General features: G+C 39.7%; 3 protein-coding genes and 5 pseudogenes across 10 annotated transcripts; 4 read left to right on the top strand and 4 right to left on the bottom strand.

Annotated features, from left to right (window-relative positions):
* Positions 1-44,547: 44,547 nt before the first annotated feature.
* LOC119518461 lies at positions 44,548-46,538 on the top strand (annotated as a pseudogene).
* Positions 46,539-84,609: 38,071 nt separating this feature from the next.
* Positions 84,610-87,890, bottom strand: LOC119538305 (annotated as a pseudogene).
* Positions 87,891-89,899: 2,009 nt separating this feature from the next.
* On the top strand, positions 89,900-236,654 carry ZNF148 (zinc finger protein 148). 5 transcript variants are annotated; one of them, XM_037837353.1, is made up of 10 exons: positions 89,900-90,087; positions 129,885-130,036; positions 131,769-131,849; positions 149,092-149,227; positions 156,926-157,274; positions 175,653-175,778; positions 185,303-185,426; positions 186,712-186,795; positions 228,659-228,777; positions 229,036-236,654. In XM_037837353.1, exons 5-10 carry the CDS (start codon positions 156,942-156,944, stop codon positions 230,632-230,634), a joined length of 2,385 nt encoding a protein of 794 aa, XP_037693281.1. In that variant the 5' UTR covers positions 89,900-90,087; positions 129,885-130,036; positions 131,769-131,849; positions 149,092-149,227; positions 156,926-156,941; the 3' UTR covers positions 230,635-236,654. The 5 variants fall into 5 exon arrangements, with proteins under 5 accessions (XP_037693281.1, XP_037693277.1, XP_037693279.1 ...); XM_037837351.1 differs by lacking the exon at positions 89,900-90,087 and adding an exon at positions 127,227-127,297; XM_037837349.1 differs by lacking the exon at positions 129,885-130,036.
* Positions 139,727-140,276, bottom strand: LOC119518402 (annotated as a pseudogene).
* A 59,775-nt stretch (positions 236,655-296,429) lies between the features above and the next one.
* On the bottom strand, positions 296,430-297,004 carry LOC119538239 (annotated as a pseudogene).
* Positions 297,005-300,860: 3,856 nt separating this feature from the next.
* SLC12A8 (solute carrier family 12 member 8) lies at positions 300,861-440,427 on the top strand. The gene is made up of 14 exons (XM_037815469.1): positions 300,861-300,935; positions 302,461-302,607; positions 306,327-306,518; positions 314,321-314,552; positions 366,078-366,191; positions 384,091-384,178; positions 385,799-385,886; positions 393,761-393,907; positions 398,514-399,159; positions 418,993-419,090; positions 419,626-419,743; positions 432,587-432,647; positions 436,131-436,577; positions 440,316-440,427. Exons 1-13 carry the CDS (start codon positions 300,861-300,863, stop codon positions 436,291-436,293), a joined length of 2,169 nt encoding a protein of 722 aa, XP_037671397.1. The 3' UTR covers positions 436,294-436,577; positions 440,316-440,427.
* Positions 440,428-458,633: 18,206 nt separating this feature from the next.
* HEG1 (heart development protein with EGF like domains 1) lies at positions 458,634-550,643 on the top strand. Of its 4 annotated transcripts, none has more exons than XM_037837339.1 (18): positions 458,636-459,088; positions 489,502-489,795; positions 491,420-491,719; positions 500,398-500,751; positions 501,593-501,940; positions 505,112-505,381; positions 506,075-507,421; positions 509,561-509,677; positions 510,323-510,442; positions 513,797-513,900; positions 515,879-515,937; positions 516,197-516,357; positions 520,546-520,680; positions 526,856-526,898; positions 527,020-527,057; positions 535,232-535,319; positions 539,572-539,746; positions 545,432-550,643. In XM_037837339.1, exons 1-18 carry the CDS (start codon positions 458,773-458,775, stop codon positions 545,579-545,581), a joined length of 4,419 nt encoding a protein of 1,472 aa, XP_037693267.1. In that variant the 5' UTR covers positions 458,636-458,772; the 3' UTR covers positions 545,582-550,643. The 4 variants fall into 4 exon arrangements, with proteins under 4 accessions (XP_037693268.1, XP_037693267.1, XP_037693271.1 ...); XM_037837345.1 differs by lacking the exon at positions 458,636-459,088 and adding an exon at positions 468,419-468,595; XM_037837340.1 differs by lacking the exon at positions 491,420-491,719 and having other exon boundaries at positions 458,634-459,088.
* On the bottom strand, positions 496,635-497,109 carry LOC119509791 (annotated as a pseudogene).
* Positions 550,644-554,085: the final 3,442 nt, after the last annotated feature.

Genomic DNA, 554,085 nt, shown 5'->3' with positions numbered 1-554,085 from the left:
CGTCTGTATGGCTACACATCTCATTCCCTTGAATTGTATCTGATTATGAACTCACCTTATAAGAAAGTCTGAGAAATAAATAATTCTCTATTTTTATCTCTGGAACAGACACAAGTAAATGAAGCCAATGAGTTAAGAAACTCTTTTTTTTCTTGTGGACCACTGAAAATTATCATTAGAAAACTGTCCTTTAACTACATTAAACTTCTCAGTCTGAAGTTCAAATTTAACACTTCATCACCTTTTTTTTTTTCTATTATGTTAAAAGTAGTAAGCACTGATTACGGAAAATATGGAAAATAGAAAAGGAAAGTAATTTCAAATCTATAGGAAAGTTGCAAAAAAAACCCCCCACAAAAATAATACAGAGAAGCTCTAAAATATCTCCTACCCAGATGCCTAGATATACCAACTTTTAACATTTTGTCACATTTATTATGTTATTCTTTCTTTCAGTCTGCTTCTATCTAGCTTCTAAACATTATTTTGAAATAATTTTAGACTTAACAGGAAAGTCACAAAGTAGTAAGAACTCCAGTGTACCCCCTACCCAGATTTACCGACTTAATATTTTGTCACATTAGTCCTTTCTTTTCTTCCATCCATCCATCCTTCCTTTCATCTGTCATCTAGGGTGGATAATATTGGGCAGGAGGTCATGGTTTATTATATTTATCCATCTAATCTATCTATCTGTCTTCTAAACATTGGAGAGTAGGTTGCATACATTATGCTCTTTTAACACTTAATACTTCCATATGTATTTTGTAAGAATATAGATATTCACTTATGTAACCATGTTAAATACAGTTATCAGGTTCAAGAAATTTAACATAGATATAAAGCATACAGTGTATATTACTATCTTTTTCATATGTCCCAATAATGCCCTTTGGGGCATTTTCTCCTTCATTATTAGCTCACATCCAGGCTTGCGTATTGATTTAATTACCATTGTCTCTGATCTCTCTCTTTTTTTTTTTGTATTGTGGTAACATACATACAACATAAAATTTCCCGTCTCAGCCACTCCAAGCATATACTACTCAGTGTCATCAGTCACATTCACAATGTTGTGCTAACCTCACCACCATCCATTACCAAAAGTTTTCCATCACCCAGACAGACCTCTGCACCCATTAAGCACTGACCCCCTGCCACAACCTCTTCCCACAACCTGCACTTGCTTTACTGTCTCTGTGAATCTGCATATTCTAGTTATTTCATATAAATGGAATGTCTTTGTGTCTGGCTTATTTCACACAACATGATGTCTTCAAGGTTCATCTATGATGTAGCATGTTTTAATTGTATCACCTGTTGACTAATGAAATACCTTTCAACTTGGCATTTAAAAATCAAAGCCTTCCCCCTCCCTGAAACTAACCTTGGACTAAATGTAAAATGCATTAGATTTTTGTCTACTAGCAAACTTAATTTGAGAAGGCCATTGTTACATATGTTTTAAATGATGAATTAGAAAAAAGTATGTATTATTTTCTCTAAAAGATACAAATATGCACCTTGTTATACCTATATTTAAGTAGGCATATCTTGACTTGGGTTGATTTTGAAAATCTGACACCAACAAATATCAGTGAGTAAAGTAGGATAAAGATTTACGAGCATAGTTTTGCTCATATAAAAAGAAAAGTTCCATTTGATAGCAAAATCATTCTTTTAAGAAATACCCTTATAGGAGTTTTAGTATGGAAACCATTTTTGGTCCTGTCCAGAAAAAGTTTAAAGAAAATAACCTATGTGCAAGAGCCCATTTCAGTATTTAAAAATCAGAAATAAAAATGAATTATTTGTAAAATGGAGGGGGAGTTTAGTTCTCAAAAGATAAATATAGGGAGATAATATAAGCAATAACAGAAGAAAAGTGACTCATTAAATTAATGTAAATACTTAGTAACAGAGGAAGATTTCATCTTGATTATGTACTATTGATGCAGTTGATATAGCATATAGTTAAAAAGGGTAGTCAAAGCATTAAAATTAACTGAAGTCACACTTAAATTTTCATTTACATCTAAGAACTTGAGTATGTATGAATGAGTCAACATAGCATCCAAAACAGGAACTGAGGGTTCTTAAAATTCAGGCATCTTTAGAATAAACACAGACACCAAGCTTGGAATAGAATAAAAAATCAAGAGTTATGAAACGGCAATGCTAGGCTTTTTATATCTTTATAATCATTCTTTAGATTCATATGCATGCTCTCCTTCCTGGGTAGCATTTACTTATTCTCCTAAAAAGTTTTCCCTAAAAAAACGAGAGATTTCTTTCAAGGTAGAGTAATCCAGAGAAAGTAATAAAAAGCAAAATTAGTAGAATTGTACTTGCTTCCTAAACTATATAGATTTATATATTTGAAAGAGAAAAAATTGCTTAGTTTTCCTTTAAAAAGGTAGGGACAAAATTTCAGAGTAAGTAGAAGAAAGGAAATATTAAAGGTAAGAGCAAAAATCAATGCTAGCAGATGAGTAATAAAGACATAATAGGAGGGGATAAGAGGTATGGGATTTTTGGGTTTTCTTTTTTCTTTTTATTTATTTATTTTTGGAGTAATGAAAATGTTATAAAATTGACTGTGGTGATGAATGCACAACTATATTATGATGCTATGGGTCATTGTATTCTTTGGATGAATTATTATATGGTGTGTGAATATATCAATAAAATTGCATTTAAAAAATCAGTGCTCTCGAAAACAAACAGTTAAAGCCAAAAGCTGGTTCTCTGAAACGATTAATGATAAACCACTTGCAAAACTGGAAGAAGGAAAAAGGCACAAATTATCCCTACTGGGGCCAAAATAGGGGATATTACAGGCCCTTCAGACATCAGAAATATAACAATGGAATCTTATGAATAAGCGTAAGCCAATAAATCAGATGAAATTGACAAATTCTTTGAAAAAATACAGGTTAGTAAAAGTGATACTAGATGAAATAAAAATCTGAATTGCCCTATATCAAATTTAATTTATTATCAAAAATCTTCCTACAAAGAAAACCCCCATCCGCATGGCTTCACTGGTGAATTCTTTCAAACATTTAAGGAAGAAAAAGTTTAATCCCCCATAAACTTTCAGATAATAGAGACGGGAACACTGCATTTCCAACTCTTTATAAGGTTAGTATTACCACAGTATGGAAACTGGACAAAGACATTTCAAGAAAAAGAAATATTAATATACATCATGAACATCAATATACATCATGAACATAGATGCAAAAATCATTAGGCTCTTAGCTAATGGAATCCAGCAATATGTAAGAAAGATACTACATCTTGATCACCATAGAGTTTGTCTTAGGGTGCAAGATTGGTTTAACATTAAAAATCAATTACTAACCATGAGTGAAATGGATAAACAAATTATGGTATATATACACAATGGGTTATTAATCAGCCATAAAAAGGAATGAAGTACTTGATGCATGCCAAAATGTGGATGATTTTGAAAACATGCCAATTGAAAGAAGCCAGATATGAAAAGTCACACATTGTATGATTCCATTTATATGAAATACCCTGAATCAGTAAATACCCATAAACAGAAAGTTGGTGGTTACCAGGGGATGGGGAAGGAGAGAATGGAGGTTAACTCATTAATGGATATGGTGTTTTACTTTGGAGTGATGAAAATATTTTGAAGCTACATAGAAGTAGTGGTTGCACAACACTGAATATACTGAATGTCACTGGATTATAAATTTTAGATGATTTTGTTATATGAATTTCACCTCAATAAAAAAAGCACTATCAGAAAATCAATTACTATAATCCACCATATTAAACAGAATAAGGGAAGTACCTCATATGATCTTTTCAACACATGCAGAAAAGAATTTGACAAAATTCAACAATTCATGATTTAAACCACCTTCTCCCCACCATTGTTCCCTGGGCTCATTATCAACCCTTTTTTCTCAGAATGTCTGTGGACTTTGAAGCAATTGTTGCCTAACACAGGCCGTTCACTAGGTGGATGCTCCAAATCTAGGTTTGGATAATCTATTGATTCAACGAATTGTTATAAAATCCATTCCCACATAAAGGTGGAACTAGTTGATTCAGCAGCATAAGCACAATTAATAAAACATCATTTCACAAACCTATGTGACAGAAGCACCATTCAGTCCAAAGTCCCACAGCTAGTAACTGGTGGAGCCAGGATTTGAACCCAACTAACATGAGTTCAGAACCTCTTCTCTGCTGCTGTGTTATGCTGCCTACTTTTCTGAGGCCTTTCCCTTTTGGAAGAGAACTCTGAGAATTTTAGACATCAGAGACCTGAAGGAGAGCTCTGGGACAGATTCATGAGGGTCAAGGAGGGGCAGAAAATATGATTTTCATCATGATCATAACTTACCTTCCTGGTACTCAAATTGCAAGACATTTACCAGGAAAATGTCTTGGGTAATACAGACATGGCAGCAAAGAATAAGAAATTTGAGAGTGAGGAAGACTATGAGAAAATACTAGTCTAGTTCTGCAACTTTTTAATGTGCTTATGAATTACTTGGGGATCTTGTTAAATTAAAAATTCTGATTCAATAGATCTGTGGTGGGGCTGGAGAATCTGCATTTCTAGCAAGCTCCCAGGTGATGTCAAACTTTTTATCAGAAGGAAAGTTTTAAACTATGTGAAACCTTAATGGTGATAGATTAGTAGATGGTTGAAATTATGATGCAAAATTCAAGACTGATATTGTTAATAATATGGTAATAACAGAAATAGTATTGGTGATACTTTCATCAAAGATTGTGGAAGAATCCAGTTGAATACAGTGATTTAAACATGGGTTTATCTTTGCTCCTTCTCAAAATTCCTCTGAAATGACAGCAAAGAATTTTTAAAAGTAATTTAAAAATACCAACCCATAAGGATAAAGGGAATAGAAGACGACAACAGTGTACAAGAAATATTCATGAAATTTTGGAAGACGGAAAGATGGAGGCATGCTAGTTGACCTGGCAAAATGTTGGAGGCTGAAATGTAAGTACCTATAGCTAGAGATACTGATGAGAAACTGATTTGCACAAGGGAATACCAGAAAGACTCAGAAGTAAGAGGAAAGAGGTGCACTGGCAAGTAGAAATAGGTGTAGGGGGCAGCGGTGGGAGGGAACTACTTGATAGTCTGTATAAAGAGCAATTAGATGTGTGCCAACAAATTAGACAACATAGATGAAAGGGACAAGTTCCTAGAAACCCCCAAACACCTACACTGACTAAGAGAAATAGATGATCTCAATAGAATAATTACAAGCAACAACTTTGAGTTAGTAATCAAAAACCTCCCAACAAAGAAAAGCCCAGGAACACATGGCTTCACTGGAGAATTATCCCAAACATTCCAAGAATTAACACCAATCCTGCTTAAACTCTTCCAAAAAATTGGAGAGGAGAGAACCCTCCCTAAATCATTCTATGAGGCCAACATCACACTAATACCAAATCCAGATAAAGATAAAAGAAAATTATGGACTAATATCTCTCAGGAATATAAAATCCTCAACAAAATACTAGCAAACTTGAATGCAAAAGCTCATTAAAGAATTATACACCATGCTCAAGTGAGATTTATTCCAGATATGCAAGGGTGGTTTAACATAAGACAATCAATTAATGTACTATACCACATTAACTGAATAAAGGGGGAAAACCCACACATGATCATGTCAATTGATGCAGAAAAAGCATTTGACAAAATCCAGCATCCATTCTTGATATAAATCACTTTGAAAAATAGGAAAAAAAGGAAACTTCTTCAACATAATAAAGGGCATATACGAAAAGCCCGCCACTAAATCATACTCAACGATGATCCCTGCAAGATCTGGAAAAAGACAACAGTGCTCACTGTCACCACTGTCATTTAACATTGTACTAGAAGTTCTAGCCACAGCAATGAGGCAAGAAGAAGTAGTAAAGAGTATCCAAATTGGAAAGGAGGAAGTAAAACTTGCCATAATTGTAGACAACATGATCCTATATATAGAAAGTCCCAAAATAATTTACTTCAAAGCTACAAAAGCTAATAAATGAATTCAGCAAAGCAGTGGGATAAAAGATCATGCAAAAATTAGTAGTGTTTCTATACACTAATACAGAACAATCGGAGGAGGAAATTAAAAAAAAATTCCATTTATAGTTGCAACTTAAAATTTATCTAGGAATAAATTTAACCAAGGATGTAAAGGACTTACACAAAAAAAACTACAAAACTCCACTAAAAGAAATCAAGAAGACCTAAATAAATGGAATGACATTCCATGTTCATATTGGAAGAATAGTGTCAAGATGTCAATTCTACCCAAAATGATTTACAGATTCAATGAAATCCCAATCAAAATCCCAACAGCAATATTTACAGAAATGGAAAAGCCAATCATCAAATTTATTTGGAAGGGTGAGGGACCTGAAAAGTCAAAACCGTCTTTAAAGAATAAAGTTGGAGGATGCGCACAATCTAATTTTAAAATATATTATAAAAGTACAGTGGTCAAAACAGCATGGTACAACTCGGCAGGTGAACTCACTGCCCTCCCCCCAACGTGGGACCTGACTCCCAGGGGTATAAATCTCCCTGGCAATGAAGGATATGACTCCCGGGGATGAATCTGTACCCGGCATCATAGGATTGAGAACATCTTTTTGACCAAAAGGGGGATGGGAAATGAAACAAAATAAAGCTTCACTGGCTGAGAGATTTCAAATGGAGTCGAGAGGTCACTCTGGTGGACATTCTTACGCACTATATAGATAACACTTCTTAGGTTTTAAAGTATTGGAATAGCTAGCAGTAAATATCTGAAACTATCAAACTCCAACCCAGTAGCCTTGACTCCTGAAGACGATTGTGTAACAATGTAGCTTACAATGGGAAAACCTTGTGGATCACACTCCCTTTATCCAATGTATAGGTGGATGAGTAGAAAAATGGGGACAAAAACTAAATGAAAAATAGGGTGGAATGGGAGGGATGATTTAGGTGTTCTTTTTTACTTTTATTTTTTATTCTTATTCTTTCTGGTATAAGGAAAATGTCCAAAAATAGATTGGGGTGATGAATGCATAACTATATGATGGTACTTGTTTGTACACCATGGATGAGTGTATGGTATGTGAATATATGTCAATAAAACTGAATTTAATTTAAAAAAAACAGCATGGTACTGGCACAAGGACAGATACATAGATTAATGGAATTGAATTGAGAGTTCAAAAATAGACCCTCACATCTATAGCCAATTGGTTTTTTAAATTTTTTTTTAATTAGACAAGTTGTAGGTTTACAGAAAAAATATAAAAAATACAGCATTCCCATATAGTCCTCTCTCCCCATTATTAACACTTTGCATTAGTGTGGTACCTTTGTTACAGTTGATTAAAGAATATTATACTTGTATTAACTATAGTACATAGTTTACATTAGGGTGTATTTTTTCCATATACCACCCTATTATTAATACCTTGCATTAATGTGTTAATTTGTTATAATTCATGAAAGAACATTTTATAATTGTTGTATTAACTATAATCCATCATTTACAATAGGGTTTGCTGTGTTGTACAGTCCTATGTTTTATCTTTAAGTTTATATTCTAGTAACATACATATGACCTAAATTTTTCCTTTTAACCACATTCACATATATAATCCAGTGCTGTTAATTACACTCAAAATGTTGTGCTATCATCACTACCATCCAATTCCAAAACTTTATAATCAATCCAGTTAGAAATTCTGTGCAATTTAAGCATTAACTCCCCATTCCCTACCCCAAACAAGCCCATGGTAACCTAGATTCCAGATTCTAACTCTATGAGTTTGCCATCAAATCAATGAGATCATACATTTGTCCTTTTGTATCTGGCCTAATTCACTGAACATAATGTCCTCAAGGTTCATCCATGTTGTCACATGGACCAGAACTTCTTTCCTTTTTCAATGCTGGATAACATTCCATCATATGTATATACCACATCTTGTTTATCCATTCATTGGTTGATACACTTTGGTTGTTTCCATTTTTTTTTTATTAGAGAAGTTGTGGGTTTATAGAACAATCATGCATAAAGTATAGGATTCCCATATATGACCCCACCACCAATACCTTGCATTGGTGTAGAATGTTTGTTACAATTGATGGTGACATGTTTTTATAATTGTAATATTAATTAAAGTCCATGGTTTAACTTAGGGTTCACTGTGTATTGTTCCATGGATTTTCTAAAAAATTATTCTGTTACCATATATACAATCTAACATTTCCCTTTTAATCATATTCAGATATATATTTCAGTGCAGTTAATTGCATTCACAGTGTTGTGCTACATCACCACCATCCATTACTAGAATATTTCCATCCCCCTCCCCATCCTGTGGTAATTTATATTCTAGATTCTGACTCTGAGTTTGATTATTCTAATTGTTTCAAAACAGTGAGATCATACAATATTTGTCCTTTTGTGTCTAGCTTATTCCATTCAACATGATGTCTTCAAGGTTCATCCAGGACTTCATTCCCTTTTACAGCTGAAAAATATTCCATTGTATTGTATATACCACATTTTATTTCTCCATTCACTGGTTGATGGACACTTGGGTTGCTTCCATCTTTTGGCAATTGTGAACAATGCCACTATGTACAATGGTGTGCAAATATCTGTTCCAGCCCCTGCCTTCAATTCATTTGGGTATATTTCTAATAGTGGAATTGCTGGGCCTTATGGTAGCTCTACACTTAGCTTTCTGAGGAACCACCAAACTGTCTTCAACAGCAACTGTACAATTTTACATTGTCACCAGCTTTTTGATGTATCCATTTAGAGCTATAAATTTCCCTCTCAGTACCACCTTTGTTGAAACTCATAGGTTTTGATATGTTGTGTTCTTGTTTTCATTCGTCTCTAGATATTTACCTATTTCTCTTGGAATTTATTCTTTGACCCACTGGTTGTTTAGGAGTGTGTTGTTTAACTTCTTTATATTTGTGAAAGATCTAGTTCCTTGGTGGTTGTTGATTTCTAGTTGCATTCCATCATGGTCAGAGAATATGCTTTGAATAATTTCAATCCTTTTAAATTTTAAGACTTCTTTCGTGCCCACATATGATCTATCCTGGAGACCATTCCATGAGCCCTAGAGAAGAATATGTATCCTGGTACTTTGGGATGTAATGATCTGCATATGTCTGTTAAGTCTAATTTATTTATCATATTGTTTAGATTCGCAGTTTCCTTATTGGTCCTCGGTCTGGTTGATCTATCTATAGGAGAGAGTGGTGTATTGAAGTCTTCCACTATTATTGTGGAAATGTCCATTGCTCCATTCAGTTTAACCAGTGTTTTTCTCATGTACTTTGGAGCTCCTTTATTGGGTGCATAATCATTTGTGATTGTTATTTCTTCTTAGTGAATTGTCCCTTTTATTAATATATAGTGTCCTTCTTTGTCTCTTATGACATCTTTGCATTGAAAGTCTATTTTGTAAGCTACCCCTGCTTTCTTTTGATTGCAGCTTTCACAGAATATTTTTTTCCATCCTTTCACTTTCAGTATCTTTGTGTGCAGGGTCTATGATGAGTATCTTGTAAACAATATATTGATGGGTCATACTTTGTAATCCTTTCTACCAGTCTGTGTCTTCTAATTGGTGAGTTTAATCTATTCACATTCAAAGTTATTACTGTGAAGGCAGTCCTTGAACCAGCCATCTTATTCTTTGGTTTTTAGTTGTCAGATCTCTTTTCCTTGTCTGTCTTTTTTTTCCTTTAAGTTACCCTTACTTCAGTGTTGTGCCCTTTTCCAGACCTCTCCTTTCTTTTCTCCTCAGCTACTAGAGCTCCCTTTAGTATTTCTTCAGGGCAGGTCTCTTGTTAACAAATTCTCTCAGCATTTGTATGTCTGTGAAAATGTTAAACTCTCCCTCAATTTTAAAGGAGAGCTTTTCTGGATAAAGAATTCTTGGCTGGCAATTTTTTTCTTTCAGAATCTTAAATGTGTCAATACACTGCCTTCTTACTTCCATGGTGCCCTTTGAGTGTTCAGTACTTATTCTTATGTTGTTTCCCTTCTATGTGGTGAATTGCTTTTCTCTTGCTGCTTTCAGAACTTTCTCTTTCTCTTCAGCATTTGACAATCTGATCAGTATATGTCTTGGAGTGGGTTTATTTGGATTTATTCTACTTGGAGTTCGTATGGCATCTCTGATTTCCATATTTATGTCATTTAGAAAGGTTGGGAAGTTTTCCCCAACTACATCTTTAAATACTCTTCCTAGCCCTTTACTCTTCTTTTCTCCTTCTGGGACACCAATGAATCTTATATTTGCATGCTTCATGCTGTCCATCATTTCCCTGAGATCCATTTCAAAATTTTTTTTTCTCCATTTGTTCTTTTCTGTGTTTGCATTGAATTGCCTTGTCTTCTGGTTCACTTATCGTTTCTTCTTCCTCTTCTAATCTGCTATAGTGTGCCTCTGGTATATTTTTAATTTGATCAACAATATCTTTTATTTCCATAAGCTCTGCTATTTTTTTTTTAATTTACTCTTTTAGATTCTTCTTTATGCTCTTCTAGAGTCTACTTGATTTCCTTTATGTCTTTAGCCATCTCATTGAAGTTGTTTTGGAGATGTGTGTGTACTTCTTTAACTGGCTTAATTGCCATAGATTTTTCTGGACTTTCTGGACCATGTCGTCTGCAAATAGTGAAGGTACTTCTTCCTTTCAAGTCATTTTGATGCCTTTAATTTATTTTCCTTACCAAATTGCTCTAGCTAGACCTACTAGCACAATGCTGCATAACAATGGTGACAGTGGGCATGCTTGTCTTGTTCCCAATCTTAGAAGGAAAGCTTTCAGTCCCTCACCACTCATTTTGATGTTAGCTGTGGGATTTTCATACATGCCCTTTATCATGTTGAGGAGATTTCTATGATTCCTAACTTTTGAGGTGTTTACATCAAGAAAGGATGCTGGATTTTGTCAAATGCCTTTCTTCATTAATCAAGATGATCATATGGTTTTGTCCTTCAATTTTTTAATTTATTTTGTATGGGTGTGTGTGTTGAACCACCCTTGCATATCTGGGATAAACCCCAATTGATCCACACCCTATACAAAAATTAACTCAAAGTGGATCAAAGACTTCAGTGTAAAAGACAGCGCAATAAAATCCTTAGAAGATAATATAGGGAAACTCATCTTCAAGACCTAGTAATCGGAGGTAGCTTCTTAGACCTTACACCCAAAGCACAAGCAACAAGAGAAAAAATAGATAAATGGGAACTCCTCAAAATCAAAACCTTCTGTGCCTCAAAAAACTTTGTCAAAAGGTGAAAAGGCAGCCAACTCAATGGGAGAAAATATTTGGAAACCATGTATCTGATAAAAGACTGATATCCTGCATATGTAAAGAAATCCTACAACTCAAAAACAATAGTACAAACAGTCCAATTATAAAATGGAGAAAAGATAAGAAAAGACATTTTTCAAAGGAGGAAATACAAATGGCTAAAAAAACACATGAAAAAATGTTCATCTTCACCAGCTATAAAGGAAATGCAAATCAAAACTATAATGAGATATCATCTCATACCAATAAGAATGGCTGTTATTAAACAAATGGGAAACAGCAAATACTGGAGAGGATGTGGAGAAATTGGAACACTTATTCATTGCTGGTGGGAATGCACAATGGTCCAGCTGCTGTGGAAGACAGTTTGGCAGTTTCTCAGAAATTAGATATTGAGTAACCCTATGATCTGGCAATTCCACTTCTCAGTATAAACCCAGATGATTTAAAAGCAGTGACACAGACATTTGTTAACTGATGTTCATAGCAGCATTGTTCACAATTGCCAAGAGATGGAAACCATCCAAGTGTCCTTCAACAGATGAAAGGATAAGCAATATGTGGTATATTCATACCACATTTACTATGCAGCACTAAGAAGCAACAAAGTCCTGAAACATATGGCAACATGGATGAAATTTGAAGATATAATTCTGAGTGAAGTAAGTCAGACAAAAAAGGAGAGATATTGTATGTTACCACTTCTATGAACTTGCTGAACAATGTAAAATCAATGTCTTATGATGTAAAATATTGGGGACCTAGTGATAGATATTAGCTATTAAGGGGGAATGATAATCTAATATGTTTCAGATATGTTAATGATGGTGACTTCAAAGTATGGTAATGGATAGGGGTAATGATTGTTTGTTAATGGAATTGTAAGTATCAGAGCTGTATTAAAGGTGAGTAGGATTGAAAGGGTTGTTTAAAGGCATGTTTCCCACAGATTAGCACCACAAATACAGCTAGGTGTTTGCATGATATACTTGTAAGGTATGACACTAGCACAGAGAGTTGACAACAGAATGGAATATGGGAAAAATCTACCTTTTGCATACTAGGGACTATAAATAATAGGAATACCATACCAGTACCACACAAACATCAGGGACAAACAATTAAGGGCTGACAAAAGGTACAAGGTGTTTTGGGCATGAGAATTGTTTAAAATGGAGAGTGCTGAGGAATGTACAACTAAATGATGATAATGTGAGATATGAATGGATTATTGTGGATGTAACATACACTATGTGAACTTAGGAACCACCTACTTTATTAGTCAAGCCCTTGATCTTGAGGCTTGCTCTGGTGAAACTTATGGTTGTAAAGGGGAGTCTAAGCCCACCTATAATTATCCCTGGGAATCACCTCCAGAGATCCTCTTTTGTTGCTCAAATGTGGACTCTGTCTCTCTAAGCCTAACTCTACAAATAGATTCATCATCCTCCTCCTAACAAGGGACAGGACTCCCCCCCACCAGATGAATGAGTCTCCCTGGTGATGTGGTTCCTTCAGCCATCATTCATGTGACTTCCAGACCCCACCCCACCTGACCTGGAAGTCTCTGGTTTGGAGGATCCTTCTCAAAACTTAGCATTCAGAATTGAGTATGATCCTCAAAGAGATCAGTCTGATCTCTTACAAGCAGGGTACAGGAAGAGAGCAAGAGACAGGAAGAGAGAGTTGGAGAGAAGTAAGGGGGATCCACTGCTTTCTCAATGAGGGTTATTAGTAAATCAAAAATGTTGGTGAAGCCTGATAGAAACATCATTATTACCCTTGTGCTACTGTGTTGGTTAGGTGGTAGGTGGTGATGACTGAAGAATACTGGCCCGGCCACTCGAAGCCCCTTGTGAGGTCGTAATTCATAGTCCAGGGCTCAACGGTGGCTCAGGGATTCCTACCTCTGCTTCCTTCCATCTCACAGCAGCCCTGGAAATAAGGAAACTGAGGGCCAGAGAGGGGAAGGGACTTGCTCATGGTCACATAGCCAGCTAGTGCAGATTCTCAACCGATGCCTTCCATTCTGCAGTCTCTCTCCATTTTGTCTCATGAGCTCATGGGCCTCTGTGGTTTGTTTGGCACATCCCACCCCTTGCTCAATGCCTTTGGATTGTCTTTAACTCAGAAGGGTTACAAAAAATGGAATGAATCAAAGCCTTACACCAGGTCAGAGGGATGCACTGAGAGAGGTTCTTCAGGACGACACAGGAAAGGAATTGGCCAAAAAGAATTTGGGGGATAAACACTATGTTTCAAATATCCCAGGACTTTGGACAGTTACTGTTGCATATACTTCTAGAGTTCCCTCCTAAACATGGGCTGGTGTATGTGACACCTTGGCGCAGTGAGCAGGAAGCCACTGATACCTGTGTTTACCCAATAGCCTTAGATGCAGAGAAACTATAAGTGAGCTGGGTCACGCAGCACGGGCTGGACCAGGGCCTGGGATGCCTTGATCCTGCTTTGCTTGGGCCAGCCTGCAGGGAGGCCTCAGAGGCTTTTTAGGGGCATCCCTAGGGGGTGGGGAAAGGGTTTCTTCAGGAGTTGACAGAGTCTTGGAGTCCTGTGACCTTCCTGCCTGCAGCAAGCTCCTCAAGCCTGCCTGACACCTGAGCTCTGGACAGTTCCTGTTTCAGGGCCAGCTCAGGTTCCTTTCTGGGGAACATGCCCTGGCTTGGTGGTAACTGAAGGCCCCTGTCTCCTGTTAGAGATGGAAATTGAATCATGGGTTTTGGTGTGGCCCCTGGATATTCATGACACAGCCACTGCCTGGAAGCAGGCCGACAGAGAACTTGGTAAGAACTCGGTATTATGGACAGCAAAGGTTGTGAAATCTGGGAGACTACTTGCAGTTCCCTGAGCTCACTGGTTTTTGTTTGCCTCAGGACTCTTGCACCTGCTGCTTCCCCTGCCTGAGACAGGCTCAGCCTGCAGCCCCACCTCCTTGACCTGGATAACTTATCTTAAAACTCGTCTTAGTCCTCATAATTTCTTCTGAGAGATCTTCCTTGAGCTCCTTCCTAATCAAGGCCAGGGGCTCTGCCTCTGGCTCCCAAAGCTCCCTGTACTTCTGTGTCTTAGAATTTAGCACCAGGGCCTGAAATTGCTGGCTTACATGTGTGTATGTGGTCAAGTTTTATAAATGCTCCATGTGCGTTGGAAGAAAATGTCTTCTCCAACTTTAGGGTGCAGCATACTATACATGACCATTATATTAAATCATCTTTTTCCTTACTATTTTTGGGGGGGGGGGTTCTACTTGATCTATCAATTACTGAGAGAAGTGTATTAAAATCTTCTACTTCAATGCTGGATTTGTCCATTTCTCCTTGTAGTTTTATCACTGTTTGCATTGTACCCTTTGAAGCTATCTTGTTAGGTTCATACAGGCTTTTACTTTTTATATCTTTTTGATGAATTAAACCTTTTCGTTGACATGTATAATGTAGCCTGAACCCCCAACTTATATTATGAGCACTTTCCCTTGAAAATTAGTATTTTTTAAACATTCCACCCCCGACACAGTACTTGTGCACTAGGCAGACTTTATATGTTATACGGAGCCTTACATTTATCCCTGTTACCTTTCACCTGTTAGATTTGGCCTATCCCACCAACCTGTCAAGGTCCCTTGGCTTCTGATTCTAGCAGCGTGTCTCCCACTTCTGTAGCTTCACTTGAGTCAGTGATGAAAATGATGTGACCAGAACCACACGGCAAACCTGAAAACCACCTCTATGGGGATATCAATTACTTTCCAATAAGACTAATAGTTACAGTTTATTAAACACTACATACTAGGTACTGCATATACATTAACTTATTTGATCACCACAACCACCCTCAAAAACAGGTGTTATGCTCACCCCTTTATGGTGTGGACATTGAGATTCAGGGCAACGAATTCTGTCTGGTTTGTCACACAGCCCCTAAGTGAGCAGAGCTAGGATTCAAGACCTGGACTTGGGTTCTGGCATGTAATTCAAATGTCCTCCCTGCTCTAATTCAATCTACCACCAGGTGGCAATAGAGCCAGTGGGCCCAGGAAGAACCTTTGAAATGAACAACAGAACTGGATTTTTTCCTATAAAAGTCTCACTTCCTTTTATTGACATGATTAAAACTAGATTATTCAATAAAAGAAACATTAACCCAACAGGCACATTCTGTGGAGTAAAAAGATAATGAAGTAAACAGACCTTTGAACTTGGACCTCTCTAGCCTAGATTTCATCAATGTAATTCCTCAGGGGGAAAATAGCCCTCTTTTCCTAACTCAAGCACACTTGGATGCTTCTCCCTCATTTTCTGCCCACTCTCTCTTTCCCTTGTTCCCTGCACTAACACTCCTAGCAGTAATTGTGGCTGGGCATTACTACTACAGGGAGGGAGTGTTGGAATCTGGGATCAGAGACAGGGGTATGGGTGGTCAGTGAATGTCTTCCAGGAGATTCAGAGCTGTCCCCGCAGGGGTCATTCCCGGTTTTGGAAAAAAATCCCTGACTCTCAACCTAACTACCCACCTTCCCTGTATCCAGCTTGTGAGAAAGGACATGCCTCTTTCTTTCTGATCTGAGCCCATAAACCCCTCTCATTTCTTCAATCTCCCAGTTACAGTGAGGTTTTTCTATCTCCCTTTTCCTTTTTTCAAAAAAGAATTTTTTCCTTTAAACGCTTTCCTTTCTTTTCAAAGTTTCTGTACAAAAACTAGTGCTTTGCTTGCTTGTTTCCCCTCTTGGGTGGCAGCATCTCTTTCTAACCATTTGAATACACATGTCTAACTGCATTATATTTCAACAAAAATAAAAACGTGAAAAGGATTTTTTTTTTAAAACATCCTACCACATGGCTTCTGCCTGGATAGTCAGTTTTTAATTCCACTTCACTCCCAGCAATGCCCCAGGCTGTGAAGCTGACCTCTTCCCAGCCCCCAGTTCTCACGCCTGGGGAAGGGTCTCCCTGCTCCACAGACAGGTGAATTCCTGACTGTCACTGTAGTTAGGGACCTTCACGTGGGGCTGGACTTGGGGAAGCAGCCAGGAATGGGGCTTCAGGCTGCAAATGGGGACATTCTGAAATCAAGTTGCAGGCCTGCTTTGACTCCTGGCTCCACTTCTTAGAAGCTGGGTGACTTTGGGTAAGTTATTTACATTTGCTGAGCCTCAGTTTCCTCAGTGCAAAGTGGGAATAATTATAACACCTACTTTGCAGAAACGTTGTATTAGATACAATGATGCATGTCAAGTGCTTAGCATGGTGCCTGCCCTCTTTGCCAGGTGCTCAGTAAGGCCGGCCATTGTTCAGTTCAGATCAGGATGGCTGAACATTACTGCTGACAGGCCGTAGGGATCATGGTCCGGTTCTCTCCAATAAGCAGATGTCTCATTTTAGTAGCTTGAATAAAAACAAGGAACTTTTTTTATAAGGTCCAAGTAAGTGGCTCCAAGCTCCCATCATACTACTTATTAAGAATATCCTCGACAGAGAAGCTCTCTCCCAGCAAGTGAATACAGCTCAGCTGAGCTCCAACTGGGGTTTTAAGTAGCGAGTGTGAACTGCTCACTACAGGTATGCAGCCCCAAAAAACAGACAGAGGCTTTGGGTGACGACTGACCTGGGAGAGCTGGAGGGTCACCTTGGACTGGGTCTGAAGGGGACTATCTGTTTCTTTTTTGGCTCAGTGGAGAAAGTCCCAGTCATTTTCAGTTTCCAGGGCTGTGACTCTGGGAAGGGTGGAGATACCACAAGCAGAGAGCGAGACCATTGAAATGCTAATGACCTCCACCTGAGGGGTCTGTCTTCTCTAGGAGGAAAGGGGTGGGGCCCTTTCCATTCAGAACCAGACCCCAGAGCCTGGGGGAACACGGCCATACCTCCTCACACCAGTCAAGAATTATAGGCTAACAGACGTCACCTGCTGGGCAGAAAAGCACAGTGACCCGAGGCATCAAAGGCTGGAGCAATTTTCTAAGACACACCCGCAGGGAAACCAGATACTGAATATTTCTTCCCTCTGGGACCTGAGCCTGTTCTGGTCTGGGAAAAACTGATTTGGATAACCAAGGAAACCATGCCTAGACAACAGAAAATTACAACCTACACTAAGAAAAACAAAGTTACGGCCCAGTCAAAGGAACAGATGTACACTTGAACTGAGATACAGGAATTTAAACAACTAATGCTAAATCAATTCAAAAAGTTTAGAGAAGATATTGCAAAAGAGATAGAGGCTGTAAAGGAAGCACTGGACATGTATACAGCAGAAATCAAAAGTTCAAAAAACCTACTAGCAGAATCTATGGAAATGAAAGGCACAACACAAGAGATGAAAGACACAATGGAAACATACAACAGCAGATCTCAAGAGGCAGAAGAAAACACTCAGGAACTGGAGAACAAAACACCTGAAAGCCTACACGCAAAGGAGCAGATGGAGAAAAGAATGAAAAAATATGAGCAACGTCTCCGGGAACTCAAGGATGAAACAAAGTACAATAATGTACGTATCATTGGTGTCCCAGAAGGAGAAGAGAAGGGAAAGGGGGCAGAAGCAATAATAGAGGAAATAATTAATGAAAATTTCCCATCTCTTATGAAAGACATAAAATTACAGATCCAAGAAGCGCAGCGTACTCCAAACAGAAGAGATATGAATAGGCCTATGCCAAGACACTTAATAATCAGATTATCAAATGTCAAAGACAAAGAGAGAATCCTGAAAGCAGCAAGAGCAAAGCAATCCATTACATACAAAGGAAGCTTAATAAGACTATGTGCGGATCTCTCAGCAGAAACCATGGAGGCAAGAAGGAAGTGGTGTGATATATTTAAGATACTGAAAGAGAAAAACCACCAACCAAGAATCCTGTATCCAGCAAAGTTGTCCTCCAAATATGAGGGAGAGCTCAAAATATTTTCTGACAAACAGGCAATGAGAGACTTTGTGAACAAGACACCTGCCCTACACGAAATACTAAAGGGAGCACTACAGGGTGATAGAAGACAGGAGTGTGTGGTTTGGAACACAATTTTGGGAGATGGTAGCACAACAATGTAAGTGCACTGAACAAAGGTAACTATGAATACGGTTGAGAGAGGAAGATGGGGAGCATGTGAGACACCACAAGAAAGGAGGAAAGATAAAGACTGGGACTGTGTAACTTGGTGAAATCTAGAGTATTCAACAATTGTGATAAAATGTACAAATATGTTCTTTTACGAGGGAGAACAAGCAAATGTCAACCTTGCAACGTGTTAAAAATGGGGAGGCATTGGGGGAGGGATGCAATCAGCATAAACTAGAGACTGTAACTTATAGAATCATTGTATTATGCTTCCTTTAATGTAACAAAGGTGATATACCAAGGTGAATGCAGATAAGAGGGGGGGATAGGGGAGGCATGTTAGACACTTGACATTGGTGGTATTGTCTGATTCTTTATTCTACTTTGATTTAAGGTTATTTTTCCTTTTGCTGCTTCCTAGCTGTCATTTTTTTTTTCCTCTTTCTTTTGCCTCTCTTCCTTCTTTGACTCTCCCTCCTGCCTTGTGGAAGAAATGTAGGTGCTCTTGCTTAGTATGAGCAGAATGTTCAATTAGGATGAACTTAAATGTTTGGAAATGAACAGGGGTGTTGGTAGCAAGATGTGAGAATAACTAACAGCGCCGAATGGTGCGTGAATGAGGTGGAAACGGGAAGCTCCGAGTCATATATGTCACCAGAAGGAAAGTTGGAGGTCAAAAGATGGAAATGTATAAAACTGAATCCTATGGTGGGCAATGTCCATGATCAACTGTACAAATACTAGAAATCACTTCATGAACCAGAACAAATGTATGACAATACAATTAGAAGTTAATAATAGAGGGGCATATAGGGAAGAACTATATACCTATTACAAACTATATACTACAGTTAGTAGTATTTCAACATTTTTTCATAAACAGTAACAAACGTACTATGTCAATACTAGGAGTCAACAATTGAGGGCGGTTGGTTAGGGATAGGGTTTAGAGTTTCCTTTTCTTTTTTTTCTTTTTTCATCTTTCACTTTATTTCTTGTCTGGAGTAATGAAAAGTTTCTAAAAATTGAACAAAAATTAAGTGTGATGGATGCACAGCTGTATGAGGGTACCCAGGGGCAAGTGATTGTACACTTTGGATCTTTGGATAATTGTATGGGATCCGAACAATCTCAATAAAAATGAAAAAAATAAAAAATAAAAAAAAATCAAAGGGACAAATAAACAAGAAAGAGATACAAAAAAAAAAAAAAAAAAAAAAAAAAAAGAATATCCTCCCTGGAGCTCCTCCCACAGAGAATTCAGAGATACCCTGGGTGTTTCCCAGTCATTGTCCCTTCGCCTCTCTGGAAGAAACAAACCCAATCATCCCTCCAAAAAGGCCACTCCTTGTGGTTGCTGCCCGCAGAGCCTCTAGCTCATTGGTGCCAGTCTGTGTCCACTCGGACGGCCTTGGGGACAGGGGCATCATCCGCTCAGGAAGCTCCCGGGCCCCTGAGGCCTGCCTGCCGCTCCACAGCTCTTTCTTAGACTCAGGACTCCTCTCTCTGCAGAGGTCCAGTCAGCTGGGGACCGCTGGGCTCTCATGGGGATGGCGTTGTAGAGACAGAGCTCCCTGAACTCATCCTCACACAGCCCTTCTCCCTGGAGGATTCCCTATGTGCCAGGCACTGGTCAGCCTGGGCCAGTGCTCCCCAAATGCTTTTCAAGTCACCACGGCTACCAGCAGAAGTAAAATGGTGACCCAGCGATGCTGTGAAGCTCCCTCCTGCTGAGGCAGGGTCAACTCACCTGTCACCAGAGCTGCTCCATGCCTTCCCCACTCCTCCAAGTCCCGTTCCCAAAACCCCAGAGGAAGGCCTTTCTCTCCCAGCCCCGAGGGTCACCTTGTTTCCTGCCCTAGATCCCTCTTTCCGGAAGGGCCCCCCATTTCGTTCAGGAAAAACTGCCATCCTATGGAGAGAACTGGAGCCTAAGAGGAGAAAGGTGACCTTGCCAAGTGCACGCAGCTGGTCCGTGGGCTGAGACCACATGGCCTTACACCCCACTTAGAGCTCTTTCCCCCAAAACGTGATGCGTGCGGGTTAGAATGGAGAGACGGAAGAGGCAGGAGCCCGGGATCTGGAACAGGTTGGTTAAGTCAGGCAGATCTGGGCACGAGGGAGAGCTGTGGGGCAGGTGAATCTGCAACTGCAGGGGACAGAAGTGACTGAGGGCCGAGACCCGCTGGATGCTGGGTTTTCATTTTTAGGAGGAACATCCCTCAAGAGCGGTGCAGTTAGGTGCTTAATGAATCAGAACTGCTTTTTGGGGGATTAGAAGGAAATACCCATTCCTGGCCTATGGGCTGTAGGGCTGTTTAAAAACAAAACCCCAAACTATAAAAAGCTGGGGACCGTGGAATTCCACTCATTTGAATGTAAGCTGCCATTCATTCGTAGATTCCTTTTGGGGCTCTAACAAGGTGCACATAAAATTAAATTCAACTAATTAGTGCAAATGTTTGCAACTGCTCTCAGGACAATTACTCATTGAGAAAGCAGAGAGCCCACGAACTTTAAAAGGAGGTTCTTCTTTTCCCATTCAGCTGCAAAGGTGCAGAGCTGCAAAAAGTGCAGAGACAAACAGCACAACAAACAACCCCACATCAGAAAGCCCCCATGGACGATAGGGTCAGTATGGAGTGGTCAGAAGACAGTGACCCCTGACCTTGATAAGTCCTGCCCTCTCCCCACAGGAAAACTCTTTCCCTCGAATACTCTTTCCTAATTGAAACCGGGAATAGCTCAGAAAACCTGGCATAAGGTGTTGGGTACAGGTGGGCAATCGGGGAATTAACTTCAGCTTGGCGTTATGGGGGCAGGCGGGGGGGAGCATTTCATCACAGACCTTTAGAGAAGAAATCAAGAGAAGGGAGCCATTGCCCTCAGGGGCTGGCTCCTCCTGCCACGTTTAGGTGGGAGATCTCAAAGTGTGGTCCAGGACCAGCAGTGTCAGCATCACCTGGAACTTGTTGGAAGGGCAATTTTCTGGCCTCCACCCAGACCCACTGAAGCAGAAACTCTGGAGGTGGGGTCCCACGCCCCATGCCTTAACACACCCTCCTGGTGATGCTGATGCACACTCAAATTGGAGAACCACTGCCCTAAGGCCTCCTGGGGATGTAGTAGCTTCGGGATTAAGCATGTGGAGTTTCCACCAATGGAAATGGCTCTGGACTAGGGTGAGGCAAGGGAGGTGCCTAGGGTGCAAATTGAAAGGAGACCCTCACCTTCTGGGAGCCTGGGAGTGAGGCCTCCTTACATTTTGCTCCTGGCCTCAGGCGTCTGGCTTGCTCACCTTGCTGCCAACCCTGTTTTACCACTGACTAGGATTTGACCTTGGAATCTGGAATTCTGGTCCAGTTGCTCTGGGGTAGGGCCTGGGGATGTGCATTTTTAGAGCTTCCCAGGTTATTTTTATAATCAGCCAAATTTTGGGGTTACTGGCTTAAGGTCTCAAACCGCAACTTTCTAACCTATAAAAAGGATTAATGGTATTGTGATAGGCTGAATTATGTACCCCTCGATCTTAATCTTAATCCATGTTCCTGCGGTTGTGAATTTATTTGTAAATAGGCTCTTTTGGAGGTCGGGCAAGATGGCAGCATAGAGAGAAGTGGAAGCTAAGTAGTCTCCCGGAACAACTACAAAAAACCAGAAACAACTAGTAAATAATCCAGAATAACTACGGGGGGACAAACGAGACCATCCATTCATCATACACCAACCTGAATTGGGAGGAATGCCCAAGATCACAGCATAAAATCTGTAAGTAAAACCTGCGGAACCAGGTCAGGAGACCCCCTCCCCGATAGCCCGAGCTGCAAAGCCTCATGGTGCCAGAGAGAAGCTCTCTCCCAGCAAGCGAATACAGCTCAGCTGAGCTCCAGCTGGGGTTTTAAGTAGCAAGTATGAACTGCTCACTACAGGTACGCAGCCCCAAAAAACAGACAGAGGCTTTGGGTGAGGACTGACCTTGGAGAGCCTTGGACTGGGTCTGAAGGGGGCTATCTGATTCTTTTTCGGCTCAGTGAAGAAAGCCCCAGTCATTTTCAGTTTCCAGGGCTGTGAAGCGGAGAAGGGTGGAGACAGCACAAGCAGAGAGCGAGACCATTGAAATGCTAATGACCTCCACCTGGGGGGTCTGTCTTCTCTAGGAGGAAAGGGGTGGGGCCCTTTCCATTCACAACCAGACCCCAGAGCCTGGGGGAACACAGCCACACCACCTCACACCAGTCAAGAATTATAGGCTAACAGGCGTCACCTGCTGGTCAGAAAAGCACAGTGACCTGAGGCATCACAGGGTGGAGCAATTTTCTAAGACACACCCTCAGGGAAACCAGATACTGAATATTTCTTCCCTCTGGGACCTGAGCCTGTTCTGGTCTGGAAAAACCTGATTTGGATAACCAAGGAAACCATGCCTAGACAACAGAAAATTACAACCTACACGAAGAAAAACAAAGTTATGGCCCAGTCAAAGGAACAAATGTACACTTCAACTGAGATACAGGAATTTAAACAACTAATGCTAAATCAATTCAAAAAGTTTAGAGAAGATATTGCAAAAGAGATAGAGGCTGTAAAGGAAGAACTGGACATGTATACGGCAGAAATCAAAAGTTCAAAAAACTTACTAGTAGAATCTATGGAAATAAAAGGCACAACACAAGAGATGAAAGACACAATGGAAACATACAACAGCAGATCTCAAGAGGCAGAAGAAAACACTCAGGAACTGGAGAACAAAACACCTGAAAGCCTACACGCAAAGGAGCAGATGGAGAAAAGAATGAAAAAATATGAGCAACGTCTCCGGGAACTCAAGGATGAAACAAAGTACAATAATGTACGTATCATTGGTGTCCCAGAAGGAGAAGAGAAGGGAAAGGGGGCAGAAGCAATAATAGAGGAAATAATCAATGAAAATTTCCCATCGCTTATGAAAGACATAAAATTACAGATCCAAGAAGCGCAGTGTACCCCAAACAGAAGAGATATGAAGAGGCCTACTCCAAGACACTTAATAATCAGATTATCAAATGTCAAAGACAAAGAGAGAATCCTGAAAGCAGCAAGAGAAAAGCAATCCATTACATACAAAGGAAGCTAAATAAGACTATGTGCGGATCTCTCAGCAGAAACCATGGAGGCAAGAAGGAAGTGGTGTGATATATTTAAGATACTGAAAGAGAAAAACCACCAACCAAGAATCCTGTATCCAGCAAAGCTGTCCTTCAAATATGAGGGAGAGCCCAAAATATTTTCTGACAAACAGACAATGAGAGACTTTGTGAACAAGACACCCGCCCTACAGGAAATACTAAAGGGAGCACTACAGGGTGATAGAAGACAGGAGTGTGTGGTTTGGAACACAATTTTGGGAGATGGTAGCACAACAACGTAAGTACACTGAACAAAGGTAACTATGAATACGGTTGAGAGAGAAAGATGGGGAGCATGTGAGACACCACAAGAAAGGAGGAAAGATAACGACTGGGACTGTGTAACTTGGTGAAATCTAGAGTATTCAACAATTGTGATAAAATGTACAAATATGTTCTTTTATGAGGGAGAACAAGCAAATGTCAACCTTGCAAGGTGTTAAAAATGGGGAGGCATTGGGGGAGGGATGCAATCAGCATAAACTAGAGACTGTAACTAATAGAATCATTGTATTATGCTTCCTTTAATGTAACAAAGGTGATATACCAAGGTGAATGCAGATAAGGGGGGGGATAGGGGAGGCATGTTAGACACTTGACATTGGTGGTATTGTCTGATTCTTTATTCTACTTTGATTTAAGGTTATTTTTCCTTTTGCTGCTTCCTAGCTGTCATTTTTTTTGTTTCCTCTTTCTTTTGCCTCTCTTCCTTCTTTGACTCTCCCTCCTGCCTTGTGGAAGAAATGTAGATGCTCTTGCTTAGTATGAGCAGAATGTTCAATTAGGATGAACTTAAATGTTTGGAAATGAATAGGGGTGTTGGTAGCAAGATGTGAGAATAACTAACAGCACCGAATGGTGTGTGAATGAGGTGGAAAGGGGAAGCTCAGAGTCATATATGTCACCAGAAGGAAGTCGGAGGTCAAAAGATGGGAATGTATAAAACTGAATCCTATGGTGGGCAATGTCCATGATCATCTGTACAAATACTAGAAATCACTTCATGAACCAGAACAAATGTATGACAATGCAATTAGAAGTTAATAATAGAGGGGCATATAGGGAAGAACTATATACCTATTACAAACTATATACTACAGTTAGTAGTATTTCAACATTTTTTCATAAACAGTAACAAATGTACTAAATCAATACTAGGAGTCAACAATTGAGGGGGTTGGTTAGGGATAGGGGAGGTTTAGAGTTTCCTTTTCTTTTTTTCTTTTTTCATCTTTCACTTTATTTCTTGTCTAGAGTAATGAAAAGTTTCTAAAAATTGAACAAAAATTAAGTGTGATGGATGCACAGCTGTATGAGGATACCCAGGGGCAAGTGATTGTACACTTTGGATCTTTGGATAATTGTATGGTATCTGAACAATCTCAATAAAAATGAAAAAAAAAATAGGCTCTTTTGAGGATGTTATTATTAGGTAAATTGTAGCCAGTTCAATCAGGGTAGGTCTTAATCCATATTACTGGAGGTCTTATAAAGAAAAGAAGCTGGAAGTGAGAAGTTAGAGAAGGCCACAGGGGGAAGCAGGAAGAAGAAACAGGAAACAGGAAGAGCAGACAGGAGAGAGAGATCACCATGTGACTGGAGGCAGACATGCCAGCCAAGGAACGCCAAGGATTGTGGCAAGCCACCACCACAAAGCTACAGATTTGCAGGAGAAAGCATCGCATGCTGATGCCTTGCTTTTTGGACCACTAGCCCTCCAAACTGTGAGCCAATAAATTCCTGTTGTTAAGCCAACCGGAGTGTGGTGTTTGTCTTAGCAGCTGGGCAAACTAAGATAAATGTCTATCCCATGGGGTTGTTGTGGGGATTTTAAATAAGATAATGCAGGTAAAATACTTCGAGTTGTCCCACCCAGTGGTATTATTCAGAGGACTGCAGTGCAGCAGTAGCTCTCCACCGGGCCCAGGGAGGAAAGTCAGTGTTGCTGTTGACTGGAAACATGAGTCAGTTCTCCCTTCCTCATTTTACAGGTGAAGAAACTGAAGTTCAGAGAGGTTCACCTGCTCCATGGCCCAAGCTCCTTGCTTTACACTGATGGTGTTCAAATTGTGCTCTGCAGAACCCAGGGCATTTATATCACCACGCAGGCTACTATAGGAAGCAGGGAAAGACGCCCCCAGGTTCAGGCCTCGTACGCTCTCTTTAACTATAGCATAGCCTTAACTGGTTTGGACCAACACATAGAATTCATCTGAGATACCCTGGCTAAAAAAAAACTGAAAAATTACTACTCTGCACTGTATGTTTTCTGCCTGAAGACTCACACACAACAATGTATGTCCCAGCCAGCCCTGGACTCACAGGCTCTGAATATGAGATTCCTTGGGTCTCAGTTTCAATTGAGGGATAAGTATGAGAGATATCAAACATTCAAGTGAGCATGAGACAGAATTCCCATACACTCTGAATTCACAAAAGAAATTTTAAAGAACCAGTTACACATCTCTTGGACTCCTCAGCCAGAACAGGGATACATAAAGGGATGAGGATATGGGGAGAGAGGGTGATTTGGGAAGAGAGGGTGATTTCGGAAGAGATGCCTTTGGGAAGAGATTGCCTCATTGAATGCTCATCCTACCCAAATGGAAAAGAATCAGGATATTATCTACTTCATCTCAAACCCAGTCAGAAAGGCTTTTACAGGGCTACTTTGAGAGCTTACCAAACTTATCAAGTGCTTCAGTTACCTATTGCTGCAATATAACCACCACCAAAAAAAAAATTGGTAGCTTAAAACAAAATGATCATTAATTTGCTCAAAATTTTGCAATTTGGGCCAGGCTGAATGGGGATAACTTACTTCTGCTCCCCGTGATATCAGCTCCAAAATGGCTCGCTCACATGGCTGGCAAGTTAGTGCTGGCCCATGGCTGATGGTTGGGATTGTTGGCCAGGGCTCTCGATTCTCCTCCATGTTTCTCCCTGGGCTTCCCCACAGCATGGTGGCTGGGTTTCAAGAGGAAGAAAGGGGGAGCTACCAGTCATTTTAAGGCTAGACCCAAAACTTGTGTAGAGTCACTTCTACCATATGCTCTTAGTTAAGCAGCCACAGCCTGGTTCAGAGTCAAGGGATAGAGTAATAGACTACTTTTCACTAGTTGAGTGGCATGCATATAAATGGAGGACGGAGTTGATGTCAGCCATGGTTGGAGACAAGCAACCACACCACAAGACCTCTGGAATTGAAGGGGGTGCTTAGAGGCTTGGGGACAGTGTCCCTCCTGGAGTGTTACAGACAGATGAGCTGACTCAAGGTTTTGGAGACAGAGCATCGCCTTAGCATCATCCTGGAATTCATTGATACAACTGGAAGTGCGATGGTTTCCTGTGTATCAGACCAATAAGAGGAGAGAGGGGCCAGGAGAGAGCAGTGGAGAGAGAATAAAAACTCAGAAGTTCCTGGTGATAGCTTGGACCTCGGAAATCTGAGTACCTCAGCAGGGTGGCTCAACAGACACAACTGAATATGTGGCTGAGATCCTCAGTTGCAGAATTGCTGTGTACTGCATGGTGGAGAATGTGAGAAAGGGAACTGTATTTTTTGTGCAGCTAAAGAGCTTCCTGAAAATTGGTTTCTGAATATTATTCAAAAGAATATGGACAGGAGGATCTAAGATGGTGGCATAGAGAGGAGTGGAAGCTAGTTAGTCCCCCTAGAACAACTAAAAAAACCCAGAAACAACTAGTAAATAATCCAGAATAACTGAGGGGGGACAAATGAGACCGTCCACTCATCGTACATCAACCTGAATTGGGAGGAACACCTGAGAAAACAGCATAAAATCCATAAGTAAAAACTGCAGATCCAAGCTCGGAGATCCCTCCCCCCACAGCCCAAGCTGCAAAGCCTCATGGTGCTAGAGAGAAGCTCTCTCTCAGCAAGTGAATATAGCTCAGCTGAGCTCCAACTGGGGTTTTAATTAGCAAGTGTGAATGCTCATTATGAGCTATGAATCCCCAACAAGCAGACAGAGGCTTTGGGTGATGACTGACCTTGGAGAGCTGGAGGGTCGCTGCAGAGTAGCCCTGAAAGGCTTTTTTTGGCTCAGTGGAGAAACCCTCAGCCATTTTCAGTTCCCAGCTTTCTGACCCAGACAAGGGTGGAGATAGCACAGGCAGAGAGAGACCATTGAAATGCTAATGACCCCCCCCCAGGGGATCTATCTTCTCTAAGAGGAAAGGGGTGGGGCCCAACTCTACTACCTGCCTTCCATTCAGAAACAGACCCCAGACCCTGGGGGAAAACAGCCATGGGACATACCTCCTTACACCAGTCTGGAATTACAGGCTGACAGGAGCCACCTGCTGGGCAGAAAAGCACAGTGACCTGAGGCATCATAGGGTGTACCAATTTTCTAAGACACACCCTCAGGGAAACTAGATACTGAATATTTCTTCATTCTGGGACCTGAGCCTGTTCTGGTCTGGGAAAACCTGATTGGGATAACCAAGGAAACCATGCCTAGACAACAGGAAACTACAACCTACACTAAGAAAAATGAAGTTATGGTCCAGTCAAAGGAAAAAACTTACACTTCAACTGAGATACAGGAATTGAGACAAATAATAATAAGTCAATTAAAAAAGTTTAGGGTAGATATGGTGAAAGAAGGTGAACCATGTAATGAAAACACTGGACGTACATAGGTAGAAACTGAAAGTTCAAAAAACCAACTGGCAGAATCTATGGAAATGAAAGGCACAACACAAGAGATGAAAGACACAATGGAGACATACAACAGCAGATCTCAAGAGGCAGAAGAAAACACTCAGGAACTGGAGAACAAAACACCTGAAAGCCTACAGGCAAAGGAGCAGATGGAGAAAAGAATGGAAAAATATGAGCAATGTCTCCGGGAACTTAAGGACAAACCGAAAAGGAAGAATATACATGTCATTGGTGTCCCAGAAGAAGAGAAGGGAAAAGAGGCAGAAGCAATAATAGAGGAAATAATCAAAGAAAATTTCCCATCTCTTATGAAAGACATAAAATTATGGATCCAAGAAGCGCAGCATACCCCAAACAGAACAGATCTGAATAGGCCTACACCAAGACACTTAATAATCAGATTATCAAATGTCAAAGATAAAGAGAGAATCCTGAAAGCAGCAAGAGAAAAGTGATCCATCACATACAAAGGAAGCTTGATAAGACTATGTGTGGATTTCTCAGTAGAAACCATGGAGGCAAGAAGGAAGTGGGGTGATATATTTAAGATACTGAAAGAGAAAAACCACCAACCAAGAATCCTATATCCGGCAAAACTATCCTTCAGATATGAGGAAGAGCTTAAAATATTCTCTGACAAACAGACAATGACAGAGTTTGTGATCAAGAACCCTGCTCTACAGGAAACACTAAAGGAAGCACTGCAGACAGAAAGGAAAAGACAGGAGTGAGAAGTTTGGAAAACAAGTTTGGGAGATAGTAGCACAGCAATGTAAGTACACCGAACAAAGATGACTGTGAATATGGTTGAAAGAGGAAGGCTGGGACCATGTGGGACACCAGAACAAAAGACGAACGATAAAGACTGGGACTGTATAACTCAGTGAAACCTAGGGTGCTCAACGATTCTAATAAAAGGTACAAATATGTTTTTACATGAGGTAGAACAAATGAATGTCAACATTGCAAGGTGTTAAAAATAGGGTGGGATTGGGGGGAATACAATCAATGCAAACTAGAGACTATAATTAACAGAAACATTGTATTATGCTTCCTTTAATATAACAAAGGCAATATACTGAAGCTAAATGCATATGGAGGGGTGGAGAATAGGGGAAGGGTATGGAACTCCTGGCATGGGTGATGTTGTCTGACTCTTTATTCTACTTTAGGTTAATGCTATCTTTCCTTTTGTCACTTTCTAGCTATCAAGTTTTGTTTTTTGTTTGTTTGTTTGTTTTTTCACTCTTTCTTTTTTCTTTTTCTTTTGCCTCTCTGCCTTCTTTGACTCTTCCTCCATCTTTGTGGAAGAAATGGAGATGTCCTTATATAGATAGTGGTGATGGTGCTGAATACATAAATATGTGACTATACAGGGAACCAACGATTGTTTACTTAAGACAGAATGTATGGTGTGTGAACAAAACCATCTTAAAAGAAAATGGGTTGATGAAGAAATCTTGAGGGCACTATATTAAACAAAATAAGACAAACACATAAAGGCAAATATTGCAGGGTCTCATTGATATGAATTAATTATAATATATAAACTCATAGACATGAAATATGTTACCAGGATATAGAATGAGGCTAAAGAATGGGGAGTGGTTGCTTATTATGAGCAGAATGTTCAGCTAGGGTGAACTTAAATATTTGAAAATGGACAGTGGTGATGGTAGCATGTTGTGAGAATAACTAACAGTGCTGAAAGGTATGTGAAGTTGGTGGAAGGGGTAAGCTCAGAGTCATGCATGTCACCAGAATGAAAGTTGGAAGTTAGAAGATGGGAATGTATAAAACAGTGAACCTTGTGGTGGACAATGTCCATGATTAACTATACAAATATTAGAAATCTCTCTCACAAACTAGAACAAATGTATGACACTATAACTAGAAGTTAATAATAGAGAGGCATAAAGGGAAAAAATATATACCTATTCCAAACTATATACTATAGTTAGTAGTGTTTTAACATTCTTTCATCAACAGTAACAAATGTACTATACCAAAACTATGAATCAATAATGGAGGGGGGTGTGGTTAAGGGTATGGGAGGATCTGAGTTTCCTTTTTTTTTTTTTTTGTCTTTATTTCTTTTCTGGAGTAGTGAAAAATGTTCTAAAAATTGAAAAAAAAATTAATTGTGTTGATGGATGCACAGCTCTATGCTGGTGCCGTGGGCAATTGATTATTCACTTTGGATCTTTGGATAGTTGTATGGTATGTGAACAATCTCAATAAATATATATATATAAAATAAAAAAAATAATAATATGGACAAATAAAAAAAAGAAAAAAGGAAAAAAAAAAGAGGAGCGAGCCATTGGGGCCCCAGCAGCAAGAAGCTGGGAGTAAAGACGTCACAAGTCATCCAGAATACAGATGTATCACCTGTGTCTAGGGGACTGTGGGGGAAAGGTCTCAGGGAAGGGATGGGTGTCTCTGAACAATCCACGAAAGCTCCCAGGACAGAGTCAGCTTTAGTTTTCTGCCAGCCCAGGGAGTACAGAGACATCAGGCCAAGTGTCATGTGACCAGTCCCAGTATCTCATCTCCCTGCCTTTTCTCTCACCCTGGCGATACTGAAACAGCCACTGTGGAGGGAGAAGAGGGGGGTGATTTGATTGGAGAAAGAAGGAGCCCATCATACCCCCTTTCCCCAAGACGGTAGCACCACCTATATTGGCTGTGAGAGAGGAAGAAGGCTTTCCTTTACATAAAGACCAAAGAGTGATTAATATAAAATTACTGAATGGAGACTGTCTTTCTGACTTAAAGGGATTGGAAGCCTATTACCTAAAACCAAGCAGAAAAGTCAAAAGACCTGCTGAGTTTTCATCCGGTAACAGAAGAAAAGCTTTCCCCACTGACTAAAGTTTAAAGGGCAGGGGGAGACAAAAAATAAAGTTGTGTTTTGATTTTGTCACAAACCATGCTTGTTCCTCACACAGATGCAATCAATGAAGGGATGGTCACCAAACCCTGGATCTGGGTCTGAGAGCTGCCTCCCCACAGCTGGAATGCCGCCATGACCCCACCAGTCCAAAGGCCACAGTGAGGCAGGCACAGCATGAAATTTTGTAGAGGCTGTTTGTTCCTACATTTCTTTGTTGGAGGGAGAGTGGCACACCAGAAAGTTCAACCAGATCCTAGGGAAGGCTTCAGAGATGGAAAAGATTTTAATTTCCCTCAGGTCTCTGCAGGGCCTCAGATCCATCAGATAGAAACCATCTCCAGCCCTTCTGGAGGTCTTGCCCTCACTTGGAGGTCTTGTCCATCTCTATTGGCTTCAGGTCCCTGATCTGGAAATAACTGCTGACCTCCCTCACAGATACCAACTTGGGCATCAGGACCCAGGGACCAAGATCTTAATATTGCCTGGATTCCTAGGCTGGTGTGTTGACTGTGGTGTTTGTAGAGTCAAGAATTCAGTGAAGATTGGGGTAGCTGGCAGTAAGGGAATGCCTAGATACATTAATAAAATAAAACCCAGAATCTCTCTGTCTATTCATGGGGACAGAATCTCTTGATGGGAGAAGGCAGCTGGAGCTAGAGTCTTATTCTCTCCCCAGGTGCTCTTCAGCTACCTCTGCCACTCACTCACTGCTTCTCCTTGATTGCTCTCATTACCTAACATTTCTCTTATGACCCCAACAGTTAAGACAAGACTATCCTACTTAAACAAGGTTTTACCCAAAGCTTAGGACATGCAAATGGAAAATGAGCACATACTGGCTCACAAGGCAGGGCTTACTTTGTGATTCTCACCAGATGTCCCACTCTCAGATCTGGACCTCTCCACAGGGTGGACACCACCTTGGCCCCTTCCACCAAGGAACTCTAAGTTCAGGACAATGGAGCTCATAGAAAGAGGTGGAGACCCCACACCTTCCTGCCTGGGACCTCATTTAGTGATCCAGTTTCTTAAGTGAACAGCCTCCTCTTCCCTGGGGAATGACTTACCTTCTTAGGAAACTGCCTGACCCTGTTCTGCCCCTCCCCCACCACAAGGGATTTCTGAATGGGGTTCAGATTGTATATCAACACCGTAGCCCCAAGGTTCATACAGCAAAGATTTCTAGAACATACAGGAGTAAGGCTTGGATCCAGATTTTGCTTAACTCCTAAGTGGCCAACAAAATCTCCTAGGATTCTTCCAGCCCAGACCAAACAAAGAAAATAACCACACTGTGGTGGTCATTGGTACTTGTTCTAGTTTGCTAATGCTGCCGGAATGCAAAACACCAGAAATGGATTGGCTTTTATGAAAGGGGGGTTATTTTGGTTACACAGTTATAGTCTTAAGGCCATAAAGTGTCCAAGGTAACGCGTCAACAATCAGGTACCTTCACTGGAGGATGGCCGATGGCGTCCGGAAAACCTCTGTTAGCTGGAAAGGCACATGGCAGGCATCTGCTCTGGAGTTCTGCTTTCAAAATGGCTTTCTCCCAGGACGTTCCTCTCTAGGTTTCAGCTCCTCAAAAAATGTCACTCTAAGTTACTCTTGGGGCGTTTGTCCTCTCTTAGCCTCTCTGGAGCAAAAGTCTGCTTTCAAAGGCAGTCTCCAAAATGTCTCTGTAAGCTGAAGCTCCTCAGTGCATTCTTCAAAGTGTCCCTCTTGGCTGTAGCTGTAGCTCCTCTTCAAAATGTCACTCACAGCTGCACTGAGTTCCTTCTGTTTGTCAGCTCATTTATATGGTTCCAGTGATTTAATTTAGACCCACCCTGAATGGGTGGGGTAACACCTCCATGGAAATTATCCAATCAGAGTCATCACCCACAGTTGGGTGGGTCGCATCTCCATGGAAACACTTATAGAATTACAATCTAATCAACACTGATACCTCTGCCCACCCAAGATTACAGCAAAGATAATGGAGTTTGAGGGGACATGATACATTCAAACCGGCACAGTACTATTGGCCAAATATTTGTGATTCTCCTCTGGGGCTTTGAAGTTAGATGTGGCTGGTGCAATGGTTTTAAAATGTCCACGTGTTCTTTGATACTCTTCCCTTCAATAGTGGAGCTTAATTTCCCTCTCCTTGGGTATAGGTTGGACCTAGGGACTCACTCATAGTAAATAGAATATTTACTCACTCATAGTAAATAGAAGTGAAGGTATGTGGCTTCTGAGACTAGGTCATGAAAGGCTTTGTGGCTTCCTCCTTGTGCTCTCTCTTGACTTGCTCATTCCTGAGGAAGCCAGCTGCCATGTCATGACAACACTCAAGCAACACTATAGAGAGGGCCATGTGGCAAAGAACTGAGGCTTCCTGCAGTCAGCTTTAACTTATAAGTTAAGTGAGTGAGCCACCTTGGAAGCAGATCCTCCAGCCCTAGGCAAGCCTTTAAATGCCCACGGCATTAGCTGATATCTTGACTGCAACTTCATGAAGGACCCTGAGCTGGAACCATCCAGCTAAGCCACTCCCAGATGCCTGACCCTTAGAAAACTGTGTGAGATCATATATTTATTGTTTTAAGCCTCTAAGTTTTGGGATCATTTGTTACACAGCAAGAAATAACTAATACACCTGTGATCTTCTTTGGCCAATGAAGAATGAGCAGATGTGTCATGTGTCATTTCCAGGAAGAAGTCATAAGAATAAGGTACAATTCACAGTCTTCTTTTTCCAGCCATGTTCAGGTGGCTGAACTTCATCCACCTGGTCCTGGTGTGAGACTCATGTCTGGGTCCTGGGTCCAGCCCTCAATCCAGCTGGAGGATTTGCACATTGCCACCCCTCCCTTCAGAGTTGCTTTAACTGACCCTGGGCATTTAAGACCCAGAAGTCCTACCCAGAGAAAGAGCCAACTGAATAGGACTGAGCTTGCAGGGTAAATACCTTAATGTGCAGAAGTTCTTTAGCATGCTTGCTCTCACGGAGAGCCTATGTCACTTTGGGGATCTCAAACCTTTCATTTTGAGCTTTGGGCCCTGCTTGATGCCCACCACCCAGACAGTGCTCTTGCTGGGACTTTGTGCCTGCCCAAGACACATAGGTCTTGATCAGTCATGAATGTGAGCACTTAAAAGGTTCTTCTTCCCTCTAAGATCAGGAACGAGACAAGGATGCCCGTTGTCACCACTGTTATTCAACATTGTGCTGGAAGTGCTAGCCAGGGCAATCCGGCAAGACAAAGAAATAAAAGGCATCCAAATTGGAAAGGAAGAAGTAAAACTGTCATTATTTGCAGATGATATGATCTTATATCTGGAAAACCCTGAGAAATCAACGATACAGCTACTAGAGCTAATAAACAAATTTAGCAAAGTAGTGGGATACAAGATTAATGCACATAAGTCAGTAATGTTCCTATACACTAGAAATGACTTAACTGAAGAGAACTCAAGAAAAAGATACAACTTTCAATAGCAACTAAAAAAAATCAAGTACCTAGGAATAAACTTAACCAAGATGTACAAGACCTATACAAAGAAAACTATATAACTCTACTAAAAGAAATAGAAAGGGACCTAAAAAGATGGAAAAATATTCCATGTTCATGGGTAGGAAGGCTAAATGTCATTAAGATGTCAATTCTACCCAAACTTCTACAGATTCAATGCAATCCCTATCAAAATTACAACAACCTACTTCACAGACTTGGAAAAACTAGTTATCAATTTTTTTTTTAATTTTGAAATTTTTTATTTATTGAGATTGTTCACATACCATTCAATTATCCAAAGATCCAAAGTGTACAATCAGTTGCCCCCGGTACCATCATATAGCTGTGTGTCCATCACCACAATTTTTTTTTTAATTTTTTAGTACATTTTCATTACCCCAGAAAAGAAATATAGATAAAAAAAAGGAAACTCAAATCCTCCCATACCCCCAACCACCCCCCCTCCATTGTTGACTCATAGTATTGGTATAGTACATTTGTTACTCCTGTTGAAAGAACATTAAAATACTACTAACTATAGTTAGTTTGCAATAGGTATATTTTTTTTTCTATTTTTTTAATTAAATTCAGTTTTATTGAAATACATTCACACACCATACAATCATCCATGATATACAATCCACTGTCCACAGTATGATAACATAGTTATGCGTTCATCACCACAATCTATCTCTGAACATTTTCCTTACATCAGAAAGAACCAGAACAAGAATAAAAAATAAAAGTGAAAAAAGAACACCCAAATCATCCCCCCATCCCACCCCATTTGTCCTTTAGTTTTTATCCCCATTCCTCCACTCATCCATACACTAGATAAAGGGGGTGTGATCCACAAGGTCTTCACAATCACACTGTCACCCCTTGTAATCTACATTATTATATAATTATCTTCAGGAGCCCAGACTGCTGGGTTGGAGTTTGGTAGTTTCAGGTATTTACTTCTAGCTATTCCAATACATTAAAGCCTAAGAGGTGTTATCTATACAGTGCATAAGAATGTCCACCAGAGTGACCTCTCAACTCCATTTGGAATCTCTCAGCCACTGAACTAGTTATCAATTTTATTTGAAAAGGGAAGATGCCTTGAATTGCTAAACACATTCTAAAAAAGAAAAACAAAGTGGGAGGATTTACACTCCCTGACTTTGAAGCTTATTATAAAGCCACAGTAGTCAAAACAGCATGGTACTAGCACAAAGATAGACATATTCATCAATGGAATCGAATTGAGAATTTGGAGATAGACCCCCAGATCTATGGTTGACTGATCTTTGATAAGGCCCCCAAAGCCACTGAACTGGGACATAGCAGTCTTTTCAACAAATGGGGCCAGGAGAATTGGATATCCATATTGGAAAGAATGAAAGAGGACCCCTACCTCATATGCTACACAAAAACTAACTCAAAATGGGTTAAAGATCTCAACATAAGAGACGGCACCATAAAACTTCTAGAAGATAATGTAGGGAAACATCTTCAAGACCTTGTATTAGGTGGTCACTTCCTAGGTCTTACGCCCAAAGCACAAGCAACAGAAGAAAAAATAGATAGATAAATGGGAACTCCTCAAACTTAGAAGTTTCTGTACTTCAAAGGAATTTGTCAGAAAGGTGAAGAGGCAGCCTACTCAATGGGAAAAATTATTTGGAAACCATGTATCTGACAAAAGGCTGATATCTTACACATATAAAGAAATCTACAACTCAGCGATGATAGTACAGACAGCCCAATTATAAAATGGGCAAAAGATAAGAAAAGAAAGTTGTCTGAAGAGGAAATACAAATGGCCAAAAAACACATGAAAAACTGTTTGACTTCACTAGCTATTAGGGAGAAGCAAATTAAGACCACAATGAGATACCATCTCACACCGATTAGAATGGCTGCCATTAAACAAACAGGAAACTACAAATGCTGGAGGGGATGTGGAGAAATTGGAACTCTTATTCATTGTTGGTGGGACTGTATAACGGTCCAGCCACTCTGGAAGACAGTCTGGTGGTTCCTTAGAAAACTAGATATAGAGTTACCCTTTGATCCAGCAATCATACTTCTTGATATATACCTGGAAGATCTGAAAGCAGTGACACGAACAGATATCTGCATGCCAATGTTCATAGAAGCAATATTCACAATTGCCAAGAGATGGAAACAACCCAAATGTCCTTCAACAGATGAGTGGATAAATAAAATGTGGTATATACGCATGATGGAATACTACGTGGCAGTAAGAAGGAACAATGCCATGAAATATATGACAACATGGTAAAACCTTGAAGACATAATGCTGAGCGAAATAATCCAGGCACAAAGAGAAATATTATATGCTACCACTAGTGTGAACACTGAAAAATGTAAAATAAATGGTTTATAATGTAGAATGTAGGGGACCTAGTGATAGAGAGCAATTAGTGAAGGGGGAATGATAATCTAGTAACAGATAAGTTATCATGGGTAAATTTAATGTTCTGGGAATGCTCAGGAATGACTATGGTTTGTTAATTTCTGGTGGATATGGTAGGAACAAGTTCATAGAAATGTAGTTATCTTAGGTTATCTGTTTTTCTTATTCCTTTCCTGGGTTATAGTCTGTATATTTTCTTGGGGTAGAATAGGAACATATTGGAAGTAATGTAGTTATTCTAGATTATTTGTTTTTTCTTATTCCCTTGTTTTGGTTTTGTTTGAAATGTTTTTTTACTGCCTGTTTTTTTTTTTTTTAATTTTTTGATAAAGTTAATTAAAAAAAAAAACAATGGAAAAAAATATGCAGAGCCCCCCTGAGGAGCTAGGGGAAAATGCAGAGGTGTTGGGCTTCCCCACCTGGATGGTTGCTGATGTGCTCACAGATATTGAGGACTTGTGGGTTGATGTGCCGAACCCTTTATTATGGGACTTGCCCTTAAGAAGCTTGTTACTGCAAAGGAGAGGCTAAACCTGCTTATAATTGTGCCTAAGAGTCTCCCCCGAATCCCTCTTTGTTGCTCAAATATGGCCCTCTCTCTCTAGCTAAGCCAACTTGGCAAGTAAACTCACTGCCTTCCCCTCTTTGTGGGATCTGACACCCAGGGGTGTAAATCTCCCTGGCAACATAGAATATGACTCCCAGGGATGAATCTGGACCTGGCATCGTGGGATGGAGAATATCTTCTTGACCAAAAGGGGGATGTGAAATGAAATGAAATAAAGTTTCAGCGGCTGAGAGATTCCAAATGGAGTCGAAAGGTCACTCTGGTGGGCACTCTTATGCACTATATAGATAACTCTTTTTAGGTTTTAATGAATTGGAATAGCTAGAAGTAAATACCTGAAACTATCAAACTCCAACCCAGTAGCCTTGACTCTTGAAGACGATTGTATAACAGTGTAGCTTCCAAGGGGTGACTGTGATTGTGAAAGCCTTGTGGATCGCACTCCCCTTTATCCAGTGTATGGATGGATCAGTAGAAAAATGGGGACAAAAAACTGAAGGAAAAATAGGGTGGGAGGAGGGGGACAATTTTGGTGTTCTTTTTTACTCGTTTTTTTAATTCTTATTTTCACTTTTTCTGGTGCAAGGAAACGTTAAAAAAATAGATTGGGGTGATGAATGAACAACTATATGATGGTAATGTGATCAGTTGATTGTATATTTTGGATGATTGTATAGTGTGTGAATAAATCTTAAAAAAAAAAAAAAAAGGTTCTTCTTGAAAAACTGCCAAAATCGGCTCTAGCTAAATGTGGTCACTTTTGATATTTGTGCCTGCACAGAAAGCCCACTTCACAAATGCTCACAAAGTAACGTACCTTTTTTTTATTAAGCCTATCAAACAAAACTTATGTAGACACTCTTCTCTGTACATTAGAAGAATATATTATGTTTTCTTCCAAGACGTTTAATATTAGAAGGAAGCAATTTAGTTATCTAGACTCTGGGAACACTAGCCCAGCATCAAATTAAAATAATGGTGTATCTATGAGGGTGAGGTGGTTGGGTGGGGTGTTCCGAGATAGCTTGCCAGGGGATACTCAAATAGGATAATTACAGCCCATCTTTCTTCCTGGATTACCAATTTTGTTAGAAGTTTGAAGGGGAAAAACACATTTTTATATATAAACACATGAAACAGACTGTAAAATTCACATGAATTTTAAATATAAATTGCAAATCTTCAAAGAAATTTTTAGCTTACAGCTGGCCTTTTGGGCTACAACCTCTTTTCACACGCCTCCAGCTTGTATTCATGTGAAGGTGCTTTGGCTGCAAAGCTGGAGCAGCACAGGATATGAAAATGTGTTGTAGGTGGGAGAGTTCCATGGAGGGGAGGAACTGTTATGACCAAAAGACAAAATACCTGCACCTCACATTTCAACTATTTGCATAAATGCCTTCAAGTTGGAAGTTTAATGGCTGGCTGTCTACCTTTCTGGCAAGTTCACAGGGAGCCATTCAGGCAAATGGTTTTTCAGTTTCTTTATAAAACTGTTTAAGAATAATCTGCAGTGTCCTTCAATACTCATTATATAAGGATTCCCATCTTAGGTTCCTGCTTGAATTTAGATCCCAGAAAAAGATCGCATCCACAGAAGAATTAGGATTCTTTTTGTTATTGGACAACAAAAATGCTGTAACTTATTGTGTTTGTTTCTGCTTTGTTGCTAGATGTCTTAGAACCAAATTTCCCATTGTAACAGATTTACCTCTGATGCCAGGAAATGCCTTCCCCTTCTGCCTTCTTCAGATGGACTCTGAACTGTTTCATCCCTATATGTCAAGTCTTGTTCTGTGTTGTAAACAGTCAGCCAATCCTGGAAGCAAGCAGGGCACAAATTTTAAAGTATATAATTTTTCAACAAACTTTTAAAATAATGTGATCAGTGTACCATCAAAATTCAGATACAGGACCACAAACTATTAACACAGACTAAAAGTTAAAAGACTAACAGTAAACAGAACAGCTGATTCATCTCATTTAAAAAAAAGAAATCCACGAAAATTCAGTTTTGCTATTATAAATAATGCTGTGATGAATACCTGTGTGCATAATTATCTGATTAGTTCTTTAAGATATATTTCTAGAAGTAGGATTATTGCTCATATGGTGTGACTGTTTTCAAGGGCAAATTAATTTACTATGTCTGTTAGAATGCTTTGGGTCGCAAGCTGCCAGTATAGCTTGATTGAGAGCATGGACTCTGGATCAAGACTGCCTGGGTTTGAATTCTGGCTCTACCACTGAGTAGAATTAAAATCAGGCTGTCTCCCTTCCAAATCATTTCAGGGTATGATGGTAAACACCATAGTTTACTCAGAAAAAGGTAGAATAGAAAAGAAAGAGCAAGGGAACATAAAACCCAGAAAGCATAAAACAAAATGAAAGTAGCAAACCTAAACATACCTGTTATGAAAATAAATGTAAATGAGTTAAACTTGCCTAGTAAAAGACCAGTGATTCTGAAATTGGGTCAAAAGTCAAATGAAAGATTGAATGTTTCCTCACCTTCAATTCACTCTTTACAAGTGTAATCTGGTTAGCAGGCCCAGCACACCACTGCCACTGCTTTTGTTACAGTCACCAAAATCATAGAGATGGTCACTAAATCCTATGGATATTTTTCGGTCCTTGTCTTTCTTAACCTCTTGTAAGTATTTGATGCTGTTCACACCCTTCCTCTTCACAAAGGTTCTTCTGCTGGCTTCTGTAAAGTTGCTTTTTTTTTTTTTTAATGATTTTCCTCCTACCTCTCTGGCTATTCCTTCTAAGTGTTTTTTGCAGGGTCTTCTTCCTCTGCCCATCCTTTACATATTGGTGCTGTTCCTCAGGAGTCTGTCCTAGGTTCTTTCTCTTGTCTCTCTATATATTCTTAGGTGAGATCTCAATCATTCCTATTGTGTTAACTACAACCCATGTGCTGATGGATCCCAAATCTAAAATTCCAGGCCAGACTCCTCTCCTGAGCCCAGATCTGTAAATCCAACTGCATATTGGAGATTTCCACTTAGACATTTTTTAGGAACCTCAAGAGCAACATTACACAACTGAACTCATAATTTCTCCCGCCTCTTTCCCATTACTAGTAAATGGTACCACCTGTTGCTAAAGTCAGAAACCTGGGAGCCAGCCTTGACTCCCCTTTCTCCTTTGCCATCTGCATCAAATGAATCGCCCTCTCTTAAATATTTTTCAAATTCATTTGCTTCTTTATATCCTCACTGTCAACACCCTTTTACAGCCTACCACCCTTTTTGTGCCTGGGCTATTGAACAGCTTCCTAAATGACCTCCCACCTCTACTCATGCTATGCTATGATCTCCATTATGCTCCAGAACTCTCCTTCTATAACAAAAATATTGACCATGGCACTGCCATGCTAAGAATCCTCCAGTGGCCAGACCCTTCATGACCTGCCACCATTGATCCAGTCACAGACTAAATTTCTTTCAGCATCTTGAATGTGTCTTCCTCTCTCACACAATCAGAACTTTGAATATGTTGTTCTAATGCCCTAGAATAGTGTTTTGCCATTTGTTTCTTAGCTTACCTCTTCTCATTCTTCAGGTCTCAGATTAAATGTCATTGTCTCAGGAAAACCTAAAATAGGTTATGCTTCCTGACCACGTACTACTTTATCACCATATGTTTCTTCTGTTTACCATTTATCACAAAAGTGTTGAAATTTCTTATTTAATTGTCTTATTTCCCAATTGGATTGCAAGGCTCATGAAGATGGGAATTATATCCATCTTTTTCACCACCATGTACCCCAATATCTAGCACTATTACCGGCAGTTAGTAGTGCTCAATAAAGAGTTATTGAATAAATGGGCTGATGTACAAGAATGTATCCTACTCACATTGCTCATAATGGCAAAAAACAAAACAAAACAAAAAACTGGAAAATACCTAATTTTCTAACACAAGGGGATCAGTTAAATGAAGTGTGATACTTCATATGTTGAATTACCCATGCAGTCCAGTCATTAGAAATATCATGATAAAAAAAAATATTTAATGACATAGGGAAAGATTTTTCCTGAGTGTTAGGTGAAAAACAATAGGTTATAAAACAATATGTATAGTCTGATCATATTCTTGCTCTTGTGCTTTTAATTTCCCTTATATTTCTTCATCTCATCCATATTCCTTTCTGTTTATCTAGTTTTGTATTCTGCTCAGCTTGCTTCTATTTCATGTGTTATGACAGACATTTCTTCTTCCATTCTACTGAGAATGTCACACAATTTCCCAACATTTTCATTTTGTATTCTTCAATAGTCTGCACTTTCAGGGATTTTGTCCATCTTATTCTTCAGGGACATAGATCCTCTCTCTTGTTCAGTAGTATTTTTTCATGGGCCCAGTTTTTTTGTCTCTACTCACTGGGATTAAATGGAACAAAGTCATCCAGCTTGGCCTCCATGGTCTGCTTGGGAAACAACAGAATCCTTTTCTTAGAGCAACAGCTTGAGAGAAGGTTGGTGTGAATGGTTCCCAGTCAAATTCTGAGTTCTAGAGGGCTCTAGAACTTTCTCACTGAGATTATATCTATCACCTGTAATTACTGCCTGACTCTTTGATTCTGTGCCCCCTTGTAGTACATAACCTTCAAGTCCTTTTCCATTTGGGGGAAATGACTAATTCCAGGTCTGGGTAGGAAATACACAAGTAAACCTGAACATCTTGTCATGCCAGATAGTGAGGATTATGTGTCAGAAGGACTTGAAAACCAACTTGAAGGGGCTTCCAATGGCTAATGATAGCATAATTTCAGCATCAGTGAGGATAACTGCAATGAATTGAAGCACATCAAATAATTAAATTCGTGCATTTATAATACCCCTTTCCCCCCAAAGAAGCAAAATCCTAATTGTTTCTGTGGGAGAATACTAGAGACCAACTTATTATTTTGAAAATTCATGGGTAAAGGTAAAAATCAAGCATTTTGTTACATTTTCTATATGTTCTGTTTCACCGAGAAATCAAATACAGATTGTGGAGGTTTCTCCTTATAGAAGTATTACAGTTAATAAATGGAGAAGGAAGGGTAGAGTTAGAAACATTTTGCAATCCCTAATGTAATAATGGATCTAGGCTTTGATCATCAACAGCTGCCAACATTACAAAAAGAGACACAACCAGATATTAAGTGTGCTGGTTTGGATGTATTATGTCCCCCAAAATGCCATTATCTTTGATGCAGTCTTGTGTGGGCAGGAAATGTATTGGTGTTGATTGGGTTGGAGACTTTTGATTAGATGTTTCTGTGGAGATGTGACCCACCCAACTGTAGGTGATAACTCTGATTGGATGATTTCTATGGAGGTGTGGTCCCACCCATTCAGCATGGGCCTTGATTAGTTTACTGGAGCACTATATAAGCTCAGACAGAAACAGTGAGCTTGCTACAGCCGAGAGGGACACTTTGAAGAACTCACAGGAGCTGAGAGAGGAGCCGCAGAAGAGAGACATTATGAAGATGGCTGTTGAAACCAGACTCTAGCTCCGGAGAAGCTGAGAGGACAAACACCCCAAGAGCAACTGAGAGTGACATTTTTGAGGAACTGCAGCCTAGAGAGGAACATCCTGAGAGAAAGCCATTTTGAAACCAGAACTCCGGAGCAGATGCCAGCCACGTGCCTCCCCAGCTAACAGAGGTTTTCCGGATGCCTTTGGCCATCCTCCAGTGAAGGTACCTGATTGCTGATGTGTTACCTTGGATGCTTTATGGCCTTAAGACTGTAACTTTGTAACCAAATAAACCCCCTTTTATAAAAGCCAATCCATCTCTGGTGTTTTGCATTCAGGCAGCATTGGCAAACTAGAGCATTAAGGGACTCCTGGTAGAAGAAAACAGCAGCACCTATAAAGTAGTCTTGTCAAAAAAACTAACAAATCTGATTAAGCCTCAGATTAACTCCCATTTTACAAGAAATTCAGAAGACAGAGAACATATTAAATATGTTAAACACCACCACAATGAGGATACAATCTCCACAATCCAGACTGTGGGAAACTCTATAGGACAAATAATCCACTCTCTTCAACAAATAATTTGCCAGGGGGTGGGGGATGAGGAGAAATAGATACATATACATCTGTATATATGTATATACATATGTATGAATATATACAATGGTGGAGAGGGGTGTGTAGAGACTTGAGATATATCCCCATTCTCAATTTGTGGACCTTATTTGGATCCTAATTCAAACAAACATTTAAAAATTATATTTATGAAACTATTGAAAATTGAGTGCTGACTAGATTTCTTATTATATTAAGAAATTATTAACTTTTGGGTGATAATGGTATTGTGTTAATGTAAAGAAAGTCTTTATTTTTAAAGATTCATGCTAAAGTATTTACAAATGATATGATGCCTGGAGTCTACTTCAAAATGATATGGGGGGTGATGGATGGAATATAAACGAAACAAGACTGGCCATGAGTTGATAATTGTTGAACTGGGTGATGGGAACACAGAGGCTCAATATACTATTCTGCTAATTTTCTGCTGATTTTGTATATCTGATATTCCCTATAGTAAAAAGTAAGAAAGTAAAAAATGCAATTATCAAAAAAAATCAATCAAACCAATAATGCTTGTCTTCCCTGTTAACACTGCCACACGAGAGGATCTTGCCTCTGCCCTTATGGTACTCGGGAATTCTCCTAGCATTCTGGAACCTACAGCATGGTCCCATCCTATCACAATTGTGTTCTTCTGGGGGCACTTACAGCTAAAGTCAAGTGTAATCAAAATTACCCTGGCTCATTGAATGCGGCGCTAGCTTTCGGGGGTTCTGTGTTCTTTTACGAGCCAGGCCTACAATAAGCAACCATGTCTAGGGGACCTGCAATTGGCATTGATCTTGGCATCACCTACTCACGTGTGGGCATTTTCCAGCACGGAAAAGTGGAGATAATTGCCAATGACCAGGGGAACCAAATAACTCCAAGCTATGTCACCTTTACTGATACTGAATGTTTGATCGGTGATGCCACGAAGAATCAAGTTGCAATGAATCCCACCAACACGGTTTTTGATACAAGCATCTGATTGGGCATAGATTTGATGATGCTGTTGTCCAGTCTGACATGAATCATTGGCCCTTCATGGTGGTGAATGATGCAGGCAGGCCCAAGTGCCGAGTAGAATACGAGGGCAAGACCAAGAGTTTCTATCCAGAGGAGGTATCCTCTATGGTTCTGATGAAAATGAAGGAAATTGCAGATGCCTACCTTGGGAAGACTTGTTAGCAATGCTGTTGTCACAGTGCCAGCTTATTTTAATGACTCTCAGCATCAGGCCACCAAAGATGCTGGTACCATTGCTGGCCTCAACGTACTCAGAATCATCAATGAGCCAATTGCTGCTGCTATTGCTTACAGCTTAGACAAAAAGGTTGGTGCTGAAAGAAACATGCTGAATCTTTGGCTTAGGAAGTGGCACTTTTGATGTGTCAATCCTCACTATTGAAGATGGAATCTTCAAGGTCAAATCGACAGCTGGAGACACTCACTTAGGTGGAGAAGACTTTGACAACCAAATGGTGAACCATTTTATTGCTGAGTTCAAGCGCAAGCATAAGAAGGACATCAGTGAGAACAAGAGAGCTGTCTGCCGTCTCCGTATTGCTTGTGAACAAGCTAAGCACACCTTCTCTTCCAGCACCCAGGCCGGGATTGAGATTGATTCTCTCTATGAAGGAATCAACTTCTATACCTCCATTACCCGTGCCCGGTTTGAAGAATTGAATGCCAACCTGTTCCGAGGCACTTTGGATCCTGTGGAGAAAGCCCTCAGGGATGCCAAGCTGGACAAGTCACAGATCCATGATATTGTCCTGGTGGGTGGTTCTACTCGTATCCCTAAGATTCAAAAACTCCTCCAGGACTTCTTCAATGGAAAAGAACTGAACAAAAGCATCAACCCTGATGAGGCTGTTGCTTATGGTGCAGCTGCTCAGGCATCCATCCTGTCTGGAGACAAATCTGAAAATGTTCAAGATTTGCTGCTCTTAGATGTCACTCCTCTTTCCCTTGGTAACGAAACTGCTGGTGGAGTCATGACTGTCCTCATTAAGCGCAATACCACAATTCCCACTAAGCAGAAGCAGACCTTCACTACCTACTCTGACAACTAGCTGGGTGTGCTCATTCAGGTTGATGAAGGTGAGCATGCTATGACCAAGGATAACAACCTGCTTGGCAAGTTTGAACTCACTGGGATACCTCCTGCCCCTGTGGTGTTCCTCTGATTGAGGTCACCTTTGACATTGATGCCAGTGGCATCCTCAGTGTTTCTCCTGTGGATAACAGCACAGGAAAAGAGAACAAGATCACCATCACTAATGACAATGGTCATTTGTGCAAAGAAAGAAGACATTGAGCACATGGTCCAGGAAGCCGAGAAGTACAAAGCTGAAGATGAGAAGCAGAGGGACAAGGTATCCTCCAAGAATACACTTGAATCCTATACATTTAACATGAAAGCAGCAGGTGAAGATGAGAAACTTCAAGGCAAGATCGAGATGAGGACAAGCAGAAGATTCTTGACAAATGCAATGAAATCATCAACTGGCTGGATAAGAATCAGACTGCAGAAAAGGAAGAATTTGAGCATCAGCAGAAGGAGCTGGAGAGTCTGCAACCCCATCATTACTAAGCTGTACCAGGGTGCAGAGGGATGCTGGGAGGGATGCCAGGCGGAATGCCTGGGGGCTTCCTTGGTATGGAGCACCTTCTTCTGGTGGTGCCTCTTCTGGACCCACTATTGAAGAGGTTGATTACATCGATCAGCATACATACCTTAGCATTGTTCCGTGGTAGAAAATTGAAGGACCCAAATTTGTGGCGCATTCTGTGGTAGTTCGGCTGCTATTCAAAATTCCTGGGCATTCTCAATATGTGCACAGGGAAAGGACATAACATTGCGCTTTATATTAGCACTGTATTGTAAGTGGAAAATGCAATGTCTTAAATAAAGCTATTTAAAATTGGCATCATAAAAAAAAATTACCCTGAAATCCTGAAAATCCTTTGTTTCTCACAAAGTAAGTAAATAAGGTATTGTGTATATACCCTGTAGAGAGAATCTTATGTAGATTAGCCTTTGAAAAACACAGGTAAATTAAAGGAAGAACCAATTCCTTGGAACACTTGTTTTCCCAGACACCGCTTTCCCTCGATTCTCCTCTGCCTTGATGGGCTGCTCCTTCCCTGCTTCCCCATCATCCCCTGCCATCCCCATTGCTTCTCATTGCTGGGATGCCCAGGGTTCAGTTCTTCTATCTACTCAGTGAAACCACACCTGGATTCCTGACTCAAGGAAATTGTGAGACAATAAGGGCTCTTGTTTTAAGCCACTAAGTTTTGAGACCATTTATTATGCAGCAATAAATTACTTAAGATAGACTTTGGTCTAGTGACTAGACCATAAATTCCTTGAAAGCAGTGACTGCCTTTTTAATTCAGCATGTGTCAGAATGAATATTTTGTAAATGACGGAATTACTTAGAGTTCTTCATCTTTTTCTGTATCTGCATGTACTTTAGGAGGAAGTTGGGAAAAGCTGCATCAGGCGGCTGCTAGCCAGATGCTGCTTTAAATGTAATATCTGTCTCAGCCTTGCTACTCAGTCCCAAATCCCACCCTTCATTTAAGTAAATCTCCCCCGGGGTTTGCAATAATGTGGGACAGAGTGAAATTTCCTAAGTGAGTGATAACTTTCTACCCTGTGTAGGATGCATATTTCAGAGATAGAAATAAACAGGGAGGAGATAATTATCATCAGCAAAAATGTCCACTTGATTAGAAATTTGAATGCTGCTCCACTTAGAACAGTAGCCTCTATTAACAATCATGGTTTATTGTTATGAATCAAGTTGATTGACTATTCCCCTCTTCCCTAGAGGTGCAGTCCACAGGGAACAATTTTCCCAGTGGAAATGAAGTATGGAGTGCACTTTTCCAGAACCATTCAGGAGACTAGCACCCAGGTCACCAGCATTTAATCCCTCATTTTTAACCTCAGCCAGAGAATGTGATCAGTACTAGAGATTCAACATGTTAGCTAACTGGGTGCAAGCGTCAGATTTTTCCACATGCACAGTGAAATGGGCCATCCCTATACTGAGATAGTGAATTCCTTTCTTCAGAAGACTGAAGGAGCTGCAAAGTAAAAATTCCTGATTGTACCAGTCAGGGACTCAGGGAGAACTGCTCAGCTGTTTCCAAGTCATGTGGCCAGTGGCCGGGCTAAAGAGGGAACTAAAGCACTGGATATGGGTACTTCCCTTTAAAATCAGGTCCCTTATAGGCAGATAATAGGAGCGCCCAGGAGAGAGGTCAGAATCTTTTCTTGAATCCACAGTTTGACAGATTCCAAGAAAAGATTTCTACTCATTGTGGGGTGTGTTCTAGGGCCCTGGGGACTGGGAGAATGCAGCTGCTTGGCTTCTTTTACTCAAATTTGTTTGCTTCTTTAGCAAATGATTGCTAACTCTGTCAGGGCTGGACAAGCCTAGTTCTAGTTTTCTGAGGGAGAAACAAAGATTTTGCACACTGCTTTCTCTGATGAAGATTGGGGCAGGGTAGTGGTGTTCCATGATTGGTAAAAATGTTAATTATGCCAGGGTTTGGGGGTCAGTCTTGAGACTTGCAGAAAAATAAATGGATTTGAGAGGAATGCTCCCTGGAGCGGGGCGGGGTGGTAGAGTTAGCAGAGTTAATAGCAGGGAGAACTGGGCCAGCCTCTGTGTTGAGGGAGGCAGCTTGGCTGGGGGGGACTTCCATAGTTTTCAGACTGGGAACTCTGCCGGTGACAGAATGTTAGTCTGGTTAATTTAGAAGTAGATCCTGGCTTCATCTGGAGTGACCTGCCTTTGTCATGGGTGCCCTATTTCTCTCTCAGTTAACATGTAAGTTCATCCAGAAGGCCTTCCTCTGGAGGTATCTGAGCTCTTCTGTGAAGCTCTGGGGAAGTCAGAATCTGGAAATAAATATTTTATTGCCTAATTTTAAAATCATCTTGGCAGTTTCTGGAATTCTAGCTGGGTCCTGATTATCATTTGATTGATTGAAGACGTTTCTTGAGCACCCACTTTGGGTCAGACGTTCTAGGCTTTGTGGTACAGGATGGGTGAGGCCAATGAGGTCTGTACCTTCATGGAGTTCATTTTTGTGTAAGAATGACATGGGTCTAGCACCATCCAAAGGGGTGAGTCTTTTGGCAAATTGACTCGGTGACAGTTATATTCCAATACTCAAGATGCATGTGATTTTCCCAGCTAATAGCTATTCTTGAATATAAACAGTTGTGAATCAGCATGTCAAAAAACCTCCTAAAAAGAGTGTTGTCTCTGTAATTTTGGAAGTTTCCAAGAAAGTTGATTTTGCTCAGGCATAGGGAAGCTGGGTCTTGGCAAGGGGCACCCAACAGAAACTCTCAAAACACCTGTAGATGATTTTAGTGTGGACATAAAACCCCGATGTCCTCATGAGAGATGAAAACACATCCCTCAACCTCTACCCCACTTTCAACCCCACCCTCACAGTTGGGGGGGGAAACGGATCAAATAGCAACTCAAACCCTTTAGAACTGAGGTTCTCACCCTGGGCTGCACATTAGAATGACCCAGGAAAGTTTTTAAAATTACCCATGCCTGGGCCCAATCCCAGCCCAATTAAATCAGCAGCTCTGGGTGTGGAGTCTGGGCACTTAGGTTTTATTAAAGTCTCCCTGGTTACTGTAATGTGCAGCCAGGCTTGGGAACAATTGCTCTACATTGGAGACAGGTCTAATCTTCCAGAGAGCAAAGGTAAGTCAAACAGGCTGCCTGGATGTGCCAGAGGGACTTTCAAGCTAACCAATAAATTGGTCAATAGGACTAAATTTCAAAAGTGAATTTCCAAAGTTCAAATCCATTTTCCTATGGCTGGAAACCTTTAAAATTGTAAAAGCAAACTTTCATTTCCAAAGCAGCTTTGAAGTTTGAAATTTAAAGCTGGCAAGCTGTGTCACCCTGCAGAAGGGAATATTTTAAATTCCTGGAGAGCATGTCAGAATTTCAAAGGGTAATAATAATAGGTGAAAACCGACTGATGTCTAGAGCCAAGCAGGCAGCAAGGTTTAACAGGATCATAGTCGCCAAAAGTCCTCCTGACCCTGGCTCTATCTTCCTCACAGAAATCTTCAATTATGGCATTGGAAGGCCAGCGTTCCACCCAACCAAAGAATCCTGTCTGGAACAGCTCTGTTGCAGGGCCAGCTAATCTTTGCTAGAACACTCACCATTTTCTGGAACAGTCTGCACCATTTTAGTACAGTTGGGTTAGTGTAATAAAATTATCCTTTATGTTGAGCTGAAAACCCCAAATGCATTTCATCGGTCCTGGTTCTGCCCCCCTCACAGGTCAGGCTTCCAGGTTGGAGCATCTATGACGTCTGTGTCCACTCTCCACGGCCCCTCTTCTCTAGCCTGTGTCCTTGTTTCCTCTGACCATTTTTGGTGTAAGATGGTTTCTAAGTCCTTCATCACCTGGCTGTTCTATCAAATCTATCAGTGTATTTCTTAAACACTCAGAATCAAACTTCAGGTGCATCAAAAGTACTGGGGCAAAATTTTTTGGGCTGAGCCCTCGATCTGGGGGCCTTTCCTTATGAGGCTTGTTGCTGCACGGGAGAGGCTAAGCCCACTTATAATTGTGCCTAGGAGTTCCCCCCAGAGGGCCTCTTTGAGGCTCAGATGTGGCCCTCTCTCTCTTTCTAAGCCCACGCAGCTGGTGAAATCACTACCTTCCCCCCTACGTGGGACATGACATCCAGGGGTGTGAATCCCTGGCAATGCAGGAAATGACTACTGGAGATGAGCCTAGACCCAGCACTGTGGGATTGAGAGACTCTTTTTGACCAAAAGGGGAAGAGAAATGAAACCAAATATGCTGGTTTGTATATATTATGTCCCCCAGAAAAAGTCATATTCTTTAATGCATTCTTATGGGGCAGACATATTAGTTGGGATTAAGTTGGAACCTTTGGATTAGGTTGTGTCCATGGAGATGTGACCCACCCAACTGTAGGTGATAACTCTGATTAGATAATTTCCATGGAGGTGTGGCCCCGCCCTCTCAGTGTGGGCCTTGATTAGTTCCCTGGAGCTCTATAAAAGCTCAGACAGAAGGAGCTCACAGCTAGCTGTAGCTGAGACAGACATTTTGAAGATGGCCGTTGGAAGCTGATACAGATATTTTGGTGAACACCATTTTGAAATGCAACCTGGGAACAAGCAGACGCCAGCCACATGACTTCCCAGCTAACAGAGGTTTCCTGGATACCACTGGCCATCCTCCAGTGAAGGTACCCGATTGCTGATGTGTTACCTTGGGCACTTTATGGCTTTAAGACTGTAACTGTGTAACCAAATAAACCCCCTTTTATAAAAGCCAATCCATTTCTGGTGTTTTGCATTCTGGCAGCATTACCAAACTGGAATACCAAATAAGTCTCCAGTGGCTGAGAGATTTCAAATGGAGTCGAGAGGTCACTCTAGAGGGTATTCTTATGCGCTTTATAGATATCACCTTTTAGTCTTTAGTGTGTTGGAATGGCTAGAGGGAAATACCCGAAGCTGTTGAACTGCAACCCAGTGACCTTGATTCTTGAAGACGACTGTATAACTATGCAGATTGCACAATGTGACTGTGTGACTGTGAAAACCTTGTGGCTCGCACTCCCTTTATCCAGTGTATGGATAGATGAGTGGAAAAATGGGGACAAAAATTAAAATGAAGAATAGGGTGGGCTGGAGGGGATGGAAAGATTTTGGTGTTCTTTTTTGCTTTTATTTTTATTTTGGAGTAAGGAAAAGCTTCAACAATTGATTCTGGTGATGAACGCACAGCTGTATGATGGTGCTGTGAATAACTGATTGTACACTGTGGAAGACTGTAGGGTCTGTGAATATATCTCAATTAAACTGTATTAAAAAAGTAAATGGACAATGGGGGGAGGTGGGGAATGGGATGTTTTGGATGTTCCTTTTTTATTTTAATTTTTATTTTATCTTTCGGAGTAATGAAAATGTTCCAAGTTTGATTGTGATGATGAAAGCACAATTTTATGATGATACTGTGAACAAATGATTGTGCACTTTGAATGATTGTATGCTATGTGATTATATTTCAATACAATTGCATAAAAAAAGTACTGGGGCAAGAGTCAGGCATAAAACCACCACCGTCTAGCTTCTCTGTCATTAGAAGGGGAGGATGGGCCGGGCCAATCCCTAGAGGGGGCTCTGGCACGGGCTGAGAGAGACCTGACAGAGGCACAAATCTCAGGTGACCATAACTATGTGGTCAGAGAAGGATGGATAAGATTTAACACCGATGTGGAACCAAGGATTAGACACAGATGCTACTTTATAATTTTAGTACAATTGCCCCTTTAATTAATTTTCATTAGTAAACATTGTGAAAATCTGTGGCCTGCTCTGTGCATAGTGTCTATGTGTACTTTGTAGTATGGAAAAGAGGTCACAGAGAGGAAAAAAAAAAATGAAAAGCAAGAAAGAAAGTGCTCCTGTGCACTGGCAGCAGAGTCCCGTTGGCCATTCTGGGATGCTGGCTGAGAAGGCAGAGGCCCCTGAGTCAAACAGAAGTGGGATGGGGACGGCGAGGTGGTCCCCAGCCAGAAGCTAGTGGAATAATCTCAAAGGTCAGCAGGGCCCGAGACCAGTGAAGAAGGTTGTTGGTACTGGTGCCTTGCTCCCTGCTCTGGGTAGCCCAGCGTCCTAAGAGAGGAGAGGGGAGGCAGAGGTAGTGCTTGAATATATTCGTGAGAAGCCAGACCCCTTGGTGAAGGAAGAGGACAGTTGTCCCAGTACCCTCGCACAGTTATTTTTGTCTTTTGCCAGAGAGGCAGGGTTTTAAAGAATGTTTTAAAGTAGGAGGCAGCTAGAAGAAGTCTTGGAAAGGGACAAGGTCAGGGAGATTTCCCAGGTTAGAAGACAAGAGGCTGTTTGCCCTTCAGAAGGTGAAGGCTGCTTGGAGAATTGGCAGCATGAGGGTGTGGATAAAAGCAAGCACACTGCTTCCTCGTATTGGAGCCAGAAAGGAGAATTGTAATTAGGAGTGATGTGACCATTCTGCCTGCTTGTAGTTTCTGGAGTTGTAATGGTTGAGCCTGAAGACTCCCACTCTGTAGTGAAGATGCTTTTCTTACCCAGTGGATGAGCTTGTTTTAGAATGAAGCTCAGGGGAAAGCCAAGATATCAAGAGGTCATGGAACTGGGACCATCCTACAGTAGGGGGCCTCCAGGCCTATGCCCACAGTGCCTGAGGCAACAGCTACCAGCTCCCCGTTATTTTGTTTCTTTAGTCCCCAGCACATCACCACATGCAGCAACCTCATAAAGGAAGCCATTATGAATGGCTGATGATTGAAAACCAACATCTCATCTGATTTTTTCCTGATCACCATCTTCTCTGGAAATAATCTCCCAAAATAAAAGCAGAGATGAGAAGCAATTAACTTCATAAACTCCAAGGGGAACAGATTGTTTTCTTTGCCTGAAATATCTGGATTCCTGAGTTCTCTCCTGGCTGGCCTGAAGTCTGAAATGATGTGACATTACAGCAATTGGAAACAAATACACAATAAGAACTTGCATGAATTGATATTTTCCCTTTAGGAAAAAACAGCCTATTGTTGATGCTCTTTCTTTAAACTGGAGGGAATAAACATTTAGCCTTGTGGATCCTCACAAGCTCCTCTAACGATTCAAACAAAAGACCTAGATTCTGCCTAATAAAATTCTCAACATCTCAGAAATTCCAGGGAACATGTAATTCTCATGTTTTAGAGAAGAGAGATGCAGCTTTGGAAATAGAATCTGCTGAAATGAATGCCAGCCTACAAGAAATCGCACTACTTGAAGAGGAATTTAAATGTCCTGAAGATGTACAACTATCCAAAGTCATGGAGTGTGAAATGTGTTAGTTCATTTCATTCATTCACACCTTTCCATTCATTTATTCAACAAATGTTTATTTGAGGGCCAACTCTGTCCACAGTGCCTATGTGGCTTTCTGGTTTAGGAACAGCTCTGCCACGGAGGTCTACCTCTGTAAGAGGGAGGTAGTGCATTTTCATTAATCTCCTCCTGAGAGGCAGGGTGGTCTGGGGCTCCAGACGGACAGGTGCTGGCCCCACAAATGAAGTATCACCCTTACTTTTGAAAGCTGCCAGCACCATCACACTTGGAATCACTGGCCAATGATCTCTCCTGAATGTTTAGGATTGGGGCCACCTAAACCCAGACTTGCTCAGTTCCCCTATTCTCCACATTAAAATGTCTCTGTATGTTCACTCATTTTCTTCTCCTCCCTTCGTGTTTCAGAGAAAGAAGTGTCCATGGATAACCTCTCCAACTGCACCCTCCATCCTGTCTCATTCCATTCCTTTTGGAGCCTTGCTCCATCAACTGTCCTCACCCTTCCCAGTGTCTCATCTCTTTCTTCCATTTGACTTTTCCTGCTCTCCATAAACATGCCCACTTCTCCCCTGTCTTGTACAAACCATCTTTCTATTCTACTATTCCTTAAACTACCATTGTTTTCTCTCTCTATTTCCAGTGACTGCCAGCCTTCCTAGATGGTACTTCTTCCTCTTCTATTCACACCATCATTGCCTGCAAACCTACTAACCACTCGATGAAACTGTAACTGCAAAGGTGACCAATGACCTGTAGGGTGGAGAGTCATGTCCAAACATCTGTCATCTTTTTCACCCTTTAACAATAGAAACCACCGGTTTTGTCTTTTTTTGTTTTTTTTTTTCCTATCCTGCAGATATTTAATTACTGACCCAGAAAATCTGCCACAAATCCATTAGAAGTAACCACAGAAGCAAATTCATTCACCCAACTCAAAGGCTTCACATATTCCTGTCCTCACACCTATACCATTTCAAACACGGATCTCCATAACTCAGCCACCAAGTATCCAATAAATTGCCCAATCCTCTCAAACACTATCCCTCACAGAGATACAATAACTCAGGCCCACAACTTCCCCAAATTCTGAATAAATTACTTCCCTTGATTTTACATTGAATACATTCTCCACCATGAAACTTCTGGATCTCCCCCAAGGAGTTTCAACCTCCTAATAAAGACTTTTCTCTCTTATTTCTCGTAGAAGCCACCAGTTTTATCTGGGTACAATACTGCCCAGGTAACGACTATCGTTTTCCAGCTTCCCTTGACACGAGGTATTGCCATGTATGTAACCTCTGGGTCATCCTCTTAAAAGGGGATGCTGTCCACTTTTCCTTTTCACGTTCATTCTGGAGGCATGGCAAGAACAGTCATTTTAGACCTGAGGTGGAAACCTCATGCTGAAGATGGAAGGCCAACAAGATAGAAGGATCTTGGTCCTCTACCAACGTGGCACTGCCATGTTAGCCCTAAACTGTTTATACTGGACTGTTACGTGGGAGAAATAAACCTCATACTATTATTTTGGCCTTTATTACAGCATAGAATTCTGCATAGAACAACCCATATCTTCATCAACACAAGTTTCAAATTTCCAGTTCCATTGACAATTTCTCAGGCCCTCCTCTTCTTGATTTCCCTGTGGCAATGGGCACTGAGGACAAACTTTCTTCTTGAAACTCTGTCCTCCTCCAGTTCCCCCGATATAGCTGAGTCCCCTCCTACCTCTTTGATTATTCCTTGTTTGTCAACTTCAGAGGCTTTCCCTCTTCCATTCCTCCATTGACTTTCTCCTCTATATTCAGTGCCCTCCTTTGGTTAGTTAATCCCAACTCATAATTTCAATCCTTTCTTCAGAACTGACTAGTGCTCCCTTGCTCCACCTCCTTCCCTGGTGCTGATACTTGCTAAGTAGTGGCATGGTGTGATGGTTAAGAGCATAGACTTGGGAGCCAGACTGCCCGATTTGACTTGCAGATCTGCCGCTTTCTCACTGTGGGACCTTGGGCAAGTTACTTAACCTCTCTGTGCCTTGGTTTCCTTATCTGCAAAGGGGGAATAATAAGAGCACATCTCTTTTTTTTTTTTCTGTATATAAATTAAATATTTATGAGGGATTCAAGTACAAAGTTTTGATGAATGGCTGTTTGTTGGGGAAGTCACACACAGCTGTTAGGTGGCCAGGGCACAGACCCCCTCACCTACCACCACCTCCTTCTCTGGGGAAGTCACACACACTAAGCAGCCATTCTCTGGCCTTTCGGCCAACCCCACCTCCTTTGATATTGTGTGTCATTCTGCAGGCAGGAGAAAAGTTAAGTCTAAAGAAAAGCCCAACCAGACCTTAAACCCAGAACAAGCAGCCCCAGATTCTAATCAAGGCAGGTATTCTTAGGATCAGGGCTCCTTTCCCCGAGGTGGATAAAAACCACACTCAAACAGTATAGATTAGTCTCTCTTCTCCAAAGTGACATGGGGTAAGCGGAGTTGCCATCTATCAATCCTAACCCAAGCAGTTTTGGCCACCCCAGGAGACTGGCCAGGATGGGACTTCTTCCCTTGCTGTGTTGGATTCTTTGTGCTGAAGAGCACATATCTTGAAAGGTTGTTGTGAGGAGTAAATGAGTCAATAGATGCACAGGACTCAGAGCAGAGCCTGGCAGCTGGTAAGTGCTAGGTAAATGTTAGCTCTTGTTGTCATTGGCATGTATACCTGAGGGCACAGGTCCCGGTCCCTGACCAAGGCTTGGCTGGCCCAGACATTACCTCAGAGTCACAGCCACGTCATAGTGCTTCGGTGGCTAGAAACGTGATTGGATTTCTCTGCCCAGATTCCTGATCTCCTCCTTGCTCTGGCCTCTGCAATTACAAGATCGTTTCACTACCTTTTGTGTCAGTGACTTTGGGGAAACGATCTCCACTCCTGACCCTTCATTCAAGCCCTGGTGCTCCTTCCTAAACAATCCATGGCTGTGGCAGCTCAAACCCACCCTGTGCATCACCGTCAGAGCGGCTCAGTCAGCTTCTGCTTGGTTGGTGGAATCCTAGGCCTGTACCCTGGGGCTGGTCCATTGCGATAATTCCCACACACTACCAAGCATTTTTTAAAAAAACATTTAATTTTGAAAGACTTTCAAACTTACAGGACAGTTACAAAAATCATACAAACCCCATTTAGTTACTAAACATTTTTATTGGGATATTTTTTCTTTCCTTCTCTTGGATGATTGTGGTCTTAGACTTGTATGGATTAGTAGGAAGACTGGTGATTTGGAATCAGACTGATACTAATTCAAATCCAAACTCCCCCACTAATAACTGGGCAAATTACTAAACCATTCAGTTTCATAACACCTGACTCACAGGCATGTTGGGTAAAATCAGCTAATGCACATTGGGATCTTGGCACCCAGGATGCATTTAACAGGTTGTTTCCTCTTATTTTAAAAGTAATATTTTTTCTATTTACTTTAATGTATATTTTCATTTATTCTCCTGTTAACCTTATGTGAGAGGCCAGAAGGTTTGAAAATTGCTTTTGCTCCTTCTCTGTAGGGATTTGCTAGCCCATGCAACAACTCAGAAATATTAAAATTAAATAAATTAATTTGGATCAGCCTCATTCCAGAAATTATGGTAAGTGACCTTTTAATAAAGATTAGCTTGCATCATCCTCTGGCCATTCTCTCTATTCTATTATTGATGAATAGACAGGGTAGTCAGTTTTTCTTCTGATAACCAACAGAATTGGCCCAAAAAGAACTTTGCTTTTTTTGGTTTTTACAAGGATTGTTACTGAAAGGTAGGTGACTGCCATTTAGTTCTGATCCCCTATGCTTCTGAAGTCTCATGCCTAATGCAGAAGTGGGGAAAATAAGCAGTTGTCTGTATACCCCGTCACTGACAGAAAACAAGCAATAGGTCTATAGACGTCAGATAGGTTCTTGTTTCTTTCCCAAGTAAGAACTTGACTGCCTTCATAAAAATAAGCTAGTTCCTTCAATATTGGCAGTGGTGGGAGATGTCAACTATTGTGTGGGATATATTTATACTAAAAAATTATTTGTTGTTTATCTGAAATTCAAATTTATCTGGGTATCCTGTATTTTATCTGACAACCTAACTAGGAGGACAAGGAAAGGTGGTGATGGTGACAGGTTCTCTCAGAGAAGAAGGGAGAGGAAAATGTGGACAATGTGGGCAGGGCCAGTGTCCACTTGGTGAAACAAACAGAATTCTGTGGACAGATGATTTTAGTGAGTGAAGTAGTGCACTCTTGCTGATTTTGAGTCCAAGATTCTGAGCCATCCAGGGCAGGCGGGCTTTGTCCTCCTTTCCTTGCCTGCTTTAGAAAGCATGCCTCATGGAGTTCTCTATTGTTACACTGTTCTCAAAGAGGGAGACTCTTCACTCCAGCATGGATTTCTTTGTTGTTTTAATATTCCTTCTGCGAAGCAGAATATTGAGGAGTGAAAGAGAAGATGTGCAGTGAAATGCCTGAAGTGTAACATAATCTGGGCCAAATGTAGCCCACAGGATCCTAAAAATGATCCAAAAAACACGTGGGCACCTCTGGCCTCTAATTACATGGCAAAGATGACGCAGATTGGCTGCAGTTCTGGGTTGCTAGAGAGTGCACAAAACCAGACGTTTCTTTTCTTTTGGGAAATGGGGAAGCTGTCATTTTGGAGATTGTACAGGTGGCGGGGAGAAGCCATGCATTTAGGTCTTGTCGGTATGAACATGTTGTTTATTCCCATCTCCCTGATATAACTTTTGTGAGGTTTAAAGCACCCAAAATAGTCTGTATGTTATAAAAAATTAAAAATTTAAGGGCTCAACACTGCCAGTTATGAGGGAAAATGAAAATTAGAAACACCTAATGACATACCCACTACCTACCTATTAGAGTACAAAATAAAACAAAAACTGACAATACCAAATGCTGATAAGGGTGTGGATCAACAATGCAAAACGATACAGTCACTTTGGAAAACAGTTTGGCAATTTCTTATAAAGTTAGACATCCACTTACCATAGGACCCAGCAATCCCATTCATGGGTACTTATCCAACAGAAATAAAAATACACGTTCACCCAAAAACCTGTATGCTACTGTTTATAATAGTTTTATTCATAGTAGCAAAAAAAAAACAACCCCCCTCCAAAAAAAAAAACAAAAACAAAAACAAACAACTGGAAACAATACCAAAGTCCCTCAACTGGTAAACAGATAAACAAACTGTGGTATATCCAAACAGTGGAATACTACTCAGCATTAAAAAGGAACGAGCTACTGATGCATGTGAAAACTTGGATGAATCTCAAAAGCATTATGCAAAGTGAAAGAAGCCAGACTCAAAAGGCTACATGCTATATGATTCCATTTATATTCCATTCTGAAAAAGGCAAACTATAGGGTCAGAAAGCAGTCCCGTGGTTGCCTATGGCTGGGGGTGGGAGTGGGGATTTTCTAACAAATGGGTATGAGGGAATTCTGGGGCATGAAGGATTTGTTTGACATCTTGATTGTGGTGGTGGTTAAATGATTGCATACATGTGTCAAAACTCACTGAACTGTACACTTAAAAAGAATGTATTTTATGCTATGTAAATTATACGTCAATAAATCTGACCAAAAAAACCTGAGATTATTTTTGAAGGATATTGCTATCACTATTACCTATGTTAATGTGAGCTAATATTACTGAGTTTTTAATATGTATCTGTCACTGTGCTACATATTTTATAGATATATTGGGTGATTTTATATATATACACAAACATATCTTAATATATACATATATGTATTATATGTATGTAATATAAGGGTGATTGTTAGATGAGGAAACTAAGGCTCAGAGAGGTTAAGAACTTGTTCAAGGTCACAGAGGTGGTAAGTGGTAGAGCTGGGATCTGAACCTAGGTCTGTCTGGTTCTAGAGTCATCACATCTTACTCTCCTGGTTCAAGGTGTGAGCATAGTTAACTTACATAAATCTAGTCAGGGTTTCTCAACCTTGGCACTATTGACATTTGAGTTTTCTTGTGGGGGGCTGTCCTGTTATGCTAGTAGGGACCTCTTCAGTTGTGATAACCAAAAATGTCTCCAGACATTCCTAAATGTCCCTTGGGGGAAAAATTACATCTCTCCCCTGCCTGTTAAACACCACTATTTCACCAAAACTGCACCAATGGAAGACCCACATGGGGCCACTGGGAATACTGAAGACCCAGAGAAGAAACTTAGCATATTTGGGCAGCTGGGGCACTGACTTGGAGTGTTTGGGTAGTGTAACATTTACTTTTTGATGGCTGAGTCCCCAGAAGTGAATTCTGCACAAAGCTCATGAAAAGAAATATGTATACACATGGCCATAGGAACACAAAGATGAAACGATAATGTTTCATGACAAATACCCATGTCAAAATGTGTGTTTTTCCCTCCTACTGCAGTCACCCTGGGAAGCTTCACACTTGTCCCAGAGGTGTTGTCATTGTCCAGGATGGTAGTGGGCCTGCCTGGGGGAGCTGCCTCTGCTCTGAATTCTCTGTGGCAAGTCTTCATAATTTCTGAAACAACTACACACACGCACACACACACACACACAAACATGTATTTGTATATGTATATATATGTGTGTGTGTGTGTATGTGTATGTATGTATATACACATATACCAAGGGCAGTAAATAGATGGGCAATCAAAATAGGTGATTATGTTATGTTCTCACTGAAAAAGAAGATGTGACCATGAAGTGATTAAGACTGAGCTTTCTGTGTAGTTTGCTAGATGACTATTGCATGTTTAATAGTTTCTTTACACAAACCATGCAATAATAATGCTAGATATTGTTGACTGAGAGCTTACTATGTGCCATGTAGTATGCAATATTCATCTTATTGAATCCTCATAAGAACTGTGACCTCACTCCACATGGAAAAATCACTCAAACAGATCTAATAGTTGAGCTAAAGCTATGCAACTCTTAGAAGAATACATAGGTGTAAATCTTTGGAACCTTGGAATAGGCAATGCTTTCTTAGTTATAACATCTAAACACAAGCAAACAAAATTTTAAAAAGGTAAATTGGACTTCATCAAAATTAAAAACTTGTGGTTCAAAGGACACATCAAGAATGAGAAGAGAGAAGAGACACTTTTTTTGTGGAAGAAATGGAAATGTTCTCATATAGATTATGGTGGGCAATGCATAACTATGTGATTATAACAGGAGTTATTGATTATTCACTTGGGACAGATTGTATGGTGTATGAATAAAACTGTTTAAAAATAAACAGAGTAGACAGAAGAAGATGGCAGCATAGAGAGGAGTGGAAGCTAGTTTGTCCCCCTGGAACAACTAATAAACAACCAGGAACAACTAGTACATAATCTGGAATAACTGCAGGGGGATAAATGTGACTGTCCACTCATCATACTCCGAAATGAATTGGGAGGAATGCCCAAGATTGCAGCATAAAATCTGTAAGTAAAAACTGTGGATCCAAGCTGGGAGTACCCTCCCCCCAAGTCCAGAACTGCAAAGCCACATGGTGCTAGAGAGCAGCACTCTCTGAGCAAGCAAATATACCTCAGCTGAGCTCCAACTGGGGTTTTAATTAACAAGTGTGGACTGCTTAATACAAGCTACAAATCTCCAATAAGCAGACAGAGGCTTTGGATGACAACTGACCTTGGAGAGCCAGAGGGTTACTGTGGACTGGCCCTGAAGGGGGCTTTCTGTCCCTTTTTCAGCTTGGTGGAGAAAGCCTCAGCAATTTTCAGTTCCCAGCACTCTGACCCAGACAAGGGTGGAAATAGCACAGGCAGAGACACTATTCAAATGCTAATGACCTCTCCCTAGGAGGTTAATTTCCCTAAGAGGAAAGAGGTGGGGCCCAGCTCTACTACTAGCCTTACATTCAGAACCACACCCCAGAGCCTGGGGGAAAACAGCCATGGGCCACACCTCCTTACACCAATCTGGAGCAACAGGCTGACAGGTACTACCTGCTGGGCAGAAAAGCACAGTGACTGGAAGCCTCACAGGGTGTACCAATCTTCTAAGACCCTCAGGAAACCAGATACTATTCCCTCCTTCCAAGACCTGAGCCTGTTCTGCTCTGGGAAAACCTGATTGGGAAACCACATGCCTAGACAACAGAAAACTACAACCCACACTAAGAAAAATGAAGTTATGACCCAGTCAAAGGAAAAAACTTATACTTCAACTGAGATACAGGAATTCAAACTACTAATACTAAATCAATTCAAAAAGTTTAGGGAAGATATAGCAAAAGAGATGAAGTATATAATGAAAACACTGGGCATACATAAGGTAGAAATCAAAAGTTCAAAAAAACAACTGGCAGAATCTATGGAAATGAAAGGCACAACACAAGAGATGAAAGACACAATGGAAACATACAACAACAAATCTTAAGAGGCAGAAGAAAACACTCAGGAACTGGAGAACAAGGCATCTGAAAGCCTACACATGAACAGATAGAGAAAAGAATGGAAAAATATGAGCAATGTCTTTGGGAACTTAAGGACAAAATGAAATGCAGGAATGTACATGTCATTAGTGTCCCAGAAGGAAAAAAGAAGGGAAAAGGGGCAGAAGCAATAATAGAGGAAACGACCAATGAAAACTTCCTATCTCTTATGAGAGACATAAAATTACAGCTCTAAGAAGTGCAGCATACCCCAAACAAACTAGATTTGAATAGGCCTGTGCCAAGACACTTAATAATCAGCTTATGAAATGTCAAAGACAAAGAGAGAATCCTGAAAGCAGCAAGAGAAAAGTGATCCATCACATACAAAGGAAGCTTGATAAGACTATGTGCAGATTTCTCAATAGAAACCATGGAGGCAAGAAGGAAATGGGGTGATATATTTAAGATACTGAAAGAGAAAAACCACCAACCAAGAATCCTATATCCAGCAAAATTGTCCTTCAAATATGAGGGAGAGCTTAAAATATTCTCTGACAAACAGACAATGACAGAGTTTGTGAACAAGTTACCTGCACTACAAGAAACACTAAGGGAAGCACTGCAGACAGAAAGGAAAAGACAGGAGTGAGAGGTTTGGAAAACAATTTTGGGAGATAGTAGCACAGCAATGTAAGTACATTGAACAAAGATGACTGTGAGCCTGGTTGCAAGAGGAAGGTTAGGACCCATGTGGGACACCAGAAAGAAAGACGAATGATAAAGACTGGGACTATGTAACTCAGTGAAATCTAGGGTGCTCAATGATTGTAATAAAAGGTACAAATATGTTTTTACATGAAGTAGAACAAATGAATGTCAACATTGCAAGGTGTTAAAAATAGGGTGGGATTTAGGGGGAAATACAATCAATGCAAACTAGAGACTATAATTAACAGAAACACTGTGTTATGCTTCCTTTAATATAACAAAGGCAATATTCCAAAGCTAAATGCATATGGGGGTGGGGACATAGAGGAAGGGTATGAGATTCCTGGCATTGGTAATGTTGTCTGACTCTTTATTCTACTTTAGTTTAATGCTGTCTTTCCTTTTGTTGCTTACTAGCTGTCATGTTTTTTTCTCTCTCTCTTTCTTTTTTCTTTTTCTTTTGTCCCTCTACCTTCTTTGACTCTTCCTCCTTCTTTGTGGAAGAAAGGGAGATGTCTTATATAGATAGTGGTGATGGTGATGGATACATAAATACGTGACCATACAGGGAACCAATGATTGTTTATTTAGGGCAGAATGTATGGTGTGTGAACAAAACCATCTTAAAAAAAAATGGGTTGATGAAGAAATCTTGAGGGCATTATATTGAGTGAAATAAGACAGACACATAAGGACAAATATTTCCAGGTCTCACTGATAGGAACTAATTATAATATGTAAACTCATAGACATGAAATATGTTACCAGTATATAGAGTGAGGCTAAAGAATGGGGAGCAGTTGCTTCTTATGAGCAGAATGTTCAACTAGGGTGAACTTAAATGTTTGGAAATGGACAGGGGTGATAGTAGCATGTTGTGAGAATAATTAACGGTGCTAAATGGTGTGTGAAGGTGGTGGAAAGGGTAAGCTCAGAGTCATGCATGTTACCAGAAGGAAAGTTGGAGGTTAAAAGATGGGACTGTATAAATCAGTGAATCTTGTGGTGGACAATGTCTGGGATTAACTGTACAAATATTAGAAATCTCTGTCATGAACTAGAACAAATGTATGTCACTATAACTAGAAGTTAATAATAGAGGGGCATATAGGAAAAAAATTTATATACCTGTTGCAAACTATATACTACAGTTAGTAGTATTTTAACATTCTTTTACCAATGGTAACAAATGTACTATACCAAAACTATGAATCAATAGTGGAGGGGGGTGGTGTTTAGGGGTATGGGAGGATTTGACTTTCCTTTTTTTGTATTTATTTCTTTTCTGGAGTAGTGAATATGTTCTAAAATTTCAAAAAAAATTAATTGTGTTGATGGATGCACAGCTGTATGATGGTACAATGGGCAATTGATTGTACATTTTGGATCTTTGGATAATTGTATGGTTTGTGAACAATCTAAAAAAAAAATAAACAGAAAGATACAAATGCTGGAGAAGATGTGGAGAGAGAGATACACCTATTCACTGTCAGTGGGGAAGTAGAACGGTGCAGCCCCTCTGGAGGGCAGTGTGGTGTTTCCACAGGAGGCTAAGTATAGGGTTGCCATATGATCCTGCAATCCTGTTATTTGGTATGTACGTGGAAGAACTAAAATCAAGGACATGAATGGGCATTTTCACACTGGTGTTTATATGACGGCAGTATTCACAATTTGCAATGGGTGGAGGTGGCTTAAGGTATTGACAGGTGAACAGAAGGGCAAACTGCGGTGTATACATACAATGGAATATTGAGTGGCTGCAAGAAGGAATGAAGCTGTGTGGCATGCAACTAGGTGAACAAAACTTGAAGACATTATGTTGAATGAAATAAGCCGGAAATGAAAGGACAAATATTGTAAGGTCTTGCTAACATAAACTAACCATAATTAGCAAATGCTGAGAATTGAATTTGAGAGCATAGGTTATCAAAGGTTAGAACATGGGCAGAAATTGGGCAATTGATGATGCAGGAGTACAGAATGTTCAATAAACCTTACTGTAAATGTTCCTAGATTGTAAGCTCTTATAGCAGTCACATCTACACTTGAGTTTTGACTGTTATTTAAGAGATGTTTATTTGGTACAAAATTTATATTCTCTGCAGCACACTTTCTAATTTAACCTATATGGTCAGTTTATTTAAACAACATATTTACATGAAACCTAGAATAGGGAATGAGGTCTTATTATTCTGTACAGGTTAATGTAATACCCTGATACATCCCAGAGTATTTTGGGCAGAAAATAAAAAAAGTATTTGCAAAATCTCCTTGAGGGACTGGGGGAAAAAGGTGGAAATAATAAACTTCCCAACCTGGGGAATTCCTGATATTCTTGCAAGGATTAGGGACTCCCAATTTAATAAGTCAAGCCCTCAATCTTGGGGCTTGCTCTTGTGAAACTTATTCCTGCAAAAGAGAGGCTAAACCTACTTATAAATGTGCCTAAGAGTCACCCCCAGAGAACCTCTTTTGTTGCTCAGATGTGGCCTCTCTCTCTAAGCCAACTCTGCAGGTAAACTCACTGCCCTTCCCCTTACATGGGACATGACTCCTAGGAGCGTGAATCTCCCTGGCAACATGGGACATGACTCCTGGGGATGAGCCTGACCCTGGCATCGTGGGATTGAGAAAGACTTCTTGACCAAAATGGGGAAGAGAAATGAAACAAAATTAAGTTTTAGTGGCTAGGAGATTTCAGATAGAGTCAAGAGGTCATTCTGGAGGTTATTCTTGTGCATGAAATAGATATTCCTTGTTAGGTTCTAGTGTATTAGAATAGCTAGAAGGACATACCTGAATCTGCTGAACTGTAATCCAGTTGACTTGATTCTTGATGATGATTGTATGACTATATAGCTTTTATCATGGGACTGTATGATTGTGAAAACCTTGTGAGTGACTCTCCCTTTATCCAGTGTATGAACAGATGAATAACAAAATAAAGACAAAAAATATATAAATATTGGGGGGGGTGGTTTAAGGGGTATGGGATGTTTTGGGTGTTCTTTTTAATTTTTATTTATTTTTTCTTTATTTTGGTGTAATGAAAATATTCTAAAATTTATTGTGGTGATGAATGCACAACTATATGATGATACTGTGAGCTACTGATTGTTTACTTTGGATAAATTATATGATGTGTGAATATATCTCAGTAAAATTGCCTTTAAAAAAAGAAGAAGAATGTGAAAAGACAACCCACAGAATGGGAGAAAATATATGCAAATCACATATCTGATAAGGATCTAGTATCCAGAATATATAAAGAGCCCCAACAACACAGCAATAAAGACAGCCCACTTTAAAAATGGACAAAGGATTTGAATAGAGAATTCTCAAAAGAAGATATACAAATGGCTAAAAGGCACATGAAAAGGTGCTCAACATCATTGACTATTAGGGACATGCAAATCAAAACTACAATGGAATACGATTGAATAATGTGGAGAAATTAGACAATAATGTGGAGAAATTGGAACCCTTATACATTGCTGGTGGGAATGTGAAATGGTGCAGCCACTGTGGTAAATAGTTTGGCAGTTTCTCAAAGAGTTACATACTGAGTTACCATATGGTCCAGCAATTCCACTCCTAGGTATATATCCAAGAGAATCAAAAACATATGTCTACAGCAAAAACTTGTACCTAAATATTCATGGTAGCATTATTCATAATAGCTAAAAAGTAAGAACAACTCAAATGTCCATCAACTGTTGAATGGATAAACAAAATGTGGTACATTCATGCAATGGAATATAATTCAGCCATAAAAAGAAAAGACATACTGATACAGTCTGCAACACAGATGAGGCTTGACAACATTATGCTAAGTGAAAGAAGCCAATCATAAAAGGCCACATATTGTATGATTCCATTTATATGAAATGTTAACAATGGGCAAATCCATAGTGATGGAAAGTAGATTAGTGGTTGCCATTTGCTGGAAGAGATGGGAATGGCAAGTAATGGCTAATGGGAATGAGGTTTCTTTTTGGGGTGACGAAAATGTTCTGGAATTAGGTAGTTGTGAGAGTAGAACAACTTTGTGACTAAACCAAAAAACATTGAAATACACTTTTTAAAGGATGAATTTTATGGTGTGTGAATTACATCTTAATTAAAAAAGAACTCTGTGAAGTGAATACTATTATTACCTCCATTTTGTGTACAAGAAATACATGAAGTTACTGTAAGTGGCTAGATAAAATGTGAACGTTCCCCTTTGCACCTCCAAACTCTTAGCAATTTGGCATATTTTCTTCCAGTCCTTTTTCTATGCAGTTACATGTGTGTATATGTGTGTCAGTTTGTGTCAAATAAGCCATTATGCTTATTATTCTAAACCTTACATTTTTTATTTTGCAGTTTACCATAGAGATCACTCCATGCCTATATATTGGCTGCCAATAATTCCTCCCATCCCCATCCACTCATGCCATTCCTCCCATCAAGAAGTGGAGTCTCTTTTCCTCCCTTGAATCTGGGCTGACTTTATGACTTGCTTTGACCAACACAATGTGGCAGAAGTGACACTGCCAATTCAGGGCCAGGCCTTAGGCAGCTTCTGCTTTCTTTCTCTTGAGATCCAGCCACCATGTAAGGAAGCCACCATTGTTCAGATCACTGAATGATGACAGACCATGTGGAAAGAGAGATCCCAGCCTCTTAGCCATCCCACAAATTCTCCAGATAAGTGAATGAGGTCACCATAGACCCTCCAGCCTCAGTGGACCCACCATATGACGGCAGCCTCATGAGTGAGCCCAGGAAAGACCAGTAAAAGTACCACCCAGCCAATCCACAGAGTGTGAGAAATAATATATTGCTGTTATTTTAAGCCACCAGGTACTGAAGTGGTTTAAGTAGCAAAATATAACAAAAGCATGAACATTGCTAGAATTGCTAATAGTTTTATCTTTATAAAATATTTAAGATTTAAATTATCAAAAAATTAAAACTTTCAACAATAAAGTTGAAATAAATTTTATTTTCTTGACAATTTAAATAATTTTGTTGATATTCAGAGTTCCAAGTCCACTCAGTGAGGAAAGAATAGTCTCTTCAACAAATGGTGCTGGATAGCCAAATGCAAAAGAATGAAGGTGGACCCCTACCTCACGCCATGTAAAAAAAATTAACTCAAAATAGATAAAAGACCTAAATATAAGAACCCAAACTATAAAACTCCTAGAAGAAAACAGAGAAACATCTTCAGGACCTAGTGTTAGGCAGTGGTTGCTAGACTTTACACCAAAAGCACTAGCAATAACAACAACAAAAATAGATAAATGGGACAATTAAAATTTAAAACTTGTGCATCAAAGGACTTTATCAAGAAAGTAAAAAGACAACCTACAGAATGGGAGAAAATATTTGGAAACCATATATCTGACAAGGGTTTAATATCCAGAATATATAAAGATATCCTACAACTCAACAACAAAAAGACAAACAACACAGTTGAAAAGAAGCAAAAGATTTGAACAGACATTTCTCCAAAGAAGATATACAAATGGCCAAAAAGCACATGAAAAGATGTTCAATGCCATTATCCATCAGGTAAATGCAAATCAAAACCATAATGAAATACTGTTTCACATCCTCTAAAAGGGCTACTACTTAAAGAAAACGGAAAGTGAAAAGTGTTGGAGAGGATGTGGAGAAATAGGAACACTTGTTCATTGTTGGTAAGAATGAAAATGGTACAGCCACTTTGAAGAACAGTTTGGCAGTTCCTCAGAAAGTTATGTAAAGAACTACCATTTGACCTGGAAATCTCACTTCTGGTTATATTCCCAAAAGAATTGAAAGCAGGGACTCAAAAAAATATGGATGCACACCAAGGTTCATAGTGGCATTTTTCACAACAGCCAAAAGGTGGAAGCAACCCAAGGGTCCATCAACAGATGAATGGATAAACAAAATGCGGTATATGAGTATAATGAAATATTACTCAGCCATAAAAAGGAATTAAGTTCTGATTTATGCTATAATATGGATGAATTTTGAGGACATAATGTTGAATGAAATAAGCTAGATAAAAAAGGACAAATATTGTATGATCTCACTTATATGAAATAAGCAGAATATGCAGTTGCATAAAATCAAAACTAGAATACAGTTTACTAGGGACCAGGTGGGAATGGATAATGGGGAGTTAATGTTTAATTGGTATGAAGTTTCAGAATTGTACATTTTAAAAGCGGATAAACTGGGAAATTTTAGGTTGTATATAAGTTACCAGTAAGAAAGCAAAACAAAACCTAGCCTTGTCCAACACAAAGAGTGAACCCCAAAATAAACTATGGGCTATAATTAATACTATAATTTTAATAGTTATAATAATTTTAATAATATTGTTTCATCAGTTGTAAAGTTAATGGTACTTTGTTAATGCAAAATGTTAATATTAGGGAAACCTTGTGTATGTGTGAGAGAGGGGTGTTCTGGTTTGCTAATGCTGCCGTTTTGCAAAGCACCAGAAATGGATTGGCTTTTATAAAGGGGGTTTATTTGGTTACAAAGTTTACAGTCTGAAGGCCATGAAAATGTCCAAACAAAGGCAACAACAGTAGAGTACCTTCATTGAAGAACACTGATGGTGTCCGGAAAACCTCTGTTAGCTCAGAAGGCACATAGCTGGCATCTGCTTACTCCCAGGCTGCATTTCAAAATGGCTTTCTCCCAGGACGTTTCTCTCTAGGCATCTGGGGGTATTCTCTTAGTTTCTCCCAGGCAAACTCTGGAGTAACAAAGTCTACTTCCAATGGCCATCTTCAAAATATCTCTCTGGGCTGCAGCTAACGTCAGGGGTCCGCAACTCCAAGCATGTCTAAGCATCAGCATCATCTGTCAATGGCCATCTTCAAAAGAGGTCTCTCAGCTGCAACTGTTCTGAGGTCCTTCTGTTTGTGAGCTATCTTATAGGACTCCAGTAATTAAATCAAGATCCACCCTGAATGGGCGGAGTCCACACCTCCATGGAAATTATCCAATCATCGTTTCACTCACAGTTGATTGAGTCACTTCTTCATGGAAACACCCAGTCAAAGGATTCCAACCTGATAAACACTAATACATCTGCCCCCACAAGATTGCATCAAAGAACATGGCATTTTGGGGGACAAAATACATCCAAACTGGCACAAGGGGTATATGGGAATTCCGTACTTTCTGCGTGATTCTTCTATAAACCTACAACTGCTCTAATAAAAAAAGTTAACATTCCTTAATTATAATTTTATTTTGCTTTCTAATTATAATGTATAATTTTGAATAGTTTAGAGGAAAAATACCTTAAACAATTACATAGAATGACACAGAAAATGGGGCAAAATGTTGAAATTGGTAGATCTGGGTATGTGGGGTTTAGAGGGTATACTGAATTTCTTTGTATGGGGTTTGTAATATTTTTGTAATTGTCCTGTAAGTTCAAAAGTGTTCCAAAATAAAAAGTTAAAAAAGTAATAAAAATAAATTTTAAAAACTTACATGGACATTTTGGATGAAAATTTATTCAAAATGTTATGTCCTTTGAACACAATTACATTTATTTTTTAATCCTTTGAATCACTACTGTTGAAGGAACAGAGATTATGTGGAAATCTTCATTATAACAACAGTATGGAAGATTTTGCCAAAAGGAAGGCAAGAAAAATATGTTTCATGGAAAAATATGTAATAAATCATAAATGATGTGTCTTTACTTTATTATTCATCCCAAGATTGCTGACCCATCAACGGAACTCCCAAGTTATCTTTGATATTTCACCAACTTTCAGTTATACAAAATCCATCACTTTATATATATTTTTAAAATTTTGCCCTTATGAAGATATATTTGTCAAGGTAAAAGGAGAGAGCGTGTTTTATTTAACATTACATTAGTTTGATTTATAACTTTTAAATAGTTAGGGATATGGTATGTGGGCACTTATACTCTTGCCCCAGGCCCTGCAAGCCTGCCTCTGTCATGAAATTCTCTTCATCAGTCTGACACATATATTCATTTTTCTACTAGATATTTCCATCTCTTTGCCTGCAAGAACTTCAGAATCAGCTTGTCCAACATGAATTAATTCATCATCTATCTCTACCAAACCTCCTTCCTCTTCTGGTGATTTTTCTATCAGTCACCTAAGCTAGAAACCTGGAAATCAACCTGAGTTTCTTCGCCCATTAGATCTCCATTAACTTCCTAAGTAATTCTCCAACCAATCCTCTTCTCTTATCTTTATCACAACTGCCCTAGTTTGGGCCTGGAGAGGAAGTATCACCTACTGCAGTACTTCACTGTGCATCAAAATCCTCTGGAGGACTTGTTAGAGCATAGAGCTCTGGGCCCCACCCCCAGAGTTTCCAATTCAGTAGGTCTGGGGTGGGGCTGATACTTGCGGTTTTTAACAAGTTCCCAGGTAAAGCTGGTGCTGCTCGTCCAGAGACCACACTTTAATAATCACTTACTGGCCTAGAGGTTGATTTCAAACTCGACTCCTCTTGTTTGCTATGTGACCTGAGCAAATTACTTTGTTTCTCTCCACCTATTTCCTTGTCTATATAATGAGAATAAAAGTTCTACCATTGAGATTTGTAGTAAATGAGATAATACAAGTAAAACACTTAACAAGTAAGCCTGGGCAAGTAAGGGCTTACTAAATAGTAACTATTTAGGCTCTCACCATTTTTCTCCTTGACTAACTGATGTTGTCCATCCCTTATAAAATCATCTCTATTTCTGACACCACAACCATCTCACTTTCAGCTATCTTATTCCATTTTGGGGGGTGGGGGGGGGGATGATGGAAGGGAATTGTTTGCAGTCATCTACCTTTCTTTAATCTTTAAAAATAGTTGTCAATTTTTAAAATTCAGTTTTATAGAGATATATTTACATACCATTCAATCATCCATGGTGTACAATCAACTCTTCACAGTACAACCATATAGTTGTGCATTCATCACCCCAATCTATTTTTGAACATTTTCCTTACACCAGGAAGAATAAAAATAAAAATGAAAAAGAACACCCAAATCATCCCCCCATCCCACCCTATTTTTTTTTAATTCAGTTTTACTGAGATATACTCACATACCGTACAGTCATCCATGGTGTACAATCAACTGTTCACAGTACCATCATATAGTTGTGCACTTATCACCCCAATCTATTTTTGAACATTTTCTTTACACTAGAAAGAATCAGAATAAGAATAAAAAATAAAAATAAAAAAGCACACCCAAATCATACCCCGCCTCCTGCCATCCCACCCTATTTTTCATTTAGTTTTTGTCCCCATTTTTCTACTCATCCATCCAAACACTGGATAAAGGTAGTGTGATCTACAAGGTTTTCACAATCACACTGTCACCCCTTGTAAGCTGCATTGTTAAACAATCATCTTCAAGAGTCAAGGCTACTGGGTTGGAGTTTGATAATTTCAGGTATTTACTTAGCTATTCCAAAACACTAAAACCTAAAAAGGTATATCTATATAGTGCATAAGAATACCCTCCCATATCTTATTCCATTTTGCTCCCAGTACCTGGTTTTCAATTTTATTGAGGGTTTGGCCCTTTTACTTTCTCCTATCAGTTCCATCCGCTCTCTCCCACCTTTGCTTCCTTTCTGTCCAGCTAGACCACTGGGTCCACCACTCTTGATGACAGGGGCCATCCCTCTTGCTAATGCTGTTGATTCCCTTGCAGCACCCGCCTGATGAAACTCACTGGCTCTCTCTGACAATCTATCTGCCTTCTCTATATTACAGCTGAGTTGGAGAAAGTGACACAGAAGAACAGATTGATACCAATATGACTTCACGGTTTCTAATCACAACAAGGCCCTCAAAGCCACCATTATTCTTAGTTTTTCCTATGAATCCAGTCATTTTAAACCTCCAAACTCCTGGATTTCCTACCACATCACCTCCTCTCTTCCTTTCAGCAGGTGACCTCATGGCCTACTCCTCTGGTGAAGCTGAAGCATCTATTGACCTCCTCCCACCCTTCCACAAATCGGTCTGCATCCTCACCCACCCTGCCTTCCTTCCTCTTTGCCTAATACTTCCATTTGTGCTTGGAGCCCTTTTCCTCAGGGCTAATACCTTTTTTTATCTTTCTCCAATCTCTTCCTTTCTATTCATGCTTACCCAATAACATTTAAACATGTTAAGATCTCTTCAATTTCTAAGAAACCTACAATTCGTCCTTGACTCTATTCTTCCCTCTACCCTTTCTCTCCTATCCTATCTCTAGCCTTTTGTTTGTATCTAAGCATCTGGAAAGAATTGTCAATGTTTGTTGTCTCTACTTCTTCAATCCACTCCCTTCAGTCCATCACAGCCTGGCCTTTGCCTCCACATTCCCCTGAGACTTCTCTAAAATGTTTGGTTTCTCCTCCTTGCCAAATCTCCTGCCCATGTGAGTGCTCTATGGCACTTGACCTTGGTGACACCTCTTCTGTGGTAAGCTATTTCTAAAATGGCTCCCAACGATCCCCATCTCCTGGTGTTCACTCCCTTATGTAATCTCTTCCCATTGTGTATGTGGGCTGGACCTATTAATTTGTGTCTAATGAATAGAATGAGACAAAAGTGAGAGACAATGAAATGACGCTTCTGGAGACCAGGCTATGAAAGACATGCTTGCCTCTTTCTCTGATTCTTCTTGCATGTTTGTTCTGATGAAGCAAGCTCCCATGTTATGCACTGCCCTGTGGAGAGATCCACCCTCTATCCAACAGCCCTTGGGGAATAGAATCCAGCCAAAAACCATGTGAGTGAGTTTGGAAGCAGATCACTTCCAAATTATGCCTTCAGATAAGACCACAGTCCTGGCTAGCACCTCATTGCCACCTTGTAAGAGACTGTGTAGCAGAAGGTCCAGCTAAGCCATGCTTGGAGTTCTGACCCACAAGAAACACTGAGACAATGAATGTGTGTTGTGTTAAGCCACTAAATTCGGGGGTAATTGTTATACAACAATAGATATTGAATATATCTTTCTTCTTGAAACTACTCTCTTTTTAAAAAAGAATTATCTTTTTTTTTTTTTTTTTCTTTCTCAAACTCAACATTCCCCCTTCCCCTTTTGCCCTTATCCCCTGGTAACCTATAATGTTCTATCTCTGCAAATTTGCTATTTCTAGCCATCTCTTAAAAGTGATAGCATACATGATTGTGGTGATAAATGTACAACTTTATGATGATACCATGAACAACTGATTGTACACTGTGGATAAATGTATGGTATGTGAATATAACTTTATAAAATTGTAGGAAAATATATATATAGGAGTAAAAGTGTTGGAGAAAACATGGTGAGAGGGATGATGCCTCACTAATATGGACTAACTACAATGTGTAAACTCAGAATTGAATCTTAGAACATAGCCTAACGTGGACACAATAATTGTAATAGTCCCAAGATTGTAAGCTCTTACAGCAGTTAACTCTATCCCTGAATTGTAAGGCCTATCTCTAAACTTTAAGATGCTGATCCCCTAGCATATGTTGTCACAAACATTGGGACTGGCAGTTTGATGTGCTGAGCCCTCAAGCATGGGACTTGCCCTTATGAAGCTCATTACCACAAAGGAAAGTCTAAAGTTGTATGTAATAGTGCCTAAGAGTCTCCCCCTGAGTACCTCTTTGTTGCTCAGATGTGGCCCTCTCTCTCTCTAACTGAGCCATCTCGACAGGTGAACTCGCTGCCCTCCCCACTACGTGGGACCCGACTCCCAGGGTTGTAAATCTCCCTGGCAACGCAGAGTATGACTCCCGGGGATGAATGTGGACCTGGCATCGTGGGACTGAGAGTATCTTCTTGACCAAAAGGGGGATGCAAAATGAGACGAAATAGTTTCAGTGGCTGAGAGATTCCAAATGGAGTCGAGAGGTCACTCTGGTGGACATTCTTATGCACTATATAGATAACACCTCTTAGGCTTTAATGTATTGGAATAGCTAGAAGTAAATACCTGAAACTACCAAACTCCAACCCAGCAGTCTGGACTTCTGAAGACAATTATATAATAATGTGGATTACAAGGGGTGACAGTGTGATTGTGAAGACCGTGTGGATCACACCCCCATTATCTAGTGTATGGATGAGTGGAGGAATGGGGATAAAAACTAAAGGACAAATGAGGTGGGATGGGGGGATGATTTGGGTGTTTTTTTTCACTTTTATTTTTTATCTTGTTCTGGTTCTTTCTGATGTAAGGAAAATGTTCAGAGATAGACTGTGGTGATGAAAGCATAACTATGTTATCATACTGTGGACAATGGATTGTATATCATGGATGATTGTATGGTGTGTGAATGTATTTCAATAAAACTGAATTTAATAAAAAAAAAAGTGATAGCATACAATATTTGTCTTTATGTACCTTGTATATTTCACTAGGCATAATGTTTTCAAGTTTCATATTGCAGCATGTCTCATAACTTCAATCCATTGTGTGTTGTACCACATTTTGTTTAGCCATTCATTTGTTGATGGACAATTGGGTTATTTCCACCTTTTAGTAATTGTGAATAATGCTGCTATGAACATTGGTATACAAGTATACATTTGAGTCCCTGTTTTCACTTTCTTTGGATATATACAGAAGAGGAATATACCATTTAAAACTACTTTCTCATGGATTCTGCAACTCCTGGTTTTGCTCCTAAATTATTCTTTTTTCTCTCCTTGGACTCTTCTGAGTTTGCTATCTCTGTTTTTCAAGGTTCTTCTCTTCTCAACATTTATTTTCTTGGCAGTCTCACCAAATCAACTGTAATCTAGAAGTCAGTGACCCCTACATTTATACCTCCAGCTCTTTTGAGTGCCAGGCCCATGTATTCAACTGCTTACAGGGCTTTGCTGCCTGGACATTGGTCTCACAGGCATGTAGGCTCAGCATGTCCTAAACTGAACTTGTCATTTCCCACCACATCCTGCATCATCTTGTGTTTCCTGCCTCAGTGAGCCACCCTCCACCCAGCTGCTCCAACCAGATACCTGAGAGTCACCTTTCACTTGTTTATTAAAAAAAATATTTACTGAGTGCCTATCATGTGCCAAGCAGTGTTCTAGGTGCAAGGGAAGCTTATATTCTAATGGGGAGATAAATAATTAAGATAATTAAAAAACTAAATGACATAGCATGTTAATAATAAATAAAATAAATAAATAAAAATAGCATGTTATTTACGGATACAATCAATCCCAACCAAAATTCCAACAGCCTTCTTTGCAGAAATGGTAAAGCCAATCATTGACTTTATTTGGAAGTGCAAGGGGTCCAAATAGCCAAAAACATTTTTAAAAAGAAGAACTAAGTTGGAAGACTCACACATCCCAATCTTAAAACTTGTTACAATGCTACAGTGATCAAGCAGCATGATACTGGCATAAGGACAGACATACAGATCACTGGAATTGAATTGAGAGTTCAGAAATAGACCAGCGCATATATGGTCAGTTGATTCTTTACAAGGGAGGTGTCAAGTCCACTCAATTGGGAAAGAACAGTCTCTTCAACTATTGGTGCTGGGAAAACTGGATATCCATATGCAAAAGAAAGAAGGGGAACCCCCCTATATCACACCATATACAAAAATTAACTCAAAATGGAACAAAGACCTGCATATAAAACTATAAAACTCCTAGAAGAAAATGTAGGGAAGCATCTTCAGAAACTTGTACTAAGCAATGATTTCTTAGACTACACTAAAAGGATGCAACAAAAGAAAAAATATATAAATGGGACCTCATCAGAATTAAAAACTTGTGCATCAAAGAATTTCATCAAGAAAACAAAAAGACAACCTACAGAATGGGAGAAAATATTTGGAAATCACATATCTGATAAGGTTTCGATGTCCAGAATTTATAAATTAATCCTACAACTCAACCACAAAAAGACAAATAACCCAATTTAAAAGTGGGAAAAAGACTTGAGTAAGCATTTCTCCAAAGTAAATATAGACATAGCGAAAAAAGAAAAGAAAAAAGATTCTCTAATATCATATTAGCCATTAAGGAGATGCAAATCAAAACTACAATGAGATACCATTTCATACCCACAAGAATGGCTACTATTAAAAAAAAAAACAGAAAAGTTGCAGAGGTTGTGGAGAAATAGGAATACTCGTTCATTATGGGAATGTAAAATGGTGCAGCTGCTGCGGGAAATAGTTTGGCAGTTCTTCAGAATGTTCAGTATAGAATTATCATATGACCCAGCAACCCCACCTCTAGGTTTATAACCCAAAGAATTGAAAGCAGGGACTTGGACAGATAGGTGTACACCATTGTTCATAGAAGCATTATTCACAATAGCCAAAAGGTGGAAGCAACCCAAGTGTCCATAACGGATGAATAGGTAAAAGAATTGTGGTAAACACATACAATGGAATATTATTCAGCTGTAAAAAGAAATGAAGTTCTGATACATGGTACAACATGGATGAACCTTGAAAGTACTATGCTAAGTGAAAAAGGTAGACCCAAAAGGACAAATATTGTCTGAACTCACTTATATGAAATATCTAGAATAAGTGAGTTCAAAGAGACTGGAAGATTACAGGTTACCAGGGGCTGGGATTGTGGTCATTAGGAGTTATTGCTTAATGGGTACAGAATTTATTTGGCATGATGGGAAATTTTGATAATGAGTGACGGTGATGATACCACAACATTGTGAATGTAATTAACACCACTAAATTAAATATATGAATGTGGTTAAAAGGGGAAAGTTTAGGTCATATCTTTGATACTAAAATAAATTTTTAAAAAAATACACCACTAAGAAAATGAAAAGACAAACTACAGCTTGAAAGAAAATATTTGAAATCACTTATCTGATAAAGGACTTCTATCCAGAGTATAAACAGAACTCTTAAAACTCAATAATATGGTAGAACTGTGACACATAACATTCTTTGAAATTTGATCTTCAGCTACTCATCAAATTGTATTTTGAAAGTTATCACCTCTCTGTATACATCTTATATTTAATGATAAGGAAATAACTGAAACTATGGGACTGTAACCCACTAACACTCTTTGAAATTACCTATATAACTACTTGTTAAATCATACTTTGAAAGTTATCACCTTTTATATATATGTTATGTATCACAATAAGGAAATAACTGAAATTGTGGAACTGTAATCTATAACATTCTTTGAAATTTGCTAACTACTTGTTAAATCCTACTTTGAAAGTTATCACAGTTCTGTATATATGTTAAATTTCACAATAAAAATGTATTTTAAAAAGGGAGAAATCTGAAAAAAAAAAAGCAACTCAATAATAAGATGAACAGCCCAATAAAAAAAAGGGCAAAGGTTCTGAATAGATATTTCACCAAAGAATATATAGGAATGGCTAATAAGCACATGAAAAGATACTGAACATTATTAGCTATTAGAGAAATGCAAATTAAAACCCCAGTGAGGTGCCACTACACACCCATTAAAATGGTTATAACTAAAAAGACAGACAATAACCATGTTGGCAAAGTTTTAGAGAAACTGAAACCCTCATACATGGCTAGTGAGAATTTAAAATGGAACAGCCATTATGGAAAAGAGCTTGGAAGTTCTCTTAAAAATGTATTCATAATAGATAGATAGAAAGATGGATAGATGGATGGATAGACAGAATGATATGGCAAATATGGCAAAATGTTAAAATTGGTGGCTCTGGGTATCTGGGGTGGGTGTATGTTGGAGTTTTCTGTATGAAGTTTGTATTATTTTTGCAGCTGTCTTGCAAGTTTAAAATTATTTCAAAAATAAAAAGTAAAAAAAAAAAGATCCTGCCATCTCTTAAACCATCTTACGTATTAATTTGTTAACTTTTTCCTGTATCCTCTCCCCACCATAGTTTTAAACTTTGTGAGATCAGGGACGTTATCTATTTTGTTCACCAACTGTATATTCTCAGGGCCTAGAACAACATTTTTCACATAATATGTGTTCAATAAATACTAGTTGAATGAATGACTGAAATACTGCAATGGCCTTCTAAGTGGTCTGTTTTCACTGGATTTTAAGCTTTTTTTTGATCTTGATTCACAGTAAGAAAAATATTTTACAGTGTAACTCAGTAAAGACACACACACACAAATAAAGTTAAAAGTATTATGTGTGATGTAGTCTAATTATGTGATACTCTCTATTATTTATTCTACACCATCATGTTTCACCGTAAAAGAAAATGCCAGTTGCAACTTCAAATTTGAGATCAGAATCCATTCATGAGACTTAACCAAGGAGTTTGACGAAAACTGCCGTTATCTATTTGTGCCAGTTTGAATATATTGTGTCCCCCAAATGCCATTATCTTTGATGTAATCTTGTGTAGACCGATGTAATCAGTGTTGATTAGATTGTAATTCTTTGAGTGTTTCTTTGGAATGTGCCCCACCCAGCTGTGTGTGATGACTCTAATTGGATAATTTCCATGGAGTGTTGGCCTGCCCATTGGGTGGGCCTTGATCAGTGGAGCCATATAAATGGGCTGACGGGCAGGGGGAACTCAGTGCAGCTGTGAGTGATGTTTTGAAGAGGAGCTACAGACAAGAGGGACACTTTGAAGAAAGCACAGGAGCTGCAGATGAGAGAAAGTTTGAAGACGGCCGTTGAAAGCACTCTTGCTCCAGAGAAGCTGAGAGAGGACAAATACCCCAAGTGCAACTAACAGTAACATTTTTGAGTAACTGCAGCCTAGAGAGGAACGTCCTGGGAGAAATCCATTCTGAAACCAGAACTTGGAGCAGATGCCAGCCACGTGCCTTCCCAGCTAACAGAGGTTTTCCGGACACCATTGGCCATCCTCCAGTGAAGGTAACCGTTTGTTGATGTGTTACCTTGGACACTTTATGGCCTTAAGACTGTAACTGTGTAACCAAATAAACCCCTTTTATAAAAGCCAATCCATCTCTGGTGTTTTGCCTTCTGGCAGCACTAGCAAACTAGAACACTATTCTCCACAACCAGTGTTTTTTCTAATTAAAAAATCTCATCGTATTATTTCCCTGCTTAAAATCTTTCCATAGCAATCTGTTGGTCTCAGGAGTTTTCCCCAAACATGAGTCATTCATGGTTGTTCAAGTACCAACTGTAAAATAATATATTTAATATTTCGTTCATAAATTGAATCACTTTCATCAATTAGCCTCATCCCAAGCAATAATATAATAGAATTAGGTGTTGGATGTATGTTATATATTTTTTCAATGCATATTAAATCCATTCTCTACCAAACTAAAAAAATGTTGGTGTGTGTACCTTCTAAAATCTTCTTGCTTTTCACCCAGCCACACTTTGGGGAAAACCACTCCTGGGATAAAGGTCAAATGCCTCAATTTAGCCCCCGGACACTCTGGAGCTTGCTCATGCTTTCCGCTGAAGTGTCATTTTTCACCACTTCCTGCACTCATTTCATTTGGAACTACTGGCATGTCCCCGAATGTACCAAACTCTCTGGCTCTGGGACTCTGCACATGCCATCTCCTCTGCTCAAAACCTCCACCTGTTCCCCTCCCCCTCTTCAGCTCTCAGCCTAGATGTCACCTTGGGGAATCCATTCTGGACCCCGGGCTGGGCTGTGTCCACCCCCAGCATCCTGTGCTTATTCCTGTCTTAACGGGTATCATCCCGAAGCAAAGTGGCTTATTCCAGTTTTAATTCTCCAACTAATGAATGTAAACTCCTTTTGGGAAGGAAGAGTATTATTTGACATAGTATTTCTAGCACTTAATAGAGTATCAGGCATTCAGTAACAATTTGTTCCATGAATAAAAGAACAAACGTACAGATTTCTCAAGGGAATGAATATCCGTAATACTCAGCACATTGCCTGACACATACCAGGCATTTAAAAAAATATCTAGTGATTGCAAGAAGTGAGGGCTAATCTTCACTCTAGTATCATTACTTTTTTTTATTATTTGGGAGGTGTTCTCAAATTCTAATATCTTTTCTCTAAGTGGCATTGTTCTCTGCTGTCTGCCCAGGAAGGGAGGCCAAAATTTCTATCTGTGGCCCATGGGGTTTTTGGCCCCTTGATAACAACCCTGTCAATCAGAGGACAGGGTGTGTAGGGAAAGCCACTGCACAGTGGGGATATATGTATATATACCTGTACTCTTTCTTCTTACTCGGTATATAGGAGTTTTAAGTATTAAACATTTGAATTAATATTAAAATCCATGCTTCATGCAAGTTTCAAAACATTTAATGTTATTTGACTGAACAGTATATTCAGAATTTGATGCCATTATTCCCTTTTTCTGAGGTTCTAGAAAACAACTTACGTGATTTAAAAACTGGTGATTCCCAGGGGTGTAAATCCCCTTACCAACATGGAATATGACTCCTGGGGAGGAATCTAGACCCGGCATCGTGGGATAGAGAACATCTTCTTGACCAAAAGGGGGATGTGAAAGGAAATGAAATAAGCTTCAGTGGCAGAGAGATTCTAAAAGGAGCCGAGAGGTCACTCTGGTGGGCACTCTTACGCACAATTTAGACAACCCTTTTTAGGTTCTAATGAATTGGAATAGCTAGCAGTAAATACCTGAAACTATCAAAATACAACCCAGAAAGCTTGAATCTTGAAGACGATTGTATAACAATGTAGCTTATCAGGAGTGACAATGTGATTGGGAAAGCCATTATGGACCACACTCCCCTTTGTCCAGTATATGGATGGATGAGTAGAAAAATGGGGGCAAAAAAAAAGGCACCCAGTGACCTTTTTTACTTTAATTGTTCTTTTTCACTTTAATTTTTATTCTTATTACTTTTGTGAGTGTGGTAATAAAAATGTTCAAAAATTAATTTTGATGATGAACGCACAACTATATAACGGTACTGTGAACAATTGCATGCTTTGTATGACTGCATGGTATGCGACTATATCGCAATAAAATTGAATTTAACAAAAACTGGTGATAGCAATATTTCTTACAACAATATGGGTCATAGGAATATATCATAAAGGTTTTTTGATAACTAAATTGTATTAAAAATCTTATTGTTCTTTTCTGTAATAACTCTACTACATGGCATCCTTGGGAATGTGGTATTTGGGGTAAATGAAGCTTCCAAATAACCGATATTTAATCTTATAACCACCAAAACACTAAAAAAAATAAAAAAGATGGAAACTTTCCCAACATACTACACACTTTACTGTTTTTGTAAACTAAATGCCTATGTATGAACTGTTTCTTGATGACTTGGGCCTTCCTTTTGGACATTAGTTTTTGGATGTCATATCTATCTGTGTTTGAGGTCTAGGGAGGACACATGCAGACTTAGATGATTTGGAACCTGAGGCTACATGGAGACTGACTTTAGTAGTGACATAGACATTTATTTTCTTGCAAATAAAACAAAACCCCAAATCAGCTGATTTTGAGCCTTTCACACCACCCCCTACCCACCTCCCATCAAGGCAGAGTGAAGCTTATGTAGCTGTATAATCTTCTTCCGAAAAGTGGGAAATGGTCGTCATATAAAAAAAATCAATTTGCGACTGAAAAGTTTAAGCAGTCTCCTCCCATCAGAAAATTATCCTCTGTATCACTGACACTATCATTTTCTTTCCCTATCACTGCTGTAGATCACTTTCACCCAATTTTCAACTTACATTTCCTCTTCAACATTACTTGTTCATATTTCGATTGTTGTTTTAAGATGTGTGTGTGTGTGTGATCTGTGTGTGCATTTGGAGAGGACAGGCTTCAAAGCTTGCATATTTTTAATTATCAGGAGATAAATGCTTTTCTAAATGTGAAAGAAAGTCCTGCATAATGTTTAATTTTTGAACAGAATTCCACATGCAACTTTGTAAATGTGTAAACCAGTTGGAAAGGATTGTTTTGGTATTGAAATTGTGTGCTAGTCCACAGGCTCCCTCAGTGGGAGAACCCAAAGCAACCTGTACATACCTCTATTTTATCACAGCATATTATGCTTAAATTATCTCATTTTTAATCTATCTTCCCCACTAGCCTTAGAGTTCCTTATGCCCTTAGGCCATGCCCTATCCTTTTCTGAGCCCCAGCACTGAACAGATTGCCTTGTACGTGGGTTTTTAATAGGTATTTAAACTCTACCTTGGCCAGTAGGAAGGTGGTCATTTTTGGGAAAACAACCTTCCTTCTTTGGGTTGACTTCTAAAGTTGTTGAACAATGGGGTAGTTTTAATATACTTTGGTAAATCAAAAATTCTGACATGCTTTTAAAATTTAAATTATATAAAGATAGTAAAAACAAGAAATAAAAGAAATTCATTTTTGCATATATTGCACTTTGGCAATAAGCAAACGTGTGACAACTTTGAAAGCTCTAGGATGATAAAAATTTCCAGTAGCCGTTATTTCCATGTTATGGCAACCCACAGCTTTAATATAAATAAAACGAGTTAACTTGTTTTGATTCTGCTTAAACTTTGTGAAAGAAGAAGTATGAATTTGATATACTGGCATTTGATGGGCAGAAAGTAACAAGCATCTTTACAATAGAACAATTTCATCAGCCTTATAAAACTGTTCAGGCAAAGATTATGCTCAGAAATAAATTCTCTGAATAATGTTATATATTTCTTCTGCAATTTAATTGTTTAATTTTTTTCCTACTAGATCTAGTTATCTTACACCCTTTCTATCCCCCATGCTAAACATTCTCTGAGATATGTTTCCACCTAAATCACATCTCCCCTATTCTTTTCTTGTACTTGTATAGTTTCTACTCTTTCCCTTGCTCCAATCCACTTGCAGGAACTTTTTCCCTATTGAATTCTAATTTTAGAAAATTTGGTTCAGCACCATCTTTAAGCTCTTTAAATAATAATGTTATAACACATAGAACATTTAACTATGTGCCAAGTATTGTGTATTGTTTGAAATAATTTACACATATTAAATTATTTATTGTATGTATTGTCTGACATGCTTTCATCTTTTAAATAAATGAAATTATTTGGTGTTATGGGTTGAATTGTGTCCCCCAAAAAGATGTGTTCGAGTTCTAACCCCTGGTGTTGTGACTGTGACTTTATTTGGAAAAAGTGTGTTTGAAGATATTATTAGTTAAGATAATGTCAATATGGGTTAGGCTGAATCCTAATCCAATATGACTGGTGTTCTTATAAGGGGACAGAGACACAGACAGAGACTGAGAGAGGTGATATACCTCTGTGATGACTGAGGCAGAGCCTGCCATGGATTTCTGACAAGTCACTGCTTGAAGCCAGGAGAAAAGCATGGAACAGAATCTTCTCTACAGACTTCAGAAGAAGCATGGCCCTGCCAACATCTTAATTTCAGGCTTCTAGCTTCCAGTACTTTAAGATAATAACTTTCTGCTGTTTTCAGCCACCCAGTTTGTGGTATTGTGTTATATCAGCCCGGAAACTGACAGTTGCCAACAATATTTGGGAGAGTTCACTCAAAATTCAGATTTCTAATTTCTTTTGTTTTCCTGATTTTCAAATTGTCACTTGAAAACCATCAGTTGTAAATGAATATTGGGGTGCCTTTTGTTTTTGGCTTGGTACAGTGAACTTTATTGATTGTACATGACAAGGTAGGGCTCTTCAGGGGGTATGGCATGGAAAATGTTAAGGATGGGAGATTCTCAGGGTTAGGGGATCGAATTGGGGCACGGACTCCCCAGCAGTTGATTGTCTCTCTTTGCCTCGTATGCTATTGCTAGGGTTGGTGATCCAGGGGGCTCTTATTCCTTGGAGACCATGTGTACCATAAGATCTACCTCCCTGTTGCTGCAGCCAAATTCATTGCACTCACCAGGAAATGAGCTTAACAAAGTGGTCATTGAGGCAATGCCAGCCCTTGCATCAAAGGTGAAGGAGTGGTGTCACTGTTAAATTCGCAGGCAACATGGTCCTCAGTGTAGCCCAGAATGCTCTTTAGGGGATTCTTTGATGTCTGCTTCACTACCTTCTTGATTACATCTGGCCACTGTCACCAGAGATCAGGTCAGATCCATGACAGACACTTTGGGGGTAGGGATGTGGAAGGCCATACCAGTGAGCTTCCCATGCAGCGCAGGGAGACCTTGCCCACTGCCTTGGTAGTGCTGGTAGATGCAAGGATGACGTTCTCAGGAGCCCTATAGCCATCACAACACAGTTTCCTGGATGGGCCATCCACAGTCTCCTGGGTGGCAGTGATGACGTGAACTGTGGTCATGAGTCCCACCATGATGCCAAAGTTGCATGGATGACCTTGGCTGGGGGACCAGGCAGTTGGTGGTTGTTCTAGTTTGCTAATGCTGCCAGAATGCAAAACACCAGAGATGGAATGACTTTTATAAAAGAGGGTTTATAGACAAAGGTACCCAGTGTTCTTTTTTACTTCAATTGCTCTTTTTCACTCTAATTATTATTCTTGTTATTTTTGTGTGTGTGCTAATGAAGGTGTCAGGGATTGATTTAGGTGATGAATGTGCAACTATGTAATGGTACTGTAAACAATCGAAAGTACAATTTGTTTTGTATGACTGCGTGGTATGTGAATATATCTCAATAAAATGATGATAAAAAAAAAAAAAAAGAGGGTTTATTTGGTTACACAGTTACAGTCTTAAGGCCATAAAGTGTCCAAGGCAACATCAGCAATCGGGTACCTTCACTGGAGGATGGCCAATGGTGTCTGGAAAACCTCTGTTAGCTGGGAAGGCACGTGGCTGGCATCCGCTCTGGACTTCTGGTTTCAAAATGGCTTTCTCCCAAGCTTTCTCCCATTCCTCTCTGGGCTGCAGTTCCTCAAAAATGTCACTTTTAATTGCACTTGGGGTATTTGTCCTCTCTCAGCTTCTCCGGAGCAAGAGTCTGCTTTCAGCAGCCGTCTTCAAACTCTCTCTCATCTGTGGCTCCTGTACTTTCTTCCAAGTGTCCCTCTTGGCTGTAGCTCCTCTTCAAAAGGTCACTCACAGCTGCATTGAGTTCCTTCTGTTTGTAAGCCCATTTATATGGCTCCACTGATCAAGGCCCACCCTGAGTGGGTGGGGCCACACCTCCATGGAAATATCTCATCAGAGTTATCACCTACAGTTGGGTGGGGCACATTTCCATGCAAACAACCTATTCCAAAGGTTCCAGTTCATTCCCCACTAATATGTCTGTCCCACAAGATTGCATCAAAGAATATGGCTTTTTCTGGGGGACATAATACATTCAAACCAGCACAGTGGTATAGGAAGCCTTGCTGATAATCTTGAAGGAGCTGTCATATTTCTCATGGTTCATGCCCATCATAAACATGGGGGAAATGGTGGAAGGAGCAGAAATAATGACTCTTTTGGTTCCACCCTTCAGGTGAGCCCCAGCCTTCTCTAAGGTAGTGAAGACACCAGTGGAATCTACAAAACATTCAGCACCAACATCTCTCCATTTGATGTTGGCAGTATCTTCTCCCTGGAAGATAAGACATGGGTTCCTGTTAATGACAAGCTTCCGTTCTCAGCCTTTACAGTGCCTTTGAACTTAGCATGGGTGGAATCATACTAGACCATGCAGATCATGTAGTTGAGGTTGATGAAGGGATCATTGACGGCAACACCTGAATTAAAAGCAGTCCAAGTGACCAGGCAACCATTAGGCCAAATCTGTTTACGGCGACCGTCACCATTGTGTCTCAGGGATGCAGCTGGCACTACACGAGTACATGCGGCCATCTGCCAAATGGGGAGGAACAGAGAGCCCTGATTGTGTCCTGGGGAAGCTCGAGCTTTCAAGCTCTCCATAGACCCTTCCACTGTCAATTCTCTTACATCTGGCCTGCTTTACATATTTATGTTAACTACTTGGCTTTTTGGACATTTAAGTTTGCCACCTCTGGACTGCATCCTGAGCAGCTTAGCTTAGTTTATGTCACCTCCCAAAAGAAACTCCCAGGCCCATTTGACTAATGTTTCCTGGAACCATCTTAAAGTAAGAATTAAAAAAAAAGACACAAGTTATATAAACTTAGTATTTCAAGAACCGCTATAAGTTATAAATGACATTTGTGTTTCTCTTCAGTGGCATGCAATGAAATCCTTCAACAAAAGGGGCCTATGAGCTTGTTTGCAAGGACATCAAGGAAAATAGGAGTTGGAGAGTTAGCACACATCCAATTCGGGAACTAATTTTGGGGAGAAAGAACACCTTTTGAAAGGAAAGGAACCACAATAAGATATCACTAAAACCTATTAAAACAGCTAACATTAAAAAAAAAATAGTGATAATACCAAAGCCTGGCAAGGATGGGGAGAAACTGGATCTCTCATACAGTTCTGGTGGAATGGAAAACAATACTGTCTCTCTGGAAAATAGTTTGGCAGCTTCTTAAAAAACTAAACACATACTTACCATATGACCCATTAATCATACTCTTAGGTGTTTATCCCAGAGAAATAAAACCTTAAGCTCACACAAAACCTGTACACAAATGTTCATAGCAGTTTTATTCATAAAAGCAAAAAACTGGAAATAACCCAAATGTCCTTCAATAGATAAATGGTTGACCAAACTTTGGTACATCCATACAATGGGATATTGCTCAGCAATAATAAGGAATTAATTTTTGAAACCTGCAGCAATCTGAATGAAACTCAAGGGCATTATGCTTCATGAAAAACAAATCTCAAAAGTGTGTGATTCCCTTTATATAACATTTTTGAAATGACTATAAAGAAGGAGAACAGATTAGTAATTATGAAGGGGCAGAGATGGGTGGGGGGATTGAAGTGGGAAGGAGCATTTGCAAATGTGTTTGCAAATACAAAGAGGTAGCATGAAGGAGGTCCTTTGTGGTGATGGAACAGTGCTATATCTTGATTGTAGTGAAATAGTTCAGTATCTAGATGTATACTTGGGGTAAAATTGCATTGCGCTGTATACACAAACACGAATGCAGAGTAAATTCTGTAGCTTGGTTAACAGTAATGTACAATGCCAATTTCCTGGTTTTGATGTCTTACCAGAGCTTCATCAGATGTCACCATTGGGGGAAGCTGGGTAAAGAATACATGGAAATCTCTGTACTATGTTTGTAACTTCCTGCGAGTCGATGATTATTTCAAAATAAAAAGACAAAAAAAAAAAAAATGGAAAGGAAAGGAGACTGAATGCTTAGGGTTGGTGTTGGGGAAGGGGAGCAAGAGGAACATGGAGAGGAAAACTGGGGCTAACCTATAAAAGGTCTAAACTTGATCTCCACCGCCACTTCTGCAGGGACTACACCTATAACTGTCCAGCTCTCTATTCTGCCCATTTTTGACAGTTTTCCTATTGTTTTTCAGTTATGGGGCTGAGCAGAGAACCACATCTATTCCTAATGTTAAACCAATAAATCTTAGTCCACTGGGCGTATTCTTCAAGACTTCAGCCCTTTTCAGTTATTAGTTTTCCCTTTGCCTAATACTCAAGAGTCTGCTTATTTGATGCCAGAGGTGTTTTTTAAATTGTATTTTGACATCTAAATTTGATGCCACTGCAGATGCTAGAAGGTGCCAGAAGGGTGTCCTCCAGATAACTGTCTCTTGCTCTAGCTTGTATCACCATTTTCTTGCAATTAGCACTCAGAATATGCACTGTCATCTTATAAAAATTTGTATTTTTGAATGGAGAAAGCACACAGAGTTGACTGTGGAGCTGTGGTTTTATCTTTGCTCTTCTGAGTTACCTGTGTCTAAATTAAGCGGAACCACTTGTCTTCAGCTATTTCTTAACAGGCATCACATTTTGCTGAAGTTAATGCCTGGGGGTACATTAACCTTGCAGACACTAATCTAATTCAGTGCCATCACAAGCGCATAAGGCTGGAATTTGGAGTTTCTCCAAAAAGCACTACTCAAATGAACATCAGTTGGCATGGGGTTGGAGGGTGTGTGTTGACATTCCAGAAATGATTCTTTAGATATTTTAATGCCCTTTTTGCCTTTTTCTTTTCCCCCTCCCCTCAAAGATTATGTTTAAGTATACAGCACTAAGTAAAGTCTTCAGACAATTATGAAGAAATCTTTATGAAGGTGTTTCATCTCATGGCAAGTTCCTGATGCTCATAATTACTCAACATTCACTGAGCATCTTTTATGTTAAGCGGTTGGCCTTGTGTTAGGGTGGGGACACAGAGATGAGTAATTGTAAACCACCTCAGTATGCATAAGCACCTCAGGGCGCCTAATAAATGTTAGTTGAATGAAGGCACCATTAAGGTCTCACTATTAAGGAGGTCACAATTCGGCTAAGGATACTTAAAGGGCCCCCAGGGGATGAGACATAACTGCATGATCTAGCTCTATGCAGATCATTACCAAGTCTTTGTTGTACAGAACAAGAAGGTTTGGGCATCAGGTGAAGTGAGCAGGAAATGCCAGGTAAGACCCTGCGCAACAGGGTCCAGGGACGGATCTCTTACTCCTTTTCAATGCTCACACTCGGCATCTCAGCATTCTGGTTTCAAGGGTGCAGGGCTGCTGTTTCTGGGAACAGAGGTATTTGGGGTGGCAGAGGCGGGGAAAAGAGGTATTTGGGGTGGCAGAGGCCAACTACTGGAGATGGCGGGGGAGAGGGCTGGGTAAAAGTATAAACGAAAAAGCTAAGAAATACAGGCAGTTAACCTTTCACCTAGGTCCGTGCCCCTTCCACTTCGCGGGGCCTCTAACGCTTCAGACTCCCGGGTCCGCCACTTCTTGGGGCGCTAAGCCTTGATTAAGTCTGAGGGAAGATTCCTCTCAAAGAGTTCCTCCGTTTTGATCTTTTCCTTCCAGGTCCAGCCCTGGGACCCACGGCTCGGAGCCAGCTTCCCTGGCTACGCCAGGTCAGTGACACGCAAGCGCCAGAGTCGAAGCCACGCTGGGTCTTCCCAGCCTAGTCCCCCGGCCAGGCGAGGGCGGGCCCCCGCGCTGCTCTTCCCATGTGCGGGATTTCCCACAATGCACCGTGCCGGCAGCGGCGGCGACCGCGGTGGCGCTCTAGCGTGGTATGTCTGCGTCTCTACTGCTCTGGGAGGAGGAAGAGAAGGAGGAAGAGGAGGAGGAGGAGGAGGGGGAGGAAGAGGAGAAAGGCGCTGGGGTGGGAGCTGTTGCTGAAGCTGCCACCGCAAAAGTTCTCCCCCCTCCCCCCTTCCCCTCCTCTCAAGGCCCCTAGAAAGGTTGGAGCTGACGCCGCCTGCACTCGGTGACCGCGCGATTCGGCGCTCGCCCGCGGTAAAGCGCTCGGCCTGGCAGGCCTGGGCCCAGGGAGGGCGGGGGAGGGGGAGGCGCGCGGGGGGAGCGCGCGGTGGTAAAGGCCTGACCTCGGGGGAGGAGAGCCGTAGCCGGGCTGGGGGTGGCCAGGAGACTGGTCGAGGCCAAGGGGAAAGCCGGGAATGCTTGGGGGACGGGAGGAAGCAGGGCGCGGGTGGTGGGTTGGGGGGTTGAGGAGGGATAATGACGGGGATGGCGGAGGACAGAAGGCGGCCTCGGAGGCATGAGGGGGGTGTCATAGGTGGGGAAGAGGGTAGGATGTTTGCATGGGGGAGGCCGGAGGGTGCTGAGTGTGGGTGTGAAAATACTAGGCAGACTCCAAGTCTCTGTCCACCTTGCATGGTGCAGTGCTTTATGCATCGCAGGCCTCAGTCACTTGCTGCCTGAGTGTGCTCTTCTTGGGAGATGGGAAGGGCAGGGGTTGGAGGAAAGGGAATCCTTACAGGAAACCTTGTGGGAGCGTGAACAGGGAGGGAGGCCGGAGGGGAAGATGCCGGATAGGTGGAGGAATGCAGGGGGTGGCTGTGGAGGAGTCTTGAGCATTTGGGGGGGAGGGATGTTTATTGTGCAGATACATTAGGTAGTTCGCTATGGAAAAGACTAAAGCGTTTCCAAGGAAAGGAAAGAAGGGATAGAAAGTTTCAGTGAATAGAAAGGATAGCGTTTGAAGCAAGAGGGAGTGCTAAATATTAGAGAAGATGAAGGGAATGCATGATAGAATAGACAGATGTGATATAATTAACGAACGTTGACCTAAGGACTAAAGAGTTATTCCAGATGGGCCAGAGTGCCATAGTTTGGAACCTGTTTGGGCTCTTCTGTAGATGACATCCGGTAAGTGTGAGTCTGGTTGTGGTTGGGGTCACTAAGAATTAGACCTTAGGGTATAGTTTGGTCTGAGACATTTCAGTTCTGCATCAATGAATGTGAGAACCTCTAAAATAGACTCCGAACGGGCCTGATCTTAAAAGGATTCTCTAGGCCAAGGAGTTCAGATTTTAGCAAACTTCCAAGTGTTATCACTTAGCAGAGGCTGGGTGAAAACACTATCCTGGCAAATGCTGGAATGGAAATTACTTGGGTTGGCGGTTTTTTTTCTTCACTGCCCAGCTAATCTGGTCCAGGAAAACTGGTGCCACATTATTCATTCTGAATTGCAGTACATATGGTTTTGTGGTGGTGTGGTGGTGGGAGTCCACTCTTCTAGCCCTTCTTTAGAGGCTCCATTTGTAGCTCAAAAGTTGACTGGGTTGGCTCCATAATTCCAGGGCTGGTGGGAGAAGATCTTTTGCCACTTACAGTTCCCTGATGTACTCTCTCACTGGGAGCATGGTGGTATTTAAAGAGAATGCATCAGCCGGCAAAGGGTGGCTTTGCAGAAGGGAGGATCTAGAATATCTGTTTTGGTCTTGGGTTGTAAGGTCAGGACTGGCTTTGGTTATCTTGAGGTCTAGGGGAACCTGAAGAGACTGGATGATTCTAGAGCCAGCTCAGAGGGAGGATTAGCATCTCCATATCAGGACATGAACCAGGCTCTGGGATTTCCTGAGCCCACACTGGACCAGACTTCTAAGAGGGAACTCTGGCTAGAACATACTCTTAAATTTACCTCAGAATTATTCACTGTCTGTTATTAGGAAAAACTATATACGCATTACATTGTAATATGCCTTCAGCTGAGGAGAGTTTAATGAGCATGTCAAGTATGAACACCTTTTTATAGCAATAAAGGGCTGCAGAGGGATGAATGGGGAAAGTAGAAAGATTTAGGTGAGAGAAGGGAAATTCAATCATTCATTCCTTTAGCAAATATCAGCAAATATTTCTAAAGGACGATTATAATTGAGCATTACAGTGGAGAGGGGCTTCCTTTTATTAGCAAAATTTCTTAGAAAAGTAATCCAGGATTATTTATTATAAAAAATTGGGAAATTTTCTATGTCAGTACATTTAGGTATACACATTCTTTTTAAGGGCTTCATTATATTATATAGTGTGGATGTTCCCATTTTTTATTGTCACCCATAGAATGCGAAGGCCAATTTCTTCCCTTTTAACCATTGCTGGATATTATCAATACTTTCAATTTTTTTGTAAGTTTAATGGACTTAAAAATAGTATGTCACTTGTTTTTCTTTCCTTTTAAATTATTATGAAGTAATACATGTACATAGCTAAAAAATAAAATTGTACTGAGAGGGCTTATAGTAAAAACCAATAGCCTTTGTCCTACCTGTCCATTGCAGTTCCACTTTGCAGAGTCTGCTACTGCTAAGCATTAATTTTTGTAGTTCTTGTCATGGTTTTCTTTAGGTCTCCAAGAAATATTCATATGCTATTATTTTGATTTATCAAAATGAACGAAAAGGATTTGTCAGTGACATTATCTCCTTTCTCCTCCTTTCCAATCTTTGATAGTTATTATTTTAGTTCTGTAATTGAATGTTTTTATATCTTTAATATGCTCAAACCTTGATTTCAGATTCCAATAAGGCGATATCTCTATATTAGATGAGGATTTAAATTAGGAAGGGTTTTTCTGAAGTAGAGCATTTAATCAGACTGGAAAAAGTGGGTGAGATGATAAAGGGAAGTTTTGATGGATGGACTGTGCAGTATTCTTTAACAATCTTCTGGAGAATTTTAGTGTGGGAAATCTGGGAATGGATTAAAATGATCCCTGAGTGTTCTTTTCAGGTTACAGTGGCAATTCTTGTTTTCAGGAAGGAATGGATTGGTTATGGGCATGAATGTTTATTTTTTGGAGTGTGGATGAGTAGGGAGGGATGGGGAAATATGATGAGGGAGAGAATGAGGGACAGCATATGATGGAGATGGTGATAATTTTGTGGGAGGCTGAAGAAAAGGTAAAGAATTCTGAGGGCATTTGGATCTAGTTGATGTGAAGGAGATTTAAATTACAATGGTGAGATTGAGATTTGTGGCAGTTATAAGGAAATTAGCATGTTTAAATCACTAATATGTTGGGGATGTGTTGTAAAAATGTATGCTCCTCAGATATTAGGACACAATAAAAAAATATTGGTGATTTTGACATTTATATATAAGGTGCAACATCACTAAATTAGAGTGACCAGTATTGGGGAAATAGATCTTGCTCCTCTCCTTTTAGGAAGTCTTGCTTAAGTAACCCCACCTTTTGAGAGTCTTGCTTTACTTTGAATAACGACAACATTCACATGTAGATTTTGTTCTGCTAAATCGTGTATTTGCTTATGGGAATCATTCTCTTTGTTTTGCAAATGGACTAGATTGTAACCTGCTCTAGAGCTGAGACTTTAATCTCCAGGGAAACTCACAACAGCTTGATTCTAAGTGCTTAATAAATACTTGTTGAATGACTTGTAGAGAGTAGTATGCACTTTCGTGATAATAGTAGGGCTTTGTGAAATTGCTGAGTACTATGTTGGTAGTGTAGACAAAATTTGCGTGTGTGTGTGTGTGTGTGTGTGTGTGTGTGTGTATGATCTATGTGTGCTTGAGAGAATGAAGGAAGGGCCTTTAGATTTAAAACAAGAAGATTTAGAATGGATTAGAATGGATCTGAAATAATCCTGCAAAAACATTGAGGAGGGGTAGTTTCGAGGGGTGTCTTCTAATCTGAGGTTAGTTTATTCTGTAGTAAATTTTCAGGGGGCTAGCTGGTTTAATTTGGATTTTTTTTTTTTTAACCTTAGGTGCATAAATGGCTGCTTAGAAATTTTTAACTGCTTTAAGGAGCTGTCTGATTTGATTTAATTAATTTGTAGGTTAATAGAAAAGTGTTAGATGAAATTTCTTCTCTCAAGAGATTTACAGAATTTATATTCTTTTGGTGGAAAAAGACAGTTGTGAAATAGTTCAATAGCAATGTAAGATTTCAGAAAATGGATTTTTAAAACATGTTTTAAAATTCCTCCTCCAGATTAGGATTTTTGTATTTTGGTAGTTATTAATTTAGTCCATTAAAGTTGCCAGTGTTCAGAAGATTTTTGGAACACCCTTTCTGAATTACCTTCCAGACCTATAGCACAATTCTATACAGTTTATCTATTGAGTATGTATTTTGTGCTGTTGGGGGAATGGGTCTATAAAGGTGAATAAGATATAGTCCCTATCCTCTAGGGGTTCATAAACCCTTCAGGAGAGTATATTTATAAATAATGCAAGGCATGGTAGAGTAACACCATCCTTTGGAAGACCTGATTTTTAGAAATGCCAGAAGTCAGTCAAAATCAAATAGAGTGAATAAATAATAGTTTTGGTTTAAATTCACATAGTAACAAGAAATGGGAATGTTTTTCTTGGTTGATTTATTAAGTGACTTTAGAAATCAGCCCCAAAGAGGAAGTCGGAAATATTTTGAGCGGTGATGGAGGCTAACATGTAGACATTAGGTAAAATGCTGGTTCAGTGCATCCGATGGTTGGAGGTATAGAGTGAATAAGTGAAATTTGAACATGTAAATAAATTCTAGGTATGTTGGTTAACAAAACAGTTTCATTACCTTGAACAAGATAGCTTATTATTAAGTTCTCAAATTAATTTTGCAGTCAGTAAGTGCTGTAGGAATTCAGAGAACGGAGAAATGAATACTAGCTAAAGTTTGGGGAAAGGATTTAAATACCATACCTTAGCTAGATATTTGAAATGTTCCTGAGGGACTTCAGGAAAGATACCAAATGGCTCCAGATTTCTCTTGCAACCCCAGGATGAACCTAGAATCTGGATCTATTTTTGTTTGAATGCTTTCATTTTAGTTACTCCTACTGGATTGTTCTGTTGCAAAATCACATATGCTGGGTGGATTTTAAGCCCCCTGGAACAACTGTGGGTCTCTCCTTTTATGTCTAGTGTAACTTTTAGTTTGCCCTTTTTCGACCCTGTACCTACAAATTACCTGGTATCTGTGAGTGAAGAGCATGAGTCACCTTTGCTCCTCTGTTACCCTGGCATTTTCCTGCATGCTTTTCTCAATGCTGCTTTCTGAATTGTAGAAAAGAATTGACAACTGAGGGCATGTGTCCAGTAGACAAATGCTTGTTGAATAAATGAATGAATGAGGAGATAGCCAGCATAATTTAGGAGATCTGAATTATCTATATGTTTTCTATTTCTGTTTCATTTATTTATTCATAAACTGAATTGTTCTACAAGGACTTAATGGGCCTAAGAAAAATGTGTCCACTATAAATGAATTGAAGTAATTGAGAAAGTCTAGTTGAAGAGAAAGTAAAGAAAAATCTGTTTAAGAAATATTAAGATCCGTCATTACAGAAGATTGAGAACTCGGAATAAGGTGGAAGATATGCAGACGAAAAGGAAAGGTGATACATGGTAGAAAGGATGATTCTGAAAGAAGGAAAAGATTATCAAAATATAATGGATTATTTTTGTAGGAAAGCAAGAGAAGATTGAAGGTGGAGGGGATTATTTGAAAGGGCTATTTTGGGGAAGAAGATGGTAAGACCATATGAAGGATAAATTTGGAAAGTATTAGAAATTATTTAACGATATTGATTTATAAAAGTTTCATAAAGTTATCAGATGAGTTCTTTATCCAGTAGATATTGCACATTTATTATATACAAAAGCATTGTGCCTGATGCTTCAGAAATACATGATGCCATGTATCATCCTTTGGGATTTATATCTTAATAGAGGAGCTGGATTTGGGCACAGATAACTATGCTATGATCACTATGAATGTGTCATAAGAAAAATACTGAATGTTAGTGAAGAGGTAGAAAAATATATTTGCCTGGGGGAAAACTTGAGACTGCTTCATTGAAGAAGTGGCATTTTAGCTGTCTTTAAAGGGATTAGCATAAGCAAAGATTTGGAGGTGAGGTGCCGAGGATATGTGGGGAATGCTGAGTTAGTTTTTTTTTTTTTTTTTTTACCATGATCCACAGTAAGAAATACATGCCACGTCGTCACCTAATGTATGCATGTATGAATATTTTTGTGTATGTGTAAAACAAAGTTTTAGAAAACAATACCATGTTGGATGTACACAGATGTATTCTATTACATTCTTTTTGACTAAGATGAAAAAAGCTGGCTGAGAGAGAGATAATAAGAAGCTGGTTGTGAATTAAATTGATTTCACAACAAAGTGTAATTGATCACAGTCTGTAGTTTGGAAGACAGAGTTCATGAATATGGCATGATATGATATACGGGGGGAAGAATCAATTGGGGTTGTGTAGAAAATGGATGGCCTTGAAAGCTAAGCTATGTTGTTTGGATTTAATTTGACTTAGTATTGTACTTAGTAAGCAAACAGACCTGGGTTTTAGTCTTGGCCCTTCTATTTACTAGTTCTGTGATTCTGGAGAAAATTACTTAACCTTTCTGAGTTCCAATTTTCTTATCAGGAAATTGATAGTGATTTTACCTTGCTTACACGGGTTGTTGTGAGCATTTTAGGATTAAAGTATGTTAACATAGGATTAAAATATATTAACATATATTATTAATGTATACTATTGAACTTTTTTGAGTAAAGAAGTAAATCAAGGACTGGATGTCTAATCCAACAGTAGCTGTAACATATAGGACAGATGGGGGCAGGGTGGTGGTAGAGTAAGATTGGAGGTGAGAAGACCAGTTAGGAGCAGCTACTTAGAAACTAAGTTTGATAAGCAATAGGATTAAAAATGAGGGTTTGGGACATTATTGGATATAGAGATTAGGGGAAGACATTTGGAAATTTGGAGTTGTGGAAAGATTCAAATGGCAGCAGCTGAAATTGGATTACATTTTAGGGGCACATTAGAGTAGATATTTATAGTTTCTTGCATGTAGTAGGTGCTCAATAATTATTTGTTGAATGGTTAAATATGTAAACCATGGAATGAGTTGTAAGTAGGGACAGTGATGGATGAATATGACAGGGTGGGGTTGGATTGGATGGTGCTTTTAATGGACTGCCCAAATGTATTTATTCAGGGAATATTTTTGTATACTTACTGTGTGCAAAGGTTTTATGATAGGCAGTGTGAAGGATATACATTTATATATGGCACAGCCCATGTTCTTCAGGAGTTTATCCACGGAATATGTGTATACACATTTATCTATGACCCAAGTGCTATGGCAGGTTTCATCAGGATCTGCTTTGTGAAAGAATTGGTGTGTAACTTAAATCTTGAAGGATAAAGGGGATTATAGGAGGCAAGATGGTGAGGGTTGGCATTCCAAGAAGAGATAGTAAAATGAGTAACAGTGAGAAAAGTTCTGGGTATTTTAGGGATTGGTGGTCTAGATTAGGGAAATAAAGCTGGAAGATAGATGAAAAATCTCTGAATTCAGACATGTCATTTTAAAAAATTTATTTATTGACATATAACATGTACAGTAAAATGCTAAAATCTTAAGTGTTCAGTTTAATGAATTTTTCTTAGGTATACACTTATATAACCACCACCCATGTCAACACTATAGAAGGCTCTCTGTGCCAGTTTGTATAGTTATGCCCCCCAGAAAAAGCCATATTCTTTAATTCATTCTTGTGGGGGCAGATGTGTTAGTGTGGATTGGGTTGGAACCTATTGGTTCAATGTCCGTGGAGATGTGACCCACCCGACTGTAAGCGGTAACTCTGATTGGATAATTTCCACGGAGGTGTGGCCCCGTCCATTCAGCATAGGCCTTGTTTAGTTTACTGGAGCACTATATAATCTCAGAAGGAGCTCATAGCGAGCTGGAGCTGACAGACATTTTGAATACGGCCGTTGGAAGCTGATGCAGACATTTTGGAGAATGCCATTTTGAAATGCAACCTGAGAGCAAGCAGATGCCAGCCACTTGCCTTCCCAGCTAACAGAGGTTTCCAGACACCAATGGCCTTTCTCCAGTGAAGGTACCCTCTGTTGATGGACACTTTATGGCCTTAAGACTGTAACTTTGTAGCCAAATAAGCCCCCTTTTATAAAAGCCAACCCATTTCTGGTGTTTTGCATTCCAGCAGCAATAGCAAACTAGAACATGCCCTCAGGTGTCACCTACAAGTTGGTTCTTCTCCACCAAGATGTAACTATTATTCTGAACTCTATCACCACAGAGTAGTTTTGCCTGTTTTTGAACTTTATATTTCTGTTTTTTGTTGTTGTTCAACATTATGTTTATGAGATTCATCCATATTGTGCGTAGCAGTAGTTCATTCTTTTTCATTGCTCTTTGGTATTTCATTATATGAGTAGTATTGTATTGTATTAATATACCACAGTGTATTTATTCCACAATTGTTAGACAATTCGGCAGTTTCTATTTTTTGGAAGTTTAAGGAGTTGTAACTTGAGTCAATAGGCAGTGGGGAGCCATTGCTGATCTTTGAATGGGGAATAGGATGAGGTTTAATAATACCTATCTGGTGGCCAATTTTTTTTGTAATGAAGAGAACCTGATGACTAAGAGAAGTTAGAAAGCTATAGTGCAAGTGTGAAATATCGATGGTCTAAGTTGGGATGGTGCTAGTGGGAATGAAAGGAAAGGTAGGTATTATGAGAAATATCTCAAAGAAGGAATTGAAGGGTTTGATGGCAGATGGACTTTTGGGAAACAGTGGAGAACAAGGAAAGTTAAGGGAAACTCTAGAGTTTTCAACCTAGGTGACTATAAAAACGGGGATGCCATTAACAGAAATTGTTGGGTCAGTTAGTGGAACTATTTTGACAGGGAAGAATGGTTACTTTGCTTTTAAGATACATTGACTTGTGTGTGAGGCACCAGGGGAAGTATCCAGAGAGAATTATTTAGCTTGAGTTAAAAATACTGGATTGGAGGTGAGTAAAGAGGTCTAGTACAGATTTGGGAATTCTTACATAGAGTTGATAATTGAAGCTACTAATTCTGGATTTGCTAGGCGCTAATGGCTATGAAATTATTTGGACTGATAATTGCAGTGTCAAAGCAATAGTTGAAAAATCTAGTTAAAAAATAAATCATTGTATATTCTAATTCCTCAGGAATAAATTAGATTGTAGTGATGCTTTGAAGATTTTTCTTTTGGGGGTCTGGGGGAAGATATCCATATGGGGAATGAAAATGTACAAGCAATGGGTAAGGGATGAGACTGAGAGAAACAACATTAGAGAAAGCTTGAGGACAGAACTAGGGATAATACCCAAATTTTGGGCTAAGTGGACGAGTAGTCATCGGAGACAGAAGAAGCAACTGGAGAGACCAGAGTAGAATTAGATGGGGCGGTGATATAAACCAAGAGAGGTAATGCAGGTGTCATTGTCAGAGAGAGGATAGAGAAGGACTGGGGGCTGGGTCATAGAATTTGGTACATAGAAGTTTTTGGGGTCTTCAAGAGAGCCATTCAGAGACCAGATTGCATGGGGGTAAAGAACTGAGTGGGTTGGTAGAATATGGAGGCAATGAATGTAGGAATTGTATTAAGAAGTTTATTTTAAGAAGGAGGAACAGCACCTCTTGCCAAAACTGGAGGCAAGAAGGAACGGATGGCTGATACAAGAATTTAGAAGCTATAAAGAAGATGCAATTACAGGTGGAAAGTGTGTCGTTCGAGGGAATTTTATGTTTGGTATCTAGTACTTTGATGGTATTAGGGAATTAAAGATGAAAAACGATTTGGATTAGTCAATGAGATGGAGAATTGCATGTAGAATAAATTTGTTTTGGAAGATTTTACTGTTTTCTGTTGGTGCTTAATGCCCAACCCAGTATGTAGTTGTGGAGAACACAAATGGTGAAGATGTCCATATTGGGGAGATGCATGATGAGTATAATGGAAGGTCATGATATTCTGGAGAGGGCAGTATTGAAATTGTTGATGGATGAATTTAAATTGTTTATGAAGGCAATTGAAACCAGAAGGTGAAGAGCAGGTATAAAACTGGAAGATAAAGTGGTTGTGGAAAGAAAAGGGGCGGGGGTGTTGTCTCTGAAGTTATAATCTTAGTGCTACAGCACTTCCAACTGATAATCTGTTTTCATTATATATGTATGGGGGCTGAAGTACAGATGAAGGTTTAGGAGTTGAGAGGGGAATCAGGGAAGAAAGTTCTTCAGTGTCATTGTTGAAGTTCCTGGGAATAATTGTAGAATATGGGACAAAGTAGAATTGAAGTCATTGGGCAAGGAAGTTGGAAGGGTATTATGGGGCTTGGTAGATGTTGCAGAAGGAATGGTTTAAGTAAGTAATGTGAACTGCAAAGGGATGAGATAGCAGTGGGAGTGGCACTGGGGAGCAAGAAGCTTTTATCAAGCTGAAGGGGTAGGAGAACGATAGCTAAGTCATAAGAAAAACAGGTTGTCCAGAAAAACCAACTTGAGGTAAGATGAGGAGGTGGTTGCAACAATCTAAGCAAGAAACGATCAAATTTTCATTGTGACATGAATTGAGAAAAACAGATGGATGGGTTACATTTGCCAATTCTTTCAATTTTTGTATTTGTAAAACATAATATTTAACATGCTGATACCAAATAAGTTCAGATATTTATGGATTAAAAATGAGACAGTGAAAGACAAGAAAAAATGATGAGGCAGTGGAAAGTGTATTAATGTGAAAGGCAGAAGATGTAGGGCAGTTTGTTGACAATAGGACATGAACAAACTGGTCGAAGCTAGTAGATGGATGGACAGAAAATGAATGAGGTTGAGGAGTTAAACCAATAAGAGTAAGAATAAGATGAAGAGGAGAGGGAGTAGGTTGTAGCAGAGAGAATATGGAGAAAACATAATCCTACCTATCAAAGAAACAGGAAGTTACTTGGAAATAACTAATGCCAGGAGCCTGCTCCTTCTGTGTGCATGTAAGGATGGTCCACGCTACCTATGATTTTATAAAGGTGATAGTACATCATGCGTAACTATTTATTTTGATAATGGCATAAATGATAGGGAATTAAGAGATTTTTGATCTCCGCCTGGGTGCCTCAAAACCACACCAAACTTTCTATTTACAAAAATTGAGTAGCAGTAAGATAATTTGTATACCAGAGATTAAGGTAAAAAGTGGAAACATTGAATTGGATGGTAGGAAGGAGATGTTCTAAGGAATTGTCTTAGTTTGCCAGGGCTGCAAGGACAAATACCACAAACTGGTTGATTTAAACAACAGGAATTTTTTGTGCTACAGTTTTGGAGGCTGGAAGTCCAACATCAAGGTATGGATAGGCCATGCTTACTCCAAAGTCTGTAATATTCTGGTGATGGCTTTCCAGCAATCCTCTATCATATGGCTGTGTTTCTCTTTCTATCTCCTGTTTACTAACTGCATCTTCTGCTTACAAGGCCTCCATCAAGTGGATTAAAGCCTTTGATTCAATTTGACCGCATCTAAATGGGATCTTCGAAGATCCTCTTCACAAAAGAGTCCATACCCTCAGGATCAGATTCAATCTCTGACAAGGATCTAAAATGGCCTCTATAAGTGTCTTTCTTTTCTTTTTTTCTATAATAACTTTTCTGTCTTAATTTTGAACCTACACATATTTTCTTTGTGTTGCTTAGGAAGTTGGTTTGCTCTGTATTTTCATTTCATTTATTACCTGTACATAGATGACTACCAAATATACACTTGTAAACATGTTTTCTTATTTCTAATTCTTGTTTATCATTTATTGAACAAAATCTCTAAATGAGTTGTCCTGCCAATGCCAAAAGCAAAATATAGGTAAAACAGAAACTTTGCTACCTTTAAGAAAAAAAGATTGAGCATTATAATCTCAGGGTTTGAAACCATCATCTTCAATACACTTGTTTTCATGGGCCTACAATGATGAAGTTTAAGACCTAAATGAGGCCCCTTACTCTTTGGCTTTTAACATTGTCTCTCTGCTCCTCAACTTTTTTTTTTTTTTTTTAACTTTTATTGTAACATACATACAATCAAAATTTCCCATTTGAGATTGAAAATACCTATATGACCAAAGAGGGGAAAAAGAGAAAGGTAACAAACTGAGGTCACAGTGGCTGAGAGATCCCAAATAGGGTCCAGAGGCTATCCTGGAGTTTCTCTTATGCAAGCTCCAGCTAGACATCCCAAATGGCCACAGTATGCCATGCCCTTACCAAAAGTAGTCCTCAAATACCTAGGTCCCTACTTGAGATTCTATAAAAGATGCACTAAGTTTTTTTTTTTTTTTTTTTAATTTTTTATCATATTTATTGTCGAATATAACGTGTACATAGAAGTGATAATGTTCCAAGTGCAATTTAACAAGTAGTTAGAGAGCAAATTTCAAAAAATATTACAGGTTGTAGTTCCACAGTGTGTTATTTCCTTATTATGAAATATAACATATATACAAAAAGTATAGCTTTCAAAATTAGAATTTAACAAGTAGCTATAGAACAGATTTCAAAGGATGCTATGTTACAGTTCCACCATTTCAATTCTTTCTTTCTAGCTATCCTAGTACCCTAGCAACTAAGAAAAAGAAAATTGTATAAAGATTCAATATTCGTAAACCTTTGTGAAATTCCATCTTGTCTATTGCTACCCCTTCCTCTAGTTTAATCTCTTTCCCGTTCTTCAGGGATGTCTAGGCAGTGACCACCCTAACCTGTTCATGTTGAAAAGGGGTGTCAACTTTATGAGAAAAGGGGACATGTCTAGTTGATGTTCTGGAAGAGGCTATTGCCTCTGGGTTTGGGGGCTTAGCTGGCATAGGAGCACTCTAAAGGATTTAAAACTCTGAGGAATAAACTTATTGAGTGAAACTTTTATAGAGTTACAGATAGGGATCTGGGAAATCTTTAAGGTTTTTGGAGACTACTATTGAGTTGGGGTTATCATATTGTGATCATTTGGCATATCTAGGTGAAGCTTGCACAGGAGTAACCTCCAGGACAGCCTCTTGACTATTTGAGCTCTCTTAGCCACTAAAACCTTATTTTGTTGCCTTTTTTTCCAAACCCTTTTGGTTAAAAAGGCATTCCCAGAATCCATGTCCCATGTCGCCAGGAAGGCTTATTCATCTTGGGGTCCTGTCCCACGTTGGGGGAAGGGTGTTGAATTTATTTGCAGAGTTAGGCTTAGAGAGAGAAAGTCCACATTTGAGCAACAAATGAGGTTCTCTGGAGGTGATTCCTAGGCATAATTATAGGTGGGCTTAGGCTTCCCTTTATAACCATAAGTTTCACCTGAGGAAGCCTCAGTATGTAGGGCTTGACTTATAAAGCGGGGTGGCAGGTGGGGTGGTTCCTAAGTTCACATAGCATATGTTATGTCCACTTTAATCCATCCATATCTCACATTATCATCACTTAGTTGTTTAATCCTTATTACTCTTCATTTTAAACAGTTCTCATGACCCAAAACATCTTGTAGCTCCTGTCAGCTCTCAGTTATTTGTCCTTAGTATTTGTGTAATACTAGTATGGTATTTCTATTAATATAGTCCCTAGTATGAAATATGCAGATTTTTCCCATATACCCTTCTGTTGTCAACTCTGTGCTAGGGTCATACCTTAGAAGTATATCATGCAAGCACCTAGCTTTATTTGTGGTGCTGATCTGTAGGAAACCTGCCTTTAAACAACCCCTTTCAATCCTATTCAGAGCCTTCAAACAACTCTAATATTTATATAATCCCATTAACAAATGGTTGTCACCCCTGTCCATTACCATACCTTTGAATTCACCATCATTAACATTTATGAACATATTAGGTTATTATTCCCCCTCACCTACTGTCTATCACTAGGTCCCCAATATTCTACATTATAAGACATTGATTTTACATTGTTCAGGTAGTTCATAGAAGTGGTAACATACAATGTCTCTCCTTTTGTGTCTGACTTTTCACTCAGAATTATATCTTCAGGGTTCATCCATGTTGCCATATGTCTCAGGACCTTGTTGCTTCTTACTGCTGCATAGTATTCCATCGTATGTGTATACCACATTTTGTTCATCCACTCATCTGTTGAAGGACACTTGGATTGTTTCCATCTCTTGGCAATTGTGAACAATGCTGCTCTGAACACTGGTATACAAATGTCTGTTTGTGTCACTGCTTTCAAATCTTCTGGGTATATACCTAAAGGTAGAATTGCCAGATCATAGGGTAATTCCATATCTAGTTTTCTGAGAAACCACCGAACTGTATTCCAGAGTGGCTATACTATTATACAGTCCCACCAGCAATGAATAAGAGTTCCAATTTTTCCACATCCTCACCAGCATTTGTAGTTTCCTGTTTGTTTGATGGGAGCCATTCTTATTTGTGACTCACTAAGGTTTTTTCTTTCAGAAACTTAAATCCACTAGTGTTCCTATACCAGACAAGTTCTAAAATCCAGAGGCAACAGCGTCTTTAAGATGAACGATCAGATGCAGCCTCCTTTCCCATACTGTCGACAACCCTTTTCAGTATGAACAAGTTAGGGTGCTCACTGCCTGGACATCCCTGAGGATGAACAAAGAGATTAAGTGAGAGGAAGGGGTAGCAACAAGCAAGATAAGATTTAACGAAGGTCTATGAATATTGAAACTTTATATAATTGTATATATATTTTTGAATGCTGGGGTGTTGGAATGGCTGGAAGGAGGTAAATGACATGGTGGAACTGTAGCCTGTAGCATCCTTTGGGATTTGCTCTATAGCTGCTCATTGAATTGTGCCTTGAAGGTCTTCATCTTTCTGTATATATCTTGTATTGCATAATAAGGAAAAAACTGAAACTGTGGAACTGTAACCCATAACAGTTTTTGAAATTACCTATATGACTGCTTGTTGGGCTGTACATTGAGAGATGACACCTTTCTGTATGTATGTTATATTTTACAATAATGTTAATGGCTGAGGTTGTGGAACTGTGACCCATGACATTCTTTGAAATGTGTTTTCCACCTATTTGTGAAATTGTACTTTGAAAGTTGTGACTGTTATGTATATATGTTAAAGTTCACAATAAAAAAAATTTTTTTCAATTTCCCATTTGACCACTTTCAAGTGTCCAATTTAGTGGTATTAATTATATTCACAATATTGTGCACCATCATTGGCACCCATTACCCCAACCTTTTTATCACCTGAAGCAGAATCTCTGTCCATTAAACAATACCCCCCCCCTTCCTCCTCCTGGTATTCTATAATCTGTCTGTATGAAATTTGATTATTTTAGGTATTTCATATAAGTGGGATCATACAGTGTTAGTGTCTGGCTTATTTCATTCAACATGATGTCTTCAGGATTCAGCTGTGTTGTAGCATGTATCAGAACTTCATTCCTTTTTATGGCTGAATAATGTTCCATTGTGTGTTTATTTCATGTTTTGTTTATCTGTTAATTTGTTGATAGACACTTGGGTTGCTTCCACCTTTTGGCTGTTGTGAAGAGTGCTGCTATGAACACACATGTACAATTATCTGTTTGAGTCCTTGCTTTCAGTTTTTTGGGGTAGATAGTGAAGCATGGAATTCCTGGTTCTTAGAGTTATTCTATATTTAACATACTGAGGAACTATCAAACTTTTTCACAGCAGCTGCACCATTTTCCATTCCCACCAACATTTGATAGTTCTTTTGTTTCTGCATCCTTGCTGACATTATTATTATTATTCTTAATAATAGCCATCCTAGTGGGTGTGAAGTGATATCATTGTGGTTTTGATTTGCATTTCTCTGCTTTGATGGGTTAATGACACTGAGCATCTTTTCATGTGCTTATTGGCCATTTGTAAATCATTGGAGAAATGTCTGTTCACGGCCTTTGCCCATTTTTAAAATTGGGTTATTTATCTTTTTGTGGTTGAATTATAGGAGTTCTCTATATATTCTGGATATTAAGCTCTTATCAGATATATGGTTAGCAATTATTTTCTCCTGTTCTGTAGGTTGTCTTTTAACTTTCATGGTAGTTTCGTTTGTCATACGAAAGTTTTTAATTTTGATGAAATCTGTTTTATCTATTTTATCTTTTGTTGCTTATGCTTTTAGTGTCATACCTGTAAAATCACTGCCAAATCCAAGGTTATGAATATTTCCCCTATGTTTTCTTCTAAGAGTTTTATAGTTTTATTTCTAATGCAATTTTATTCAGATATATTCACATAACATACAGTCCTTCAAAGTGTACAATCAGTTGTTCATAGTTGTGCATTGATCTCCACAATCAATCTTTGAACATTTTCTTTACTCCCCCAAAATAAAATAAAAATTAGAATAAAAAAGAACATCCAAAACATTCCATTCCCCTCCTCCTTCCATAGTTCATTTACTATTTTTTTCACACTCATTCATTGTTTTTTTTAATTTATCAAAAAATTAAAAAAAACAAACAATAAGAAAACATTTCAGACAAATCCAAAACAAAGTAATAAGAAAAAACAAATAATCTAAAATAACTGCATTGCTTCCAACATGTTCCTACCCTACTCCAAGAAAGTAGACAGACTGTAACCCAACAAAGGAATAAAAAAAACAAATAACCAAAAATAACTACATTTCTGTGGTCTTGTTCCTACCATACCCCCCGGAAATTAACAAACCATAGTCATTCCTGAGTGTTCCCAGAACATTAAGTTTACCCTCTATAACTTATCTGTTCTTATTAGATTATTGTTGCCCCTTCACCTGTTTATCGCTAGGTCCCCTACATTCTACAGTATAAACCATTTATTTTACATTTTTCACAGTGTTCACATTAGTGGTAGCATACAGTATTTCTCTTTTTGTGCCTGGCTTATTTCACTCAGCATTTTGTCTTCAAGGTTCATCCATTTTGTCATATGTTTCATAACATTGTTCCTTTTTACTGCGACATAGTATTCCATCGTGTGTATATACCACGTTCTGTTTATCCACTCATCTGTTGAAGGACATTTGGGTTGTTTCTGTCTTGTAGCAATTGTGAATATTGCTGCTATGAACATTGGCATGCAGATATCTGTTTATGTCACTGCTTTCAGATCTTCTGCGTGTATACTGAGAAGTGTAATTGCTAGTTTTCTAAGGAACCGCCAGACTGTCTACCAGAGTGGCTGTACCATTATAGAGTCCCACCAACAATGAATAAGAGTTCCATTTTCTCCACATCCTCTCCAGCGTTTGTAGTTTCCTGTTTGTTTAATGGTAGCCAATCTTAATTCATGTGAGATCATATCTCATTATGGTCTTAATTTGCATCTCCCTAGTAGCTAGTGAAGTTGAACAGAGTTTTATAGTTTTAGCTTTTATGTTTAGGTCTTTGATCCATTTATAGTTAATTTTTTGTATATGGTATGAGGTAGGGGCCTACTTCATTCTTTTGCAAGTGGATATCCAATTTTCTCAGCACCATTTGTTTAATAGACTGATCTTTCCCCAGTGAATGTACTTTGGACCCTTGTCAAAAATCAGTTTGTCATAGATGTATGGGTTTATTTCTGAACTTTAAATTCTATTCCATTGGTCTGTATGTCTGTCTCTATGCAAGTGTACCATTGTTTTGATTACTGTAGTACATTTTGAAATTGGTAAGTGCGAGACCTCCAACTTTGTTCTTTTGCAATATTGATTTGGCTATTTGGGGCTCCTTGTGATTCCATATGAATTTGAAGGTCAGCTTTTCCATTTCTGCAGAAAAGGCTGCTGGATTTTGATATGTATTCCATTGAATCTGTAGACCTTTGGGTAGTATTGCCATCTTAATAAATTAAGTCTTCTTATCCATGAACATGGGATGTCTTGCCATTTGTTAGGTCTTCTTTAATTTCCTTAAGAAGTGTTTATTATAGATTTCAGTGGATAAGCCCTTCACCTCTTTGGTTAAGTTTATTCCTAGATAGTTTCTTCTTTTAGGGGTGTTCCAGTTTGCTAATGCTGCCTTTTTGCAAAACACCAGAAATGGATCGGCTTTTGATAAAGGGGGTTTATTTGGTTACAGAGTTACCGTCTTAAGGCCATAAAGTGTCCAAGGTAAGTCATCAACAGTCTGGTACCTTCACTGGAGGATGACCAGTAGTGTCCAGAAAACCTCTGTTAGCTGAGAAGGCATGTGGCTGTCATCTGCTCCAGAGTTCTGGTTTCAGAATGGTGTTCTCCCAGGATGTTCCTCTCTAGGCTGCAGTTCCTCAAAAATGTCACTCTTAGTGGCTCTTGGGGCGTTTGTCCGCTCTTAGCGTCTCCGGAGCAAGAGTCTGCTTTCAAAGGCCATCTCCAAAATGTCTCTGTAAGCTGCAGCTCTTCTCTCAGCTCCTGTGCCTTCTTAAAAGTGTCCCTCTTGGCTGTAGCAAGATCACTCCTTCTGTCTGAGCTTATATAGTGCCCTAGTAAACTAATCAAGGTCTATGCTGAATGGGCAGGGCCACACTTCTATGGAAATTATCCAATCAGAGTTATCACCTATAGTTGGGTGGGGTGCATCTCCATGGAAACACTCAATCAAAGAATTACAATCTAATCAGCACTGATATGTCTGCCCACACAAGATTTCATCAAAGATAATGGTGTTTTCCGGGACATAATACATTCAAACCGGCACAAGGGGCTATTGTGAATGGAATTTTTTTTTTTTAAATTTCTATTTTAGAATATTCTTTTCTGGTGTATAGAAACACAACTAATTTTTCTGAGTTAATCTTACAGCCTTGCAACTTTGCCTAATTCATTTATTTTACTAGTTTTCTTGTGGATTCTTTGGGATTTTCTATATAATGGATCATATCGTCTTCAAATAGAAATAGTGTTACTTCTTCCTTTCCAATTTGGATGCCTTTTATTTCTTTTTCTTGCTTGATTGCTCTGGAAAGGACTTTCAGTATAATGTTGAATAGAGTAAAAGCAGGGCTTCCTGACTCTTGCTTGTCCAGTTCTGTGGTAGTAATCATTTTTGTTAAGCTTTGTTTTCTATCACCTTTTCCCTGCACTGTCAATGACTAGACTCTCCAGTGGTTACCTGACTGGTTTTTGAGATTCTCTGTGAGTACCTTGCTGAGGTCCTGGCAACTCATGTTTTAAATCAATAAAAACGAGGGCTGTATGCTCCAAACCCTTCCTGTTTACATTATATTCCTCATGTGACTAACTCATTCACTTCTGAGCAAAGAATACCTTCTTGCCTTCCCTAAATCAGGAATCTAAAAGGGTTTATGATGTTAGGTCATGCTTCAGAGAGAGGGCATGTTTGGGTAGAAACATAAAGTGGCAGAAATTTTTATTAGACAAGGCACAGCACATGGTATTGGTATTGGATCTTAGTGCAGCTTTGCTTCAGGACTATGTCCAGTGTTTGGCCCTTCTCTTTTTGTCTTGTATATGTTCAGTCACCAGATTTAATACACTTACAGAGACCCAGAGCTTTGAAGGACCAGGAGAACCCAGATGTTACTTTGCCCAACTCACAATACTTGTTTCTAGGACCTGCCTCAGACATACCTGGGCCCTGGGGAATGGGAGTATATTCTGAGTATTTGGGTGTATTGTGTGGGTCAGATTAATGATGGATATCTTAAGGAGGGTGTTGGGAAGGGTTACAATAGAAATGAAGCGGTATGTTTTAAATGATAAATATAATAATTTAACATAGAAAAGTGACTTCACAAGACAGGTTGGATGTCTGAAAATGTAGGCTGGCATGGAGTTTTCCTTCTAAGAAGTTTGAGAAGAGTAGCTATCTAAGGGATTCGAATGAAATACACACCTGGTGTTCTTCAGGTCCTATATGTGTGTGTGTGTGTCTTCTCTACATGCACACCTGTGTATGTAGATCATACAATGGTAGAGGGAATTTGCTAATTTGATTAGGTTCTATGATTAGATTCTTTAGGTAAATGGGCATGGTAGTCTTGAGTTATGAGTGAGTCAAGCGAATTGTTAGAGAATATTTGGAAAGATCATTGTCAGGTTTATTGGGGACGTGCATAGGGAATGGATTTCTCTGATTATTGTGTCCTCTGGATAGGTTCGCAAAATTCGAGGGCAATTTGGGGCAAATTTCTGTGTTAAATTGCAAAGTGTTAGCTTTGAGGAAATTGAGGGAACAGACAAGAAAAATGCAGTGTTGCAGAAAGTTATTTATGAATTGACTTGGTAGGAGCTAATAAAAATTATAAAAGTTAGTTGTGGAAGGGTTTTGAATAGGTAAGTGGGAGATGTCACCGAAGGGAATTATGCAGAAGCTTGTTACTATTAGAAAAGTAAATTTCAAAAGAATAAAATTGGAAAGATGGTTTGGAAAATATTCTTTTGGGAGAATTGCAACCCTTAGGTTAAAAACCAAATGGCGTCAGGGGAAAACAGTAAATTAAGGTATGGAGAAGAGGAAAGATTAAGGAAGAGGTTACTGAAAGAGATTTCTTATTGTAGGGCTGTTTGGTTAATGTGTTGTTACAAGACTGTGTTCTAGGGTCGTGTGTCGGGGATACTAGTTTTGATTACTGGTTCAACAAGGAAAGGGACTTAAACGGCTGTGTTTGTAGGGTAGGGATTTTTACCAAGGAAAATGAAACGTAGTTTTATTTCTTAAGAAAGACGGGAAGTAGTGAGCCCTCACGTTGCCCGGGCTTTTGGAGCCTAGGCCCGACCGCACAAGGTGCGGGATTTTGCTGGCCGTCCGCTCGGTGGCGCGCAGACTAGCGGCGCTAAGCTGTGCGGGTGGTGGGCCCAGAGCCGCCGCCGCCTTGTAAGACCGCCTCCTAAGAGTGCGGCGGAGCTGAGCTGACCAGTGGGCCCCTGGCCCCTGAGGGAGCGCAGCAGTAAGTGAGCTGACCCTGGGCCCGCGCGGTGGGGACTGAGAGGAGGGGCTTTCGCTGAACTTCCGCTACCCGACCTCTGCATGCTTTGTTTTGTGGTGTGTGTGTGTGTACGTGTATGCGCGCACGCGCGTGTATATACACCCGTCAACGGTGCAGTGTGCAGAGAGAGGCAGCGGAGGAGCAAGGAGAAGCTGGGACGTTTCCTGCCCGAGTGGTTGGCTCGCCTGCGGCTGCGCAAACAAAGCAGGCCCGGGCCGGGGCCCCAGGCGGGCGGTGGGACCCGTGGCCACGGCCCGGCCTCCCTGACAAGGTGTCTTCCGGGTCAGGCTCCGCTGGTGCAGAGTCGGTTCCCCCTCCCCCAGCGAGATGGAAAACTTTGTGAGAGGCATCTCCGAGGCTAACAAGTGCCCGCCTAATAGCGCCCCTCCCCCCCCCTTTTCCTCCCGACCCTCTTATTTCAAATCTTCTATTGGACAGCATGATGTTCACAGTTTTATGGTGTGCAGAAAGGTCAGACGGGTAAAGTGCTCTATTAGACAAACTTTTTTTTAATGCAATGTCAAGAATAAAAAAATATATGCTCTGTATCCTAATATTGGTTGCTCTAGAAAAACCTGCATGTTTAATGGAGTGAATCTTAAGGCCTTTCCAGAATTAGACTATGGGGCAAACTTCTACTTTCCAGACTTTGTGAAGCAGTTTTTAAAGTGCCGGGAAAGAACTACTTGTACAGTAGACAAAAAAAATTAGAGTTAGGAAATGCAAAAGTTGAAGCCCTTCCTAATAGTTTGAATTTAAAACAGCTTTTAAATTTTTTACATAACAGTTGTTACTTGTTTAGTTTGCATATAGAATTTTGAAAAATTGGGCGTGGTATGATTTTAAGAAAAGTGTTTATTAATTTTATAGATGGCCATGGGTAAAGGCACTATGCAGTTTTGAAATTTAAAGTATGTTAAAATGTTGCTATAAATAAAATCCTATTCAGATTTTTAGATTTAATAAATCTAAAAATAATGCTGGCAGTTGTCCTTTGAGTACAGGAGGAAGTTCTGGGTTTCTCTGCTTGTTTCTGGGCAGATATTCAGTATTGTCAGCAAGATACGGGTGTAGAACCTTAACCTGAGTGAATAGTTTGTTTAAGATTACCAGTCTGTTTTGTATCTGGAATAGACTCTGGGTCTCTTATTCCCAGTCTGGTGACCTATCCAAGAATAGACTAAGGAAACTGGGTATTTGTCTGTTTAGTGGAAAATATGGCTGAGTTGATTTTACACTGAGTGTTGAAGAGCCAGAAAAGCAAACTTGTGAAGTTTTTCAATTGTAGTATTTAAACAGTTTCTCCATACCTGGGTTACCTTGGCCTTTCTTTAAAAATGTAAAGAATTTGAGGATTCCTCAAAATGTTACTTTTACATTTACACTTGAATAAAACAGGTAAATGCTTATAGTATTTAACTGAGTAGATGTGTTTGTCATGTGGGTAACTTCACTGGTTAGAGAATAGCAGGTAATTTGAGAATCTTCAGCCTCCTCACTAGTGCTAGGGAGAAGGGGAATTATAACTTCTTTAATCTCTGTTAAATATCTCAGGGTCTCTTTATTGAGGATACTTATTAACAGGATATAGATGGCATACCTCAGCTTTATATACCATTATGTTCATCATTACTACGTTAGTTACACATGACAATGTTTGGTTACCATGTTTTTCAGTAGACCTCATATAAAAGGGAGCCTTTCTTTTATAGTATATGAGTTGCAATTGAACATTTTGTTTTGTTATAAAACATTCTTGGCCTTTCTTAGGCCTTTTCTCCTGTATCACAAAACAAAAATAACCTTTTTTCTCTTTCTTCCCATCTTCAAGGAGCTGTGGAAAATTTTAATCTAATACAGTGGTTCTCAACCAGGGATGATTTTTGCAGTCTGGAGACATCTTTTGGTTTTCACACTGTGTGTAGGGGACCCTACTTGTATCTAGTAGGTAGCTATTAAACATCCCGCAATGCACAGGACAGCACCACTCAGTTAAGATTTACCTGGTTCAAGATGTCAGTAGTGTTGAGGATGAGAAACCCTGATCTAATATTAAGAATAACATTTTCCCAAATGATATAAACCTATGAAAGTTGTGTGTAATATAATTTATATTCCTATAGCATATATAAATCTTTTTCCAAAGTGGTCATTAGAATGATTGTGGGTCAAAATTTATGAAGTATATTTTAGAGCATTATAACACAGGATTTTGGAGCTGGAAGATTAACTAGTATACTGCTTCATTATTAGGTAGATAAGGAAATGGAGTTTCAGGGAGATTGAGACTTACCCAAGATCCCACAGTTAATGCAGAGCTCAGTCAGGTCTCTTATTTCTATTATAATTTAGCTTTATTAAGTTTAAATAATTAAAATTTACTTACTAAAATTTCAATCATTACTGAGGGAAGAGGGTACTGTATCATTTTTGCTTGATATACAAATAAATTTAAATTAAAAATTTAAGTAACTGCATTGAAAGAACTATTCTCTTGCTGTATTTTTTCAGGACTCTTACGAATTATCATTACTTGTTCAGATTCATGTTTAATTCTTTAGCATGGATTTTCTAACCATTGTAAACGTTTCAGCATTTGCTTTTTTTAATGTTCGAAAATTTTAAAAAGATCAGTTTTAAAAGTAAACAATTTACTTTTTAAATTAATTATTCTAACTTAGGCACAATCCACAACTGGAATTGTTAAAGCATCTTTTGTGTCTTGAGCTTATGTTGTATGAATATCAATCTAAAGGTGAGTTATCGTACTGATTGTGAAACTATTCTAGCAGGGTCCTTTTCGTTAATTTTTGTAAAAGATATGGGAACTTTCAGGTGAAATATAATTTGGTAAAATATAAATTGGCTATTTAGATGAAATATTTTCAAATTACTTAAATAGTATATTATCAGAGGAAGAAGTATCAATGGTCTTCTTTATGTGGTTTTAAAACATTTTCTGTAGTGCTACTTTATGTTTTAAGTGAGTAAAACAAGGAGGACAAAAGACCATATGAGCAAAGAGTTCTTTAAAAATTATATAAGAATCTTACGTTTATTTATAGGAAAAAATTGGAAGTTATATTAGCAGAAAGAAAAATAAAGTCATCAGCAAGAGAAGCTGCTGTTAATATTTTAATATATGACTTTCTTATATTTTTATTAACCTTTTATTACATGACAAATTCAAATAGATAAAAAATAGAATAGTGTTGTGAATCCCCATCTACCCATGACTTACAATCAACAATTAGCAATTAATGACAAGTTTTCTTTCTTCGATACTTGTGTCCACTTTCCCCCTTATTATGATTATTATTTTTAAATGCATGGTACTCTATTTAAACACACATATGTACAATGATGTCAAAGGAAAACACTGTACTGGGGTGCATTCTTTGGTAGGACAGGCAGACTCTAGTATTACAGGATGAAAAATAGGAAAAGACTAGAGAGCAAGTTTCACTTCCCATCACCACATAGAAGGGTTTTCAGTCCTACTTGTGGGAGTGTTGTCTGTGCCTTTTCTTTCAAGAGGTCCGATATTAGTGCTTCAGGGCTAGATCGTTTTTCCGTAAGTCTGCTTGGCGATGATGTCGATGTGTGGTGCTGCAGCACAGAGTAGCATCTGGCCGTGAAGTCCACTGTCGCGTCCTTGCCAGGGTTGTCAGGCTTGAAGTGGGGTTATGCCTTGGCCAGCTTGCCCAGGCACACAGGCAGGGGCAGAGCAGAGGTTAGTCTAGACCTCCAGTTGTTTGCTGGGTAACCGGGTGGTCTGGTGTAGGCTGGGCAGGGAGAGCTCTGCTGTCGGGCACACTTCCCAGCCTCATTATAATTTTTAAAGAACTTTTTATTTTGAACCAATTGAGACTCACAGGAAGTTGCAAAAATACTACAAGAATCCAGTGTATCCTTCACCCAGCTTCCCCCAATGGTGACATTTTATATTGTGGTATAAAACCAGGAAATTGACATTGGTGTATTACTGTTAATTAGACTGTAGAACTTACTCAGCTTTCATCATTTTTAAAAACCATTTTTGTGTGGGATGTATAGTTCCAGGCAATTTTATCATAACCACCAGCCCAGTGAAGACACAGAACTGTTAACATCACCACAAAGGACCTTCTTGCTCACACCCCCGGCAACCATTAATCTGTTCTCCATCTTTGTAGTTTTGCCATTTTGAGAATGGTATATAAATGCAGTATGTAACCACTGAAGGACATTTGGGTTGTTTCCAGTCTTTTGCTATTGTGGATAAAGCTGCTATGAACATTCTTGTACAGGATTTTGTGTAAACATAAGCTTTCATTCCTCTGGGATAAATGCCCAAGAGTGCAATTGCTGGGTTGTATGGTTATAAGTGCTCGTTTAGTTTTATAAGAAACTTCTGAACTGTTTTCCACAATGGCTGTACCATTTTATACTCTCATCACAAATGTATGAGAGATCTGGTTTCTCTGAATTCTTGGCAGCATTTTGTATTGTCAAAAATTTTTTTTTTACTGTTCTAATAGATGTGTACTGGTAACACATTGTAGTTTTAATTTACATTTCCCTAATGGCTAATGATCCTGAACATCTTTTCCTGTGTTTATGTGCCATTTGTAACTCCTCTTTGGTGAAATGGTTGTTCATGTCTTTTGTTCATTTTTAAATTGGAATATTTGTATTTCTACTGTTGAGTTTTGAGAGTTCTTTATATATTCTGGATATAAGATCTTTGTTGAATGTATTGTTTGCAAACATTTTCTCTCAATTTGTAGTTTATCTTTTCATGTTTAGCAGGGTCTTTCGCAGTGCAAATGTTTTAAATTTTGATGAAGTCAAGTAGACCTTTTTTTTTTTTTTTACAAATCATACTTCTCTTGTCAAGTTAAAGAACTTAGCTTTAGGTTCTGAAGAATTTCTCCTATGTTTTCTGCTAAGAATTTTAGAGTTTTATGTTTTACATTTAAATTCATGATCCATTTTGATTAAAATTTTTTGTAAATGGTTGTGAGGTTTAGATCAGGATTCATTTTTCTGCCTTTGGATGTCCCATTGTTCCAGTACTTGGTTGAAAAAGACTAACCTTCCTACATTGAATTGCTTTTGCAACTCTGTTAAAAATTAGTTGGGCATATTTGTGTTGGTCTGTTTTTAGGATCTTTGTTTTGTTCCATTGATTGGTGTATCTGTCTATCTGCCAGTACCACATGTCTTGATCATTATAGCAATATAGTTATCTTAACATTGGATAGAGTGGTTCCTAACATTTTATTCTTCTTTGTCAAGATTGTTTTAGCTATTTTAGTTCTTTTGACTTTTCATATACATTTTAGAATAAGCTTGTGTATGTCTACAAAACACTCTTGGGATTTTGGGTAGGAATTACATTGAATGTATAGTTTAATATGGGGAGACTTGATATCTTATGCAGAGACTTCCAATCCATGACCATGGGATGTCTCCATTTATTTAGATCTTCCATATAATTTTGAAGCAAATTCTAGGCATCATATAGTTTTTCTTAAACAGCTTTATTGACATATAACTCATCTACTATACTGTTTAACCGTTTTAGTGGTTTTTAGTGTATTCACAAAGCTGTGCAACCATCACCATAGTCAATTTTAGAACATTTTCTTCCTTCCATGAAGAAACTCCATACCCGTTAGTTGTCACTCTTAATACACCCCTCCTTCGAGCACCTGGCAACCACCGATCTACTTTCACTCTCAGTGTATTTGCCTGTTCTGGACATTTCATAAAAATGGAACCATGCAATGTGTGACCTTTTGTGTCTGGCTTCTTTCACTTGGCTTTGTGTTTTCAAGTTTCATCCACTTTGTAACACGTGTCAGTACTTCATTTTGTTTTATGGCTGAATAATATTCCATTGTATGGATATACCACAGTTTGTTTATTCTTCAGTTAGTGGAGATTTAGGTTGTTTCCAGCTTTTGGCTATTATGAATAATGCTGCGATGAACATATATACGGACAAGTTTTTGTGTGAGCATGTTTGTAATTCTCTTGGAATTTTTGGATCATATGATAAGTCTATGTTTAACTTTTCGAGGAACTGCCAGACTGTTTTCCAAAGTGGCTGACAATTTTAACCTTCCCACTGGCAATACATGAGGGTTCCAATTTCTCTACATGCATTGATACCTGGTATTGTGTGTCTTTTTGACTATAGCCATCCTAGTGGATGTGAAGTAGTATCTCGTGGTTTTTGATTTGTCTGTCCCTGATGGCTAATAATGTTCGACATCTTTTCATGTGTCTAATGGCCATTTGTATGTCTTCTTTGAAGAAATACTTGACATTATAATATCAGTAGGTAAATGTTCTGTTTTTTTTTTTTTTTTTTGGAAGAGTTTGTGAACAATTGGCATTCTTCTTTAAAGAAGTGGTAGAATTCACTGTGATGCTGTCTGAATCTGAAGATTTCTTTTTCAGGAGCTCTTAAGAATCAATTTCTTTAAAAAATTTTTCTTTGTGACTTTCCCTTTGATCCATGGATTAGATATGTATTGTTTTATTTCCATGTCTTATTTAGATGTGTATTGTTATAGTTCCATGTGTTTATTTCCATGAGATTTTCATGTTGTCTTTCCGTTACTGATTTCTAGTTTGAGTCCATTGTGGTCAGTGAATACACTCTGCATGGTTGTAATTCTTTTAAATTTGTTGAGGTTTGTTTTTTGGCCCAGGATATGGCTGCCTGGGTGAATCCTGGTCACTTGAAAAACATTGTGTATTCTTCTCTATATCTGTCAGTTAAGCCCTGTTAGTTGATTTAGTTTCCCAGCTGCTAAAGCAAATACCATACAGTGAGTTTTCTTAAACAATGGGAATTTATTGCCTCACTGTTTTGAGGCTAGGAGATGTCCAAAATCAAGACATTAGCAAGGTAATGCTATCATCCCTAAGACTGCCATTCTGGGCCTAGCTGCCGGTGATCCTTGGTCCATGGTCATTGGCTTTTCTATCAGATGGCAATGCACACAGCCTCTCCTTGTGCCTCTCTTCTCTGACTATGAAGTAATCCAGTAATCCGGATTAACAGTCATCCAGATTAGGTAAAGACCATACCACAAGTAAAGTAATATCAGATTTTGTTTTTAATTAAAAAAATTGTTAGAGAAGTTGTGAAATTACAGAACGATCATGCATAAAATAGTCCCCTTATACCACCCTATATTAGCACCTTGCATACATTTGTTACAATTCATGAAAGAACATTTTTATACTTGTACTATTAATTATAGTCCTTTGTTCACAATAGGGTTCACTGTTAGTGGTGTACAGTCCTATGTTTTCTTTAAATTTTTATTTTAGTAACATAGGTACAACAAAAAATTTCCCTTTTAACCATATTCACATTTATAATTCAGTACTGTTAATTACATTCACAGTGTTGTTACCATCATTACCGTCTATTACCAAAAGTTTACAATCAACCCAAATAGAAACTTGGTACAATTTAAGCATTAACTCCCCATTCCCTACCCCAACCCCGGCCCCTGGTAACCTATATTCTAGATTCTGACTCTAGGAGTTTGCTTATTCTAATTATTTCATATCAGTGAGATCATATAATATTTGTCCTTTTGAGTCTGGCTTATTTTGCTCAACATGATGAGCATTCTTTGTTGCTTGTGCTTTGGGTGTAAAGTCTAAGAAACCGTTGCCTAGCACAAGATCCTGAAGATGCGTCCCTTCTTTTTCTTCCAGGAAAAAGTTCTGGTTCTTATGTTTAGGTCTATGATCCATTTTGAGTTGACTTTTTTTATATGGTGTAAGGCTGGATATGGACATCTTTCTTTTGCATATGGACATTTTTCTTTTGCATATGGACATGTAGTTTTCCCAGCGCCATTTGTTGAAGAGACTTATTATTTCTCCCTTGAGTGGACTTGACACCCTTTCCAAGAATGAGTTGACCATAAATGTGAGGGTTGATTTCTGAATTCTCAATTCTATTCCATTGGTCTGTCTTTCCTTGTGCCAATATCATGTTGTTTTGAGTACTGTGGCTTTGTAATAAGTTTTATGATTGGAAAGTGTGAGTCCTCCAAGAGATGAAAAGTCAAGTATGGGTGACTTTGGCTATTCCGGGCTCCTTACTCTTTTTTTTTTTTTTTTCCCCCATTGGCTCTTTTTCTTTTAGATTTTATTTTGAAATAAATTCAAAGTTACAGGAACAGTTGCAAAAACAATACAAACCCCATACACAGCATACTCTGACCCCCCTCCCCTGATACCCTGATCCATCAACTTTAACATGCTGTCACACCGCCATTTCTTTCTTTCCCTCCCTCCCTTCCTATTATCCATCATCTATTGCTCTGTCTTCTGAACATATGAGAGCAAGCTGCACACATCCTTGAACAAACACTATAATTCACATATACAATTCCCATAAACAAGAACATTCTTTTATGCAACCCCATTAAGCTCAGCTAAGAAGTTCAAGAAATTCAACATTGATACAAAGCTTACATTCTATATTTCCTTTTTTTTTTTTCCCTTATGTCCCAACTATGTCCCTTTGAGCCTCCTGTCCTCCATCCTCAGATCCCATCCAGGATCATCCTTGGCATTCAATTGTTGTCTACCTAGACTGTTTTTTTTTTTTTTTTCCAATTGTGGAAACATAAACAGCCTAAATCTTCCCATTCCACCCCCTCCCTAGCATTCCATTAGTGGGATTAATCACATTTAGAATGTTGTAACGCTATCACCGTCCCACCATCCATTACTAGAAATTTCCCTTCACCTCAAACAGCAACCCTACACTCATTTCTTAACTCCCCATTGCCCCTTCCCCCACTTCTCATAACCCATACTCTACTTTTCATCTCTATGGTCATATTCTCTGATACTTTCTTTGTGTTTACTGTGGGGCTTAAATTTAATCTCTTAAATCCATAACAATCTTGGTTTTCTTTGATACCACCTTAACTTCAATAGGACCTGTAAACTATGTTCCTATACTCCCCCATTCCCCTGCCTTTATATAGTTCTTGTCAAAAATTTCATATTTTACATTGAGCCCCAAACCACTGATTTGTCATTAGAGTTTGTGTATTTTATATCATGTAGGCAGTAAATAGTGGAGTTACAAATAAAAAATTATTGACTTCTATTTGTATTCCACTGTGGTCAGAGAATGTGCTTTGAATATATTCAGTTGTTTTTTTTCTTTTAATTTATTGAGGCTTGTTTTATGTCCCAGCATATGGTCTATTCTGGAGAAAGATCCATGATCACTAGAGAAAAATGAGTGTCCTGGTGATTTGGGATGTAAGGTTCTATATATGTCTGTTAAAATTCCCTATATCTCCCTCTCCTTTCTTTGTTTCTCTGTTGATAGGGCTCCCTTTAGTATCTGAAGTAGGGCAGGTCTTTTATTGGCAAAATCTCTCAGCATTTGTTTTGTTTGTGAAGAATTTAAGCTGTCCCTCAAATTTGAAGGAGAGTTTTGCTGGATAAGGTATTCTTGGTTGGAAATTTTTCTCCCTCAGAATTTTAAATATGTCATGCCACCGCCTTTTCACCTCCATGGTGGCCACTGAGTAGTCACTACTTAGTTTTATGTTGTTTCCTTTGTATGTGGTGAATTGCTTTTCTCTTGCTGCTTTCAGAACTTGCTCCTTCTCTTCAGTACTTGACAGTCTGATCAGCATATGTCTTGGAGTGGGTTTATTTGGATTTATTCTATTTGGAGTTTGCTGGGCATTTATGCTTTCTGTGTTTATATTGTGTAGAAGGTTTGGGAAGTTTTCCCCAACAATTTCTTTGAATACTCTTTCTAGAACTTTACCCTTCTCTTTCCCTTCTGGGACACCAATGAGTCTTAAATTTGTACGTTTTATTTTATCTGTCATATCCCTGAGATCCATTTCAATTTTTTCGATTTTTTTCTCCATTGTTTCTTTTGTTCTTTCATTTTCTGTTCTGTGGTCTTCTAGGACACTGAGTCGTTGTTCTACTTCCTCTAATCTTGTATTATGAGTATCCAGAGTCTTTTTAATTTGGCCAACAGTTTCCTTTATTTCCATAAGGTCTTCTGTTTTTTTATTTACTCTTGCAATTTCTTTTTTATGCTCTTCTAGGGTCTTCTTTATGTCCTTTATATCCTGTGCCATGTTCTTCTTCATATCCTTTATATCCTGTGCCATGCTTTCATTGTTCGACTGTAGTCCTTTGATTAATTGAGCCAAGTACTGTGTCTTCTCCGATTGTTTGATTTGGGTGTTTGGGATTGGGTTCTCCATGTCGTCTGGTTTTAGCAAATGCTTTAAGATTTTCTGTTGTTTTTGGCCTCTTGGCATGTGCTTTGCTTGATAGCTGTGATCTTCCAGGACCTCTGCTGAGGGAAGGCTGTGCTACGTCACAAGTGCGCGCCTTCCCTTAAGGGAAGCCCTGGGCCGCCAGGCCGTGCAGGAGTGCTCCCAGCCTGATGCAAAGATGGCTGAATGGGGCGTCTCAACCCCCCCTTTTCGCACAGCTCCGCCTTCCCAGCTGTGGGACTAGCTGTGGGTGCACCCAAGGCCACTGTCCATGGCCGATATTGTGGTGTGTGTGGGGTGCCGTGGGATACACTCCCTGTCAGACTGGGTTTCCTGGCGCGGCTCTGAGCTGTGGGTACGGCCCCAGGCAGGAGTGTCGCCAGCACGCCGGGAAGCTGGCTGCAAGGGGTGCGATTTCTTTCTCCTTTTGGCTCTCCCCTCTGTCCCTCTGTCCCTGGGACAATCAGCAGCAGGTGTGGGGAGGGCTATCCTCTACCTCAGACACTTGAGTTGGCTACAGTCCGCTCCTGCAGTGCTTCACTGCGCGGTTCTCACTGTTGTATCTGCAGCCTCTCCCGGGGTTTTTTTTTTTAAAGAACTAGTCCATCTCCAAACGGCAAGCCGCAGTTTCCCCAACACCACAGCACGGCCGTGGGACTTTCAGCTGGCCTACTCACTCGTTTCAGAATGCAGACTCCTGGTTTCACCAAGTGCACGGTCCCTGTGGTTTTAGCAGACCTTGTTCAGCTGGCGCATCACTGGAAGTGGTATTCTGGGTCACTTTCTGGTTTTTATCTAGTATTTTTTATGGAGGTGTTTTTTTGCCCTGTCTTACCTAGCCGCCATCTTAGTTTCTCCTCGTAGGCTCCTCACTCTTATGTATAAATCTGATGGTAGGCAATTCCATTTCTGCAAAGAATGTTGTTGAAATTTTGATTTTTGAATTTGTAAATTGCTTTGGGTGGAATTGACATTTTAACAATGTCTAGTCTTTCAACTCATGAACATGGAATGTCTTTACATTTATTTAGGTCTTCTTTGATTTCTTTTAGCAATGTCTTATAATTTTCTGTACACGTCCTTTGTATCCTTGGTTAGATTTATTCCTAGATATTTGATTCTTTTAGTTGCTACTGTAAATGGAATTTTTGTTCTTGATTTCTTCCTCACATTGTTCATTAATTAATTATGTGCTATGTCACTAGTGCATGTCCCTCAAGGGAAGCCCCGGCCTCAGGGTTGTGCAGGGGCCCTCCCAGCCTGATGCAAAGATTAGCCTATAATTCTTGACTGTTGTAAGTTCTTAATGAAAGGCAGGTAGTAGAGCTGGGCCCCGCCCCTTTCCTCTTAGAGAAGATAGACGCCTTAGGGCGAGGTCATTAACATTTCAATGTTCTCTCTCTGCCTGTGCCGCACCCCTGTCTGGGTCACAGAACTGGGAACTGAAAATGGCCAAGGCTTTCTCCACTGAGTCAAAAAAGGAACAGAGCTAGTCCGAGGTGACCCTCTGGCTCTCCAAGGTCAGTCGTCACCCAAAGCCTCTGTCTACTTGTTGGGGATTTGTAGTGAGCAGTTCACACTTGCTAATTAAAACCCCAGTTGGAGCTCAGCTGAGCTATATTCGCTTGCTGGGAGAGAGCTTCTCTCTGGTACCATGAGGCTTTGTAGCTCGGGCTGTGGGGGAGGGGTCTCCCGATTTGGATCCACAGTTCGTTCTTACAGATTTTATGCTGTGATCTCAGGCATTCCTCCCAATTCAGGTTGGTGTATGATGAGTGGATGGTCATGTTTGTTCCCCTGCAGTTATTCTGGATTATTTACTATTTGTTTCTGGTTTTTTTTAGTTGTTCCAGGGGGACTACTTAGCTTCCATTCCTCTCTATGCCACCATCTTAGATCCGCCTGTGCTTCTCTGTCTTTAGGTTTTGAAAGTTTAATTATGATGTGTTTTGGTGTTGATTTCTTTGGATTTATCTTGTTTGGAGTTCACTCAGCTTTTTGGCTCTTTTAAGTTTCTGTTGTTCACCAAACTTGGAAAGTTTTCAGCCATTATTTCTTCAGATATTCTTTCAGCCTCACTTTTTCTGAGACTGATATGATATGAATGTTAGATCCTTTGTTACTGTTTCATAGGTCCCTAAGATTCTTTGTTTTTTTTTAGCCTGTTTTCTCAGTTTTGTTCATATTTGGTGATTTCTATTTTTCTGTGCTCAAGTTCAATGATTCTCTCATATTATCCCCATCTTACACTGAGTCCAGCGAGTTTTAAAGTTTATTATATTTTAGTTTTAATTTCCTTTTTCTTCTTTTTCATAACTTTTGTTTCTTTTCTGAGATTTTCCGTTTTTTTTTTTTCCATTTGTTTCAGGAGAATTTGTAATTGGTTATTGAAACATTCCCATGATGGTTGCTTTAACATCCTTTTCAAATAATTCCAACATCTGATTCATCTCTTTGTTAGCTTTAGTTGATTATCTGTTCTTAGTTGATTATTCATGTTGTGATTTTCTTGGGTGATTTGTATGCTGGACATTTTGTCCATTGTGTTAGGAGACTGTGTCCTGTTTAAATCTTTCATTTTATCAGACAGTCACCTTGTTTAGCTTTAGCCCATGGGTTTAGCTCACTTTTGAGGGTTGTGGTTCCAATGGTGGTTTGACTTTAGAGTCTGCGGTGTTACTTTGGTCTGCCTGATCTATCTGATACCATTGGGACTCTCCTGGTCCCTGCTTGTGCTGCATGAAGGGACAGGCCTCCAGGTGTTCCTTGGGAGAGTGGTGTGGTGGGATCCCCCTACTGGTGCCCCTCCTCCTTCTAGCTGCCCAGGTATCCCTGACTGGGGAGAAAGTTCCTGAACTGAGAGGCTTGTTATGACTGGGTCCCATTTGCTAGTTCTGCCTGATCACCTTATTATCTCTTGGTGGAAAAGGGGAAACTCAGGCTGGGCAGGGAAGGAGGGTGTTCCCCCTGGTCCTTATTGTTAATGGGGCTTCCAGTCGATCTCTTTTGCCTGTTTATTGAGGTGTTAGGGGAGAGGTTGTGTGCCTGTTGGGGCTACCTTCTGTTGCTAGTTGATAGTCAGGAAGTGCCAGGTCTAGGTGGTCTTCTTCTGTTGGATGTGGAGATGTAATATGCCCTGCCCTGCTTTGTTGTTTCTGTAGTCCTGGGGTCCCAAAACAGTTCACTGCCTTCTTATCACCATTGAGAGTAGTCCTTTGGTTGTCTATTGTTATTTCTGTGGTTTATAATTGTGCTTGGTAAGGAGGAGCAGGAAAAAAGGATCTATGCCATCTTGTCTGGACTGTAAATTCAAGTCCTGTAATTTTTGTGAACCTGCATTTTCTTTATCCAGTGGGTTACTTCAGCATTGAAAATAATGGTGTATGGGAAGGTGCTTTGTGAACTTTTAGTCCTTATATATAAATGTCTGCTTCAGTTACACACCACAGTAACCAACACCTAGAAAGTTTTTGGGAGGACAGCCATGTCCAGTTCAAGAGAATGCTAAGGGAATAGATGTACACTATTTTGCTAAGTATCATAAAGACACAAGTTTGTTATTTAGTTAATTAAAATGAGTATATGAATTCTGGGTATTTTCTTCCAAGATGTGATTGTTTAATAGAGTATTTGAAATTAAATGTTTAATTATTCTAGTAATACATGGTAGTAATTTAATAGCAATCACAACATTTTCCAAACAAGTCTAAAAATCTTGTATTATGTAACCAATTTAGTGTTTCATTTCATTCATAGATTGAAAAGGAAAGATAAAATGTCCTCTTTTTTCTTTAATTGAGAATAAGTTGGTCCAAAATAAGAAAATTAGTAAAAGCTAGTTTCTAAATGGTGAATTACCTTGCTAAATTGACTTATACCTTAAAAAAAAAAGAATCTCACCAACAAAGATGTTTTATGAATTGTTCAGACTTCATATAGTTACTGGAATTAGAAGAATTTGCTTCATAACCACTTCTTTAGGTATCTTCTGATTGTGAAAATATGGCAGATCTCAAGTCCCTAATCATATTCAAAACTATTCTCTCAGGCCAGGGACTGTACCATTTATTTCTTTTCTGTGTAAGCACACCTTTACATTGTGTCTAGTGCCTAGTATAATTCTGGGTATGTGTTCTACACAGGAAGATAAGAGTGATTAAATCATTGAATAAGATGAAAATTGTCAAAAGATGAAATGGAAATAAAGTATGGCTTTATGTGGGCCATTTATAAGTTTTTAAATGAGAGTAATTGTAGTTCATACTAGAACTAATAATTCCAATTTCCTATTATTGACCTTAATGATATCTTAAAGTTATGTTTTTGTTCTCAAAAAAGAATTGACACTTCAAAACCAAAGTAAAGAGTTAAATTTTAATTTTTAAATGGGTATTCCTGTAATCTTTTCTAGATTCCCTTTAGTTATTGTATTGGAAAAACTTTTCTGTTATTAAAATCAAGGGAATTTAATTCTCTTTGTTTATGTACTTCAGTAACTATCACTGTAAGTAGCATTTTCATTTCAAATTTTATATTCATTGATATTCTTATGTCGAAAAATTTTTTTTTCTCTGATTGTCAGAACATTGATCAGAGCAGTAGTAAATATATTTTAACTTGAGAATGACTTTTCCTGTAGTGTTGGTAGAATAGACATTTATTAGAAGGTGGAGGGTCTAGTTGCCTTCCCACTTAGATGTTGTACACCCTTGGTACTTAACTTCTTAGACCTCAGTTTTATCATCTATAGAACCAAGACAAACAGTGTTTGCCCAGGTAGTTGAAGAAGTGGGAGTTGGTGGTGGTAGTGGTGGTGGGGATAGTCAAATGAAATGTAACGTGTGAAAGCAGTTTGTAAATATGAGAGATCATTTGAAAATTTGCCTGGGTTATCTTGATCATCATAGTACAAAATGTCTTACGATTATTTACAAAACTAATGTTTATTCAATGAAACTTCATGTAAAAATGAAACAGCTTTTCCTTGAGTAGTGACTTACTAATCTCAAGAACTAATTTTTAACCATGAGCCAATAAATTCCTGTTGTTTAAGCCAAAACAAACAAACAAACAAAAAACAAAACTAATTTCTACTAGTAATTTTGAGGAAGAATTGCATAGTTGTTTGGTAGTTTATCATCTCCATTGTGATAGGGTTAGTTTTTGGGATATTTTCCACAACAGGTGGTTTAGACTTAAAGGTTGTTTGTATCCCTTTAGTGGCTTATAGTCTAATGAGCTTTTAAAAATGCTTACTGTTGTGTTTTCTAACATGGGAGTGACAACTGCTTTCTTGTTTGACACGTGATTAGTGGTTGGTTGATTTGAAAAGGTCAAGGACAGGTGAAAATATGGATTTGTGACTTTATTTTACTCACTTTGATCAACTCTTCCAAGTATCTGATTACCCCTATATAGGATTTTCTTTCTTAATTAAGTGGGATTAACTTCATTAATTGCAAAGTTTACAAGGTTTTGGCTTGACTTTAGTGAGGGTAGAAATGGACACCAATGACTCTAGAAGGACCTGGGTAGGGTAATTTCTGGGGTGATTTGTTTGAATGTGTTGGGCTATCATTACTCCATGATATTCAGATACCGTTTTTAGTTTAAAATACTTGAAGTGTACCTCCTTCAAAGGAACTTAACTTTAATTTTCAAAGAACACATGTCTGTTCCTTGCTGTTTCTAACTATAGTCATAGAAGTCTCACCTGGAATAGGCCTGCCTCCCTTCCTCCCTTCCTCCCTTCCTCTCTCCCTCCCTCCCTCCCTGCCTCCCTAATATAAATGTTCACAGAGGTAAGAACTAACATAAAAGTATAAATTGCTTAAAATGTGACTTATTTTTGGGAATAGCTAAAAGATATTAAAAGGTTTTTTTTTAGTTTCAAATTCTTATGCCAAGATTGCTGATAACATTATCCTTTTGTTACTTTGGGCTTTTCTGAATTATATTTAAAAAGGAGCAGTGGTAGCTTTTTTATTTGGCAGTGCTTATGAAAGTATAAAAAGTTAAAAATTTGTAAGCATTACACATTTCATTGAAACTTTTAAAATGAGGCTAAATAAAATCTCAACCAATAAATATGTTCTTTGTTTTATCAACAGATGGCTTTTCTTAGAATGGTTGTGTTTGGAATGAACTTTAAACTACATGATATATGAAATAATTATAAAAGGTTTGCAAGTTTTGATTCAATTGTTGTTGTTATATTGTATTTATTGCCTAATAAATTAGTGTTCCCTTGACAGAATTGTGTTTTTTTCCTACTGATAACATCTCTAATATCTGGATCTAATTATGCTAATTCATAAAACCTCAACTTTTGCAGTCTTTTCTAGGTAAATGTGACAGTTGAGATGTAATTTGGTAGATTGAAAGTATACCCTGCAAATCTCAAAAAGATATATTTTGATCAGGTAAAAGTTGCCTAGGTTCCTAAATCTGAAAAGGAAACATAGGAAATATTTGAAAAAAATCAAGGAAGCTCTTTTATGTTATTGTAGAGTGAATACAGTTGTTTTTGTAGCTTTTCTAAATGAGTACTTCTGAAATTCTTTATTTGCATTCTTTTAAAACAGTGGAAAATTTTGTAGCCAGATAAGGCCTGATAAACAAGATGTTAGTTCAGCAAAGACTTAAATAGGTGAGGGATTTAGTTACGAGGATATTTGGGAGAAGGGTGTTCTAGACAGAATAACAGCCAGTGCATCAGGCCCCGAAGTGGCAGCTTCCTAGTGGTTGAAGCATGGTTAAGGAGGCCAAGTAATTGTGATAGAGTGGAGTGAGCAAGAGGGAGAGTATAGGAGATGAGCTCTGAAAGATGAGGGTGTGGTGGTGGGATGATAGGAGCAGCACACCAGATTGTGTAGTGCTTTTTAGAACATTGTAAGGTCTTTTGGTTCTGCCACTTACTAGTTGTGTAACCTTTGGTAAGTTATTTAACCCTTCAGGTTTCTCTTTTGTAAAATGTGAGTAATGGCACCGATCCCAAAAGTTTGTTTTTGGATTGAGTGAGTGAGTTTCTGCAAAGTCCTAGAAAGGTTACTGAGCAAAGTCCAAAGCATACATTCATTGCCTTCTTAAATGTGGAATAAACATTAAATGGCCCACTTTGTTTTCTTTTGAAAAGGAGGCAAAGGGAGAATTAACCCTTCTTTGCTTTGATAATTTTCTTTAATACAATGCTTAAGCTTCAGTTACAGTACTTATATTACATCATTATCACAAACATTGTATTTTGTTTGTGTGCTTACCATCTTTGCTAAATGTGAACTCTTTCTGGCACAGACCATGATATTTTATGTGTGTCTCAGGAATCTAGGTCATGTATTGTACATACATATCAAATGCTCAAAAATGTTGAATGAATTAGTAACAAAAATGTTGATTTAACTAATGAATCAGACCACCTGCAAGCAAATATATTGAAACATTTCCAATCTTCTCCAATAACATAAACTAAATAATGAAAGGGTGGTAGCTAATGGTCTCTACAAAATATTTCATTTATTTTTTTTCTGTGTCATAGTTATTAACATTGGTATTGGTAGAAAATTGCCTCAATTATTAAATAGGTATGAAAGTTTATAGTGAAATTACCATGTAAAATGAAAAGTCCTTATTGTGTGGATCTATTAGCATCCACTGTCATAGACTGATAAAAATGAATACTTTTGATTTATAGCATAAATATAATAAAGCTCCTACATTAAGGTATATTTGTAGTCTTAATCTTACTGTGTATATCTGCAAAAGCAATTACAATCTTGAGTGACTGCTGAAGAAGTGGGTATATGAGGGAGTGAAGAGGAAGATATATTTTTTAATTATGAAAACATGGTATGCACAACATAAACTTTCCTATTTTAACCACTTTCAAGCATTCAAGTCAGTGGCATTAATTGTGTTAACAGTGTGCTACCACTACCACCATCCATTATCAAATCTCTTCCATCACCCCAAACAGATTTTGCATCCATTAAGTACTGACTCCTTATCTCTCCCTCCCAGCACCTTTCTGCAACCTGTATTCTTATTTCTGAATAGGAATTTGCATATTCTAGTTATTCATATAAGTGAAACCATGCATTATTTGTCCTTTTATGTCTGGCTTATTTCACTCAACATGTTTGGAGGGTTCATCCATGTTGGAGCATGTATCAGAAATTCATTCCTTTTTATGGCTGAATAATATTCCACCATATGTATATACCACATTTTATTTATCCATTCATCGGTTGATGGACACTTGGGTTGCTTCCACCTTATGGCTGTTGTGAGTAATGCTGCTATGAACATTGCTGTATAAATATTTGCTTCCACCCTGTGAATAGTGCTGCTTTGAACATGCATGTACAAGTTTCTTTTGAGTTTCTGTTTTCACTTCTTTGGGATTATACCTAAGAGCGGAATTCTGTTTTATATGGTAAGTAAATGTTTAACTGCCAAGCTGTTTTCCACAATGACTGCACCATTTTACATTCATGACTGCACCATTTTACATTCATGACTGCATCATTTTATGCTCCCACTGACAATACTGTTTCTCTGCATCCCCACCAACACTTGTTATTTTCAGTTTTAAAAAATAATAGACATTCTAGTGGATATGAAATGGTATCTCATTGTAGTTTGGATTTATATATACCTAATGGCTAGTGATGTTGAGCATCTTTTCATGTGCATATTGGCCAGAAACAGGAAGATCTTAATTGACTGGTGGTTGACCAAGTAATCTTATACTTTTCTTCTCATACTTGTAGAGCCGTAATTTCCACCTTAGAAGGTTCTCTCCTTTTCGTCATTCTTGGTGGAGAGAAGTGGGAGAGGAGAATGAGAGATAGAGAACTGAGAGAGAAAATGGGTAGCTGATGTTAAATGAATTGGAGTTCCAGAAGCAGAGACTCTGTGGCAGGTGACTTAGAGGAAATTGTGTTTTTATGGTGTGGAAGAAAGATTGTGATAGGAAAGATATTCAGAAATTTCTGCTTATAGATTTGGACTTTGAGGTTATATTAGTGTGTATGTCTGTGTGACATGTTTCCTTTACCTTCTTTACTTTTTTAGTTTTGTTTCCTTGTCTTTTAACATTCCTAATTACGGTCTTTGATTTATGACAACCTTAATTTAGGGTTTTCTGTAAAAAGTGGTGCAAGAAGGTGAGTAGGCATTTTGTAAAAATGCTTTCAACAGAATATTAACACTTCAGAAACATTTGTCCAGTCTGTAGATGTTAACCTTAATATGTGATAAGATAGAGTAACTATATTGAATTTCATATCAATTTAAAAGACCTATAATCTAATATTATTGTATATAATTTGAAGTTTTTAATATCTATTTATAGACTTTGTAGTGCTTTTTTCTTTTCATCTTTATTTCTGCAGCTTTGTTAGAAATTCTAAAAATTGAATACAGTAAAGAAAATAGAATAGTGGATACCAATGTAGTACAGATTAATTTTGTTTTACTTTACCTGCTTTTAACAATATCTATGACAGTAGTAAAATTTTAAAGCCTTTATTTTCTTTTTATTTAAAAATATTTTTTTAAAAATAATTTTGCATAATTGGGAAGAATGGTATATATGTTTTTAAAAAAAGTTTGCAAAACTTTGATGCAGACCATTAAGAGCTTGGTAGAAATAAATATTTAAAAATAAATGTTACGTTGTCAGCTAACTTAGCAACAAAGCCACTGGTTGACAGGACTAGAAAATATTAAGTTATTAGAAAGGCTGAAGTGTTTGTAATCTCATGATGATATTAGATAAACATAACCTTGAATTTTTATATTTGATTATTTAGTAAAGATTTTAAATTTCTTTCATTATTTTGCTTTTATGTTTATAGCTTTTATTGATTTGCAAGCTATTTATGGAGCCCTAAATATATGTTAGGGCTATTATGTAAAGTGCTTTACCTATTGTTTCTGAGAAAAAGATTGTAATTGGACTGTTTTGTTTCTGATAATTCAGCTTTCAGTCTTCATTACCTTTATTTCATATACCAGGAATAATATCCTTAGTTACAAGAAGAAAATATCTAACATGAATGCAATATTAACATAGGGTGTTAATTTTCTCTGTTACTCTCTACCGAAAGGTTCATTACAACATGACATTAAAAAAATCTATAGCTCATTTTAGCATTATTAAATACCTTCTGCCTTGAAAATTTTTAATGCTTAATATTTATATATTTTAAAAAATTGTAATCTCAATTTAATTATACTCTTGAGCTGACGAAAATGTTACTGTGGGATTATTTTAGTAATGGAGAATATCAAAAGATGATTTTAATGAAACACATTTTGTGTTTTTCCTATTTTAAGGTGTATAATTTTAGATTATTTTTCTGATTTTAAAGAAATCTTAATCCTCAACTAGCAGATAGGTTTGAAAAAGTCCTGTTAGTGTGTTTGAGTCATTTCTTACCTTTGTGATATCATTTATCATTGATGGGTGATGGGTCATTACAGTTGACTAAGTGTTAGTTGCTATTAATTTCATTTAATCCAACAGTATCTTCTGTGGAAAGATTTTTAATAGATTTAGAACATTTAAGTAAAACCATTTTTTCTGACTCTAAGAATACTTCTAATGTCAGTTCTTTTGGATGTTAACCTGTATTTTTGTACTTTTGTAGGACAAAGGGAGGAATCAGGAGCTTAGAAATTCAACTAAGTGATCCGATGGGATGGACATTTTCCTGACATTCTTTATAGAGGTATTCCAGCACTATTTACTCAGTCTTTAATATTTACCTGTAATAATCAGATGCCTATGTACTTGCATATGAATGCACCTAACTTAAAACTGTTAAGTAGTATTCTGGACAACCCCTTTTCCTTTTATACCTACTTAAACGTGTTAATAGCATGTTATCTGTATGTTTAGATATGAACATTTGTGCATTGAAAAGAATTAATGCCATTAGTGTTTCCGGATGAAGTCCTGTATATTCTCTCTTTTAACTAGATTATTTGCATATCTCTTTTTAGGCTCCATTCCCTTACTTTAGGGAGCACATGATCCTTTCTTGTTAGCCTATGTTGGTGCATATATTAAAATTGCGCTTTTATATTTCATACAAAGTGAAAGAAGAGTAAACATTTAACAGTTTTCAAGGTATTTACACATCTGTCAATGGCATATATCTTAGGTAAATTATTAATGATCACAAATTCTGAAATTTCTCAATGATTTTTTTGTTTTGAGAATTATTTTAAAACTTGAGGATTTCAACATATGCAGTTTTGATGTCTGTATCGTAGGATTTCCTTCTCGTTTCATATCTTCTGGTAATTGTCATGTTTGACATTTATGACTTCTAATCCAATTCTTTTTTTCTCTTCAGTGTGTTTTCCAATTCAGCAATTATTAGGATCAAAATCAGTGGAAGCACTGAGACTCTTACAAGCAGCTTTTCCTTGTTTTTTTTTTAAATCTTGAAATTTAACATACACACACACACACACACACACACACACACACACACAACAGTGATAACTTTCAAAGTATGATTTTACAAGTAGTTGGAGAGGAAATTTCAAAGTATGTCATGGGTCATAGTTCTACAACTTCAGCCATTTCCATTATTGTAAAATATAACATACATACAGAAAGGTGTCATCTCTCAATGTACAGCCCAACAAGCAGTCATATAGGTAATTTCAAAAATTGTTATGGGTTAAAGTTCCACAGTTTCAGTTCTTTCCTTATTATGCAGTACAAGGTATATATATGCAGAAAGGTGAATGCCTTCAAGGCAAAATTCAGTGAGCAGTTATAGAGCAAATTCCAAAGGATGTTATAGGCTACAGTTCCACCATGTTACTTACATCCTTCCAGTCATTCCAACACCCCAGCATGTAAAAAAAATCTATAATTATGAAGTTTCGGTATTCACAGACCTTTGTTAAGTCTTATCTTGTTTGTTACTACCCCTTCCTCTCACTTAATCTCTTTCTCCAACTTTAGGGGTGTCTAGACAGTGAGCACCCTAACTTGTTCATATTGAAAGAGGGTGTCAGCAGTATGGGGAAGGGGGCCACATCTGATAGTTGATGCTATAGAGGCTGTAGCCTCTAGGTTTTAGGACTTGTCTGGTATAGGAATACTCTTGTGAATTTAAGTTTCTAAAAGATAAAATTTAGTGAGTACATCTTTTGTAGAATCTCAGTTAGGGGCCTAGGCTTTTGGGGACAATTTTTGGTAAGGGCATGGCATACTGTGGCCATTTGGGATGTCTAGCTGGAGCTTGCGTAAGAGAAGCCTCTATAGGATAGCCTCTCAACTCTATTTGGGATCTCTCAGCCACTGTGACCTCAGCATGTTACCTTTCGTTTTTGCCACCCCTTTTGGTCAAGTAGGCATTTTCAACCCCTTGCTGCCAGGGCCAGGCTTATTCCTGGGAATCATGTCCCACATCGCTGGGGAGATACATTTCCCTGGGAGTCATGTCCCTCGACAGGGGGAGGTTAATGAATTTACTTGCTGAGTTGGGCTTAGAGAGAGAAAGGCCACATCTGAGCAACAAAACGGGTTCCTTGGAGGTGCCTCTTAGGCATAATTATAGGAGGGCTCAGCCTTCTATTTACAACCCTAAATTTCGCAAGAGCAAGCCTGAAGTTGAAGGCTTGATTTATTTAGTAGTAGGTTTCTAACTTCACTTAATATATATTCTATCCGAAGATAAACGGTCAGTTTCCTACATTATCTTCACTTAGTTGTACAATCATCATCACTCTCATCTTTAAACAATTATCATAACATAATACATCCCAGAGCTTTTAGCAGCTATGAATTATTCATCCCTAGTGTTAGTGTAGAGTTGGTAAGATATTCCTATTAAATATGGTCTATAATAAGTAATGGGTAGTTTTTCCACATACCACTCTTGTTAAGTCTATACCACTGTCAACCTTATAAGTATATTAAGCTAACTCTTATTTAGGTTTGTGGTTCTGCTCTGTGGGTTTCGTGCCTTTAAACAACCATTTACGAACATGTTCGCGTTCAGTGCATCACTGATACTTACAATCCTATTAATGAGCCGTAGTCATACCTGACCATTCCCATACCATTAAGATATCCTCATTATCGTATCTGTACATATAGATTATCGTTCCCCCTTCACTTGCTTCTGACTATCTCTGGGTTCCCTATATTCTACATTATAAGGCACTTATTTCACATTTTTCACAGAGCTCACATTAATGGTAACATACAGTGTCTTTCCTTTTGTGTCTTACTTATCTCACTCAGCATTATGTCTCCAAGGTTCATCCACATTATGTTTCATGACCTTGTTCCTTACTGCCGTGTAGTACTCCATTGTGTGCATATATCACATTTTGTTTATCCACTTGTGTTGAAGGACATTTGGATTGTTTCCATCTCTTAGCAATTGTGAACAATGTTGCTTTGAACAACGGTGTGAAAATACCTGTTCGTGTCACTGCTTTCAGATCTTCTGGGTAAATACCGAGAAGTGAAATTGCTGGATTGAAGAGTAACTCTATGTCTAGTTTTCCGAGGAACCACAAATTATCTTTCAGAGTGGCTGTACCATTATACAGTCCCAGCAGCAACAAGTGAGTTCCAATTTCTCCACATCCTCTCCAGCATTTGTAGTTTCCTGCTTGTTTAATGGCGGCCATTCTTATTGATGTGAGATGATAACTCATTGTGGTCTTGATTTGCATCTCCCTAACAACTGGCGAAGATGAACATTTTTTCATGTGTTTTTTAGCCACTGTATTTCCTCCTCAGAAAAATACCTTGTCTTATCTTTTGCCCATTTTGAAATTAGGCTGTTTGTACTATTGTTGTTGAGTTATAGGATTTCTTTATATATGCAAAATATCAGTCTGTTATCAGATAAATGGTTTCCAAATATTTTCTCCCATTGAATTGGCTGCCTCTTTACCTTTTTGACAAATTCCTTTGAGGTACAGAAGCTTTTGATTTTGAGAAGTTCCCATTTATCTACTTTTTTCTTTCGTTGTTGTGCTTTGGGTGTAAGATCTAAGAATTGACCTAATACTAGGTCTTGAAGGTGTTTCCCTACATTATCTTCTAGGAGTTTTATGGTACTGTCTGTTATATTGAGGTCTTTGATCCGCTTTGAGTTAATTTTTGTATAGGGTGTGAGGTAGGGGTCCGTTTTCATTCTTTTATATATTGATATCCAGTTCTTCCAGCCCCATTTGTTGAAGAGACTGTTATGTCCCAGTTCAGTGGTTTGGGGGCCTTATTAAAAATCATTCGACTGTAGATCTGGGGGTCTAGATCTGAATTCTCAATTCCATTGATCAACATGTTTGTCTTTGTGCCAGTACTATGCTGTTTTGACTACTGTGGCTTTATAGTAAGCTTCAAAGTCAGGAAGTGTAAGTCCTCCCACTTCGTTTTTCGTTTTTGTAATGTTTTTAGCAATTTGAAGCATCTTGCCCTTCCAAATAAATTTGATAAGTAGTTTTTCGAAGTCTGCAAAGTAGGTTGTTGGAATTTTGATTGGAATTGCATGAAATCTGTAGATCAGTTTGGGTAGGATCGACATCTTAACGATATTTAGCCTTCCTATCCATGGACAAGGTCCCCTTTTATTTCTTTTAGTAAAGTTATGTAATTTTCTGTGTAGAGATCTTTTATATCCTTGGTTAAGTTTATTTCTAGGTACTTGAGATTTTTTTAGTTGCTATTAAGAATGGAATCTTTTTCTTGGGTGTCTCTTCAGTTAGGTCATTTCTAGTGTATAGGAACATTACTGATTTATGTACATTAATCTTGTATCCTGCTACTTTGCTGAGTTTATTAGCTCAAGTAGCTGTGTTGTCTGTTTCTTAGGGTTTTGCAAATACAAGATCGTATCATCTGCAAATAATGGCAGTTTTATGTCTTCCTTTCCAATTTGGATGCCTTTTATTTCTTTGTCTTGCTGGATTGCTCTAGCTAGCACTTCTGGCCCAGTGTTGAATAATAGTGGTGACAGTGGGCATGCTTTTCTCATTCCTGATCTTAGAGGGAAGGCTTTCAGTCTCTCGCCATTGAGTACTGTGCTGGCTGTGGGTTTTCATATATGCCGTTTATCATATTGAGGAAGTTTCGTTCAATTCCTACCTTTGGAGTATTTTTAACAAAAAAGGATGCTGAATTTTGTTGAATGCTTTTTCAGCATCTATTAAGATGACCATTTGATTTTTCACTTTTGATTTGTTGATGTATTGTTTTACATTGATTGATTTTCTTATGTTGAATCACCCTTGCATTCCTGGAATGAACCACACTTGGTCATGGTGTATGATTTTTTTAATGTGTCTTTGGATTTGGTTTGCAAGTATTTTATTGAGAATTTTTGCATATATATTCATTAGGGAGATTGCCTGTAGTTTTCCTTTCTTGTAGCATCTTTATCTGGTTTTGGTATTAGAGTAATGTTGGCGTCATAAAATGAGTTATGTAGTATTCCATGTTCCTCAGTTTTTTGAAGGAATTTAAGTAGGATTAGTGTCAGTTCATTTTGGAAAGTTTGGTAAAATTCCCCTGTGAAGCCATGTGGCCCTGATCTTTTATTTGTAGGAGATTTTTGTTGACTGATTGGATCTCTTTTCTTGTGATTGGTTGGTTGAGCACTTCTGTTTCTTCTCTGGTCAGTCTTGGTTGTTCATATGTTTCTAGGATATTATCCATATCGTCTAAATTATCTTAGGGATCCACAGTAATGTCTCCCTCTCATTTATTATTTTGTTTATTTGGATCTTCTCTCTTTTTGACTTTCTCAGTCTAGCTAAGGGTTTGTCAATCTTGTTGATCTTCTCAAAGAACAACTTTTGGTTTCATTTATTCACTCTATTGTTTTTTTGTTCTCCATATCATTTATTTCTGCTTTAATCCTTGTTATTTCTTTTCTTCTACTTGCTTTAGAATTAGTTTGGTGATCATTTTCTAGTTTCTTGAGTTGTTCCATTAATTCTTTGATTTCAGCTCTTTCTTCCCTTTTAATGTGCGCATTTAGAGCTATAAATTTCACCCTCAATACCACCTTTGCCTCTTTTTCTCTTCCCATATATTTATGTATCTTGGTCTAAGATGAGTTTCTTGTAAACAACATATTGGTGGTTCATATTTTTTAATACATTCTGCCAATCTCTATCTTTTAATTGGGTAGTTTAATCCGTTCACATTCCATGTTATTATTGTGAAGGGAGTTGTTGAATCAGCCATCTTATTCTTTGATTTTTATTTGTCAGTTGTATTCTCCCCCCTACCCCTGCTTTTACGTCCTTTAAGATACCCTTACTGAAACTCTTCAATTCTTCTCCTTCCGGAACACCAATGATTCTTATATTTATGCTCTTTGTATTGTCCATCATTTCCCTGAGATCCATTTCAAATTGTTTTATTTTTTTCACCATTTGTCCTTTTATGCTTTCACCATATCTTCAAGTTCACTGATAGGGTCCTTTCAGGATATGCAGGCTTATTTGAACATTTATCTATAATTTGACAAAGCTGTAGCTCTCAACCTTTCTTTTTTTCTTAGCTGGTAGAGCTCCCTTTAGTATTTCTGGTAGGGCAGGTCTCTTGTTAACAAATTTTCTCAGCATTTATTTGTCTGTGAAAATTTTAAGCTCTCCCTCAGTTTTGAAGGAGAGCTTTCCTGAATGATGAATTCTTGTCTGGCAATTTTTTCTTTCAGAATTTTAAATATATGTTACTACTGCCTCCTCATGTCCGTGATGCCCACTGAGTAGTCAGTACTTAGTCTTTTTTGGTTTCCCTTGTATGTGGTGAATTGCTTCTCTCTTGCTGTTTTCAGAATATTCTCCTTCTCTTCAGCATTTTACAGTCTGATCAGAATATCTCTTGTAGTGGGTTTATTTGGATTTATTCTATTTGTAGTTTGTTGGGCATCTTTAATTTTCATATTTATGTTGTTTAGAAGGGTTTAGAAGTTTTCCCCAACAATGTCTTCAAATAATCTTTGTAGTCCTTTACTCTTCCCTTTCCGGAACACCAGTGATTCTTATATTTATGTGCTTTGTATTGTCCATCATTTCCCTGAGGTCTGTTTCAAATTGTTTTTTTTTTTTCACCATTCGTTCTTTTATGCTTTCACCATATCTTCCAAGTTCACTGATTCGTTCTCTGCCTTTTCTAATCTGTTTTTGTGTCTCAAGAATCTTTCTAATTTGCTCAACAGTATCTTTTATTTCCATGAGAATCTGCAATTTTTTTAAAATTTACTCTTGAAAATTCTTTATGCTCTCCTGGGGTCTTCTTCATATACTTTATATCGTGAGCCATGGTATTGATGTTTGTGGGTACTTTGATTAATTGCTGCAAGTTCTATGTCCCCTCAGGCTTTTTAATATGGATGTTTGGATTACTTGTATCTTCTGTTTTCTTCATATGATTTATAATTTTCTGTTAGTTTTGGCCTCTTGGCATTTGCTTATCTTGATAGAGTCCTTTCAGGATATGCAGGCTAATTTGAACATTTATCTATAATTTGACGGAGCTGTAGCTTGGTGTGGAGTGCACTCTCCCTGACCTACCAGCAGATGGTGCTCCTGAGCCACCTCTCATCCTCAAGCCAGTTCTCCCCAACTTCGTCTGTGCACTGAGTGGTGGTCCAAATCATGTGGAGATCCAATCAGTGCACCAGTTTTCTGTGTACACTGGGGTAGGGGGTGTGCCCTGTGCAGTTTGGCAGAGACTGCACTCCAGGACACAGTGGTCCTGGCTGTTCCCATGGCTGCGGGTGGAGTACTCTGGGGCTGCTGAGCTGCGCGTCTCACATTTCAGCTCAAATGCCTCACAGTACCTCTTTGTAGGGCGCCCACGAGTCCCTGGTATTGGGGGAGGGTTCCTGGCACTTCCGTGGGGCACCCCTGCCTCTAGGTTGTGCAACTTTGGGCTTTGGTAGAGGAAGAATGGACGCCATCAGAAACCTGCCAAATCCTGGATTCCCTCAAGGAAGCTCTCGGATGCTGGACTGTGATGGGTTGTCTCCCCGCCATCTGCAAAGATGGCTGCATGGGTCGTGGAAAGCTACCGCCTTCCACAATTGTCTGCCTGCTCCAATGGCTAGTCCCTGGCATGAGGGCTCTTGGTCTCTGGTCTGTGAATGATTATCACTCATGCCAGGTAGTGAGGAGGGTACCCGGGGCATGGAAGGCTACTTCCCTCCCGCTGTCAGCTGGCTGCAGCCACCCATTCCCTGGTGGCGTTCCAGGCCAAACACTCACCCTTTTCTAAACACAGCCTCTTGGTTTCTCCAAGTAGACCCTCACTGTGGGTGCAGACGTCATTGTCTAGCCAGTGTAACTCTGGAGCTGCTGTTTTGGAGCACTTTCTGTCCTTTATCTAGTGTTTTTCACAGAAGAGAATTTTGGTCTGTCTGTCCTATGTTGGATCCCTATTTTTTTCTTTATAAAGGTCAAAATTGATGAGCCCAAAGAGACATCTCACAAAGAGAGCCTCATTCTATTCCTGCCACCACCCTTCCCCTTCCTCTACACAGAGAAGTCTATTTGCATGAACAGCACCTAGTGGGTAGCACACTCAAATGCAGTGGCAATTCCAGTTTCACCTGATTTATGTATCCGCATCATGATGACAGACGACATTGAGCTTGTTTCTCCATAATGTTCCTCTCAGGAGCCCACACTCCTGCCCTGAAGGGGTTAGGTACTCTGGGATGTCCACCTGGAATATATTTTTCCCCCCTTTCCTAGACATGGGCTTTATTAACCACCTGGGGTTTGAAATCACAGTCACGTACTTCTCTTACTTCTGTTCCAGGTTGGTCAGTAGTGCTTCATTTTCTAGTTCCACAACCTCACCAGGAGCTAAGTCTTCAGAAAACCGGGAAGGTTCCTCAATGTCAGTGAGCCCAGCAATCATGCTTCGTCCAGATTTTTCCCCTTCCTGAAGCAGGGTCTTAATCTGAGCAGGAGTCATACTGAACCTCTCCACCAGCAGGTCCCACCAGGCATTGTCTTCCCAGTCCCTGTGAGCAGTGTGGATGGCGATTGTACAGTCTGGTGGCTGCTTAGCAGGGGTGCCATAGTGTCTCCATGGTCTTGAGACAGTTCAAGAGAAAGCCATCATAAGGCTGCTGGAAGGAGAGGCTGCCAGGCTTCATCTCCTGCCAATTCTCTCGTCCTCGGGTGGCCTTCTTTGTGGGCTGCGAAGAAAGTGCTTTTCCACTTGTCTCAGGTTCTTCACCATGCTGAAGGTGGGGTCTGTCTCTTGATCTCCAGGTCCACCTACCTCTGCCCCCTCTGTGTGGGTCCGTCATCCACCTCCTTGTGTCCCGCTGAGGCTGCCTGCACCAGTATGACCTCGCTCCGTGGCTAGGCAGGGAGACGACTTGGGTCTTGGAGAGAAGGGTGGACATCCGGCCTGCGTCATTACTACGCAGCTGCCACCTGTGACTCTTAAAGAGTGTCATGCGCTGTCCGCACTGGTCTGCTCATCCAGATTTAATTGTAAGAGGAGTATAGACTTAAGCAGTAGAAAATGTTGTAAGATCAAAAGCTTTTCCCCCTTTCCTGTTCTATTTTCCTTCCTTCCTCCCTCCCTCCCTCTTTTCCTTTGTTCCTTTCTTCCGTTCTTTCTTGTGTATCCTCCCAGAAATGTTCTATGCATATGTAAGCATTTATTTGTGTACTTCTATTTACATATTCTTCTCACAAATGAGATTACACCATACATATTATTCTACCTTTTTTTTTCTATATGCCATATCATTCCATATTATTTCTTATTTCATTTTGTGTTATATTTCAGCATTTCGATGTACCCTAATTAATTAAACTTTTTCATTTTTATTGGCTCAAGGTATTTTTTCAGTGTTCTATGGTCATGTGCTTTGCCCTTTTGTGGAGATTCTTGGTATATTTGTCTGTTAAGGAAATGAGCCTGTTGTTATTTGTTAGGGAAATATTTTTGGTTAGTTTTTGGTGTCTTTTGACTTTTTGTTTGTGTTTTTGTCCTAAAGAAGTTTTAATTTTTTATGGTTTAATTAAGAAATCTTTTCCTTTATGGCAGGGGGTGATGTGTGAGGTTTAAAATATCTTTAACATTAATTGTAGGATTCATTTACCCACCTGTATTATAACATCCATCTCTGAATGACATGGAATATAATCGCTTAATTAATAGCATTTTTTTTCTCTCTCTTTTCTTAATGATACAAAAAGTAGTTGCGTGTTAAGATTGGTAGTTTTAGATTCAGTGAACTATGGTACTTAACTAAACCCATAAAAGGTTTTTATATTTTTCGTTTAAATTTTTTTAAAATCTTGTTTATCTTTATAAAGTTTTTTTGTGAGTGGTGGTGGTGGTGGTTAAGCAATACAATGTAGAGCTCCAGATTTCCTTTTTTCCAGTTGGCTAACCAGTTGTCCCTAGTCTAATTATTGAATGCTGCATTTCTTCTCTACATAGTAGAAATACCACATTTTTCATCTACTAAATTTCCATTTTTGAAGGCCTGTTTCTAAAATCTCTGTTTAGTACATCTGTCTGCCTATTCTTACATGATAGTATTAAGAAAATTTAGTAAAGTTATACTTATAAAATTACTTATACATAAATAATTATCTTTCTTTTATACAAATAATATACATTACAACTAGTGATGGGAAGAAAATACATACTTTCATAAGAACTAAAGTGACAAAATGCTGGGAGTAAACTTAATAAATTTTGTAGAACATACTTGAAAAATTTGAAACTACTGAGAGAAAGAGAATTTGAATCAATATAAATTCTTGGATTGGAAGATCTAATATTGTAAAGTTGTCATTTCATTATAGAAATACAGTGATTTTTGTATATTGACCTTATATCCTGATACCTTGCTAAACTCATTTATTAGTTTTGGTATTTTCTTTTGTGGGTTTGTTGAGAACTTTTTATGTACAAGATCATGCCACTAGTGAACTGAGGCAGTTTTACTTCTTTGTAATCTGGATGCCTTTAATTTTTTTCGTTTTTTTCTTTTCTTTCTGCTTTATTGTACTTGCTAGAACCTCCAGTACACTGTTACATACAAGTGGTTAAAGTGGACATCTGTATGTTGTTTTTGATTTTTAGGAGGAAAGCACTTGAGTTTTAACCATTAAGTATGATATTAGCTGTGGGTTTTTTTGTAGTTACCTTTTAGCAGGTTAAGAAAGTTCCTTTCTGATCCTAGTTTATTGAGAATTTTTAATCATGAGTGGATGTTGCATTTTCTCAAATGCTTTTTTTGCATCTGTTGAAATGATAACATGGTTTTTGTGTTATTCTACTGCTGTGGTGGAGTATGAGTGCATTAATTGATTTTCAGCTGTTGAACCAATGTTACATTCCTGATATAAATCCTACTTGTTCATGGTTTATAACCCTTTTCTATTACTGGATTCTGTTTGCTAATATTTTGTTTAGAATTTTTGCATCATTGCTCATGAGGGATATTGGTCTGTAGTTTTCATGTGATGTTTTTGACTTGTTTTGGTATCAGGGTAATAATACTGGTGTTATAATTTGAGTTTGTGAAGTATACCCTATTTCGCCATTTTCTGAGGGAGTTTCTGAAGGATTGATATTTCTTTAAATATTTGATGGAGTTCATCAGTGAAACCATCTGGGCCTGGGCTTTGCTTTGTGGGAATATTTTAAGTACTAATTCAGTATGTTTACTTGTTATATTCAGATTTCTATTTGTTGTTGAGACAGATTTGATAATATGTGACCTTCTAGGTGTTTGTCCATTTCATGTAAGTTGTTCAAATTGTTGGCTTAACTTTGTTTATGATAATCCCTTATAATTTTTAAAATTCCTGTATGGTCAGTGGTATTGTGTCTGCTCTTTCATCCTTGATTTTGATTATTTTTGTCTTTTCTATTTTAATCTTCATTAGTCTAGCTAAAATGTTTTTCAATTTTGTTGATCGTTTCAAAGAACCAAGTTTTTAATCTATTTTTCTGATTTGTATTCCACCTATTTCTGTTTTTATCTTTATTGCTTTTCTTCATGTTGCTTTATGGTAGATTTTCCTCTTCTCTAGTTTTCTTAAGATGGAGGCTTAGGTTTTTCATTTGTGACCCTTATCTTCCAATGCATATTCTGTTCTTTAGCTGCATACTGTAAATTTGATGTTTTTTTTTTTTTTCATTCAGTTCAAAATATTTTCTAATTTTCTTTTTAATTCCTTCTTTGACTCATGTATTGTTTACAAGTTTGAAGTGTAACGTCCAAACATTTGGGGATTTCCCAGTTTCTAATTTAGTTGATATCTAATTTAATTCTGTTTTGGTTGTAGAACATAGTTTGTATGACTTGAGTCCTTTTAAATTTATTGAGACTTGTTTTATGTTCTAGAATGTGGTCTGTCATATCCATGAGTGCTTCAATACAACGTTTATTGAAGTTTTCTATATATGCCAATTAGGTCTAGTTGGTTGATACTGTGGTTCAAGTTTTCTTTATTTTTGCAAATTTTCTGTCTAATCCATCAATTATTTAAAGTGGTGTTTTGCACTCTTCAGTTGTAATTGTTGGAATTTTTTATTTATCCTCTCTAGTAATGTCAGTTTTTGCTTCATTATTTTGGTACTGTGTTTTCAGGGGCATATACATTTATAGTTGTTATATCTTGATGCATTAATTTTTTCATCATTGTGAAATGTTCTTTGTCCCCAGTAACATTTGTCTTAACGTCTATGTTGTATGATATTAACATGCCACTCCACCCTCTCTTAAGTTTATTGTTTCCAGATATATCTTTTTTTCTTCATCTTTTTATGTTCAATGTTAAATTTAAGTTTGCAGTTCCTAACAGCATATAGTTGAATCTTGATAGTCTCTGCTTTGAAAGTTTCTGCATTTTCATTGGGCTGTTTAAACCATTCACATTTAATTATGGATATGGTTGGATTTATGTTTGCCATTTTGCTATTTTTTCCTGTGTTTTTTGTTCCTCTGTTCTTCCTTTACTGCCTTCTTTTTGTTAAACAGTTTTTAGTGTACCATTTTAATTACTCTGATTTTTATTCTACTATATATTATTGAGATATTTTCTTTGTGGTTGTTCTAGGGATTTAACAGTCTGCCTTATCTTAATATTAATTTAATATTAATTAAAAAATGTAAACTTTGCTCCAGGTTAGCTCTCTTCTTCCTCCTCTTTTATATTTTACATAATTATCTGTTATGAACTCAGCAAAGCACTGTTACAGTCATTGCTGTATGTATTCTTGTGCCTTTTAAAGTTCTTGAGAGAAGATATAGAAAAATTATATTTTTAGAGTTTTCTAGATTAACCCACTTTTTTTTTTTTTTAAACCATTTCCAGTGCTCTTCATTTCTTCCTGTGTATTTGTGTTACTGTCTGATGTTGCTTCCTTCCAGATTGAAGAACTTTCTTTAGTATTTCTTAGAGGCAGGTCTTCCAGCAATACTTTGTCTTAGCCTTTGTTTGTGTGGGAATGTCTTTATTAGGCCTTCATTTTGGGGGATAATTTTTTTACCCTCCTAAGTTGACAGCTTTCTTCCCCTAGAAGTTTGAAGATGTGATTCCACTGTTTTCTGGCCTCTATTGTTTCCAACTGGAAGTTAGCTGTTAATTGTATTGATGTTCCTGGCACATGCTGAGTCATTTTTTCCTTGATTTGTTTTAAGATGTTTCTCCTTGGGTTTGCTTTTAGCAGTACAACTCTGTGTCTAGGTGTGGGTTTCTTTTGCATTTATTTTCTTTGACTTGAGATTCTTGGATCTTTTTTGTTTTGGGTCAAATTTTTAAAGTATTTTATTAAAACGTTTTCAGTCCCTTCTCTCTTTTTTTCCTGGGACTCCTGAAATGTTGGCAGTCTATATGTTGTTCTACAGGTCTTTGAGGCTATGCTCATTTTTCTTCAGTCTTTTTTTTTGAATTGGGTACTACATTGATCTATCTAAAAAGTCTCTTGTTTTTCTCCTGACATCTTGTATTTGCTCTAGTAAATTTTTTATGTCACTTACTATACTTTTCAATGTTAGAATTTCCATTTGATTTGTTTAAATAATCTCTGTTCTCTTGCTTAGAATCTATTGATTCATTCTTTCCATAATTTCTTTTAGTTTTTAATACATAGTTTCCTTTACTTCTTTTAATATTTCTGTAATAGCTACTTTGAAGTCTTGGTTTGATTAAAACACCACCTAGGGACACTCAAACTGTTTGTATTGACTGCTGTTTTTCATGAGTATGGGTCACATTTTCCTATTTTGTTTTGTTTTGTTTTTTCCTTTGCAAAATATTATAGGAACTCTTGATTGTAATATTCTCCTACTCCCCCATTCACAAGGTTATTGTTGTTATTTCACTTTGTTTTATCTATTTGATGCAACTCTATTGAAAAAACCTAACAAGTAACAAGATGTTTTATTTGGGACAAAAATTTATCTAGAAAAATAGACATGCATGAATATCCAGGAAGAATCTGAAATGAAAGTATACTGATTGAAGAGTAACTCTGTCAGAGTTTAAAGTATCTTAAAAATATGGACACAATGTTGGAGTGTTTAAAGATGATGAATTAATATATTTTTAGAAATTCAAAGACGGTTTTGCTCTAGGCCAGAAAGAATATTTTTCTTGCCTTTGTACCATGGTAAACTGATGTAAAATCATAGGCTCTTTTATATATCATCTGGTATCTTAAGATTCCTGTGAAGGGGAGTACACGACTGTTTTTAGTGTAACATGGTTATAACATCAAATTTGCAGTTTTATGCATTTTAAGTGTACTATTCAGTGGAATTAATTACTTTTGCAATATTACGCTATTGTTACCACCTTCAGTTACCAGAACTTTTCCATCACCCCAAACCAGAAACTCTGTACCCATTAAGCATTAACTACCTCACTCCCCAGTTTTCCTACCTCCCCACTCTAACCCTGGTAACCTGTATGTCATCTACTTTCTGTCCTTATGAATTTGCGTATACTCGGTACAGTTTTTCTTTCAGTAATTTACTTATGTCATCATCCATCTGTCTTCTTGCCTCTCATGGTTCCTGTGAGAAATTGATGCTTAATCTTATTGAGGCTCCTTTGTACATGATCAGTTGTTTCTCTCTTGCTAATTTCAGGATTCTTGTTGTCTTTGGAATTTCACAGTTTTGTTGTATTTTGTCTTGGTGTGGATCTCTTTGGGTTTATCCTATTTGGAAGTCTACACTTCTTGTATGTATATGTTTATGTGTTTCCTTAAATTTGGGATGTTTTCAGCAATTAATTTTTCCAAGTATTCTTTCTGCCCCTTTATCTCCTTTCTTCTCCTGGGACTTCCATAAAAAGACTAATGGGACTTCTTCTGGGACTCCCACAAGTGTCTTAGGCTCCGTTCATTTTTCTTCATTCTTTTTTCCTTTCTGTTCCTGAGTGGATATTTTCAATTGCCATATGTTCTTATTTGCAGATTCTTTCTTTTGCCAGCTCCATTCTGCTGTTGAGTCCTTCTAGGCAATTTTTAATTTCATTTACTATATTTTTTAGCTCCATTATTTGTTTGGTTCCTGTTCCGGTTTGCTAATGCTGCCATTTTGCAAAATACCAGAAATGGATTGGCTTTTATAAAGGGGGTTTAGTTGGTTACAAAGTTACAGTCTGAAGGCCATGAAAATGTCCAAATGAAGGCATCAGCACAAGTATACCTTCATCAAAGGAAGGTCCATGGCATCTGGAAAACCTCTTGTTAGCTGGGAAGGCACATGGCTGGTGTCTGTTGATACCAGGTTGTGTTCCAGCCCCACTCTGAGCTCCTATGCATTCTTCAGAGTGTCTCTCTTGGCTGCAGCACCTCCTTCGGTCTGTGAACACTTTCATAGGACTCCAGTGATTCAGTTAAGACCCACCCTGAAATATCGCCATGGAAATGATCCAATCAAATGGTTTACTCACAGTTGATTGAGTCACATCTCCTTGGAAACACTCAGTCAAAGGATTCTAATCCAATCAACATTAATACATCTGCCCCCACAAGACTGCATCAAAGAACATGGTGGTTTGGAAGACATCATACATCCAAACTGGAACCGTTCCTTTTCATAATTTTTATATCTTTATTGAAATTCTAATTTTGTTCAAATATTGTTTTCCTGGTTTCCTTTAGTTTTTTTTGTCCATATGTGACTTTAGTTCTTTGAGCATATTTAACACAGTTTCTAAAAAGTCTTTGTCTACTAGTTCCAATGTCTATACTTCTGTATTGAAGGTTTTTTGTTACTTAATTTTGTTCCCTTAAATGTGTCCTTTTTTTTCTGCATACCTTTTGAGTTTTTCTTGAAATTTGGACATTTGAATATTTTAATGTGTTACCTCTGTAAATCAGTTTCTTTTTCCCACAAGGTTTTTTTTTTTTTCCTTCTTCTTATTGCTCATGGATATAATAATCTATTGTTCTTAGTGATTTTTTCCCCTAAATTATTTATGGAAAGATTGTTCTTGATGTATGTAGTCACTGAAGTCTCAGTACCATAAACTTTTATTCATTTAACGTTAGAGATGTCCTTGAATACTGGGAGCTAAAAAAACATCCAAGAGAAAACACTTTTCTGATCTTTGAAGATTGACTCTGTGCCTATATTTTTCTTCAGCACTTAGCCAGCTTTGCAGTAATTCTAAAGAACAGCTTAACGCAAAGCTATTGGGTCTTCCCAGGTCTTTTCTGAGCTTGTGACTTACCCTGAGCATGCACGTGTAGTCTTATGAATTCATCCGTTAACATAGATACTCTGAATGCCACATTTTTCCCAGGGAACTCACTGCCTTTTTAGTTGCATGTCTCAACTGATATTCTTTTGCCCCAAGCAGCTGTGGTTTGATGTTGTCCTTTGGTATTTTTTGTGGTCCTGCCAGCTGCTTGTATGTCCAGAGTAACTTGTGGGACAGGAGAGACAGGCATCTTGGATAAGTGCTTCACAGTACCATTAGATGGATTGGTACATGCATCCCCATATATGCATAAGTATCAGTTTGCTCCTTCTGGAACCTGGAACCAGGGACCTATAGTTGGAGCACTGGCTGGTGCTGCACTGAGTCAGGAAGAGGTTGGGAGAAGGGCTAGTAAAGTTGCCACAAGGTTTCTCTACTGTTGTTAAGTTGCTTTTTTCTTGATATGGTGTTTACTTGGTTATTGTAACCCTTTTGACTGTTTTCCAGACCTCTGAGAAAGTTGGTTCTGTCAGTTTCTGCTTATTTTTCAGTATTTCTGTCAGGAGACAGAGTTTTGGGACTTCTTGCTCATCTGTTTTCCTGTTGTCATCTCCCAAAGTATTCATGACAGAAAAGAAGTATTTTTAAAGAACTCCATGGTAGGAAATTCTATAAACTCTTTATTTGTTACTGTGCTCAGAAAGAGTGTCAGGAAGTCACCTTATTATGTACAGCTTATGTTCTCTATTTTTGTTAATTTTTTCTGTCTAAAATGAACTTGTGGATGATGTTTCTATATCCAGGTACTGGTTTACAACTCCTTTTCATGGTGAATATACATGCATTCTGTATTGTTAGTTAATAAGGTCTACCATTGTCTTCTCTCTTTCCATTTCATAGACTTTACAAAACAGACATGAAGAGTATTTTTAAGTGTTTCTTAATTTTTGCTTTCTCTTTTCTCTAACCTGTTTATGCCTGTAAACCTCAAAATTTCCTTTAATGTCCCATATCTCTGAAGTTGTAGACTCTAGATCTAAGCAAATTACTTTTATATATGACCAGGGTTATTTCAGTTATTACTGTTACCGCTATTCTCCCTCTTTTAGGCTTAAAACAAGTCAGTTCATTCGTCCTTCAGGTATAGCTTAATGTTTACCTACCAAGAGTGATCATTTCAGTATTTATACCAGTTTCTGTATGTTGTATTGTATAGTATTTTTTTCCTCTAATGTTTTTTATTTGCTGTTTTTTTTTTTTTTTTTTTTTGAGGAATTTGGTGGCATAAGTGATTAAGGTGATATTCTGGGGTTTTGAAGCCTATGAAAGGTGGCAACTCAATCATGATTTCTTTTTCAACTCCACAGCATTTCCTTCCTTGAAGTCTTCATTTTTATCTTAGTCTCAGGTAACCTCAATTCTTGTTTTTCATATGGATGAATAAATTTTTTAACTATCAAAGTGTATTCTTTGGCTGGTAGAACTTCATCCTGAATTTTTGCCTTTTTTTTTTTTTTTTCTGTATGTTTAGGCATTTATACCTGAAACTTGGGATTTAATTTTTTCTTAAAAACAGTTTTAAGGGAAAATTGAATAATGATAAACTTTTAGATATTAAGTTTTGTTTAATACAGAAAAATATATGTAGATTGTCGTGTAATATTATGTGAAATTTAAGTGAGAAATTGTTTCTTGTTGAGCCCTTTGCTTCTTTAGGATAGGCGTTTTTTTTTGTCTTTTCTTCCCAACATTTGCACATATTAAAATTTCCAGAATATCCAGGGAAACTGTTTCCATAATTGAGAAAATTAGACCTATTAAAGTAAATTTAATGGTGTTTGCCATATAATTTTTAAATATGAAAAACCATCAGCTGTACAGTTGTATATGTACATTTACCTGCACTAACGTGAAGAAGTAGTTTTGTAGATAATTCAGTAATCATTTATATTAACTGTGTTAGCTAAAATACGTATTCGATAACTGTGACAGAGACTTAAAAAAGATAGACGTTTATTTATATTTACTTGAGAAGTCCATGTAAACAATCTTGGCATTGTTTGGAGACTCCAAAAGCACTCTGATCTGGCTGCTTTATCTTGCTCTGCCATTCTTAATATGTGGCTTCTGTCTTTTGGTCTAAGTTGATTACCATCAGGTCTGATTCTAGCTACAATGAGGAAGGGGAGGCACATTCTCCTTTTAAGGGAAGTTGTATGTATATCACTCATGGGATATGAATAAATCCCTCATATCCTATTATAATTTAGTCATTGGCCACAAGCAGTGTCAAGGGAGGCTGGGAAATGAATCTTACTTAGATAGCCATATGTCTCACTTAAAATTACATTGTTGGGTAAGAAGTTAAAAACACATTTTGGGTGGACGCCAGTTGTCTGTCATGTCATGGTTAGTATTAGACTTTTTATTTTTCTAGTTCAGACTAACATTAAATTGATAATTTTTATTGTCCAAGAAATTGTTCTTATTTGAGTTCTGAGACAAATGTAGTTCTGCATTTGGTCATTATGGTTCACTGACTAAATATTGCTTGTGGTAAGGTGTTAAAATTGAGTCAAGATAATAACTCATTTTATTTGAGTTGATTTGCCTATAATCTTATACTCTAAAGCAAGGGTGGGACCGTGGGTAGGAAGATTGTTTCAGCCACACAAAGAGCTAAATAATCTATTAAAGTTTCCTTCTAATTCTTAAAAGTCTGTTATTCTAGATGTTTAAAAATGATCAGAACCACTTATTCCCAAAGAAATTATGTACTTAAATAGTTTTTAGATGAAGGGTATTTCACTGTACATTATGTTTTATGATACTTGCCCTAATGTGAATACTGTTTTGAAACAAGTATCAAATACTAGTTATTTCTATTATACTTTATTAAAGTGTTGGAAACTGGTTATTAGTTTTCTACCATATTTTATAGTGTCTTTTTTTAAAGAGTTCAGATAACAATTAGTCTTGAAAAATTTGTTGCATACTTGTGTACAGTTTTTATAGTAGGCCAATTGATTTGTTTATAATAAACAATTGTGAAACATTATAGATTTCTTGGATATTGAAGGCAGCGAAGACATCTTTCTATTGTACTGCACAAATAGCGTTTGTATTATTACAGTGAGATAGCATTTATCTGTTTTCTTGGAAAAATGAGACAATGTTGATATAAATAATTAACACTTCTGTTTCTGATGAGTCCTGGTTACTATGGAGTATGTATTACAACTAACACTACATGTTTAATGTTTGTTCATAGTGTACAGGTAAGTTTGTTTTAAGAAGTATATTTAAGAAGAATAAAATACCTTTTATTATGCAAGACTATAGAAAATTCATAGTTAATTATTAGAGTTAGTATTCATGAATATTAATGTTTGAATTGTTGATATTGGCATAGCATGATGGATGTAACAACTTGATTAGCCAAATGTTAGGATTCTGTTGTGCTTGGACCTTTTTTTCACCTTTTCTGCCTCCTCACCCCCCTTCTTAAAAAAATATATTAGAACTGATTCTTAAATAGTTTGAGTTGCCATAAATTTGATATTTTAATTTTTCCAAATACCACCATTTTCTTGTTGTTACACTTTTAGAACACATTGGTGGAGATGATTTGGAATGCAGAATATATGTAGATCCTGCTTTATTTGAACATTTGTCAGTGTGGATGTAGATACACTCCTGTTAATCTTTGGCTTAAAAATTTACAAATTATTTTTCTGTGGTTAAAAAATGATCACTGTTTCATTTTTAGTTGTTACGTTGTATAACGTGATTGCTCTTAGTCTGTGAATCTCTAAATATGTTTTCAGCTATTAAAATTAGGTTATCTGTTATTATTTGAATATCTTTTATTGTTGTTGACACTTATCATAAAGGCCGTTTTCTCTAGTTGCCTTTATTATAGATGGTGCTTCTATTAGAATATTTTGAAATAGTACTTTAAAAATCAAGGAGCATGGTTTTTAAGTTATGCTTTATAGACACGAAATGGTAGTTTCACAAAAGCACATCTGAAGTGGTCTCCAAGTTTGGAAATGCTGAGAGGAGAAATAGATTTTGTTTTAAAATTAGGTATGAAGCAGATTTTGCTTTGATCAAAACTATGCTTTTGAAGAATGAGAGAGTACAAAACAGTATTAACTTAGAAATTAGAAATGGCAGATTTGTTAAAGATTGAATTTCTCATGGACTCATATCTGGGTTAAAAATCTTAATGTCCAAATTAATCTAACTGGCATCCTCTAAACAAGGAGTTACTGAATATGTTTTGGTTCAAAAGTAATTGTGAAATCTAGCTGTTCCAGTTTGCTAATGCTGCCCTTTTGCGAAACACCAGAAATGGATTGGCTTTTATAAAGGGGGTTTATTTGGTTACAAAGTTACAGTCCTAAGGCCACAAAGTGTCCAAGATAAGGCATCAACAACATGGTACCTTCACTGAAGGATGGCCATTGGCATCCAGAAAACCTCTGTTAGCTCAGAAGGCACGTGGCTGGCATCCACTTACTCCCAGGTTGCGTTTCAAAATGGCGTTCTCCAAAGTGTTGCTCTTGGGGCATTTTGTCCTCTCTTAGCTGCAGCTCCTCTTCAAAATGTCACTCAGTTGCTCTGAGTTCCCTCTGTGTACTCCTTTATAGGACTCCAGTGATCCAATTAACACCTACCCTGAATTGGTGGGGTAACACCTCCATGCAAATTATCCAATCAAACATTTCATTCACAGTTGATTGAGTCACATCTCCATGGAAACACTCAACCAAAGAATTACAATCTAATCAACAGTAATATGTCTGCCTCCACAAGATTGCATCAAAGATAATGGAATTTTGGAGGACACGATACATCCAAACTGGCACACTAGCTTTTTCTTTTCACCTGTTTTCAGGATAGTTTCCTTGGATTACTTCTCTTCTGCCTACAACTGAAGCTTCTGTTTAGGTTGAATGGGTTCTGGTACAGGGAATATTGTTGAATTTGCCAGAACATTTTGAGTTGTAACTTATTCTTTACATAGAAAGGAGAATGCCAACCATACTTCATATGACTCATTAAATTGACATTTTACGTTGCTCAGTACAAATTGATGGAAAATAATACTGCTGTGAAATTCAATAAATTATTAGTAAAACAGAAAAGCAGTATCTTTAAATGAGAATATTTAATTTTTTGAAGGCTTTAATACAGGTTTAAGTAAAGGCAAGAAAGTGGCAGGTGGATATTTGTGCATGTTCTGAAGGGGAATAGGTGCCTTCAAGGATTTTTAGAAGATTATGGTACAAGTCTTCAAATCTGTTTTTATTTTCAAACTTATGGCCTTCTTTCTTTGATACAGGTGTGTCTTTAACATTGCTCTTACATTTGTCAGCTGTATTTAAGACTGTTTTTTTATCCAAGTTTAAAAGGAAAGGAAAGAGGAAGAGAGAGGTTTTACTGAAGTAACTTGATAAAGGTTTGAGTGAAGAACGAAGAAAGGAAGTTAAAGAGGGTATATGTAAGCCTATGAAAAAGCATGGCTGAGGAGACATTCACTGAGCCATCAGTAAGAGATGGAAGTGGGATAATAGCGAATGTGGAAAATGTCTTCAGTCCTCCAGAAGGAGGAAAGAGGAATTTGAGTTAGAAAGTTCTCCTGTGGTAGCCATGAGATAGAGTAGTCAGCTAAGGAGAACTTGATTGTTGACAACAAGAGGAGTTAGGTGTCTCTTCTGGAAGACAGAAGAAAGTGAAGACTGATAATTAATGCTTCCCTTTAAGTACAATATTGCTGTTAGGCTTAAATGGCTAGGGGTTGTCTAAGTGCCTATAATTAGAATTACTTTTACACAGCTGAACCAAATATTTGTCAGTAGGAAAGGATGATAGGTATGTGTGTTGCAGGGGAGTGGGGGACAGGTATTGGATGGAGCAGGAAGCTGTGGTGTGGCCCCCTAAATATCCCTGTTGCAGTTTCTTCCAGCTTATTTTACAAAGGGATGGAGATGAGGGAAGGATAGACCTTGGAAGAGGGGAAAGAATACAGGTTGAAGTCATTCACTAGGGAGATCTAGAACAAATTGACTTGAGCTGGGCCCCTTCCTTTTTCTTTTCTCCTGCTCTGTTCTAGTTTTCAGCATTCTTTGCTTTGAGTAACTGGTACTTGAGAGGAAGGATTGCCATCCCCCTTTTAGCTGAATTAGCCCTAGGACATCGTTGTCCATTCTGTCTTGTCTCCAAACAGCTCTGCTGTTTTGTACTCTTAGGTATCAGCTGTAGAATCCCTTTACTTGGAAAATAAATGGTCTTCACAAGGAGATTAGAGTTGCTTATTGCTCCACCTATTCCTTCTCCCAGTTGGAGAGGCTCCTGGTAACTCAAATTAATTATTTTGTTCTTTTTTTATCTTCTAGAGCCACTTTTTTTTTTTTTTTTTTTTTTGTAAATGACGTAAAGAAAGTGTTACTCCTTTCCTCCTCTCTCCTGTACTATCCTTAATCCCTGAATTTCCATTAATTATATACACATTTGGGTCAAAAAATAGATTTTTGAGGGTTTGGTAGGAAGAGACATTTAAATATTCACATCTTAGTGTTGGTAGTTTCTTCTTTACACTTGGCTGATCACCCCTGAAAATACTGAAATTAGAGAAAGGAAATAACATGAGTTAGCTTTTGAGTATGGGACCTTTTGATGTATTTGGGTTTTTGAATATAAGGTGACGCATATGAGAGCTTTGACTGAAACCATATAGACATCATAAGGGGGAAAAGCTGAAGGTGATAATGGCATAGAGATGGCGTGAGGACAATAAAAAGTACACTTTCTCTACACTATCATTTTTTTTAGAGTAGCCTTGTCCCCTTGCTTTTCACCATAAGTCTGTTGAAATTGCTTTTTTTATTTGGCAGCCTTGTTTCATTTCTTGTTCACCTTACTCTGCCAAGAGACTGGTCTAGGAAATGTGTAGTAGAGATGTGGCTCACTTTATTTGTCTATAAAACACATTTTAAAAATAACAGTAAAGTCTTTGTTTAAAATAAAGAAAGAAGAAAAGCAAGACCTAGTGTCATTCCCACTACCCACAACCTTCTGTTGTAACATGATATTGGTATATGGTTAGAAGAAGGTGTAAAATAAAAAATGAAAGTCTTCTTTCTGTAGCTACTTCCTTATTTCATTTCCCAAAGGCCACGTTGGAGAAAAAAAGTACCTATACAGAATAACTATTGCTCAAGTTATTTACCTGTTTTAAAAATTCTGTGGAAAAGATCTTAATGTCTACATAGTTCTTCCCCTTGATAACCCCCTCCTCCTAATATAGCTTAGAGAACTTTTCGCCCAGTGCATATAAAGCTACCACATTCCTTTTAATGACTGCATATATCCCATTGTACAGTTGAATCATAACTAATTTAACCAAGTCCCTAATAAGTTAGTGTTTTCCGAAACTCTTTAAGAAAACAGAAAATATTTTAGAAAAAAATATAATTGATTTTTTAAGGATTTCCAAAGAAATGCTCAGAATAAGCAAATTTCAACCTTAAAATACTTGTTTCGTTTAACTGTAGGGTAGTTTCTTTTCTAAGAGATGGGATAAATGAGATATTTGAAGAGACCAGTTATTTGTGATATATTTAAAACTTTTGTTCTTTAGATTTCAAGTTTGCTACTTAAAGATTTTGACAAGTCAAATCAGATTCTAGGTCCTTTGTCCCATATGTATTGTAGATTGTTACTGTCTTTTACTGGGGAGGACAAGATTAGCAAGTATGAATTACATTCTTGTTTTCTTTAGGTTGCTGTATATAAAGGCTTTTGAGCTGTTCAATTAAGTATGCATTTCTTCCTTTATTATAGCCTTCATAGATCAAAGTGCATTTAGATTTTAGTAGTGTATTTGAATTTAACTTACATGTTTTACCTCAAGGCAGTAATCATTTCATAAGTGATTAATTTGGGAAAGAGGTAACTAAACTGAAATATAGTTCATGCATTTGCTAATTGTGATCCCATGATTATTTTATTTGTTGGTAATAATGACCTAGTGGAAGATCAGATATGAATTTAAGCAACCAAACTTAGAAGGACAGATTTGAAATATTAATATTTTATATATATTTCTATAATGGACAAAATAAGTAACTAATAGTGTCTAGTTCTTAATTTCTTATGATCTCATTTATTTCATCATAATTGACTAAGAATGTATTAGTAATGAAATGTTACTTTTGTTATATTTTAACAAATGCAAAAATGTTTATAAAAATAATAAAATTTTATTATAGGTTTTAAAAATGGAGATGAATATAAATAAGGAAATTCTAGAATTGGTAGTTTCACCACCCAGTGGTAATGTTAATGCTGTTAACATTTTAGATATACTTATGCACACTCACACTATAAATACACATGTATTTCCCTTAATATATTGGGATATTTTCCCACATCTTCAAATATTTTTCAAGAATATTTTTAATGATTGAATGGGCATTTTTTTGTTTCTACAGATTTTAAGTTTTTATTGAAGTATAATAGCTGATAGAAAAGTGCATATTACAGGTGTGCATTTTGAATTTTCACAAAGTGAGACCCCTGTGCAACAGAACTCAGATCAAGAAAGAACATTACCAGCTCCTCAGAAGACCCCTCTTTCCTGCCCCCTATCAGCAGCCCTCCCCCCTAAATTCTAAATTTTCTCTAAGAATTTGCCTGATGGTATCCTTTGTCTATTTCATATAGAATTTATGTCTTTTTAGTTTTTATTTTTTTATTCTATTGCATTTCAGTGTATTCAAGTATATGAACCCTTTGATTCATGTTACAGATACTTTTCCCCAATTTGCTTTATGTCAAGCTCATTTTTGAAAAATGAAATAGATTATGATTTCATGATGCCTTAATGTCAAAAGTGAAAATTTGTGTTTTACTCTGCTAGCCTTTTGAAACTTACCTTGGTAATTTTAAAGTTGGAGGGAAGTTCCGAACTGCATGAATAAAAATTTTGTTTAAATGTGTACCTTTTATTCCATTAATTTGAAACTAAAAAAATATATATCAAGTAGATGTATAAAACTAATTTATTATGCTTTGTTGCCAAACTTGGTCTTTCTAGGCAGTTATACTTAAGCATGAACATTGACGACAAACTGGAAGGATTGTTTCTTAAATGTGGCGGCATAGACGAAATGCAGTCTTCCAGGGCAATGGTTGTAATGGGTGGAGTGTCTGGCCAGTCTGCTGTGTCTGGGGAACTGCAGGAATCAGTGCTTCAGGATCGGAGTATGCCTCACCAGGAGATCCTTGCTGCAGATGAAGTGTTACAAGAAAGTGAAATGAGACAGCAAGACATGATATCACATGATGAACTCATGGTCCATGAGGAGACAGTGAAAAATGATGAAGAGCAGATAGAAACACATGAAAGACTTCCTCAAGGACTACAGTATGCACTTAATGTCCCTGTAAGTAATTCCTTTATAAGATACTATAGTTGGAAACATAATCAGTTTTGTCTTAAGTAATACTGCAAGTCACTAAAGGAATTTCAGAAACTATTTAAAGGCCATATAGTTCAAATGAGCATTTTTGAATAGATATCCTAAAGTATTGACAGAAGTCACATTTGAAAAGGTAAAATTAATTAAGTGAAGTTTTTGTATTACATGTATTAAAAAACTTATCTTTTCCAGGATAACATTTATTTCTTTATTAGGATTATTTGTATTTTGAATTATAAACACTTAATTTTTAAGATACTCTGTTTAACTCTGGGTTTCTTCCTTACAGAGTTGAAAGTTTGAATCTTGAGCGTAACTAGAATAAAACACAAGATTCTGTTAACTCCTGACAGTTCTTGCCTTCTTCATTTTCCTCCTAATATGCTTCTGCTCTGTGAATACACTTTGTATTCTCTATTTCCTTGATTTCTTTCTTCTTCAGTGATGTTAGGACTTTACTCTTTCCTGTCTGCCCTAGACATCACGGTTCAGCACCCATAACTTTCTTGCTGTCTTGTACCTTTATTTTACCTGACAACCTGCAAAACCACAACCATAATGCAATCTCATTAATGCCTTCTGTGATTAAACCTTGGTCCCTTTCAATTCATCTAATAATGCTGTACTTTTTCTTTTACTTCAGTACCTTTGTATGTCCTGGTTAGAACACTCCCCTTAGCCATATCCCCCCCGTTTGTTTTTTTAACCTAGAAGGTGCTTCATGATCATCGGCCTGCAACTTCTGTTGAGTCTAGGTTGAGTCCCTGCTATATGAACTTGTGATTATTACACAAGTCCATCTGCCTTCTCCGATAGATTGTAGCTGCTACAAGAGCAGGAATTTTGTCTTAATTTTCCACTGATTCAGGTGTTGGCATGTGGTATGAATGAGTGGATAACTACTTAAAGTTCTGTTCTAAAATAGGCACTCACCAACTTCTACCAGAAAGACTAATTGCAACAGCCTTTTTATTGGTCTGAGTCTATCCTCATTTCTCTGATGATCTTTCCAAAATGAGATTTATACTTTCCACTCCCCTGCTAAAGCCTCTTCAGTGGGTTCTTCATTGCCAACTAATTAATATGTGTTCTTTTGCTTGGACTAAAAGAGACTTCATAATCAAGTCCCTTCTTTTTCAGCTTCTTTTTCCATTAGTCTTCTCCACTCTCTTCCAAACCCTTTCATGCTTTAAGCATATTAAATTAGTGACCCAGATGCACCATGATTTTTCCTATCACTTTACATTTGTAGATGTTGAACATGCCTGGATTTTCTTTGCTTGGCAGTCTACTGTTCTTAACATATTTTCTGTTTCTTTTCTTGCAAGTTTGTAAGTTTGTCTTGTCATTACGCTGTAAGGTCTCTTTTCTGGATCCTGCCTTTTAACTTTATGTCCTCAATACCTGGGCTATAACAGGCAATCAAATATTGGATGAATGAAAGTCCACTTTGAAAAAAATACATACATTCTTTTTTAATTGAGGAAAAATTTAAAGTGAAATGTACAGATCACTTTTGACCACTGAATGAACTTGTATAACCCATACTCCATCAAGGTAAACAATATTTCCATCATCCCAGAAAGTTTTGTGTTTTTTCCGAGTCAGAAAGTTTTGTGTTTCTTCCCAGTCATCATCCTCTGTACAACCATTGTTCCAATTTTTTTTTCACTGAAGTTTAGTGTTGTCCCTTGAGAACTTTATGTAGATGGAATCATTTCTTTATTTAACTCTTTTTGTGTCTTGCCTCTTTTGCTCTGTATAATCTTTTTGTGTTTCATCCATGTAGATTGAGTGTTGACTATATCAGTAGTTCATTCCTTTTCATTATTGATTAATGTCCTGTTTTAATGTACTAAATTTTGTCCATTTTCCTTTCTATGGTCATTTGTGTTGACTGTGGTTTTTGACCATTATAAATAAAGCTGTAATGAACATTGTTATATAAGTCTTTTTTCATTATATTTCTCTTGGGTATGTATCTAGATGTGGGATTTCTGTATTAAGTTAAACATAAACTACTAGATTGATTACCAAAGTGGTTATGCCATTTTATACTTCTGCCAGCAATGTATGAAAGTTTTAGTTGGTGTTCTCTCTGCCTTTTAAATTTAGTCATTTTAGTGGGTGCATAGTAGATTTTCATTGTGGTTATAATTGGTATGTTCCTGAAGTCTAGAGATATTGAGCACTTTTTCATGTGCTTATTGGCCATTTGTGTCTTCTTAATGCCCTTTGCCCATTAAAAGCATTTTTTAAAGTTATTGATTTGAAGGCATTCTTTATGAATTTTGAATACAGGTCCTTTGTCAAAAATGTTTTCTCACCATTTGTGACTTTATTAATTTTGTTAACATTGTCTTTTGATGAACAGAAGATTTTAATTTAAAAAAAAATGTTTAGTGCTTTCTGGATCCTGTCTGAGAAATCTTTGCCTACTCTAATGTTAAGATATCTCCTTACTTTTTCTTCTTAAATGTTTTGTAGTTTTAGTTCTTATGTTTATGATGGTTTATAGTTTTGTATTCTTATAGTTTTAGTGTTACCATTCGTTTTTAGTTTTAATACATGATTTGGATTGCGCTAAATCTATATATTGATTTGATGAAGGTTATCATCTGCATCCTAGAATAGTGGTCTCCAATCCATGAACATGGTAAATCTCTAATTTTGTTTAGGTCTTCTTTAATTTATATCAGCATGTTCTGTAGTTTTCATTGTAGAGTTATTGGCCATATTTTGTAAATTTGTCCCTAGATATTTCATGTTTTTGGTTATTATAAATGATTGATTTCTTAATTGCAATTTCTAATTGTTTGTGACTAGCATAGAGAAACATAGTTGATTTTTTTTTGATATCGACCTTGTATCCGCTGTCTTGCTGAATTCATTTACTAGTTCTAATAGTAATTTTTGAGATTCCTTCAGGTTTCTTCAGGATCATATTGTTCTCAAGCAAAGATAGTTTTACTTCTTCCTTTCCAATCCTTATGTCTTTTCATTATATTGTATTTTATTTTTTTGTTTCCTTTACTGCAATGACTAGGACCTCTACTACAGTATTGAATAGAAGTGGTAAGAGTGGATATCTTTGTTGTAGCCAGAGAAAATATTTTTTATGCTTTCAGTCCTTTTAAATGTATCGAGATATGTTTTAGTGTCTAGCATGTGATCTATTTGGTGAATGTTTTATGTTCCCTTAAAAGAATATATATTCTGGTTGTTGTTGGATCGGTTGTTCTGTAAATGCTGGTTAGATCAAGTTGGCTGGTTATGTTCAACTGTTTTTATATCCTTACTGATTTCCTATCTATTTGTTCTGTCAGTGATTAAGAGAGGATTTATGGAATCTCCAACTTTAATTGTGGATTTTTCTGTCTCATTTTAGTTCATTAGTTTTTTAGTTTTTTCAAGTCAGTTTTGTTTAGGACTAATTTACATACAAGAGACTCCATTTAGGATTTACAATTTGATGAGTTTTGGCAAATGTATATACCTATGAAATTACCATTCTCACGATCAAGATACAGAACATTCCTGTCATCCCCAAAAGTGTCTTTGTAGTCTGTCCCTTTGTGCTTGGCCCCAGGCAGTTACTTGATTTCAAGTTTGATACACCATGCTGGTCTTCGCCCACTCTTGTGTGCGCTCCTCACCCCACTCAGCCTATGACAACCTGCTGCAGGCTGTACTTCCCCCCATACCCACAGTGTAGACCCTGCCTTACACTGCCTGGGCTCCCAACACCTCAAACTAAGCTGCTTTTCTTTGTTGAGGACCACCTCACCCTGCTTAGGCTCTGACATCTTGCGTTATGCAGCCCTCCCATGCAGATGCTCTCTTCATCCTGTGTGGAATTTGAAACATTGTTGTACCCTAGCTTATCCCTATAGGACTGAATGGTTCAGGGAGGGTAAGGAGATAGGAAGGGGCGGGGCAGGAAGAAAAGGGGCAAGATCTATCCTTTTACTATTTCAGGAAACATTTTTATTTCAAAATAATATTGATTTCTAGGAAGTTGCAAAAATGGTAAAGAGAGGTCTTGTGTACCCTTGTTCAGATTTCCCCAGTGGTTATATTTACATAATTATAGTACAATATCAAAACCAGGAAATTGATAGTGCTACAATATCTCTCATGTAGTACATTTTATCATATTTTGTCACCTTTAATCACCTCCACAAACAAGATACAGAACTAGTCTATCAGGGCAAAGATTTCCCTATACTATCTCTAACCTCTGTCTAACTAATCTGTGTTCTCTCAATGTAATTTTGTCATTTTGAGAATGTTGTATAAACAGAATTGCACTGTATTGTGGTCTTGTGAGATGGGCTTTTTTTTTTTTTTTTTTGGTCTTGGCATAATTCCCTTGAGAGCTATCACATTATTGTGTATATCAATTTTTTTTCCTTTTTACTTCTGAACAGTATTCCATGGGATGCATGCACCACTGTTTGTCTAACGATTCACTTTTTGATGGAGGGACACTTTAGCTGCTTCTGGGTTTTGGCTTTTATAAATAAAACTGCTGTGAACATTTGTATGCAGGTTTTGTATGAACAAAGGTTTACATAGCTCCAGGATAAATACCCTGTCACAACACTGTTACTCAGATGTAATCACACCTGACATTTCAGGATGTATACTTCTGTGTTTTTTTATATGCACACCATCCGTATGTTCTTTTTTGATTGCTTTTTATGTCCTCTTTTCATTTTCTAACATACTGAACTTTTCTCAAGTCCCTTATCCTTCTAAAACTTTTTTAAATTCAGTTTTATTGAGATATATTCACATACTATGCAGTCATACAAAGCGTACATTCAGTTGTTCACAGTACCATTATATAGTTGTGCGTTCGTCACCAAAATTAATTTTTGAACATTTCATTACCACACACACAAAAATAATAAGAATAAAAATTAAAGTAAAAAAGAACAATTAAAGTAAAAAAGAACACAGGATGCCTTTTTTTTTTTTTGCTCCCATTTTTCTACTTATCCATCCATACACTGGACAAAGGGGAGTGTGGTCCACATGGCTCTCCCAATCACATTATCACCCGTCATAAGCTACATTGTTATACAATCGTCTTCAAGATTCAAGGGTTCTGGGTTGTATTTTGATAATTTCAGGTATTTACTGCTAGCTATTCCAGTCATTAGAACCTAAATATAGTGCGTAAGAGTGCCCACCAGAGTGACCTCTTGGCTCCTTTTGGAATCTCCTCAGCCATTGAAATGTATTTCATTTCATTTCGCATCCCCCTTTTGGTCAAGAAGATCTCCATCCCACGATGCCGGGCCCAGATTCCTCCCTGGGGGTCATATTCCACGTTGCCAGGGAGATTTACTCCCCTGGGTGTCAGATCCCATGTTGGGGGAAGGGCAGTGATTTCACCTACCAAGTTGGCTTACCTGGAGAGACAGCAACAAAGAGACACTCAGGAGGAAACTCTCAGGCACAACTGTAGGCAGGCCTAGCTTTTCCCTTGCAGCAACAGTCTTCCCAAGGGCAAGTCCCGTGGTTAGAGGGCTCAGCTCATCAAACCACCAGTCCGCTATGTCTGTGAGCACATCAGCAACCATTGAGGTGGGGAAGCCCAGCACCCCTGCATTCTCCACCAGCTCCTCAGGGGGGCTCTGCATATTTTCTAAAACTTCTTAAATATCTGTGTTCTATTACATTTTTATGGATATTCCATGAGTCCTGTTAACTGTAATAGTGACAAAATTGAGTCCATTTTGAAAATGAATAAGTGAAAGGTTCTGTCATACCGTATACCAAAGGCAGAATTTAGGGTTTGTGTAATGTTGCTTTATAGTAGAACAAAACACATGTGAGAAATTAATCACTTATTTCTTATTTAAGTGTTTTTGCTGATGAGACAAAGTGGTAAAGGGCAGGCCAAAAGATCATGGATGTACATTTTTGAATTGAAGAAAGTACATCGACCTAGAACAATATGATCCAGGTCCCCCAAAGCGTGAAAATTTACACTACCAGGTCTTGATTTACATACTTTGTAGATTGTGTTAGAACCTTTTGAAAATTGACATTGCACTTGTTAATGGTTTTTGTCTTTGATTTGCTCATACACTGGAAGTCACAAATAATTTTAATTCATTTCATATTAACTTTTTTGTTCAAAACAAAAAGTTGAGTTTTGAGTGTTCGAAATTAGTAACAATTTTAGACTCTGTAGTCTATGTAAAGTTCCCCTAATATGAAAGTTCATTTGTGATAACAGTTACACTTCAGGATTTATCTTGATTAGACTACTCTTAAATTAGTCACCCATATCCTTCTCAGTGGCTCCACATTTTTAACAGCAAAGTACAGGCCGGTTTTGAAACATTTATGTTAATTATTTAAATTAAAATGAAATAAAATGAATAATTCTTCCTGAGCCTTACTAGCCACATTTCAAGTGCTCAGTAGCCACATGTGGCTAGCTAGTGGCTTCTGTATCAGATAGCGTAGATAAAAAGTGTTTCCATCTTGTCAGAAAGTTTTATTAGCTATTACTGCATTTAGAAAGCTACTCAATTCAGAGACTAAAGTTAAATTTCAGAAATTTGAAAAAAAAAGTATTTGGTTTATCATTTTTATTCTTATCAAGACCATTCAGGAGAAATTGGAAATCATGAATTTTTATGGTTTTTATTTTTTCCAGTTGTAAAGGAAAGATTTATTTTCTTTATTAACAAAAGGAAGCAAACTGTTATTCATGACATGTTCCATTCATCTTCTAGAAAACTATTGCATGTACGATACCACTTCAGCAAAAGGGTTTTATCACTTAGGGGCTATCAGAAAAATCATGTACCAGTCATACAATGATATTATGAAATATTACAGGTGTTCATTACTCCTGAAAAATTGTACTTCATTTGTGTAGCATTTGAGTCACAAATTTCTATACTTTAGGCAGTATGAATAAAATCACAGGCATACCTTTATGCATTTTGTTTTTATGAGTAATTTTGTTCAATGGCTCAAGACCCCTGTTTTGTTTTTTAGTTTTAAAATTTACGTGTTACTGTCATGTCCTCAAATCCTTCCAAATTTCTCACACTCTGGTCAGTAAAAACCTAATATGCAGGTGTTTGGGATTTAGGTATATATATCTTGTAAGGGGTGACTTCTTTCCTTCTGGTTTTTCTAAAAAAAGAATAGTTTTAACTATGTAAATAATTTTAAGGTATTATTTTTGCCATTTTGTACTCTGGTTTAATAATTGGATTGCATTTATTGGTGAGAAATTATCTTTCAGAATCATTGTGGAAGGTGACAAATCTCTTTACTTCTGTATTTGTTTCTTTAAATGGCCATTGATGGTATATATTTCTTCCTCTCTCTTTGACTAATTCCCAGCTTGTAATCCATTTCATGGTTTACTTCCAACAAAATCATTTGTAAATTCTAGCCCCTTCTTATTACAATTCCATTTCTTTTAAAGTTCAGCTGAGGGATTCAGAAGTGGTTTATTGGCTTTTGGGCCTGTGTCTTTTGAGGTGATTGCATTGGCTTTTTGGGGGTTATGTATTTCAAGAGTTGTTTTTTTTCCTCTTCTTTATACTTCCAAATCCTTTGTACTTTAACATACTCTTTGGATGTCATTTTCAGAAACAGATTTATTAATTGAGCTCATTTTAAGGAGAATAGATGATAACTTATAACAATTCCAGCTTTTTCACAAAATTTAACTCATTGCTGCATTGCTTGTAGAAGGTATTCTATCTGATAGGAATCAGTATTTCAAGCAGAAAGCATTGAGTGAGTACTCTGTCTTCATAGTTTTTCCTGGTAAGGTTATATTAGTAGTTACTGTGATTGATTTTAACCTACCTGGTAAATAGCTATGTAAGATAGCTCTTCTAGTAGATTTGTTTGAGAGAGCCATCCCAGCATGGTCTATTCTGTGTATCATCCGATGGTCTTAAAGTTGTTTGACCCAATTTATCTTACTTTATTTCCCTTAGGTGGACATAAATTATTAATGAAAGATTTCTTTCTAGGTGACTTTAAAAACATAGCCAGTCTCCTTAAAACACTAGTACAGTTCTGTCTGAACTTTAGTGGAATTGGGAGATAGCAGTACCGAATGAGAGTTATGTTCTCTTAGGTCATTAGGCCACAAATTAGAAATCATTAGGGACAAGGCCTATGATAGCATAGGGTCACATCAGGTACATCATTCTCAGAGATGGCTACCTTTTTTTTTTAATAATTGTATGATTTAAATAGTCATTGTAAAAATTAAAATAATGTAGAGAGGAATAAAATACAAAGTTCTCTATTTTCAGTCTCTCATTCCACTACTTTCATTGATACCTTTCTGGACAGTTTTAATTTATTTATAAACAAATGCTGCATGTGTAAGTTTTGGATATATATAATATATATATATGAAATATATGTAATACATATATACACATAATGTATAATATACATATATACATATATGTTTTATATAATTGGACAGGGCTATTTATATGCTTTTGAAATTTGCATTTAATAACACAGCTTGGAGAGATTTCTGTGGTATTGCGTATTTATCTGCCTCATTTATTTTAATGCCTGGTTAAATAATGTGCCATAATTTATGTAACCGATCTTGTATTGATGGAGATTTATGTTATTTCCAGGTTTGTTTATTTCAGTGAAATGTTGAAAGGAACATGCTTGCACGTGTATATCTCTGTACATTTTAGTATTCTCTGTAGGTATATGCCTTTTAAAAATTTTATTGAAATATATCACTTAATATAGAAAAGTACACAAATTGTATGCTTTTAACTGAACATCTTGATGAATTTCTTCAAAAGCAGACATACTCACATGACCACTCCTCAGATCAAGTCATAGAATATTACCAACATCCCAGAATCACCGCCTTTCTATCCCTATTAGTCAGAACCCTCCTCTGCTTCCTTAAAGATAACTATTACCCCAATACTTTTATTACTATTGATTAGTTTTACCTGATATTGAACTTGATATAAATAGAACCATACATTATGTTCTCCAGTGTATGGTATCTGGTTTCTTTCTTTTCTTTTTTTACTTTGTTTATGACCTATATTCATGTTACTGCATGTAGTTTATTTCTCATTTTTGTATAATAGTCAATTCTGTGAATATACCAAAATTTATTCTCATATAATAGGCATTTAGATTGTTTTTAGATGTTGGCTATTTTGCCAAGTGCTGCTGTGAATATTCTTTTATGTATCTTTTGATGTATATTAATGTGTACTCATATCTGTTGGTTATATACTTAGGATTGAATTTACTGGGTATGCATATGTTCTGCTTTAAAAGACACTGATAAGTTTTTCTAAGTGGGTTTGCCAGTTTATGCTAATTGCTCTATGTCCTTGTTATTTGGTACTGTGAATACTTTTAATTTTAGCTCTTCTGGTAGTTGTGTAGTGGTATTGCAATTTGATTTACCTTGCATTTCCTAGATAACTAATGAAATTGAACACCTTTTCATGTTTACTGGCAATTTGGATGTATTTCTTTGTAAGGCATATGTTCTTTTGCCCATTTTTCTATTGGGATAATTCTTTCTCTTATAAATTTATAAGAGAAAAATGTAAATCTGTATATAGAGAGATTTATATTTTGGATATATACATTGCAATTACCTTTTCCCACTTTGTGGCATGACTTTATTTTTTTGATAAACAGAAGTTGATTTTAATCAAGTTCATTTATAGGCTTTCCTTTTGGCTAGTGTTTTGTATGTTCTGTTTAAGAAGTCTTTGCCTACTCTTAAGGCTATGAAGATATTTTCCTTTAGCTTCTAGAAGACACTTTATAGTTTCCCTTTCACATTTAGATTGACAGTCTGTGTGGATTGACTTTTTTGGGGGAGGGTGTTAATTTTTGTTGATGGTGTGAGGTGTTGGGTTCAAGATTTATTTGATGGCTTTTTTTTTTTTTTAAATCATCTTTAGAGATTTTCTTTCAGTTTGGCTTCCCTGGCTTAACATTTCACTTTTTAGAACAATTTAGTGTATTAACAGAGTCATAAATAGGTTTTGATTAAATTAATATTAGGGATTTGTACCAAGACCGAACTAAATATCTTTTAAAGATAATAAATTAAAGCATACTAACTGAGAAAATGTAAATATTTGTAAACTATAAAGAAGGTAATAAAATTATTTTAATCCTACTCCACTCTAGGATAACCACTAACATTTCATTTCATTTTAGGATTGTTAGTATTTTAATGTTTCTTCGTTTTTTGTTTTTTTCTGTGTATGTATTTATGTGTTTGTATAGGATTTGCTGTATATGTATTTGTATATTTGTAGGAAACTAAAAATATATTTATCTTCACATTTATTGCTTAACCCTAATCATGAGCATATTTCCCTACGTCATTAATGTTATTCAAAAGTCAGATTTTTAATACCTGTATAATGTCATATAGCTGTACTGTAACTTGCTTCACCATATCTTTATTATTGGATATTAGACTTTTGTACTTTTTTATTATCATAAACATGATATTGTTATGTGATACTATTTCTTCAGTATAGATTTCTTAAGGCTGTTTGTGTATATTTGCCAAATTGTATTCTACAAAAATTGTATTCTACAAAAGTAGAGGAAGATTTTTTCTCCCTCTAGTAGTGTATGAGATTTCCACCTTCATATTTTTATAAATGATCTAGATAAGGAAATGTGAAATATAATTTCTAGATTCATAGATGATACAGAGAAGAAAATCAGCTGGACTTGCTTTTGGGAAGGGGTGAGGAGAAGAAAATTTAAAAATGTCTTAACACTTCATGCTTGGGAGAATGTGATAATATGGCATATTGAAAGGTATAGAATTTGGAATAAATATCTCATGTGAAAGGAAAGTTTAATTTATTTTTAGGTATATTGAGTTTTAGATATCTGGATGCTTAAGTGGAGATTTTCTTTAGAAATTGATAATACTTTGTGTGTCCAGGCAATTGCACATTTGCAGCTGTATTATAATAATTAAAAATCATATTTATTTGTATGCTGATTTAGTATTTATTATTATATAAATGAAATGGACCTATATCAAGAAGACTGAGGCACAGAAATCTTTATGAATATTCATCAAGTGTAGCTAAAAGTATACAGTACTTGAAAAAATGTATGTATATGTATTTTGCATTCTTTTATTCATATATTTAGCAAACACTTATTAAGCACATACTAAATGCTAGACACTCTTCTAGATGTTGCAACCATTGTATCTTTAGCCCCTTGGTCAGTACTTGGCATGTAGTAAATGTTAGGTAAGTCTTAGATTACTATATTGAGGAGGAGGAATCACAAGCTTGTAAAACACCATATAAATGTTAAGCATTTTTGTAGTTAGAAAAAGCAAAGCATCTAAAACGGTTTTTTAAACTTTATTTTGAAATAATTTTAGATTTATAAGGAAGTTGCAAAAATAGTACAGAGTTCATATGCACTCCTTCCCAGCTTCCCCTAATATTAAAACCTGTAGAACCGTAATACATTTATCAAGACCAGGAACTTAACACTGGTAAAAATACTACTACCTAAGTTACCAATCTTATTTGAATTTCACGTCTTTTCCTCTTAATGTCCTTTTACTGTTCCAGGATTCAACTCAGGATCCTATATTGCATTTGGTTGTCTTAGCTCCTTAGTCTCTTCTAGTCTTTGATAATTGCTTAGGCTTTCCTTGTCCTTTATGACCTTGACACTTTTGATGAGTACCTGTCAGTTAGTTTGTAGAATCTCTCTCAATTTGGGGCCTTTCTATTGTTTTCTCTTGATTAGATTGAAGTTATACATTTTGACCAGAATTCCACCAAAGTGATATTTTGTCCATTTCAGTGCATCATATTTGTGGTTATATAATGTGGGTATGTCTAATTATTTGTGATTTTAACCTAGGTCTTTGGTTTAGGTGGTGTTTGTCAGATTTTCTCCATTGTCAGATTACTACTTTTCCCTTTGTAATTGACAGATATCTTAGGGGGAGATACTTTCGAAATGTTTAAATGTTCTATTTTTCCTCAGATTTTTGCTTACTGATTTTAGTATCCATAGGTGGACCTTGTCTGCAGTAGTTATTTCTGTGGTGCTTGCTTCATGGTAATTTTGTATTTTCCTGTATTCTTTCTTTATTTATTAATTGTATTTTTCAATAAGGAAGAGTTGGTTCTTCTCCCTTATCTACTTGTTTTTCAGTTATTTATATCAGTATGGATTCATTTATTCTGTGGTTTATAATCCAATACTGGCTGTCGTTGCCGGCCCCGCACTCCCACAGGGGACCCCTCCTAAATTGTTCCTGCTTTGGCCATTAGAAACTCCTTCAGGCTGATACTGTGTTTTCTGGACATACTCCTATCTGTTTTAGGGGACTTCTTTAGCTCCTGGCACCACAAAATGTGTCATCTTATATTTTCCCTGCCCCAGTTCTGGAATCAACCACTTCTTTATGGAGTCCCAGTTCCTTTTATTTGAATAATGATATTAGACCAAGTTCTGGGTGCTAGGGGTGTTGGATGTCATTGTTCCTTAGTGATCTCAGCAGAGCTAGGACACACATGTATATCTGCTTACCCACACATGCATGCGCATCTGTGTTTATTTCTGTATGTTGTTGGGTCCTAGACATCTGTACTAAAAGAAATTGAAGGGAGGATGGAGACAGAGGGAATGGAAACTGTGGTTAAGATGTGTCTAGATTAGTGGTTCTCAAACTTCTTGGTCTTGAGACCTCTTTACAGTCTTAAAAAATATTGAGAACTCCTAAGAGCTATTGTTTATATTGGCTATATAAATATTTACTGTATTAGAGATAAAAATTGAGAAATGTAAAATTTCATTCATTTTAAAATATCAACAAAACCATTACTTACTAACATACAACATTTCAAATGAAAAACAACCCTATTTTCTAAAACAAACAATTTAGTGGGGAGAGAGGTGGTGTTTTACATTTTTGCAAATCCCTTTATTGTCTGGCTTAATGTAAGATAGCTGGATTCTCTTATCTGCATATGAATTCAGTTGGTGGTGGCCTCACATGTTAATTAACCTCTGGAAAAAGCCACTATCCACTTATGAGAAGAGAGTGAAAAAAGCAGATATTATTATGGAAATAATTTTGATCTCACAGACCCCTTGAAAGAGTCTCAGGGACCTGTAGGAGTTCCTGGACTACACTTTGAGAACCACTGAGAGAGATTTACTGAAACTTTTCCAAAGTAAAAACACTAGTATACTGGTAAGATGGATCCAGAAGAACTGCCATAAGAAATGGGAGAAAACTTAAATCACGTAATGTTATGGAAGTTGGAAAAAGTAGGATGGGGGCAGTCAGTGTTTTTTTAAAAATAAAATAACTTAATTTGATAACTTGATCCCCTTCATTTATAGATAACTATAAGATGCTGATACAGCAACTCACATCTAAATTTATAGTGAGAAATAAAAAAGGGAAATAGACCGGAATGTTTGTTGTGAACTCTGGATCCCTGAACGTTTTCAAAAATCAAGGGACAGCTGTACACTTCGTCCCCTGAAGCATGTAGCTCCTTTCAGAAATTTGCATGCAGTTAAGGGGTAGGGAGACGGAGGCAGGAATCTGGTTTTTGATTAACAAAGGCCTATCATCAGTTCACTGTTCCCCCTCCCTCCTCTCTCTTGGGGCTTGGTGAGCTGGAATTAAAAATCTTCCTTATTGGCTGGTTACATCTAATAATTCTTGCCTAAACCAAGCTGGAGCTATATGCTGTTGGTCTTATATTTCTCTTTCTTTGAATTCTGTGAATATACCCTAATACTGCTGACATTCTTTCTTCAAACAGTATGTTTATAGTAAGTCAATTGTGTTATCTTTCTTTCTTTCTTTCAACATATTAACACTTGTATAATATGTGGTTACCTTGATTCAACTTGAGTGTTTCTCAGGCAACATTTTGGAACAGGCTCCTTTAGGGATAGTTAAATGCATCTTCTTTATATGGCTATGTACTATGTTTACTCTCAAAATAACCACTTTTCTAAATTTGGGGAAAGCTTATTTTCTCTCTGTATGCTGATTACAGATTATTCTTTCAAAAAATTGGACAGAAGAAGAAGGTTAATAGTTGGAAAATTTTTTCTCCAGGAGAATTTCTTTTATAGGAGAGATTTGAATGTGCTTTTAGTCAGAGAAGGAGGAGCTGGTGGAATTGGGGAAAATGACTATTTTAGAGAGGCAGTAAAGCTGCAAAGCTTTGAAGAATGGAATGAATGGGAATGGAATCAGTAGCACAGGTTCAGAGTAAAGTGGAAAGAAATCTTCCTGTTACTCAAACAGAGGTATAGATAATGGAGAGGTGGGGGAATGAGTGAGAATACTAAAAATTGAAAATGAAAATTGAAAGGAAGGTATGGGTCCAGAGAAGTTTGTATTGGAGAGGAGAGAGGGTAAGGGCAGATACTTCTCTTTGGTGACTTAGATCTTTTCTGTGAAGTAGATCATACAGAATCATGAAAGCTGAGCAGGAGAGCATACAATTGAAACCATTGGCAACAAGGAACTGTTGCACATTCCTGACTGGGGAAATGACATGAAAACAGAGTTATATATTAATTTATTTGTGAAAGAATACATTGAGAGACGATTACGTCCAGACTTAGTTGGCAAGGTTAATTGAAGCAGAGTGGATGTGGCTGTAGGTTGTTGGAAACGAAGAGAAGGAAAAATCTAAAATGATACTAAGGAGTCACCTTTTGGTTTGTAAGTGGGGGAAGGGGGTAGAAGAAAATTTGCAAACCAAATGATGTATTTATTAATCAGATAACTATATCTGCCAACATTATTTTAAGTACTTTCACATTTGTATACCACTTATTAAACATCATGGAGTCTAGAAGAAAGAAGTTGGGAAGAATGGAAGGTTTGGTAGAAAAAAATAAAAAGGTAATATATAAATAAATCTGCTGCTCTGATTAAGTCTCTTGTTTTATCTATGAACACTTTTGCAGTTATTTCAACTTGCATTATTTTTTCTCTTTAGGGAATTCCTACCTTTTTTGCCTCTACCATTCATGTAGTCGGAGCTTGACACATGCTGTCTTGAATTACTAGTTTTTTTTAGGGGGGGAACGCATCAGAACACCCCATCAAGATATTAAGAGCTTTGTAAAGAATACTTCAGTGTCTGGAATACGTCCTCACTATCTAGAATGGTGCTCTGTACATACTAGGATCTCAGTAAATGTTTTTGTTATATTAGTTTACAGTTGATCTTAGCCAAAAGTCCAAGAAACGAGATGTTATATTATTTTAGACTGCATAGCACATGGCAGTCACTTAATAACTGTTGAATGAATGCGCGAAAGCTATTATGGGAAATACAAAAAAAGAATAGCTTGCTTTGAAATATCAGACAAGATACAAGTTCATGAAATCATTAAACATAAAAGTAAGTTGATTTATTTATTATTGGACCAGAAATGAAATAAGTCTTGACAAAATTATTCTGGATTCTGGGCTTGAGTTCTTAATAATTAGAATCAAAGGAAGGTTTTTTTTTTTTTTAATCTAGAGAGACCTATGTATGTTTAAGCTCAGGAAAATAAAGAGGGAGAGATTGAAAATATGAAAAAGGATAATCAAGAGAGAGATATTTTAGAACTAGTGAGAAAGAACCAACCTGGGCTGTGGCAAAGAATGAGGAAACATGGCAGTATAGGATTGTATCTTTTCAAAGGATGTTGGGGAGGAAGTTAGATGAGCATAGAAGGTAGAAAAGAAAATGGAGGTCATGCCTGATTGCTTCTCCAGTCTCAAAGTGGGAGGCCAGAGGGAGGATGGATTGGTGGATTAGCAGTTGTTTTAAGAGTTTTAGTAGGAGAAATGCCTGGGTTTAGTCAAATCTGATAAAACCCTGGGTAGGGTGGCAGAGGTGACAGTAATGGTATTTCTGGGCTGATAGTGAGAGCAGCATTGAAATTCAGACTCTTTAATCAAATGTAAGCTTAAGGGTGTGAATGGAGTAGAAATAGTTTAGATCAAGTGATGGAAAGAAACTTGGAGCTTTGTTTTTGTTTTGAAAAATTCTGACATATTTCCTGTCTATTAGATTTCTTGATGCTTAAATAAATGTTTCTAAAATCTAGCAAACCAGTCTTTTCAAATGCCATAGCACCCCTGATGCCTGCTTTGATTAATTACAGTTTGGTTTATTTTAGATGAAAAGTAACACTGAGAAAATGAAATATGTTTTCTTTGAAAGACAGGTCCCAAGGAAAGGGAAGATAATTTATGCATGAATTATTGTCTCTTACCATGCTTGAGAAGTTTTCGTGTATTTATAGATTATTTTCATCTTCCTTGGGTGAAAGACTTTTCTCGAGTTTTTGCAACTCATTCTTTCTAGATATCTTATCATCATATTCATCTTTTTATGTTTTTAAAGTTACCAGTAACCTTTCCAAGTACCTCTAAGTACCTCAGCTGGACCTTATAATTTAGTGTATTAGGTCATAAGTTATATGTAGAGGAAATTACTTTATTACACTTATGAATAAGCCTGTTGGGTCATTTTAAAATGTAGCTTGCTCTGTCTATTTGACATACATTATGATTTGATCTGTTGATACTTCTCATTTGGGGCTGTGTTTTCATAATGCTAAAAGTACTAATACCACTTTTCATATGTGGAAAAAACTAAAAGGTTCAGATACAGGTATTTATCTTTTTCATTGTCTACAAATAAAGGTCCTTGGGTTTGTGAATAGCTGCTAATTGCAGAGCTTATTTGTGAATCTGTCTTCCACTCTACTTGACACTTCAGCTAAAATGAGTTCCTTTTTTATTGCTACATGCTACATTTTCATGGTTTATTTATAGTTTATAAGCTGAAAGAAATGTTTGAACTACTTTTTGGTGGCCCTACAAAATGGACATAGCAATTCAATAGCACTTAGACAGTGTGCTGTCATCTCCTTGTCTCATAACCACCCCAAGTAGTTGTGTTTCAGAAAATACCACTTCAGGGGTGGTAAGATATATGTCATCTTCCAAAGCCTTGGTGGTAATTTTACTATTCTGTTTCATATTCTATACAGATGACACTAACAAAAGTCATACAGTTGAACTATAGTACTGTTCTATGACCTGATGGAATTATTAGCTAAATATTCATTATGTCATGTTTTGTGCCAAGGTTCTCCTTGATTTGTGATGCTCTTTATCAGTCATTATATTATAGGGTAATACATACATTGCCTACATTTCAGGAATTCTTAAAAGCTTCTAATTCTTTATTTTGCCAGTCTGAAATCCCATGAACCTCTTCTGCACACCTATCTTTTAAATGCTAAGAATCCTGAAGATGTTTGTAATTTTCTGCATCTTTTTATTTTTGAGTATGTTTTTTGAAAATGTAGCCTTTAGCACATTGTACTTCCTGGGTTTTTCTTAAGGATTTTTAGTGCATTTCATAGGCTGATGAGTTGAAAGTTTTTTATTTTAAAGATTTCCATGTTTTCACAAGAGCAGTGAGGAGTGGATGATAGAACATCATCAGTTTCAATAAGAATTGATGGCATCAGCAGTCTTAGAACCTTGATGGAATTTTTTTACAGCAATCAACCCCATTTGTGTGAGAACTGAGTTCTAAAGATGGCATAATGTTGAAATTTTACTGTTCCTTGGCATATTTCTCTTTATTATGAAGTATCATGTCTTGGATACAGTGGCAGCCTAGTGCGTAGGGTGTTAGTCCTATGCAAGTCTATAAACACATAGTGGTGACAGTTTGATGTAAAAGGCCAGGAAGATATTGGCTAAGATATTGTCAGAAGTATTGAGCATAAAGATAATTAAATTTTCATAGTTAATTTGTCTTATCCGTCTTTTGATGTGGTCTTTTGGAATTTTGTATTGTTTTCTAGCCCATTGAAATGTCTAAATACACATTTAATCTCCCAGTATCTAACTGATTTTAGGTACTTAAACTTTTTTTACTTACTCTTTAGCATTAGTTTCCTTAAATGTGGAAATGAAATTGATGTTACCGTGACTTCTGCTTTATTCTGCGAAGTCTGGTGATCATCTTTTCCCAAGACATCTTTCATCTTTTTTTCCATATAGACATTTTTTTAAAGTTTATCTTTTGATGTATGTACTCTTGATGCTTGTTTCTGAATTGCCTGTTAATAAATCCTTTAGCATCCTCTTCAGTTGGCACATCCTCATGCTGGGAGCTCCTATATATAGGTTTAGCAGAGGATTAAACATACTTTTTGTTACAATGGACTTCTTATTTATTTCTAAAAAAAAAAATTTTTTTTTAACAGATAAGTGTAAAGCAGGAAATTACTTTTACTGATGTATCTGAGCAACTGATGAGAGACAAAAAGCAAATCAGAGAGCCGGTAGACTTACAGAAAAAGAAGAAGCGGAAACAACGTTCTCCTGCAAAAGTAAGAGAATATATTAATGTCGTCGTCCCTGACCTCTTAATCACATACTGTGGTTTATCGGGCTTATAAGACAAAAGCAAAAGGAACCATGGGGAGGGGAGGAGTTGCATGCCTGTATAAAGGTGGTGGGCTACCTCTCTCACTTTTTTCTGCTTTACTTTCACTATGTGTCTTTGTTCCCTAAAAACTGACAGACGTTAAGCAGTGCCCTTGTTTCTCATACATGTCAGTTTTGCTTATTTTAAAATTAAGGTTTCAGGAAATTTCAGTATCAGTTTTTCATGAGGATAAATTGTGGAATACCTGTAATAGAATGTAAGCTGTATCATAAGAGCCTGGAATGATAGGCATAAACAGGCCCTCAGTAAATATTTTACTGATGAATAAATGAATTCGTAAATAAATAGGTGACCCAGTAAATATTATTAGGAGTTGCCTGCTTTATTTCTCCTCTTTAGTACAGTGATACTTGATTATATGTGGCATTTTTGGTATTCCTAGATATTCTCTGAATTCTGTACAGTGTGGTTTATATCTTTATAGTTATTTTTCATTTTTTGTTTTCTTCCCCATGTAATTTAGAAGTCTTTTAAAGATCATGTTATACTTTGATCTTTTTGGCTTTTTTTGATGTCTCTTTTTTTTTTTCATTTGTGATTTGAAACCATCATTATTATTGATATATTTTGTATTCTTTTGGACTCGGTTGTGTGATGGGGTCACCAGGTACTGACTTGCAAGAGCTGATTGCTGAACTTTTAGAAATTTTGCAAGCCAGTTGTTAAAACCATTGGTAGCTTGAAATCACTCGTAGTGAGAGTATTTACACCATGGATATCAGCAGGTGCTTCCCAGTCTCGCATTCCCCTTAACAGGTTGCTAAACATTTACCAACATACCACTTTTGAGATAAATAAGTTTGCCCACTATAGCAGATTTCAAAAAATATAGAGAGACTAAAATAACCCTTAGTCACATTTCCTAGAGATAACTGCCTTAATTTTCTGCCACATTCCTGTTCTTTTAAAAATTTTTTCATTTGTTTGTGTGTATGTATATGATTTCCTAATTTTTAGCACTTAAAATGTGTGTAATCTGTTTTTGTACTTAAAATGTTAATAATAATGGTTTTTATAAACATTTTATTAGCTGCATAATTTTTGATATCACAGTTTTATTAACAATTGCTCTGTTATTGGACATTGAAGTTGCATTTTTTTTCTTCATTTTAAATCATACTGCAATTAAAATATCTGTTTAGATCTTTGTGAACTAGTGAGTCAAAAGGCATGAACTTTTAAAAAGTTTTCTTGATAATGTTACTCCTTTCAGAAATGTTTTATCAGTTGCAGTCTGAAATAATTTATGATAATAATTGATGTTTCTTTGGGTTTCCTAGTGATCCATGGGGAATCTTCTTAAAGCCTTTCAAACCAATAGAATATATTCAGGCTTTGTATTGTTCCAGATATTTTATTACTATGTTTTCCTGGTATTATTCTTGAGTGTCACGTCTTTGTGAAATTCTGACTAAAACACAGATTGTTATCTTCTATTAGGGTGTTATTTGGAATCTTTATTTGGTGTCTCTTCTAGGTAGCTCTAAAATACAGATAATACAGATCTGATTTTTATAGGGTTTAAGTTCTTTCATTTGTCTAATTTGAGATAAACTCATTTATAATGTATTATTTTATAGTAGTTCTAAAGGTATTATTTGTTAGGTATTTATATACCTATGTAGTTGCCAAGGAAAGATTTGGTCTATATTTAGTGTATATAAGAAAATGTTTTAGGGAAGTGTTATTAGGGAATTAATTAGGAGAGTGAAATGACTAGAAATGAAATATAGCATACTGGGGTGTGACAACGAAAACCTGTTTATGAATGAGTTTTAAATTGTGCTGACCTGTTCTTTGTAATGGGTCAGAGAATGGTTGTGGGCTCTTTTTAACACTGGTCTGCAGTCTCCAGATGAATGGTTACTTTTGATTGGAAACTTAGAATTTTGAGGCATAGCTAATAATTTTCTCACATTTTCTTAGAAGTGAGTTCTAAAATTAACAGTTGAGATTTTTCATTAAAGTAATTCTGTCTGTCCTTTTTTTGAAGAGAAAGCATATCTCAGGCTTACAAATCAGTAAGTGTTGCTTTTTTGAATTCCTTAAGAATAATTTTAAGTTTCTTAAGGAATTGTAACTTGTAATGCATCTTTCCCAAATCTTGAATTTTGCCATTGTGAGTATTTTGTGTGTGTGAGCATTGTTTCATATTAGATTCAGGGTCTATACAGGAAATATATCTAAAGTACTGTAATGGATTTTTTATAAAAATATCAGAGCATATGCATCTATATGAATGTGGCTCCCTTCTTAATAAGCCTTGTGAGAAGTGCTATATTTATCATGTCACCCTTAGCTACTATAGATTTCAAGCAATAATTGCATTCTGAACTTCTGTCATATAGAAAAGCCTAATCATCTTAAGAAAGGTTTGATATTTGAAAATTGCCAAAATATATTTGGAAACATGTCTGATAAAGAGGTTAAATAAGTTAGGGAGTATTATCAAGATCAAGTTATTTGACACTATCATGGAATGAGCTATTTTATGACAGTAAATTTTCTACCTAATAGAAGCTTGCTCCTTTTAAATGTCAAATTTAATTTAATTTTATACTTTGATGGAAATTTTTAATGTGTTGTTTCCCTTTCTAAATATGGTGTATTTGAACATAATTCAGCTTTTAATGTCTTGGAGTTGATGTTATTAACATTAAAAAAATTATCTATTGTAACGAAACACCCTGGGATGACTGAGATATTAGGGCTTTTACATTGCTATGCCTATGTGGCCATTTAACATCACTTTCCTTTGCCCCTTTGAATCTATTTTTGTTCTGTTGTGGATTAGGACTGCAGATAACCAAAGTTACTGTTATTCAATCTCAGTGAATTCATGTCAGTGGTTCTCCTGGCTGTGCTTTAGAGTCACCTGTAGGACTTCTTCCAGTTGGAGGTGCCCAGACCCCACCCCTGGAGATTCTAATTTAAGGAGTTTCCATTTATGCTTTGAAAGAGAGCTGGAGGTGATTGTGGTGTTCAAGACCTCAAGTCTCGATTGCTGCATAACTGAGGTGTTACCAACCGACTTTGCTGTTGACTTGTTATGTGAATTATGAGATAACACTTTTCACTTTAAAAGGATTTTAGGAGACTTTTTGAGTTAACATTAATGAACTCTAGAAATTCTTTTCAGCAAAATATACAATATCATCTTAGTATTGCTATTATCTAATATCCTTAATATCTTAGGATCATAACCGTTTTATAAGTATTCAGACTCCTTAATAACTGGATGAGGGTACTTTGAGTTACTTTTCTTTATTCTGAAATTTATATCCTTTTTCATTTATTCAACAAATAATTTACGTTCTTGTTGTGTGCCAAGATTTTTATCAGGTACTGAAGAAAGGAACTGGGTTTGTTTGTTGTAACACTTTAGGTGGTGTTCTGGTTTGCTAATGCTGCCAGGATGCAAAACACCAGAAATGGATTGACTTTTATAAAGGGGGTTTATTTGGTTACGCAGTTACAGTCTTAAGGCTATAGAATGTCCAAGGTAACGCATCAATAATCAGATACCTTCACTGGAGGATGGCCAATGGCATCCTGAAAACCTCTGTTAGCTGTGAAGGCACGTGGCTGGTGTCTGTTCCAAGTTCTGGTTTCAAAATGGCTTCGTCCCAGGACGTCTTCTCTAGGCCACAGCTCCTCTTCAAAATGTCACTCTCAGTTGCTCTTGGAACATTTGTCCTCTCTTAGCTTCTCCGGAGCAAGAGTCTGCTTTCAACGGCGGTCTTCAAACTGTCTCTCACCTGCAGCTCCTGTGCCTTCTTCAAAGCGTCCCTCTTGGCTATAGCAAGCTCGCTCCTTCTGTCTGAGCTTATATAGTGCTCCAGTAAACCAATCAAGGCCCACATTGAATGGGTGGGACCACAGCTCCACAGAAACCATCCAGAGTTATCATCCACTGTTGGGTGGGGCACATCTCCATGGAAACACTCAAAGAATTACAATCTACTCAACACTAATTCGTCTGTCCACACAAGATTACATCAAAGATAATGGCATTTTGGGGGACATAATACATCCAAACCAGAACAGGTGGTCTGCTTAGAAATTGATTATTCAAAGTTATGCTTAACTCAGGAAAGAAGAGCAAAGAGATTATAAATTTTATAGAGTCTTTTCCATATTATGGAGGATTTTGGTATCATGAAGATTTAAAATGGAATGGTATAAAATGAGGAAAGTTTAATTAAAAGTAGAGAAATAGATACATCTGGCATTTGTCATACTTTCTTCTGTATGTATCCTTGACTTGGTAAGAAGTGGGATTTGACCATGAAAAACTAATTATAAAGACTGGGGATGAAAAGGAAATATGGAATAGTACTTAAGAGAAAATGAAGTAAGGAATGAATAAAATAATGAATTAGTGTTTTATTTATCTTATTTTCCCTGGGAACTGTGTGTTCTGGGTAAATTATTTTTCTACAGAATTGAACCCTAACTTAAAAATTAAAAAAAATATTGATGTAAATCTTTCTTTTAAAAATATCACAAGCTTCTTTGCCTCAGTATTAAGGAAACAGCAAAAACAAACAAAGAAACAAAAAAACCACCAAACTTTGCTAAAACTAGGTTCTTTATGCTGAATATCAGTTATTGTACTATGCTTATTACATCGTGGTATCCTTGGACTATTAAGGTCTATAGTTTACATTCCCTTGTCACATAACTATTATGCTATTGTAGATGGTAGGACTGAGTTTTCCCTATTCCTTCTGCAAATAGTTACTGGTATGCTGAAGATCTGGGTGTTTTTTTGGTTGTTGATTGCCTTTCTTCCAAGAGGACCTCAGATGGTAATGTAATTTGTTTGTCCCTACACTGAATTACTGTAGGATTCTGTGCTTATTTTAGTGCTGTTTCTTTGTTTCATCTTCCTTCTTGTAGTTCCCCTTCCATGTTTTGCTGCCATTAGTTCAGAATCTCTTATTTTCAGTATGATATCTTCTGCTCCCTAGCTGTCACCATAAAAAATCTGCCGTCTACATCCTTTTTGTCTCCTATCTTGATATGTACAAACTAGGGCAAAAACCACCTTTCCAAAGTGAAAATGCGTGTGTAAAATTAAATTTGACAAACTTAGTTCCTGAGAAGGAAAAAGGAACTTTATTCTTTTCCTTTGGAGAGAAGTACACAGTTTTTATGGCTTACATTACGGTTGGGTTTAATTTCCTTATCTAATTATGAGTTTCATGTATGGAGCTGTCAAAAGTTTGCCATTGAAAATGAAATCTGATGAGTAAAATCTAGTAGTGAGAAACAATAAAAACAAATGTAGAAGAATGAAAGAAAGTGAGATTCCAACATGAGGGTGGGATATTAGAGATAACTAGGATAGTAAAGATATCTTGATGGTTATTGCTCTGAATGACTTTGTTATTTTGTTGTACGTCTTTGGAGTTGCACCCCCACCCCCCACCCCGTCTGGTTCCTCTTTATTTGACTTGACAGAATCAAAAATCACTCTGGAACAACTCAGTTCATTTTTTTCATTTGTTAATTGAACTTAATAGTTTAGTAATTCCCTTTCTGTTCTAAGATTGTGCACTCTTCATTTGAGTTGCACTATTCTTTAATGCTCATTGGATTTGGACATTAAAGGGGATTTAAAAAGTCCTCCCTTCCCCCCTTCCCTCTGCCCCAGTTTCAATAAAGTACCTAATATTTGGTAAGAAATTTAATGTTATCTCCTCTACGTTGCTTTTTGGGTTTTGATGGTTTACAAGTAGATTTAGATTGATTAAGGAATGTATGGTAAAAACTATAACCATTAGTTCAAAATAGGTTTTAATTATTTTTGTAGTACCTATGTATAATGGGAATAAATGTCTGATTTAAGAGTAGAACCTTTCTCATTGAGAAGTGTCATTTCCATAATTCATTGGCAGTGATCCTTGAGGAGTGAAAAAAATCTGAATTGAAGAGGCAGAGTTTAGAGCTTTGCCTGATGAAAGTTGGTAGATTATGTAGATAGCTAGCTGACAATAGATTTGGCTCAGAACAGAAAATATATCTCCAGTGGACCATGAGATTAAAGAAGCTGATTTATCTGAGTTCCTTTTGGTATTGAATATATTTTCTGTAAAATCCTGTTTTGAATTGATTAAATATTTAAGAAAAAAATCAAGTAGGTTGAGTATTGTTTAGACTATTACTAATTTCTCCACTCGTTATGAAACCTGACTTTTGGTTTTTATAATATATCATATTTCTCTTGTAGTAGCAATGACAGGAGATAAAGCATCTGGAGATTCTATAGCAGGCATCTTAGGATTTAAATTTTGAAACTTCATATTCTTCAATTGTAATGGTATTCATGATGTAGTATTCTTTTTTTTTTTTATTATTATATGATTTCATTTATTTGAGATGTCCAGAAGAAGCAAATCCAAATGGGCAGAAAGTAGATCAATGGTTGGCTAAGGCTAGAGGAGAAGAGGGAATGGGAAGTGACAGCTAATGGGTAGGAGGTTTCTTTATGGGATGACTAAAATATTCCAAAATTAGAAAGTGCTGAGTATTGCACATATCTGGGAATATATTAAAAATCATTGAATTGTACACTTTAAAGTAGTGAATTTTATGGTGTGTGAATTATATATCAATGAAAGTTATTAATTTAAATGCCCAGATGCAGTATTCTTAATGTTAAAGAGAAAAAAAGAAAGCAGAAATATTTCCTGGTACCAGCAGAGGCAAACACACTCAACCTCAACTGGTAGGCTAGCTACATTCTACTAAAAGATCTTGAAAGGGTGTGAGCAAGAAACGAAGCCAAGCTTATACCAGGGAAGATTTCACTTACATTAATATGCTATTTCTGTTTCACTGTGAAACTTTGTTCTCTGCATGACCTCCACTCTATGACATTACTCAGTGATTTGAAGACTTTGAAAAATGGAAGTTTCACATCTCCTGAGGATTGTTTGGTATAGATAACAGGCAGCCATGCCTATAGACATTTGTAGAGTGCCAGACACTTTTTGGACATTTGGATTATAGTGGTGAATAAAACAGACAAAATCTGGTGAATATATATATAAAGCAGATTACAAATTGGAAGGACCGTTAGTGTTCTTCTTAGACAAAATGAATTTTATGCGATGTCCTTTAAACAAAGATGTTTGTTACTCTGCCCTAATTTTTTAAAAAAACAGAAAAATGAAATATAAAATATCTAAGAATTTGATCTTTCTGTTTTTGAACTTATAAATATGCTAGATTTTCCAGTGTGTTTTTTCACAGAGCAGTGGTAGCTGATTCATTTATAAAATCCACCTTGAATTAGGGCTTGAAGCCACAATGAAAGGCAGCATTACTGCCAGTGCCAGAAAACAATGACCTAGAACTCCTTAACTCTTGATAAAAGGGCTTTGTACAAAGATTACATCCGTTTCACATAAAGCAACTTGGGCCAGATTTGTTTCCTCAAAGCCTTCCCTTGCAGTTTCTTTGCCACAGAAGGCTATTGAGCTGCCATGATTTTGGCACTTAGATCTTGTCGTTTATTACCAACATATGTGAAAAAAATACTTGGTGTTTTCAGTTCTGCTTTATATAAAATATTAAGCAACTTTAATATTTGCTTTATGCTAGAAATATTTTGAACTATATTTTAAAAGATCTTGTGTTTTTCTTTTTGTATAGTGTTAACTTGCATGTTATTTTGTGACTTGGAGGGGTTGAAAAAATTTTAAACTGCCTGGCCAGAGATGAAACTTTCCATTCTCACTGACTCTCTTCAGGAAGCTGTGACACCCACTTTCATTCTTCTGCCAAATGTTTCCCTCTGTGACTTTAGTGCATAGTCTTTGAAGCATTGTTGACCACATTGGCAGTTTGCCCAGAACCCAAAAGCTCTGTATAATTTGCATAATAACCATTGATTCACATACAGTATAGGCTGAATTGTCTCCTTGAATTTAAATAAAAAAAGCAATTTTAAAGATTAAAGTATTTTTTCCTTACCTACTCCCTTACTCCTCTTTTCTTCTAGGTTTGAGAAGTGGTCATAGCTATATATTTGTAGATCCTAATCAGTTTCTACAGGCCTTTATATTTCTTAAGATGTTTCTCAGATTTGTCTGTCCTGTGTTGGAGAGTTTCTTAGCTCTTACTCTATATGCCCCTACTTCCAGCATTGCTTCCGTTTGACTTTCCCTGTTCCTTCTGATTTTACCTTCTGGTTTTCTTTCCTTCTTTCTTTCTTATAATATTCCATCTTTTTTCTCTCCTCAATAATGAGAAAGGAAACATTTATTATTTTCATACTGCCACGTGTCTGATGAGAGAGGCAGTTCCATGTTGCATGTTGAACAGTTGTTGATAAATTGGAATACATGAAGGCCCACCCCAGACCTTCTCTCTAGCAGTAACCAGACCAGGCTCACAGTATTCGAAAATCAAGAAAGCCCGGGAAGATAAGATTGATTTCTTCGACTTCTGTCTTCCTTCCCCATACTCACATCTAATTTATTTATCCAACCAGTGTTTTTAGGAATATATCTAACAATAATTTAGTAATCTTACACATGCTGTAATAACCTTACAGATCCTGGACTGAGCCAGACTCTAAATTCTACCCTAGGATGATGTGAAACAGTTTTCACATTTTCCCCCCTTAAAAAAAGAATTTAATAGATAAGCATTTATATGTTTCAGAAAAAATGTTTGATTGTGTATAGTATATAAAGTCCCTCTCCTATCCAATTTCCTGTTTGCCCAGTTCCCAAGCCCCTATACACCACAGTTGTGTGCCTTTTATGTATATGCTTTTCAAGTAGTTTTTATGCATATACAAAAAGATACACACATATATTCCCATATGAACATGTATATAGAAGTTAGTAAAAGTATACATACAGGGTTCTGAACCTTCTTTTTTTTCACTTAGAAAATCCTGGAGATCTTTCTATATAAGTACATATGCATACATAGAGAACTTTTTTGTCTTATTTTGCAACCATATGATAGTAAATTGTATTTAATTTTTTGTTTATTTAGAGCGTATCTAAAACATAAGACTCTTGCCCTGCGATTGTGAGGATTTTAACTTGAAAACATCGCTCTACTCACCCTAGCAGAGAACACTTAGGACTCCATTGGATATCAGCATTGGAGGGGTGGGGGTGAAATACTGAGATCTTACTTAGCTAGCTTCCAAGGTTTTATTAGTGATTTTTTTAACCATTCCGAGCCATATTGTACTTTCTTACAATTAATGGTAACATTATTCTAACAGTTTTTTCAGGATTATTAGGAAAAAACATTTCATAATCTCTGATGAGCATTGTTTGGATTAAAAGGCATTAATCTTTTTATAAATTAGTATTTAATTACATTTTAAAAACATCTTTCTTTTGTTTTTTTGCCTTTTTTTTTTAAAACTAGATCCTTACAATAAATGAGGATGGATCACTTGGTTTGAAAACCCCTAAATCTCATGTTTGTGAGCACTGCAATGCTGCCTTTAGAACGAACTATCACTTACAGAGACATGTCTTCATTCATACAGGTATTTCTTGAATTAAATTGGACTTTATGGCCATTAAGATTATCTTTGCTTTTTTTATTTTCCTGTAAATGTCATTTATTTCTTAAGACCATATCTAACCTGGCATTCCAAATCAGAGATTTTCTAGGCCAGTGTGTCAGAAGGAAACCTGCAAAACCTTTAAATGATGAAACAGCATGGATGTACAAAATTAATTGAATAGTCTTGATCAGGACACTTATTTGGCATAGTGTGTTCCTTTAGAAAAATGATTAAATAATGTACTATGAAAAGCTTCTCAACATTTATATTTCTGTGCCAGACAGTCAGGTGGAATTTGAAGTATAGATTTAGGAATCAAATAAAATAAATGATGGTTTAGATCATGAAGTTTAGAGAACAAAACTAAAGACTGATCATAGTTCTTTGTGGAAGCAGACTAGGTATGTAGGATGGAAGGGGGGAAAATGGGAGGTTTTAACTAGGAAAATGCAGTGCCCCGGAAGCCAAAAGAAGTCCCTCCGTGAAAACAGTGTCAAAATCTACAGAGAGGATAGAGGTCTTCAAGAAAAGATCATTGGAGTAAATATTTTAGCAAGGAGATCATGGGTAACTTTTAAGAAAGCAGAGTATAAGGGTCAAAGCATGAGTGGGGGAAGAATGTGAGATTTAGGGTAGACGACTCTTACAAAAGTGTCATGGTAAAAGAGGAGAGAAGATAATAAAATAGGAGAGTTTCAGGATTGCAGGAAAGTTTCTTGGCTTAGAGCAGACCTAAGAATCATTAAAGGAAAGAAAGACTTTAACAGAGAGAGAAAGCTTGAAAAGACAGGATATTTTTTTAAGGGGATGTTTAGAAAGTTCTAAAGGTTCTGCAGAAGATAAGTGAAAGAGAATAAAAGAATGGCTACATGGAGAACAGGATGGGTGCATCTTGCTTCAGATAAAAAGGAAGAAGAGATAGTTAAGCTATACTATGCAACATCTAGAGTCCTTTCCAGCCCCTATGGTTTTTTTAATTCTATTTAAAATCCTTTTGTATCCTTTTTTTTTTTTCCTTGAAGGATATAGATCCAATTTAATCTCATTTTTTGGGTGATTGTAAGAATGTGAATGTTTGAATCCTGGGAGAAAATATGAGAGGAAATGCAGTTTTGTTAAGTTAATGAGCAGTATCAAAAATTTGTGTGGATAAGTTGGAATTTTCCAAAATCTGGGCTTCTAAGATTTATTTTTCCTCAGAAATAGTAACTATAAACTGTTGTTTTATTCAGTAACTAATTTATGGATGTGAAATTATTTTAAGGCGAAAAACCATTTCAATGTAGTCAATGTGACATGCGTTTCATACAGAAGTACCTGCTACAGAGACATGAGAAGATTCATACTGGTGAGTGTTGGCACCCTTACTAGGGTCTTAAAATTACTATTTCAAATGTAGGGAACAATTTTTAATAAGTAGCAACAATTTGTTGCCACTTTCATTGGTTTTGTTTCTTAAGATTATAAATCGTGCCTCTTTTTTTTTTCTTCAGTAAATCAGTGTTAATGGTTAAGTCTTGGCTTTTAATGTCCAAGCTGAATAAATTACTTTGAAATAGAATTTCGTATAACTTAATATACACATTTAAAATGGCTGAAGGAAAGAAACTTTTGTGAAATAGATGTTTCCTTAGGTGTTTAAAAGTTTGGAGTAGGTAAGACTATTATTCACACTAGTCTGGGGGAGGAAGTCAAAACACTTGAGCCCTAATTTTTTTTTTTTTTTTTTTTCACCTATTTGTGTATATGGCTTACTATATCAAGAGAGATGCGATCTTAAAAAGTTGGGAACTTGTAGTTTTCCAGTCAAGTTGTTACTGATTTAGAAACAAGGATCTCGGTTGATCACATTTATTTGCATTTATTTTATTCTTATTCACTAATTTTAAACCAAGTTTTATAAGTCACCTTGATTTTGTAGACTGTCACCTTTTGACCTTTGATCCTCTAAGGATTGTGAAGTGTTTCTTTAGAATTGATGTTCCGTGTTTTGGCTTTTTTGTGACCAAATTAGAGCAGAAATGGTGATTTTTACATTTAAATAAAACTGTGAGTGATGTTGATGACACATTATTATATGAATATTGAAAATATTAAAATTCTTCATATTTATCTGTATAAAGTACTCAAGCAAGTACCTGCCCAGTGCACTTTGTCATAAAGAAGCAACTTTTTCTTCCTGACAACTTTCCTTTAACTTCTTTGTCCCTGACAAAGAAGCATAAATGTGTTTTGTCTGCCTAAATAAAGCTTCAGCAGTTCATTGCACTTATATGTTTTGATGTTCTATTTTTTAAAGATCATTTTGTACATCCCTTAATATCAGTTTCTTGAGTAAATGTTCATTCATCACTTTTAGGTATAAGGGAGTGTGCTAAGTACTGAGGCAGAAAGAGCAACTTAATGGATTTTGTGTGACTTAGAGCTAAGTTAAATTTCTATACAAGAGTAAAATTTGATCAGATAAAAATGAAAGTGCTTAAATATGTTTTTGTATGTTTTTATCACTTACTAGATTTTTATGATTTCATTCATTAAAAAAACTCATTGAGCCTTTAGTATTTTTCAAGTACCAGAAATACAGATATATATCAGGCAATTTCCTTGGAGTTTACATTCTACTGGGAAAATACACATGAACAAGCATGGTGTAATTAGTGTTACAGTTTTGTAATAAATGCTGTGGTTCACCCAAGAGAAGAAAATTTGCTGTCTGTTAAAGGTTAATTAAGGAAAGCATCACAGAAAAGCTGCATGAGGCTAAGTTAAAGAATATATATGTGTATGTATATATATGTGCATCTGAAACAAAGACTTTGAAAAAGTACTTACCCTTATTGCACTCTGATATTTCTTTGCTAGTGAATTCTTTTTCAAAGTGCTGGTTGCAATACTACACTCCCACTATTTTTGAAAACAACTGATTTTTTAGGTCATGGGATATCTTGAATTTAAGAACTGTGTGATGTGAAGTGTAGTTAATGTTTGTTAAGAATTCACTGAGTACCAGATATTGTGCTAGAGGATTTGGTAAGTATCTCACTTAATTCTCAAAAGAAGCCTGAAGAGCTGTTACTATCCCATTTTATAGATGAGGAAGTAGGAAGCTCACAGATGTTAAGAAACTTTTCTAAATTTATATAATGTAGTAGTTGATGGAACCAAGATTACAGCTCAAGTATCTGATTCCAGAGTACACGTGTGAAATCACTGACTATGAAGAACTGATTACTCTGCCACTAGGGTCAAGGGGATATACTAAGTTATAAGTTAGGGTTCCTATGCATTTAATAACATCTAAAAGGGGTGGAAACAAGGACAGGAGTTCTCTTGTTGTAGAGAATGTATTTAAAAGAAGATAAGGGGTTGAGAGGAATGCTGGGCAAACCAGTCACTGTGGTTCCTTAATAGAAATGTTTCTTTTCAGGAAAGACTCAGTTTTGCTCTATTGTCCAGTTTGCTTCCTCATACTGCCACCCCCAATCACAGGTGGAGTTGATATAAGGGGAGTAGGTTTTCCTTTTTATTTCATTTCTTGATTCTTTTTATAAACTCTTTCAAGTTGGTAAATTAATCAAGATATCTATAAATTAAACCTACTTGAGTATATATAAATGTAGAACCACAAATATATTCTCCATTGTTTTATTATTCCTTCCTTACTCTTCTTTCTCTCATGTTCTAAATGATTTTTCTTTTTCATGCAGGGGGAGGGAGTGCCCTAAAGTGTGCCCATGTTAAGAAAGCTCTCTCTTTCTTTCTCTCTCTGTAGGCTCTTAGTTTAGAAGAATACATTGAAATAGTATGACTTGTGTATCCATTTTTAAATTGTCGGGCAGGTAATGAGTCACCTATCAACTGATCCTTAAAGGCTATGTGATGAGAAGAACTATCAGTTCTTCTTAAAGGCTGTTTTTTCCTTATAGCCTCCCTCGTCTCTTTAGGTCTCATACTGTCTCCTCCCAGCTCCAAAGCCCTTTCTCTGATTTATTTGCAACGTGATTATGAATGATTACTTCTTTGGCTGCTGCTTGCCACCATAAAAAATCCTCTGTGCCTTTTAAAAACCAAAAACCTAACTTGATTAGGGTTTCAAATAGAAAACTTTCGAAGTTGGCCTGGGCAGGCTGTTAGCAAATTCTGTTTTCTAAATTTGTGCTAACCAGTGAAATATCATTTTAGGGGAGTGTACTTTTTCATCTGGAGGTTGGTCCGTGAAATTCTGGTTAAATAATTATTCCTTTAGTATAAGGCATTGAAAATTGTTAAAATGCAAATATCTTTGGGACTGCTATTTTTGGCAACTGTGGAAGATAATTTTTTTATTTTTGTGAATTTATCTTAGTGCTTCACTTAGAGTATGTTTTGGGATATGGGATGAAAGGTGAGGGGTTGAGGCCAAGGTTGAATATAAAGATCCTAAGTGATAATATAAACATTTATCTTCATGGATTTATTTTGTGATCACGTGCTTTTGTCTAAGATTTATATTTTCAAAATGTGTATATATAGAATAAATGTTCGTATGATATATATCCAGTTTTCAAGCAGTTGTGTTCTTTTCTACTCACCTTGTGACTGTTTTACTCTAAGGAAATGCTGGTCTTATCTTCATGGGAAAGGAGTGTATGGGCATGTGAGGCGTGAAGAACTTAAGTACAATTTTCAATATTTTATTTTTCTATACTCTAAAAAGTAAGCCACTGTTCCTGATGTTTTAACTGTTATATGCTGTAGCAAATCATGGTTGCTTTTTTTTAGTTGTAGTAGTTTTCATATTTTTTTATTTTAATTGGCAAAAGTGTTATGAAACCATATCTCTATATAGGGAATTTTATAAAATGGTTTGTCCCCCAAGATAAAAGGGAGTTTGACGTGGAATATGACTCCCGGGTAGGAATGTAGACCTGGCATCGTGGGACGGAGAACATCTTCTTGACCAAAAGGGGGATGTGAAAGGAAATGAAATAAGCTTCATTGGCAGAGAGACTCCAAAAGGAGCCGAGAGGTCACTCTGGTGGGCATTCTTTTTTTTTTTATCTTCATTTTATTGAGGTAAATTCACATACCATGCAGTCATACAAAACAAATCATACTTTCGATTGTTCACAGTACCATTACATAGTTGTACATTCATCACCTAAATCAATCCCTGACACCTTCATTAGCACACACACAAAAATAACAAGAATAATAATTAGAGTGAAAAAGAGCAGTTGAAGTAAAAAAGAACACTGGGTACCTTTGTCTCTTTGTTTCCTTCCCCTATTTTTCTACTCATCCATCCATAAACTAGACAAAGTGGAGTGTGGTCCTTATGGCTTTCCCAATCCCATTGTCACCCCTCATAAGCTACATTTTTATACACCTGTCTTTGAGATTCATGGGTTCTGGGTTGTAGTTTGATAGTTTCAGGTATCCACCACCAGCTACCCCAATTCTTTAGAACCTAAAAAGGGTTGTCTAAAGTGTGCGTAAGAGTGCCCACCAGAGTGACCTCTCGGCTCCTTTTGGAATCTCTCTGCTACTGAAGCTTATTTCATTTCCTTTCACATCCCCCTTTTGGTCAAGATGATGTTCTCCGTCCCATGATGCCAGGTCTACATTCCTCCCCGGGAGTCATATTCCACGTTGCCAGGGAGATTCACTCCCCTGGGTGTCTGATCCCACGTAGGGGGGAGGGCAGTGATTTCACCTTTCAAGTTGGCTTAGCCAGAGAGAGAGGGCCACATCTGAGCAACAAAGAGGCATTTGGGAGGAGGCTCTTAGGCACAAATATAGGGAGGCCTAGCCTTTCCTTTGCAGCAACCGTCTTCCCAAGGGTAAAACCTATGGTAGAGGGCTCAACCCATCAAACCACCAGTCCCCTATGTCTGTGGTCATGTTAGCAACCATGGAGGTGGGGTAGCCCAATACCCCTGCATTCTCCACAGGTTCCTCAAGGGGGCACTACATCTTTTTTTCCTTGTTTTTCTTTTTTTTCTTTAACTTTCCCTTCTTTTTTAAATCAACTGTATGAAAAAAAAGTTAAAAAGAAAACAAACATACAATAAAAGAACGTTTCAAAGAGACCATAACAAGGGAGTAAGAAAAAGACAACTAACCTAAGATAACTGCTTAACTTCCAACATGTTCCTACTTTACCCCAAGAAAGTTACCTAATATAGCAACATTTCTGTGAACTTGTTCCTACTATATCCATCAGAAATTAACAGACCATAGTCATTCCTGGGCATCCCCAGAACGTTAAATAGCTTATCTGTTCTTCTTGGATTATTGTTCCCCCTTCCTTAATTGCTCTCTATTGCTAGTTCCCCTACATTCTACATTATAAACCATTTGTTTTACATTTTTCAAAGTTCACATTAGTGGTAGCATATAATATTTCTCTTTTTGTGCCTGGCTTATTTCGCTCAGCATTATGTCTTCAAGGTTCATCCATGTTGTCATATGTTTCACGAGATCGTTCCTTCTTACTGCCGCGTAGTATTCCATCGTGTGTATATACCACATTTTATTTATCCATTCATCTGTTGAAGGACATTTGGGTTGTTTCCATCTCTTGGCAATTGTGAATAATGCTGCTATGAACATTGGCGTGCAGATATCTGTTCGTGTCACTGCTTTCCGACCTTCCGGGTATATACCGAGAAGTGCAATCGCTGGATCGAATGGTAACTCTATATCTAGTTTTCTAAGGAACTGCCAGACTGACTTCCAGAGTGGCTGAACCATTATACAGTCCCACCAACAGTGAATAAGAGTTCCAATTTCTCCACATCCCGTCCAGCATTTGTAGTTTCCTGTTTGTTTAATGGCAGCCCTTCTAACCGGTGTTAGATGGTATCTCATTGTGGTCTTAATTTGCATCTCTCTAATAGCTAGTGAAGCTGAACATTTTTTCATGTGTTTCTTGGCCATTTGTATTTCCTCTTCAGAGAACTGTCTTTTCATATCTTTTGCCCATTTTATAATTGGGCTGACTATACTATTGTCATTGAGTTGTAGGATTTCTTTATATATGCAAGATATCAGTCTTTTGTCAGATACATGGTTTCCAAAAATTTTTCCCATTGAGTTGGCTGCCTCTTTACCTTTTTGAGAAATTCCTTTGAGGTGCAGAAACTTCTGAGCTTGAGGAGTTCCCATTTATCTATTTTCTCTTTTGTTGCTTGTGCTTTGGGTGTAAAGTCTAGGAAGTGGCCGCCTAATACAAGGTCTTGAAGATGTTTTCCTACATTATCTTCTAGGAGTTTTATGGTACTTTCTTTTATATTGAGCTCTTTTGTCCATTTTGAGTTAATTTTTGTGTAGGGTGTGAGGTAGGGGTGATCTTTCATTCTTTTGGATATGGATATCCAACTCTCCCAGCCCCATTTGTTGAAAAGACCATTATGACTCAGTTCAGTGACTTTGGGGGCCTTATCAAAGATCAGTCGGCCATAGATCTGAGGGTCTGTCTCCGAATTCTCAATTTGATTCCACTGATCTATATGTCTATCTTTGTGCCAGTACCATGCTGTTTTGACAACTGTGGCTTTATAATAAGCTTCAAAGTCAGGGAGTGTAAGTCCTCCCACTTCGTTTTTCTTTTTTAGAGTGTCTTTAGCAATTCGAGGCATCTTCCCTTTCCAAATAAATTTGATAACTAGCTTTTCCAAGTCTGCAAAGTAGGTTGTTGGAATTTTGATTGGGATTGCATTGAATCTGTAGATGAGTTTGGGTAGAATTGACATCGTAATGACATTTAGTCTTCCTATCCATGAACATGGAATATTTTTCCATCTTTTAAGGTCCCCTTCTATTTCTTTTAGTAGAGTTATGTAGTTTTCTTTGTATAGGTCTTTTACATCTTTGGTTAAGTTTATTCCTAGGTACTTGATTTTTTTAGTTGCTATTGAAAATGGTATCTTTTTCTTGAGTGTCTCTTCAGTTTGTTCATTTCTAGCATATAGAAACATTACTGACTTATGTGCATTAACCTTGTATCCCACTACTTTGCTAAATTTGTTTATTAGCTCTAGTAGCTGTATCGTCGATTTCTCAGGGTTTTCTAGATATAAGATCATATCATCTGCAAACAATGACAGTTTTACGTCTTCTTTTCCAATTTGGATGCCTTTTATTTCTTTGTCTTGCCGGATTGCCCTGGCTAGCACTTCCAGCACAATGTTGAATAACAGTGGTGACAGCGGGCATCCTTGTCTTGTTCCTGATCTTAGAGGGAAGGCTTTCAGTCTCTCACCATTGAGTACTATGCTGGCTGTGGGTTTTTCATATATGCTCTTTATCATGTTGAGGAGGTTTCCTTCAATTCCTACCTTTTGAAGTGTTTTTATCAAAAAGGGATGTTGGATTTTGTCAAATGCTTTTTCAGCATCTGTTGAGATGATCAATTTATTTTTCCCTTTTGACTTGTTAATGTGTTGTAATACATTGATTGATTTTCTTATGTTGAACCATCCTTGCATGCCTGGAATAAACCCCACTTGGTCATGGTGTATGATTTTTTTAATGTGTCTTTGGATTCGATTTGCCAGTATTTTGTTGAGGATTTTTGCATCTATATTCATTAGGGAGATTGGCTGGTAGTTTTCCTTTTTTGTAGCATCTTTGCCTGATTTTGGTATTAGATTGATGTTAGCTTCATAAAATGAGTTAGGTAGTGTTCCATTTTCTTCAATGTTTTGAAAGAGTTTGAGTAAGATTGGTGTCAGTTCTTTCTGTAAAGTTTGGTAGAATTCCCCTGTGAAGCCATCTGGCCCTGGGCATTTATTTGTGGTAAGATTTTTGATGACTGATTGGATCTCTTTGCTTGTGATGGGTTGGTTGAGGTCTTCTATTTCCTCTCTGGTCAGTCTAGGTTGTTCATATGTTTCCAGGAAATTGTCCATTTCCTCTACATTGTCCAGTTTGTTGCCATACAGTTGTTCATAGTATCCTCTTATAATTTTTTTTTTTTTCTGTTGATTAGGCCTAAGATTCCTCATTATTTTTTTTTAATCATCATTTTATTGAGATATATTCACATAGCACGCAGTCATACAAAACAAATTGTACTTTCGATTGTTTACAGTACCATTACATAGTTGTACATTCATCACCTAAATCAATCCCTGACACCTTCATTAGCACACACACAAAAATAACAAGAATAATAATTAGAGTGAAAAAGAGCAATTGAAGTAAAAAAGAACACTGGGTACCTTTGTCTGTTTGTTTCCTCCCCCTATTTTTCTACACATCCATCCATAAACTAGACAAAGTGGAGTTTGGTCATTATGGCTTTCCCAATCCCATTGTCACCCCTCATAAGCTACATTTTTATACAACTGTCTTCGAGATTCATGGGTTCTGGGTTGTAGTTTGATAGTTTCAGGTATCCACCACTATAATTTTTTTTTTTTTTTTAATTTCTTCAGGATCTGCAGTTATGTCACCTTTTTCATTCATTATTTTGTTTATATGGGTCTTCTCTCTTTGATTTTGTCAGTCTAGCTAGGGGCTTGTCAATCTTGTTGATCTTCTCAAAGAACCAACTTTTGGTGATATTTATCCTCTCTATTGTTTTTTTGTTCTCTATGTCATTTATTTCTGCTTTAATCCTTGTTATTTCTTTTCTTGTACTTGGTTTAGGATTGGTTTGCTGTTCATTTTCTAGCTTCTTCAGTTGATTCATTAGTTCTTTGATTTTGGCTCTTTCTTCCTTTTTAATATATGCGTTTAGTGCTATAAATTTCCCCCTTAGCCCTGCTTTTGCTGCATCCCATAGGTTTTGGTATGTTGTGTTCTCATTTTCATTTGTCTCTATATATTTAGCAATTTCTCTTGCTATTTCTTCTTTAACCCACTGATTGTTTAGGAGTGTGTTGTTTAACCTCCAGGTATTTGTGAATTTTCTAAGTCTCTGATGGTTATTGACTTCTAATTGTATTCCATTGTGGTCAGAGAATGTGCTTTGAATAATTTCAATCTTTTTAAATTTATTGAGGCTTGTTTTATGTCCCAGCAGATGATCTATTCTGGAGAAAGTTCCATGAGCACTAGAAAAGTATGTGTATCCTGGTGATTTGGGATGTAATGTCCTGTATATGTCTGTTAAATCTAATTCATTTATCAGATTGTTTAGGTTTTCAATTTCCTATTGGTCTTCTGTCTGGTTGATCTATCTATAGGAGAGAGTGATGTGTTGAAGTCTCCCACAATTATTGTGGAAACATCAATTGCTTCCTTTAGTTTTCCCAGTGTTTCTCTCATGTATTTTGTGGCACCTTGATTGGGTGCATAGACATTTACGATTGTTATTTCTTCTTGCTGAATTGCCCCTTTTATTAGTATGTAGTGGCCTTCTTTGTCTCTCAAAACATCCCTGCATTTGAAGTCTATTTTATCTGAGATTAATATTACTACACCTGCTTTCTTTTGGCTGTAGGTTGCATGAAATATTTTTTTCCATCCTTTCACTTTCAGTTTCTTTGTGTCCCTGTGTCTAAGATGAGTCTCTTGTATGCAGCATATTGATGGTTCATTTTTTTTGATCCATTCTGCGAATCTATATCTTTTAATTGGGGTGTTTAATCCATTTACATTCAACGTTATAACCGTGAAGGCATTTCTTGAATCAGCCATCTTATCCTTTGGTTTATGTTTGTCATATTTTTCCCCTCTGTCTATTAATATCCTTTATTGTACCCATACCGAATCTCTTCAGTACTGAACCTTTCTCCAAGTCTCTCTGTCCTTTCTTTGTTTCTCTGTCTGTAGGGCTCCCTTGAGTATCTCCAGTAGGGCAGGTCTCTTGTTAGCAAATTCTCTCAGCATTTGTTTGTCTGTGAAAAATTTAAGCTCTCCCTCAAATTTGAAGGAGAGCTTTGCTGGATAAAGTATTCTTGGCTGGAAATTTTTCTCACTCAGAATTTTAAATATATCGTGCCACTGCCTTCTTGCCTCCATGGTGGCTGCTGAGTAGTCACTACTTAGTCTTATGCTGTTTCCTCTGTATGTGGTGAATTGCTTTTCTCTTGCTGCTTTCAGAACTTGCTCCTTCTCTTCTGTGTTTGACAGTGTGATCAGTATATGTCTCGGAGTGGGTTTATTTGGATTTATTCTATTTGGAGTTCGCTGAGCATTTATGATTTGTGTATTTATGTTGTTTAGAAGATTTGGGAAGTTTTCCCCAACAATTTCTTTGAATACTCTTCCTAGACCTTTACCCTTTTCTTCCCCCTCTGGGACACCAATGAGTCTTATATTTGGACGTTTCATATTATCTGTCATATCCCTGAGGTCCATTTCGATTTTTTCCATTTTTTTCCCCATTCTTTCTTTTATGCTTTCATTTTCCATTCTGTCATCTTCGAGGTCACTGATTCGTTTTTCAACTTCGTCTAGTCTTGTACTATGAGTGTCCAGAATCTTTTTAATTTGGTCAACAGTTTCTTTAATTTCTATAACATCATCCATTTTTTTATTTAGTCTTGCAATGTCTTCTTTATGCTCTTCTAGGGTCTTCTTGATTTCCTTTGTCTCCCGTACTATGGTCTCATTGTTCATCTTTAGTTCTTTGAGCAGCTGCTCTAGGTGCTGTGTCTCTTCTGATCTTTTGATTTGGGTGTTTGGGCTTGGGTTATCCATATCGTCTGGTTTTTTCAGATGCTTTGTAATTTTCTGTTGTTTTTGGCCTCGTGGCATTTGCTGAACTTGATAGGGTTCTTTTAAGATTTGTAGACCAACTGAAGTCCTTATCTCTAATTTATCAGATCTACAGCTTTGTGGAGTCCACTTTCCCTAACTAACCAGCAGGTGGCGTCCACGAGCCACCTGTTCTCCACAAGCCAGTTCTCCCCTGCTTAGCCTTTTTGGTGAGTGGGGGAGTGAGTCTTGTGGGGTCCAATTGGTGTACCAAGCTTGCGTGTGTAGTTGTTGTTGCCTGCCCTGTTTATGGGGCGTGTTTCTGGGCAGTCAGGGAGGGGGGGGGGTGGCTCTAACAATCAAATCTCCCTGGTGATCCTAGAGTTTTAAAGCTGCTGCAATAGTCTAATCCTTCAGTGCAGTCCTGCCACAGTTTGTCTCTGCCACTGACCCACAAGTCCTTGGTATTGGCGTATGGCTCCTGAGACTTGCAAGTGGGCCCCTCTTCCAGGCCGTGCACCCCGGGTCCTCTGTTGCGGGATGACTGTGCTATGTCACAGGTGAGTGCCGTCCCCCCAGGGCAGTTCTGGGCTGCTGGGCTGTGTAGGTAGGCTCCCAGTCTGCTGAAATGATGGCTGAATGGGGCTTTGTTAATTCACACTGCTGTACCTTCCCAACTCTGGGACAATCAGCTGAGGTTGCAGGGAAGGCTAATGTCCACGCCCAGTTTTGTGGTGTGTGCCTGTTATTTGAAGCACTTCCGTCACACTGGGTTGTCTGGGGCAGCTCTGGGCTATTGGGCTGGCGATGGGCAGGAGTGTTTCCTGTCCACCAGGATGATGGCTGTGAGCGGACACCCCCCTTTTCTTGGGAAGTTGTGGTGTTTAGTGAATTTTCTCAGCCACTGGATTATTGCGTTTTGTCTCAGAGCTCTCCTAGTTCTGCTCTTGACTTGACCTGCTTAAATTGCAAGTCTTTGAAGCTTTCTGTATTGGGCTTCTTAGAGTAATTGTTTTAGAAAAAGAAAAAAGGATTAAAAAAAAAACAAAAAAAAAAAAAAATGGGCCCTCCTCAGAGATCTAATGGGTTATTGAAATGCTACGAGACAAAGCAACCAGGGCCATTAAGGAAAGGTCCACAGGGCAGAGAGATCAGCTTTTCTTCAGGATTTGCATATGCGCCTCAGGACCTGAGTTCTGCCCTTCCCCTTTCTATGTTCACCAGAACTCCAAAAATCCTCCGCTTTTATTTTGGAGTTTTTCGTGTTGTTTTTTTTCTATGCCTGTCTCCTCTCTGCTGGTCTGGCTGCTCTCAGATTCTCTGGTGTCTGGTCTCAGTCTATCTATGGTTGGAGTTTGGATCAGTAGAATGAGTTTCTGATAAGGGCTGCCACTGCAGTTCTCCTTTCTCCTTCCCAGTGCTGACAGCCCCTCCTCCCATGGGACTGAGCCTGGCAGGGAGGGGTGCGGGTCCCCTGGCCACAAAAACTTACAGATTGCGCTGATCTCAGCAGTTCCACGTTTTCATGAGTGTTGTATGAAGTATGCCCAAAGTCAGATTGCTCTGTGGTGTCCAGTCCACACAGTTCCTGGCTTTCTACCTACTTTCCTGGAGGAGTATCTAAAACATACAGCTCACCAGTCCGCCATCTTGCCCCGCCTCTGGTGGGCACTCTTACGCACACTTTAGACAACCCTTTTTAGGTTCTAAAGAATTGGGGTAGCTGGTGGTGGATACCTGAAACTATCAAACTACAACCCAGAACCCATGAATCTCGTAGACAATTGTATAAAAATGTACCTTATGAGGGGTGACAATGGGATTGGGAAAGCCATAAGGACCACACTCCACTTTGTCTAGTTTATGAATGGATGAGTAGAAAAATAGGGGAAGGAAAGAAACAAACAAACAGAGAAAGGTACCCGGTGTTCTTTTTTACTTCAATTGCTCTTTTTTCACTTTAATTATTATTATTGTTATTTTTGTGTGTGTGCTAATGAAGGTGTCAGGGATTGATTTAGGTGATGAATGTACAACTATGTAATGGTACTGTGAACAATCGAATGTACGATTTGTTTTGTATGACTGCGTGGTATGTGAATATATCTCAATAAAATGAATATATAAAAAAAGGAGTTTGAAAGTATAACCAAGTCGTTCAATTATGCATGTTTGTTGTGTTTCTTTTCCCATATAGTTTTTTTTTAAGGCTTCTAGTTCTTGGTATATGAATTTCTGAAGATACAAATATAGTTAGAAACACTGGAAAAACATATCTTCTGCAATCCTGAAAACACATGTTGATCCTCTTGACTAGAACTTTTATTCACAACCATGTTAAATAGCTGAAGAATAATAATATTACTAGTTTTTTAAACTAGTTGGACTAGGTGAGTAGGGGACAGAGATAATGTTGGGTTAGTCTTGACTGATTTAGCTTAATATTTGTATTTCCTTCAGTATGGTTCAATTATTAATAAAAGTGATACTTTTCCTCATTTGTTTCCAAAGCCCTAATTTATAATTTTATCAGACACCAGAGAAGTCCTATTAAAAGAAAATGTTACAGACCTAATTAGAGTTTAACTCTTATTTGAGAGGATGAAGGAACTGAATACTGTTGGTGCTAATGTTGTCTGTCTTAGGAGCTTCTGGCTTTGTGATTGCTGAAGCCAGACAGTACTGGCATGGACAGAACTTGCCAAAAAAGATTAAGCAGGGAAAGTACAAATTCCTGTGACTGACATTCTCTGACTGACATTCTCTAGTTTAGAAGCTTTCACTAACCAGAATTTTTTCTCCTGAAAAAGAATTCTTACTAAACTTTCAATTATGGATAAAATACATAAAGGTTAAAAGTATAACCAAAACATCTCAGTAAAAGATAAATCATTCATATATATAATTATATGATACTTTTTAAACTTTTAAGGTTCTTTGTTTTGTGAGGATAGGAGAAGCCATCCAGAAAATTAACCCAATTTAATAATAATGTTTTAGAACTGAAATATGGAGGATCAGAGGCTTTATAATGAAAGTTGTCTTATTTTCAATTGTGTATATATTTTATATGTGTGTGAATATGCACCCTCCAAATACATATAAAATGGTTCCTGTTTGTTCATAGTGACTATAGTGAGAAAAAAAAAATTACCATTTGTTTTGACAAGTCTCAAGTTTATAATTCAGGAAGTTTGGAATCTGTTGAAGTGGTCTCAGTCTTCTTTGTTTTTTTTCTAATTATTATTCATTTTATTGAGGTATATTCACATGCCATGCAGTCATACAAAACAAATCGTACATTTGATTGTTCACAGTACCATTACGTAGTTGTACATTCATTACCAAAATCAATCCCCGACACCCTCATTACCACACACACAAAAATAACCGGAATAATAATTAAAGTGAAAAGGAGCATCAGTCTTCTTTTTACGTGTAATCCTCGAATGAATCACAGTTTGACAAAGGATGTGCCAAATTTCCAATTCAGGTGGTACAGACAATCTGTACTTTACAAGTTCAGATGAAAGAAATCAGGACTCAGATGGGTGGTTTCATGGAAGAGGTAGAACTTAAATGTCCCTAAAAATGAATTTGATTTAGACTTAGTAGTCTGTATATTACATGGGGGTTGAGTGGTATTGCCGAGAGGTAATGGAAACCAGGACTGAGAGAAAAATTGGGTATACTGAAGTTGGAAATCTTTGTGCAAGGATAGGTGAACAGATCTGCAGGTAATCAATTCAGAAGCACACTCAGAGCAATGAGTTAAAAATCAGCCAGACAAGCAGGTATCAAACAGTTGCACTGGGGACAACAGGGCAAGAAATGTGTGAGATATTCCAGTTTAAAAGAACCAGTAGGAGCCAAGTACTTCAGGGTAGTTAGAAAGAGATTCCTAAGAAACAGTCATATCATAAACATTGTGATACTGTCAGATAAATTTATTGAGTACTTACTCTCTGGTACTATTATTTTTGTTTTACAGATTAGGAAACTAGGTTCAAAAAGATTAAGTAACTTGCCCCAGTGTGTACAGAGCTAGCTAATGGGCACAGTCTTCAAAGTTCATGCCCTTAACAATTATGCTATTGAAAGGGCAGGAAAGCACCAAGGACATTTTGAATTCACAACGCCATTGGTTTTAACCATGGTGGTTTTTATTTTGTTCAGATGAGAGCAGAGCCAATGCTGGACTTAGACTATGGCCTGTGAGTAATTGAGTGTGCCTGACTGAAATGAAGGTTATGATTATAGGGTAAGAGCACATTCCAGCTGGTACGGCATGTCCAAAGGCAAGATGGACAATGTGTAAATTACCATTCTTAGAAGAGCAAAAAGGGGTCGATGGGATGGGGAATGCCAGGATAAGATAACACTAGGAAGATTGATTTTAGGATTAGATTGTGGAGCTTTATGGCAAGCTAAGGAGTGTCAAATTTATCCTGTAATTATTATAAAATACCAGTGCATTTAAGTGTGGGAAGAATGTTATTGTTTTGTGAGCAAAGATGGAAATTTGGGGAAACATGTTACATTTTAAATTATTTGTAAATAATGTGAAAACTGTCTGTATTTAATACTTTTATCTTAAAATATTATTTACTCAGATAATTGCAAATTGACTATGTTTACTTTTAGGTATTGAAATTTTTTTAAACAAATGGAACAACACTGTTAAGCTTTAAGGAATGTGATAATACTTCACTTCTTTCCCATTTATGAGAAATAGATACAAACTTGGGAACTCCTGAATATTACAGTGAAACTAAGAAAGTGATGTTTTCTGGACTTCAGATTCTCTGTAATTTTGAATCCTATGGAAAGCGCTAATTTTCAGAAAAAGAACTGATAAAGACTCCCTATATTTAACTGAATACATGGAACTTAATCTTCCTATTTTTTTTTTAAGTTATCTTTGACAGCTGATGTAATTTTTTATGATTCTTCCCTGTTCCCCAGTTTATTCTCCAGTTTTTGACGTTACCTTTTTGACAACTACTGCTGCTTATTATTTTATTAGAATCCATGTGAATGGATCACCAACATTCATGTCTTCAGAACTTCAATTTATTAAGTTTTGTATGAATTAGCCAACAATATTTTTCCATTTGTTGATAAAATTTTTATTTGAATTAAATGACACGTTCAAAATCTATATATTTCATTTGGGCCTTTCCTTTAAAAAGTGGCTGACAAAATGTACTGTCTGATTTGGAAATGACAAGGAAATGGGACTTAGACTCTTTGGGGCAATCTGAAGTCCCAGATCCAGGACATTCTTATTTGTCTGGATATATAAGATGTTTAGGCATTACTGTCTGGAAGCATTTCTATTTTTCAAAAATGCTTAAATGTCTATCATTTTCAACCTCCACTTGAATTTTATGATGGTGTCTTGACATTCTTTAGTTCTTTGAATACATTGACAGTAATAATACCAACTCCTACATATTTTATAAACTTTTTGCTCCTCTGTAGATCTTTTGCAGAGTCTGACTTCATGATGCCATTAAGAAGCAAATGTAGGTCATAGGATTGCCATTCTAATGTAGTACTAGGTAGTTCTCTATCCATCCAGCTCCATCTCCCATGCTGCTTTTGTGCTGGCTACGTTATTGATCATCAGTGCAGGTTTACTACTCTTTATTTCCTGTTGAACTTTTGTCTTTTTCTTTTTTATTCTGATAGACTCTGTGTTGTGTCCTGTTCACAATTGTATGAAAAATCTAAAAGAAGAATTAAATTAAAGCTCATTGAACCTTTTTTCTCATATATTTTCATCTACCTATAAATTCTTTACACTGGCTTGTTGAATCTTCACATATTTCATTATCCATTTTTATTTTGACATTCTAAGGGTGCTTTAAGAATGTCTGCTGAACACATCATACTTCCTTTCCATGTACATTTAAAATTATTCCAGAAAAATATATTGTCAACTTTTTATTACGCAGGGGTGAATTGACCAGATTGTAGATTAATAATTTAAGATTTTAAAAAGTACATTTGTGAAAAAATAAAATGACTGTAAACACAGAAGAACTGCATATTCATTGCTGTCGTTTGAAGCCCCATAGTATTCTATATGGACCTATTGTGCGTATATAATGGAGCAACTCTCTTCACCCTTACAACCAGGCAGATATGTTTTTGTTGACTTCATCTACCTTTTTCTTTATCATTTGATGGAGGGGAGGGACATGGAGTCTGATCAGCTGTCACTCTAGAGCCTTGAGAGGCTCTAATTGTCCATTTAGAAAAATCTTTGTTTTATTTGCCTGTTCCTAAGACACTTTTTTTTTTTTTTAACCGAGAATTAGAGAAACTGGATGATGGATTCATGGGAACCTAGAACTGAAATCTTAGGATTCAGTGACAAATGTAGGAGTTTGCCTTATATAGAAGCCAGGCACATAAATAGGAGGGAATGGGCAGGAGACATTTGAGGGCTGTAATAACAGGAGGACATGAGATGCTAAAGGATGGAGATGAGAATGATTGTTTTAGGGAGGGTAGGGGCTGGCTACCAAGAACAGTGTTTGGAGCTGTGCTTGTTCACCTGGACTTATTTCATTCAGTGGCTACACTAATTTTGTGTAGGCTTGATTTCTATTATTAAAAAGAAAAAGATTGTAGCCAAGAAAAAGAGAACAGTAACAGATTATTTTAGCAGAATAAAGCATTTCAGGTTATTTTTTACCCTCATATTTTAGCTAATAGTTTGTATTTCTAAGCTGTTATATTTACTTTGTTTTTACATTTGGATGGCAGTTCTTGAATGGTAAATATGTTCCTGAACATTGTATATAAATTTTAAGTTTACATTAAGTCATTGCTCTGCTGAATTGAGAGTCGAATCTGCTCTTTGCCTAGCAGTTTTTTGGTTTTGATTAATTAGCTGTTAAAAAAAATTGGTCCCCTGCCAAAAGTAACTTTCCATGAGACTTAATTCAATCTTCGTTTTCCCCCCTTTGTTTGAAACAATTGCCTTTATAATGAGAATTCTTAAGAATGTCACTAACATACTGTAGCAAAGTATTAAGTACTGAACAAGATTTTAAGACTAAAAATGCTATGAAAGACATTTCAAAGGAAAAATAGATACTGATGAAATTTGGTTACAGTTTAAACAGGGTGGTTAAAGGAGTGACACTATTGTAGGCAATGGTTTTTAAACCTTTATTGTGGAATCCTGGTTTTCAAACAGAATTCTACATCAAACCCAGATATATTGAAACAGTTAAGAGAAGATTTTGCAACTTACACTTAATGTCCTGCGTTGGTTCCTAAGGTAGTATCTTAGTTTGGGTTTCCTCAGGTATAAATTCTGAGATGAGAGTTGAATGCAAGTAGTTTGTTTAGGAGATGATCTCAGGAAACACTGGTAGGGAAATGGTGAAATGAGACCTGAAAAGGGAGGTATACCAGAAAGGGTACATTTTCAAGCTGGCTACACTATTGTTTACCGTAACTTAATCTTGAGAGCCTTTATAGAACAAGTGCCTCAGAGTTTTCCTCTCTGAGAGTTAAGGAGAATAAGGGTATATATACACCAACTGCGGTCAATCATTGAGGGCTGCTTCTCTCTACTTCTAGCCTGCAGTGCACCAAGGTAGAGTGCCTGGCACATAGTTAGGTGTTCAATAAAGATCTGTTGAATGAATGAGTTAACCAATAAAACCAGCAAACCTCATTTGTCACTTACTCATGTCTGTGAGAATCATCTATATTGTGTATATAAGATGCTGGCAGTTGGAAGTTAGATCCAGCCAAGAGGGGATATAAATAGGGCGATGCCACCATCCGTTAGGTGTACTACAAAACTCTAGGGCTCCAGGAAAAGGAATTTGAAAACCACAGGTCTTGGATGCCTCTAGAAGCTTCGATGACAGAGGAGAGTAGTAACAGCATAAATAGGGAAATTGGGTAAGGGAATTGGTTTGGGTAAGGTGTTAAACTGATTTCCTCTACCTGGAATGATGTTTTTGTATATCTGAATTTTACTCATACTCTAGGGTACATCTATAATTCCATCCTATGAAAATTTGATTATTTTATTGATTTGTTGACTTAGTTTCGGCTGCTTGTTAGTTCATGTGTTATTAGGCACTGGATAGGGTGGGAAAAAATAGGGAAATGGATTGGGTTAGAAGTCTGCCAAGATAAATAGGATGAGGGCCTTGCTCTTAAGGTACTTTTAGTCTAACCACCTCAACACACAAATCTGTTTAGATTTAGCAGTTGTGCTAATTGTCAGTGTTGCTCATGTCACTTATTCATGTCTGTGAGAATCATCTGTATTGTGTATATAAGTATCCATCCTTTTTGTTGGTGTGTACTGTTATATGAAAATACCACAGTTTGTTTATCCATTCTCCTATTGATGGACATTTGAGTTGCTTCCAGATTTTTGCTGTTGTGAATAAAGCTACTTTGAACATTTTTGTGCAAGGCTCTGTGGACAAAACAAGTCTGATTTTATAAAAAGACTTTCTAATTTAATGTAGCTGTAAACTATCTTCTATTAATATGTGTAAATTGAAAATTAGATATAGGTTTGCTGGTTTTATTGGTTAACTCATTCATTCAACAGATCTTGATTGAACGCTTAACTATGTGCCAGGTATTGCTTAGATGCTGGGGGATATGTGAATATAGACTTTGGTTCTGCCACTTGTTATTTAACTAAATAATGTTTGGCAAGTTAAGTCTCCTTCCCTAAAAATCTCTAGTTTTGAATCTGTCTATACCATCTACTACCTCTCTTCCTTTGCCCAATTTCTCAAGTTCCTGGAAAGTCTTAGCTCTGGATCATTGTTACTCTATTTAGCATTTTCCTTTCAAAAATCTTAGTGATTTCAATATTCTCATAGATTAGGAGTTACTATACTTTAGCCCATAGGCCAAATCTAGCCTGCCACCTAGATTTTTGTATGGCTCTCAAGCTAAGAATGGTTTTTACATTTTTAAATATTAACAAAAAAGGATAATATATGAAAAGTTCAAATATTAGTGTCTGTTAGTAAAGTTTTATTGAAATATATCCATGCCCATTCATTTATAGTCTATAGCTAAGAGTTGAGTAGTTGCAACAGAGACTTTATGCGGCACTTTCATGGCTTTGCACTGCTGCTTGGCACACTGTAGATCACAATGTTTTTAGTGCCGGGTGTATTTCCCTATTGTTACACTTTGTTTTATTATCAGGATATAACCATCTTGTCAAAACAAGAAGAGAAAGGTGGACTTTGAATGCTGTACTTCTAAGGCACAGTGTAGTGTATATTATTTTTGTTGTCGAATTAGATGATAGAATATTGTGTTTATTATGCTATGATGCTTTAGCTAGGTTAAGCAAATGCAGTATATGCTGACATTACCAGATTAAACACTTATCATATTATTCCCAACTCACTGGAAAGCAACATAAAAATTAGGAAACTTAAAATGAAATATCTCTTCTGAGCAGTATTTCTTCACAAAAATAAAAATCAACCAAAGTATGGTTTGAAATGGTTCATTTATTAGCCAAGCAAGGAAAGGCATTAACCAATGGTAGGGTTAATTATATTTGATTGCAGCAGCCAAAGAAATGTGTCCAGAGAAAATAAACTTGTTTAAGCCTATTTGCCTTGTGGCAAGAACTGTTATTCGGAGATGTGAGGACATTGGGAGCAACATTAATAGTCAATTCAGAAACAAGTCAGATGATTACCACTGGTTTTCCTTGGCTCTTGCTGAGTTGACAGATGTTACCAACAACTGCTCAATTGTTTATTTGAGGGGTCATTGCCATGTCTGATGTGACTGAAGAAATAGCCTCCATGAATAGTCTGTTTGGAACACAACTATAGGTGAGAACATTTTCAAAGAAGTTGAGAAGACTACTATTTCAGTATAACCTGAAGTGAAATTTGCTAAGGTGTGTTACAGCTGATGGTGGTAAAATTATATGTGGAATAGAAAAATATTTAGTTGGACTAATTTACAAAGCATGTGGAAAAAATAAGGCATTTATTGTATTGTTCATGAGCAATACTTTGCAGAAAATATTTGAATGTATTATGCTATTGAACCAGTTGGGTCATTGGTGAACTTCATTCATTCTAGTAGACTTAAACATCATCAATTCCACGAATTTTTGTCAAATATAGAAGCTGAATATTTGGACTTAGCCTACTATACAGCATTTTGATGTCTTAGCAACAATAAAGTTTTATTTGGAGCTTTTGAGTGCAGGGTTAAGATTAAAATTTTTCTGAATCATAAGAATCATTTTCAACCACTGTTATTGGACACTGAATAACTTTGGAAATTAGCTTTTACTGAAGACTTGATAATGTTTCTTAATGAATTCAGCCTATAATTGCAAGAGAAAACAGCATTTATCTGCAAAACTTGTATTGCAGTAAAGCCATTTTGACAACAACTAATAATGAATCACAGAATGCTGCTTTATACACTTCCCCTGCAACTGTTACAACAAGAAGAAAGAACTTCATTCCCACACAAATATGCAATAGATATATTTTCTGAGCTCAAACTACAGTTTCAGCAAAGTTTTGGATCTTGATTCAAGGAAGTTTCCATATTTCAAAATCCATTTAACTGTGCAGTTGAGGAACTGCCATCTAACCTTCACATGGAAGTGATTAAACTGTAATGTAATGGTATGCCAAAAGGCAAATATCAAGAGAAAAATCTAATAGAATTCTGTAAATGCTTGAATAATGCTTAATTAAAATCATATTTTCATAGATTGGTATCAGTACCTGTCTTTGCGAAAGACAGTTTCAGAAAAGGAGTATGTAAAATCTTATTGCAGATGAGCATTAACAGATGAACATTTGCAGTTAAAATGATTTTGATGGTAGGGAATACTGACTTTGAATTACAATTAAATGAAATGCCCCCCCTCCAAAAAAAAAAGAATTCCAGTGTTTTCATTTGTAGACCTGTATTTGTACTCAATTATTATTATTATTGTTATCACATTTTGAATTTCATTGGTAAAAAATTTATGGAGTGTTTTCTGTCTTGTTATATGAGTATATACATAATATCCTTGGTTTTGTCTCTTGGCCCACAAAGCCTGAAATACTCACTATCTGGCCCTTCACAGAAATGCTTGTGGACCCCTGTCAAAGTATTCTTTGAATGCCTTGGCCTCTCAGTTCCTAAACCTCTGCTTTGTCAGTCATCTTGTCATTTCATTATATCTCACTTGCGGTTGTACCTTAGACCAGTGGTACCAAACTTCATTGTCTCCATTAACTTTCATTGCTCATTTTCCTAGTACCACCTCTTATCATTCCTGCCTATGCCTGCTTGTACTTAGGTTTCAACAATCCTTTATCTCCATCATGATCTATAATCCAGTGATTCTACCTCCTTTGCACTATCCCTCATTTTCCTCATATCTTCACTTTCTTTACCCATTTTAAATTCTGTGATCTCTTACCATGATCATTCCCTTGCATATACTCACACCCCCCACCTTTCCTTTCATATATAGTATTCACTTGGCTCAGTGAAAACCTTAGTTAGGTAAATGTAACTGAACCTGACTCTTGGTATAAAAAAAGCCATGCACAGTTGTGATTACTTGCAGTTTATTATTAGGAAACTGTAAGTGAGCTCTTAAAGTCCATTTTCAGTTGTTCCCCTGGTTTGTTCACTCACTCATCTAGTTGCATGGGAAACTATGGCCTATGGACCAATTCTACTTTCTGCCTATTTTTTGTAATGAAAATTTTACAGAAACACAGCCACACCCCTATGGATATGTTCTCCCTACAATGGCAGAGTGGAATAGTTGTGATAAAGACTTTATGAACTTCAAAGCCTAGAATATTTACTTTCTAGCCCTTTACAGAAGAAGTTTGCTAACTTTCTCCCAGACAGATATTTCATACCTTCTCCTTTCCATTAACCTCCAGCATCTCCCCCTCCTGCCTCTCACTTGTAGCTGATTACCTGCTTCGTACATCACTAAGAAAATGAAATTAATCAAAGAGAACTTTAGCATGTTCCTAGTACCACACCTATTCATCCATGAGCTGGAAAGTTTTAATCTTTTGGAAGAAGGTGGGCCAATAGTGAATTATTTTATTTGGTGAAATAGTTGAGGATTTTTCCAATGTTCTGTTTAGATGTGTTCATACTTTTTCATCTTAAGGAAATATAGATTTTTTTTTTACTTTGGGCTTTTATTCATTATTTTAAATTAAGATATATAATAAAGTTGACCCTTTTTAGTGTAAAGTTCTGTGGATTTTGCAAGCATACACAGTTTTGTAGCTACCACTACACTATATAGAACAGTTCTGTCGCTCCTCAGAATTCCCCCATGAATCCGAGGTCAAGTCCCCCTCTGCTTCCAGCCTGTGGCATATAATGTGTTTTCTGTCTCTAGTTTTGCCTTTTCCAGAATATCATGTAAGTTGAATGATACAGTATGTAGCCTCTTGAAGTGAGCTTCTTACAGTAATCATAGTGCATTTGAGATTCATACATGTTGTTGTATACAAGCACCAATCATTCATTCCTGTTTATTGCTGAATAGTATTCTATTGTATGGATATATCACAGTTTGTTTTTCCAGGCCCCAGCTGATTTACATTTGGGTTGTTTCCAGTTGTGGGCAATTCTGAATAAAACTGCTATAAACACTTGTTATAAAAATTCATTTACAGCTTTTTATTGTGAACATATTTTTCATTTCACTTTCAATCATACTTAGGTATGGTATTGCTAGATTGTATCGTAAGTGTATGTTACTTTATAAGAAGCTTTATAGGAGACCACTAAACTGTTTTCCAAAGTGACCATTCCCACGAGCAACTTAGGAGAGTTCCAGTTGCTCTGCTTTCTTACAGCACTTGTTATTGTCAGATTTTTAAAATTTTAACCATTCCAGTAGGTATGTTTTGATATCTCATTTTGGTTTTAATTTGCATTTTCCTAATGATTAATCATATTCAGCCTCTTTTCATGTGATCATTTGCTATCTGAGCTTTTTTTTTTGTTGTTTTGTAAAGTGTCCGTTCAAATCTTTTGCCCATTTTTAAATTAGATTGTTTTCTAATTGAGTTTTGACAGTTCTTTTTATATTTTGTATATAAGTCTTTTATCAGATATGTGTTGTGCAATATTTTCTTTCAGACTGTTTTTTCAAATTGGTAAAAACAAAAAAAACACACATTGTTTTCTTAAAGAACTGCCTAGTAAAAAATAGATCTATTTTCCAAGAGAACCCGCCCTTTAATTTTATATAATATATAATACATGCTTAACTTCATATTTCTAACTCTAATCCGAAACAAAAAGTAAAATGGTAATGAATTATATTAATGTAAGTATTTTCTGAAGTATGCAGAAATCCAAAACCAAAAATTTGGCAAATACACTAGGTTTCATTTTTCTGCCTATTGAGTTGGAAGCATAAGTTTTATTATATATTTCAAAGAACGGTATGAATAATTTTGATTATTATCCTTACATCTAATATTTTCAAAACCTGTTAAACTGTATATTTCACATAAATCAATGTTTAATCCCCAAATGAAGCACTAAAAGAATTTAACTTTTATATCATATGGAGAATAAATTACCTTTGGAAAATATTTTTAGTATTTGGCTATTTTGTATTTCATTTGTCTTGAAGAAATTTATCAAATTCATGCTTTGCTAGCAGTAATTTAAATGCTCTTTTACCACATTATGTCTTAAATTTACAGTGAAATCTCGATAAGCAAAGACCCTTAAATTCACATTAAACAATCTAAAACTCATGAAATTCATAGAGATCAGATGCTATTAAAGAGTATCAGTAATGTAAAATTTTAGAAATACTGTGATAAAATGATGGTAATTGGTATGAGTAATAGGTTATAAAGCACTAAAGCAGTTTGCTTGTTACTGATCGATGACTCCAAAAGCTAGGAAAGTAAAGGAAGCAGAGTAGGAAGAAAAAAAAAGTAAGGAGGAAAAAAAAAGCAATATTCAGAAGAGGGGAAACCTAGGGTTGAGAAGAAAAGACAAGTGTAATATTGTGATGCTATTTGCAGGGATTTGTGAAGCAGCAGTTTTAATTTAAAAATTCTTTTTTGATGGTAGAGAGGAAGTGAGGAGGAGAAGAGCATTTTTTTATTTTGACAAGCTACAATCTTGGATATGCTGTGAAATAACCCATCCCCAAGTTGGCTTATCTATTTTGGGATTTAGGCTATCAGGTCCACTCTGCATATTCAAGAGGGAAAAGGGTGAATCCTCTCTGGAAAAAGCATCATATTGAACCTCTGTAGTTTTTCATATACTTTGTTTCACATTCAATAAAAAATTACAGTGAATGCCAAGAGACAGGACTGAATGACAGAAAGGCAAAAGAAAAAAAAAAAAAGCTTACAGGTGATCCAGATATTAAGAGTTTCACAGAAGAGCTTTAAAGTTTAAGTTGCAATAAATACATTTAAGAAAATAGATGAAAAGATGGAGAATTTGGTTACCAGAGAATTAGTCTATAAAAAAGAAGCAAATGTGCCCTCCCCCCTACGTGGGACCCGACTCCCAGGGGTGTAAATCTCCCTGGCAACGCAGAGTATGACTCCTGGGGATGAATGTGGACCTGGCATCGTGGGACTGAGAGTATCTTCTTGACCAAAAGGGGGATGCAAAATGAGACGAAATAGTTTCAGTGGCTGAGAGATTCCAAATGGAGTCGAGAGGTCACTCTGGTGGACATTCTTATGCACTATATAGATAACACCTCTTAGGCTTTAATGTATTGGAATAGCTAGAAGTAAATACCTGAAACTACCAAACTCCAACCCAGCAGTCTGGACTCCTGAAGACAATTATATAATAATGTAGATTACAAGGGGTGACAGTGTGATTGTGAAGACCTTGTGGATCACACCCCCTTTATCTAGTATATGGATGAGTGGAGGAATGGGGATAAAAACTAAAGGACAAATGGGGTGGGATGGGGGGATGATTTGGGTGTTCTTTTTTCACTTTTATTTTTTATTATTGTTCTGGTTCTTTCTGATGTAAGGAAAATGTTCAGAGATAAATTGTGGTGATGAACGCGTAACTATGTTATCATACTGTGGACAGTGGATTGTATATCATGGATGATTGTATGATGTGTGAATGTATTTCAATAAAACTGAATTTAATAATAAAAAAAAAGCAAATGAAAAAATTCTAGAACTGAAAAATATGGCTGAGATAAAGAACAGTACATATAGGTTTAATGGAAAAATAGAGACAATAGACTAGATTAGGGAACTGGGAGATAACTGTAGAAAATATCACAGAAAGAAAATGAAATCAAAGAAAAGACTTATGGGACACAACCTGTCTCAACCAGGATTCCTCATCAGAATCACAGAACACAGAAAATGATTTGAATGACTATTTTCCCTAAGATGGCAAATAGCTAGGTACGTAAGAGAGAAGTTAACTTACTAATACAGTGGATGTCTTAGGGTATTAGGGCTTAGTACTTTGTGGAATCCTGGTTGAGAATGGTTAGAGCATATAATTGGAGTCCCAGAAGGGAGGAGAGAGAATGGGGCAAACAACATCTGAAGAGATAATGGCCCTGAATTCTACAAACCTGATATTAAGCTATATTCAAGAAAGCTCTGCTGATGCCAAGCAGAGTGAATTTTAAAAATAATGAAGCCCATCATATCAAACAGCCAAATAATAAAGGCTAAAAAAAATTCTAAAGATAGCCAGAGAAAAAAGACAAATTACCTACAAAGAAACAAGAACAATGACTGCTTTTTCATTAGAAATGGTGGAAGTCAGAAGAAAATGGAATGACTCCTTTAAAATACTGAATTCTATACCTAGGGAAACTATCCATCAAAAATGAGGGTTAAATAAAAATGTCAACTCTGCATACACAGACAATATTTTTTAAAAATTGTGTTTCTGAGTACACGAGCAAACAAATAGAAAGTAGAATTTTTGATGTGATACTTCTTAAAATAACAGAAATAAATCAAGTAACGAATAAATCTACTAAAGATCCATGTCTTAGTTTCCCAGCTGCTAAAACAAATACCATACAGTCAGTTGGTTTAAACAACAGGGATTTATTAGCTCAGAGTTTTGAGGCTAAAAGACCAAAATTGATTCTTCAGCAAGGCAGTGCTTTGTCCTCGAAGACTGGCATTCTGGGTTGGCTGGCAGCTATCCTTGGGTCTTTGGCTTTCCTATCAGTTGGCAGTGCACATGGCAATATTCTCTCTTCTCTCTTCCAGCTTCTCCATAAAATCATAAAGCCATAAAGCCAGCTTCCCCATAAAGCCTCCAGTAATAGTATTAAGGTCTAACCTCATTTAGCTGGGCTAACCTCAACTAAAAATGACTCTTCAAAAAGTCCTATCCACAGTAAGTCCACACCCATAGGAATGGATTAAGTCTAAGAACATGTTTTTTTCTGGGTACATAATTCAACCTAACATTGAAGTGCTAGACTTCTAAATTGAAAACTACAAAACATTATTGAGAAATTAAAGAAAACTTAAATAAATGGAGGACATAAATAGTTGATTTATTACATGGTTGTTGTTAAGATGTCTATCCCCCAAACTGATCTATAGATTGAATGCCATTCCAATTAAAATCCCAGCAGGAGTGTGCTTATGTATGTGTATGTGTGTGTGTGTTTGTGTGTGTAGAGAGAGGGCAGAGGCAGAGAGAGAGACAGAGATGGCTAGATCTGGGAAGGGAGAACTTTCAAACTGAGTTCTAAAACTTTTTGGAAGAAGCCCAGAACAGCCAAGATAGCCTTGAAGAAGCTGGCTGATGAACAGTGTGACTATGAAGATACATGTAATGTAATATTACATAGTATAATATATAACAATGTATTGTAATACATATTCCATACAGTATAAAGCTGTGATTGTCTTGTTTGACACTGCGAAAGATAAAGAGATGAATGGAACAGAATATAGAGTCCAGAAACAGACCTACACCCATGTACTGACTTCATTTTCAGCAAAGATGCTACCATAATTTTATAGAGAAAGGGTGATCTTTTGTGTGTGTGTGTGTTTTATATTTTTTGAAGCTGATTTAATTAGTTCAGCATTATGAAAAATTGAAATATTTTGGTGAATAGTACTTAGATAACGTTTATATGAAGACAGATTTTAGGGAGTCAGCTCCACATGGCAGTTTAAGAGGCTAAATATTGGGTTCATCAAACTGGTTTGAAATCCACCCCTAGGAATTGCTAGCTATGTGGCATTAGATAGCTGCTAATCTCAGTTTAGTTTTCTTACATGTGAAATCAGAAAAACGTTCTAAAATTGTGTTGATGAATGCACAACTCGGCAATGACGCTGTGACCACCAAGTGTACACCTTGAATGGACTGCATGATATGTGAATATATATCAATAAAACCACAAAAATCAAGAAAATAACTTTTACCTCATACTGTTCCTGTGAGGATTAAATGTGATAATGTATAACATGGTGCCTGGGAATATTAAATGCCCAATGTTATCCGTCATTGTCCTTTGACAAATATTTAGAAAAACACTGAATTCTAACCAAATTGTAGAAAAATCTTTGTGTTACCTTCAACACAAAACTTAAAAATTTAACAATTATAAAACTTATTAAGTATCTCAAAAGTGTTTGAAAAACAAGGTTTGTTTTAACATTTCATGTGGGAATTCTTCACTAGGTTTCCTCAATAGAGGTCCAACAGCACTGGCATTTTTTTTTTTAATGCAATTTGATTAAGATGTATTCACACAGCATAGAAATCATCCAAAGTATACAATCACCAGCCTTCAGCATAATCACACAGTTGTGCATAAAGCCCCATGATCAAATCTAGAACATGTTCATTACTCCAGAAAAGAAATAAAAATAAAAAATAAAACCTAAATCCTCCTATACTCCTTATCTCCCCACATTATTGACCCATAATATTGGTATGGTACATTTGTTACTGTTGATGAAAGAGTATTAAAATACTCTTAACTATAGTCCATAGTTTGTGATAGGTACATTTTTTTCCCATATAGTCCTTTATTATTAACTCCTTATAATAGTATTGTACATCTGCTCTAGTTCTTGAAAGAACTTTTTTTTAATATATACAGTAAATCACGGACGTCCACCACAAGATTCACTGTCTTACACATTCCCAAGTTTTAACTTCCAACTTTCCTTTTGGCGGCATACATGGCTCTAAACTTCCCAAAAGGATGATCTTGTTATTGAATGTTGCTGTGTGTATGGGAAAAATTAATCTTGACTCCTTATGTTACATCATATGCAAAAATAAACTCTAGATGGATTGTAGATGTAAATGTGAGAGGTAAAATAATAAAATCTGTTTTAGAAAACATAGTTTCATCACTTTTGGTATAAGGAAGAATTTCTTAAGTAGAGTACCGAAAGTGCTAATCATAATGAGAAAAACCTGATAGGTTACATTAACATTGAGTCTGTTCATCAAAGATACAAGAGGGTGAACAGTGTAAGCCTGACAAATCAGAATTATAACAAATCTATTAAGAAAAAGATAAGCTAGTAGAAAAGTGGGCAGAAGGCTTGAACAAACATTTCACCCCCCCAAAAAAAAATCAATAAACATGTAAAAAAGTATACAACGTCATTAGTCATCAGGTAAAAGTTATATAAAATTGTAATCCGATATCACTTGCACAAACCCCAGAACGGCTAAAATGTACAAGGCAGGCAGCACGAAGTACTTGCAAGGATGTGGAATGATTGAAATTCATGTACTGCCAGTGGGTCTGTCAATTGGTATATCTATTTTGATAAACTGTGTATACCAAGACTGAACATATACCCTACGATCTGTCATTTCTGCTATTCCCTATGTAGATGTGTACATATTTTCACCAACAGATAGGAACAAGAATATTAAAGCAGCATTGTTAGTAATAGCCCCAAACTGGGAACAACCGAGATTTCCATCAACAGTACAATGAATAAATCATGGTATATTCATACAGTGAAGTACTATACATCAACAAGAATGAGCAGACTCGTGCTAGACACCACATTGTGGATGGATCTTAAAAGCATAGTGTTGATTAAAACAAGCCAGAAACAAAAGAAATATTGAATGATTCCATTCATGTGAAGTTAGAAAACAAGACAAAACTATATGTTCGAAATTGGGATAGTGATTATGGTAGAGAGGGTGGAGGTGCTTCTGCAATGTTCACAGTGTTCTATTTCTTGATTGGGATGCTGATTACACAGGTGTGTACACTTTGAAAAATTGACCAAACTACGTTTATAATTTGTATATTTTTCTGGAGGTATATTACATTTCGGAAAAATTAAATATATGGTTAAGATACCTTCTGTGTACTTTCATGTGCTTTAAAATTTCCGTAATGAAAGGTTAATTAAAAGGCAAAATCACCTGTGGTATTGGAAGTCTAGATAGTAATTATCTTTGAGAGGTTAGTGACCAGGGGCTGCAAGAGGCATTTGGGAGGTGCTATTAACATTATATTTCTTGACCTGAGTGCTGGTTACATGAGTTGGTGGACTTAGTGAAAATTCATTGAACTGGGATTATGATTTGTTTACTTTTCTCTATGACTGTTGTGCTCCAATACAAAGTTTACTTGATTAAAATAAGAAAAGCAAGGAAGAATGAATAGTGAAACAAAATCTGCCTGGTGTTGATAATTATTGAAGCTGAGATATTAGTACATGAAGCTTCATTATTTTCTTCTCTAATTTTATGTATGTTTGCAAATACCCAAAATAATAATGATAAACTATTGGACAGAAAGCAGGGATAAACAGTTGCCTGGAGAAGCGAAAAGTGCCAGAGGAAAAAGGAATAGAGAATATTGTAGAGAATAACAGGAATCTTTGTGGTTTTGAATAAGTTAATTATCTGTGTTGTGATGATAGTTTTGAGGATGTATACATGTGTCAAAACCTACCAAATAATGCAAAAAAAAGGACACTTAGGTTCCAGTCATTCCAACTACTGTCATTTTCCTGGAAGAGGATCAGACACTCAATATTTGTTAAATGCGTGAAAACCTGGGATGCTACTTAATGCATTATTGCTGCACTCTTTGGGGCCCCCCTGAGATAAACTTTGAGGTAGATACGGTGCTGAGCAGCTTTTATGGAGAGGAAAGATGACCACCTGGGGTTCAATCCTGGGGCTAGGTTATTAGTACCATGGCCTTGGGCAAATTATCCTTTAACTGGATTTATGCAGATAATTTAATTAAGTACAGGAATGGACATGATTTAATGGGAGAGTGCCCAGAAAGTGCTTGGTAGGTGCTCGGTAAAATTTAAGACCTACATAAAAAAAGATGCATTCTAGATAAGATTGCAACTTTCCCCTGTATTTTTGAATCTTTAAAAAATAGAGCACTTAAAGCAGAACACTTCATGCCATGTTTCTAGAACCTATAGTACTTGTTTGTTCTTTTCAACTTTTAATTGACAGCAAATACATAAATAATAGCTGCTGAAATTGTTGCAAATTCTGAGTCAGTCTATCTGGATTCTTTGCATAAAAGCAGTATATGCTTTATGCTCAAATGAGAGCATCTAAGCTGTATTTCTCAAACTCAGTGACATGAAATAAAAGTATAGATTGCAGTTTACATAGAAAGGCAAATGATTTTATTGCAGAATAATAGAGATAGTTATAAGGGAAGGGTGGGCAAAAAACCCAAAGGATCCTGTTTAGGGCTCTGATTAGGAAAGTATTTTAGCGATGAAGGCTATGCTTTTGTGTATGTGTGTGTGTGTGTGTGTGTGTGTGTGTGAGTGTTGACTCTTTTACTATTGCCATTTTTTTTTTAATTCTTTTATTTTTGTTGTTGAGTATGCTTTTGAGAGAAGGGTCCTTCATCCTCTGATACCGTAGTTAATTAAAAAATAAAAGGACTGATGCACATTTATCCATTTTTTTATTGAGAGAAAGCCATATATAAGAAAGAAAAGCTGATGAGAGGGGTTTCTTTTTACCGGATTCAATATAGTGAATTCAGTATAGAGTTGCCCAATTCTGTAACCACCTTGTATGTTTAATGTGGATTTCACTGTTTACCTCTTATTTTAGTGCACTGAAGAGGTGGATGGAAATTGGGGAGTTTATATCAAGTTCAAAAGCAGATAGGACAAATTTAAAATGTTAGTAGGATAGTGTTTACTTAGATTATGTTTTAAATCTGTTTTATATTTTGGGATTCTAACTTAGAATTGTTTTTTGGTAGAGACACAGATACACCCACGATATAGCCATTTCACTAATTTTTGATACATTTTTGAGCTGCATCTTTAGAGATAGACTTATGTGTGATATTTCTGAAATACAGTTTTTTAAATGATTAGGAAATAGTTATGTCACATTTAGATGGTATTTACTGTAAATTAATGTTATTTTAATTAGGTCTTGTCCTAACACCTAGGTGTCTTCATTGGGACATCAATTATTTAGTGTTAATGTGTTTAGATTCTAGTACCAGTTGTGTATTGGCTATACTTTGGTAGAAAAATGAGATGTGGAAATTGCCATAATTGTATGGTTTTAACTTATTTTCAGAATCAGAATGGTGTTCTTTTCAACATGTGCCTAGGATGTTGCTCTTACTAAAAGTAATTGATCATTCTTCATTGTTGTCTGCTGCATAAAGCAAAGTACAAAAGCTAATTTATGGAAGCTAAGAAACAGTTCACCTCCTCTCATTTACTATTTCATCCTAAGGAATCCTAGAAGTAGAGTACTTTAAAAATTACCGTGTAAATGTATAATTTCATAGCTCTTCAAAAGAAAGGAAAAGAAACCCAGAAAAAGTGGAAGAATTCTTTCTTCATTTTCTAAGTGGTGCTTGTGGAGAGTGGTGACCCCAAACTGTTAGCTTAAGAAAATGGGCAAATCTTAACTGTATTTCCAAAATTTCAAAACGCAGTAGTTTCTCCCTACCCTCCAATTCTAGGGAAGGAAAATGATTCTATTCTAGAAAGGTGGATTTTAACAAATCTGCTACCTAAAAAATTGTTTCTTTCATTAGTTATCTTAAGGCCTTTAGGGGTTTTTGCCAGTTTTATTTAACTGCTATGTTTTCATGTTACCCTGGCAGCTTCAGAATTTTTGTTTAATAATCTAATCTAACTTCATTGGTTGTGATTTCATCTCAGATGATTTCTCATAGAATATAATTTCATGCATAGTATATGACTTCTTAGCCTAATGAATGATCTTTCTGACCACCTGGAAGGACTATATACCAAAGATATTCTTATATTTTCTAAGCAAATCATGGTATGTGTGGTACTGGTCTTTGCATTTATTTCAATAATTCTCCTTGTTTTACCTTTCCTGGGTTTATTGTCTAGTTTAAGGGTATTTTCATTTGGGTGGTATAGCCCAATTACTGGGTTATAGTGATAATCAATATATAAATATAAATGATAATCATTTGTTATCAACTTCTTCTTTCCTGTTGTTAATAGCTAGCATTTATTGAGCTCTTACAATGTACTAGGCCTCGTTCTTAAATTACTACTTTACATGAGTTATCTCCTTTAACGTTTGTTTCTGAGGTTCTGTTATTATTTCCATTTTACAGATGAGAATATCAAGTCTTAACAGTTTAAATAACATGCTCAATTTCTCACAGTTAAGACATAGTGAGACCATAATTCAAACCTAGGTAGTCTGGCTAGATAGCCTGTAAGTACTGTTCTATATTGCTTCTCATGTTAATGCATAATTTTTTTTGGGGGGGGGGGTTGGTATAATTTATTATTTTATGTTTACCCATTTTTATGACTTATTAAAAATGGGAAAAACCCTTCTGTTGTCATAAGTATGTATTACTAGGCTGTGTCTACTTTGTTCTAGGTCTTGTAATAATTTTTTAGCCTACAGTTATGAAAACTTCATTATTAAAATAATTTTCACTAACATTCTGATTAATAAAACAGTAGATGCTATTTTTTTAGTATAAGGTGCTTCACATACAGTATCATAACAAAGACTTGGTTTGGGGGAAATATTTTAGAAGAAAATGATCCTTGAGGTGAGAAAAAAGCATGATAAATTCCAGGAATTGAAAGCCCACTTTGACAGAAAGCTGTTGGGGGAGGGGGTATAAAAAGGGAGGGGGGTGGATTGTGAAGAAAGATCAAACACAAGAGAAAGGCAGGGACCAGATGATGGAGGAACCAGTTTTTATTGTCATCTGATCAGCCATTGACAGAGAAACCATTAGGGAGGAGGAGATTATAATGCCCAGGCCAGGCAGTGATGGTATCTTGAACTTTGATGATGATGGTGGGAAATGGAGAAGTGGATAGATTGGACAGATGTTTACTAGGTAGAATCAAATGGGCCTGTAAATTGGTTGGATATAGAGAAAATAAAAAGAGAAGTTGTGCAGGCCTCCGAATTACACAGCTATATGGATGGTGGTGCCATTAATAGAAATAGGGATTCTGGAGAAAGACTAAGGTTGGGGTGGAAGATCACATGTTTAATTTGGATTGTGATGTATTTGAGGTCCCCAAGTGTCACAGAAGTGAGTTGAGTTGAATTTGGATGCGTGAGTCTGGAACTCAGATTTGAGAGTAAAGCTGTTGAAATAAATGAGCTTCCCTTCCTGCTAAAGAACAGAATATAGAATGAGAAGGAAAAAGCTTAGGAAGAAGGCTTTGAAGAACTAAAACATTTCTTGCTTAGTGGGAGGAAGGTGAGCCAGAAAGAGCACCAAGAATGAGCAGTCAGAGGGGTTGAAGGAAACATGGATGTCATAGAAGTCAAGAGAAAAGCAAATTTCAGGAAGAAAAGGATTGTCTGGGTTGGATGCTGTTGAGAGATCTGCTGAAAAGTTTTGGTTGTATTTGACGTGAAGGTAATTTGTGAGTATCAAGAACCATTTTGATGTGGTTATAACTGCAGAATCCAGATTAGCATGATCTGTAGAGGGAGAAGAGGGTTAGTTGAAACTGTCTAATATCAGATTAATATGTTAAGACCTAGTGAGCTAGTGTTCAGTTTGCTAACGCTACCAGAATGCAAAATACCAGAAATGGATTGGCTTTTATAAAGGGGGTTTATTTGGTTACAAATTTACAATTTGAAGGCCATGAAAATGTCCGAATTAAGGCGTCAGCCCAAGTATACCTTCACCAAAGGAAGGCCAGTGGCGTCTGCTGATCCTGGGTTGTGTTCCAGCTCCTTTCTCATCTCCTATACATTCTTCAAAATGTTGTTCTTGAGGTGTTTTGTTCTCTCTTAGCTTCTCTGGAGCAAAGTGTCAGCAAAAGTCTGCTTTTGATGGCCGTCTCCAAAAGGTCTCTCATGGCTATAGCATCAAGTTCCTTCTGTCTGAGCTCTTATAGGGCTCCAGTGATTTAATTAAGACCCAGGCAGAATGAGCAGGGCCACACCTCCATGGAAATAATCCAGTCAGAGTTATCACCTACAGTTAGGTGGGTCACAATCTCCATGGAAACAACCCAATCCAAAGGTCCCAACCTAATCTAGACTAAATACATCTGTCCCCACAAGATAGCATTAAAGAACATGGTGTTTTGGGAGACATAATATATCCAAACTGGCACAGCTAGTTCAGTCATAAAACTTATGTCCTTATTAACTCTCTTGATATAATTTACCCTTGTAGTTACCACTTACTTATAATAAGTATCTTACCTGTAAACAGCTGAGTTTGTGCAGTGTTAGAGTTACCAGGAGGAAATAACACAGTGGGGAAGACTTGAGTGATCTCAGTGGATGACTGGTAGAAGAGAAATTCCGGGGCCCTTGGGTATTTGGAAATTACCATTAGTGAAATACCTTGTGATTGTTTTTCCATGTTACTGCTTTCCTTAATGTAGAAACATTTCCATACTTCTGGTAAGTTTTTCCTGTCAGTCTTAAAATCACTTGAATGCTATATGGGTTGTCTTCATTTTACAGATCAGGGGTTCTGACTCTCAAGGAGAAAATCAATAAAGAGGTCTTCTCTGAATGAAATTTCATTTAGGTGTTTTTATTCTTCTTAGAGAAATATGTATCAGTCATTTTATTTTCATTTTTTATTCAAGAATAGGAAACATAGAAAGTACTAAAGCCAGGAACAAGATATAGAGCCCACTATCTCCACTACTTGTTAACATAGTGCTTCAGAAGTTAGCAAAAGTAGACAACAGAAAAATATTATAGGTATAGAAATCATTTTTGTGGGCAATATGATTGTAAACTTGTAAAACCTGGGAGAGTCAAATGAAAAATTACTACAAATGATTAATCTTTAAGATAGCAGAAAACAATACCTTTAGACATATGTACATACATTCATACACACACACACAAGGTAGAAGATACAATAGAAGAAAATACCCTTTTTACAATATCAACAAAACAAAGATAAAGTACCTAGGAATAAATTTAACAAGAAATGTGGAAATCCCATATGAGGAATCATTAGCATACCACTGAGGACTCAAAAGAAAACTTGATCCAATGGAAAGGCATAACCTTTTCTTCAGTGAGAAGACTCAATATCATAAAGAAATCACTTCTCAATAAGTGAACCATAAACATTTAAGACAAACCCTCCTTCCCCTTAAAAACTAGAAAAGCTGATTCTGAAGTTTATATGAAAAGTGGACAAACAACAACCACAAGAACAGAGGAAAAGAGCAGTATGGGGTGTTAGCCTTTTTATCAGGTGATAAAAGTATTTTATGAAGGCTTAATAATTAAAACATTTTGGTTCTGTCTTGTGAATAGTCAGAAGAGTAGAATAGAAGTCTAGAAATAGACTCATGAGACGTATTGGTATATGATTATAATAAAGGCATTTGATCAAGAAAAGGCAAACATTGATAAATGATGCTGGGAAAACCAGGTTTTAACCATACCTCAAAATGAGCCCCATATGTACCAGAGATTTAATGTGAAAAATGAAACTGTAAAGGTACCACTGGAAATATGGACTAATTGGGGTGGGGAAGTCCTTCCTAAAGAGCACTCAAAGTCTAATATCATAAAATATTTATAAATTTAAGTATAAAAAATTTAAAACCCCTAGCAGCGAAACAACCCCAACTCTACCAAGCCAAAAAAAAAAAAAAAAAAGAAAGAAAAGGAGGCTGAGGCAGGGAAGCTGGGACCTTTACAGACAAAAGGCCAATTTCCTTAATAAAGCTCTTACAAATCATCAAAAAAAAGAGACCACCAACTCATTAGAAAAATAGGTGAAAGATCTGAACAGACAGTTCACAGAAAATGAAGTATAAAATGACTCAGCCTGATACAGAAATATTTTTTTCACCTTTTAGATATGTAATCATCAAAAAGTTTGATAACATAGTAGTGTATGGCAAGGTTATAGGGAAAAGTCACTCATACATGGCTAGTAGGTATGTGGACTGATAACGTCTCTTGTAGAAACTGATTTGGCAGTATATTTGACCAGAAATTCTGTTTCTGTTCATTTATCCTATGTCTGCACTTGCAAATATATAAATTAATATATTACAAAGTTATCTATTACAACATTCTTTATAATGGCAAATGATTTGAAGCAATAGGCAAAATAAATTATATTACACATAGTTATCCATCAGTGAAATATTATCAGCTATCAGAAAGAATGAGGTAGCTCTCTTTCTGCTGACCAAGATCTCCAAGATAAATTGAAGGAAACAAGATGCAGCACGGTGAATAAAGTGCTTCGTATGAAAATGGAAAAAAATGAAAATATATATTTATTTTTGCTTGTGCTTGCTTAAGAAATTTTGGAAATACACACACACACACACACACACACACACACACACAAATAAATGCCTTTACCTATAGGGGGAGAACATACAGGTAGGAATAGGAATTTTTCCTGTATACCTTTTATGGTGTTTTTATTTTTTTTAACCATGTAAGGATGTTACTGAATCTATAAACAGAAATCTTAAGGACAGAAGTCTTATGTCTACAGAATGGCTAATTAGAAAGGGAGGTAAAGGAGAAAAGATAAAAGAATGGGAGAGAGCGAGGGTATGAAGAAAGACAATAGAGTTAACAAGTAGGAAATACATACTAAAGTAGAGCAGAAGACAGGAAAGAATAGAAACAGTGAGTAATCAAAAATAGTAAAAAATGACTTCAGAGGGTTAATTTGCATTTTTATTCATCTTTGGCTATTTAACCATCATAGTTGTTCTGTATAGTTTGGGAGGCTAGAAGAGGGATGTTTTTTACCAATACAGGGACAGTTGGGTACAAATTGCTAAGGACTTAGTGTTTCTGGTACTTTTATGCTAAAGGAAATTTCTTAATGTTGCTTTTAGTTAAATGTTTAAGCTGTTAATTCTGGATCATCTGTTAGAATGTAGCAGATAATTTAAACATGGATTTTATTTTCTCCAGTTAATTTATTTTGGGTTTAATTGTGAGCTCCCTGAGGAAAGCATCATTTCTCATTCACTTTGCATGCTGTCAATTGTGTTATTATGTGGTATTGTTCTGAATTACAGCTTTTTTGAAATGTAATTCACACACCAAAAAATTCATCCCTATAAAGTGTACATTTCAGTTGTTTTTAGTATATGCACAGAGTTGTGCAAGTCAGCACTATCTGATTTTAGAAAATTTTCATCACCTCAAAAAAAGAAAGCTGGTACCCATTATCAGTCACTCCCATTCTCCTCTTGCCTGCAGAGCCTGGCAACCATTAATCTTTCTGCCTGTATAGATTTGCATATTCTGACTATTTCATACAAATTGAATCATATAATGTGTGGCCTTTTGTGATTGGCATCTTTTGCTTAGCTTAATGTTTTCAGTATTAATCACATTATGCTAGTACTTCAGTTCCTTTATGACTGAATGATATTCCATGTGTTATTATCGATGGACATTTGGGTTTTGTTTTTTGGCTGTTAGGAACTTTGGTGAACACAGTTTTGGGTGGACATATGTTTTAAATTCTCTTGGGTATATATCTCGCAGTAGAATTGCTGAAACAAATGGTAACTATATGTTCAACATTCTAGGGTTCTGTCAAAACTGTTTTCTAAAGTGCTTGTACTATTTTATAGTCCCACCAGCATGTATGAGTCTGTTTTTCTGCATCCTTGCTAAAACTTGTTATTGTTGTTTTTATTTTAGCATCCTAGTGGGTGTGAAATAGTTCAATTGGTATCTCCTTGTGGTTTTGATTTACATTTCCCTAATGACCAGTGTTCAGCATCTTTTCATGTGCTTATTGGCTGTTTGTGTATCTTCTTTGGAGAAATGTTTATTCAGATGCTTTGCACATTTTTAAATTGGGTTGTCTTTTTGCTGTTGGGTTGTGAGGGTTCTTTATATTCTGAATATAAGTCCTTTATTAGATGTATGGTTTGCAAATATTTTCTCCCATTCTGTGGGTTGTCTTTTCACTTTCTTGTTGCCATCCTTTGAAATGCAAAAGTTTTAAATTTTCATAAAGTCTGATTTAGCTTTTTTTTTGATTCCTTGTGCTTTTGGTGTCATATCTAAGAAACCATTGAGTAATCCAAGGTCATGAAAATTTACTTCTATATTTTGTCTTGGAGTTTTATAGTTTTAGCTCTTACAAATGATCCAGTTTGACTTAACTTTTGTATATGATGTGAGGTAGGGGGCCAGCTTCATTCTTCTGTATGTAGATATCAAATTGTCCTAGTACCATTTCTTGAGATCGATTTTTCCCCCATTGAATTGTCTCAGCACCCTTGTCAAAAATCAGTTTGCCATAAATATAAGGCAAACTGGACTCTCAAGTCTATTCCTTGATAATATGTCTACTTTATGCCATTACCACATTATCTTGATAACTTTAGTTTTGTAGTAAGATTTGAAATTGAGAAGTGTGAGTTCTCCAACTTTGTTCTTCATTTTCAAGATCACCCCCTGCATTTCCATATGAATTTTAGAATTAGGTTGTCAATTTCTATTGAATTTGTAGATCAATTTAGGAGTATTGTCACCTTAACAAGATAAGTCTTCTAATCCATAAATATCATGCAGAATTAATTTAATTCTAATCTGTTCTCTGATTTTCTCTCATCCTTTCTCACTTTTGATAAGTGACTTCAAATTCTTACATCCATGAGCTCTATTATCCACATTCTCCATTTCAAAATCTGCACCGATACTTCTCTTTTCCAAAGGTATTACCTGTTCTCTCGTTCCCTTCTCATCCTGGTTCCTCTGGAATCTTGTTCTTTTGATTATTCACCATAATATTCCATTTCTATTTCATTTCAGTATTCATATTCAATTTCTCATCTTGGCTGGCTCCTTCCTCTCTCCCTTCAAACATTTTAATCTCCTCATCCTTAACAGTACTTATTCTTGAATGGATTGCCTCCTAACTTACTTCCCTTCTTTTTCAAATTTCTTTCACTTCCCATTTTCCTTAATATGGGGCTATTCTCTCAGCTTCCATTGCTTTAATCTCCCATTCACTTGTTAACCTCTTATTCCTTGCCTTGAAGCACTGTGTTACAGCAGAGAAATATTGAACTAGATTCCAAAAGACATCAAGTTTTTCCCAGGTTCCTTGTCAAAGCCTCTTAACTTTTCTGTATTTCAGTATTTCTTCCTTGTACAGTGAGTGAATTGGTCTAAATTAGTTGTTTTAACATAATCTTTCTAGCCTGTGAACCTTGGTTCTAAAGAAATCGTACTCTGAACTCCAGTGTACAAAGGTGGAGCTATTCTGGACTAAGTTGTGGGTGGCAAGCTTAAGGGTCTTTGTGACACCCAGCAGCAGTCAGTCCTTATGGGCTTCCGTGGAACCCCTAGGAGCACAGTTTGAAAGCCACTGGGAAATCTCTTCAGCCTCCAAATTTGGTAACTCTATAGAAATTACTTAAGTTGCAATCTTGGAAGTTTCAAATAATTGTTGCCTAATTATTTATCTTCTTAGGCACCATTTCTCCTGGATGCCTTATAGTATTTGAACGTTTAGTTCTTCTGTTATTCCCCCCACCCCCCAAATTTTCTTTCCCTGGCTTTAATCATACACACAATCTCTCCAAGTGGCACTCATTTAGGATTCTAACTTTTCCAAGAAGCTTTTCCAAATCATACCGGCTCATAGTAGTAGCACTCTGTAATAATCATCATTTATGCCATTAGTTTGACACAAATTGCACAAGGTGCTTGGGTACTTTGAGCTGCATAAAGGTGAATTAGGCACAAGTTCTCACCTACAGAAATGTAATCTAGTGGAAGAGTAGAGATGTACAAAATAATTGAGTTTAAAGTAATGAATTCCATATAGGTACAGATGAAATTCTGTTAAAATTTAAACATAAAGAAAGTTATCTTTCTCCTTGGGGAATGGGACAAAGTATTCCAGAGGAGATGGGTTGGATTTTGAAGAGAATGTAGGTCTGAACACAGAGAAGTGAACATTCCTGACTGAAGGGGCAGAATAAATCAAGGCAGAAGGGTAGGGGAAAGTGTGAGTTGGTAGGTATTTTTGGTTTGGCTGAAGAAAGGATTAAGAAGGAAAAGATTAAGAAGATGTAAAGTTGTAAAGGTAAAACAGCTGTACCTTGTTTTGTTTTTGTAACGTGTATGTCTTGTCTTTCCACATGTGTTGTATACTCTTAGAAGACAAGTAGTATGTCTTACACATTTAACCTCCTATTGTTGGATTATAGGTAGAGAAGAAGTATTCAATAAAATTTTGAAGCCTAGACAGAAAAAGTAGTTTATCAAACAAGAATTAGTCAAGATAACTTCTTGTCACTCCCTTTTGTTTTCTTAGACAGCTTTTATCAATAAAATCTATTTCCGATTTCCATAATAATCATTCCTTATGCCTAAGAAGTCCTTGGGGGTGAAAAAGTATCTGGAATGTGTCCAATTAATATCAGTCCATTTAATTTATTTCCAAAAGAACATGAGAAATGTGGTTTGTGTTGATAAAAGAATCAATATAAACAAACCTTACTTTTGAAAATTAATCTCTAAGTTTTTTTAACAGTATCTTAATAAATTAGATTTTTAAGATATTTTCCTGGGATTCAAATTTCTTTTACCCACAAGTATTTAAAAAGAAATTAAAAATTGAAAAGCTGTACCCCAAAATTGTGTTGGATTATGTATAGGTAAATTTTTTTTTCAAATAATTTTCTAAAGTATTATTTTGTATGATTGAGAAAGAGATTAGAGATGTCAGCTACTCTACTGAAACAGTGTTCATATTGCCATGAATTCTTGATGCTGTTGGTATTTGTGAAAGAGTATGTTGTGTACAAACATAACAGAAAGGCAGGAAAATTGAGTTTTCCTGCTTTCAGCTTTTTCTTTCCAACGGACATGCCAATCCTTTTTATAAAGAAAATGTAATAGATAAATTAAATTGGAGGATATATTTAATATAAGAGAACTTACTCTTTTTTCACTTAAAAAGAGCAAATTATGACAACTTTCAAAAGTCATTTATTTTAGAGATTTTTTTATGGGAAAGCAATTCATTATTTCACAATATTTGTTTTGTTTTAAACTTCTATATCATGTACTAGGTGAAAAACCATTTCGCTGTGATGAATGTGGCATGCGATTTATTCAAAAATATCATATGGAAAGACATAAGAGAACCCACAGTGGAGAAAAACCTTACCAGTGTGAATACTGTTTACAGGTAAGAGGTGGTTTGAAATTCTTCCATCCTAAATTGAATGATCAAATAATTCTAATAAATTAAATTAGAAAATGTTATTTGCTACTAGAATTATTTAAAGAACTTCTAAATAGAAAATTGACTCAGCATATTAGTTGGTAAATGCTTATGTTATTATACTTATATCTATTTTTATATTAATTTCTTTCTGTTTTTTTCTTTTTCTTTTCTTGGTTGACCAAACAAACAAAACCCACTACTGCCCTCTGAATTTGACAGTATTTTTCCAGAACAGATCGTGTGTTGAAACATAAACGTATGTGCCATGAAAATCATGACAAGAAACTAAACAGATGTGCCATCAAAGGTGGCCTTCTGACATCTGAGGAAGATTCTGGCTTTTCTACATCACCAAAAGATAATTCACTGCCAAAAAAGAAAAGGCAGAAAGCTGAGAAAAAATCAGCTGGGATGGAGAAAGAGAGTGCTATGGACAAATCTGACCTGAAAAAAGACAAAAATGATTACTTGCCTCTTTATTCTTCAAGTACTAAAGTAAAAGATGAGTATATGGTAGCAGAATATGCTGTTGAAATGCCACATTCTTCAGTTGGGGGGTCGCATTTAGAAGATGCGTCAGGAGAAATACACCCTCCTAAGTTGGTTCTCAAAAAAATTAATAGTAAGAGAAGTCTGAAACAGCCACTGGAGCAAAATCAAACAATTTCACCTTTATCCACATATGAAGAGAGCAAAGTTTCAAAATATGCTTTTGAACTTGTGGATAAACAAGGTTTACTGGACTCAGAAGGCAATGCTGACATTGATCAGGTTGATAACTTGCAAGAGGGGCCCAGTAAACCTGTGCATAGTAGTACTAATTATGATGATGCCATGCAATTTTTGAAAAAGAAGCGGTATCTTCAAGCAGCAAGTAACAACAGTAGGGAGTATGCGCTGAATGTGGGTACCATAGCTTCTCAGCCTTCTGTAACACAGGCAGCTGTGGCTAGTGTCATTGATGAAAGTACCACAGCATCCATATTAGATTCACAGGCTCTGAATGTGGAGATAAAGAGTAATCATGACAAAAATGTTATTCCAGATGAGGTACTGCAGACTCTGTTGGATCATTATTCCCATAAAGCTAATGGACAGCATGAAATATCATTCAGTGTTGCTGACACTGAGGTGACGTCTAGCATATCAATAAATTCTTCAGAAGTACCTGAGGTCACCCAGTCAGAGAATGTTGGATCAAGCTCCCAAGCATCCTCTTCAGATAAAGCCAACATGTTGCAGGAATACTCAAAGTTTCTACAGCAGGCTTTGGACAGAACTAGCCAAAATGATGCCTATTTGAATAGCCCGAGCCTTAACTTTGTGACTGATAACCAGACCCTTCCAAATCAGCCAGCATTCTCTTCCATAGACAAGCAAGTCTATGCAGCCATGCCCATCAATAGCTTTCGATCAGGAATGAATTCTCCACTAAGAACAACTCCAGATAAGTCCCACTTTGGACTAATAGTTGGTGATTCACAACACTCATTTCCCTTTTCAGGTGATGAGACAAACCATGCTTCTGCCACATCAACACAGGACTTTTTGGATCAAGTGACTTCTCAGAAGAAAGCTGAGGCTCAGCCTGTCCACCAAGCTTACCAAATGAGCTCCTTTGAACAGCCTTTCCGTGCTCCATATCATGGATCGAGAGCTGGAATAGCTACTCAGTTTAGCACTGCCAATGGACAGGTGAACCTTCGGGGACCAGGGACAAGTGCTGAATTTCCAGAATTTCCCTTGGTGAATGTAAATGATAATAGAGCTGGGATGACAGCTTCACCTGATGCCACAACTGGCCAGACTTTTGGCTAAAAAAGTGTGTAAATAATACTGGCACTTTAGAACAGATTAATCAAGAGTGGGGTTACTCTGTGTAAGATGGAGTGCTGTACAGATTTAAGAGCAATGAGTTATAACAAGTTAAGCTGATATGAATAGCAAGATAATCCAATAATTGCATTTTGTTTGGTTAGTCAGCATTCTTTGAACTGCCTTACTTGTTGTCACCTTTATAGAAGCAGTGCATTATTTGTTTTAGATCAGAAACTTGCTATTCTACCTACACCAAGTTAAAAAGGAAAAAAAAAAAGACTCGCACAATTGTTTCCTAATTGATACCATTGTACATTCTTAGGAGATTAGTAATTGTGTGAAATTTACTCATTCTGTTTCTAAGTTTTTCAGCATAGTCATTGCACTTCAGCAGGGAATCTTGAGTATATTTTACAGACAGAGTGAACTTAAAAGTTTAAATGTCAAGAGATTATGGCTTAAATAAATTAGTGTGTCCTATAGGGGGAAAAAGAAATCAAGAAACCACCTTTTAAAAAGAATGATATGCCATATACCCTTGATTTTCATTTTGCATTATATTGACATTTTTTTTTTTTGAAGGAAAAAAGTAATAAAAATCTGATAGTCTAAGACTCCACTATTTAAGAGCCTAATTACTTTAAAAATACGCATACTTTCAAAACTTTTACCAAATTACACAACAGTTGAAGCATTTACTTCTCTAAGGAAGTATGCATATCAGTGTCAGTTTCTTTGTACAGTTGTATCTAGATATTTTTTATGATTTTTCATGTGCCGGTATCAAGGTTTTGAAGTTTTAGTAAAAAAAATACTCTGTAGATTACATTCCCAAGAACATAATGCTTACACAAAATGTATATTCCACGTTTTAAAGCTTAATTGTATTTTACTTTACATATATACTTCATTTAACATAGAGCACTTAGAATCTATTTGGTATTTTTGATTTCTCAACATAAAAAAATTTAGAATTTTAGGTTTGATATGGTTATGTCATAATCATCTCATAATTGACAATTTTAATTTTGGGCAATAAAAGGAAATTGAGGTACCTTTGGAGCTATAAAACCTGGTTTAATCCTTCTCTTTCTAGAGTCTTGATAGATTGGGTAATTAAACAGTATCCAGAGAAACTAAAGAAATGGCATTTTAATTGCTTATTTTACCTTGAGTTACTTTCTAATGAACACTGCTCATTGCAATTTACAAACCAAAAGTGTTTACTAATTCTAGTAACTACAGTTTCTTTTTCAGCTAGATGAGTGATCGGAAACTTTTTGTTGCATTTCAAAATATTAAATAAACTACAGACTTTATCCTTATACCATGAATGTTTTTTTTTTTTTAATACTTTGTCCGAAAATAATACAGCATGGTACAATAAATAGTAATTATATGTGTATATATATATGTGTATATATATATATATATCAACACACACTTTTCTGAAGAATGATGGTTTGAGTTACACATTGGGCAGTTTTGATTTTTGGAAAATAACATTAGTTATGTCGATTCTGTTATCCTTATTAATTTGTTCCAATTTTTTTTGTTTTCTTATTTAAAATTTCCATCATCTGTCACAATGCACATACTGATATAGCACCAATGATAATCTAAAATTTTAAAAACCTTGGAAGATGAAACTTAATTGTTGTTTATTTCCATTCTAACCTTTATATTGGCCCTGTAGATCTGCAGTCTTTATTTCACCATAGAGCGTGTTATCCATTTAAATTATTTTTTCTTTTATTTAATGTTATCCTGAGACTGTTCTCATAAAGAAAGAGAACAAAGAAATATCCACCCTTACTTAACATCCTTCACATTTATTTTGAATATATTGGTGTTTTATGATAAGGGATATTAATTATGTTTAATATGGTTTCCTCTACATTTTGGTTATTAAGCTTTGCTTGGAATACTAGTTTTCCCATTTGACAGCTTTCTTTGCTGCCAAATTTTGGAAGGAACTAGACTTTCTTGAAGTAAATATTTAAATTCTGCCACTATTGACTCTAAGATTGATCTGTGTTGTGTTAGGTACACATCACCTAATTGCAAGAAGGCTTCATTCAGGTGAGATCTTAAAAATGGAACTGTGCTCACCCTAGATAGTTATTTGTAGTTTTTTCATAGTACTTTTGATGATAGCAGCCATTTATTTCCTGGGTTGATTTTTTTTTTCCAGCCTGATCAAAAATTTTGTTCCATTGAGTTCTTGGTACAGTAGAAAGTCTTTTGTTTGTTTCAGCATAACCAGCACAGTTTTTAGAACGTGACTCTATTGCTGAGCAGTTAGGGTAAGCTTAAAAAGGAAGGCCTTTGAAAGTGGTAGGTAGTTACGCAAGGAGAAATTCAGGTATTTCATCCTGTTCAACACATTTCTTTAAATTTACATAATGGCAGACTCTTCTACGAGGTTATAAGCATTTTTAAGATATGTGATAGTAGCAGTATAAATTATTGACTTACCGTTTTAAGGATAGTCATCGCTCTCTTAGTGTGAAATTATAAATGCCCACCAGAGTTACCTGGTATTACCATCACTATGATAAATGCCTCAATAGTTTGGGTTTCCTCACTTTGGTTCAGAAAGTTACTTAATTTCTTTCTGGGCATTAATAGAGAAAACAAGTAGCCTTGTGTGCTGCTTTAGATTGGAATTTGAGGATATGAGATATCCTTTTGCAACTTGTGTTTCTCATTTCTATCAGGGAACAAATTGTATAAAAACATGCTCTTACATCCTTACTCATTTATCAATGTGAGTGAGGTGTGCTTCTTCACTTAGGTACTAGTCTCATGTTTGAAGATCACCTTAGATGAGGTAATATGTCTTGAACACCTAAGATTTTTTTTTTTTTTAATAAATTCTTATTGCACATTACTTCATTTGGTTAAGAATATTTGTGAGTGGCTCATAAGTTTTTCAGCTCTACATGCAAACCTACTACTTGATTGAAAAGAAATCCATCTTTTAAATCCTGGCTGAGGATTGTCTATAGTTGGGTAATTTTATCTTTTTGAGAGGCAGAAGAGCCTTGTCCTCAGGGTAGGCTTTCCTTTCCACAGGTGAGAGAAACTTGCAAAATGTCAGCGAGGTTAGATCTTTTGCTACTTCCTTCATTTTATTCATTTGGCTTTTCAAGGGCTGTTAAAGAAAAAAAAGCCGGGAAACTTTAAAAGTAGGCATTACTGTAGTACTACATTTCATAGAACATTTTAAACTAGAACTGTTTTTTACAGCATATTTACTTGAAGAAGCACTATTATAGTCAATGGGAAATTTTTTGTCTGCAATTTAATTTAAACTTTTTCAGTTTCAAATTGCTTTATTTCAGGGAAATAATTTTCCAGTTTTTGCTATATTCTGCAAATAAAAACCTTATGTTTCCTTTTTTCACTTAACTTTGGTAGGAAACAATTTAAAGCAGACAAACATTTCTTTGTTATGTTTGTTGCTTTCTTTAATCCAATGGATAAAAAAGTAAAAACCCTGTAAACATTATTTTATTTTTTTATGCAATACCATGCTGTAAATATGGTTCATCAAATAAGGATGTACCTATGATTGAATCTTTAATTCTGCACAGTTAGAGTTTATATATAAACGTGTCTTGACAATCAAGGACTTTTATGTGAGTCTTCCTTTATGATGTTTATTAATGTTATGCATTCCATTTGTTTTGAAGTGAGTACCAATGTGCTAATTTGTATTGTCTGAAGTATGTAATGTTTTTACAGCTTGTTTTTAAGAATCTGTAAATATGTACAAACAAATCACAGTACTGCTTTATGTTAGAAGGCATATGATGTTGTACTGTATGTAAGCAATAATACATAGCAGTGCTAACTTTACAAGTAGCATCAGGAAAATTCTAAAAACATTTCAGAGTTATTAATTATCCATATTTCATTTAAATGATTATCTTTAATCAGTTTTTATAAGTAAATTCCATTGTTCCTTCTATTGGAACGTAACACTGTTTACACAGCATAATTGAAGTTGCAGGGGAGACAGGCTAAATCTGACTTCATCTGTACTCACTTTTCACTAAGCATTGAATGGCCTTACCACTCTTCTGCAAGATGGAGGAAGACCGCAAAACTTAGTGCCCATCACACTGAAGGAAGGGGTGTGGTTTTTTGTTTTCCCCCTGCTTCTGTATTGCTACCTAACCTTGTGGTTTGCTTTGGATTTTAATATTTGTTTCTGTTTTAGATTCAAGCCCGTAAGTTTTGAGGTGACTTCAGCTCCATTGTGAAATAGATAGTTCTCTTTGTATTTCATAGCTACATTTCAATAACTGTAAACTTTCTACTTTGATTTTTAGATACTTATTTTTCAAGATTGATTTCTCAACTGATGAGATGAATTTATTCAACTTCAATACAAAGAAAGACAAACCTATTGTAGTTTGAATTAAGTAGATATTATACTGTACAGAACAGCTATTTGAACACACACATCACTGCTTTAGAAATAAACCGCCAATTTATAAATGTATATGACCTACATTTTATAGGAGAAATGTTTTTAAATGCTAGTCATTTATATAATGTGCTTTGAAGGATTTGCTAGTCCTCTTCTGTCACTTTTTAGTACACTGGTATCTTTTATATGTAATGTATGCTTTTTATTATTGTAGCAAAGCATTTCAGTAGAAAGAATTTTGCAACAATATGGGGAAGTTTTTCATTGTTGGATTTGAATTATACTGGATTTTATCTGTGTAGTCTATCTTGTCTTTATTTTAATGCTGTCTGGAAGGGAACTTGGTATCCAAATAAAGCAGGTAACCTCATTTTATTTTAAGGGCATACTGTGTAGTGCTGAATTTAATCTGGAAATCTGATGATTCTGAAAAGCAAAAAATAAGTTTATAAAAATTGTACAGAAGAAATTAAATGTGTGATGGAAATCCTGATGATGGAGCACGTTGAATTTTCTGATATATAGTGTTATTTTCCTGGGGTCCCCTATGCCTTCTTTGTATTTCAGATAATAAAGGAAAAACTCTGTCATTGAAACATAAAACAGTAAGATATTCTGATGATACAGTATTACTTTTCCTATCCCATTTTCTGACCCTTTCTCAATCACTGTAAATTTTTATTTTCTGTTTCCTATTGAAATTAAACATGTACATAATATAGATGCTGTTGTATAGAACTGAATGAGTTGGGTTGCCATGCTTGAATAGGTAACTAAGCGGAAATATTTTATGGATACTGAGAATTTATAAAATGTCAGAGCAGATTTACAAGGGAAAGAGGCATGTATGTCTTGGGAAGGTGACAGCAGATTGTTTCTTCAATACTCTAGGAAATCAGCATGTAAGAATTAACTGCAAACTTGATATCAGATCTACAGCGTGGGTCTTTTCCTTTCCCTACTCCCCCCAAAAATATAAGTATTAAATTTCAAATCTACTCAGGTGAAAATTGCTTTGCAATGAAATTTATCAAATTGAAAAGTTCACTGTTAAATAAAAAGATGTTTGTGATATTTTTAAATAAAAACTTTCACATCAGTAGTCAGCAGCCTGACAGTTGAAATTTGGTAAGTCAGTATGTTTTAAAATATACTTTGCCTTCCAAATAGAATTGTTTTTAAACAGTTAGGAGGACTTTTTTTTGTTTGTTTGTTTAAATGAGTTTTTATTGTCATTGTAAAAATAAAATCTTGCTTGAATCCCATATTATGCCATGAATGTAATGAATTGCTAAGCCTTTATAATACAGTGGAAGCTTGTTTCAGGCATAGCCCTGGAACATGGAAATGTTCTTTAAGCTGACCTATCAAGAATTCAGTGAGTTTCATGGCTTCTGGCATTATTGTTTTCATATAGTTAACCTTGCCACTTGGAGTTTATAATACCATTTTATGTATTGTGATACTAAAGGAAGTTGATTTGCTTTATTTTTAATTGAATTATTAGACTAATTTATACTTGCAAATTCTGCATTTTAAATGTGGACACTGGCTGAAAAATAAAATAATACAGAATACAGTTTTATGAATAATTTTCTAGCTGTTTTTCACATTCTGAACCAAATAATGGTAAATATGCAAAATCTATGGTGGGTAGTTTACGATTAGCAAAGAAAAAAGGAGCTCTGTGGGATTAACAGCTTGTCACACAAATTGGTTAACAACCAGTAGAACCTTGACTGCAGATTTGTGTGGGTTATTAATTAAACAGTTCTAAAATCAAGAGTCAGATGTTACCATTGTTGAATATTTTAGGCTTGAAATATGTTTAACAACATAGATCTAAATATATATTTGATTCTTTACAGATAAGAAAGATTCTGTTAACCCACCCTCAGTAGGATGCATACTTGGGATTTTTTTTTTTTTTTTTTCCATTAGTGGAGATAGATGTATTTTCATTTATATACCACCTTGTCAGTCACCTATCCTGTGACCAGTGACCTATGCTGTAAGAAAGATGTCTGCAGTTAGGAGTGCAGTCTGGGTCTGTGGAACAAATTTAAACTAATAGCCCTATGCAGAAATCAATCCTAAGACCTTGGCCTGAATAGCACTGTGCTTTAACCAGTCGTACATAATAATACTATCACTGATGGACTACTAACACATTTCTTGGATCCCAGTTTTTCTTGAATGATTAGGAATAGTGGAGAGCAGTGGTGAGATAATTCACATGATAATTTTCCCACCTTCTCAATGAGAAGATTGCAAAAAAAAAAAATAATTTTGAAGTGACTGGAATTAATGTGTCATCAATGAATGTTGATTGCCAATTTATCATTCACAAAATGAGTATGAAAAATTTTATGGTTATATGTTTAGATAGAATTAAAAATTTTTTTCCTGTGTTAGCTGTTCTATTTTTTTTCCTTTGTGAACCTGGTAAGTTGTTTAAATAAATATTAAGTTCATTTGATGTATAAAGAAATAAAGAGCTGAAAAGTTTAAGTGAGCTAAAGTTAAAACTTAGACCTTATAATTTCAGTTCTTTTATCATTTTCAAATGTCCTTTAAAGGATATTTATAGTAAAACATTTTGTTCACACACATGCAGATGTATATACATATGTGTAAAAGCTGGGATGGGAAACGTGATATAAATGAGAATGACATTTTCAAACGACTAGGAAAATTCAAGTTTAAAAATGGATGATTTGTAAAAGAACATTTGAGCCTTTGCATGTTTATCCACTTATACAGATGAACTTTTTAAAATACAGTTTTATTGAGATATATTCACATACTGGATTGTACATCCAGTGTACAATCAGTTATTCACAGTTATGGATGAACTTTTAAACTTGTAACTTTCTTAATTTTCCCTAGTTTCTCCCATTTAATAAGATTCTGAAACTTACAATGCCTGTGTTATGGTGGTGAAGGGGGATTACCAGTGATAGTAATTGTGTTTTCCATTAATTTGAGTTACTTGTTGAGGCATAGTTCTTTGATCCTGTATTCATTCAGCATGGTCATCAAATCACCTACTTGCTAACACGCTTTATACTAGATGCAAATGATAGGAGATTGCGGCTACTAATTTATTTGAACATTTGAAAGGTATTTATAGTGGTATCAGTTGCAGGATGCAGTATTGCATTTGGATTATTAAAGCAAACGAGTGTTAAGATGTGTTGGGTGCTACGCTGAGTATATCTCATTTCTCAACAAACTGGGTTAAGTAATATTCCTCCATTTTAAGATAGTTCTCTAGAAAATATAGTTCTATTAATTGGTTCCAATAGATAAAAATATATAGACCAATAAAGTGTATAGAACTTTTTTTAAAATTACGTCCTTAAAATGCCAAACTTACGGATGGGATTTAAGACTGGACTGAAAATGAGACAGTAAACTTTCAGAAGGAACTTGATCTATTACAAGATTGGTAGGTTAATGCTCTGTGGAGATTCACAAACTTGAGGGTAAAAATATTCTAATGGACTAACCCCTTTGGAGTGTTGAATATGGTTCTGAAAGTAGGAAAATAGAACCAATGCTAATTTGTCATTCTGGCAGTCTTCATTCATAGAAAGGTATTGATATTTTTAAATCCCTTGAAGTCATAGACTACTTATTATCCCTCCCAGACCATGATGTTTCTAAGACTCTTCATGTCAAATAATTTGCACTCAGCCCTAGTTATCTGATAACTTCGTTTCCTTGACCATTTCCTTCAAGGTTTGGCCACTGTGAAACCTGTGATTTTAACCTCCGATATGTTATTTTTCCTTTGTTTTTTTATGGGAGCTTTAGGACTAGCACACAAGTTTTGTCAGTGATAATGTGAAGGTTTAAGACTGATTGCTAGAGCACAAAATAGAATGACAGTACATAATGGGAAACATCGCAGAACAACTGAACTCAGGATTGATCTCATAGTAGACACTTTAAGAATATGGGGTACAGTTTGCTCAGCCTGGTCCTTGCTTGGCCCTCAGTGGTCAAGAACAGATGAGGGCGTTCAAAGCATCGGAGGAAATATACACAGGCAGAGTCTATTGTAATGGATTGTAATATGTATGTAAAAATACGTATTTTTTTTTTTAGGGACTTACTTCCAAAGATGTATAACCAGTCCTCCATGTCCTACATGGGACAGCTTTAGGTGGACTGTGCATGTTTTTCGTTGATGGTGAGACTGGGAGTGTAATATTCTACAGATTGCAGAGGCAGCTAAGGAGCAATGAAATGAACATGGGACTTAGTCCAGAGACTCTTTAAGTCATGGTTCTACCTTGATCCATCTTTGTAATCTAGTTTGAGTTGCCCTTTCTGACCCTTGCTTTTTTTATCTGTAAATAGGGATAATGAGAATCAGAGAGTTGCTGTAAATATCAAATCATTTAAGATAATTTGTAAACCGTAACACACATTTCCTAGTTCAGGTTTTAAAAATGACAGAGGCAAGTTAGAGCAGAGTTGGACGAGTGTTGGAAGCTTCATCCATGTAAAGCAGAGCATGTGATAAATTCCTGACTTTGCTGAAAATATTGTCTTTCAAAAGGTTGAAGAAGATAGGAGAGAGTCTATCTCTGGAGTTAACTGACCAGCAAGGAATAACTACTAAGTGAGGTGGAAGTACTAGGAATTTTGTAAGGAGATGATTATTTGTATTTTGTGGTCACCGAAGAATGGTGTGTAGGGTATTATGAAGAACGTGTCCTAAACTTTAGGAACACAGAGTTGAAAATGCTCAATAAGAGGAATTATGATCCTACTAGGAGAGACCCTGAAAACGATAGGACATTCTGGAGAAAGTCTAAAAACTACTGATGTATATTGTAATAAGTGAGAAACAAAATCAGACAGCCAATGGATTAGCAGGAAAAAAAAAAAGCTCAGAAATACCGTCTTGCAAAAGTAGGAGAGTCTATCAAGGTGAAGTCCTCAACTTCTCATTCTTAAACTATTGGTTAATGATGAACAGGAATCTGGCTGGTCCATAAGGCAGAAGCAAAAGTTACATGGACAATGAGGTTGGAATTTTGCAGCCAGCTGCAAAGTTGCAGCAGGAGGTAGGGATGCATGTCCACATGTAGGTGATGGGTTTTCTCACTTTTTTATCTTACACTTACTTTTCTTTCACCATTTCTCTCCTTCTTTGCTATCTTCTTTGTTTTCTTCCTATTAAATGACTATGATATTTGCAGTAGCAGATACACACCAAAGGTAAATGATTGACATGTGATACCCTGTTCATGCAAGCTAGGCTTCTTTATCTTAAATGTTTAAAAATATTAATCTTTCAGGGAAATTCAAAACTAATTGTTCGTCAGGAAAAGGTTTGGGACCCTTGGATTACTTTGTAAGCTTATTGAGGATGTTTTGTTCACTGACTATAGAGCAGTGCCTCACGCATAAGCACCAATGAATATGAACAGTGGTAAGAGGTAAAAGGCATTTGGAGTGCTATTTGAAGGTCCTAGAAATGATGGTGGAGATTTGATGTCATTAAGATGATGCTTTGTTCGGGGAGCCTGAAAATTCCAGAATTCTGCATTTGACCACAACCATCTAAACAAAGATTTCCAAAGGAGACACAAGGGTCAATGGCTAGTGGGAAATAACAGGATACCTCTTACGTGCTAGACCTATTTCCCAAACCTAGTGTAGAAATGGGTCAAAGAGTGTGGCCAGGACTGATGGCCTTTAGGGCTGTTTTCCTCCCCTTGACACCTTACCAGAGGTAAGGCTGACCAGAGAAATGAGACTTTGAAGAGGTGAGTGAGTCAAGAGCAGGATGGCTAGGCATCCACTAGCAGGCAAGTGGTCTCCAGCCCTTTTCCCATTCCCACTCTAGTACTAGGAGAAAAGAAAGAAGCCGAGAAGAGCCATGTCCACATGTGTGACCTATTAATGAAAAATGATCTTTCCTGTGCTGGATGTGGTTCAGTAAATGTTCTATAATCTGATTAATCAGGTTGGCAACTCATGGTGGGCAGGGCTTGTAAATATTTCTCAAATCCTTTGAGAGCTCCTTCCCTTTACCACCATCATAGCCCAAGCTGCCCCCAGGTCTTGCCTGGGTTCCTGCATATCCATTCTTGATGGTTTCCAGTCTTTTCTCCAAATAACAGCCATATGAAAACTACATAAGTTTCCTAGTTACTATGTGGGGAAACACCGAGCTCCTTACTTTGGCTCTACAAGGTCTGTTCCCCGCCCAGCTCTCCAGCCTCATCCTACAATAAGCCTTTCATTTTCTCTACTCAGCTACTGGACCTGCTTTCAACCTTATGCTTCCACCACAAAGGCATAATCTTCTGTACGCTAAGTACCTATTAACACCTTCATATGTCAGCGCCAGTGCCTCTTCTCAGAAAAGCTTATCCTGATCTCCCTGATCAGCTCATAACCACCCTCCCCTGCCCCAGCTACCTCCATTTCAGAGCCTCAGACTACCCTGTACAGCATAGATAGCTGTTTATAATTATCTGTTTATTAGTGTGAGAATTTGATTGTCCTCCCTGCTTGTCCAGAGCTGCCTTGCTCCCTGCTGTGTTCAGTGTTGGGTGCAGTGCTTGGTGCTTAACAGATAACCTGATGATGTGGTTAAAGGAGAGCACCTAGGTCCCATAAGACATCCCAGTGGCAAAGAGAGCTTGCAGGTGCCATATGGGAAGTTTGAGTCTCCAGATAACAGCAGAGGGACCATGTAAACTGTCATGTGATTTTCAAAATGGAAGGAAGGTAGTAGCTTATGAAAACAGCTGTACTGGATTTCAGTCTGCAGCAAATTCTGGAATAATTGGTCCAACAGGTAGGCTTGACAAGTCTTTATCATTAGCTCCACGTTAAATGAGGAAACTGAAATTCAGACACATAAAAGACCTTGGAAAAGGTCACATAGTAAAAAGGGAAAACCGCCAGGACTCAAATACAGACCTGACTTCTCATCTAGACCCTTGAAAGTCTGTCATTGGATCTTCTGTATACTGTATGTAGGCAAATGTTGAATGTTGATTGCATTCTTGTAACAGCCCAGTAAGGCTGTCATGGTTGTCCATAAAATAAGCCGGACCTTGTTCATCAGGTGTCTCTCCACATCACATGTTTTCTCATGCTCCCACTAAATCCTAGCTTGTGCCAGATGTCAGATGGCTGATAGGAGAGAGACTGCCTTTCCCTTGTCAGAGGGCAAACCCCCAGAGTCAACAAATAGCTTATATCCTGGAGGAAAACGTGCACAACAGGAGCTGGGGACACCTGTCAGTGGGGCAGTGTGGCCCCTCCCTCTCCCAGCCCTACCTAGGGAAACCAGAGCAAGATACATGTCTCCCCGAGGTCCCAGCCCTTCCTCTTTGGAAACTGGGAGGTCTCAGGCTGTGTGAGGAACTTGTACCTTGGTCAGGTTTGCGTCTTGCCCCCTCCTAACTCTCAGTAATGCCTGGCAGTGTTCTGGGAGCTACCTTATTGGATCTTGGAGTCTCAAACTTCAGACTCTTGGAAGTGCATTTGAAAGTCCAGGAAGAGGGAAAACATTTTTTTTTTTTTGTCTTTTCACTTGGATTAAAGAGACTGCATTGTGTAAAGAAGAGAGCCTGGTACTGGAACCAGAGGTTCAAATCCTGACTCTGCCCTCAGAGCCAGCCAACCTTTTTGAGTCTCATTGTGCAGAATTCCTGTATTTTAAAAACAGGCAGGCATGACCCAGGTAGATGCATCAAAATGACCAATGAAAAAGTTATATATATACCTATGCTCTCTCAATGATATCTTTCACATTCTCTCCTTGACACTGAAAATTAAAACTGGAGTAAGGTACCACTGCTGACAGGATATAGGTATATATTCTGTCTTTGAGGTGTTTTGGAGAGGTAAAAAACAAAAGCAAACTATTAGACTAGAAATTCCATAGTTTTCAACCTGGGCTGCACAATAGAATCACCTGAGGAGCTTAAAGATTCCGATTAAATCGGAATCTTTGGGGATGGTGCCCCGGCACTGATGTTTTATGAAACCACCCCCAGGTGATTGTAAAGTATAGCCATGGTAGAGGACACCAGGCTAGATGACTCACCTCTTGAGGCACTTCCGACTCACTGGTTCTAGATCTGAGGCTGTGAGATATATTTTTTGTATTTATATATATTATATCATGTTTTAATGTTTCCAATCTGTTCTCACATTTCAATTTTGGGTGACTCTGTTCAAGTTCTGATCTCTCCCCAGGGTTCAGACTTTCTGTCCGCTGAGGTTATCTTTCAAGACATAGTTTCCCCTCCAGCCTTAACACAGAAGGCAATTTTCAGCATCAACCCCTGGAAGGGAAGGAGGTAAAGGAGCTTCTCTCTCAGACTGAGCCAGGTAAGACCCACAAAACAACAGCCTCACTCTTCTGTGTTTCAACATGAGCTTAAGCTTCAAACAATCAAATGAATAAAGTTTTGTTACCTTGGTTGGATGCACTATGTATTAGCTATGTATTGCTACATAACAAATAACCCCCAAACTTAGTGACTTCAAACAACAATCATTTATTGTCTCTCATGACTTCTGTGGGTCAAGAGCTCAGAGAGAACTCAGCAAGGATAGCTTGACTTTGCTCTACAATGTCTGAGACCTCAGCTGGAAGAACCTAAGGCCAGGACTGGAATCATTTTCTGAAGGCTTGTTCACTCACGTGTCTGATGATTGATGCTGGCTGCTGACTGGAACACTTACATGTGGCCTGTCCGTGTGGCCTGGGCTTCCTCAAAATATGGCGGCTGGGTTCCAAGAGTAAGCGCCTTGAGAGAGAGAAAGCCAGATGGATGGCCTATTGTTTTTATGACCTAGCCTAGGAAGTCAAGCAATGTCATTTCTTCTATTGGTTAAGGCAGTTTAAAAGGTCCCACTTGGGCTCAAGGGGAGGGAACAGAGACCCTATCTTTTTTTGGAGGAATAGCAACATGTTATTGTAGGAAGAACATATGGAAGAGACATATTAGTGAAGCCCTATTTGGAAAATACCATCTGCCACACATTGCCATTTTAAAAATGTCTTACTCATTTTTTTTTCCAGATTACAAAAGTAACATGTGCTCAATGTAAAAAAAAAAAAAAAAAAAAAATCAATAATAATCTTGAATTATATGTACCAAAGTGGGTTTCTTCTCATACTTTATTCACTATCTCAATACCATTCCCTAGAAAACCACTACTAACAGATGGATATGTATTTTTCTAGACAAATTATATACATATATCCACTGCTTTAAAAAATAACATACACATTATTTTGCATCTTGCTGTTTTTACTCATGATTAGATGATGAACAGAGTTCCATGTTAGTACATATAAAAACATCTAGTTCTTTCTAAAGCTGGCTGTCATAGAATTATAACTAATTAACCAGTCTTCTATTGATGGGCATTTAGGTGGCTCGCTCTCTCTCTTTTTTTAAACTACAAATTAGTGATGCTGTGAACATCTTCATGCATAGGTCATATAAGGTGATATCTTAAAAATGGAATTGTTCTGTTCAAAGGATATGCAGGCTACTATTATTCAACACAAGGATTATTTTTTTAAGTTAGTGTCACTGTTTTAGATAAATCTATATTAAGCAGGATACAGCTTTTTCTGTGTAAATAACAGGTTTCTATCTAGCCTTAAAATGAAGAAAAGAAACGAACATTCATTTCTCAGTTGAGAGGATGCTTATAAACTTTGAAGAGAACTTCTCACTTATGTAGAAAATGACGAGTGGCAGGAACTAGGTAGTTATGAAGAGAAGTGGATTTCCTTTTTTAAATGTTTTTAGCTCAGGCAGCTATGGAATTAAATGTGGATTCTTCAAAGTTCACATTGATGCTTAGAAGGAAACTCATCAGAAGGTGAGAGCAAACAGGAAACCAGTTTGAGGTTAAAAAAAAAAGTATCATGTGTGACTTAAAAGTGAATAATAAAGATGACTCTACTGACCATACAGATAAATACATGGATATATAATGATTCCAATAAAAAGATCTTATCATCAGTCCATCTCTCCACTTTTGTTCACAGATGGTTAATCTGTAATTTGTTCTGAGATTCTTTCTTCTTGCAGAGATGGTTTATTAAAAACTTTTGCTGGAGCAGAAGAGGGAGGTTGGGGCTCTGTCAGTGTTCCCATGGCTTTGCCTTTTCTTTTGTTTTAAAAGAACAACCTCTATTTTTAGGGATAGTCACACAAAGGCTCATGGGTGTGGGAAGTACTCCCAGCTACCCTCCTGTTTCAAAGAAGCCCACATGGGAAGCCTAGCTAGTTATTTAAAGTTCAGGAAATATGCCAGCTTGGAGATGGAGATAATTTAATCTTTCTGTTAATTTAGCTTTTTTCTGCAATCTAAGGGCTTGGAAACCTTGCTTTACCCCTAGCAAAGCCAGTTCTGGGTTTTGCAGAAGGTGAGGATGGTATTTCTCCCCACATCTCAGCACGCCTGGGGGGCACTTTATTGGCGAAGGCAGAATTCCATTCTTTGCTGTGGGCCTGTCCAGATGCTTCGGCAACTGTCCACGGGGTTGAGGGACCCGTGGGGGAGCCGCAGGGCTTTCCCGTTCCCCAGACTTTGTCACTCACGTGTGCAGTGTTCCACAACAATTCCTTAAACGGAGCTGCAGTGGGTAGGATCCTGTCTCTGTCCCACTAACTTCAGGGACCGGCACCTCAGCTGGTTGCACTGAACTAATTGTTAGGGATGGTAGCGATCGCCAGTGGCTGGTCAAGTCTATGGGTTTAGGTATCCGCACCCCACTCCCACCCCTCAACCCCCAACCCCAGTTAAGATTCTCCCTTCCCTCCACCTGGGCCTGGGAACACCGCTCGGGAAAGCAGATTCTCTGGGGCGGTGCAAGGTACGCAGACCCGACCCCTTCCCTCTCCCCGGCCCCGAGCCTCCGGGAGATTCTCCGGAACCGCCTCGCCCCGCCGCCGGGGTCCGAGGCCAGGCGAGAACCGGCCGGACAGCTGGGAGCGGCGCCGCCGAGCCGCGGGCGGCCACGTGGCGACGGGGCGGGGCGGCCCCAGGAGCGCGCTGCCCCGGGAGCAGGTGAGGGCAGACGGGGCTGGGGGTGGCGCGGAAGGGTGGTCTCGGGGGGCAGCTCCTCTCCCCACAGGTGCTCCGTTCGCTAGTAAAGGGGCCAAGTTTGGAGTCATCTTTGTCCCCTGCTCCTGTCCTCCGATCGCGCGCGCGTACACGGTCGCGCCTGCACACAGACACTCGGACACTCGCGCGCCTCGGTGCCGGGCCCGGAGGAGGTTACCAAGGACTTGGTATGGGGTCCCCGGCGGCTGGACGAGGGGTAGGCTGCGCCGATGGATATATGTATAGGTGCTCGAGGGTCCCCGGGTCTCAGCTCGGACCGAGGCGTGAAGGGGTCGGGGTTCTGGCTGGGAGAGTCGGTCTCCGCGGCTGGAGAAGGATGGGCCTAAGTCTCCGGGTCCTTTGCCAGGTTGAGGGGGGCCGAGCGGCAGGTGGAGGTCCGAGGCCAGGCAGGGCACCTGCCAGGAGCGGTGGAGAGCGCGGGAACATTACTCGGTCCCCTCGCACCCTACCTGCCACCCGGGTTTTGGCGGGACCACAGCCCACCAAGTCCCTGAAGTCTCCCCAGTTTCTGGCTGAGCAAACACTACTTCCCCCACTGCCCCGGTCCTGTCCCCACAACTCTCTTTGAATACTCATCAGCGCGCTTTTCCATTCCTTGCCATTGCTGACAACTATTTTATTTCATTGGTCATACCTTTTGTACACCACGACAAGCTCCACCTCCTTCCCTCTTCTCTCACCGCCTCCCCCCCCTTCCTCCTTCCAAAATGTAATGAGCCTATGCTGGGGAGAGGGGCAGGCAGAGCAGGGACAAGGTTTCTGCCCCAAGGAAGGCTGTGCTGGTGGGATGAGGACCCAGAGCTGCTATTGGTGCGCCCTCCTCCTCACTCACCCCTTTCTAGACCTCACTGCAATCTCCTAATCTCCTCTCTCCCACTCTGCTCTCCCGCCAGTCTTGAAGGCCCTGCTGGCTGGAGAGAAAGACCCAGTTCTGCCTTTAAGGAGACAAGCATGGATGGGAGAGGAGTGTGAAACTGTGTCCTCAGGTGTTGGGTGGCTGAGTGGCTGGCTCTGACCCCACACTTTGAAGGCACATGGGGAAGAAAGAGAGAGCTGGGGGTTGCTGTGGCTTTAGAGACCAAGATTGCAGCTCAGTTGGGTTCTAAACGATGGATGGAATCTATTTGGGGACTGAAGAGATGGGGGCAGGGGAAGGGCTGAGTTTCCAGGTGAGGCAGGAGAAGTTTCCTTCCACAACTAGGGCCTTGTCTGGGAGAGAGGGAAGATGGAAAATGAGGAGAGAGGAAAGGAGGAGCCAGCCTGACCCAGAATGATGTTTACCTTCCAGAGTGGCCTCCTGCCCAGACCACCCGGACCCTCGTTTCCTGACATGGCACAGGCGGTTCAAGTGCAGGAACTCTTCCACCAGGAAGCCCAGCAGGTGGGCCTGGGAGGTATGGGGGCCTGTGAGCAATGGAAAACATTGCAGTGAACTATTTAAAAAATAATTACTCCAGAAGTTTGTTTTGGTTTTCCAGTTTAATCAAGAAAACATGATTGCCAATTCTTAACCATCGTGTGCAGAAAATCCTCTTTGGCAATATTTATAGTGGATCTTGAATTTTGGATGCCCCTCCACCTACCCCCAATCAGGAGAGGTCTTCTATGAGCAGTCAGGGTGAGAACTCAGATAGCATAAACTCCTGTTAGTATTGGAACAAATCAATATAAGAAGGTAAATTTATTTCTAAGGAACTCATAACTCGTAACATATACTGAAGCCAACTGGATTTGTGAATTCTTTAATGGCTACGTGGTTTTTAAAATTTTGCTTTTGTTTTTCTTTATCCTCTCCTTATGGATCATCAGTTATAGTAAGTGTTCAACATGGAGGTATGGAAGTGAAGTGACTCTCCTCGGAAAAAGAGAGTTGATCCCTTAAAAAATAATAATAATAATAAAACTTAGTGACTACTGCACCTGGGATTTTTGCCATCCACAGTCACTCATCCTTGAAGTTTTCACTGTACCTTCTTGGTATTCTCTTATGCTTTGTAGAGATGGGTAGGAGACATTTCCTGGCATTGTAACAGTGGGAATGAGCTCCCCAAGAGGGGATAGAAACAACTCAAGGCCTCAAACAATAGCAAGAGAGTGGGGTCCAGAATCAGAGTGTCCTGAGCCTCAGGGGTGGGGTCCAGGCTTGGAATTCTAACTGGTGATTGACACCCTCTTCAAGTACCTGGTATGTGTGAGAAATGCAGCCTGATGGCAGGCAGGGAGTAGGTGCTCAGTAGCAGGTAGTGCTCCCCTTGCCCAGGCAGGCCCAGAGTTGTATTCCACCCTCCTTGGTACTTAACTCCTCACATATGGCCCTAGAAATATTCAAGCTGCTTAGAAATGAGTGACTGGAGACTCCAAAGAGCTCCTCCAAGATATTTCAGAATCCTGGCCCAGAGCTTTTCACCCCTAAGTGAAAAAGCGTATGGCCATGCAATTAGTGTGGCCTGGGACACTTCAGCTCCTTGATTTGTCAGGGTCTCACATTTATTTAGTCTGACTAGTTTGTTGACATAATTCCCACGTGTTTCTGTTGTGTGTGCAAGATTGTACACAAGTGTTTACAAGCTCAATAGATATTTGTGAACTACCTCCAAGGATGTGGGCACTGTTTTGGCCATGAAGAAGACACCCACTTATGGAAAATCTGAGGCCCTTGTCCTCAGGGATGCCAAAGGAAGAGTTAAATAAGACTTCTTCTTGGTTCATCTCTGAGGGGGATCTGTTAAAGCTCAATTCTGATTCTTTCTCCCTTGCTTAAAACTTTCAGTGGCTCCCCACATCCATCACTGAGTGTCCAAACTCCTTAGCCTAGTCTCTCACAGTCTGCCCCAGCCTGAGTTTCTAGTCTAGTCCCACACACCCTCCTCTTTGTTCCCCATCTTCCACCCAACCCACACCATTCCCCAGTCTCTGTTCTTGTCTCTTTCCCCTGCATTGGTCTTTGCTGATACTTATCACTCTGATTTGTCATTGGAAGGAACCCTTTCAGTACCTAACTTAAATGTGCCTGACATTTAAGTAGACAATAACTGTCAGTTGACTTGACCAAATGAACAAACAGATAGCCACAGTGCAAGATAAATTGCTCTAAGAGCCTTAAGAGAGATTTCAGAAATGTGAAGGATACAAGGGCCTCTGTGTCACCTCCCTCTTCCTCAGTGTCCAATCAAATGTTGAGACCTTTGGTGTTTACTCTCTAGACATATTTGAAATCCATTCCCTCTATCAAGGGCACTGTTCTGGTTTGCTTATGCTGCTGTTATGCAAAATACCAGAAATGGATTGGCTTTTATAAAGGGGGTTTATTTGGTTACAAATTTACAGTCTGAAGGCTATGAAAATGTCCAAATTAAGGCATCAACACAAGTATACCTTCACTGAAGGAAGGCCAGTGGTGTCTGGAAAACCTCTGTTAGTCATGTGGTTGGTGTCTGCTGATCCCAAGTTGTATTCTAGCTCCCCTCTCAGCTCCTGTGGGTTCTTCAAAATGTTGCTCTTAGGGTGTTTTGTCCTCTCTTAGCGTCTCTGGAGCAGTGTCAGCAAAAGTCTGCTTTCAATGGCTGTCTCCAAAATGTCTCTCTTGGCTATAGCATCAAGCTCCTTCTGTCTGAGCTCTTATAGGGCTCCAGTGACTTAATTAAGACCCACACTGAATGGGCAGGGCCACACCTCCATGGAAATAGTCCAGAGTCATCACCTACAGTTGGGTGGGTCACATCTCCATGTAAACAACCTAATCCAAAGGTTTCAACCTAATCGAGACTAAATACGTTTGTCCCCACAAGATTGCATTAAAGAACATGGTGTTTTGGGGGACATAATGCATCCAGACAAGGACAGGCAGCATTTCTGGATTGCATTATGCATACCCTCCTAACTTCCTTCTTTCTCCACATTGCAGTTCTTTCTCCACATTGCTACTGCAGTGAATTTTCTAAAGTATTAATCTATGCTTTTGACTCCTCTGCTTAAAATCTTTCAAAAGCTTCTCGCTGTCTTTAGAACTGAGTTCAAACTCCTTATCTTCACTCCAACGCCTGCATGATCTAGCCCAACTTTTACTCCTGCAGTTTCCTCCATCGCTGTACTTAATGTGTAGTATCAAAATAAGCTGTTTCTTATCTTCTCCTTCAATTCAGTGGTATGTTGTATTCATTTCCGTGTTTGATACTCGGCGTAGTGCCCAGCATATGGAAGATGCTTCATCAACACCGGCTATCCTAAACTGAACAGACCTGGCTAGGGGTTGGGGAAGCTGCCATTTGCATTAGGTCTTGAAGTATCAGTGGAAGTGGAACATGTGATGAAGCTGGAAAGTTTCCCATGAACGTTTTTCTACCTTTACTCTAGTCTCAGAGGTCAGGATACTACTAAGGGCTTTTGGGCCTGAGAACACTGGATTAAGTAGGCAGTGCCCAGTGGAGTGGGCTGGGGGGAGTCATGCAAAATCCTCAGTGCAGACCTGCTCTTCTCTTGGTCATGGTGACTGGAAGATATTCCTTAGGAAATTTGGTCGGAGTGGAGATGCTTGTGAATTTGATGGAGAAGTGGTTGAATGGATTCTTGGCTTAGCTTTAATCATCTCAAAACCAGATGGGATAGCTGTGTGCCTGGGCATATGTGTAGGCTGGTCAGTGTTCCAGTTTGCTAATGCTTCCGTTATGCAAAATACCAGAAATGGATTGTTTTTATTTTTTACAAAGGGGGTTTATCTGGTTATAAAGTTACAGTCTTAAGGCCATAAAAGTGTCCCAGCTAAGGTGTCAACAATAGGGTACCTTCACTGAAGAATCACTAATAGTGTTCAGAAAACCTTTGTTAGCTGCGAAGGCACGTGGTTGGCATCTCCTGATCCCGGGTTGTGTTCTAGCTCATCTCTCAGCAATTGTGCATTCCTCAAAATGTCCTTCTCGCGGCATTTTGTCCTCTCTTAGCTTCTCTGGAGCAAACTCTGGGCTAGTATCTCCAAAGCATCAGCAAAAGTCTGTTTTCAATGGCCATCTCCAAAATGTCTATCTAAGCTGCTCTCCAAAATGTCCCTCTCAGCTGCTCTGAGGTCCTTCTGTTTGTGAGCTCTTTTATAGGAGCCCAGTGATTAAATCAAGACCCACCCTGAATGGGCAAGGTCCATATCTCCATGAAAACAATTCAATCAAACATTTCACCAACAGTTAATTGAGTCAATCTCCATGGAAATACTCAAGCAAAGGCTTCCAACCTAATCAATACTAGTATGTCTGCCTCCACAAGACTGAATTAAAGAACACGGTGTTTTGGGAGATATAATACATCCAAACTGGCACAGTCAGTAATAAGTGGACCAGCTGAGAAGGGGCTGTAGATATGAGGGTTAGTTGTGTAGGGTCAGTGGTAATGTGCTACCTGGGTGCAATACTTTGTGACCTTGAGCAAGTTACTTAACCTCTTTAAGCCTCTGTTTTCTCACTTATAAAATGGCTATAATAACAGAAAATATGCTACAGAATTAAGAAGATTAAAAGTGATAATTCTCATAAAAATTTACTATAGTGCTTGGTCCATTCTAAGCCTTCACTAAATGTTGGCTAATAATAAAAATTGGGTGGGGAGTATGTTTCTGGTGCCTGGAATAGTGGTGTAAATAATCAGAAGGGCCAGTTAGTAAATATATGCATGACACAGCGTGGTAAAGTCAGGCAGAAGACTGAAGGCAGGAGTCACAAATCCAGAATGAACCATGGCCAAAAACGGAATATAGGACATTGACCTAATTTCGTACAGCCAACGTCATGAAAAGGAGTGTGTTTGGGGGAGGAAGTACAAAAGGAAGACTGACATTAAGAAACTTGACAATTAACAACTACATATATAGAGTGGACCTTGTTTGGATTCTGATTCAAACAACAGTAAAAAGACATCTTTTGAGCCCAGACTTCAATTAGTGATATGAATGAAGCAGATTTGGTTAACACTAGGGCAAATCAGGCCAAAGGGTAAAGGTAGAAACTGACTGTGTTTTAAAACTCAACTTCCATGTGAGACCAAGGGAAGAGATGTTTATTTAGTGCAGGATCTATATTTTCTAAACAATATAATTTCTACAGTCAGTTTGTTCAAACCCCATAATTACTTTGAATAGGACTTTGAATAGGAAGTGAGATCTTGTAGGTTTGTATAGGTTAGTTTGAAATAGCGACACATCCCAAAGTAATTTGGGCAGAGAATACAAATATATATGCATGGCCCCCCTGAGGAGCTGGGGGGAAATGCACAAGTGTTGAACTTCCTCACTTGGACTGTTGCTGATGTTCTCACAAACATTGAGGACTGTCGACTTGGTATGCTGAGCCCTCCGTCTTGGGGCTTGCCCTTATGAGGCTTGTTAATACAAAGGAGAGGCTAAACTTGCTTATAATTCTGCCTACGATTCTCCCCCTGAGTACCTGTTTGCTGCTCAGATCTGGGCCTCTCCTCTAGCTAAGCCAAATCGGCAGGTGATCTTGCTGCCCTCCCCCTCTATGTGGGACCTGACTCCCAGGGGTGTAAATCTCCCCAACACAGGATATGACTCCTGGGGATGAATCTGGACCCAGCATCATGGGATTAAGAACATCTTCTTGACCAAAAGGGGGATGCAAAATAAAACTAAATAAAGTTTCAGTGGCTGAGAGATTCCAAATGGAGTCAAGAGGTCACGCTGGTGGACATTCTTACACACAATACAGATAACTCTTTTTAGGCTTTAATGTGTTGGAATAGCTAGAAGTAAATACCTGAAACTATCAAACTCCAACCTAGTAGCCTTGACTCTTGAAGACAATTGTATAACAATGTAGCTTACAAGGGGTGACAGTGCGATTGTGAAAACCTTGTGGCTCTCACTCCCTTTATCCAGTGTTTGGATGGATGAGCAGAAAAATGGGGACAAAAACTAAATGAAAAATAGGGTCAGATGGGGGGATGATTTGGGTGTTCTTTTTTACTTTTATTTTTTATTCTTATTCTTTCTGGTGTAAGGAAAATGTTCAAAAATAGATTAGGGAGCTTCTGGAAGATGGTGGTTATGAGAGACAGGGCAAAAAACATCTCCATGAAAAATACTAGATAAAAGACAGAAGGTGACCCAGAACACCAGTTCCAGTGATGCGTCAGCTGGACAAGGTCTGCTAAATCCACAAGGACCGTGCACCTGGTGAAACCAGGAATCTGTGTTCTGAAATGAGTGAGTAAGCCTGCTGAATAACCGACAGCCTCACTGCGGTCTGGGGAAACTGTGGGGTGGCATTTGATATCAGACTAGCTTAAAAAACCCAAAAGTGGCTACAGATACAGCAGCAAGAACCGTACAGTGACGTGCGGCAGGAACTGCATCCCCACAACCTGTGGGCACACATCAATATCTGGCACGGATGATAGCCTTTCGCACACCCCCGCTAATTGTCTTGGAGCTAGGAAGGCAGAGGTTAGCCAAAAGGGGAAAATAACCACATCCCCTACAGCCATCTTCCTGGCGGGCTGGGAACGCTCCTGCCCGGCACCGGTGCTGCAGCCCAGAGCCGCGCCCAACAACCCAGTGCAACGGGAAGTGTTTCCAGAAACACGTGCACACACCCCAATATCTGATGGGTCAATAGCTTTTCGTGCACCCACAGTTAATTGTCCCAGAGCTAGGAAGGTGGAGGGGTGCGATAAAAGGGGAAAATTAACACGCCCCATACAGCCATCCTTTCAGCAGGCTGGGAACGCCCCTACATGGCCCTGTGGCCCAGAACTTCCTTTGGGGGAAAGCACTCACTTATGACATAGCTGCCTTCCCTCAGCAGAGGCCCTAGGAGGGCACAGCTTGGAAGAGGGACCCACTTGGAAGTCCCAGGGGCCATATGCCAATACCAAGGGCTTGTGGGTCAGTGGCAGAGACAAACTGTGGTGAGACTGAACTAAAGGTTTAGACTCCTGCAACAGCTTTAAATTTCCAGGAACACCTGGGAGATTTGATTATTAAAGCCGCCCTCCCTGCCTAACCCCTCAGACACGTGCCCCACATTCAGGGCTAGCAGCACCAACTACACACGCAAACTTGGTGCACCAATTGGACCTCCACAAGATTCAGACCCCCACTCACCAAAAAGTTGGGGAGAACTGGCTTGAGGGGAATAGGTGACTTGCGACGCCACCTGCTGGTTAGTTAGAGAAAGTGTACGCCACCAAACTGTAGATCTGACAAATTAGAGATAAGTGTTTGAATCGGTCTACATATCCTAAAAGAACCCTATCAAGTTAAGCAAATGCCAAGAGGCCAAAAACAACAGAAAAATTTAAAGCATATGAAAAAGCCAGACGATATGGATAACCCAAACCAAAACACCCAAATCAAAAGATCAGAGGAGACATAGTACTTGGAACAATTAATCAAAGAACTGAAGACAAACAATGAAAGCATGGCACAGGATATAAAGGAAATGAAGAAGACCCTAGAAGAGCATAAAGAAGAAATTGCAAGAGTAAATTAAAAAAATAGACAATCTTATGGAAATAAAAGAAACTGTTGACCAAATTAAAAAAATTCTGGATACTCATAGTACAAGACTAGAGGAAGCTGAACAGCAAATCAGTGACCTCAAAGATGACTGAATGGAAAATGAAAAAACAAAATAAAGAATGGGGAAAAAAATTAAAAAAAATCTAAATGGACCCCAGGGATATGATAGATAATATAAAACGTCCATATATAAGAGTCATTGGTGTTCCAGAAGGGGAAGAGAAGGGTAAAGGTCTAGGAGAAGTAATCAAAGAAATTGTTGGGGAAAACTCCCCAAACCTTCTAAACAACATAAATACACAAATTATAAATGCTCAGCGAACTCCAAATAGAATAAATCCAAAGAAACCCAGTCTGAGACATATTCTGATCAGATTGTCAAATACTGAAGAAGCAGCAAGAGAAAAGCAATTCACCACTTACAAAGGAAACAGCATAAGACTAAGTAGTGACTACTCAGTGGCCACCAAGGGGGCGACAAGGCAATGGCATGACATACTTAAAATTCTGAGAAAGAAAAATTGCAAACCAAGAATTCTTTATCCAGCAAAGCTCTCCTTCAAATTTGAGGGAGAGCTTAAATTTTTCACAGACAAACAAATGCTGAGAGAATTTGCTAACAAGAGACCTGCCCTACTTGAGATACTAAAGGGAGCCCTACTGACAGAGAAACAAAGAAAGGAGAGAGAGATATGGAGAAAGGTTCACTACTAAAGAGATTCAGTGTGGGTATGTAAAAAGACATTAAGAGAGAGAGGGGAAAATATATCTAACAAACATAAACAAAAGGATAGGATGGCTGATTCAATAAATGCCTTCACAGTAATAATGTTGAATGTAAATGGATTAAACTCCCTCAATTAAAAGATATAGATTGGCAGAATGGATAAAAAATATGAACCATCAATATGTTGCATACAAGAGACTCATCTTAGACACAGAGACACAAAGAAATTGAAAGTGAAAGGATGGAAAAAATATTTCATGCAAGTTACAGCCAAAAGAAAGCAGAAGTAGCAATATTAATCTCAGATAAAATAGACTGTAAATGCAAGGATGTTATGAGAGACAAAGAGGGCCATTACATACTAATAAAAGGGGCAAGTCACCAAAAAGAAATAACAATCATATATGTTTATGCCCCCAATCAAGGTGCCACAAAATACATGAGACAAACACTGGCAAAACTAAAGGAAGCAATTCATGTTTCCACAATAATTGTTGGAGACTTCAACACATCACTCTCTCCTATAGATAGATTAACCAGACAGAAGACTAATAAGGAAACTGAAAAACTAAACAATCTGATAAATGAATTTGATTTAACAGACATCTATAGAACATTACACCCAAATCACCAGGATACACATTCTTCTCTAGTGTTCACGGAACTTTCTCCAGAATAGGTCATATGCTGGGACATAAAACAAGCCTCAATAAATTTAAAAAAATTGAATTTATTCAAAGCACATACTCTGACCACAATGGAATACAATTAGAAGTCAATAACCATCAGAGACTTAGAAAATTCACAAATACCTGGAGGTTAAACAACACACTCTTAAACAATCAGTGGGCTAAAGAAGAAATAGCAAGAGAAATTGCCACATATATAGAGATGAATGAAAATGAGAATACAACATATCAAAACCTGTGGGATGCAGCAAAAGCAGTACTGAGGGGGAAATTTATAGCACTAAATGCATACATCAAAAAGGAAGAAAGAGCTAAAATCAAAGAACTAATGGAGCAACTGAAGAAGCTAGAAACTGAATAGCAAACTAATCCTAAACCAAGTAGAAGAAAAGAAATAACAAGGATTGAAGCAGGAAAAAATGACAAAAAAAAAAAAAAAAAAAAAAAAAAACAAAGAACAATAGAGAGAATAAAATAACAGCAAAAGTTTGTATTTTGAGAAGATCAAAAAGACTGACAAGCCCCTAGCTAGACTGATGGAATCAAAAAGAGAGAAGACCCAAATAAACAAAATAATGAATGAGAAAGGCGACATTACTGTGGATCCCAAAGAAATTTAAAAATTTTTAAGAGGATGCTGTGAACAACTGTATTCCAACAAACTGGATAATGTAGAGGAAGTGGACAATTTCCTGAAAACATATGAACAACCTAGACTGACCAGAGAAGAAATAGAAGACCTCAACCAACAAATCACAGGCAAACAGATCCAATCAGTCATCAAAAAACGTCCCACAAATAAATGCCCAGGGCCAGATGGCTTCACAGGGGAACTCTACCAACTTTCCAAAAAGAACTGACTTACTTACTTAACTTACTTAAACTCTTTCAAAACATTGAAGAAAATAGAACACTACCTAACACACTTTATGAAGCTAACATCAGTTTAATACCAAAACCAGCCAAAGATGCCACAAAAAAGGAAAACTACAGGCCAATCTCCCTAATGTATATAGGTGGAAAAATTCTCAACAAAATACTTGCAAATTGAATCCAAAGACACAGTAAAAAAATCATACACCATGACCAAGTGGTGTTCATGCCAGGCATGCAAGGATGGTTCAACATAAGAAAATCAATGTAATACAATACATTAACAAATCAAAAGAGAAAAATCAAATGAACATCTCAATAGATGCTGAAAAAGTGTTTGACAAAATCCAACATCCCTTTTTGATAAAAACACTTCAAAAGGTAGGAATTGAAGGAAACTTCCTCAATATAATAAAGAGCATAAATTCCAAAATTCCAACAACCTACTTTGCAGACTTGGAAAAGCTAGTTATCGAATTTATTTGGAAAGGGAAGAAGCCTCGAATTGCTAAAAACACTCTAAAAAAGAAAAATGAAATGGGAGGACTTACGCTCCCTGACTTTGAAGCTTATTATAAAGCCTCAGTAGTCAAAACAGCATGGTATTGGCACAAAGATAGACATATTGATAAATGGAATCAAATTGAGAATTTGGAGATAGACCCCCAGATCTATGGCTGACTGATCTTTGATAAGGCCCCCAAAGCCATTGAACTGGGACATAACAGTGTTTTCAACAAATGGGGCTGGGAGAGTTGGATATCCATATCCAAAAGAATGAAAGTGGACCCCTACCTCACACCCTACACAAAAATTAACTCAAAGTGGATCAAAGACCCTGTAGAAGACAGTACCATAAAACTAGAAGATAATGTAGGGAAACATCTTCAAGACCTTGTATTAGGTGGTCACTTCTTAGACTTTACACCCAAAGCACAAGCAACCAAACAAAAATAGATAAATGGGAACTCCTCAAGCTTAGAAGTTTCTGTACCTCAAAGGAGTTTGTCAAAAAGGTGAAGAGGCAGCCAACTCAATGGGAAAAAAATTTTGGATACCAAGTATCTGACAAATGACTGATATCTTGCATATATAAAGAAATCCTACAACTCAATGACAATGGTACAGACAGCCAATTATAAAATGGGCAAAAGATATGAAAAGACAGTTCTCTGAAGAGGAAATACAAATGGCCAAAAAACACATGAAAAAATGTTCAGCTTCACTAGTTATTAGAGAGATGCAAATTAAGACCACAATGAGATACCATCTCACACCAGTTAGAATGGCTGCCATCAAACAAACAGGAAACTACAAATGCTGGAGAGGATATTGAGAAATTGGAACTCTTATTCATTGTTGGTGGGACTGTATAATGGTTCAGCCACTCTGGAAGACAGTCTGGTTGTTCCTTAGAAAACTAGATATAGAGTTACCCTTCGATCCAGCAATTGCATTTCTCGGTATATACCCAGAAGATCTGTAAACAGTGACATGAACAGATATCTGCACGCCAATGTTCATAGCAGCATTATTCACAATTGCCAAGAGATGGAAACAACCCAGATGTCCTTCAACAGATGAGTGGATAAATAAAATGTGGTATATACACACGATGGAATACTACACGGCAGTAAGAAGGAATGATGTCGTGAAACATAGGACAACATGGATGAACCGTGAAGACATAATGCTGAGCGAAATAAGCCAGGCACAAAAAGAGAAATATTATATGCTACCACTAATGTGAACATTGAAAAATATAAAATAAATCCTTTATAATGTAGAATGTAGGGGACCTAGTGATAGCAATTAGTGAAGGGGAATGATAACCTAATAAGAACAGATAAACTATTGTGGGTAAATTTAACGTTCTGGGAATGCCCAGGAATGTCTATGTTTGTTAATTTCTGGTGGGTGTGGTAGGAATAAGTTCACAGAAATGTTAGTGTATTAGGTTATTTTCTTGGGGCAGAGTAGGAACGTGTTTGTTTGTTTGAAATTTTTTTTATTGTAGGTTTTCTTTAAAAAAAATTTTTTTTTTGACATAGTTAATAGTTAATTAAAAAAAAAAATGAAAAAATATGCAGAGCTCCCCTGAGGAGCTGGTGGAGAATGCAGGGGTGTTGGGCTTCCCCACCTGGATGGTTGTTGATGTGCTCATAGACATTGGGGGCTGGTGGTTTGATGGGCTGAGCCCTCTATCACAGGACTTGCCCTTGGGAAGACTGTTATTGCAAAGGAGAGGCTAGGCCTCCCTACAATTGTGCCAAAATGTCTCCTCTTGAATGTCTCTTTGTTACTCAGATGTGGCCCTCTCTCTCTAGCTAAACCAATTTGGCAGGTGAAATCACTGCCTTCCCTGCTACATGGGATCTGACAGCCAGGGGTATAAATACCCCTGACAATGTGGAATATGACTCCCGGGGAGGAATCTAGACCCAACATCGTGGGATGGAGAACATCTTCTTGACCAAAAGGGGGATGTGAAAGGAAATGAAATAAGTTTCAGTGGCTGAGAGACTCCAAAAGGAGCTGAGAGGTCACTCTGGTGGGCACCCTTACGCGCAATATAGACAACCCTTTTTAGGTTCTTATTAATTGAAATAGCTAGCAGTAAATACCTGAAACTATCAAACTTCAACCCAGAACCCTTGAATCTTGAAGACGATTGTATAAAAATGTAGCTTATGAGGGGTGACAATGTCATGGGAAAGCCGTGTGGATCACACTCCCCTTTATCCAGTGTATGGATGGATGAGTAGCAAAACAGGGGCAAAAAAACAATAATTTTGGTGTTCTGTTTTTTACTCTTGTTTTTTTTTATTCTTGTTTTCACTTTTTCTGGTACAAGGAAAATGTTAAAAAGAAATGATTGATTGGGGTGGTGGGTGAACAACTATATGATGGTAATGTGTTCAATGGATTGTGTACTTTGGATGATTCTATGGTATGTGAATAAATCTTAATAAAAAATAGATTGGGGTGATGAATGCATAACTATATGATGGTGCTTTGAACAGTTGACTGTACACCATGGATGATTGTATGGTATGTGGATATATCTCAATAAAACAGAAATTTAATTAAAAAAAAGACATTTTTTAGACATTTGGGGGAATTTAAATATAAACTGGATGTTAAATAATATTAAGGAATTATTATCAATTTTTGTTAGACATGCCAATGGCCTTGGGTTATGTAAGAAAATGTCCCTTTTTTTGAAATCCATATTGAAATATTTAAGGGTGAAATAACATGATGTCTGGGGTTTGCTTTAAAATATTCCAGCAAAAAAGGGACATTTTGGGGGACTAGATGAAAAAAGCATGACAAAATGTTTATGGTTATTGAAGCTGGGTGATTTGTTTATGAGAGCCCATTATATTATCTTGTCCCTATGTTTGGGAAATTTCATAATAATAAGTTAAAATGAAAAAAAGAGAATGATGCTATCAGTCACTAGATAGGTAACATAATTGTGATGTGGCCCTGCTGTGAGACCATGGGGAGTGGTGGGGCTTGTGGCTGAAGGAGATCATTCCCTTTCTCCGTGCCCAACACTGTGTTTCCTAAAGAAATCACACCTGGGAGCTCTAGTCATCTACCACCTGCCAGGTCTTACATAATAGGTGCAAAAAGGATGAAATAATTATGATCTCCACCCATTCAACAAAGATCATCGGAGGAGACAGTGGAACAGAGAAGCATTTGAGACAAACATTTGCCTGAAAGCAAAGTATTAAATGTGGCTTCTCAATTTCACAGGGCAGGAGGAAAGCCTGGGGAACAAACCTCCTACCTGCCAACCAACCAGGAAAATTGTAAAAAAAGATTAGGTGGATACAACTGCCTTGAAGAGTTAGTATTCCTGAATACAATACTTCGTGCTAGGGTCACTCATTTGGTGTTCATTTATTCAATTAATTTGCTCTCCCTGGTTAGATTCTGTGTTTTTCAAGAGCAGAGACAGTGCCTTAAACCTCTTTATATCTGCAGAATAGGTGCTCAAATGTGGTCTTGGAATCTAGATATTCAGTAATATCCTTTCTAAGCCTGAAACTCTATGGTTCTTTGGTGAACTAGGACATAAATGATGGTAAACTGAGATGTCCTGGGAAAGGACAAGGAGGGAGAAGGGAGGGATTTAAAGCTAAATGGAAAGATGTTGATGGGTCCAGAGTAGGGTACTTCCTTTGAGAGGGCAGTGAGTGATGGAGGCATGAGTGACATAGAAGGGGCTGGAGTCTTGGTAGATCCATCGAGGAGGACAGGATCCTTTCTAGGCTTAGCCTAGCCCCTGGCAACCACTAAACTGCTTCCTGTCTCTATCGATTTACCTATTCTGGACATTTCATATAAATGGAATCACACACGTGACCTCATTTGTCTGGCTTCTTTCACTTAGCATGTTTTCAAGGTTTATCCACGTTGTAGCATGTATCAGTACTTCATTCCTCTTGATGGCTGAATATTATTTCATTGTATGGGTGTAACATGTTTGGTTTATCCATTCATCAGTGATGGACATTTGGGTTGTTTCTAACTTTTGGTCATTGTGAAGAGTGCTGCTATGAACATTTGTATACAAGTTTTTGTTTGAGTCCCTGTTTTCAATTCTGTGGAGTATATACCTAGGTGTGGACTTTTTGGGTAATATCATCATACTATGTTTAACTTTTTGAGGAACCACCAAACAGTTTTCCACAGTGGCTACACCCTTTTATTTTCCCACCAGCAATGTACGACAGTTCCAGTTTTTCCACCACCTCACCAACACTTGGTATTATCTATCTTTTTAATAATAACTGTCCTGGTATGTGTTAAGTGGTATCTCATAATGATTTTGATTTTCATTTCCCTAAAGACTAATGATCTTGAGCCTCTTTTCATGTGCTTGTTGGCTGTTTGTATATCCTCTTTGGACAAATGTCTATTCAAGTCCTTTGCCCGTTTTTTAATTGGGTTGCCTTTTTGATGTGGAATGCATATGTTTTTGAAGACATGGTGAACTTCTAGCAGGTAGGAGTCTTGTGGTGTGGTTTGGTGATAAACTTAAACCTAGGAACCTAGGTTCCAGTTTTGCACTGTGCTACTAGCTGTGTGGGGCCATTGGACAAGTTACTCAAAAACTCCCAGTCTCTGTTTCCACAACTGTAAGATGGGATGAGCATACCTGATTTTCAGGGTTTTTATTAGCTTAAAATGAGATGCCATATGTGGAAGGGTCTGACCCAGTGCCTATGACATGGTCAGCACTAAATAAAATGTATATTCCATGATTGGATGAAGCAAACCTCAAACTGAAACCCGATGGATTAGGTTGTTTGTGAACATATTATAAAATGTCTCCCTTTAAATTTATAATATGGTTAATATTAATAGGTATAACCCACAGAAACAAAAGCTCTTTGGTGTCCTCAATAATTTTTTTTTATAATTGTAGTATGTTGTTTATTCCAAAAACAACCAGAGTACATGAAGGGAGGAATTACAGAAAAGGCTAATATGTGATAGAGTAGAATAAAGCACTGGATTGCAAGTTAATCAAAAACATTTATTAAATATGGATCACTTACTGGACCCTAAGCAACTCTCTGGGAATAGATTTCTAAGCCTTGATTCTAGCCCTTGATGAGCTAATAGTCTAGGAAAGAACTTCTCAAACTTTAGCGTGAATATGAATCCCCTGAGGATCTTGTTAAAATGTAGGTGCTCGTTCAACAGTTCTGGAATGGGGCCTGAGATTCTAACAAGCTCCTGGGTAATGCTGACACTGCTGGTCCGCAGACCTCACTTTCGAGTAGCAAGGTTCCAGGAGGCATGGATAAAGAGATGGAATAGTGTTATAAGTACTCAGACACTATACAGAGTATTATGTGAGCATCAAGGGGGAATGAATGGGCCCTTCTCCCTGAGTGTTAATAAAGGCTTCTACAGGAGGGGACAGATGAGCTGAGTCTTGTTCTCCCAGTAAAAAGCGTGGGGGAAAGTCAAGAGGGCAGTATTCCAGTTCAGTGCCTGATGTTGGGAGTTGAACAAGCCGCCTAAACTTTCTTTTTTTTGTTGATACAAAGCTTACATTCTATATTTCCTTTTCCTTATGTCTCAACTGTGTCCCTTTGAGCCTCCTGTCCTCCATCCTCCAATCCCATCCAGGTTCATCCTTGGCATTCAATTGTCATCTATTTAGACTGTCTTTTTTTTTTTTTTTTTTCAATTGTGGAAACATATATACAGCCTAAATCTTCCCATTCCACCCCCTCCCTAGCATTCCCTTAGTGGGATTAATCACATTTAGAATGTTGTAATGCTCTTTCCCACCATTCATTAGTAGAAATTTCCCTTCACCTCAAACAGCAACCCTACACTCATTTCTTAACTCCCTATTGCCCCTTCCCCCATTTCTCTTACCCATACTCTACTTATATTCTCTAATAATTTCTTTGTGTTTACTGTGGGGCTTAAAATTAACCTCTTAAATCCATAACAATCTTGTTTTTCTTTGATACCACCTTCATTTCAATAGGACACATAAACTATGTCCCTATACTCCTCTATTCCCCCACCTTTATATAGCTGTCTAAAATTACATATTTTACTTTGAGTTCAAAACCACTGATTTGTCATTAGAGTTTGTGTATTTTATATCATGTAGGAAGTAAATAGTGGAGTTACAGTTCAAAAATTATTGACTTCTATTTGTATTCCATTGTGGTTGGAGAATGTGCTTTGAGTATATTCAATTTTTTTTTCTTACATTTATTGAGGCTTGTTTTATGTCCCAGCTTATGGTCCCTTCTGGAGAAAGATCCGTGATCACTAGAGAAAAATGAGTGACCTGGTGATTTGGGATGTAAGGTACTATATATGTCTGTTAAAGTTCTCTATATCTCTTTCTCCTTTCTTTGTTTCTCTGTTGGTAGGACTCCCTTTAGAATCTGAAGTAGGGCAGGTCTTTTATTGGCAAAGTCTCTCAGCATTTGTTTGTCTGTGAAAAATTTAAGCTCTCCCTCAAATTTGAAGGAGAGTTTTGCTGGATAAAGTATTCTTGTTTGGAAATTTTTCTCTCTCAGAATTTTAAATATGTCATGCCACCGCCTTCTCACCTCCATGGTGGCCGCTGAGTAGTCACAACTTAGTCTTATGTTGTTTCCTTTGTATGTGGTGAATTGCTTTTCTCTTGCTGCTTTCAGAACTTGCTCCTTCTCTTCAGTATTTGAGAGTCTGATCAGAATATGTCTCGGAGTGGGTTTATTTGGATTTATTCTATTTGGAGTTCACTGGACATTTATGCTTTTTGTATTTATATTGTGTAGAAGGTTGGGGAAGTTTTCCCCAACAATTTCTTTGAATACTCTTTCTAGACCTTTACCCTTCTCTTCCCCTTCTGGGACACCAATGAGTCTTAAGTTTGGACGTTTCATTTTATCTATCATATCCCTGAGATCCATTTCAATTTTTTTTATTTTTTTCTCTATTCTTTCTTTTGTTCTTTCATTTTCTGTTCTGCAGACTTCTAGGACACTGAGACATTGTTCAGCTTCCTCTAATCTTGTATTGTGAATATCCAGAGTGTTTTTAATTTGGCCAACAGTTTCTTTTATTTCCATAAGATCTTCTGCTTTTTTATTTACTCTTACAATGTCTTCTTTATGCTCTTCTAGGGTCTTCTTTATGTCTCTTATATCCTGGGCCATGGTCTTCTTGATGTCCTTTAAATCCTTTCCCATGTTTTCATTCCTCGATTGTAGTTCTTCGATTAATTCTGCCAAGTACTGACTCTCTTCCGATGTCTTGATTTGTGTGTTTAGAGGTGGATTCTCCAGATCGTATGGTTTTATCGTATGCATTAAGATTTTATGTTGTTTTTGGCCTCTTGGCATTTGTTTTGCTTGATAGGGTTCTTTCAAGTTGTAAAAAAAAAGGATATCAATCTAATTATTCAGAAACACAGTTTGGTGGTGTACGCTTTCTCTAACTAACCAGCAGATGGCGTCTGTGAGTCACCTATACCCCTCAAGTCAGTTCTCAACCTTGTTCCCGCGGTGTGTGGGGAAATGATTCTTGTGGGGTTCAGTTGGAGAACTCAGTTTGGGTGTGTTGCTGGAGCCGTCCGCCCCGAATGTGGGGCGTGTGTACGGGTGGCCAGGGAGGAAGGGCAGCTTTGATATTCAAATCCCCCAGGTTCCCGGAGATTCAAGACTGCTGCAAGAGTCTAAGCCTTCATTTCAGTTCAGCCCCAGACCCTCTCTCTCTCGCTGTCCCACAAAACACTGGACTTGGCGTAGCGTCCCTGGGTTCTCCAATCGGGTCCCCCCTCCCAGCCGCGATCCTCCAGGAGCTCAGCCGAGGGAGTGCTGTGCTACGTCACCAGTGCGCACTGTCCCTCAAGGGAAGCCCCAGGCTGCCGGGCTGTGCAGGGGCGCTCTCAGGCTGAAGCAAAGATGACCGAACGGGGCATCTCGACCCCCCCCTCCTCACACAGTTCCTCCTTCCAAGCTCTGGGACAACTGGCGGGGCTTTGGGCTGTGGGCACAGCTCCCGGCAGGAGTTTATCCAGCCCTCCAGGGGGCCAGCTGCGAGCCACGGGGTTTCTTTCAGCTTCCGGCTCTCCCCTCTGTTTCCCCGGCCCCAAGGGTGTCTGCAGCAGGCTATTATCCTCCAGGCCAGACACCGAGAGGCCGGCCCAGCCCCCTCTTGCTGTGTTTTACTGCGTGGTTCCCACTCCCACAACTGCAGCCGCTCCTGGGTTTTTCCCTTTTTTTTTTTTTAAAAGAGCCAATCGGTCTCGAGACACCAAGCCCTGACTTTCCCATAACACTGCATGGCTGCGGGTCTTCCAGCCAGCTTGCTCACTTGTTTCAGAATGCAGACTCCCAGTTTCACCAAGTATACGGCCCCTGTGGAACTAGCAGAACTCGTCCACCTGGTGCATCGCTGTAACCAGTATTCTGGGTCACTTTCTGGTTTTTATTTAGTGTTTTTCACGGAGGTGTTCTTTTGCCCTGTCTCACCTAGCCGCCATCTTAGTTTCTACCTCCCCTCAATAATTTTTAAGAACAGAAGGAGCCCTGAGGCCAAAAAGATTGAGTACTGCTGCTGTAGGGATTAAATATACATTTTAAACTTCCCACAGTTTAGAGTTAGTATTGTACTACTTCATGTAAAATGCAGAAACTTGACAACCATGTTGGCCATTTACTCCCTTCCCCCGGTCTTTTATATTGTATCACACACACATAAACACACACACACACATTATATATATAATGTAACTTATGTATACATTATAAGGCCTTCAAGATAACACTATACTCAGTGATTTCCAATTGCCCATGCTTGCCCCTATGGTGAGGTTTGAACTTGGAGCCTCTCAGATGCCTTTGGGAAGACAACTCTTGTGTCAGCTGCCCTGTGCTGCTCTATCCCTCGTTTTTTCTTTGCCCTCCAAGTTCATTTTCAGGAATTCTTCCCAATGTCTCAGTTGTTGACCCTTATTTTCCCCCTTCCAGTTATAAGTATAGATTTATACTTTTAAAGAAACATATCTTTTCCATCATTTCCATGGTAATTTTGGAATTAGTAAAGTGCTTACTCTGCACTTTGATGCCTAATGTCACTTTCTGAAGCACATTTCATTCATTCATTTATTCAGCTAACTCACATGTAATAAATACCTGCCCCATGTGGGTGCAAGAGTGAACAAGCTACGTTATTATTTTTTTAACTTTTTATTTTGAAATACTTTAGAACTTATGGAACAGTTACAAAAATAATACAAACTGATACAGAGTACTCCAACATATCCCTATCTCCCGCCAGTTACCCAGATCCACATTTGCCACATTTGAGGTATCATTCTACCCCTGCCCATCAGTCTGTCAGTCCATCTATCAATCCATCTATCTGTCTGTTTTGTCTATCAGTTCATTTTCTGAACACTTGAGCATAGGTTGAGTGCATCATGCTTCTTGAACACTTAATACTGCCATGTACATTTCCTAAGAACAAGGATATTCACTTATGTAAATATCTTGTGTGCAATTACTAAGTTCAAGAAGTTTAACACTGATAAAAGCTTATAGTCTTTATTCCAATTTTTTCATCTGTCTGAATAATATCCTTTTGCTCTTTTTCCTCCCTTTCTAGAGCCCATCCAGGATTACATATTACATTTAATTGTCATTATCTGTTTAGTTGTTCTATCTTTTTTTTTTTTTAAGTTGTAGGAACATGCATACAACAAAAACTGTCCCATCTCAACCACTCCCAAGCAAGCCATTCAGTGGGATGAATCACCTTCCATTACTAAAACTTTCTCATCTCCCCAAGCAGAAACATATACCCATTATGCATTAACCCTTCCATTTCTCCTGCCTCCCCCCCATCCTAGCAACCTGTACTCTATTTTCTGCCCTCTATGAGCTTGTATGTCCTCCATTATATTATTTGTAGTTAACCATAGGGCTTAAATTCAACATACTAAATCTATAACAATCTCATTTGCTTTAACATCAACTTAACTTCAGTAACATACACAAACTATGTTCCTATAACCCTTGGACCCTCTGCCTTTATGTAGTTCTTGTCACAAATTATGTGTTTATACATCACAAGTCCCAAACCACTGATTCATCATTACATTTATGCAGTTGCTTTTTTAGATCCTGTAGGAAGTAAAAAGTGGAGTTACAAACCAAAAATACAGTAGTACTGGCATTTATATTTACACATGTTGTTAACTTTACTGGAGACCTTTATTTCTTTATGAAGCTTCAATTATTGTTTGTTGTCATTTCCTTTCAATCTACAGAAATCTCTTCAGGATCTCTTAAAGGGCTGATGTAGTGATGACAAACACCCTCAGCTTTTAGTTAATCTGCAGATGTCTTAATCTTTCCCACATTTTTGAACGACTGGTTGCTGGATATAGAATTCTTGGTTGGCAATTTTTTGCATCCAGCACTTTAAATAGGTCATCCTACTACCTTCTTGCCCCCATGATTTCTGATGAGAGTTCAGCAGGAAATCTCATTGAGGGTCCCTTATGTGTGACACATTGTTTCTCTCTTGTAGCTTTCAGAATTCTTTCTTTATCTTTGGCATTTGACAGTGTTCCAGTTTGCTAATGCTGCCATTATGCAAAATACCAGAAATGGATTGGCTTTTATAAAAGGGATTTTTTAAATTACAAATTTACAGTTCTAAGGCCATAAAAGTGTCCAAACTAAGGCATCAACAGATGATACCTTCACTGAAGGATGGCCAATGACATCTGGAAAACCTCTGTTAGCTGGGAAGACATGTGGCTGGCATCTGTTGATCCCAGGTTGTGTTCCAGCTCCTCTCTCAGTTCCTGTGTGTTCTTGGTTCTTTCTTCTAGGATGTTTCTCTCTAAGCACCCAGGGGTCCTGTCTTAGCATATCCCAGGGCAAACTCTGGGCTTCATCTCATAGCTAAATGTCCTTCTGACTGCATCTCCAAGTATCTCTAAGTGTCATTGTCAGCAAGCATCTGGGCCTGTGTGGCTCTTTCTAAAGGACTCCAGTAAACAAATCAAGACCCTCCCTGAATGGGCAGGGCCAAATCTTCATGGAAACATTTAACCAAGAGGTCACACCCTAATCAAAAAGATTAATAATCTGCCACCACAAGATTGCATTAAAGAATATGGCTTTTTCTGGGGTACTTAATATAGCCAAACTGGCACAGTTTGATTACAGTATGTCACAGTGTTGGTCTTTTTTTTAAAATGCAATTTTATTGGGATATATTCACATACTACATAATCCATCCAAAGTATACAATCAGTGGCTCACAGTGTCATCATAGAGTTGTGTATTCATTAGCACAATCAACTTTTCATTTTCATTACTTCCCCCCAAAATAAAAATTTAAAAAATTAAAAAATGTAAAAGAACACCCAAAACATCCAATACCCCTTCTCCCCTTTTATTTATATGTTTTTTTTTTCTCTTTATTTTATTACTCATATGCCCATATATTGGATCCAGGGAGTGTAAGTCACAAGGTTGTCACAATCACACAGTCACACAAAAAAGGCTTTATAGTTATACAATCATCATTGAGAATCAAGGCTACTGCATTACAGTTCAACAGATTCAGGTATTTCCTTCTAGCTACCTGTACACTAGAAACTAAAAAGGAATATCTATAGGAGGCGGGGCAAGATGGCAGTCTGGTGAGCTGTAAGTTTTAGTTACTCCTCCAGGAAAGTAGGTAAAAAGCCAGGAACTGCGTGGACTGGACACCACAGAGCAATCTGTCTTTGGGCATACTTCATACAACACTCATGAAAATGTCGAACTGCTGAGATCAGTGAAATCTGTAAGTTTTTGCGGCCAGTGGACCCGCGCCCTTCCCTGCCAGGCTCAGTCCCGTGGGAGGAGGGGCTGCCAGCTCCGGGAAGGAGAAGGGAGAACTGCAGTGGTAGCCCTTCTCAGAAACTCATTCTACTGATTCAAACTCCAACCATAGATAGACTGAGACCAGACACCAGAGAATCTGAGAGCTGCCAGCCCAGCAGAGAGGAGACAGGCATAGAAAAAAAAAAATAACATGAAAAACTCCAAAATAAAAGCAGAGGATTTTTGGAGTTCTGGTGAACACAGAAAGGGGAAGGGCGGAGCTCAGGCCTTGAGGCGCATATGCAAATCCCGAAGAAAAGCTGATCTCTCTGCCCTGTGGACCTTTCCTTAATGGCCCTGGTTGCTTTGTCTATTAGCATTTCAATAACCCATTAGATCTCTGAGGAGGGCCCTTTTTTTTTTTTTTTTTTTAATCCTTTTTTCTTTTTCTAAAACAATTACTCTAAGAAGCCCAATACAGAAAGCTTCAAAGAATTGCAATTTGGGCACGTCAAGTCAAGAGCAGAACTAAGAGAGCTCTGAGACAAAAGGCAATAATCCAGTGGCTGAGAAAATTCACTAAACACCACAACTTCTCAAGAAAAGGGGGGTGTCCGCTCACAGCCACCATCCTGGTGGACAGGAAACACTCCTGCCCATCGCCAGCCCCATAGCCCAGAGCTGCCCCAGACAACCCAGTGTGATGGAAGTGCTTCAAATAACAGGCACACACCACAAAACTGGGCGTGGACATTAGCCTTCCCTGCAACCTCAGCTGATTGTCCCAGAGCTGGGAAGGTGGAGCAGTGTGAATTAACAAAGCCCCATTCAGCCATCATTTCAGCAGACTGGGAGCCTCCCTACACAGCCCAGCAGCCCAGAACTGCCCTGAGGGGACGGCACTCACCTGTGACATAGCACAGTCATCCCTCAACAGAGGACCCGGGGTGCACGGCCTGGAAGAGGGGCCCACTTGCAAGTCTCAGGAGCCATACGCCAATACCAAAGACTTGTGGGTCAGTGGCAGAGACAAACTGTGGCAGGACTGAACTGAAGGATTAGACTATTGCAGCAGCTTTAAAACTCTAGGATCATCAGGGAGATTTGATTGTTAGGGCCACCCCCCCTCCCCGACTGCCCAGAAACACGCCCCATATACAGGGCAGGCAACACCAACTACACACGCAAGCTTGGTACACCAATTGGGCCCCACAAGACTCACTCCCCCACTCACCAAAAAAAAGGCTAAGCAGGGGAGAACTGGCTTGTGTAGAACAGGTGGCTCGTGGACGCCACCTGCTGGTTAGTTAGAGAAAGTGTACTCCACGAAGCTGTAGATCTGATAAATTAGAGATAAGGACTTCAATAGGTCTACAAACCCTAAAAGAACCCTATCAAGTTCAGCAAATGCCACGAGGCCAAAAACAACAGAAAATTATAAAGCATATGAAAAAACCAGACGATATGGATAACCCAAGCCCAAGCACCCAAATCAAAAGACCAGAAGAGACACAGCACCTAGAGCAGCTACTCAAAGAACTAAAGATGAACAATGAGACCATAGTACGGGATATGAAGGAAATCAAGAAGACTCTAGAAGAGCATAAAGAAGACATTGCAAGACTAAATAAAAAAATGGATGATCTTATGGAAATTAAAGAAACTGTTGACCAAATTAAAAACATTCTGGACACTCATAGTACAAGACTAGAGGAAGTTGAACAACGAATCAGTGACCTGGAAGATGACAGAATGGAAAATGAAAGCATAAAAGAAAGAATGGGGAAAAAAATTGAAAAAATCGAAATGGACCTCAGGGATATGATAGATAATATCAAACGTCCAAATATAAGACTCATTGGTGTCCCAGAAGGGGAAGAAAAGGGTAAAGGTCTAGGAAGAGTATTCAAAGAAATTGTTGGGGAAAACTTCCCAAATCTTCAAAACAACATAAATACACAAATCATAAATGCTCAGCGAACTCCAAATAGAATAAACCCAAATAAACCCACTCCGAGACATATACTGATCACACTGTCAAACACAGAAGAGAAGGAGCAAGTTCTGAAAGCAGCAAGAGAAAAGCAATTCACCACATACAAAGGAAACAGCATAAGACTAAGTAGTGACTACTCAGCAGCCACCATGGAGGCGAGAAGGCAGTGGCACGATATATTTAAAATTCTGAGTGAGAAAAATTTCCAGCCAAGAATATTTTATCCAGCAAAGCTCTCCTTCAAATTTGAGGGAGAGCTTAAATTTTTCATAGACAAACAAATGCTGAGAGAATTTGCTAACAAGAGACCTGCCGTACTGGAGATACTAAAGGGAGCCCTACAGACAGAGAAACAAAGAAAGGACAGAGAGACTTGGAGAAAGGTTCAGTACTAAAGAGACTCGGTATGGGTACAATAAAGGATATTAATAGAGAGAGGGAAAAATATGGCAAACATAAACCAAAGGATAAGATGGCCGATTCAAGAAATGCCTTCACGGTTTTAACGTTGAATGTAAATGGATTAAACTCCCCAATTAAAAGATATAGATTCGCAGAATGGATCAAAAAAAATGAACCATCAATATGTTGCATACAAGAGACTCATCTTAGACACAGGGACAAAAAGAAACTGAAAGTGAAAGGATGGAAAAAAATATTTCATGCAAGCCACAGCCAAAAGAAAGCAGGTGTAGCAATATTAATCTCAGATAAAATAGACTTCAAATGCAGGGATGTTTTGAGAGACAAAGAAGGCCACTACATACTAATAAAAGGGGCAATTCAGCAAGAAGAAATAACAATCGTAAATGTCTATGCACCCAATCAAGGTGCCACAAAATACATGAGAGAAACACTGGCAAAACTAAAGGAAGCAATTGATGTTTCCACAATAATTGTGGGAGACTTCAACACATCACTCTCTCCTATAGATAGATCAACCAGACAGAAGACCAATAAGGAAATTGAAAACCTAAACAATCTGATAAATGAATTAGATTTAACAGACATATACAGGACATTACATCCCAAATCACCAGGATACACATACTTTTCTAGTGCTCATGGAACTTTCGCCAGAATAGATCATATGCTGGGGCATAAAACAAGCCTCAAGAAATTTAAAAAGATTGAAATTATTCAAAGCACATTCTCTGACCACAATGGAATACAATTAGAAGTCAATAACCATCAGAGACTTAGAAAATTCACAAATACCTGGAGGTTAAACAACACACTCCTAAACAATCAGTGGGTTAAAGAAGAAATAGCAAGAGAAATTGCTAAATATATAGAGACGAATGAAAATGAGAACACAACATACCAAAACCTATGGGATGCAGCAAAAGCAGGGCTAAGGGGGAAATTTATAGCACTAAACGCATATATTAAAAAGGAAGAAAGAGCCAAAATCAAAGAACTAATGGATCAACTGAAGAAGCTAGAAAATGAACAGCAAACCAATCGTAAACCAAGTACAAGAAAAGAAATAACAAGGATTAAAGCAGAAATAAATGACATAGAGAACAAAAAAACAATAGAGAGGATAAATATCACCAAAAGTTGGTTCTTTGAGAAGATCAACAAGATTGACAAGCCCCTAGCTAGACTGACAAAATCAAAAAGAGAGAAGACCCATATAAACAAAATAATGAATGAAAAAGGTGACATAACTGCAGATCCTGAAGAAATTAAAAAAATTATAACAGGATATTATGAACAACTGTATGGCAACAAACTGGATAATGTAGAAGAAATGGACAATTTCCTGGAAACATATGAACAATCTAGACTGACCAGAGAAGAAATAGAAGACCTCAACCAACCCATCACAAGCAAAGAGATCCAATCAGTCATCAAAAATCTTCCCACAAATAAATGCCCAGGGCCAGATGGCTTCACAGGGGAATTCTACCAAACTTTCCAGAAAGAACTGACACCAATCTTACTCAAACTCTTTCAAAACATTGAAGAAAATGGAACACTACCTAACTCATTTTATGAAGCTAACATCAATCTAATACCAAAACCAGGCAAAGATGTTACAAAAAAGGAAAACTACCGACCAATCTCCCTAATGAATATAGATGCAAAAATCCTCAACAAAATACTTGCAAATCGAATCCAAAGACACATTAAAAAAATCATACACCATGACCAAGTGGGGTTTATTCCAGGCATGCAAGGATGCTTCAACATAAGAAAATCAATCAATGTATTACAACACATTAACAAGTCAAAAGGGAAAAATCAATTGATCATCTCAATAGATGCTGAAAAAGCATTCGACAAAATCCAACATCCCTTTTTGATAAAAACACTTCAAAAGTTAGGAATTGAAGGAAACTTCCTCAACATGATAAAGAGCATATATGAAAAACCCACAGCCAGCATAGAACTCAATGGAGAGAGACTGAAAGCCTTCCCTCTAAGATCAGGAACAAGACAAGGATGCCCGCTGTCACCACTGTTATTCAACATTGTGCTGGAAGTGCTAGCCAGGGCAATCCGGCAAGAGAAAGAAATAAAAGGCATCCAAATTGGAAAAGAAGAAGTAAAACTGTCATTGTTTGCAGATGATATGATCTTATATCTAGAAAACCCTGAGAAATCGACGATACAGCTACTAGAGCTAATAAACAAATTTAGCAAAGTAGCGGGATACAAGGTTAAGGCACATAAGTCAGTAATGTTTCTATATGCTAGAAATGAACAAACTGAAGAGACACTCAAGAAAAAGATACCATTTTCATTAGCAGCTAAAAACATCAAGTACCTAGGAATAAACTTAACCAAAGATGTAAAAGACCTGTACAAAGAAAACTACATAACTCTACTAAAAGAAATAGAAGGGGACCTTAAAAGATGGAAAAATATTCCATGTTCATGGATAGGAAGGCTAAATGTCATTAAGAAGTCAATTCTACCCAAACTCATCTACAGATTCAATGCAATCCCAATCAAAATTCCAACAACCTACTTTGCAGACTTGGAAAAGCTAGTTATCAAATTTATTTGGAAAGGGAAGATGCCTCGAATTGCTAAAGACACTCTAAAAAAGAAAAACGAAGTGGGAGGACTTACACTCCCTGACTTTGAAGCTTATTATAAAGCCACAGTTGCCAAAACAGCATGGTACTGGCACAAAGATAGACATATAGATCAATGGAATCGAACTGAGAATTCAGAGATAGACCCTCAGATCTATGGCCGACTGATCTTTGATAAGGCCCCCAAAGTCACTGAACTGAGCCATAATGGTCTTTTCAACAAATGGGGCTGGGAGAGTTGGATATCCATATCCAAAAGAATGAAAGAGGACCCCTACCTCACCCCCTACACAAAAATTAACTCAAAATGGACCAAAGATCTCAATATAAAAGAAAGTACCATAAAACTAGAAGTTAATGTAGGAAAACATCTTCAAGACCTTGTATTAGGCGGCCACTTCCTAGACTTTACACCCAAAGCACAAGCAACAAAAGAGAAAATAGATAAATGGGAACTCCTCAAGCTTAGAAGTTTCTGCACCTCAAAGGAATTTCTCAAAAAGGTAAAGAGGCAGCCAACTCAATGGGAAAATTTTTTGGAAACCATGTATCTGACAAAAGACTGATATCTTGCATATACAAAGAAATCCTACAACTCAATGACAATAGTACAGACAGCCCAATTATAAAATGGGCAAAAGATATGAAAAGACAGTTCTCTGAAGAGGAAATACAAATGGCCAAGAAACACATGAAAAAATGTTCAGCTTCGCTAGCTATTAGAGAGATGCAAATTAAGACCACAATGAGATACCATCTAACACCGGTTAGAATGGCTGCCATTAAACAAACAGGAAACTACAAATGCTGGAGGGGATGTGGAGAAATTGGAACTCTTATTCATTGTTGGTGGGACTGTATAATGGTTCAGCCACTCTGGAAGTCAGTCTGGCAGTTCCTTAGAAAACTAGATATAGAGCTACCATTCGATCCAGCGATTGCACTTCTCGGTATATACCCAGAAGATCGGAAAGCAGTGACACGAACAGATATCTGCACGCCAATGTTCATAGCAGCATTATTCACAATTGCCAAGAGATGGAAACAACCCAAATGTCCTTCAACAGATGAGTGGATAAATAAAATGTGGTATATATACACACGATGGAATACTACGCGGCAGTAAGAAGGAACGATCTCGTGAAACATATGACAACATGGATGAACCTTGAAGACATAATGCTGAGCGAAATAAGCCAGGCACAAAAAGAGAAATATTATATGCTACCACTAATGTGAACTTTGAAAAATGTAAAACCAATGGTTTATAATGTAGAATGTAGGGGAACTAGCAGTAGAGAGCAATTAAGGAAGGAGGAACAATAATCCAAGAAGAACAGATAAGCTATTTAACATTCTGGGGATGCCCAGAAATGACTATGGTCTGTTAATTTCTGATGGATATAGTAGGAACAAGTTCACAGAAATGTTGCTATATTATGTAACTTTCTTGGGGTAAAGTAGGAACATGTTGGAAGTTAAGCAGTTATCTTAGGTTAGTTGTCTTTTTCTTACCCCCTTGTTATGGTCTCTTTGAAATGTTCTTTTATTGTATGTTTGTTTTCTTTTTAACTTTTTTTTTCATACAGTTGATTTAAAAAAGAAGGGAAAGTTAAAAAAAAAAAAAAAAGAAAAACAAGGAAAAAAAAAAGATGTAGTGCCCCCTTGAGGAGCCTGTTGAGAATGCGGGGGTATTCGCCTGCCCCACCTCCATGGTTGCTGGCATGACCACAGACATGGGGGACTTGTGGTTTGATGGGTTGAGCCCTCTACCATAAGTTTTACCCTTGGGAAGACGGTTGCTGCAAAGGAGAGGCTAGGCCTCCCTATATTTGTGCCTAAGAGTCTCCTCCTGAATGCCTCTTTGTTGCTCAGATGTGGCCCTCTCTCTCTGGCTATGCCAACTTGAAAGGTGAAATCACTGCCCTCCCCCCTACGTGGGATCAGACACCCAGGGGAGTGAATCTCCCTGGCAACGTGGAGTATGACTCCCGGGGAGGAATGTAGACCCGACATCGTGGGACGGAGAACATCTTCTTGACCAAAAGGGGGATGTGAAAGGAAATGAAATAAGCTTCAGTGGCAGAGAGATTCCTAAACGAGCCGAGAGATCACTCTGGTGGGCACTCTTACGCACACTTTAGACAACCCTTTTTAGGTTCTAAAGAATTGGGGTAGCTGGTGGTGGATACCTGAAACTATCAAACTACAACCCAGAACCCATGAATCTCGAAGACAGTTGTATAAAAATGTAGCTTATGAGGGGTGACAATGGGATTGCGAAAGCCATAAGGACCAAACTCCACTTTATCTAGTTTATGGATGGATGTGTAGAAAAGTAGGGGAAGGAAACAGACAAAGGTACCCAGTGTTCTTTTTTACTTCAATTGCTCTTTTTCACTCTAATTATTATTCTTGTTATTTTTGTGTGTGTGCTAATGAAGGTGTCAGGGATTGATTTAGGTGATGAATGTACAACTATGTAATGGTACTGTAAACAATCGAAAGTACAATTTGTTTTGTATGACTGCGTGGTATGTGAATATATCTCAATAAAATGATGATTAAAAAAAAAAAAGAAAAAAAAAAAAAGGAATATCTATATAATGCATAAAAATAACTCCAGAATGACCTCTAGACTCTATTTGAAATCTCTGAACCACTGAAACTTTATTTTATTTCATTTCTCTTCTCCCTTTTTGTCAAGAAGGCACCCTCAATCCCATGATGCCAGGGCCAGGCTCATCCCTGAGGGACATGTCCCACATTGCCAGGGAGACCTACATCCCTGGGAGTTATGTCCCATGTAGGGGGGAGGGTAGTGAGTTTATTTGCAGAGTTGGCTTAGGGTATTGGTCTTTCGTGTTTACCCTGTTGGAAGTTCATTGAGCATTGTAGATGCGTATGTTCATGTTTTCTGTTAAATTTGGGAAGTTTTCAGCCATTATTTCTTTGAATATTCTTTCTAGCCCCTTTTCTCTTTCTTCTTCTTCTGTAGCTCCCACAATAGATATATTGGTATGTTTGATGGTTTCCCACAGTTTCCTTGGTTCTGCTCACCTTTCCTCCTCATTCTTTCTTCCTTGTACTCCTCAAGCTGACTAGTTTCAATGGTCTTATCTTCAAGTTCTCTGATTCTTTCTTCTGCCAGCTCCACTCTGCTATTGAACCGCTCTAGGGAATTTTAAGTTTCTGTTCCTGTGGTCTTAAACTGTCTGGTTCCTTTTCATAATTTGCATTGTTCTATTTATATTCTCTTTTTGTTCATCTATTGTTTTCCTGATTTCCTTTAGTTCTTTGTCCATGTTTTCCTTTAGCTCTTAGGGCATATTTAGAACAATTTTTAAAGTCTTTGTCTGGTATGTTCCAAGTCTAGTTCTCCTTGTTGATGGTTTCTAATGCTTTAATCTTCTCCTTTGCCTAGGCCATCATTTCCTCTTTTATTGTATGTTTTGCAATTTTTCGTTGAAGCCTGGACATTTTGATATTTTGATGTGTTATTACGAGAATTTAGACTGTGAGGTGTCTATTCCTTAAACTTGCATTTAGCTAGTTTTAGAACTGAGATTTTCTTGTATGCCAGGAGTTCACAAAAGGAAGAGGCAGAGGAAAAGGAGGAGGGGGAGGGGAAAAAAACACCTTTCCCAGTCTTTGTAGATTGACCTGTGCAAGTGCTCTCCTTCAGGACTTACCCATAAAATGAGTTTGGAGAATAGCTCCAAAGTGTAAGGGCCTCCCTGATCCTTTCTACACATGCATCTTGTCTTGGGCATACACATGTGGCCCTAGGAATTCCCCTGTTTACACAGATACAAATGTCCCCTCTTTCCTAGGAAACAGTTTCCGTATGGTTCTGGGCACAATGCTGTATGCCCTACAACCAGCAGTCCCTTGCTCCAGGCAGAATGACTTGACTGCTCCCCCACAGCATTTTGTAGGAGAGTTCAGTGAACCACTTTCTGTAGCAGGGCCATTTCTAGGGTGGCAAGCCTGTGATGAGTGTCCTGGTTCAGTCACTGAGACTGCCGTGAGACAGATTGAGCCAGACATACATACTTCCAGTATGTGTACAAGAGTTACTCTGCTCTCTTCAGAACCGAAACCAGTGATCTACACTGGGAGTGTAGGCTGGCTCCACTCTGAGCTGTGAGGGAATGTGGGAAGGGTCAGCCAGAGCACCATGAGATTCTACCACTTTTTAAGTTGCCTTTTTCTTGATTTGTCATTTGTTCTGTTACTGCAACCCTTGAACTGTTTTGAGCTTTGAGAAAGATATTTCTGCCCGTTCTTGCTAGTTGTTCAAACCTTTTATGGGGGGACAGTGCCCTGAAGCTTCTCACTCTGCCATCCTGATCAAAGCCTATTTCTGCACCCCTCCCCCCTCCAAAGTGTCTGGAATCCTTTTTTAAAAAATAACTTTTATTAAAGTTATCATTTTTTTAAACATTTTTTATCTTGATAAAATTTCACACTCAAAAAAAGCTTCAATAGTGCAAAGAACCCCCATATACTCTTTACTTGATTTACCAGTGTTAATATTTTGACCTTTGTTTTATCATTTGCTTTCCCTTCTCCCCTCCCTCCCTCATCTTTCTCTTTCTCTCTTTTTACTTATTCTTAAGACATTTAAAAGGAATTTGCAGAAATAATCAGAGTGTATTTCCTAAGAATAAGAATTTTCTTTTTCCTAACCACAGTATATTTATGGGGATCGGGAAATTTAACATTGATTCATTCTATTATCTAATCCACAGTACCATATTGAAATTTTGCCAATTTTCACACTAATATCCTATAGCCTTTTTGTTTTCTTGTTCAAAATCCAATCCAGAATCATGCTTTGCATTTAATTATCATGTCTCTAGTATTCTTTAATCTGGAACAGTTCTTCAGCCTTTCTTTGTCTTTAATGACCTTGATGTTAGGGCCAATTATTTTGTAGAATGTCCCTCATGTCCCTAATTTGGGACATGATTCCTCATGATTAGATTTACCCCCAGGAGCAAAGGACTAGCAGACGTCAGCCATGTGCCTTCCCAGCAGAAGCCATTGGCCTTTCTTCAGTGAAGGTGTCCTCTTATTGATGCCTTATTTGGACATTTTCATGGCCTTAGAACCTGTAAATTCATGAACTAATAAATCCCCATTGTAAAAGCCAATCCATTTCTGGTATATTGCATTCTGGCCACTTAGCAAACTGAAACATATGGATTTACCACCTTTTGTTTATTCATTTATCTGTTGATGGAAAGTGATTGTTTCCACCTTGGCTATTCTGAATAAAGGTACTATTAACATTGGTGTTCAAGTATCTGTTTGAGTTTCTCATTTCAGTTCTGGGGGGTGTCTACTTAGAAGTGGGATTGTTGGATCATATGTTAACTCTGTATTTAACTTTTTGAGGAACTGCCAAACTGTTTTCCACAGTGGCTGTGTTTTAGTTTTCTAGGCTGCTTAAAGCAAAATGCCATGAAATGGTTCAACTTGAACAACGGGTATTTATTAGCTTACAGTTTCAGGCTGAGAAAATGTCCAGATTAAGTTATCATCAAGGTGATGCTTTCTTCCTGAAGACTGACTGCCGGTGATCCTTGGCTCCTCTGCCACAAAGTAAGGCACATGGTGGCGTTTGCTGGTCTCTCCCTTCTCTTCCAGCTTTTGTTGATTTCAGCTTCTTGCTTTTGTGGCTTTCTTTTTCTTGCTCTGTATTCATTCCATTTATAAAGGACTCCAGCAATAGGATTAAGACCCATCCTGCATGAGGTGGGTCACATCTTAACCGAAGTAACTTCATCAAAATGTTCTACTTACAATGCGTTTATACCCACAGGAATGGATTAGATTTAAGAACATATTTTTCTGAAGTACATATAGCTTCAAACCACCACAGGCTGCAACATTTTACATTCCTACCAGCAATGCATGGGAATTCCAGTTTCTCACGCTGTTACCATCACTTCTTATTGCCCATTTGTTTGATAATAGCCATGCTAGTGGGTGTGAAGTAGTTGAATTGGTTTCTCCTTGTGGTTTTGATTTACATTTCCCTAATGACCAATGATGTTCAACATCTTTTCATGTGTTGCCATTTGTATATCTTCTTTGGAGAAATGTCCATTCAAGTCCTTTTCCCATTTTTTAAAAATTCAGTTATACTGAGATATATTCACATACCAGACAATCTTCCACAGTGTACAATCAGTTCACAGTATCGTCATATAGTTGTGAATTCATCACCACAATCAATTTTTGAATATTTTCATTACTCAAAAAAATAAAAATAAAAATAAAAGTAAAAAGGAACACCTAAAACATCCCATCCTCCCCATCCCACCCTATTTTTAATTTAATTTTTGTTCCCATTTTTCTACTCATCTGTCCATACACTGGATAAAGGGAGTATGAGCCACAAGATTTTCACACACAATCACACTGTGTAAGCTACATAGTTATACAGTCATCGTCAAGAATCAAGGCTACTCCAATTCAATGGGAAAAAATATTTGGAAACCATGTATCTGACAAAAGACAGATGTATATAAAGAAATCCTACAACTCAACGACAGTAGTACAGACAGCCCAATTATAAAATGGGCAAAAGATATGAAAAGACATTTCACTGAAGAGGAAATACAAATAGCTAAAAACCACATGAAAAAATGTTCATCTTCACTAGCTATTAGAGATGCAAATTAAGACCACATGAGATATCATCTCACACCAATTAGAATGGCTGTCATGAAACAAACAGGAAACTGTAGATGCTGGAGAGGATGTGGAGAAATTGGAACTCTTATTCATTGTTGATGGGACTGTATAATTGTTCAGCCACTCTGGAAGATAGTCTGGCGGTTCCTTAGAAAACTGTATATCAAATTACCCTTCAATCCAGCAATTTCACTTCTCGGTATATACCCAGAAGATCTGAAAGCAGTGACATGAACAGATATTTGCACATCGGTGGTCATAGCAGCATTATTCATAATTGTCAAGAGATGGAAACAATCCAAATGCCCTTCAACAGATGAGTGGATAAACAAATGTGGTATATACACACGGTGGAATACTATGTGGCAGTAAGAAGGAATGAAGTCATGAAACATATGACAACGTGAATGAAACTTGAAGATATAATGCTGAGTGAAATAAGCCAGACACAAAAAGAGAGATATTGTATGTTACCACTAATGTGAACTCTGTGAAAAATGTAAAATAAATATTGTATATTGTAGAACGTAGGGGACATAGAGATAGACAACAGCTAGTGAAGGGGGAACAATAATAAGAATAGATAAGCTATTGAGCGTAATCTCAATGTTATGGGAATGCTCAGGAATGATTATAGTTTGCAAACTTTCTTGGGTATGGTAGGATCATGTTGGAAGCAATGTAGTAATTTTAGGTTTTTGTTTTTCTTATTCCTTTGTTTTGTTAGGGTTTGTTAATTTTCTTGGAGTATGGTAGGGACATGTTGGAAGCAATACCATTATTTAGGTTATTTGGTTTTCTTAATCCTTTGTTTGATTATGGCTTATTAATTTTCTTGGGGTATGGTAGGAACATGTTGGAAGCAAAGTAGTTTTTTAGGTTATTTGTTTTTCTTAATCCTTTGTTTTGTTTGAAATGTTGTGTTTTTTTGTTGTCTGTGTGTTTGTTTTCATTTTTTGATGTATAATGTTTAAAAAAAAAGAATCAAGGCTACTGGGTTGGAGTTCAACAATTTCAGGTATTTCCTTCAAACTATTCCAATACACTAAATACTACAAAGGAATATCTATATAGCGCATAAAAATACCTTTCAGAATGATCTCTCAACTCCATTTGAGATCTCTTAGCCACGGAAACTTTATTTTGTTGTCTTTCTCTTCCCCCTTTTGGTCAAGAAGACTTTCTCAATCCCATGATACTGGGTCCAGGCTCATCCCCAGGAGTCATGTCCCATGTTGCCAGGGAGATTTAGGGGGGAGGGCAGTGAGTGGGCTTAGAGAGAGGGCCGCATGTGAGAAACAAAAGAGGTTCTCTGGGGGAGACTCTTAGGCACAATTATAAGTAGGCTTAGCCTCTCCTTTGCAGTAGCAGTTTTCATAAGGGTAAACCTCAAGATCGAGGGAACAGCCTATAAAATTGGTAGTCCTCAATGCTTGTGAGAATATCAGTAATTCCCTGGGGTGGGGGAATTTAATATTTCCGCATTTTCCACCCAGTTCCTCAGGGGGGCCTTCTTTGCCCATTTTTTAATTGGGTTGTTTGATCTTAGATTGTTGAATTGTAGGAGTTCTTTATACATTCTGGATCTTCATCCCTTATTAAATATATGATTTGCAACTCTTTCCTCCCATTTTGTGGGATCTGTTTTCACTCTCTTAATAGTGTCTTTTGACATTCAAAACTTTTTATTTTGATGAAGTCTCATTTATCTATTTTTCCTTTTGTTGCCTGTGCTTTTGGTGTCATACTTACAAAACCATTACCAAATCCAAGGCCGTTTCTCCCTTATGCTTTCTAATAAGAATTTTGTAGTTTTAACTGCTAACTTTAGGTCTCTGATCTGTTTTAAGTTACTTTTTGTATATGGTATAAGGTAAGGGTCCAAATTTATTGTTTTGTGTGTGGATGTCCAGTTTTCCCACCATCATAAATTGAAAAGACTGTCCTTTCCCCATGGCATCCTTGTTGAAAATCAACTGACTACATATGTGAGGGTTTATTTCTGGACTCTCCATTCTATTCTATTGGTCTACATGTCTTTCATTGGGCCAGTACCACACTGTTTTGATTACTATAGCTTTGTATTAAGCTTTGGAATCAGGAAGTGTGAGTCCTTCAACTTTGTTCTCTTTCAATATTGTTTTGGCTATTTAGGGTCCCTTGCAATTCCACATGAATTTTAGGATGTTTTTTTCTATTTCTGAAGAAGAAAAAATGCCTCTGGGATTGCATTGAATCTGTAGATCTCTTTGGGTAGCATTGGCTACATGAGCATTCTTAAATGGATGTAATATTGACTGATCCACTGAAGCACCTAGAAGAATAAACCTCTTGTAATTGATTATTAACTGTTATTAAGGGTATTAGGGTCAATGTTATCTTTGTTTTAAATCCAGATGGACTTCCTAGTGGCAGCCTGAGTCCTGCAGGAAAGGCTCTACTCTTTTGCTGAGGATTTTGGAAAGGGCAGGGTATTTCTTGTTTAGGTGGCCATGGCATTGCTGCTGTGGGATTTTGTTGTTTGTGGGATGGTATCACGTGTGTGGAGCACTTGTAACTTTGGGCTCTGATTTCTGAGCCTGGAAGTAGATGCTTTGTGGGAGCTGCTGTGTGGTCCTGAGAGGCAGAACTTGAGCAGGGATTGCACATCAGTATCAATGTTTTCCCAGTGTTTGAGGGTCTTGACGCTCCTTAGGCTATGCAGTTGTGTGTGTATGCCTTTCAGAGTCCCAGCCTTGGAGAAATATTAGGATTCAGAGGCCTGGAAAAGAAGTTCAGACATGTAGGAACTACTATATTTAGACACTGGCTTTTGAATTAGTTCTGTGGCAGGAACAACAAACAGTGCCACAAAGATGCCACATTTCTAGAAATGGCTAAATAAATATTGACCAAGGGTGCTGACCAGATTCTATTCCAGGCAAACCAGACTGACCACCCCATTTGGATCCTGGTCCCCTCCTCTCCAGAACCACGTTCATTTCCAGTACCAATTTGGGTAGCAGAGCAGAGTTCACTGGGGTATTTTTTCATTCTTGATCTCCTAGCGCAACACAGAAGTGGTTGGCATCCCCAACTCTTGGACTGGGGTTAGAGAGGCAGCTCTCAGGGCTGAACTCTACGTAGATCAAGGATTCCACCTTTAAAATGAGACAAGATAATTGGGAGACAATAGAAATGCAAAGTCAATAAGATCTTCTTTTCACTTCCTCCCAACTTCCCTGAAGAGATACTTACCACATTTAAAATTGTGTGTAGTGCTTCATGTGTACGAAAAGCTTTCACACATATCATCGCATCTAAACTTTGCAAAAACCTCCTGATGTTTGTATGTAGCCATCTGCATTGTACACAGGTACCACAGGTGAACTCTGGCCTCACAGAGCCCATGCCATGCTGTCCCCCACACCTCCCCACCTCACAGTCACTAATCTACAGCCCAAGAGTCACAGTTCTCTGGTGTTTGACTAATAACTAAATAATTACATTTCAGAAAGCAGACTACTGGCTCATGTTTGTATAATCCAGGTAGAACAAGTCTCCATGGGTGCACTTTAGGAGGAGAGGGTAGACCGTGTCTTGCTTTGACCCACCCCTGACCCAGCTGGGCAGAAGCAGAGTTTCTCACCTGCTCTCTTTTCCTCCAGCTGCCAAAAGGGAAAAGGTGTCATCTCACAGTTCAGATGTGTTCATTAAGGCCTGGCAGGGGCTGACAAGAGGTTTGAGGCCAAAAGCTCCTGGGCATGAAACTTATTTCATTTCCTCTGGCAGAGCTTTCCTCTGCCTTATGCAGCTCAGCTTGCTGGGTGCAGAAAGCAGAGTATTTCCTACTCTAGGCAACTTTCAGGAACAATTTCCCTGCCTTTCCAGGCCCCTTGCTCAAGTTTAGGGATTTTCTATCCTCAGGAGAATGACTTCCCCCTCTGAACTAAAAACACCCACCAGACCATCTTTGGGGTTTCCAGTTGGAGGTACAACCCCCAGGCCTGGAAGGACAAGGGCCTGGCGTCTGTGTTCTGGGACCTTCAGGAGAAGAGCTGATGCTGAGGAACGTGAGGGTATAAGCACCCTGAGCGGGCTCCACTTCCTTGTGTCCTGAGTTACTGTGCCCTGGAAACTGTCAACTTGTCCCTGCCACCATGAAGGTCCCCAGGGGGAGAAGAACCTCACCCTTGAGCTTGTTTTTTGGTTTCCTTTCTGAGGGGCTGAATTGTTCCTTACTCTATTTATCGTCCTTTTCAGTCCCTGTCTCTACTTTCCCAGGAGACCCCATTCAAGGCCGAGCATACCTGCCGCCTCCCTTTCCCCCAACTTGTTACATTTGCGTATGTTGAATGGGACTCTTCTTATTATTTCAGAATTGATGACTAGAGCTCAAATCTGAGAACAACGAAGTTTTATAGATTCTGGATGTTAAACCCCTATTGGATATGTGGTTTCCAAATATTTTCTCCTGTTGTGTGGGTTGTCTTTCAACTTTTATGATAAATTCCTTTGAGGAACAAATGTTTATAATTTAGCATCCTAAATCCATAGCAATCGTATTTGATTTGATAGCAACTTATCTTCAATTGCATACACATACACTGTTCCTATACCCCTTTGTCCTCCCAACTTTCATTTGTATTTGTTACAAATTATATCTTGGTACAGTGTATGTCCCAAACCATAGATTTATCATTACTTTTTATGCATTTACATTTTAGCACTTGTAGAAAGCAAGAAGTAAAGTTACATGCTAAGCAATACAAAACAATAATACTGGTCTTTATTTCTTTATGTTGGTTTGATCCACTGTCCAGTGTCCTTTTCTTTTAGTCTGAAGAACTCTCCTTAACATTTCTTATAGGGAAGGTCTGGTGGTAATGAACGCCCCAGCTTTTGTTTATCTGGCTTAATCTCTCCCTCATTTTTGAAAGAAAGTCTTGCCAGATATAAAATTCTTGGTTGACAATTGTTTTCTTTCAGCACTTTAAATATTTCATGCTATTGCCTTCTTGTCTCTATGGCTTCTGATGTGAAATCAGCATTTAATCTTATTGGGATTCTCCTGTACATAACTCATTGCTTTTCTCTTGCAGATTTTAGAATTTTCCCCTAGTCTTTTGTATTGGACAATTTGTTGACTATCTGTCTGGGTATGGTTCTCTTTGAGTATATCCTGTTTGGGGTTCATTGGGCATCTTGAATGTGCAAATTTATGTCTTTCATTAAATTTGGAAGGTTTTCTACCATTATTTCTTTGAACATTCCTTCTGCCCCTTTTTCTCTTTCTTCTTTTTTTGGACTCATAATGCAATTATTATGCTTGATGGTGTCCCACAGGTCTCTTAGACTTTTTTTTTTCTTAAGGTCTCTTTAAACCTTAATATTTTTATGTAAACTAATTTATAGTTTAAAAGACAAAGAAATTACAGAAAACATTAATCTTACTTTTCACTGCTCTGTATATTAATTTTGGACATCATAGGATTTATCTTTTAATTTTTTAAATGATGCAAGGCACTTGTCTTTTCAGGGTTTCACTTAGGGGGAAAAACAGTAGTGCTACATTGGTATATTCTATTTAGAACCATTTCAGACAAAACAAAAACAAAAACAAAAACAGGTTCTCAAAAGAACCAATAATAACTAATGCAAAAAAGGGAAGTAATTTGAGACTTCTAACATATCCTTTTTTGGGGGACAATCAGATACTATAAAGGAAAAAATCTTCCTTCATTCATTAAACTATTTTTTTAATAGAATAAATGAATTAGGAAGGTAACAGGAAAGGAAGGAATAACTGGATCATGTTAAAATAAGGAAAATTGGCTAATGACATGATTCACAGACTATTAATGAAGGACTAAGAAGAGCTTAGAGAAATAAAAGGACAATTAAGGTATTGAGTTATACTAAAAAAGAGAAACATGGCAGATTCCTGCATTTTGTTAACGTTTCTGTAAGAGGCTCCATCATAAAACTGAACTGTAAAATTTTTAAACTGTAATATATATAAAACACAAAATGAATTTTTAGCAAAATTTAGTAAACTCTTTTGTTGCAAATTACCCAAATTTTATAAACAAATCCCCTCTAACTTGCATTTTGTTTAAAGTAATAACTTTATATCATACAAAAAAATTTCAAGTATGAAAAGTGCATTATTGTAACAATACCTCTTTGCAAGACCAAAATTCTCGGTTTATAATAAAACTGTAAAGTGAAAAATAAAAAAAAAACAAAAAGGAGTAAAACAATCAGTGCCATCTATTGCAGAAGTCCAACAGATTTTTTAACTTTATTTATCGAAAAATTAAAACAAACAACAAAAAAGCCACATTTCAAACAAAACAAAGCAAAGGATCAAGAAAAACAACCTAAAATAACTACTTTGCTTCCAACGTGTTCCTACCATACCCCAAGAAAATTAATAAACCATATCCAAACAAAGGAATAAGAAAAACAAATAATCTAAAATAACTACATTGCTTCCAACATGTTCCTACCACACCTCAGGAAAACTAACCAACCATAATAAAACAAAGGTATAAGAAAAACCAAATACTCTAAAATAAATACATTGAAGCTATTTTTTTAATGCAGTAGCTTTTTTTTAATGTATCAAAAATTAAAAAAAAACAAACAATTAAAACAAAAGAAAACAAAGGATTAAGAAAAACAAATAACCTGAAATAATGGTATTGCTTCCAATGTCCCTACCACATCTCAAGAAAATTTACAAACCCTAACAAAACAAAGGAATAAGAATAACAAAAACCTAAAATTACTACATTGCTTCCAACATGATTGTCCTAGTTTGCTAATGCTGCAGAATGCAAAACACCAGAGATGGATTGGCTTTTATAAAACGGGGGTTTATTTCACTACACAGTTACAGTCTTAAGGCCACAAAGCATCCAAGGTAACACCTCAGCAATCGGGTACCTTCACCGGAGGACGGCCAGTGGTGTCCGGAAAACCTCTGTTAGCTAGGAAGGCAGCTGGCGTCTGCTCCAAAGCTCCGGCCTCAAAACGACTTTCTCCCAGGACGTTCCTCTCTAGCAAGCTTGCTTCTCTTCAAAACATCACTCCCAGCTGCACTCTCTTTCCTCTTTGAGTCAGCTCATTTATATAGCTCCACTGATCAAGGCCCACCCCGAATGGGTGGGGCCATGCCTCCATGGGAACATCTCATCAAAATTATCACCGACAGCTGGGTGGGGCACATTTCAAGCAAATCCAACCAGCACCAAAAACTTCTGCCCCACACAAGACCACAAAGATAATGGCATTTGGGGAACACAATACACTCAAACCAGCACAATGATCCTACCATACCCAGGAAAGTTTGCAAACTATAATCATTCCTGAGCATTCCCATAACATTGAGATTATGCTCAATAGTTATCTGTTCTTATTAGATTATTGTTCCCCTTCACTAGTTGCTGTCTATCTCTATGTCCCCTACATTCTACAATATACAATATTTATTTTACATTTTTCACAGAGTTCACATTAGTGGTAACATACACTATCTCTCTTTTTGTGTCTGGCTTATTTCACTCAGCATTATATCTTCAAGGTTCACCCACGTTGTCATATGTTTCATGACCTCATTCCTTCTTACTGCTGCATAGTATTCCATTGTGTGTATACACCACATTTTGTTTATCCACTCATCTGTTGAAAGGCATTTGGATTGTTTCCATCTCTTGGCAATTGTGAATAATGCCGCTATGACCATCGATGTGCAAATACCTGTTCATGTCATGGCTTTCAGATCTTCTGGGTATATATCGGGAAGTGAAATTGCTGGATCAAAGGGTAACTTGATATATAGTTTTCTAAGGAACTGCCAGACTGTCTTGCAGAGTGGCTGTACCATTATACAGTCCAACCAACAATGAATAAGAGTTCCAATTTCTCCACATCCCCTCCAGCATTTGTAGTTTCCTCTTTGTTTAATGGCAGCCATTCTAACTGGTATGAGATGATATCTCATTGTGGTCTTAATTTGCATCTCCCTAATAGCTAGTGAAAATGAACATTTTTTCATGTGTTTTTTAGCCATTTGGATTTCTTCTTTGGAAAAATGCCTTTTCATATCTTTTGCCCATTTTGTAATTGAGCTGTCTGTACTATTGTTGTTGAGTTGCAGGATTTCTTTATATATGCAAGATTTCAGTCTTTTGTCAAATGCATGGTGTGCCAGTTTGGATGTATTATGTCCCCCAAAATGCCATGTTCTTTGATGCAGTCTTGTGGGGACAGATGTATTAGTGTTGATTAGATTGGAATCCTTTGATTGAGTGTTTCTATGGAGATGTGACTCAATCAACTGTGAGTGAAATGTTTGATTGGATACTTTGCATGGAGGTTTTACCCTGCCCATTCAGGATGGGTGTTAATTGGATCACTGCAGTCATATAAAGGAGTTCATAGCCAGGAGCTCAGAGCAACTGAGAGTGACATTTTGGAGAGGAGCTGCAGCTAAGAGAGGACAAAATGCCCCAAGAGCAAAATTTTGGAGAATGCCATTTGAAATGCAACCTGGGAGCAAGCAGATGCCAGTCATGTGCCTTCCAAACTAACAGAGGTTTTCTGGATTCCAATGGCCTTTTTCCAGTAAAGGTACCCTGTTTTCGATGCCTTACCTTGGACACTTAATGGTCTTAAGACTGTAATTTTGTAACCAAGTAAACCCCTGTTCTAGTTTGCTAATGCTGTAAGAATGCAAAACACCAGAAATGGATTGGCTTTTATAAAAGGGGGTTTATTTGGTTACACAGTTACAGTCTTAAGGCCATAAAGTATCCAAGGTAACACATCAGCAATCGAGTACTTCACTGGAGGATGGCAAATGGTGTCCAGAAAACCTCTGTTAGCTGGGAAGGCATGTGGCTGGCGTCTGCTCCAAAGTTCCGGTTTCAAAATGGCTCTCTCCCAGGACATTCCTCTCTAGGCTGCAGTTCCTCAAAAATGTCACTCTTAGTTGCACTTGGGGTATTTGTCCTCTCTTAGCTTCTCCGGAGCAAGAGTCTGCTTTCAATTGCCATCTTCAAACTGTCTCTCATCTGCAGCTCCTGTGCTTTCTTCAAAGTGTCCCCTTTGGCTGTAGCTCCTCTACAAAATGTCACTCTCAGCTGCACTGAGGTCCTTCTGTTTGTCAGCTCCTTTATATGGCTGCATTGATCAAGGCCCATCCTGCATGGGTGGGGCCATGCATCCATGGAAATATCTCATCAGAGTTATCACCTACAGTCGGGTGGGGTGCATTTCCATGCAAACAACCTAATCCAAATGTTCCAACTTAATCCCCACTAATATGTCTGCCCCACAAGATTGCATCAAAGAGTATGGCTTTTTCTGGGGGACATAATACATTCAAACCAGCACATTCCACCCCCCGGACCCCAGAAAAACATATTCTTTCCAAATACAAAATACATTCATCCCATCACAATATCACAAAACATTTTTCTCATTTCAGTATCAATAGGTAAGGATGAGATCCCATCAAAATCAATTATAGGCATGGTCAGTCCTAAGGCATACTTTTCCTTTAGCTATGGATCTGTGCACTTAGAACAACTTATGTGCTTCCAATGTACAAAGGAGGGACATTTATAGGATAAACATTCCCATTGCCATAATGAGAAACTGAGAGGAAAACAGGGTTCACAGGACCAAAACAGTTCCTAAAATCTGCAGGACAAACTCCGTTAGATTTCAAAGTCTGAGAGGCATTTACAGAACGATGTTGCATCCTTGGGGCTTGAGAGAGCGGGAGTCTAACCCTTCCTAAGGGCCTTTGTGGCAGCCCTTTCCTCTCCAAACGCTGGGGTGAGTACTCCAACATATCCACACATTGGGGAGGCCAACTTCTCAGCCCCACCCTCCTCAAATATCGGGGCAGCACCCAGATTCCCTTCCATCTCCGGGGCACATGCTCAACCCCTTCGGAACAGTGTGGTGGCAGCCAGGCTCTCCCCAATTCCCTGGGAATGTGCTCCACCCCCTTCGGGGCCTGGGGTGGCAAAACTCTTCCAGAGCATCGAGGTGGAATGCCCACCCTCGACCTCTGGGGCAAACTCACCCTTCCCATGTGTGTGGGCCACTCCACTCTCCAGCCCAAGGCCTCTTGACTCCAGACCTCAACCTCCATAGCTCTGTCTTTGAAGAAATTTTTCCTTCAATTTGTTCCTTTTCTGTCCCCTCCAGTCCAGACCATCAGCATCTCTGTCTATAAAGATCTCGCAAAAATTCTGTTGGCTTCACATGAAGCACATAGGGGTCAAAGCCATCAGACAATAGGACTTTCCACAAATCCTTTCTGCTTAACTCCTTTTCCAATCTTGGCTTGTACTGAAATGGCAGCTGGGTTTCATGTTTGGTAACATCCTCACATTGGGCTGTAGCTTCTGGGATTCTACCCCCTGGAAGCCTAGAATTTTCCAAGCCATCAGCTTCTGGTTTCTTTGAACCCAAGAGTTCAGTTCTAAGTTTATCTCTCTCCACTTGCATTTTACTATAAGCTGCAAGGAGAAGCCAGGCTACTACTTCTATATTTTGCTTGGAGGTCTCATCAGCTAAATATTCCAGGTTGTCGCTTTCAAATTCTGCCTTCCATCCAACACCAGGACTCAATTGTGCCAAATTAGCTGCCACTTTAAAACAAGGATTACCTTCCTTCCAGTTGGCAATGACACATTCATCATTTCTGCTCAAGCCTCATCAGAAGTATCTTTAGAGTCCATACTTCCACAAACAGTCTCTTCAAAGCAGTTTAGGCCTTTTCTGTCAAGCTCCTCACAGTTCTTCCAGAATCTTCCCTTTAGCCATTAAAGCCATTCCAACATGTTTGGTATTTGCAAACTCAGCAGCACCCCACTTTTCTGGTACCAAAATCTGTTCTAGTTTGCTAATGCTGCCAGAATGCAAAACACCAGAAATGGATTGGCTTTTATAAAAGGGGGTTTATTTGGTTACACAGCTACAGTCTTAAGGCCATAAAGTATCCAAGGTAACACATCAGCAATGGGGTACTTCACTGGAGGATGGCAAATGGTGTCCAGAAAACTTCTGTTAGCTGGAAGGCACGTGGCTGGCATCTGCTTCAAAGTTCTGGTTTCAAAATGGCTTTCTCCCAGGACTTTCCTCTCTAGGCTGCAGCTCCTCAAAAATGTCACTCTTAGTTGCACTTAGGGTATTTGTCCTCTCTTAGCTTCTCCGTAGCAAGAGTCTGCTTTCAATGGCTGTCTTCAAACTCTCTCTCATCTGCAGCTCCTGTGCTTTCTTCAAAGTGTCCCTTTTGGCTGTAGCTCCTCTACAAAATTGTGCTGGTTTGAATGTATTATGTCCCCCAGAAAAAGCCATATTCTTTGATGCAGTCTTGTGGGGCAGACATAATAGTGGGGATTAAGTTGGAACTTTGGATTAGGTTGTTTGCATGGAGATGTGCCCCACCCAGCTGTGGGTGGTGACTCGGGTGGGATACTCCCATGGAGGTGTGGCCCCACCCATTCAGGGTGGGACTTGATCAGTGGAGCCGTATAAATGAGCTGACTTAAAGAGATGGAACTGAGTGCAGCTGTGAGTGACGTTTTGAAGAGGAGTAAGCTTGCTAGAGAGGAACGTCCTGGGAGAAAGCCATTTTGAAACCAGAACTTGGAGCAGATGCCAGCCATGTGCCTTCCCAGCTAACAGAGGTTTTCCAGACGCCATTGGCCATCTTCCAGTGAAGGTACCCAATTACTAATGTGTTACCTTGGACACTTTATGGCCTTAAGACTGTAACTGTGTAGCCAAATAAACCCCCTTTTTATAAAAGCCAATCCGTCTCTGGTGTTTTGCATTCCGCAGCATTAGCAAACTAGAACAGACACTCAAGAAAAAGATTCCATTCTCAATAGCAACTAAAAAAAAATCAAGTACCTAGGAATAAACTTAACCAAAGATGAAAAAGACCTATACATAGAAAATTATATAACTTTACTAAAATAAACAGAAGGGGACCTAAAAAGATGGAAAAATATTCCTTGTTCATGGATAGGAATGTCATTAAGATGTCAATTCTACCCAAACTCATCTACAGATTCAATGCAATTCCAATCAAAATTACATCAATCTACTTTGCCAACTTGGAAAAACTAGTTATCAAATTTATTTGGAAGGGAAAGATGCCTTGAATTGCTAATAACATTCTAAAAAAGAAAAATAAAGTGGGAAGACTTACAATTCTTGACTTTGAAGCTCACTATAAAAGCCACAGTAGTCAAAACAGCATGGTACCAGCACAAAGATAGACATACTGATCAACGGAATCAAATTGAGAATTCGAAGACAGACTCCCAGATCTATAGCTGACTGATCTTTGATAATGCCCCCAAAACCACTGATCTGGGACATAACAGTCTCTTCAACAAATGGGTCTGGAAGAACTGGATATCCATATCCAAAAGAATGAAAGAGGACCCCGACCTCACACCCTATACAAAAATTAACTCAAAGTGGATTAAAGACCTCAATATAGAGAGACAGCACCATAAAACTCCTAGAAAATAATGTAGGGAATCATCTTCAAGACCTTGTATTAGGAGGTCACTTCTTAGACCTTACACCCAAAGCACAAGTAACAAAAGAAAAAATAGATAAAGAGAAACTCCTCAAAATTAGAAGCTTCTGTACGTCAAAGGAATTTGTCAAAAAAGTGAAGAGGCAGCCAACTCAATGGGAAAACATGTTTGGAAACCATGTGTTCCGGTTTGCTAATGCTGTCAGAATGCAAAACACCAGAAATGGATCAGCTTTTATAAAGGGAGTTGTGCTGGTTTGAATGTATTATGTCCCCCAGAAAAAGCCATATTCTTTGATGCAATCTTGTGGGGCAGACTTATTAGTGGGGATTAAGTTGGAACATTTGGATTAGGTTGTTTGCATGGAAATGCTCCCCACCCAACTATAGGTGATAACTCTGATGAGATATTTCCATGGACGCATGGCCCCACCCATTCATGGTGGGCCTTGATCAATGCAGCCATATAAAGGAGCTGACAAACAGAAGGAACTCAGTGCAGCTGTGAGTGACATTTTTGTTCTAGTTTGCTAATGCTGCAGAATGCAAAACACCAGAGATGGATTGGCTTTTATAAAAAGGGGGTTTATTTGGCTACACAGTCACAGTCTTAAGGCCATAAAGTGTCCAAGGTAACACATCAATAATCAGGTACCTTCACTGGAGGATGGCCAATGGTGTCCAGAAAACCTCTGTTAGGCATGTGGCTGGCGTCTGCTCCAAAGTTCTGGTTTCAAAATGGCTCTCTCCCAGGATGTTCTTCTCTAGCAAGCTTGCTCCTCTTCAAAATGTCACTCACAGCTGCACTCAGTTCCATCTCTTTAAGTCAGCTCATTTATACGGCTCCACTGATCAAGTCCCACCCTGAATGGGTGGGGCCACACCTCCATGGGAGTATCCCACCAGAGTCACCACCCAAGCTGGGTGGGGCACATCTCCATGCAAACAACCTAATCCAAAGTTCCAACTTAATCCCCACTATTATGTCTGCCCCACAAGACTGCATCAAAGAATATGGCTTTTTCTGGGGGACATAATACATTCAAACCGGCACAGTGTCTCTTGAGTTCAGTCATTTCTAGTGTATAGGAACATTACTGATTTATGGGCATTAATTTTGCATCCCGCTAGTTTGCTAAATTTGTTTATTAGCTCAAGTAGCTATGTCATCGATTTCTCAGGGTTTTATAAATATAAGATGATATTATCTGCAAATAATGACAGTTTTACTTCTTCCTTTCCAATTTGGATGCCTTTTATTTCTTTGTTTTGTTGGATTGCTCTGGCTAGCACTTCTAGCACAATGTTGAATAATAGTGGTGACAACGGGCATCCTTGTTTCATTCCTGATCTTAGAGGGAAGGCTTTCAGTCTCTCACCATTGAGTACTCTGCTGGCTGTGGGTTTTTCATATATGCCCTTTATCATATTGAGGAAGTTACCTTCAATTCCTACTTTTGGAAGTGTTTTTATCAAAAAAGGATGCTATGGGACTTGCCCTTATGAAGCTCATTACCACAAAAGAGAGTCTAAACTTGCATGTAATGGTGCCTAAGAGTCTCCCCCTGAGTACCTCTTTGTTGCTCAGATGTGGCGCTCTCTCTCTCTAACTGAGCCATCTCGACAGGTGAACTCGCTGCCCTCCCCACTACGTGGGACCCAACTCCCAGGGGTGTAAATCTCCCTGGCAATGCAGAATATGACTCCCAGGGATGAATGTGGACCCGGCATCATGGGACTGAGAGTATCTTCTTGACCAAAAGGGGGATGCAAAATGAGACGAAATAGTTTCAGTGGCTGAGAGATTTCGAATGGAGTCGAGAGGTCACTCTGGTGGACATTCTTATGCACTATATAGATAACACCTCTTAGGTTTTAATGTGTTGGAATAGCTAGAAGTAAATACCTGAAACTACCAAACTCCAACCCAGCAGTCTGGACTCCTGAAGACAATTATATAATAATGTAGATTACAAGGGGCGACAGTGTGATTGTGAAGACCTTGTGGATCACAACCCCTTTATCTAGTGTATGGATGAGTGGAGGAATGGGGATAAAAACTAAAGGACAAATGAGGTGGGATGGGGGGATGATTTGGGTGTTCTTTTTTCACTTTTATTTTTTATTCTTGTTCTGGTTCTTTCTGATGTAAGGAAAATGTTCAGAGATAGATTGTGGTGATGAATGCATAACTATGTTATCATACTGTGGACAGCGGATTGTACACCATGGATGATTGTATGGTGTGTGAATGTATTTCAATAAAAGTGAATTTAATAAAACAAAACAAAACAAAACAAAAAAAGGATTCTAGATTTTGTCGAATGCCTTTCAGCATCTATTGAGATGATCATTTGATTTTTCTCTTTTGATTTGTTAATGCGTTATATTACATTGATTGATTTTCTTATGTTGAACCATCCTTGCATGCCTGGAGTGAACCCCACTTGGTCATGGTGTATGATTTTTTTAATGTGTCTTTGGATTTGATTTGCAAGTATTTTGTTGAGAATTTTTGCATCTATATTCAAGAGGAGATTGGCCTGTAGTTTTCCTTCAACATCTTAAAATGTTGCTCAACAAGTTGCAGAGAAACATGTCTGGAAGCAACATATAATTAAAAAGAAACTACTTATTATTTTTTTACCCATTGTACATTATTATTCTCTCTAGTATTTTCTCCTTCCCAAATAGAAATTCACATCTTGTATAATGTTGCTTGAGTCAGCCATTCTGTGCAGTTGCCACTTGCATGTTTCCAAAATCATCGTCTTCTTCATGTGTTCTCTTCAAACTGCCTGTGGTACCAGATTGGACAGGTAATGACCTTTCTGTCTGCAGTGGTGACATCATCTGTATGTTAATTTTGCTAGGTAGGTGGCTTCATATTCCTGTAGCTGATGGACAAATCCAGCAATAGGATTAACACAAAATCTTCTTTCTTGAACATAAGAAAATGCATCTCTGTACTTCATTCCAAATGTTTCCATAATGTTTGCAATAATGAAGGCAGCACTCCTGGAGATCCCTGAATTCCCATGACAAGAACTTCTACTCCAGGTTGTAAGCTCCCATCAATAAACTCTTTAGTCATGGGGGAAAAAATTTCATATTTTCAACTGAATTATCTGCATTATCCAAGACTAAATTTTTATCTTGTTTTTCATAGCAGAAGAATGTGGGCCTAAAAACAATCCAGGTGAAATTTCCTGCATCTCTCATCTCATAGGATAGGTCCATTCCTCTGCATCTTCTTTGCACTGTAGGGGGTTGGGGAACTCCAGCTTCACATCCTGCATGGTATGGGCCCATGGGCTGGTAGGAGGCAAGTTACCCAGCCAGCCAACCCTCAGAGCTGACAGCAGCAGCTCAAGGGAGAACCAGTGGACCCATGGACCGGAGGACTGGCTGGCAGGTGGCAGGCTTACAACTAACACACACAATCTAAGAGATCCCAGTGGCAGTGACAGTGAGGAAGAGGAGGGTTGGATGGCTAGTTCCCAGATGCCATGCTGCTGCCGTCTCTCACCCCCAGTGTCTCCGCACCCTCATGCTGCCCAGCTTTTAGGCTTTTTTTTGTTCTTTTTTATTCTTTTTTTCTTTCTGCTCCTAGTCTGAACTACTTCAGTTGTCTTGACTTTGAGTTCATTGATTCTTTCTTCTGCTACCTCCAATCTGTTGTTGAAACCATCTAAGAAATTTTGCTTTTCGGTTATTACATTCTTCAACTATAGTGTTTTTCTGGAGTGAGATTCCTATTTTGCTCATTTGTTGTTTTCCTTCTATACTTTAGTTCTTTTTCTGTGTTTTCCATTATCTCCTTGAGAATATTGAGAACTATTTTTGTTTTTAAGTCTCTGTCTGGGAAGTCCAAAGTCAGATTCTCTTCACTGATGGTTTCTGGATTTTTATCTTGTTCCTTTGGATGGGCCATCACTTCCTATTTCTTTATCTTGTAATTCTTTGTTGTACACTATATTTTTCTTATTTTAAAGTGTTAACTCTGGGATTTAGTACCTGAGATGTCTGTTCCTTAAGTTTGTATCCAGTAGTGATATGACAGAGATTTTCTTGAATATTAGGAGCTAATCAAAACAAACAAACCAAAGCAAAAAGTATTTTTCACAGTCCCTGCAAATTGTCTCTGCTTTGGCTTGTGGTCTCCTTCAGAGCTTAACTGTCCTATCAAGAAGCTCAACCTCAGGCAAATGGGGTTTGCCTGCTCTTCTCTTTCTCATCTGAGCCTGCATGAAGCTGGAGTCTTAGAATCTGTGTCTTTTCCTGGGCTTGTGATTGTAGAGGCCTTAGGGATTCCCCATTTATAGTTTACAGGACTTTGATTGAATGTCTCCTCTACTCCCTTTGAAATAGACCTCCTCCCCTTACTGATTGCTCTCTTGAGTGACTTAGTGCAGGTAGTCCTTTGCCCCAGGTGGCTTCGACTTCATTGTTTCTCATACTTTTCAGCTGTATGCAAGCTGCTTCTCTGCACTCAGGATAAACTCTGGGAGGGCAAGTCTAAGACATGCTCCCTTGCTCAGTCTGTCAGACTTCTATCCAATAGCTTGACGCTGAGATACATGCACTCCAGTATGCACACAGGGGCCACTCTGCTCCCTCTGGAACAGGGCCAGGGACCCACAATGGGCATGCAAGCTGGCTCCATCTCGTGTCTTGGAGGTGGTTGCGGAGGAGCCATTGAGGGCACTAGGAGCTTGTTCTGTGGCATTTGAAGCTGTGTTTTCTTGATTCTTCACTTGCCCAGTTGATGCAGCCCATTAACTGTTTTGAGGAAGGTTACTGTCTTTAAGATTCCTCTGCCACCTTTGCCCAAAGATGTTTGGAATACCTGAAGTAGCTGATCAAAGGTAGAGGTCTGTGATCAGAACCACACCTTCCCCTACCCCATTGAGTTTTGAGGACTACGTCTTTATGTCCCACCCTGCCACCAGCAAGCTGCCAGAGCTCCAGTCCCCACTGCCGCCCACCACATGGCTTGCGAAAAGGGAATTATAGCCACTGCAGGGAGGGTGGAACTCATTGGTATGTATCACAATTTACCAGCCCTTTCCTCACGCTGCTCGCTGGATGCTGCACTGTGTTCCAGTAGACTCCAGAGTTCCAAAACAGTTGATTCAGGAAATTTCTGCCAGTTCAATAGTTGTTTTTGTGGAGAGACTGATTCCTGGAGCCTCCTACTCCATCATCTTCCCACAATTCCTCTCTCCACTTTTTTTTTTTTTTTTTTAACTGGAAGAGTAAGGAATCTGTTTAACTGCTTATTAGCTTCTGATCCTGAACAACTGCCAAATGATGCTTTAGAATCCCAGGAAACTGGAATAGAAAGAGGTTTAGAGATCAGTGTATCAGTAAGTGTTCAAGCAGGAAAAGAGAAAGTGCTCTAGATGGTTCAAACAGAATTTAATACATAGAATTGATTACAGAGGTGTTGGAGGGTTTGAAGGAGCAAAAAGGGAAAAAATAAGGTTATCCATAGATTATTAGGTTCTTAGAAGCTGCTATCACTCCGAGGACCGTAGGAATGAAGGGGAAGATGGTGTTCCCTGAGCTTATGACCATTGTCTGAGCTGGAACCTAGAATCCTACACTCAGTGGCCACTGCCACCATCGCTATCACCACTGTGATTTCCTCTCCTGCTACTGCTGCCTGGAAAAGCCAGAAAGAATGGCGTCCCCCTTTCTCCCACCCTCGGTCTCTTACCAGTGCTTCCGGTTGGCAGAATCTAACAGGAAGTCACCGGCAAAGCAGTCTGGGAAATGTAGTTTGCAGGGTTTCCGTCCCAGGTGGAGAGGAGAGCATGGGACGTATGGAGCTGAGAGTCAACAGACACTGCTCCACACAATCAGTTTACTTGTCCACGTTACTTGTTTCTCAGATGAGACCAAGGCCCAGGGAGGTTAAGGTGAATGGCAGGCCTGTCATCACACGGCTAGTTGGTGACCCAGTTATGCCTAGAAGCCAGTTCTACAAATTCCTAACTGACTTCTCTTTCTAGGTTAGTGTGATATTGTGAAAAATTCTTTATTTTTAGAATCAAAGTGATTCCACAGCTGTTCACTTTTAAGACCCCAGGTCCTACACTAACATGAAGAATTTAATTTACAAGGATTCAGGTACAAGAAATCTCTTCAGGTGTGACATCCCCAGAGAACAGATCAATAAAAGTTAAGATAAGAGTTATCTCTGTAATTAAGGACATCTTTGGCACATTTTCACACAGCAGCCAAAATCTGTAATGTGCCCTCCCAGCAGATCAAGTTCTAATTTAGCTGATTTTATTCGAGGTAAGCTGTCTTAGACAAAGGATAACAATATTGGAAATTTAGAATCCTCTAAATTGCACCAGAAAACCACATTTTTTTCACAGGAAAGGCTTGCCTGGAGGTTTGGGGTGAACTGGCAGCAGGCCAGCCCTGCCCCGAGCAGTCTGAGCTCTTCCCAGAGTGTAGCATTGGTAATTCTGGCAAAGTTATCAATTCATTTTCTCCAGCTTTTATTTTTTATGATTTTTGATGACTCAAGTTGCAAAAAGATCATTGTAAAAAAAATTTAGAAAATACAATACAAAGAAGAAACACCAGCAAATGTGCCTCATTACCATCTTGTGGCATATCTGCCTGGGTTTTCTATGCACATATACCATATGTTTTTTGTTTGTTTACGTTTTTACAAAAACGAGATCATATAGTGAATACTGTTTTGTACCTGCCTCTTCCAACGACCATCCTTCTATGTCATCCGCATGGTCATCCGTTACCATAATATATTTAGCAATCCTTTTTTGTTAAACGTTTAGGTTATTTCCAATTCTTTTAGGCTGTTTGTAAATGGCACTGCAGATATTATCCTTGTAGCTAAAGCTTCCCCCACATTTTAAATTATTTCCTTATTTTTCCTAGAAAATGATGACAAGCATTATGCACTTATTCACTAACTAAAGAGTGCTCCACTTTTGGGTGACTCATCGCTGTGGTGGGCTGATGCTGTCCCCCTCCCTGCTGAATGGTCTTTGCCTTATTCTTCCAGGTTCCTGCCCATCCTATTGCCCCTTCTACCGAAAATTATTCTCACAGTTGTTTTAGGAAACTACAGGTCCCCCACCCCGCCAGCTACCATCTTCCCTCCAGGAGGCCATGGTGCTGCCCAGCACGCAGGGCCTCCAGCCACTTTCTTTTCTTGTCCCCTCTCCCCTCTTCTATCAGAGCTCAGTAAGCTCCTAGAAGGACTGGAGGTTGTCACAAGGACTCCTCCTGCCACATGGTGGTTTACCCTGGAATTTTCAGTGCAGCCTGGGAAACCCCACCATGTGTGACATATATTTCTACTAAGTCCCAACCACCTGTATTTCAGGCCCATTTTTAGAGCACCTTCCTGCTGCAGGCAGGTTGGGTCCTGCCTGTGCACTTCTGCTGATTGCAGTTTTAGGCAAGTGAACCCCAAAGCACTTAGAGTTCTTCATAAGACCTCCATAAACGAAAAGATGTTCTTTAACTTTCATGAACCCTTTTGAATCATCTTTACATGATGGAGGTTTAAAATATATTTTAAAAAGCAAGGAATAGTCATTACTTCACATCTTTGCAAATATCATTGAACTCATTCTCTAGGCGAAAATTAAGGGCTCTTCTAAAGGGGTCAAGGGAAAAATGACTATAATAACAGAGTACTGAAAGTCATAGCTCAGTTCATTACGAAGCCTCTTTAATTGCTCTGAGAAATTCTCCTGTTGTGGAAAATTCTCCACCACTTCTCATCTACAGCTTCTAAGAACAGCTCCCATTTCTTGAACACCTGCTATGTACCAGGCACTGCTGCACACTTGCCATACTCTAATTATTACAGTCTTACAAGGTAGATATTCTGGACTTATAGAGGAGAAAACTGGGGGTAAGAGATATTAAGTGACTTTCCGGGATCACAAGATCTGGGGTTTGAGCTCTTAACTGCAGGGTATCTGGTTGCAAAGCCTCTTTGTACCTTTCTATATGACCAAGTGCATCTTTTGCCTCCAGCTGGTAGAGGGTTCTTGGAATCACTAGCAAAGGAATCAAGGTGCAACGGAATGTATTAGTTAAAGTAACATGATCTCCTGAAATAGATAAATTCCAAATCTAAGTGACTTAACACAATGGAAGTTTATTTCTTTTTCACGCAGAATCCAGTGAAATAGGCTTCTGCTCCCTGCAGCCATTCCAAGACCCAGGCCGACATACATTGCACTGCCTTCACATACCATGGTTGCCCGAGCATCAAAATCCAGCTGAGGGGGGTGGAGGGGAGATTAGAGGATTGTGTGGGAGGTTTTTGTGGATGAGGCCTAGATGTGTCATACCTCACTTCTATATAACATTCCATTGGCCAGAATTCAATCACATGGTCCCACCCAACTGCAAAGAGGCTGAGAGATGTAGTGTAGCTGTGTGGCCAGAGGGAAAGGAAACTGGGTTTGTTGAACAACCAATTTCCACTACTTATGGATAGAGGAATCCCTGCTGTTAGGCGAGAACAGTGATCCTTTTGTAGAATCAGTCTTCGAGGCTGCGTGTGTCTGTGTGTGTGTGTGTGTGTGTGTGTGTGTGTGTATGCATGTGTACATGCCTGCCCTGGCACAATAAGGAGGAAATTTAAGCTCAGTTTTCCTACCTCTTCCTGTTTCACTTCCACTCCCCTTCCCTTGCTTACTGGCCCCCCTGGTGGATGGCCTGAGCTGACTTCTGTGTGCTCTGCCCTCAGGGGGCCCTGGCCCAGCCCCAGCCCTGGTGGAGGATCCAGCTGTTCGTATGGGAGCCAGTGCTGTTCGGGACCTGGGATGGTGTGTTCACGTCCTGCATGATCAACATCTTTGGGGTTGTCCTTTTCTTGAGGACTGGCTGGCTAGTGGTGAGTGAGGGGCTGGTGGCCCTGGAGCCTCTGCTGGGCCCATGATGTGGGGAGCTCAGTTGTTCCTGGGTATTCCACGGCACAAGCTTCAGGTTTCCAAGGCACAGATGCTCCAAATAAACAGAACAAGAAACAAGCAATGTAAAGTAACTAGCATTACTTTTCTCAAGAATCCTGGGAACCGAGGCCTCAGATAGTGGCACTGATGAAAGCCTCACCGGGGGTTTAACTAGAGAGATATGAGCACAGAAGTCAGGGTTCATCATGGGTGTGGTTAGAGGTGGGAGAGAAATCAGGCCAGTGGCAACCTCCAGTTTGTAACCCCCTCCAGTTCTCCTGGTCCTGTGCCCTCCCTCATGGCACCAGCTCTTGCCCACATTGTTGCCTTCCCCAATTCCACCCACCCCTGCAGGCAGGACTGTGTGTGGGGGTGCATGATCAGCAGTGCAAACTGCCTACCTCTAGGGACAGATTACCTGGGGGCAGACCCTCCACATGAGATTGTGGGCATCACAGGGAACAAAGGGCCTCTTCTTTAGGTTTTACATGAAAGCATCCTGGGAACTTCCAAGCAGATGCATGTCCTGAGCAGGTGTTCTCAGCCCTTCACGCAGTGCCTTCTCCCTGGGACTTTAGGAAACTACACAGGCTGCTTAGAACAAAAGGCAAACCAGTCAAGGATTAAACACTGGTGAGCACCTGTTGTGCGCCAGGCACTGCTAAATACAAGAGTCACAAAATATAAGACACCTTCCCTCCCCTCAGGGAGCTAATAGCCACAGCAGGTAGATTTCACATCAGACATCCAAGAGCGGTCTCAAAGCAGCATTAAATCCCTCAGAATGGAACAGGTGGCAAGTGCTGTGGTCGCCCAGGTGTCTAAGAAAGCTTCCTGGAAGAGGCTGGGCCAAGCCAAGCCTTGCAGGGTGCACTGGACTGGGCAAGTGAAAGAGAGAAGGTGCCATTCCAGGTGTAGGCAAATCCCAGGTGGTTAAAGCTCCACTTCAGCGTGGCATACAAGGGTTTTAGCCACTCAAAGAAGCCTGGGGAGGACGGACCTTCTTAAGCTCTTCTTAAGCTCTCCATGCCCAGCCCTTAGCTCAGGGTTCAGCCTTAGCCACTGGATGGGTGGGTCTGAAATTCTTTTTATTAATGCAAGGAAATCTTAGAGCAGGGTCAACAACCTCTCTGGTGTGGATGCCAAGAATTCAGGCCTTTCACATCCTCCCCAAACTTATAAAACACAAAACCTCCAGCTCAGACCCCTCATCCTGGCAGGCAGTTTCAGGCTTCAGGGATCTACCCCTGTTTTTTCCCCCTTCTTGGGGCCACCTTAGCACCCAGTACCTCTCCAGCCTGTGTCAGATGGCAGCCTACATCTTGGTAGGTGTGGCAGAGGAAGCCCTGATCAGTGACAGCTTTGGTTCCCTGGGCAGTGCTTCATCCAGGGAATGGTTATAGAAAGGTGGAAGGAGAGAAGAATGAACCCTTAAATTCTTAAGGGCCTCTTCTTACCCCACAAACCCAGAAGTGTCAGTTCCATCTCCCAGAGGGAAGATATAAGTTGTAATATTTATTACTACATATCAAATTACCCCCAAACTTAGCAACTTAAACCTACAAATATGTATTACCTTACTGTTTCAGTTTGCTAAAGCTGCTAGAGTATAATATACCAGAAATGGGTTGGCTTTTTCAATGGGGATTTATTAGGTTACAAATTTACATTTCTACCACCATGAAAATGTCCAAATTAAGGCATCAAGAGGTAGATACCTTCTCTGAAGAAAGGCCGATGGTATCAGGGTTCCTCTGTCACATGGCGATGTCTGCTGGTCCTTCTTCTCCTGGGTTCTGGTTTCAAAATGGCTCTCTCCAAAATGTCTCCGGGCTTCTGTCTCTCTTAGCTTCTCTGAGCTCTCTGAGTTTCATCTGCATTTTATCCTTTCATAGAGGACTCTGGCAAGGGGAATAAGACCCATCTCAAATGGACTGGGTCACATCTCCATGGAAACAACCGAATCAAAAGCTTCCACCCACAATAGGTCTGCCCCCAGAACTGGATTAAAAGAACATCAGTTTTTCTGGGGTACATAACAGCTCCAAACCAGCACACTTACCATTTCTGTACTTCAGAAACCCAGGTGTCCCTCTGGTTCAAGATTTCCCATTAGGTTTCAGTCAGGCTGTCAGGGCTGCAGTCTCATGTGAAGGCTCAACAAGGAGGGGTGGGTACTGCTTCCAAGATTGTGCACAAGGTTACTGACAGGCTTCTCCACAGGTTTGCTTCAAGACAGGGCAGCATTTTAAGAGAGGGTGAGGGAGAGCCAGTGCACAAGGCACAAGCCACAGTCTTTTTATATCCTAATCTCCAAAGTGACATCCCATCACTTCTGCAGTAATCTTATGCTCAAGTAATGGGTCCCTAGGTCCAGCGCCCACTCCAGGGTGTGGAATCAGGAGGTAGAGATTATCGAGGGCCATCTTAGAACCTGTTCCCACACAAATACATCCTTTTGCCCTAAACATGACCTGTATGTCACAGTTCTGACATTAGCTTTACCTGAAAATCGTATCTGATCATGAAAAAAAAAAGGGAAATGTGGAATACCAAAAATTAAGATAGCACTTCCAGGGAATGGCATAAAATTAAAATAAGTGGAGCTCATGCCAAAATTGTTTTAAAATATAAAATATTAACCCCAAGGAATCATTCGGCAGCCTACTTACAGTTTGTAAAATGTTGAAATGGCAGTTTGGTGTGAAAATTTGAAGATGTTGTTTGTACCAGATATTTTATTATCACATGCAGAAAATTTGAAATCATGAACAAAGGAAGTCAACAGCAAGTAAGTAATTTCATTAAAAATATAAAATCAGCAAAATAAGTGACCACCATGCTCATCCACCATGTCCACTCCTGTGCAACCTGCCAGAGCCCCCATCGCCGGAAGCTGGGAGCTGGGGAGATGGGTGGAGAGGGGTGGGCTGGTGGGTCCTTTGCTTCTCCTGACAGTTCTCCTCCTCCCCCAGCCTCACCTCTTGACTCTGCATTGTCACCACCACCCAGAAATCCCACCAGAGGCATGTAGCTTCTGGCAATTGCTGATCTCTGTACACTTTCTCATATTTCTATTAGTCTTTTTCTAGAGAGAGCCCATAGAGATTCTGGCTAATCAGGAGGAAATTGAGGAGGAAGAATATCAATAGTCAGCAAGCGTTGTCATCATCATCATCTCATAATGGCAGCAACAACTAGCAGTAGCAGCTAGTGCTTATTATATGACAGATGGTGTTCAGAGTGCTTTAAATGCATTTTATCCCCCTAAAATGTAATAATTCCCGATAACTTATGGAGAGAAATGTTATTTATTATCTCCATTTAAGAGCTAAGGGCTACAGGCAAAAGGATGGAGGGACTGGGGCAGTGGAGAGGGTTAGATAGGAAGAGCCTCATGCATTCATTAAGTACATTTGACTTTATCCTACACGTGATGGGGAGGCATTGACAGTTTGAAGCAAGAACATTTCCTTTATCAGGATGTCTGCTGGCCTTTGTTCCGGTGGCTCCCTTTTTCCCAACCCTGTGGCCCAGCTCTTCTTCCCCGGATTCCAGCACTGAGGACATGGGGGCAGGTGGTCAGTGCCCCTGGGAGGGGCTGCGTCTGATACGGCCTCCTTGTTCCTGACCCCTGACCTTGCTCCTGGCTTTTCTGCAGGGAAACACAGGAGTGCTCGTGGGCATGTTTCTGGTGTCCTTTGTCGTCCTCGTGGCCCTTGTCACCGTGCTGTCCGGCATCGGGGTTGGGGAGCACTGCAGCGTGGGCAGCGGTGGCGTCTACTCCATGATCTCGTCCGTCGTCGGCGGGCAGGTGGGAGGCACCATTGGGCTGCTCTATGTGTTTGGACAGGTGAGTCGGGCCGAGGAGCAGGGCAGGGAGCTGCACCCCTGAGGCCATCAGCATGTGGGACCCTCTTCCTATGCCTTGCTGTTTGCTAGCATCTTCCCATCCACTTTCTCATGTGACCTGGTGAGAGGCAAGGCTGGGGACAATTGCCCCCATTTTCTAGATGAGCACATTGGGGCTCTGAGAGGGCACTCAGCGGCAGAGCCAGAGTCCTGACTGCTTTGTCCACTGCTCCTTTTCCTCTACCCTTTGTGAATTCTTGATTTGACCGGACAGTCGGGCTGGGCCAATAACTACCCTTGCACAGCAGTGGCCGGAGCCCAGATGGCAGCTGGATGGCCTGGTCCTTGCATACTTTTGCACTGAAGAGGGGACATTTTGTCTGTGCTAAAGGACTTTCCTAGAAGCAGGCACTTCTCAAATGAACGGGAGCTCTCAGGGGCATTTGGTAGCTCCTGCCTCACAGGGAGGCTGAAAGCCACTGAGTGGCTGCCCTGTCTGAGAAGAGAGAATACTAATGAAGAGGCAGCTTCATTGGGATGGACGAAGGCTCTCAGAAACCCAGAGTGTTAACGAGAAATATGAAGGGTATTTAGCTAAAACACAGGAATAGTGACTTGACACCGAAGAAACAAAGCGTAGGGATTAAGAAGCAGCTCTTCATAAGCCTTTCTTGGGTTGAAAAAGGCTTGATAGAGCAACAGGTGGCTGAAAAAAACATTTTAAAGAATTTGTCTAAGTAAGAGTACAAGAATCTCCTCAAAGAAAACACCAGTTTTCTTCTTTGATTTTTAAGCAGTAGGGGCAGGATATTTCAGCATAAATAGATCCCATTTCCCAGTAGTGCAAAGCTCAGTGTGTGTGTATGTATGTGTGTAGGACAGATGTAGGAAAGGCAGACAGATTGTTCCTGCACTCTAAAAAGCACTTGCCTTTACTACAGAAAGATCTTTAAAAATAGAATCTTGCAAGGTGAGTAATAAATGGTCAGTATACTTTATTACCCGGGTATTTGTATATCGATTTTTTACTTCTCTGCTGTTTTATAGCCAAGCAAGATGGGCAAACAGACGTCCTCTATTTTTCCCTCTGGGAGACCACAAGCAGGGGACCAGTGCCTACGTGGCAGAAAGGACTCTGGATAGAGAGAGGGAGCTGTGCTTTTGAGAGTCTCTCTTATAAGGGCTGATCTGGAAGGAGATGTTCACAAATAAGATATTTTCTAAGCGGTGGCAGCCACAGCTCAAGCAGCCGTTGCATCAACACCCTAGCGAGTTTTGCTTCCTTTTGTTTCGTGCCTCAGCCCAGAACCTTGGAGACCCTGTGCTCCGAGCCCCTGGTGTGCCTGTGCCTTGTCCGAAGCTGACCTGAGCTGGGCATCTGGGTGTGACGGCTGAACTCAGTTTGCTGGTATTTTGTTGAGGATTTTTGTGTCTGTATTCATAAGGGTTATTGGTCTGCAGTTTTCTTTGATGTTTTGGTATCAGGGTAATACCCGCCTCATAGAATGAATTGGGAGGTGTTCCTCCCTCGTCTATGTGTGGGAAGAGTTTGAGAAGGGTTGGTGTTAATTCTTCGTCAGACGTTTGGTAGAATTCACCAGTGAAACCATCTGGTCCCAGATTTTTTGTTTACTGAGATCAATCTCTTATTATAGACACATTCTGATTTTCTCTTTCTTCTTGAGTCAGTTTTGGTTATTTGTGTGTTTCTAGGAATTTGTCATTTTCATCTAGGTTGCCTAACTTATTGGCATACAATTGTTAGTAGGATTCCCTTATAATCCTTTTTATTTCCTTAAGATTGCTAGTAATGTCTCTTCTCTCATTTTAGTAACTTGAGTCTTCTCCCTTTTTATCTTGACTAGATCAGCTAAAGGTTTGTCTGCCAAGAGCCGACTTTTGGTTTCTTTGATTTTCTCTATTGTGTTTCTGTCTCTATTTCATTTATTTCCACACTAATTTTTATTATTTCTTTCCCTCTGCTTGCCTTTAGTTTACTCTTCTTTTTGCTAGTTTCTTAATGTGGAAGGTTAGATTATTGATCCGAGATTCCTCTTCCTCCAGCATGTGGTTGGGGTTCCTGAGCGTCCTTCTTCCTGGTTCTTTTTAACCCCTTCATTCCAGGGCACACATGCATTCATTTATTTGTACTGTTAGCCAGATTGCATTGTCTGGTTTTGCCCCAGAGAGGAGGTCAGCAAACAGCTTCTGTTAAGGGTTAGATAGTAAATATTTTAAGGTTTTATGGGTCATATGTCTCTGTCACAGCTACTCAACTGTGACACTGCAGTGTGAAAGTAGCTATAAACAGTACATGAAAATATGGGCACAGCTGTGTTCCAAGGAAACTTTCTTTAGGAAAACAGGCAGCAAGCAGGATTTGGCCTACAGGCCATAGTTTGCCAATCCTTGCTCTAGAACATCAAAATTTAGAAGAAACAAACACTTTTAAGTAATGATTTTAAAATAATAAATTTCACAAATTTTTCATTGCTCTGCACCCTCCAAAACCCTTCCCTCCCTCATGTCTCTGAGGCCTTGGTGGCGGTCCCATCCTGTGAGGTCAGATCCCTTGGCCGATGGAGGAGATGATGGCCTGGAGCCCCTCCTCACTCCCTGCTCCTCTCATCTTCGTGGGTCTGAGGACTTGTTTGGGGTTGCTTACCCCAAGCACCAAAATGGCTAGTTTCATCCTGCACTGTCATGTCATAAAGCACTTAATGACTTAAATGATCTGTACAGTCAGTGGAGGATTGGAAAGCTTTTATAGACCTCATATAGGCCTGGGGTTTTCATTATGGGAGTTAACACATATGTTTGTAATACCTACAATCAACTAACTAGACCTTAAGCCAGGAATTTTGTGGCAGAAGGGGAGAGGGTTTGTGAGGGAGCAGTTCTAGTCTTCTGGATAGGTAGCTGAAGGTGAAAAAAAACTGCCTGGGATTGTGAAAGTGGAATTTTGCTAAAACAAATACCTTAGAATGGAAGTGTTGCACCCTGAAAATAGATCACCTTCTGTCTTTAAAAGGGTGGGTGACACCCCCTGCCTCTTACAGCAGGAAATTAGAAGTTTCTCTGTAGAGAACAAAAAAGGAAAAGGGGTGCTTGTGATTATAAACCTTAGGAGGAAATAAAAGCATTTTTTATAATATAATAAACTCTGGAGGTGTTTGCATACTTTTAAAAATCTACAGAATAGTTTTCCAGTGAAGAGTAGTACTCGTGGTTGGCAGTTGGACCACCTGTGGGGCACCTGGATTGCCCTGGGGAGGTCACAAGTCACTGTTTGCCCACATCTCTCCTGCTCAGGGCAGCAGGTATGGGAAGGAGGCCTGGAGTCCCGGGCTCCTGTCCTAAATGTAGATGGGGACGGGGCCAGATGGACCCTATATTCAGTTTCCGTATAAACCAAATGGTACTTTTAATACATTGCTTTTCATTTTTATTTTATAGAATTCTTTTTAAAATTAGAAAACTAAGTTCTTTGCAACCAGTTAACATATTAGAGATAATGTAAAGAAAAAGTTGGCTTCACTCCACATTCCTGAGGAGACCGATATAAACACCCAGCATTCTCTGTACCTTACCCTAGGCTCAGATACACATATTTATGTTTTTTTTAGGTGGTTGCTTGTTTTTACAAACATGGGGAAACATTTCACACGCTGTTTGTGTATTTCTCACTTAACAGTAAGTTATAGACATTTCTCTTTGCTTTAGCCCATGGTTTTTGAGTAGCTATTTAAATTGTATAGTATTAAATTACCAAAATTTATGGCACATCATATTCTCTATTCATTCCTTTAATCTGTTTTATATGTGTAATTCTGTTTCTTTTCTCATTCCTAATACTTTGTATTTTTGCATTTCCTTTTTTCTTCTTAATCAGGGGTTTATATATTTTATTGATCTTTTAAAGGATGGCTTTTGTTTTTCTGTGTTCTTTCTATTGTTTTTTCCTTCTATTTCATTAATTTTCGTATTTCTTTTTATAACTACCTCTTCCTCCTTTCTTTTTACTTATGTTGATCTTTTTATGATTTCTTAATTCAATACTTGATTCATTTATTTTTCTGCCTTTTTTCACTAATAAAAACCTTCATTAGCACTAAGCATTTCGTGAAATTTATGGTTAACTTGTTTTCTCTTCTTCACTAACTAATGATAATAAAGTAATAATGGTAATGACAATAGCTATTATTCTTATAACAGTAACTGTAAGCCTGATATTGTTCTAGGACTTTATATAAATCTTTTTTAATCCTCACAGTAACTTAAAAAATTTTTTTTTGCTCTTTCAGCCATTTCTTTGTCTTTACAGTTTGTGTTAAAGCAAATCAATTCTATAATATGAGAAATCACTGTGAATCACAGCATAAAAACACAAACACAATATACAAGCCAAAACAGATGTACAGCCTTCAGATTTGAAGCAAAAGGGAGTGTTCATTCACACACACAGTAGTTTGAGATCTATTGGATCCGGTGTTCTTGTGTAGGTTTCTAAAGATGGGGAAAAATGACTAGTTATCAAGACTACTGTGACTGTATTAGATGCTGGAACATCTCAGCATCAGTGTGTGACCATGCAAGCAAAAAAACTTCACGGGGGTGTCTATTTTTAAAAAGGTTTCTGTACATTGAGGCAGTTATAAAAGATTTACTTTCCGGAATCAAGCCCACTTTTGGCTGAGGTCCAGGTTCTAACTGTCTAAAAATATTAACCGAATAGAGAAAGTGTTCCAAATGTGGCTATGCTGATTCATATAGTTTAAGAAAGTATTTACAGAAAGAATATAAAAGTTTTTATGAATTTAATACAGGGTAGTTCCTAGTCTTTACTTCTCAAATACTTGATTTACATTATTTTTGTCTCCTTCATGTTTGCCTTTTTAATTTCAAGACCTGTCAATTTTACCTTCAAAACAGATCATTTATTAAATTGTAAAAAGTATTCAACATATGCAGAAATTTAAAAGGCAGTATTTTGAAATGAGTTGAGGTCAGTGCACTTCTACTCTTTGGAATCAGTTTAGCTAAATGAATCTTGCACTGTTGTTGGATGGGGATGTGATGGGAAATCCCTACCATTTGATTTTGTAAGTGTTTAAGTAAAATTCATTCCTTACACTTGGATTTGGGGTGGATTCCAAAATATCATTGCCCTGACACATGTCAATTCCGACATAAAAAGTCAGCTACAGTGTCAAATTTAAAGACTCAGAAGAAGGAGTTGAGTTCCCAAGAGAACAGTGGTAGCTTAACAGTGTAAAACTTCACCTCGAGTATAGTCACTTAATACTGGTGAAACAGTCCATGGAGGACTTACGGTAACATTTGGAGGTTCCTTGTAATGTACATATAAATAGAATCATGGAAGGGTTTATATTATCTAATCATTTTATGGTCTTATATATTTAATGAGTCAAATGAAAACCGAATCTCCATTCTACATCCTATCCTTTCTCTCTAGATAAGATAAAATCTATTCTTTTTTCAACATAGAGTTTTAAGTGTCTGTATTTCTTAAGACACATTTAAGGAAATCATCCTTGAACTAATTTTGAATGTTATCTCTTCATCTTCTACATGAAACCCCAGCAGACTTATTGTTGGCATTCATCATCTAGTCAAATCTTTCACATGTTTTTTTAAACCAGTCAATATTGGGATTCCCAACATTCTATACACCAATAAAATAAGGTGGGAAAACAGTAGATTTGGTGAAGATCAGGTTTTTCCTTGCCACATTGGACTTCTAGACACATTTGGTTTAGGTTTAGAAGATGGGGAAGCATAGCTTTTGTTTATCTGGGAATATCTTCATCTTTCCCTCATTTTTTAAAGACAGGTTTGCTGGATATAGAGTTCTTGGTTGGCATTTTTTTTTTTTTTGCATTCAGCACTTTAAATAGGTTATTCCCACTACCTTCTTGCCTCCATAGTTTTTGATGAGACTTCAGAAATTAATCTCATGGAGTCTCCCTTGTATGTGATATGTGGCTTCTCTCTTGCAGCTTTCAGAATTCTCTCTTTATCTTTGGCATTCAGCAGTTTAATTATAATGTGTCACAGATATGTATATTCATATTTTTTGTTAAATTTGGGAAGTTTTTAGCCGTTATTTCTTTGAATATTCTCTCTGCCCCTTTTTCTCTTCTTCTGAGATTCTCACAATGTGTATATTGGTATGTTTGATGGTGTCCCACAGATTCCTCAGGCTCTGTTCACTTTTCTTCACTTTTCTTCATTCCTTCTTCCTTGTGCTTAGACTGGATGATTTCAATTGTCTTTTCTTCAAGATCTCTGATTCATTCTTCTGCCAGCTCCAATTTGCTTTTGAACCCCTCTGGGGAATTTTAAGTTTCTGTTCCTGTGCTCTTCTGCTATGTTTGGTTCCTTTTCGTAATTATCATCTTCTCTATTGATACTCTCTTTGTGTTCATCTGTTGTTTTCCTGATTATCTTTGGTTCTTTGTCCATGTTTTCCTTTAACTCTTTGAGCATATTTAGGACCATTTTTAAAAAGTCTTTGGTATATGTCTCAGCTATGTTCCCCCTCATTGATGGTTTCTAACACTTTAATCTTCTCCCGTGCCTGGACCATCACTTCCTCTTTCTTTGTATGTTTTGTGATCTTTTGTTGAAACCTGGACATTTTGGTATTTTAATGTGTTATCTCTGGAATTTAGATGCCGAGATATTTGTTCCTTAAATTTGTATTCAGCTAGTGTTATGACTGAGCTTTCTTTGAATGCCAAGAGATTTTTAAAAAGGAGGGGGGGAGGAATAAAGGAAATATATTTCCTAGTCTTCACAGACTGACCTGTGCAAGTGCTCTCCTTCAGTACTTATCCATACAATAAGTTTAGAGAATCACTTGAGATCAAAGCTTAGGGGTCTCCCCAATCCTTTCTACACAGTCATCTTGTCTTAGGCAGGTGTATGTGGCCCTAAGAATTCCCCTGTTTACATGGTTCCAAATATCCCCTCTTCCTTAGGAAACATTTTCCTCACACTCCCAGGGCACTGCAGCATACATCCCATGGCCAACAATCCCTTGCCCCAGGCAGCGTGATTTGACTGCTCGCCCACAGTGATCTGTAGGAGAGCTCAGTGAGCTGTCTTCTAAATTTAGGGCAAGTTCTGGGACAGCAAGTTCCTCACACCCTCATCAGACAGATTGGGCCAAACATATAAGCTCCCAGTATGCGCATAAGGATTACTGTGCTCCCTCCAGAACTGGGACCAGGGATCCACAATGGAACTGCAGGCCTGCTCCATGCCTAGCAGGTGAGAGGTAAGGGAGGGGCTGGCCAGAGCACCACAAGACCTTACTACTTTCAGGTAGGCTTTTTGTTGATTTGGTGCTCACCCTGTTACTACAGTCATTTAACCATTTTCTGAGGCTTTGAGAAAGATGTTTCTGCCACTTCTTGCTGGTTGTTCAGTGCTTCAGTGGGGGTCAGAGCCCTGAAGTGTCTCACTCTGCCATCTTGATCGCAGTGGAGACTTCCCATAATTTTTTCATCTTAGTTATCATTGGCAGTCAGCCCTAGATTGGACTTGGTATTCCTTCTCCCTTCTGGTAGAGATGTAGATGAGCAGAGATGGTGCCTGAGATGGAGTTCACAGGTGAGAATGACTTGTGTAATTCCTATGCTGGCTCCCAAATGCTGAGGCTTGGTGACAGTGCATGTGTCTGAGAGCTGTGAATAGGTTCTCAGTGTTGGGCAGTTTGGTCCTTTGGGCTTCTGATGCTTCTTTTGTTGACTTTTCTTATCTGGTATCACTTGTCAGTGTGTTGCAGGTGCCATGTACATTACTGGCTTTGCTGAATCCATCTCGGATTTGCTGGGCCTCAGGACTATCTGGGCTGTGCGAGGAATTTCAGTTGCGGTGCTTCTGGCCTTGCTGGGGATTAACCTAGCAGGAGTCAAGTGGATAATCCGCCTCCAGCTGCTGCTGCTGTTCCTGCTGGCCGTGTCCACACTAGACTTCGTGGTGGGCTCTTTCACACACCTGGACCCAGGTAAGCCTTTTGGGGTCCAGTATATGGACTTAAAATGGTCTGCACTGCTTTATAGGTATTTATGGGTGTGACTTTGCAAAACTACTCGCAGTATGCTTGAACTATAGTTAGTGTGAGCTGTGTCTGGACCAGGTGAGTGGGTGTACCTCGGTGCCCCTCTTCACGTAGATATTTTCATAGAGCACATTTTCCAAGTTTTATTTTCTTTCTATTTGGGGAAAACACAGAACATTCAGGTAAAACAAAGAATAAAGTAGAAATGGATGTATGCAGATCAATTTCATAGCAGTGATTGACTTGAGAGGGGGCAGGAAATACATATGGAGTTAGGGAAGAAGGTAGATGTTATCTATTTTATTTTGTTTTTTTTTTTTTTAAACAGGATGCTGCAGATATAACCAAATATCAATAGTTATTTTTGATAACTGGGGACAGGTATATGTTTGAGTTTTCTGTGTTAATTTTTTTCAAAATAAAAATATGAAACTATTAACTAAGCTTAAAGAAAGAACATACACAACCAGGTACAATTTTGCACCATTTGGAAACAGTCTCATATTTGTAACCAATTTATCACTGCATAATCTAATTCTTGGTTGTCCCAGCCTTGAAGATGCTTGCCAATGCTAAATCCTAAATCCTTATGCTTTGACTGAGAAGCCCAGAGTGTCCATAACTTTGTAGCTTTGTGATTTGAGTTGGTTTGGCATCAAAAGTCTTTGTTTATCTCTAGAGTACAGATCTATTCCGAGGATGCTGTAGGAAAAGATAACTGCCTGATGTTCCACACTTCAGGGGCTCTATCTTTATATAGTGACAGTGACCCAAGACATCTCAACTGGAATTTGGACAGGGGAAAGGGGGCGGGGTACCAGCTGTGTTTAAAAAAAAAAAAGATATGCAGCACAGACAAAAACCTCTAATGATGATGGTGGTGGTGGTGCTAATGAGGATGATTATAGCAACTACATTTGATTGATCACTTCCTATATGCCAGCCGTTGGTTTTAGCACTTTACATGGCTTATTTCACTTAATCCTTAATGCGACCTCATGAGGGAGAAACAATTATGCTTGTTTTAGAGGTAAGGAAACTAGGGTTCAGAAATTATCGAATTTGTGGTAATGCGTGGCAGAAGTGAGAATTGAAACCAGATCTATTTGACTCTGAAGCTGAGCCATTCCCTCGCGGTGAGCAGCTGGACCTGTCTAGCAACATCGTCACCTGTCTGTGTGCTTCCTTCCCACTACATGCTGTCTTTTTGAGATAGTAACTCTGCTCTACTCCTTCAGGGCAGCCCCTGGTGTGTAGTCTAACCAGTCTTTTCCTTTATAAAAATGTTGGTTATGGGACAGTCAGACGCTCAGCTGGTACATACTGGTCTGGCTGCATCCATGTTTTATAAATTCAAATACTTCTGTTGGAAAGTAGTCATTGCCCTGAGCTCCCTGAGTGGCCCCTACCCTCTGTCATCCTGGCCCCTCCCCCAGAATCCCTGGCCTGCCTCGTGGTCCAGCATCTCAAGTGTTAACCCTTGTATGGAAGGGTCCCCAGGGCTCACTTCAATGCTAAGGGCCAGTGTGCTGTCCACACTGATCAGTTGAAGCCTGGCTTTGCAGGTTGTTGTGTATTTGGAGCACCGCCTTTGGTGGCAGGGATCTCCCTTGGTTGCAGGAAAGAGGTGATTTTTTTTTTTTTCTGACCTTGCACCACCCTGCAAAGATAGCCCAGATACTGAAGGAGAACTACCCGCCCATTGGAAGTCAAATACTTCTTTGTATGGGAGAGAAACCACTCTAGACCCTGATCAATGGCTATTTTTTCCTTCCATCTGCATGGTTGTTGAAAGAGCATAATCAGTTAAATTTCCTGGTGATACTACTGGCCTCTTTGAAACCCCACTAGACTGCTGTATTTTCCTTCTTCTCAATGAGAAGTTTTCCTGGCTGCTTTTCTAACCTACTCCAAGTATTTCTCCTTTCTCCTGGTCAGATCATTGGCTGGGGGTAACAGAAAATGAAATTTATTTTCAGTTATTCCCATGGCAACTGGTTCCTCTAGAATCTGTTTTTTGTATCACTGATGTTTTATATGGACTATTTTCTTTGTGGTTAAAAATCCAAACTGAAGCTAGACCATAATCTTCAAAATGGATTTACCAGAATGATTTTGATTCTTAAAAAAGAAAAAGACACTTTTTCTGGTACAAGGAGAATGTTCAAAAAATAGATTGGGGTGATGAATGCACAACTATATGATGGTACTGTGAACAAAAAACTAAATGAAAAATAGGGTGGGAGGAATGGTTTGGGTGTTCTTTTTTACTTTTTTTTTTTTCCAGAATTTTTCCTTCTTAATATTTTACTTTGTTAGAGGGTAATTATGTTAACATATGGGTATGTCCTCATGACAAAAGGGAGATCATATGACGGAGGAAATCAGACAATAAATAGAAAAAAACGCTTTAGGAATTAAAAGTCAGCACTTGGCAGTGGGGTGGGAGGCGGCTCATTCTTTGCACAGAGCCCTTACACACCATGCAAGTGTCCTCAAAAGCAGGAATGGAAAAGAAAAGACACTCACGCAGCTGTAGAACAAAGCTGGGGTCTTGGCTTTATAGCTTTTAATGTCCTTAAAAATGGGCTGGGCATCAAGTGTCTTTTCCAGAATAGGCCAAGGAAGATAAGTCCAATTTGGTTTTCAAAGCTGCAGTCAGCTCTGCAGTCAGCAGCTCACGGAGGGATACGCCGTCGTGGGAGTACACCCAGTTTTTTCCAGTCCAATCATAGCGCTTGGGCCCACTGGATGGAGAAGATAACCAGATTTGCTTGTTTGGGGTTTGCTTATTGATCACATAGGTTCCCAGATCTCCACCCAGTTTAATTGTTAAAACACCACTCCCAAATGAGACATCATAATCCTCAAATGTGTAAGATTTTTCTGCAAGGTCTTCAAAAAACTCTGCTAGGGAATCCAGAGTTTCCTCTGCCAGTCTTTCATAGGTGGTCTCATCTAGAGAGCCTGGATCACCCAAAGTTCCTGTTTTCCTCAAATTCATCAAATGGGCACTCTGCTTTTTGGTATTCAGAATCTGGTCGAGGCAGCGGAAGTTCAAGCTGTCTTGTCCAGGCGCCCAGTTCGCGGTGGTCCCGGTGCGCAGGTCCCGGCGGCCGCAGAGCAGGGTGTGTTCCGCCAGCGGCCGGGCCGTAGTACAGGCCTGTGCCGGGGCCTGGGGCGCTGCCCGGGGCCTACTTTTATTTTTTATTCTTATTTTCACTTTTTCTGGTACAAGGAGAATGTTCAAAAAATAGATTGGGGTGATGAATGCAAAACTATGTAATGGCACTGTGAACAATTGCACACTTTGGATGATTGTATGGTATGTGAATATATCTCAATAAAAATGAATTTTAAAAAAAGACATATACATAGACATATACAAATACATATATTTGAAAAAAAGACTAGAAGCAACTATACTTAAGTGTTAACAGTGAGTCTTTCTCCTGAGATTATAGGTGATTATATTATCTTAAAATATACTTTTCCTTCAATTGGCTAGTATTTCTTTAAAATCAGAAAAAAAATTTTAAAAACCACTTAAGCCAAACTTTACTTCTTTTCTTTATTTTTATATAAAATACTAAAAATGCAAATCATTCCAACAAATATAAAAGTAAAAATGTATGAAGTAAAGTTAAAAATGGAAGTTTCCTACGTAATTCCATTTTCCCACTCCAACTCCCCAAAGGGAGATTGGCACATGTATTAGTTATTTATTGCTGTGTAACAAATTACTCCTAAATTTGGTGGCTTATAACAACAATAGACATTTTTTTATTTCTTGCATTTTCTGTGGGTCAGATTCAGTATTCATAATCCCTTGTTAGATTCTATCTTGACAGTTGCTAGCCTTTGCTCTCATTTGATCACTGTCTCAATCTTCAGGGATATCTGAGCAGTGACCACCTTAACTTGTTCATATTGAAAAGGGGTGTCAACATTATGGGGAAGGGGGATGCATCTGGTTGATGTTCTTGGAAAGGATGTTGCCTCTGGGTTTTGGGACTTAGCTGGCATAGGAACACCTTGGAGGATTTAAGTTTCTGAAAAAGTGAACTTACTGGGTGAAACTTTTATATAGTCTCAGGTAGGGACATAGGTATTCTTTAGTATTTTCAGGACTACTGTTGGTTAGGGCTTGGCATACTGTGGGCAATTGGAGTATCTAGCTGGAGCTTGTATAGAGTAATCTCCAGGATAGCCCTCTCAACTCTATTTGAAATCTCTTAGCCACTGAAACCTTATTTTGTTACCTTTCTTTTCCCCCTTTTGGTCAAAAAGGCATCCTCAGTCCCTCAATGCCAGGGCCAGGTTCATTCCTGGGAGTCATGTCGTATGTTGCCAGGGAGATTTACACCCCTGGGAGTCATGTCCCACATAGTGGGGAGGGCAGTTAGTTTACCTGCAGAGTTGGCTTAGAGAGAGAGGCCACATCTGAGCAACAAAAGAGATTTTCTGGGGGTGACTCTTATGCACAATTGTAAGTAGGCTTAGCCTCTTCTTTGCAGCAACAAGCTTCCTAAGGGCAAGCTCCAAGATCAAGCTCGGCCTACTAAATTAGTAGTACCCAATGCTTGTGAGAGTATCAGGAATTCCCCAGGTGGGGAAGTTTAATATTACCACATTTCCCCCCAGTCCCTCAAGGGGTCTTTGCAAATACTTTTTAATCTCTGCCCAGATTACTCTGGGATATATCAGAGCTTCATGCTAAGCTGTAAAAACCAACCAGATCTCACCCCCTATTCAAAGTTCCATGTAATTATGGTGTTTGAATAAACTGACCATACAAGTTAAATTAGAAAGTGTGCTACAAAAATACAGATTTTGCACCAAGTAAACATCTCTTCTTTTGGTCTCACATAGAAGGTGAAGTTTTAAAACACAGTCAGTATCATCCATTACCCGTTAGTCTGATTTACTTTAGTCCCAACCAAGTACATTTTGTTCATATCTCTGCTTGAAGTCTGATCTCTATTTCAGCTCTTTTAACAGTTGCTGTATATGGTAATGCTGACATTCATAGCTGCCGAACTCTGGCTCTGAGTCTCAGGTGTCACACAGATACCCAAAGTTACAGACACCAACTAGGTTATACACAAACCGCTCAGCATCTCAGAATTTAGAAATAACTGTTACAACTCATGAATAGATGTGACTGCTGTAAGAGCTTACAATCAAGGAACCCATACAATCAGTCTTCCCCTGATAACCTATGCTTACAGATTCAATTCTCAGAGTTTGCACATTATAGTTCGTATTAGTCCATATTAGTGAGGCATTATAATGATTGTCTTTTCAATTCTGGCTGATTTCACTCAACATACTGTCCTCAAGATCCATTCATCTATTTGCATACCTCACAACTTCATTCCTTCTTGTCACTGCTCAGTATTCCATTGTATGTATACACCACAGTTCACCATTCCATTTATTAGTCGATGTACCCTAGGCCACCTCCATCCATTGAAAATCGTGAATACTGCTGCCGTAAACACTGGTGTGAAAATGTCCATTCATGTTCCTGCTCTCAGTTCTGCATGACCATATGGCAACTCCATTCTTAGCTTCCTGTGGAACCATCATACTGCCTTCCACAGGGGCTGCACCATTCTCCTTGACCACCAACAGGGAATAGGAACATACCTCTCTCTACATTTTCCCCAGCACTTGTATCCCTCTGTTTATTTTTTAAACAGTTTTATTCATGCCCCATATATACAATCCATCCTAAGTAAACAATCAGTAATTCCTGGTATAATCACATAGTTATGCATTCACCACCACAGTCTATGTGAGGATATTTCCATTTAGTTCTATGCCATTCTACCCATTCCCAGACTGATGTGCAGTGTGTATGTGGTCACAGATGTCCCCCAAAGAGTTGTTCCAGACTATTTTCTAGTTATGCCTGACTATGCTAGTTGCTCTAGGGGACTAACTAAATTCCACACCTCCCTATGCTGCCATCTTGCCCTGCCTCTAACACTAGGTCTTGAAGATATTTCCCTACATTATCTTCTAGGAGTTTTATGGTACCCTTTATAAAAGCCAATCCACTTCTGGTGTTTTGCATTCTGTCAGCATTAGCAAACCAGAATACATGGTTTCCAAATATTTTTTTCCCACTGAGTTGGCTGCCTCTTCACTTTTTTGACAAATTCCTTTGAGGTAAAAAAGCTTCTAATTTCGAGGAGTTCCCATTTATCTATTTTTTCTTTTGTTGCTTGTGCTTTGGGTGTAAGATCTAAGAAGTGACCTCATAATACAAGGTCTTAAAGATGATTCCCTACATTATCTTCTAGGAGTTTTATGGTGCTGTCTTTATATATTGAGGTCTTTAATCTATGTTGAGTTAATTTTTATATAGGGTGTGAGGTAGGGGTCCTCTTTCATTCTTTTGGATATGGATATCCAGTTCTTCCAGACCCATTTGTTGAAGATGAAGAGACTGTTATGTCCCAGATCAGTGGTTTTGGGGGCATTATCAAAGATCAGTCAGCTATAGATCTGGGAGTCTATCTTCGAATTCTCAATTTGATTCCGTTGATCAGTATGTCTCTTTGTGCCAGTACCATGCTGTTTTGACCACTGTGGCTTTATAATACGCTTTAAAGTCAGGAAGTGTAAGTCTTCCACTTCATTCTTCTTTTTCTAGAATGCTTTGGCAATTTGAGGCCCCTTTCCCTTCCAAATAAATTTGATAACTAGTTTTTCTAAGTCTGAAAAGTAGGTTGTTGCAATTTTGATTGTAATTGCATGGAATCTGTAGATCAATTTGGGTAGAATTGACATCTTAATGATGTTTAGTCTTCCTTTCCATGGACACAGAATATCTTTCCACCTATTTAGGTCCTCTTTGATTTCTTTTAGTAAAGTTTTATAATTTTCTGTGTAGAGGTCTTTCACATCCTTAGTTGAGTTTATTCCTAGGTACTTGAATTTTTTAGTTGCTGTTGTAAATGGAATTTTTTCTTGAGTATCTCTTCAATTAGGTCATTTCTAGTGTATAGGAATATTACTGACTTTTGCACATTAATTTTGTATCCTGCCACTTTGCTGAATTTGTTTGTTAGCTGAAGTAGGTTTGTCATTGATTTCTCAGGATTTTCCAAATATACGATCATATCATCTGCGAATAATGACAGTTTTACTTTTTTCCTTTTTAATGTGAATGCCTTTTATTTTTTTTTCCTGCCATATTGCTCTGGCTAGAACTTCTAGCACAATGTTGAATAATAGTGGTGGCAGTGGGCATCCTTATCTCATTCCCCATTACTTAGGGGAAGGCTTTCAGTCTCTCACTGTTGAGTACTATGCTGGCTGTGGGTTTTTCATATATGCCCTTTATCATATTGAGGAAGTTACCTTCAATTCCTACCTTTGGAAGTGATTTTATCAAAAAGGATGCTGAATTTTGTCAAATGCTTTTTCAGCACCTATTGAAATGATCATTTGATTTTTCTCTTTCAATTTGTTAATGTGTTGTATTATATTGGTTGATTTTCTTATGTTGAACCACCCTTGCATTCCTGGGATGAACCCCACTTGGTCATGGTGTATGATTCTTTTAATGTTTCTTTGGATTCTATCTGCAAGTATTTTTTTGAGAATTTTTGCATCTATATTCATGAGGGAGATTAGCCTGTAGTTTTCCTTTCTTTTGTGGTATCTTATCTGGTTTTGGTATTAGAGTGATGTTAGCTTCATAAAATGAATTAGCTAGTGTTCCTTTATCTTCAGTTTTTTGAAAGAGTTTGAGTAGGAATGGTGTCAGTTCTTTTTGGAAAGTTTGATAAACTTCCCCTGTGAAACCATCTGGCCCTTGGCTTTTATTTGTAGAAAGCTTTCTGATGACTTACTTGATCTTTTTACTTGTGATTTATTTATTGAGGTCTTCTCTTTCTTCTTGGGTCAGTCTAGGCTGTTCATGTGCTTCCAGGAAATTGTCCATTTCCTCTAAATTGTCTAGGTTGTTGGCCTGAAGTTCTTCACAGTATCTTCTTATGATTTTTAAAATTTCTTCAGGATCCATAGTAACATCCCCACTCTTATTTATGATTTTATTTATTTGGGTTTCTCTCTTTTTGAATTTGTCAGTCTAATTAAGGGTTTGTCAATCTTGTTGATCTTCTCAACCAACATTTGGTTTTATTTCTTCTCTCTTTCGTTTTTTGTTCTCTGTAACATTTGTTCTGCTTTAATCCTCGTTATTTCTTTTCTTCTACTTGCCTTAGGGTTAGTTTGATGATCATTCTGTAGCTTCTTAAGTTGGCCAGTTAGGTCTTTGATTTTAGCTTTTTCTTCTCTTTTAATATATATGTTTAGAGCTATAAATTTCTCCCTCAGTACCACTTTCGCTGCATCCTATAGGTTTTGATATGTTGTATTCTCGTTTTCATTTGTTTCTAGAAGTTTACTGATTTTTCTTGCAATTTCTTCTTTGACCCACTGATTATTGAAGAGTGTGTTACTTAACCCCTCCACATATTTGTGAATGTTCTGGTTCTTTGGTGCTTATTGATTTCTTGTTGCATTTCATTATGATAAGAGAATGTGCTTTGAATAATTTCTATTTTAAAAAACTTATTGAGGCTTGTTTTGTGCCCTAACATATGATCTATCCTAGAGAATGTTCCATGGGCACTAGAGAAGAATGCATATCCTGGTAATTTGGGATGCAATGCTCTATATATGTCTGTTAAGTCTAATTCATTTATCACATTGTTTAGGTTCTCAATTTCCTTTTGGTCCTCTGTCTGGTTGTTCTATCTATAGAAGAGAGTGGTGTATTGAAGTCTCCTTCCAAAATCTATTGTTCCCTTCAGTTTTGCCAATGTTGTCTCATGTACTTTAGAACACCTTGATTGGGTGCATAACATTTATGATTTTTATTCCTTCTTGGTGAATTGTCTCTTTTATTAATATATAGTGTTCTTCTTTGTCTCTTATGACATCTTTGTGTTTAAAGTCTATTTAGTCTGATATTAGGATTGCTACCCTTGCTTTCTTTGGGCTATAGCCTGCATTGAATGTTTTTTCCCATCTTTTCACTTTCTCTCTCATTGTGCTGGCGGGTCTAAGATGAGTCTCTTGTAAACAGCCTATTGATGAATCATACTTTTCAATCCATTCTGCCATTCTGTTTTAATTGGGGTGTTTAATGCATACATATTCAATGTTTTTACTGTTAAAGCAGTTCTTGAACCAGCCCTCTTATCCTTTGGTTTTTATTTGTCAGATCTATTCCCCTCCCCCTTTTTTTTCCTTTAAGTTACTCTTACTAATACTTTTCTGTTCTATGCCCTTTTCCAGACCTTTCTCTCCTTTCTTTTTTTCCTCAGCTGGTAGAACTCCTTTTAATATTTCTTGCAGGGCAGGTCTCTTGTTAACAAATTCTCTCAGAATTTGTGTGTTTGTGAAAGTTTTAAACTCTCCCTCAATTTTGAAGGAGAGCTCTGCTGGATAAAGAATTCTTGGTTGGCAATTTTTCTTTCAGAATCTGAAATATGCCATACCACTACCCTCCCACTTCTATGGTGCCCACTGAGTAGTCAGTACTTATTATTACATGGTTTCCCTTGTATGTGGGAACACTTCTCTTGCTGCTTTCAAGACTTTCTCCTTCTCTTCAGCTTTTGACAATCTGATCAGAATATGTCTTGGAGTGGGTTTATTTGGATTTATTCTATTTGGAGTTCATTAAGCTTCTTTAAATTGCATATTTATGTCATTTAGAAGAGTTGGATTTTTTCCCCAACTATGTCTTCAAATACTCTTCCTAGCCCTTTACTCTTCTCTTCTCTTTCCGGGACACCAATGATTCTTCCTTAGCCTGCAGGCAGCCAGCATGGGCCGCTCTTTCTTCTCTCCACCTCCTTCCTGTTTCTTCCAAAACAAGCATCATGGCACAAGGCAGTGACACAGAGCTTCATCATTATAAAAAACTAAATACCATGACACCTTAATTTAAACAAGACACTGTCAAGCATTTGTTTGGCTTAAGCTCCTAAAATGCCATTTTGTTGGATCATATTTTCATTTATGTAAGATCAGTATCATGCCAAAGTGATTTTATTGCCATAGAAGTCAGGCAAATATAGAGAAAAATCTATTTTAGAAAATAAAGTGACATGTGGCACATTTTATTCTACTTTCTGCATTTAAAAATGAAATGATGCATCTCCAAGCTTAACATTTTTGGTCATCTAGGAAGACTGTTTGCCTGGCATCCCTCTGTAGCACCCTCTATGCAAGAGCTCATTTCACACTCTCTGTTCTACTTTGGCACTTTGCCATTGCTGTGGGGTGGGTCCGTTGGACAGTGCACAGCAGAGGCAGGCACAGGTTCATCTTGGGATGAACCAGCAGGTGGGAGCTGGTTCTGGAGTATTGGAGCTAAGGATGGGGCTTGTGCTTGACTGAAAGAAAGCCAAGATCACTGCTAGGGAGCTAGGCAAAGGGGTGAGGCAAGCATGTCTGCCTCTGTGCTCTGCTGAAATTGCTGTAGGTGGGGTACCAGTGACCTCTTGATTCCAAATCCAGGAAATTTCTTACTTCTTATTCTTCTTGACCCCTTTTGACATGTTGGCCACCTTTACTGATTTGAAATGGTCTCTTCCTATTTCTTCTCAACACAACACAGTCTTGGCTTGCTTCTAGGTCTTCTTGTCCCCTAATGTGGGCAGGGGAACCTCGGGGCTCAGCCCTCTGCTGTCAGTGCCTTCCTTTGTGCTCTCTCCCTCAGAGGTAGCCTGCCTCCATCACTGCTGCTCAGTTGGTTCTCATCTCTCCCTCTCCGGCTTTCTTGAGCTTAGCCCCTATATTGCCAGCCCTCATTGGATCTCTATCATGATGTCTGGTCATCACCTCGAATTCAAGACAAGCAAAGACAAAGTCCTCAGTTTCTCCTGCTTCCCTTTATTTACCCCTCCATCCACATTTCCCCCACCCCCAAAAAATCCAACAAGCAAATAATTAGCTTATCTTCTGAAGGTTTATCATCATTTCCCCAAGTTTGGAAAGCTTGGAGTTAACTTTTACTTCTCCGTCTAGCTTAAGCTCTCCTATCCTTTTCAGTACCACAGCTCTCACCTTAGATCAGCTGATGTCATTTCTTATGTGAACCACTTAGATTTAGATTATTTCCTAATCTAAATTTATCCTTCGGGAATTTTCCCCTTGATCATCTCCACCCATCTCCAGATGGTAACATCTATACACTGCAGCCAGAATAATTTTCCTGAAACATTGCTTCACTTATATCACTCCCTGGCTTAAACATCTTCAGTGGCTTTCCATTGCCCATAGGACAAAATGAAGTCTAGTTAAGTTTTCATTTAATAAACTTCATGATATAGCCCTAAATTACTTGTTTAGTCTTATCTCCAATTTGGCACCTTTTTGAACTCTGCTTTTCTCCAAAATGTGTCTACTCATTGCTTTATAAATACACCTGACTAGAACTCTACTTCTATTTCTGGAATTCTCTATGCCATGCTCTGTTTAACCTAAGTTTTGAATAGTTAGTGGATAGCGTATGACAAAAGATACAGTGTACAGTTCAGGATTCCCAGTATGGTTTTGAGCAGTGTTCAGCATTCTGAGCTTTGGTTTTCTCATTGGTAAAATGAAAAATAATATTTGCATCTTGAGGTTGCTCTCCTGCCCAGCTGTCTCAGTGTGGCAGCCAGGCCCATGGAGATTCTGTAAAGGTAAGTGGGTGCAGGCATCTGCCTAGGCCCTCAGGAACATTAAGGAGGGTGTTTGGGGCTCTGGTTCCTCACTAAAAGTTTAAAAAATATACTGATGTATATTTCCTGTATATTTGGAATATACAGGAAATAATATACAGGAATACTTGTTTTATTGTGCTTCGCTTTATTGTGCTTTGCAGATACTGCATTTTGTTTTTTTACCTAATTTTTAAATTCTTTTTTTTTTTCTTTGTTGGAGAGGTTATGAGTTTACACATAAGTCATGCATAATATACAGGATTCTCTTACACCCCACCACCACCACCAGCTTGCATTGTTGTGGAATATTTCCTACAATTGATGATAGCATATTTTTATAACAGTACTATTAATTAAAGTCCATGGTTTAACTTAGGGTTCATTGTTTGTGTATGCAATTCCATGGATTTAAAAACATTTTTTATTCTGTTACCATGTATACAATCTAACATTTCCCTTTTTAATCATATTCAGATATATATTTCAGTGCTGTTAATTGCATTCACAATGTTGTTCTACCTTCACCACCATCCATTCCCAAAACATTTCTGTCATTACAAGTAGGAACCCTGTACACATGAAGCCTTAACTTCTCATTTCTTGTCCCCACCCTGTTGCCTGGTAACCTAAATTCTAGATTCTGAATCTATGAGTTTGTTCATTCTAATTGTTTCAAGTCAGTGAGATCATACAATAGTTGTCCTTTTTTGTCTGGCTTATTTCCCTCAAATGTCTTCAAGGTCCATCCATGCTGTCGCATGTTTCAGGACTTCGTTCTTTTTTACAATAGAATAATATTCCATTGTATTTAAATTCCACATTTTATTTATCCATTTATTGGTTGATGGACACTTGGGTTGCTTCCATCTTTTGGCAATTGTGAATACTGTCACTATGAACATCGGTATGCAAATATCTGTTTGTTGCTTTCACTTCTTTGGGGTGTATACCTAGAAATGGGTTTGCCAGGTCATATGGTAATTCTATACTTAGCTTTCAGAGGAACTGCCAAACTGCCTTCCCCAGTGACTGCACCATTTTACATTGCCACCAGCAATGAATGAGTGTTCCTATTTCTCCGCATCTCTCCAGCACTTGTTATTTCAGTTATTTTAATAGTAGCCATTCTAATGGGTGTGAAATGGTATCTCATTATGGTTTTTTTATTTTATATATATATATATATATATATATATATATATATATATATATTTTTTTTTTATTGAGATTGTTCACATACCATACAACTATCAAAGATCCAAAGTGTACAGTTAGTTGCCCATGGTATCATCATACAGCTGTGCATCCATCACCACAATTAACTTTTTTTCAATTTTTAGAACATTGTCATTACTCCAGAAAAGAAATAAAGACAAAAAAAGGAAACTCAAATCCTCCCATACCCCTAACCACTCCCCCCTCCATTATTTATTCATAGTTTTTGTATAGTACATTTGTTACTGTTGATTAAAGAATGTTAAAACACTAACTGTAGTATATAGTTTGCAATAGGTATATATTTTTCCGTATATGCCTCTCTATTATTAACTTCTAGTTATAGTGTCATAATTTCTTCTATTTCATGAGAGAGATTTCTAATATTTGTATAGTTAATCATGGACATTGTCCACCACAAGATTAACTGTTTTATACATTCCCATCTTTTAACCTCCAGCTTTTCTTCTGGTGACATACGTGACTCTGAGCTTATCCTTTCCACCACCTTCACACACCTTTCAGCACTGTTAGTTATTCTCATAACATGCTACTATTACCTGTGTCCATTCCAAACATTTAAGTTCAACCTAGTTGAACATTCTGCTCATAATAAGCAGCTGCTCCCCATTCTTTAGCCTCATTCTATATCCTGGTAACTTATATTTCATGTCTATGAGTTTACATATTATAATTAATTCCTAACAGTGAGACCCTGCAATATTTGCCTTTATGTGTCTGTCTTATTTCACTCAATATAGTGCCCTCAGGTTTTTTTCATCAACCCATTTCTTTTAAAATGGATTTGTTCACACACCATACATTCCAGCCTAAGTAAACAATCATTGGTTCCCTGTATAGTCACCTATACAGAGTGGTGATTCAGCACCATCACCACTCTTTATATAAGGACATCTCCATTTCTTCTACAAAGACAGAGGAAGTGTCAAAGAAGGCAGAGAGGCAAAAGAAAAGAGAAAGAGAGAAAAAACAAACAAACAAACAAAAACAAAACTTGATAGCTAGAAAGCAACAAAAGGAAAGATAGCATTAACCTAAAGTAGAATAAAGAATCAGACAACATCACCAATGCCAGGAGTCCCAAACCCTCTATCTGTTCTTTTGTGTGTAGGCTTTCAGGTATCTTGTTCTCCAGTTCCTAAGTGTTTTCTTCTGCTTCTTGACATCTGCTGTTGTATGTTTCCATTGTGTCTTTCATCTCCTGTGTTGTGCCTTTCATTTCCCTAGATTCTGCCAGTTGGTTTTTCGAACTTTCAATTTCTACCTTGTATACGCCCAGTGTTTTCATTATACGGTTCATCTCTTTTGCCATATCTTCCCTAAACTTTTTGAATTGACTTAGTATTAGTTGTTTAAATTCCTGTATCTCAGTTGAAGTGTAAGTTTGTTCCTTTGACTGGGCCATAACTTTATTTATCTTAGTGTAGGTTGTAGTTTTCTATTGTCTAGGCATCTGGTTTCCTTGGTTGCTCCAATCAGGTTTTCCCAGACCAAAACGGGCTCTGGTCCCAGAAGGAAGAACTATTCAGTATCTGGTTTCCCTGAGGGTATGTCTTAGAAAATTGGTACACCTGTCGATGCCTCAGGTCACTGTGCTTTCCTGCCCAGCAGTTGGTGCCTGTCAGCCTGTAAGGAGGTGTGGCCCATAGCTGTTTTCCCCCAGTCTGGGGTCTGATTCTGAGTGGAAGGTGAGTAGTAGAGCTTGGCACCACCTCTTTCCTCTTAGAGAAGATACACCCCTTAGGGAGAGGTCATTAGCATTTGATCCCTCTCTGCCCATGCTATCTCCACCCTTGTCTGGGTCGGAGCACTGGGAACTGCAAATGGCTGAGGCTTTCTATACTGAGCTGAAACAGGGACAGAAAGTCCCCTTCAGGGCCAGTCCGTGGCCACTCTCTGGCTCTCCAAGGTCAGTCATCACCCAAAGCCTCTGTCTGCTTGTTGGGGATTCGTAGCTTGTATCGAGCAGTCCACGTGTGCTAATCAAAACCCCAGTTGGAGCTCAGCTGGGCTGTATTCACTTGCTCAGAGAGAGCTGCTCTCTAGCACCACGAGGCTTTTCAGCTTGGGCCTTGGGGGTAGGGGTCTCCTGGCTTGGATCCACAGTTTTTACTTAACTGATTTTATGCTGCGATCTCAGGCATTCCTCCCAATTCAGGTTGGTGTATGTTGAGTGGACAGTCACGTTTGTTCCCCCTTAGTTATTTTGGTTTATTTACTAGTTCCTGGTTGTTTATCAGTTGTTCCAGGGGACTAACTAGCTTCCACTCCTCTCTATGCTGCCATCTTAGATGAGTCTCCTCTCATTGTGGTTTTGATTTGCATCTCCCTGTTGGCTAATGATGTTGGGCATCTTTTCATGTTCTTTCTTGCCATTTGTATATCTTCATTGGAGGAATCAAGTCTTTTGCCCATTTTTAAATTGGGTTGTTTGTATTATTGTTAAGTTGAAGGATTTTTTTACATATACTGGGCATTTGTGGTTTGCAAATATTTTCCAAATATTTTCTTCCATTGTAGGTTGTCTTTTTACTTTCACGATAAATTCCTTTGAGGAACAAAAGTTTTTTGTTTTGATGAGGACCCATTTATCTATTTTTTCTGTTGTTGCTTTTGCTTTGGGTATAAAGTCTAAGAAGCCCTTGATCCTGAAGATGCTCTCCTGCATTTTCTTCTAGGAATTTTATAGTTCCAGCTCTTATATTTAGGTCTCTGATCCATTTTGAGTTGATTTTTGTATATGGTATGAGGTAGGGGTCCTCCTTTTTTTTTTTTTTTTTTGCAAAGGGAGATCCAGTTTTTTCAGCACCATTTGTTGAAATTGTTGAAGAGACTATTCTTTCCCAGTTGAGTGGTCTTTGCCACCTTGTAAAATGTGAGTGTTGATTTCTGAACTCTCCAATTGATTCCATTGGATTATATCTGTGTTTGTGCCAGTACCATGCAGTTTTGATTACTGTAGCTGTGTAATAAGTTTTAAGATTGGGAAATGTGAGTCTTCCAACTTCATTCTTTTTCAAGATGGCTTTAAGTATTAGGGCTCCTTACCTTCCATAAATCTGATGATTTTCTTTTCCATTTCTGCCTCGAAGGCTTTTGGAATTTTGATTGGGAATGCATTGAATCTGTAAATTGCTTTAGGTAGTATTGCAATCTTAATGATATTTAGTCTTTCAGTCCACTAACACAGAATATCCTTCCATTTATTTAGGTCTTCTTTAATTTCTTTTAGCAATGTTTTGTAGTTTTCTGTCAATAAGTCCTTCACATCCTTGGTTAAATTTATTCTTAGATATTTAATTCTTTTAGTTGCTATTATGAATGGAACTTTTTTCTTGATTTCTTCTGATTGTTCATTGATTCTGTATAGAAACAGTACTAATTTGGGGGTTTGAACTTGTACTCTGCCACTTTGCTGAATTCATTTATTTACTCTGGTAGCTTTTTTGTATATTTTTCAGGATTTTCTTGTATATAGGATCAAATCATCAGCAAATAGGGAAAGTTTTACTTCTCCCTTTCCAATTTGGGTGCCTTTTATTTATTTTTCTTGCCAAATTGTTCTGGCAAGAACTTCCAGCACAGAGTTGCATAACAGTGGTGATAGTGAACATCCTTGTCTTATTCCTGATCTTAGAGGGAAAGATTTCATTCTTTCATCATTAAGTAGGTTGTTAGCTGTGGGCTTTTCATAATACCCTTTATCATGTTGAGGACGTTTCCTTCTATTCCTAGTATTCTAAGTGTTTTTATTAAGAAAGGGTATTTTGTCAAGTGCCTTTTCTGCATTGATTAAGATGATCATTTTTTTTTTCTTTCTTCCATTAATGTTGTACATTACATTAATGGATTTTCTTATGTTGAATCAACCTTGCATGTCAGGGATAAATCCCACTTGATCATGATGTGTAATTCTTTTAATATGCTGTTGGATTCAGTTTGCTAGTATTTTGTTGAGGACTTTTACACCTATAGTCATAAGAGATATTGGTCTGTGGCTTTCTTTTCTTGTGTTATATTTATCCAGCTTTGGTATGAGAGAGATGTTGGCCGTCTAGAATAAGTTAGGGAGCTTTCCATCCTCTTCAGTTTTGGGGAAGAATTTGTGCAGAATTGGAGTTATTTCTTCTTGGAATGTTTGGTAGAATTCCTCTGTGAAGCCATCTGGCCTGGGCTTTTCTTTTTTGGCTGGGTTTTTGATTAGTGATTCAATCTCTTTATTAGTAGTTGGTTTGTTGAGATCTTCTGTTTCTTCTTGAGTCATAAGTAATGTTTGTGTTTCTAAGAATTTGTCCATTTAATCTAGGTTATATAATTTATTGGTGTACAGTTCATAGTATCCACTTATACTCCTTTTTATTTCAGTATGTTCAGTAGTAATGTCCCCTTTTTCATTTCTGATTTTCATTATTTCTATCTTCTCTCTTTTTTTCTTTATCAGTCTAGATAAAGATTTGTTGATTTTGTTGATCTTTTCAGAAATCTGACTTTTGGTTTTGTTGTTTCCCTCTATTGTTTGTATTTGTTTGTTTTCTATTTCATTTATCTCTGCTCTAATCTTTGTTATTTTTCCTTCTGCTTGCTTTGGGTTTATTTCACTCTTCTTTTTCTAGTTCTAATCATTTTGAGGTTAAGTCTCTGTTTGAAGTCTTTCTTCTTTTTTTAATGTAAGCATTTAGAGCTATAATTTTCCCTCTCAGCATTGCCTTCATTGCATTCTATAAGTTTTGGTATGTTGTATTTTCATTTTCATTCACTTCAAGATATTTCCTAACTTCACTTCTTATTTCCTCTTTAACCCATTGGTTGTTTAAGAGTATGTTGTTTAATTTCCACATATTTGTGAATTTTCCCTTTCTCCCTTTGTTACTGAGTTCTAGTTCATGCTGTTGTGATCAGAGAATATACATTTTATGATTTCAATATTTTTGAATTTGTTGAGACTTGTTTTGTGACAAACCGTATAGTCTATACTGGAGAATGATCCATGTGCACTCAAGAAGAACGAATATTCTGTTTTTGTTGGGTGAAGCGTTCTATATGTGTCTGTTAGTTATAATTGTTTTAGTGTATCATTCAAGTTCTATACTTCCTTAGTGACCTGACTAGATATTCTAAGCATTACTGAGACTGATGTATTAAAATCTATTATTAATGTAGAACCGTCTATTTCTCCCTTCAAACCTGTCATTATTTGCTTCAATATATTTTGGGTCTCTGTTAGGTGACTGTTAGGTGCATATTATTTGTGATTGCTATATCTTCCCTTTGAATTGTCTCCTTTATCAGTATGTAATGACCGTCTTTGTCCATCATAAATGTTTTTTACTTAAAGTCTATTTTATCCCATATTAGTATAAACCAATCCAGCTCTCTTTTGGTTACTATTTCATAGTATATTTTCCCCCCATCCTTTCACTGTCAACCTACTTGCATCTTTGACTTTAAGGTGATTCTCTTGCAGGCAGCATATAGTTAAGTCATGCTTTTTTATCTGTTCGGCCAATCTCTGCCTTTTGACTGGAGAGTTTAATCCGTTTACAATTAAAGTCACTACTGATAATGCAGGTCTTTCTCCTGTTATTTTTCTATTTAGCCTGTGTAGGTCTTACACCTTTTTTGTCCCTAACTTCCATTAAACCTTACTTTTTTTATTTATTTGCTTTCTTGTATCATGCCATATTGAGTGCCTACTCATTTCAATCTGGATGTATTTTTCATGTGTTTTCCTTGTGGTTAACATAAGGTTAAAATTTAACATTCTAAATATATAACAGTTATATTTGGTTTGATGCCAATTTAACTTCAAATAGCATGCACATACACTTTTCCTATATCCCTAAGTATATTGTTTGTACTTTGTATGTCCAAAACATAGATTTATTATTATTTTTTATGCATGTATATTTTATCATCTGTAGGAAGTAAGAAGTAAAGTTTAATACCAAGAGATACAATACAATAATACTGGCATTTATAATTACCCAAATGGTTACCTTTACCTCAGGTCTTTATTTCTTTATGCTGCTTTGAACCACTGTCTGGTGTCCTTTGTTTCAGTCTGAAGAGCTTCCTTAAGCCTTGCTTGTGGAGTAGGTCTAGTGGTGATGTACTCCCTCAGCTTTTGTTTATCTGAGAATGTCTTAATCACTCCTTTATTTTTGAAAAAGGGTCTTGCTGGATATAAAATTCTTGTCTGGCAGTTGTTTTCCTTAGAACTTTAAATATTTCAACCCACTGGCTTCTTGCCTCCATGGTTTCTCATGAGAAATCAGAACTCAGTCTTATTAGGAGTCCCTTGTACATGATTCTTGGCTCTTCTCTTGCAGCTTTCAGCACTTTCTCTTTGTCCTTTGCATTTGATAGTGTAATCAATAGATGATTGGGTATATTTTCTTCATGCTTATCCTGTTTGGTTCTCTCTGAGCCTCTTGGATGTGCATCATCACATCTTTTGCCAAGTTTGGGAATTTCTCTGTCATTGTTTCTTTGACTATTCCTTCTGCCCCTTTCTCTCTTTCTTCTCCTTATGGGATTCCCATAGCATGTATATTGGTGTGCTTGATGGTATTCCTTAGCTGTCTTAGGCTATTTTTGCTTTTAATATTTCTTTTTTCTTTCTGCTCTTCAGCCTGACTCATTTCAAATGTCTTGTCTTCAAGATCACTGATTCTTTCTTCTGCCAACTCCTATCTGTTCTTGAAACCCTCCCAGGCATTTTTCATTTCAGTTATTGTGTTCTTCATTTCCAATAGTTCTGTTTGGTTCCTTTCTAAAATTTCTCTCTTTATTTAGTTTGGTGGTTTGAATCTATTATGTACCCCAGAAAAGCCATGTTCTTTCAATCCACTCTTGTGGGGGCAGACCTATTGTGGATGGGACCTTTTGATTAGGTTGTTTCCATGGACATGTGACCCCACCCATTCAAGGTGGGTCTTAATCCTTTACAGGAGTCCTTTAAGAGCTCACAGAGAAAGCCAAGAGAAGCTAAGATACGTAATCCAGAGTTTGCCCCTGGGAGAAGCTGAGAGAGACATTTTGGAGAGAAGCTAAGATATGTAATCTTGAGTTTTCCCCCAGGAAAAGCAAGGAGGAACCATAGAGCTGAGAGAAGCTAAGAGAGACACTTAGACAGAAAAACCCTGAGAGAAACAAGCAGAGAGCCAAGAGAAGCTAAGAGAGGCAGAAGCCCAGAGAATTTTGGAGAGAGCCATTGTTGGGACCAGAACCCAGGAAAAGAAGGACCAGCAGACATTGCTGTGAGCCTTCCCATGCGACAGAGGAACACCATATGCCATTGGCCTTTCTTCAGAGAAGGTATCATCCTGTTGATGCCTTAATTGTGACATTTTCATGACCTTAGAACTGTAAGTTTGTGAACTAATAAACCTCCACTGTAAAAGCAAATCAATTTCTGGTATATGGCATTTTGACAGCTTTAGAAAACCAGAACACTTAGATTCTGATATTATTCATTCATTGTTTTCCTGATAGCCTGTAATTCTTTTTCTGTACTTTCCTTCATCTCCTTAGGAATTTTTAAGATCTTTTTTTTTAAGGCTTTGTTTGGTATGTCTACATTCTCTTATTTTTGGCATTTTCTGTATTTTTATCCTCTTCTTTGGATGGGCCATCATTTCCTGTTTCTTTGTCTTGTACTCTTGTTGCACATTATACATTTTAATATTTTAAATTGTTAATTCTGGGATTTATTCCCTGGGATGTCTGTTTCTTGGTTTTGTAACCAGCTGGTGATAAGGCAGAGATTTTCTTGAGCTTCAGCCCTCCTATCAGGAAGGTCTGCCCAAAGTGAATGCATTGTGCTGGGTTTTCCCTGTATTATTGGGCATCTGTCTTGTCCTGAGCATTTGCTTGTTAGTTGTTTTTGAGTTCCACTGTTTAATGGAGTTTGGTTGTCCCCTCTGTTTCCCAGAAGACAAACCTTCCTCTCCCAATGTGCCAGTTTGGATATATTATGTCCTCCCCCAAATCATATATTTAATGCAATCTTGTGGATGCAAACTTATTAATTTTTTTGAATAGGGTGTGACTTCTTGATTGAATGCTTCCATGGAGATTTGACTCCGCCCATTTGGGGTAGGCTGGATTAGTTCACTGGAGTATTTAAGAGAACTAAGAGAGACCCAGGCACTTGCTTACAGTTTGAGATGCTAGCCCAGAGTTTGATGCAGAGAAAATAAGAAAGGACAAAACACCTCAAGAACAGCTGAGAGAGACTTTTGGAGAGTTGCTTAGGAGCTGACTCTTAGAGATGCTTCGAGACGTTTGGAGATGCTAGCCCAGAGTTTGCTCCAGAGAAGCTGAGAGACAAGCCCAGAGACATTTTGGAGAAAGCCATTTTGAAACACAACCTGGGAGCAAAGGAACAGAGATGCCAGCCACATGCCTTCCCAGTTGACAGAGATGTTCCAGATGCCATCGGCCATTCTTCAGTGAAGGTATCCTCATGTTGATGCTTTAGTTTAGACACTTTTATAGCCTCAGAACTCTAAATTTGTCCAAATAAACTCCCTTTATAAAAGCCAGTCCATTTCTGGTATTTTGCATAATGGCAGCTTTAGCAAACCAGAACACCCAGGTATCTGAAGCTGATAGGCCTTGGTCCCAAACTATCTGCCTGAATAGTTTTTTACACTCCTTTCATCATTTCATGCTGCTTTTGCCTGGAGAGCAAATTCTGGGATGTGGGTCACTTTGGGGAGGACTTTCCTAATTTGGTCTTTCCCAGCCAAAACAGAGCCAAGAAACCACAAAGGGGGTGCAGACCATCTCCAAAGTGCCCTGCAGAGGGGGTCAGGAAAGGCTCCTAAAACTTCTCTGATGGCTCACAAAAGCTGAGCTTTCTTGGCCTGCCTAGCAAATGCAGCAGTTCAGCTAACTTTCTCCTGTAGCCCTGAGGAAGCCCTGCATCTTTGAATCTCTACCACCTTGCCCCTGTCTGGGAAGGGTTGAAACAATGGCTGCTGCAGCCTTGTGAGAGTGGGGTGAAACAATAGCTGCTCTCAGAGCTGGGACCTAGCAATCTGGATCCGCTAATCAAAAGCCATGATCAACTGAGCCATCTCGACAGGTGAACTCGCTGCCCTCCCCACTACGTGGGACCCGACTCCCAGGGGTGTAAATCTCCCTGGCAATGCAGAATACGACTCCCGGGGATGAATGTGGACCCGGCATCGTGGGACAAGAGTATCTTCTTGACCAAAAGGGGGATGCAAAATGAGATGAAATAGTTTCAGTGGCTGAGAGATTTCAAATGAAGTCGAGAGGTCACTCTGGTGGACATTCTTATGCACTATATAGATAACACCTCTTCGGTTTTAATGTATTGGAATAGCTAGAAGTAAATACCTGAAACTACCAAACTCCAACCCAGGAGTCTGGACTCCTGAAGACAATTATATGATAATGTAGATTAAAAGGGGTGACAGTGTGATTGTGAAGACCGTGTGGATCACAACCCCTTTATCTAGTGTATGGATGAGTAGAAAAATGGGGATAAAAACTAAAGGACAAATGGGGTGGGATGGGGGGATGATTTGAGTGTTCTTTTTTCACTTTTATTTTTTATTCTTGTTCTGGTTCTTTATGATGTAAGGAAAATGTTCAGAGATAGATTGTGGTGATGAACGCATAACTATGTTATCATACTGTGGACAGTGGATTGTGTACCATGGATGATTGTATGGTGTGTGAATGTATTTCAATAAAACTGAATTTAATAAAAAAACAAACAAACAAAAAAAAACCATGATCAGTGATTGGCCACGCACATCCCTGTGGATTTTATGTCTCTTTCTGTCACTAACCACTAGCCAGGTACTGGACCCCTAGTGGTCTGCCATGAGAGTGGGGGATGGGCTTTTGTAGCTGCTGCAATTTGTGATTCTTTACTGTGATTTATCAACCTCTTCATCTTGCTCTTCCCGGGATGCTGTATAGTGTTCTTCTGGCCTCTGGAGTTTCAAAATAATTGTTTCAGACAGTTTCTGACTGTTTAATAATTGTTTTGGTGGGAGGACTGAGTCCTGGAGCTCCCTACTTCGCCATCTTCCCCAGAAATCAAGATACTGTGTTTTTTAACCTATTAAAAAAGGTTTGTGGCAACACTGTGTCGAGCAAATCTATCTGCGCTGTTTTTCCAACAGCAAGTGCTCAGTCTGTGTCTCTGTTACATTTTGGTAATTCTTGCAATATTTCAACTGTTTTCATTATTATTATTTCTGTTATGGTGATCTGTGATCTTTGATGTTACTCTCGTAATTGTTTTGGGGCACCACGAGCCAAGCCCATATAAGGTGGTGAACTTAATAAATGTTGTGTGTGTTCTGACTGCTCCACAGACCAGCCATTCCCCCATCTCTTTCACTCTCTTGGGCCTATTCCCTGAGACACAATCATATTGAAACTAGGCCAATTAACAACCCTACAATGGTCTCCAAGTGTTCAATTGAAGGGAAGTGTCACATCTCTCAATTTAAGTCAAAAGCTAGAGATGATTAAGCTTAGTGAGGAAGGCATGTTGAAAGCCAAGATGGGCCAAAAGTTAAGCCTCTTTCTTGCACAAAACAGTTAGCCAAGTTGTGAATGCAAAGGAAAAATTCTTGAAAGAAATTAAAACTGCTTCTTCAGTGAACACATGGATGATAAGAAAATGGAACAGCATTATTGCTGATATGGAAAAAGTTTTAGTGACCTGGATAAAAGATTAAACCAGTCACAACATTACCTTAAGCCAAAGACTAATCCAGAGCAAGGACCTAACTATCTTCTCTTCTATGATGGCTGAGAGGTGAGGAAGCAGCAGAAGAAAAATTTGAAGCTAGCAGAGGTTGGTTCATGAGGATTAAGGAAAGAAGTCATCTCCATACCATAAAAGTGCAAAGTAAAGCAAGTGCTGATGGAGAAGCTGCAGCAAGGTCTCCAGAATATCTAGTAGCTAAGATCACTGACAAAGGTGGCTACACCAAACAACAAATTTTCAAAGTAGGTGAAACAGCCTTCTGTTGGAAGAAGATGCCATCTAGGACTTTCATAGCTAGAGAGAAACCGATGCCTGGCTTCAAAGCTTCAAAGGATAGGCTGACTCTCGTATTAGGGGCTTATGCAGCTGGTGACTTTAAGTTGAAGCCAATGCTCATTTACCATTCTGAAAATCCTAGGACCCTTAAGAATTATGCTAAATCCACTCTGCCTATGCTCTATAAATGGAACAACAAGGCCTGGATGACAGCACATCTGTTTTCAACATGGTTTACTGAATATTTTAAGCCCACTGTTGAGAACTACTGCTCAGAAAAGAAAGATTCCTTTCAAAATATCACTGCTTATTGATAATGCACTTGGCCACCCAAGAGCTCTGATGGCGATGTGCAATGAGATGAATGTTGTTTGCATGCCTGATGACACAACATCCATTCTGTAGTCCCCAGTCAAGGAGTCATTTCGACTTTCACGTCTTATTGTTTAAGAAATACATTTTGTAAGGCTGTTGCTGCCTTAGATAGTGATTCCTCTGATGGATCTGGGCAGTCAACTGAAAGTTTTCTGGAAATGATTCACCACTCTAGATGTCATTAAGAACATTCGTGATTCATGGGAGAAGGTCAAAATATCAGCATAAACAGGAGTTTGGGAGAAGTTCATTCCAACCCTCATGGATGCCTTTGAAGGGTGTTTTGGTTTGCTAAAGCTGCTGGCATGCAATATACCAGAATGGATTGGATTTTACAATGGGGATTTATTAACTTAAAAATTACGGTTCTAAGGCCATGAAAATGTCCCAATTAAAGCATCAGCAGAATGATACTTGGTCTCTGCAGACAGGCTGCTGGCATCTTGGGTTCCTCTGTCACGTGAGAAGGCACGTAGTGAAGTCTGCTGGTCCTTCTCTCCTGGGTTTCACTGCTTTCAGCTTTTGGATCCAGTGGCCTCCTCTCTGAGTTTCTATGGATCCTCTCTTATTATTATGTTTTTAATTAGGAAGTTGATGAAACATCTTTATTTTCATCAGAGTGAAACTTTAGAATCACTGTTAAGACATGACATACAAAAATTGTGAGGAACTGATAGCTTTTGAATAAGTTGCCCAGTTGCTAAGCATAAGGAATTGGGTCCTCTCTTACCTTCTCCGGCGCTCTTGTCTGTAAGCTCTCTCTCAGCCTTTTTTTGTCCCTTGTCTTCTCATAAAAGACTCTCGTAAAAGGAGTAAGACCCACCTTGAATGAGGTGGGTCACATCTCAAATTGAAATAACCCAACCAAAAAGTCCCACCCACAACAGGTCTGCACCCACAGGAATGAAGAGCATGGCCTTTTCTGAAGCACATAACAGCTTCAAGAGGTTCAAGACTTCAGTGGAGGAAGGAACTGCAGATGTGGTAGAAAAAGCAATAGAACTAGAATTAGCAGTGGAGCTTGAAGATATGACTGAATTGCTGCAATTTCATGATAAAATGTCAACATGTAAGGAATTGCTTCCTCTGTATGAGCTAAGGAATCAGTTACTTGAGAGGGAATCTACTGCTGGTGAAGATGCTTTGCACACTGTTGAAATGACAACAAAGGATCTGGAATATTACATAAACTTGGTTGATAAAGCAATGGCAGGGTTTGAGACCAATTTTGAAAGAAGTTCTTCTGTGGGTAAAATGCTATCAAACAGCATCACATGCTACAGAGAAATTGCTCATGAAAGGAAGAGTCAATGGATGTGGCAAACTTCATTGTTTTCTTCTTTTAAGACATTGCCACAGCCACCCCAGCCTTCAGCCAGCAGAAAGATTATGACTTGCTGAAGACTCAGATGATGGTTAGCATTTTCTAGCAATTTTGTAAATTAAGGTAGGCACATTGTTTTTTTTTTTTTAGACATAATGCTATTGCACACTTAATAAAGTACAGTGTAGTGTAAACATAACTTTTATATACTCTGGGAAAGAAAAAAATTGTGTGACTCTTTATTTTGGTGGCCTGGAACAAAACCTGCAGTCTCTCTGAGGTATGCCTGTAACACACCCAATCACTACTCTAACTTAATGGCCAATATTTTGCCATTTTTGCTTCAGATCTCTATTAAAAATAAAAATAAAAAAAAGCATTACAGATATAGCTTAAGCCTCCCTTCATCCACACCCCCTATCTGCCAGGCCCCAAAAATCTGGAGGCTAATATGTATCCTTTCCATGTGTTTTTATTTGCCTGACATATGAAGATGACCACAATCTACTATTGTTTTTCATGTTTGAAAATTTACATATATGTTTTCATACCACATGCATTCTTTCATTTGATAAATGTTTGAATGTTGAATGAATGAACTATTTTTCCATTTTTTTTTTTACCCAACATATTTTTAAGATTCACCTGTTACTGCATGCTGCACCAGTTAATTCATTCTAGCTGCTCACAGTGACATGAGACCCAAACAAGGAACCAGACAGTTACTACACAGGGACAAGTGCTGTGACAGGGGTTTACACAGGCCTCCTGGGGACCCAAGGAAGGCTCTCCACTCAGCCTGAGGGTCAAGAAAGTTTTCCAGAGGAGACTACCTCTGGGCTGAGTTTTAAGGGAGAGCGGGATATAGCCAGGGGAAGAAGAGAGGGCAGTGTGTTCCGCAAAGAAGGCAACTCGTGCCAAGACCCAAGAGCCTGCTATGCTTGGGAAAATGAGAGCATTGGCTGCCAAGAGGGAAACATGACAGACAGATGCCGTGGAGGGCAGAGCCAGCTTATGACAGGCCCAGTAGCTGCACTTAGGGGTTAGGCCTTTATCTTGGGGCAGTGGGAAACATGAGATCAGTTTTACATTTTAGAGATTGCTCTGGTCACAGTATGGAAAATAGCTTGGGATTGGCATGAAAAATGGAGGCAGGAAACTTATTAGAGAGGCTATTACGGTAATCCAGGAGAGAAAAGATGACGCAGGGCCTCTGGGGATGGCAACGATGGTGCGGGTAAAAGAAGAAGATGGCAGAAAGGGTTTTGGGGAAGAGACAGTGGGAAGAGACAGGGCTGGCCCTAGCATGGGTGGGTGGTGGGGTCATTTACTGAGAAGGGGAGCTGTGTGAACAGATGTGGGGGACAGATGGAGACATCAGTGTAGGAGCTCATGCAATGCCAAGTGGAGTCAACTAGTAGGCAGCTAAATATGATGGCCCAGAGCTCAGAGGTGTGGTCGGGGCTAGAGATAAAGTCTTAGGCAATGTGGGAGAAGATGAAGCGGAGGGAAGGGCTAATGTTGCTTGGGGAGAGAGTTTTGTGTTGAAGTAGCAAAGCCATATATGTTAAGATGGAATTCGGTTCACTCGACGAGGTATTTTTCACTGTTCTGCATTAAAACATTTTTCTGACAACTTTCCAGATATACAAAGTGGGTACACTAAAGGCAACATTCTTTACCAAAGAACTCACCCCAGAATCCCTTCAGGTGGCAGCCCCCCTTTCCATTCAGGATATGACGAACACATAAATGTTCTGGCTGCTCCTCTGGATCCTGTAGTGGGTCTGTGTTTGTAGATACTGAGGGTGAGGCCTGGGGCTTTCTGGCAAGGCTCGGTGCCTGGCGTATAGTAGGCCTCGAGTAAACATTTGTGCAAGGAATGAACACACTAAGGGAACAATGGTGATGTCAGACTGGGTGGCCTGGGCCCCAGCAGGTGAAGACAGCCGGTCTGCGATGCCTGAGGGAAGCCCTGCCCCTCATGGTGGCCACCTGCCCAGGCTCTCCCCTTCCCGGGCACCCTGCTCCTCCAGAGACGAGGACAGCAGCCCGGCTAATCCCAAGACTCTGTAGAACCATCTTCCCCACAGGTGTCTTCCTGAGCCTCCTCACCGTCTCCTTTGCCCCTGTGGTGGGAGGGCAGCTCCCTGGTTGGGGCTGCAAGGGGAAAGGTTTTCCAGGCCGCGGGGAGCAGGCCTGCCTGGAGGGCCTGCAGTGCCCAGCATGGCCTCTGTGTGGAGTCCCGATTCTGTTTGTTTTCTGGCCTCGGGGCCAGAGAGCCTCAGCCCATGGCAGCTCGCTCAGCCCTTCCTCTCTGCCCAAAGAGGTACTGTAAGGAAACATAAAATCCTTTGTGTGCATGGTATGGAATTCAGGCTTTTCCATTGTACTTGTGGGGAGGTTGGGTGGGTGATGCTGTACAGTGTGGGGCGTTCCCACATGCTATCCCATGTGACCTTCACAATGACCCTGTGAAGGAGGCTGGGAAGAACTGTTTTCCCATTTCACACATCGATGCAGGAACAGCAGCTCAGAGAGGTGAAAGAACCCAGGACAGCCCCCTTTCTGGTCCAGCAGGAAGGAGCAGTGTCTTCTCGGCATCCTAAATGAGACCTCCCAGGCTCTATCCCTGGGGTTAGAAGGAAGCCTCAGAAGGAAAAAAGATCCCAGGTTCCTCCCCAGACCACATAAATCAGCATCTCTGGGGCTGAGGCCTGGTCATCTGTATTTTCAAGGCCTCCAGGTGATTCTACCATGCAGCCAGAGTTGAGAACCCTTGCCTCGCCCCCTCTCTGCTCAGGAGGGCTTCTGGAAGGGGCTTTTGCTCATGCTTGTGCTAAGGGAAAGATGAAACTCAGGGGATGGGGTTGGGCTGATGGATCTACTGCCCCTTCCCCTTGCATACACCCTGGATTTACTTTGTTTGTCATGAGATAATCTAGAGCTCCCAAGACCCTGCTGGTGGATGAGGCCCTGGGATGTGCAGAGAGGGGGTTTCCCTGGGAGCTCCAGAGGAGTCCAAGGCACAAAGGTTGCCTCCTGAGTAGCCTGTTACAACAGGATAGGGGGATACCTCAATCACCTCTGTGTCCCCAACACCAGCACAGGGCTTTGTATGCAGTAGGTCTCAATATGTGCTTGTTAACTGAATGAATGAAGAATGGATCAAAGAGAAGGGAGAAAGTACAAGGGAAAGGCTTTCGAACCTAAATGGGGGTGTAGAAAACCCTGGCCCCCTCACCTCTTATCTGCAGTGGCCTGGGAGACGGACACTCCCCAGGCCTCCCTGCAGAGAGGCGCCGACCTTCCTGTTTTGGCAGCGGCTCTCAGGTATTCTGTCTGCGCAGGCTGCAGCTGGCGAGGGATCGCACAATGCCTGAGTGGAGGGCCCGGCCCAGGGTGGGGTCAGGTTGCAAGTTCAGTCGGACCTTCTTGGGAAGAAGGAAGGAAGGAAGGGTTGCAGCTGAGAAGAAACTGTGGCTTTGAAATTTTTCCTCCTGGATTTTTTTGTTTGTGAGGAGGGACAGGCTTAGGGAAGCATTAAATACTTGACAAAAGAATGTGGATGAATCACTGGTAAAATCAGAGTGTATGTCTTACCTGCGGCAGGTTAGCAGGGATAGTTTTGCCTGTGAATGCCTGTGTGCCAGGAAGATGTTGCAGCCTTTGATAATAACAGCTCTGTGTTCCTTTGACTACCCACATCTCCCATTTTAAATACACAGGCTTCAGATTCCCCATATCCAGTAAGCACATGTGCATGAGTACAATTAAATGAGACTCCAGATAGCTGGGCAAGGAACCTCTGGCCCATTCTTTCTGACTGTGCAGGTTTGAGAGAAAAAACAGGGATTTGGCAGTTTGGGACAGAAATTCCCACAGATCCGGTGGAATCTGGTTAGGGACTTGCTGATGAGAAACAAGCATGGACACACAACATACCAGTCCAAAGAACAAAACCAACTTTTACCTTGAACAAAATCCTCTTTTACTCTTGAACCACACATCAAGCGAGGCAAATTTAGGGGTACTGGAATATGGATTTCTATCTGTTTAAAGAAACAGACAATTGTTTCTCATCAGGTCTGTCCAGTTATAGCACATAGGATTGCAATGACCTCATTTTTGACCAGTGGCCAATGCATTCAACTGTCTGGTGGAATAATCTATTAACTGGGCACCTGCCAATTGTCTGGAATGGGAACTAGTTTAGGCATATGTTTTAAAAAGTGATAACATTGTTATGGGACTTGCCTAGACATGGGGATGGGAAAGCCAGGCTGGTTAGCACCAGCACTGAAGTCAATTTTGGATGATGGGATGTGCTTCAGAAGACTCACTGCCCCATGACCAACTTCTCTTTCCCCATTCATGAATTATATGGAAATTAAGGGCAAAGCAACACGCACTTAGAATCCCAGAATCTGAGAATGTTGAATCTGGTTGATGTGCTTCATTCTATAGGTGAGGAAACTTTGGCACAGAGAGGTTGAGTGACCTCCTGTGGGACACACAGAGCCATGGTTTGTACCCAGTTCTCCCAGTTCCCACTCCAGTGCTCTTTCTCCTGGACCACAATGCAGCCCTGAGTCCCACGGGACTCCTATGTTTACAGTGAGTCATCCTCACACTCTCTGAGGAGGCTCTTTGTACATGACACATTGTTTCTCTCTTGCAGATTTCAAAATTATCTATCTTTGGCATTTGGCAGTTTGATTATAATATGCCATGGTGTAAGCCTATTTGGGTTTACTCTGTTTGGAGTTCATTGCATGCCTTAGATGTGTATATTCATGTTTTTAGTTAAATTTGGGATATTTTCAGCCATTATTTCTTTGACTAGTCTCTCTGCCCCTTTTTCTCTTTCTTCTTTTTTTTTCAACTCACACAATGCACATAATGGTATGCTTGATGGTGTCCCACAGGTTTCTCAGGCTCTGTTCATTTTTCCTCATTCTTTCTTCCATGTGCTCCTCAGACTGGATGATTTAAGTTGTCTTTTCTTCAAGTTCTCTGATTCTTTCTTCTGCTAGTTCCAATCTGCTGTTGAACCCCTCTAGGGAAATTTAAGTTTCTGTTCCTGTGGTCTTCAGCTTTGTTTGATTACATTTCATATTTTCCACCTGTCTGTTGATTTCCTGATTTCCTTTAATTCTTTGTCCATGTTTTCCTTTAGCTTTTGAAGCATATTTAGGACCATTTCTAAAAAGTCTTTGTCTGGTATGTCCCAGGTCTGGTACTCCTCCTCGATGGTTTCTGATGCTTTAATCTTCTCCTTTGCCTGGGCCATCACTTTGTTTCTTTATGTTTTATAATCTTTTGTTGAAACCTGAACATTTTTATATTTTAGGATGTTATAACTGGAATGTAGACTCTGAGGCATCTGTCCTTAAGCTTGTGTCTAGCTAGGTTATGAAAGAGCTTTCCTTGAAGGCCAGGGGCTAAAAAAAATAAAATTTAAAAAAAAGGAAAAAGAGAAAACATCTTTCCTCATCCTTGCAGAATCACTTGTGCGAGTGCTATACTTCAGGGTTTATCCATATGTTGAGGATTGAATCATGTCCCCCACAAAAGGCATGTTCATGTCCCAACTCCTGGTCTTGTGGGTGTGTACCCATTTGTAAATAGGACCTTTGAAGAAGATGTTACTAGTTAAGTTGTGCCCAAACTGAATGAGGGTGGGTCTTAATCCAAGATATCTGAATTTCTTGCAAGCAAAGAAATCAGACACAGAAGAGAAGCCATGGGAGAAGCCAGAAGCTAGAAGTCAACAGAAGCTAGAAAAAAAGGACAAGATGCCACCATGTGCATTTCCATATGATGGAAAAGCCAAGGAACCCCAAAGACTGCCAGCCAGCCACAAGATACTGACCCCAGGAGGAAGCAAGCTTTCTAGCCTCCAAAAATGATATTGCTAAGCCAACCCATTATATGGTATTTGTTTTAGCTGTTAGGAAACTAAAACACCATATAAAGAGTTTGTAGAATAGCTTGAGGCCAAAGTGCAAGGGCCTCCCTGGACCTTTCTGTATATGCATCTTGTCTTGGGCACTTTCTTGTGGGCCTGGGAATTCCCCCATTTACACGGGTATATTTAAACTCTCCCCTAGAAAACAGTTTCCTCACACTACTGGACACTTCACTGTATGTCCTACAGCTAGCAATACTTTGCCCCAGGCAGCCACTTGATTGCTATCCTGCAATGTTCTCCCTACTGCCTCTTGCGCTCAGGGCAAGTTCTGGGATGATGAGTCCCTCAGGCCACCACCAGACAGACTGGGTCAGTCATACATGCTCCTAGTAGTGCACAAGGGCTGTTCTGCTCTGTCTGGAACTGGGACCAGGGATCTGCACTGGGAGCGTGGGCCAGCTCCGTGCCAAGCCTGTGAGGAGGTGGGAAGGGGCCAGTCAGGGCGCCATGAGATCCTGCCACTGTTAAGTAGCCTTTTTCTTGATTCAGCACTCACCCTGTTACTGCGGTCCTTTAGCTGTTTTCTGGAACATTGAGAAAGATGCTTCTGCCAGCTCAAAGCTTCTCTCGGAGGGACGGAGCCCTGAAGCATCTCACTCTGCCATCTTGATCGGGGCAGGGGCCTGAATTTCTCATTTTTGTTATCGTGTTTTTAATAATTAAGAATATTCCCTTTTGTTGTTTTAGTAACATCTTCTTTGTTTCATGGATGCAATATCTTGTCCTTAGCTCTCAGAGGATTTATTGATATATATTTTTAGGTTTTCTTATCCCTGCATAGTTTCTGCTTCCTTTCAAGTGTCTTTATCTTTTAGAGGCAATTCATCAGGTATCTGGTAATTCTTGGCTTTCTGCTCATGACTGAGAAGAGGAGATTAAAAAGTTGACTGGAAGAAGAACTGAGCACTCGGTGGGTCTTGGTCACTTTGAGGTCATCTGGGTGATGAGTTGTTGGGGACCCTCCCTAGGCTCGAGCCTCTGGGAGCTGATTCTTGAGTTCTTTCATTTTCTCCAGGAGAAGTCTTCCAACCTTCCTCCAGTTGGATAAGAGTCTGGCCACCCTTGTTCTGAGGGCTGAGTTGGAGGAGCCTGCCGGGGTCTCTGGTTTCAGCATTCAGTCAACGCAGACACTCGATGACCCCCCAGGGTCCTGGTGTCCCAGTCACAGCCCTTGGCTTACCCTCTTCAGAGAATGAGGCTCCCGGCTCCTGCTGGCTGAGGGAGGAGCAGCAAGGGTGACTTCTCAAAGAGTTTCCACCCTGGTCTTCCTTATTTCACCCACCACCTCTCTCCCCCAGGGCCAGAGGTACCTGAAACTTCCTGTTCCTGAGACTTTTGAGATTTTCATATGGTAAATCAGATTGGCTCTCTGCTGACTTGAGATCCAATTTTCTCAGGTCTGATATAAGTCGATACCACTGGACTGTCTGCTTTTTTAGCTTCCAAGATTGTGTTGTCGTTTTCCCCATTCTTATGGGCAGCTTGACCCAGAGTCTGGTGTTAATATTTTAAAATGACAAGCTGATCACATTTAATGACTTTTTAAACTTAGAATTTTATTTACACCCCCCCTCCCCCATATAGGAGTATTAGTATATCTCTATGTGATGAAGAGACTTTTCTCTCTTGCTTTGGCAAACTTTGCAGCCAGGTGTTCAGGGCCGTCCCTGTGTACATTATACCTCTGATTCTGGGAGACATTTGTGGAAAGCTGACTGATGTGGTTTCTCAGTTTCTTAAAGTTGCTTGGGATGATATTACACAAGAAATATAAAGAAGGTCTTTTCTCTTGGTGGATTGCTGCAATATGATTTCTGATTAAGTGTCATAATAAATATTTGAAAATACTTGTCTCGAGTAGGTATGAGCCTCTGGGTTGATGTGTAATCATAACAGTCAGAAACTGTGGATTAGCATTTTGAAAACTTTCCAAGTGACTGTGAGAACACCCTTCCCCCTTTTTTGAGTTTACAGGCTATTGAGAAACAAGTTTTAGGTATGGCTCTGGGAAAAACAGTGACTCTAAGCTTGAAATATGTCAGAACAGTATCTAAGGGAAAAGCTGATGTTGTGTAAAGAGGATTCTATAATAGGTTGATACACCTATAATTAGAAAATCCCACTGGGCATCAGGGTTCACTAGGACTGAAAATAAACAAGAGAAATGGTCTCCTTTGAGTTGAAACCTTAGGATGAGATGGGAGCGTGCATTTATTCCGCAAAAGGATCTTTTTACTGAGAATTTTAAGGTTTTGTGTTCCTAGCTTTCTTTCCCTGACTCTTTCCTTTCCACCTGGCTCTTCTTTTGCCCCTGTTTCTCTTTCTCTGTCTCTCTCATTCCTCACCCCCATTTTCATTACTGTCTTTCCCCCTCTAATTAATTAACCCCAAAGCCTTTACTGAGCACCACTATGTGCAGAGCCAATGCTACACGTTTAAGAAACATACAAAAATAAGACATCATTTCTCTCATAACCAAGTAACCACCATTGTGGTTTATAATATAAACAGAATAAAGGAAAATATACAGATGAGGATAATGGAAGGACCTTTACCTTAGGGTGTCAGAGAGGTCTTCAAGAGGAAGGTGACATTAGATTGGAACTCGGTTATGCAGGAGTTCACCTTGTGGTACGCCTGGATGATCCCAAAGAGAAGGAACAATATAAGTAAAGGCTCAGAGATGAGAAAGTGCATGGCGAATTTCAGAAAGTGCAGGAAGTTAGGTGTGCTGGGGAAGGGCGGGGGTGGGGGGCGGCTAGGAGGAAATAAGCCTCTTTTAGGATCAAGGAGGAGACCTGTCCTGGTTTCCTGAGGTGATGGTGGTTAATGTGAGGAGACAGAGGGAGGATCAGGAAACGCTCAGCAGCTGTGTAGCCCTGTGGCTCCCAGTGTTTCCAGGATCAGCTTGTACCACAGGCCTTGGGAAAAAGAGAATATTAGCTCGTCTGTTCAGATGACAGTCGCAGCTGCTCCTGATGTTCCCTGCTACCTTCTCTGAGGGTCTCCCCCTTTTTCCCTGCTAAGAGAGAGGCCTGAGGGGTCCAGGTCTCCTGGTTAACTACTTCCTGGACAGTGGACTCACTCAGGACCACTCTCTGTGTGGTGACCTTTGGCTCAGGCTCCAATCTCTGCTCCAGAGATTGTGTAAGGCAAGCAGGGTCATAAGGAGATCTTGGGGCAGAAATAAATTCTCCTGGCCCATTTCCTCAAAAGAGGCTGTAAGCTGGTGGGGGTCAGTGTTTCCTGGATTGTCCAGTACAGAGCGGCCAGTTTTCATTCTCATGGGCAGGGTGGAGTTAGGCAATTTGAAAAACTAAACAAAGTTTGTTTTTTCCATTTTGAAAGAGTACATACTCATCACAGAAAGTTTGAAAAATACAGAGACGCAAAAGGAAGGAAAAAATTATCCAAAGTCATATCACTCAGAGACAACCTCATAAAATAATTTGTACATTTCCTTCAGTGCTCTTTGTCTTGCATATTTTGGTCGTATTTGTGTTTAGATAATATATACTAAATTATAATTTTAATTAATTTTATTAAAAAGAATGCACATTTAGTATTAAAATTTGAAGTAGAAAGACTATTTTCTTATGGCCTTTTTTTCTGTTCCTTTTTTTTTTAACGTAACTGAGCTCACCCGGCTTATATTATTTTTTAAGTTAAAATATGTAGCAATATTCAGAAGTCCCAGATGGAATGTAATATAAACAGAGGCTTGATGACATTTCTTATCTTGAGGATTTTCTTAGTTTTTCTAGTTAGAAAAGCAAACAAACAAACTAAATAACCAGGAATAACTTTAAAATATCATGAGTTTCAAAGACGCAGAAATCATAAATGCCTAGCAAGGACATTTAAGTTTTTCTTTTAAGTACGAGGGGGTAGAATCAGATTTGCTGTTTGGACACCCCTCTGGATTAGTGTGGGCAAACCTGGCGAGAGGCCAAAGGCAGGGCAGCGGGTTGGTGGTGGCCATCCATTGTCCAGACACGAGAAGGCAGAGCCTGGGCTCAGGGGGTCGCAATGGGGGGTAGAGTTAAGACCAGACACAATTTGTGAAACAAATTTGTGTTCTCATTCCCTTAATTCGTTTCTAATTACCTCTTTTTTTCCCTCACTCCTCCTCCTCCCTTTGCCACCACCACCACCAGGAACACATGCATATACCTTAAATGCAAGCAAACAAAATTACTTTTAACCAATGTCACCCTTGTTTGATTTTTCTCTCATTTGTTTTTGATCCAAAATAATAAAAACATTCCAGCATCCTGCCTTAAATATTAGTACTACCCCCTCGTGGCTGTGTGAATGGACCCGCACATAAGCCCACACCTGGACACATGCATTGCCGACCACTGAGATGCCGTCTATCTGCAGAGCATAGTGTCTGGCACATGAATCCAAACACTTTCCTTCCTGCGGTAAATCTTGGCCAGCCTCATCCACGATTCAGTGACTGAGACCTTCTCACTCTGAACTAAACTCATCTGCAGGGTTTCTGGCATGTGTTGTATTTTTGGTCTTGTTTGCACCTGCCCTCTCCCGTTTGAGGGGGCTCCCCAGGCACAGAGAGCAGCTCACGCATATGCCCGTGAGAGCATGATGGACCCAGCTGGGGTCTCTGCCTGTCTCCAAGGCCTGGATTAGCATTGATGTGGCTGTCATTTGCATGTGAAATAATGTCTGGCTCACAAGTCTGAGGCCCAAACAACAGTCCCTTTCACCCTGAACACAGAGTCTAGAGATGTGAAAGGAAAATTTCTCCCTACTTTTCCAAGAATTTGTGTCACTTTTCTGAAAAATTAAAAATATTGGGTTATGAAGGCTTTTTTTCCAAGAGTAAACATAATGCTTAAGAAAAGTTGTTCATAACCTGTTACCCAGCTATTTTAATTTCCTTGATGCTCAAGCAAATTGCATGAAATGAGTCAGGTTAAACAATGGGAATTTATTCACTCACAGTTTTGAGGCTAAAAGAAAGTCCAAATCAAGGCATCATCAAGGCGATGCTTTCTTCCCAAAGACTGTGGCATTCTGGGGCTGGCTGCCGGTGATCCTTGGTTCTTAGTTTGTCACATGGCAAGGCACATGACAGCGTCTCCTGGTTTCTCCTTTCTCTTGCAGCTTCCATTGATGTTCAGCTTCTGGCTGCTCCTTCTGTGGCTTTCTCTCCCTCTGTCTGAATGTCATTCTCTTATAAGCGACTCCAGTAAAAGGATTAAGACCTGTCCTCACTGAGATGGGCCACACCCTAATTGAAGTAACTCATCTATAAGTCCTACTTACAATGAGTTCACACCCATAGGAATGGATTAGATTTAAGGACATGTTTTCCTGGGGTGCATACAGCTTCAAACCATCACACCAACTTTTCTACTTTCAAACTAAATTTTCATAGTCCATCGGGTTTTATTAAGATTGTCAACATCAATCAGTGCAATTGAATCTTGTCAGACATTCTTTACCAAATTTACCAGATAAAATTAACACCTTTTGAAGTCCTAAGTATATTTTGGCTTGCAAGTAGAGAAGAAAGACTCTAATAATTTATTAAGAGAAGAAAAAAGATCTGAATGCAGTGTAGTGGCTAAGGAAGGTAAGAGTTTCTGAGCACTGTGTGCCAGGCACTGCACTAAACATTTTACATCTTGCTTTATCCTCACAGTATCCACATGATCTATGTACTGTTACTGTTTTGTAAGAAAATCTGATTTTAAAATTCATCTGTTAGAAGCCTGTGGGGTGTGTTCCCTTCTCCACCTACATCTGCATCTTGGTGTACAGAGTAGGTGTTACGGAAGAACACGGCCCTGGAGTCAGAAGACCGACTCTACCAGTGATCTGGGGAGAGTTTTACCTTCTGTTTCCTTATCTGTAAAAACAAAGAGACTACTTTCAGCTCTAGAGGCTGGTTCTTCCAGTCATGTCCATTTTAAAACTTAGGGATGGAGCTTTGTATGAAATCAGCTGCCCCATGCTTCTTGTGTGCTTTCCAACATGCAAGAAATGCCCTAAATGAAAAAGTACAACAGCATGCTGAGAAGTAGAAAAGAGTTTCTCAGTTTGGGACATCCTTTGGTGTTTCTGAAAATAACAAAGCATCAGAAACAGCAGAAGAAAGCTCTGGTGGTAGCTAAGGGAGTTCAGTAAGTAGCTACAGAAAATCTATACACTGGATTCTTGGGGCATGCAGAAATTAGTAGGAAAGACAGAGGTCATTGTTTTAGGCTGCAGGCTTCTTAGGGACTGGAATTGCATCTTATTGCCTTTTTAGCCCAAAATGTTATAAAGTACCTGGCACATGGCTGGCTCTTGGTTAAACTTTGCTGAGTGAATGTATGGGCAAAGAACCATAAGACTGATGGATAAGGCTCTAGAAGACATTAATCAAAGCAGCTTGCATCTGATAAGGGTTGCGGGAGAATGAAGCTAATTAAACAGATTGTCAGAACAGAACTTCCAAAGAAATGGAGTGGTAGGGTGGAAAGAGTGCCTGCTAGAGAGGTTGACCACACTACATATATTCTTGTCCTCCCTTTCTATCTTCCTTCCCTCTAGCCATCCAATAATCAACTATGGAAGCTTTCTGGGTGCTAGGAGCTAGCACCAGGATACAGCAGAGAATAAGGATGCCTCTTTGCCCTATGACACATGCAGCCAATTAGGGAAAATAATGACAATAACATGTGATCCCATGTTTAGTGCTATTGGAACACATGCCCCTTATTAACTATGTAACTTTGGGCAAGCCACCTAAATAAACCCTCTGAGTTTGCTCATCTGTATAATGGAAATAATACCTCCCTGGAAGGGCAGTTTGCAGGATTAGAAATAACATGCTATGTAAATATAGAGACTTTCTTGGATATTGTAGAGAATAATATTTTTGTTTTATTATTTTCATGATAATTTGTTCTGTTAAACTTTTTCCTGGCTCCTCTTAAACTGGCAGAAACCAAAATGTTAGATTTCTTAAAGAACAATACTTTGTAATCTCAATTGTAAGAAATTTAAAACATTCAAAAGTAAATAAATAATACATTCAACAGTATATCTGTAATTAGTGTCTGAATGAACAGCATTTTAAACTTAAATATGTCAGGTGTGATAACTGTATTACTTATGAATGACACATTCTTAAGTTTCCAAAGAAACTTTAGTTAAAACAAACAGTAGCAGCCAAACAAACCCTACTGTATACATTTCTATTTTTTCTTAAATTTGTTTTTGAAGAGAAAGGAAAAATCACTTTTTCCTTTCTCCCACTCCAATAACTCGTGATGGAAGCCACTTTCCAAAGCAGTTCTTTCCCAGCAATTACTCTGCAATTCCAAATTCCTACTGTGTGAACAAATCTGCTCATATGATGTAAAGGAGGAAATGCTGGAAGAATGGATTTAGTCCAGGGTCTGCCATTTACTCACTCCGTGACCTTGGGCAAATCACCTCTGCCTGAGCCTCAGTTTCCTCATCTGGAAAATAAAGGGCACTACTCACAGATTGTTCAGAGATTAAATGAGTTGATAAACCTTATTTCTTTAATTCTAAAACACCAGATTTTCAGATAAGAAAAAATGGTTACACTAAGTGTACCATGTTCATTGTAAAATATATCCAGATTTCAGGAAATCAAAATGAAAAAAAAAAATGCTTACTTGAACTGAGGAATAGGATAAAATAAGAACACTTTGCCAATGGGAGATTCTAGACAAATGTAAGGTGGTCTCACTATTATGGACGTTCCCTGTGATGGAGGAACTGTGCTCTGCTGCCTAGGTTTCCCTGTCACCTCCTCCTCTGCCAAGCAGTCTGAAATGGGGCTGCCTTTTCAGCATTTCTCTTGACCCTTCCCCAGCCCATCAGACGCCAAGCCCAGTGTGGATCAGTTTGAGCACATCATGGTTTCCCTTTTGTTTGGAACTTGCACCTTGTAAAGAATCAGAAAATATCTCAGCAATCTCTTTTGGACTGAGCAGTTTCTCCCCTTCTGTGAGTTTCTTTATACCTGACCTAGTGCCTCTCAACCATTTTCATGTTGCTGCACAGCCAGAAAATGATAATATTTATAGAGCTCTCCAGGGTGAAGGGAGGAGCAATCAGGGGCCGAAATTCTGATATTTTCACCATGTGGAATCCACTCAGAACATTCCAGTGTGGCTCATCTTTTCTAATTAGTCTCCTCAATGATAAAGAAGAAGGAGGAAGAGGGTGGGAGGAAGAGAAAAGATGAAGAAATCCTGGTACTATTCACTATTTTTTGCTGGAGAATGTTAAGGACATTTTAGGCTTTGATAACATCTTTACAATAATGGTCTGATGATCAAAATACCCTTGACTATGGGTACCATACACAAACAGGTTTAATAACTGCCTGAGTACTGAATCGTTGTGGGGAACTTGTTAATAGAACATATTCCTGGCCCTTGGCCCCTTATAGACTGAGGCTTGGAATTCTGAGTTGTAAGAAGTACTCCAGACTCATAGCTAACATCCTACTTAATGGTGAAAGAATGAAAGTTTTCCATCTAAGACCAGGAAGAAGACAAGATGCCCACGGTCACCACTGTTATTCAACATTGTACCAGATGTTCTAGCCAGAGAAATTAGGCAAGGAAAAGAAATAAAAGGCATCCAAATTGAAAAGGAAGAAGTAAAACTTTCCCTATCTGCAGATGACATGATCCTGAAAATTTTTCATGAAATCCTGAAAAATCTATAACAAAGCTACCTAGAGCAAATAAATGAATTAAGCAAAGTGGCACAGTACAACATCAACATCCCAAAATTAGTACTGCTCCTATACACAAGTGATGAACAATCAGAAGAAGAAATCAAGAAAAAAACTCCTTTAACAATAGCAACTAAAAGAATCAAATATCTAGGTATGAATATAGCCAAGGATATAAAGGACTTTGTAAATAGAAAACTACAAAGCATTGCTAAAAGAAATCAAAGACCTGCCTAAATGGAAGGATATCCCATGTTCAATGGATTAGAAGATATAAATATTTGTTAATGTGTTAATTCTACCCAAAATGATTTACATATTCAAAGCAATTTCAATCAAAATTCCAACAACCTTCTTTGCAGAAATGGAAAAGCCAATTATAAAATTTATATGGAAGGGTAAGTTGTCCCAAATAGCCAAATCCATCTTGAAAAAGAAAAATGAAGTGGGAGGACTCACATGTCCTAATCTTAAAAACTTATTACAAAGCCACAGTAATCAAAACAGCCTGGTACTGGCACAAGGACAGACATGGAATCAATCTGAGAGCTCAGAAATCAACTCTCACATTTATGGCCAAGTGAGTGTTGACAAGGGGGCAAAGACCACTCAATGGGAAATAGTCTCTTCAACAAATGGTGCTGGAAAAACTGGGTCTCCATTTGCAAAAAAAAAAGGAAGGAATATCTCTGCTTCACACCATATGAAAAATCAACTCAAAATGATCAAAGACCTAAATAGAAGAGCCAGAACTATCAAATTCCTGGAAGAAAATGTAGGGAAGCATCTTCAGGACCTTGTGTTAGGCAATGGTTTCTTAGACTTTACACCCAAAGCACAAGCAACAAAAGAAAAACTAGATTAATAAAAAAACTATCAAAATAAACTGTTATTCCTCAGAGTAATTTATCATGAAAGTAAAAAGACAATCCACACAATGGGAGGAAATATATGGAAACCACATATCCAATAAAGGATTAATATCCACTATATATAAAGAAATCCTTCAACTTAACAATAATATAAACAACCCAATTGAAAAATGGGCAAAAGACTTTAACAGACATCCCTCCGAAGAAGATATACAAATGGACAGAAAGCACATGAAAAGATGCTCAACATTATTAGCCAAAGGGAAATGCAAATCAGAACACAATTAGAAACCATTTTCATACCCATTAGAATGACTGCTATTAAAAAATGGAAATAACAAGTACTGGAGAAGATGTGGAGAAATAGGAACACTCATTCATTGTAAAATGGTGCAGCTGCTATGGAAGACAATTTGGCACTTCCTCAGAAAGCTAAGTACAGAACTACCATTTGACCCAGCAATCCCACTACTAGGTATATACCCACAAGAATTGAAAGTATGATCTTGAACAGATATTGGCACACAGATGTTCCTAGAGGCATTATTCACAATTGCCAAAAGATAGAAGCTACCCAAGTGTTCTTTAACTGAAGAATGGACAAACAAAATGTGTATATTCACAATGGAAAATTATTCTGCTGTAAAAAGTAATGAAGTTCTGATGCATGCGACAACATGGATGAACCTTGAAGACACCATGTTGAGTGAAATAAGCCATACACAAAAGGACAAATATTGTATGATCTCATTGACATGAAATAATTAGAACAAGCAAACTCATAGAGTCAGATTCTAGAATATAGGTTATCAGGGGACAGGGTTGGGGTAGGGAATAGGGAGTTAAGGCTTAAAATATAGAGTTTCTATTTGGGATGATGGAAAAGTTTTGGAAATGGGTGGTGATGATGGTAGCTCAACACTGTGAACATGATCAACAGCACTGAACTATGTATTTGAATGCGGTTAAAAGGGGAAATCTTGGGTTGTATATATGGTACTAGAAGAAAATTAAAAAAAACAACAACAACAACAACAACAAACCCAGGTGTTTCTTTACGTGTTACCTGAGGAGGCAGCTTGATTTGGTGGGAAAAGTTCAAATCCACATCTGGGAGTAATCAGTACCAGTGACTGCCCTGATTTTCTTTTATCTGTTAAGCAGGGACAGATATCAAGGATATCAAACAAGGATGCAGGGACTGACCCCTGAGGGTGGAGTATGGAAATACAATGGCTGGTTTATTATGATTAATGTTTCATATTTTTTGCACGAGCCCCAGGTCTAGGCACTAGAGATACACTAGGGAACAAGGCAGCTCGGTCTGCCCGCTCTTGTCTCACAGTCTAGATAGGTCTCCAGGCAGTGAGGGAGGAGGGTACAAGAGATGAGCGTGGCCACAGTGGGCTCTGGTCCTGTCTGACCAGCTGCTGAGTGGTGTGGGGTTCTCCTTTTTCAGAGTTCCCAATTGGAAAATGGATTTGAAGCTAAAGACTCCCTCTGATGCTAACATTCTATGGTCCTGTGATACTGAGCCTTTTGCCATATGATTCCAAGTGAGCTTCTGCTCTATTTCTTGGGTAGGACTTGGGGTCTGGGAGAGCTGCCTGTGGTTGAGAACCGGGGGACTGGGGCGTTTGAATATTTTCAGCATGGAGCTTGGTGGGAGGGTGGTCCTGCTTACATACATGTGAGGGGCGCAGCTGACTGCACCCTGCTGGGGTCGCTTGATCTCCACCCCTTCCCCGGGCTGCCTGCCTGGAGAGGGTGTCCAGGCTAGAGTGGAAAAGGGGAATAGCTCTGAGGCAGAACCCTTGACCACCAGGGGAGGCCAAAGCTGGGCAGGGCCAGCTGATGTGGGGGATCACAAATCGGGTTAGGGTTATTTTGGGGGTGCAGGAGTCAGGGGGACTGGAGTTTTAAGCAGGATGAGAAGTGGGACACCAGCGTCAGGGACAGCCAGAAGGAGTAAGTGGTGGCTGGGAGGAACCCACAGCCAGGGTGGAGACTTCCTGTCAAAACAGCCACTTATCCTGGCGGGAGAGTGCATTCCTTTTCCCCGGGAGATAAAGTGGGCCAGATTTTCCTTTCTCAGGGCTCCTTTGAGCTGTGAGCTGCTAGGGCTGGCTGGTGGGGGCCCTGTAGTCCCCTCAGCAGGGCCCCAGCCTGACCAGCTCATGCTCCTGGCTCCCCTCCAAGACTCCTGCATCCTTGGGTGAGCACAAGGTTTGAATACTGGTTGCCTTTCTGTGCCTCAGTTTCCTTACCTGAAAAATGCAACTGTGTCAGAGGGTTGTTGTGGGGATCACACATGAAGCCCTGGAACAGCACCCAGCATAAGGGCGAGCACTGTTATTACCCAAGATGCCTCTTGTTTCCCAGGACCTGTTTGAGCCCGTTGTTAAGTAGGGCTCTTTTAACGGCTTGGGCGTTTGACAGTCCTGTCCCCTCTAAGCCTCTCCAGGCCAGAATCTCCTCTCATCTCAATTCACTGACTCTAAAGCCATTATAAGAAAAGTTCACTAAGCTTTTAAAATAGAGCTTGTGTTAGAAGATGAAACAACTTCTTGGATGTTAGAACTCATTCTTCATCAAGAAAAGATTCATCCTCCTTTTTCACAAGTGAGGAATTCTTCCCCAGGACTGCCCAGCGTTGTAGATCTTAGGGTTTGGCAGGAGCCTCTCTGGTTCCTGGACACTCTCAGCCACCCCCCATCCCAAGCCCGGAAGTGGGGGCTGCTGCCCTGACAGCCCCACCACCACCACCAGGGGCAAGGGCTGAAACCCCTCTCCCCGCTCCACACACACGAGGACCTTTCAGCCCTCAGTTGCCCAGCCCTGGGGGCTTTTCTGGCCTGTCTCCCACCCATTTTACCTTTGGGTGGAGGCCCTCCCAGCCAGGCCAGGCGGAGGCTCCGGGCAGCTCCTCCCAGGCGGTCTGGGTGGGACGTCCCTGGCCTCCTGGGGCAGGCCCAGCCCCACTTCAGATTTCTCTGCTGACCACTGCTGGACTGCCCAGCTCTCTGTGTGTTTTCCCTCTGGGAGGGGGCCTGGGAGCTGGAAACACTGTTCACATCCTCTCCCCACCCTCTCTTTGGAGGGCTGCACTCACTGGGGCTGAAGCCAGAGAGGAGATGGTGGCCTGAAGAAGACTTCCAGCTCACTGCCTAGACTCATGTGGAGAATGAAGGCCTTGCCTTCGGGCACGGGCCACGGGGGCCTCTTCCAAGTCAATCAGTATTTCCTCTTCCTTCTCTCCAGCCCTCCTCAGGTCATGATCGGTACAGTCCAGATCAATACAACCCAGTTCAGTTCAATTCAAAGCATTTTTATGGAGCACCTGCAGTGTATCAGGACCCTTTAAACCTGCTCAATGGAGGGCCCAGCAAATGGGAACTTGGTATGATCTAGGCCCCAGATTGAACTCTGAATTAGGACTACTCTTCCACTTTCAACAATCCAGAACTTTTTTTTTAAAATTTTTATTGTAGTAACATATATACAACATAACACTTCCCATATCAAACACTTTCAGGTATACCATTCAGTGATGTTAATTGCATTCACAGTGTTGTGCTACCATCACCACCCTTCAGTGCCAAAGCTTTTCCATCATCCCACACAGAAACTCTGTACCCGTTAATCTCCTGGCCTTTTGTCCAGCTGGCTCCCATCTCTCAACTCCTCTTTCCTCAGTTGTTAAAATGGGCCAGTCAATGAGACCATGAAGGTTTTCTTACCACTCCTCTCTCATTAACCTTTTATATCTGCACTAATGGAGGGAACCGATGACACTAGTAATATGAGAGCAGAAAATTAAACTAATGTAAGACCTTGTAGCAGTAACTGTAATTTGAATTGTTTTCGTTTGTTAACATGTAAAAATGTGGTAATGAGCTTATTTCATAGTTGTGGAGGACATACTATTTTGACAGTCAGAGAGGAAGGGAAGGGGGAGCAGGAGGGGCAGTAAGGACATATTCTGGAAGCTTGTTTGGATTTTACAGCTGCCGCTGGATATCAGGGATGTGTTCTGTTGGTATATCTGGACTCTTGAGAATGGGCTCAGAACTGGGAGGGTTCTGAAAAATCATCTGTCACCCTGCTGCTTGAGTGTAATCTGCAGACAGGGAGCTGGGCATCCTCTGGGAGCTCATTAGGAATGCAGATTCACTGGGTCAAGAATTTGTATTTCAAAGTTCAGTGGGCGAGGGGCCGGCCTACAGTCCCAAAGTAAAGTGAGTGAGTCAGGACCCGAATCCAGGTGTCCTGGTTCCTGGCCCTGTCCTGTTTTTTTTTTGTCCTTGCTCCCCAGAGATCTGCTGGCTTCTTGTGCCCGGAAGGGGGCCCTATGCGCCAACCTCGGGAAGGAGAAACAAGGACTTCTCCCAAATCAGTGCTCTTTGATCTCAGTTTTGACCGGGCCTCTTTGCTCCTGATGACCCCTTGCAAGTCCGTGGAGCATCAAAAGCCCTAGAGGAGGAAAAATTCCACTCACCAGCCCAATCCGGCCTGGGGCAGGCTGGGTTAAGTGGCCCACTTTTGTCATTCTTAGACCATCTCTGGTCGGGCAGAATCTGGAGACGTGTTGGGGTGAGGTGGGGTGCTTGGGCAGGAACTCTGGGTGACTTGGGCATCTGGACAGGACCCTCAGACATTCCCTTTCATCCCTTTTTCAGGGACCCCTCTTTGTCAGGCTATTTCAGATGTGTTGCACCCCCACCCCCGCCCCCAGCCCTCTTCAGGCTGCAGACAGATCTCTGTGTGGATGAGGCAGTGTCCCAGGACGGTCAGGGTCACGGACGCTGGGCAGAGCGTCCTGGACTCAGTGCAGCAGCACCCTTTAGAGGACCTCAGGAGGAGCCGGTGGCTAGGGCACAATGCTTGGCCATTGTGAAAGGCCCCGATTCGTGTCAACATCAGTCCACATTGTACTGTACTTCCTCTTCTTTTTGGGATCCTCTGCTCGTTCTTTGTGGACTTCTCTTGCCCAGCCAGCACCCCCTTCCTTTCCCCCACGACCCCCCAGGCCTTGTTTTGGTATGCGTGTCCCTTCCCAGAACCTCGGCCTCTCCTTTCCTTTTCCTTGCTTAGTTGCTCTTCCTGTGATCTGCCAGGACCCACCCCTCCCTTCGGGTCTGGGCGGCCGGCCCCCTCCCTCCCTTCCTCTCTCCCGGGCCCTTCCTCCACTCTTTCTATTCCTGGTTGGACCAGCCTCTCCCATTGTCCGTTCCCAGGAAAGGGCCGTCTCGCTGGTGCAGGGGTGGGGGGACCAGAGCCAAGGAGAAAGGCCAGTGCCGGAAGCCCCCGCCCGGAGCGCCGCAGCTCGCAGCGGGGTGGCGGGCGCCGGCGAGTGCCCGCGTCCTTTTTCTAACTTAGCCAACAGTTTCAGTCCGGCACCCACAAGCGGAGGCTGGTGACTTCCTGGCTGCCTCTTCTAATTTCAGCCGACCCCAAAGGCGCGGGGGGCGGGGGGGAGGGCGACGGGCAGGGGCGGGGAGGGAGCCGCAGGTGTCCCGGAAAGCTTCCCAGCAGCGACCTTCCCCGAGGTTGCAGGGTCTGAGCGCCTCGGGGCGGGTTTGGGGTCTTGGGGGGTCAGGGCTGTGGGGTCCGACGCTGCTGTTCCAGAGCTGCTCTGTCTCAACTTGGGACCCCGCTGAGTGCCTCTGGCCGAGTGGAGGTGGGTGGGTTTCCAAAAGCATCCCTTGGGGAAAGACGGGTAGACCCCCCCCAGACCACAGCCCACTGGCAGCATCTCAAGAAGCAGGCGTTACCCAGATTCTGCGTGGAAAGGGCAAGCCCTTCTTGCACACAGGCCTTCAAGTACTTTCCCTCTACCAGTTCCTGCCTCAGTCTAGAGATTTCTCTCTCTCTCTCTCTCTTCTGTTTTTGGTCTTCCTAAAACTGCACAGCTCAAATGGGACCAAAGTATTTTTGTTCCTTGCATGCAGAAACAGATGTTCAGGTCAAACTCCAGATACATTCAGATGCAGCAGCTGCAGTCACTGGGCAGCCCAAAGCCCCTCATATTTGGAAGATGTGGGAGCTAAGAGGGCCCTAGCCCAATCCCCTATTTTACCAGCAGAGGAAAGGCCCATGGAGGCAAGAGACCCTTTTGAGGCCAAGACAGAAGCTTTAGAAATCCCTGGGAAAACAACTTCAGGATAAATTACAGAGAGTAGTAGCTGGAAAAATTTGAAATCTGACAGCCCTGGGTGCCAGGCTGGCTCTGCCTCCCCCAGCTGTGCAAGCCCCAGCCAACAGCACACCCCCCAGGTTCCGCAGGGGTTCTGCCTGCCCTCTGCAGGTGGAAGGAGGGAGGATGCTGTGACCTCTTGGGGCCGAAGGGGAGCCTGTGCTGCGTGCATCTTTCTGTGAGGGAGGGCAATGCCCGGGACCTGGGGCCAGGCATCCTGGAGAGAGAGCCCTGGCCCCACCAGACAGGAGGAATATGGAGAGGCAGAAAGAGTGGGATTTTTACACCAGGCAGGTCTGGCTAGGTGACCTTGGATGAGCCCCACTCTCACTTCTTACCTTGCAGGATGGTTGTGAGGGTCGAGGGTGACGTCATAAAGGACTTGGTGCAGTGACTGGTGCACAGGAGGTCCCCGAGAAATGGTCACGCATCATTATTTTCAGAGCGGAGGTTGCCCTGTGATGTCCTGGGGGGACCTGCGCACTCCGTGTGCACACAGGGAGAGACTGGTCGTTGCTTGGCGGGAACCGCAGTACAAAAGCATTGTTGGCGATGTCACTCTTAGGTCTGCTGTCAACTTGGAGTTGGGACATGGTGGCAGTCGGGGTTTGGGAAGTTGGAGTTGAATGCAGGGTCTGTGCCCTCCCCTGAGACAAGCTTCAGAGGTCTGGGAACTCATATGGTATGCAAAATATGGTGTCTAAGGGGAGAGAGCCCACAGATTTTATCAGATTCTCAAAGAGATCCATGACCAAAAGAATTAGGAGCCCTGGTTTGGAAGTTCAGCAAGGCAGGCCTCACGAGCATGGTCAGAGGCCATGGCAGGGGGTGTCTGCCTCAACCCTGTGCCCTGGTGTGGCCAGCTGACCTCACACTGTGCCTCAACTAGTAAGTGAGAGCCAGTCAGGGATGTCAGTGCCTGATCGGTTCACCTGCCCTGCATTAGTTTGAGGTCCAGCTGGACCACTGGGTTTGGGTCTGGGAAGCACGGTGAGGAGTGAGGACCAGTGGAGCCAAGCCTCTGTGGGGGGCGGCCCTGGAATGGGGGCCCCCCGAGGTGGGAGGGTGGAGCCTTTTGAGGCACGAGGGCCTGAGGAGTGGCATGGGTGAGGGATGGGCCTGGAGGCCAGTGTCCTGCCTCAATGGGCTTGGTCAAAAAGGTTAGAAAATTCTCTCTAGGCCCCAAATTCCAGTTTGAGGGTTACCACTTCAGGATCCTGCCTCAAAGCCTTCCGAGCCTTTTTCAGAGCCGGCAGACCTGAACTCCTTCCCCTCTTACTTAGTGCTCCATTTCTCCCCCACCATGACTTCCTTATAGTATTAGCTCTATCTTACCGATGTTTTTCTCATAAACTACTTCAAATCATTTGGGAAGCAGGGAGAACATAAATAGAAAAAGGAAAGAAAGAAAAGATACTCATATAAAGAAAAGCTCCTGGAGCAGTTGGGGTTTCAGTTGTGGGCTGCTTTGTTCGCTTTCTTAAAAGAGATTTTTTCTTTTTTTTTTTTTTTAAATAAATGGATTATGCTCTTTAAAGAAAATGTAGAAAATTTGTTCGGAAAAAAAAAAAAAAAAGAAAAAGAAATTGCCCATAATTGTATTTTACAGGCAACCACAGTTAATACTTTGTTATATTTCCTTCTAGTCTTTTAAGTATAAGATAGAATTAAAATATATATGTATATACTATAAATGGTATCCAGCTTTCTTAACATTATATCGTATATAATGTGGACAGTTTTCCATGGTACTACAAATTCTTTTATAAAGATTTAAAATACATTAGTCCCTCATAGTTAGATATTTAGACCCCCAATTTAAATTACTGTAAACAAAACATTGACAAACGTAAAGTTCATGCTTATGTTTATGAATTTTGTCCATAAGGTTCTTTCCACAGTTAAGGTCATTTCTCTGAGAAAGATTCAGACCTGGAGTTGGGAGGAGAAGGGTCAGCAGCAGCGTCGGTGTGAGCATGCGTGTGTGGGTGTGTGAGGGCTGCATGCATCACTGCTCCTGCATAGACTGGGCCACTGAGGCAGGCCTCCTCCCATGGCCGCATGAGAGCCAAGTGACTCATTCTCAGCCTGTGGGTCTCGTTGGTGGGACGGAGGGAGAGAAAGCCTCTCAGTGACTCAGTTGCTGGGCCTGAAATCCCTCTGGGTGTCCAGGCTGAGCATGACAAGCCCTCTGGGCCTGGTGACAAATACTCCCCTCTGTCAGGGCTACCTCTGGGGTTGTAGAGATTAATGGAGCCTGATGAAGTGTTTATGCCCTGCGTGGCCTCGCCTCCGCTCAGATGTGCTCTCAGACCCATACAGCTTTCCAGCTTGGCTGAGCTCGGTTCCAAGGCAGGCTGGGCTGGTTTTCTCCTCAAAAAGGCTGGTCAGTGGGGTCAGCCAGCGGGTAAGCTAAAGTTAACTTAGTTATTATGGCTTGTTTGTTAATGAGGAAAGGACCATTTGTGAAGATGCCAAACCGTTCAGAAATGTTGCACAGTACTTGGGATTTAACGTCCCAGGACAAATTTTGTGTTCAGGCAAAAGAAAGAAATTGACAGTGATTTTAAGTCCTGACTGAACTCCCAAGGGTCCCTTGTGCTTCACTGAGCTTTAATTTTATTTTTTTTTTTGAAAAATATTTTTCCTATGAAGTTACAAATCTTGGAAGTGGTGAGAGGCCCGGGCGATCTCACCGGACTCATCAGTGTAGCAGGAATTCTCTTTTGTGGAGGGAAGCTTAGGTTGAAGCTAAGCCCTGAGGTGGGTGGAAGTCGAGACAAGCAGATTATGTCACCACTGTCTTAGGGGTCAGCTGTTCAATGAAAGCTGAATTCCCATCCTACTCGATTGCAGGGGCTGAGGGAAAAGGTTGGCTTCTCCTAGGCTAGAGTTAACAGGAACAAACCAACTCATTCTCAGAGATGACATTCAAAAGCAAAGGCTGGATATCTTGGGTGTGACTGAGTCCAAAAACATTTGACCTTTATTTGTAAATTCCAGAGCCCACTATACTAGCTTGCACATAGGTGCTGTTCAGAGTGACCTTCTGCAGAGAAGCAAAGTGCCTATAGACTTGAATCCATTTGAAAAACCCTGTTAAAGTCAATGTAAAAATATCTAAAATGCTTTGAAGAATTCAGATCCGAGATGTTTCTGATATAAAGTAGTCTGTGAACAAGCCAACCTGAAATCTTGGAAGTGAGATGTACCCCTAGCTGAGAGAGCCAAGAGATTCTGTTCAATGGGACCCATATTTGCAACCTACCTACCATGTGCCAGGTGCAGTGCTTGGCTCTAGGGGACAGAGATGTGTAAGAATGAATTTTTTGCATCAAGTTGCTCATAGTCTAGTTGGGGAAAGATCCAATATGGCTAATCATGGTACCAAGAACACTTAGGAGGGAGTAACTGTTTCTGGTTAGGGAGTTGTAAAACCCAAAGGAAGAAACGTCTGAGCTGGGCTTAAAGAGTGAATAGAATATTGATGCTGAGAGTTGTGGGAGTAGGGTCTGGAAGATAGGAGCACAACCTGAGCAAAGACACAGAGATGGATATTAGTGGTGTTCTCGGGAATAGTCATTTATGAGACTGTTGGGGAGGGGGAAAAGCATAGGATGATTTGGAAATGGTTAAGTTGTTGCCAGCTTGTGCAGGGCTTTGATAGTTATCGTAAGAATTTTGAACTTTATTCTTTAGATAATAGGATCCCATGGAAAGTTTTTGAGCAGGGAAGTAACTTGCAAACACCAATTAAAAATTCTCTCTCTCTCTCTCTCTCTGTCTCTCTCCCTCTCTCCTGCCCCCTCTCCCTCTCCTTCTCTCCCTCTCTCCCTCTCTTCTCTTCTCTTTCTTTTTCACACACACACACACACACACACACACAGACACACACACTTTAAAGTTACATAAAACAATAATCTAGGGACATCTGTGCTATAGCTTACCACTTTATCCACTTTGCTCTTTTTATTATTTCAGAGCATGGTTTTGTTGGATATTCACCAGAACTGCTACAGAACAATACTCTGCCAGATTATAGCCCTGGAGAGTCTTTCTTCACCGTCTTTGGGGTATTCTTTCCAGCAGCTACAGGTACTGTAATTTGGATTCTTTTTCACTCTCATTTTGGGGATATAAATGCTTGGTTCTCCAAACTTAGTATCGTAATTGCCCTGCACGTACTCTTAGGATGTGTGTCTGACTGTAGGAGCTGGCCTTAGCCGTGACTAAGAATTTATTATTTTACAGAGAATGTGCTTTTATGATTCCTGAAGACTCCCAGCATGATTTACTCTTCCTTACCCTTCCTTAGGTATTGACACCTCTTGGCCAAGTTAGTAGGGGGACTGTTTCCCTTAGGGTTGAACGGGATGAATTTCTCTGCAGGACAAGCTGGAATGAAGACATACCTGGTCTGGAGCCCCCATTCTCCTTACCTCCGGTTGTGCATCTTTTCCTAGGGGTCAGAGAAATGCTATTTTCTTTCCTTGATAAACTGGATGCAGATTAAATCAGGATACCATGGACAATGACAGAAGCTCCTTACCCTACCCTTCTCCACTCTTCTCCCCAGTGGCCACGGAGGAGCCTTTGAAAGCTGAGGTCCCTAGAGGGCTTGGCAAACTGGCCTGGAATGCAGTAAGAAAGCATGTTGACCAGCTGATCCACAGGAAAAACTGTTTGCTAAGGGTTGAGCTTGTCCCCAGGGCACAAGACCCCGACCAACATTTCCATCTTGATCAAGGCTGTGTTGATAACCTGTGTGGCTGATTTTATCTCCTTTTCTTCCTCTCCTCTTCCCTCTGGCTTTCTACATATGGCTATTTCCTTACTCATTATCAGCTCCCTTAATAGGATTGGGGGTAGAAAGAGGAGGAAAGCAAAACTAGCAATTTTGCTTCATTGATTCAATTCTTAGAAAAGGTTTTGTGGAAGTAGGGGCTAAAACCCCTCTGTAGCATAAGGTTTGTGGATTACATGTGGGTTTTGACAAACCATTTTTCTCCCTCCCTAACCTTCTTAATTAAAAAAATATTGTCTTTCCCCCTTTGTTCATTGTAATGGTTAGTTTCTATTGATCCATCTTGAGGTTCACCGACTCCTTCTTTTGTCATTTCCAATTTGCTGTTAAGCCCATCCAGTAAATTTATTTAATGGATAATTTTTTTCAGTTCTAAAATTTCCATTTGATTCTCTTGATAGTTTTATTTCTCTGATGAAAAATTCATCATTATGAATTTCTATTTGTTCATTAATTAAGAGCATATATTCCTTTACATCCTTGAGCATAGTTATGATAGCTGCTTTAAATATCTTTGCTAATTTCAATATCTGGGTCAGCTCAGGATAGTTTCAATTGAATGCCTTTTCTCATGGGTTCAGGTCATGTTTTCTGTTTTTTCATGTGTCTGAGAATTTTGGAATGCATTCTGGGCATTAGTGATTACTGTGTTGTACAGACTCTGGATTATGCTATATATTCAGCAGAAGAATCGTCTTTCCTTTTTTGTTTAGCTGGACTCACATTACAAACTCTGTATCCCCTGTGGTGGAGAGCAGCTGAAATCTCCATTCAGTTTTTTTATCCTTAGCTGGGCTGCTTGGAATTTGTCCCATACTAGTGTGTTTCTGGAATCAGCCAGAGGTAGGGACAGAGTTTATACATAGAATCTTGGGCTCCTCTCTCTTTCCCAGGATTTCTCCCCTTACTTTCTAGCTTCTCTGGTAGCCCTGAATGCTGTCCTTTAATTTTTCAAGCCAGTAAAATTGCAAGTTTCTGTCAGAATTTGGGCCTCCTGCATGGTGCCACCTGGCCTTCAGACAAAAGCTATAAAAAATGGAACAAAACAATACAAAACAAAGCAAGAAACTCACTTAGTGTGTCCTTTTCTTCCAAGTATAAACCTGCCCTCTGGTTTTTACCTGATTGTGGTCATTCAGGTAGTTGTTTTTAAAATATTTTTTTCAGAATTTATACTTGTTATCTGTGAAAGGATTGTCCAATAGTAGCTACTCTGCCATTACTGGAAACAGAACCTCCTCCTTAATGATTGAGTCTTGATTGGATCTAGTTTCTCTGGTTTTTGGAAATCTTTGCAATTAGACTTTGTAGTAGTAAGGCTGAGACAGAGTCATATGGTCCTGATGTCACCTGGACCAAATTTGCATCTTACCCCCTAGAATTTCCAGCCAAATTTACCTGACACGTCCAAGCATTTTAATGCTGTTCTTTTTACATGTGCTCTTGACTAGTGAATAACAACCTTCTTTTACTATAGAAGTCAGTCAACTGACTCTCCAAATTCTGTCAGTCAGTAGATACTTGTTGGGACCTTCTAGTAAAGAGCTGCTATAGATTTGGAATTGTTGGTAATATAAAGCAGTAGAGAACAAAATCCCTGCCCCCTAAGTAATTGTATAGTCTAGCGGGGAGGAGAAAACAAAGAAACACTAGAATATTAAGCTGTGGGTTCTCTATTTATTTATTTATTTTTCTATTTATTTTTGTATTTTCAACTTCTAGCTCAATGTCTAACATTCAGTGTTGGTAGAATACATTGAAAGATTTTAAGGGTTAAATAATACAAGAGATAAGTAATTGTCAGTATTTAGTGTGAATGAATGCCAGGTAAAAAGTATAGACACTAACTTCTGTAGAAAGGGTAGTAAGTAGAGACTTTAGTTGGGTTTTTTGAAAGTGAGTGAGGCTGGAGAGAGGAGGAGAGAAGCACTCCAGGTTGGGGAAATGGATTAGGAAACTGTAAAGTGCATTTGGGGTGGGGAGTGAATTGCAGAGCCAATTTGAGGGCAGGGTTCAAAAAGATAGTAAGAGAAACTGTATCCTGGGTTAGAAAAGTATGTTGGTTCCAGTTTTTTATGGCCCTAAACTGGCATTCTGATATAGTTGATCATGGGAGAGTAATATGATCAGAACAGTGTTTTAGGAAGAAACGAGCAGACATCTGCAGGGCACTCATTTCTGCTATCAGCACCCACAATAGTGTTCATCAGTGGTTGCTTTCCAGAAAGTCCAGCATGTGATGGAGAGAGCCTTTGCCAAAACCTTGCGAAGCACTTCTTGGCTTTCACTGAGCAAAGCCTGCAAGGTTTCCCATAGCCCTTCCACCTCTGACCTCTCCTGGACTGTGTCTTTGTGGATAAGGAGTGATGTTGGGAAGGTGACAGATGCCACCCCTTCCCCATCACCTGGTGAGGGGGCTGTATTTAAACTGACTCAATTCTCTTCCATTTAAAATTAACAAACCAGGGAACATCTGCTTTCAGTCAAGTTGGTATGACAGGAACCAGATTTACCTTACTGCCTGAAATAACTAGAAAACTAGACTAAATATATGAAGCAACAACACTGAAAACATTGGGTAACAAGAAACAAAGGACAGTAATCCCTGAGATGTGGAAAACTGATGAGGTGAACCCTGCAATTGCCCCAGCTTTCCACCTGAAGAATATTTACAGGCCATGGCACAGGGAGGGAATACATACCCAAGAGGAGCCCTGAGTTGAGGAGATGAGTCTGAAAGTCTGGAGAAGCCAAGGCAGCTAAAGTTCACAGAGCAGAGTACCAAAAAGGAGAGAGCTGCACAGAGAGAGAACTCTGGAGATCTCCAGAAGTATTCAGTTGAGTGCTGATAAGTGCATGCATGTGAGGAATCTACCCAAGGCCAGGTAGAGAACCACCCAAAAGATTAGAGGTAAGAGTTCCCAAATATCACACAGGGTTGTGAATAGTATCTATTCCCCATAGCCAGAATGGAAAACTTGATAATTCACGGGATATCAGGTAGAGTACTAAGAAGCATCTTACTTACTTTGGTACTGGGTAGAAACTAACTCTAGGCTAAATGCAGCTCTGGTCCCACTTAACAAAGCTTAAATGCAAGAACTGAATGAATCAAACTGTTTCCAAGTAGCTTAATCACATCCCAGAACAAAGCTTGGGAATATTTATTGGAACATACCCAACTAGATAAAATTCACAATTTCTGACATCCAGTAAAAAATTACCAGGCATGCAAAGAAGCAGCACAATACAACCCATAATAAGGAGAAAAACCAACCAATCAATTGAAGCTGATCCAGAAATGATAGATGAAAGAATTAGAAGGACACATAAATATAAATGATCTAAACACCCCAATTGAAAGGCAGAGATTCTCAGATTGGATAAAAAAGCAAGACCCACTTATATGTTGCCTATAAGATCCATTTTAATTTAAAACCACAAATAAGTTAAAATTAAAAGGATGGAAAATTGTATATTGCTAACACTAACCTAAACAAACCAGAGATGGCTAAATAAAATACAGAAAAAGTAAATTTATGAGCAAAGAATATTACCAAGGATAAAGAGATTTATTTCGTAGTGATAAAGGGTCAATTTAGGAAGAGAACATAAAAATCTAAAATGTTTATGGACCTATAACAGAGCTCAAAATACATGAAACAAAACTGATAGGACTGCAGGGAGAAATAGACAAGTCCACAATTATTGTCATAGATTTCAATGCTCTAGTTTCAATGATTTATAGAATAAGTAGAAAATCAGTAAGGATATAGAAATCTTGAACACCTGTCAATCAACCTGACCTAACTGATACTCTGTTAAACAACAGAACTTAAATTCTTTCAAGTGTACATAGATCATTCAACAAGCTAAATCATATTCTGGGCCATAAAAAATGTCTCAATAAAGTAAAAATGATCAAACTCATCCAAAGTATGGTCTTTGATCACAATGTAATTAAGTTAGAAATCAATAGGAGAAAGATATTTGGATACTCATACCCACCAGTTTTTTGAAACTAAACAACAGACTTTAAAAAACAACAACCAAGTTTCAAAGGAAAAATGAAAAGGGCAATTAGAAAGTATTTTGAACTGAATGAAAATGAAAACACAACATATAAAATTTCTGGGGTGCAGCTAAAGCAGTACTTAGAGTTATTTATAACATTAAACATATATTAGAAAAGAAGAAAGTTCTCAAATAAATTCCTCAGTTTCCACCTTGAAAAACTAGAAAAAGTAAAGCAAATTAACCCAAAGTAAGCAGAAGAAAGGAAATAATAAGGATCAGATTTTTGAAAAAGGTGCAAAGGGAATTAAGTGGAGAAAGGATAGACTTTTCAACAAATGGTGCTGGAAACAATTAAATAAAAATTAGAAAAACAATAGTGAAAATTAATGAAACTGAATGCTGGTCTTTTGAGAAGTTCAATAAAATTGATAAACCTCTAGTCAGACTTATCAGAGTAAAAGAGAGAAGACATAAATTACCATTATCAGGAATGACAGAGGCTACATTACTACAGATCCTACAGGTAGTAAAAGGATAAGAAAAGAATATTATAAACACCTTTGTGCCAGTAAATTTGACAACTTAGATGAAATGAAAAAATTCCTTGAAAGACACAGCTACCAAAGCTTACACAAGAAGAAATAAAAAACATGAATAACCTATATATATATATTAAAGAAATTGAATTTGAGGTTCAAAAATACCCATAAAGAAAGATTTAGGCTCAAATGGCTTCACTGGTGAATTCTACTAAGCATTGAAGAAAGAATTTCTTGCGGAAAATTGAAGAGGAATGAAAGAATACTTCCCAACTCTTTCTATGAGGCTAAGCATTGCTCTGATACCCATAGAAGAAAAATATGTTGCAAGAAAACTATAGAGTGATATCCCTAATGAACATAGATTCAGAAATTCTTAACACAATTTTAACAAATCAAATCAAACAGTATATAAGAAGGATAATACATCATGATTATATAGAATTTATCCATGGAATGGAAGATTATTTTAACACTTGAAATCAATCAATGTAATTTGCTGAGTTCCCAATCAATATAGTTTGACAGAATAAAGGAGAAATATCATATGACCATCTCCACAGGTACAGAAAAAGCATTTGTAAAATTCAACATATATTCCTGATGGAAACTCTCAGGAATAGCAATAGATAGTGTAGCAATGGTGTAAAGTAGATAAATAGACCAATGGAACAGAATAGAGTCCAGAAAAAGACTCCTACAAATACGTTCAATTGATTTTTGAAAAAGGTGCAAAGGGATTCAGTGGAAAAAGGATAGATTTTTTCAACAAGTGGTGCTTAAATATTGGATAACCACATGCCAAAAAAGAACTTTGGTTCTACTTCACACTATATAAAAAAAATTACCTCAAATGGATAATAGATTTAATTATGAAACCAAAATCTATAAACTCCTGTAAGAAAATGTAGGGGAAGACCTTTGCAACCAAAAATTTCTTAGATGCAATACTTAAAGCATGATGAATTAAAAAAATTGAAGTGGACTTCATAAAAAATTAAGAACTACTCTTTGAAAGATACTGGTAAGAAAATGAAAAGACAAGACACAGACTGAGTGAAGATATTTGCCAGTCACATATCTGATCAAGATTTATATCCAGAATATGTGTGATTGTGTGTGTATGTGTATTTTTAAAACTCTCAAAACTTGAGTATAAGAAAACAATAAAAAATTTTAAATGGGAAAATTATTTGAATAGATATTACACCAAAAAAGATACATGTATGGCAATAAACTTGTGAGAAGATACTCAGCATCATTACTCATTAGAGAAATAGAAATCAAAACCACAATAAGATATCATCACATACCTGTTAGAATATCTAAAATTAGAAAGACTGATCATACCAAGTGTTGGCAAGGATGTGGAGAAACCGGAACTCTCATACTTCTGGTGGGAGTGTAAAATGGTATAACCACTTTGGAAAGCAGTTTGGCAGTGTCCTAAAAGTTTAACATAACATGGAGCCATACAACTTCTAGTTATTTGCAGAAGAGAAACAAAAGCATGTGTCCAAATAAAGAGTTGTACACAGAAGTTCACAGCAGCTTAATTTGTAATAGTCGCAGCCTCAGCAAAGATTTCTGGTTCCCCCAAGTGGCTCAGAAGCAGCAGAGAGCAGAAGGGACTTGTAGACAGACAGTGGACAGATGTCAAAAGGCCAGAGCCCCCCTAACATGCCTTGGTATTGTGTATTTTCAGATGTTGACATGATTTTTTATTTCCTCTATTTTCCCCTTTCCTTTCCCATCCATTCAAGAGGAAGCTGACCCATATTCTATTGCCTTGGGGAGCTATGGGGCAGGGAGGAAGCAGAATTTGCCTATATGATGTTTTGGCTTCTGTTTTTCAAAAGCCTGGACTCTCAAAAGATTTTTGAAGTTTGAAGAAGTAGAAAAGATCAGCAGAATGGCTGGGGAGAGCATGGGGGAGTCAAGAGAAGAATCTGTTACATGGTTTGCAGAATCCAGTGAAAAATGAAAATGTAGGCCCCTTTTTTCAAAAATTATTAAGAATTTCAGGATGGTGACAGCAGAGCATTAAACCAAGGCCCAGCATGACTGCATAGGTCACATGCTTATGAAGTTGGCACCCGACAGGGGTGTCCCCCATATTCAAGCAGAAGATTGCTCCTGGAGTTCGGGGCAAGGAGAGTCCCACAGGGGCCCTTCAGGTCCAATGGGAAGCTGGGCTCTGCTCCCTGGCATCACTCATGGGGACCCTGCAAGGCCCCAGAAAGGAAGGTCTGAGAGGTGGTGAGCCCTCCTCCAGTGCTTCTCCACCCAGCCAGGAATTGACGGTGGCCTGAGGCTTGAAGATGCCACCCAGTAACCCAGGATCAGATTTGAGCTGGATCGAGTTGACATCAGTTAGTGCAGCAACTCTCAACATTTTTGTCTTTTTAATCCACATTCCTTTTGATAATCATACTAAAAATCTCTCATACACTGGAAATTCTGATGTGCTTCTCTGGACCAGGGAGGGGCAGTTTCGTCCTTCCTTTATGAAAGATTGCTGCCTAAGAATATTTGCCAAGCTTTGTTTTTGATGGCTTAAAATATGAAAATAGTTTGTAATATTCCAAATATAAAATTATAATATTGAATAAACTTTGTCCAATTCCACAGGCTTCTTACCTCACCCCTCAGCCCAGCCAGATTGAGCATCAGTGATCTGCTGCTTTATTTAACCAAGGAAAAGAGGAGCACAGAGGAGTTTATGAAGGGCTGGCTAAAGGTCACACGGCTAATTAGTGACAGAGGTGGGCCATCAGCCTGCTGCGGAAGGTTGCCCTACTCTTGTTCTTTCTTTGTTTACCAGGGGCTCAAATGTAAACATGGCAGGCGGAATGAGTGATTTGTGTTAGTTGGCTTTCCCCTGGCAGATGTTTGGTTAAGCTATGAAAAGCATGGATGATTGACAGTTTCCATAGTGATAGATTTGCCAAGGATTAGCTGGCAGTGAGTCATGGCCGGAGCTGTCTCCAACGCCATCCTCTTCTGGAACAGAAGAACCTCCAGGCTGTGGAGAGGGGAAAGGAGTTTTGAAGAACAAACACTCTGTCCCCCGAGCCCTCCGTCTCCTGTCTCTGGTCAGAGACATATTATTTAAGTTACTTCAGATATTTTGTCCCAAGGGCCGTCAACTTCCTGGGAAGAGCAGTTGAAGGTTGGGTTTGGAGTCGTCTCTGGATTTATGAAGTGTGTCCTTCTCACGCACTCCACTCCACCACTCCCTGCGGTGGTACTTGGAGGGTTTGCAGTAGGGGTGGGAGTTGGAGCCTTGGAGTAGACTCGGCGTTCATTTAGTTTCTTGAAGCATTTTCCTTCTACAATCAACACCCCCAAACTTTCCCTGAAAAACAAATGTCTTTGCCTACAGGGTTTTCACATACAAACAGCCACTCCAGGATTCCAGGGCCACAATACAAGAAGGAACTAGGACATGGAAATTCACCGGGAATAATACCAGTCTTGTGAAGTCATATAAACTTTGTCTCCAAATCCCAAACTCTCACTGGAAGGGATAAAGACCTCTTTGGCCACAGTCAACATTTGTGGACCTGTGGTTGGTCACACCCAGCAGGCAACATAAAAACATTTTGGAGAAGAAAAAAACTTTACCAGAATGTCCATAGTCATCTTTGTGGTCAACAGCTGTGCTATTTCTGTGATTCTGTTGACCTCTCTGGGCCTGAATCCCAATCACAGGCATTCCCTGAGAAGCACTGGGAATCGGCCAGGCCCCTCTGGATTGGCTGGCTGTCTCGAGATCTCATTCCTGATTGCTCTGTCCTGGCACTGCCCTGAGGTCACTCTTGACCATGACCTCTTGGAACAATCACCTACCTCCTCCATTCCTCTGCTACCTGAGCCACCCTGAGGTCTCATCACAAGTTGTGTCTTGTAGGTGAGAGGACCAGGGCCCTCTGGGTCAGAATGGGATCTCCAGTTTCAAGGAACAGAAAGGCCCAAGTAAGGACAGCCTGAAGATGAGGCTCTCCCCGCTTCATTCCTATGGACTTGAGTGCAGCAACAGAGGAAAGGAAGGATGCTTCATAAATAATATGCATATTTATTTTTGTAATTTTATTTATACAATTGACTTATATTTTAATTTAAACTTTATAAATTTCTATAGTAATTATTATCACTATAACAGCCTATTACATTAAGCACTGTGCTGAGCACTTTACATTCAGTCTTTCATTTAAACCTCACCACAACCTCACTGGTTCTATAAGAAGCAAATTTTATAGAACCTTACTGGTTCTATAAGAATCAGATTTGCTATGAAACTAATGAAACTTAGGCTTTAGGACCTCTCACTTGCATGAGCTCTTTCCAAGGCCCTGTTCCTATTTTTGTATTTATAACTTTGTATATTTAGAAAGTTTCAGTCCCGAAAGAAATGGATCCTTCCATGATTTCTATTAGTAACCCTACTTTACAATGAGGAAACACTCAGAGAAGTTAAGTTATTTTCCCAGGGTCACACAGACAATAATGGATGAACTCCTTTGCTTCGTGCATACTTCAGAGAGGATGCTGGAAAAGAGGATACACATTTGTCTGGGGCCGCCCCCACCCAGGAGCCAACAAATCCTGCTTGAGTCCTGGCATTTGAATGCCCCATTATTTGACACTTTCTGTCCAGCAGAATTTCTAGGGCACTGAGAGTGTTGGAGACAGACAAGTTCTATCTCCAAGAATAGAGGACAGAATGGATGGAAGATTTCTATACGAACAGCTAAACGAACAAACAAACCAGTAAGCCAGATGTGGGGAAGGAGTGGGATTTGGAAATCAGAAGGAAGGTAAGAAGGTAGACTTGAGTCTTTAGGAAACCAAGGGATTTCTGAGTGAGGAAATGCAGCCCATCCTTCCTGGGTGGACTATGTGACAGCAGACATTTATTTAGCACCTACTAGGAACCTTATAAATGCTAATTCTAAGTTTACAACAGCCCTGCAGGGGAAGTAGTAGTATCCCCATTTGCAAAGGAGGCTCAGAGCCACTGCATTGCCACCAAACAGTAATAGAATCTTTTCTTTCATTAAAAAGGCAACGGATAGGATTTAGGCACTTTTATCTGGGCTTGTTACACCTTAATGGAAAGGAAAAATAACAAATACGAACCTAAAGAAAGAAAATAGACAGCAGAGAAACTATTAAACTATTAATGGAAAGAAAATACTGAAGAGTTTCCCAAGGCACAGGTTTGGATTGAAAGTTCCCAGGGGAAAGCATGGAAGTTCTAGAGAAAGAGTAAGTAGTCCTTTAATTGACAACTGAAAGTTATGGGAAGTCCCAGAAAAGCCTAGGAAAACTCAGGTGGGTTTTTGTTTTTTGTTTTCTTTTTTTCCCTTCCCTTATTAATCCTCATTTTCAGGAACAAAAAAGGAAATTGGGTTAAGGAATGGGATTGTGATCATTGGGACACGTAAAGACTTCAATAATGATGTATGCTCTGGTTGACCAAGGGGGCCAGAAGAAAAAGAAATGACCCACTCTCTTGCAGATGTTGGTGATTAAGTGGTTACTTGCCTTTTATACTGGGCATTTTATCCAAAAGCCTATTTTCTAGATGTATGAGAGATCATCTCCTCTTCCAGCCACCCACATCTGTCTTGGGACCCGACATTGAACCAGGGTGCTGACCCCAAGCCCCCGGTACATGGTGCCATCCACCCTGCACCACAGGCTGCGGATGATGCTGGAGGTTTAGCCTCATGAGCCTCAGCTGGTAAAGTGATGGCCAACACAATCCTACATACGTGTTAAAGCTCTGATAACAGAGACGCTAAAAGGCCGTAGAACCCGGTTGGAGGACCAAGTCAGAAGATTTTAAGCATATTAAGGAGGTTTTACCTAAGTCACGTGGTAGCAATGTACAGACCATATCGTCATCCTGACACAGGGAGAACATGTTTTGGGGGCAAGGCAATTGTCTGCTTCCTGGAACTGGCACTTTAAAGCCCACAGAGAAGGGAAACGCCCTTGCCCAGGCACCGACCACTGATTTGGAGCCGGTGACGGAAATGTCAGTGGGTAAACCTTTGCGTAATGCTGATTATTACAGATAAGTTCAGCCTTCTAGTGGGGGAGGTAACTCCAAATTAATCATGCAGTAACTCTGCTTTAGAAAGGGAAGCCTAAGAAAAGCACGGGTATTAGAAAGAAATGGAGAGGCTATCCAACGTGGTGGAAAGAGCAACTGATGTGGCATCAGGACACCTGAGTATTCTGATTCTGCTGTTAATTAGTTTGAAAATTTGAGCAAAATCACCCTCTTTGGGCTTCAGTTTCCTTATCTGTAAAATAAGAGGTTGGAGTAGGTGATCTTTAGGACACCTCCTGCTTTAAGAATCCCTGATTCTAAATAGCTATTTCAGGAAGGCTGCCAAGAAAAGCATGAAGATCAAATGGCATTACAAAATGGACACTTAATCAGTGTTTCCCAAACAGTGTTCCTTGGAACTCTAATAATGAATGATGTGTTTCTTTAAAAAACAAATTCAATGGTTAAATAACTTTTGGGAAACATCATATGCTATATTCCTCTTCTTAGAGACGGACAGTGAATATTAGCATACTGAAGGTACTAATAAGTTCTGCAGTTAAAACCTCCCTGATCTTGTTTAACCAAGGATTCCCCAACCTTTTTTAAACTGTGGAACTTTTTTTTTTTAATATAATAGTTGAAGCATCTGGACCCTGAGGCTCTGGGAAATAGCATGAGTACTACTGAAATATTTTAAAATTGTACCAGAGCCCAAAAGAAAGCAAACTAGAGAATCTCTGTAATACTTCACAAGCATGAGTGAAAAAACACTAAATCAAAATAGTTTTTTTAGATCCGACTGATGAGCTAGACATTTGTATTTCACCAGAACTAGAGAACATCTGCCCAAGATTTGTGTAGTAATACAAGGGTAAAATTCTGGAAATGACAACCACAAAGTGCAGCCAGTCTAACATGAGTGCACTTTGCTAGCAGAACCACAGATCGCCCATGCTAGTTATTTTACGTGAAAGGCTTTGGATGACCTTAAGAATGACTAGGGAGACTTGTGCTGCCGGGATCTGCGCTCATCTCTGCCCCTGTGCCTTGTGTCCGAGCCAGAGTAACCTCGGCTCCTCCACTTTCACAAGCGTGCTCTGGGCTGGCCACAACCTGGGACTGGCTTCTGCCCCACAAGGAACCACCCAGGAGGCTTCGTGTCTGATGTAAAAGTCTCTGGGCCTTTGGTTCGATGGAACTGACTGCCTGTCTTCCCACTTCTCTCCTTTGTCTCTGCATCTGGGTCTGGCCATTCCTGAAGGGGCCGATGCCTGTGTCAGTGTCAGCCCTTCCTCCACTGGCCAGGATCCCAGCATCCTCCACACCAGCCAGCTGCGGGCTCGGTAGTAGAAGGCTGGACCATTGACTGTAAGGGATTGTTGGTGAGAAGCAGAGGGTGTTTGTTATGAATACAGACCCTATTTGGAAGTGGGAAATAATTTGGATTAATCAGTCACTATCCTTTACAGAAGCATATATAGCAGAAAGGTTCTCATGGGTCTTCATTTTTAACTATTGTAAATGATCTAAAGGAAGGTCTATACAAGCTGCAGGGGGTACCAGCATGGCAAGCTGATAGGAATAAATAGCAGTGTAATCTTACAAAGCTGAATGAATGGACATAAAAATGCCAGATGCCTGGGGGCAGAATAAGGCAGTTGCAGAGGATGAGAGGCAATGCAACCTGGCAGGTGAGGGCCAGCACCCAGTGAACCTGAACAATATCAGGAAAGTATCCCATAGAAAGTTGATAATTACCAGGTAAGTGAGCAAAATCCTGTGAGAAGTGTAGTTTACAACTTGAAATAAACAAGCACAATTGTCATTGTCATCATCCTCCCCCTGCCCCCCACCAATTGATTAAAAAATATGTTCTTTGTCTTAAGGTTATCAGTCAACCATCTTTGGAACTGAAAAGTAGAACTCAATATTATTGAAAAGTTCTTTGCTCTTTTTAGCAAACACTTAGAAATTCAACTTTATGATGAAAAGATACAAAATAAGTAGAGCATTATCTTAAAATTTATTGCAACTGGTATGTAAACACTCACTAACCTTTTCTTTATCTCTTGACAAATTTAATGGCTAGCTCAGAAGGCATTGCTTCAATCACCTTTCAAGATTTCTTATTAAACTAATTGAAGCTTGTAACATTCAAGCCAGGGATGTGTGAAAGATCATGGGACTATATTTTTGTTTTCCATACTACTAAAATGAAAATACTAGTGCCTTGTCACTTCCCTCTTTTCACTTTCTAATAGCTGTTAGCTAGAGCTTTACTTTCACATTGTCAAGGTAGATAATATTTGTATTCTGTTTTGTAATGATAGTTATGTCCTCTGTGTTTCACCTATAGGTCAATTTTAGAAGTTTAAAAACCAATAACTATTTACATTATTATGACTATGTAGTTGTTGTTCACCGAAGAGCAAGTAGTCAGCTAGAATTCCATCTCCTTTGCTATGATTCTGATGTGCTCCATGTGCTATTTAGGGGAGAATGTTCCTATTATATGGCCAAATGGATTATTTTTTCATTAGTTGTTTAAAATCGTGTCACATTTTTAGCTTGCTTCAAATTTAGACTTTGCCTTTCTTATTTAGTTTTTCATTTTTTCTGAAGTTTCAAATAACCTTTCTTTTTCCTTGTTGCCAGAAAATGCACTTGGCACATCTTTAAAATCATTCCATTTGCTAATCATACTATCTGTTGCCCTGAATCCAGTTCCTACCCAGAAGCATCTCTCCTGGCATCTCCACCCTCCTGCTGCCATTTCTGCTGGTTTCTCTGATACACAACCACTATCCTGGTTTTCTGAATCTCATGTTTTTCTCCTTCATGGTTTTACATCCTTATTTTGCTGGAATGCGTATTATAGTATCTTCTTCAGAAAAGATATGTGGGTGGTTAAGTTTTCTGAGGCCTTGCCTGCTTAACTTTGCTTTCACTTAATTCGCAATCCTGCAAAAATTCTAGTTTCAAAGCAACTTTCTCTCAGAATTTTTAAGTCATTGCTCCATTGTTTTCTAGCATTCAGTGTTGCTGAGAAGAAGTCTGATGTCAGTCTAATTCTTGTTACTTTATAAGTGTCCAGTTTTTATATTTGGAAGTATTTAGGATTTGCACAGCCATTTGTTTAGATGTGGATTTTTTTTCCACCATTTTTTGTGTTGGTTACTTCATGGAATATTTGTCTGAAGACTTCAGTTTAGAGAAATTTGTTTCTATTATTACCTGGTTCTTCCCCCACCCCACCTCCTTTTCCTTCTTTTTGGCAATCCTGTTAGTTGGATGCTGTATGCTGTAATTCCAATATTTCTCCCTATGTCTCCTATTTTTTGCTCAAATTTTTTGTCTCTTTATCTTTCTGTCCTAAATTCTCAAATATTTATGTTACTTTATTTTTCAAATCTTTTATTGCATTTTTATTTCAGTGATCATATTTTAATTTCTAGTTTCCAAAACGTTCTTGGATTATTTTTTATAGCATCTTGTTTTATAGACACAATATTCTTCTTGTATGTATCTGGAACTATTTAATTACTGTTGTCTTCACATTTCTCTTCTGTATCCTGTTTATGTGGGTCTTCTAACCCAGGCTGTTCTATTTTTACTTGTGCAGTTACTTGTTTATTTGTTGCTGATTTTCATCATACATTGGGTGATCTTTGGTCACTGGTGTGGTTTCCCCTGCCGCTTTGTGTTTAGGTCTGTTTCCCTGATGGGGCTCTTTCTTGATGGGAAGACTAACTGCAACACATTTGTGAGTGCAGTGATGCTTGAGGAGGGCTTACTTTGAGGTGTAAACATCTAATTAGCAGCCCTGGCTTTCTCCAGGCAGTTTATTCAGATCCTTTAGAGAAGCAGTCTAAGGATTTCTTTTCCTTTCCTTTCACTCTGATTCATTTTCTCCATTTTCTGTTTCCCAGACATTTGTGGAAACCTTTCACCTACATAGGGCTCTCCCTTCTATTCTCTTTGCTTATAGGCATTTATTTGCCATCCTCCTTACTATCCTTTAAATAGGCTTTGTGGTGGGAAGGGTAATGGGAGGAAAGAAAATTATAGTCAGCATGCCGTTTTAAACAAAAATCCTCTTACAATTATTTTTGCCTCATTTTACATGATCATCATACAAAATATAATTGCTGTGAAAATTGAGAAAATATGAACAGTAATATTAAAAATTATCTGTTCTTCCATTACCCAGAAATAACATTAACATTTAAAAATATTTTCTAGTTACTTTTTCTATGTATCTATCATCTCTTTTTTAAACAATAATGGTCTCATACCATATTTTCTGTTGTCTAATGTCTCCTAAAACCAAACTTAGCTTGTAAGTATCTTTCTATGTCACAACATACCCATGACAGTATTATTCTGTTGGTGACTAGTATTTATTGGAAGATATATCATCACTTATATATCATCACTTAGCCAATCCCCTATTTTTAGACATTAGGTTTTTTTTTCTTATTTTCACTGTTATAAACAAGCATGATAAACATTTTTGGCTAAATCTTTACTCGTATCTTCGACTATTTACTTAGGATAAAATCTTAGTTGTAGAATTGCTGGGTTAAAGTATATACAGGCCCCAGTGTTGGAGAACCTTAGGGTTCTCTTTAGAATAGCTCCACTTGACCTTTCTAGCCCCAAACTTTCCACTTCACTCCTCTTCACCTGGGCACCCTGAAACATTATAGAAGATAGGTTAAAGCATAATTTTCAGAGACCAGGTTTGAATCCTAGCTTTGCCACTTACTAAATGTGTGACCTTGGGCTGTTTTTATTAACCTCTTTGAGCCCTAGTTTCCTCTTCCATAAAATAGGAAAATAATTCCACTTTTCTGATGTGGTTGTTGTGGGGATAAAACAAGACAAAAATGCATGTAAAAGCATGATGTATGAAACTGTTTTAGTTTCCGGGTTGCTAAAGCAAATACCATGCAATGGGTTGGTTTAAACAACAGGAATTTATTGGCTCACAGTTTTGATGCTAGGAGAAGTCCAAAATCAAGGCATCATGAATGCAACGCTTTCTCCCAGAAGGCTGTGGTGTTCTGGGGCTGGCTGCTGGTGATCCTTAGCTTTCTTGTCACATGGCAATGCATGTGGCATCATCATCTTTATTGTCTAGGTTCTGTTGACTTCCAGCTTCTGGCTGCTGCCTGGGACTTTTTCCCCCTCTGTGGCCTCCCCTATAAGACCTTCAGTAATCAGATTAAGACCCATTCGGATTCAGTTGGGCCATACTGTAACTGAAGTAACCTCATCAGAAAGTCCTATTTACAAGGACTCACACCCACAGGAATGGGTTAAGTTTAAAAACATGTTTATCTGGGGTACATAGTTCTGGGCACTGCAGCAACCTACTTTCAAATGTTTGCAGGACAGATAGATTAGATAGATAGATAGATAGATAGATAATAGATAGATTTTTAAAATGTGGCAAAATGTAAAAAATTCGTAAATCAGGGCATCTGGGTAGGGTTATATTAGAGTTCTCTGTGTTGTTTTTGTATTATTTTTACCACTTTCCTGTAAGTTTGAAATTATTACAAAATGAAAGTTTTTAAAAAATGCATGTAAACCACTTAGCAAAGGCTTTGTCAGGTCGAAAGTGTCCATAAATCTGTAATGATGGCATCGAACCCATTCTTTTCCCTAACCTGTGCATAACCTTCTTTCAAGGCCACATTGGATATCCACCCACCGCTCTGAGGCTTTCCTGGTCACAGCAGTCCTTCGCATTGAGTTTTCAGGGCAGTTGTGGGCTGGAACCTCACGATGTCTACAACACGTTGCCTCATTGCTTTCCTACATATGAACATATGGCAACGGGCAACATTACCCTCCTCACCACCCAGCATCCTCAGCAGATGGTCTCCCTCATCACTGATTAATTACTTTTGAGTAGTGCTCTTGGGAAACAGAGGTGATGATGAAAAGGAGCTTGTGACTCAATGTTGGTAGCATCAGGATTAGTTTTTGGAGTTTGTTTAGAGCCATTCAGTAGTCCAAGAGCTTTGGAAGTGGTCCCTAGCCGTGGCTCTTGGATGACACCTTGTGCCGTGGACACCTGAAACCCCAGGTGTAATTAGTGGGCAGCGGACTAAAGGAAAATCTGCTGAGCAGGAGGTGGCTGGGTTTTTGTAAATGCCAAGCTTCTCTGGGGTACTGTCCAGGCTTGGAAGGCAGAGCTCAGCATGCTGTATCAGGACCTTTGTGTGGCTTGGCTCCCTCACTACTTTGCCCCGGGCGATAAGATGCTTTTGTAGCTGGGAGAGCTTTATTCCTGAGCATCACCCAGTCCACAAAAGTCCCTTTCATGGCCACGCGGATGCCTCCCAGTTGCCAGGGGCGATTGAGAAGCAGCCTGTTTGCAGAGCTGCAAACGACCCCGGGAAGGCTTCCAGGAGACGGCCTCCAGGAGGATGAAGGGGCAGGACGGAGGAGTGGGGCTGCTGTGGGGCATGGTGAAGGGGCAGCCTTGGCAAGGTGATAAGGTGATTTGTGGAGTACAGTGCGTTACCCCTCCTCCCCTGCCTGCGTGTCTTCCAGGAGTCATGGCCGGCTTCAACATGGGGGGCGACCTCAGGGAGCCTGCTGCCAGCATCCCCCTGGGCTCCCTGGCAGCTATCTGCATCTCGTAAGTTCCCCACATGGCCATCAGTATGAGCTGGAAAGAGGGAGAGAAAATCCCAGGCTAAAGAGGGGAGTGGCCCTTTTGTCCTGAGAGCGCCCCGACTGTGACCAATCTATTTCACATTCTGAGCCTCCCTTTAACACTCAGCCGGCTGGAAAATTCACGTCTGGTGGGTTCAGAGGATTGCCCTTTCCCCCTTTCCTACCCCCTGCCTGAGAATTCTGCAGGAGAAGGAGGGTCATGAACACAGATCACAGATCAAAATCCATTCTTTCCTTTCTCCTCAGCCTCCCACCCCTCCCCCTCCCCATTTTGAACTTGGGAATTTTTTAACCATTGAGTTTCCAGGATCTTTGAAGGGCACATAGAGATGAATTTTGCAATTAGACGGACTAGGATTTGCGCCCCAGCTCTGCTGTGGATTGGCAGTGTGACTTCGACCAATTTACGTAGCTCTCTGAGCCTCAATTTCCTTATCTGTAAAATAGGATGATAATGTGTACCTCATAGATTCTGGGGGATTAAATGGGATACCGTATATAAGGGCACACAGTAGAATCTCAGAGACTGCCTCTCTCCCACCTCTTCAAGCCCCCCCTCATCCTCCCTTGAGGCTATCAGGCTTCCAGTTTTAGTTTAGGCTGTGCCACGCCCACTAACAGGCTGGGGGGCCTTGGGTCTGTTTCTAACCTTCGAAAGTCTTGTTTTCCCCTCTATACCACAGAAGGAAGCTTCTCTGCCCTTCACTGGGTAGGTGTGAAAAGACAATGAGATCACAGACATGATGATGACTTGAAAAGTTAAAAGTGCATGGCCTGATTTTAACTGTGGCATTTAAAAAATTTTAATATAGCTATTTAACACACGCTGGATGTGTTCCTAGCTTATTGTAATGGCATGGATGCTATTGGCCAGGCACAGGGTACCGATCTATTTTGTGCTAAATAAGGCCATAGCATGGGGAAGAAAATGAAAAGAACAAAGATATAGAATTGGGTGTTGGGAAGAAAAGAAAAGCAAGAGGGTTTTAAAGGAGGAATAGAAAGTAAGATTCGGTGGGACTTGGGTTGGACTGCATTTCTGCCTTGATTTTGGTCAAAATGTTTGATCCCTCCTCTCAGTGCTCAGATGGGGATAATGAGGCCAGAGAGAGCATGGGACTTGTTCAAGGTCACATGGCATCTTGGGGGCAGAGCTGGGTCACTGCTCTGTCTTTTACACACTTGGCTTCACTCTCTAGTATCTGTGATCTGTGCCAAAGACAGCAGGACTCACAGCCCTGAAAGACCATGGATTTGTTCTTCCTGTAGGGGTGTGGGCTATGGGGGTTGGGAGGTGGACTGAATCCTGGCAACCTGGAAGCCAACTGCCCACCCCTAACCCCTTTGTGTGTTTATCTTCTTTGATGTAAGAAACAGACAAAACAAGGATCCCTTTTTTTGTTAGGAAATCATCCCTTTAGAAGAGAAGTGAGACAAAAAGCCCTCCCAGACAAGCTAGGGAGGTTTCTCTTTGATTTTGAGACAGGTTCACGTGGGACACAAAAGGTTGAGTGGGGAGGGGTGGGATGGGATCGGGGGTTGAGTCCATGGGGTGTGGCAGCTCTGCTCCCGGGTTTTGCAGGTGGTTTTTATACATCATCTTTGTCTTCCTGCTTGGCGCCATCTGCACCCGAGAGGCTCTTCGCTATGACTTCCTGATCGCGGAAAAGGTGGGTGAGTCCCGCACTGCGGGAAGGACTCCGTCTGCAGGGATCATTTTCTGTTTCCGTTAACCAATGGCTGTATCTCCCTTGACAGTCCTGTCGGGAGCTCCTTATAGTCTTGGGCCCAGGACTGCAGTATGGGGATATGAAAAGGACAGAAAGGGCATAGGTTCTGCTTATGGATCTGAGAAACAGGTAACAGCACCCAGAGAGACACACACACGCAGGAGTGTGCAACCATTTCCTTGCTTCACAAATCAGGACAGAGACAAAGAATCTGGTCATTTGAAATGTCCAGCTGAACAAACCCTCCATTTTTGCCAAGAGTTTCACCTTCCACTTTGAACAAAAAGTACTGTTCCCCACCCAACTGTAGGTGAGCTCTTTTGATTAGATCATTTCCATGGAAGTGTGACCCCATCCATCCAGTGATTAGTTCACTGAAGTCCTTTAAGAAAGAAGATAAGAGCTGACACAGACCCAGACACTTGGAGATGTTTGGAGATGCTAAGCCAAGAGATGAAGCCCACAGTTTGCCCCGGAAGAGCTAAGAGAGGACTCCAAGATGCTTAGAGAGAAACACCCCAGGAGAACCAAGCAGAGAGCTGAGAGAAGTTAAGAGAGACAGAAGCCCAGAGACATTTTGGTGAAAGCCATTTTGAACACAACCTAGGAGCAAAGGACCAGCAGATGCCGGCCACATGCCTTCCCAGCTGACAGAGGTGTTCCAGATGCCCTTGGCCTTTCTTCAATGAAGGTATCCTTTTGTTGATGCCTTAGATTGGACACTTTTATGGCCTTGGAACTGTAAACTTGTAATCTAATAAATCCCCTTTATAAAAGCCAAAAAAAAAAAAAAAGTACTGTTCACAAGAAACAAGAAGCAAGAGGCTGATGGACAGGGAAGGAGGCAGGGAGGTACAGGAAAATGGAGGAAGCCCAGCCCCAGGGAGGGCTTGGGGGTTGCAGGGTAGAGGCCAGCCTTGCCTCCTGAGCCCCCGGCCCCGCTGCCTTGCCCACTGAGCATCTCAGAGACTCAGTTGGGTGGGCTGTGTTGATTTGGCTGCAACGTCTTTGTTGCCAGGGCAGAGAGCTGTGTACCCTGACCCGAGATTAGCAAATTCCTTAAATTCCACAATCCCACAGCTGCCCCTTTTAACAGTCTGGAGGTCACATGACTGAAGAAACTTACATGGCATCTCTAGAATGCACGAGAATAAGATTTCCAGACACTCTTCTGGAAATCCCCCATAACTCCTACCTTCCCTTAAGTTCCGGCAGGCAAAAGTGAACCCTGCGACTCCCATCATCTATCAGAGAAATTTTGTAGGTTAGAGAGCTTTTCTTACTCAGTTAATTCCTGAGTGTCACTGCTTATATTTTAGGAGAATGCTGTTTGCTCTTGGCGTGAGCCACTGCTTGAGGCAACCTGGTCTGGGAAAATCTAAATTTACAAAAGAGATGCATTTGGACTTAGTTTTCACATTAACAAAGGTTTCTTTTCAAGGCAGCTAGACACAAATGTAAAGGTGATAGTTGTTTAGGGAAGGAATATATCCACCATTTACACCCACATGCACACTTCCAGGCCTTGCGTTTCCTCTCCCAAGGGCGTTTTCTCTCACTGTGAAATGAAAAGCTTGGCAGCATTAAAGGGATCGAAGGCATCAGGGAACAGCAGAAGGGAGTATCTTTTGACCAGGGGAACTTACTGCTCCTCTCCAACTTGCTGGTGGCTAGGCAGATCTACCTGCCTCTAAAACTGGCCCGAGTTCTTTTCTAGTAGATTCCTTCGCAGAGGGCCTTTCCATCGTTAGAGACTCTGATCTGGATGGAATGAAGAAAGTTATTTCCTGGGCTGGAGTTCCTCTCCCCTCCTGCCCCTGTACTGCAGGGAAAGCTAAGAAAGAGTACGTGGGAGGACAGGCAGCCTTGTATCCAAGGAAGACCACAAACAGAGACAGGGTAAAAACATCTTCCAAAGCCAGTGAGCCCTTGTGGGTGGAAATTCCACATCTAATAATAGAAATGTGAGCAGAGGGGCAGCTTTATGAAATGCCACCTGTCCCACACAGTGAAACAGGTAGGCGGGCACCTAGCCGGCTGGGGGCACCAGCTAAGCCAGCCCTGGCCATGATGTGGGGGGACTGTAACTATGCACACACTAGGATGAGAGGTGGAGACTTCATTTTAGGAGAGAAAAACAGACTGTTTCCTAGAATAGGTAGTTGTACAGCCTACATAAAAAGAAAGAATATATACAGTTCTTGGTTCTCAGTAGCAAACAGGAGCTGGTGCAGGAAGTAAGAGAACAAGGAGGAAGTCAACCAGGGCAACTCCAAAATAGCAGCACCCTGGTGTCCTGTTGCCCCAGCACCCCCTCAGGAGGGACCACACAGGATTTTTCCTTGAGAGAACATGTCCTTGAATGCTGGTGTCTTTCCTTTCCTCCCCTGGCCCTCCTTGGGACTGACTTGGCTGCAGTAGCAAGTTCTACTCTCAGGCAGTATTAACCTTACCTGGAAAACATGAGGGTGCACAGTGCAGCAGAGGTTGGTAGGGACAAGTGCACAGTCTTCTTTCTCGGTTCATTTGACACAACCCAATGCCCTGATCGGGTTTTAATAAACGGATCCCCCTCTGCTTTACTTCTTAGCCATGACCCCACTTGTGAGCCTGCCCACCTCTGAGCGTTCCTGGGCCCTGAAGAAGTGAGGCCCCTCCTCTGGGACCCATGGCTCACCTTGGGACACTGAGCAGGCCCCACCTCCCACACGCTCCCCTTGGCTCTTCTTCACACCTGTCTCCTGTGTGCTGCTCTCTCGCTCTCTCAGGTGCTTTCTGTCGGAACAGTTGTCTCCCCTGACTACAGTTGTCTCCCCTGACTGCAGTCCGCTCTGGAATCCTTTCCACTGACCTGCAGCTGATCAGTTAATCTGTTTCTTTTTGGGTTTCCTGCAGCTTCCCAGATCTATTTCTCATTTTTTGGCTTCCCATCCACAGTTTCTCTAAGAAGCTTCTTTTTACTTTGTATCCCCACTGGAAAGGAACTTTTTCCTGGCTTTTGGGTGTCAGTCTCATTAATGTTATGCTTTCTTAAAAATCTTTAGTACATTTTGATGGCTCTGAGCTAGCCCCCATAAAAGATAATGCCTGGCACGTGGCAGATGCTTATTAAATTTTAACTCCCCCCACCCCCACTCTATATGGGGTTACCCTTAAAGATAGAGACATTTGTTGGGGAAACACATTTCTTCCACAAATTGACCATATTTACTTGAGTAGGAAAAGCCAAAATAGTCAATCCCAATATTATTCAGCTATAGAAAAAGGAATGAGTAAAGAGCAGGTACTGGTAGGGATAAAATTAAGTAGATTAAATAAATTTGTCAAAATTAATTGTATACAGTACAAGAAAAAAATATTATAGATCAAAAGACCAAGTAGCAATGTGACTTGCTAACTGGCAAATCAAGAGTAGACTAAGTAGGAAAAACTTCAAAAGGGCATCTTTGTTAAGCACTGGGAGTCCCACAACGTAGAGTAAACTCTAATTGTTCCTGGATTTAACAGTCATGATTTCACATATTCAAGCGGGACCTTGAAAGTCCACGCAGGAGCTGCACAGGGGAGGGTAGGTGTGGGGTGGGCTGGCAACCGCTGAGTGAGCCTGGTCAGTGGCTCAGCGCCTGTGGCCTGGCCTGTTGTCCTCTGCTGTCCATCAGGAACCCAGGCTGCCTCTCAGGAAGGGGGCAAACTTCTGGAAAATGACTATCGAGTGAGAAATAAAACTTGACTGAAAGTTGAGACTTTGGTCCATTTGTGGATGAGAATAGTATTAGAACACTCATCTCTGTGGAAATATAATATGGGAGAAAAACAGGGGTCTGTTGAGACATTGCCATATTAATAACTTTGGGATTGCAAAGGTTTCAAACTGAACTCCTCAGTAATGTCAAGGGGCCACAGAATTAGATAAGACAGTACAAGCACCTTGCAAATGACTTTAAATCCAGCCCTTGAGGACACAGGAGTAGCCAGTGAGGTAGGGTCCCTCGATGATTGAAGCTGAAAATGGGAGCTGGGATACAATACCAAGAGAAGAGAAATGGAATTAATTATTTACATCGTTATTTAGAAAAAAGAAATTAGGGAAGTTCACACCCCGGATAATATTTTGGAAAGGTAGAGTCCTTTTTGTGATGGCTCAAACAGGCGTACAACAGAAGGGCACCCTTTTCATATAAAGAACTGTTGATACACATCTGCTTAAATAAATTCTCACTTCCACCTCCACTGGCACATTTAGCAAGTTTGAAGTCCAGTATGAAGAGAGAAAATGATTAAAGCTGCATAGTTTACTGTTGCATCTATAAGGCCTTGCCCCTTGCCTATCACTGTACCAGGAAAATAACCTGCCCTCAGTGCGTGCTTCTTCAATGGACGGATGGATGACAAATGGAAAAGAATAGTTAGGATTCAGGTAAGACAGAGAGCTGGAATGGGGTTTTTATAATTTATCAAGACATGAGGACCAGTATTTCATTTATTTTTCAGAAAATAGGCTGAATAATAGTTTAATATGCAGGCGTGGTAAGTGAACAGACCATTCCAAACACAGTTGACTAAACTGGACATAGACAAGTTCCTATACCTGGACAGTCCCCCTCTTAGCCCCTCTGAGGGTTCTGGAGGAATCCCAGGGTGTGTGTGTGGGGAGGCTGGCCAAAGATAGAAGTCATCGTGGCATAGCCTCATGGTTCCAGGGACTCATCAAGTTTCTGAGGTCAGTCCCAACACAAGGAGACCCCAGGAGGAGGGTCTCATTCCCACTTGAAGTAAATGGATAGGCTTGGAATGAAAAAAAGAATCATTTAAAGTACAAATATATATATAACTGTGTGGATGAGAAGCAAGGAGATACCCTGCCTGACTCTCCTGAGGAATTCTTTTGGGGTGGGGTGGGGGGCAGAATGCAGTGGATATCATGAACGACACCATGGTACTGCATCCTGTCTGTAGGCTGGAATCACCTGGGGGGCTTTTAAAAAATCAACATGCCCCACTCCATACCAATCACATTGGAATCTCTGGGGGTGATTCTTATGTATAGCCAGAGTGAGGAACCAGAGTTCGATTTTCCAAAAGCTTTTGAAGCTATTTTTTTATAGCCAGTCAACAAGGGATGTATTTGATAGAGAAGACAGAAACAAAGGCTATAGATGAATGATCACAGCTCTGAATGTACTGAAGATTGATAACGGGACCGGTTTATCAAATAATTTTCTAAGGCATCCAGGGCATGGTCTACAGTGAGGTTGCAAAGCTTCATTAATTCAGCTGACACTAGCTAAGCCCTGTCTGCCAGACTCTGTGTTGGGTGATGTGCGGAACGGGTAAAGATGCATGAGATACAGATCTCATGATCAGTTTTAGAACATTTCCATTACTCCAGAAAATAAATAAAAATAAAAAAGGAAACCTAAATCCTCCCATACCCCCCACCCCCCTATTATTGACCCCATAGTATTGGTGTCGTACATTTGTTACCGTTGGTGAAAGACTATTAAAATATTACTGTTAACTGTAGTCTGTAGTTTGCATTAGGTACATTTTTCCTATATGCCCTCTATTATTAATTCCTTATAATAGTGTCATACATTTCTTCTAGTTCATGAAAGAACTTTTTTATATTTGTACAGTTAATCACAGGCATTGTCCACCACAAGATTCACTGTGTTATACATTCTCATGTTTTACCCTGTAGCTTTCCTTCTGGTGACATACATGACTCTAAACTTTCCCTTGCCACCACATTCACATACCATTCAGCATTGTTAGTTATTCTCACAATAACGTGCTATCATCACCTCTGTCCATTTCCAAATGTTTAAGTTCAGCCTAGTTAAACATTCTGCACATATTAAGCAACCACTCCCCATTCTTTAGCCTCATTCTGTACCCTCCTAACCTATATTCTATATTTCATGCCTATGAGTTTACATATTATAATTAGTTCATATCAGTTAGATAATACAATATTTGTCCTTTTCTCTTTGACTTATTTCACTTAACCTAATGTCCTTAAGGTTTATCCATGTTGTCGTGTGTTTTAGGACTTCATTCCTTCTTACCGCAGAATAATATTCCATCATATGTATATACCACATTTTGTTTATCCATTCATCAGTTGAGGGACACTTGGGTTGTTTCTGTCTTTTGGCAATTGTGAATACTACCACTATGAACATCAGTGTGCAGATGTCTGTTCGCATCCCTGCTTTCAGATCTTCTGCGTATATCCCAAGTAATGGGACTGCCAAGTTGTAAGACAACTCTATACTTAGCTTCCTGAGGAGTCGCCAAACCGTCCTCCACAGTGGCTGTACCATTTTACATTCCCACCAGCAGTGAATAAGTGTTCCAATTTCTCCATATCCTCTCTAACACTCGTTGTTTCCTATTTGTTTAATAGTGGCCCAACTAATAGGTGTGCAATATATTTTTAAAAAGAATTATTTTTTCCAACCAAGAATACTGACTGATGCAGGTTTCAGTTATAATTTATGAGCCAGGAAAGAGGTTTAGCCAGGAGCTGATATTCACTAGCTGACTCCACTGATCCAGTGCAATGCTAAAGCAAGCAAGTGAAAAATGGCGTGAGGAGAGCCTTCATCGAGAAGGGAATAGCAAAACCAAAAATTAAGTCTAACCCATCTGTGATACTTGGATAAATGAGCACTTGGAGCACACAGTTCTAGCCACTGTGCCTAAAGTAAAGTAGAATGGAGAAGGGCACCCCAAATAATCAAGAAAAAATCTGTGAATACAGATGAAGTCAGGGCCCAGGAGGTGGGTTCCTTGAGGTGGGTTCATGACTGATGTGTCTGTGACAGCAGCACCGATCTTTTTAAGTTGACACCAAGGAGAAAAACTATGTCCTCTCCTATTCAATCTCTTGCTACTTCATGGGCCATATGGGCTATGGATTCCATCCATCCATCCATCCATCCATCCATTCAGCACTTATATTTCTATGTTGGACCAGGAACACAAAGATGAACCAGACAGAAGCCCAGCCTAAATGAAGCCTCCAGACCAGTAGGGGCAACAGACAGCAGATAGGTGCTATCCCCATGTCTTGTTGGGATGAGGAGCAACCACTGCTGGTGGTGGGGGTGGGGGGAGTGACAGAGAGAGAGAATGGCCTCATGGAGGAGGTGAGGCTTGTGCTGAGTCTTGAAGCACAATTAGGAGTTCAACGGACAGACAATGGGTAGATTAGGCAGTGTGGATGGAGAGTTCCAGCAGGCAGAGAAATCAAGCTACCAGACTCTGAGTGTGCAGGGTGTAGGGCTAGAAAGGACATAGACCTTGAAGAACCTGTATGCCAGGGCAATGGGGAGCCATTGGGGCCACTACATAATCAGACTTGAGTTTAGAGAGGTTCTCCAGCTAAGGCTTGGGGTTGATTCAGAGTGGGGAGAACCTAGAGGCATTGTAGTTGGCCACTGGTTCTCAAAGTGTGGTTCCCAGACTATCAACATCACCTGGCATTTGGAAATCCAAATCCTCGTGTCCTGCTCCAGACACTGAATCAGAAACTCCTGGGGTGGGGCCCAGAAAGCTGTGTTTTAACACGTGATTTGATGCACTCAATTTGAGAACCACTGTGAATTCCAATCAATAAATGATGTTGGTCTGAATGAGAGAGTGGCAGTGGGAACGGATTGGGGCAGGGTTTATGGGAAACGTTTAACAGATTGAATCTAGAGGGCTTGGTGTGTGATTTGCTGGGGTATGAGTAGGTGGGTGCCAGGGAACAAAAAGGGACAAAAGCCGATTCTGTCATTGGATAATGAAACTGTTTTTTCATGTAGGTGTCCCTGGTGGGCTTCCTGTTCCTTTTGGGCTTATACATCTCGTCCCTGGCCTCCTGTATGGGAGGACTCTATGGAGCCCCCCGGATTCTGCAATGCATTGCCCAAGAGAAAGTGATTCCTGCACTGGTCTTTCTGGGGCAAGGAGTGAGTGACTTTTTTTTTCCTTTGAGAAATGTACATTTTGCCACTGACCCAAGTGGTCAAGTCTTTCTGATTAGATCCTCTGGCCAAATTCTCTGGTATGAGACAAATGAGAATATAGGGGTCTTATCTCTCAGCCCTGTCCTCTGGCTGGTGAAGCTGGGGCCAGTTAGACAAAGTGTCTATAATTCTCCCAGACATCTTGGACTCATCAGCACTGGGCTAGCTAACCAGTCAGAGGAGCATCTTGGACCCTGAGCAGCAGGGAAAGGGAGCAATACATTCTTCAATAAAAATAATTTCAGGATCCTCCAAGTTTAGCATAGAAGAAAAAATTTCTTGGTAAGCAGGGAGCTGGTCCTTGCTGCTCTAACTCTGTCCTGGAAGCTTACCTTCCCCTTGGGGGTTCCTGTACAATGATGTCCCGCACATTTGACTTCTGGGTTCCCTGTTATTCATCATGGCCCAAACTGTAACTGATACCGTATAGTTTGATTGCATCGTTATTGAAATGATTGAACGAGACAGACATTCCTAAAACCTAGGGGATGACAACAGAAAAATAAACACAGAGACCCCACTTCCCGATAATATGTTTGTAAGCTAAAATTCATTTTTGTCTTGTGGGAGGATCACAGGGCCCCCCACCTTCTGATTCCCAATCTCCCTCTCCTTTAAGACACATGCAGTTGCAAGTCGTCCTTAATTTCTCCCTTTATCTTCCTCCACTTCTTAAGAGTCAGTCAGCGAAGGCTGGGTGGGAGCAATGGCTGTCATCTCTAGTGACTCTCATGTGGTATATGCCTCTTATTTTATTTTATTTTCACATCATGCATTTTTACTGGGTACTACATGCACAGATTTCAAAACTAAAAATGACATAAAAGGTATACACTGAGATTTTTGCTCCTATCATGAGTCTTTCTACCTCTTTCCTGATCTACCCGCTGCCCCATCAGTAAGTGTTTTTAGTTTCTTATGAGTTCTTCTCTCCCTCATTTTTATACAAAAGATAGTGTTCTACATACGTTGTTCTATACCTTGCCTTTTTTTTCCATTTAATATAGCCTAGAAATCTATCTTTTGATATGAATATAGAAAGAATTTCTCATTCTTTTTCCATTGTGTGATATACCATAGTTTATTTAACCAGTTCCATATAGGAAGACTCTTGTTTATGGATTGACAGCTTCCAGTAAGCAATGCTGCCATGAATAATCTAGTGTGTGCATGTGACTATGTGTGTAATTTTGTGTATGTGCAGAATATATCTCTAGGATAAATTTTTATAAGTGGTATTGCTGGATCAAAAGATAAATGTATTTTTAATTTTAATAGATTTTGCCAAAACACTTTCCATGGGATTTGTATCATTTTGTAATGTATCAACAATGTATGCAATTAACTATTTACCACAGCCAGTACCACTCTTGGACTTGGACCAAAAGGGCCCTGACTTACAGGACTCTACTCTGGCTCTTGGGGTCAGATGTTCATGAAGCCAAAGAACCTCATGTATCCCATGCCCATTTCTAAACCACACTCCAGGCGTACAGGACCCTGGTATTCTCTGGGTCTGTCCTCTCTAGGACTGGGGTGTGGGCTTGGAATCCACAGGTGTGAACAGGAGGCTTCCCCGTGGGATGGGCTGGGAAGAGAAGGGGGTGGGCAGGGAGCTGGAGGCAGTGCGCGGCCATCCTCCAATGAGGAACTCTGAAGACCATCCCCATCGTCATGAAGGTGTGTTTGCCAAGGAAGGAGGATAGAAACGTATTTGATTTAACAGTTTGTTAGCTTGGTTTATAATTGTAAATATTTAGACTTAAGACATGTGGACCTCCATTTGTACACTTGCCTCAGATCCCACAGGTATTATTATGTGACAATAATTTCCTTGATTTCTTTATGTTTTCTGAAGAGGGCCATATAGTAAATATTTTAGGTTTTGCGGGCCTTATCATGTGTATCATAACTACTCAACTCCGCAGACACAGACAATACCTAAACAAATCCAATAAAACTTTACTTATGGACACTGCAATTTTAATTTCATGTAATTTTCATATGTCACAAAGTATTCTTTTTTTGATTTTCCCCCAACTGTTTAAAAACATAAAAACCATTTTTGTGGTTAGCTCGTGGGCATACACAACAGGCCACCACTTGTAGACTCCTGGTTTACTTCCTGCATATGCATCTCTAAATGCAATAGTTAAATTTTGCCTGTTTTTGGACTTCATAAAAATGGAGTAATGTGTGCATGTGTTTTCTCTTGTGACATGCTTCTTTCATTCAATGTTATGTCTGTAAGATTCATCCATGTTTTTGCTTATAGCAGCAATTTATTATCATCATTGTATAGTATTTCATATATTGCAAATTATCTATTCTGCTGTCGATGGATATTTGGGTTCTTTCAGGCTTGGGGCTATTAAGAACAGTGCTATAGGCATTCTTGTAACATTCTTATACAAGCATCCTGGTGCACACTTAGAATTCTTCCAGGATGTATGTGTATGTATATATATAGTTCCATTGGTGGAACTGTTGATTTGTAAGATACATATATCTTCACTTACTAGATAACTCTTTACCAAAATAGCTGTTCTAATTTAGACTCCCAGCAGCAGTGTATCAGGATTCCTGTTCCTCTATAATCTTGCCAATACCTAATATTATCAGACTTTAAAATTTTTGCCAATCTGGTGAGTGTGTAATGGTATCTCACTGTGGTTTTAATTTAATCTGATTACTAATGAGGTTGGGCATCTTTTCATATGTTTAATAGGCATTTTATTTCCTCTTCTGTAAAGTGTTCGACTCTTTTGCTCATTTTTTTTAATGGATCGTCTTTTTCCAATTATTTTGTAGGAATTCTTTGTATATTCTTGTTACCCTTTGTCAAGTATATGTGTTGCAAATTCCGAAGCTTGTCTTTTCTTTCTCTTTATGGTGTCTTTTGAGGAACAGGAGCTCACATTTGCCTATTTTAACACTTCACAACCCACCTTTATCAAAGGCCTGACCTGCTCTGAAGCTCTCCCTTCAGATTTTGCTCTCTTTAAGCTCCCTTTGGTGTCTGAGGATTTACTCGATTCTTGGTAATTGTATTTCCAAAAAATGCTAAATAGCTTTAACAAATATACCCCAAAACATAATTCTCAAACACAATAAAATTTTCTTCTCCCTCAAAGTCTAGGGAAGGGGTTTCAGGTCAGAGCTGCAGGCCGAGGCTCACTTTGTGACTTCCAAGGCTGTGCCTTATCCCAGCCCTGAGTAAGGGGGAACGCACGTGGGAAACTTAAGGGCCAGATCTGGGAGTGGCTTACGCACAGCCCTCACGCTCCAGAGTGCTAGCAGTGAAGGTGATTCTGTATATGTCCTCAGGGGGCAGGGTTAGATTCTGTACATATCCTGAGGGCAAACCTCACAGTGTTTGCTGATGGAGTGTGAGAGAATGAGAGGAGGCATCAAGAGTTTTACTTGGCTGAGCAACTGGAAGGATGGAGCTGTCATTTTCTGAACTGGAGAAGACTACAACAGGAGTAGGTTTGAAGGGTGGAGGGTCAGCAATTTGGTTTCAGATCTATAAAGTTTGAGATCCTATTATACATCAGCTAAAAATGTTGAGTACACAGTTGGATATTTAAGTGTGGATTTCAGGCAAACATTTTAGGCTGGAAATTCAAATTTGGGAGTTTTCAGAATAAAGCTGATATTTAAAGCCATGAGGCTGATTGAGATTACCTAGGAAGGGAGGATAGAAAGAGAGGAGAAAAGCAGGGATAATGGAGCTCTGGGGTGCTTTAAATGGAGGAATTTCAGAGATGTGGAGAAACCAGTGAGGGAGGCTGAGAAGGAGTCAGTGAGGAGGGAGAAGAATTAAGAGCAGCTAGGTGAAGCAAGTCTTTCAAAGGGGAGGGAGTGTTCAGCTGTGTCAAATGTTGTTCTTAGGTCAAGGAAGATGAGGACTGAGAAGTGACTATTGCTTTCAGCCCAAGACTATTTCTTTTGATGAATAGCCTCTGTGGAGTGGTAGTTGGGACATTTTTTCCACTCCTGTCTACCTGAAGGCCACCATACCTAACTCCATTAATAACAGGTGCATGTGATTGTGTGCACATGTGCACATGCAGGTGTGTATGTTTAGTGTCAGAATTCCCCCACCCCAGCCACCAGTGATTCTGCCATGTCTCCCAGGGTCTACCCCTTCCTTTATGGTCGTGTTCTCCATTAGAGCCTGGAAGAAGCAACTTCTTAACTCTTTGATTTCCAAGGCTGGTGTTGGAATACAATGAAAGGCAAGAGGGGAAGATATTTGGGAAGTCAAAGTTCTACAGTAATGCCCCACATTAATAGCTGTACCTGTAGTGTGCTAGAACCCTACTGTGTGTCGGTACTGTGTTAAGCATTTTACATGCATTATCTCTGATTCCCATAATAACACCATGAATCAGATACTATTATCCCAAGTTTATAGATGAGCAGTTATGAACATGCCCAGGATCACATGCAGACAAGTGGCTGAGTCATTATGAGTTGTTTTCTATCTATAATGTGATTTTCTTCTGAAATGTCATGGTCCTGCATGCTGTTTTTATTTCTGCAGAAAGGGCCGAATAAAACACCTGTAGCTGCCATCTGCCTGACCAGCTTGGTGACTATGGCCTTTGTCCTTGTGGGTCAGGTGAATGTCCTGGCCCCCATCGTCACCATCAACTTCATGCTGACATACATCGCGGTGGACTACTCTTACTTCTCCCTGGCCATGGATCCCTGCAGCCTCCCCCTAGTGCCTGAGACGGCACCCAGGGAGAGCATGGAAGCTGTCCACTGCTCTGAGCACCTGCTCTTGGAGAAGGCTCCCAGCTATGGCTCCGAGGGCACTGCCCAAAGTCTCTCTGAGGGCACTCTGCTGGAATTCACCAAGGACATGGATCAGCTTCTCCAGCAAACTAGGAAGCTTGAGGGTAGCCAGCCCAGGAAAGGGGAGGGTGAAGGGATCCCAGAGGGTGAGGGGAGAAAACACAAGAAAGCCACCAAGCAAGCTCTACAGGATAGCTTCCTCTTGGATTTCAAGTCCCCTACTTCCTTCCCTTCTGAGGGCTCTGTAAGGTTTCCTACTGTCTCCTCGGAGGGGCAGGAGTCAAACTGGAACAAGCAGTGTTCCTGGAGTGAATTGTCTCTGCCTGGGGGAGCACGCGGAGAACAATTTGTCCCCGAGTCATGGAACCAGTCTGGGCCAAGTGGAGAAGGTGAGTGCTTTGAAATGACACTGGGGCCTCCTATTTTGGGGTGACCACTGCTTGTCTAACCTACCGAGTTATAATGCCCCCCTTTCCAAATTTATAAGCAGTTCGCTTTGTAACTGGGTTTAAAATGCTTGCTAATTTTGTTTCACATTTATTTATTTATTTTTATTAGAGAAGTTGTAGATGTACAGAAAAATCATGCAGAAAATACAGAGTCCTGCCACCTCCCACCCCCCACAATTTTCCCTGTTAACAAGTTGCGTTAGTGCGGTAACTTTCTTAGAATTGATGGAATTATATTATTATAATTACTCTCTTAACTATAGTCCATAATTTACATTAGAGTTCATTGTGTTTTATAGTCCAATGGATTTTATTCTAAAATTTTTATTCTACTAACATACATACAACCCCAAATTTCCCTTTTTAACCACATTCAAATATATAATTTAGGGGAGTTAATTATGTTCACAGTGTTGTGCTGCCATCCTCACCATCCATTGCCAAAACTTTTCCATCATCCCACCAGAAATTCTGTACTAATTAAGCATTAAATCCCCATTCCCCACCCTACCCTGGCCCTTGGTAAACTCTCTTCTTTTTTCTGACTCTAGGAATTTGCTTATTTTAATTATTTTGTATCAGTGAGATCACACAATATTTGTCCATATGTGTCTGACTTATTTTACTCAACATGATGCCTCCAGGGTTCATCCATGTCATGACATATATCAGAACTTGATTCCCATTTACAGCTGAATAAGATTCGCTTGAATGTTTATCCTTTTCGGTTGATGGACTCTTGGGTTGCTTTCATATTTTGGCAACTGTGAATAATACCACTATGAATGTTAGTGTGGAAGTATCTGTTTGGGACTCTGCTTTCAGTGCTCTTGGGTATAAACCTAACAGTGGGATTAACAGATCACATGGCAATTCTGTACTTAACTTGCTGTAGTGAATTCAAGAGAGAGGGAGAACGCACAGTTTTTAAGGGCCTACCATATGCCAGGTGCTTCACATCTATTATTTCATGTAATATAATAGTATTTTTCTATTTTATAAATGAAGAACCACAGGCCCAGCAAGGTCACAAAAAAGTCTCAGAGCTGGCATTTTGCACAGCTGGGCATCTGACCCAGGTCTGCCTGCATTGGAAGCCCATGTGTCTTCCTCACCATTGTCCTGCCCCTTGAGATCTGAATAGACAGGTGTGGGCCAAGAGGCAGACACAGAGGGGCATAAAAGGAGATATCTAAAAACAAGTGCCTTACGTTCTCCAATAAACTGATTTTTCCTCCTGAATTGTTTATCTCTAAAGTGGTGAATGGTGTTTTCTTTTAATTGTAAGAGCATTATTTAAAAATTTTAATTATTTTATTTTTATCAAAGTAATAGATGTACAGTTTAAAAGCCAAAAGATATTAAAAGTCATATAATCAAAAACAGTAGTTTCTGCTCTTCCATACTCTCCCTCTTCAACCCTTCTCCGTCTCCTAGTCCCGCTCCCAGAAAAGTCTACTTTCAACCAAAAAGTTGCTTCTTCTGTTATTAATCTTCATATTACAAAATAATACATTGGTATGGCTACTTCTCAATTTCAGACATCATCTTTTCACTTCCTGTTATGATAAATGAAGGTTTAGCTCTTTTATACCACTGTCTCCTTCCCTTCATTTAATCCCCCCTCCCAATATTCTTCCATAACAGTTTTTAATTAGCTTAATAGTATTATTCATATGGGCATGACTAAGTAAATATTGCTTAATCCTGAGCCATATATTATACTGTGATTACATTTCTTTTTCTGTACAACTTTTTCTGTTTTCTGGAGTTGTTAATTGCTTTGGTCTTTTTACTTATTTGGTTTTCTGTCATAATTTTTCTCTAAATGCTCTTGCAGTTATGTTAAATGCCACTCAGTGTTATTTTTCAAATGCTTGAATGCTTCAGAAATCTATCCTATCCATTTCTTTTTTTTTTTTTTTTTCCCTCTGTCCTATGGATCCTATCATCCTGTTACAATCTAGACTGTTTGCTCCCTAGGCCTTTTGCAAAGCTGTTGTCTTAATATTCCTCTCTTCACCACGCTTCTGTGTCAGATCCATTGGAATTTTGTCATTCTTTTTCGTCTGCACAGCATTGAATAACCTCTTATGTTTGAAGAATTTCCAACATTATGCATCTCGGTGGGAGGCAAAGCTAGCCATTTCATGCTCAAAACTGAAAATGCCTGATAGTTTTCCAGCCTTCCCTGCAGCCAGAGTTCAGACACAAGATGTACCCTCCTCATGCTTGGAATTGCGAATTGGGAATCCATGAAGTGGGGACTTTCAGGAACACTCTGGAAGCATCATGGTAGCTGCAAGATGACTACATTCCTGGCTCCAGTGTCTAGTGTGTAGGGCTTTCAGTCAGGGTCAGTGGGGCAGAACTTGATGGCTGCCAAAGTCATGTCCTCACTAGACCTGTTCTGACATATAATGTTGAGTGCTGCCCATGGCTGCAAGGCCTTGAACTTGATTCACTAGCCTTCCCAGCTCTTCTCAGAGGGCCGGATATCCTTTTGGTAAATTCCTTAATGACTAAATCAGCCAGAGGTAGATTCTGACTAATCCACATCTTTCTTTTCCTTTGTTTTGCTGAAGTACATATCCCAGTGGCTTCCTAAGAGAAGGTGCATGAGAGATGTTTTTTTGGAGTCTTTGCATGTCTGGAAATCTTTACTTCTAACCTCACACTTGAGTTAAGTGTGGAAAATAACTTGCCCAGTGATTTTGGAGGCAATATTTACTGTCTGTTCACTTTTAGTGTTGCTGTTTATAACTATGATGCCAGGTTGGCTTGGATCTTTTGAATGATATCTGATCCTGCTTTTTCTTCTCTGGAAATTTCAAGGATTTTTTTTTTTTTTTTTTTTTGGTAATCATTATATTGGGCACTCAGAAGGCCTTTTTATTCTGGAGATTCTTACATCCTTCAGTTCTGGGATTTTTGTTGTGGTGGTTGTTGTTGGACGTCAGGTGCAGAGGGCTGAGAAAAAAATCATACTCCTCGATTCATGACAGTATTATCGTTTGTTCAAAAGGCACTTAGTCATGTTTATTTACCCCTATTAATTTCTGAAACTTATCAACACCTCTGGCTTAACCCTAACAAGAACTGTGCTCATGTCTTTTGGGGCTGTTTCAGTTTGCTAAAGCTGCCAGAATGCAATATACCAGAAATGGATTGCATTTTACAATGGGGTTTATTAACTTGCAATTTACAGTTCTAAGGCCATGAAAATGTCCAACTCAAGGCATCAACAGAATGACACCTGGACTCTGAAGACAGGCTGCTGGCATCCAGGGTTCCCTTGTCACATAGGAAGGTGAATGGCTGGCATCTGCTAGTCCTTTGCTCCTGGGTTTCGTTGCTTTCAGCTTCTGGTTTCAGTGGCTTCCTCTCTGAGCTACTCTGGGGCTTTTCTTTATGAGCTTCTTTTAATTTCATGTCATAGCTTCTCTGAGTGCTTCTCTGAATTTCATCTCTCTGCTTCTGTGTGTGTTTTATCCTCTTATAAAGGACTCCAGCAAGAGGATCAAGACCCACCCTTAATGAGGCAGGTCACAATAATTGAAATTACCTAATCAAAAGGTCCCACCTACAACAGGTCTACACCCACAGGAATGGATTAAAAACATGGCCTTTTCTGAGGTACATAAGTGCCACAGGGCCTCTCTCCCCATCGTTCCTTCATCTGGTTATTGTTTACATTTGTTCTGGATTGTTATAAATATATCTTTTTCCTTTTCTTTATTCCTAGATTTTTTTCTTAGACAACAATACGTTCTCCAACTTTGTTTTATGTTTATGTATGTAAGTTTACTTTATTTATTTTTTGGCAAGGTGGGGTTTACACAAATAATATTTGGATAAACTATCCCCTTATCTTCACCATCCCAGGTCATTGCCACACACAGGCACAACCAGTTCATATTAGCCTCAGACTCATCAGGGATTCCTCAGGGTTATTACTGTTCTTATTTATCCATCAAATGCATGCTTTCTCATAGTTTTTCTTTGATAATCCCCTACCCTGTTTTATCTGTTTTTTCTCCTACTGATCATTTATTTGTCTTTTTGTTCTCCTTTATGGGATCTCCCACTTCTTCTACTAATGTTTTTATTGGCCATTCTATTAATAATGATTAGTTTTGGTTTGAAATAACAAAATCTTAAGATAATTGTGGCCCAGTCTAGCTCACACAAAAAGAGCCAGAGGTGAGCAGTCCAGATCTGCTTTGGCAGGCTCCTTCTGCCTTTTTTCTTTACCATCTTTAGAATATTGTTCCATGAGCCAAGGTGGTTTCTGGAGCCTTAGCCATTATATTCACATTCCAGGCAGTAGAAAAAAGGAAGGGAGTAAGTGTAAGGGGTGAGCTTCCAAGCTGCATCATTTTAGGAAACCTCCCTAGAAGTCCCACTCCACACTTTTGTTTATATTTCATTGATTGGAAATTCATGTGGTTACACCTAGCTGCAAGGGAGGCTGGGGAATGTCTTTCAACTGGTTGTCTCACTGCTCCACATAAAAGTATAGTTTGTTTCTTGTGTGTTTGTTTTCCTAAGGAAGAAGGAGAAAACTGATATTGGGTAAGCAACTATCAGTTTATGCCACAATTAACCTGTTTTCAATTTCCAAGAGCTCTTGGTCATAACAGTTTGTCCTTTTTGTTTCTTTGAATAGCATCCCATTCTTGTTTTATGGGTACAGTGACTTATCTTATCTCTTTGATAATATTGCTTATCCTTCCCCCTTTATAGTCTTTTTCTGTTCCTTTCATTGTCTCTCTTTTCTCTAGATTATTCTTTTCCCTTTGGTTTGGTCTCTCTCTTTTATGTTGAGGGCTTTCCTAAAATACCTGTTGATCTTTTTTTATGCAATTTTACTGAGATATATTGACACTGTTGATCTTGTGATATCTTTTCATACTTGAAGTGAAGTGCCATGAATCTGTTTAGAAGTCCTGTATTCATGGTCAGGGCTTGTTAATTGGGGCAGCTCACTGGAGAATGATTAAGGAACAAACCCACTTTTTCTTTGGAGGACCCCAAATGTCAATATCTAGAAGTTTTTCTCTGGGGCTTTTCAGTTCCTCCAGAGAATCCTTGCCTGGAGGAGACACAGGTGGCTGCCTGCATCCTGGGAGCCGGGTGAGGGAAGGGGGTTTGCGAGCTCCACTGTTTAGGTTACAGACTTTCATTTAATTCCTCTGTTTCTAATTCCATCCCCCATTCTTTAAAGTGCCTGGTATCCCAAAGCCTGGTACTCACTGGTTTGAATTCCCCAGAGGAAACCACCTGCATGGAATGGATAAGAGAAGGGGTTATTGCTTACCTGCATGGGTGGAAGAAAGGATCCCACTTCTATGGCATCTGGTATTTCTCGCTCCTGACCCTCATTGGGGTCTGCCAGGTGAATCAGCTGCTTCTCGTAAGTGTCCCCTCTGCAGGCTCTAGAGGTTATCCTCCTCTGCTCTGCTTAGTCTGTTACCACTTCTCTGTCACTTTTCCATCTCCCAAGACTTGTTTTTTTCTTTTCTCTTTCATTCTCTTTGTGTTTGTTGGTATCTACCTTTTTAATTCCTTTTCTGTCTTCTGAGGGGTTTTCAGGAGAGACGTGTAGTCAGTCTGCCATGTTTAATTGGTGAAGTGGTCACTACCCAGTTTCCCGTCTTAGAAACAACCTAGCCATTGCTGACTTCTCCCTCTCTCCCCACCCGCCTACCTCCTCTCCAGCCTTGCTGTCTTTACCTTGGTGCAGACCCTCATCATCTTGCCCCAGATCCTTGCTAAGTCTCCAAACTAGACTCTTCCACATCCTATTTCTCTGGCACAGTACCCACTGAATGATTGTTCTAAAGTAAAACTCTGGTAATGTCTCTTACTTAAAAACCTTTGCTGAAATCTAATATCTTCAGTCTAAAATTCAAGGTCCTGGAGGTGGTTGGCAAAGTTCTTCACAATCCTGCCCTAATCTGCCCTCCCAGCCACTTTTCTCACAGCAACTCATGTGCTGTATATTCCAACTACACCCACACTAGTGCCCTAAACACCTCTATTCCTCCACGCCTTGTGCATATTGCTGTTCTGCCTTCTTGAATTGCTTCTTCCCCTTATCCATCCTATTTGTCTTTTAAAATCCATCTGCTCAGCCCCCCTGAGGAGCTGGGGGAAGGAGTGGAAGTGTTGGACTTCCTCACCTGGATTGTTGCTGATGTTCTCACAAACATTGAGGGCTGACAGCTTGGTATGCCAAGCCCTCTATCTTGAGGCTTGCCCTTATGAAGCTCGTTACTACAAAGGAGAGGCTAAACCTGCATATAATTGAGTCTAAGAGTCTCCCCCTGAGTGCCTCTTTGTTGCTCAGATGTGGCCCTCTCTCTCTCTAACTGAGCCACCTCGGCAGGTGAACTCGCTGCTCTCCCCCCTACGTGGGACCTGATTCCCAGGGGTGTAAATCTCCCTGGCAACACAGACATGTCTCCCAAGGATGAATCTGGACCCAGCATCACGGGATTGAGAACATCTTCTTGACCAAAAGTGGGATGCAAAATGAAACAAAATAAAGTTTCAGTGGCTGAGAGATTCCGAATGGAGTTGAGAGGTCACTCTGGTGTACATTCTTACACACTATATAAATAAACCTTTTTAGGTTTTAAGGTATTGGACTCACTAGAAGTAAATACCTGAAACTATCAAACTCCAACCCAGTAGCCTTGACTCTTGAAGGTGATTGTACAACAATGTAGCTTACAAGGGGTGACAGTGTGATTGTGAAAACCTTGCGGATCACACTCCCTTTATCCAGTGTATGGAGGGATGAGTAGAAAAATGGAGACAAAAACTAAATGAAAAACAGGGTGGGATGGGGGGATGATTTGGATGATCTTTTTTACTTTTATTTTCTATTCTTATTCTTTCTGGTATAAGGAAAATGTTCAGAAATAGACTGGGGTGACGAACGCATAACTATATGATGGTATTGTGAACAGCTGATTGCACACCATGGATGATTGTATGGTATGTGACTATACCTCAGTAAAACTGAATTTAATTAAAAAAAAATTCTGTCTGCTCTTTAAGACCCAATTTCACCCCCTCTGAGGATGCCCTGATTACCTCCAGGGTGTGACTATACATTTGATTCACATTGTAGTATAAAAAGTTATTACATTGTTATATAAATATTTGTTTATACATTTTTCTTCAGGGCTATCTGACTGTTTGCCTTAAGGAAAATAAATATGAATTTCTCTCCTTTTCCTCTAGACTGTGAACATCTATTGGTCACAGGCTGTGTTGTTCACCTTTGTGTCCATCACAGTATCTTACACAGTATATAAATAAACCTTTTTAGGTTTTAAGGTATTGGACTCACTAGAGTCCACTTTGGTTAAATTGATGAACAATTGAAAAAATACTGGCTAAGAAATTGAAACATTGATCAGCAAAGTAGTATACAAAGAGTTAAACTATTACAAGAACTTAATTTGTGACAAACCACATGCCACAAAATAATAAGAATCAGATCAGTATTGATTTAAATATTGTTGAGAACAGATGGATATATGTATAAAAGGAATTGTGTTTTATAACTTATATAGTCATGAATTTCTTATTTATCACAGCTGTGCAAGAGAGAAAATCTTTGACTATTGAAAACATCGTCAAAGACAAAAAGGATCTGATTAAATAGAAATAAAATACCTTTGCACAACATGGTGCCACAGAAGGAAACAATTATTTTAACAAAATAATTTGATAAAAGCATCCCTTCCAATATATATTATTTTTAAAAAACAGAAAGGTCAAAATCCAGATTCTACTAAAAAGAGGCCAGAACAAAAGAATAGGCAGATACATATGAAAAAGCAATGCCCAGACTCATTCATTGTCCATTCAGAAACTTTTATTGCTAAGTGCTAAATAGTAGTAGTAGCTAAAACTAGCCAGCATTGGCTGAGCATGTCATCCATGCCTGGCCCTGGGATAAGCACTTTACGTGGATTAGCTCATTTAATCTCAGAGTTAGGCATTATTATTATCCCTTTAGAGATGATAAAACTGAAGCTTAGAGAAGTTTTATACTTGCCCAGCATATGAGACAGCCAGAATTTGAATATATCTGACTTTGGAACCTGCACGCCTAACCAGTACCCAAAGTGTATGCTGCTTGCTGTCAGTTTGTATTATGAACCAGGCCCTATAATTGAAACACCTTTAAAATATTGTTGCATATCTAATAAGCTATCAAAAGTCAATAAAAATAGTAGGTCTGTGGGAATCAGGTATATGTACACAGTTCTGGAGGCAATGTCAATTCCTTCTAGATCTTTCTAGATCTGTTAAAGTTTTTCATTAAATTTGGGGAGTGGGTCATTATTCCTTTAAATATTTTTTTCTGCTCCTTTCTTTCCCTCCTGTCCCTAAGGGGCTCCCATTACACGTTTGTTGGTGTACTTGACACTTTCTCACAGGTCTCTGAGGCTCTGTTCTTTTTACTTCTACCTTTTCACCTCTGTTCTTTAGATTGGATAATTTCTATTGATCCATAATCAGCATCACTGATTCTTTCTTCTGTCATGTCAAACATGTCAAACATGTTGAGCCCATCTAGTAAAATTTTCATTTCTGTTATTGTACTTTTTAATTCTACAATTTTCATTGGAACTTTTTTATAGTTTCTATTTCTCTACTGATATTCCCTATTTTAAAGTCATTAGCTTCATATTTTCCTTTAATTCTTTGAATATATTTATAATAGCTGCTTTGAAATCTTGTTTCCTAAATCCAAAATCTGATTGTTTCCGAAATCCAGAGTCAATTTCTTCTGATTGCTTTTCTCCCTGAATATGGGTCATAGTTTCCTACATCTTTACGTTTCTTATACCAGCCCTAGATTTTGGTTTATTTTTTTGAGCTTTGTTGCTGTTGTTGTGTTTCTTTGTTTTAGTGAATTGCCTGGATTTAAACTGCAGGATATATCTCCTTTGCGGTATATGGCTGCTGATGTCTCTGCTAAGTTTTGTTGTTGTTGTTATAGTTATTAAGACTTCTATTTTCTTAAAAAATTGAAATAAAATTTATATAACATAAAATTAACCATTTTAAACTGAACAATTCAGTGGCAGTAGATACATTCACAATATTGTGTAACCAGTGATTACTTCCATCTAGTTACAAAACATTTTCGTCATCCCCAAATAAGGTCCTATACCCACTAAGCAGTTATTTCCCTATTTCCCCTCCCCGAGCCCTGGACAACTACCAATTTGTTTTCCATATAGATGGATCTACCTTTTCTGGATATTTCATATAAATGGAATCATATCCTATCCAAGTTTTGTATATGGCTTCTTTCACTTAACAGAGTTTTAAATGTTCATCCGCATTGTAGAATGTATCAATGTTTTATTCCTTTTTATGGCTAAACAATTCCATTATAGGTATGTTACACAGTTTGTTTATCCAGTCATCCATTGATGGACATTTGGGTTGCAAATAATGCTGCTGTGAACATTTGTGTACAAGTGTTTTTTTGAGTTTCAATGTTCAGTTCTTTTGGATTTATACTTAGAAGTGGAAATGCTGGCTCATATAGTAATTCTATATTTAACTTTTTGAGGAACCACCAAACTTCTCTATAGCAGCTGCACCATTTTACATTCCCACCAGCAGTGCATGAGGGTTCTGATTTCCCACTTCCTCACCAACACTTGTTATTTTCCTTTTTTTATTATAATCATCCTAGTGAGTGTGAAGTGGTATTTCAGTGTGGTATTGATTTGCATTTTCCTAATGACTAATGATTTTAACCTCTTTTCATATGCTTGTTGGCCATTTGTATATGTTCTTTCGAGAACTATTTAAGTCCTTTGCCTATTTTTTTGGATTGGGTTGTTTGTTTTTTTGAGTCGCAAGAATTCCTTATATATTCTGGATACTGGACCCTTATCAGATATATGATCTGTAAATATTTTATCCCATTCTCTAAGTTGTCTTTTCACTTGATAATGTACTTTGCACAAAAGATTTTAATTTTAAGGAAGTCCAATTTATCTATTTATTCTTTTGTTTCTTGTGCTTTTGGTGTCTTACCTAAGAAACCATTGCCAAGTCCAAGGTCATGAATGTTTACCCCTATGTTTTCCTCTAAGACCACTACATTCTAAGACACCACACTCATTTTGTATTAATTCCCATTGTCCCCACCCCACACTCTCGGTAACCTATACTCTACTTGCTATTTCTGTGAGTCTGCATATTGTCTCATATTTACTTTTTGGTTATCATGGGCTTAAATTTAGCATCCTAAATCTATACCAATATCATTTGCTTTGATACCAACTTGAATTCAATGGCATACATAAACTACTCGTATACCCCTCTGTTCCCCTAATGTTATGAAGTTCTTGTCACAAATTAGAACTATAAATTTCCCTGTCAATACTGCTTGGAGGCATCCCATAAATTTTGGTATGTTGTATTTTTAATTTTAATCCCATTTATCTACTTTTTATTTTGTTGCTTGTGCTTTGGGTGTAAAGTCCAAGAAAACATTGCTTAACCCAAGGTCCTGAAGATGCTACCCTACATTTTCTTCTAGGAATTTTATAGTTCTAGGTCTTACATTTAGGACTTTGATCCATTTTGAGTTGCTTTTTGTGTATGGTATGAGGTAAGGGTCCTACTTCATTCTTTTGCATATGGATGTCCAGTTTCCCCAGCACCATTTGTTAAAGAGACTGTTCTTTCTCCATTGAGTGGACTTGGCACCCTTGTCAAAAATCAGTTCGCCATAGTGAGAGTTTGCTCCTGAACTCTCAATTGAATTCCATTTGTCTATATGTCTATTCCTGTGCCAGTATCATGCTGTTTTGATTACTTGGCTTGCGGTAAGTTTTAAGATTGGAATGTATGAGTCCTCCATCTTGTTCTTCTTTTTCAAGATGGCTTTGGCTATTCAGGGCCTCTTACTCTTCCATTAAACTTGATGATTGGACTTTTTATTTCTGCAAAGAAAGTGTTTGGAATTTTGATTGGGATTTTGCTGAATCTGTAAAGCAGTTTGGGTAGAATTGATATCTTAGCATTATTTAATCTTCCAATGCATGAACATGAAAGTTCTTCAATTTATTTAGGTCTTCTTTGATTTCTTTCAGCAACATTTTGTAGTTTTCTGTATATAAATTCTTTACATCCTTGGTTAGAATTATTCTTAGACAATTGTTTCTTTTAGTTCCTATCATAAATGGAATTTTGTTCTTGATGTCCTTTTGAAATTGTTCTTTACTGGTATATAGAAACATTACTGATTTTTGTATGTTGCTCTTTGCTGCATTTATTAGTTGTAATAGCTTTGCTGTGGATTTTTCAGGATTTCCTGTATATGGGATAAAATCATCTGCAAATAGGGAAAGTTTATCTCTTCCATTTCACTTTGGATGCCTTTTATTTCTTTTTCTTGCCTAATTATTCTGCCTAGAGCTTCCAGTACAATGTTGAATAACAGTGGTGACAGTGGGCATCCTTGTCTTATTCTGATCTATAAGGAGAGCTTTAACCATTGTTTCAGTTTGCTAAAGCTGCCGGAATGCAATATACCAGAATGGATTGGCTTTTACAATGGGGGTTTATTAGTTCACAAATTTACCCATGAAAATGTCACAATTAAAGATGATACCTTCTCTGAAGAAAGGCTGATGGCATCTGGGGTTCCTCTGTTACAGGGAATGGCATGTGGCTGGCTCTGCTGAACCTTCTCTCCCGGGTTTACCTTCTGGTTTCAGTGGCTTTCTCCAAAATGTCTCTGGGCTCCTGTCTCCATTCCTTTGCGCTATCTCCAAAATGTATCTGCCTTTTATCCTCTCATAGAGGTCTCTCCAGCAAGGGGATTAAGACCCACCTTGAATGGGTGGGATCATATCCCTGTAGAAACAACCTAATTAAAAGGTCCCACCCACAATAGGTCTGCACCCACAAGATTGTATTAAAAGAACATGGCCTTTTATGGGATACATAACAGAGCCAAATCAGCACAACAATAGAGTATGATGTTAGCATTGGGTTTTTAATACATGCCCTCTATCATATTAGGAAGTTTCCTTGTATTCCTAGGGTTCTAAGTATTTTTATCAAGAAGGGGTGTTTTAGTTTGCTCAGCTGCTTAAAGCGGAGTCCATGAAATGTTGGCTTTAACTATGGGAATTTATTAGCTTACAAGCTTACAGTTTTGAACCCATGAAAATGTCCAAATGAAGGCATTGTCAAACTGATGCTTTCTTCCTGAAGACCAGCTGCTGGCAATCCTGGACTCCTCTGCCACTTAGCAAGGCACACGGCAGCATCTGCTGGTCTCTCTCTTCTCTTCTGGTTTTCATTGCTTTCAGCTTCTTGCTTCTGTGACTTTCTTTCTCTTTATCTGAATTTCATTCTTGTATAAAGGACTCCAGTAAGAGGACTAAGACCCACCCTGAATGAGATGGGTCACACTTTAACTTAAGTAGGCTTAGCAAAAGATCCTATTTACAAAGGAATGGATTAACTTTAAGAACATACTTTTCTCAGGTACATACAGCTTCAAACCACCACAAGGTTAATGGATTTTGTCAAATGGCTTTTCTGCATCAATTCAGATAGATGATCATCATTTTTTTTCTGTTGTTCTATTTATGTCATGTATTATAGTAATTGATTGTGTTAGGCTGAATCACCCTTGCATACCTGGGATAAATCCCACTTGATCATTGTGCATAATTCTTTAAGGTGCTGGGATTTGGTTTGCTATTATTTTGTTGATAATTTTTGCATTCATATTTATAAGGAATGTAATTTTCTTTCCTTGTGGTATCTTTATCTGGATTTGGTATAAAGCAATGTTGGCCTCATAGAATGGGTTAAGAAGTGTTCCCTCTCTTTCAAATATTTGGAAGAGTTAGAACATGATTTTCTTGGAATGCTTGGCAGAACTCACCTATGAAGCCATCTAGTCCTAGCCTTTGTTGGTAAGTTTTTGATAACTGATTCAATATCTTTACTGGTTATTGGTATGTTGAGATCTTCTGTTTCTTCTGAAGTCAGTATACATGGTTTATATGTTTCTTGAAATTTTTCTATTTCTTGTAGGTTCTATGATTTGTTGACATACAGTTCATGGTGTCCTCTTACAAACCTTTTTATTTCCATGGATCAGTGGTATTATCCCCCTTTCCTTCTCATTTTAATTATTTGTGTCTGCTCTTTTTTTTCTTTGTCAGTGTAGCTAAAGGTTCATCAGTTTTATTGATCTCTTCATAGAACCACTTTTTGCTTTTGTTAATTCTCTCTTTTTTAATTCTCTATTTCATTTACCTCTGCTATAATATTTGTTATTTCCTTCCTTCTGCTCACTTTGGGCTTAGTTTGCTCCTCTTTTTCTGGTTCTAACAGTTTTGAGGTTAGGTCTCTTGTGCCGGTTCGGATGTATTATGTCCCCCAAAATGCTGTGTTCTTTAATGCAATCTTGTGGGGGCAGAGGTATTTAGTCTTGATTAGTTTGGAACTTTTGAATTAGGTTGTTTCCATGGAGATGTGACCCATCCAACTGTGGGTAATACTTTGATTAGATTATTTCCATGGAGGTATGGCCCCACCCATTCAACAGGAGTCTTGATGAGTTTACTGAGCCCTATAAGAGCTCAGACGGAAGGAACTTGCTGCTGCAGCTTAAAGAGACATTTTGAAGACAGCCATTGAAAGCTGACACTTACATTTTGGAGAATGCCATTTTGAAATGCAACCTGGAAGCAAGCAGACGCTAGCCACATGCCTTCCCAGCTAACAGAGGTTTTCTGGATTCCATTGGCCATCCTTCAGTGAAGGTACCCTATTGTTGATGCCTTAGTTTGATCACTTTATGGCCTTAAGACTGTAACTTTATAACCAAATAAACCCCTTTTATAAACACCAATCCATTTCTGGTGTTTTGCAAAATGGCAGCATTAGGAAACCATAACATCTCTGATTTGAGATCTTTCTTCTTTTTAAATGTAAGCATTTAGAGCTATAACTTTCCCTATCAGCACGGCCTTTGCTGCATCCCATACATTTTGGTATGTTGTGTTTTTATTTTCATTTGCCTCAAGATATTTCCGAATTTCTTTTGTAATTTCTTCTCTGACCTATTGGTTGTTTAGGAGTAAGTTTTTAAATTTCCACATATTTGTGAATTTTCCAGTTCTCCCTCTGTTATTGATTTCTATCTTCACTCCATTGTGGTTGGAGAAGATACATTGTATGATTTTAATATTTCTTAATTTATTGAGATTTGTTTTGTAACCTAAAATTTGGTCTATCCTGGAGAATAATCCATGTGCACTAGAGAAGAAGGTATATATTCTGATGCTGTTGAGTGAATTGTTCTATATGTGTCTGTTTTGTCAAAAGTTGGTTTATAGTTTTGCTGGTCTTCTAGTTCTTTATTGGTCTTCTGTTTAGGTGTTCTATCCATTATTGAATGTGGTATATTTAGTTCTCCTACTACTAATGTAAAAACATTTATTTCTCTCTTCAAATCTGTCAATATTTGCTTCATATATTTTTGAGCTTTGCCATTAGGTACATATATATTTATATTTGTTATGTCTCTTTGTTGAATTCACTGCTTTATCAGTATATAATGACCTTCTTTTTCTCTTGGAACAGTTTTGACTGAAGATCAATTTTATCTGGTATTATTATAGCTACCCTAGCTCTCTTTTCATTGCTATTTGCATGGGATATTTTTTTCCATCTTTTCACTTTCAACCTACTTGGGTCTTTGAGTTTAAAGTGAGTCTCTTGTAAACAGCATATAGTTGGGTCATGCTTTTTTATCCATTTTGAAAATATCTGCTTTTCAATTGGAGAGTTTATTCCATTTACATTTAAAGTAACTACTGGTAATGCAGGAATTTCTCCACCTTTTTGCTTTTTTATCTTTATAAGTCTTATACTCTTTTGTCCTTCAAGTCATCTGTTAATGCCTACTTTCATATTTATTTTATTTTTTCCATTTTGAGTCCCTTCACATTTCTTTCTGAATATATTTTTTATATATTCTCTTTGTGCTTACCATGAGGCTAGAATTTAACATCCAAAATCCATAACAGTCATTTTTGATATGATACCAACTGAACATCAATAGCGTACACATACACTGTTCCTATACCCCTCCATCACCCCACCTGCTTGTTGTACTTGTTACAAATTATATCAGTATATATTGTATGTCTGAAACCATAGATTTATCATTATGTTTTATGAATTTGCATTTTAGAACCTATAAGAAGTAAAAAGGGAGTTACATACCAAAAATACTATTCAATAGTACTGGCATTTAAGTGGCCTTTCCCTTGATTTGGCACTCACTGTTACTGCAATCCTCTGACTGTTTTCTGGAGCTTTTAGAAAGATGTTCCTGCCAGTTCTTGCTGGCTGTTCAAAGCTTCTTTAGGGGGACAGAGCCTTGAACCATGGCACCCCTCCATCTTGATCAGTGTGGCGCTCCATACCACTAAATTTTAAAGCCAATTTAATATCATATATTATGCTTATTATAGTTGATATTTTTAACATGACTGATGCATGGCTTTCTTTGTTTATTTGGCAACTTTAGATATGATAAAGTAAATTTGTCCTCCTGGTTATTAATACCCAGTTTTCTAGTATGAGAAGACCCGCCCATACACATCTGCAAGACTTACTTCTTCCAGCAAAATCTTACACAAGAGAAAAAATTATTTAATCACTTTAGAAGGGTTTTTGAAATCCTAGCTATTCAGGGTTATAAGTAATTGCCTGATTGTATTGTCACACCCATTTGAAGAACTTGAGCATCTTTGCATGTATTTTTCCTTTATATTGCTGATATATAAAACTGCATTGTGCTTGCCTGAAGCTCTACACGCCTTCTTGCTACTTCTCCTTGAGTTGCTTGGAAAAGACACATGCGCGCATGCATACTCAAACACAAAAACACACCATTCCTTTTAGGTCCGTTGTAATTGAGGTTGTACAAGATCAAATGCTGTGAAAGGATGAGCTTAACATTTAACACATCTCAGTGAGACACAAATCTCAATCCTTAATAAACAGTATTCCTTCTTGATAACCAAGGAGGCAGCTCTACTTTACTAAGCCTGTAGCTGAAAAGAGAAATCATGTGTTGGACATGTTAAAATTATACAATTCAATTAATAGAAATCATAAGAGTGTTCCCTCTTAAAGAAAACGTAATACAGCCAGGAATTCAAATCAATAATAAACCTTGGCAGAGTTTATTTTAATCCACAATTAATAAGGAGATATTTATTCAGCACTTCCTATATACAAACTTCTGGGCTAGATTTGGCATTGAGAGATATAAAAGATGGTCTTTGCCCTCAAAGTATGGAGATATAAAAAGGGAAGTGTAATAGCTGGAATCACATAATGAAGGCCAGTGGCAATGACTACAGCTGCTGAATGGCGGAAGACTTCTCTGCCGGCTAGGGTGTTTTGTTCATTCGTTCAACAAATGTTTATGCAACATCTCCTACATTCCAGGTACTGTTCTAGGTGGTGGGAGAACATACTAATAGATGTGGAAGTCTCTGCTGTCTTAGAGCTTATCCTAGTAGGGGAAAACACATAACAAACAAGAATAAACATATACTGTAATGTCAGTAAATGATAAGTGCTATGAAGAATAACAAGGCAAGGTAATAGGAAAGAGAGAGGCTAGAGTGGGGAGGAAGGCAGGATGTTTTAGATAGATTTATCAGAAAAAGAATATTTTAATTGAGAACTGAAAAGAAAAAATAGATAAATGGGACTTCATCAAAATTAAAAATTTTGTGTATCAAAGGACTTTGTCATGAAAGTAAAAGACAACCTACAGAACAACAAAAACCAAACAGCCCAATTAAAAACTTGGCATAGGACTTGAATAGACATTGCTCCAAAGAAGAAATATAGATGGCCAATAAGCACATGAAAAGATGCTCAACACCATTAGCCATTAGGGAAGTGCAAATCAAGACCACAATGAGGTACCTTTTCACACACAGTTGAATGGCTACTATTTTTAAAAAGTGGAAAATAATAATAGTTGGAGAGGATGTGAGCAATAAGAACACTTGTTCACGATGTAGCCACTGTGGAAAGCAGTTTGGTCATTCTTCAGAAAGTTAAGTATAGAATTACCATATGACCTGGCAATCCCATTTTTAGTTACATACCCAAAAGTATTGAAAGCAGGGACTCAAACAGGTATTTATACATTGATATTCATAGTAGCATTATGCACAATTGTCAAAAGATGGAAGCAATCCAAGTATCCCTCAACAGATGAATGGACAAGCAAAATGGTAAATACATACAATCAAATATTGTTCAGCCTTGGAAAGGAATGAAGTTATGATATATGTGACAATACGGATGAACCCTGAAGTCATCATGTTGAGGGAAATAAGCCAGACACAAAAGGACAAATATTGTATGATTTCTCTGATATGAGATAATTAGAATATGCCAATTCACAGTCATAAAAAGAACAAAGCTTACCAGGAGTCAGTTTGAGGGTAGGGAATGTGGAATTACTGCTTAATTGGTAAGAATTTCTGTTTGGAATGAGAAAAGTTATGATTATGGATGCTCCTGATGCTAGAACAATATTGTGAATATAATTAAACTCACTGACTTGTATATTTGAAATTGGGTAAAATGGGAAATTTTAGGTTGTATATATGTTACCAGAATAAAAATTTTAAAAAACCATAAACTGTACAACACAAAGATTGATCCCTAATGTAAAGTATGGAGTTTAGTTAATATAATTATAATAACATTGTTTCATGAATTGCAATAAAGGTATTACACTAATGGAAAATATTAATAATAGGGAACACCATGCGTGATGGGGGGATATATGGGAACACTGTACTTTCTGTCCAGTTTTTCCATAAAAAATAAGAAATGAGAAAAATGAAAAAAATTAAAATAAAAACTAGAGTGTATTGAGTAAAGTACCTCTATAGACCATGAATAGTTGGAGAACAACAGAGCAAATAAGGAAAAAAAAGAAAAGAAAAAAAAGGAGGTGATGGGTGACTATGTTGTTTGAAATCAGGATTGGGAGGTAGTGAAGTTACTGGTAATCACAAGCTTCAATTGTGGCCAAGAGAGTTGGTTGCTGAGGTGAATAGAAGAAAAGATTGTCAGAGTGAGGATTTCAGCGAACTGAATGATTGGGTTTACTGAATGAGTTTTTTTATGTAGAAATCACCAACTATGATGATGCATTTGTGAGAGAGAGAAAGATCATTAGCCCAGGATTGAGTCTTTAACAAAGATGGGGAGTAACTGGGAAGTTGGTGTAGGACTGGTGATAATGGGTAGTGTGTGAAATAGTCTGCAGGTTTGTGCTTCAGAGGGGGCTGGTTGTAAAGAATTAGTGTCCAGAGAGGATGGAAGATGTGGATTTGAAACACTTAGTGACTTCCTACTGTAAGCCAAGCCCAGGCTCAAGACAGACAGGGGCCCTGCTCCTGTGAAGCATAGAATTCAGTAAGGGTGGAAACACATAAATAAATATGTAATTACAAAGAATAGTAGGTACTATGAAAGAATTAGGTCATAAAGAAAGATTAATGGTAGAAGGAATAAATTTAGATTTTGTTGTTGGGGCTGATTTCTCGGAGGAAGTGACAGTTGAGCTGAGAGTGGAGGGATGAATAAGAGTTAGACAAAGAGCTAGGGGATCCGTGAAAAGAGGATTGCAGCTTGATTCCAGAAGGGACTGAGGAGGGGAAGAAGAGTGGAGTGGGAAGCAGGACCTGGACCCCTAGTGGGGAGGGAGCGGCAGGCTGGGCAGAGGCGGCGGCACTCTCAAGGCAGTCTGCTGAAGCAGAATGTCGGTATCAGAGAATAGAGAAAGGGCTCATTAGGGAGCAGACCACCGTACATCCTGAACAATGAACTATGAAGTTTTAGAACACCTGATGGTTTAGCGCTGAAATCAGGTAAAAACATACAGCAAAATTAATCCAGCATATCATTGATTAGAGTTACTATTAATGTGTGTTATGGTGATTAGGCTAAATTGTTAAAACAATCTATGCGCATTTTCAGGGGATAAATTGAGCATTTCTGAAATCAGCCGTAAACTTGGAGGGGAGCTGAGTAGAGCCTGAGGGCTCTGAGAAGCTCTGAGGTGCCTGAGATCCTTGGAGGATGAGAGAGGACCATACATTTGTTTGGCAGAACCCTTCTCCCCTTAGCTACTTCAAGTGCCAGAGAAAGGAATCAGGAGTTATTCCTCCTCTCCCCCTCACCGTCAGTTTTCTGTATTTACCGGAGAGCTGGGGTGAGCTGGTCTGATCTTCAGAGTCAGGATGTGGCAAAGCCCATCCCTGAGCAGAAAAAGCCCAACCAGCCCAGCAGACACGGTAGTCAAACCTGGGAAGCGAGAACACCAGATGTCCCATCCCCCACTTTATCCCCTTACACCTGGAAAAGAGGGGAGATTTGGACAGATCAGAACAGATACGAGGTGGGTATTAGAGGAGCTTCTGTCTGCACTCTGTCTCTCCCTTCCCTTCCTTTTTCAGATCCTTGTCTGGAGGGAGGCCAAAAACATTCCTTTCCCTCCCACTCCAAGAGTGAGTGCTAGGAGTTGTCTTTTAGGCTGCGTTACAAAATGAAGAAGCATTCATAGGTATTTGCTCATAAAAATAGAAGAGGGTTTGGTAACAAATTGGTAACCAAGGATTTGGTGCATTTCTTCTTTAGATTCATTCCTAAAGTCCAGGCTCCAAGAACAGGAAATCCAGAGGAGACCAGCTTCTTTCTACACCTGTATGTGCAACCCCTGGGTCTCCCTGTTGGGGGTGAGTAACTTCATCTCACTTGTTCCCTGAGACATAATTCAGACATACATCCAGGTGGAGGCATGTGAGATCTGGGCATGCCAGTGGAAGCACTGGCGCTTAATTGGTAGCATGTATTGATTTAACTACCTGTTGTATTAGAATTTAGATGAGACTACATATGGCAAGATTATATTTAATGAGCCACTAATCAATAATTTGCATTTAAATAAGTATCTGTGATAACCTCTGGGTCCCTAAATTTCTAGGTGCACCAAATTAGCATACTTTCATGCCAATTTGTTTCTTGTAGGGAGTGGGACAAGGAGCTGGGCTAAAAGACCTACTTATTGATAGTTTTGATCAAGGATTGCTTTTAGGGATCACCTCAAATATCTTTTTTTTTTAAACTATGAGTGAATGCCAGTTATTCATACTTTCGTAGTGCCCAGAGGTTGATGCAAGGAACTATTGTTTCTTAAGGTCCTGGCCTTGTGGCTGGCCTGTCACATGGAAAACCATTAGGTGACTTGTCCTTCCAATTCCCTTTCCACAGGCTGCCGGGTCCCTTCTCATTGTGTTTGTGATCCAGTGGGTCTACACCCTGGTTAACATGGGTGTTGCTGCCATTGTGTATTTCTATATTGGCCGAACCAGTCCAGGACTTCACCGTGGTAAGCGGCAGAGCCATTTTGCCACCGTCTCCCTTCTCTTTTAGTATCCATTGAAAAACACATTTTGAACCCTATTAAATGCCAACACTGACTCAAGTGTGAATCCTACTTTCAAGTAGCTTATGGCCTAGGATGAGAAGTATGACATGCATATAAATGGCTATGATGCAAGATATTGGGAGACATAGACTATGAAAAAGTTATAGGTAAAAAGCATTGGAATTTCGGGGGATTGAGAAATTGCTTTCATCAAAGGGAAGCAGCGAAGGTTTGGGAGAGGGGTTCAATTGTTCATTCATCCAAAAATATATATTGAGAGATTACTACCTGCCAAGGACTACTCTAGGTGCTGGGATTAAAACAGTGAAAACAACAGAATTCCTCAGGTACTTAGCTCACGATGACAAGGAGGCTATTGGCAATAGTGTAAGATGGGTGTCAGGGACCCAGAAGCCATCGCAGTGAAGTTGGGGCAAGCCACAGTGGAAAGATGTGTGTGATATAAAGAAAAAAATCAGATGTGCAGAGGAATACAGAAGCCAGAAATAACATCAATAGATAAAGGCTCTGCCTAAGGGAGAGGGGTGGGATGGAGATAAACCAGGGCAGACTGGGCAGCAGAAGTTAGGAATCTGAGTAAGGGAGCTAAGCAACATTAATCTATTAATTTATTCATGCAAATTCAACCTGTTATATTTCAGGCCCTGAGCTAAGAATTGGGAATAATGAAGAGTAGCTCATAGTTTCTAACCTCATTGCTGTATCCTAGGGAGAGACAGAGAGAAGTAAATATTAACTGCTCTGCCTAACAAAGCTTGAAAATAAGACCTGAAAGGATTAAACTGTTTTCAAGTAACTTAACCACCCCACAGAACACAGCTCAAAAATATTTATAAGGACACAAACATATCTAGCATTAAATAAGGTAAAATTCACATTCTCTGGCATCCAACCAAAATTACAGGCAACCAAAGAGGGGAAAACCCATAATGAGAAGACAAATCCATTGAAACCCAGAAATTACACCGATGATAGAAATAGTAGACAAGGAAATTATAACTGTATTGATATGTTTGAGAAGGTAGAGGAAAGATTAAACATTTTAAATAGAGACATGGAAAATTTTTAAAAGGCCCCAATCAAACTTCTAGAGATGAAAACTATAGTGTATGAGATGAAAATACAGTAAATGAGATTAAGGACAGATCCGAAATGAAAGACACAGAGAGAAAAGACTGAACAAATAGAGTATGTGTTAACTATGGGGCAACTTCAAGATGCCTAATATATATGTAATTGGAGTCCCCTAATGTATATGTAATTAGTAGACAAATTTTCAAATTTGTTGAAAACTATAAACTTACACGTCCAAGATACTCAGTGAACCTCAAGCACAAGAAACATAAAGGAAACTACGAGACACATCAAAATAAAACAACTTAAAAACAGTGGTAAAGAGAAAATCTTAAAAGCAGGAAGAGAAAAAAGAGATACATTACATAGAGAAACAAAAATAAGGGTGGGACAACATGGTAAGCACATTGAACAAGAGAATAAAAGCTGTCAATCTATAATACGTTACTCAGTGAAATATCTTTTGAAAACAAAGGGGAAATAGAGATTTTCAGGTGTATAAAAGCTGAAAAAATTTGTCACCAGAAGACTAGCACCACAAGAAATGTTAAAGGGAGTACTTCAAGCAGAAGGAAAATGATATTGGATGGAAATCTGGATCTACTCAAAAGAATGAAAAACTCTGGAAATTCTAACTACATGGGTAAATATAAATTTTTTTTCTGTTTGTTTAAATACCCTTAAAGATAATAGGCTATTTAAAGGAAAAATATTAGCAACTTACAGTGAAGTTTCTAAGCATGTAGAATTAAATGTATGGCATTAATAGCAAAAGGGCCACGAGGGTTGTGGTGGTCTGGAACTGTATGTACCCAGAAAATCATGTTCTGGAAGCTAACACGTTTCTGTGGGTGTAGACCTTTTGTAAGTAGGTTTTCGTGAGGTTATTTCAGTTAAGGCATGGCCCAGTGTGAGTTTTAATCCTCTTACTGGAGTCCTTTATAAATGGGATGAATACACAGGGAGAAAGCCATGGAAGTAAGGAGCTGAAAGCAATGAAACCTGGGATGGAAAGGAGATTACCAGAGGTCACTGCCACGTGATAGGGAAGCCCAGGATCACCAGCCACTGGGCTTCGGGAAGAAAGCATCATCTTGATGATACACGGATTTAGACATTTTTCTCAGCCTCAAAACTGTAAGCTAATAAATTCCCATTCTTAAAGCCAATCCATTTTATGTTATCTGCTTTTAGCAGCCTAGCAAACTAAAACAAGGGATAAAATGGAAGTATACTGTTGTAAGTTTCTTATACTATATATGATGCAATATAGTATCACTTGACGGTAAACCATGATATGTTAAAGATATATAAATCTTAAAGCATCCACTAAAATAACACAACCTAGTATTATAGCTATTAAGCTAACAAAGGAGATAAAATTAGTTATAAAAATGCTCAAATCAAAAATAAGGCAGACTCCCCCCCTACATGGGACTTGACTCCCAAGGGGGTAAATCTCCCTGGCAATGCAGGATATGACTTCCGGGGAGGAACCTGGACCCAGCATCGTGGGAATGAGAAAATCTTCTTGACCGAAAAGGAGAAGTGAAACAAAACAAAATAGTTTCAGTGGCTGAGAGATTTCAAATGAAGTCAAGAGGTCACTCTGGTGGAAATTCTTATGCACTATATAGATATCCCTTTTTAGGTTTTAGTGTTTTGGAATAGCTAGAAGTAAATACCTGAAACTACCGAACTCCAGTGCAGTAGCCTTCACTCTTAAAGACGATTGTATAACAATGTAGGTTACGAGGGGTGACAGTGTGATTGTGAAAGCCTTGTGGATCACACTCCCTTTATCCAGTGTATGGATGGATGACTAGAAAAATGGGGACAAAAACTAAATGAAAAATAGGGTGGGATGGGGGGGGATGATTTGGGTGTTTTTTTTTACTTTTATTTTTTATTCTTATTCTTTCTGGTGTAAGGAAAATGTTCAAAAATAGATTGGGGTGATGAATGGACAACTATATGATGGTACTGTGAACAGTTGATTGTACACCATGGATGATTGTATGATGTATGAATATATCTCACTAAAACTGAATTAAAAAATAAAATTAAAGTAAAGTAAAATAAATTTAAAAATAAGGCAGAAAAAGAGAATAAAGAACATATGGGACAAATGAAAAATAAATACCAAAATGGTTGGTATAAACCCAACATGTCAATAATCACATTAAATGTAAATGGTCTAAACATCCTGTGTTAGGATACTCCAGAGAGAAACAGAACCGACAGGAGATATGTGTATATGTGTTTATGTGTGTCTATAAATATTAAGTGATTTACTACAGTAATTGGCTCATGTGCCCATGTTGGAAATACAGACATTAGTGCCTCTGCATCTAATCATATTAGTTTTTTAGACCACATCCTTAAGAGTCTGTTTCTCAAGAACCACTCCACTTTTGATACCAAAGCTGTATTAGTCAGTGTTTTCAGGGAACACTGTAGTCAGGGAAACAGAACCATCAGGAGAGATCTGTAAATATTATGAGATTTTTATAAGAATTGTCTCACATGACTGCAGGGATGGGCAAGTCCAAATTCTGTAGGGCAGGCTGCAAGCTGGGAATTGCTGTAAGGTTTTTGATGAGTTCCCCAGGAGAAACTGGCTGGCTGAAATAGAGATGGAAATTCTCTCTTATGAAATCATCACCTCTCCTCTTAAAGCCTTCAACTGATTGAAAGAGATGTCTCTCATGTTGAAGGCAGTCTCCTCATTTGACTGTAGATGCAATCAGCCATAGATGCAATCAACTTACTAATGATTTAAGTACGTGAAATGTCCTCATAGTAACAATCAGGCCAGTGCTTGCTTGACCAAACAGCCAGATATCATAACCTTGCCAACTGACACCTGAACTTACTATCACAACAGTTAAAGGATTGTAGTAACTAGGCAAATGCCAAATCAAGAAAATGCAGCTTTAAAAAACAGGAGAAGCTTGTGGCACCCTTGCTTGCTCCTCCCCCCTCTTCAGCAGTGTGGAGCCAGCCTCTGCTCCCATTGTGAGCCCCTGGCCCTGTTCTGGAGGGAGCAAAGTAACCCTATGTGCATACTAGGATACCTGTATGTTGGCGCCAATCTATTGGGTGGCAGCATGAAAGACTGAACCAGGAAACACCTCGCTGACTTTTCCTGCCAAAACTTGCTCTGCCTGTAGAAGCAGCTTGTGGACAGCTAAAGCAATGTAAGAAACAAATCAAAGAGGCACTTAGGGAAATCTCTGTCATATCACTAGCTGGATACAGATTTAAGGAACAGACTAAATCCCAGAGTTCACAGTTTAAAATATTAAAATATACAGTATACGATAAATGATTTCAGACAAACAAGAAACAATGGCCCATCCAAGGGAACAAGATAAAAATCTAGAAACCCTGAATGAAGATGACCAGACTTTGGACATACTGGACAAAGACTGTTAAAAAAATTTTCCTCAATATGCTCAAGGAGATAAAGGAAAACAGAGAAAGAACTAAAGGATATAAGGATCTAAAGGATATCAGCAAAACAATGAATGAACAATATGAAAATCTCAGTAAAGAGACAGAAATTTTAACAAGGAACAAACAGATGAGTGGATTAACAAAATGTGGTATATATGTTCAATGTAATACTACTCAACCATTAAAAGTAAAAGTTCTGATATATGTGACAACATGGAGGAACACTGAAGACATCACGTTGAGTGAAATAAGCCAGAAACTAAAGAAAAAACATTGTGTGATCTCACTGATATGAAATATTTAGAATAAACAAACTCAAAGAGGAAGAAACTAGTATACAGTTTACCAGGATTTGGAGGGGGAGATAGGAATGGGAAGTTGTTAATGCTTAAATGGTACAGAATTTCTGCTTGGGGTGATGGGAAAATTTTGGTAGTGCTGGTGGCGATGGTAGCACAACATTTTGAATGTAATTGACAACACTGGATTATATATTTGAAAGTGGTTAAAGAGGGAATTTTATATATTACTAGAATAAAAAATTAAAAAAATAATTGGCTTTTACAGCACAAACCATGAATCCTAATGTAAACTATGGAATATATTTAATAGTATACTTATAATAATACTGTTTCATCAATTGTAACAAAATTACCACACTAATGCAAAGTGTTAATAATAGGGAAAACTGTATGTGTAAGGGTAGGTACATGGGAACCCTGTATTTTCTGCATGACTTTTTTGTAAGCCTGCAGCTTCTCTAACCAAAAAAAAAAGGTAAAAAAAAAAAAAAAAAAAGGATAAATAAAGGAATTATGAAGAGCTTTATGCCAATAAATTTGATAACTTAGATGAAACGGACAAAGTCTTTGAAAGATAAGAACTACCAAAGCTCACTGAAGGAAAAAATAGATATAGGGTTATTTCAGTCATTTAAATAAATTAAATTTATCATTAAAACCTTTCCACAGCAGAGATTGAACAATCGACAAAGCAGAAGTACAGATGTTCAATAAGGTTTATTGTAAAGGTTCTTAGACTGTAAGCTCTTACAGAATTGTGATGGTTAGGTTCATGTGTCAACTTGGCCAGGTAATGGTACCCAGGTGTCTGGTCAACCAAGCACTGGCCTAACCATTACTGCAAGACATTTGTGGCTGGTTTATTAAATCATCAGTCAACTGGCTGCAGCTGTGACTGATTACATCAACGAAGGGTGTGTCTTCCACAATGAGATAATGCACTTAGCTTATTTAATCCAATCAGTTGAAGACTTTTAAGTGACACAGATAGAGAACCTTCACTTCTTCTTTGGCTGCCCAGCGAAGTGTTTCCTGAAGAGTTCATTGAAGTTGCCAATTTGTTGCCTGAGGAGTTCATCAAACTTCTTCATTGGAGTTGCCAGTCTGCTGCCTGCCCTATGGAATTTGGACTTGTACATACCCACAGTTTGTGAGACACTTTTATAAATCTTATATTTATAGATTTCTCTTGTAGATTGTGTTTCCCTAGACAACCCTAACTAATACAAGAAGTCACTTCTATTTCTGAGTATTAACTGTTATTTAAGAGATGTTTATTTGGTAGAAAATTTATATTCTCTGTAGCACACAATCTGATTTAACCTGTATGATCAGTTTATGTAAACAACATAATTACATGAAACCTAGAATAGGGAATGAGGTCTTGTTATTCTGTACAGGTTAATGTAATACCCCAATACATCCCAGAATATGTTGGGCAGAAAATAAAAAAGTATTTGCAACATCCCCTTGAGGGACTGGGGGAAAATGTGGAAATTTTAAACTCCCCCACCTGGTGAATTCCTGATGTTCTCACAAGCACTAGGGACTCCCAACTTAATAAGTGAAGCCCTCAGTCTTGGGGCTTGAACTTTGAAACTTATTCCTGCAAAGAAAAAGCTAAGCCTGCTTATAATTATGCCTAAGAGGCACCCACAGAAAACCTCTTTCGTTGCTCAGACATGGCCTCTCTCAGCCATCTCTGCAAATAAACTCACTACTCGCCCCTGCTAAGTGGGACATGACTCCCAGGGGCATCAGTCTTCCTGGCAACATGAGACATGACTCCCAGGGATGAATCTGGTCCTGGCATCATGGAATTAAGAATGTCTTCTTGACCAAAAGGGGAAAAATAAATAAAATAAATTTTCAGTGGCTACAAGATTTCAAATAGAGTTGAGAGGTCATTCTGGAGGTTTTTCTTTTGCATTATATAGATATTCCTTTTTAGTTTCTAGTGTATTAGAATAGCTAGAAGGTAGTATCTGAATCCAGAAGCCTTAATACTTGATGATGATTGTATAACTATATAGCTTTAACATGGGACCGTGTGATTGTAAAATCTTTGTGACTGACACTCCCTTTATCCAGTGTATGGGCAGATGAGTAATAAAATACAGGCAAAAAATATATGACTAATAGGGGGGTTGTTCTAGTTTGCTAATGCTGCCAGAATGCAGAACACCAGACATGCATTGGCTTTTATAAAAGGGGGTTTATTTGGTTACACAGTTACAGTCTTAAGGCCATAAAGTGTCCAAGGTAACACATCAGTAATCGGGTACCTTCACCGGAGGATGGCCAATGGTGTCCAGAAAACCTCTGTTAGCTGGGAAGGCATGTGGCTGGCATCTGCTCCAAAGTTCTGGTTTCAAAATAGTTTTCTCCCAGGACGTTCCTCTCAAGGCTGCAGTTCCTCAAAAATGTCACTCTTAGTTGCACTTGGGGTATTTGTCCTCTCTCAGCTTCTCCGGAGCAAGAGTCTGCGTTCAATGACCGTCTTCAAACTGTTTCTCATCTGCAGCTCCTGTACTTTCTTCAAAGTGTCCCTCTTGGCTGTAGCAGCTTGCTCCTTCTGTCTTATTTTATATAGTGTGCCAGTAATTTAATTCAGACCCACCCAATGGGTGGGCCAACACCTTCATGGAAATTATCCAATCAGAGTCATCACCCACAGTTGGGAGGGGCGCATCTCCAAGGAAACACTCAAAGAATTACCATCTAATCAGCACTAAAATGTCTGCCCCACAAGATTGCATCAAAGAATATGGCTTTTTCTGGGGGACATAATACATTCAAACCAGCACAGGGGTTAAAGTGTGTGCGATGTTTTGGGTGTTCTTTTTTATTTTTATTTTTTTCTTTAGTTTGGAGAAATGAAAATGTTCTAAAATTGATCGTGTTGATGAATGCACAACTATATGATGATACTGTGAGCCATTGATTGTATATTTTGGATTGATTATATGGTGTGTGACTATATCTCAATAAAATTGTATTTAAGAAAAACCTTCCCACAGAGAAAATTCTAGACCAAGATGGCTTTGCTGGTTAATTCTGCCAAACATTTAAGGAAGAAATAATACTAATTCTATATAAATTTCAAGAAATTTGAAGAGGGGTGAATATTTCTCAACTTATTATTATAATGCCAGCATTGCTTTGATGCCAAAACCAGATAAAGATATTACAGGAAAACTACACCCCAATAGCCCTCATAAACATGAATGCAAAAATTCTTGACAAAAATTTAACAAATTACATCCAGTAATATCTAAAAATGATAAAACATCATAACCCAGTGGATTTATCCCAGGAATGCGAGGTTGGTTTAGCATTCAAAAATTAATTAATGTCTTTAACTTTTAAAAAATAACTGGTCAGGAAAATTTTTGGAAGACTTTGAAATGAGCAAAAGATTACTGAGTGTTCTTTCAATGGAATGTTGGCCATAATCTAGCAGACCCTTCATGGATTATCTACTTCCTTGACTAGGCCATTTTACAGCTTTGTAGAGATAAAAGTTAACTTGTAGAAAATTGATAATAATGCAAACATTTCCTGTCCATGATAATGCAAATAAATTCTGTTACTTAGAGGATATAAATCTCTGTAAGTCAAATCCTTATTTGAAAACTTTAACCTCTTATTGGTTCTCTTATTAATTAATGTGTAAAATAAAATCTTTGACGTGCTTAAAAAATTACTCAGTGTCAATATAACAAAGCTAAATGTCTATAGGAGGGGGATATAAGGGAGGGTTATGGAATTCTTGGTGGTAGCATTGTTGTCTGACCCTTTTATTGTTATTTTATTTTTATTTTTTCTTTTATCCTTTTATTATTCTTATTTTAATTCTTTTGGAGTAATAAATGTGTTCAAGGGCTGATTGTGGTGAACTATATGATGATACTCTGAACAATTCATTGTACACCATGGATGATTGTATGGTATATGAATATATCTCTACAAAATTGCAGGGGAAAAAATAAACAGAGGGATACAAGTGCTGGAGAAAACATGGCAATAGGGAGGTAACTATTCACTGTTGCTGGGGAAGTAGGATGGTACAGCCCATCTGGAGTGCAGTGAGTTGGTTCCACAAGAAGTTAAGTATGGGGTTGCCATAAGATCCTGCAACCTCATTATTGGGTATATACTTGAAAGAACTGAGAGCAGGGATATAAATGGACCTTTGCACACTAGTGTTTATGGCGGTAGTATTCACGATTTGCAATGGATGGAAGTGGCCTAAGAGTACAACAACTGATGAACAGAATGGTGAACTGTAGTGTATGCATACAATAGAGTATTGAGCAGCTGCAAGAAGGAATGATGTTGTCAGGCATGCAACTAACTGGGGATCTTGAGGACAACATTTTGAGTGAAATATGCCAGAAACAAAAAGACAAACATTATAATGCCTCACTAATATGGAGTAACTATAATGTGCAAACTCTGAGAATTGATTCTGAGAGCACAAATTCTCAGGGGAAGGTTTATTGTAAAGGTTTCTAGATTGTAAGCTCTTACAGCAGTCACATCTGTTCCTGAGTTGTAATGGTTATATCTAAATTCTGAGATGCTGAGCTCTTTGTGTATAACCTGGTCTGCCCCTAGAACTCCAAGTATCTGCCTGACGCCTGAGACTCAGAGCTAGTTTGGCAACTATAAATGTCAGTATTATCCCATACAACAACTGTTAAAAAGGCTGAAAAAAAGTTCAGAATTCAATTAGAGGTACAAATAAAGTAGATCTGGTTAGGACTAAGGCAAGTCAGACTAAAGGGTAAAGGATGATATTGACCATGTTTTAAAACTTCAGATTTTATGTGAGACCAAAGGAAGATATGTTTATTTAGTGCAAAATCTATATTTTCTGTAGCACACCAGATAATTTAACTTGTACGGTCAGTTTACTCAAACACCATAAATACACGGAATTTTAAATATGGAGTGAGATCTAGTTGGTTTGTACAGGTTAGTGTGAAACCATCATACATCCCAAAGTAATCTGGGAAAAGAATAAAAATGCATTTGCAAAGCCCTTCTGACGGACTAGGAAAATGTGGAAATATTAACCCCCCCCCCCACCCCCTGGGGAATTACTGATATTCTCACAAGCATTGGGGACTACCAATTTAGAAGGTCAAGCCCTCTATCTTGGGACTTGTCTTATGAAGCTTGTTACTACAAAGCAGAGGCTAAGCCTACTTATAATGTTGCCTAAGAGTCACCTCCAGAGAACTTCTTTTGTTGCTCAGATGTGGCCTCTCTCTCCAAGCCAACACTGCAGGTAAAGTCATTACCTTTCTCCCTACATGAGACGTGACTTTCAGGGAGGGGTGACTTTCTGGCAACATGGGACATGACTCCCAGGGATGAGCCTGGGTCCAGCATCTTCAGATTGAGAAAGCCTTCTTGACCAAAAGGGAGAAGAGAGATGAAACAAAATAAAGTTTCAGTGGCTAAGAGATTTCAAATAGAGTCGAGAGGTCATTCTGGAGGTTATTCTTGTGTGTTATATAGATATCCCTTTTTAGTTTTTAGTGTGTTGTAGTAGCTAGAAGCAAATACCTGAAACTGTCAAACTGCAACCCAGTAGCCTTGATTCTTGAAGATGATTCTGTAACTATGTAGTTTACATGGTGTGACTGTGTGATTGTGGAAACCTTGTGGCTCACACTCCCTTTATCCAGTGTACGGACAGATGTGTAGAAAAAATGGGAACAAAAAGTAAATGAATAATAGGGGGATGGGGGATGGGATGTTTTGGGTGTCCTCCTTTACTTGTATCTTTATTCTTGTTTTTATTTTTAAATTTTTTTTTACTATTTTATTTTATTTTGGAGTAATGAAATGTTCAAAAATTGATTTTGGTGATGAATGCACAACTGTGAATAATTGATTGTATGTTGTGGATGATTGTAGGGTGTGTGAATATATCTCAATAAAACTGAATTAAAAATTTAAAAAAAATCAGTTTAATTTACCTTATTTACAGACTAAAAAAGGAGAAGTAAAAAACATTTCTGAGAAGAAATTAAGGAGGAAATTAAAGAAATAAATGATGAGATAGAGAATGTTCATGGATTGGAAGACTCAGTATTCTTAAAATGTCAATTCTCCACAGATTGATCTATAGATCCAACACAATCCAAATAAAAATCCAAGCTGGCTTTCTTTGTAGGAATTGTCAAGCAGATTCTAAAATGCAAAGAAACCTAGAATAGTCCAAACAACTTTGTAAAAGACAAACAAATTTGGAGAACTTACACTGCCCAATTTCAAGACTGATTATAAAGCTAATGTAATCAAGATAGCACAGTACTGGAATCAAGATAGAAAGATCAGTGAACAGAGTAGAGAATCTAGAAATGGACTAACACATCTATAGTCAATTGATTTTCAGAAAAGGTACAAAGTCAATTCAGTGGGGAAAGGATAGTTTTTTCAACAAGTGGCTATGGAGCAACTGGAAATCCTGTGCAAAAAAGTAAACTTTGATCCATACCCCACACCATATAAAAATAACTCAAAATAGATCCTAGAACTAAATTCAAAACTTAGAACTATGAAATTTCTAAAAGAAAACATAGGAGAAAACCTTTGTAACTGTGAATTAGGCAAGTATTTCTTAAATATAACACCAAAAGCAGGGCAAATAGATAAATTGGATTTCATCAAAATTAAGGACTTCTGATCTTCAAAAAAATACTGGTAAGGGAATGCAAGGCAAGCCACAGACTGGTAGAAGATATTAGCAAATCACATGTCTGATAAAGGATTTATATCCAGAGTATATAAAAACTCACAAAACTCAATAATAAAAAAAAAATGGGCAAAAATTTTAAATAGACACTTCACCAGTTCCACCAAACAAGATGTATTAGTGACAAATAAGCACCTGAAAAGATGCTCAACATCATTTAGGGAAATGCAAATTAAAATGACAATGTGATACTACTACACATCTGTTTAGAATGGCTACATTTAAGCATGCTGACTTTATCAAGTGCTGGCTAGGATGTGTAGAAACCAGAACATTCATCCACTGCTGGTGGGAATGCAAAATGGTACAACCACTTTGTAACACAGTTTGGCAGTTTGTTAAAATGTTAGATGTATACCTGCCGTATGGCCCAGCCATTCCACTCCTAGGTATTTACCTGAGGGAACTGAAAGCTTATGGCTGTATGAATGTGAAATAGTCATAGCTGTTTAATTGGTAATAATTCTGAACTGGAAACAACCCAAATGTTCATCAATAGGTGACTGGATAAACAAATTATGGAATATCCATACAATGGAATATTACTCAACAATAAAAGGGAACAAATTCTTGATATATGCAACACCATGGATGAATCTCAAAATAATTCTGCTGTGTGAAAGAAACCAGGCAAAAATAATACCTAGGGTATAATTTCATATATGTACATATAATTATTGAAAATGCTAAATAGTCTATAGTAACAGTAGATCAGGGGTTGCCTTTGGATGGAAGGTGAGGACAGGGATGCGTGGGAGGCAGGTCGTATGAAGCAACACAAGGAAACTCTTGGGGGTGATGAACATGCTCATTATCTTGCTTGTGGTGTACATATGTCAACACATCAAAATGTGCACTTTTAATACATGCCATTTATTGCATGTCAATTATATCTCAATAAAGCTGTTACAAAACATGTTAGATGCCCCTTTCAGTCCTTAGTGGACTGGGTGTTACAATAATTGCTGTTTAGTTAGGCTGAATGTCATTTGGTTAGGTTAGGTTTTACAATGAATTGTTGTTAGGTTAAGTATTAGGATGAATTAACAAAAAGAAAAATATTTGTGTTAATTCTCTGTGTGTGTCAGGGAATGTGCATTCACCCTATTTGTAACTGGGGTTCTAGATGCATACATAGAGCTTTCCTTGATATTTACGAATATGTTTTCCCTGCAGGATCAGCCTCCAACTTCAGCTTTTTCAGATGGATGAAGTCTCTTCTGATCCCCTCCTGCAGGTCTCTGCCAATTTGGGGCCAATACCAGGGTGGATGTGTGTCCCAGGGTCCTGGGAGGGACTAAGGGCTTGGGCCTGAATTGTGATGTGGAACACTGATAACTGAGAACCTTGAGGAAGCCCAGACTTAGCTCCTCACTGCTTCCTCCCACACCCAGCCCCCCAGCTTCAGCTCATCAGAAGCTTCCTCTGGCTCTTATCTTCAATCATCATAAACAGAGGCTTTATTTAGAATCTTGGGTGATACTGCTGGGTGATAAATCAAGAGAGCTACTCCCGGTGAGTTCACATCTAAGGCACACCAGTTACTTATCCTTGTCACACTCATACACAAGATCAAAGCCTGGAGGAAATGTTAAACCAGGACTCACATTTTCCCGTCTCAATTCAGAGGTCACACCTGACTGTTCTGAAAATGCACAGAAGGAAAGTAGAGATCTGGGAGTGTTTCTGTGGGACCTCCATTGGGAAAGGTAGACACGAGGAAAGGGACAAAATGAACCTTCCTGAAAAATCAGAAAAGGCCTCATAGAGAAGGTCAGATTTCATGAATCCCTAATCCTTTCCTTCTCCTCCACCCTTTGCAGTGCCATTGCTTCCTCACCTTTTAATGCCCCAGGATTCTGGGAAATGACTCCCACTTTCCCTCCCCTTTCAGTATCAGCGAGGAGCCAAAGCTGCAGGCTGTGAAACCCAGGCAGAACCCAACTTAGTATTTGTGTTACTTGGTTTCATTTTGTTTGGTTTTGAAGCTCTAGATGTCTGGGTTGTACTTGCCTCCACCTCCCATGCCCAGACATTGCTAATGGATTGTGGGACCCTTTCCTATTGATCCCAGATATAAGTTCAGAATCCTTTTTATTTTTTAATCTTTAAATTGATTTTATTGTGGAAATAATAAATTCTAGCTATTTTTGTGGGATAATTCATAACATTGTGCAATCATCACCATCACCCATTACCAAAACTTTTCTATCACCCCGAACAGAAACTCTGTACCCATTAAGCATTGACTCCACATTCCTCACTCCTCCCAGCCCTGATCACCTTTAATCTCCTTTCTGTCTCTACGAATTTACCTATTTTAGATATTTCATATAGGTGGAATCACATAATCTTTGTCCTTTTGTGTCTGGCTTATTTCACCTAGCACAATGTTTTTAAGGTCACGCCGTAGCAGGTATCCAGAATCCTTTGTAAGCCCACCGCTCACAAGCACCTCCAATCTCTTCAAGTTGGCACGAGAATTGAAACTTATTTGCCACCTTGGTGCTAGAGCTTGGAAGAAACAGGAGTAGTGGCTGTGGCAGCCACCAGGGAGAGGATCAGGGAGCTGGAGCTCGGCGAGGGAGGGTCGTGTGTGAGAAGCGCTGCCTGTCATCTGCTGGGGCCGGATTAAATGTTGGGTGAAGGAAGGAGGCAGTGACGTCCCCGCTTGTCTTCCAGCCTGAGACCCAAGTTTGGGTAATTCAGGTCATAGTGCACCTGCACTAACCTTTTTTCCCCTTTTTTTCCGGAGGGGAAATGGAGTTCAAGTAGAAATAGATTCGGTGTAGAAGCAGCCTACAGATTCTGGAGCTGAGTGTTGTGTGGGTGAGAGTATTTAGCCTTATCTGATTTACAGGAGTATTTTTAGTCCTTTCCAGTTTTAAAGCCTAAAAGGCTGGGGGAGGTCATCACCTCTCTGAGTTCCTGGGATTTTACTTCTGAGGTCACTACAGTGCTATGTGGAAAGAAGAATGCATTAGGAGATGATCCTTAGAGAAGGACAGCACTTTCGTGGGAACAGAGCTCAGTCCACTGCATTCATGGCAAAAGTATCAGACTCTGTGGGCTTGTAAAGTGGGAGGTGGCCACCTCAGCTGAGTCACTGTCAAAGTTGCTGGCTTTCCCATGGCCACTGGGCAATATTTTGTTGCAGTTATACAGGAGGGTATAAGGACCAAGAAACCATGATACATGCAGAAGTAGAAATAGGTAGTTGTGTTTTCTATTTTGCATTTGGCATTTTCCCCCATCTGTAGCCCTAGACACCCTTCAAAACAACAGAATATTATTGTGGAGTGTGTTTGGGTAGAGGACTTTGGCTTTGTAACTTCCTCTGTTACAACTACGATTTGCATAAACTATGTGAAGTATGATCTTAAGAAAGCTTTCTTTCTTGAAGCCCTAGCAAGTGCTCTGGTGAGGATTCTTAGGCCATTATACACTAGAAAGTGAAGTATATGGTTTTCCTGAACTCAGAAGAGTATAATTGTTTCTCCAAAAAAAAAAAAAAAAAAAAGAAAGAAAGAAAGAAAAAGACAGTATCAGCAGAAAAAACACACATTGGCAAAAACATTTACATGTTGACTAGCATTTTTGTCACTTCCTAACCTTACTTTTGAAGATCCTCCCTTTTAGAAGTTAATTCATTTCTTAGAAAAACTCAACCTATATAATTTAGATATGCTGTCACAAGCGGCTGCAATGCTTTAGTCATATGATATGGCATGTTTTGCCAGACAGTTGAAGCTTTCTTTATAAGTTCCACAGATTTCTAACATTAGATGTCTACCTTTTTACAACTATTAAATATATTCCTCATTTAAACAATTGAACCTTACTCCTAGTAAAGTAGATGATTCTTTTAGAGTAAGTTTTTAAAAGGAAATCTGTGCCTGAATTATGATTTAGACCCAACCTAGACTGTAGGAACTGGAAGGGGTCTGGGAAGATGAGACAATAGAGACACAAGGAGATAAAGAGATTTGCCCAAGGCGGCTAAGCTGATTAATGACAGAGCTGTAGCCATATCCATCTGTCTTCTACAGATACCCTGACTTCCAGTCTCATCTTTCCTTACTCCATTCTGCCTCTAGCCCCTTTCTCGTGTATCCCTAACATTCTTCTTTAACAGTTTATTACAACCTTAGTTGTCTGCAGAGACTTCAATTACAATGGAATCTCTACCCAACTTGCCCTTTGTCTTCAGGCCAACGTGGCGTCAACAGCCCCGCAGTTGCTTGCTATGTGAGCCTGAGCTATGGAGATCTTTCCTCATTCTACTTTCTTTCCAATGAATCAACAAGAAGGTTTCACTCTCTACTGTTCGCAATTTTCCAGTTCCTCCATTCCTTTATTTCATTTGACAAAAAAAGCAAAGAACAGCTATGGAGACCTAGATGTGTTGCCATTTGGAAGGCAAGAACTCTTTGTGGTTGATCCACCATCAGGTGGGTACAGCTTTATACTTTTCTACTAAAGAAAGGTAAATCTCATTCCCTCTCTCCTTATTTTATTTGATACTCAGTACTTCTCATACTTGGAGTTCATAAATTGCTGTACCCCTAACTTTCAACAATCGTGTTTTAAACATTTATATAATGTTAAAGTTATCACAACTAACATTTTTGCCAATAATTTCTCTATGCAGAGTAGACATCTTCACTATTCATCACTTGCTCTTTCCTTCTGACCACTCTCCATGTTTCTCTCGCTGAAGGAGCTTGCGATCCCACCAGGAGCAGATCATTTTGGCACCGTCCCTAGCTAAGGTTGACATGGAGATGACTCAGCTCACCCAGGAGAACACAGACTTCGCCACTCGGGATCGCTACCACCACTCCTCCTTCGTGAGTCGGGAGCAGCTGATGCCTCAGTACTAGAGAGATCCCTGTGCCTGCACCTCTGATTGCTCTGCAGTCCTGGAGACTTTCTGGAACTGGTTCTCCTTGGGAAGGAACTCAAAGACCCGTCCTCCCACTGCCATTCCAGATGGTGGAAATCTGGGTTCTGGTCTGGAGCCCTCCCTCTAACTCAGGGGAGTCATTAGATGTGGAGGTGGCCTCTGAAGCATGGCACCCCATCTGAAGAGCTCCACATGGGACACCAAGACCATCAGGAGTGGAGAACCAGAACCAGATGTTTGTTCTGCAGGCCACAATAAATGGTTATTTTTAGTTTTATCTTATTATTTAATTCCATAATATGTTCACATGGTTCAAAACCCAAAGGTATAAACATATAGATAGTGAGAAGTCTCCCTCCCACCCTATTTTCTCAGTTTTCATCCCCTGCCAGAAGTAACCATTGTTCTTATACATACTTCCAGCATTTCTCTATGAATATACAAGCAAATAGGAATGTGGAGTCTTACTTCCTTTTTATACACAAAAGGTAGCATCTTATACACTTGAGTTCTGCCCCTTGCTTTTTTCTCTTAACGATCTATCTTGGAAACATTTCCATTTCAATACATATACAGTTTCCTCATTATTTTCCATCATATGAATGTGCTGTAATTTATTCCACCAGTTCCACAATAATGGATATTTGGATTGTTTCCAACATTTTGCTATTACAATCAATTGTGCAGTAAATAATCTTGTACAATTGCATGAGTATATCTGTAGGCTAAATTCCCAAAAGTGGAATTGCTGGATCAAAGTGTACTTGCATTTGTAAGCTATTATTGTTCAGAGAAGTTCTTTTTAATTAAAAAATTAAATTACCATGAATTGCCTAAGGGTGACTAATGTTCTCAGAAATACCTGTGGTCCCCTACTCTCTGAACATTTTTGCAGCTGTTTTGTGGCATAAATGGGCCAAGGAGACGGGGCTATTTTGGTTCCCTCTGAGCTCAGTGTGGCATTCATCAGAAGCATCCAGTACTGGGGGTCGTCACACTTCCCCCCGGATCCAGTTAGCACCTCACCCAGGGGCAGTGGTTTCAACACTGAGACACAGAAGAAAGTACTGTAGGGGCAATTCTGACTTCTTTTTTTCTGTAGTAAAGGTTCTCAAAAGTTCTTATGCTAAGCATCACCAAGGATGCGTGTGAAAAATGCAGACTCCTGCACCCAACCCATAGACTTTTTTATTCAGTAAGTTTGGGGTGGAGTCTTGGAATTTGCATCATTAATAAGGCCTCAGGTGATTCAATGCAGGGAGTCCTTGGGCCACAGTTTAAGAAACACTGACCTGTTGGATGGAGTGGGCTTAAAATGAATGAGGAGTGGGAAGGTCTTGTTGAAGGACAAGTTAAATCTAAAATTCGCACCTGGAATATTAGGTCTAGTTTGATTACTGTACACAAAATATAGTTTTGGTTAGATACCAGATTTCTGAACATCATTAGAAAAAATTTAAGGAAAGCAATAATCAGGTCTTATCCTGGTTCCCCAGGAAGCAGAACCTTCCATGCTACAGCTTTATTAGGGAGTGCATCCAGGGAAGCCAGGAGTGAGAGAAAAGAGGAGTGAAATAAGGAAAGGAGAGTGCAACATTGAGTTGGCAACCACCTAGTATCGTGTTCAGCCGAGTACTTAACCTTGACGACCACCTTCTGAGGGCTATAAGAACACTTGTGTCTCAAGACCATCTTTCCAGAGACAGGAAAGAATCAAAATTTATCTGTTGGTTCCTATTTCCCACTGGCCGAAGGTGAGCCCCGAGGGGGCATTAACCACCCCAGCATTTATGATTTCTGTATGTTCTGTAGCTAGCAGCTGCCAGTGTGGGCATGAGAGCTGTTGGGTTTGTGTGCATGAAATTGGCTGCAGCCCACGCAGAACTGGTTGCTGTAGTGGCAGCTGGGATGGAACAATGGGCCTAGGCCCCAGAGGCAGGTGGAGAAGACAGGATCCGAGGTAGCACGAGAGCTGTCAGTTACAACCAGTATATCGAAAAGGTTAGAAGTAAGTAAGGGTTGTCAGAAAGATGAGACACATATGTTACTGAATTGTTCAGGCAAAGTTTACTCATCTAAAAGGACACCAAAAAAAATCAGCAGTCAGAAAGTTTAGCAGTGAGACCAGCAACATTTTCTAAAATAGACAGGGGTAGATTCCTGGCTCAAATTTTGATCAAGGAGTACACAGTTGTAGTGGTAATGTCCAAGTCAATGAGGTCACAACATGGACTTTTGGGACTGTGAATGCCTCCCTCCAGACCAAGTTGTCTATTGATTGATCCACCCATCCATCCACCCACCCACCTGTCTATCCATATACTTAACCATCCACCCACCCACCTACCCACCCATCTATACATCCACCTATCCACACATCAACCCTACTCTCCATCTCTCAGCCAACCATCCATCCACAACTGGAGCAGCTCCACAAGTATCTGTGAATGGTTGCCTGAGACGACGTCACCTGGACCAGGCACACCTCACCAATCTCAGAGCTTTATACAGTAAAAGTATGGTCACAGACCTTTGGTTATAAATGAATCTCTCAGCCATTCCCCTCAGATTTTCAGGGTGAGTTCAGCCCAATCCTAGGGTATTCCTGAATTCAGGGCTGGAAACCAGAACAGGGGTCATTTTCTCAGATGTCTCTGGGAGTCATGCTAACAAGTCTGGTATACAATAGGGCGCATCCTGCCCAATCATAAAACAGTATGCAAGTTAGAGGTTCAGATTCTCTCATCTTCCTTCCCTCCAGGTTTCTGACTGAGGGAGTATGTACAAGGAGGGGAAACAATATGCCAGTCCATGTATTAAAACCTGGACAAGAAGAGTGCAAACCTGTTCAGAGCTATTGTAGAGAATGCAGCTTAGGTCAGAAGGTTGAAGCAAGGCCTCCTGTATCTAACTTTCTTCTTCTTGAATCTAAGAATCCATCCCCCCATAGACTCTTGAATGAGGGGCTGGAACCAAGAAAGAGAATGACCAGACAGCCTAATTGCCTCACTGGACAGAGATCAAGCACATTACCTTGGTCTAGTGTCACCACACATCACCTTTCAACGCAGAGCCCTGCCCCTGATGAAATGCGGCCCAAGCATTGGCCAACAAGATTGGGTTCCCCTCCCGTAGATGAGGTGGGGTGGGGATGGGCGGAAGTCATCTCTCTACCTCGGCTGTGGAGGAAGGAGTAGTTTGATCCTCTTCATTGGCAGAGGCGGAAAGTGGGGAGAACGGAAGAAGGGACCTCAGTAGCGGCGAGGGCAGTGACACAGTCTCTGTGGATGGGTAGGGGAGCCCCTGGCCCACTCTGACGGTAGTCATGGAGGGCTGCCTGGAGGGGAGATACCTGGCCTGAGACCAAACAGTTAGCTAGGCAGAGAAGAGGAGCAGGGCATTCCATACAGAGAGGACAATAGGATCAAAGGCAAGGAGATGGGAAATGCTTTGGTGGGCCTGGATGAGTAATTCAGGGCTTTAGGAACATACGGGGTGAGGCAATGCCAGGCAGGAGAACTGGAGAGGTAGGCAAGGGTCGGATCACAAAGGATCATACTGTGCTCCATGAGAATGAGAAAGGAAGTCCGAAGAATGACAAAAAAAAAATCTCCACTCAAAATCTTATTGGTCTTTACAGTCAGAAGACTCTGCAAGTAATGAATTAGCATGCGCCAGTCTCAGGAAAAATCCAGCTTCAGATCTACTCTCTTTGCTGGAGAGCATGAAGGGAGGGGCAGGGGGGTCTTCCCACTCCTGAGATTAGAGCAAGTGAGAGGAGAGGTGAAGGAACAGGCAGAGAATTCTGCAAGTTCACAGAGCTCATCCTGTATGCTGAGCACCTACTGTGCTAGTAGCTGGCAGGAGTGGGAAGGGAGTGGTGTGCAGACAGGGATAAAACAAGGGCACACAGTCCTGGTGTATTCATTTCCTGTTGCTGCTGTAACAAATTACCATGCATTTGCTGACTTAAAACAACACAAATTTATTCTCTTACAGTTCTGGAGGTCAGAAGTCCAAAATGGATCTCACTGGGATCACATCAAGGCATTGGAGGGCCGCGTTCCTTCTGGTGGCTCTAAGAGAGAATCTGTTTCCCTGCCTTTCCCAGCTTCTAGGGGCTGCCTGCACTCCTTGGCTCAGGCGCCCCTTCCATCTCCACATCCAGCAATCAGAATATGCCTCACTCCACCTTCTGCTTCTGTCCTCGTGTCTCCTCTGAGTCTCCTGCCTCCCCTTTGGCATTTAAGGACCCACATGATTAGATTGAGCTCATCTGGATAAAACAGGACAACCTCCTCACCTCAAGATCCTTAATTTAATCACATCTGCAAAGTCCCTTTTCTGTGTAAGGTAACATATCCAGCAAAAGGATTAGCATGTGGACATCTTTGGGGGCAATAATTCTGCCCACTACCCCTGAGTGGATTGGGGGGAAGCTGCTCGTAAGGGCTGGAGCACAACGACAAAGCAACACAGTGTGCAGCCAGACGATAAAATGGGTGCTGAGGGACAAGTGGGGAAGAAATCCTGAGTGCTTCTTGGAGGAAGCTTGTTTTGAACTAGGTTGTTAGAGGCTGTAGAAAGGCTTCTGAATCAAGGGAACAAAGGTGAACAAGGCAGAACAACTCTTTTTCTACTTTTACGTGTGCTCACTTGAGAGAAGTTTGGTGCAACAGCAACATCATGGGATTTGAGGAACAAAATCTCTTTTTGAATCCTGGCTCCACCGCTTACTAGCTCTGTGACCTTGGGCAGGCTTCTTAACCTCTCTGAGCCTTCATTTCCTCCTCTGTAAAAGGAGATTATAATTTATACCTGCCTCCAAGTAAAGTTGTGAGTACCAAGAAAAATGAGACACATTTCTTTGGAAGAGGGAAAGGTGGAGGGAGTGTCATAAGATGTTTTCCTAACACTTACTGTGGGGAACACAGGAGAATAATAAACCATGGGAACAGCAGTGGAATTGCAGAGCAGAGTCCTGTTTCTTCAGCAGGCCGACACTGTGTCTTGTCAGCCACAAACATAGTGGGACACCTTCATCACCCAACAGGAAATCTGCAGCATGCCCAAATCAGAGCAAGGAGAGAGGACAGGGTTGCCCCCTGATTACCATCACCCCCCACCCACACCCTTAAATGCTTTCTCCCACCCACCACAGCCTTATCAAATCCATTTGGTCACCGTCCCTTAAGCTGCTTCTCCTCTCAGGCTTTTCCCTTCCCTTCCCAGAGCCTTAGGAATTGTTCTTAGACACCAAGAAATCTACCCTGCCCTCCAGTTCCACAGGTCAAATAACCCAGTTCTTGCTATGCCTTATCCCCTCAGTGTCCACACCGGAGCCCAAGATGAAAGGATCTGATATAGCTGCACCAGGCTGGGGGTTATTTTATATTATTTGCAATTTCTCTATAAGCAGAATTGCAGAAAGCTGTACTAACTAACATTCTGTTCAGCATCCTTGCATCTTGGAGATGTTCCTGGGCTCCTTTGGGGAGACTCACAAGCAAAAATAGATACCAGTTTATCAGCTGGAGGCAGAAAGTAGAGACCTAAGCTCCTGACTCTTCACGAGGTACCCTTCTTGGGGGAAGGTCACATTCAAATGAGAGGCAAAGCAGATGGCAAGAAAGACCCACCAGCCCCAGGGGTCCCCAGTTGGCTGTGCTTCCAGGAATACAGCCTTTCTCGCAGTGTCAGTGCTGGCACCCTGTTCCTGTTCCCTGACGGGCTGTGTGTGAGTGGAAGATGGCGAGCAGTTGGGGACTCTCCAACTTTCAGTGAGGTGGAGTGGCTTGTAGGTGAAGGAGGCAGAAGTGGTTCTCTAAGTGAAAGTCTCTAAAATAATGGGGAGTCTGGATTCTTTTGTGTGTATGTGTTTACATGTTTTGGTTTGTAAAATATACACCAGTGTGTGTGTATGTGTATGTGGGTGTGAATAAACACACAATTTTATGACTGTCTCTATTACAGAAGGCACCATATAAAAAAGGGCTGGATTCACCAAATAGGAAGGGTGGCTTTAAGATGTTCTGGCTTAAAATGTAGGCCATGTGGTACACATCAGATTCACTTTGGGAAGCCCAGAAGGCAGGTGGCACTTCAAAAGGATTAGCAGACACTTTTCCAGCAGTCAGCAAGAGGGCTCTCAAGGGCTGATTGGCGAGATGTGACATACCCCATATGTGTTAAGATGCTGATGAGAGAGAAAACAATCTAGTTTCACATATGAATCCCAAACTGAAAATCACAAGGGCAGATGCTCCAAATGCAGTGTCAAATTTTAATTTAGCTGCTTCTTACATGGGCAACTCTGTCTAGCTCAGTGTATTTGTATTAGTCAGAGTGGGTCTATTGCTGTAACAAACAGCCCCATATCTCAGTGACTAGATACTATACGTTTATTTCTAGCTCATGTTACATTGTGATACAAGTCAAAAGGGAATAGAGGCCTCTGCTCTCTGCTCTCTGCTCTCACTCAGGGGCCTGGGCTCCTTCAGGTGGGAGGCTTTCCCTGGATTCTCACCATCTAGCTGGCAGGTGAGGGAAGAGAGGGGCATGTGGAGGGTTCCATGGAGGTTTGGGGGACCAAGCCTGAAAGGACTCCTATCACTTCCTCCCACATTCCACTGGCCAGAACCAGACATTAGCGTGGTATTGCTAATGAAAGACAGACTTGGAAATGCAGTCCAGCTGCATGCTCAGAAAGAAGAGGAGCCAGGTTTGGGGTGCACACGGCCAGTCTCTGCCACTGAGCTACAGGATAAGAACAGCTTGATTGACTTCTTTACTGATGGCAAATGAGTGAGTCTCCCAATTGGCTGTAAGTAGTTTCACCCCTTCAGAGATTATGTCTTCTTTGGAAATTACCTACTCCATCCAACTATTCTGCCATGCCTGAAAACATGTTTGTAACTCCATGTTCAGTATTCCCTTCCGAGACTTTGAATATTCTAATGGATGGCAAGTTTTTGTCCTCTGAGGTTTCACTAGATTTGTGGGAAGCACCAGAAATCATTTGGAACCGAGTCTGAGAAATCATCTTCTTGGGGTACAAAATGAGGTGTGAGTCTTAATTCTTCAGGCCATTTCCAAAGATGAGATCACACTTTGAGCATTGGCAGAGTCATTGGACTGATTTTATAGGCTTCCCAATGTGCTCATTTTGAAGGAACAACATTTATTTAGATATGTGTTTTTTTGTAAATTGTGTGTGTGTGTGTGTGTGTGTGTGTGTAGCAAGTGACTGTAATTCTGTAGCTTTGGATCATATGCTGTCTTTTATTCATGTGTGTCGGTCTTTTTTTTTTTTGCTCAACCAGATTGAAAGATCTTCACTAGTGAATGTGTCTTTTATAAGAAATCAGCCCAATTTGTGGTTTTAAGTATTCTTGATGTGCCCTATCAAGTCACCCAAACCCATCATGATTTCTTTTATTCACAGCTCAGTAAGAATTTATTGAATGTCTGTGCATGCAAAGCCGTTTTGCTAGAGTCCGAAACTGAAACTAGGTGATAGCAATTACTTCCCAAGTAGCGTGAAGCTCAGCTTGTAGGTGCTGGAAGGAGAGTATTCTAGGATGATGAAGGAGGAAATGGACACAGATTTTTTGGATGGCCAGGAAGAAAGGAAACTGGATTTGGAATAGACTGCAGTTGGATGGTTTATCTGAAGTGTTCCAAGAGTGATTATCTGTAAGATTTTCTTATAGACTGAAGAACACTAGATACTCTTCTCTGAACTAATAGTTTACCTTTCTGAATAAACCCAGTGCCCTAGAAAATCCTCATGTCTGTTTTAAATCACTCATGTTACCCTATGACACCCAATCTCAGATTGTCTTTTCCTTGGGAGTAATGGGATGGACCCGGCTCCAATGGCTGCAGTTCCAAGAAGGAATTTGGGGATCCTCTTGTCCCATCATACAGTCACTTTCAGAGGTGAAATAGTAACATCTTTATTCTAAATGTGTGGTTTTCAGCTCAATGAAATTAAAAAAAATCACCTGGGATGTTTGCTAAAATGCAGATTCCTGGGTCCCACCCCAGACCTACTAAATCAGATTTTCTTGGGTAAGACACACATTTGTGGGACATACTTTTTTGGGGGGAAGGGGAACACACCTTTTTTTAAGAAACTCCCCACCACCACCACCACCTCAGGTGATTCTCTAAAGTTTGAGGAGCACAGGTGGAAAGGCTTTCGGCTGACTTGAGTCTGAGATTAGCAGTCTTCTTCAGCATCAGGCTCTAATCAGTAGGAGCAGCCCCAAACCAGAGTTGGTGAGATGTGCTAGTGCACCATACTAGTCTACACTGGGTCCAATAAACCACGCTGCAGCAAGGCATTCCCCCATGGGTCACACTGATGAGCCAGAAACAAAGCACTTCAGAACCTCGCTCCACTGAGAACAATGGGATTGGGCCTGGACCACTTGGTGTACGTGTGTGCACAGGTTGTGTAGTTGCACCTTTGGGGCCTATTTATCTGTTGACTTGGGAATGCACATTTTCTTCCCTCTGCCTCTCCTGTACCCGGTCCAGCACCTCCACTTCCCTCCTACCCCAGCACCCAACACCACTTCCTTCCAGTCCCACCTCACAGGGTGCTAGGGCTCCTTGCCCTGCCCACACTCCATGCTTATGATGCAATTCATGGTCAGTCCTTAAAAATTAACTAAGCAAATCTTTGCTGAGCCAGGCATTATGCTAGGCACTTCATAGTAGTTCATTAGTTTGATCCTCAGAACAACTCACTGAGGTAGGTACTGTTATTTCCCCCATTTTATAGATGAGGAAACCGAGGCTCAGGGAAATGAAGTAACTTGCTCAAGATCCCAAGGCTAATAAGTGACAGAGTAGGAGTTAAACTCTAGTCCTTCATTGAGCACTCTGTGGTCTCCATGGAGGCCAGCCCAGACCTTATCTTCTCTCCTAAATCCCCAAACTATGCCAAAATATGGTGCGTGGGTCAAATCCAGCCTAATACCTGTTTTGAAAATAAAGTTTTATTAGAACACAGGCACATCCATTCATTTGCCTATCGCCTATGGCTGCTTTCACACTACAATGGCAGAATTGAGTAGTTCTTGTGACAGATGCCATATGGCCTGCTAAGCCTAAATATTTACTGTCTTGCTTTTTACAGAAAAAGTTCCCTGATCCCTGCTTTAGAGGATTTTGCTCTTTACTCTTTAGAAAGGATCCAGGCCCTTGGGAATGAGTTTTCCCAGATATTTGTATCTCTGTTAAGAAATGCCTGTCCTTTCTAAAGCTCAACACTCCCCTTTTGTTGGATGCTGTGCTTTTGTATCTCACGGACCTCCCTCCATGACTACCCCATTTCCCCCTTCTTTCTCCAGTGTGGTATCCCCTTCCCTCCAACCACACACCGGGCAGTCCTGGTGAATGCACATCTGTACCTGTTGTGCCAGGAGCCATCCCATTTTTCTTTCCTTTCTTTTCCTTGCCAAATGCCTAGTATATATGGTTTGTACCTGGATATTCCACTTACTCTCCTTATATTTTCCCTCTTCACCCCCTACAGTTCAACTTCTGCACATTATCTAGACTTTGGATACATCTCCACTTGGATGCCTTGGAGTTACATGAAATTTAAGGAACCTACCCAAGAGCTCCATCTTTGCTAATGCCTTGTTATCCCACTATCTCAAATTACTTATCTCTCTTTTTCTTTCTCTCTTTCTGCCTTTCTGTCTGTCTCTTTCTCCTGAAAGCCAGTCTGTTACTAAATCCCATGCCTTTTCTTTGGAAGTATCCTTGGGTTGCTCCCTTCCTCATTCCCACAGTCAATTCCTTGGCCCCAGCCCTCATCATCTCGCCTCTGGATCACTACGTGGTTCCTAACTGGTCTCCCTACTTCCCCGCCCCTCTTTCTAATCTGCCCTCTCTGCCTCATTTTTCAAATACCAAGAGCTCAAGTAGAATCCTTGTCATTCTTTCCAGCCTCCTCTCCCAACACTCTCCCTGGTTTTGCTGAACACACCCAGTCTCTGTAAAACTCAGCAGCTGTGTAACACGCTTTCTTCCACTTAGACTGTTTTCTCTATTCTTTGCCTGGTAAACTCCTGCTCATCTTTCAGGAAACATTTCTAATGTCACCTCTCTAGGAAAGTTTCCCCCAGTGACTCCAGGCAGAATACTCAATGTTCTCATAACACTCGGTTCGTACTTCCATGAAAATAACTTATTTGACATTATGTTTATTTACAGATCTGACTTTTCTACTAATCTGTGGGCTAATGAAGGGCAGAGATATGTCTTCCTCATCTTGATATACTCAGAACCTAGTGCAGTGCCTGCTATTTCAGAGTGGGCACCCAGTAAATGCTTCTTTGTTGACTACTTTGATCATGTCTCTCTACCAGTGAAGAACTTATACTGAGTCTCCGTTTCCTACTGCATTAAGTTTAAGTAAATAGTTTTTAACTCTAGTTGTACATTAGAATTATGTGAGTAGCTTTTTAAAAAATACTGATGTCCAGGTACCTCTGCCAGAGGTGCTGATTTGGGATGGGTTCCAGGCATTGGCATTGTGTAAAAGCTCCCCTTGGCAATTCTAACATCCAGCCAGGGCTGAGAATCACTAGACTAATGTCTAGATTTTAAGGCGCTCCACAACCTAACTTCTACGTGACCCATGACTTAGAAGTCTCACCCCTACAGTGACAGATTTGTCCTGCTTTGTCCGGGATTTTCCTGATTTTAACACTGAAAGTCCCGCATCTGGTTACCCAACTCATCCCTCTGTGTGCTCACAGGGTGTCCTCTGCCTCCAGCTCCTCCCACCTGTAAATTCTTTCCTCCCCACTACAGCTTTCCAAAGGTGTCCATCCTGCCCCGCCTCTCGCATGCAGCCCCCTCCCTCCGCAGCCCCTTCTTGCTTTGGAGTTCTTGCACACGCTACGCCTCCATAGGACCCTTTAAGGCTGCGGCCCCAGGGCCACTTCTCTTTCTTGCAGGCTCTGCTTCTCTCCACACCCCAACGGGAATGCTCTGAGGGAGGGAGCCCTCCAGCTCTGCATCCCCAGAGCACTGAGCACAGCAGGGCCAGTGTCATGGGGGCTCAAAAAGGCCCCGTGGATTGGCTGCTGGAGGTCTCCCCTTGCAGAGGCCTGAGGAAGCAACACCCTTCAGGGCGTAGGCCTCAGAGCAGCAGGGTTTGTTTGGATTGGGTGGGGAGGAAGAACTTGGGCGGGAGCTTGTGGCTGTTGCCCAGCCTATGTCCACACCAGCGTGTGGACAGCAACAGCTTCTCTTAAACCAACAAATGACCCCATATTGGCAGAGAATGCAGTCTTAGGTTTGCTCTGATGGTCAACAGACATGTAGCCCTGTTTCCTGCCCCACACCCTGGTTGGATTCTCTCCTGACGAGGAGACAGTGCCAGGTAGTGGACAGGGCAGGGAGCCAGTGGCTGAAGACATGTCCAGATGTGGCCTTCTGAGGATCCCCTGCGGGCACATCCCTCCATGGCAGACCCCAGTTCTGTCTCTGTGGTCCCTTACTGCTCTAACATCAATGTTTTGATTTTGGTTTGGTTTTGTTTTTTTAAAGACTTTTCTCATTTATGGACATAGAGAAATTTCAGCTTTAGTTTAAAAATTCAGTCCTAGATGAATTAAAAATATTAACACAGAGAAGTGTGTGAACAATCCCTACAGGACAAAAGTAAACAAAACCTAACAGCACAGGAGGCAGTCTCCTGGGAATGAATAATACTCATTTAATTAAAAAAAAAAAAACTCAGATACAACATATGCAGAGGGTTCTGGGCTCTACCGTCTCCCATTCGCTCGGAATCAGCGCCCTTGGCCCACTCCTCCCAGCTTAAAAGAAGAATCATGGACAGGCACCTGCAAGTCCACTACTCAGCTTCACTTTTGGAAAGTCTCACAGACTTTCAGATACAAACACTGGGTACCCGGCCAGGATCCTGGTCTCTAATCAGAGAGGCAGATGCCAGCCAGAGGCTTGCCCTGGAGACAGGGTTACTGCAGTGTCACACACAGAAGTAGACCAGAGCTTCCAGTCTCTTGTCTGAAATATAATGCTTAGAATAACCAGGCCTTACTGGTCTCCAGCTAGCAATCAGTCATGACTTACAGATATTTCTGTTCCTAAATTGTGAACGATAAATGCATCTTAAACAGATAAATGGCCATAAATCTTTGACACATAGCTCTAAAAATGAGTCTCATCTCTCATCTGATTGGTTCTAGAAGCTCTGGAATCAGGAAAGTCAAGGAGACAAACACTCTCAACAGTGCACTGTCTGTGGTGCTTCTTGATCCAAGGGCCACTCTCAGATCCAGGGGATATTTACGAGACAAGCAGATCCAACAGCAGTGTGTTTCTGTTGCTCATCTGTTGCTTTGCACCAAGGGCCACTTGGATGGCACAAAGGATGACACAGGCCACATCTTCCCAGTTGTATGTGTGAAACAAAGACCTTAGGAGAAAGGATATTTTGAGACATTCCTCTTTCTTTAACATTTTTTTTTTTGTGAAATATAACATATATGCAGAAAAGTGATAAATTTCAAAGTAGTTTGACAAGTAGTTAAAGAGCAAATTTCAAAATATAGTATGGGTTGCAGTTACATAATTTCAGGTATTTCCTTCTGGCTGACAATTTCAGGTATTTTCCTTCACTAGAAACTAAAAAGTTTTTAAATATCTATATAATGATACAGTAGTCATCATAATCATTTGTTTAATCCTATCTTCTCTGTTACAACCCCTCCCTCTCATTTGATCATTCTCTCAGTCTTCAGGGATATTTGGGCAATGACCATTTTAATTTCTTCATCTTGAAAAGGGGTGAAACTGTTGATGTTCTGGGAGAGACTGGTACCTCTAAGTTTCAGGGCTTATCTGGCATAGGGACAATCTGGAGGATTTAAATTTCTGAAAAATAAACTTAACAAGTAAAACTTTTACAGAGTCTTAGATACAGCCCTGAGTTTTCTTTAAGGTTTTCAGGAATACTGTTGGTTGGGGCTTTGCATACTGTGGCAATTTGCAATATCTGGCTGAATCTTGCATAAGAGTAACCTCCAGAATGACCTCTTGACCCTATTTGAAATTCCTTAGCCACTGCAACCTTATTTTGTTACATTTCTTTTCCCCCTTTTGATCAAAAAGGCATTGTCAATCCCACAATGCCATGGCCAGGCTCATTACTGGGAGTCATGTCCCACATTGCTGTGGGGACTTACACCCCTGAAAGTCATGTCCCAAGTAGAGGGGAGGGTAGTGAGTTTATTTGCAGAGTTTGGCTTAGAGAGAGAGGGGCCACATCTGAGCAACAAAGGAAGTTCTCTGGGGGTGACTCTTAGTTGTGTTTATAAGTAGGCTCAGCTTCACCATTACAGAAATGTTTCATCAGGGCCAGCCTTAAGATTGAGGGCTTGGCTTATTAAATTGGGAGACCCCAATGCTTGAGAGAATATCAGGAATTTCACAGGTGGTGAAGTTTAAGAGTTCCATATTTTTTTCTCCAGTCCCTTAAGGGACTTTGCAAATACTTTTTTATTATCTGCCCCCAATACTCTGGAATGTATAAGGATATTATTGAGCTATACAGAATCAGCAGATCTCATTCCCTTTTCCAGGCTCCATGTATTTAGGTTGTTTAATTAAACTGGCCAGACAGTTTAAGTTAAGATAGTGTGCTACAGAAAATTTATATTTTGGACAAAATAAACATCTCTTCCCTTGGTCTCACACAGAAGTTGATGTTTTAAAATACAGACAGTATCATCCTTTACCCTTTATTCTGATTTACCTTAATCCCAACCAGATCAACTTCATTCATATCTCTAATTGAGCTTTGATCTTTTTTTCATCTTATTTAACAGTTGCTGAATGGAAGACATTCCTCTTTTATTGCCCACAGTAAGTCAGGGATTAGAGAGATCTTTTGTCTAATAAAGGCTACAAACTCAAAATTTTAAAAACAGATAAATTAAGAGCTTCACAAAGTAACTGCTAATTTTCTTCTTTAATATGAAAAATAATACCTTGTTTTTGCTTGGCACTTAAAAATCTTTTTCATATCCATCATATTTGATTTTCACAGTTACCTTGTGAGGTACTGCTACCTACCTATGGCAAGTATTATTATTCCTATTTTGCAGATGAGAAAACTGAGGTTCACTGAGGTTAATTTATTTGCCTAAAGTCAGTACTAGAAAGCAAGAGAATACAGAAGCCAGAAGGATTCATGTGTTCGGCTTCCTACTTTTGGGCCTTTTATGAAAACATCCAATTTGGCCACTTTCATTTCTCCAAATGGAAATAGTTTTCCTTTTTTTTTGCTGATTATGAGAGTAATACATGTCATCAAAAGACACATACAAGAATATTAATAGCACCAAATATAATGAAATAGCTGCAAATGAAGACTACCCAAATACCCCTCAACAATAGAATGGAAAGTAAATTATGGGATATCCTCATGGTGGATGCTAGCCAGCAAGAAGAATGAAGAGTACATAACTACTTGCAACAATGCTGAGTGAATATCAAATCATAATGTTGAGCAATAGAAGCTGGACAAAAAAGAGTACATATTAGAGCATTCAATTTACATAAAGTACAAAAAGAGGTAATACTAATCTATGCTGAAAGAAATCAGGATGGTGGTGACACATGTGGAGAGAATGACTGGGGGAAACAAACTTCTTTCCAGATCTGAGCTCTGGTTATTTACACGAGTGTGTTCAGTTAGTGAAGTTCCTTGAGCTCTATAAGGCACGTGCATGGCAAATACATGTGCAGTTTTGTATGAACATTGCCTTTTAATACAAAGGTTTACATAGTTACCCATGCTCTTGTACTAGATCCAGACAACACAGAAAAGCACAAAGATTCTTCAACCAATTATAAAATTAAAAACCAGAAAACATAAAATCATACTCCACAACGATAAGAAAAATTGGTTTAGCTCTGTGTAACAGTTAAGGAGAAGAAACAGAAGAGGGAAGGAGAAACAAACTGAGTCGATAGGAAGAAAAGCACAAGTAGAGAGGAAAAAAGAGACTGATGGAGAGGGAAAGAAAAGAATGGACTCGGAAGGCTGGACAAAGTGAGAGACAAGGTAGAGATGGAGAAACTCAGAAACAGGCCCACAGGGGAGACACCTGCAAACAGAAAGCAACACATAGAAAAGCCAACAGAATCAGCGGAGGTAGACCAGAACCTCCAGTCTCCCAGAGGGAGAAAGTGGAGAGGAGTCTAGGGGGAAAAGGTCAGGGAGTGGTTTAGAGGTGACGGCACCTTATTATTGCCCTGGACTGTGTGAGTGGAGTAGGTTATCACTGCCTTTTGAAAATCAGGGAAGCCTTGAAGTCAAGTGTGTCTTTACACTGCATTCCCCGTGTCTAGATCAAAGCCTGGTGCTTGGGAAGTGCGCAAACAAGTGTTTGTTGAATGATTGAATGAAGTGAGGACTGAAAACCCAGGCCACAATGGCAGCTCTGTCTCTGCACTTTCTGCTCCTTCCCAGGGACTCTGGCAGTTTTGCCCAGTGTCCTGGCATCTAAGGAATTTCCCTCCTGCTCTGAGAAGGATGTTTCAAGCTGGACGGCTTTGCAAAATAAGACTGCTTTATCAGAATCCTGTTGCGCCGGAGAATGTTCCTGGCTCGTCGGCGTTTACAGTGTGTAACCGATTTTATCGGAGGAATGTTGTTTGGAATGGAATGGTCCTCTCAGATGGGCAGACAAGAAACGGAAGGTCATTTGAGGACCCACCCCAAGCTGTGTAAGTTGGAGCTCAGAGTCGCTGTACATGATGCTTGGGAGCTTGGCCAAGCCGTGAGCAATCTTTCCTCCCTGGAGGAGATCCCAGCCGGTTTCTAGAGGGACTGCGGTGTTTGTGCTCCCACCTTGGCCCTCCAGGACAAATGACCCCAGAGCCGAGCCCCAGCAGGTACATACAGGCAGAGAGGCAGCAAGGGCTCCCTAGGCCCGGGGTTCAGCAAACAGCCCAAATAAGACCATTCCTGACACTCCAGAAAGGGGCCAATCAGGTTTCTCCCAGGTCAAAAATAAGGAGATGGGTTTATTGCTTCAGTTCTTTTGTCAAAATCCTCAAGGCATCTGCTTCCTGGGGTTTGGTTGTAGCAAGTATTCCACAGAAGGCTTGACTTCTTTCTCCTCTACTGTAATCCTGGTGCTATCAGGGCCAGCTCTGTGGATTCTGTCTGAAGTATTCTTTTTTTTTAATTCAGTTTTATTGAGCTATAGTCACAATACCATACAATCATCCATGGTGTACAATCAACTGTTCACAACACCATCATTTAGTTGTGACTTCATCACCCCAATCTATTTTTGAACATTTTTCTTACACTGGAAAGAATAAAGAAAAGAATAAAAAATAAAAGTAAAAAAGAACACCCAAATCATCCTCCCCATCCCACCCTATTTTTCATTTAGTTTTTGTCCCCATTTTTCTAAGCATCCATCCATACACTGGATAAAGGGAGTGTAAGCCACAAGTTTTTCACAATCACACTATCATACCATGCGAGCTACATCAGGAGATGGGGACTGAGATGAGAAGGAGTCAGAGAGGTCAGAAGGCTGTGTTCCTAGCAGGAGGGAAATCTGCCCCGAAATGAAGAGGGCTGGGGTGCCGCAGGTCAGGCCAAGGATGCTGCCCGATGGTCAGAGAAAGGAGCAAGCTGAGGAACAGCAAGGACTGCTGGGGACTCCACCACAGGTTCGCTTTCACCAACCTCAGTGGGCCCTCAACAGGGCTGGGCATTCTAATACATTTGTGTCACTCTCCACAGCTACTCCTAACCCCCTTTATGTTCCTCAAATTTTCAGGCTCCCAGGCCCTGCCCCCTCAGTCCCTGCTCCGTCACTCTTATCTAATACTTTGCAAAGAAAATGGGAGTTCCCATACAGAAATCCAGGTCCCTCCCCTGTGTTGCTCTCTTGGGCCTCCTTCCAAGGCCAGCCCTTCCACCTGTGCTATGGATTACATCCCCTCCTGCTTTTCAGAAACCTTAACTTGTCATCATCTTTTCTCCTTCTTATTCCTTTGACTTTCCCATTCAAATTCTTCACTAAAAATAATAAGAAAAGCTCCCCTACTCCTACATTCCCTTATAGTTACTGTCCTAACGCACTCTTCCCTTTCAGAGCCAAACTCTTGAAAAATTCTCTCTGCCAGCTCAGTGTCCTTTCCTCCTTCTCCCCCCAATTCACTTCATTTTGGCTTGTGCCCCTGTCATTCCACTCGGATAGTTCTTGTACGGCCACAGTGACTTCCATATTGCTAAAATCAATGGCTATTTTCAGTCTCTGCCTTACTTGACTTTTCAGCAGCATTCCACGCTATTAACCACAACCTCCTTCCCTTTCCTCTGGTGATGTGACTGCCTCCCAGCTTTCCTCCTACCTCTCTGATGGCTCCTTCCCAGTCTCCTTTGCTGGCTCAGCCTCCTCTCTCCAGCCATTTCACGTTGGGTTCCTCAGGGCTCACTTTTAGGCTCTGTTCCCTGACTAAAGCTCTCTCTTCCCCAGGTGATCTCAAGCCCTTTATAGGCAGATGGCTCCCCATGCCAGCCCTAATTCTCCTCTCAGCTCCAGGTTGACAGATCCAAATGCACACGTGACATTGCCACTCAGATGTCTCAAAGTCACCCCAGACTCAAGATCAAACCAAGTCAAAGATCTTGACCTCACAGACCTAGTTCTCATCTGTGTTCCCTGTTCTCATGACTGGTGCCACCATCCCTCCAACCAAGTAAGCCAGAAACTCAGGAACTCTTTGACCTCTCTCTCTCTCTCATCCTCATATCCATCAATAGAGCTTGTGGATTTTATTGCTTACAATCTCTCAAATGCATCCTCCCCTGGGAATTCATTCCATCACCCTCGTCTAAGAAATATTATTTCTCACTTGGACTCCAGGAGTCCAGCATCGGCTCTTGTTTCTCAATCAGTCCTCTTGCAATAGCCAGAATGGTGTTTTCCAATGGCAAATCATGTCAACCTACTCATTCCATTCTCCTTCTACTTTCCACCTCCACCTTACCCCGCCTCCCTGACTTTAAACCCTACCATGATTTCCCTAAACTCTTGAGCTAAAATCCTTAAAATGCCCTTTTATGTCTGCCTGATTTAACTGACATTAAAGTCTCCAGCTTCATCTCCTTCCATGCTCTTCCTTGCTCTCTGTGTTAAGCCACTCTTGGTCCTTTATATTTACACACACACACACACACACACCCCTCAGGGCCTTTGCCCATACTCTTCTCTCCCTTGTTTGCCTGGTTAATGGCCTACACAGCTTTTATATCTTGGCTCAATCTCATGTCCACAGGGAAACCCAACACCCCCTCCGGAGTGCTGTCCTTCCAGGCCCTTTTCACAGTGACAAATTTACATTTATGCTATTTTGAATACTGTGTGTCTCCTCCAAACCTTTATATGTATAAGGTAAGGGACCCACCCAGCACCCAGCACGGTGCCTGGCACAGACTATTCAGTAAGTATTTGTGGAATGACCAAATAAAAGAAAAAAGACCCTATATTGGGTGCTGGGGATACAACGATGAAAAGGCACAGAACTTGCCAGAAAGTGGTTCACAGACTGGGGGTGGGAGTAGACAAGCAGATGGAATGAATAAACAGACCACTGCAAACCAGTGTGATGAATAAATAGCAGAGAAGCAGGCCAGAGTCTTCTAATTCATCACTGCAGAGGAGACAGTGATGACTGGGCTTAGCTCACCTGCCCCCAGGTAAAGCTCAATCCAGGTATCGGTTGACAGATTGATCTGTCAGCCCTCAGGGACCCTAATCACCAGAATTCTGAGGGACACTAGGATGGCATTGCTCTGCAGTCACCACTATATCCCAGCTATGGCAGTGCCATCATTGCTATCTGTCTGTCTTCACTGCACAGACCCTGCAGGGACACCATCCTCAAGAACTGGGCACACATCAGGGCTTATACAGAACATGATGTAATAAAAGTCTCTGGCAGCATTAAGGGCATCTTGTACAGAAGAGCTCCAAGCGACTTCCGGACAGTGAGCTCATCATATCCTCAGACCATCCCCAGAAGGCAGCAAAGGGTAATGATTGTTCTCCCCACTGTACAGCTGGGGAGACTGAGGTCAATAGAGATCACTTGATTTGGCCAAGGAACAAGAACAACTCAGGAACAGAACTTGGAGAGAACTCAAGGCCCTCTCTACCGAGTCCATGAGCCAGAGCAATTAGCAAAGGAGGAGGACTGCCGCTGAGGACGTGCTGTGGCAGGAGCCTGAATAGCTTGTTTACTTTGGCACAGGAAGGACATTTCATCACCTCTTAGAATCACAAAATGTTAAAGTAGATGGGCCCTGAGAGACCATCTGATTCAACCCCCTTGTTTTACAAAGCAGGAAACTGAGGCCAGAGAGATAAATCTTTTCTCTCCCTTTCCTTTTTTCTACCCTACTGATGTTGAACGATAAGGTAGAGATTGCTAGCTGTCTACCCAAGAGCCTCCTCCCCTTCTTTGGGTGCACCACTAAACTATATTTCCCAACCTCCTTTGCAGTTTGGTGAGGCACGCAACCGCTCTCTCACCAGCAGAATTTAAGAGGAAATGATGCAAGGCATTTCCAGGTCCAGCACATCAAAAACTCCAATGCTCACACCTCCTTGTTCTTTTCACCTCTGGCTCACTGGGAGGTCAATGCCCAGGGCAACTTTAGAAGCCACATGGCAGAGAATGACAGAGCTGCCATAGTGTGGCTCCCCAAATGACTGTGGAAAAGAGCTGCCTCACTGATCTGAAAATCAGTGCCTAAGACTCAAGTGAACAAGAATTAAAGTCTACTGTGTTAAGCTGTTGCATTTGGGGGGCCTTTTTATTACTGCAGTCTAGTCTAAGCCTAATTGAACTAACACAAGTAGAGACAGGAAAGCCCTGCAAAAGCTCTGACTACATACAGTATCGGCTGGTGGAGACACTGGAATTACTGACAATTTCACCATGAACCACAGTGAAATATACCCCCACCTCATTCCCGCACTCCGTCCTCCCAAAGAGGTTAGGAATGCCTGACCCCCAACTTGCTCTGCCCTGAATTGGGTCTGAGGTGGCTTCTCACATGTTTCAGTCAATAGACTCAGGCTGGACTAGATCTGAGTGGTCATCTGATTTATCTCCTTTGCTCCAGATCGGGCCTCTTCTAAGTCATCTGAGATGATCAAGAATCTTGTCTGGATTTTTAAATCACTGGGAAGGAGATCCTACAAATGACCTTAGACCCCTGTTTCATACCTCCTTGCTACTGTGTCAGAAGGGCTTTACTGAACCCTAAAACATCAGAGCTGGAGCACTCCTGAACAATCATATAGGACAATCTTTGTTTTGCAATTGAGGAAACTGAGGCCCAGATCACATAATTAAATAGTGGTAAAAGTCAGGATTAGAAGCAGGGGCTCTAAGACCAAGTCAACTACTCTTCCCGAGGTTTTATGCTGCCTCCAACTCTCTCTTGCTGAGTTGTAGCCTGTTTTCTCTTATTCTGTCCTAGGAGGAGATGAAAAAGTGCTGGCATCCACCTTCACTGTCATAATTCTTTCCAGGTTTTCCTTGTGTATCCCTGTACTCACCACAGGTTAAGCCCTACCCAGCTGACAATTTACCCTGAACTTGGTCATTTCCCTTAGAAGGCAGAGAGAATCTCGAATCTTAGAGAGACTTAAACCTGTGGTGCTTAATGGGGAGGGGCAGGTGGCAAATGCATGTTTGCTCCTTGGACCTTGGGAATAGAGACGAATTCTCTATTGAGATCTCTGAATACCCCATGGAGCCTATAAGGGTCATTAAACCGTTAAACCTTTTTGGTTGCCTGTGAAATGTTCTCTGTGGGAGCAAGGGAGCAGCAGTGGCCAGAACCCCTGAGTACAGTGTTTTGCCCTGTTGGGGCTTGTCTGGCTGATCTGGGCAGCTGTGTAGTTCTGCCGGCTATTTAATGGAAGCAGGCCCCAGAGAAGGCAAGCTGGGGCCATGAGAGCAAATTGAGTTACTTACAGGGGGATTATTGGTTGCAACTTTGTTGGAGAGACCTGGAAATTCTGTGTGAGAGCCCTAGAAAGTTGGGTTTGTTTCGAGGTTCTTTAAAAACAAAACAAAACAAAATCTTTAAATCTTTCTCCCCTATTTAAGGTGAGCTTGTTTATACAGAGCATACTTTACATTTTCTGCCAAATGACTCACTTGTACTGAGTCACCAGAAGGTGGGCCTAGACTCATCTGCAGCTGCCCTGGACACCCTGATGTGCTCATTCCCCCAGAGGTGGGTCATGGAGATCTGGAGCCAGGGCCAAAGAGAGGGGCAGAGAAATGGGGTGGAGACACAGGCCTGAGAGAGAAGTCCATACCTCCTCGGTGGCCAGACAGTGTCTTCAACAGAACCGACAAGGGCCCATTTCAGTTTCATTGCAAATTCTGGATTAGGAGAGCAGAATTCATGAGGTCACATGGTCATTCACAGATAAATCATTTAATCTTTAGGACCTTGACCAAGTTCTTTTCCCATTTTGAGCCCTTCCTTCTTCACCTCTAAATGAAGAGGCTAGCAGTCCTAAAATTCAGACTTTTTTTTTTTAATTGGTGGGTGTATGATATGGACATAAATGAAACTTTATTTATTTACACTGTCTTTGAACTCCCACCAGAAGGTTTCCATTTAAAATTCCATGATTTCTGTGCATCCTTTTGTTTAATATGCGTTCTGCCCGTTCTGCCGCCCTTTTCCTGATTATGCCTTTGCCCTAGCAGTGCTTGAATTCAGTTTCCTTTTCCCTGCCGCCTGTTTGGGTGTCCTGCCGGTGACATCCCTGCAGAACTTCGGTGTGAGCCAAAGGCAGTGGTCGAATGGAAAGGAATCCCCTTAGAGAATCCCATGAGAGAGAGAGAAAGAAAGAGAGAGACAGAGAGAAAGAGAGAGAGGTGGGGGGGGAGGGAGAGACACACAGAGAGACAGAGAGAGAGGGAGAGAGGGAGAGAGAGAGAGAAAAGTTGCACCGGGTTGCGCTGACCTCATCCCGCTATCCCAGGCCAGGCCTATCTCCGGGGCGCCCGGCCCCCGCCCCCTTCCTGCCCTCTCCCCGCCCCCGGGCCCGCCGCCCTCGCCCGGTGATGTCAACCCGAGGAGGAGCCGCGCGCCCGGCGACCCGCCCGGGCTAATTAGCATGTAGCGGCGCCGCGGGCCGCCTCCGCCGCGCCCGCCCGGCCCCCCGGCCGCCCTCCCGCGGCTCCCGACAACTTTTGCGGCGGGGACTGCGCTCGCAGCCTCACTTCGCTCACTTCCCCGCTCCGCGCCCGCCGCCCGCTTCCCTCGCACTCGCGGCCGCCCCGCGCCCGTCCCGCGCGCCGGGCATGTGAGGCGCGGGCGGGTGCCGCCACCATGGCCTCGACGCGCGCCTCGCGGTGGCCGCCGCCGCCGCCGCTGCTGCCTTTGCTGCTGCTGCTGCTGCTGCCGGCGGTCCCCGGGACGCGGGGCCAGCCGTCCTCCCCGGCCCGCAGCGCGCCGAGCGGGGAGCCCCTCGCAGACACCCGGCTGGTGCGACCACCGCAGCCCGGTCCCGGGCGCGAGCAGCAGGCGCCGCCGCCCTGGGAGCGCCGTGGGCCCGCGGCCTCCGGCCCCAGCCAGACGTCCCCCGGACCGGGCACCGCGACGCCGCAGGGACCCTCCGGCCGGCTCCCCAGAGGCCAGAGCGCGGGTGAGTGAGAGCCGGGGACGCGGCGCGGAGCGAACCTCGGGCCGGGGGCGCGCCCCGGGTTGAATCCCCAGCCTTAGGCCCCTCTGTGCAGCGCGACCCGGGTCGGGGCTCCGTTTACCCCTGAGGGTGCGCTGGTAGGGAATGCAGCGAGTGCGGGGAGTGGATTTCTTAGACGCTTTCGCTGGTGGCTGCACCGTGTGACCATGCCGTTTTCCCTGCGCCCCTTGGGAGAAAAACTTATCTTCCATGGTGTACCTGGTCTTCCCTCCTCTCCGCCTAAACAAACAAAATCCACAAACACTTCCAAAGCACCTCTCCCACCTCCGAGGTAATAATATCCAGCCTCTCCAGTCCCCAATATCATGCCTTTTTTTCTATAGATACAGAACTGGCCTCTCCAGGTACAGACCCTGACTTTCAAATGTAAATAACTGAATTTTTAAAGGATTCTAGCACTGAGGATTTTGTAAAGGACAAAGGATGTTGTTGGAAACAAAACACTCTCCCCCAAGTCCATTAGAAAGTTATTTTCTACTGATTGACTCTAAAAGCAGAGTAACTGGGGTGGGAGTGAGGGGGCACCTGATTGACTCTAAAAGCAGAGTAACTGGGGTGGGAATGAGGGGGCACATTTGCAAGGTTGAAGCCCTGCTAGGAGATTGCTGATGTGGTACCTTCCTTGAGCTTTTCTGTCCCGGTCAGAGAAAGGGAACTGACCTCCTCTCCCGAATTTTTTTTTTTTTTTTTTTTTTAAATGCAATTCCTTCTTTTGATCTGGAAGAAAATGCCAAGGACTGAGTGGAATTCTAACCATATTATCATTGTGAACTTAAGATGTCACCTCTTTTGATCTCAGTTTCTCCACCTGTGAAATGGAAGTAATCCCTGTTCCTCTTAGCCTCCTAGTGATAATGTGACAAAATGAAAGTAAAAATAAATGGACAGTGCTTTGAACAAAGTCAGCAACGTGGTGGTGTTAGCCATTGCCTTCCTGTTTCTTCCAGGGTTATCCTGGAGAAGCAAGGTTGCCTGAAACACTAGGTATTGGGTTTGAGTTGAGGTGAAGGTTGACAAGATTTCATTTCCCTAATTGACAGTTCACTTAAGTTTCTCGTAACACAAACTTTCTGCTGTATGTATTAGCTTACTTCATTAAACCTAGGGATGCTTCCTTTAATTAAATAAGAAAAAGTTTTTATTTTTATTTTATTTTTTTTTAAATTAGGTTCCCCAGTAAAAACTCAACTTCTTATTCAATACTCCCTTCATTGCAAAATGCCCTTGTGAACTTAAATCACTGGCATAAGACCCAGCAACAGAGTAACATTAAGGGGAGATGAGAAAAGCTTCAAAAGACCTTCAGGAGTCATGTCCTACAGTGACTCTGACTTTTGAAAAACTTACAACATACATTGTTTTAAGTTCCATGGGAAGGAATCAAGAGCACGAAAGATAACATTTCCTGACTTTCTTGCACTAGAAAGTAACTGAAGAACACCGTATACTATTTTGTAAGTTTTTCTAAATAGAAAGTGGAGTGCAGAAAATTGAGGACATTCCAGAGGAAACATCCAGGAACTGATGGCTGGTATTCAGGCTTACTTAGCGATGGGGCCCTGATCTTGTTAGTAGGGGATGGGTAGGGAGGGATGCTGACTTCGGGTCCCTGGTGGGATGAGGCTGCCACATGAGTCTCCTTCCTTCTCTTCTGGCTGGGAATCCCCACAGGTCCTAGAGAGGTAGGTGTTACAGAGAGAGGGACAGTGGAGGTACCTGACTTAGGGTAAGAACTGGGGATGAGCACCTTGGCCTAGTCAGCTCCCCCCCCCCCATCCACATACACGGCACCTTAAGTGGCCCAAACTTTCCTCACAGGTGTGGCAGGTAATGCTGCCAGTCTTGGCTTGGCAATCTTTCCTGTTTGATTCATTTTGGGAGGTTAGTGTTGGAGGCTTCAGGTACATGAGGCACTTGGAGGGATGCATGTTAGAGTCCAGAAAGCAGTTAAGGAGGAGCCAGAATAGTCCAAACCTTCACTTACCCCACCTGGTAAAGGAGTGCCTGCTCTTCAGCTGATCTAAGTCTGGCTCTTAGGTAGGATGTTAAAAAGGTGAGATGAGCATTGATGAAGTTGATTCCTTGTTGAAAACTGCTAGAAGCTACTAATATGGCTGAGGATCCAGGAATGACCTGTACTTGTTTTCTGGTGTTGGCTCAAACAGTGTCACTTAGGGAGAGAAAGAAACAACAAATAAGAAAACCAGCACTGGTAATTTCAGTGGTTCTGAGTTTCCTAATAACCTCTGAAGGTTTTCTTTGGATTCTTTTTGAATTGCCACCATGTATCACTAGGAACTTCACTACAAGGTAGTGAAATAGTCTTGATGCTGAGAGAGCCTCCAGAGTCATCTGGTCCACCCTGTGTCCCATGAGATGACTGCTCCGTATAGCACCCCTGACAGATGTTCATCCAGGCTCTGCATCAACATTTTTGTGATTGGGGAGTTGCTTGCTCTTGCTGGTAATGAGCTTTGGATCTCACAAAGAATGTCCTTCATTTGATTGTTGGAGAAACTGCTGGCAGCCCCTTTTTTGCTACAGGAATAATGTTGGTCAGTGCCAGGCCTGCAAGGCTCAGTCTTTCAAATGCACTGTTCTCAGCAGCAGGGACCAGAGATGTCCCCAGAGGTCACTCTGTGACTCCTTTTCTTCCCTGTGGACCATTTCCAGCCCTTTTCCTCCTCTTGGAAAAGTTCAGAGCTCTCACTGTTGAGTAATTGTTTGCATTGTGCATTAGACTGCAGGTCCCTGGAGAGCAGCCCCTTGTTTGTGCAACCACTGTCAAGTTTTTACACCCACCTACCACCCTGCTGGCTATTCAGCTGAGGTTTTGTTGCTGGTGTTTCAGCCAGTGGTGATAGAGAGGATGCTAAGTCCTGGAGGTTTTCTTCTCAGTGTATTTTTCTACTACTCAGGACTTCTGAGCCACTCAGTTCTAAATTTTGCAATCCAAAGGCCATGCTTTCATTGTGAGCGTTGCAAATGAGGGGAAAAAAGGGTTTAAATTATTATGAAAATCAATGCAGAAGGAAAGAACTTTCCCATCTAAAGGGGAAATGATGCTGAGCAGCTGAGCAGCCAGCCCAAAGAATAATAATCTTAGAAAAATGCAACTCCCTAGAGTAAAGGAAGCCCTGCAAACCCAGCCCCTTCTGAGCTCTTAAATAGCTGTCGCCTGAATTGCTGTAACTTTGTGGGCCAACTTCGTCATTGAGCTTGGCGGCCGGGAGAACCATTACACAGTGCAGTGAAGATCAGGACTGAGAAAGGGGCAGCACCTCAGGGAAGGGAAAGTGACTTTCCTCAGGAATGTGGACCCCTTTCTCTGGACTGAGATGGGGGGGGATTCCTGAGAAGCCTGCTTGCTTTAATGGGGGTACCCCAAATAGGAGGAGGGGTGTGGGGAAAAGACTCTCCATGGTGTGTGTGTGTATGTGTATGTGTGTGTGTGAGTGTGTGTGTGTGTGTTTAAAGCCACATCCTTTTAAGCTTGCAAGAACCCTTTTTATGGCTTCCCTCAGCATGTGTGCAAATGCTGAACTGATATTTTCTGACCCAAAGCTGAATGGTGTGGGTAGAGGAAGAATGAAAGGTGTTTGGTGTCCAGCTGAGCAGTTCCTGCATCCCTAGTCCTGGAGAGCCGGGGGAGGGGCCTTTGCCCTCCCAGTGATCCCTTCTCGCCTTCCAGCAGTCCTGCCCCAGCTGGCTGAAAACAAGGTTCCTGGAGTTAAACTTGTCATTGCCCCAGAGACATTCAGAAAGAAGGCAGAGAACAGATGGCAGTTGCTATTTCATGAGCCACTTGCTGCCTTCTTCAGAGGCTTCCCTCTGTCCCCAGTCCTGCCCCACCACCCCTTTTTTTTCAATGAGTGAAAGGTTTGGGCTCTAATAAATGTACTTCCCTTTGAGGAATCCTAGGGAGGCAACAGGGAAGAAGACTAGTTTTGGTCCCTCTCTGAACACCCTAGCTTTTGGAAGCTGGCTTTTTCCTTTGCTTTGAGCACCTAAGTGTAGTTGGCACTTTCACATTCATTATCCCCCTGACCCTCCAAAACAATCCTGTGAGGGATATTGTATTAGTCAGAGTTCTCCAGAGAAACAGAACTGACAGGATATATATATATGGATTTATTATAGGAATTGTCTCACGCAAACAGGGGATTGGCAAGTCTGAATTCCATAGGGCAGACTGCTAGCTGGAAACTCCATGAAGGTGACATTGAATTCCCCAGGAGAAGCTGCAGGTTTCTGATGAAGGTGAAGTTGAATTCCCCAGAAGAAGCTGGCTGGCTGAAGTAGAGATGGAAATTTTTCTTTCTGACTTCTGAAATCCTCAGTTCCAGTTCTGAACCTCCAACTGATTGGATGAGGAGACTCTCCTCATTGCTGAGGGCAATCTCCTTTGTTGATTGTAGATGCAATCAACTAATTATAGATACAAATCTCAGCTACAAAATCCCCTCACAGTAACAAGCAGGCCAGTGTTTGACCCAACAACTGGACACCCTAAGCTAGCTAAGCTGACACATGAAATTACCATCACAGATATTATTTCCCTTTTCCAGTCATGAAAACTGGAGCCTGGTGAGGTTTGGATCACATATTTAAATGGAGGAGGCAGGATTTAAATAGATTTTGCAGAATCTGTTCCTTCTGCAGTATCATGCAGTCTCAATTTTCTCATCAAAAAAAATGGGTCAAGATCTGTACCATATCTTTAAGATCCTCTCCAACTTGTCATTCTCCTTTGTCTCCTCCTTGGGTCTTTCTTTTTGCCTTTTTCAGAGATTAGGAACCAGGAATATGGTGGTGGAAGAGAGGAGAAGATGGCAGTTGTAATGGGGACAACCTGCAGAGGAGAGATCCTGAAGCTTTTTAAATTTTCTGGAAATTTCCTGAGCTAAGACCACAAGTCTTTCCACATGTATAAAATGGTACTTTATATGGAGACTGTGAACTGTGCCCTATTTACATGCCAACCCATAAGTTACTGATGCCAGAGGTAGCTATATTAATTATCAGCCAAACTGAAATGAATTGCTGCTGTTTTTAATGGGCTCTCTCCTGGGAACATGGAACATTGGCTTGTTATTATGAGGCAGTTGTTTGGAGTACCTCTTCCGTAGGAGGAGAGGTTAAATGGTGCCCTTTTCTGATGCTGTTAAATTGCTTTCTTTTTAATGTCTATGCCCTCTTCTACCCACTCACCATTCATCTTCTGTAGACAGAAACCAAGGCAATTCTATCCTGTTTTTTCCCTCTCCTTTTGTTGGAGTGTGGCAGATGTTGTAGTCTCTGTCACTCTTAACTGATGTGTAAAGCAGGATGAGCCTTTACTGTGTGTGAGGAGCTGTGCCAGGTGATACGGAAGATTGCGGTGGAAGTTCAAGATGCCCCCAGGGAATAATGCAGTCTTGTTGGAGTGCAGACATCTGATTTGTAAAAAGTGAAATCATGATGCAAAAGATGAGCATTTCACTCCAAAGAAATGTCACAAGAAGATCATACCGATTAAAGGAATGGTATGGAAAGAGACGGACTGTACACATGCAGAGATGCTGAGACTGCTGGGAAGTGGAGAGTCCAGGAAATCTTCAGCGAGAAGGAGGGAGTCAATTTAGCTTTTGTAAATTGACTGGGATATGGACAGATAGAGAAGTGGGGAGGGTATTGGCATCAGCAAAATGCCACATATTGAAGAGCTCAAGGTTTTTTTAAATGGAGGTGGTTAGCAGCACAAGAAAGGCCAGAGAAGAGGACTTGGGGAAACTAGTTAGGCCTCCCTATAACTAGAGTCATTGAAGACAAGACTGGAAAGGAGATTAGGGTAGATTGTGGAGATCTTTAGAGATCTGTATAAGGGTTTTGCTTTTATCACTGTTCTGGTTTCCTAATGCTGCTGGAATGCAAAACACCAGAAATGGACTGGCTTTTATGAAGGGGGTTTATTTGGCTACACAGTTACAGTCTTAAGGTCATAAAGTGTCCAAGGTAACACATCAACAATTGGGTACCTCCACTGGAGGATGGCCAATGGCATCCGGAAACCTCTGTTAGCCAGAAAGGCACGTGGCTGGCGTCTGCTCCAAGTTCTGGTTTCAAAATGGTTTTCTCCCAGGATGTTCCTCTCCAGAATGTCACTCTCAGTTGCTCTTGGGGTGTTTGTGCTCTCTTAGCTTCTCCGGAGCAAGAGTCTGCTTTCAACGGCCATGTTCAAACGGTCTCTCATCTGCAGCTACTCTCTCCATTCCTGGGTGTTTTTCAGAGTGTCCCTCTTGGCTGTAGCAAGCTTGCTCCTTCTGTCTGAGCTTATATAGTGCTCCAGTGAACTAATCAAGGCCCATGCTGAATGGGCAGGACCACACCTCCATGGAAATTATCCAGTGAAAGATCTCGCCCACAGTTGAGTGATCACATCTCCACATCCAATCAGAAGTCTGCAACCCAATCCACCCCAATACGTTTCCTGCCCACACAAGACTGCATCAAAGATAATGGCATTTTGGGGACATAATACATCCAAACCAGCACAATCACATCCACATTGAAGAGTCTTTGATGGCTTTTGAGGAGAGGAGTGGTGTAGTTTCTTGTTCATTGTTCATTTGTGGTTGGTTTTGGGGCCCCATAGATGCACCACATACAGGTTTACCCTTACTACTGCCCAGTGGTTAATTTAGAAATACCAGATTCCTGGCAGGCATTGTATCAGATGCACTGGAAGGAAAAGACGGATGAGAGGGCATGGACTAGGATGCAGGTAGTGGATATTGAAAGAAAGGGACAGGTGCAAGGGCTGTTTAAAAGAGTAAAGCAGGAGGACTTGGTAATGGCTGGCTGTGTAGACAATGGGAGGCATGGACCAGAAATGAGGAAGAGGGAAGAAGAGCCGGTTTGCCATTAAAGAGGTTACTTTAGGCACTGCAGCATGTCTTAGTGGAAATATTCTGTGGACAGTTGAGAATGTGGAACTGAACTAGAGAAGTTAGGGCCAGGTTCAGCCTGGGATTGGGGGTAGGGACAGGAGTTGAAGCCACAAGAGAAGAGGAAACTGGCTCTGACCGAGTGTAGACAGTGAGGGAGGAAGAGGCACCAGCCAAGGAGCCAGTTTGGCTTGACAGTGCAGTGAGGGATGGGGACAGTTTGGAGGCTGGCAGTGGATTGGCAGATGAAAATTGTGCACAGTTTATGCATAAAGTGCATAGTCTGTGAAGTACCTGGAAGTTGTCCTGTATCTACTTGGACATGTGGTGTCATCTGGGTAGTATCCAAGTTAAATGCAAAGGGAGGTGGGGGAACACGAGGCCCAAGGAGAGGGACTTAATTCTGAGATGATTCGTGGGGACTTTCAAGAGTGCAGGAAGAAGCCTGCTTACAGTATGGTTAGTGTTAGACACAGCAGATGCTGACCTCCCTGTGGCAGACTTTGACAGTGAAATGAAAGAGAAAGATCAGAAAGAAACAGAACCCTTGATTCCCACCCCCTAAATCTATTGTCAACTCCCGAATCTTCCCACATCAGGATCATCCAGACACTTTTCCACTGAGTGATGTGACTATAGCTCATGTACATAGTTATTCCCAGAAAGTTGTTGAAAACCAGTGAAATAGTTTTCAGCCATCATAGTGACAGAACTATAGTTAAGGGGTTGGAGTGGGGCTCCAGCAACCTGGGAATTGGAGTGGCCAGAGGTGAAAGGTGGTCCAGAAGGTTAGTTTCAAGTTTCGGCTCTACCACTAATCTACCGTGTGACTTTAGGCAAATCCCTTCCTCCCCTGGGCCTCCATTTCTTCATGAAGTGAGGGATTGGATTTAGAGATGGTGAAGGTCTGCTCTGTGCTAAAAGCTCTGTTCCTGAGAAGGCCTGTCTTTGTCCCTGTGAACACCTCCTGACCTCCCTGATGTTGGCATGAGTGAGATGAAAGTCAACACCTGGCTTCTTAACTCGAAGTCCAGGAGCTGTGGGAGCCTTTTTGAGGGGATGAGGAAGAAGGCCCTAAGATGTATACCTGTGATTGCAGACCCCATCAGACCTCTGGATCCTTGAGAGAAAGCACCAGATCTTATCCGTCTTTGTTCCTAGTGCCTAGTACAGGACTCAGCCCTGTAAGCATGTCTAACCTGTGGCCACTCACTGCCCCATGTGGTACTGCAGCAGGGCCTGCACCACCATGCAATTCGAGGAGCTGGAAAGACCACCTGCTACATCTACAATGGCTATTAAAAATAGACACTTTTTTTTTTTTTTTTTGCTTTATATTTTAGTTCTGGGATACTTGAATGTCATGGTAGTATTCTGTATTCTGACTTTCCCTGTCATGTGAAAGTTTTTGAGGAAAGCTTCAGTCAGATAACATGAGTAGGACATACATATTGGAGGGGCGTGTGGGGCTCTGACCTCATGGGAGAACTAGAGTAACAAAAGCTCCCATCTATCTGTGCTGGAAAGGACCTGGGCTGTTGGAGGCAAGACGGATTTGAAAAGTTTGACAAGTTCCTGTTCAGTGTCTCTGATATATTGGGGGGATGAAGGCCAGGGAGGAAGATGTGTGACAAGAAGAGGGCAGAGGCCAAGGTCAGGCTTGCCGGCTGGCCCTGCCCCATCTTTGGCCATCTGAACTGAGGCAGTCAAACTGAAGGAAGGAGTAGTGAGAATGCAGGAGAGAGATGCCTGGTCTTAATCCAGTGGAGACGTTTGTGCAAGGCCACTCCATTTTCTTTCCATGGGTAGTAGGAGGAGATGGAACCGCTTTCAACATAAGAATGGGATTTCCTAATTAGCTGCTAATTAGGTTCCATGCGGTGAGAGTTTTCCAGTATTGTCCTTGCCAGGATGTGGATGGGAGCCCTTCTGGCTTTGCAGTCACAGACCGTGGAGCAGTCCAGGCGTGGGGATCAGACAGCCTCAGCGCAAACCCCAACATTGCCACTTGCCAGCTGTGGGACCTTGGTAGGGCATTTAACCTCTGTCGTTGGTTCCTCATTTGTCAAATGGACCACTGATAGACCCCTGCTTGGGATGTGAATGCCATATAAGCCCTGCCAAGCAGATTGCTTGGTGCCTGGGAAGGAGAGCTCGGTTAGTATTAGCAAAGATAATGCTACTGAAGCCGATGCCTGTTCACGCTGATCATTGTGGTTCGGTGAGCACCCGACCCCCCCACCCCCACCTTTTCTTGGATGAGGGATGCGTTCCAAATGTAAAAGCCTCATGTCCAGCTTTAAGGACCTTTGTTACCTGGTTCTCCCCCCACCCCACCCCTGTTAACCTCTCACTTCTTGGGATTCCTAGAACTCTCTTTCCATTCCTTAGCTTCAAACCGAGAGAAAAGAGAGCAAGATTTGAAGCTAGAAAACCTAAATGCAGCAGCCTGGCCTAAGAGATTATACTCATCTGAGGAAAACCAGATGAACACACAAGAAGCACTTAGGATTCAATAAAAACAGTAGGTGAAGTGGGACTGGGATTGCACAATAATAAACTTGGACCTCTACGGTCAAAGAGGATTCTCCTTTGGGTCAGAACCTTTGGGGGTTACTGGCCCCTGCCTCTAATGTGTTTGAAGGAGTCCGGAGCAAACTTCAGAGCCAGTATAGCCTCCCACCTCCCCAGCAACTCCACGGTGTTTCTTTGCAGTTAAACCTCCTCATGGATCCAAAATGGCATCACCCGTCTCAGTCTCTTGCATCGTTTACCATGCTGGGCTTTGAATTCTTGTCTGTTTCCAAAATTAAAAAAAAAAATCCATTATCAAGGGATAAAATTTGTCATTATCCAGGATACGCAAGGGAATATTCTGTGGGTTCTGTTGAAAATTTTAGAACTTTAAAAAATGGTTTGAGCGATAACTGCATTGTCGGAGTAAGTATTGTCTTATGGGATGTCTTTAGAGAGAATCATACTGCCTCATGTAGGTGAATTCTTGTGGTGTGTAAGGAATTATTTATAGTGTAGTCCTGCCTTGTGGTAATGGAGTGCTGCTGTCTGTAGCTGCTGGCAGAGTCAGGGAAGAGAGATGCCAGTGGCTGCCCAAGAGCTCTGATGGGGAGTCAGAGGACTTTCGGTCATAACCCTTTCCACTTTCTGGCTGTGTGTAATTGGACAGCTGCCTAATGTGTCTGGGTCTTAATTTCCTCACGTTAAAAGTGGGGATAATAGTGTCTGTCCTGCTTCCTTAACAAGGCTTTTGAGGAGGAGCAACCGTAATTATGACTATGAAAGCACTCTCACTACTTTTAAATATAGATGTAGCAAATGATTTGAGTCGCAGTACAATTAACTGACTATGACCTTGGAAAAGCTGTTTACTCTATGAACTTGTTTGCCACATCTGTAAAATGGAGATGATAATACAATTCTGTCAACTTCACAGTGTTGTTTTAAGGATGAAATTAGTTAATCCATGTGGCCGTGCTTTGTAAACATGCATATGCTTGGTACATGTTAGACATCAGACCTTCCTAGGAACACGTCAGGCATTATTATTAGTTAAAGCAAGGTGGGACTTCATGAAAAAGCTAGGATTTGAGCTGGATATGGAAGGATGAGTAGAAAGTTGGAGAGGAGACAGAGAAAGGGAGAACATTTCTAGGAAATCTCAAAGTTCTTATTTAATCCTCTATCTCTTTGTCCTCTCCGCTGCCTCTGATTGCCACGACTGACCCTTCCTCCCCACACCCTTGCCTGTCTTGGCTCTTAGGGTGCTGCGGTGACCACACCCACCCGGCAGGACGCCCTGCTCCGTTCTCCCGCCTCCTCTTTGCCCCTCACCCAATGCTCCTTCACCTGTTGCTGTTTCCCATCTCTTCTCCCTCCCATCAAGTGGGCGTCCCTCACAGTTTTGCCCGGGGCCTTCCACCTGCCCTTTTCGATGCACCACCCTCAGCTGCAGCTCAGGTTAGTGGACATTGATTGTGCCTTCCTGAGTCACACCAGGAGATTCAGAGATGACTGAGCCACAGTCCTCATAAGCGAGATGGAAACGTGAGCAAATGCGGTGCAATTCTATTACGAGATAAAGCAACAGTCCAGAGGGAGAGCGTTCTCTTTGGGGGAGCCTTCCTGGAAGTGGTGGCCTCTCAGCTGCTTGTGAGAAGTGAATGAGATTTTGCCATAAGGGCGAGGGAAAGGGAGCAGGGCATTCCAGGTAGGGGAACTGTGTGGACAGCATTGTGGAGGGAAAGCGGGGTGGGGCTTCACCTATTGTGTCTGAGCAGGTTGTTCCCAGAACCATCTTTCTTATCTTCAGAGATCTAGTTTACCAGACATCAACACACGTTTATAATGCTGCACTTAAACCCAACAGATACCAATTATAAATATACACCTGTCACCTTTCACACACGTTTATAATGCTGCACTTAAACCCAACAGATACCAATTATAAATATACACCTGTCACCTTTCCTCCCCCAAACTGACCTCCTTTTGCTTGTTAATGGTTCCGTTAATCTCCCATTCACACATTTTGTCATCTTTGTCACTTGTCACCTTTTCTTGAAAAGATGACTGTGTCTTTGACTCACATGTAATCACCATTGACTCTTCCCTACCTTCCTTCATTTGTAAACCCCATCCCATACTTAATTCTCTTCAGACAGTGGGCTGTACTACATAGGATGTCAGGTTTTTACTACATAAATATCCCCATTTATGTCGTGAAACTGCAGTTTGGATCCAAATGTCCTTAGTGAGTCATCATCACAGTCCATATGACAGAAATCCTTTCTGGATTTTGCCTTCAGTACACATTACCATTTCTCTGTTTACTTTCTTATCCTTCATTCTTTCTCTATTTCTGTAATTTTTAAAGTTGAACTGCCTTAGGAGTCAGACGTGGGTTTGGGTCCAGTTCTACTACCTGCTGTGCAACTTGGGGCAAGTTACTTAATCTCACTACACCTCAGTTTCCTTATCAGAAAAGCAGGGAAATACTGGTACCTACCTCATAGGATTATTATGAGGATTACCTAAGACAATCCATGTGAAATGCTTAGCACAGAGCCTGGCATTTTGGCTGCTATTATTATTAGCTTGCTTGCTCCCCCCCCCCTTTTTTTAAAAAATTTTCCTTAGCTTTCATTTTCCTTCCTTCTTCAAGTTCCTCCCTTCTGTTTTATTTATTTGTTTTTTTGCCCCCCTTCCTTCTCCCTCTATTTTATCTCTTTTTTTCTTAACTGGCAATGTATGCAACTGATTTTAAAATATACATTATATTTAAATAGTGACATTTCCCAATCTTAATTCAAAAAGCATCTTAGTGACTTTAAATTGATCCCTTCACATAGATTTCTTGTACATCCCGCCAGCTCCCCGCGGCCCCGTCCTGCCAGTGATAAAGCGCCGCCCTCACCCTGTCTGCCCGCGGCAGAGCCCTTTGTGCTGAAACATGTTCCATTGTGTACATTTTCTAACCACCGTAAACTTTCTAGACAAATTATGTTTCTATGATTTCCTTAGAGTCCTAGGCCACTTCACAGAGGTCTGTAGAATAAATTAACTCCAGACTTATAAAAGTCAGCTGCCAGAGCTGAGTAAATGTTGAAAGCCCAGGACCACGCTCATTAAGTTCACCCCGCACACGCCCCGGAGGTTTCTTCCCGCTCCGTCCTCGTCGCTCCTCTCCCCCCTCTTCCTCCTCGGAACCAGGATGTTTTTCCTTGCCTTTTTATTGTTTCGCTAACCTGGCAGGGCTCCTTTGGTGGAGCCCTGCCACCGAGCTTCCTCTCGGGGTGTGAGCAAAAGTAGGATGACAACACAGAGCGGGGAGGGCAGCGCCCCTCGCCCGGCCCGCGACGTCCAGGAAAGCCCGGGAGCTGCCGGCTTTGCCTTCTTCCTAAAAACTGCCCCTCTGCCCAAGAGCCTCGTCTTTAAGCAGCTCTGCTGCGTGTTTATTTTTCAGAGGGCCGGGGCGGGGGGCAGAGAAAATGGAGGCAACGAGTTAGAGACCCCCCAGAAACAAGATAGGCCTCCACGCGGAAAACCTTGTTTGCTTAATTAACTGAATTGGAATCGTCTGATCTTCATCCTAAGGCTTTTCCTCCAAGCCCCTCCCCCCTTTCTTTTTCACCTATAGAATTATTTTTAAACCCAAGTGCTTGAGGTCATATCAAGGTCTGCCTCTTCCGCTCCGGGAGACGCTGCATCCCTCCTTAGCTCCCCAGAGGCGGCCTGGGGCAATTCTGTTTCTGTAACCCGACCCCAGTCTCAGGGGCTCCCGGTCGGGCGCCTCCCCGCGGGGTCGGCGGCTCGGCCCTGCAGCTCTGCCCTCCTTTCTCCCCAGAGGATGCTCAGCTGAACAAAAGCCCAGCTCTCACAGGGAGGGGAGGATCGGGTGCCTTGCACACTTTCTACTTCTCCTGACTAGAGGCTGTTTCAGGGGAATCTTTTTAAAAATCATATTGTCGGACCTCAGGTCCGAAAACTCCTCAGGGTGTATGATTTTTCTTAGGGCTGCTCCTTTCAGGGTAAGAACAAGGAAGGAAGGAAACGAAACTCCCCAAGAGCCCTGGGCAGCCCAGATTGAGGGCTGAGTCTTTTGTTCACACAAACTCATTTGGCTCCTAAACGTCCTCCACCCAAAATCATTACATCCGCAGCCGCGTTTCAAAACACTGTCCCGGAGTGGGGAGCTGAGTAGGCGGCTGCCGGCTGGTGAGGTCGCAGCCATCCTCCCCCCACGACCCCGAGGTTCCTGCCCGGCCAAAAATATCCCCCTGCTGCCCGCCGGGCCTGAAATCCCCTCATTTGGGGGATTCCTCGGCGTGAAGGCCGTGAGGTAGAGACTGCCGGAGGGAAGGAGGGCAGGCACGCTGCGGAAGGGGAGGGTGGGTTTCTGGTCTCCCCTCTGGGCCTTCCAACCCCCCCCCCCCCCACCAGAGCCCTGGTCTCTGCCTCTCTCTGCTCCTTCTAACACCCTAGCTGCATTGTAGTTATTTATTTACAGGCTTCAGCAGATTCCCTATCTGATTTATCCTTGTAACCCTTACTGTGTCCTGCCTGTGCTCAGTAAATACCTTTTGAAATAATAAATGCTGCTCACTGGCAGTATTTTGAGGTTGGAACTGCTTCTTTCCCTTTGCCGGCCTCAGTTCTGTCCCCTGAGGGTAGACCAGTCTGTTGCTGTGCTCCCTAAGGGCTTGTCCGTTTGGACAAAGACAACCCAGCTGATTTTCCAACTTGGGCAAGAACAAATGATGCAAAGCAGTTATGGTGTTAGCTAGTGAGGCATGCCACACTTCATAAATTAGCTTAGGAAGAGCTGGCCAAGTGACTCTCTTCTCAGTCCTCGGGTTTTTAATTTAGGTGTGCTTAATTAGGGAAAACACCAGCCAAGAAATTACAGAATTGAGCTCTAGCCTCTTCTCTGGGCAGGAGAGTTACCCTGGGCAGGGCAGCTCAGCGCTGAGCCTCAGCATTCTCTTCTATAAAATAGGATAATGATTCTTTTCCCATCTGCCATTCAGAATATAAGGATCTGCTTGGCAGGTTGTTAAGTGTGGGGTTTTGTATTCTTTCCTAATTTGATCTCCGAGGATAGAAACATAATTTAATTCTTCCGGAAAGTACTCATGAACAGTGGTCTCCTCTGCTGGTTGCAGCCATCCATCATACTAAAAGGGGAATTCACAACGGGAGGGGGTTAAAAACCCCTTTTCTCTTTTCCCTGGATGAGCAATTGGATTTTGGGCAGCTGTCTAAAAATTACCCCTAAATCCCCACTATTGTGGGTATAAGAATCCATTGCAAGTATATACAACAGTGTAGATAAAAGGTACCCAGAGCCCACAGATTCCTAAGAGCATTTCTTATGTTGAGGATCCCAGGAAAGCTCTAAGAGGGAGACAGGAACAAGGAATTTTGCAGCTGGTGACCAGTGTCTTAATGTTCCAGAACTTTTCTTCATCAGCCTTAACCCGGAGCAATCTGGCCTGCATCTTCTTCCATCTACTAAGTGGCAGTGGGAAGGCCTGGGGACTTTTAATGTGACCAAACCAAGGCCTGTCCACAGCCTCTCTCTGCTGTAAATTAGCCCTTACCACCTTCTTTTTGGTTGGCTCCTACTTTTAACTTTGTCCTACGTTTCCCATGTCATCTGTGTCTCTTGAATTGGCTCTTCCCCCACCTCTGAAGTTGTCTGCCTTTGACTCAGTCCTTGACCCTCACTTTTCCTTCTGTATGCCATCTCCTTGTCTTTTCTTCTAATCGCCAGTCCCAAATCCTTAACTGCCTTCCAGACATTTCCACTTGGAAGTTATAGCGTCACCTCAACCTTCACATTTCCAAAACTATCTTTTCTTGACCCTCAGATTCATTCTGCACTCTGGCTTGACTGTTTCTTTATAATCCTTCTTTTAATTATCTATAAAATTGCCTCTGAGTTACCAGCTGCCTGTAGAAGTCCTCTTGGTCAGTCTCCAGCTAACATGCAGCTATTGTCAAACCAAGTCTATCAAATTCCAAAGCCCATGTGATCTGCACCATTTCATTCTTCTTCATAGGGAGAAACAAGGGCAGTGCAGTTGTGTTTAAGGCTGAAATTTGAACGTTGGGTGAGACTTTGTTTTGGCACTGTTCACTGGTCAGCCCTTAAAGCTCTGTGACACGAAAGAAGCTGGGGTATGATAGAACAACCACCAAACTTGGAATTAGGAGACTTGGGTTCAAATTGTGTCTCTTCTGCTGTTGAGTGGGTGACCTTCAACAGTCACTTATCTTTCTACTCGTTAGTTTCCTCATGTACCTTATGAGGATAATAATACTTGATAGGGTTGTCTTGAGCATAAATGGATAATAGGTGTGAAAACACTCAGCATTTGGTAAACATCAAATAAATGTTAGTGAAATCTGAATCTAAATGGAGAGAAATAGAAATAAAGGACTCATTCTCCAACTCCATGCCCCTGAAACACAAGCTTGTAACTGGCAGCACTTGACATACAGCCTCAGTGCAGCCACTGAGTGACACGGTGAGGATGGGACGGTGAGGATGGGACGGGCCGCTGAGAGGAAATTACCTCTTAGGATGACACCACACACTCCCGTACACTCCCACTGCTCAGAAACAATGCAAGTTGACAAACCGCAAATCACTGCGGGAGGTGGTGAGGAGTTGACTGTGTAACAGCTGCTAATTAGGAAATCCTATTCCTGTGCTGTGCTAGCTTCCCTGGATGATGCTGGTTCACAAACAGATGTTTTGGAACATTAAGGCACTGAAGAAGTGGAAGTTGTCAACTTGGAAAAAAAACATCAAACTAGGCAAAGCAGTAAACGCTCTTGTTAATTTAATCTCCATTCATAGAGTGAGGGAAAAGTGATGGCCTGGCACAGAAGGCTGAGCACAGAGGGAAGGATGATATTTCTAGCTCAAAAGATCTCTGAGAAACTGGGACATTTAAATTCCAATATGAGCCTGGTTGATGGGGCTCAGGTGCCAGGGTATGTGAATGTGCCCATCTGCCATCAGCCTCTGCTGAGCCTCCAGGTTGCCCCCTGCCCCCAGAGGATGCCCTGGGAATGCCGGAGGGGGCACAGCCTCTTTTCCTCCCCATCGGGCCAGGATCAGCAGCTTGCAGCATCCTTCCTCCTTTCCTTTCCTTCAAGGCCAAATTCTCCTTTCCACCAAGAGTAAGAACAGGTTCCCTGATACCTTTCCCTGTACGTGGTAGGTCTCTGTTGAGTCCTGCCCACTTTATTCCAGATTACTCTCTTATTCAGGTGCTGAACAGGGAGCCACATCATAAACAAAATTTAACTACAGTAGTCTTAAATAACTGAGTGCTTTGGAAAGTATTAGTCTCTGGACTTCAATAATTATTTTAACATTTGACCCATCATTCTCCCTGAGATACAGTATGGAAGAGTGTAAAACACTTGGATGACCACCATCAGACAAGACCTTTGGTGGCAGTGGGAGTGGGTTGGGGGTGCTTCTGGCCCCAGCCTGAGGGGTTTGTTAATCCCTTTTTAAAGGAAGAGTTCCTAGGCAATAGGAGGAATGGAGAGGTATCCAGAGTTAAACAGGGGGCAGTGGAATACTATTCTCTAGGAACCCTGGGCCAGGGACATGCGGGGTTTGTCATGCTGGAGGTGGTCTTAGGTTTCACCCTAGGCCCCTGAAGTTCTCTCTGCACCTCCTAAGAGAGGTCTCATGGGGCAGAGCTCAGAGTGAGGCACAAGCTGCTCCCACACCACTCAGCCAGCCTCAATCCTTTAATCAGAGTGGACTCCTAGCTTCCCAGAGTGCCCAGGAGCTTGGATAGTATAGGGGCTTTAACCTCTGGTACCAGCTCAAGTCCAGAATTAGGAGACTGAGCCATGATTGATTAGCAGTGCCTGCCAAGGCCATCCCCAAATCTATTTGTTGAAAGTTGATAAAGCTAAATCTGTTTAATAGCTATAACTTACATAACACTCAGAATGGACCTGGTACCGTTCTAGGTTCTTACAAGTATATGCTATATTAATCTTGACAACAACCCAGTGAAGTAGGTACTCTTCCTCTCCCCATTTTACGGAAGAAGCCAAGGCAGAGAAGTTGTGTATCTTGTCTAAGATCATAGAGTATGTAAATAGTGGAGCCAGAAGTTTCCAAGATCAGCAGGACCCAGCAGTGGCAGTGCAGACCAGGGGTGAGCTTGTCTCTGGAGAGGTGGTCCCCGGCACCTCTGTTTGATCAGCCCACTAGCCCCAGCTATGATGGCATCTAGGGGCCAAGTGGTCCAGGCACAAGTAACTCATCAGTCTTCTAAAGGTACTCACAGTCTCATGTTTCAGGAACCACATTGGAGCCAAAATCTACACACTGTATTGTTGTCAAATTGCATGAGCCAACTTTATATTTAAGGCCTACAGGCTTCACCTACTTGAGGGAGCAGTCTAGGACCAAAGAAAGCTCACAAAGTGGCATCCTCAGATTCCCAGAAATTGTCCTGGGACCCCTTACCAAGATACCAACCTTTTTTGTTCTTTTCCTTAGGACACACATTTTTTTAAACAGCCATGTTTTTAATGATATGGACTCATATGGTACATACCATTTTTTAAATTTATAGTTTTACCTAACAGTATAGAGTGAGCACAATACGTATCTAAAACTGTATCTATATTTTGACCAGTCCTTTAAAATTTTGTTGTCTCAAATTAAGTTAACCATCTCTCTATTGCAGAAATTTAGGTTGTTTCCAATTTTCTTGATTATAAACAGTGCTGTGATAAACTTCCTTACACTAAAACTTTGTGCACTTCCTTAATAATTTCCTTAGAATTAATTTCCAAAATGGTATTCCTAGGTCAAAAGATATGGACTGTTAAGTTTCTCTCCAGAAAGACTATCCAGTAACATTCTTACCAGCATAGTATGTAAGTGTCCATACAATAGACGTTAGTTTCACCTTTGAAATCCATCAAATTTATCAATTTGATAGGCAATAAATAAGTATTAAATGTTTTTTTCTAGTTTGAGTTTGTATATCTTGTCTTCCAACAATACGTTCATACATTTATTCTCCACTTATGTTTTTCTTTTGTCAGTTGCACATTTATGTTCTTTGTCTATGAGATGTACATTTCAGGGCTTTGAATTAAGGATGCAAAACTTTTATTGCATATTGTAGATGTTTCCCCTGGTTTATTCCCCAACTTTTAAAAAAATGTAGTTACTATTTTTATCAAACTTTTACATAGTTTAAAGATCAAATAGTTTTAATAAGGCTATTATAAAAACCCTGACCATTCCCCCACCATCATTTTCTGCTCCCCATAATAAACCATTTTCAACCCTTTTAACTGATTCTTTTAGTAATTACATCCATATCTCTAAATAACATGTTTATATTGCTATTTATTGATCTTTGGTTGTTTATTTTTAATTTTAGGCAATAGCCATTGATCTCTCTGTATGGGGATTTTATATCATTGCAACCTCTACCAGATTGGAAGTGATACATTCTATTTCTATTTTGTAGGGTCTGTTTTAGAAACTTTAAAATGCATCTTTAACCCAACTCAAAGTTTTTCTGATCATTCCTCTCTGGATTTACGCACTATTGTTATCCAAGGTTTGTTTTCTCTTGTTTTATTAATCGCATAAGTTAGAAATTATCATCATTATTTTGTAAAAAGTCAGTATTTCTTTAGACTCATGCACATATTTACCATTTTCTTTGCTTATTTTTTTTTTTTTTGCATTTCATATCTTTTATCTAAGATTGCTTTTCTTCTGCTTTAAATATATCCTTTATAATACCCTTTGGTGAAGGTGTTTAATAAACTTGGTTTTGACTGAAAATACTTTTGTTTTGAAAGATAGCCTCAGGGTGTTTTTTTTTCTTTATACTTTTTGTAGTAACATATATACGACAACAAGTTCCCCATTTTAACCTCTTTCAAGTGTACAACTCAATGATATTAATTATATTCACGATATCCTGCTACCATCGATACCATCCATTACCAAAACATTTTTATCTCCCCAAACAGAAATTCTGTACCTATTAAGCAGTATATGCCTTTTTTTCTTAGTTTACATTAATTGTATTTTTTCCATATATACCATCCTATTTTTAAGACCTTGTGATAGTGACATACATTTGTTCTAGTTCATGTAAAAACTTTCTTTACATTTGTACAATTAGCCACCGTCCACTCTAGGTTTTGCTAAGGTATACAGTCCCAGTTTTTATCCTCTAGCTTTCCTTCTGGTGACATACATGCCCCTAGCCTTCCTCTCTGAACCATACTCACACAATCAGCTTTTTCATTTTACTTACAGTATTGTGCCACATCACACAGTACTGTGCTATCCATTTCCGAACCTTTACAGTCAACCTTATTAAACATTCTGTACTCCTCAATCTCTACCCTCTTTATGTTCAAGGTGTTTTGGAAGACAGTTTTGTTGAGTATAATTCTAGTACCCTTTCTTCTCTCAGCACATTGAAAATATTTATCTACTGTCTTTTGGCTTCAGTTGTTGTTGTTAAGAAATCAGTTGTTAGACTAATTTCATCTTCTGTAGATGATTTGTCATTTTTTCTTCCAGTTTCTTTTTCTTTCTGTTCTTTTTTGGTAAAACACCCTTTAGTTGCTTTTAAGACCTTGTCTTTGTCTTGGGTTTTCTGCAGTTTCACTATGATGTGGGTGTAAATTTCCTTTCATTTAGTCTCCTTTGGTAATCATTGAGATTCCTTAGTCTGAGAATTTGTCCTTTTTATCAGTTCTGGAAAATTCTCAGCAGCTATCTTTCCGAATATTGCCACTTCTCCATTCTCGCCTCTGTTAGAACTCCAGTTAGATGTATGTTGAAACTTCTCTATTTTTCTTTGTCTCTTAATCTCTTTTTCATACTTTCTATCTCTTTGTCTCTCACTGCTCTCTTCTGGGTATCTTCTTGTCTTCTATCTTCTAATTCTTAATTCTCTCTTCGATCATGTATAATCTACTATTGAATTTTTTAATTTCAATTCTTATTTATTTTTTTATTTCTAGAATTTCCATTTGAGTTTCTTTCAAATCTTTTTGTCCATTATTTATAGCTTATTTTTCTTTCATTTTCAATTTCTTTTTTCTTTTAATTTAGTTTTACATTTATTTTATTCTCTTTGATAATTCCAGTATTTGGCATCTTTGCCTGTCTAATTTTGCTCTCTGTTGTTTCTGTGCACTTTTGCTCATGGGTGCCTTGTTTCCTTGTAGATTTTGTGATTTTTGACTGTCGTCTTTTATTCCTAAGAATTTTATCAGTAAGTGATAAAATTTGATTGAAAGTGTGTTTATCTAGAGAGGATTTGTATTTGTTTCTTCTAGGTGCCTGGAGGCACTACGTACCAGGACTACTCCCACAGGATGTTTATATAAATGTAATATTTGAGATATATTTCACATACCATAAAATTCAGCCTTTTAGAGTGTATAATTCAGTGGCTTTTAGTATATTCACAAGGTTCAGGATCACTTTTAAATACATAATCAGCTTGAGGTTCAGATTACGCAGGTTATGTGAATTTGTGCTGCACACCCACATGAGGGCCAACTTTATGGTTATAAATTCTTGGGTATAATTATTGTTTTTCTTTCACCTAAAGCCAAGATTGAAGGGCTGGTTTTCTAGCTGTTTCCTGCAGGGCAAATTTGTTTCTATTCATCTTACATCCAAGGTATAGCCCTTTTGGGTCCTAGCTTTATACAGGAATTTCTTTTTAGACTCCCTCCTTGAGAGTTTTGTCTCCATCTCCTGTATCCCCATAGCCCTCAGAACTGAAGTTCATGGTCACAAAGTTTGAGCAGATGGCCCTAGAGCTCTGCCGGCTTCAGTGTTAGCTCACCTCTTTGAATTCCTGCTCTTGGTTCATTTTTGGCCTCAAAAGATTTCATTTCTTATTTGCTTGACAGCTCAGCGATGCATTTAGAAATAATTTTGAAAAGTATTTTATTCCGCATTTTTTATTGTTAGGGTTATTCAGGATACCGCGGGCCTATTGTTTGCCTTTTAATTTTGTGTATGGTGTGCATTTTTTCTCTTTTACATCTTTAGTCACCACTCCAGGAAGAGAGCATGGTTCAATGTTAGGTCTGCATGTGGCCATTCTTTTCCTCTTAGAATCAGTAGTAGAATTGCTCAAGATTACTGGGGTCTGAGACTTCTATGCCTTGTTGTTCCCTGGAAAGGGGGACATCTCTGTTTCCTCAAAGGCCCAGTCACACTTACCAATGGCTAAGTCTCACATTTGTCTTAAGGCTTTGATAGAGCTAAATTCCATTTCCTTCCCTTTGCTCATGGTTTGCCAGCTTTGGGGCATGGTCTTGGAGTCCCTTCTGCCTCCCTACAATCACTTTTTTCTGGCTTTCTTTGGGAATAATTTTTCTCCTTGTGCCCAGTTAACCAAGAGAGAAGAGAGTAGTTCTCAAAATGCTTTCACCTTCTCCTCTGGGTGAGGAGCCTTTGCAGCTCAGTTAGGAAGATCAAAGGGAATGTGCCCTATGAGTCACTGCTGTCCTTAACCTCAGGGTTTCAAGTTGAACCTATGGACTTTTTGACACCCTGGAAACCTCCCTTGCCATCCCACATCTAGCTGAGTGTGGGCCTTGCCTATCTGGGGCTGGGCCCCAGAGGCCCAGGGGCCTGGACAACTTCCCTTCCCCTCCAGGAAACTTCTGTTAATGATCACCTACAGGAAGCAGAATATGAGACATCAGCAACAGTCATTATCAAGGGATTTGGGGAGGAAATGATTTACTTTGGAAAATTTTTTAAATCAGTTATTGAAAGTTTTTCTAATCACCTGTTCCCTCCAAAACAGGTGAGCCACTGCCTCTGGAAACTGGACCAGAGTGGGGACAACGTTGAGAACCATGATTTAGAATGTACTCTCCGATGTGGTAGCCACTAGCTACTACTATTGGGTTATTGAGTTGTTTAAATATGACTAGTCTGAATTGTAAAATACACAATGGATTTTGAAGATTTTATACCAAAAAAAAAAAAAAAAAAAGAATGTGTAATATATATCTCAATAATTTTTATATTAATTACATTTTAAAACAATATTTTGGATATGTTGGATTAAATAATTTATTAAAATTAATTTCACTTTTTAAAATGTAGGTACTAGAAAATTTAAAGTTGCATATATGGCTTGCATTTGTGGCTCACATTATATATCTCTTGGACAGCACGGACCTAGAAGATAATTTATTCCTTTTAGTAGGGTGGGTGATATTTTGAGTTAAGCTGTAGCTTCTGCCTTCCGCTTCTACTTGTCAGATGGTTTGCCATTTTTGCCTTATTCATATAGATAGAAGTGACTTCATTTATCCCTGGGGAAATTTCTCAACAGTGTCCACAGCTCTGGATGCTAGGCAGAAAGAGAAATTTCATTCCCAAATGGGGAAAATAAAATTGAGTTTTTCAAAGAGCCCTGTAATCCGTGATAACTTCAAGTAGTCCTGTCCTCATCATTGCTCTCTAGAAACTCATTAAACTCAGTGACCCTGAATTAGGACATGTATTTTATGTTTGCTTCCATTTTAGTTTGGATGTACAAGGTAAGGAAAGTGCTCTCAGAATGCTATTTGGTTTTGGTATTATCGTTTAGAAGTCTGGCATGCCAAGCAGCAGCCCAGCTTTGGCTTCTGAGCTGTGGCTAGGCTGGGTTCAAACTTCTCCAGAGGACAGGGTGGCTTTTTCAGGTTTGCTTGGGCATTCCACCCACCTTTCTGACTCTGAAAACCCTGCCTTGACAAGCAATGCTTGATTCTACAGATGATTTCCAGTGTTAGCTTAATCCTTAAAATGTTTTTATCTAATGCCCTCTTTGCCATTGTCTTGGATGTTATTGAAGTAAAACTATCATTTAAGTATCATTAAGTATCATTAAGTATGTTTTTGGCTAATATAAATAAATTCCTGATTTATATATGAAACAGTTCATACTTTTAAGAAACATTTTCTCAGTTCCTCTGAACTGGAAGTAAGGGTATATGGGGGAGTTGCTCTAAAACTCATCTCCAGCACTTAAAAAAAATTTTTTTTTGTATTAGAGAAGTTGTAGGATTACAGAAAAATCATGTGGAAAATACGGAGTTCCCCTGTATCACCCCTTACACGCACAGTTTTCCCTATTAGTAATACTTGCACTAGTTAAAATTGATGAAAGATTATTATTATAATTGTACTATTAAAATGGTGCATAGTTTGCATTAGGGTTCACTGTTTGTGTTGTACAGACCTATTTTTTTTTCTTTATTCTAGTAATGTGTATATAACCTAAAAGCTCCCATTTTAACACATTCAACTATATAATTGAGGGTGGTTAATTACATTCACAACATTGTGCTACTATCACCACCATCCATTACCAAAACTTTTCACATCACTTAAAACAGAAATTCTGTACCAATTAAGCATTAACTCCACATTTCTTATCCCTGCCCTGGTCCCTGGTAACCCATATTCTACTTTCTGACTCTAGGAATTTGCTTATTGTAAATATAATATATCAGTGTGATCAAACAGTATTTGGCCTTTTGTGTCTGGTTTATTTTATTCAACATGACTGTCTTCAGGGTTCTTTCATGGTGTCACATGTTTCAGAACTTCATTTGTTTTTACAGCTGAATAATATTTCATTGATTGCGTCATTTTTCATTTTGTTTATCCATTCATTGGTTGATGAACACTTGGGCTGCTTTTATCTTTTTGCAATTCTGAATAATGCTGCTATGGACATCGATATGAAAATATCTGTTCAAGTCTCTGCTTTCAGTTCTTTTGGGTATATACCTAGAATGGTCATTTACAAGGTCATATGGTAATTCTATACTTAACATTCTGAGGAACCACAAAACTGTTTTCTGCAGTGGCTATACCATTTTACATTCCCACCAACAATGAATGAGTGTTCCTGTTTCACCACATCCTCTCCAACACTTCTTATTTTCTGTTTTTTTTTTTAATAGTAGCCATTAGTGATGTGAAATTCACATCTCATTGTGGTTTTGATTTACATTTCCCTAGTGGCAATGTCATTGAGCATCCTTTCATGTGCTTTTTGGCCATTTTGTATTTTCTTTAGAGAAATGTCTAGTTAAGTCTTTTGCCCATTTTTAAATTGGGTTGTGTTTTTGTTTTTGAGTTGTAGGATTTCTTTATGTATTCTGGATATTAAACCCTTATCAGATAAGTGGTTTTCAAATATTTTCTCCTATTATCTAGGTTTTCTTTTAATTTTTATAATGAAGCCCTTTGATGCACAAATGTTTTAAGTTTTGACAAAGTCCCTGTGTTGGTTTGGATGTATTATGTCCCCCAAAACGCCATGTTCTTCAATGCAGTCTTGTGGAGGTAGATGTATTACTGTTGATTAGGTTAGAATCTTTGGGTTAGGTTGTTTCCATGGAGATATGACCCACCCAACTGTGGATAATACCTTTGATTAGATTATTTCCATGCAGGCGTGGCCCCATGCATTCAGCGTGGGTCTTGATTAGTTTACCAGAGCCCTATAAAAGCTCAGACAGAAGGAGCTCAGTGCTGCTGCAGCTTAGAGAGACATTTTGGAGACAGCCATTGAAAGCAGACTTTTGCTAGCCCAGAGGTTGCCTGGGAGAAACTAAGAGACCACCCCCAGACTCCTAGGGAGGAGCGTCTTGGGAGAAAGCCATTTTGAAAGCAGAACCATGGAGAAGATGCCAGCCATGTGCCTTCCCAGCTAACAGAGGTTTTCTGGGCGCCATCAGTGTTCTTCAGTGAAGATAGCCTATTGTTGATGCCTTTGTTTGGACACTTATATGGCCTTAAGACTATAATTTTGTAACCAAATAAACCCCCTTTATAAAAGCCAATCCATTTCAGATATTTTGCATAACAGCAGCATTAGCAAACCAGAACAGTCCCATTTATCTGTTTTTTTTTTCTTTTGTTGCTTGTGCTTTTGGTGTAAAGTCTAAGAAATCATTGCCTAACACAAGGTCCTGAAGATGCTTTCCTGTTTTCTTCTAGCAGTTTCATAATTTTGGTTCTTGTACTTAGGTCTTTAATTCCATTTTGAGTGAATTTTTGTATATGGTTTGAATTAGGAGTCCACCTTCATTCTTTTGCATATGGCTATCCAATTTCTCCAGCACCGTTTTTTGAAGCAATTATTCTTTCCACATTGAGTGAACTTGGCATCCTTGACAAAAATCACTTCACCGTGAATGTAAAGGTTTATATTCTGACCTATTTCTTCTTGAGTCAGTATGGGTAGTTTCTGAGTTTCTAGGAAATTGTTCATTTCATCTAGGTTATGTAACTTGTTGACATACATACATACATACATTCCTGGTATCCTCTTATAATCCTTTTTATTTCTGTGTGGTCATTAGTAATATCTCCCCTTTCACTTCTGATTTTAGTTATTTGCATTGTTTCTCTCTTTTACTTTGTCAGTCTAGGTAAAGATTTGTCAATTGTATTGATGTTTTCAAAGAAAAAACCTTTGTTTTTAAAATTCTCTCTAATGTTTTTTTATTCTCTATTTCATTTATCTCTGCTCTGATCTTTGTTATTTCCTTCCTTCTGCTCACTTTGGGTTTAGTTTACTCCTATTTTTCTAGATCCTCCAGCTGTGAAGTTAGATCTCTGGTCTGAGAACTTTCTTCTTTTTAAATGTAAGCATTTAGAGCTATTAATTTCCCTTTAGCATTGCATTTGCTGCATTCCATATATTTTGGTATGTTGTATTTTTTGTTTTCATTTATCTCAAGATATTTAATTTCTTTAATCCACTAACTAAGAGTGCATTGCTTAATTTCCACATATTTGTGCATTTTCCAGTTATCCCTCTTTGATTGATTTCTAGCTTCATTGTATTGTGGCCAGAGAAGATACATTGTATAATTTCAGTATTTTTGAATTTACTGAGACTTGTCTTGTGACCTCATATATGGTCTATCCTGGAGAATGATCCATGTGCACCAGAGAAGAATGTGTATTCTGCTGTTGTTGGGGTGAAGTGTTCTATATATGTCTGTTAGGTCTAGTTGGATTATAGTATCATTCAAGTCTTCTATTTCCTTAGTGAACTTCTGTATACAAGTTCTGTCCATTATTGAAAGTGGTATATTCAAGTCTATTAGGACCACCTATTCTCCCTTCAAATCTGTCAATATTTGCTTCATATATTTTGGAATTCTGTTAGGTGCCTGTATTTTTATAATTGTTATGTTTTCTTGTTGAATTCACCCCTTTACCAGTATATAATGAGCGTCTTTGTCCCTCTTAAAAGTTTTTCACTTAAAGTCTACTTTATCTGATATTAGGATACCTATCCTAGCTCTCTTTTTGCTTACTATTTGCATGGTATATTTTTTCCATTCTTTCACTCATCCTACTTGGAGCTTTGAATTTAAGGTGATTCTGTTGTAAACAGCATGTAGTTGGGTTATGCTTTTGTATCCATTCTGCCAATCTCTGCCTTTTGACTAGAGAGTTTAATCCCTTTACTTTTAAAGTAACTATCCCTTAATGCAGGACTTTCTTCTGCCATTTTGCTATTTGGTCCTTGTAAGTCTTATACGTTTTTTTGCCCCACAATTCTTCCATTAATGCATCATTTTATATTTAATTGATTTTTAGTGTTGTAACATTTTGAGTCCCTTCTGATTTTTTCTGTGTATACTTTTTCATATGTTTTTCTTTGTGGTCTTCCATGGGGCTTAAATAAATCTGTAACAATCATGTTTCATGTGATACCAACTTAACTTTAATAGCATAGACATACCCCGTTCTTATACCCATCTGTTCCCCAACCTTTTTGTTGTACTTGTTACAAATTATATCTTTATATATTGTATGTCCAAAACCATAGGTAGATCATTACTTTTTATGCATTTGAATTTTAGATCTGTGAGAAGTAAAAACTAAAGTTATATACCAAAAAAAAAAACAAAAACAAAAGAAAAACAGAATACAATAGTGCTGGCATTTATAATCCATATTGTTACCTTTACCAGAGGTCTTCATTTCTTTATGCCCCTTCAGTCCACTGTCTAGTGTCTTTTCCTTTCAGTATGAAGGACACCATTTAACATTGCTTGTAGGGCAGATCTAGTGGTAACAGATTCCCATCTGGGACTGTCCTAATCTCTCCCTCACTTTTGAAAAACAGCCTCACTGGATATAAAATTCTTGGTTGGCAATTATTTTCCAGCAGTACTTTAAATATTCTGTCCCACTGTCTTCTTGGCTTCAATAGTTCTGATGAGAAATCAGCATTTAATCTTATTGAGACTCCCCTGTACATAACACATGACCTCTCTTGCAGCTTTCAGAACTCTTCCCTTGTCCTTGTCCTTCCACAATTTGACTACTATGTGTCTAGGCATGATTCTCTTTGAGTTTAAACTCTTTGTGGTCCATTGGGCCTCTTGAATGTGCATATTCATGTCTTTTGTTATATTTTGAAATTTTCTGCTATCATTTATTTGTATTCCTTCTGCCCCTTTCTCTTTTTCTTCTCCTTTCAGGATTCCTGTAATGTGTATATTAGTATGCTTGACAGTGTGCCACAGGTCTCTTAGGTTCTGTTTGCTTTTTTAAAAAATCTTTTCCTTTCATTTTCTCAGCCTGAATCATTTCAGTTGTCTTGTCTTTGAGTTCACTGATTCTTTCTTCTGCCGGCTCTCATCTGCTGTTGAATCCCTCTAGAGCATTTTTCATTTCAGTTATTGTGGCCTTCAATTCCAGGATTTCTGTTTAGTTCCTTGTTAAAATTTCATTCTCTTTATTGCAATTCCCGTATTGTTCATTCATAGTTTTCCTGATATCCTTTACTTCTTTTTCTGTGTTTTTTTCTATCTCCTTGAGAATATCAAGGATCAGTTTTTAAAAGTCTTTGTGCTGTATTTTCAATGTTTGGTCTTCTTTGTCAGTGGTCTGGATTTTTATCTTAGTCCTTTGAATGGGCCATCATTTCCTGTGTCTTTGTTTTATAATGTTTTATTGCATACTGTACGTTTTAGTATTTTAATGTGTTAACTCTGGGATTTCGTCCCTGAGCTGTCTATTCCTTAAGTTTGTGTCCAGCTGGTGATATTACAGAGATTTTCTTGAGTGCCAGGAGCTAACATTAACAGACACCCACAAAAAAACATCTTTCATGCTTTTTGCAAATTTGCCCTGCTTTGACTGGTACTCTCCCTCAGAGTTTAGCCTTCCTATCAAGAAGATGAACTTGAGGTACATGGGAGGTGCATAGTCCTCTCCCTCTTTACTGAGCCTGCATTTTGTCCTGGACTTGTGCTTTCTGGTGGCCTTAGGAATTCCCCGGTTTAATTCAAATAACTCCTTACTTCCTGTGAAATAGACTTTCTTTCCCTTCCTCCTGGTGCTTTGTTATATGACTCTATATAGGTGATCCTTTGCCCCAAGCTGCTTTGACCTAATTGTTTCTTAAATTGCTATAGCTGTGAGCAAGTTGCTTCTCCAAGAAGGGCAATTCCTGAGTAGGGCAAGCTAGAGAGGGGTTTCCTGGTTCAGCCTTTCAGGCTAGATTGGCATTGACACACAGTCACCCCAGTATTTGCATAGATGTGGCTCTGCTCTCTCCGGAACAGGGGCAGGGACCCACGAAGGGAGAGCAGGCTAGATCACACTGCAGTGGGGAGGATCATGGGAAGGGTTAGCAAAGGTGCCTTGAGTGTCTGTTTTTAAAGCTGCATTTTCTTGATTCAACACTTGACCAGTTACTAAATTCCTTTAGCTGCTTTCTGGGATGTTGAGGAAGATGGCTCTACGAGTTTTTGCTAATTATTCTAGGATTCTATGTGGTATAGCACCCTGGAGCATCTTACACTGCCATCTTGGTCGACTGGAGGCCTCCTTTATAGCTTTTTACTGTGTGATTTGGATAAATTACACCTTCCTCTGCCTCCTTTGCCTCATATGGAAAATGAGGATAATAAGAGAATTTCTGACTTTGTTCTAGAAATACGTGAATTAATGCAGGAAAAGCGCATGGAGCAGCGTTTGGCACATACATAGTAAATATTCAATCATTTGCTATTTTTACTTATTTTTCTTTACAAAAATGGGATCATATTTTAAATTTTATTTTGCTTTAATTCAACAATACCTCTAGAACAACTTTCTTTATCCTTCTATAACATAATTTTTAATGATCACTTACTACCCTTTTATAGATGTACCGTAACTGATGTTATTGATTGCCTGCTGTAGGTTTTTTTGGTTAATTTCTTCTTCTTTTTTTTTTCTCTGTCTTATTGTAAACATGCTGTAATGAACATCCGTGCAGTTATTTGTGAGTATTTTCTCAGGGTAAATTCAATGAAAATGAAATGATGGCATCACACATATTTACATTACTAAGTCTTTAGTAATATTGCTAAAGTAAAACAAGTCCTTTGCGTATTTTACCAGAAGTAGTGCATGTTCCACCTGCTGCCTCCAAGGTAGGTGGCCAGCTATCACCCTTACCACCCTAAAAGGGCTCTAGTGAAGTGTGTCTTCCCAATACTCCAACTTGACTTTCCTCCCTCACTTTCCTTTCTGGGCCTGCCCAGATGCCACAGATTCAGGTACTCTTTCCTGAGCCCCATGTTTATCTCTTTCTGTCATTTTCATCATTTAGTTCACTCAACTTAAAATGTCATCCTATACTGTATTGTTGCTTCATCGTTTCTTCCACTGGACTGTGAGAATAATTAATGTGGGAGTAAAAGAAAGGTGAAATGATTCTACTTGAATCCATTTCTTTACCAACATACCTGCTCATGGTGTCTTTTCCGAAGGTTTGTTTTTCTTTTTAGAAGCCAGCACGTTCTCACTGATCCATTTTCTTATTGTTTTAGCTGCTGTAAGGAACCACTGGCCAGAAAGTAACACTGAGCCCCACATAGAAAACATCACCTTTTATCAGGACCGAGTGAACCTTTCGGCAGTGACCTCCAAAGAAGACGTGATGATTCAGACCCCTAGAAAGAGCCAGGCTTCTTCCAGTGCTCCAGGAGACTTTACTCCACTAACTGGAACTGTAGATGTTGGAGGACGAAACAACTCTCAAAGTGGAACAAATTTCACCATTTCTCCTGTCAGGCATTCACCTGAGACACCAACAGCTCTGACTTCCCAGAGCAACATCTCAGGTGAGATTTTGCAGTGATGCTCATTTTATCATGTACGTCTAGTCATGGAAAACAAAGTCTCCAACCTTCCCCCACTCCATTCTCAACGACTGTGCCCAACCAAGGGGCCTGGGCTGTGAGTGGGTCAGGCCTGTGGCTTAGGCTCCATTTGTGACATGCTGTGGTTGACTGAGTTGTCAATACAGACCAGACAAGGATGCAGATTTATTGAAAGGCCTGACCAGTGCCTTGCAATGTATGTTCCACGGCCAGTCTGAATCCAGGGATACTGCCACACACTAAGATCTCAGAAGTACCAGGTCTGACGGTATGGGTGGCTGGGAAAGGCAGCCAGGCTTAGGTTTTGTTTGTGTTGATGTGGCTCGAATGGTTTTCTTGCTAATATCTGCACAGCTAGGTGGTTTGCCAGTTTTAGCCAAAAGTTCCAAGAAGAAGCTGGGGCTCAATGGGCAATATTTGATTGAGGAAGAGAAAACAAAGAAACTAGTACTGATTAGTTACCTGCTGTATACCAACAGGTCTGTTCTTTCAGCCACCACACAAAGCCTGCAAGGTTGTATTATTCTCATTTTAGGGAATTGAAAACTGAAGCTTAGAGAAGTTAATTAACCCAAGCTGTATAGGTCAACAGCTACCGGCTTTCAGAGCTGGAATTTGAGCCTGTGTGTGTGTATCTGAGCAAGGAGAGAGGGGTATCTGAGGAGTAGGAAACCTGGAAAATGTGAGTGAATTACAGAGGAGAGAAAGAAGTGCGGCCTTTTTGTGGGACAGCAAAGCCAGCAGGCTCCCTCGGGGGAAGACGTAGGACGCACACTGAGGAGAGAAGCAGGTGTGTGGACAGGGTCAGGGACAATCTTGGAGGACTTTGCAAACCTGCCCATGTAGATTTGACGTGGTGGTAAGAGTCTGAACAAGGGAGTGAAGTGATTAAAGTGATTTGGGGGAGGATTCTCCAGGCAGGCATGAAACAGGCTCTTTGGGGAAAGGAATCCGGAGTTGGTGGGACCACCCAGGCACGAGGTGCTGAGATGTGGCCTTGTGGCAGGAGGGGTGGAGAGGACAGAATTGGTAAAGAGATTCCACAAAGGAAAATTGATAGGACTTATAATGGCCTCAATGATTCATGCCCTTGTGACAGGAGGTCTGGGTGGGGGGCTCTAATTCTGTAAAGAATACATAGGAAAGTATTTTGTGTTCCATCCTCGAATGATGGATACAGAGCTTAGAAACTCTGCACATGATGCTGCCTGGTTTCACTGGGCATCCAGATATTGGAAATTTTGTTTATGTTGAATTCAAGTAAACCCTGGGACCAGCCTCATGGAATGTGGATGGTGAGGCATGATGATCAGACGTTGATCTCTGATTCCGTATTGTTTGTTCTTTATTCAGTGCTCCCCTTACCTGACAATTTTGCCACAAAATGCAAAGTCTTTGTTTTTGAGATCTAAAAACAATCTTTGTCTTGGTTTGTGATCTCTCTTTCAGGAGTTCATTTTTCTTAGAATGAATAATTGCCCCTAATTTCTGCCCACCTCTACACATTTGATAGAGGTTAGGGTTGATCTCAATAACGATTGGGATGTCTGCTGGTAGAATTTTAATTGTTGCTGTCTGGTTTCAGCCTTCGAAGGGCTTCACCTGTCATCCAGCAGTTCAGAGTCAGAAGAAAGAATTACTGCTTCTCAAAGGGAGAGTGGGACATCCTGGGGCTCACTGGCAAGGGGGAAGGGTCTGCCAGAAGAAGTGACTGTGCACACCCAAGTGGCCGCCACGTCTTTCTCACATCAGTCTTTTCTTTCTGCTTCGGCCGTGGGAGAGCAGACCATGCTCTCCAGGGTGAGAGATTCTTCAGAACCTGGGCTCTTCTCTCAGCATTTTTCCAGGACGCCAGCTAACTCTCCTCCCTTAGATCATCCTTCGTGTGAGTACTTATATCCCTAGCTTAACACTGAAATCATTCAGAATACAAATAAGTAAATGTGTGCAGCTGGCAAGCTACGTATCTGAAAACGGGCCGAGAGGAAAAGACATAAAGCAAATGCCATTACTGTAATGCCAAGTATTGGGGGTAAAAGGGCTACCTGCATGATTTATCCAATTATTGAAGTTCATCTTAAAATATGTTTTCTTTAACTGTGTTAGGAGGAAAATAATAGTTGGTTTGGTGGGTACCCTAGGTCTTTCTGTCCACCAGCCTCCTGCCCCACCCTGACATACACACACATACTACACAACAAAGACTAGGTGTTGCTGATGTAGATTCTTAACACGAGGCTGCGTGTTGGGGAGAATGAAATGGTGACTATTGTAGCATTTGATTGAGAATTAGACTTATTTCATTACTGCACAAATGCAAAGAAAAATTGCAAAAAAAAACCTGGATATATATTTTTCTAGACACCGTCTTGAAAATAAAATACCTAATGCAGGTGATTGCAAGCTTGATATTAGTAACTGCAGCTGGAGCATACTCTTCGCCCTCTCTGCCAGTTCAGTCCTGCTTATCATTTATGTTTCAGCTTAGGTGTTCCGTTTCCATGAAGCCTTTCTCCAACCCCTCTGATCCCTAGTGATTTAAAGACTGTGCTATAAACTTTGTGACACCAGGTTATCTAATGCCTTGTCTGCCCAGATAGATTGTAGTGCTCTTGAGGACACAGGCTGTGTCTGTACATCTCATACATTTCCCACCACCTCAGAACAAGGTACAGTTGATGAGTACTGGGGATTAGCATGGGCAGAGTACTCCCATGGGCACATCCAGCCAAGGGTCCAAGAGAATGTTAGAAACCCTGCCCTTCTTGTCTCTTCCCTGGGATTTTATCCAGAGTCTGTGTGAGCTGCTCGTGTTTTCATCCTCATGCTGGACCAGGACAGAGAGGGTTGGAAATGTTTTGGGAAATAGAGGTTAGGGTGCATTAGAGATTGTCATTTCAAATTTTTATAGGTCAGAGGTTTTTACAAGTGTTTTGCAAGACTAGGAGTTTGAGTTTATGTCATCAAAACCAAAACTGAACCCAGAGCTTCTTTTTGTAATGCCTATTTTTAAAGCAGCCAATTCCTCTTCTGTATATCCTATATACAGTTTCCTGCTGACTGGGTATGGATATAATTTATAACTAACGTTTTTAGGAGATTGCTTTTTAAGATTATTCATATATATTGGTTGGATGAGATAAAAGCTATGATCCTTTCCAGCTCCAAAGTTCTGTGGTTTAGTGATTTACATCCAAGTTTACTAAATAGTGGAAAGGAAGCATTTTCTAGGAAGCACCATTTTGAATCTGGTCAGGGCCATTTAATATTTATAATTTAAATCCAACCTACTACTATGGTATATTTGAAAATCAGCCTATGTTTTCAACTTTACTGGATTTTACTGTATGTTCACTTATATTTTTCAACATTAGAAACCTAATTGGCCCTCACATTCTTTAGGCTTGGTCCTTTTTGAATCTTGTACTTTTAACTTTTGGAGTATTCCACCATTTCTTTCATATTCCTTGAATCTTTTACTGAGCATTTCTCTTCTTTCTTAGTGAACTGTGTGTTCTGTTCTACGTGGAGTCCTGCCTCCCTCTTAGATACTTGGAGAGGACTTTAAATTCAGCAAGGGTATAGCCAAGGATCCAGGAATGTCTGAATCCAGCCTGCCAACCTCCCCCCCTCCCACGTGGGGATTCCAGAGGAGACATGCATGAGGAACTGCAACTGAATGGAAAAGAGTTCTGCTTCGTTTTAAACCTGCTAACCCCCTAAACAGAGCTCTGGTATACTTCCTACCACTCCTGAAATCTAAATCTTGAGATGTTACTCCCCTTTTCTGATTGCATGATATGGGAGCTATGGGCACGTGAGTGAGATGCTGAGAAAGAGCTGGCAGGACGTGCCAAAGGCAGAGCTGGAGCCGACCTGGTCCAGCCAACCAGCGCTAAGGAAGAAGGGATGTGCAGAGGGAGTGCAAGGCTGGCTGGTGCCTTGGGCACTTGGCTGCTTCATCTACTAGTAATTGTGACCCCGTGGAAGTCCTAGCACTTAGACCAGTCGGATCCGTCTTGGTCCTCTCTTGGTGAGTGCTGGGTTGGTGAGCTAGGAGCCTGGCACCAGGAGGGTGGTGCTAAGAAACAAGTTCCTTCTTTGTGATGGGGGGGATTAGACCAGATGCTCTTCTAATTTCAGCATCTGTTATTCCAAACACACTCAGCCTTTGTATTCTGGGCCTCCTTACACCTCCTCACTCTGCTACACAGAACCATGCATAATTCCTTCCAGGACTGCGGTAGCCATGAGTTGTATGCTTCCCAAAATCAATTGTATGCCTTACAGTATTAAGGCAGGTACAGAGTCAGGCAATTAAAACATGTTTTTAAAAGGGATTGAAAACCATTTGAAGTTATTATTTTTCTGTTTCTGTCTTTCTGTACTTTCCAGATTTCTATAATGAGAACTGTGCTATTTGATCATTAGGGGAAAAAAGTAAATAATGCAACAGGCAGGAAAAAAGCTCTCTTCTGAAGAAGCGAAGAGATATGTGCATGTTGAATTGTGTGAGAGCAGGCTACATTTGGGCACTAAATTTAGTACTGAGCTTCCTGGAAACAAGGGCACAAAGGGAAACTGGGTGGGGCATGTGATTGTTCTCAGATAAACTAGGCACACAATTTTGTCCATAGGCATAGGTGGTTTGTGGGCAGCAAAGTCTAAGAGGACTATTTATATAAGGAACATTGAGGATCATAATGGAAAATGCCCTCAATTGCTATTTGGTGGAAATTGTGCTAAAGTGCTTTAAGAGGTGATACCTTTTATAGATTCTCAAAAGGAGCAAGGGGTGTCTTAATGGATCTCAAATGAAGAAAGTATTTCTGTGAGTAGCTGAGCTAATGTGGTCCTGCTTTGTGGTGATTTTACCTTGTAAAGGAAGAGAGCATAAAAAACCCCAGAAGATTACAGATTTAGCCTATCGTTCTCAAGTATCAGCTGCTTCAGCTATACTTTTGGCAAGTTCTGGATAGCAGTGAAGTCAAGACTGAGCATTCTGATGCATACCCAAGTTTCTAATGCTTTGGGTTGTGATAGGAGAGTGACCCATATACTTTTACCAGATAAGCAGGCATTCTTTCCACCTCCTTTTATAAAGATTAGGGAAATTGGCTTGTTTCCACTCCCAAGTGGATGGTCTTCCCATTTTTGAAAGGCTACTTCAAGGATAGAAATGATCAAGGAAGGACAATTATTGAACATCAATAATGTTGGCTTTGTGATTAGAAACATGGGAAAGATCCCCTTAGATTTATTTAGTAGGCATTCACTTACTAGTAAAAGTGGTGATTGTTGATGAATTTGACCAAACATTATTAAGTGGCACCAACTCTTCAGAAGTATTCATATCCATTCCATAGCTTTGCTGTGAGGATTAAATGGGATTATATAAAATACTTTGCACAATGCCTGGCACATCTCAATTGGTCAATACATGGTAGCTTTTAGTAAAGCTGATAATGATGAGATGATGAAGCAATGTTCTGCAGAGTCCTCAGGGTCAGGGAATACATAGCCATTTTCCTTCTGTGGCTTTCAGCATTTGTAACTTTGTGACTGTATTTCCATGGTCACTGATTTGTTAAAATCGCCAGAGGTGAACAGATGTGGACAATTTTGGCCTAGTCCAACATAGCAGCTACTGTGTGTTTTGTTTTTTTGTTTTTGTTTATATATTTCCATTGAATTTTTATACTTGGCAGTTTATTTTGAAAACCTTTTCTGATATATATCCAAATGAATTTGAAATTACAGTTATCTCAAAGTATACAGAAATTACATATATTCTCTTTTAAAAGAAACATTAATGAAAGAACATTTAACATATTACTTATAGTCTTCAACATAATAGAATTCTCTTTTTCCAGCTTTTTAAACTATTTTTCCCCATCTAAGCCAATATGTAATATTTGATATTTGGGTTACATATACATATAAAACAGATACATTTGTCAAAGTGAGCTAAGATGAAATGGCATACCTTGTCCTTTCTGGATATGATTAAATTTTCAGAGGCAAAGTGGTCCAAATGGGAGCAAAAAGCTGACTTCCTCATGAAATAAACTAGATAAACAAAAATTAAGAATAATGCTAAATATTTATTCCCTAAATCATTCTTTCCTATCCTTCTAACATACAACTGTCTTCTCTGGGTATGTGTGAATCAAAATGCTTCCAATCAAGATTGTGGACTCTTAAAACTAGGGGTATCTAATTCAATAAAAGACCCTGGAATAAAAAGAGTGGTAGTATAGGTGAATAGAGGACATTTTTCCATCAAGTTATACATATTGGTAATAAAGAGGCAGATTATTTGAAAGTCTCAGTGGGCTCAGATATTGACTTAGGTGTGAGAGTGATGTTTTAATTACTTATTAAGATCATAATTAAGCATATTAGAATGCTAGCCATCACTGGATTACTACCGTACGGTTAAACACTGGAAAGAAATGATTATTACAAAACACACACACAACATGGTATTTTGTGGTTCTGCTGTTTTGTTTGTTCCACTGTTTTTGTAACTGGGGCAAGATAAGCGGTCCAACTTGTTTAAGAACATTTAATGTACCCCATAAACTGTCTGAATCAAAGATTTTTACTAATTCTTCTGCCAAACACAACATTGATTTCCATCTACAATTATTTTTAAGATAAGAAACAATAAGTCAATTGAAAAAGAAGTTGTGGTCTTGAGCTATGAAACATACTTTTAACACACTGACTGAAAATCCTAGAGCATCACTGTACAGATGTTAATCATTGTTGGCCTTCAGCAATGGATGGATGCAGCTTTACTGTGACTTCTCCAAAAATGCTTTGCAGCATCTGACACACTACTGGTCCACAGTCTCAAAGTCAGAGTCATTCCCATAATAGGGATCTATAATAATAAGTTGTTTTTGTGGATCATAGCTGTCAAGAAGTTCAATTTTTGCTTTGCAGTTTTTAAATTCACTACCTTTTCTATGCAAATCTCCCAGATTGCTTTATCATACATAGTATAGAATAAAATGTGGCCAAGTCTTCTTTGGTAACCTGCTGGGCTACGTGATTCATAGGAATATCATGCTTCTTCATGTTATTTTGCCCTCGATAATCAGGAGGGTTTCCTCTCTCATATGTGGATGCTGAGACACTGTCTATCCTCCAATTATCTGAAATGTTTTGATCAGTTACAAGTTTTCTGAAAACTGCTTCTGCAGTGGGTGATCGACAAATGTTACCCAAACATACAAACAGCACCGACTTGGGCAGCCGCTCTGCCATCTTCTTAGGAGCAAAGAGAGGCAGAGAGTGAAATGCCACTGTGTTTTGATGAGACCTTGAATGAATGAAATGATGCCACGTACGGGGAATAAGAGATCCAGCAATCTGATGAGGCTGTAATTTGGTAGATGTAGAAGATAATTCTAATGAAGTTAGGCCCGAGAAGCAAAGTGGTTGAGAGTGGATTTAGGGCATATCTTTATTATGCCTTCCTTTTTTTTATGCTAAAGAGTTTGTTGTTCGTTTTGTTTTTTGCTTTTAAGTAGGGATGGGTTTGGGTGGCTTGGGACTCTACTTTTGTGTCCAAGTCTTTCTGTTCTTTTCTTTCAGTTACTAAATTATGAATGCCTGAATCTTTATTTTGTCCTCATTAAGGTGCAGTGACCAGAGCTGTAGGCTATGTTCTAGGTATAAGAGTAAGATGAAACTTTTAGGTCCTTGTGCTCTCTCTCTCTAACTGTATGCAATATATATTTGTGCTTTGGGTCACAACTGCACATAGGCTTGGTTTTCAAGAAAGTTTATAATGACAATTTCCTTCTTCACTTTTCTGGTAAATAATTAGCAGCTTGAAGCCTTTCATTATACAGGTATAGAGTGCTTTTTAGTATTTTTCCCTTAAAAAGAAAAAACAAACCCTCTTTTTTTGCCTTCGAATCTTGCCTGCCATGTTTCTGCCCACTCACTAAGCTTTCCTGCTGTTTATTCCTGGTTTATGAGCTAAGTGTCCTTTGGAATGAGGATTTTAATATACCCTTCAGGAAGTCAGTTCTCAGGATGTCCCTTTGCAGCAGACTGTAAGTAGCAGACTGTACATTTTGACCAACTGTACATCATCTAATTCTCAAGGCTTTTGTCAGTTATTTGAGGGCTGCCATCCATTTCATTAGGTGTAGAAAAGCTGTTTCCAGCCTGGAGTCCTTGATCTCCTGGAGGCCTATTGGCATAGTATGTAGGTTTGAGAGCTGGTCTCCAAAGCTAATGAGGCTAACAAAATAATGAGGTCTGTTTGCTTTTGGATGCAATTAAATCAAATTATTGGTGGTAATAATGAGTATCTCCTGCTGATCAGAGGTTCTTTTACTTAATAAAGGCAATTTGGTTGATAGTCTTTTCAAGACCTAAGATTTATGGTGGCCATGAGGTAGGGGAAAATAAAGAGCTCTTGATGGTAACAAGGCTGGGGAATTATTGTTCTAGGCCAGTAGTGTTCCAACTGTGTCCTGTAGAGCCCTAGGCCTCCTCAGTGGTGACCTGGGGCCCCAGCACCCTGGGATGGCCCCACTTTTGTTCATTTTATGTATTGGATTTTGATGTATACTTTTTAAAGCAATTTTATTGAGATATGTTCACACAAAATACAGTCCTCCAAAGTGTACAGTTAGTTGTTCACAGTATCGTCATATAGTTGCACATTCATCACCACAATCAATCTTTGAACATTTTCATTGCTCCAAAAAATGAAATAAAAATTAAAATAAAAAAGAACATCCAAAATATCCCATTCCCCTCCTCCCCCCATTGTTCATTTACTTTTTCATAATACAGTTTTATTGAGATATATTCACACACCCTACAGTTATCCACAGTGTACTATCAGTTATTCACAGCACCATCATATATTTGTGCATTCATCACCAGAATCAATTTTTGAAACTTTTCTTTCTTTACTCCAAAATAAAAATAAAAGCAAAAAAAAGAACACCTAAATCTTTCCATCCCCTCCATCCCACCCTATTCTTCATCTAATTTTTGTCTCCATTTTTCCACCCATCCATCCATACACTGGATAAAGGAATGCGAGCCACAAGGTTTCACAATCACACAGTCACACTGTGCAAGTCACATAGTTATACGATCGTCTTCAAGAATCAAGGTCACTGGGTTGCAGTTCAACGGCTTCAGGTATTTCCCTCTAGCCATTCCAACACACTAAAAACTAAAAGGTGATATCTATATAGCACATAAGAATACCCTCCAGAGTGACCTCCTGACTCCATTTGAGATCTCTCAGCCACTGGAACCTTATTTTGTTTCATCTCTCTTCCCCCATTTGGTCAAGAAGATCCTCTCAATCCCACAGTTCTGGGTCCAGGCTCATCTCCAGGAGTCATTTCCCATGTTACCAGGGGGATTCACACCCTTGGGAGTCATGTCCCACATAGGGGGGAGGGTAGTGAGTTCACCTGCCAAGTGGGATGCATGCTAGTATTTGAACCAAAAGGTTCCACTGCTAAAACAAAAGAAAACAAAACAACAAAAACTTGTACCTTATCATAATTGCCTGTCCTTTTAAGCTATAATATAGAACTCTGGAGTAGACGTTTTCCCCTTCCTCTGTAAAAACCAAGGCAAATAATGTATGGAGTCTTTCTCCTATCTACCATCTACTAGGGTTCAGCATAAGCTTTTCTTTAAGACAAATGACTTCACTCCTTCTATAAGAATTCGAGCTAGCAAGGAGAGAGTGAATGAATGTGTCCTGGTTGCATAGGTGTGTGTAAACATACATGGAAGTTTATATCTATATTAGGTTCACAAGCCCTAGATCTGTCTACCAAAATGTAGTTGTTCTGGTTTGCTAATGCTGCTATTATGCAAAATACCAGAAAAGGATTGGCTTTTATAAAGGGGGTTTATTTGGTTACAAATTTACAGTCTGAAGGCCATGAAAATGTCCAAATTAAGGCATCACCCTGAGTATACCTTCACTGAAGAATGGCCAGTGGCATCCAGAAAACCTCTGTTAGCTGGGAAGGCATGTGGCTGGTGTTTGCTGATCCTTTGCTCCCAGGTTACATTTCAGCTCCTCTCTCAGTTCTTGTGCGTTCTTGGTTCTTTCTTCTAGTATGCTTCTCTCTAAGCATCTGCGGGTGTTCTCTTAGTTTCTCCCAGGCAAACTCTGGACTAGCAAAAGTCTGCTTTCAACGGTTGTCTCCAAAATATCTCTCTCAGCTGCAGCACCGAGCTCCTTCTGTTTGAGCTCTTATAGGGCTCCGGTGATTTAATTAAGACCCACACTGAATGGGCGGGTAACACCTCCATGGAAATAATCTAATCAAAGGTATTAGAGTGAGTCACATCTCCATGGAAACACTCAATCAAGAGGTCACACCCTAATCAGAAAGATTAATATATCTGGCCCCACAAGGTTGCATTAAAGAATATGGCTTTTTCTGGAGGACATAATATATATATACTGGCACAGTAGTCAACATTATTTTTACCTGGATGCATCCCTGATTTTCTTAAACCTTGAGTGTTGAAACATGTTTTCTTCTGTTTCAGCTTCTGAAAGTATGAAGGAGCTGGACAATGCCACTGCTGTCAGTAGCCCCTTGATCAGTGAGACAGAGAGTGAGCCTGTTGCCACCACGTTCACTGACGGTGGCCCAGGGATGAGCCAATCTTTGGCCATGAGTCTGGGATCTATAAACAAGATAGACAGATTCACTGAGGACTCCGAAATTGCTACCACTTCAGCACCAGTCCACTCTTCACCGTCTATAGAGGAACTGAAAGGGAACAGTAGCATAATCAAGAATCCAGGGGATGGGGAATTCACTGAGCCATCAACAGAAAATGGATTTGGACTTACATCCTCAGAGAGCTCAACGGAATTTTTGCAAAATGATTCCCCAAGTAAGTGTGCAATCTTTACTTGAGCTATTAGGGACATTTTTAAGTAGTTGGGTATTCTTAAGGGGTTGCTTCAAGACCATTTGCCATCTCTGAAAGAAAAGTGTGTTCTTAGATACCACCAACTCCTTTGCCAGTGATAACCTCATTATCACCTTTTGATTTTCATCCTTCTGAGAACATTGTTGGAGAGGAATCGTTCCTCCCACTCTTTTATAGATGAGGAAACTAAGGCTCAGAGGAGTGAAGTAATGTGTGTGGCCATTTGGCTCACTCACAGCAGATCTTAGACCCAGCCTCAGGGCTCTTGCCATCGATTTCATCTTCTTTTCCCTCTACAGCATCACAGCTGGCACTCTCTAAAACTAGCTACAGCTATTTTGTATACAGATCGTCTTTATAGACAGATAAGATGTGCAGATATAAATATATTCCCCAAATGCATACTCATTATGGTTGCTTTGGAATTAGGATAATCTTTATTAATATTAGATCTATTTTAGAAAAGTGCTTCTGACTCTGCACCATATTCATGCATGCCATATTTGTTGGATGCAATGACACACTTACTGCCTTGACTGCTTTTTATGGGAAAGAGAACAAACACTCAAGCCTGGAAGTTACTGTGCATCTTTGCACTTCATATTTTGATGTTACTGACATTGGAGAGTTTTGAAGTCATTATTTAGACTATGAAAATACATGTCAGGTCATACATGTATTGAATACTATACAAGGTTTCTTAGCATAGGGGATATTTTCTTAGAGAGGAATCGTTTTTCAGTTGTTGAGGGATCTCTTTCACATCCATGTAATGGCACTTTTTTCCTGTGACACCTTACAGCCTTTGGAGGACATCAGCTTGCCAGCAGCTCTGATGCAGAAAATGGAAGTTCTGCTTCCCAGATGGAGGCTGTGTCTGTGTCAGTCCCATACATCAGAGGTGGAGAGAGCACAGCACACTGGTCCTTGACCAACAGCAAGACATTTGCAGATGTGACAGGAAACTCTACTTCATATCCTGAAGTTGTGAACTCTTCAGTCTTGACCCAGTTTCCCTACTCAGGTCAACAGTCCAAAGGAAGTAACACAGCCTTGGATGATAGGAATTACTCTGAGCCATCCACAGTGTCTTTGCCTATGTCTTCCTCGGAAAGCCTGGATTCCTCAGCGTCACGTGGAGAACGTTCAAGTGAGTTTTCATTTCACAAAACTGTACCACATGGGGGGAGGGGAAACGTATTAGGACCATGCTTTAATGAAATAACTCCCTTGGGCACTCTCAGTTGCATTTTTCCCATCATTCTTCTAGATAGTTGATACAGATAAACTGTGACTCCCTAGTTTTTCTGGTACATCGCCAATGTGCTGCTGTCACCCCCTCTCCCACACACAGTTCGAGGACTTCTCTGCCCACATCCTCGCACTCCTTGTAGCCCTGCCTCAATCCCAGAACTTCTGGAAGGTGAAAATCAGAGCTTCTCCTGAGTGGTGTCCACTGCTGGTCTGGACATTCATCAAGAGAAACCCTTTGCTTTTTTATTAAAAGCTTTATTGAGATACAGTTCACACTTCATAAAAATTCATCCATTTAAATTGTGCAACTGGATGGATTTTAGTATATTCACAAAGTTGTACAACCATCACCAGTATCTAATTCCAGAACATTTTCTTCACCCCAGAGAGAAACTCCATACTCGTTAGCAGTAACTCCCCATTCCCTCCTTCTCCCGTCCCCTGGCAACCAGTAATCTTCCTTCTGTCTCTATGGTTTTGCCGCTTCTGGGGCTTTCATATAAATGGAATCATACCATATGTGACCTTTTGTATCTGGCTTCTTTCATTGAGCATAATGTTTCCAAGGTTCATCCATGTTGTGGCGTGTGTCAATACTTCATTCCCTGTTATGACTGAATAATATTCCATATGTGTTTATACCACATTGTGTTTATCTGTTTGTCAATTAATGGACATTTGGGTTGTTTCCACTTTTTGGCTGTTATGAATCATGCTGCAGTGAACATTCATGTACAATTTTTGGATGGACATATGTTTTCAATTCTCTTAGAATTGCAGGTCATGTGGTTACTCTGTGTTTTACCTTTTGAAAAACTGCCAGACTTTTTTCCACAGCAGTTGTACCATTTTACATTCCCACCAAGGTGTGAGGGTTCCAATTTCTCCACATCATTACCACACTTATTTTCCATCTTTGTGATTATAGCCATCTCTTTGTGGTTTTGATTTGCATTTCCCTAATGACTAACGATGTTGAGCTTCTTTTTATGTGCTTATTGGACATTTGCATATCTTTTTCGGAAATATCTATTCAAATCCTTTGACCATTTTTAAGTTGGGTTATTTGCCATTTTATTATTGAGTTGTAGGAGTTGCATATTCTGCATACTACTCCTTTATCAGATATGTGATTTGCTGAGATTTTCTCCCATTCTCTTTTTTTCATCGTGATGAAATCCAGTTTATCTATTTGAGAAAGCTTTACTTTCGATGTCCTTTTTAAATGTTTCCATGTTAAGTACTTTCTTTTAAAACAGTAGTCAGCAGCCTTATCAGTGGGAAGTGTATGTTGGCCAAAGCAAAAACGCATTAACTTCTCAGTTAGCTTAAGGTCTTACCTCTCTACTACTAATAATTATCAGTCTCTTCTCCTGTGTGAGAATTCTAACTGATGAGGAAAATGAGCATTTTTTACCACTCACATGACTTGGAAAAGCATGTCCTTATCATGAATGACCACACATATATGGAGATATTTACACTCTTCAGTGGCTGTGCATGGGAAACGCAGTATCTCTCTCCTACACAAAAGAAATAGTTTTCTGCCCCCACCACAGTGGGGCTCAGAAATTTTACCTTCTCAGACCGAGACCTTGGGTTCTGTGGCCTTTTCCCTTCTATGTTTCTTCAGTACCCTTCCTCTCTGCAGTTGATGCTCAGTTGGTTAATTTGGAAAATGTGATTTCAGTGTGTGCTGCACAGATCTTGGGGTCAGTTACCCTGAGGTAGTTCCTGAAAACATCTCACTGTGGGTTAACATCACTTTATCTCACTCCCTCTGAAGCACCCAGAGTGGACTGACTCTGCAGTCTGGCCTTTCACAGTTCATGGTCCATTCCCTTTTCTGGGTTCTGAACCAGGGCCCTCTATGTGTCTGTTTTAGGTTGTATCTCTTCGCTTCATTAATCTGGATCCCTTATGTGGCTGTTTGCCTGCATCTCCTTTGCCAGTGTGTTTAAGATCTCCCCATTCAAGACCTGTTTTTCTCCTGGCCCCGGGCAATTGTGCTCAGATACATGCAGCTCTCAAGCCTCTCCTGGTTGACTTCCTTAGCTCTCTTAAGCCCTCCAGCCGGGATCAAATCCCACATCTCTCTGGCTCCTGCTTTCTCAGTGCTGTTCTAGGCCACTACACCTCCCTGTCCCCATGCTCATTCGTGTCTGTCAGTTAGTCCCAACCTATCATGAAATGAATGTATGTAACACTCACCTTTACCTCTGTTTTCCACCAAGTTATGTGTGTGGGGTGTCAAGGACAAGCAGTAGGAAAAGAGCCTGTCTTCTCACAAAGCCAGATTGTGAGGTATTTCCTCGTATCTGAAAAGAGGGTTTATTTGATAATCATATGGTCCCTTTTAGTTCTAAGATTCTTTACATGTATAGCATAAAACATATACCCACCAAAGGATGAAAAGGATGTGTATTCATGTGTCAGCTGTCTTTTGTCCATCTCTATCAAATGCATTAAAAAAGTAATAAAACAAAAAAGAAACCCACCTTTAACCTCCAGCCACAGTGCCATTTCTCACTGGTGTGTCAAGGCCAAGAAACAGCATTCTGTAGTTTGAGAGGCCCTGTGTTAATTCATGTGTTGCTGCTCCTGCAGGAGGTAAAGCCTTCTGAGGAATGTGTGCCTCTTTCCGGGACCCTGTCAGAATGTCCAAGTCCTGGTTGGGTTGTTAGTCTTTTACCCACCACTTACCACCCCCTCGCCCTCCACTTCCCCGACATAAACTCTATTTATTACGTACCACCAAGCAGAAATACAGTATTGATCCTGCTCACTGAAGTAATAAACCTTCCCATAAATCCACGGTGCCTGAACACATGCACCAGTCCATGGTTCCTCTCGAGGGTTTGCTCACCGGGACGCATTTGTAAGATCACCACACGTTTGGGTTTTCCACACTGTCGGTTTCAGAATGAGACCCTTGGGAAGCATAAGGAAGCATTTGGGCTACTATAGTCCAGGAAGTGGGGCTTATTCCTGAGACTCAAACTCATGTTCAGTATTGTTGCTCTAATCCTGGATTTACTGGTCATCCCCCCTTTCAATCTTCTTTTAGCCGTTGAAGATGGCCGAGAGCTGGGAGGCAGTTCCGACGCAGGGGAAAAGACTTCTGGTTCTCACTCTCACAGCCCACACACTCCAGCTACTTTCACTGGCACTGGAGAGCGGACGCTGCGCTCTCTTACCGATGGGAACACGACTTCTGGGGAAGTGGGGGTTTCAGCATCTGTGCCCAGAGAAGCAGTGAGTGCCACCCAGCACGCGGATGTGACTGACAGCCCAGACCTAGTCCCGGGTTCACAGGCTGCCTCGCGTGCCCCCGGAGGTGAGGTGTCTTCAGCAGAATCTCTTTTTCCACATTCCTTCAGCACATCTGTGAGTTCACTCAGATGTAGAATGATTAAGTTTGCTGTCAACCCAGAAAGGACTTCACAGGCTCTTTATGAAAAGCACTTTCTGGAATCTTGTGTGTCAGGAAGATAAACTCCCCCATCCCCTTTCCTCCACACTTGCCTAGGCATTTGGGATGATGTTTGTCAGGAGACTTAAAATAAAGGAGACCAGCCACTTTGTGGCTGAGGGCAATCTCCTGGGAAAGACGTATCTCGTTATACAGAGTGGAAAACAGGGAGGATTTTCCTTTTTCCATTTAGGTGTAACAGTTGTTCTATTTGGGGTCCTAGAGCTTTTTGGATATAATTTGCTTTTATCAGAAAAGGGATATGGAAGGAATTTGGATCTATTCCCTATTCTCAGGCCCTTGCCCCCCTCCTTAATTGCCATGTCCATTGTTGCCATCGCTCTGCCACAGAGGAGGGGTAAATATACTCAGAGCAGACCCCGACCACTCCTGCCTTCCCTTACTGTCTCTGTTCAGAGTGCTTGCCGTTGAAAACCCCCTCTTCAAAGGAAGTGTTTCATCCCACTTGCATTCATGGATTGAAAGTCTATTTTGTATTGCGTATTTAGGAGATGCCTACTTGTTTTGTTGACCTAACCCTGGGTTTTCTTTTTGTAGTCACTGGAATTAGCTACGGTCAAGTGAGTGGCACAGCCATTGAACAGAGGACTTCCAGTGGCCAGCCAGACCACACCTATGTTTCATCTACTTTCACCAAAGGAGAACGGACATTACTGTCCATTAGAGACAACAGTTCTTCCTTGGACATAAAGGAGAGTTCGACCTCTTATATTAAGATCTCAAACTCTTCACATTTAGAGTATTCATCCTCTTTGCATGCTCAGACCGAAAAAAGTAACGTCTCATCCTACAATGGGGAATATGCTCAGTCTTCCACTGAGTCGCTGGTTATGCATACATCCAATTTTCAGTCCTACACATCCACCATTAATGTGCCAAACACTTTGGTTCTTTCGGACGCTGATGCTGGATCTGTTGGCAACTCATCTTCTTCCTCGGGACCCTCTTTGGCTCTGCCCTCAGTGTCACAGTCCCACCAGTTGTTCTCATCAACCTCACCATCAACCAAGGCCTCCACTCATCAAGTGAAGTCTACCTCTGATGCATTTTTGTCTTCCTCACCATCACCTTTACCAGTGTCCTCAACTGCAAGTACACCTGCCCCGCTTTCCATCTCACAGGCAACCTTACCACATGCCTCTTCTACCCCAGTCCTTCCTGGGGTAAGGGAGATTCCTGTGACTTCTGTTAGGATGTCAACAATGGCATCGTCCACGGCAGTGCTCCACAGTAGTCAAACAGTGGACCCTAGGAACCAGAGCAACCCCTACCAAGAGAAAATCATTACAGAATCAAAGTCTCCAACCCTGGTGCCTCTGCCAACAGGGTCCATGGGAGCTGTAACAATGAGCTCTCCTTCCAGGGTCCATTTGCCCCCAGAGTTAACAGAGTCTTCCACCGAGCAGACCCTTCCAGCCATGAGCACCAGCTTAGGCCACACGTCTTCAGCATTGACAGCCACCACTCGTGAGACCTTTCATCCCTCCATGACCACTACCAGCCTCTCGTCAAGCACAGCAGCTCTGGTGGGGGGCGCCTCAACAGTACAGACTACCACCAGAAAACAGGTCTTGATAACCAGTCCTGAGATTCTGGTGCCACAAATCTCAACAGAGGGTGCCATCACCACAACAACGAGCCGAGTTCACATAGATATCACCACCAGATTGATCCCTCCAACCAGTGTACCCACATCAGCAAGAGAGACAGCCACAGGACTTGGCATTACAGAAGAATCCAGTCCTGCTTCACCTTTATTCAGAGTATCTCCTTCTCCCCAAACCACAGATGTTTCTACCCATGAAGTGTTGACTACTAAATCTACCACCTCCAGTGCTCAGAGCAGCACACAGTCCCCAGTAGCTTTGTCATCTCCAGCCTCAGGTAAAACTCAGTCTCACAGTCACATGCTGACAGCCGGGCCCCATCAGGCATTGAGAGTTGTATGGGGCTATGGAGTCATGCAAATGTGTGGAAATGGCCAGGGTTTGAAATAGTGCCGCCTCTGTTTTGTGATATAATGTGGCTTCCTGTTGCAGCACTCAAAACATGAAATAATGTGATCGTGGGCCTAATTTCTCACCCCTGGGTTTTTACATAATTCTTCCTGAGGAAAGAGAGGATGCATTGGCTTGTGTGACATCAGTAGATAGTGCCGTTGTAGCTTTTAATTAATTACTGCCCAGTAATTGCAAGAGCTTTTCAAGCATGACTTGAACTCTCTCAAGGTCAGAGGATGGCAGTGATGTGGGCATGGAGGGTGGAGAAATTGAAGTAAAGAAGCTTTAGGGGCCTGTCTGAGACATGGAGTGAGGCAGGTGCCTGCTCCCAGGTGGGAGCCTAGGCCTTTGGGTCAGTCAGCCGTCTCCCCCAGTCACCAGGGAGGCTATTCTTGATCCACGGGAAAACCCAAGCTCTTTTGCCTCCCTGTTGTTATATTGCTAATTGATAAGTGGGAGTGGAGAGGTATACCCGATAAGAAGATAAACCAATCTTTTTCTGTAGTGACTGCATGACCAGGGCTCCTTTACATTGTACTTGGGCTTTCCTTTATTGCCACATCAGAGTTGCTGGTAGAGGGAAAATAAAGTCATCCAAATGATTCTTTTTCATTTAAGAAAAAGTAGAAGGAAGCAGAATGATAAATCTTTGCATATCATGTTCAAAATTACTCTTTTGCTTGTCCAGACCCAGGAAAGGAAGGGACTGACTTCTTAAGGAAGAAGGGAAAAAGAAAAAGGCTTTGTAGTGACCGGAGCAAACAGTTTAGTTAGTGTTAAAGTTCCATCCAGTCCGCCACGATCAACCTGTGGGCTGGGGCGGGCGGGGGGCATAAACCACCACCCACCGCACCCCCAGAATGCGTGAAGTATCAGGACCCCCTTTGTATCAGTGGTCGGAGGGCCTTTGGGAAGTGAAGGGTGGATCCTTCTCCAGGGAGGTTTGGGAGCCCTGCTTCAGGGCACAAGACTTCATTTCCAGAGGCCAAAAAATTCCAGTACCAGCGTGGAAGCCTGATTCATAAGTCCCTTAAAGCCGATTGTAGTCATTACAATGATAACTATAGGCAAAGTTGAGTATTAGGAGCATGATTACTGGCTCTTAATATATTTTTGGTGACACTGTTCCTGGGTACAACGTTTGGATATGCTTACATAGCTATTGTTTTCAAAGTTACTGTTTTGGAGTTAGAACTTTTGACCTTCACCTTCTTTTTCTCATTCTACCACTGATTTGCTCCTTGTAGATGATGCAGTTTTGTGGGTTTCAGCTTTTCTAAGTATGTGTCAGAAACCTTTATTTAGCAGCCCCTGGAGCATGACACTGCCGGTTATGCAGGGCAAAAGCACGAGTTGCAGTCACTGCCCTTGGGGGCTGGGAGTCCAGGAGGACATTGAAGCTGGTGTAGTGTTGGGACCTAAATGAATTCAGATGGAGCTAATTTTTACATTACATAAAGAGAGGGCAACTGTAGTGCTTAACTCCATCATTTTTCCAAATGATCGCACACAGTTTGGAGGCCCAGTTAAATTTTGAGATTTGGGCATAAGGGGTTCCTTGGTTTTGATAAAGTCCAAAAGGAAAGGCAGGACACACACACACAGAATAAGTCTTACAGCAGGGAAGATGGGTTGATCAAGGAAGCTTTTTCTCCCTTCGTGTGTGTTTTAAATGGACATTGATTCAAGTAGAATTTTCTAATTATCACAAAGGCAATATAATCATCAACTATGAACTGAGTGACCTGTAAGCAGCATTTGGATCGGAACCAGTTCTTGCATTCAGGAGTCCAGTTGTTTAACACTTGTTTAGGTACACAAACCAGTACCAGTACCCAGTCCTCCTGCATCTGTCTTTTGCACCTCTTGGGGGCCCTCTCTATTATGGTAGCATGGCCTTTCAGGGTAAGTAAACAGAGATAAGCAAGGATCAAATATTAGCTGGGCTGATTAAATATTTACCTCGAGCTGCTTTTACATTTCCTATGTGATTAACCGCTTTATTCCTGGGATGTGTTTTCAGTCAACAGCTGTGCCTCTCACCCTTGCCTCCACGATGGGGAATGCCTTGTTGACTCTTCCGAGCCTGGGTATCGATGCCTGTGCCCACCTTCCTGGCAAGGGGATGACTGCAGTGTGGGTAAGAGAAAAAGTAATGGCCAGCCCTCTACACTGCAATATCACACTGAGATATTCAGTGAAGTCCTTTTTCCTCCAAAATTCAGGGGCATAAGGTTTTCTAATTAATACCGTGCTTTATTTTTGAGCATGATCATATGTTGTCTATAGGATAATGTGAGACACTGTAACAACATCTTGCTGACAAGCCCTGTGGTCGGCTTTGCTCCATGAGCTCCCCACACTCAAGTCATCCTGGACCACCTACTGCTCCCTAAAGACCCCTACCTTTTCCTGTCCCTGGTCTTCTCTGCACTGCTGCCTCAGCCTGGAATAGCTCCCTCCACCCCCAATCTGCTGATTAAACTCCTTCCAGTCTTGGTCCAGATGTTAATTGAAACACCCCTTAATTCTTCTCCTCCATCAAAATCTGCTAGTTTCTTTGTCCTTCCAAATCCCGCCATGTGTTTATAGTTCGTTGTTTACACGGCTGCCTCTGCCCTCAGTAGTAGACCATCAGCCCCATAAGGACAGGCGTGATATCTTCCTCATCTCTGTGCCCTGCCACACCTCACGCCATCTGGCCTCAGTAAATGCTCACCGAGCTGGACTCTGATTTGGCTATCTGTCACAGATTCCAGAAGATCTTGTTTCCTCTCCTCTGCAGATGTTAATGAATGCCTCTCGAACCCCTGTCCACCCCTGGCCACGTGCAACAATACTCAGGGGTCCTTCATCTGCAAATGCCCAGTGGGATACCAGTTGGAAAAAGGAATATGCAATTTGGGTAAGAGAGTTAGTCTATCTTGGAATTTATTCTGTATCACAGTATATTTTACAAAATAACATTTACTGTTTTTCAAAATCAGTATTTGTCCAGTGTATAAGCTTAAGAAATATAGAAGGAAGTAAAGGATATCGCCTACATTCTACCACTCAAAGGTATAACACTTTACTTTGCAATCTTTTTTGTGTGTATTGATTATATTTTTATATAGTTGAAATCATGTAGTCTATGCACAAACTTTATATCTTAAATATTTCCCATGTTATTGAAAATATTATACAAACATCTTAATGACTACATAATATGCCATCATTTTTACATGATGTTATATAGTTAACCATTCCAGCCTGCACAGAGGAAAGAAATTATTGAAAGGCTATTCTAACAAAGTAATAAAAAAAAAATTTAGGGAGAGAAAAATGGAGACTAAAACCCTGATTGTCCTACCACATTCATGCCTTCTTTTCATTTTTAAAAATGATCCTCAGGTTCTTGTCCACAGGCAGAATCATTTTTAAAAAGCTGTCGCTATAATTGTAATGCACAGTTCATTCACTAATTTAATAGATTCATGACGATAGTTGATTTTGAGTATAATCTCCATTTTACACCTTAAAAAGCAAACCAGCCAACCAAATGGAAACTAAGGCCCTGATGAAGTGCTAAGTGGCCAAGCTTATATAACTGGCTGAGGAGAGACCTGATTTCTAGCCCACAGTTCTTTCTCTTAACACGATCCTGTGTGAATCCTAAGGGCTTTCTTGCATACAGGCCATAATCCTTCTGAGAGTGCTGAGTTCAGGACATAAATTGCTGAAGAAATTAGAAATGAAAAACATAGGTAAGCTGGATTAGGAAACTGGCAGGTAAAGCGACTCATCTTTAATCATCTTAAATTGCCCAGAGTGGCACTTTACATACAAAAAGTACTCAGTAAGTGTTTTTTTAAGAGCACAAATGTCTGTGTCCTTTGAAAGTATTATCTGAATTCCTCTTAGGTTGAAGGCAATCAGACTCTTTCAAGAAGGTTAGTACCCTACTAAAATAATGGTAGAATTTTGAAAATGATTTGAAATATAAAGCATTGTTGAAAAGAAAGAAAAATCCAGAAATGTAGTCTTCAGTCAAAATCAAGAATTCCTCATCTTCTAATAATTCATTTGCCACTGGGTAATCTGTTCTGTTTAGCCACACCCTGTAAGAAATAAGCCAGGAATTTTCAGCTCATTCAAGAACGTAGCGGATGGAAATGGTTTTGTGTTGCCGTGTTATGGAAAGGACACATGCCCAGGACCCAAATGCCTGGCTTCCAGCTCCCAGCCCATGAGCCTCAATTTCCTCATCTGTAAAATCAGAGTAACATCTGCTCTGTTCCCACTCAGGGTTATTGTGACGATCAAATAAAATAATGTATTTGTTCAAACTTGGAAAAGGATAAAGAGCTCTCCAGGTGTGAGGTGTCGTTTAACACTAATTCTTCAACCTCTCAGATCAGAATTCAAAGCAAGGAAAGCAATGAACTGCTCTGAATACTAAATAATAATTATAGATCTTTTAAGGAATCATTTTAGATAACATATGGAAATCAATTAAATTAGAAGTAAAAATTCTACGTAAAGCTAGATGATACAAGTGCAGGCACCAAGGCATAAATGTACATGTGGATAGTGCCAGGGTTGGGCTGGAAGGAAGATGTGTGATGCCATCTTCAGATTCACCTGAAATCAGAGGCCACCTTTATTTGGAGCTGTATTCTACCGTGATTCAGAGGAGATCTGTGTCCTTAGCATTTACGGTTTGTGTAATTCTGTACAGAGTCTGGGTAAACCTAGACATGCCTAGCCCTGTGAGGTGTGAAGATGGAAGGAGAGGGTGACTCCTGGAAGCCTGTGCTTTGAGTGTCCCACAGATAGCATGAATCAGGTGGAAAGTAGTTCTATTGTGTTAACAATCATCTTTCCCTTTCAAGTCATTTAGCTTCATTGTTCATAAACATCAGAGGAACATGCAAATTAGAGCATGCTGAGATGCTTCCATTTGGCCAGGAATGTTTTCAAAGAGCTCCCTGCTGCTCAGAAAGAGTCCTAAGCAGCTGGCTTCACTGAACTGTAGAACAGCAAAAAGATGTTAAATAAGGATTAAGGGCTTTAGACAGTTAAGTATAAGATGTTAAATGTTTTCCCTGGCTCATTTCTGTTCCTTTTTCTTAATTCAGCTTGCAAGCTATCTGTGAGAGAGCAGCTTGGTGGGCTTCTGTATTTTTGTGTGTATTTTTTTGCTTTCTTTTTTTTTTTTTTTTCCTTTCTGTCCAGAGGGAATGATAAGAATTTAATATAAAGGAAGATAAGAGGCAGATATAAAGCAGACTGTGCTAGATTTTGGTTGCCTGCCCATAGGCAAGTCCCATTTCCCTCAGGACCGATCAGCACAAATTGGTGTTAACTAGAATTTTATGTCCTGGGTGAAATGAGTCTTGAGGCTGCTTTCTTTCGTTTCTGAACCCACAGTAACTTGAGAATAGGTTGTTTGCACCATATGGCTGATAGTCATGGAGTCTGGCAACCCTAGCGTGTGAGCCCACGACAAATGTTTGCCACCTTTCTTTACTGTAGCCCCTCGGCTGTCCTTGGAACACCAAATTCCTCAGTGGGAAGAGGGTGTAGCAGGAAAAGAACTTCAAAGATGGACACACAGGAGTTTGAACGCTAATGTTGCACTTGGGAGCTTGGTGATCTTGGGAAGTTACCTGACCCCTCTAAGACTCTGTTATCAAAGATAAAGCAGGCATTTCCTCTGAGCAAAAGGAATGGAGGTTGGATGGGGGGTGGGGGACTCTAGTGAAGAAACTGAAGCACCCCCTTGGAGTTGGTCAGAGGCATTGGTGAGCAAGAGCTTTTTTCTACCTTCCGTGGGGCCCAAAAAGCAGTCTTACTGTCTAGCGCCACATCTCCCTCCGTGTTCTCCTAGGATTGTGTTGTTCGGACCAGCCGTCTTTTGGCTTTGTCACAGCCTTACTGAGCATCTGAGGTGTGAGGCCCTAGAGGGTTGTAAGGAAGGCTCCTTCCCTCAGCAGCCCTTGCAGACACACAAGAGGTTCTTGGCATCTGTCACCCAAAGGTTTACTCGGTCTAAGCCTTCACCTCCATTCAGGTGATGCCCATGTTGACAGGGAGGGAGTCAAGAAGACGGAGAGGTGGCCTCCACCTTCCAGAAGTTCGTAGGCTGGCCAGGGTGAGAAAGAAATGCAGAGATTGTCCTGTGAGGTGTAATAAAGCTGGATACCCCAGAGATTCGCAACACGGCCCTGGAGGTCAGTCCCTCATGTGTTCTGACAGGTTATGTTTTCATTTTCAGTGAGAACCTTCGTGACAGAGTTAAAATTAAAGAAAACTTCTCTCAATACTACTGTGGGAACACATTCAGACCTACATGAAGTAGAAAATGAGATCACCAAAACGGTACGTTTCCCAAAAGGCGTCTTCATGGTGGTCCTTGTTTCTTCAGTCTTAACCTCCTAGGGGTCTGCTGGGTCTCCCAGGCTCTTCATGTCTACTACATTTGGCAGGTAAACTTCATGGTAAAATAGAAGAGAGGTGCTGAGAACCAGTGATACCCAGTGGCAGCATTCTTTGCATGAGTCCTCATGCGTCACCTTCTCTCCGTGCCTTGGTGACTCTTTTCCACATGCAAACTTGTAGTCAGGGGCACGTGGAGCCCCTGCGCCAACAGGGACTGGCAGAGGGGGGAGGGAACACCCAGACCTGCCAGGATCACATCCACCTTTTCTTGTGCTTTGGAGCTTGAGGAGAACGATGCTCTTGTTCCTCAAGGGAATGCCGAAGGAGGACAGTTAATCCCGTCATCTGGGGTTTGAGAATTCACCCCATAGATTATCTAGGGGCCTTGGATTATTCTGCTGTCCCTCTGTGCCTGCTTTTCGTCAGAAAAAAAGAAAAATGGAGAGGAAAGAAGCAGAGATGAAGATGAAGTTCATATCAAGAAATGAAGTTTTAGAGATTGATTTTTTTATTGCAATTTGATTTGTTCTTATGGGTAGGAGTTAGTATACTAGCTGAGAATTGTAGGAGGATTGTGCTGATTAGGGATTTTATTTATGTAAGATACAAATTCGAATTCTGTTTCTGTATCAACTGCGCATCTGCTCTGTGACAAACAGATGCCTCTGTTGGAGACGTGTTAACCCCTTTACACAGATGGGAAAACTGGGAGGCTCTGGAAGTTAATGACATTGCCCGAGTTCACACAGAGCAGGGTTTTAAGCTTACTTCTTCTAACCCTACACCCAGTGTTCTCGTCACCCCACCACTGCTTGGTTGTGTTGTAGGCAGATAATTTCTTCTAAGATGGTCCTGGAGTTTAGAACTCTGTGCCAATGTACAGTCCTTTGCATTACACAGTGCCAAGTGAGTTATCTGACTTGTTAGTTTTTGCCCAGTTTCAACATACAGTTTATTGGTGATGTGACAGTCCCACTTCCAAGAAATAGTGAAGATTTACGCAGAGACTAGGGAAGCCCCTTAAATGACCTTTCCTAAGATATCATTCTGCTTTGCCAATAACTAGGGGGAAAAAGTTAAAATAATAGTAATAAATGATTACCTATCATAATATTGTTATTTAAAGCATACAAGGTTTGATAACATTCCATGTTTGAATCCATCTTCAGAAGAGTGAGATGTGTCAGAAACATGGGCTTTGAGGACAGATGGGTTTGTGGTGGACAAGGTATTGAGACCCTCTGTTCCATAATAGGAATCCCCAGCCTCTCCTGTGCAGGGCAGAGGGGTGAGGGGGAAACAGGTGGGATACTTAATGCTGTAGAGGGATTTTCTGCTCTCTCTGAGGGCACAAGGCAAACACAGGGAGAGTCGCTCTTTATTTGCTCTCAGCAAAAGGGCTCTTGACCCACATAATGTGATTTAACATGGAGAGCCTTTTTGAAGACCTGTCTTTGAGTTAGGTCAGCTCCCTGTAGATTATGAGGGGTCTGTGTAGGGCCCTGTAGACCTGGGGTAGCTGAGAGGAGAGGAGCCTTTTCAAAGAGGCTCCTTCACAATGCAAAGTCCAAATAAACAGTTGCCTCTGAGGTTTTTGAAACCCTGGGTCTTAGAAGAGATGTGCTCCTTTGAAGATGCTTTGCATCCAAGGGTGCTGTGCCGAACATCATTTCCTGCTAAGATTTTCCCCACTGATTTACTATCTGATTCTCTCCCTTTGTACTCATGGAACAACAGAATAGAGCAGAAACTCATTTAAGAGGGGAACGAAAAAAAGGACACCACTTCTCTATAAAACTTCCTGCTGATAACTTGATGGCTGGAAAATGCCTGTTTTGTCATGAAAATAGGAAATTGGTTCTAAGTCCAAGGCTTTTGTCTAACTCACAGTTAACCACCAACCTGTTCTTCCTTTTAGTTAAATGTGTGCTTTTCAACATCTCCTGGTTATACCCGATCCACAGTGCATGCTTCCAGGTAAGGGACAGAATTACATTTGCTTGTGAACTGGTCTATAGAAAGGGGAGGATATTCTCACAAGGGTGATGACGACAAAACTGAGCCCTGTTTTGGTCAAGCCCCTGGAGGTGACCCGGTGCAAAGGTCACTCGAAGTGCGTGCTCTTCCATTCCCTCACTGGAGGAGGGAGATGACGCTCTTTTTCCTAAATCCCTGGTGCCCACAAGTCATTTAATTTATTTGCCCACAATTAAAAACCTCCCAACTTTGCCTCTAGGGAGCCCAGCACAGTGGTGATCTCACTGCAGACCACCTTTTCCCTGGCCTCCAACGTGACGCTGTTTGACCTGGGCGACAGGATGCAGAGATGTGTCAACTCCTGCCGGTCCTCTGCCGAGGTCTGCCAGCTCTTGGCATCTCAGCGGCGGCTCTTTAGAGGTAAGAGAGATGGCCTATGGGAGGACCCCATCCACTTCAGGGCGAGGCCCAGGAAAGCTCATCCAGAGCTACCTTTGGAATGGGTGTTAAGCAAAAGGTCCTTGTATGCCTGCACACGGAGTCCTGCACACGCGGCTGCTATGTCACCTTTCTGTTTCTTTTGTACAGTGTTGTTGTGGGAGGAGGAGGGAGGGATATAGGAACTGACGCGACAAGGCAGGAATCACTCTTCTTTCGCTTGAAAATTCCTACTCTCTCTGGGGAGACAAAACACTCACACACAAAGTGTACCTGCTTGTCAGTGGCCCAAAAGCCTTCATGATATACTATTAAGTAATAGAAGCATGTGCAGTATTATCCCAATTTGGGGGGTGGGGAGCAAATTATAAATGCATAGAAATAAGAAATAATGGTGTTTTCCCCTTCTTGTTTTTGCTTTGTTTGTTTTGTCTAAAACTTCTGTGAATCTGGTGTGGGGCAAATGAAGAAATGGATTAGATAAGTTCAGAGGCAGATTTAGGTCCTGGAGAGGAATTTTCATCTTTGGGATGGGGAAAGCTCTGCACTGGAATCAAAAGTGCTTCCTTGCAAAGGGGCTTGTCCCTGCTGCTGTATTGTAAGTGACCAAAGTGTGCTCTGGTTAGTTCATTTTACTACAAAAGTAGGACTAGCAAAGAATGTAGAATTTAGTCTGACCTCCCCATCTGCTCTCCAGGTGCTAGATGTGGTTGTAGGTATCAGGTTCTGGATATTAGGTATATATAGGTATTAGTTAGTAGATCTAAGCCTTTCTCCGTGGGTTAGATTTTTGTAATTGCTGGACTGTGAGTTGCAGAACTTGGGAGCTGGGTAGTTAACTTTTGGCTTCTGAGATAAACTCAGGTGGTCTGGCCCATTTAAGTGCTAATTATTAATTTGAAAAAAATAAAAGTTAAACTTTCTGGAGTTGAAGTTGATATTATTCACCATGACTGAGGAATTAAATAAAAGGTTCATGTTCCATTACATTGTGCCCTAAACTTTGCTCTTGGTTTTTACTATTTTGTACTATTTTGTACCAACCTTTCCTCCTGAGTGAGATAGGAAATGTACCTTTCAATTTACTAAATATTTATGGAGTATTTTCTATGTGGTCAGCATTGTAGCAGGTTACTTTCTTTGTCCCCATTAAATGCTTTCATGACTGGCAAATCAAGTCGCCAGATGTTTGTATTTGGAAGCTCCTGCTCATTGTAGCCTCACAACTTTCTAACCCCCATTCTTCTGATTGCTTGGATGTGGCTTGTGGGAAAGCTCCAGTCTTCCTTCCTCAAGGTCTGAGTTCCCATTCTTTACCCCTACTTTTGAGCCCTTGAGAACAAAAGCAGCCCCCCAAGTGAGCTGGGTAAGACTCACTTTATTCCCAGGTCTTCTCCAAGTTTTGCCAACAAACCCAGCTTGGTCTCTTGCCAACCTCTGTGAGTGCTAAAGAGGTGGACTAGGCTAGCAGGAGTGGTCAGATTGTAACGTCTGGGTTTTACCAGTGTATGGGCAGCACTGGGCTACACTGGACATTGCCATTGGGAAGGCGAGTCCCTCCCCCTGTGCAATTAAAAAAATATCCATTTCCTTACCTTCCAAAGAATTGCAGCTCTCATCGTCTCCTAAAGTCTAGAGTCTTTGGAATTCCCCAGTGGAGTATTTCAGTCTTAGATTTATGTAAATTCTCATTGTCTGACCTTTGGGCGGATGTTGTGTACAAGAAAGACCATGGGAATTGTGGATGTAGAAAAATCACATCGCCGGGCTTAAAACAAAAACAGGGTTATACTTGGTTCAATATGATGGATTCATGATAGGATATTCTTAAGGAATCTTTAGGATAGTGACTCCTCCATCTCAGAGGCAAGGCCCAGCTTTCACACAACTCTACTTTTGTGCAGAGAAGGGTTGCTTCAGCAGGGTGATTAGTATTTGCCAGCATGCTGGATTGTTGGGGAGGATGGAGCGGAAACACTCTATCAGCTTCCAGAAAATATCTAATCAGGCCAGGCAACTCAAGCCGACTGTTGGATAAGGCTAATGCTGGCCTGGGCAGCTTTTTGTCCTATTTCTTTGTTTTAAGACTTGAAGCCTGGTGAAGCCTTCAAAGAGTTTAGACTGTGGAGCTTCACTACCTCTCTGGTGCCAGCTTCCCAGTGTTTGCCTGGTGAGATTTCCCTTTTTAAATTCCCCCCCATAAATACAAACTTTTCACAATAAACAAAGGAAATTCGATCACCCACACAAATGAGGTTCTGATTTAGCATGCCAACTTCCACTGATAAAGACAGGAAATTCAGTGTTGAGAACTGAAATTGTGTCCTAAACTCACCTCCCTGTGACCAGGCTGGGTCCCAGCCCTGAGCTCTCAGGACTCACAAAAGGGAGGGCGCCGGGAGCCCTGCGTGGTGTCCTCTCACGTCGCTAGAACCTGCATGGGCGGGGGCGGTTTTCCAGTGTTAAGAGCTGGTGCCTGGTTGCTGAATAGGTTTGGTGCCTTCCTCAAGGAGGGAGACAGAGACTGTCCGTGCTGGGAAATTGTCAGGCACACTACTCACAACGTACACATTGCCCTTCTGCAGCTCTTTTCCCATTCTGAACTAGCTCTTGCTTCCTAATAATAACAGCACAAGTCTGTCTTGCCTTGTCCTGTATATGGGGTAAGTTCCTGCTCATTATCCAATTGATTTTGTACTTTATTCTACTATCTGTGTACCCCATTTACTTGGGTCTTTTTACATAGATGCTAAAGTCCCTCCTTATTCTGTTCACTGTCTATAGCCTCATACAATGTGTTCAGGTTTGCTAAAGCTGCTGTTATGCACAATACCAGAAATGGGTTGCCTTTTATAAAGGGGATTTATTAGGTTACAGATTTAGAGTTCTAAGACCATAAACATGTCCAAACTAAGACATCAACAACAGGATAACTTCACTGAGGAAAGGCTGATGGCTGATGTCCTCTGGAACATGTCTGTCATCTGGGAATGCATATGGCTGGCGTCTGCTGGTCGTTTGCTCCAAGGTTCTGGTTCCAAAAAATGGGTTTCTCCAAAACATCTCTGGGCTTCTGTCTCTCTTAGCTTCTCTCCCTCAGCTCCTGTGCATCTTTGTTTGTTCTCCCAGGGCATTTCTCTCTAAGCATCTGGGAGTCCTCTTTTAGCTTCTCCAAGGCAATCTCTGGGCTTCATCTCCAAACATCCTTCTGTCTGCAACTCCCAGCATCTCCAAGTGTCTGGGTCTGTATCGGCTCTTAGCTTCTCCCAGGGGCAAACTCTGGATTATGTATCTTAGCTCCTCTCTAAAACGTCCCTCTCAGCCTTCTCTTGGTGAGCTTTCTTAAAGGACTCCAGTGATCTAACCAAGACCCACCCTGAATGGGTGGGGTCACACCTCCATGCAAATGATCTAATCAAAAGGTCTTACCTACAGTTCGGTGGGTCACATGTCCGTGGAAACAACCTAATCAAAACACTAATAAGCCTGCCCCTATGAGATTGCATTAAAGAACATGGCTTTTGTGGGGGGCGTAATAGATTTGAACCAGCATAGCAGGTAAATGTGATTTCACAGGGAGGCGGCTATCTGTCTTACCTCTCCGCATGATAAGCTTCTGTTTGTTAGGCAGCACATTGTCAGGGCAGCAAGAAGTGGGGCTGGGTCCATAGAGGCCATACAGACACACAGCCCAGACGGACTGGACTTCAGCTTGAGGTGGGTCTAGCAATCTCCAGCTGTTCTTGGTCTGAGTCCGCTTCCTAAGAAGAACGTGGTCATGTACTCTGTGCCGATTCTTCCCTGTGCAGACATTTAGTGTAAAAGCACAGAAGACATCACACCCTCCGGGGCTTTATTTGCTGTGAAAGCTGAGAGGAGGTGACAGTGCCCTGCCACTTCCCAGTTTAGATTTTGCTCTGTCTGTGGAATGCTGGGAGGGTGTTTTTAATGGGAAAATGCTTGTGAACTTTTAGTAAATAGATCTGGGGGCTGACCCAGGGAAGGGGTAGCAGAAGCTAGTGCAGAATGGACTTCTGAAAGGAGTGTTGGTACCATGAAGATTTTTTTTGTAAACTGTTTTCAGAGCCTCTTTAAATGGAAAGTTCGTGTATTTTAAGGTTTCAAATGGAGGAGTTTTTTTTGTTTCACTGTCTTGCTTCTCCATTCCAGCGGGCAGCTTGTGCAAGCGGAAAAGTCCTGAATGTGACCGAGAGACCTCCATCTGCACGGATTTGGATGGCATTGCACTGTGCCAGTGCAAGTCGGGCTACTTTCAGTTCAACAAGATGGATCACTCCTGCCGAGGTACTGGCGGATTTGCTGAGGACTCTGTGGCCTGTCCCCAGGACAGAGAAGATGCTTTTCTTTGCTGGGTTCATGCACGCTCACACATGCTTGCTGTCTCTCACTCTCTCTCTCTCTCTCTCTGATATAAGTGCAACTGCTCTAAAATGGGGGTAACCAGTTCTTGTTATTTTGCTCACAGCAAGATGGAATACATTATCTCCTTGGAATAATAGCATTATCTCTGACTGGTGCATGCTGGCCTGGCAAATCATTTTCCAAGGAAAAGAAAAGAGAAATGCATGCCTATGGCTGCAATGCCTTTTCTTTTTTTCTTTTTCTTTTTTTTCTCCCACTTAAAGGAAGTTAATTTTTAATTCCAAAGCTTTATTCTATTGTCCACTCATCTTTTAAAATGGGGATATAAAGCATGGAACCAGGCCTGTATCTTTTTTTTTTTAAATTCAGTTTTATTGAGATATATTCACATATCATACAGTCATCCATGGTGTACAATTAACTGTTCACAGTACCATCATATAGTTGTGCACTCATCACCTCAATCCATTTTTGAACACTTTCCTTACACCAGAAAGAATAAAAATAGGAATAAAAAATAAAAGTGAAAAAGAACACCCAAATCATCCTCCCCCATCCCCACCCTATTTTTCATTTAGTTTTTGTCCCCATTTTTCTACTTATCCATCCATACACTAGATAAAGGGAGTGTGATCCACAAGGTTTTCACAATCATACTGTCACCCCTTGTAAGCTACATACTTACACAATCATCTTCAAGAGTCAAGGCCACTGGGTTACAGTTTGATAACTTCAAGTATTTGCTTCTAGCTATTCCAATACATTAAAACCTAAAAAGTGTTATCTATGTAGTGCATGAGAATGCCCACCAGAGTGACCTCTCAACTCCATTTGAAATCTCTCAACCACTAAAACTTTATTTCGTTTCATTTCGCATCCCCCTTTTGGTCAAGAAGATGTTCTCAATCCCACGATGCCGGCTCCAGATTCATCCCCAGGAGTCATATCCTTCATTGCCAGGAGATTTACACCCCTAGGAGTCAGGTCCCACATAGTGGGGAGGGCAGTGAGTTCACCTGCTGAGTTGGCTTAGCTAGAGAGAGAGGGCCTCATCTGAGCAATAGAGAGGTACTCAGGGGGAGACTCTCAGGCACAATTATAAGCAAGTTTAGCCTCTCCTTTGCAGCAGCAAGTTTCATAAAGTCAAGCCCAAGATAGAGGGCTTTGCAGGCCTGTATCTTTTAAAGGCACCTGGGGCTTAGTGGACAGTACTTGATGAGGCTCCGAAGCCCTGGTAGAGCCCGGTTCTTTCTCACTGATCACGTATCATCTTGGGCAAGTCACTTTGCTTCTCTGCACCTCAGCTTCCTCTTCTGTGAAATGGGTGTAATAACCCCTCATTGGGCATTCTAAGAATTCAAGAAGGCAGTGTATACGGAAGGACTTTGTCAGCCATCAACATTTGGTCTTGCACCTTACCCCAGTTGCTGTTGAATTAGAGAGCAGAAATATAATTCTGCTAAACTGTCAGGTGAGATGTAATGTGAGATAAAGTGTGCTCAGTGAGTATATTGCAAAAATAAAATACTGTTGCAAAGTAAAATTAATTCAGGTCCAAAGCACTGTGTACCTGACTTATAAAAGACTGCTGTGTTCCAATCTATGCCATTCATGGTCATCAGAAAAACTGGCAAGATAAAGTCCATAATGGCACTTTAAACATCGCATAACTTCTAAATCTATATGGCACAGTTTTCCTGATCAGTCAACACCTTGCTGGTGACAGTAGAAATCGCACCTGGGGAAGGGTGACCTGCCACTTAGTATTGTCAGGGCTTCTCTTTAGAGGACTCATTCCATCAGGAGAGGGTAAAGATATATTTCAGGGCAGTGCTCTCACCCTGAGCCTCAGACCCTCCGACTTTGTTAGGTTTATGTACAAAGTACTTTTAAAGGTCGCCCATCCTTGGCTCTCTGGGCAGGACCTGAGAGGGTTTTGGAGAGGAGGGCAGAGTCTGTGCTGGGCATCAGTCCTGATGCGTGACTGGTTCGCAGTGTTTCTCAGCACTGTGCCAGACTGCTGGTGGCCCGTAGTGACCTTGGCCCTGGATGTAAAAACTGCCCAAGGAGAGGAGGGAGGAGGAAGCTCCTGCTTAACTACAGAGAGATAACACTTTCTAATCCCAGCTTATCTGGTTTAATGCAAAGTGTTTCTTGCCCTTCTTGGAAACTGGTGCCTTGAGCCCAGTTCCTGTTGGAAGGCGACCTTGCTAAAATCCATGCTTGCTGGGGAGCTGTGCAGCTGGTTGGAGGAAAGGCAAAGTCGGTAAGAAATGTGGGTGTGTAGGAGTGGTGCCTCAGTTAAGGGGTTCCTCTGGAGTCCTTGACAACTTCAGGAACCATCCTGCCACCTCTGCTTCTGGCTGGCCTGAGTCACTTCCCTCTATTTCTAAATCCTGTCACTTTCAGGCTGACATTAACAATACTAGAGCTGTCAAAGATTTGCCAGATGCAAATGACACAGGCACCAGCAATTTATGTTTATCAAGTCATGACCCAAGAAGCAACCTAAGGAAATTGTGGTTAGTTTTGGGGCTAGTTGCTGAGGCTGGGTGAAGCCTCTTCTCCGCAATATCCTTGTTAGTAGGAAATTCAGGCCACAGCCACCAGGCCCCTCTGATGAATGGACTCCCTGGGCCACATCCTTGTCGAACACGGGTTCTGATGAGTTGACAGTGACATCTTCTGGCCATTGGTGCCGGAGCACAGGGGTATTTAAAAAGAGTCCGCCTTTGGACCTCAAATCCTATATAAATGGAGGACAGACATCCCATTATGAAAAACTATGTGTCTCTTTCTCTCACCAGACTGCAAGTGCCTAGAGAACCAAGACAGTCTAGAAAAGCACTTAGCACGTTGTAGGGTTCAACAGATGTTTGTTGAATGAACACATGAATGATGGGGAAAAGAATATGATCAGAAAAGACTGGTAGGTCTTAACTTACTTTCAAATTCATGTGACAGATTGCCTGAAAGGAAACATTAGTTTTTTAGACTACACCATTTACTTATTTTTTAAAAAGGCTGGAGGGCATGAATTGGTTGTGTTCCATATCAGTAGGAGAAGCCCAGTTGGGGCGTATATGTCAGCTGCTGCCACGTTCGTTTCATCTTCAGTGCTCTGTGGGCAAGGGCCCCTAGAGCATGTGTGAGGTGAGAAGCTGGATCCTAAGGAAGACTGGAGTGCCTCACTGTCAAGGTCTATCAGAGTTCTCCAAGGAAACAGAACTGACAGTATATACATATATACACACACACACATATATATACATATATATATACACACACATATATATAAAGTGGAAATATGAGATTTTTAACATAAGAATTAGTTCATGCGACTGTGTCCAAATTCTGTAGGGCAGGCAGCAAGCTGGGAACTGTGATGAAGGTTTTCAATGAATTCCCCGGGAGAAGCTGGCTGGCTGAAGTGGAGATGGAAATTCTCCCTTCTGACTGCTGAAATCATCACTTCTCCTTTTAAGGCCTTCAGCTGATTGGATGAGTTGTCTCATTGTTGCAGGCAATCTTCTCAGTTGATTATAGATGTGATCAACCATAGATGCAATCAACTTACTCGTGGTTTAAATCCATGACATGTCCTCTGTGTAACAATCAGGCCAGTGCTTGCTCGACCCAACAATTGGACACCATAGCCTGGCAAAGTTGACATATGAACCTAGGCATCACATAGAAGTTTCCGTCCAAGAGCCCTAGAATATTATCAGGTGCAGAAGCACTCAATCTTTGATGAATGACGGAATGAGCACATTTGGAAGAGAGGGCCCTTCTGGAGCTAAATGAAAACCGCCAAAGCTTCTAGCTCCCAGGCAGGACAACAGATGGACCTTACATCTGGCTGGATGACAGCCTGGAGAGGAAAGCTCCCACCCAGCAGATGAGGGTTGGGTGGTTGGGTGGATAGATTTGGTGTAAAAACATTTCCAGGAAGAAGTGTTCAGAATAGAACAGGCTGGTGTGACATCAGCCTGACTGCCTTGGTGGTGCGACGGGTGGGGATGAGTCAGTGGAGAAGCAAGCCGTCCCTGCATAGCTGCCCTACAGACACAAGCCATGTAGCAACCAAGGGCGCCTTCCCCCTTGCACAACCCTGCCATAGCACAAGGCAGCACAGTGGGGGGAGCCCTGGAGATTCCACCCCTGGAGAGGCAGAAGAGGTCAGCTTGTTCCTTACAGAAGGCCCAGGTAAGACCAGTGGAGAACTCAAAGGTATTCAAGATTTAGGACATAGGGCCTTGTCACTCCTTCCCTAAATGGGATATGATTCTGCTCTACCTTGTTGCAAAAAAGATTTGAGGCACCTAATGAAAATGCTGTCATAAAATAAGATTTAAAAATAGTTTGAATATTTGTAAAAGCAAGTCATGTTGAAGAGGAAATAAATAGATGAGAGGAAAGTGAATAGGCAGAAAGCTATACCACAAGGGCCTACATGTTTGCTGGAGGTGAGCCACTCATTCGAATTCTGAGTTTCCTAGACTCTGAGGCTAAGAGAGAAACATGATTTTGAGAATCAGGGTCCATAAGATTAAGTACAGTTCTTCAGGAGCATACCCATCTTTGTAGGCATTGAGGCCCAAGGGAACTTTCTGTGGGTCATCCTCATCAGGGGTTTACTGAGTGATATTGTGGCAATGTGGTCCAGGACATCCCTGCAAAAAACGTGAGGAGTTTCCCATGGCTGATTCTTACAATAAATAGCTCTTAATTTAAGATCATATATCTCAGAGAAAGTGTGATGGAGCCAAAAGTATTACAGTCCAAGTTCACAGCTCTCTAATGATCTGCTGTGAGATAAATTATAGATTATTTAGAACAGTGTTTTCCAAACTATGTTCCATAAAACTAGTGACAGGTTAATACATAGCCTATGACAATAAAATAGATGCTAGAAACATTAAGCTTCTGTCATAATTAGATGGGAGAAGAATGTTAAACACATCTATGCAGTTAGTAATATTATGCACTCATCTTCCATAACGGAGGATGCCGTGAAGCCCGAGAGATTTCTGGAGCCAGCCTGCAGGGCAGGCACCCTCCTGTGCACTGCAGCCTGCTGGCGCTCACAACTCACCATTGGCAAAGGGTCATCTGCTCAGGTACTGCTGCTCCACATGCTGTCCTTTTTCTTATTCATGATAATTTCTGCAGTATACTTCATACACTAATCATGATTCAAATTCTCATCATTCCTTCGAGGAATGAATTTGTCTCTGAGGCCATGTTTTATTGTCTATTTTCATCTAAGCATGCATTATATCTCATGCATATCCTGTCCTGTCATATCATGTCCTGTCCGCTTGTTGTGATGTTGAAAGCGTTCTGTGATCAGATCATTTGAGGAACTGCTGATCTAGGGGAATGACTCCACCTCCAGCCCTTTGGTGAAGCAGCAATGCTTGTAGAGAGTTCAAAGTTATGTTCTTGGGCGAGATGCCAACCAGGGGTATGTCTAGATATGTCCAAACTCCCCTGCATAGACTAAAGGGTGGGTGTTCTCTTATGAAAACTGGGGCACCCACCAGGACCCTGACCCAGAGGTGCCACCTGCAGCCCCCACTTCCTCATGGAAGGGGGCCAGAGGGGCCATTGTTGGGTTCAAGGTTGACTTACATTAAAGGAGATGAAGCATTTGTCTTTGTATATAGAGAAGGATGTTACACAGAAGACATTATTAATCTATAAAGAATTTAGGAAAAAGAATTTTGCCTTTATTAGATGGTGACTATAACTATAAACATATAGTTGGTGTTTCCTAGATGCCAGCCACTGGGCTAAGCTATTTGCATGGCTTAGTTCCCCTCCAAGAAACCTATACGGTAGATATTATTATTATTAACCTCTTTTTGCAGATGGGAAATGGAGAACCACAAAGAAATTTAAGAAAATTTTCTTGGTAAGGTTAAGAGTTGAGTCGCCAAGAATATTTAAGCCAGGTTATAATCCTAAAGCTGCTTGTAGCCTTCTGATTCTACGATGTTCTTCTGGACTTCAGGTGCCTGGAGTCTAATGAACTGTGAGTTTGGACAGAGGGAGGTGACTAGATCCATTCACGGATTTTCCTTTTCTCTTTCAGCCTGTGAAGATGGGTATAGGCTTGAAAATGAAACCTGTATGAGGTAGGCTCCATGTTTCATTGTTCTAATGAATGTGTTACACTCCTCATTTGAAAATTACTTAGGTAAGTTATTTCTTTTGAGATTTGAAACTAAATCTTGTGTTTTCTTCATCAACTTGCAGTTGCCCATTTGGTCTTGGTGGTCTCAACTGTGGAAACCGTGAGTATATGAGACTGTCAAGTTCCACTTGGGAGGGTCCTGCCCAGGCAGTTAGTCTCCTCCCTCAGTTCATGGCCCCTGCCTTCTTAGGTCCTGGGCTGGGTTGACTGGGGAAAACAAAGATAAAAGACTGGATTGGTGCCCTCCCGGGACTCATGGTCTGGCAGACGAGAGACGGGCGTTCCTGAAGAAGCTGGACTGACTGTGCTGAGCACTAATGCAATGAATAGGGACAGGGGTCTGAGGCAGGGAGGGAGGGAGCAAGCCCAAAGGAGAGTGGGAGAACATCAGTGAGAACTTCTTGGAGGAGAGGGGGTTTCAGGGCTAGTAGTAGTGATTACACCACACAGCCTAAGTCTGCAAACCTTACTCTAAAATACTGTAGGTATTACAAACCAGAGAGGCTTCGATAATTTCATGGAGGTGGACTGAGAATTATTTAAGGGAGGGAGGAAGGTTCAAGGTACAGCAGAGTGGCAGTATATGCACAAGAAACTTAAACATAATCCCACGTAGATGACAGAGAACGGGAGAGCAAGAGGGACAAGATGAGGAGTTAGGGATTTTGCCGGCTCTGTTCTCCATGTGGTGAGCCTGCGAGCCAGAAATGAGAGGTGCTGATCTGCCACGTCCTCCTAGGGCCTCCCCTAGAATGAATGAGTGCTTTAAACCTGCTTTAGTCAAACATCTCCCTGAAACAGTTTTACTAGAAAACACTACATATTTCTCAGTGAATGGAAGAGTGATCCGTAGAGGGAAAATGAGTCTAGAAAGGGTCGGAAGCATTTAGTGATTTTTTTCCCCAGAGAGTACTGAATACTATATATGTCTGCAGATGATATTCCCCTCTATCCACTCACTATTCTGCAAGTTCTTGTGCTGGGAAAAAGTCAAATCTTCCCCCATTATATATGTGGAGTCCCAGAAGTGGCCGGGATTCTCCCTGATCCCTGAAACTGCTTTTGTCCAAGTGGCCTTCACTGTGTCCAGCAGAGGGCAGACTTCTGCCGGATGGGTAGCTCACGGCCACCCTTTGTTACTGGCAGCTTGTCGTAAATGTGTGGTGACTTCCAGTAACTCTGTGCTGGTGTGGTGGAAACCACTTTATAATTGCCATGTCCGTATTCGTTCTAGTGTTGCAAAACAGTCAATAGTGGCTGATAACAAAGAGCTCCTGCCACCTGCCTCTTTCTCTGAGATCTGAGACCAGCCCTAGTAGTTGGTTAAGGAATCAGGAGCAGTGGAATTTCATCCCCGTCTATGGTGATAACTCTGTGTGGTCTGTGGCCTGTCACCCAGGGTACTGTGCCTCCTCGCAGGGTATTGTATCTAACCCACCACTGCCACTTCTGCTGTTACTGCTAGACAGTAGGTGCCTTCTCGGGGTGGTAGCTCCAGCTGGGTTTCTCGTAGGCAAGGAATGCTGCTTCTCCATGCAGATTTCTCGGGGTACACATTCCAGTCAAGCCCAGTGGGAAGGGGAGGCCAGCTTTTCCAGGCAAGCACATGGTCTTGAGATTCCCCCATTCCTATTTTTCTTGGAGTTATCCACCTCCATATATTCTGGGCTTAGATGGCCTGGGTCCTGCCTTTCTAGAAGTTTCTGTGGGCCTTCTAGTTCTGACCAGATTTTTTTTTTTTTTTTTAATCATCATTTTATTAAGATATATTCACATACCACGCAGTCATACAAAACAAATCGTACTTTCGATTGTTTACAGTACCATTACATAGTTGTACATTCATCACCTAAATCAATCCCTGACACCTTCATTAGCACACACACAAAAATAACAAGAATAATAATTAGAGTGAAAAAGAGCAATTGAAGTAAAAAAGAACACTGGGTACCTTTGTCTGTTTGTTTCCTTCCCCTATTTTTCTACTCATCCATCCATAAACTAGACAAAGTGGAGTGTGGTCTGACCAGATTTTACTCCACTTTCCTCTTATAGGATATCCTTCAAACTGGAAAGGGAAAGACAAGCCTTTCTCTCATGTTCTTTATGCCCAGGTGGGCATAGGCAGGGCCGCCCCACCCAGCCAGTTCCAGCCTCCCTGTCTTTTCACTGTTCCCCTTTTTATTGTCTCTCCATGCAAACGACGTCTGTTTGTACCTCATATTCCAACAACTCTGTCTTCTTATACCATTTGTCAAATGGCCCCAGAATTCTTTTATAATTCTTGTTCTTTATCAGAGATGCCCTCTCTTCCTTTTGCCCTTGCACTCTTTTCTTAGGTGTGCACGTTTTGTCCTTTGCTTGGATTTTATGTTGACTCCTCACAGTTTTATAATATCCTGCTTGACATCTTGGTTTGCTTCTTTTATTAAAAAAAAATTAATTTTGTTTTTTAATAACATAAAATGCATGCCCATTAAGTTTCCTTTTTTTTTTAAAACCCAAATTAATTAGAAAATAGACATAAGTTAAGAGAGAACGAAAGTAAAATAAACAATCTCATCATTCACTAAAAATCCTTGTTAATGCACTGGTGCATATCTTTGTTACTGAGCGTGGTCCATGGCATCAGCATCACCTGGGAGCTTGTTGGAAATGCAGAATTTCAGGCTCCCTTACTTCAGACATGCTGAATTTTAACCATACCCATAGATTTGGTAAATATGCAGATTTATGTACATACTGAAGTTTGAGATGCACTGGTATATATTGTTCCATAAATGTGCATGTGCATGTTTATTTTTTAGTACAGTTTTATTTTTTAGTAGAAATTGGATGTCACATTCTGATGGATATAGTAGGAACAAGTTCACAGAAATGTTGCTATATTATGTAACTTTCTTGGGGTAAAGTAGGAACATGTTGGAAGTTAAGCAGTTATCTTAGGTTAGTTGTCTTTTTCTTACCCCCTTGTTATGGTCTCTTTGAAATGTTCTTTTATTGTATGTTTGTTTTCTTTTTAACTTTTTTTTTTTTCATACAGTTGATTTAAAAAAGAAGGGAAAGTTAAAAAAAAAAGAAAAAAGAAAAAAGAAAAACAAGGAAAAAAAAAAAAGATGTAGTGCCCCCTTGAGGAGCCTGTGGAGAATGCAGGGGTATTGGCCTACCCCACCTCCATGGTTGCTAACATGACCACAGACATAGGGGACTGGTGGTTTGATGGGTTGAGCCCTCTACCGTAGGTTTTACCCTTGGGAAGACGTTTGCTGCAAAGGAGAGGCTAGGCCTCCCTATATTTGTGCCTAAGAGTCTCCTCCTGAATGCCTCTTTGTTGCTCAGATGTGGCCCTCTCTCTCTGGCTAAGCCAACTTGAAAGGTGAAATCACTGCCCTCCCCACTACGTGGGATCAGACACCCAGGGGAGTGAATCTCCCTGGCAACGTGGAATATGACTCCCGGGGAGGAATGTAGACCCGGCATCGTGGGACGGAGAACATCTTCTTGACCAAAAGGGGGATGTGAAAGGAAATGAAATAAGCTTCAGTGGCAGAGAGATTCTAAAACGAGCCGAGAGATCACTCTGGTGGGCACTCTTACGCACACTTTAGACAACCCTTTTTAGGTTCTAAAGAATTGGGGTAGCTGGTGGTGGATACCTGGAACTATCAAACTACAACCCAGAACCCATGAATCTCGAAGACAGTTGTATAAAAATGTAGCTTATGAGGGGTGACAATGGGATTGGGAAAGCCATAAGGACCAAACTCCACTTTGTCTAGTTTATGGATGGATGTGTAGAAAAGTAGGGGAAGGAAACAAACAGACAAAGGTACCCAGTGTTCTTTTTTACTTGAATTGCTCTTTTTCACTCTAATTATTATTCTTGTTATTTTTGTGTGTGTGCTAATGAAGGTGTCAGGGATTGATTTAGGTGATGAATGTACAACTATGTAATGGTACTGTAAACAATCGAAAGTACGATTTGTTTTGTATGACTGCGTGGTATGTGAATATATCTCAATAAAATGATGATTAAAAAAAAAAAAGAAAAAGAAATTGGATGTCACAGAATATCCTATTTTGTAACCTGCTTTTAAACCTAGTAAACTATGGAATGTTTTCATTTACTTAATTTTATGATGTTACTTTTGATAGTTCTATGGATTCTACTCTGTGTATATACCATGATTTATTTAACCATTTCCCTCTTATTACCTTTTAAAATTCTTTTTTATGATATCATTCTCTAAGCCATTTTTCTGTTTTATGCCTATTGTTACTTTATGATTGTAGAACTCACATAATTTCCCTAGATTACCTTTTTCTGGCCTCAGACATTTTTGTTCATCCATTTTTCATATTCACAATATGCCCTCTGTGTAGGTCATCCTTTCCATTTAAAGATTCTGCATCTCTTCAGTAGAGACGCTTTCCCCACCAGCCTCCCAGCAGGGAGAGAGGATTTAAGGCCTGTCCTCCCCACTTATGGCCCTCTTCCTCCTCTTCCAGTGAAACCACAACATTCAGTTTCCACCCAACCCACAGTCCAGTGGCAGGTGCATAAAGCATCTTTTAATTGTGTTCACCCTGTTGTTAAACTGGGCCATAAAAAGTTTCACATCAGTGGAAATGCTGTGTGTTGGCAGGAGTCAGTCGTTACTAAATACACAGGAAAACTGCCCTAAGCTGCTTAAGAGGAAGAACAGATGATTAATTATCCAGACATCCACTGGAAGTCATTCAGCTAAAAACAAAACAACTCATTCAGCCTTGACTGTCCTCATTTTATGTCAAAAAAGGAAAGGAAGTACAGGTTAGGGAGAAGGGATTGCTGCTCTGTATCTTATCTTCCTGCTAGCAAGAACTGTTTGGTACAATGGGACAGAAGCTGCATGAGAAAGTGACAAAAATCATCTGGGAAATTGGTACAGCTGAGGGAGGTGGGCACCGGGCATGGTCCCTTACAGCCTTATAACCTTGAGAAAGGCAAACTTCAAAAGATGCAGAGAAAAAAAATGCTGTGGACGATTGAAGGAAAGATGATGCAAGAGTGATGGAAAAATTCAGAAGGCAAAATTCTAACCAGATATCACTAACGACCTCAGTGAGGGAAAACAGATGGAGAGAATGGAATGAATTTTGTAGTAAAACAAGTGTGGCTGTCTAGAATGATTGAAAAGAATTCAAGAGTTTTAAAGGAAGGTATATTGGTGGGCTGAAGTTCTTCTGGAATAAATAAGCCTCGCTAGCTTCAGCAGCAGAGTTTATCGGAAGGGTCGTGGGGTATATCTTCGAATTCCAGCATCAGGAATGGCAGGGATCAGAGAATTGTGGGGACCCTTGGCAGTTGGAGGTTGTGGACCTTCTTTTCAGAGCACACGGTAACACGACTCCATCATTGTCTCTCATCTGTGCCCTTTGCTGTGTGTGTCAGCGCACAGGCTTGCTCTCCTTCCCAGAAAACAGCTCCTGAGTAGGTGTGATTGGATCGGTTCAGCCATTTTGAAAGAGAAGGACCTCTGTCTTCCAATTTGAGATTCCTGGGAAGGAACTAACTGATGCAGTTTGTAGCATATGTTTACTCCCAGACCAGTCAGCTGTGGCCAGGGGACAGTATCACATGTTCAAGCATGACTGCCCCCCACGGTAACCATGCAGGGGAGGGGAAAACAGTTCCCAAAAAAGGGATTTGGCAAGGCAGAGAGCCCAATAGATTCCATCCTGAAAAGCATATAAACAAGGGCATACAGGAAAGACTCAGGCGCACAATGAGTTAGTTTGTTGGAAAATGGTGACAGTGATGACAACAACATCAACCTGTGATCCAAATGCAAGAAGAATAAAGAAAAGGTAGAGCCATTGCTTGAGGAAGATTGTGAAATGTCACAAAAAAAGTAAGACTGCGAATTCCAAGTTCTTCAGTCTGGAGAATCTCTTCAAACTAGAAAGCATGGGACAGACAATCCTAAGAAGATGTTCACTGTTCACTGCCTACTTTCCCACCTTAGTAAATAATCAGAATCCCTGCTAAGCTATTATATGTAATAGTTAGCATTGGTTTGATCCTGTGTACTTCTACTCATCATGTGACCTTAAGATAAACCTAAAGCCAATATTTAAGTTCAAAAGATGAATAGTAGAAGTTCATGAATTGACTTGACAGCAGATAAGAGAAAGAAAGATCTGTGGGTTATATTGTCCATAAGCTTGTTACACGTTTCCAATGACCTGGCTGGGAAAAAAAAAAAAAAAGGAATGTATTTTTTTAAATCATTTATATGTGTGCAAAATACACATTACGTTATGTACACACACATAGTTTTGGAACTTAAAAGAGATGCGTTTGCATATACAAATACTTTAAATTTGGGGAATAAAGAAAAGCACAGAAAGGACAATGAAAGTTAGCCATAATGACCCAAGGAGCACTAACTTTTTGAACGTTTTGGTGCACACCCTCCCTGGCTATTTTTCTTTGCTCACCTGCTCGGAGGTTTTCTGGCTTTCAGACCAGTGATCTTTGCTGTCCTGCGTAATCTGTGCCAGTGCTGCCTGCCCAAAGGCTGCTCCACAGACTGGCAGCATCGCCATCACCTGGAAGCTTGCTAGGATTGCAACTTCTTGGGCTCCAGCCCAGAATCACATCCCTTGGGGTTAGGTCCAGGAATCTGGGTTTTAACAAGCTCTCTGGATGATTCAGATGCACATGAAAGTTTGAGAAGCACTAGTCTATACCAGTGCTACTCAAAGTGTAATCTGTGAACTGTTTGTTATGGGGCCACAATGAAATAACAAAAAATTGAGATTAAGCACTTAGAAATGCTTATATTAATCTGACATGGCTGTGACCTCTAAGTATGGGATCCTTTTAAAAATTTTGTTTTACTCTTTTATAAAAATAGCAGTCCACAGTAGACACCTTATAAGGAGAAATTGAATTTCATGGTATTTCATGTCTGTGGGGAGAGTGGAGAGGAACAAATGGGACTTTATTTTCTTTATTAAAAAAGAATATTCAAAAGCACAAATGAAAACTGGTACTTGACTCAAGATAGCTTGAGAAGCACTGGGCTACACCATCTTTGTCTCTTTTTAGGCAAAAACTGCTTGGGATATTTCCAAGAGGGAACCTGCCACAGCGAGAGCCACTAGCAAGGGTCACTTCCAAAATGGGTGCTGCCTTGTTTTGCTAGAAGTGAGAAAACTTGAACTTGGTGTAAGCGGGAGTTAGACCCTTACTGTCATGCAGGGACCTATTGAGGATTTGGGTCTTTATCCAGGAACAAAAGGAAGCCACGGAAGGATTTTTAGGCATGGAAATGGCATGAGATCAGGTTTGCTCTTTGAAAGAAGTGGGCAAGATTGGGTGTAGGAGAATGAGTTTGGAGGTGGTTGCAGTTGTGCGAACGAGATGATAGTAGCATAGGGTGGTATTGATGGACATGAAGAAAGCAGATCAATTCAAGAGATCTGTCTTTTGTCTTAAAAGTGAAACTCCAGTACGTAGGTCAGGAGGTGAGGGAGAGAGTCATCTCATTCCACAGCTTTGGCTTTGATGCTTCTCTGTCTTAATACTGATAGCGTTTCGTAAGAATCAGTTTTCTATGCTATTTATTTAAATAAAATAATAAATAAATAGTTGCATAGTTTGTGTTTGCTCTTATCTCACAATCTGCTCACTTCCTGTCTTCACTCCCAACCAGCACCAAATGATATTGATGCTTTGCAAAAAGAGGCAAGAGTCTCTGGCTCTGTGTATTATCCTTCTACTTTACTTACATACCTGGAGAGCATAGTTCTAGTCTTAATTTATTGTAGAAAATCTGATTATTGACATTTTTCAGTCCTGAGTCTTACAACCAGGACATGAGAGCATGTTTTTAATTATATTTCTGCAACAAGAAAACAATCTGAATATTTACTAGATTTTATTGAAAATATGATTTGTCCAAATGTACACTGGTTAGAAACCAATTAATTAAAGCTTTTAATATTGACTATAAACGTGACATGTGCTTACCTGTATGACTGCTGATTTCTGGTCATTAAATTCAGTTTTTATTGAGGGTCTTCTCAGTGTCCAGCATGTTTACTTGGTGATTTCCAGACTCTGGATTTAACTGACCCGTAATATTTCTTATAAAATTGGGGTGTCTAACCTTGGGTTCACTTCCTTTTATTTTACAAAGTAAGACTCACATTCTTTTGTAGTCATTCATTCTTTCACTGCCTCTTAGAAATCATGTCTTACTCTTTTTTTTTTGACATGTTTAGCCTATCAGCTTATCACTGTGGTGATTGCAGCAGCAGGAGGTGGACTTCTGCTTATCCTAGGCATTGCACTGATTGTTACCTGTTGCAGGTAAGTGATGGGAGTTCAAAATCTAATTCCTTTCTTTATCAGTGCTATGGAAGGGTCAGTATTTATTCTTTTGAAGTATGTTTGGGTGGTTTGTAATTTAAATCAAAATATGGCTGAACCATTTAAAAAAAAAAAAAAGGAGAAAGGGAAATTCATGAAAGTTGGTGCCTGTGAGGAAAGCGGAGGAGAAACAAGAGGGTTTTGTTTTCTTTATTAATAAAGAATGTCTTAAAACAGAAGCAACAAAGGAAAAAAAAGAGACAAATAGGACTTCATCAAAATTAAAAACCTTTGTGCTGTAAAGGACACTACCAAGAAAGTGAAAAGACAACACAGAATAGAAGCATGTATTTGCAGTTCATGTATACGATATGGGACTTATATATAGAATATATAAAGAACCCTTACAACTCAATAATGAAAAGACAAATAACCCAATTTAACAAATGGGCAAAGCCCATTGAGGGACTCAGGGAAAATGTGGAAATATTAAACTCCCCCACCTGGGGAATTCCTGATATTCTCACAGGCACTGGGGACTACCAATTTAGAAGGCCGAGCCCTCGATCTTGAGGCTTGCCCTTATGAAGCTGGTAACTGCAAAGGAGAGGCTAAGCCTACTTATAATTGTGCCTAAGAGTCATCCCCAAAGAACCTCTTATGTTGCTCAGATGTGGCCTCTCTCTCTAAACCAACTCAGCAGGTAAACCAACTGCCCTCCCCGCTACGTGGGACATGACTCCTGGGGGTGTAAATCTCCCTGGCATCATGGGACGTGACTCGCGGGGATGAGCTTGGCCATGACATCATGAGATTGCAAAAGCCTTCTTGGACCAAAAGGGGGAATAGAAATGAAACAAAATAAAGTTTCAATGACTGAAAGGTTTCAGATAGAGTTGAGAGGTCATTCTGGAGGTTATTCTTAAGCATTATATAGATATCCCTTTTTAGTTTTTAATGTATTGGAATAGCTAGAAGGAAATACCTGAAACTGTTGAACTGCAACCCAGTAGCCTTGATTCTTGAAATCGATTGTATAACTATATAGCTTACATTGTGTGACTGTGCAATTGTGAAAACCTTGTGGTTCCCACTCCCTTTATCCAGTGTATGGACAGATGAGTAGAAAAATGAGGACAAAGAGCAAATATATAATAGGAATGGGGGGTATGGGATGTTTGGGGTGTTCTTTTTTTACTTTAATTTTTATTCTTATTCTTTTTTTTATTCTTTTTTTTTGTGGTAATGAAAACGTTCAAAAATTGATTGTGGTGGTGAATGCACAACTATATAATGGTACTGTGAACAACTGATGGTACATTGTGGATGATTGTATGGCTTGTGAATATATCTCAATAAAATTGAATTTTTAAAATTGGGCCAAGGACTTGAATAGATAATTTTCCAAAGACGATGCACAAATGGTTAATAAGCACATGAAAAGATGCTCAGTATCATTAGCCATCATTAGCCATTAGGAAATGCAAGTTAAAACCACAATGAGGTACCACTTCACATCCATTAGGATGACCATTATTTTAAAAAATTGGAAAATAACAAGTGTGGGTAAGGATGTGGAAAAATTGGAATCCTCATATACTGCTGGTGAAAATGTAAAATGTACAACTGTGAAAAATGTAAAATGGTACAAGCTGTGAAAAACAATCCAGCACTTCCTCAAAAGGTTCAGCATAGAGCTGCCATTTGACCCAGCAATTCTACTCTTAGAGATATGAAAGAGAAACGAAAATATATGTCCAACCAAAAAGTTGTTTATGAATATTCATAGCACATTACTCTTAATTGCCAAAAGGTGGAAACAGCTCTAATGTCCATCAGCTGACGAAAGGATAAATGAAATACGGTATATCCAGACAATGGAATATTATTCATCCATAAGAAGAAATGAAATACTGATACCTGCTACAACATGGATGAACCTAGATGACATTTTGCTAAATGAAAGAAATCAGACACAAAAGACCCTGGTATTGTGTGATTCTGTTTATACGAAATGCCCAGAATAGGCAAATCTATAGAGACAGAAAGTAGGTTACTGGTTGTCTAGGGCTGAGGAGCTTGGGGAAAATGGGGATAATTGCTGAAGTGTACAAGTTTCCTTCTGGTGTGATGAAACTGAACCAAAATTGATCATGGTGAATTGTATGGTATGATATATCTCAATAAAGCTGTTACCAAAAAAAAAGAAGAAGAAGAAGAAGAAGAAGGAATATCTGAAACAAGAAACAAACAGACAACAATGGAAGAGGCTACCTGAAATCATTTAGCAGTATTGAAAGTGGCAGAAATGTGGGCTGAGTAACCAGCTCCTCAGCAGTAAACTTGGCTTTGGGCTCCCTGGCTGTCAGTGGTGATTGGGTTCCTACTGGGAAAGAAATTGGTCTCTCTTCACTGAGATTATCTATTCAGAAAAAGGAAAATTACACTCTTTGATTTAGAAGATAATAATGGGCAGGAATTATCAGGATCTAACCCAGAACCTGCCAAAGAACCAATTTATCTCTTCTACCATTGATGCAAAAGATGTTTTAAGATATGAACTATCTAATAAGGCTGCTGAGTGTCAGGCTGGGGTTTTGCAGCAGTTTTCCCCAGACACCCATTCAGGAATGCAGGCCTCACAGTATGCCAGACCTCTGCCTATCATTTACCAAATTGCCATCAAATCATCAGAGATAAACTGTACAAGTGGAAATAAAATTCTGAATATAAGACGAGGAGTGGTTAGCTAATAGAGGGACAAAAGCAGAGTGCTTGAGGGATATAGGCCTCATATTTGCTAAGTCTCCTGCACCATGTGGGCATAACCATTTTGGGCAGGAGCCTGTGACTGTTGGTTACTGGGAGGGGAAAGTAGCCATGAATGAGTCGTCATTATTTCCGACCAGATACCCCACCCTCCAGCAGCCACACAGTGACAGGTCTGTCTGAACTTGCAAGAAGAACAGAAGCCACATGCTGCACGTTTAGTCTTTTGGCCCCGAGTCACTTTCCCAGAAATGACCACCTTCCCCAGAAAATGTATAGATAGAAAAGTGAAGCAAAAGGAAGAAACTTCAGATTATCTTACCTGGGCCAATATAATTAAAAGTTTCTGATCCTAGACCTATTAAATGGGTAAATAACACATATTCCAGCAGATTCCAGTGGGTGAAATCTCCCAAGTCGGGAACTTGTCCCAGGGTTTCCTGATTTGCTGAGATGAGAATATCTATGGATCTATAAATATGCGTGTACGTGGTGGGGGTGGTGGGGGTGGGGTTTGCAAACAAAACATCCTGTTTTCATGGCTTGTGAAGTAGCTTCACGTGGTAGAAAGAGCACCGGCCTGGGAGTTGGGAGGCCTGAATTCTAGTTCCAGCTTTGCCGGTAGTGAAATGTGACCCATGATTGCTAGTAGCCAAAGAAGGTGCATTCCTTGGCTGACCCAGGGCTGCCTCCTCCACAGAGATCCTGATGCGTAACTCGGGGGGAGGCCCGGAAGCGTCCATGTGAACTCTGATGTTTGGGCAGGTTGGGAACCATCAGACCAGAGGAATTCTAAGGGCCCTTCCGACTTGAGCATTCTGTGAATTTATGACTCGTGTTTCCCCTGCTGCTCTCAAGACCCAAGGATCTCGGTTCCCTCAAGTCTAAGTTGGCTCCGTTGCAGATGTCTTTGTCTGGATAATCTGGCCCTTTTGGGTTGGAAGATTTTTGCATCTTTTTTTTTTTTGCATCTTTTTGCATTTGTGATCATAATAGACAAATACTAAAAATAATAACAATAAAAACTCTCCTCAGCTTTTGGTCTAATTTTGTCCTGTGCAGTAATAATTGGGTTAAATTTTGGTAATGGATGGTAGTGGCGATAGCCCAACAATGTGAATATAATTATGAATTACATATGTGAATGTGGTCAAAAGGGAAAATTTTCAGTTGTATATTGTTACCAGAATAAAAATTTTTAAAAAACAGGACTGTACAACACAGTGAACCCTATTGTAAACCATGGACTATAGTTAATAGTACAATTATAAAAATGTTCTTTCATGAATTGTAACAAATGTACCACTAATGCAAGGTGTTCACAATAGTGTGATATATGGGAAATCTATATTTTATGCATGATTTTTTTTTGTAAACTACAACTTCTCTAATAAAAAAACAACAGTAGTTGATGCTTTCACAGATATCATTCCTTTACAGAACTTGTTCATTTAACTTTTCACATATTTTTTTTACCCAACAGAAAGAATAAAAACGACATAAGCAAACTCATCTTCAAAAGTGGGGATTTCCAAATGTCCCCATATGCTGAGTACCCCAAGAACCCTCGCTCACAAGAATGGGGTCGGGAAGCTATTGAAATGCATGAGAATGGAAGTACCAAAAACCTCCTCCAGATGACAGATGTGTATTACTCGGTGTGTATTCCCAGGCTCAGTGCAGCCTCAGGGTGCCAATTTCCTCTGAGATAAAAAGGAATTCTGTTTTTCAGTAGTAAAAGTATTACAGCTAGTTGAAGTGTTGAAAAGAATAGTCCATGAGCCTCTTATTTACACATTTTAATGTTCAATTTACTGACGACCTCTTTGCATGGTATTTATTAGTGTGGCACTGGGATGTGAAGGATATTTTTGTATATCGAGTACATTGCTTTTATGGGGTTGTGGCAATCACCCTCTTGTTACTACATTTGCCGTTAAGTTACAGGATTAGAAACTAAAAGGTAGAGAAAGAATGTAGTGATATTTAGCCCTTGGCCCTTTTTTTTTAACTTCTTATTTTGAAATACTGTAAAACTTATAGGACAGTTACAAAAATAATATAAACCCTATACAGAGAACTTCAGCATACCCCTACTCCCACCCCCAGTTACCTAAATCCACCAACTTTAATGTTTTGCCACATTTGCCATGTCATTCTCATTCTCTCTCTCCCTCTCTCTCTTTCTCTCTCTATCTGTCTATCTCCCTGCCTGCCTGTCTACCCATCAGTCCATTTTCTGAACACTTGAGTGTATGTTGTATACATTATGCTTCTTGAACACTTATTACTGCCATATATATTTACTAAGAACAAGGACATTCAGTTACATAACCCCCTTAAGTACCATGATCAAGTTCAAAAAATGTAATGTTAATATAAAGCTTATAGTATATATTCCATTTTTTTCGTATGTTCCTTTGAGCCTTTTCTCCACCCTTGCTAGATCCCATCCAGGATCATGTATTGCATTTAACTGTCATTGACTCTTTAGTTGCTCTTTTTTTTTTTTTTTTCATTATGGGAACATATATACAACATAAACTTTCCCATCTCAACCACTCCCAAGTATGCCATTCAGTGAGATTAATCACATTCATAATATTATGGTACCCTCACCACCATCCATTACTGTAACTTTCCCATCTCCCAAACAGAATCCCTACAAACATGCATTAACTTCCCGTTAGCCCTGTCCTCTGCCCCTGGTAACCTATACACGAATTTCTATCTCTATGAGCTTGCATATTTTCTGATATTTTCTTTGTAGTTACCATGGGGCTTAAATTTAACATTCTATAATGACCTTGTTTGCTTTGATACCAATTTAATTTCAATAGTATACACAAACTATGTTCCTATATACCTCCAGCCCTCCACCTCTATGTAGTACTTGTCACAGATTACATGTTTATACATTATGTGTCCAGAACCACTGATTTTTCATTACCTTTCATGCATTTGCTTTTTAGAGCCTAAAGAAAGTAAAAAGCGGAGTTACAAACCAAAAATACAATAGTACTGGCATTTATATTTACCCATGTCATTGCCCTGACCAGAGATCTTTATTTCTTCATGTGGGTTTGATCTATTGTGTAGTGTCCTTTCCTTTCAATTTACAGAACTCTCTTCAGCACCTCTTATAGGGCTGGTCTAGTGGTGATGGACACCCTCAACTTTTGTTTATCTCCAATCTCTCACTTATTTTTTTTTTAAATTCAGTTTTATTGAGATATATTCACATACCATACAGTCATCCATGGTGTACAATCAACTGTTCACAGTACCATCTTATAGTTGTGCATTCATCACCCCAATCTATTTTTGAACATTTTCCTTACACCAGAAAGAATCAGAATAAAAAACTAAAAATAGAAAAAGAGCACCCAAATCACACACACCCCCATCCCACCCTATTTTTCGTTTAGGTTTTGTCCCCATTTTTCTACTCATCCATCCATACGTTGGATAAAGGGAGTGCGATCCACAAGGCTTTCACAATCACAGTCACCCCTTGTAAGCTACACTGTTACACAGTCGTCTTCAAGAGTTAAGGCTACTGGGTTGGAGTTTAGTAGTTTCAGGTATTTGCTTCTAGCTATTCCAATATATTAAAACCTAAAAACTGTTATCTATATAGTGTGTAAGAATGTCCACTAGAGTTACCTCTCGACTCCAGTTGAAATCTGTCAGCCACTGAAGCTTTATTTCGTTTCATTTCGCATCCCCCTTTTGGTCAAGAAGATGTTCTCAATTCCACGATGCCAGGTGCAGATTCATCCCCGGGGGTCATATCCTGCGTTGCCAGGGAGATTTACTCCCCTGGGAGTCAGGTACCACGTAGAGGGGAGGGCAGCAAGATCGCCTGCCAAGGTGGCTTAGTTAGAGAGAGAGGGCCACATCTGAGCAACAGAGTCACCCAGGGGGAGACTCTTAGGCACAATTATAAGCAGCTTTAGCCTCTCCTTGCAGCAACAAGCTTCTTAGGGCCAGCCCCAAGACAGAGAGCTCAGCACATCAAGCCATCAGTCCCCAATGTTTGTTTCACTTATTTTTGAAAGACAATTTTGTTGGATATAGAATTCTTGAGTGGCAATTTTTTGCTTTCAGCACTCTCTATATACCACCCCACTACCTTCTGGCCTCCATGACTACCAATGAGAAGTTGGCCCTTAATTTTACTGAGGCTCCCTTGTGTGTGACATATTACTCCTCTCTTGTAGTTTTCAGAATTCTCTCTTAATCTATGACAGTTGACAGTTTGATTATAACATGGCACAGTGCAGATCTCTTTGGGTTTATCCTGTTTGCAGTTTGTTGATCCTCTTGGAAGTTTATATTTATGTTTTTCATTAAATTTGGGTAATTTTCTGCCATTATTTCTTTGAACAGTCTCAGCCACTTTCTCTCTTTCTTCTCCTTCTGAGTTTCCCACAATGTGTATATTGATATATTTGATGGTGTCCCACAGGTTCCTCAGGTTCTGTTCACTTTTCTTCATTCTTTCTTCTTTCTGCTCCTCAGAATAAATTATTTCAATTGTCTTATCGTCAAGTTCTCTGATTCTTTCTTCTGCCAGCTCCAATCTGCTGTTGAATTTGAAATTTCTGTTCCTTGGCCTTCAGCTCCATTTGGTTCCTTTTCATAATTTCCATCTGTCTTATTGATAGTCTCTTTAAGTTCATCTGTCGTTCTCCTGATTTCCTTTAGTTCTTTGTCCATGTATTCCTTTAGGAATTGGAGCATATTTGGGGCCATTTTTAAAAAGTCTTTGTCTGGTATGTCACAGGTCTGTTCTCCTAACTGAAATTTCCAGTGCTTTAATCTTCCCTTTACCTGGGCTGTTACTTCCTGTTTCTTTTTATGTTTATAACCTTTTGTTGAAACATGGATATTTTGATATTTTAACATGTAATCTCTGGAACTTAAACTCTGAGATATCTGTTCCTTAAGCTCATATTCAGCTAGAGTTATGATGGTATGACAGATGGATTATGAATGTAGATATCTGAGCTGAAAAATAAATGGTCATCAGGTGTGATCTCATGCCATGCTGTTTGAACTATATAGCAATAAAAAAATGCTATTAGTCTCATTACGGAAGCCAGAAGTCTCCTGGTTGCTATGGGAATTAACCACCAGGATTCAGACTTTGGATGGGTGGGGCAAGATTGTTCATGCTAAGGGGAGTTTTGTTTTGATGGACTCATTTTGAAAAATTTGAACTGGAGGAAGGCCAAGAAGAACTGAAGGGAAAGAAACAGAGACACAAACTTTGCTCTAGCTAAAATGTTTCTGTTGATATTTCTGCAGAAGGACTGCGATTTTCTCTGTTTGTCAGGAAATTCCTTTTATTTTAATAACCGAGGCCATAATTAAGTATTTTACACATGTGTGCCCACACACACATGCCCTTTGCTTGGCACGCTTCCACTCCAACATAGCAAGAAACAGGCCTGAGGTGTCGTAGGACCACACTGAGCTGCATGTTTCCATGACAATTGCTAGAGAGTTGCCTTAAATAGATATAGTCAAGAACTTAAGCAGACTCAATCTTCATTTCAAAAATGGTAGTTTGTGCAGGGTGCAGAGGCAGTGCTTACAGCCTGAAGCTGTCTCCTAAATGGGAAGGTGTCTCTCACTGTTGTCTCAGGCTATAGTCTTGGGGATTCTTTGATTGTGCTGTCATGGGATTTACATTTATAATACAGGCATGCCTTGGCGATATTGCGGGTTCATTTCCAGACCACTACAATAAAGTGAATATCGCAGTACAGCAAGTCACATGGATTTTTTGGTTTCCCAGTGCATAAAAAAGTTTGCTTATGCTACACTGCAGTCTATTAAGTGTGCAATAATAGCATTATGTCTAAAAAGACAATGTACATGCCTTAATTTTAAAATATTTTATTGCTAAAAAATGCTAAGCATCCTCTGAGCCTTTAGCGAGTCATAATCTTTTTGCTGGTGGAGGGTCTTGCCTTGATGTTGGCAGCTGCTGACTGATCAGGGTGGTGGCTGCTGAAAGTAGGGGTGGCTGTAGCAATTCTTAAAATAAGACAATGAAGTTTGCTGCATTGATTGACTCTTCCTTTCACAAAAGATTTCTCTGTAGCATGTCATGCTGTTTTGATAGTATTTTACCCACAGTAGAACTTTTTTCAAAATTGGAGTCAATTCTCTCAAACTTGCCACTGTGTTCTCAACTAAGCTTATGCAATATTTTAATCCTTTGCTATCATTTCAACTATGTTCACAACATCTTCACCAGGAGTAGATTCCGTCTCAAGAAAACACTTTCTTTGCTCATCCATAGGAAGCTACTCCATCTGTTCAAGTTTTATCATGAGATTGCAGCAATTCAGTCATATCTTCAGGCTCCACTTCTAATTCTAGTTCTTTTGCTGTTTTTACCACATCTGCAGTTACTTCCTCCACTGAAGTCTTGAACCCCTCAAAGTCTCCCATGAGAGGTGGAGTCAACTTCTTCCAAATTCCTGTTCATGTTGATATTTGGCCTACCATGAATCATGGATGTTCTTAATCGCATCTAGAATGGTGAATCCTTTCCAGAAGGTTTCAATTTACATTGCTCAGATCCATCAGAGGAATCACTATCTATAACAGCTACACCCTTACAAAATGTATTTCTCAAATCGTAAGACTTGAAAGGCAAAATAACTCCTTGATCCATGGGCTGCAGAATGGATGTTGTGTTAGCAGGTGTGAAAATAACATTAATCTCATTGTACGCCTCTATCAGAGCTCTTGGGTGACAGGTGCATTGTCAGTGAGCAGTAATATTATGAAAGGAATCTTTTTTTCCTAAGCAGTAGCTCTCAATAGTGAGGTTAAAATATTCAGTAAACCATGTTGTAAACAGATGTGCTGTCATCCAGGCTTTGTTGTTCCATTTATAGAGCCCAGGCAGGGTAGAATTAGCATCATTCTTAAGGGCCTGATTGAATTTGGAATGGCAAATGAGCACTGGCTTTAACTTAAAGTCACCAGCTGCATTAGCTCCTAACAAGAGAGTCAGCCTGTCCTCTGAAGCTTTGAAGCCAGGCATTTCCTTCTCTCTAGCTATGAAATCCCTAGATGGCATCTTCTTCCAGTAGAAGGAATGTTCTTTTAAATCTCTTAAAATACGGGCAAAGGTATTCCTGGTTGCAAAAAAGGGCAGACCTGTAAGGGTCCCCACTTCTAGATCAGGCCTTGGCTCTGCTATGTATACCTGCCTTCAGCTTCAGTTTGTGAAAATTTTTCATTCCTTTTTTTTTTTTTTAAACTATTAAACTCAAGAATAATAAGTTGATTTGTCTTCTTTTCTCTTTGGCAACCAGCCCACAAATATAAGGAATCCTGAACTTGAACGCAATGGGCTCTATCCTGCCTACACTGGATTGCCAGGGTCCCGGCATTCTTGCATTTTCCCTGGACAGTACAACCCATCCTTCATCAGTGATGAGAGCAGGAGAAGAGACTACTTCTAAGTCCAGAAGAGAAAGGGCCCCGTGCTCTGAGTTACCCAGCACCCCTGCTGCTCCTGGGACGGCACCTGGAGGGAGAACCAAGTGCTGGCCGCTCCCGGGACTTGGCGGAGCCACACCTGAGTGGCAGGCAGAAAGTGGGACAGGCGCCAGGGGAGCGACCACAGTGGAAGGGGACAGATGGAACCTGCGGACACGGCAACCACAAGCTGCTCATTCGGCACCTTCGTTGTTACTGTGAATGTAAACCTGGGCCAGTACGGGGGGGTTTCTCTGAGTAACTACGAAGTGGCCGCTGGCACTAAGGGGGACTGTTCACTGAGGCAGATCACTAGGTATCATGGCAAGGATCCAGTTTTTTCTAGTTTGCACTTTAGTAAATTGGGTAGGGAGGTCTCCTTCTGGATTTATGTCAAGACTGTTCCGAAAAGAAGGCCTCCTTTGCTGATTAATTTGCAGCAAGATACTGGCTCTTTAGTTATCTTCCTGCCCAGTGCCTACATGCTAAACAGCAGGTGAAGATAAAGATACCACTAAGGTCTGAAGATGCTGCAGTTTAATGTACAATATTTTAATATGTTTTTAGGTCTTACTATGCTATAGTTTTCAAGCCAACACCCAAAATGAGGAATTGAAATTTGTGAGGCACAGAACACAATACCAATTTGTTGTTGTTTTTATCAAGGTGATAACATTTATTTAAAATTATGTTTTCCCTTTGCAGTTAAATCTCACTTCTTCAAGCAAGTCTGGATCAAGGCAAAACAACTTATGTTCGGTTTTAGTTAGAGGCGTCAGCTGCCGTGTAGTGAGCCCAGCAGGCAGAATTGGGGGCTGGCTGTGGGTGAAGGCCCTGGTGGAGCATCTTTGGTCTGCAGGCAATCAGGTCCATCTTCTCAAAGTGGGCACCTGCGGTTGCCTGGCCTCTGACCACCATCTCTGAGGCCCGAGGCTGCTATGCATGGATTAGAAGTGGAAAGCTGAATGCAGTTTGGGTCTGAGCAAGTATTTACACTGCTGTAGGGAAATTGGCTGGATGTAGTTTCCTGCAGCTGAATGTGGTTACAAGAATGGACTGAATGGGCACGTTAAATTTCCTCAGACACCAGTGCTTTGGGAAGCTGTGTGGGTTCCTGGGGAAGAGTGGGGAGTCGGATGGAGCCTCACGTGAGCTTGCTTACCTGCTAATACAGCATCTTTGGTTGGACCTACAATCTTGCCCACCAATTCAGTGCAAACTTTCAACTGCTCAAAGCTATGTATTAATTGAAGAAATAACTTATCGTCTCTCATCCAATAATTTGTACCTCTTTATGCTACTCTGCAGTTCCTTCTAGAAACATGGTTATAAGTCAAGTCAGCATTGGAGAGCTAAAGACTTCTGGCTAGTTAGGGAGTCGAGAAGTTTGCCTTTGGGAAGGAAATCCCATGGGTCTTATTTATTACACCTGTGACATGGATTTTGTGAGAGGGACATATTCAGTGCTCGGTATCTGTAACTGCTACTTGTGGAGCTGTTTTTATTCTCATCATCTGCTTTTGGAATGTTGTGGTTTGGATAAAGTAAAGAGAACCCAGAGGTAAAGGAACCATTCCCACCCTGAAGCTCTGGGCTTGGTGGGACACGTTTCTCTGGAGACGGTTCAGCCATTGGGAGCAGTTCCACCTTGGGCATGGTTGATTAAGGCTCTCAGATTTCTTCAGAACATAGAGATAATAGGTAATCTTCATTCTACTGGTTTTAAGTTTGTTCTCCTGTGTTCCACGGTCTCTACCACTTACCTTCACCACTGCTGCGTCAGGAACACGAGTCAGGTGTGAAGTATCTTAGCACTTAAATGCACTCATCTCATGGGACAGATTAAAAAAAAAATTCGTTTTTGTCAGTGGATACCGCCTTAAAATGCCAGAGTATCACATTTTGAAATCTCAGGTCTTGCATCTCTCTGTGGAACCAAATGGCCCTTTCTTTCTAGTTTTCTCACATCTGACTGGAGAGCTCTGAGCTCCTGCCCTTAGCTCACTTGAGCCAACAGACTTGGATGCCCTGTGAGGTGGCCCAGCCTGCTGGCTCTTTACACAGCCTCCCTGCTCATCCTCGGGACCCATAAATATGGGATGAGCTGATGTGTGGGGCTGCTCCCAGGCAGGTGCTTCTGCTGCCTGCAGCCGACACCACAGCTGACAAGTCATCTCCTATATCAGGGCCAGGAGCTATGAGGTCCACAAAACCAAGCGCTCTGTCCCAAAAACATTCTTGAGAAGCATCCCAAAGTCCAGAAGAGGGTATTCCTGTGAGTTCCAAGAACATTTTCCTGTTAATTGGTTTTGTCAATACGGATCACTTTGGTGTTTTTTGTTTGTTTGTTTTTGTTTTGTTTTACTGTGAAAAAAGGGAGGCACCCTGGAAGGTTGAGTTAACAAAAGAGGCATATGGAGATGTGGGAGGTACACCTCAAGAGCCGTGGGGTACTGGGATGTGTATGAAAATAGTATGACTGTTACCCGTGCTAGCTGCCTGCCCTGGGTGAGGAAGAGAGGGCTGGCATCACTCCTGCTTGGGAGGGTCCTGCCTGGACCAAGGGGAAATCACTGGTTGGGTCACCGTGGCCTCTGGACTGACAGAGCAGGGCAGAACACACCCCTGGCAAGCAGAAGCCCTCAGCTCTGGCCTGAATGCTCCTGCATTGGTCCCTGCCCTGGAATGTGTGACTATTCATGCACACAGAGCACCACAGGGCCCCACAGCTGGCCAAAGCAAGGAGGAAGGAAAAAGTGACACATATCTGCTCGTGAGATGCTTAAACTTCCATAAGGAAGAGCCAGGCCAAATGGAACCTGGGTGGCCTGTAGCATGTGGAGCATGTTGTATCAGAACTAAGAGGAGCTAGTCCACTGGCTTCCCAGCATCTGTGGGTTTTGTTTAAGATCCAGAGAGTCTTTCTTCCCCCTGTTTTCTCTTCTTTTCCCTGTGAGCCAGCTCAGAGCACTAGCATCTGTTTATTTAGGAGAATTCTGCTAGCATCTGTTGTGTCCCCACCATGACCAAGATCCCTGCAAAATACTTGGCCCCCCAACACTTCTGTGAGGCGGGCAGGAGAATGCCCATTGCTCAGATGTAGAAACCTTCCAACCCCAGTCTGCCCGACTCAGCCCCTTGCTCTTTCTACTATACCTCCCTGCCTCACCCTGCAGTTTACTGTAAATGTCAAAGAGGACAGGAGAGAATGGGCCTTAAAAGTTATTTTTTTGAGAATCTTAGTATTATTAAGCAGTAACCAACTAATAACCTGAAACGTAAAAAACTGTCAACTCCCTTTTTGAAAAGTCCTTTCGGGTTTGTTTCTCCATATATTTTTTTGACATGTGGTCACTGTTAAGAAAATAGTGGCTGGCTTGTGCTTGGTGAGAAGCATATTGGTACGTGGCTCTGGGTGTAGGAGCTGTAAGGTGATGACTTGGGTTTTTGACAAACACAGCTAGACTCAACTGTCCAACTGAGAGCTGCCTCCTTCAGAGGGGACCCTGGGAAGGCTCAGCCATGTTCCCCGAGTCAGGCCATGGCTCCCAGTGTATTGGAAGCCTGTTTTGTGAACCATTATCAGAGTCAGGAGCAAATACAGTTGAATGTGTTCAATGCTGTCAGATCTTCCTTCTTTGAGAAGCTTATTTTCGGAAGCAGCTAAGTCATTTAGACCCAATATTGTTGAATAGACGGCATAATCGAGCTGGCTGATAACATTTGAGGTCAAAAACTAAGCTGTGGCTATTCAGTTCTTAGAGAGCCTTTGGGAGCACTTCCCAGAGTAGCATCTTCACAATACAAGCCTGACAGCTGCCCAGGAAAACGTCCTGGAAGGATGATACCTGTTCAGGTGTGAAAGTTTGCAGAGCAAGGAGTTCTCCCTCTCATGTGGCTCCGTGGAGCATCCATGAAGCTATTTTGCCCACTGGTGGGGTGCGCAGGTGCCTGTAAATTTGTTCAATCTTGTCTGAAGAAGCTAGAGCTGTACAGGCTGCTTGCTCTTGACTTACATAAACCTAGTACCAAAACTAGAGTTTTGACCCCTAGTTCTAAAATATGCTAGTCTTGAGACTAGAAGCCTTCTCTGGAGAAAGAAAGAATACTATGTTCAGTAGTTCAGTATTTTGTATCTTATTTAAAATTGTCCTTCATACCAGAGAGATTTTTCTATTTGAAGGCTTTTGGGTGGATTATAAGGGACATTTGATTTTCTTCTCAAAATGTCATTCTGAGTTTCTCATGTGTGTTTTTGGAACAGGTTTAGTAGAGTTTGCCATTGGGTATGTGTTCTTTCTTTTTTTCTTTTCTTGAATCTCCCAAAAAAGAAACAGATTGAAATACTAGGAACATTAAATTATTAAATGCCAATAAATTTGTGTAAATATATCATTTCACAGTTGTGTTACAATCCATCATACCTGGTGTAAACTGTCCACAGAAAAGCCTGTGAAACCAAAGGGAACAATGTAGGTCTAAACAGAAGCAGGTATTAGACTGGCTCTGTCTCCTTGACATTTTCAAGTAGTTTACATATTAGAGTCTGTTTTTTTTTTTAATTATTATTGATTTGGACATGTTTAATGCACTTCAGGTGTAGAGTTCATGGGTAGAGATGATAGGACAGGGATGAGATGGAGACAGTCAATGTGGGAGACTCGCCCAATTCACTTATCTTTCTGTATTACCTTGGCCTACTTAAAACACAAGTTTCATCATGGGTTGCTGTGAGTTTTGTTAATGTTTGTGTTGCTGGATTTATGGTTAAATGAAGCATATAGTTGGAATATGAACTTTTTGAGTTTTCACACTGTCCTGGATTTCTCTTTGTAAACCTATAAACCTTAGCCCCTGGTTGATTGTGTTAAATCCATTATGAGAATGTTATTTAAAGTTGTATTATAACTGCAACCTCCACTACTTATTCAGTACTGTAGCAGCAAAGTATTATTTGTAAGAATTCGGTTATTTTTATACTTATATCCATTATAAGTCTGGCGTTCTAGTCAGTAAAATGATGCAATAAAATTAATATCATTTTCACTCTGTGTTTTTCTCTCAATAACAAGCAAACCAGACCAGCATGCAACCAGCTTTTTCTCATGAGGGTATCACTCAAACAATTGAACCATACATTTGCCATGCAAGGACTGAGTCATTTCTGTATCCTCAGTGCCTAGAACAAAAAGGAAATATGCCATTGATGATGAATGGATGGGTGGATGGGTGGGTGGTTGGATGGACAGATGGACTTAAATGATAAGAAGTCTAAACCAGGTATAACACCTGCTTTTGTTTACTTTTCTTTCTGTGGATTGGAAAATATAAGTTGCTGATTCAGAGGCTGAAAATGTCTTCCTGAATGCCTCAAACTGCCACTGTGTGCCTCCTCCTCATGTCTTGAAGAAGGGAAAGTGAGCTTCTCTATGCCTGTGGTGGAGAGAATCTGTAGAACTTTAAGATGGTGAGCAGTGGGCCTTACACTTAGGATGGCAATAAATACTATTGCCTGCCCTATATGTATGTTCATTAACTAATTGTTATCTCCAGAGCCTTGCATGGCTAAAATGGATGGACATCTCAGATGTCTTACGGCAAAATCCTTGGTAGGCTTGGGGCATAACGGTGACCTTTGGGCAGATTCTATCAGGGTTGCCACACATCCCCCTCTTTGGAGTGGGACAACTAGCAGCACTCTCCTCTCCTGACTCCGGCTCTCTCCCACACAGCTTTTCCCAGCTTCTGGTTAACAGCCCCCAACTACCATCTTAAGAGGAACCCAGTACTGACCCCTTTCTTATTCCTGCCCAGCTCAGCCAGACATTACAAACATCATATTCTATCTCCCCTGGTAATTGTTTTGAACCTAAAATGGAAGGGGCTTTTGCCATACACTTACAAGCCGGCCGGAGTGCCACAAGTATCCTACTTGTGCCTCTGGCCTGGCAAGGCTGAGCCTCCACTCCAGGATTTGACTTGACAGTAAGTAAAGTAGTTTGGGACCCCTCCACTTAAAGTACTTCAACAATGCACAGTGAGCCATTTTTAGTTGGGTGGAAAATAAAGAAAGATAAGGGGTACAAAATACAGATTATACAGGCCAAAGTTCTCCTGTGTTGGATATTGACCATCTAGGGCAGCTTTAATCTTGCAACCAGCTGGCACTATGAGCATAAACTGCAGATCAGACAGATATGAGAGGCCAAGAATAAAACTATGTTCATTTTTATAGAAACTTGCAGCACTGTTTGAAGGTCTGGGCTCTGATAGCTGGTGCAAGACACTCTCCAAAGTTTGTATGGCTGCTTTTCCCAGGATCTTGGTGTCAGGCACTAGGTCTTTCCAGCTCTCTGAGACTCGGCTTCCCAATCAGTAAAGTGGGGATAATAGTGATCACCCAGAGTTATAAGGATTAAAAGGGAGACGTCATATGAAAACACTTTGTAAATTACAAAGAAACAGAAATATTGGTTTTCTTCAATAGGGCCTTCCTCTAATCAAAGAAAAGGAAAGATGATTGCAGGGTTGATAGGTCATTTCAGTGTCACTAGTGACTGTCCCTGAAAACCTTGAACTTACTGTCAAAGTGTTCTCATTTCCCCTTCACTCCTTCACCAACATGCTCCCCATATCATGAAGGGATTAACTGGCTCTAAATTAGAAATTCTTCAGGGGTAGGAATCAGATTGTCTTGTTAAAGATTGTATGCTCAGTGCCTGAGTGCAATAGGTACATGGGTAGGTGACTCACCCAACAGAATATATCTACTGAAGTTAAAGAGTCCTGAAGATCTAGTCCCCCTTGCAGCTACGGGCTGATACCAACTTGTGGTGGATCAACATATAGCTATGACCTGTAACTGAACAGGAATCCTCAGCAAAGATCTCTTCTAGCAAAGCTCAAGCGGCATTTGTGGAGAAACACTTTAAAAATACACTAGAAATCCCTTCACCAGATGGATAAAATTGCAGAAAAACCATACAATGGGGTACTGTTCAGCAATAAAGAGGAGCAAACTTGGAACTAGATAAAGATGCTGGTTGCACAACATTGTGAATGAACTGTTCATTTTAAAGTAGTTAATTTTGATATGTGACTTCCATTTCAACAAAATATATATTTATGTAAGAAAATGGATACTACAATGGGCAACAACATGATGAATCTCAAAAGCAATGTACTAAGTGAAAAAAATCAGACACAAATACATATTGTATGATTCCATCTACATTACATTCTAGAAAAGAAAAATATAGAGGCAGAAAACAGATCAGTGGGTGCCAGGAGCTGGGAGAGGGGTTCTCTCCTGTTCACCAAATATTTCCAGCTTTCTTCCTTCCAGGTATATGGAAGGATGCACCTCCCTACTACTTTGAAGTTAGGTGTGGCCATATGGCTTGGTTTCACCAAAGAAATGTGAAGAGAAGTGAAATGGGTCACTTCTGGGAAGAAACTTTAAGAGCCAGTGTGTCCAAGTAATTTGGGCAGAGAATAAAAATGTATTTGCAAAGCCCTCTTGAGGGATTGGGGGAAAATGTGGCAATATTAAATCCCCCACCTGGAGAATTCCTGATAGTTTTACAAACACTGGGGACTACCAATTTAGCAGGCCAAGCCCTTGATCTTTGGGTTTGCCCTTATGAAGCTTGTTACTGCAAAGGAGAGGCTAAGCCTACTTATAATTTTGCCTAAGAGTCACCCCCAGAGAAACTCTTTTGTTTCTCAGATGTGGCCTCTATCTCTAAGCCAACTCCGCAGATAAACTCACTTTTCTCCCACTATGTGGGACATGACTCCAAGGGGTATAAATCTCCCTGGCAATGTGGGACATACCTCCTAGGAATGAGCCTGGACCCAGCACTGTGGGATTGAGAAAGCCTTCTGGTCCAAAAGGGGAAGAGAAATGAAACAAAGTTTCAGTGACTGACAGATTTCAAATGGAGTCCCGAGGACATTCTGGAGGTTATTCTTGTGTGTTATAGAGATATCCCTCTAGTTTTTAGTGTGTTGGGATAGGAGGAAATACCTGAAACTGTTGAACTGCAATCCAGTGTCCTTGATTCTTGAAGATGATTGTATAACTATATAGCTTACACGGTGTGACTGTGTGATTGTGAAAACCTTGTGGCTCACACTCCCTTTTTCCAGCGTATGGACAGATGAGTAGAAAAATGGGGACAAAAAGTAAGTGAATAATATGGAGGGATGGAGGGATGGGATGTTTTGGGTGTTGTTTATTACTTTAATTTTTATTCTTATTTTTATTTTGGGGGGTAATGAAAATGTTCAAAAATTAATTGTGGTGATAAATGCACAATTATATGATGATACTGTGAACAACTGATTGTACACTTTGGATGATTGTATGTGAATATATCTTAATAAAATGGAATTAAAAAAAAAAAAAGACCCAGTATGTGAGGTTTACTTCTCTTGCCTCAGCAATCACAAAAATACATTGAGATGAAGCTGCTGTTGGCCTGCA

Source organism: Choloepus didactylus, chromosome 1 (assembly GCF_015220235.1).
Source record: "Choloepus didactylus isolate mChoDid1 chromosome 1, mChoDid1.pri, whole genome shotgun sequence".
In the NCBI taxonomy this organism is placed as follows: domain Eukaryota; kingdom Metazoa; phylum Chordata; class Mammalia; order Pilosa; family Megalonychidae; genus Choloepus; species Choloepus didactylus.
This window is presented reverse-complemented; position numbering and strand designations above follow the sequence as displayed.

What these genes read in the sequence shown, in the direction of transcription:
- SLC12A8 (XM_037815469.1), top strand. Translation starts at nt 300,861, where the DNA reads ATGGTGCTGCCCAGCACGCAGGGCCTCCAGCCACTTTCTTTTCTTGTC. An exon ending in TTTCACACACCTGGACCCAG is followed by an intron (nt 314,553 to 366,077) that starts GTAAGCCTTTTG and finishes TTATTATTTCAG; the next exon opens with AGCATGGTTTTGTTGGATAT. An exon ending in ATTCTTTCCAGCAGCTACAG is followed by an intron (nt 366,192 to 384,090) that starts GTACTGTAATTT and finishes CGTGTCTTCCAG; the next exon opens with GAGTCATGGCCGGCTTCAAC.
- ZNF148 (XM_037837349.1), top strand. Translation starts at nt 156,942, where the DNA reads ATGAACATTGACGACAAACTGGAAGGATTGTTTCTTAAATGTGGCGGC. An exon ending in ACATGTCTTCATTCATACAG is followed by an intron (nt 185,427 to 186,711) that starts GTATTTCTTGAA and finishes AATTATTTTAAG; the next exon opens with GCGAAAAACCATTTCAATGT. An exon ending in ACATGAGAAGATTCATACTG is followed by an intron (nt 186,796 to 228,658) that starts GTGAGTGTTGGC and finishes ATCATGTACTAG; the next exon opens with GTGAAAAACCATTTCGCTGT.
- HEG1 (XM_037837339.1), top strand. Translation starts at nt 458,773, where the DNA reads ATGGCCTCGACGCGCGCCTCGCGGTGGCCGCCGCCGCCGCCGCTGCTG. An exon ending in TTCCCAGAGCAACATCTCAG is followed by an intron (nt 489,796 to 491,419) that starts GTGAGATTTTGC and finishes GTCTGGTTTCAG; the next exon opens with CCTTCGAAGGGCTTCACCTG. An exon ending in TTTGTCATCTCCAGCCTCAG is followed by an intron (nt 507,422 to 509,560) that starts GTAAAACTCAGT and finishes ATGTGTTTTCAG; the next exon opens with TCAACAGCTGTGCCTCTCAC.